Below are 531,090 nucleotides of genomic sequence, written 5' to 3'. Positions count from 1 at the left end.
AATTTCTAAATAAGGATGAAGGACAAAATAAATATTTGTTGAGTGGCTACTAAGTACCGCATACACAGGTGAAGTAGATTTTATAAAATCTCAGTTCTACTGATAAGAAAAAAATTCTAAATACCGCTTTCAGTAAACAGATTTAGACAGAACCCCAACTTCATGATGATGAAATAAAGTATAAATTTATCTTAACAGTTATTGTGATTGGCATGTACATATTCTATACTCTCTTCCTTATCTTTTTAACAAAGAGGAATGACTAATTCCCTCTACTTTAAATTCTCAGAGCTACTTATGTTACATTTTTTCTGTAAGGCTTTCATTAAGTACCAATAGAACTTACGGTCTATAGTTTCACCTATCATTTTAATGTAGACAGAATTGAGTATTTGTAGGTTATAATTATTTTATTCTATAGGGTAAGAGTAGGCTAAAGTCTTTATAAGAGACCTTTTACCATAATAATTAATGTGTTGGATTCACATAGGTGCCTAATAAGTGTTCATTTATGAGAATATAAGATTCTATGCAATAGGTTCTTAATCTCAAGAACTATCAGGAAAAATTTGCGTTTTTATGTAATGTAACATAAATGTAATTAAACTTAATTTAAGTCTATAGAAGTAGGTGGAATCACTAAGTAGGAAAACAAATAGAATGGGATCACCTGAAGCAAAGTTAGAGCGATTTGGAAGAGGAGAAATTTACATTGTAATTGGAAAATGAGGAGAGATAAAGAATGAATTAAAGTGAAAGTATTTTTCAATATTATATTCTTTGGATGCATTTGATTAACATTTTTATTAAAAATTTATTCAAACTCCCAATAGATTTAATTCAGGCAGTATATTGACAAGATATTTGATATGACACTGATCATTAACAAGGTGACTAGGCTGTTTTTATGAAACCCAAGAATTGATCACAGAAAAGACCTTAGTTATGACTTAAAAAAAAAAAAAACGCACAGCATATATAGTGGCTTTTTAAAATTTAAAGTACCTCAAAGAAATATTTCTAAAAACCCAAGCAAATATTGAAATCTGAAACATTTTTCTATTGAAGCCAACTGAAGAAAATAACATGGGGAAACCAAAAAGTAATAAGTATTTCTTTTCAAGATGCCTCTTTCTATACATCGTTTAAAGTCCAGCAGAGTGTACATAAAGTTCTTTTATAAAGCAGGAAGGTAGAAAATGAAGCTGTTGGCATTTCTGGTTTTTATTGAATAACTGCAAGAAAGTGGCTGTGAAGGAAGAGAAAAAAACTCAAGGAAATGGGTAGGTGAAAAACACAATAAGATAATCAAATAAAGAAAATGAAGTGGGTGTGGAGGCAGATTTAATGCCTCGCACTTCAGAGAAATCAGGTGGAGAAACTTATGAGATAGCCAAACAGATGGCATATTAAAGAATCCTGGGTTTCTCTGAAGATGGGCTTACCTTAATTGAAGTCCTAGGGTAGGGGGAGGAGTTTTTCTGAGTAGAGAATAAGCAGATTGTCTCCCCTCTCAATGCTGAGTGAGTGAGTTCTCACGAGATCTGGTTGTTTAAGAGCGTGCAGCGTCTCCCCACCCCTTCTGCCTCCTGCTCCAGTCATGTGAGGTGCCGGCTCGCCTTTCGCCTTCTGCTATGATTTTAAGTTTCCTGAGGCCTCCCCAGAAGCCAGGCAGATGCCACCAAGCTTCCTGTGCAGCCTGCAGAACCGTGAGCTAATTAAACTTCTTTTCTTTGTAAATTACCCAGTCTTAGACATCTCTTAAGAGCAATTCAAGAACTGACTAATACTTAGGGAAAACTGGGTGAGGGGTATGTGGAAATTCTGTACTATCTTGACAACTGTTCAGGAAATCTCAAACCATTCTAAAATTGAAAGCTTATTTAAACATTAAAAAATGTTTGTGATAAATGCTGGTACCTGAAGATTTGGCTGAGAAATTGTTACAGAGATGTGATATCTGATATTGATAGCCCAACCTTGTGATGTGAAACTTGTTTTTCCATAAATTAATCTACTTGCATGAAATATCTTGTTTTTTACATGGTGGATATACTTCTATATAAATTCAGTAACATTAACAGTTCTAAAAAAAATCTAGCAGGAAACAAAAGCCAAGCGGTAGTTGGAGTCCACAGGTGCAAAAAATACTATGTGATTTCATCTATTAAAAATTCAAAGCAGGGCACAGTGGCTCACACCTGTAATCCCAGCACTTTGGGAGGCTGAGGTAGGCAGATCATGAGGTCAGGAGTTTAAGACCATCCTGGCCAACATGGTGAAACCCCATCTCTGCTAAAAATACAAAAAAATTTAGCCGGGCGTGGTGGCACGCGCCTGTAATTCCAGCTATTCAGGAAGCTGAGGCAGGAGAATCGCTTGAACCTGGGGGGCAGAGGTTGCAGTGAGCTGAGATCTTGCCACTGCACTCCAGCCTGGGCGACAGAGTGAAACTCCATCTCAAAAAAAAAAAAAAAGTTCAAAGCATATGCTTAAGGTGAAACTAATCTAGAATGTTAGAGTTTGAAATGATGATTATCTTTGGAAGGTATGACTGGGAGAGCCACTAGGGCTGCTTCAGGGAGATACTGCTCTTTTTCTTGGACTAGGTGGTAGTTACCACTCTATGTTCATTTTGTAAAAATTTATTGGACTGTAAGCTCATGATTTGTTCACTTTTCCATATGTGTATTATACTTTGAAAAGATAGTTTATTAAAGAAAACAAATGTGCTTTTTGTCCGGGCACGGTGGCTCACACCTATAATCCCAGCACTTTGGGAGGCCGAGGCAGGCAGATCATGAGGTCAGGAGATCTAGACCATCCTGGCTAACACGGCGAAACCCTCTCTCTACTAAAAATACAAAAATACAAAAAAAAAAAAAAAAAAAAAGCTGGGCGTGGTGGCGGGCGCCTGAAGTCCCAGGTACTAGGGAGGCTGAGGCAGGAGAATGGTGTGAACACAGGAAGCAGAGCTTGCAGTGAGCCGAGATTGTACCACTGCACTCCAGCGTGGGCGACAGAATGAGACTCTGCCTCAACAACAACAAAAAAAGAAAACAAATGTGCTTTTTGACATTTATTTAAGTATGGTCTGCAAATGGGTTTTGGATAGTAAACACTTTTCACAGTTGAGGACCTCGCAGTGCTGTGTTGCTATTAGAAAAGTATGTTGTCCGTTTATTTATTCCCTCATTCCACAGTATTTATTAAACCCCCAGGACTGGCACCAGGAAAGGATTGGCCTGTCTCTAAAACAACAGATTATATGGGAAACAGACCGACAAACCGAAAACTGTAATATGGTATATTGTTACAATGCATATGTGTGCAGATGCAGTGGGATTCTAGAAATGTGCTTCAGTTTCTTGGGGAAAATCAGAGAAGCGTTCTCAGTAAAGAAAGACACTGGAGTTAACACATGAAAAACAAAGAGTACATATTAGGCAAAAAGGAAGTGGGTGTGGGTACAGGCGGACAAGAAGGGATGAGGAGGGAATTGCAGACAGAGGTCATGACTAGAGAAAGGTTGCAGAGGCAGGGTACATTTTGGAAAGTTCCTGAAGTTTGGGAGAGTGGCAGGGAGTAGGGGGAGCTGAGGTCATAGATGAAGGCAAGAGCCAGATTGTGAAAGGCTGTAAAGAAAGACAGACAGACTTATCCAGGAGGTGATGAGCTTTAAGAAGTTGAGTAACATGACAGAACTATGATTAGAAAGATAACTCAAGGGTGGTGTAGAGGAATACTTGAAGGGAAGAGGGCTGGAAGTAGGAAGAACAGCAAGGACGATATGTTAACTTTGGAACATCCAGGTGGGGACATCTAGCAGGTAGTTGGACATAATGGGAATGAAGCCCAGTAGGATGATTTGGAGCTATGAGAGTTCTCTTGGTAGATACACAGGGAGGTCTGAGTTTACTAATGAGGAGTAAGTGTAGTGAGAAGATCATTGTGGACAAGGCTGTGTAGAATAAAGTGCTGAAGAGTTGGAGCTGTCAGAGGGTAGCTCAAGTGCTTCACTATCCATGGGTCCAACTCCATGAGAAGGAAAGCCTGGTCAACTCTGGGTATGTAGAGTGGCCAAGGGACTGTAGGTCCTAGTGAGGTGGAATTATGAGATTCAGAGAAGTGAGGAAGTGAGAAAACCAAGAGGATGTGAGCCTGTGATGAAACAGCATGTAAACCAAGTTTAAGATTTCAGGCTGGGCCAGTTCTGACTTATAAGTAGAATGGGGCATATAAATTCCATGAGGACATGAGCATTCTGCTTTCATATCCCCAGTAGGTAGGATAGAGTATGACATGTGGTAGATGCTCAATAAATAGTTGATCAGTGAATGAATACATGAATGATGTATTGCTGAAGTAGACTGAATTGAAAGTTAATAAAATGGATGAGGTCAAGGAAGTCTTGAAAATTCTTAGAAAACTTCAATAGGTGACTTTGATTTGTATTTAGGAATACATATTTCACATCTTTCCTTGTGGAAAGCAAATTAATAGGAGATTGCTATTGCATGAGATATGATCATATTCAGAAAACATTTTTCACTACTTCCTGCCTTAGAGAAAATGAATTTACATAATACGTAAATATATTACATTCTAATTAACAACATTCTATTTTGAGGATTTTACCAAACTACCACTTGAAAATGTTTGATGTGAGATTATGTAATATCACCTATGATGTAGTCTAGCTAAATGTTTAACTTGAATACCTTAAGCTGTTCTTCTAGTTTATAGGAAATACTAAGAATATAACAGTAAACTAAATGGTACCACAAGGAAACAGCCAGACAGATTGAGAAGATGGGACATGTTGTAGGACAATTGGCCAGTTTATTTAACAAGTCAGTGAGGTTTAGAAGGACAAAAAGGAATTCTGCTAGATTAGAAGACGAGGCCTGGATCACATTGTTGTTTGGCAAAGCGATTGTAAAAGAATTCTGTGACTATTGAAGTTATTAGACTATGGACTAGATATGAGAAAAATGAAAAATTATTGATGTGGAAAGATGTAGATCATCAGTGAGTAAAGCAGAATGTAAAACATTATGTGCAATAGAATTTTGACAAAAATATCATTTTTGCTTATAAACATATGAAGACCTGAAAGGATGTGTAATAAGCTTTTAAAGGTTTTTAAACTGTCTGGTTTGTGGGAACATGATATTTTAATTTTCTTATTCTTATTTATCTGCATTTTCTAGCTTCTACAATGCCTTTATATTTCTTTGAAATATTCAAAGTCTTTTTTGTTTAAAAAAATTAAAATGAAAAGAAACTGGAAATGACATTTAGAAAGAATACGTTTATTCTAAACACTACAAAAAGAATGAAATAACTTCCTGGTTTAGTTTGCTACGGCTACTATAACAAAGTGCCACAAACCAAGCGACTTAACAGAAATTTGTCTCACAGTTCTGGAGGCCAGAGGTTTGAGATCCAGCTGTCAGCAGGTTTTTTTGCTGATGGTGTGAGGAAGACTGTTGACTCTGTTCCATGCCTCTCTTGAGCTTTTGGTGGTGTGTGGCATCGCCCTGATCTCTGCCTTCCTCTTCACATGACATTCTCCCTGTGTGCGTGTCCATGCCCAAATTCCCCCTTGTTGTAAGGACACAAGTCACATTGGATTAGGGATCCTCCCCACTTCGTATGAACTTGTCTTTACCTAGTTACATCTCCAAGACCCTATTTCCAAATAAGGTCACATTTCAAGGCATTGGGGGTTAGGACTTCAACATATGACTTTCAGAGGGGACATAGGGGACACAATTCAACTCATAAGAGTTGCCAACAGATAAGTCCTCATTATTTAAAAGTGTATAAACTTCCCTATACAAGGGAATGAAACCTACAGTCCATAAGCTGTTTTCTCTCATAATCAACACGAAATGCTTTTTTTTTTTTTTTTTTTTTTAAAAAAAAGACAGAGATCTTGCTCATTGCCCAGGCTGGATTGCAGGGGTGTGATATTGGCTCACTGTAACCTCTGCCTCCTGGGCTCAAGTGATCCTTCCACCTAAACCTCCCTAGTAGCTGGGACCACAGGCATGCACCACCATGCCCGGCTAATTTTTGTATTTTAGTGGAGACGGGGTTTCACAATGTTTGCCAAGCTGGTCTCGAACTCCTGGCCTCAGGTGATTTGCCTGCCTTAGCCACCCAAAGTGCTGGGATTACAGGCGTGAGCCACCTCGCCCAGGCATAATTTTGTACTTTTCGTAGAGATGGGGTTCCGCCATCTTGCCTAGGTTGGTCTCAATCAAAATGCTATTCTTAATGGACTTTTCTCTTGACCTGTAAGCAATGCACAATGAAGAACTAATAAAAATATCCCCACTTTAAGAAATAACTAAGCTGTATTAACACCTTCAGAGATCTGTATGTTTTATTTGAATTTGAGCTCAGATACCCATAGGCTAAAAAATTTATTAAAACTGCTACTACTTCTGATGAAATGAATAGAGAAGGATAAAGAAAAATATTTATTACTGAGAAAAAGCTTTTGGAGAATTAGTGTTGGTCTCATAAAGAGTTTTTACTTATGTAAGACCCAGAAATAAAGATTCTATATCAAAATACAAGTTTTCTCCTTCTAGATCCGGCAGACAGTGCCATGGAATAAACTGTGGTCCGGTTAATGTTTAAATCTGGCTCCCTCTACTGGAGGATATGAGTTTTTCTCCTTTCTTTTTAACTGGAGGTCCAAAAAGCATATACTGCACAGGATTGGGGTTCACAGCTCAGGGGTTTCCATTCTTCACTACATATATATAGACATTGTCTCATTGACCGGCTTGTGGTTTGTAATAAGGAAAAATGTATAAATCTCACTGTTGATAAGTCAGCCACCACATCCCTGCTGCCTTCTACTTCAGAGATAAGGCTTAACGCAGATCTTAAGACAAATGAGAACATGACCTTGATATTCAATCTTCCCCATGTTGGGACATAGACTGCTGATCTGAATTTTAGGCTTTCAGAGCCAGAAGAAATCCCTAGAGATCCTACAATCCAATTCTTCATTTTCCTAGTGAGAAAATAAAGGTGAGAGAGAGGAAGTGATTTCCCCAAATTGTGCAATTATGAGATCTTCAATGTGAAAATAATCACAAATGGCACATGATGTACTTCTGTAACATTTTATAGCATTTAGGGCTTCAACTCAAGTTAATAAATATTTCTTGATTGCCTACTGTGTGTCAGACACTAAGAGATATACAAAGACGTGTGAGATGTGATCTTTGCTCCTCCAAGAGCTTATTGTTAATTAAATTATATGAAGGATAATTCCAGGTGTTGCCGGGACTGTAACTCCAAATGGCCAATTAAATGATGTTTCCCACATTCATAAGTACTGATTCTTGACAGATGATTGATCATTTCTTGACACAGCGAATCTTCTTGATTAGGTCTTGGTGCCGATACAGTTGCTTTGGGGTTTGATTGTTTTTCTGAACTGGAAATTGGTGACTTTGAATGGAGTTGGGGAGTGATACGTGTGTTGAGGTAGAGTTTCAAATTTTTGTTTTTATTGGTCATGTATAAATGACTTTGGATCATTCCTGGTAAATGATTTAAAGTTGCTTTTGAGTAGAAATGTCAGAACACATCTGAGTATCTGGTTCTATTTGCTGGTCCAGCTGTCCCAGCCTTAAGCCCATCTTGCAATGCTAAGATGCCCATGCAAATCTTTTGTAATCAATTCAGTGCATTACTTTTATCTGCCCACAGTAGTAACACAATCCTTATATGCCTGTACATGAATATGGACAACTGGTAGGGGGAGAGAAAAAGAGAGAGAGAGAGACACTCTAAAGCCATGCTGACTTTGTTGTTTGAACCACTCTATGCTTATTCAGCTCTGCTGTTTGCCGGCTGTGTCACCTTGAGAAATTTACTTAACCTCTTTGTGCCTCACATACCTCATAGGTAGTTGTGATGATTAATATATTAATATACATGAAGCATTTAGAACAGATTCTAGTACATAATAAGCACATATATGACTTCATTGACATTACTTGATTTGTACATGCAAGGAAAACTAATATAGTGTTTATAAATTGAGCCCAAGAAAGGGCTCAAAAGGTGATTTACAAAATGGGAGCCGACTAGGTTAATACTATTTCATGCTGGCTCTGGATGCAGATGTAGGGGGAGTTATTCTCTGGGGAGAGTTCTCTATAGTAACCACAGGAACCAGGGTGAGAAATCTTAGTTCTAACCCAATGAAGTAAATGCTGGGATCCCCTACTGTTCTCATATATTCTGCTTAGAAGATATGAAAGTATTATGGAAATGATATTAAGTACATCAAGAGAGAGAAAAGCATCCTAGTGTTGAAAGTCAAAGAATATGTATTTGAGCACACTACATTTCTCTTCCTTCTGAAACATCTTTAGAAATCATAGCTTTTTTTATTTAAAATTCATTGGTGATTCTTGGGTTTTAGCATCAAAGTGAGGTCTAAGCTCTGATTTTTTTTTTATCTTGCCCAAATTCCTACCTAAGGGGTCTAGGGAGTCATGCCCTACAAACCATAAATTCTTATCAGATAGGTTTTATTTGACCCTATATACAGTGACTTACTTTTCAGTCTGACTTTGGCATAACGTTATGAGACAAGGAAAAAATATTTAACCCCAAAACATATTTCCTTGCCATACCTTGAAATTGCCCTGCAAAGTCTCTTGTGGGGAAAAATCCACATTCTCTGGAGAATCCCCTTTCCCCTTTGTTTTCTTCCCAGATCCAGGAGATAATCAACTAAGAGGCTGGCACCCTTTTAAGTCCCATAAGAAACATTTTACAACCTGCTGTCTCTCTGAAGTCTGCTATCTGACAGACTCCTCTGTACACTAAAACTTGGTCACCACAATCCTTTATCTTAACCTGAATATTCCTTTCCATTAATCCCAGGTCTACAGATAAACTCTTCTAATTGTCAACTGCAAATGTTTAAATTTACCTATAGCCTGGAATCTCCAGCTTTGAGTTGTCCCGCCTTTCTGAACCAAACCAATGTCATTCTTAAATGTATTTGATTGATGTCTCATGCCTCTCTAAAATATATAAAACCAAGCTGTATCCTAACCACCTTGGGCATATGTTCTCAGGACCCCCTGAGGGCTGTGTCACAGGCTATGGTCACTCATATTTGGCTCAGAATAAATCTCTCCAAATATTTTACAGAGTTTGAATCTCTTTGTCAATTAAAAAAAAGGTACAATTGCAACAAAAGAATTCTGTGTTCTTAATATTCATGATTAAGCAGCTGCTCTGCTCAGCACCTCTCGGAAGATTTTGTACAATATGAAATACCTTCCAGAGCTGAGCATCATTCTGAGTTTCAGCATTACCCCATTTTCATCAACATAGATGTAAACGTGATTATTGCAAATGACTAGATCTTTTCCAAGCATTTAGCTCTTAAAACTCAGATGAGACGTAATCAACTGTTTTCCCATTTTATATCACCAACGTCTCTTATTCTGCGTAGCTCAGAAGTCAAGCTGAGTTTGAATTAAAATCCAGTTTTCCAGCCTGTTACTGAAAGATAAAAAGACTAATTGGTTTACAGCTTCTTCAAAGTCTGTATACCACAGGTTGAGTTTCTGATGTTTAATCATTTATGTTACTGTATAGTGTCTATCCTATTACTGACAAACCCAAACCTTCTATGGGCTGTTTTCTCTTAGTGCCTGTGATCTCACCACAGCAAATCACCATTTCACCATAAGCATCTTGTTATTATTAGTTGGAGATCCCATACTCTGCCACTAGTTGCTGCAAATCCATTTGGCATTAGTGACATATACTCCATAGCCATTCTGCTGTAATTTAGCAACGAATAAATCCAGTAAAATGAAGGGTTGCTGAACTTCCTGCATTACTGTGTGAGGAACTTTGCCAGCCTGCTCCACAGAGAAACTAGTGAAAATTATTAAAAGCAAACTAACTCAAAGCCTCTGGAAATGGTCCTAAAGGCAAACAGCAAATGGAGAAATAATCCCAACACTTTGGGAGGCCGAGGCAGGCGGATCATGAGGTCAGGAGATTGAGACCATTCTGGTTAACATGGTGAAACCCCGTCACTACTAAAAATACAAAGAAAATTAGCTGGGCGTGGTAGAGGGCATCTGTAGTCCCAGCTATTCTACTCGGGAGGCTGAGTCAGGAGAATGGCTTGAATCCGGGAGGCGGAGCTTGTAGTGAGCCGAGATCGTGCCACTGCACTCCAGCCTGGGAGACAGAGCAAGACTGTCAAAAAACAAACAAAAAAAGGCCAGCGCAGCGCGGTGGCTCACGGCTGTAATCCTAGCACTTTGGGAGGCCAAGGTAGGTGGATCACGAGGTCAGGAGATCGAGACTATCCTGGCTAACACAGTGAAAACTCATCTCTACTAAAAATACAAAAAATTAGCCGGGCGTGGTGGCGGGCGCCTGTAGTCCCAGCTACTCGGGAGGCTGAGGCAGGAGAATGGCGTGAACCCGGGAGGCGGAGCTTGCAGTAAGCCGAGATCGAGCCACTGCACTCCAGCCTGGCGACAGAGCACGACTCCGTATCAAAAAAATAAATAAATAAATAAAAGCCTACAACAATAATTTGGTAAGAAATGTGAGAGTCTCTGGTATTTGAACCAAGACTACTCTCCTTCCCCTGTCCCAGCTTAATGAGGCATAGACTCAGCATCATGTTGCTGTAGCCAAGAAGACCAGGATCCCTCTCCCTCTAGCTCCCAGTGGAGAGGGCTTTCTTCCCTGGAGGAGCAGGACTTCAGCATTTCTCATCTTGCTGAGGTTAAGTAGTGGGTGTGTTCAGTCAGAATGGGGGCTCCCTTCCTCCTATCCCCCACTTATGGAGTGGAGACTGTACCTTGGACAGGCACATTAAAAGCACTGGGGCCCCAGTCACCTTTGCTGCAGTTCATGAGGTGGTGGTTCCATGCCACTAAAAACAAGCTCAGGCTGTGGCATCTGCCCTCCACCAAGCACTCAGATCCTAGAGCACAGCTGTCACTCAGAAAGCAACTTGTCTTTGTCTTCACCCCCAGCTCCAGAACCCTGGTTTAGAGATTTTGCCTGGGGAAAAAGCAAGCTATGAAACAAGTAACTCTCAGTCTCTTCCCAAGGAAACTGACTTCTTTTGCAACACGCTGTGGAGAGCACAAGCCAAAGGGCACTCTCAAGAGCAGTGGAGATTGTGGTGAAAGGCACTTGGAGGCACATTTGTGAAGTTAATGAAGATAGAGCCTAGACTGTGAGTTGCCTAGGAGAGAACCAGAAAATGACAGCTGGAAGGAGCCCTCATAGGATGAAAACAATTATCAAGCACTGACCACAGAAATCATTCCTTCAAAGGGACCACAATTTAGGGTGAATTAGTTTGTAAAGCTATTTATGCCCTCAGGGTACTTTTTAAAACAATAAAGCAATCAGTCAGCAATTAGTGGAGTTCAATAGCTGGGTGTGGTCAGGGAAGGAAAGAAAAAGAGTCCTACCAATCCTATTATTATCCCAGGGTTACTGTAGCCATCTCCAAAGCCATGCCTCCCTGAGGAGCAACATCAGTGGCTTAACAATGTGTGTGTGTGTGTGTGTGTGTGTATGTGTTCACATAAAACTTCAGTAAAATAACCCAGCTGGTAAAGGAAAAAAAAAAGCAAATAATAATAGCCCAGGAGAGGGAAGTCTAGTGCTCAGAACTGCTAGAGAATATATCATAGTTTGAATGTTTGTCCCCTCCAAATCTTATGCTAAAACTTGATCCTCAGTGTTGTTGGAATTTTCGCTTAGTGAGAGGTGCTTGGGTGATGGGGGTAGATCCCTCATGAATGGCATGGTCCCTTTCTCTTTGTAATAAGTGGGTTATCACTCTATTAGTTCATTTAAGAACTGATAGTTCAAAAGAGCCATACCCTTCTCTTACCTCTTCCTTTCTCACATGTGACATGCCTTCTTCCCCTTCCTGAGGCCCTAAGCAGAAGTAGATGCTCATGCCATGCTTCTTATACAGCCTGTAGAATGGTGAGCCAAACAAACCTCTTTTCTTTATAAATTACCCACCCTCAGGTATTCCTTTAGAGTAATGCAAATGAGCTAATACAATATATTATCTAAAATGTCCCATTTACAACAAAAAATTATGCAAAGAAACAGGAAAGTGTGACCCATACACAGGAAAAAAGCAGGCAACACAAAACTGCCTATGAGAGCAACCAGATGTCATATTTAACAGGAAAATATTTCAAAATATCCACCAAAAATGGTGGAGATAAATGCTTGGTGCCGCAAAGTGAAACCAGCACTCAGGCAAAAGTTTTCTCAGCAAGGCAACTTACTTAGCAGAAGGTGCTACTTGCATCAATCACGATTGCAAGAGCACACTGGATAAAGGAAAGCAGGGGTTTTTATTCCTAATGCAATCCTTACCTCTGTGTCACTCCCCCATGGTCTAGGGTCAGACTGCACAATCTAAACTGACCTGATTGGCTATTTGTGAATATTTTCCCAAATAAGGAAGGGAAGGGGGATGTCAGTTACAGTGGTGGGACATGCAGTTTCTGTGGGAGGAATGGGTGTACAGCAGGTAGCCAAGGGAACAGATGTGAGTTATTGATTAGAACTGACGGGAAGATTGTTTACACTAACTAGGGGCAAGAAGGCATGGAGAACAAGAAAGATGAGTTTGAGAACAAAGAACAAGGTAGTTAACAGGCTAAATATTTGAAGAGGAATAAACTTATTGTCTTCCTATAATATCCCCCCTCTTAATTTTTATAGTCCTTCCTCTTTTAATGTTTTTAACATGTCTTGGCTTTGCTGTTCAACTTGATCCTCTAAAAGGAAAAGCTTATCTGAATAAGGTGTGGAGGAGAGCTAAGGGAGGTTTTAGTAAGTGCTGTTTCTATAAGCCTTTGTACTAGCCCACGGATGCATGGTATGACACAACACCCAACAAGAATGAGTACACCTATTACAGCTGCAAGAGAAGTAAGCAGTGAGGCTATGATTCCTTTCCATTTACCAAACCACCTTTCTAGCCATCCTGAAAAAGGGTTATCAATTCCAGAATTTTTAGCTAATTCATTGGATAAAGAGGTATGTCCCTGTAAGGCCCTTGTTATGCTCCCATGGGGGGCAGTATTGTTTGGGATGATGGCATAACACTGAGCTTTAATTATGATGCAAACTCTACCTTTTTCAGCTAACATCACATCTAGGGCCATTCTTCTTTCCCAAACCATCTGGCTAGTAGGCCCTAACTAGTCAGCTATTACTTTGACAGCATCTCTAGTGTAATTAACAAATCACTACTGGTTATAATAGATGTAATTTATCCAATTTACATTTTTATTAATAGTTACACATGGAAATATTGATTCAAATCCTGCAGCTATTTGGTCTGGGCTTTGAATTTATCAGGTACTCCCTATGGGACTCCAATTGCATCTAAATAAACTTGAGAGTCAAAAGACCCATAAGGGGGTTCTCCTACTTTACAGTGTTGCATTTTTTCTTTTTCTGGTAGACGAAATGCCAGGGTGAAAGGGGTAGTCAATTAGACAAGAGCACAAGTACCACTCCAGTTACTTGGCAAGTATCCAGTAAGGGTCTGCCACAGTACCACCGTACATCTGCTCGAGGATAGCTAAGGGTGGACTGCCAGGTAAGCTTCTAGAAGGGCTTAAGCTCACTGCATCCTGTTAAGCTTCCAAGGAATGCCAAGTTTTCCCCTTGTTGTGAGAGACACCAAGTGAAATTGACATTGGGAGATGGAAGCTGGATGGCCTTCAGGGGCTGACCTGAAGGGTGTTGGACTTCAGGATAAAGCAGAAAGAGAACTTGGCATCATTTATTGCCCCAAGCTGTATAATCCTGGAAGAGAGCTTCATGCAGCCCATGCCCGGTCAACTGGGAGACCATCTGAGTGGAAAGGGTACAATCTGGGCCTCTGGCCAGCCATGCACACAAGCATAACAATTGCTTTTGTTTAGCATGTGGATGGAATATTTGATCCATTCCAACCAGGCATTTGCATCTTGATATCCTGTTTCAGTTGCTAAAGTTTGCCTTAGATCATTTACTTCTACAATATCTACTTTAGTCTTATCATTGGGTATAGAGGGATGGCAGTTCGATTAGAAGAAGGCTTAGAAAGAGAAGAGAGGGAAGGGGGTGAAGACGATGAGGGATTAATAAAATGCATTTTGAAAGACCCTGTGAGGTCTGTGCCAGCCAAGTTGGCTCCCATGCCATAGAAGCGGCTCAAAGTAGGTCTAGGATCACTAGAGGTAGAAGTGAGAATAGAAATTTGCAATGGATTACATTGGTTACACTAGCAACTGGGGTGGGAGTGCTTTCTTTAGTAAAGTGAATGTATGGTTTTAAGGATATACAACCACCTGTCAACGAGGTCTAGTCTTGATATTTGGTTGTCCGCAGAACATCATTCCAGCTATGGCAGACCTGTTTCTCTGTATTTGTTAAAAAGCAAGGGTCTTGGTAGGGGGAGCCTCTTATTTTAAAGGGGCAGAGATACTTTTCTGAGGCTGAGAGTTGCTTTGACTTTGAAGATCTCTACAGGGTATGGCTAAACAAGCAGCAAACGTAATAATTTGGAGTGAATTCGATTTAGTTACATTGATAACAAGGTGGTTGGCAATAGAATGAGAAAAGAAGAAAGAGTAATGGAATAGATGAAAGAGAGTTAAACTTTTCTTAGCTTTAGTTTGAAGGGGTTTTCCCTGGGCCAATAACCCATGACTGCAGAGGTGGTGGTGCTTTCTTGATTCAGGTGTGATGGGTCCATCCTTTTTCTGCTGTCAGGACTATGGTTTCAGTGGTTACAAGCACCAGGTAAAGCCCTTCCCAGGCCGGCTCAAGTTTATCTTCTTTCCAGCTTTTGATGAGGACATGATCCATCCCCAGGCTGATGTTGATGTACTGGGAACTGCAGGGGCAGCGCCTGTGCTAGGAGATCGTTGGTTTTAAAAAAAGAGAAAGTAGAGGAGACACCAGGTATATAATTCCTGAGGAATTGATCTTTTGTTTCAAATGTAGGAATGTCAGCAGTGGAGTGTAAATAAGGCAATCTATAGAGCATCTCATAAGGAGAAAGGCCAATATCTTTCCAAGGAGCAGCTCGGATTCTTAATAAGGCAATAAGAAGACATTTGGTCCATGGCAACTGAGTAATTTGGTTAAGTGGTTCTTTAAGATCTGATTCATCCTTTCTACTCTTCCTGATGAAGGTGGGTGCCAAGGAGTATGATATTCCCATCTAATGTCTAGGACTTGGGATAGCTTTTTAATGATACGTGCTGTGAAATGGGTTCCATTGTCTGAATCAATATTTGCTATTAGTCCAAACCTGGGCACTATCTTTTCAATTAATGCTTTAACTACATTGTTGGCCATTGCATTTGAAAACGGAATGGCTTCAACCCAATGAGTGAGGTGATGTACTATTACTAATAAGTACTTTAGGCGACTGATTGGGGGCATTTCAGTGTAGTCAATTTGAACACTTTGGAATGGTCTTAGCCCTGGATCCCTCCCCGCAAGGAGTGATTTCTTTAAACTTGTTTGTTGGTGTTTTGTTTTTTTTTTGTTTTTTTTTTTTTTACATGTGAAGCAACTATCTTTAACCTGTTTGGCTACAGTATAAATTCCTAAACACCCATAAACCTGGAGAACTGCATCACACATAGCTTGGGGTCCCCAGTGGGTCCCTTGATGCAGATGGGACAGAATTTCTGTCATGATGGGTTTGGATAGTATTTCTCATTGATCTGGTAACACTCATTTTCCTTCTGAGTTTTCTTTGGCTCCTATTCTTATTAATTTTTCCTTTTCTGCAGCAAAGAAGATAAAGGTTGCAGCAGGGGGAGGAAGACAAGGAGTTAAGTGAAAGATAGGTGTTTCAGATGAAACAGCAGCCTGCTTAGCTACTTGATTTGCAAGGTTATTTCTACAACTTGTAAAGGAAAAGTCTTTTTAGTGTCTGGGGACATGTACAATGGCTATTTCTTCTGGCAACTGGAGATTGTTTAAAACATGGATGATTAGATCTTCATGGGCAAGATTTTGGCCTTTAATATTAATAAGACCTTGCTCAGGCCAAATTTTTCCAAATGTATGTCCTACTCCAAAGGCGTACTTAGAATCAGTATAAAGAGTTTCTTCCTTGTTCTGTAAGTGTTTTAAGGCCTGGTTGAGTGCAAATAGTTCACAAGCTTGGGCAGATCAACTTTGGGCAACCTTCCTGACTCTATTTCTTCAAGAGTTTCTCCATCAATTACTGAATACCCATTATGCCTTTCTCCTTTGATTACTTAGGAGGAATCATCTATAAATAAGCATCACCCCATTTTGAAAGACGTCTCTCCTAGATCTAGCCTGACCTTCATTTGGTAGTCAATGGAATCTAAACATAGGTGTTCTCTTTTTAGATTTGGGTCTCCTGTCAAGAAACCTGCTGGGTTGAGTGAATTATCAGTAGTTAAGGTTAAGTCATCTTTTTCTAGTAGAATAGCCTCATATTTCAGTTTTTCAAGATTCAATTTCAATATTTCAAGATTCTGGGGTCAGTGAGCCACCTTCCTGCTTTTTGATTTAAAGTAACTGTAACTTGGTAGGGTGTGTTTATAGTTAATTTTCCCCCAAAGGTTAATTTTCTGGTTTCTTCAACTAATACTTCTGTAGCTGCAACAGATTGAATGCATTGAGACCATCCACAGGTAACTGGGTGTAAAACCTTTGATAGGAAGGCTATGGGCTGCCAGCAGCCACTGTGTTCTTGAGTAAGCACCCCTAAAGCTACCCTATTATTTACGTTAACAAAAAGATGAAATGGCTTTTTGGGAAGGTAAGGCTAAAACAGAGGTGGTTATGAGTCTGTATTTCAGCTCTTCAACCTGCTCGACTTCCTTAGAAGTCCACAGAAGACGGTCCGGCTTCCAGTAGGTAAGCTTTTCATATAAAAGTTTACTTTTTAGGGCATATGAGTCAATCCATAAGTGGCAGTATCCAACTAATCCTAGAAATTTTCTGAGTTCTTGCTTCGTTTGAGGCAGGGATAAGGACACGATGCCTTCAACTCACTCAGGCCCTATCCTTCACTTACCTCCACTAATAAAAGTGTCCTTAAATATTTAACTTCAGGCTCCACATACTGAAGCGTTCCCTTTGAGACCCATAGCCCCTCAAACTCTAGATGGTTAAGAATATGTGTGGATTATACCTGATGTAAATGACGAGTTGATGGGTGCAGCACACCAACATGGCACAAGTATACATATGTAGCAAACCTGCACGTTGTGCACATGTACCCTACAACTTGAAGTTTAATAATAATAAATAAATTTAAAAAAAAAAAAAAGAATATGTGTGGAGAAACCAGCTACTTTCTTTACATCTTTACCAGATATAAGAATATCATCCACATACTGGAGCAGGCATATCTACTTTGGGATGACAACTGTTTCTAACACTTGTTCTAAGATTTGGAGACAAAGGTTTGGGGAGTCTGTGAACCCTTGAATTCCATTGATACTGTTGGTTTTGCCCTAAATAAGGGTCCTCTGTCTTGGCTGTCTTCAGCCAAGGGGCATGCCCAGAAGGCATCCTTTAAGTCTATTACTGTAAACCACTGATGATTACATGAAATTATGCTGAGAATGGTGTATGGGTTGAGGACAACAGGATGGGTAGTCTGAACTACTTGATTGATGGCTCTAAGATCTTGCACCAGTCGATATGACCGATCTGCTTTCTTGACTGGCAATATTGGAGTATTACAAGGGGACATACAGGGTATAAGGGAGTCCATATTTAATAAGACTTTCAATTATAGGCTTTAACCCTATTCTGCCCTCTAGGGGAATGGGGTATTTTTCCTCCTCACTACTTCCCTGGCAGTTTTCAGCTTGATGTGGTTTGGAGGGATTCGGAGTTTTCCCAGGTTTCCCTCCCTTGACCAGACATTGGGATTACTGTATTTTTCATCTGCAGTGGTGAGTAGGTTTAATGAGGTAGGAAGTCCTTTAGGGCGAACTTGTAGGCCTATGCCTAATTTTAGCATTAAGTCTCTTCCCAGTAGATTAGGTCCTGCCTCAGGAATCAATAAAAATTGGATATGAGTCAATTGATCTTGGTATTTAACTTCTGTACTTTCTAAGATTCTTGCCTTAAATCTTTTCCTTTTACCCCAGATACTAAAAGTTCTTCTGAAGAGCAGGCAATGTTAGGTGGAGGGAAACAAATGGAGAAGCGAGCCACTCCTGAATCGACTAAAAAGGTGATAAGCTCATGTTTGGGTCCCATCTCTAAATTTATCAAGGGCTCCTGGTGGGATTCAAAGCAAAAGAGACAGAGCCCCTGACTCCCCTATTCTTCCTCAAAAGTCATGAGTGGAAGGACTTCTTTCTCCCTTTCCAATTCAGAACATGCTCTCTTGAAGTGGCCTGTTCTTCTGCATTTGTAGCACCTATCCTGTCTTTCCTCTCTCACAGTCCTAGGATTCTTTAACTTTGCCCCCTAGCCCCAATATTCTTTAGAGGGTCTGGTAGATGAGGGACTGGGTCCTCTAGAGGGAGGCTTGGGTCCTTTAAACAGCAGTCTGGACCCTTTATAGTTTCTGGCCCCCTGGAAACTATGTTTAGAAATGTGTGGGTTTGGAGCCACCTGCTGGAAAGTGGATAAGATGAGTTTTGCCTTTTGTTTTTGCTTTTCTTTGTCTCTCTCTCTCTCTTTACATACACTTTTGGAGCTTCCCTAAGAAGTTCACTCAGAGGTTGGTTTTCCCAATTTTCTGATTTTTGTAATGAAATATCTGGCCAACTTTTAGTGACAAAATGGAGCTTTAACATTCCCTGTCCAATGGGATCTTCTAAATTTAGGCCTGCATATTGTCTCATTTGGTCCTTTAGTCTGTCCAGAAATTTCATAGGCCCCTCATCTTTTTCATATTGTATATCAAGTGCTTTAGAGAGCTTTTGGGTTTGGGGTACTGATTCCCTAATTCCCTTTATTATCGTGTTCCTTAGGTCTTGTATATTTTCCTGGTGAGCCATGTTGTTATTGTTCCACTGGGGGTCTTGGGCGGGAAACTTTTGATCTGCAGTAGGAACGTTTTGACTGGGAGGGTGTTCACGTTCTCAAATTGCCATAGCAGGTCTATGGATCATGCTTCTTTCTTCCCCCCAAAAGAAGATTCCTAGGATGGACATTAACTCAACACAAGTGTATAATTGAGACCCCAATAATTGATCAACTTGATCTGCCACCCATAAGGGTCATCACACAATAGCTTAAGTTCCTTCTTAAAACTTTGGACCTCCAAACTGGTTAAGGGAGCATTCACAATGCCAATAGCTCCCTCTCCTTGTGGCGCTTCCTTTAAGGGGAAGAGAGTTGGGGCTGACTCCTTAGGTGTGGAGGGAAATGGGAAATTTTGAATAGCCTTTCTCCATTGTTCTATATGACATTGGAGTACTTTTAGGGAAGGGTACTTGGGCTGAGAAGTAACAGGCTCATGGGATGATTACCAAGAATCAGGATTGTAAGGAGGAGGCATAACGTGAGCAGGGGAAGGATCTGGAGTGGGATCCGGGATGGCAGCAGCTGCCTGAGGGCAAGGGTTAGGGGCACTGAGTGGGGGAAGATGGTCTAGGGGATCCCATGTGCTGGAGTCTTTAGGCACGGGAACTGGCTTTTCTGACTCTTCATTTTGAGATTCAAGATTGAGTTTTTCCCTAGTTGTCTTTAAGGGAAAAAGGAGAACAGGTCCCTGACTCCAAACAAAGAGCATAGTCCAGTTCTTCTTGAGAAACCAGACTTTTATCATTTACATATTAAATCAGAAGTTGACACACCACATCCTCATTTGACCCAAACATTGGCCAGAAGATTGAGGGTTTGAGGATGGGTCCCTGAGTCCAAATAAAACAGCAATGTTTTATCCTTTGTTGCTTTTTCTTACGTTTAGTTCTCTCATTATCTTTCCAATATTTTAACATGAGACCTAGGGGACTATCAGGGGGAATATCTTTATTGCTATCTTTATCTCTTTTACTCCCTGTCTTGCTTCGGGTATTTCTCATGTGGAGTCCTAATTAGGCTCAGTCCCTCATATTACAGATTTCTTGCCTGTCCTTCTCTGGAGGCTTATTGAGGCTCGGTCCCTTGTATTAGAGATTTCTTGCCTATCCTTTAGCCCCACCTGCTGGAGCCTCCTTGTACCCTTCTTTCACTTTGTCCACTCTGGTGACTTCCCTGAAGGGAATTTAGGTCCCTCTTAGAATTGGTGTGCCAGTATAAACCCCACAGTAGGATCCTCCCTAAGCCATATGAAGTAACCTCAGAACCACAGGAACCACTCACTCTGCAAAGCAATAGTGCTTAGTACCATCCACATAAGCAGCACTACAAGCAGTAGTGCTTGTGATCATTCACACACACTTTCAACCTCCAGAGTGTCCCGACCACCAACGAAATACTTTGTCACTCCAGCAACATTTCTTACCTTGGTTTGTGCACAGAGTTACCTGGTCTCTGTGCTGTTGCAAGCCTTTTTCTCCCTGCGTTGCTGAGAGTCCGGGTTTATTCGTCGCACCGGGTGGGTCCCGATCCCTCACCCTGAGGCCACTGCAATGAGACAGTGGGATGTGTCTTCTCACGAGAGGTGACTGGAGACCCCCTTCCTGGAGGAGAATGGGAATCCCGGACAAGCCCCCACATTTGTTGGAGATAAATGCTCAGTGCTGCAAAGTGAAACCAGCACTCAGGCAGAAGTTTCCTCAGCAAGGCAACTTACTTCTGCAGAAGGGTGCTGCTTGTGTCAATCACGATCGCAAGAGCACACTGAACAGAGGAAAGCAGGGGTTTTTATTCCTAATGCTATCCCTACCTCTGTGTCACTCCCCCATTGACAGGGGTCAGACCACACAATTTAAACTGACCCGATTGGCTATTTCTGAGTATTTTCCCAAATAAGGAAGGGAAGGGGAATGTGAGTTACAGTGGTGGGACTTGCAGTTTTGGTGGGAGGAATGGGTGCAGAGCAGGTAACCAAGGGAACAGATGTGAGTTATTGATTAGAACTGATGGGAAAGTTGTTTACAGTAACTAGGGGCAAGGAGGCATGGAGAACAAGAAAGTTGAGTTTGAGAATAAAGAACAAGGTAGTTAACAGGCTAAAGTTTTGAAGAGGAGTAAATTTATTGTGTCCTATAAAAAACATGTTCATAGAACTTAACAAAAGCATGATTAAAGAGGTAAAGGAAGGTATGATGACACTGTTGCATCAGATAGAGAATATTAAAGAAGAGATAGAAATTGTAAAAAAGATCCAAAGGCTGAGTGTGGTGACTCATGCCTATAATCCCAGCACTTTGGGAAGACAAGGAAGAAGGATTGCTTGAAATCAGGAGTTCAGTATCAGCCAGGGCAACACAGTAAACCCCATTTCTACAAAAAAAAAAAAAAAAAAAAAAAAAAAAAATAGCCCAACATGGTGGAATGCAGCTGTAGTCCCCGCTACTTGGGAGGCTGAGGTGGGAGGATTGCCTGAGCCCAGGAGTGTGTGGCTGCAGTGAGCTATGATCACACCACTATACTCCAGCCTAGGCAACAAAATGAGACTACATCTCTTAAAAATAAAATGAACCAAATTAAAATTCTGGAATTGAGTAGTTTTGTGATTGAAATAAAAAAATTCAACATCAAGGGCTCAGCAGTAGATTTGAACTGGCAGAAGAATTTTCAAATTTGAAGATAGATCAATAAAGATTAAGTAAGCTGGAGAACAGAGAGAAAAAAGATGAATAGAAATTAACAGAGCCTTAGATAAATATGAGACACCATTAAATGCACCAATATATGCATAATGGGAATATCAGAGGGTGAGGAGAGGGAGAAGAGAAGAAAAAAAATCAAATAAATAATGGCTGGAAACCTCCCAATTTTATTGAAAAACAATAACCTATATAGCTAGGAAGCTCAATGAACTTCAAATAGGATAAACACAAAGAAATACATAAATAGATATACTAAAGATGATAAAAGACAAAGACAAGGAGAAAATCTTGAAAGCAGCAAAAGAACATCTCATTCCTTATTTAAAAAGCTCAATAAGATTAACACTCAATTTGTAAGTCAAAACAATGGTGATCAGAAAACAGTGGAATGGTATATTCAAAGTGCTCAAGGGAAAACCCTTTTAACCAATAAGCATATACCTCCAAACTATTTTTTTTAAGTGAAGGAGAAATACAGACTTTCAAAGATAAGAAAACTGAATTTGTTGCCAGCATACCTACCTTACAAAACATGCTAAAGGAAGTTTTTCAGGCATAAAGCAAGTGACCCCAGATGGTAATTTGAATAGAAAAACAGAGAGTACCAGTAAAGGTAGTTATGTAAGTACAAAAAACAGTATAAATGCACATTCTTGTCCCTTTCTTGTCTTAATGAATGTAAAAAGCAATTGCATAAATAATATGTAAAGAATGTATTGTTGGGCCTCTGACATGTAGAAATGTAACATAATATATTTGCTAATGACAGCACAAAGAGATAAAGGGGATCGAAGCTCTATTGGCCAAGGAAATGAGCACAGATTATAAAGTAATAATTATAACACTGTATCTTTTTGGTCTGTAACATTATTAGATGTAATATGTATAATAATACTACAAAAAGGAAAAAAGTAAATAGAGCTATGTATCAGTAAAGTTTTTTATGTTATCACTATAATTAAGCTAGCTTAATATTGAAGGTGATTTTGATAAGTTAAGATATATATGGTAAACCCTAGAGCAACTATTAAAATAAAACATACTAAATAGTAAAAAATTATTAAAGAAATTAGAATGCTACATTAGAAAATAATCCACTTCATGCAATAGAATTTAGTGAACAATGAAGAGAAGAACAAAAAGGCGTAAGACACATAGAAGTGTATTAGTCAGCGTTCTCCAGAGAGACAGGACCAATAGTATAGAGATAGAGATAGAGACATATGAGAGAGGATTTATTAGGGGAACTGGCTCAAACAATTATGGAGGCTGAGAAGTCCCACAACAGGCTATGTGCAAGCTGGAGACCCTGGGATGCTGGTAGTGTGGCTCAGTCCAGTTCCAAAAGCCTTGGAATTAGGAAGCTGATGGCTCAATTCTCAATCTGAGTCGAAGGCCTGAGAACCTGGGGTGGCAGGGGGGTGGGGTGCTGGTTTAAGTCCTGGAGTTCCAAGACTGAAGAGCCTGGGGTTCTGATGTCCAAAGACAGGAGGAGAAAGTCTGTCCCAGCTCCAGAAGAGACAAATTCGCCTTTCATATTTTTGTTCTATGGGGGCTGCCAGCTGATTGGATGGTGTCTGCCACATTGGGGTGGATCTTTTCAACCTGTCCACTCAGATTCACATGCCAGTCTCACAGACACACCCCAAAGAATACTTTACAATCTCTCTAGGAATTCCTTAATCCAGTAAAATTGAAATCTAAAATTAACCATCAGAATTTTACAGAAAGCAAAATGTAAAATGGCAGACATAAATCCAACTACAGTCATGCATTGCTTAGCAACATTTTGAGAAATTTGTTATTAGGTGATTAATTGTGCAAATGTCATAGAGTGTACTTACACAAACCTAGATGGCTACTACATACAAGGCTATAGGGCATAGCCTATTGCTATTAGGCTACAAACCTGTACAACATGTTACTATACTGAATACTGTAGGCTGTTGTAACATGATATGAGCATTTGTGTATCTACACACAACAGCTTGCAGGATTGCAAGTTGCTCTGGATGACTCACAGTGTGAATGGTAGTGAATGTGAAGGCCTAGGACATTACTATATATTACTGTAGACTTTATCAACTCTGTATGCTTAGGCTACACTAAATTTATTTTAAAATTTTCTTTAATAATAAATAAAACTTAGTTTACTGTAACTTGGTTTACAAACTTGTACATTTTTTAAATTTTTTTGACTTTTTTATAATAACACTTAGCTTAAAACACATGTTGTATAGCTGTACAAAAATATTTTCTTTATATGCTTACTCTAGAATAATTTTTTCACTAAACCTTTTTTTACCTTTAAAAAATTTTTTTGTTAAAAACTAAGACACAAACATATATATTACCCTAGGCCTATACAGAGTCAAGATTATCAATGTCATTCTCTTCCACCTCCACATCTTGTGCCACTGGGAGGTCTTCAGGGGCAATAACAGGCATGGAACTGTCATCTCCTATGACGATAATGCCTTCTAATCCTGAAAGACCTCCTGAGGCTCTTCTTGAGAAGGTGTCACTCTTTTCAGAAATATGGCCATTTGCTTGGTTTGTTTCTTTTTTTTCTTCATAGATTTGCTTGTAAACAGATAACACACCATGAACATTTCTCTTTATTACTGAAAACCTTTCAGTGTTGGGGTTCATGTTTTCAGTTTTTTAAGGAGCTTGTTGGGGTCTGCAAAAGCTTTCACTATAAATTTTTTGAGGGTTCTTTTACTTCTGTAATTATCTTTCCTCTTGCCTCTTCTTCAGCTCTCTGTTCCTCTTGCAGTTCCAACAACTTCTTGTTGGTCAATTCCTCATGAATCATCTCTAGGAGCCCTTCAATATCATCCTCACACACACCCATGTTTAAGTTGTTTGTCATCTCAACCACAGCCTTGTTGATTTTCGTAACCTCCTCATCCTTTGCAAATCCTTTGATGTCATGGTTGAACCTTTTGAATGTCTTCTTCCAGGTACCATTTATATACTCCTTGGTGACATCACCCTAAACCAAAGCAAGATTCTTGATACAGTCATAGATGTAATTATTCCAGAATTGCATCAATGTCTTCTTCAGTTACAGCAATAGCCTGAGTAAAGGTCCTCCTCAGGTAGAAAGCCTTAAAAGCCGTTGTACTTTCTCAATCCTTTGATTGGATCAAAGAGGTGGTGTTTGTAGGGAGAAACACTACTTTGATATTGGAATAAAGATCACCAATAAGAGGAGAATGTGCAAGAGCATTATCAACAGTAAGTAAAATTTGAAAGTTATGTTATTTTTCAGACAGTACTTTTCCATTTTGCTGGCACAGCAATTTAAGATGGCATCTTAGAAAAGGAACTGAGTCATCTGTGACATCTTACTGCTCCTGTAGTGCACTGGCAGTGTGTGCTTTTTAATATACTTGTAGGCCCTGGAGCTCTCAGTATCACAGATCACAAAGGGTTTCAATCTGTAGCCTGCAACATTGCCCCCAGACAAGACTATGATCCTGTCCTTAAAAGACTTGAACCTGGCGTTGACTTGGCTTCCTTATGAATGAAAGTATCTTCAGGCATTTGTGTGCAGAACAGGGAGATTTCATCCATATCAGAGATTTGCTCTGGCAAGTAATTTTCTTCTGCAATCAGCTTATCTAGAGTTCCAAAAATTCTTCAGCTGCCTTCATATCGCACTCACAGACTCACCACTCACTTTCACATTATGTAATGAATAATAATTCTTGAGTTATTTAAAATCCCGAGCTAGCAGTACATTCAATGTCATAGTCGGGTCCAGTCTTTTCCTCCAATATCATGGACAAACTTTTTGCTTTGGTTATGATTATCATGGTACTGAGAGGAGTATACTTCTGTATCTTATCTTTAATCTAAGACATTAGAAGTTTCTCCATATCTGATATAGGATCATCTCAAATTTTGTTAGTCTCATTAGCTTTGATTAAGCAGATCCTTTAACAGCCTTTAATGCTTTGTTCTTGTTCTTCAAAATGTTAGCTACAGTGGAATAGGACATGCCTGATTGGTGAGCAATAATCATCACTGATTTTCTACCTTCATAGTCCTTAATCACTTTTAATTTTGTTTCCAGGTCAGTCATTCGATGTGGCCTCTTAATGGCAACATTATTCATGATTTTTGTATACTTAGGAGTCATAATGAACAAAACAACACGAGATTAAATCAAGCACAAGAGAAAATGGTACAAGCAAAAGATGAGGTAAATACGAGATGGATAAGACTGCCACTGGCATGACATGACATACTGTTTTACAGTAAACTTTTTTATATGTAGAAATACACTCTAAAGATTAAAAAGTATAGTATAGCTGGCATGGTGGCTCACACCTATAATCCCAGCAGTTTGGGAGGCTGAGGTGGGCGGATCACCTGAGGCCAGGAGTTCGAGACCAGCCTGGCCAACATGGTGAAACCCCATCTCTACTAGAAATACAAAAAATTAGCTGGGTGTGGTGGCAGGCACCTGTAATCCCAGTTACTCGAGAGGCTGAGGCAGGAGAATCGCTTGAGCCCCGGAGGCAGAGGTTGCAGTGAGCGAAGATCACACCATTGTACTCCAGCCTGGGCAAGAGAGCAAAAAAATAAATAAATAAAATAAAATAAATAAAAGTATAGTATAGTAACCAATAACATAGTCATTTATTATATCACAGTAGTTTACTCCAGCATCACCACAAACATGCAATGCACAAGGCATTCCTTATGTGTTTGTGGTAATGCTGGAGTAAACTACTATGATACCAGTCATATAAAAGTATGACACACACAACATTACAGTCACTATGATGTCAGTAGTGTTAGGAATATTTTTTAGCTCCATTATAATCTTGTGAAATAACTGTCATATATGTTGTCTGTCATTGACCAAAATGTCATTGTGCAGCACATGTGCAGCGTATCAATAATAGCATTAAATATGGATGAATGAAACAATTGCATCAAAAGGCAGAGATTGGTAGACTATAAAAAATGTGTTCTGACTATAAGCTGCCTACAGGAGACACATTAGATACAAATACATTGAAAGTAAAAGAATGCAAAAATATATATCATGCAAATAGCAACCACAAAAAAGCTGTAGTAGCTATATTAATATCAGACAAAATCGACATTAAAACAAAAAGTGTTACTAGAGATAAAGAGGGATATTTTACAATGATAAAAGGATCAATCTACTAGGAAGATTTAACTACTATAAACATATATGTACCTAATAACAGAGTACCAAAATACATGAAGCAAAAACAGTCAGAGGATGGAGAAATAGACCAGCAATACGAATTGAAGACTTTAATGCTCCTCTTTCAATAATGAATGAAACAACTATGCAGAAGATCAAAAAGAAAATAGATGACTTGAACAACATAATAAGCCAACCTGACCTAGCCATCCCATGGAACACTCTACCTAACAACAGAATATACATTCTTCTAACATGCACAGGGAACATTTTCAGGATAGAATGTAAGCTAGATCATAAAGCAAATCTCAATGAATTAAAAAGGACCGAAATCTCACAAAGTACTTTCTCCCACCAAGGGAATGAGATTAGAAATCGAAACTGGAAAAAGCCTTAGCCTGTCACGGTGGCTCGTGCCTGTAATCCCACTATTTGGGAGGCTGAGGTGGGAGGATTGCCTGAAGCCGGGAGTTTGAGACCAGTCTGGGCAACATAGTAAAACTTTATCTCTAAACATTTTTTAAAAAATTAGCCAGGCATGATGGTGTGTATCTGTAGTAGCAGCTACTTAGGAGGTTGAGGTGGGAGGATTGCTTGAGCCCAGGAGTTCGAGGGATGCAGTGAGCTATGATGGTACCACCACTGCACCCCAGATTGGGCAGCAGAGCAAGACCGTGTCTCTAAAATAAATAAGTAAATAACTAATGAAAACATATTTAAATTTTAAAGTTTTTTTATTTTAAAAATTGAAAACCTACAAATATGTGGAAATTAACACACACCAAAATAACCAATGGGTCATAGAAGAAATCAAAGAGGAGATCTGAAAATACTTTGAGATTAATAAAAATAAAGATACAACATGGCAAGATGCAGAAAAGCAGTGCTTAGAGGGAAGTTTATAACTGTAAGTGACTAGATTAAGAAAGAAGGAACTCAAACTAATAACTTAAACTTCCATTTTAAGGAAATAGAGAAGTGCAAACTAAATCTAAACAAGCAGAAGAGTGAAAATAATAAAAATCAGGGTGAAAATTAATGAAATAGATAATAGAAAAACAATAAAGAAAAATCAATAGAACTAAAATTTATTATTCGAAACAATCAACAAAGTGTACAAATCTTTAGCTACATTGACTAGGATAAAAGGGAGATGCCTGAAATTAGAATCAGTAATAAAAGTAGGATCATTCCTACTGTATTGACTTTACAGAGAAGAAAAGGTTCATAAAGAAATATCACAAATAGTTGTCAGCCTAAAAATTAAATAACAGATCAAATGGACAAGTTCCTAGAAAGACTCAAACTATTGAAAATAAACTCAAAAATAGATGCTTGAAGAGACATATAATAAGTGAAAAGATTGAGTTCAGAAAAAAAAAAAAACCCACAAAGAAAAGCCCAGACCCAGATGGCATCACTGCTCAATTCTACCAGACATTTAAAATTTTAAAAAGAATTAATGTCAATTCTCCAAAACTCTTCAAGAAAATAGATGAGGAAACATTTCCCACCTCGTTTTATGTTTCCTGTATTGTTCTGATATCCAAACCAGAAAAAGACATCCCAAGAAAACTGTAGACTAATTTCTTATGAATATAGATGCAAAAATTCTCAACAAAATATTAACTAAAAGAATTTGGAAATATACAAATTATATACGTGACCAAGTGAGATTTATCCCAAGAATGCAAGATAAGTACAGTAATGTAATACAATATATTAATAGAATAAAAACAAAACACAATCATCTCAATGAATACAGAAAGAATATTTGACAAAATTTAACGCCATTCCATGAGGTAAAAACTATCAACAATGAGAAATAGAAGAAAATTTTTTCAACCAGATAAAGGGCATCTACAAAAACCTGGCATTATTATATAGCTAACATTATACCTAGTGGTAAAAGAATGGTGACTTTCTCCCCAAGGTCAGAAACAAGAGAAGAACGTCCACTCTTACCACTTCTATTTAATATTGTATTGGAGGTTCTAGCCAGGGCAGTTAGGCAAGAAAACGAAATAAAGGATATTCAGATTGGAAAGGAAGAAGTAAAACTATTTCTATTAGTAGATAACATAGTCTTGTATATAGAAAATCTTAAGAAATCCACCCAAAATGATTAGAACTAGTGAACAAGTTCAGCAAATTTGCAGGATACAAATTAATTGTATTTTTATACACAGACAACGAATGCTCCAAAAAGGAAACTAAGAAAACAATACTGGCTGAGTCTGGGGGCTCATGCCTGCAATCTTAGCACTTTAGGAGGCTAAGGCAGGAGGATTGCTTGAGCCCAGAAGTTCGAGACCAGCCTGGGCAACAAAGGGGGAGACCCTGCCTCTAAAGACAAAAAAAAAAAATGAAAAGAAAACAATCCCATGCACAAAAAAGAATAAAATATTAAAATATTTAGGAACAAATTTAACAAAAGAAGTGTGGTATTTATACCCTGGAAACTATATAGATACCAAAGACCTAGATAGATGGAAATCAACCCATATTCATGCATCAGAAGACTTAGTATTGTTAAGATGGCAATATTCCACAAACTGATCTATGGATTCAACACTACTCCTATCAGAATCCCTGTGGATTTTTTTTTTTTTTGTAGAAATTGACAAGCTGATTGTAAAATTCATGTATAATTGCAAGGAACCAAAAATAGTTGGAAAAATCCTGAAAAAGAATAAAATAGGAGAACTCACACTTCCCAGCTTCAAAATATACCATAAACAATGGTAATGAAGACTGGCAAAACAATAGATATACGGACAATAGAACAGAATGGAGAGTCCAGAAATAGATGCATACACCTATGGTCAACTGATTTATGACAAGGGTGTTACGACCATTCAATGGGAAGATAAGAATCTTCTCAACAAATAGTGCCGATACCACTGGATAACTACATATGAAAGAATAGGTCGGACTCTTACCTAACGCCATAAAAAAAAAACAGCTCAAAATAGATGAAAGACCTAGATATAAGAGCTAAAATGATAAAATTGTTAGAAGAAAACATAGTATATCTTCATGACCTTGAATTTGACATGTCATTCTTATATATGGCACCAAAACCATGGACAACAAAAGAAAAAATAGATTAATTGGACTTTGTCAAAATTAAAAACTTTTATGCATTGCAGGACACAATCAGGAAAGTGAAAGACAACTCACAGAATGGGAGAAAATATTTGCAAATCACACATCTGATAACGAACTTGTATCTAGAATGTAAAGAACCTTTATGACTCAATGTAAAAGTAAAATAACCCGATTAGAAAATGGGCAAAGGGTCTTAATAGACTTTTCTCTAAGAAGATATTCAGATGGCCAGTAAGCACATGGAAAGATGATTTACACCATTAGTCATCAGGGAAATGCAAATTAAACCAAAAGCAGATGTTACTTCACACTGACTGGGATGGCTAGAATAAAAACGGTAAATAATGACAAGAAGTGTTGCTGAAGATGTAGAGAAATTGGAACCCTCATACACCACCAGTGGGAATGTAACATGATTCCACTGCTTTGGAAAACAGTCTGGCAGTTCCTGACATAATTAAACATAGAGTTACCATATGCCTGAGCAATTCTAATCCTAGGTATATAAGAGAAAAGAAGACATATGTCCACGGAAAAACTTAGACACAAATGTGCATAGCAGCATTATTCATAATAGCCCAGAGGTGGAAATAACTCAAATGTCTATCAGTAAACGAATAAACAAAATGTGGTATATTCATACAATGGAATATTATTTCAGCCAATACAATAGAGACTAATACATGCTATAATTTGGATAAACCTTGAAAACATGCCAAGTGAAAGAAGTCACTTACAAAAGACCACATCAGTTGATTCCATTAATATGAAAGCCCAGAATATGGAAATCTATGGAAACAGAAATTGGATTAGTGTTTGCTTAAGACTGAGGAGGGAATGGGTGGATATGAGGGTGGTATCTAGAGACTGTAACCATATGAAGTTTCTTGTTGATGTGATAAAAATGGCATAAAATTGACTGTAGTGAAGGTTGCACATATCTGTGAATACACTAAAAACCATTTAAGTGTAGACTTTAAATGAGTGAATTGTATGGTTTGTGAATTATATCTAAATAGAGTTGTTTAAACATAAATGAAAGGGTTGATGAGAGAGGGAAGACGAACAGAGGAATAAAATATGTAAAATAATGCAGTACTAAAACTTAGGAAAATATTGGCCAGTGTGGGTTTTTCAGTGGCAGTGAGGGAAGGATGCTTCATCGTTGAGTTACGTATAACCTTTATTGAAACGCTGAAGTCACACTGAAAATGATAAATATACATGCAGATTTACCTCCTTAATATATTGAAATAGAAGAAATTCAGAAACAGATATTATAAAGCTTTCTTATATTTATTTAAGGGTCCACACTCTCCCCAGGGTTCCAAAGCATTTGCACATCCTGCTTAAAACTTAGAGTGTCCTTGTAAGGTTCAGTGGTAATTAAGAATTATCACTGTTGTATTTAGAGAAAGAAGGCATAGAAAATTTATGATTTTACCCTGCATATATTCCTGGATATTATTTCATTTTAAAAACCTATGTTGTCCTCCAATATAAAGTAAGCTCCATGATTCATTTTTTCAACAAATGTTTATCAAAACCCTGAAGTGCTCCAAGCACTGTTCTAGGTGCTTGGGGTACCTTAGAGACCAAAACAGAAATTTTATATCCTCATGGAAGATTCATTCTGTTAAGGGAAAACAGACAACAATCAATAAACATAATAAATAGATTGTAATGTGTGTTTGAAAGTGGCTAGTTTTATGGAGAAAATAGACCATGGGAACATTGACTTACTGTGTTTTTATCTGTGTCAACCCTGGTACCCAGAGGAGCACTGGTCCAGAGAAGCACAATGAATATTTGTTGAATAAAATGAATGAATGGATGCAGTTCAAACTGTATGTTTGGCTTCTAAAGATTTACAGTTTGTACTTTGGGATTGGTTTTCTTTTAAAAATTCACTGTAGCTATAGAAAGAATTTAACATCTGTCCCCCTTCCTATTAGACTTTGCTCTCTAAGAGGAGGCAAAGCATAGTGGTTAAGCACAAAAATCTCTGGAGCCAGACTGTATGGATTCAAATGCCAGATTTACTACTTATTACTTCTGACAACTTTAATTATGTTTATATCAATTTTAAAATTGCATTCATTTCATTCAACTACAATTTGAGGCTCTGTGTTTTGAAGACCTCCTTGCTACAGATAATTTTGATGTTGTGTGCTAACTTCATCTTTATAATTCCCTTAAACTCTTATATGTAATCAACATTTATTATGTGTCAGTTGTTTACAAGAAACTGTGCTGGGTCCTAAAGGTATCATATAATGATGTGCCTGTCATAGGTGATGTTGATGGACCTTTAGGGCTGTCGTCAGTTGGAAACTTGATACATCTAGATTCTATGCAAGATGTGAACTCTTTTGTCAGCTAAGAGTCTCATTCACATCTAACATCCTCGGAACCTTACACAGTGATTGGTACATGTAGACATATGGCACATTTTTTTTTATGAATACAGAAAAAGTTAGGATTTAGTAATACCAATCACTTATATACGTACACAGCACACGTTTGCAACTGATTGGGCATCCTGTTTAGTATATATCTGGGCCTGGGTCTGAGGTTGGCCCATTTAGGTCTGGACCTCCTTTCAGAGCAACAAAGTCTGCATGGACTTTGTAGGTGACTTGTAGCTTGGCAGCAGCCCAGGAAACTGCTTCTCTATCTTAGACATCAGCCAGCCTGGAGTGAAGTTCAGAGAATAACTCTCCTTCCTTGGATGCACTGTTGCAACCCTCCCTTGTGGGCTGGTTGTTCATTTTTGTGTGTTTTTTTTTTTTTTTAGTTCTGTTTTAAAAGTAAAACAACAGTAGGGTTTGTTAAGACATTGCAAATGGTAATTTATTAGCTGTGATATAACGGTATCAGGAAATAGCAAGTCTTTGGCTGTTTATTTCCCTCGCGGTGGATGGAAAGAGTAAGTATAGCAATGTTTCAGTTGCTATGGATACCAAGTCTTTGAGATAATAGAATCCTTTTAACATAATCCAGTTCCATTAGATTGGCTTTTCTCTTGAATGTTACATCTACCAAACATACTTTCTTTTCTCAGTACAAAAATTTATATCCCTTTCTCTCAATATTGGGAAGTGTTATTTTAATTTTTCCTCCAATTTTGCCCTGCAGTTTATCTTTTTCCTATATCTCCTCTTTCCTACATCAGAAAAGATAACATGGAAAAGTAAACTGTATCTCTGTCTTTCCCTCTAGCTAAGCAGGAAAATGGATTTAGTTTCACACAATTATATGCAAGTACCACAACATAATTTGTCCAGGTGTGATGTTTAGATCTTTTTAACTCAAACCACAAAAGCTGGGTTAATTATAAAAGGCATATAAACATCTCCTCAACATTCCATTGGCTCATTGACTCAGATGTCTTCAAAATAGAATCTCTTTGGTATGTATAATTTTGAATACAGCATTAAGTAAATGACTGTTGCAGAGGAAAAAGAAATCACCAAGTGTTCAAAAGAAAACTCAAAAAGTGGCAGCTCATAGTTCATGGATATAAGAAAATCTATTCCCATGTATGAAAGTAGTCAGACTCCTTGCTAAGAACATACATTGAAAAAGTTTAAAATGTTAGTTAAATCATAATTCATCTTTTTTTAAAGAGAAATCATTTTAGTAAATTTATAACAGCACTAATTTTTTGAACTCTTGCTTTGGTCTCTCATTCCTAATGCTATCTTGTATTTATCTTTACAGAGGGATTCAGTTCATTATATACATTTAAAATTCTGTGCAATGAATATTTTTTGCACTGTTGTGCTGGAATCTGTCATGCTGAAGAAGAAATGGCCAGCGTATGTGTCATGAGGCTGGATTTTAGTCCCAGTTCTGCCTGCGTTTGTGTGGCCTCAAATGAGTCATTTAACCTCTTGGGTCTTAATTTCATCATCCAAAAATTCGAGGTCAGACTACATTATTTTCCAGAGCCCCTTGACATCCCAAAATGTCTACATTGCTTTGAAATTTATCCACATCTCCAACTGATTTCCAGCATCAAGGTTAGAAACTGTTTTAAATAGGCTTACTGAGTTCAAAACCAAATAGAAAAGAGAAAGTCTTAGAAGTGCAAGCCTGCAAGCAACCTTATTTCCATCCTGTACTGTATTGACAAGAATTTTAAATTTACAGTGGAAAATAGGAATTAGACCATATTCAGGTGGCTAGTTTCAAAACTTTTATTGTTGGTGATATTTTCTCCAGATGGAGAGTAGGTGTATAAAAGTAATCCTGGCTACGGCTAACATTTATTGTTCCTGTAGTAAATTCCAGACACTTTGCTGAGTGCTTTTTGTGGTTCAGCCCATCAAGCCTCGCAGCAACCCTATGAGGCAGGTATTATAATATCCATTTTATAGGTGAAAATGAACACAATAAGGAATGAAAATCTAAGTCGTTTGTCCTAAGTGGCTCTACTAGTAATTGGCAGCCCCAGGATTTAAATTCATGCTGTCCGACTCTGTCTAGAGCATATAAATACTATAATGCACAGATTTTTTTTTTTCTTTTTGGTGTGTGTGTGGCTTATACAGTTGATCCTTGGACAACACAGGTTTGAATTGTGCAGGTTCACTTATATTTCCATCAACTGCAGATTGAAAATACAATATTCAAAGGATGTGAAACCTGTGTATACAGTGGGCTGACTTTTCCTATATGTGGGTTCTGCAGGGTGGACTGTGGGACTTGAGAATGTAGCAATGATCCTGAAAAGAACCCCGCACGTATATCAAAGGATGATTGTATATTCATTTTTGTTGTCGTTTTGTTTTGCTTTGAGACAGTCTCACTCTGTTTCCCAGGCCAGAGTGCAGTGTCATGATTGCAGCTCACTGTTACTTTGACCTCTTGGGTTCAAGCAATTCTCCCACCTCAGCCTTCTGAGTAGCTGGAACTACACGCTCATGCCACCAGGCCCAGCTAATGTCTTCATTTCAAAATTTTTTGCAGAGACAAGGCTCCCTATGTTGCCAGGCTGGTCTCTAACTCCTGGCCTCAAGCAATTCTCCTGCCTTGGCTTTCCAAAGTGTTGGGATTACAGGCGTGAGCCACCATGCATGACCTATCTATTCTTTATATGTTTTGACAAAAACTCATTATCTCCCTTGCATTCCCCAATCCAGTTCTTCTCTGCATGCCTGGTCTCAGTGAAAGGCACTACTTGCACTAATGACACAAGACAGACACCTGGAAATTACGCTTGATATCTCCCTTCCCCTCACTTCACTTACCATCCATGCCACCCATCACTAAGTCCTATCAGCTAAATGTATTAAATAGCTCTCAATATGCATGTTTCAGAGTCCCAGAGAAAACCTGGAATACTAAAAGAATTTTACCTAAGGGATTTTGATGAAGGGACCATTTATAGATGTGTGGGAAAACCTAAGAATCTGCAAGAAATGGTGGCGCACCAAGGGACTAGCAATAGTGGATGCTGTTAGCATCTTTATGGGTTGAATCGTGTCCTCCCAAAAAATACATATTGGAGTTGTAACCCCCAATACCTTGGAATGTGACTTTATTTGGAGATAGATCCTTTACAGAGGTAATCACTTGAAAATGAGATCACAGAGTGGATACTAATCCAATATGACTAATGTCCTTATAAAAAAGGAAAATGTGGATACATAGAGACACACATACACAGGGATACTGCCATGTGAACACAAAGGCAGAGATCAGGGTGGTGCGTCTGGTATGCCAAGGAACACAGAGGATTGTCAGGAAGCCACTAGGAAAGTGGCATGGGACACATTCACCCTCACAGCTGTCAGAAGGAACCAACTCTCCAACTCCACCCAACCACCCCCTTTTTTTTTTGAGACAGGGTTTCACTCATGGCCAGGCTGGAGTGATCTCAGTCTTCTAAATTCTATAATGCTAGTTTGTGGTACTTTGTTATGGCAGCCCTAGCAAACTAATACAGGATCCTTTGGCTTGAAGGTGCATGGGAAGAGGACAATATTCCAAGAAGCAGGTGAGAGCCACAACTGTAGAAGAGGGACTGCTTCTCAGGAACTGTGGCCAAAGGGAAATGCATTTTTCAGCATTTATTGGCTAAAAATCACCAACAATTTACTTACTTTGAAATAACTGTGCTTATACAGGAAAAGTGTAATAAATGTTTGATTCTTTTCCTTTGTTTACTAGTTTTCAGAATAATGGCTTGTTTTCCTAGAAATCTCCAAAGATGTCTGTTTTTTTTTCTGCATTATGAACTCATAGATTTTTTAACATACCAGCATTTTGCAATCCATTGCAAGCATTATCATTTTCTTGCTCACATTGAACTAGTTTTTGGCCAAAAACAGCCACTTTGGGCTGGCTATTTTGACATTTTTATATAGCCGCAGTGATCTCTGACAAATTCCTCACTTTCCAGTATGACAAGATGCCTGGGCTCAGCTTGATCATTTCTTGTCCCAGACCTGAGAAGAGTAATTTCTCCAGGGAGCTCTGTCTGGTTCATTTGAGTGGGAAATAGCAGAGACTACAGTATGACTATCCCTGATTTTTGATGGTGCTTCATCTTGACATCTTCGGAAATGGCAGTTTCCTCTTTGGGTGATGTCGGTGGGAGGGTATCGTGAGGTAGGGGTTATATGGCTTCTTCCTGTAAATTGACAGTTACACAGACTGTTCCTCCCATAAAGGCATGGTTTGATGACATTGCTGTTGATTTTTTTTCCTGCTAGATCAGTAGGTTAGGTTAGGAAAACAGAAGTCTCTTAAAAAATTCCAGTTATTACAAATTTTAACAAGGAGATGCCATATGCTGAATTGTCCCTCTCCACCCTTCAAATTTATATGTTGAAGCCTTAACCCCCAATGTGATGGTATTTGGAGATAAGGCACTTTGGGAGGTAACTAAGTTTAGATGAAATCATAAGAGTATGACCCTTACGATAAAATTAGTGCCCTTAAACAAACAGACACTGAGAGCTTGTGCCCTTTTCCTCTTTCTACCCATATGCATTGAGGAAAGCCTTGTGAGGACATAGTGAGAATGCAGCTGTTTGTAAGCCAGGAAGATGCGCCTCACCAGGAGCTGAATTAGCCAGTGCCTTGATCTTTGACTTCCCAGCCTCTAGAACTGTGATAAATAAATGTCTGTTGTTTAAGCCACCCAGCCTATGGCATTTTTAAAAATTATTTTTATTGTGGTAAAATACATATAACATGAAATTTGCTGTATTAACCATTTTTAAGTGTACAGTTCAGTGGTATTAAGTACATTTATAATGTTGTGTAGCCATCACTACAATCCATCTCCATTATTCTTTTCATCTTGTAAAACTGAACTCTATAACCATTAAACAATAACTCCTATTCCTCTCTCGCCCAGTTCCTGGCAACCATCATTCTACTTTTTGTCTTTATGATTTTGAAAATCTATAGTATTTTGTTATAACAACCTGAGCTAAGACAGAAATGTCCCACTTCTGGTACCAAAATCTGTATTAGTTAGAGTTCTCTAGAGAAACAGAACCAGTAGGATCTATCTATGTATGTATCTGTCTGTCTGTCTATCTAGACATATGCAGGAAGTAATTTATTAAAAGGAAGTGGCTCATGTGATTATGGAGGCTAAGAAGTCCCATGATCTGCAGATGGCAAGCTAGCGACCCAGGAGAGCCAATGTTGTAGTTCCGGTCTGAGTCTAAAGACCTGAGAACCAAGAGAGCTGATAGTGTAAGTTCCAGTCTAAGTCCAAAGACCTGAGAATGGAAGAATCAATAGTGTAGGACTTAGTTTGAGTGCAGGAGAAGACTGATGTCTCACCTCATGCAGTTGGGAAGAGAAATTCTCCATTTCTCTGCTTTCTTCTTCTATTCAGTCCCTCCATGGATTGGAAGAGGCCCATCTACATTGAGAAGGGTCATCTTTACTCAGTCTACCAATTAAAATGCTAATCTCATCCAGAAAAACTCTCTCACAGATATACCCAGAAATAATGTTTAACCAAATATCTGGGTACCACATGACCTGGTCATATTCACTCATAAGAAATTCACATGGGGAAAATGGAACAGTGTTGGAATTGGGAATGGAATAAGTCCATGCAGCCTTGGGGCAGGCCTTTGGAGATAAAATCTTACCCCTTCTGTCCCTTTCCACACCACCTTTGAGATTCCAGTTTGTGTCAACCAAACGTAACTCCAGAAAATCAAAGAAAGGAGATGAACTAGAAGAGTATCCTATTTGGGAGCTTCCCACAAGATGACTCTCTTTATTTTAGTCAATTTCTTCAATAGCTACTGCAACCACAAACCAAAAATACCTTTACATGTATTGCTGAAAAGCTACATATGGGTAGGTTTAGTGAGTAAGATATGGACCCTGCCTTGCAAAAATTCACAATGAAAGAATGAGATCTGCTGATACTCTCTTGGCTTTCATTTTCAGAGTTACACTACTGGTAACCAGTGTAGGGACTAGGGGAAAACTTTCCCTTTGACCTCTTATGGTTTGTTGAAAAGTCAGTGGACAAAAGGCAGATTGATAGAAGAAAAGGCATTTAAGTGCAGTAATGTGTACAGGAGTCATGTAAAATAAAAGAAATCTTAATAATCCTAATTCCCAGTGAAAAACTTAGGAAGTAAGCAATCTTATTTGTAATACACCAGATGCAGAGCCCAGGACAGAGGATAGAGCTATGAAAACAATGCTTGGAGGATCTGATGCCTTTCAGCATGGACAAGAAACAGAACTGGGCCATCAAGGACAGAATCATATTGAATGTGGCTGTGCTCTGCAGTTGGTGGTCCAGGCTGCTGTGGACACATGTATATTCCCTGGCCTCACCAGGGCCACTTCTCTAGACCTCAGAATCTAAAGGCTCAAAACCAAAGACAAACTCACAGACAAATCATAACAAGTATCACAGAAGCAATAGTTTTATGACCATAAAACTAACCTAGGAGAAACAGAATAAATTTGACCAGTAGACCCAGGCAAAAATGTCTAAAATTCTGAAAACATTTCTATTTTATTTTCCCAACAATTTTAAAACTAGCTCTACTTTCCAAAGATTACCAATGTCTCATGAACTTGAAAAGCATTTGGGCTAGTTATTTAATTTATGAGTACTCATGTTTTTATAACTTAATTTAATACTATGTATACAATATGCAGACAGCCACGTATGCATGTATATGTAAAAATATTGACAAACACAAATAAAGGTCTTATAACTTTAATTTTAAAATTGTAGTCATGAGATCTATAAAATTCACTAGTTTAAAAGGACAGTTGGATTCAAACTATGCCTTTGTAAATAGAACAAGTTAAAATTTACCTGTCCCACATGGCTGAAATCCTTACTGAGTTTTAGAGAAAACATGTTTAGCAAATTTACATTTTAAAGCACAGAGAGAGACTTTAAGCTTTTATAAGAAGGAGTTTGGGTTTGTTAGAGGATGATTTAAGATTGATGCAAAGGTAACACACAAACATAAGAATTCACCACAGGATTTTATTAGGAGACTAATTTTATTTAGATACATAGTTTCTAATTTAGTCTCCATTTTCCAGTTGGACCACTGAGCTCAGAGTGGAGCCCATTAATAAATAGAACCAACAAAGCATTTGTGTTTTCAGAACCTAATAGTTACATATGTGAAAAGCAGGTATAGCTAGAAAACAGAGAATTTAAAACCTCAGAAATCAAGGGTCCCATTTTTACACTGAATCTCAGGTACTCTCCAAAAACGAAAAGACCATGGGACCAGGCCATGCAATGTTCCACAGTGCCCCTTACTCCAGACATTTCCCTGATGCTGGTGGGCCACCCAAATGCAAATTAGTCTACTCTGTGATCAGCCCATCCCATGTGGGAGTATTATCCCTCATTGGTGAACATTAGTTCCTCATTAGCTCCAAGTATCCTAGCTCCAAGTCTTTCTTATCTAAACACACAAAGAAATGCGTAGCTCCCCACCTTGACAATCATTCACTGTAGCACTGTCAGCCACCCCCAAAACTGCAGGCCTTGCCAGGGACATGCCAGCCATCACACACACAAATGTCAAGTGCTCTCTCATGGTACAAAGTAATCCCTGATACCCTAAAACATAAAGACATCAGGGAACTCAATGCAAAAGAGAACAGAGCTTTAGACCTGAGAGAAACCTGCCCACGACTTTTGGAATTCCACAAGGAAGTCAGAAGACCTCCCCACAACCCCAAAAAGAGAGTGTGTGATGCCTTTTTCTGTGTTGCTCCCGGGGGCCTCAGAATCATCAGAAGCTCCTTCCTAGGGCCCTCCATGTGTTGTCAAAGATGGCAGAGAGGAATAAGGAGCAGAAGTAAATGAGAGGACAATTCTTAGAGGAGCCAATATGGAGAGATTTTAAGCTTTCTGAAAAAGCTAATGACATTTTACATTTTGTTTCTGGTAAAAATTATATCAATAAGAAAGAAAGCAGACAGAGGGGCCAAACATATAATTTAAGAAGAGTTTTAGTCAACTAAAAAAAATTCCCAGAAACACAATCCAACAGAGAGCCTGAATATTAATTTTTTATTAAGTTGACTTCTGACCATAGGGAGTTAAAAACAAATCTTAAAGTTTCTTATCAGATTTTAGCTGGGGCAAACAGCCAATATACCTGGCTTTTGAACATCTTTTTTCTTTTCTTTTAAACCAAGGTACCTTTCAAAGTAACTCACCAAAAGCAATAAGCCTTAACCAGTGTTGTGACTTAACTAATGATGCAGTAAATATCTCCATATCTCCAAAGAGGTACAAAGCAGTCCTCACAAGGTCCAGATCCACTTCAAAGATGGCTCAAAGAAAAGAAAGCTTTGCTAGCCACAAATGGAGTACAACCCACATTTCTGTCCTGCCATATTCTCTAGGGGCTCAGCTTCTCATCTGACCATCTACACACAAAGGCCAATCATACCATGTGCCCACAGATGGAAGATTAAAATAGACAGTAAAACAGCAGATCAAAAGTTGCACATTAAAGAGAAAAGGATCAATAACAAATGGATACCCTCAAAAGTCAAGAGTCATACAAATATCAAACCAAAATTTTATAAATGTTTCTTCTCCTGAATTAAAGGACTTTTTTTCAGAGACTGGTTCCTTGACTGGGAACCAAACCAGTGCCATGGCTGTGAAAGCACAGAATCCTAATCACTAGACTACTATGAATATTGGTGTAACAGTGACAATTATTGTTCTGTTGATTACTCCTAAGTGTGCCTTCCATCTTGCATTCAAATGCATTACTATAAAGTAATCGTTTCAGACGTTTCTTAATTAACAATGATACCTAGTACTGTGACCAAAATAGAATACTTAAGTTAAAGGATCTTATGGATCCAGATGAATAGAATAAGTGGCACACATCTTTGAAGTCTCATTAATCTTTACTTAGGAGGCATGAGAGCAACACTCACCTCTCAGAAATGTTTAAAAATGTTTTGAAACATTAAAAGCCTAGGAGATGATTTATGGAAAAATTCATTGGAAACCTCTTTTCGTAAAGTAAAAAAAGGACATCAATATGAATAAAATAAAATAGGGTGAAAGTATGATTTTTATAACAAGAATGCCCTTCAATTGTAACTTAAATGCTAGCACCAACATTCTCACCATTGTTGGTTTGTTACTACTCCTGCTTTAGTGAGAGGCCTTGTATTGTCCTAGAAAAGAGTTTGCAATGCCCTGGTACCTTTAAAAGAGTCATGTGCTCTGTGGCATGTCATTCTATTGATTGGAAAGCACATCTAATGATGAACAAGGATAATTAGCACTTGGATTTGTGTTTTGTAAGGCACATGTGGTTAAGGTACCATCCAGAATATAGAAAAAGCAAATTCACAATCATGGAAATCTGCGTATTTATCTTCTGTTGAAAAAAATAAACATCACAAGTATAATAACTCTAGGCTATAGTTAGTAAATTTTTCTATCAATTACAAAATATTTTTCATTTATTTTTTTCTCTTTTCTTTTTAAAAAAAATAGGGTCTCGCTCTGTGACTCAGGCTGGAGTGCAGTGGCGCAGTCTCAGCTCACTAGAGCCTCGACCTTCTAGGCTCAAGTAGTCCTCCTGCCTCAGCCCCCTAAGTAGCTGGGACTACAGACATATGCCACCAGGCCCAGGTAACTTTTGTATTTTTTGTAGAGATGGATTTTGCCATGTTGCCCAGGCTGGTCTCAAACTCCTGAGCTCAGGCAATCCACCCACCTCAGCCACCAAAGTACTGGGATTACAGATATGAGCCACTGTGCCTGACCAAATGAATTGCTTTTTATCGGTTGCACCATTAATGACTAGAACAATGCTTATTATTTTTGATTCTATAAAGTGACATAGAATCAATTGTTTGTATTAGTCATTAAAACTGAATTCCATTAAAAATCCTGATTCAACACAGATTGAGCTGTGTAGCAAACACTGGGTCTTGTTTTAGTTCGAAATTCAGAATTCCAATCCCAGGCATTACAAAATTTCCCTTTGAATAGTTCTACTCACTGGTGCTATTTTAGAGGCCTTAAACTTTCATTTTCCCCCTTTACATGTTAATTTAGTCAGAACAGATGTGTGTGACATCTGTGCACATATGTTCCCTGCAGAATTCTTGGGAGTGGAGGATCAGTCCGGCATCTTTGAATCAGACCCCTTATGATGAACATACTTGAATCCACTCTTTCTGGATCTGAGAAACTGTGCTCCCTCCTATCTCTAAAACAATCTGTGTTTTATGTAGTGGGCAATTTAATGAGTTGATTTTCTCTTGCTTTCTCTAGCCCATTCCACTTTTCCAGCTAGGGTCAAGCTTGGGACTCATTCCCTTCTGGGCCTGGAAGTCAGCCTGGCAGGCCCAGCCCCAGAGCTATGGCCTCCTCACAAAACCAGCTTTGTAACATGCTCCTTGACTGTGGAGAAACCCAACAGGGCAAGAAGTTTCTTTAATCAACTCTTGGGAGCTCTGACAAATGCTCTGAGCATTTTCACCAGGCACTCCGATTTCTCTGTGGCGTTTCTATGGCTCCCCAGTCAACATTTTCCAATACTGACTTTGGAGCCTTTGGGAAAGTGCGTCAAGAAATAACGTCTGTTTTATATGAAAAACTTGTCATTTCAAAAATGGCTGGGAATCTCAGTTCTATTTGGGAATTCACTGAAATGTCTTATGCTACGGGAGGACACATGCTTCTAGAGGGAGGTCCCATATGGTCAAGAGTTCCACTTACTGATGTTGTTGGTCTGAGGCAGGGTGACGCTCACCACACCACAGTTCACGATCAAAGTGCTGCTGATCTGCCAGAGGACCATGGAAAGGTATGGATGTGGTAAGCCTGAGCCCAGCGTCACCTAAAAACTAGCCCTTTTCTTGTATGCAGATTTTGTAATGCATGAATATCACTCTGTTGCTCCATTAGGTGGATCAATTACATTTTTAAAAACCTTCAAAAGTGTTTCTGCCCAAATCCTAAGTCATAATCTTCTGCAACTCTCCTAAACCTTGTACTGTGTCTGCTATGGCTCAGTGTGCACCATACTGCAGGGTCAGGTAATCTGAGAACTAAAGGGGAGGGAAAAGAATCTCTCTACCTTTCGTGACTCTTAACCAGAATTCCCCATATCAAAAGACAGATTAACAAGAGGAAAACACACAAGAGTTTATTAATATGTAATACCTCTTGTATACATGGGAGAAAATTAATAAATCTCTAGAGGAGATCTCAAGAAAGAGTTAAACCTCGGGCTTAAATACCATCATTTGCTGAAACAAAGAAAGAAGGGTATGAGGAAAGTCCTGCTTCAGATGGCCAGGAAAAAACTGTAAACCAAGCTTGTCCAACCCATGGCCCGCAGGCCTCATGTGGCCCAGGATAGCTTTGAATGAAGCCCAACACAAATTCATAAACTTTTTTCGAACATTATGAGATTTTTTTGTGATTTTTTTTTTGTTGTTGTTCATCAGCTGTCGTTAGTGTAGTTTACTTGTAGCCCAAGACAATTTTTCTTCCAATGTGTCCTAGGAAAGCCAAAAGTTTGAACATCCCTGCTGTGAAAAGAGGTAACTTTTGTTGTGCAGATTTAAATTGATGCCTTCTCCATGGACAAGAATCTCTAGGGATTTAGTCCCTCTCTTGCTGGTGAAGAGAGGGAGATATCCTTTCAAATAAATGTTTCCTTTATAGATGTAAGTTTCCTTATGAAAGGGCAACTTTGCAGAATTACTCCTATGTCTGCAGTTTCTCAAGATAACCAGCTGATGATAATCAATATGCTAAAGAGGCATATTTTGAAACCACCTTTGCAAAAGCTATGATAGTGAGAGAAAGAGCTGACATAGGTGATTCCATCTTGCTTCTAACTTCACAGGCTAACTGTCTTTGTTCATTCCTAGGCATAGGCAAAGCTAACTATGGGAGGGATTTTGTTCATAGTTTAACTTTAAAACAAACGTGATAATAGCCCTTTCCCAAAATAAACCCCTTGCCTGTGCGGAAACCAAAAGTGCGTTTGTAAAACTCCGCAATGTTAGAATTATGGTTCAGGAGTCATGTATCCAGGGGTCACAAGATTTTTGACCTCCCCAGTTGCTCCTGTATGTAACATCACTATTGTAAAACCTAAAACTGGTGTTTGAGGGATCTTTTAGACCTTGCAACCTTGCTTCTTGATGGACCGGCTGGCACCAGCCACCTAGACCAGTAACCCATACCAAGAAATGGACTCGACCAATCTGCTAACCTCTACTCAGGAACCAACTCAGCACAGGAAGAGAGTCTCAATCCCCTGTGATTTCATCTCCAACCCAACCAATCAGCATTCATCATTCCCTAGCCCTCTGGCTACTAAACTGTTCTTGAAAACCCTAGCCTCCAAGTTGTCAGGGAGGCAAATTTGAGAATTATCTCCCATCTTCCTCACTTGGCAGACTTTGTAACAATTAAATCCTTCCTTCCTTCCTTCCTTCCTTCCTTCCTTCCTTCCTTCCTTTCTCTCTCTCTCTCTCTCTCTTTTCTTTATTTTTGTGACAAAGTCCCACTCTGTCACCCAAGCTGGAGTGCAGTGGTTCAATCTTAGCTCACTGCAACCTCCTGCTCCAGGGTTCAAGCCATTCTCCTGCCTCAGCCTCCTGAGTAGCTGGGATTACAGGCATGCGCCACCTGGCTAATTTTTGTATTTTTAGTAGATAAGGGGTTTCACCATGTTGGCCAGGCTGGTCTCAAACTCCTAACCTAAAGTGATCCACCCGCCTCAGCCTCCCAAAGTGCTGGGATTACAGGTATGAGCTACTATGCCTGGCCACCTTTAAACACTTCATTTGTTGCAAACACTCCTGCTGTTCTCAGTGCATTTGACTTTTCTGGGCAGCACGCAAGAAGAACCTGTCAGGTGATTACATTTTGGACTGGCATATTCTGGTCTCCTACAGTCATATTTTGGGGTTGTCCTGAACCTTGGAAGAATGATGTATAAAGTATTGGGTTACAGTTCGCCAGCCATTAGTTTCTAAAGATAGTTGGAGATAATTTGAACATAATTTAGATTTTATAATTACTTCTAGAAGTTATTATTATGAAGAGGTAGGAATTACTAAGCTCACTCTACGCAGTAGGCATGTACCAAGTACCTCTGTTTTCTTATCTTCATGAAATATTTCTGTGGTGGGTACTATTCACTCTTCTTCTTTTTTTTTTTTTTTTTTTAACTTTTTTATTTTTTGGGACAGAGTCTTGTTCTGTCGCCCAGGCTGTAGTGCAGTGGTGAGATCTCAGCTCACTGCAACCTCCGTCTCCCAGGTTCAAGTGATTCTCGTGCCTCAGCTGCCCAAGCAGCTGGGATTACAGGCATGCACCATCATATCCAGCTAATTTTTGTATTTTCAGTAGAGACAGGATTTCATCATGTTGCCCAGGCTGGTCTTGAACTCTTGTCCTCAAGCGATCTGCCTGCCTTGGTCTCCCAAAGTGCTGGGATTACGGGCATGAGCCACTGTGCCCAGCCGGTACTATTTACTCTTATTTTACAGATGAAAACAAAGATTCAGAGAAGATAACTGGCTAAGAAGTGGTAAAACTCAATCCTGAACCTAAGGGTACCTAAGGCCATTTTGAGAGATTGACCAAAAATGGGAGAATTGTTTTAACTACTGTCAAAAGACAAAGTTACAACACAGTTAGTTTAAATATCTTAATTGGCTTTTATTTGCAACTTTAAAATTGGGCAGCACCGCATTCTGTAAAATAGAATGAGCGTTCAGATAAGCTGAGCAGAAGAAGTTGGTTTTGTAGACAGAAAAGGGCTGAGGAAAGCAGAAACAGAAAACAAAAAGTGAATGCTTGTTTCAAAAGTTACTTTCCTTATAAATGATAAAGCAGAGGAAACTTCTTTATTATACTGGCTACCTCTGGCTTATTTGGGGATTTGGCTGTTTTCTCTCACTCTTTTGATTTCTTGGAAGGTCAGATAAATAGCTTAATTTAGACTTGGTGCTGGGGAACTTTAGCATGAGTGACTCCATTTTGATTTGGGCTGTTGGGCATAGTGCAGAAACTCAGTCCAAACAAATGTTCTCCTATAAATTTTATTTAACATTACCATAACCACCCAGTGAGTGCTTCTTGCCTGCTCCCCAGATAGAGCTGATTTATCAAGGGAGGGGAATTGGAAATAGACAAAGAGTTTTATACACATAAAGCCACCTAATGGGAGACTGGAGTTTTATTATTACTCAGTTCAGCCTTCTTGAGAATTCGGGGGCTAGGATTTTTCCAAGATAGTTTGGGGAAAGGAGGGTGTGCAGAAAATAGAAGTGAGGTACAGAAACAGCCGAATTGGTTACAGCTTGGTGTTTGCCTAACTTGAATGTGGTTTGAACAGTTGGCTGTCTGTGACTTGCTGAAACTCCAGTGATTGGTACAAGAGAGGGTTACAGCCTGTTACACATTAAGTTGGGTTATAGTTCATAATGTAGAGAGAAACCTTTAGGTCAAACTTAGAGTATGTACAAAGGAGATAGTTTTAGGTTAAACTTAATTTAACAATTCTCCCATTTTTGGACAATCTCTCAAAATTGTCACCATCATAAATGTACTTATTGTGTCTCAAATCCTACTGGTAAATAGCAGAAGAGTGATTTTGTAAGGTGGCAACAAGGGCTTCAGGTTACATTTTTGTAAGTGTTGGAGTAGAGGGATCTCCTTGTGCTGGAATCTCTTGTTTTCAGAAGGAAAACAAAACCTGGTCTGTTTTAGGATCTGCCTGCTTCCTTAAAGTTTCAGTTTGGTGGTCTGGTATGGTCTGTTGGAGCCTAGTACATAAGTTCAGTCCAAACAATGGCCTCCCATAATTTTCTTTAAAAATTCTTCCCTTTTGGTCAGGTTCTTACTTAGGTGAGAGTGTAACCAAAACTTAGGGCTGTAGTGCTGCTCTCGGTTACCATGATTTTGGGTTTCAAGTCTCAGGACATCATTCATAGGTTATCATGTCCTCATGGTCACACATTTCTTTGAGCTTTTGTTGTTCCAATCAAAGAGAGACCATTTGACATTCTGTGGTTGGCTGCATGAAAACATTTAAAACTTTTGAGAGAATGCAGGGTGCCAGGAAGATAATACCAACAGTTTGGAGTATGTTCCTTAACTAGGGTCCCCATGAATAAAACCAACTAAAATTAAGTAGAACAAAGAATGAGCTAGTTAGAGTCTGCTCTTTTCAACTAAGGAGGCTGTTTTGTTCATTTTCTACAACTGAATCCCTATAATAATCTAGAGCACTTCTATTATCTAGCACAACTTCAGTAAGAGGATTTAAACAGACCTCTCCTAAACACTGCTGCCATGGTTTGAATATTTTGTCCCCTCCAAAACTAATGTGTTGGAAACTTAATCATCAGTGCAACAGTGTTGGGAGATGGGGCCTAATGGGAGGTGTTTAGGCCCTGAGAGCTCTGCCCTCATGAATAGATTAATGTTATAAAATGGTGAGTTTTGCTCCTCCTTGCTCTCTCTCTTTGTCCTTCTGTTATGAGATGATGCAGCAAGAAGGTCCTTGCAAGATGCTGGCACTTCAATATTGGACTTTCCAACCTTCAGTACTGTGAGCCAATAAATTTCCATTCATTAAAAATTACGCAGTCTGTGGTATTTATAGCAGCACAAAATGGACTAAGACAGCTTCTATTTATGTATTCATTTAATAAATAATCATTAAACACTTACTATTGTAAGACACAATGCCAGATACTATAGATACAGTAATGAAAAGACTAAAGGCCCTATCCTTGGGCAGTTTAGACAACAAGTCAGTAACCTAATAGAATAAGTAATATTTTCAAAAAGTGATAAGTGCAATGAAGAGGACAAAATAGGGTTGGAAAGAGGAGCTATTACAGATTAGGTGGTCAGGGAAGCCCTTGTGGAAGAAGTGGCAGGGAGTCAAGAAAGAGCCATCCATGAGAAGATCTGGGGAAAAGCATTCCAGGCAGAAGGAGCCATAAAATGAAAGGTCTCAGGATGAGAACATACCTGGCTGGTTTGAGAAGAAGTCAGAGGCCAGATCATGATGGGTCTTGCAGGCTGTGGGAAGACTGGACTTTACTGAAAGCATGATGTGAAACCACTGGAGAGTTTCAAGCAGGGGAGTGGCATGATTGTGAATTATCTTCTAGAGGGACTATTTAGGCTGCAGGGAATTCAGAAGTCAGACAGATATGGGACTTTGGGAAAGTTATTCCATCTCTCTTAGTCACAGATTCCTTATCTGTAAAGTCAGTAAAATGATAATTACAGTGCAAGATTGTTGTGAAGATAAAGTGAGACTGGAATCCCGCACACCTCTCTTTCCTGATGTAATCATGGCTCACTTAGATGAGCGTGTCTGCACTAAGCCAGGCTAGGCTGACTTAGCCACTTGAAGCATCCAGATGACATCTTCTGAATGATCCTTGCTTTGTCTCTGAGTGGGGAGAGGGGAAAGGGAGGTAGAATTCAGCTACATAGGGAACTGGGGTGGAGATTAGAATAAGAATTTAAATACATGCTTTATGAGCTCTGACAAGTCTGCAAGTCTAGATTGAGTAAGGAACAGCTAAACAGGGTTTTTGTTTTGTTTTGTCTTTTTTTTTTTTTTTAGTAGCAAGTAGATGCAAAATAATCCTATTATTCTTGTGAAAGCCAGAATGAAAGAAAGAAGAAAAAGAAAAAGAAAGGAAGAAAGAAAGAAAGAGAAAGAAAGGAAGAGAGAAAGAGAGAAAGACAGACCTACATTGCAGATAAGTTTGGGCCGAAGAAATAACCGCACAGATAAATTTTTTGATCTTCTTTTGAAGGGAGTAATAGCTTTCTATCCCTCTTGCTTAGGGAAGTTCTTCCAGTTTAGGTTTAGGTAAGGGAAACCTGGCCTAGAAAAACTCGAGAAAGAGATAAGAAGCTTCGCTTTTTCAGAATGTCTGAAGGTTCCCTTTGCCCCCTACTTGGTGCGGTGTCAGATGAGATATCCTATACCTGGTACAGCGCCTGATGTAGCAACAACCCTATGAAGTTGATATTATCTCCCTCATTGTACAGATGTTGAAACTGGGACCCAGAGAGGTTAAGTAACTTGCACACAGCTGGAAAGTATTGCAGCTAGTACTGAAAGCAAGTTCTATTTGACTCCAAATCCCACGCTTGTAAGGCACACAGTAGGTCAGTATCAGCATTTTCATATGGTTTGACTTATATCAAGTACCAATTTTTGAACTCAAAATATTTGAATATTTTTGAACAAAAAAAAAACTCTTCTGTTACATTTTTCTTTTTTCTTTTTTTCTTTTTTTTTTTTTTTTTTGAGATGAAGGCTCACTCTGTCACCCAGGCTGGAGTGCAGTGGTGCAATCTCAGCTCACTGCAACCTCCACCTCCCTGGTTCAAGCAATTCCCCTGCCTCAGCCTCCTGAGTAGCTGGGATTACAGGTGTGCACCACCACGTCCAGCTAATATTTTTGTGTTTTTAGTAGAGACAGGGTTTCACCATGTTGGCCAGACTGGTCTCAAACTTCTGATCTCAGGTAATCTGCCCACCCCGGCCTCCCAAAGTGCTGGGATTACAGGCGTGAGCCACCGCGCCCAGCCTATATTTTCTATCCCCTGTAAATTCATTCCCTGTTTGGTTAGGGAAAACCACATGTAGATTTTATAATAGACATTTTAGATTTGAGATCTGCAATCTTCTGTTCTTCTAGAAATAAATATTCCTGACACATTAAAAAGAAAAACAGGTTCATTTAATTTCTTATTAACAATACAACATGTTGTTGAAATTGTGCAAAAGAATAGGTTTTCTTTGTGTGGAATTAACTTATGAGACCGGCTCAGGCAAACGCATTTCAGATTCATTTTTGTTGATTAAGAGAACGAGCCAAAGTCAGATGGCAGAGAAGCTTTACATGCCCAGGGTGTGTTTTCTATTCAGAACAGTTCCAGAAATCAACAATTACTGAGGCCTACCTTGGCTTTTTGCCTTGTAGTAGCTCAGGTCAAATTTTGCATTTTATTGGGTCTGACAGACATTTCTCTGCCATGTGACCGTTTCTGTGATCTCTGGAAAGTTTGCCTTCCTACCCTTGAATTGACAGTGTGGGACCCGGGGCATTAGGACTGAATAAGGAATTTGTGTATGTGTGAGAGAGAGAGTGGGGGAAAGGAGAGAGACTGCGTTTTCAGGGTGGGGAGAACATGCGTACTTTAATTTTGAGAGACACAGCGAGCTAATTTGTTATCATGTAAATGCTGGTCTGTGGCAGCCCTTTGTGGCATTTAGCCTACTAGTAAGAGCTTTTGCTTTCATTTATTCCCATTCTAACCATTCGTGTAAATGACTAAAGCAATCAACTCTTTTGTTTACTGCTGTTCCCAAGGTGTACGCAGGAGAAAGTAGAATGAAACAGAGAGCTGTTTTTGAGACTAGCCGAGGGGATATCTAACCTCCATCTTTGCATTTTAAAAGAGGAATTTAAAAGCAGCCTCTTTTTTTTTTCTGGTTAGTTCTTGCATAATTGCCAACAGAAATGAGACACTAATGGTGGCAGATGCGACAGTGGCTGCCAAAGCTGTTTGTCCACAAAAGCTACATCATTGCATCTCAGACTTGCTCCTCAGGACTCAATTTTATTCTCCAAGACACATTGTTGTAATGTAAATGAAACCTACTTGCTACAAGCTAAATTTGTGTCTCTCCAAAATCTGTATGTTGAAACTCTAAACCCCAATATATTTGGAGGGTTAGTTGAGATCATGAAGGTGGAGACCCCATGATGAGATAAGCACCCTTGTGAGATGAATGGACCAGAGCACCCTCTCTGCCATGGGAGGACACAGCTGTCTGTCAGTCAGGAAGAGGGCATCACCAGAGCCTACCCAGGCTGGTACCCTGATCTTAGACCTCTCAGCTTCCAGAAATAAATTTCTGTTGTTTAAGGCTATGGTGTTTTTTAATAACAGGCCAAACTGACTCCACTCAAACCAGCTTAAGCAAAAGCGCTTGTAGAGGAAGAAAAATAATTTTTTCTTCAATCCTCATAAGTTCTTGGTTTGAACAGACCCTGGTGACAAAATACAGATTAACAAGAGAAAACCAGATAGAAGTCTATTCACGTGTATATTTTACATATGCATGGGAGACACCCAGGAATGAATAGTTCTCAGAGGTGGCTTTGAATTCAAGCTTATATAGCATCTTCAGCAAAGAGTACAGATTTTTAGAAAAGTGATAAGATAAAGGAAAATGAGCTTCTAGGGGCAGTAAATTGTGGGAGAGCAAATAACTGGTGGTTAAGGGTGGGTCAGTAAAGCTCCTTCATGTAGATTCTCCTGGTAGTTCCATGCAGTGGTTAACCTTTGTTTTCCCTGGGGAGACAGAATACCTTTGTCTTTGTAAATCTATGCCCTGCTTTTAGGCAAATAAAGGGAGCTTTCCTGAATCTGCTCCTTCTTAATTGCCCTCAACTCAACAATTGTTCACATTTTGGGGTGGGGGGCATATTCTGGTCCCCCACAGGCATAAAGGACTTTATTAAAAGGTCAAAGAGTAGTTTAGAATACCGCAGGTTGGAGATGGAGCTAAGCCAGGAGCAGATTGGAACCAAGGCCTGAAACACAGACATCTGCTTCACTTTGCATCTGCTTCACTCTTCTCTATCTTCCTGCAGAAGACAGAGAACTAACTTCCTCTGCTTTTCTGGTTCACTTTATGGAAAACTAGTCTTCAACAGCTTTTGAGTCTAAAAATTATAGTTATGACTCTCCAGGGAGATCTCTCTCACACACACACCAATTCCAAATTCCTAAAGAAGAGACTGATTTCCCAGTCTGGGTCAATTGCCCAACCCAGACCCATCAACCATGGCCATGGTATTAGAAAAGCTCATATTGCATGAAAGGCTATGTAGAGCTCCATAGCTATGACCATGAGGATGGAGGTGTGAGGGAAGAAGTCATTGGAGAAGAGGGAATCGCTGTAAACTGGAGCAAAAACTCAATAGGCATTCATTTCATGAGTTGTTTTGGGATGGTGTATTTAACTATGAATGACGCCTTAGGACTTTCCACAGCACCATGGAAGTAGATAACTGTACAGTGGTTGCTCTGCTCAGACAGGCTGACCGTTGTAACTCCAGTCACATTTCTTATGAGTGTGATATATTCTGCTTGTTTCAAGTAACAGTAGTAGTAGTCACCTCATGAGAAAGTTATTCACTGAAGCTTTAAAGAGGCCAACTGAAGTAGCAACAGCTTTTGATGGTGAGCTTGAAAAAGAAAAACAATTCTGGGAAAAAAGGTGTGGGATTTCCCTGTTTAACTTAATGCCACGAAAGCCCAATATTAAAGTTCAAATTGAATAAACTCTGTGTTCCTCCATGGCCAATCTTGAAGGAAGATTCTCCTACCAAGGCCAAACAGCTGGACCTCGTGGGTCTGACTCTTGTCTTCTATGATCTTTGAGGATCCCCTATGATTTTATATTGTTACCACCATTCTGTTCGGGATGGGTGAGATCTGCTCAATTTTTAATGCTTCAGCTCAAGGATGAACACATGATTTCCCAGAACATTCCAAAATTCAGTGGTGGTAAAGCTGGGACATTCAATAAGACTGTACTAAACATCAAGAGAAATTAGATAATATAGTTTACAAATCACAGTCACCCCTTATGAACATTTGAAACAGTGTGCTTTCCATTTATTTCTATTTTTGTATTTCTGTGCTTGCTTTCACAGTATTGAAGAGTGTGATGAACACATGAAAAAAAACACTATGGGCTCCCTCCACACTCAAGTTACTAGGTGATGGGGGAGAAAACCTGTCAGAGAATGGCCAGGAAGAGTAGCCCTCCCTGTTCCATGTGGTTTCTACCATTATGTGTGTGTGTTCGAAAATCTCTGTGAAGTTCACTTTTATCGTTGTACTCATTGTTAATGCTGCTGTAAAAATTATTACAAACAAGTGACTTAACACAAATTTATGTATTTATTTATCTATTTATTTGTTTATTTATTGAGATGGAGTCTTGCTCTGTTGCCCAGGTTGGAGTGTAGTGGCACAATCTTGGCTCACCACAACCTCTGCCTCCCAGGTTCAAGTGATTCTCCTGCCTCAGCCTCCCAGGTAGTTGGGACTACAGGCATGCGCCACCACACCTGGCTAATTTTTGTATTTTAGTAGAGATGGGGTTTCACTGTGTTGGCCAGGCTGCTTTTGAACTCCTGACCTCATGATCTTCCTGCTTCGGCCTCCCAAAGTGCTGAAATTACAGGTGTGAGCCACCGCACCCAGCCTTATTTATTTATTTTTTTAGAGCTAGGGTCTCACTGTGTTGCCCAGGCTTGACATGAACTCCTGAGCTCAAACAATCCTCCCACCTCCTCAGCTTCTTGAGTAGCTAGAATTACAGGCATATGCCAGTGCACCCAGCCATCTCAAACGTATTATCTTGGAGTTCTGGAGGTCAGAAATCCGCCATGGGTCTCACTGGGCTAAAATCAAGGTGAGGGTTGTTTTCCTTTCTGGAAGCCCTAGGAGAGAATATGTTTCTTTGCCTCTTTTAGTTCCTGAAGGACATCTCCATTCTTTGATTGACGGTCTCTTTCTTCTGTCTTCAAAGTCAGCAATGCTATGTCTCTGGGCCCTTCTTCTGTGGTCACATTTCCTCTGACCACCAGGAAAGTCTCCCAGATTTTGCTAACTCGTGTAATTGGGCCCATCTGGATAACTCAGAAAAAAATACCTCATCTCAGGGTCCTTAGTCACATCTGCGAAGTGCCTTTTACCATATAAGGTAACATATTCATAGGTGCTGGGGATTAGGATGAGGACATCTGTTGAGGGCCATTATTCTGCCCACCATGGTCATGCAAACCACTTTTGAGTGGAAGAAAAGAATTCTATCTGAAACATAAAATGACTGCAACCTCTTTTACTTTCTAAGAAGGGGATATAATTCTTCAGGGTAGATTTTTTTTTAATTTTTACTTTCCTTAGGAAAACCCTATGATGCTCTCGAGGTCTTTTTAGTGGTGGAAGGCAAGGCCTTCCTGGGCTTGGATAAGATGGGACACGTTTAGAAGAAGAAGCAAATCGTTCCAGATAATAAAGTATCAGGGACTTTGGGAAGCTTCACAGAAACTCACACATCCAATATGCATCATGATCCCCAGCCACTCCTCTACAAGCTGAAATTAAAGAACCGTTAATTTACGCTCCAACGAGACTGGAATTCTACAATCCCTCTTTTTTCATGATCTTTTTAGAAGCATTTCTCTTGACCTCCTTACTTTAGGTTGCCCACATGCAATTTTACATCAAGGGAGGCATGAAGTGAGGCCTTTGCCTTAGCTTAGAGTTTACAGAGATTCTTCCTATGCCCTGTTCCAAGGGGAAGTCTCCCACTCACTGCCTTGCAGGTTTTGGTATGGTCAAATATCAAACACAAACACATAGACTACTGGGGACCAGGGGGAAGGGGAACATATTAGTGTATAAGCTAGTTCTTTGTAGCTCAATTTTGTTTTATAAATTGAGGAACATTTTTCTCTCCCCAACTCCTGAGATCCTACATCTTTATTCATGCAGTTATCCCTCCTTGGAATATCCTCCTTATTTCTACCGTATACCTGAATTCATTCATCTTTTGAAGGTCTGGCTCAGGCCTGGGATACTCCCTCTATAGCCTCCTCTGTTTAGACAGGAACAAGTGAAACACTCCCTTCTTCGAACCGTGATTCTTCTGAGAATATCACTTCTCACTTGGTCATGAAAGATTTTTCTCTCAGCACTTTGGGAAGCCAAGGTAGGAGGATCACCTGAGGCCAGGAGTTTGAGACCTGCCTGGGCAACACAGCAAGACCTCATTTCTTCAAAAAACAAACAAACAAAATTAGCCAGATGTGGTGGCTGGCACCTGCAGTCTCAGCTACTTGGTAGGCTGACGTGGGAGGATTGCTTGAGCCCAGGAGTTCGAGGCTACAGTGAGCCATGATTGCAACACTCCATTCTAGCCTGGGTGACAGTGAGGCTCTGTCTCAGAAAAAAAAAAAAGAAAAGAAAAAGAAAAGATGTCCCCCCCCTTTTTTTTCTTTTTAAGGAGATATGTTTGAGGGGGTCTCTGAGTGCCTGAACTATGCCTTATGCATGTAAGTTTTCATGGTGCCTGGCACATAGTATATAACAATTGTTTACTGTAGTAGACAACTCTTATTTTCTTTGCGCAGAACATTTTCCTTTGTCTGAAAACAGCATTCCTGCTATCAAGAAGAGGGGAGAAAGACAATAAGCATAAGTATGTAAATAATATTATAGGCCAGGCACGGTGGCTCATGCCTGTAATCCCAACACTTTGGGAGGCTGAGGCAGGCAGATTGCCTGTGGTCAGGAGTTTGAGATTAGCCTGACCAACATGGTGAAACCCCGTCTCTACTAAAAATGCAAAAATTAGCCATGGTGGCAGGCGCCTATAATCCTTTGGGAGGCTGGGGCAGGAGAATCGCTTGAACCCAGGAGGTAGAGTTTGCAGTGAGCCAAAATTGTGCCATTGCACTCCAGCCTAGGTGACAGAGTGAGACTCCATCTCAAAAAAAAAAAAAAAAAATTAAAAAAAGATATGATAGAAAGCAATGTGTGAATAGAGAAAAAACTAGAATGAAGCAGAATAAGAACTGTGAGTGTCAGGGGAAGGAAACAGGCTATGATTTTAAATGGGATGGTCAGGGTAGGCCTTCCTGAGAAAGTGAAATCTGGGCAAGGACTTGAGTGAGGTAAGGAGAATCCTGTGACTATCTCAGGGAAGGATGTTCCAGGCACAGAGAACAGCCTGTCCAATGGCTGGAGTAAGAATGGGCTTTGGTATCCTTAAAGTGGAGCAAGGCGAGCAAGTGGGTGAGAAGTAGGAGATGAGGTCAACCAGTCACTAGGTGGCCAACATCACCCAGAGCTTTGAAGGCCTCATAAGGCCTTCCCCTAACTCCTATCCAACCAAGTGGTTTCAGAGGAGTCTCCCTGTCTGATGTGGTCCTTCCTTGCTTTTATCCAATTGTGTGGCTTCCCATCCATCACCATTATTTAGTCCAGGGGTGGATAGAGGACTCTGTGTATTCCGAACGGAGTTCTTCCATAAAAGTGTAAATCTGAAAATAGAAGGAAACAGTCAGGATCTGTTCCAGATACTGCAGATGGGCTCTCTCAGCTCCACTCCAATCTCTTGTAACATGACTGCAAGTTACAGGAAGGAAAGTTAAAGAGCAAGGCTTAGTCAGTTCAGGCTACTGTGACAACTGAGTGGCTTAGATGACAACCATCTCTTTCTCAGCGTTCTGGAGGCCAGAAGTCTGAGATCAGGGTGCCAGCATGGTTGGGTTCTGATGAGGGTCTTTTCTGGGTTGCAGATTGCTAACTTCTCTTTGTTTCCTCACATGGTGGAAAGAGGGCCAGCTAGCTCTCTGGCCTCTTCTTGTAAGAGCACTAATCCCATTCACGAGAGTTCCACCCTCATGACCTAATTCCCTCCCAAAGACCCCACCTCCTCATACCATCACACTGAGGATTAGATTTCAACATATGAATTTGAGGAGGACACAAACATTCAGCCTATAATGAAACACATCACCCAGATTCTTTAGTAGCTGGGTTCTTCTGATAACTTAATTGACCCCAGTCAATACCCTTAAGGGATTGAGAAGGCAGAAGTTCACACTGTGGGCTGTTTTTGGGCAAGTATGATACACAGACTTTTTTTTTTTTTTTCTGTGACAGGTGCAGCTGAGGTCCCAGTGGTTGGTTCTTAGCTTTGTGGGTGTCAAGAAGCAGAACATAGGCCATCCATTTGACTTGCACAGAGAGCAGCAGAGGCTTTCTGACTGTGGCAGGAAACTGGAAGCTGGAAGTTGGTCCAGGAAGCTCAGCCTAATTCCTACATCCCCAGCTCTCCCAGTGATTTTGCAAACACCTAATTGTAGGAGTGGCAGAGGGAGTAGGAATCACTTGGTAAAGCATGACCCCTGGGTATATGCTTCCTGTGTGAACTTGAAGGAGAGGTGGCTGTTTTCTGCAATGATTTAGCCCCTTACTGGTAAGAGCTGCAACATGAAATATGGGAGCTTTAACTGTTTCTGCTTCCTACTATGTGGAAATGCTCATTTGCAGAGAGACTGACTGAACTCAACACAGACTGAAGCATAAGGAGAGAAAGAGGAAGAGAGCTGAAGACCAAGTTTAGGCTCTCACTACCCATCAGGCCCCATAACACACATTACTCTCTCATCATTTTGTTATCCAACCTACCTTTGATTTTGAGATACTCCAGCATCTTTACTATGAATTCGTTCTTTTTTTTTTTTGAGATGGAGTCTCACTCTGTTGTCCAAGCTGGAGTGCAATGGCGTGACCTTGGTTCACTGCAACCCTTCACCTCCCGGGTTCAAATGATTCTCCTACCTCAACCTCCCACCACCATGCCCAGCTAATTTATGTATTTTTAGTAGAAATGGGGTCTCACCATGTTGGCCAAGCTGGTTTCAAACTCCTGACCCCCAATGATTCACTCGCCTCTGCCTCCCAAAGTGCTGGGATTACAGGCACGAGCCACTGTGCCCTGCCAGATTCATTCTTTTGTTTAAGTTCATTCAAGATGGATTTCTGTCATTAGCGAATCAACAGTTGAATTGAATTGTAGTGAAGAGTACCCTGATACTATTACTGGGTTATTACTTCTAAATCATTAGTTTATCAATTGTTTGTATTCGTCTCTTTCCTCTCCAATTTATGGTTACTTATTTTGATGGTGTAGAGTTTGAAGTAAGAAGGTCAAACTTAAGACGAAGGGTTAGGTGTGCTGTGATTCGCAGCCACAACTTCGTCCTACCACACTGCTGGAACATTACCGTAGATGAAGGGGCCTGCTGTTGCCAGGCTGGAAATCTATTTTTGAAAAGTAGAAGTAGCATAGAAATGGAGCACATATGGGTCACGAAGCAAACTTCTTCAGCTAAAACGGTGATGTCTACCTACAAGAATGCAGCTCTTTACCATGTGGAGGCGGTGCACTAGTGACAGTGACAGCAGTTTCAAACGTAGAAAGACAAACCGTCTTTCACTTAAACCCAACCGAGTCACAAACAATCCAAATGCCAGACACATCATTCCCCAACATGTGACCTAACTGAAATTTCTAGCAAAATGTTTTTGTAGCCACCTAACTAGCAACTGTAAACTGGCACCCCCTAAGCCTTTCTCATTTCCGCCACTGGGTGGCAGCCAGCTGCCAGGTGTCAGATCAGCGAGCTAGACAATTTTCTTGGTAGGGGGAGGGTGCGGTCATTGCACGTGCCCTATTTGGGAATGATCCCTCACTCACATCCCTTGCTGAAACCATACACCTGGTGGCCTTGTTTGACCACAGAATCCCTTCCCCCTCTGTTACTCCTGGACCTCAAATCCCTTGATCAGCCCCTGGAGCAGCCAATCTTTGACTAGTCAGGGTCCCACCAGATTCGTTCTCCAAAAAGTAAAGTAAGAAAGGGATGGACCTAGTTGGTAGAGGAAACTGGAGTTCAAAGATCTCATGGACCAAAAAACACAAGCAACAAAAGAAAGGAAAGAAACAAAAGAAAGGAAAGGAAGAAGGAAGGAAACAAAGACTTCATCAAATTCGAAAACTTTTGTGTGTCAAAAGACACAAGAAAGTCAAAAGACACACTCAAGAAATTAAAAACCCACAGAATGGGAGAAAATATTTGTAAATAATATATCCAATAAGGGCCTAGTATCCAGAATGTATAAAGAATTTTTACAACTCAATAACGAAAAGACAATCCAATTTTAAACTTGGACAAAGGATCTGAATCGACATTTATCCAGAGAAGATAGGCAAATAACCAAGAAGCCCATGGAAAGATGTTCAACATCACTAGCCATTAGGGAAATCAAAATCATGACAAGGTACTGCTTTATTCCCACTAAGAAGGCTATATATATATATATATTTTTTTTTTTTAAATGAGTGTTAGTGAGGATGAGGAGAAATGAAATTTTCATATATTTCTGGAATGTAAAATAGTGCAGCTGCTGTAGAAAACGGTTTGGCAGTTCCTCAAAAAGTTAAAAAATATGAAAAAAAAAGTTACCAAATATGACCTGGCAATTCCACTCCTAGAAATATACTCAGGAGAGTTGAAAATATATGCTCACACATACATTCATGTATAAATGTTCCCAGCAGCATTGTTCACAGCAGCCAAACACAGATGCCCACCGACTAATGACTGGATAAGCAGAGTGAAGTGGATCTATACAAGGCTTTTGGGCATAAACCTAGGAGTGGGATTACTGGGTCATATGATATTCTATGTTTAACTCTTTGAAGAACTGCTAAACTGTTTCTGGAAACTAATTTTTTCCTGCTTGAGGTACTGGATGAATGACAAAGAATACAAAATCAGCAGTCAATATTTGTGGCCATGTACTGTACAGTTTCACAGAGCTGTTTTATTTATTTATTTATTTATTTATTTATTTATTTATTTACTGAGACAGAGTTTTGTTCCTGTTGCCCAGGTGGAGTGCAATGGTGCGATCTTGGCTCACTGCAACCTCCACCTCCCAGATTCAAGTGATTCTCCTGCCTCAGCCTCCCTAGTAACTGGGATTACAGGCACCCGCCAACACGCCTGGCTTTTTTTTTGTATTTTTAGTAGAGATGGGGTTTCACCATGTTGGCCAGGCTGGTCTTGAACTCCTGACCTCAGGTGATCCACCCACCTTGGCTTCCCAAAGTGCTAGAATTACAGGCATGAGCCACCGCACCAGGACACAGAACTGTTTTTATCAGATAAACTTTTACTGAGCACTTACTCTGTGCCAAGTATTCTCCTAGAACCCAAGGACGAAAAGATTAGTAAGACAGTCCCTGTCTCTTCAGGACTTACAGTCTCAGGGTGGGGCATGTAACTGGACTGATTTAAATGGACAGAGAAGTGTGAGAGGCAGAGAGGGGGTTTATGCCTGGAGGGACTTCTACTGTAGTTGGGGGGAAAGACTGAAATACACCCCCATCCCCCACCCCCGACACACTCCGAACACAGGAATTATGTTGAAACAAGGTTGGATTTTGATATAAATGATGAGTTTTTTGTTGTTGTTTTTTGAGGCGGAGTTTCACTCTTGTTGCCCAGGCTGGAGTGCAATGGCATGATCTCAGCTCACTACAACCTCTGCCTCCCGGATTCAAGTGATTCTCCTGCCTCAGCCTCCTGAGTAGCTGGGATTACAGGTGCCCACCACCAGGCCTGGCTAGTTTTTGAATTTTTAGTAGAAATGGGGTTACACCATGTTGGTCAGGCTGGTCTCAAACTCCTGACCTTAGGTGATCCACCCACCTCGGCCTCCCAAAGTGCTGGGATTACAGGCATGAGCCACCACACCTGGCAAATGATGGGTCTTAACCCAAGTTTGGTTTGATGTAAAAAGAACTGAGAATTCCAAAGATGAAGAGGCCCTCACTGTGTGGAGAGACAGATGCTCTCCACACAATGCCACAGCTCAGGGCACTGCAGTGTTCATGCCAGCTTGACCACTAGCTGACTGTGTTGAGTATCTATATTTCTCTGGGCCTCAGTTTCACCGATTTCAAAGGGAGAGAGGTGGTGTAGATAATCTCTATGGGTTTGTACAAATTGCTTTTCCTGCCACGGAGGAACATGCAATTGCGAGGAAAGTCTTGGGAAGAGAACCATAAAGCTTCTTCAGATGTTGTACAGGCTTCTCCTTGTGGAGGTTGTAGGACTGAAGGGATGTTCATGTATGTGACTGGGGCAGGGGAAGGGGGATGAAACTTCACATATACCATCAACATTTGACTAAATGATCCAGTTTCTGCCACCAGCTGCCCAGGTATGACATGTTTGTGCCTAAGACTGAGACAGAGGCCATGGGAACAAGGGTGTGGGAGGATCATATTAGGGAAATACAGCATTTGGAAAGAATAATTCATCATGCTTATTGTAGTGTGCATAGAGGCAAGGCAGGGAGCATAAGATGAAGATATCCTTAAGTGACTCGAGCTCAGAGCCGACTCTGATCACAGGCTGTTGCCTCCACCTTTCCACTCCTTCAGTTTTGCCAGACTCACCTTCTCTCCCTGTATTACCTCTCAGCGTCCAGTCATTCTTTATTCTCTTAGTCTTGCAGTCCTTTTCTGACTCACCTAACATCCTGTCAACTCTGAACTCCAAGCCAAGCATGGCCCCGCTCCCACCAGCCCTCAGATGGGTGGCCTCTTGGCCTTCCCACCCTGTCTTTCACATCAGTGAGAACTCACTGGATTCCTCCATCCCTGACATGGGTTACCTCATCCTTTTTAAACCTTAATTCTTGGAAAATTCTGTGTCTCCTTTTTATCTCAGCCCAAATCTCTGTAGTCACGGCTAGTTCTTGACACCTGTTCCTTTAATAATCCTGTATATCTTGCAACTTTGTCTCTCTTTATCGACATTTTCCAAATCATACATTTTCCCAAGTCTCTTTTTATTAAAAATAAACAAAAATGACTTTTTTTTGGCTCAGGTTTAATAAACAGAGTAATGATAATTTTAAAAAATGAATACACTTAATATTTTAACCCAGTCTTATGGTCATTGTTGAAACTTGGTGAAACAGAACTTTGGATCTGGTTATAGAATGGAAGGACGCATTTTGAATAGGAACCCCAACTCATATGGGCTTCATATTAAGAGGAACTGAAAATCCAAAGGAAGGCTGGTCATAGGGAATGCTCGATTTTATAGCTCAATGATGTTATTAAGAACCTGATTGCTTTCACTTTTTTGTTTCCCCTTCCATGGCGTCGACTTCATCTAAAATGAAGTCTTCTTGTGGTCCTAAGATGGCTAGAAGCAGCTCCATGACTTAAGGGCTTCCTGTTCTCCTTAGAGGCAAGAGAAGCTCCCTCCCAACATCCCCAGCAGGAGTCCTGAGGTTTGCTCCAAGTAGTCTGACTGAAGTCATGTGCTCATTGCTGAACTAATCACTGTGGTTATGGAGCAAATGTCATGGTTGCCATAATCTTGGCCACATGCTCTACTGTAGAGCTGGAATGCAGTTTAGGTCCCTGAAACCACGTGGTTCCCCTAAACTAAGTCAGAGGGTTTGTCCTTTACTCATGTACTTCCAGGACATGCAGGTTGGTTTGGACCCCACTTACTGACACATCCCTAGATCCATGGTCTAGCTGGTGCTCTAAGCTTTCTCAGCCCCAGCCCTCCCACTCAACTTGAACACTAGATGTTAACAAAGTGCCAGGTGGAAAACTCCAGAATTGTGCATGGCAGCATGTGTACAGAGATGAAAAGACACAGAGAAGTGAGGAGGGATGAGGACTGTTTGGCCCTGTAATAGTGATGCGGTGATATCATGACTTTAAACTCTCCAAACATCTGCTGGGAGGTGCCTACTGCTAAAAGTGGAACAGCTGATTAGAGGACAAAGGGAATCGAGCTTCCACTTAATTCTGACCAAAAAGGAAAGGCCAGTTGGTGAAACAGAAGGTATGGGACGCATGGGAGGAAATGACTGAGTCACCTTGGAATTTGTAATAGCAGAGAAAGGGACAAATGGGCATGTTCAGACACATCCATTGGATTTTTTTTTTTTTTTTTTTTGTCTGAAAAAGGCGAAGTGAGCCCATAGTCAGTTTCTAAAAGGGACTATCACTTAAGAAGGGTAAGTAGCTTTAAAAAAGAAATGCCTACTCTGTAATCTTGGGTTGTTCTAATGAGAAGTTCACTGAGGAGACATTAAAGAAACTGAGTGTGTTTAGGGTATTAACCAAGCCCAGATTTAGAAAGAACAGAAACAGCCGGCGCAGTGGCTCATGCCTGAAATCCCAGCACTTTGGGAGACTGAGGCGGGCGGATCACCTGAGGTCAGGAGTTAGAGACCAGCCTGAACAACATGGAGAAACCCTGTCTCTACTAAAAATACAAAATTAGCCGTGCATGGTGGTGCATGCCTGTAATCCCAGCTACTCAGGAGACTGAGGCAGGAGAATTGCTTGAACCCGGGAGGTGGAGGTTGCAGTGAGCTGAGATTGTGCCACTGCACTGCAGCCTGGGCAACAAGAGTGAAACTCCATCTCAAAAAAAAAAAAAAAAAAAAAGAGAAAAAAGGAAAAAATTAAAGAACAGGAACAGAATCTGGGAGGAAAGCCACACATAGTGAAGGCTGAGTGTAACAGCGTGGTCATGACACAAATCTGTGCTGGTGCAGCATCCTGAAGGCTAACTGTGGATAAGTTGACACTTGTATCTTTTGTAGACATGAGGTTTCGCCATGTCGCCCAGGCTGGTCTCAAACTCCTGGGCTCAAGTGGAAAATGATTGCAAAAAGGAAAGGCACCCAAGATGGAGCTGGGCACCTTCTAATTTTAGAAGCGGTGTTATAGTAAGCACAAACTTAGTATTAATTGCCAGTAAAATTTTTGATTAGATTACCGAACAAGTGGGTGGTTTTCAAGCACTTAGAAAGTAGACAATCACCAGAAACGTGTAAATAAACCAAGAATTATCTCCAAATAAGGTGACTTGGGTTTTAAAGTCATTAGGCTTATTATCAGGGATATATCTGTATCAAGCAAATAAAAAATTTAACAAATCTTTAAATAAAATGTCCTATGATAATTATGTAGACAAGATAAACAAACATAGGCTGGATCATCGACAATTTATATGGCAGTTGATTTCATGCATCACAGCCATTTTGAGAAAAAAGCAGTCTTCCCTGTTATCTTTGGCAAAATCCTATTAAGATACTTTTTTAATTAAACAACATAGATGGCTAGGTAAATAATATCTTTGTTAAATTTGTGGATAAGACCATGTTAATATGTGAGTAAAATGAATTAGTATTTTAAAGATCTTCCCAGGTTGGAGAAAAATGGACAGAAGCTAATAAGGTAAAGTTGAAAAGGGACTTATGCAAAGTTTGGCATTAGGTTAAAATAAAATTGTAACAGTACTGCATAGCAGCATAGAATGACAGGAATTCTGATTTCGGAACAAAACAATACTTGGCAATTTTAGTTGATGATGAATGGAATTTGAATTAGGAAGACTGTAGTCTAAGTACAATTTAACCTTGGGTTGCAGTTTTGGAAGCCAGGCCTTCAGATCTGCCCTGGTCCACCTGCTGCTGGAGTTGATGCCCAGTTTTGTTCAGTACACAAGCGTGGTGTAATCTGACGGGTGCTGGAAACCATATCTGCAATTATGGGTCATGAAGATATAAACACGCAGGGTGTCTTCCAGGGCCAATGAACAGACCTATTGGTGAGAGGAGAGGGCTCTTATCGGACAATATGTGAGAAAAACCATATTGGCAGGATGGGCAAAGGCAGATGGTATGGCCAGGCTCTTGAATTCCCAATCTAAAGATTGTGAACCTTACCTCTTAGACAACACAGAGGTTCCAAGCACAAGTGGGATGAGAGAGTGAATGAGAGTTGTATTTTGGAGGATAGATCTGAGATTTTAAATGGCATGGAGGCAATGGGATGGAAAGTGGTGGACTGAGTGGATAAGTGTTTAGGATCTGAAACCAGGACTGGGACAGAATGCTGGTCTTCAATTTCCTGGGCATTTAACTTTGGGCATGATTCTTTACCTCTCTGTGCCTCTGTAAAATGTGGGTAATAATATTGTCTACCTTATAAGTTGTTAGGAGGATTAAATACATGAAAATATATGAAGTGGGGCCAGGCACAGTGGCTCACGCCTGTAATCCTCGCACTTTGGGAGGCTGAGGCGGGTGGATCACCTGAGGTCAGGAGTTCAAGACCAGCCTGACCAACATGGAGAAACCCCATCTTTACTAAAAATACAAAATTAGCTGGGCATGATGGCGCATTCCTGTAATCCTAGCTATTTGGGAGGCTAAGGCAGGAGAATTGCTTGAACCCAGGAGGCGGAGGTCGCAGTAAGCCAAGATCATGCCACTGCACCCCAGCCTGGGCAACAAGAGCAAAACTCCAACTCAAAAAAATGTGTATATATAAGTATATATAATATATATGTATATGTATATCTATTGTATATGTGTATATAATGTGTGTGTGTGTGTATATGTGTATATATATGAAGTGCTTAGAACTGTTCCTGGCACATTGTAGTGCTCAACAAACACTAACAGTGGCTATGATTATAATTCAAACCTGGAATGTGCGGGCAGTAAAAACTAGAGAAAGGAAGGAACAGCTGTACAGAGTGTAATGAAGGCAAAATTCAGAGGCCTTGCTGCTTACTTGGAGCTAGCTCTCTCGGTCTCTTACATACATCTGAACCTTTGCTCCCATCGTGGTTGCAGGGTGGTGTCTGCATGGTATTCTACTATGGCTGCCTTGCTGCCTGAGGTCTTCCCCTTCACCCATGCCCAGAGTGATTTCCATAGCCATTCAGCTCTTACCTGCCTTTTCATGTGTACATGTGTCTCACGCTACCCAATTTCAGGCTTGTTGAGGTCAGGTATTGTTGTACGTGTTTCTTTTTATCACCCACAACTTCTAGCACAGTCTCTTGCACATATGCCTGTTCCAAACTGAATATTGTTAATGCAGGCATGGGTTAAGTTAATGAGGATTCTAGGTTCCCAAGCACTTGTTGGGGAAACAGTGGCACCTGCGACGAAAGAGTGAAGTGCAAGGGAGAAGTCCACTAGCTTCAGAAGTTAATGGGTTTAGTTTTGGGATATAACGAGGTAACCAATTACGTGGGATTAGGTTCAAAAGGCACTAAGGCAGAAGTATAATCTAGACAAAATTGCCTTTAAGTCCCTTAAATCTCAATGTTTCTCAATAAATGATTTTAGTTGTATTGGGTCTAGTCAGTCTGTCATAAGTTGAGCATGGATGAAACTGTTGGTTTATGTTTTGGGAAACATGCTGCACCAAAGATTATGCTTTTCTGGGTGTATGAGGTGGCGGTGATGGTGCCATGTGTATTTTCTCAAAGTAGGCACTGTGAAATTACATTCACATTGTATATGACTGGACTCTAGTATAATTATGTGACATCCAGGTAGAGATGTCTAATGAATGTATGTGAAAGATTTAATGCTTCCTGGCTCTCTGAGATTTTTCTTTCTTTTCATAGTTATAACCATTGGGGGAAATCACCCATCATTTTGGCAAATCTAAATAAACAAATGGCCTTGAAGATGACATTCACTGCAGAGTTGGGCAGGGAGGTGTGAGGGAGGATGAATTCCCTCCACTCTTTAGTTTTTCTCTTTCTTCCCCATTGTGATACCTCCACTTTCTACACTATCCGAAGTACCTACACAGGGAGAGGAAGCAAAGAATATTCTGGAAATGCTTTTCATTCCTTCAGCAGATGTGAACTATTGCGTCAACCAATGGATTCGTAGACTGGGATAAAAAGACTACTATCAACCTAACATTGTTTGTGTATAACTCTTCATAGTTATAAATCAGAGTAGACATTTAAAAACCATCAATTAGCTTCAGAGGGAAAAGTGAAAACCAACGTGCAATGTTTTATTTTGCTAAACTCAAGAAACAATTTTAATAACCCCAATGAACCTAGAATCCAGCAACTGAATAACAACCCATTCGGTAGAAAATATGTCTCATCAAAGGAACCATCTAGCCATGTGTTGAGGGTCAATAGACAGTAGTTGGCTGATAGAAATTAGCCATGAGCAAATCCTAAATATGAGCGCCATGGAGTTTTCACCTCAAATGCCTGAGAAAGGTTGCCTTGTTTTGTTGATATTGCTGTTACGGAAAAAGAAAATCATTAATCTGGATATCCTTCCTCCTAATATTAACCATCTGCCCAAATGTAACCTGCTTATTTCCTGGCTGACATTCAATTTTTGTGGCTCTTTCTTTTCATGGTGATTGTGAAAATCCCTAATGGTGACTAGTGCTCACTAACATAATATGGGATGATCATTTTGAGGCTGATTTCCAAATTCTTCATCTATAAGTCCTCTTCCCCCAAAATTCCTTAAATTCAAATATTACAACTCCAAGAGGGTGGCCAGGCAAACCTATGTTCTTTGTGAAAACCTCCCAAATGAAATATGTTTTGAACATTTTTTAGAAGTTTAGAAGGAAGAGTTGAGCAAAAGGATGCAAGGCCAAGGTCAACTAACTCTCATTAAAGGAAAAGGGGACTTAAGGCTGTTTTCCAGGGTCCCCCCCAGGAGCAGAGAGGAATCTCTCTTCTACTAATAGTTAGCAGCTGTTCAAACAGAGGTGCTAACCTCAATTGTCTTAACCAGAAGTGGTTGAAAAATAATGTTTAAAAGAAGTGACAAGATGTTATCTTTAAGTTTGAAGGATTATACAGCAAAGGTTGTATTAGAAAAGTAGGAGGCTCTCAAAGAAATTCCTCAAACTTTAGCTATTTTGCTCAATCTTGGGCTTTTGTTGGATCTATTGTCTGTATGGATCCAACATACTATTTGAGAGAGAAGTTGTCCTAACTTCCATGACTCAAGTGTGTGTTGCATAGGTAACACTGGGGGAGACTCTAAGACAGTTTGGAGAGAGATTCATAATTAGCCACATCCTCAAGATTTTCTCATCAGCCCCAAATCTGACTGAGCCTTAAATCATTAAACTGAAAAGAAGAGTTAATTTTCATTGGGTCTTGTTTCCACATAAAAGATCATTACAAATAACTGCAGTGAGATGCCTGGTGAGGGTTCCTGTTACATGGTTCCCAGGGAGGGGTAGATTCAGGTTACTCCTATTTGTCAGTCAGTATTTTTCATTTACCTATAACCTTTTTATATGAATCAAGTGCTCTGTTGAAGGCTTCTCTGGACAGAGTCTCAGTTGTATCTGCCTTGGCATTTTTCCAGCCCCTACTGTTCCTGCTATAGGTGTTTAATTCACTTTGCACCAAGAGAGGATCCCATGAACATTTAAAGCCGCAGTGCATAAAGGCACAAACACAGTCAGAGGAAGTAGAGTGACTGGCTTCATTTCTCACTTGAAGGGCTATGACCTATGAGAGAAGAATGTGGAAGCCAAGAGTCAAAGGGAGGGAAAAACGCAGCTCATGCTGGAATTCTAGACTCCCTACAACCTCTGGGTGATATATGGGTTGCTCCTTGAAGGCTGAAATCTGCTGTCTTCCAAGTTCTCTGACTTTCATCCTTAAATCTTGTCCATAATTTCAGGCTGGTTGAAATGGATGCCATGTTACCGGGATTTACATTGTACCACTTAAAAAATATTTTCCTTTCACTTGGCCTAAACAATGTGTTTCTCCTTTTTACCTCTTCCCATTGCAGAAATAAAATGCTCAGCAAGGAGTTAATGGTTTTACAGTGATGCAGCTGGCAGCAGTAGATCACAGAGCTCAGTACAGGAATCCAATTATTTCCTTTGTCTAAGATGAAAACCTATACTTTGGGGGTGGGGGAAGGGCCTGTGCTGTAGGGTTGCTTGATTTAAGATTTTGTTCTAGAAAGAAGGACGGTTCTGTGATGCAGCTCAGCTCCTGGTCACAGAAGCTTGCTTGATGTTGGCCATCTGAACACACTTGAGATCCAGGAAATAGGAAAAACTAACCTCCTTTTTCTAGGTTTCTGACCACTTTAGAGCTTAGAATGTGCAACTAAACTAGCATTAAATATCATAGGCTAATGATGATGGTGACTCCAGAAACTTACTATTAATGTAGGAGACATTTTGGCAGCAATTTGTAAAGAGAAGGTGCTTCTGAGGTCTCGGAGAGCAGATGTAGAAAGAAATCTGCAAATGCACAGACAGATAGGATAGATAGCTAGAAACTCCTCTCTCTGGGGCTTTCTGTTGACTTAGAGTGGTTAGACACATTTCCAATTCCAAACCAAAGAGAATGCTTGGGTCTCATTAAAAAAAAAAAAAAAAAGTAATCATTGCAAGATTCACAAACAATAGAAACAGGTAGATAGTTTCACAGTCATTGGAAACCACATTCATCTTGTCCCAACAATACTGTGGAAAGGTACAATTAAATCCTTCTCATAAAACAGCAAAAGGCTCAGAAAGGTGAGAGACTTATGAAGGGTACAAAATAATTAGAATCAAAGCTAGGACCAAAAGCCTTGCAGGGTGGGATAGGACAAGAATGTGGACGTTGAAGCCTAATAGATCTGGATTTGAATTCTTGTTCTTCAGCATAGCAGGTCTGTGATGGTGGGTAAGGGAAGTCCACTTATCTGAGTTTTCATTCTCTCATGAAAATGGGAAAATAATGCTTACCTGGTGAGTTGTTAAAAGGATTAGTGATAATGTACATAAATGTGTTTTTCCTGTAGTAATTCTATAGAGTAGATGAAAGGGAAGTGGGCAATATGATGGAAAGGAAGTCAGATTCAGATTATGAAGGAACTAGAATTCATCAGCTGTGCCTGTCAAGGTGCTTGGTTACAAAGGGCAGAGATGGGCTTTGACCAATAGTGATATGGCATGGCCAAGCCTACTTCAGCATTCTATAGGCTAGAATGCTCATTTCTCTTCCACATCCGTTCCCCACCCTTCTCCATCCTTCTCTGCCACAGGAGACTGACTTCTATGACCATGTCAACAGGCTCCCTTGCCCATTGCTTTTAGCTTGGGTTTGGCCAAGGTGAGGCACCAGCAGGAGGATGAGAAGATAATATGATCAAAGTGTTTTCCCCTCTGGCTCTCTCCCTGCTGGGCCAGGATGAGCTATATCTGTTTCTCTTGGAAAGCCGGGGCTCTTTTGTGTAGCCCTTTCCTATAGCTCCCGCTACAGCGCTCTCCTTTTTAGAGTAACCCTTCTTTCTCTTGCTCCTTCAACTAACGGAGTGATAAAAGGCTCTCTGCTTTAACCAGTCTCAGAGGCTTCAGCATGCCTCATTGGTTTCTCTTAACTCTGTGCATACCTTTGTAAATAGTCCCTCATAAAACTCTCCTCGATAACCTTGCATGTAGTATCTATTTGTTGCAGAGACTCTTCCTTTTAGAGCTGAATATTATTGTCCCTATTTTATAGATGAGAAAACTAGCCCAACAGCATGTTGAAATACCCTCTTAACTCTGGGCTTGAACTCAGATTGCAGATGCCCATCTATAAAACTCAGGCTCTCCCTATGAACTGTGTGTACCCCACTGCCTTCATGTTAAAGAAAGCCCATGGTCTTCAGCTAAAGTATTACACTCTGGCCTTTCACACACTCATGCACGTGTGGCGGCATGTTTTTGGAGGAGTGCCCCCTTCTTGTTTTTATAAAGAGTCGATCTATCCCTGTCCTACCTGCCAAATGGAATCTGGGTCTTTGTTTTCAGTTTTCAAAGAACCTCTCCTTCTTTGGTTAAAAGAATTACTCTGAATTCCCTGTTTTCACTCAGGAATACCTCCTGAGATTTTGATATTTGTAATTCTATTAGGTGTAACTCTTAAACATAATTATTGGAAAACAACCTTAATAAAATCTGACCCAAGGCAAGTCCTGACATACCAGATTAGAGAGGAACCTAATTAACTGTATGTTCCCTGCTATAGAAGCCACAAAGCACGTTAGAGCTAGAAATGGCCTTAAAGATTATTCAGGTTCTCAACCTAATTTTGATAACACAGACTCTTAAAATTTGAAAAAGCGGTAAACTCTCTCTCAAGAAAAATGTGTATTTTGTCTTGCTTGTTCTCTTTCTCTCTCTTTTTTGAAAATAGAGACAGGGTCTCACTATAATTGCCTGGGCTGGTCTCGAACTCCTGGGCTTAAGCAATTCTCCTGCCCCAGTCTCTCAAGTAGCTGGGACTACAGGCACATGCTATGGCACCCTTTCTCTTTCTCATTCACGCACCCACACATACACACACTCTTACCCTTTTTTTTTTTTTTTTTTTTTTTGAGATGGAGTCTCGCTCTGTCACCCGGGCGGGAGTGCAGTGGCCGGATCTCAGCTCACTGCAAGCTCCGCCTCCCGGGTTCACGCCATTCTCCTGCCTCAGCCTCCCAAGTAGCTGGGACTACAGGCGCCCGCCACTTCGCCCGGCTATTTTTTTGTATTTTTTAGTAGAGACGGGGTTTCACCGTGTTAGCCAGGATGGTCTTGATCTCCTGACCTCATGATCCGCCCGTCTCGGCCTCCCAAAGTGCTGGGATTACAGGCTTGAGCCACCGCGCCCGGCCTCTTACCCTTTTTTGATTCATTGTCATTGTGAAGCACACTCATGGGTTCCCAGATTAATGACCCCTCTTTTAGGCAAATTCCTTTGATTTGCAGATGAGGACGCTGATACGCACTCAGATAAAATGACTTACCCAGGGTTCACATTTTGATCAGGTTGGGCTGTTATGCTGCAATAACAAACAACAATAATCTCAGTAGCTTAAAACATTTCCCCCCCTCATTCATGTAGTTTCCTCTGTGGATTAGCAGGGGCCTCTGCTCTTTGTCATTTATACTCACTAATGCAGGGTGACAGACACATGCCTTCTAGAATATCATCCGTCATCATGACAAAAGAGAAAGCATTGCAAACCATGCACTGATTCTTAAAGCTTCTGCCTGAAAGTGACACATCACTGCTGGTCGTACTTAATTGGCCCAACTGAGTTCTATGACCATGCTTACCTCTAGGGTGGCAGACAAACAACTGGTGGAGAGCACAAATAACTGAGAAAGCTGGAAAAGCCAGAGTAGAACCAAGGCACTGTTTTATTTATTTATGAGACAGAGTCTTGCTCTGTTGCCCAGGCTTGAGTGCAATGGTGAGATCTCAGCTCACTGCAACCTCTGCCTCCCGGTTCAAGCCATTCCCCTGCCTCAGCCTCCCAAGTAGCTGGAACTACAGCCATGTGCCACCATACCTGGCTAATTTGTGTATTTTTAGTAGAGACAGGGTTTCATCATGTTGGCCGGGCTGATCTCAAACTCCTGACCTCAAGTGATCCACCCACCTTGGCCTCTCAAAGTGCTGGGATTACAGGGCATTGTTATTTTTTGTCTGAGTCCCTCTACTCTTCCAAGGCTACCGTTGTCATTATCTAATGCATCTGGATATAGCCTATAGAAGATTTGTCATCCACTTAACAGGGTTATGTTTTTGATATAAAATTGAGGCTAACTTGGAGACTTAGGTTGTTTTATTTGTAAATGCTGATTTTCTAACACAGTTCATTTAAGATGCTGTTGCAACAAAGGAGACCTGTCTCATTTGGGATGGGCCATTATTGATTTTATACAACACTCATTTTTTCAAGTGAAAACCTTTCTTTCTGTTGTCTGGATTGCCCTTATTTGTCTTTGTTTCTAATACTCATTTATTTCCCCTGGTCCTCCATAGGTTGTGGCTAATGGTGTTACCAGTGCAAACAGAGAGGACTCTCTGGATTTTATTTTATTTTTTACTTTAGCAATTGATGACAGTTGCACCTCTATTTTTATCTTCCATTATTCATTAATTTTATAGTTTATTGAATACTTACTTCTGCTCTGAGGATTGTAATAAGGGTTAAATTACAAAATTTGCATAGCCTAGTGCAAAGAAGTTGCTCAAAATATGTGATGTGGATGTGTGTGCATGTTTATTTTTTATTTTGAAATCAACGTAGGGTGATGACTAAGAGCACACACTCCGGAGTCTGGCAGGGTGGGTCAGCATCTTGATGCAACCAGTTACTATAAGCCATTAGATTTTTAGATGATTTTATTAACTTTTCTGTGCCTCAGTTTTCTCATTTGTGAGATAGGGCTAATAATGCTACCAAACTCCTGGGCTGTGGTGAAGAGTAATTGAAATAATATATGTACAACATCTGCCACAGGACGTGGTTTGGAGAAATAGCATGCATACTGGAAAACAGGATCGCTATTTGCCAACTGGGTAGTGTATTGAGGAGGAAAGAGTATAGGTTTTGAAATTCAGTAGACTTAAGTTCAAATCTCAGCTCTGTCATGGTGTGAATTTGAGCAAGTTACTTACTTCTCTGAGACCCAGTCTCCTCTTTGGTATCATGTGATAGTCCTCCTCACCTTGCAGGGTATTTGGCAGGACCTCATAGGAATACGACACTACAGTGTCTCATACAGTGCATAGCACGTTGAAAGAGTCAATAAATACTCGTTCTTCTGGATGTTGTGGGGTACATGAAGATGGATAAAGGAAACAATTCCTCTGCCTTGCCTTCCAGGGGTTTATAATCTCATTGTGGAGATAAGACATGTCTACAAATAACTACAGATAACCTAAAATGCTGAGTGCAGTGCAAGAGATACAGCTAATGGACTGTAGAAGTGTGCATTAGGTGAGTTACTGTAGAAGGGTCATTTGAGCTGGGCTACTGGCTTTGGCTGAGAAAAAGTGATCTTTACTAAAGAGATACTTTAATTTACAAATACCACTTGTTTTTCTTTCTCCCCCTTTCCTCATCCTCACCTCCAAACCCAAGAATACTCTATTATGCACCACTGATAAATTTTGCCCAGAGAGGAGAAATTCATTATCATCCCTGCCAGTGCAGTTTGCTGATGCACTCTGTTTTCTGGCTGTGATATTTACAGCAGCTCAGTTAAGATTTAATTTTCTATTATTGCCTGAACTTTGCAGCCCTCATTTTTCATTTGCTGTCTAAGATTCATTGCTTCAGCACCCTGGAACCACTGCCGGAAAGACTTACTTAACATTCAGAATCAATGAACAAACAGGAGAAACGTTTTACCAGAGACAGGGCTTTAGTGATGCGGGGTTTAGCTTTGATTCCTAGCAATAGTTTTAGACTATTCTTTCCAATTCCTGTGACCAACTGCATTTCTCCACCTCATTATCGCATAAGGTGCCTCAGAGGTACCTGAGCCTGGGTATTCTCTCCTGGAAATGTTACAGTCCAGGATCTCTCTGGATGTCATTATTATTTCCTTTTAATCTTGGCCTCTGGCCTTGCTTGATATTGTGGGAACCCTAATTTTCCTTTTCCTTTTCTCAGGTCTCTTGTGGGACTTGCCACATGACACAAAAACCGTGTCTAAAGAGATCTCAGGGCTAACAGGCCTTTTCCCTGCCTCATTATCTGTGGATTCATTTAGTTGGAGAGAAAGGACTTTGATTAATGTGTTTTTCTACTCCAGAGCTCACTGCTGCCTGTACAATCCCTTCCCTCTTACCTCATGGGAGTGTTCATCAGGGATGTGGGTGTTTGGAGACTTTCTCATCCCACTGCCTTCCTTCCTGTGGTCCTTCTACTGAGGTGTTGGTAGACTTATGATCATTCAGTACTTGTGACATTTTGGTACCCGCCTGCCCTCCCCAGTATGCATATCCATCCCTTGGAACTGGGAGCAGCCGTTTTGTACAATTTGACTGTGCCTTCCTAGACACAACATTGGTAGAATGGGAACTTAACAAAAATAGGGACAATGAGTCTTTTCCGTGAGATACTGGATTTGGGACTGAGAAAGAATTGGTCCAGTCTCTTTATGAGGCTGAAGCCACAGATGTGAAAGTGAGGGGAGTTGGATGCCATTTTTCTTCTAGGTAGAGCCAGTGTGCAGTGAGAAAAATGGAGCAGGAAGGCACGGAGGAGATGTCGAGATGGAGGATCCAGAGGGCACTCGGTTCCAGCTGTTCCTAAGGCCCAGGAGTGCCTTTCTTCTTGTGGAGTTGACACTTCACTGGGTACCACAAGATACCATCAAACCTTTCCAATAAATCTCCTCATTGGCTGGTGCAAGTTGTTTTCTGTCACAGGTAATCAAAAACTCCTAACTGACACAGTGTTTTGTAATTGCTGGTTTTATGCTTCTGGCGATAGTTAAGCAAGCATGAGTTTAGGTTATTATTTAGCACCCTTCTGATTGTAAAGTAAAATGTTAAAACTTCAGTGTGCTCCAAGAAGAGTCACTAAACACACCCCAAAAAATGGAAATCAGGGTCTTGAAGAGATATTTGTACAGCCATCTTCCTAGCAGCACTATTAATAATAGCCAAAAGGTGGAAGCAACCCAAGTGTCCATCAATGGATGCATGGATAAACAGAATGTGGGGTACACATACAATGGAATATTATTCAGTCTTAGGAAGTTCTGGTATGTGCAATACCATGGATGAACCTTGAGGGCATTATGCTAAATGAAATAAGCCAGATATAAAAAGAAAAACACTGTATAATTCCACTGATGTAAGGTACCAAGAGTAGTCATATTAGAGACAGAAAGTACAATGGTGGTTGTCAGGGGTTGGGGGAGAAGAAAATGGAAAGTTGTAGTTCAATGGGTACGCAGTTTCAGCTTTGAAGCATGAAGAGTTCTGGAGATTGTTTGCATAGCAGTGTGAGTGTACTTAATATTACTGACCTGTCCCCTTAACATGATTAAGAAGGTAAAATTCGTGTTATGTATATTTTACCACAATTTTTAAAAAGAATCGTCAAATTCTCCAAATAACATCTTTGATTTCTGGGATGTGGACAGAGGATCAACGTGGACTATGAATGAGAAGACCACATTCTATTCCTTGCTTTGAACTCAAAGGATTTGTCCAAGGTCACTTCTTTATACCTCATTTCACTCAAATGTTCCTTTAATTCATTCACACAAGTACCTGCTATGTAGGTTCTAGGTCCTGTGCAAAATCATGGTTATTGAGGAAACTTGCTCAAAGCAAGTAATTTCTGTGTGGATTTGGAAAGATCAACCAAGAGGATAGCACCAGGTGTGAAAGTGAAAGATGGTATTCCAGGCAGCATGCAAAGAAGTTTCGAGAATTCTGAGAACATTTTTGTTTTGAAGCCTGGGCCACAGATGGGGGCAGAAAGAGGAAAGGGTGGTTGAAGTTGGGGCTGAATTGAGAGACAAGACTGAACTGTAAATGGGCTATCTATGGATTATTTTAGAGGCAGGCAGGGTTTCCTTCTGTGTGTTCTGTGGCCCACTGGCCCTTTCAGAGGTTCATGAACAAATAATCTGGTTGATGGTCCATACTGTATCCCCCTTTTGGCTATGTTGAGTACCTCAGTAGCATATAAAAGGTCAGAGAAACTCCTGCTGTAAAAATCTTGACTTTGAACATTTCCTAAACTTATATGACCATAGGGTTTTTCTGTATATCCTTTAGTTGCAGACCTACATTTTTTAAAAAGTTTGGGAAAATGTGTTGGGGCTGGGGCTCTGAAATATAGGGCTTACTTAATTTTGGCTTGTCTTTTTAAAAGGAGGGAGTCATACTCTGAAATGATTTCACATTCTGTATTGTCAAGACTTTGGTCTCTTAACTGCCTTTCTCTGCTAACATTCCTAAATGGAGAGCTGCCGTATGGGAGAAGGCAGAGATGTAAGGGGCATCTGTGTATATGTTCTGCTCTCAAAGAGTGTCCTGCTTCCTCCCACAGAATCAGAGCTCTCGGACAAGGATTTCAGTGCAAGTAATTTGTTTGGGAAGTGATCCCAGGAAATACTGATGGAGGATTGAGAAAGTGAAACAGGGAAGATAAAGGAGTCAATAGTTAATATATGTATCAAGCAATTTCCCATGGGGCAATGAAGTTTATTCTCTATGGGGAGCTCTGGGAGGTAGTGTGCAATGTGTGCCTCCAAGTTATTCTACCAGGGTGACACGGGGTCTGCGGCATTTACCCACCAACTCCTGCCAGTGAGTGGTTGAGGGCTGCTTGGCTTAACGTGCTCACACTTTGGGTTTGTGACCCATGTGGGCTCCAGGCAGAGGCAGGCAGGTGCTGGCCTCCTGAAGTCAGACTGACTGGTAAGAGACAAGGGGATACAGGTGGAGCTCTGGAATTGCCTGCTATAGTTTCAAAGCTAGCAAGGCTGGAAAGAAAATTGTTACTATGTCAATCCCTCCATTTTTTTAATAGTGAATGAAGACTCATTCTGATAGTGTGGCAAGTTTCTGTTGACTACTTCAAGATTCTAGAATGTTTCCGTATTTCCCTTTCTTTTTGACTCTATCCCAATGTTCTCATTTCTAATTATTTGTTGGTTTAACTCTCACTTTCACCTTTCCTATTCTAAGTCCCCAATTTTTTATTTATTCGACTGTTACTCCCAACCACATCAGCGCTTCTGAAGCAGCGCCATTTTTACCATCAAGTTCTTCTTACTTGTGTTTGGACTGGCATCTCTTTCCAAACTGCCTTGAATTTTGTCTAGACAAAGACTCATTGTGCTCATGTCTCCTGGCTATCAAATAGGAGAAAATTCCATGAACCACTTTGGACTATTTCCCCAAATCTGTGCTTTTACTTCCCTCTGGGACCCCAGAAAAAGCTACATAAACATCCCAGTCTCAGGATTTATACTTCCATCAGTAACCAACTCATGCCCAGTTGTTATCTATTTCTCATTTATTCATTCAACAAGAATTCATTGAACATCTACTACCATCTACACAAGGCACTGCTGCAAATGACCTGGGAGTGGGAGATGATAGGCAAGAAGGCTGTGGAGACAGTGGATCCAAAGCACAGATTCTGGAATCAGACAGCCTTTAGCATGAGGCTCATCTCTGCCTTGGGAAGTCACTTTGCCTTTCTAAGGCTCAGAGAACTCATCAATAAGATGAAGATAATCATAATACCAATTTTATGGGATTGTTTAGATATTAAAGGTTATAATGTACATATAACACTTAGTATAGTCCCTGACACACATTAAATAATACATACATAGAATTATGTTTCATTATTACAAATATAAACTGAGCAAAGATGCCACCCTGAAGGTGCACTGTATCAGGATACAGAGACATGGACTAAATATGTATAAAGCAAGATGGAAAGTGCTAAGTGCCAAAAAGAAGTAAAGAATATTCTATAGAAGTCTGAGGAAGCACTGAGAGGAGGAAGGAGAGAGCCAGAGGGAAGCCTGAGGACGGTTTGATAGAGAGGCAGCGTTTGACCTAGGGTGGATAGGATTAGCACATACAGATGCCAGAACTAGGACACTAATTGTATTCGTGTGTTTAATTATTTATACTGTATTATATGTTGATATACCACATGCATAAATATTTATACTTGACTCACATGAAATGAAATTCATCCAGTCAATAGATATTTATTGAGCATCTACCATAGGGAGGTTATATGACTGAATAGTTATCCATTCAGTCAGTAAATATTGAGTATCCACCATAGGAAGGTTACTAGTCTAAATGCTAAGAAAACAGCACAGACACCTGCAAGCATATGCTTATTGAAGCACAGTTCACAGTGGCAAAGATATGCAACCAGCCTGTGTCATCCATCAATGATTGCATTTTAAAAATGTAGTCTATGTACATCACAGAATACTGCTCAGCCTTAAAAAAATGAAATAATGTCTTTTACAGCAAATTGGATGGAGCTGGAAGCCATTATTCTAAGTTAAGTAACTCAGGAATGGAAAACCAAAACTCACTGATAAGTAGAAGCTAAGCTGTGGGTACACAAAGGCATACAAAGTGGTATAATGGACTGTGGAGACTCAGAAAGGGGGAACGTGAGGGGGATGAAGGATAAAAAACTACATATTTGGTACAATGTACACTACTCGGGTGATGGGCGCACTAAAATCTCAGACTTCACCACTATACAATTCATCTGTGTAATCAAAACCCACTTGTACCCCAAAAGCTACTGAAATTAAACAATAAAAAAGACCAGAAAAAAACAAAAAAAGAAAACAGCAATGCATAAGCACAAACAAAATTCCAACCTTCATCAAGCTTCTAGCCCAAGGGGCAATGTTCTCAATTGTTAAGAATAAAAAGATTCAGAAATAGTATGTAAAGTATGATCCTATTTTAACATATGTATGGATATATAAATGTACATATCATAAAAATGAGGCCGTGAATGCATAGTTATGTGTAAAGAGAAAGTGAGAGCTAAAGCAATAAATTTGGAGAGATAGATACAAAAGTATTAGCACAGATTCTGTTTCAGTGGTGGAATTACATTTTCTCTTTTTTTATATTTTCCAAATTTGGGGGCAATAAACTTGTGCTTTATGCATAATGTTAAAAACTTGTGTATAATGTATGCAATTAAGCAACTAAGTGCTAAAAGTTAGAATATAACAGAAATTGCAAAGAGCCCTTCCTACTTTCCTTATTCCCATCTCCTAAAACAGCCATCATATTTCTAACCCTGAAGGCCTCTTGATGTTCACATCTGCTACCAACCCCGTTGTTTGTGGACCATAAATCCTTTTATTCGACAAAATAAAATCTTCAGCTTGAGAGAAAGGCTTTCCCCAAAGAATGCTGTGCGCAAAATCTGAAGCTTTGGGCTTTTAGAGGGAAATATACTCTATTGTTGCAAAATGATTATTATTCCTATTTGCTTTATAGGTTGTTAAGTGTGTAGAAGATGTTCAAATAAAGCTGGCTAGAAAGTATAATAGCTCATGGATTTTTATAACGGAAAACAAAACCCAACTGAAATTAGGTTTCACCTCATGGCCAGGCTCTCCCATTCACAGGTTTCTGGTGCATAAGTGTAGTGCTCCCTCCTAGCCCCCAAATGCAGAGGGGATAGGTCTTGATTCACCACTGGGTGCACTGGCAGAGCCAAATTCTAGGCTGAGGTTTAGGAAAAGTTTGTTAGTCATGGCATCACTCCTGGCAAACACAAATTTATCTTTTTTCCCCTGAGGTCCCAGTTTGTTTGGCATGACCTAGTTTATCTGGCAAAGCTAATTCATAGTGCTCCAGCTTTTCAGAACGGCCTGCCTCTTGCAAATTGGCTGGGTGTGGTGATTTTAATAGGCTCACTGTTTAGAATATATTTTCACATTTTCTTTCATCTGTTTATTCTTTGGTTTCCTATCCCAATCATTCCTGTCTTTTCTTCATTTGAATGCTGAAAGTTTTAACTGTAGTTTTGAAGTGCATGTATTTATTTCCTAAGGATTTTTTCATCCTGATTGACTGGACACTTGTAATTTTGGACCCTGCTGTTATTTTGAATAAAAAGCAAGCAATTTGTCTAGTAATTTTTGTTTAAAAGATGAAGGTCCAATGGTGGTGGATATAATTTGAGGAATGCTTTACATGAATTTGGGGCAAATGAGAAGGAGTTATTTAAATATGGAAATGAATATGCATAGATATAATTATGTCAATAAGAAACCCTCAAAATTAAAAAATCTGATTCCTCATCAAGAAAATCATTTATATAATTGTTTCACTTTGTTACTTACAAGTTTTTGAAATTTTCTATTGCTCTTAGGATAAGCTTCAAGTGCATTAAAGTGGCCTGTAAGACCTGGCCCCGGTCTCTTCTCCAGCCCCCACCCTCACATTCTAATCACAACGTAATCAATTTCTTTCATTTCCTCTAGAGTGTTAAACTCTCTTGCCTCTGGATCTTCATGTTGTATTTTATTTTCCTGGAATGCTCCTCCCAGTCCTCTGTCTGGGTAACTCTTCCTTATTTGCGAGTCTCAGCTCACAGGTGGTTTCCTCTGAGGAGCATCCCCACATCTGCTTGGTTTGAGTTAAGGGCCCCTCCTCTGTGCTGTGTCACCACAGCAGGTCATTGCGGCTTACGTCTCTGTCTCCTCTACCAATCTGTAAAATAGCTATGTCTTTCTGTTACCATTTTATCCTTGAACCCAGCACAGTGCCTGACTGGCACATAGTAGGTGCTTAATAAATATTTCTGAATGGGTACATTGGAATAATTTGTTGAGAAAAGGAATAAGGATTCAAGTGATTTTCTAGGTCCCATGCTACCCTTTACTTGGGTGCCTGAATTATCAGGTCAATTCAGATTGAACAAATATTACTGAACACAGATATGTGCCAGCTGCTTCCACCTATCCTATTTCATTTTTTTTTTTTTTTTTTTTTTTTTTTTTTGAGACAGAGTCTCACTCTGTCGCCCAGGCTGGAGTGCAGTGGCAGGATCTCAGTTCGCTGCAAGCTCCACCTCCCGGGTTCACGCCATTCTCCTGCCTCAGCCTCCTGAGTAGCTGGGACTACAGGCGCCCGCCACCACGCCCGGCTAATTTTTTGTGTTTCTAGTAGAGACGGGGTTTCACCGCGTTAGTCGGGATGGTCTCGATCTCCTGACCTCGTGATCCGCCCGTCTCAGCCTCCCAAAGTGCTGGGATTACAGGCTTGAGCCACCGTGCCCGGCCCCCTATTTCATTTGATCTTTTCCTTAGCTTTCTATTTTCCAGCTGAGGATGGTCAGATCCAGCAAGGCTGAACAACTTGATCATGGCAACCCATGAATAGAAAGACCCTTGAGTTTCAGAGACCTAACTTATTGCTGTTGGCCCTATATCAGGGTGCTGCCTCTTTAAACATGTATGTGCGTGTTATGCTCTGTTGCCATAACCATCCACCAGGCTGTCTTATTAGAACATAGGAACTCTTGAATTGCCGACATAAATTTGCCAACTGAGACCAAAATCAAAATGGAATCATGGAAAGGAATTGGGGAAGGAAGCGTTGGTCTGAGAATCCAGACTCAACTTTGAGTTTTTGTCTTTCCTGTGTGACACTGGGAACGTCGTTTAGTCTCCATGGGCCTTAGCTTTCTCATCTATACAATGAGTGGGAATGATTGGATAATTTTGTAGGGCCTTCCCACTTTAATGATCCTTGCAAGCTGGTATGAGAGTTAAACCTTAACACGTTGGGAAAATGCTGGAAATGTCGTACCAGGAATGACACCACAGATTGCAGCCTTATTTCAAGTTAAGCAAATCCTGGAAGTAGATGTCCACTTTTAATGGAAAAAAAATGATGCATTTTATTTCCATACTGGATTAACTTCCTACCTTAAAATGGGATTTCTGCTATAAAAATGGCCTGATAAGTGACACTGTGGTGTGGGCACATAAAAACCAAACCCCACAGAATTTAGATGTAAAAATTTCTGAGGACCTTGACCTGTGTGGCAAAATGTAGAATATACCCCTTTAATAGATTTGGAATCAAGAGATACATTTCTAGTAGGGCTTTTGAAGTATTGAGACCTCTCATGGAAAATGGATCTCCTTTCTCTTTTAGGAATGCTGCACATTTTTTGAGAAGTTAATTAAGAATAGCATTGTTTTCTCATTGACAACAAATCAATGCTAACATTCTAGAGTTTTATAGCACTTTTATCCGAAGAACTTAATATATTCAATATATCCAAGTGAGAAATCCTATTTTTCTTGTTCATAAAATTGCTAATTTGATTTGTCTCCGTGGCGATTTAAAGACATATATTACCTAAGGACATAGAAAATGTTTATTTCATCTGTTGACACTCAGAGGAAAACAAGGAATGGGTTGAACTTCAGTGTTAAATTGTGGGGAGGAGTTTCACTTGAGTTCCACAACAGCGATGATAAAGATTAAGGAAGCGGGGCTCAATTTGATGTTAAGTTTTGCTGTGGTCTGAATGCCTATGCTCCCCTAAAACTCATGTGTTAAAGTCCTAACCCTCAAGGTGATGGTATGAGGAGATGGGACCTTTGTGAGGTAATTAGTCATGAGGGTGGGATTAGTGCCCTTCTGAAAGAGGTTCCAGAGAGTGGCCTTGCGCCTTTCACCAGGAGAGGACACAGTGAGAAGGAAGCATCTATGAACCAGGAAGCAGGCCCTCACCAGACCCTGAATCTTGCCAGCATCTTGATTTTGGACTTCCCACCTCCAGAACTGTGAGAAATAAATTTCTGTTGTTTGTGAGCCACCCAGGATGCAGTATTTTGTTGTAGCAGCCTGAACAGATAAGACAAGCTTAAATTAGACATTTGGAGTGAACCAGATGTCCCATAGTGAACTCCAGGGAATTCCAGGATAAGCTGCAAGAGCCAGTGGAAACATAAGATAGGAGAAAAAGATAATGAGCAAGAAAAAAAGGATGCAGTCAATGCAGAAGAAAATGATGCTGAGCTCCATGACTCAGAGGAAGGTGAGATGGAAAGTATGTAAGAAATTGTAAATAATAAAAAGTTATGGTGAGAGCTTGTTGATATCATTTGGATATCTGTACCCTCCAAATCTCCTGTTGAAATGTGATCCTCAGTGTTGGAGGTGGGGCTTGGTGGGAGGTGTTAGGGTCATGGGAGTAGATCCCTCATGAATGGCTCAGTGCCCTCCTGTGGTAATGAGTGAGTTCTCACTCCATTAATTACCACGAGATCTGATAAAAAATGAGTCTGGCACCTCCTCCTCTCAATTTTCTCCCTCTCTTGCCACGTGACATGCCTACTATCGCTTCACCTTCCACCATGATTGTAAACTTCCTGAGGCCTCATCAGAAGCAGATGCTGACACCATACTTCTTGCATGGTCTGCAGAACTGTGAGACCAATAAATCTCTTTTCTTTGTAAATTATCCAGCCTCATGTATTCTGTCATGGCAATGCAAAATGGATTAATACAATTGCTAAGGCTAGAAACATGAGTTCGGAGTGGGAGAGACATAGTAAAATCAAGGGTGGTAATTATTAGAGGGTATACTTGACTTGCTATCAGACAGGCATTCCTGAAATGTTGTGTGAAAATCTAATTGTCAGAAAGTAAAAATATATTTAATAGTTAATTATTTAAAGGAAATTTATGTCTGTAAGGGAAAGGGTACTTTTATAACACAAATACAATCCCCTAAATTATTTCTTTTAAAATTCCAGATTTTTGTCTGTGTTGAGTTTTCTTAAGTTAATGGGCAATTGAAGCAGGCAGTTGAGAGAAATACACACTGTTTGAGTTTTGGGCGTGGCATCAAGAAAGGACAGAATGTTCCCAGTTGAAAGAGGCCCTTGAGATTATCTAATGCAACCCCTCATTTTGCAGATGAGAAAACTGAAGATTAAATGCTTTGCTCAAGGCTAAGCAGGGGGTCACTGAGAGTTAACCAAAGGTTAAGAGATTTGTTCATAGTCCTCAGCTGCCTGGCTGAAAAATTAGAGCTAGACCCAAACAGTCCTCCTGCCCACTCAAGGCTCATTCTCGGCATGTCACTTAGCCTGGATGGTTTACTGTGTATAGAGAGAGAAACAAAGCAGCAATGCAGCTGCCCACTTTTGTTCTCTAGGGCCCTTTCCAGTTTCAAAATTCTGTGATTCTACATCATCGCCGAATCTCTGTTTTTCAAGAACATTGCCTAAAAGGATTCATTGTGAGATCAGGAGGAAGTCAAATAAATAAATAACTGTTATGGGCTCCCAAATGGCCAAGGAGTACAGTGATATATCTTGTAAAAGGAGATAATGCTAAAAGAAGACATTTATCTCCCAGAAAGCAATAAAGCTTTAAAACTGAATGTAGAAAAAGGAAAAAAAAAAAAGAAAAGCAGTAACCCAGTTTCTCTTCAGTTCTTTCAGAATCTATCAAATATGGCACTTTGAATTGGTCCAAGTTTCACAGACACCAGAAAACCATAAGTGTGATGTTTTTGAAGATGCCATACATCTCCCAAAACACATCATTTTGTTCCAGCTCACTCTTCTTTGCACACCATTTAACTTAGCTTCTTGTGATTTCCTCTTAGAGATTCCACATGTATCTCTAGTTCCCCAGGAAAAAAAAGCCCTTTATTTGGAACTGAAGAAAACGCATTATGTGAGAATACAGAGAGAGAAAGAGAGAGAGAGATTAGATTCAATTTTCAAACACCACTTTTTTGTTCTCTGAAAAGTACCATAATGCATGACCCATAGGTAAGGGCTCTGATTTAAATCTCAGGGTTTAAAAATTATTTTATTTCTAAGTAGCAGCCTTCCATCACCTATTTCCTCTTTTGATCCCTTTTTTTTTCTTTATCTAGCATACAGATTTCTTGCTAAAAATACTTTAGATCATATAAATTCATCTGAAGTATTTAATGTAGCAAAATTTTAGTTGGGTTGTCCAACGAAGAATGGGAGTGACTATTCTAAAAGAGAGATCCTAAACGAAACTACTGTTAAATAAAAATCATGCTCCATGACAACATTGTCTAAATTTTAAATTACATGTAAAATATCAAAACATTCAAATATCCATCATGTGCTTCAGTATAGATAAAGCCATAGAATCAAATAATGCTAGAGCTGAAAGAGATCTTAGAATTTCTGAAAGTTTTCTTATTTTATAGATATGAAAATTGAAGCTTATTATAGTCGGATTATGAGGACGGCTATCCAGACACTACCTGAACTGCCAGTATATAAAGAGCACAAAAACATCACTAGGATAAATGGCAACTCAAAGCCAGATACTGCAGACTCCCACACATAGCTCTTTACTACTTCGTGAATAGTCACCTGAACATTGGCAGTCTGCTAAAATATTTGGAACTGAAGAATGAATGATGTGGTTAACCAAGAGTATGTGATTTATTTTATTATGTAAATTTTAATTATCTTAACGTATATCCAAGCACACTAATTTTTAAATTTACAAAAGAAAAGAGGACAAGAAATACAGAATAGGTGATGTTTTCTTAGGTTTTTAAAAAAACCACTGGTCTTACTTTGGCCAATGGAAAATGCACTGTTAATCAACTTTCTTTCTGAAAGCAAACATTTTAAAATTCATTCTCTCTGTTCCTACTAAATGACCAGAGTGAAAAAATAATGATTGTCAGAATGTCAAAGCATTAACTTACCTCAGATACCCACACATCTTAGCCAGGTCCTAAAACCACAAGGAGGGGCTGATGTTACCAAGATCGTGGAGCCATTGCAGTGTTCATATTGATAGATCTAATTCAACAAATATTGATGATGAGCCTGTGCTAGAATGCTGGGGCTACACAAATAAAATAGTGACCCAGTCCCTTCCCTCAGGATTTTACATTCTAATTGTGAAAAGGACATTAACAATGGCACAGACTAGCTGTTTCCTGAGATAGCTGGAGCTCCCTGGGGACATAGTAGATGGAAAACTTGTGTTGGCTGATGAAAACCAAAAGGCCTCACCAAGAAGGTGACATCTGAGCTGCCAATTGAAAGACTAATCAGTATTTTCAGGATGGAACAGGAAGGAAAGGAGAAGTAAGAGGTCATCTTGGAACATCGGCATATGTAACAATAGCCTAGAAGATTGGGAAACTTTTCTGTTGAAAATATTCTGCAAAAATATTGATATGATTCTTCAAGAACATCAGCAAAAAAAAAAAAAAAAAAAAAAAAAAGGCGGGGGGAAGAGTAATGGTTGTCATGATATATGATACAGCACTCAGATCCCATGTTGGGCCTTAAGGACTTATTCCTCCTGCTGCTAAGAGTTATGTTGACACAGTCCTTGGCTATCAGCCTTCTTCAGGGATTGCCTCATCTGACAAGAGTCCCCCTGTCAAAGGTCTCACCCTTTTTCTGGGGGTACATCCAATGACTGGTCAAGGAAGAACTGTCTCAAGACAATGCTGCTGAAGGGCTCATTCCTATTTCAGAGTTCATTGAGGGATCAGCTGAGGCCATCTGCATTGCAACCCAATTAATTCTCCTTCTACCCAATCTTCCATCCTTTTTATCCCATGAATATTGACCCCACGAGTACTCTTCAATAAACTTCCTGCTTGTTAACTTCCATCTTCCTAGACACAGAGGGATAAGATAACTAAATATTACAAGTTAGATGAAGACATAGAGTATTGCATTTCAACAAGCAAGAGCACATCAGTCTTATAGTCCCCAAAGGGTCATGGGATGGAATGAGAGGCCAGGATTCATCACTAGTTTCTGATAACCCCATCTGAACCTTTCCTTCTAACACTGTCCATTTAAAATAACTTTGCCCTTTTTGTTCTTCTTTCTAACAACCTCCAAACTCGTTTTTACCTTTAGGGGCTAAGAATTTCTTGGGCTCCAGCTTCCAGGTGACTTTTCTGTGAGCCTCTGGACTAGTTCTGTTCCCGGAGGTGCTTGGATAATTCCTCTAGCTCACTTAGAATGCTCTGATCTGTATTTCTCAAAGTGTGGTCCTCAGAAAGCCCAAATCAGGTGCCTGTTTAAGATGTAAATAACAGGATCCACTCTAGTCCTACTGATTCAGGAGGAGAAGCCAGGGTGGGAGGCTGGAGGGAGATGGGCAGGGGGTGGGAGGTGGTTGGTATCTACATTATAAAGAGGCTACTCAGAACATCCTTATGCGCCCTCAAAAGTTTTAGAGTTTTAGAATCTTTTCCTTAGATTTTTCTGGATAATGTAGTAAAGAGAAACAGTGGTGGTTCTGAATTGCCTGCTGAATCAATAGTTATATGTAATTTAGAGAGCTTTATAATTTAGTAATGAAAACAGTGTATGCATGCATTTATTCTCATTGTGATGTTAATCAGACTTCAGCTTGCTCTCAGTGGGTGGAATAGAAACTGTAAATCTAACCAGACTTCAGGAATCAGACAACTGACCACATCTGGGGAGCTTTTGGATTTGTTTGGATCTAGAGTGGGGTGTTGGGGAATCATTTTTCAGACAATGGCAGCTTGCTAATAAAAAAGGATAGATGACTGTTGGGCAGTTTCCAAAGGCTTAGCTTCAGGTTCCTATTCAGCTGAAACTGGGAAGGGAATACGTGTGCAAGAGAGTTTTAACTAGGGTGGAACAACCAAGGATTTGCCAAGGGGCACTAAAACTTAGAAAGTGCTTCAGTTGTTGGAAATAATTTGTTAAAAAATCAACTTCATTGAGGTTTTAATTAATTAAATTTAATTTAACGTAACTCTTTTGAACGTACAATTCAATGACTTTTTGACTAATACACAGCTGGGCATTTAGAACAACTTTGCCCTTTGTGTTCTGACAACCTCCAAACCTTCAATACTAATCAAGATAAAGACAGCTTTCATCATCCCCCAAATTCTTCAGTGTCCTATTCTCCGCCCACCATTCCTGGTGTGAGGCAACCACTGAACTACTTTCTGTCACATCAGATTAGAAGCGCCTTTTCTAGAATTTCATAAAAATGGAAGCAGGATGTGCTGTTTAGTTGAAGGAAACATTCACTAGATATAAAATTCTTTGTTACAGTTTTTTCTTTCAGGAATTTAAAGATGTTCCATTGTCATCTCACTTGCACAATTTCTGGTTATTTCTGTGATAATTCTCATATTTGTTTCTCTGTTTGTAATGTGTCTTTTTTCTCTGGCTTTTAAGATCTCCCTCAATGGTTTTTAGCAGTGTGTGTGTGTGTGTGTGTGTGTGTGTGTGTGTGTGCACGTGCGCATATTTAAACAGTTTGGGATTCATCAAGCTTCTTGGATCTGTGGATTTATGATTTTCATCAAGTTTCAAAATTTTTTGCCATTACATCTTCAAATTTTTTAGTACCTCAGTGTCTTCATCTATGAGGTAGAGATAGTGACTGTGTCTGCTTGATAAAGTATTGTTTAAGATAATGCATATAATTGTCTTAGCACAGTATTTGGTGTGTAGAATATGCTCCCCAAAAATGTCTGCTTCAGTAGGATGTAATATAATTAATTGTCCTAAACTGATCATGTTTGAGACTGGAAAGAGGCACCATTAATATTCATGCTGCCACAGGGATAGACCAAGACTACTGCAGGCAAACTGGCACATATGGTCATATATGAGAATAAAAGCCCTGACTCATGTAGCTTTCATCTGTAACTTGGGACACAGCTCTGGTTCCTGCTCCTCATGCCCCATTGAGGAGTGAATTTGCCCTTAAATTGGAACGAAGGCACCAGGATTGTAGCTTGGATCATGACACCAAACAGTGGTACTGAACAACCTCACTGAGTCTCAGTTTTTTAAAAAAATTTTAATTACCAGATCTTGTTTTTTAGAGCAGTTCGAGGTTTACAGAAAATTGAGCAGATAGTACAGATGGTTCCCACATGCCTCTCTCATTCCTCACTCAGTTTCCCCTATTATTAACATCTTACAATGATATGGCACATTTTTATAATTTGTAGACCAATATGGATCCAGTATTATTAACTCATGTCTATGGTTTACATTAGGGTTCACTCCCGTGTTGTACATTGTTTGAGTTTTGACATGTGTCCACCATTATAGCGTCAGACAGAATAGTTTCACTGCCCTAACAATCCCTTGAGCTCCACCTATTTACCTCCCTTCTCCTAGTGATTGCTGATATTTTTGCTGTTTCTATGGTTTTTGCCTTTTCCAAAATGTCATAGAGTTGACTCATACAGTATACAGCCTTTTCTGACTGCTTCTGTCACAGAGAAATATACATGTAAGTTTCCTCCATATTTTTTTATGGCTGAGAGTGGATTTCTTTTTATTGCTGAATAATATTCCCTTGTAAGACTGTAACGCAGTTGTTTTTTTAATCTATTCACCTTTGGAAAGACATCTTGGTTGCTTCCAATTCGGGGCAGTTATGAATAAAGCTGCTATAAACATTTGTGTGCAGGTTTTCACGTAGACATCAATTCTCATTTCACTTGGGAAAACATCAAGGAGCATGATTGCTGGATCATACAGTGAGAGTATGTTTAGATTTTTAAGAAACTGCCAGGTTGTCTTCCAAACTGACTGTCCCATTTTGTATTCCCACCAACAATGAATAAAAATGTCTGGGGCTCCAGGAACTCCAAATTCTTGTCAGCATATGGTATTGTCAGTTTTCTGGATTTTTGCCGATCTACTAGGTATATAGTGGTATTACTTTATTGTTTGAATTTGCAGTTCCTTAATGACATATGATGTTGAGCATATTTTCACATGATTACTTACCATCTGTCCATCTTTGATGAGGTGTCTGTTCAGCTACTTCCCGACTTTTTAATTGGGTTGTTTGCTTTCTTGTTGATTGTTATGAGTTCCTTTTACATTTTCAATACAAGTCCTTTATCAAATATGTGTTTGCAAATACCATCAGATATGAGTTTTGCCAAACCCACCCCCCCAACACACACACACAAAAAACAGACCGAAAAAAAACCAGATATGTGTTTTTGCAAGAGCAGTCTGTGGCTTGTCTTTTTATTCTCTTGGCCTTGAACTATTTTTATATCCCACCATCTTTCTGGGAATCAAATTACATCTATATTAGATTACTTGATATTTTCCAAAGATTATTGAAGCTCTGCTCATTTTTTCAGTCTTTTTTCTCTGTCTGGTTCAGTTTAAACAGTTTTGATTGGTTCATCTTCAAGTTCACAGATCTTTTCTTCTGCACTATCCAATTTGCTGTGAATTTCATCTGGTGAATTTTTTCCCCACACATTGAATTTTTTTATTTCTAGAGTTTCTTTAGTTCTGTTGGTTTTTTAAATATTTCTAATTTCTCTTCTCAGTTTTATGTTCCTTTATATATTTGAACATATTTACAATAGCTACTTTAATACCTTTGTCTGCTAATTCCATTATTTCTGCCATTTCTGGATCTGTTTCTATTCACTGATTTCTTCCTAAGTTATGGATCACATTTTGCTAGTGCTTTTCATGGCTAGTAATAATATTTTATTGAATCTTGGATATTTTGAGTTTTGGGATATTGAATACTGGATTTTGTTTCCTTTCTATAAAGGGTGTTAGACTGTGCTCTGGTAGATAGCAATACTTGCTAATCATCTTTATCCTTCCAAAGCCTATTTAAAAGCTCTGTTAGGGCAGGTGTGGAGTAAACTTTAGTACAGAGCTAGTTCATTTTATTATTAAGATGTGACTCTTTTGAGGTTCTACCAGATGCCCTGAGTAGGCTGATCACTTTGGGTGATCGGAACGTCAACATCACCTAGGCCTGTGTGAGCTCTGGAAATTCTGTTTATAGTTCCCGTCATTCTTTGCCTGACCTAGAGGAATTCCACCCTATAAACTCATGGTTTAGTATTGGCAAAGGACTTGAAAGGAACCCTGAGCAAATTTCTGGAATGTTTTCTCTGCCTCCTAGATGACAGCTACCTTTGCCTACTTGAACTTCCATGTCTGTCTCAGAGATCCTATTGTACTCTGCTTGGGATCTCCTCCCCATGCTACTTTCCAGAAAGTGACACTCCAGACAGACAGCCAGGGCAATCCTGCAACTCACCTCATTTATTTCCCTTTCCTGCAAGAGCACAGTCCTGTGCTGCCTGATGTTTAATGTCTGAAAACAGTTATTTAGTATATTCTGTTAAGTTTACGGGTTATGGTGGGGGTGTCATTCCAATTATTTTGCCATGGTTGGAAGCAGAATTTCCAACGTTAAGTATTTTTAAATTATGCAATCTTTCCCCAGCTGTGGTTGAGAATTTATTCTAGCTCTGAGTCAGGCCCTTTGATAAATGGTGAGAGACCTAGGCAAGAGAGGTCTCTTCTCTGGGTCCCACATTTTAGAGGACCACACCAACACACAGTGAATTTATTAAGAGCACACAGACAGTGGTATCTCTGTTAGTTGAGATCTGATACTCAGCTCTGACTCAGCAGGACCCATAACCCAAAACACACACTTTGACTTAACTGATCAAGCCCCAGGGAATGCATTTTTACATCTCTTGCCTTATGTTTCTGAATCAAAATTGTTACAAAATGTGACTTCATTTGAATGCTATGGTTTCTTGATTGTGCTACTGGTGAAACAGAGACAGTACTGCTTTAGGGTCCTGGGAGCATTTGAATGTTGAAGCATGTAGTGAGAGAAAAGACAAATTAACTTGTCAAATTCTTCCACTCAGGCAACCTGAATATAGTAAATTCTTACTGATTATTTATTATTTGCCAATAGTACCCAGTGTTTATTTTCTTGCTTCTACTTATGCTTCCATTTGTGGTACCAGAGGTACTCAAAAACTATCGTAGTAGTTGCAGCAGTTGCACGTGGCAGTTAAGGAATGCTTGGAAAGATTTTAAAGATTAATATTTCCCTCAAATGTGCATATATGTAGAAATAGACATAGCATGTATAAAGTATAATGCTGATAATTTACCTCACTATCCAGATAGAAATTGAATCCTAGAATTTTTTTTTTTTTTTTTTTTTGAGATGGAGTTTCACTCTTGTTGCCCAGGCTGAAGTGCTATGGCACAGTCTCAGCTCACTGCAACTTCTGCCTCCTGGGTTCAAGCGATTCTCCTGCCTCAGCCTCCCAAGTAGCTGGGATTACAGGTGCCTGTCACCATGCCTGGCTAATTTCTGTATTTTTAGTAGAGATGGGGTTTCACCATGTTGGCCAGGCTGGTCTGGAACTCCTGACCTCAGATGATCCACCCGCCTTGGCCTCCCAGATGAATCCTAGAATTTTGCATACATTAAATTTTATTAAAATATTTATTGACAAATAAATTTGGAAAACAAATTTTATCATTTCTGCATTATTTAAACACTTAACACTTTGATATCATGATGTATAATTTGTGTCTTGCTTTCTAATTTTAATAGAAAATTTTGAATATTTCAGTAGAAATGCAATCTCAAAAGTATAAAAATAATTTTAATTTTTAACATTTAATTTAAATGTTTGATATATTCAAGATTTGTGTACTTATGATAAATTCTATTTTAATATTTTATATCATTGGGAATGAGTACAGGTTGAAATCATGATAAATGTAGAAAATACAAAAATGTAATTCAGTTAAGTAGCTGAAAAGGAAAAGCAAATGTCATTACAAGAGTGTGTATTTATCAAGGTAGGGGGATAAAATGTATGTTATTTAACCGTTAGTTGATTTGAGTTGTAACTTTTAGATGCTTACATCTACAATGTGAGAGACATCATTTGGCCTTTTGCCGTGGACCCCACAAATATTATGGGTAAGCCTGAAAGACAAGGATGGAGATGAAATCTCATTAGTTGAGAGAGGGACCCATTGTGTATGTGCTGGGCTCAGACTTGGGTGGGTGAAGTGGGGAGCACAGGAAGACTGATTGGAGAACGTCCGTCTCCAGAATTGCTGGTTATGGCCCTGGTGTAATTGTTTGCTGTCACCAGCAGAGGTTCTGTGGTAGGGGCTGAGAGGAAGTAGGCTCAGCTTGAGGGCAGAATTGAAGCCAGCAAAGGACTTAACTGTGAACAGGATCATTGAGGCAAATATTTGTTTATACAGAAAAGTCAGAGGCAGTGGTGGTGGTGGTTGGGGTAGTGAGGAGAGCAGACAGGAAATGCCTGCCCTTCCTCCTCTCGGGAGGTTCCAGTGGCACAGCGGCACCCTTGGATACAGGCTCCCAGAGGCCAATTGTACTGGACTCCAGGGAAGCTTCCGACACCGGTCAGGATTGTCCCAGGCTCTGAGTTGGTGAAACACATCACTGATTCCTGCTCAATGGGATAAGAGAAAAAAAAAAATAATGAGGGATATTTTTAATCTATCCCATGTGATTAACAATAACATTTGCAGCAAAGTCTTATGAATAGTTTAGTCATAAACACCTCGCCAGGTATGTCTCCTATGACAAAATTGATGTTCTGTCTGTGATCAGCTCTGCTGCGTTACTGCGGCTGAGCCAAGATTGATGGTGTGTTGTCATTGTGCCAGTTGCTGAACTAAGCACTGAGAGAACCTCGGGCAGGAAAGAACGGCTATCAGCGTTGAATGGGCTGCTTCAGCTGAAAGAGAGAAAATTGTGCTTTTGAGAAACAGCCACTGAAACAAATCAGAAAAATTTAAAAATAACCTTGTGGGGCTATTCATTTGGCTAGCAGAGAGTGCACGGTCGTTTGCAAACAGTGTCACCTAAGCCCAAATTGATGATTGCCTTTCCCAAGGTGAAACGTTAGTGCCAGTCATAAATTATCCAAAGACCATGAAGGGAGGGGTTTGCCATGTTCATTTCTGTGCCTGCAGAACCTAGTTCAGTTGTTCTCAACCCTGGCAGCCCATTATAAACATCAGGGGAGCTCTAATGCCTAAATCCCATTACAGACCAATTAAATCAGAATCTCTTAGACATTGGGTGCTGGCACATCCCATTTTTTTTTTAAGTTTCCCAGGTGACTGTAAAGTGCAGTCATGGTTGGCATCTGCTAGGCCAGCTATCGAGCTATCAATACATAGTAATCGCTCAATAAACATTCAATAAACTGAACCTGGCATAAGTAGCTTTTGCAGATTCCACTTTAACTTAGAAAAAGAAAAGGATGGCTGGGCACAGTGGCTCGTGTGTAATTCCAGCACTTTAGGAGGCAGAGGTGGGTGGATCACTTGAGCCCAGGAGTTTGAGACCAGCCTGGGCAACATAGTGAGATCCCATCTCTACTAAAAATAACAAAATGGATGAGGAGAAGGCTGCAACCTTCTATTGCCAAACTGCTGCAGACAGAACTAGAACATTTTATCTAGAGGTATAGTCTCATGGCTATTAAAAAGATGTGTGGGGTGATTTCCAATATGAGGTGATTTCAGGTTTTTTTAGGTAGTAGCAAGGTGATAGCCCAGGGCTGTGATGAAAACATTAGAATTTTCAAGTTGTACCACATTGCCACATTTTGTAGAATAAAAAATATCTGTTTAGATTTGCCCATCTGTACATTTATCTAAGGTAGATGCAGCTTCCTCTGATACCTGGAGGAAAGTGAGGGCTAGGGTCCCTAGCAAAGGGACAAGAATGATCATTCTCTGTGTGTAAAAAACGTGTAACTCCAGACCACTCAGTTCTGGGAGCGTTGCATTTGTGCCAAAATGTGGGTCTGGGTTTAAGAGGGTCTCTACTTTATATACTTTGCAATTGTTCAAGACCAAAGAATTATGTAAGAATTTGCATACAAGATAAACATTAACACATTGAACTAACATTTCTAATGTTAATGTATTGACAGCAAATGTTAATGACTCTTACTTTTCCTTTCTCTTATTCCATGGGTAGGGGAATGAGTGTCTACTTACGCACAGATGGCTACTTTCAGTAGTATTTTAAATTACAACTGGTTCTTTATGGGAAGTTTCCTAATTTGGATTATTGGCTGTATATGGCTGAGTTCCAAGAGTGAGTTATGACTATCAAAAGAAGAACAGTATACCTAGTGTTGCAACGTTTTTCCTTGTTACTTTGTACCCTCTAGTAACTTGTCTTAATAAAAAAAGAGACATGCTTGGGTTGCTTAATAACTTACATAAGCTACCTTAAATTATAAAAATTATAAAAGAATAAATGCAAAAATGAATAGATAGATGTTAGATGGAGGATAGATGATAGAGAGAGAGAGATATATATATAGATAGATAGATGATAGATGATGGATAGATGATAGCAGATAGATTATAGATAGATGATAGATGATTAGATAGATGATAGATAGATAGATAGATAGATAGATAGATAGATAGATAATGACCCAACTGCAGATACCTTAGACACCCGTGACTGCCCCATGATATCTTCTGGGATGCAAAACTGGCCCATCTTAGTTATCGTTTCATTCAGATTTTGTCTCTGTAGAAGGAGCTGTTACCTACTCATTGATAGGGAACCTAATATTGACTTCACTTAATGTAAGATTATGTTCTGTTGTGGTCATTAACCCATAATTTCAGATGTTTCTTGTGTCCTTGTTGCTGTAATGGACAATAAGGATACCATAAAATGAAATGTTTAGAGTATATCACAAGAATAGAAATATTTTTCAAAAACATACAACTTGACCTTTCATTGTCTTTACTGCCTTATACATTTAAGAAACAATGACAAGGTTTTGTTTTAGAAGTTTGCTGCCACTTGTAAGATCAGAAAAATGTTACTAAATCTTGAGAATTTTAGAGTTAGAGACCTGGAATTATCTAGTCCGCTTTATAGATGAGGGAACCTGAAACCCAGAGAGACTGATTTGTCTTAGACCATGTGACAGCACACACAGAACTGGGGTCCAGGTGGAATTTAACCAGGAAAGCTTGGTCAGGAAACAGCACCTAATGGGGGCCCATTGTGACATACAGAATTGACAGAGTCCTACTTTTTTCTACTATGAATAGAGAAACTCTATTTATCAAGGCAAAGAGACTAGGGGGATGGGGATGGGGAGGAATAACAAGTTGGGGAAAGGGAGGGTAAATGTTTATCTTTGCTAGGAGTGAGCATAGCTGTAGATAATATCTTTCCACTAGCTGTGGGCACTGTCGGGATTTTGTTGGGAATTGGTCACTTGGGAATTGACAGCATTCTGAACTTAGTTGGTAGCCCCATCTTATCATTTGCAGAATTGACTTAAGGTGCCTCAGTTCTGTCCTCTTCACTAATTGACCCCTCAGCATGACAACTGAACCCATCTCACACTGATAGTAATCCTATTAATATAAGTTGCAAGTGGTTCCCACTACCGTGTACCATTTGAGTCAATCCAGTTTTGCAACTGTCTCTGGGACTCAACTTCTAGCCCAGACATTTTAGGGATACAATACAAGGGATGTTCAAAAAGTTCATGGAAAATGTTTACTATGGAAAAATTATGCATGGCCTTCAATGTCTTTTTTGGCACCAAAATAAACTCATGCTAATTTGTTATAACACGTGTGAACAGGATCTAGCTCGAGGCACTAAGAAGGATAAGACATCCGTTTGAAAAAGTCCATATAACAGCAAAATGAATTCTGCTGAAATTGAAGCAAAAACAAACATCAAATTGATGGTAAAGCTTGGTGAAAGAATGGTGAAAGCATTAACGATTTACAAAAAGTGTATGTCTCAAAGAAATCAGCAATTTACAAATGGATAACTTGTTTTAAGAAGGGTCGAGATGATGTTGAAGATGAAGCGCTCCGCAGCAGACCATGCACATCAATTTGCAAGGAAAAAAATCATCTTGTTTGTGCCCTAATTGAAGAGGACCAACAACTAACAGCAGAAACAATACACAACACCATGGACATCTCAACTGGTTCAGCTTACCCTATTCTGGCTGGAAAATTAAAATCGAGCAAACTTTCCACTTGAAGAGTACCAAAATCGTTGCACCTAGATCAGGGGCAGAAAAGAGCAGAGCTTTCAATGGGAAATTTAAACAACTAGGATCAAGATCCTGATGCATTTCTTTGAAGAATTGTAACAGGAGATGAAACACAGCCTTACCACTATGATCCTGAAGACAAAGCACAATCAAAGCAGTGGCTACCAGGAGGTGGAAGTGGCCCAGTCAAAGCGAAAGTGGTCAAGAGCAAAGGTCGTGGCAACAGATTTTTGGATGCTCAAAGCATTTTGCTTGTTGACTTTCTGGAGTGCCAAAGAATGATAACATCTGCTTATTATGAGAGTGTTTTGAGAAGGTTAGCCAAAACTTTAACAGAAAAATGTCTGGGAAAGCTTCACTAGAGAGTCATTTTCCACCACAACAATGCTCCTGTTCATTTCTCTCACCAAACAAGGGCAATTTTGCCAGAGTTTCAATGGGAGATCATTAGGCATCCACCTTACAGCCCTGATTTGGCTCCTTCTGATTTTTGTTTGTTTGTTTCCTAATCCTAAAAAAAAAAAAAAAAATCTTTAAAGAGCACCCATTTTTTTTGGTCAGTTAATAATGTAAAAAGGGGCCAGGCATGGTGGCTCATGCCTGTAATCCCAGCACTTTGGGAGGATGAGGCATTTGGATCATGAAGTCAGGAGTTTGAGACCAGCCTGACCAACACAGTGAAACCCTGTCTCTACTAAAAATACAAAAATTAGCTGGGCGTTGTGGTGTGCACCTGTAATCCCAACGACTTGGGAGGCTGAGGCAGGAGGATCGCTTGAACCTGGGAGGCGGAGGTTGCAGTGAGCCTCCACTGCACTCCAACCTGAGCCACACAGCAAGACTCCATCTTAAAAAAAAAAAAAAAAAAGTAAAAAGGACCGCACTGACATGGTTAAATTCCCAGGACCCTCAATTCTTTACAGATGAAATAAATGGCTGGTATCATCACTTACAAAAGTGTCTTCTTAACTTTCGTAGGGCTTATGTTGAGAAAGTTTATGGTTTTTATTTTTATCTTTTAATTCAATTTTTCCACTAAGTGTTTGAAGTCTCCTCATAAAAGTAACATGACAAACTAAACATTGATATCACAGTGATGAATGATAACAGCATTCCTCAGCAATTATATTTTATAGAGTCTGCAGAGGAAGGAAAGAGTGAATTATTTCATACCATTTGATATGTTATTAAGATTGACTTAAATGGGGCTCTGTTGCATTGTCCGCATACAGGCAAGCTCGGGGAGGTTAGGTCACATATTTGCAAGTATTTTCAACCCAGGGATTTGCTGCTCAAACAAGGATTTTTTTTTTTTTTTTTTTTTTTTTTTTTTTTTTTTGTAGTGAAAAGTGAATTTGGGAGTCTGAAGACCTGGGTTTGGAAGCCAGTTATGCTAGGAGGGAGTGGCTTGAGGTTGCATTTTCCCTCTCTGGGCCTCATTTATCCATCTGTGTAATCACACAGATGTCAGGTAGTGACACTAGCAAGTCTCTGGATTTTCTTTTGGTTCTAACACTCTAACTAGTATCTTATGATTCTAATTATTTCTTCTATCCTCTTTCCCATACATAGATCCCTGATAGCAGTATGTGGAGAGGGGGACTTGCAAGCTGGCCCATGCTTGGGAATTAAGCACTGGTCTATTTACGACTAGTCCACCAGCTGTGGCCTCTGTCACCAGGCTGTTTCCTGTCTTGGACTTGTCACCTATAAACCTCACTGAGCATGCTCATCATTCCTTTTTCTCTTGAAAAAGCCACTCGCTTCTAAGAGACTTCAAATTCTTTTCCTGAACTATAACCTCTCCACCTTCTAGTAAGGGAGAGGCTAGTACAAAAGTTTCCCTTTCTGTGCTAAGTACCTAATTTTAGACCTCAGTCTCAAGCTACATAGGGGAAATTGTCTACTTGGAAACCTGTTAATACAGCCTTATGAGATAAGCCATATTTTTATTTGGTGATTTTGAGATCTGAAACATAAAAGATAACTTTAAAAATACTTTTGACACTTTAAATTTCATTTTTAGTTCCAAAAAAGCATCTAGAACATATGAACTTACACTTTTAGAAATACACTACATATGATCAGCTATGCTTTCTGTTGATCTTTACCCTTCTATAGTTCCTTGGGCTTTCTTTATATTGGGATTCTTTGATCCTAGAGTAAGCATTTTACCCAGGAAATGAAAGTCTGCTGTTTTCTCTGACAACCTTTATTTTGTATTTCTTTGGGATAGATTCCTGAGTCATGTAACCAGTGAAAAAAATGCCAAGGTCTTTTATTAAAATCTCACTGGAGTCTGTGAGACAGCAAAGAATTATAGCAGCATTAGAACATTATTTGACCTAAAAGGGTTTGACCATCCTAGAATCCAAATTCTCTCTCTACAGATAAGGAAACAGACCCAGAAAGGCAAAGTAACTTGTCTGGGGTCACAGAAGTTGCAAGGAACACAAAAGGAGAAATAAAACATTGGTAGCTTAATTTTTAGCACACACATTTTTAGGAGGGTGGGAAGGTAGAGTGAATGGAACCAATCCTTTTGGTGTCTTCATGCTCTAAGGAAGCTCATTTTTCAGTGTTGCATTTTAATGTTTTGTTATTGCTTTATATTTTAACATTTTGCATTTTAACATTTTGTTATTGTTTTATATTTTAACAAAAATCTCCAATGTTATAAAATCATCTCCAACATTATAAAATATATCTAATATGTATTGCAAGAATATCTTCTCAGACCAGGGTAGTAAACTCAAATGCCTCAGGGGTCCGGCAGGGAGTAGGGAACAAAGCCAATAGGAATAGGCGCTTCTGGCAAAGCCTTCCAGTCGCCCTGCCCTCCCCCTTTCTCCTTCTCTGACACAGACAAAGCGCTGGACCAACAGAACAGTGCTGCCCCTGGGTGACCAATGGACTCCTCCTAATGGCGTCTGCAGGTTCTTTTACTGTAACACACACAAGCAAGGATTCCTTCTTCGCCCGCTCATCCCCAGCACAGTACCTTCCATTTCATAGGTAGCCAATAAATGTTTTTTTCAGTGGGTTAGTGTTTAAATCTGTATTGAGACTGGAAGTTTAAATTCAATATAATCATCTGCTTTTGTGACAATAAACTAGTTCAGAGCTTGAGGAAAATTTTTCTAAAATTTACTGTGTAGAGCATGCCAATTCTTAAACTGCGAGTACCTTGGGAAGGCCATCAGTCATTCTCATTTTTTTTTTTCTTTTTGAGACAGGGTCTTCTTTCACCCAGGCTGGAGTGCAGTGGTGCTATCTCAGCTCACAGCAACCTCCTCCTCCCAAGCTCAAGTGCTCTTCCTACCTCAACCTCCTGAATAGCTGGGACCACAGGCATGTGCCATCATGCCCAGCTAATTTTTGTATTTTTGGTAGAGATAGGGTTTCACCATGTCACCCAGGCCAGTCTTGAACTCCTGAGCCCAAGTTATCTGCCCACCTCGGCCTCCCAAAGTGCTGGGATTACAGGCGTGAGCCTCTGTGTCCAGCCAGTCATTTACAACTAATGTGAATCAATCGCATTTGCTTTGCTTTCTTCCTCAATTGCATTTAGACGGAGGATGAGGTAGAGGAAAAGAAGAATCATATGCCTGTCGTGGGGAGTGGGGAGGCTGGCCTCACTGCAAAAATGGACTACAGGAAGAAAGGGCTTTGGAAGACAGAATGAAAAGCAGAAAGAAAGATGAGAGTAGTAAACAGTGCCTATTTCACAATTTGGTTTAAGGCTGACATTGTGGGATTCCAATATGAAGGAAATGGGTTCACTTTCAGATGCAGATGACTCATAAGCAAGCTCATTATAAATCCTTCGGAAAAAAATTGAGCCCAGTATTCTTTCTTTGTCTGAATCTTTTTCTGCCTGCAAGCTCAATCTCTTTCTCTTTGTCTTTCTCTGTCTCTTTCTCTGTCTCTCTCTCCAAACCACTATACCAGATAAACATATTTCCCCATTTATCATTGAGGCCAGGTATCTTCAGTTACATCACCATCATTTCAACCACAACATAGCCTGGAGTTCATCACACCCCATCAGGGCTTCAGGCAACCTGCCCGACACATGTGTTTGGTTAGAGGGAATCAGGAGCAGAAGTGCTCTGAATTGCACTTTTCAAAACCTGTTACGCACTCATGCCAACAGATGGGGAAAATTTCCTTCCAAAGCTGCCAGGAAGAGCCTCCAGCTGTTTTCACTGAGCTAAAGTGCACCTGCACCAGAGGCTGCTTGTTACAGCAGCTGCCAGGATGTGTTGGGGAAGCAAGCCACACTTAGCATCATGCAGTGTGTCATGGACAATTGGAAGCCAACAAGATTTAGAGAAAAGGATGCTGGACTTCACACCAGATGACCTGGGTTTAGTTTCTAGCGCTGCCCTTTCTTCAAAGGTGTTTTTGTTGTTGTTGTTTTGTTGTTTTTGTTTGTTTGTTTATTTGTTTTTGAGACCGAGTCTCGCTCTGTTGCCCAAGCTGGAGTGCAGTGGCATGATCTCGGCTCACTGCAAGCTCTGCCTCCTGGGTTTACACCATTCTCCTGCCTCAGCCTCCTGAGTAGCTGGGACTACAGGTGCCTGCCACCATGCCTGGCTAATTTTTATTATTATTATTATTATTTGTATTTTTAGTAGAGACAGGGTTTCACCATGTTAGCCAGGATGGTCTCAATCTCCTGACCTTGTGATCCACCCGCCTTGGCCTCCCAAAGTGCTGGGATTACAGGCGTGAGCCACCGTGCCCAGCCCATGGGTGGTCTTGAGTAAGTCCCTCAACCTCCCCAGCTTTAGTCTCCTTGTCTATAAATAGATTCTTATCCCTGCTCTGCTTCTCAATTATAGCTGCTATTTCTTTAGCTTCTGGTCTATGCTTTTGAGACAGAGTCTCACTCTGTTGCCCAGGCTGGAGTGCAGTGGCACAATCTCAGCTCACTGCAACCTCTGCCTCCCGGGTTCAAGTGATTATTCTGCCTCAGCTTCCCAAGTAGCTGGCACTACAAGCATGAGCCACCATGCCCAGCTAATTTTTGTATTTTTTTTTTTAGTAGAGATAGGTTTCACTATATGTTGGCCAGGCTGGTCTTGAACTCCTGACATCAGGTGATCCACCCACTTGGCCTCCCAAAGTGCTGGGATTACACATGTGAGCCACTGTACCCGGCCTAACATAAATTTCTTAAATAAGCAGCCAATAGAGTCTCTTCAGGCCAGTGTCAAAACTGAACCATGCAAGATTTTCTTCAACATCGTAAGGAGGTTTTAGTAATAGGGAAAAGAAGATGTGGGATTAATCTCTTTCATGCCAGCAAAGCATGCTTTTTTCAAATCCCTGTTTCTTCATGGCTTCCAAGGTATCTGCAAGTCTTTCTTCTACATACACCTCTCTGACTCATATGGCCAAGTGGAAATTGCATACTTTACAAAAGAGTTACCCAGACCTGGGTTGGAAACTCAACCACTGACACATGTGTGTGCCAAGCAAGTTAGTTAACTTCTATATCTCCTGACAATGGAGGTGATAAAACCTAAAACCTGCCTCTTGGGAAAGGTAAAGAGTTAATATATGTAATGTACTAACACCAAGTAGAACCGTATGTAGCTGGTGTGTGTGTGTGTGTAGCTACATGAATGAAATGCATTGATGGGGTTCAGGACATGTTACTCAAAATTATGGCAGCTTGGCATTTGGAAAAACAGCAGAAGCAGGAAGATCACTTTCCCTTATTCTACTCCCCTGAAGCAGGTTACAAAACCTTCATTCCGGAGGTGCCCCCATATACCCAGAGGAAAGGAATATCCTTGCCTCTAGAGACACAGAGGCACAGAGAAGAATCTGAACAAACAGGCCTTGCTGAGATCCTCCCAGTTTACCATTAGATCATACACTCTTTGTCCAAACATACTTTGCCACAGCTATCCACTTCTTCATTAAGCTTAGCATAAAAATACATGGGTTTCCCTGTTTCTTTGGGTCTGAAGACTCCTATATCATGTAAAACTTGAATACACTTGTATGGTTTTCTCTTGTTTCTGCCTTTTGTTATAGGGGCCTCAGCCATAAACCCAGCAAATAGTGAGGAAAGACACCTTTCTTCACCAACAGTGTCCTTGTGTCTATATGGCTTTACATAATGCCGTCACTTCAGTTCTCCTCGTTGTGGTGAGGATATGTGATATAAATATCTTTTTCTGATTGCAGGGACTACTTGGACTTTTATACTGATCCTCATGGTACAAACGGAGTTGTCCAGTTACAAAAAATAATGCCTAAAAGTGGTCTTTTGTTCAGACTCTGTAGTGTTACTGGGTTTGTTTTGATTGTGTGTGTGTATCTCCTAATCTTTTAGTTCTTTCCATTGCCACAGTTTGTCTCCTGCAAGCCTCTATGAGAAGTGGTCCTGGTGGCCATCCAGTTGGGCTGGTTGGTGGAGCTGCTCCAACTCCCTGATTTCAGAGTTTCCACTGACCTCTCCACCATGCTCCTTCAAATATATCCTCAGCTAGTTTAGTACTAGATGGACTGCTTGCTCTAGCAAATACATCTGAATTATTTCTTTTGCAAGAAAATTGTATTAAGGTACTTTGTTTTTTTCCCACAGGAAAACAGCCCCCTGGTGTCTGACGGTTAAAAATGTTATCCTAGATCTATCAATGAGTAAATTCTCTGGAAGTAAATGAAGCCTTAGGGGGAGAAGGGACATTTGCTCTCCAAAGGTACCACTGAATTACTTTCTCATAAATTTGAGAGTCCTAAAAGCATTTTTTTCTTCCCATTCTGAGAGGATTTAAACTTGTTTCAACAATGCATGCCATAAAAATTAAATAACAAAGGAGTCAAATGTGGGTAAGAATTCAAAACAAGAGGAAAGAGCAGCCTTGTATCGTTGCTATTGTCAGGTGGCCAGTTTATTCCCCAGCTTCTCAGTGGTCAAAATAGAGAGAGAAACTCTGTGTTAAGAACAATAGTGTCAAAAATGCAAACTAACTTTTTCTCAAGCCAAGAGGGAGTTCTATGTGACCTTTCTCCCAAGGAAAGCCATTACAGTAACTCTTAAAGTCCTAGTTTGACCCAAATTTCTAGACAACTTAAAACCCTAGGGACATTTTGTCAGTTAGCTTGGGCCTAGGGAAAAAGTGTAGCAGTGTTTATGTGCACGCAGACAGAATAAGACTATAATCTCTAATCCCCTATGCTTGGACATCTGAGTGACGTGAGCCTGCCCTGGCTTTTCCATGTGGCAACATTATGTAATGTAGTATAATTGCAAACAGTACTAAATGTGATTTTAGGTCATTTTTTTGAGACGGTGTTTCTCTCTTCTCGCCCAGGCTGGAGTGCAATGGTGTGATCTCGGCTCACTGCAACTTCCACCTCCCGGGTTCAAGCGATTCTCATGCCTCAGCCTCCTGAGTAGCTGGGATTACAGGCACCTTGCCACCAAGCCCAGCTAATTTTATTATTTTTAGCAGAGACAGGGTTTCACCATGTTGGCCAGGCTGGTCTCGAACTCCTCACTTCAGGTGATTCCCCGATCTTGGCCTCCCAAAGTGTTGGGATTGCAGGCGTGAGCCTCCGCGCCTGGCAGATTTTAGATCATTTAACTGAAGGGAAAGTTGCATTACGTTGGTGCAAAAGTAATTGCGGGGTTTGTCATTGCTTTTAATTGCAAAAACCACAATTACTTTGGCACCCACATAATATTTATCCTTCAAGGGCGTGCCAAAGTATCTCTGTCTTGTGAAGTTCTGGTGCATTTCAGAAATCCCTGGCATAACCCCTAACAGAATAGCAGAGATCTCCTATGGCCTCTGCATTGATATGTCTCAATGAAAGCAGTGCAGTGATTCACTTTCATGTCTGCTCCTCAGCTAACCTGTGAGAGTCCTGAGGGCAGGCTGCCTCTTCTCTTCCATCATTGAATGCTGGCGCCCAGTTTGGTGCCTTCTACAATGATCATGGAGCAGAAGAGTGAAGATGATGTGCTAGTCAGTTCTAAGCACTTTACTTGGTTTTTGTTATTAAATCCTTCTAAGAGCTGTATGAGGTAGTTACTCTTATTATCCCTATTTTACAGATGAAGAAGCCATGGCCCAAAGAGTAATTTCCCTCTTTACTGGAAGTAAATGTTAGACGAGAGAATTTAAGGCCATTCTCTCAACCAATACACTAGAACGAAGACCGAGTCTGAATTTTTAAGGAGGCCAGCCAGTCTTGGGCTTGGGAGGCTCTAAATGTGCCAGTGGATTGTGTCACAGGAAAAGAATAAAATCTTGTGTGTACTGAGATGCTTCCATTTGAATTCCCTCTTACTCTCACAGTCCCAGGAATGAGGTCCCTCTCTAATGGCCAACAGACACTATCTTCAGAAGCTGTGGGGTATCTGTAGGGGCAAGCATGGCTGAGCAAACTGAGCAGCTTTATAGATCTTTATTTCTTAAACATTCTTTATTTCTTAAAGCACAATATCATTTTAAATTTAATAATAAAGCTAAATAGGTATGTGGATGGTACTGCATTAACTTATTGGAAGCTACCAGATAGAAAAATAGAGGCAATCATCTTTGCATCTAATTTCTCCTAAATGTTTACTCTCTCTGAAAGCAAAGTACCATTTACAATTTTGTGTTAATTCACTCTAAACTCAGCAGATTCTTAAGTGGTCTGACATCTTTAAATAGTTTTCTGGGGGAAAGAATGAACCAGCTGAACAAATCTAATGTTGCCATTTGCTCTAAACATTTTGATAAATAACCCCTGTGCTGAAAGGGAACTATGTTCTTTGGACATGCTTCACGTATTTTTTTCCAAGGGCACCCCAAATGGGTTGACTGCAAATATTTCTACTAATGAGATGGCCTTAAAATATTACTGCTGCATTATAGGCATGAATAGTGAGTTTCATTAGGTTGCTTGAGTCCCACTTGGATGGCACAGTAAATCTCAGAAAACTGTGCATGGTAAATAGATGAAGAGCTTTTTGGATATAATTAATTTGTTCTAACATACCTACTAGCTATCTTAACATTGTAGTTCTAACTCAGTCCCAAGCTACTTTAAGTACATAAAACAATTTAGAACTGTTATAGGGATTCTTCAGGAGCCCAAAGGATTACTACCTTAAAACAAAACAAAACAAAACAAAACAAACAAACAAAAACTCTCCAGTTTGAGACAGACATGAAGGTATCAATTAAATTCTTCCTTTACTTTGCTAATATTCACTGTAATGTGGTTATCATCTCGGCTCTAACACCTGTCACCTAAAGTGCTGTCACGCAGCATGTTCACAATAAATCTAACTGAATCAAATCCTTCATGTTCTGTCCTAAATGATAGATTGTACTTTGTCAGTTCTTGAATGGTTGTTCATTTAGGTGTAAATCCTGATGAACTCAAAGTTTTATTTGTAAATGCGTATTGGCACTGAGGTAGAAGAGGGAGTTTTGAAGCCAGGAATATGCTTGGAGATAATAGACAGTTATACCAGCAGTGAGTGAGGGTGCCAGATTCCCCACCTCTTTCCAATATTGTTTTGCAGAGACCAGGCCTTTTGCCTTGTAGGCTGTTCCGTATTCTGATTTGTCTAATGGTAACCTCAGAATGGAGTTGAACTTGTTTCTCTATCGCCTGCCTGTCTGGTAAACTTAAAGGTAGACCTAACAGCCTGAGTAGATTCAGGTTCAGTCTTCTGGGAGCAAATACCTCATAGGTGATGTTGTATACTTCATGTTGTATTGCATCTGGAGTCACATCATGTTATGCTCTCCCTCTACTCATGATGTCTGGTCATGGTGCTGATGGCCAGTCCCTCCATTGGAAGATATGTTTCTTACTTTATAATTAGAAAATAGTTGGTGGGATGCATTTATTTAATTTTAATGAGATGGGACATATTTGCATATGTTATTCACCAAGACATTATTAATTTTCATTGTTGAGGAAGCAAGGCTTTTTATTTGGAGCAGGGCAAGGGGGCATCCCAGCACTCCCCAATTCACACCAGGCAGATTCCCACTTAGCAGTAAGTCCCACAGGATATTCAGACCAAAGGCAACTGGAACAATTCTGTTGCTTAAACCATTTTAAGGGTTAGGTGTAGCTGAAAGCTGTACCAGGGAATTTGGGGGATAATTTTAGTTTGTTTACTTTTTAAATAAATAATACATTCATGTAATTGAAAATTCAAAATATATAAAGGATAAAAAGTAGAATCTCTGTTTCAGTTATCTATTTGTATGTAACAAACCTCCCCAAAATAGTGGCTTAAAACAGTAATGCTATCTTCATTCAGTAATGAAGCTGGAGGTGAATGGGCCCAGATAGTTGGTTCTCGTTCCAGTTCTCACACAGTTGCTGTCATACAGTGACTGGAGCTGGGCCCATTCAGATGGCATCACTCATGTTTGTTGGTGAAGCTGAGAAGACTCAAAAAAGCTAGAGGCTAGAGCAGCTGAGGCTCCTTGGACATCTCTCTTCTTTCTCTTCTCTCTGTCCCACACTATGTGGTTTCTCTACTGGTGGCCTCCCGGCTGGGATCTCAACATGGCAGCTGATGACTCCTGGAGTGATTGTCCCAAGGGAAGCCTGCAGACACAGCATGCCCTTTTCAAATGCAGCCTCAGACTTCATGCAGCACAAATTCTATTCCATTCCATTCATTAGGAGAGGGGCAAAGGCCCACCAGTGTCCAAGGAAGGGTCAGAGCTTCCACCTCCTGATGGGAGAGTGTCAAAGAGTTTGCAACCGTGTTTCAAAACCATCACATTCCCCTCATAGCCCTTTTGCCCAGCCACCCAGTTCACTTTTCCCAGTGCAACCAATGTCACCAGTTTCTTGGGGAGAATTAAAGAGATGCTCTATATGTGAGATAAACATATATATTTTTTCACTCAGCATAGTGTAAACAGTGTCCCGTACCTTGATTTTTTAAAAAAACACTTGAGTACCTGCTATGTCCAGGTGCCTTTATATATCTGATCTCTTTAGTCCCCAGAGAGGTTCAGTAACTTTACACCTTAGTGACTATGTTAGATTCTTAGAACTGCTGTAACAAATTACAGGTGGCCTAGAACAACAGCAGTTTATTCTCTCACAGTTCTGGAGGCCAGAAGTCTGAAATCAAGATGTTGTCAGGGTTGTTTCCTTTTGGAGGCTTTGAGGGAGAACCCATTCCATGCCTGTCTGCCAACTTGTGGTGGCTCCCCACAGTTCTTGACATTCCTTGGGAAGTAGTCACATCACACCAATCTCTGCCTACATCTTCACATGGACCTCCCCTCTGTGCATGTCTGTATCTTCTTTTCTGTCTGTTATAGGGACACTCTTTAGTGAATTTAGGGCCCACCTTAAATCCAACATGACCTTATCTTGAGATCCTTAATTTAATTACATCGGCAAAGATTCTATTTCCAAATAAAGTCACATTCACAGGTACCAGGGGTTAGGAACTAGATCTATCTTTTGAAGGCCATTATTTAACCTGCTACAGTGACCAAGTGAAGAACTAAATCCAGGTTCTTTCCGATTCCAAGTCCAGTGCACTTTGGACTCAATCATACTCTCTCCCTCTGTGAAACAGCTTTGCCAGTGTTAAGAATTCTCTTCTTCCTCAGGTACACTGATTGTTCTTAGGTTTGGTTGTTTAACATAATCCCAGACTTCTTGGAGGATTTGTTCATATTTTCTTATTCTTTTTTCTTTGTTTTTGTTGGATTGGGTTAATTTGAAGACCTTGTCTTTGAGCTCTGAATTTCTTTCATCTGCTTGTTTAGTTCTATTGCTGAGACTTCCCAAAGCATTTCGCATTTCTAAAAGTGTGTCTAAAGTTTCCTGAATTTTTGTTTGTTTTTTCTTTAAGCTATCTATTTCCATTAATATTTCTCCCTTCACTCCTTGTATCATTTTTTGAATTTCCTTGCACTGGGCTTCACCTTTCTCTGGTCCCTCCCTGATTAGCTTAATAACTAACTTCCTGAATTCTTTTTCAGGCAAATCAGGGATTTCTTCTTGGCTTGAATCCACTGCTGGCAAACTAGTGTGATTTTTGGGGGGTGTTGAAGAGCCTTGTTTTGTCACATTACCTGGGTTGGTTTTCTGATTCCTTCTCATTTGGGTAGGCTCTGTCAGAGGGAAGGTCTAAGACTGAAGGCTATTGTTCAGATTCTTTTGTCTATGGGATGTTCCCTTGATGTAGTGCTCTCCCCCTTTTCCTATGGATGTGACTTCCTGTGAGCTGAACTGCAGTGATTGCTGTCTCTCTTCTGGGTCTAGCCACCCAGTGAGTCTACCTGGCTCCAGGCTGGTACTGGGGGTTGTCTGCACAGAGTCCTATAATGTGAACCATCTATGGGTCTCTCAGCCATGAATACCAGCCTCTATTCTGGTGGAGGTGGCGGAGGGTGCAGTGGACTCCATGAGGGTCCTTAGCTTTGCTGGTTTAATGCTCTATTTTTGTGCTGGTTGGTCTCCTGCTGGGAGCTGGTGCTTTCCAAAAAGCATCAGCTGTAGTAGTGTGGATAGGGACCCGCCGTGGGCTTATCTGAGCTCAGACTCTCCCTGGGCTGTTCTTGCTGAGACTGCTGTGGCAGATGGGGGTGAGATTCCCAGGTCCCTGGACTTACGTACCTAGAAGGATTATGGCTGCCTCTGCTGAGTCATGCAGGTTATTAGGGAAATAGGGGAAAGCTGGCAGTCACAGGACTCATCAGCTCCCGCACAAACCGAAGGGTCAGTCTCACTTTCACCATGCCCCCTGCAACAGCCCGGAGTCCAGGTAGAGGGCAATGGGCTTGAAAATTTGCCCAAGGCTATCCGCCTCCCAGCTTCAAAAGAAAAGGACTTGGTTCTTCCCCGGCCTGTGGAGTCTGCACACTTGATTCACACCCTCTTCCGAGTGCTTTTCCAGTGTTAAGGACCACATCATAGTTTCTCATTATTATTCTGGGATTATATGGTTTTTGTGCTTCTAATTTATACCAGAAAGTACCTTGGGCACCGGGAAGAAATCACTGAATTCCACTAAATTTTTCATTTGTTTTTAAGGGCATCTCTTGCCCAAATAATTTTTTAATGCTAATTGGGCTATGCTCTTGGGAGTTGTTAAATCATCCAAGCTTATAGCAAAAATAAGAAGTTGGCTAACATGTATTGAGTGTTGATTATGTGTTAGGCCTGCACTAAGTGTTTTATATACAGTATCTCACTTCATCCTAGGAGATTGTGACTGTCAGCATCTCTCACTGACAGGAGAAACTGAGGTTCAGAGAGGTTAAAGAACTGCTAAGTGGCGCAGCTGAGAGTCGAACTCAGGCAGTCTGACACCTAACCCTGCAATCTTGAAGCTGTAATAAATTTACACCCAGTCAGCATCCCTCCCAGCAGGCTGGCCCAGAGCCAGTCAAGCTTAATGGACAAAGACTTGTTAATCATGAGAATTAATCACGTATTTCTCAGAGGAACAGACTGGGCATTCAGATGTCTCTTTGTTTTCTCCCATTTCATTTTTGGAGTGACACCGTTGAAAGATATTTGGAACTCTTCAATGAAAAACACTTGGAACTTAAGCTTACTTTTTAGGAAAAAATAAAATCAGGGTATTTCCTTTTTGTCATTACCATTCCAGTCCCTTTGGTCCGGAGTTTCCCTATGCATTCATTACTCAGAGCAGTTACTTTGAATTTGTCAGCACATTAGAATGCAGTTATGCTCAAGAAATACAGCAGCTTTCCCCCACCACAAAGGCTGAATTTGTTTTGGTTTGTCATCAATGTAAAACAAATTTCCCTTCAACAGGGTAATATAATAAAAAGCCACATAACTACAAAAGAAGATATAGTAAGTTAGACCTAGTCAGCACTATAATTCTTTCTTTCTAATTAATATTGCTGAAGTGTCTGCAGCTGAAACAAGAAAAGATAAATCACTAATATGACCCCAAAGTCTAAACAAAAGCTTATTGCCTTAGAGTATATTCATTTATTTTTAAAGCACATGTCAGATTTTAAAGGATGACTCTGTAAAAATATTTTAACTACTTAAAACATTAGCTACACAGCTGCCATTCTATCATCTTAAATTAAATGCTGAACTAAACTAGAATTGCTTGTTGCCTTGTCTTTCCTGTAATGAAATTAGTTAATGATGGTGTATTTATACTTTATATGGAAAAGGTTATCTTCCTTTGTATATTGCCCTCTTTTAATTAACTAAGGATGCTTGAAAAGTAATTGAAGCCTAAAAGTCTTTCAGATAGAATTATTATTTTCCTGTTAAAGTAACAAGATCACTTTTATTTAAAGGATCAAGTTAGCTTGCTTTACCTCCAAAGCAATCTGTAAATCATGCATTCGAGAAGTTCTGAGGAAGATACCTTTGAATTCAGGGTTGCAATTTAGTTGCACTAAGATGAAGAAGATTGGGGAGCAAAAATAGGAGTCTAGAGGTCTGGAAGATTGTCCCTCTTGCCCATTTGCTGAGTTACTTCCTCTCCTGAACATCAGATATCAAAAAGTCTCCAGGACAAGAGGCAAGATATGTAGAGTGGAGTTGTAGCGCAGCTGGGAATCAATGTGTTTGGACTTTTGAAAGCCATTACATAGAAAACATTAACAGTTGTATATAAAGTTTTAATTTTATTATTTGAATATTTTGTGTGCATCAATTGTACATTTGGTGATTGTGGCTCAACATATTGTTTTATAGATAGTCTCTGTATTTGAAAGGAACAAAATGTCTGCCCTGGCTTTCTGCATACCATGAATTTGCCTGACAGTGGTGAATTTGATGAATTTTCCAATACCTCGGTGGGGAAGCTATCATTTTCATTGTAGAACCAGGGAAGCTAAAGAGCAGAGAGCTTAAGTGATTTGCTCAAGGTCAGTTGGAGATCAGGGAATATCTGGCTTCAAACTTCCTGTGCTCATTATTATTCAGTTGCTCTCTCTCTGATTTTCGCCCTTATTAATAACTGTTTTTTCATTTTTTAGAGTTGAAGAAAAGCTAAAAACCTTTCTAAAAGAAAACTAGTTTTTGATATTGTTGTAGTCAATAAGCCCATTTGGCTATTCTTGATTCCAGGTTTCTTTTTTTCTTTTCTTTTCCTTTTTTATTTTTTAATTTTTTTGACAGGGTCTTGCTCTATTGCCCAGGCTGGAGTGCAATGGCATGATCTCGGCTCACTGCAACCTCTGCCTCCTGGGTCCAAGTGAGTCTCCTGCCTCAGCTTCCCGAGTACCTGGGATTACAGGCACATGCCACTACACCGGCTAATTTTAATTTTTAGTAGAGACGGGGTTTCACCATGTTGGCCAGGCTGGTCTGGAACTCCTGACCTCAGGTGATCCGCCCTCCTTGGCCTCCCAAAGTGCTGGAATTACAGGTGTGAGACACCATGGCTGTCCGATTCCAGGTTTCTTAAATCTTTTTTTATTGCAATGAAATGGGAAGGCTTGAACATAGATGACTGTTATTCTAATGCCCAAATTTTCAATATGGTGTGCTGACCTTTGGCTGCAAGACTGTCTCTATGTTATCTAAATTATTTGGGGTTCTACTCCCAACATTCAATTCTTATAACTCTGGTATAACCTGCTCCTTGCTGTGCAGTAGATCTCACACAAAAGATCTAACAAAAATCATTTTTTATTTTCTTTTTTCTTCTATCTCACCATCTAGAAAAACACCAAAGCACAGGGGTAATGAAATAAATTATCTGGTCAATTTCCATTTCATTTTGATTTCCAAAATTATTAATTCTATTTTTTATTATGGTAAAATGTACATAACATAAAATTTACCACTTTAGCCATTTTTAAGTGTACAATTCAGTGACATAAAGTTCATTCACATTATTGTACAATCATCACCACTATATATCTCTGCAAAATTTTTATCTTCCCAAACTGAAATTTTTGTACCCATTAACCAATAATTTTCCATTCCTTTTAACCTTCACCCCCTGGTAACCACTATTCTACTTTTGTCTTTATAAATGTAATGGTGGATACTCTATATATGTGGAATCATGCAATATTTGCCCTTTTGCATCTAACTTATTTCACTTAGCATGATGTTTTCAAAGTTCATCCATTTGTAGCATGTATCAGAATTTCACTGCTTTTTGAGGCTGAAAAATATTTCATTTTATGTATATACCATATGTATTAGTCAGGGTTCTCCAGAAAAACAGAACCAATAGGATATATATAGGAGTAGATTTTTTATGAGGAATTGGTTCACACAATTATGGAGGCTGAGAAATCTCGCAATCTGCCGTTTGCAGTGAGCTTCAGTCCAAGTCTGAAGGCCTGGGAACCAGAGCAGCTGATGGTATAAATTTCAGTTGGGGTCTGAAAGCCTGAGAATCAGAAACTCTGAGGGCAGGAAAAGATGGATGTCTCTGCTCTAGCAATCAGGTAAGAAGGGCCAAATTCTGCCTTTCTCTACATTTCTGTTCTACTCAGGCCCTCAGTAAATTGGATGATGCCCACCCACATTGGGGTGGGCAAACTGCTGTTCTAAATTCCCTGATTCAATGCTAATTTCATCTGGAAACACCTACACAGACACACCAGGCAATAGTGTTTAGTCAAATACCTGAGTGTCCTGTGATCAGTCAAGTTGACACATAAAATTAACCATCACAACACATTTTAATTATTTATTCATCTATTGATAAACATCTATTGATTCCACCTTTTGACTAACGTGAATAGGGCTGCTATGAAAATTGATGGACAAATATCTGTTTGAGTCCTTGTGTTAGTCTGTTCTCACACTGCTAATAAAGACATACCCAAGACTGGGTAATTTAAAAATGAAAGAGGTTTAATTGACTCACAGTTCAGCATGGCTGGGGAAGACTCAGGAAACTCACAATCATTGCAGAAAGGAAAGAAAACGTGTCCTTCTTCACATGGTGTCAGCAAGGAGAAGTGCCTGGCAAAAGGGAGAAAAGCCCCATACAAAACCATCAGATCTCATGAGAACTCACTCATGATCATGAGGACAGCATGAGGGTAACTGCCCCCATGATTAAATTACCTCCCACCAGGTCACTCCCATGACATGTGGGGATTGTGGGAAGTACAATTTAAGATGAGATTTTGGTGGGGACACAGCTAAACCATCATTCTGCCCCTGGCCCTTCCCAAATCTCATGTCCTCACTTATCAAAACACAATCATGCCCGTTCAACAGTCCCCCAAAGTCTTAACTCATTCCAGCATTAACTCAAAAGTCCAAGTCCAAAGTCTCATCTGAAACAAGGCAAGTCCTTCCACCTATGAGCCTGTAAAATCAAAAGCAAGTTAATTACTTCCTTGATACAATGGGGGTACAGTCATTGGGTAAATACACCCATTCCAAATTGGAGAAATTAGCCAAAACAGCAGGGTTACAGGCCCCATGAAAGTCTGAAATCCAATAGAGCAGTCAACAAATTTTAAAGTTCCAAAATGATCTCCTTTAACTCCAAGTCTTACGTGCAGGACACACTGATGGAGGAGGTGGGCTCCCATGGCCTTGGGCAGCTCTGCCCATGTGGCTTTGCAAGGTACTGCTCCCTTCCCTGCTGCTTTCATGGCTGGTATTGAGTGTCTGTGGCTTTTCCAGGTACATGACACAAGCTGTCAGTAGATCTACCATTCTGGGGTCTGCAGAACAGTGGCTCTCTTCTCATGGCTCCACTAGGCAGTGCCCCAGTGGGGATTCTGTGTGGGGGCTCTAACCTCACAGTTGCCTTCCACACTGTCCTAGCAGAGATTCTCCATGAGGGCTGTGTCCCTACAGCAAACTTCTGCCTGGACATCCCAGCATTTTCATATATCCTCTGAAATCTAGGTGGAGGTTCCCTAACCTCAAATCTTGTCTTCTGTACATCTGCAGGACCAACACCATATGGAAGCTGCTGAGGCTTGGGGCTTGCACCCTCTGAAGCAACAGCCTGAGCTGTATTTTGGCCCCTTTTAGCTACACCTGAGATGCAGGGCACCAAGTTCCAAGACTGCAAAGAGCAGCAGGGGGATCCTGGGCCCAGGCCATGAAATCATGTTTCCCTCCTAGGCCTCCCAGCCCGTGATGGGAGTGGCTGCTCTGAAGGTCTCTGAAATGCCCTGGAGACATTTTCCCCATTGACTTGGTGATTAATATTTGGCTCCTTATTACTTATGCAAATTTCTGCAGCCAGCTTGAATTTCTCCCCAGAAAATTGTTTTTTTTTCCTATTGCCTCATCAGACTGCAAATTTCCTAAGCTTTTATGCTCTGCTTCCTCTTGAATGCTTTGCCACTTAGAAATTTCTCTCACTGGGTACTCTAAATCATCCCTCTCAAGTTCAAAGTTCCACAGATCTCTAGGGCAGGGGCAAAATGATGCCAGTCTCTTTGAATAGCAAGAATGACCTTTACTCTAGTTTCCAACAGGTTCCTCATCTCCATCTGAGACCATCTCAGCCTGGACTTCATTGTTCATGTCACTATCAGCATTTTGGTCAAAGCCATTCAACAAGTCTCTGGGAAGTTCTGAACTTTCCCACATCTTCCTGTCTTCTGGGCCTTCCAAGTCTCTAGGAAGTTCCAAACTTTCCCACATTTTCCTGTCTTCTTCTGAGCCCTCCAAATGGTTCCAACCTCTGCCTGTTACCCCATTCCGAAGTTACTTCTACATTTTTGGGTATCTTTACAGCAGCACCCCACTCTTTGTGGTACCAATTTACTGTATTAGTCCATTCTCATACTGCTAATAATAATACCACAGCGTCTGTACTGTTTTACATTCTCACCAGCAATACACAAAGGCTCCAATTTCTCCGCATTCTCATCAACACTTCTTTTTGGTTTTTTGATAGTAGTTATCCTAATGGGTATGAAATGGTTAATCAGTTCTATTTTAAGCGATATCCATAATAGGCTTGTGTCACATTTGCAGTGGTCCATCGTCTTCTGAAGAGCTTTTCTAAGTATGGGAAACTTCCAAACTTGCATTTCTGCCCTTGCAATACAGAACTCAGAGTTCAAATCCTCAGCCTCCCTTTCAGCTAGAATAAAATCACATGGCCTGGACTCTACTAATCAGATGCACCCACATGAGATTTAAATTTCCAAGTAACGAACAAAAGATACAAGCGATTTTCACTGTTTTCATTTTGTAGGATTGTGTGGTAGCAATGGAGTCTGAGTTTTGGGGACATTCACAGTTACAATAGGTCCAGTGCAGCCAGGTCTTTAGGGTGACAGTGGCATTTGTTTAACAAGCCATTTCTGTGGCATGATTTTGGACTGTTCCTGGAAGCTTAGCATCAAGCCTATTTTTCCAACCAATAAAGTCAATCCAGTCTAGTTTAAAACTTCAATTGAATAACTAATTGAATATTTGTCTTCACCCTGCCCCATGCCAGCAGCTAGGCTTCTACTCTAGAGCCTTTGAGTGGGGAAAGGGCATTGTCTTCACATTCACTCTTCTCTCTTTTTCCTCTCATCTTAGTTTCTGCAGAGTAGGGGCAGGGAGGATGGATGAAAAACATAAAGAATATTCACCTAACTGGGTGTTATGGTAGTCCCCTCTCAGATATCGTTCCCCTCTCTGTATTTAGGCCCATGTGTAAATACCAGCTCACTGGTAGTGGACTTTTTTATATATATGGAAGTGGCCAGAAAACTGCAGAATCTGCACAAGATATCATTAAAGAACAGCCAAGGGAGATTCATGAAAGCATGATTGAAAGCTGTAGGTGAACAAAAATCAAACCGGCTTGCATTCACACCTCTCTGAGTTCAGTCTTTTTTTTTTTTTTTTTTCTTTTGAGACAGATTCTCATTCTGGCAGTCAGGCTGGAGTGCAGTGGCACAATCTCAGCTCACTGCAACCTCCATCTCCTGGGCTCAAGTAAGTCTTTTGCCTCAGCCTCCTGAGTAGCTGAGATTACTGAGTGCCACCACGCCTGGCTAATTTTTGTATTTTTAGTAGAGATGGGGTTTCACCATGTTTTTCAGACTGGTCTCAAACTCCTGACCTCAGGTAATCCACCTGCCTCAGCCTCCCAAAATGCTGGGATTACAGGCTTGAGCCACTGTGCCTGGCCAAGTTCAGACTTTTTTACATGCTAATTACTGAAGGTGCAACCATTTGAGGGCCCTGCTCTTATATGTGACGGGGAGTCGGCGGGGGTGGGGGGGAAGGGGGGTGTGTCAGTCTTGGTTCCAGCTGTTTGCAGGCACTGGACCCATCTCCTGACTTGGAACATACCCTCAGGCATGACCTTTGCCACCTTCCTCTCCAAGTTTTGGCGAGTAGTGGAATATCCCACAGCCTCCAGCTACTGGAGTCTCTTATTTGATAGGTCACACTTTTTTTTTTTTTTTTTTTTTTTTTTTTTTGAGACGGAGTCTTGCTCTGTCGCCCGGGCTGGAGTGCAGTGGCCGGATCTCAGCTCACTGCAAGTTCCGCCTCCCGGGTTTACGCCATTCTCCTGCCTCAGCCTCCCGAGTAGCGGGGACTACAGGCGCCCGCTACCTCGCCCGGCTAGTTTTTTGTGTTTTTAGTAGAGACGGGGTTTCACCGTGTTAGCCAGGATGGTCTCGATCTCCTGACCTCGTGATCCGCCCGTCTCGGCCTCCCAAAGTGCTGGGATTACAGACTTGAGCCACCGCGCCCGGCCGATAGGTCACACTTTTAGATGGGGCACTAGTAAGCAGTTCAAGCCTAGCTATTTGTGGATCCACATGAAACTTATGCATCTTTGTTCCACCAAATAGGGTAAGTATTGACTACTACACATTTGCATTATCTCTGTTCTGTCACTTTTTTCCCCTTTCTTTTTCCTCTGTGTATAAAGATACAGGGCACGGATCAGCAAGGGCAGTGTCTAAACAGAACCCAAACTAAACAATAAGATGTCAATAAGATGCTAGATCTCTGAGAGTGATAGATGGACCCCTTTTTACATTGGGGGAATTTGGAAAAAGGCAGTTTCCTTTTTCTCTCCCAAGGGGAGACGTGGGAAAAGCCACCACTCTCATCCTTCACCAGCAACACCCAACTTGCAGGATTCTTTCTTCTCTCTCTAATCTCTCCTATACGGACTGGAGATGGTGGTGGAAGAAAGAGTAGGGCAGGAGCTGTAGGAATAATTGGGGGAGCTAATTGGGGGAGCCCATTTGGCCACTTCTTTAAAATCCCTGGAAGAATTGGCTGGCCTTAATTAGTTTTACTTATCTTTAAAATCTGGGACATTTCACACCTCTCTTATCCATGGACAAAAAGTCATATTACACTCGGCATTCTATTACATCCACTCCCTGGATCTTTTTTTCTAAGTAAAAGCCACTTTATTTACAGTCTCCTTCCAAAATTCCATATATTTGAACAAGACTATTCTTGTGTCTCCAGTGTTTTATCTCTGTGGCTGTAATTGTTGTGTCCAGGGGGGTATTAGTCTATTTTCACGTTGCTATCAAGGCACTACTTGAGACTGGGTAATTTATAAAGAAAAGAGGTTTAATTGACTCACAGTTCTGCATGGCTGTGGAGGCCTCAGGAAACTTACAGTTATGGCGGAAGATGAAGGAGAAGCAAGCACCTTCTTCACAAAGCACCAGGAGAGAGAGCAAAAGAACGAGGAAGCACCACACTTAAAACCATCGGCTTTCATGAGATTCCCTCACTATCACTAGAACAGCATGGGAGAAACCACCCCCATGATCCAATCATCTCCTACCAGGTCCCTCCCTAATACATGGGGATTACAGTTTGAAATGAGATTTGCATGGGAACAAATTGCCAAATCATATCAAGGGGTATTAACTAGCTCAGCATGCAACTGTAGTGCCGTACATTGATTCTTAAAGCATCCTGAATGAACTACATCAGATCTTCACTGGATTGTTGAAAACCCTAGAGAAAGTACAGAAGACTAAAGATAAGGAGTAAAACTTAAAAGTGTCCAGAGAATTATCATAAATTTTATACAAAAGAGTAACTATTAGGGTGTCAAACTTCTCAATAGCATCAATAGAGCTCAGAAGGTAATAGAACAATTATTTCCACATTGGAAGCTAGGGATTTGTTAGTTTTTCCTCTTCCTTTTGTATCCACCATGTGGAGGGTTTGAATACTTTCCAAACCCTCATGCCTTTTAAAAATTAATATTTAATTTGTGTGGGTACATAGTAGGTGTATATTCATGGGATACATGAGATGTTTTGATAAAGGCATGCAATGTGAAATGATCCCATCATGGATAATGGGGGTATCCATCCCCTCAAGCATTTATCCTTTGTGTTATAAATAATCCAGTTACACTCTTTCAGTTATTTAAAAATGTACAATTAACTTATTATTGACTATAGTCACTCTATTGCAAAATCAAATAGTAGGTCTTATTCTTTCTTTCTAACTATATTTTTTTGGTACCTTTTAACCTTCCCCACCTCCTTCTTACCCCTGCTCACTACCTTTCCCAGCCTCTGGTAACCATCCTTCTACTCTCTATGTCCATGGGTTCAATTGTTTTGACTTTTAGATCCCAAAAATAAGTGACAACATGTGATGTTTGTCTTTCTGTGCCTGGATTATTTCACTTAACATAGTGATCTCTGGTTTCATCCATGTTGTTGCAAATGACTAGACCCCATTCTTTTTAAGGCTGAATAGTACTCCATTGTGTGAGTTTGTGTGTGTGTGTGTACCACATTTTCTTTATCCATTCAATACATATACACCACATTTTCTTTATCATATATATTATATATACATATATGTATATACTGTATTTTCTTTATCCATTCATCTGTTGATGGACACTTAGGTTGCTTCCAAATTTTAGCTATTGTGAACAGCGCTGCAACAAACATGAGAGTGCAGATATCTCTTCAGTATACTGATTTCCTTTCTTTTGGGTATATACCCAGCAGTGGGATTGCTGGATCATATGGCAGCTCAATTTTTAGTTTTTTGAGGAACCTCCAAACTGTTCTCCAAAGTGGTTGTACTAATTTACATTCTCACCAACAATATATAAGGGTTCCCTTTTCTCCACATCATCAACAGTATTTGTTATTGGCCTGTCTTTTTGATAAAAGCCATTTTAACTGAGGTGAAATCCCTCATTGTAGTTTGGATTTGCATTTCTCTAATGATCAATGATGTTGAGAACATTTTCATATGCCTGTTTGCCATTTATATTTTCTTTTGAGAAATATCTATTCAAATCTTTTGACCCCTTTTTGATGGGATTATTAGGCTTTTTCCTATAGAGTTGTTCAAGCTCCTTATATATTCTGGTTATTAATCACTTGTCAGATGGGTAGTTCATAAATATTTTCTCCCATTCTGTGGGTTGTCTCTTCACTTTGTTGATTGTTTCCTTGCTGTGCAGAAGCTTTTTAACTCAATATGATCCCATTTATCCATTTTTGCTTTGGTTGTCTGTGCTTGTGGGGTATGGCTCTATAAATTTTTGCCCAGAACAATGTCCTGGAGATTTTCCCCGTTGTTTTCTTGTAGTAGTTTCATAGTTTGAGGTCATAGATTTAAGTCTTTAATCCATTTAGGTTTGATTTTTGTATATGGAGAGAGATAGGGGTCTGGTTTCATTCTTCTGCATATGGATATCCAGTTTCCCCAGCACCATTTGTTGAACAGACTGTCTTTTCTCTAGTGTATGTTCTTGGCACATTTGTCAAAAATGAATTCACTGTAGGTGTTTGGCACATTTGTTGAAAATGAGTTCACTGTGTATGGATTTGTTTCTGGGTTCTGTATTGGTCTATGTGTCTGTTTTTATGTCAGTACCATACTGTTTTGGTTACTACAGGTCTGTAGCATAATTTGAAGTTGGGTAATATTCCTCTAGTTTTGTTCTTTTTGCTTAGGATAGCTTTGAGTATTCTGGGTCTTTTGTGGTTCCATATGAATTTTTGGACTTTTTTATATTTCTGTAAAGAATCTTATTGGTATTTTGATAGAGATTTCTTTGACTCTGTAGATTGCTTTGGGCCCTCGTGCTTTTAATATAGTAATAGTGTAATTTTGCTTAGATCAATGATCAATGTTTATATTATTCTGAGTATAGCGTAACTGGCTTTTGAGTGTGACTCACTTTTGTTCTTATAAAGCTTTTGAGATCTTGTTCCCATTGTTCTGATATTTCACAATGATATGCCTTGCAATGAATCTATTTTCATTCATTGTTCTAAGAACTTAGTGTGCCTTTCAGTCTGGAAATTCATGTATTTGAATTCAGAAAATTTCCTTAAATTATTTCTCTTTTTTTCTCATTCACCTTGTTCTCTTCTTAAATCCTCATTATCCAGACATTGATCTTCCTAGACTGTTTATGTAATGTTTTATAAAATAATGTTTTATATTTTCCATATAAAAACACAAATAAACATACATTTATATAATATAACTTTTCCTTTTATTTTTCTTCTCTTTGCTTTTTGCTCTACTTTCTGAGAGGTTGATTCAACCCCAACTTCCAACTTTTCTATTGAATGTTTGTGTTCTACTATCAGATTTTTCTTTGCTTTGCTTTTCTTTCTTCCTTTCCTTTCCTTTCCTTTTTCTTTTCCTTCCTTCCTTCCTTTCTCTCTCTCTCTGTCTCTCCTCCCTCCCTTCCCCCCTTCCTCCCTTTCTCCTTCTCTTCCTCCCTTCCTCCCTCCCTTCCTCCCTCCCTTCCTCCCTCCCTTCCTCCCTTCCGTTTCTTTATTTCCTTCTTTTTTTTTTTTTAGACAGGTCTTACTCTGTCACCCAGGTTAGAGTTCAGAGGCATGATCTCGGCTCACTGCAACCTCCACCTCCCAGGCTCAAGTGATCCTCCTGCCTCAGCCTCCTGAGTAGTTGGGACTACAGGCATACACCACTAAACCCATTTCTTTAGTAGAGATGGGTTTCACTGTGTTGGCCAGGCTGGTCTCAAACTCCTGGCCTTAAGCAATCTGCCTACCTTGGCCTCCCAAATGCTGGCATTACAGGTGTGAACCACTGTGCCAGGCCTCAGGTTTTTAATTTCTAAGAGCTCTTTTATGTTCTCTGAATGTTCTTTTTTAAACAACATTCTGACCTTGTCCCTGGGATTCAGTATCATAGCTTCTCTCATTGAAGATATTAATAATAGTTTTATTTTGAAGTTTTCTCTTCCCTTCATAATTTCCCTCTGAGTCATTTTTATCTGTGGTTTGCTTGCTTGATCTTTATCTTGTAAGTTAGAGGCATTCTTCATCTGTCTCATAATAGGTGTCTGCTCTTGTTTACTTGTCGGTGAGTAAAAAGCTGATTGGAAGATCTGAGTGAGTGTTATTGGAGGGTGATCTGGCTGGGTCATTTGTTGGGGTTAACCTTAATATTGGTATGTGTAAGTTTTTCCTTTTGGGCTGGTCAAATCCCCCAGAGATGACTCTTCCATTTTTCCAAATCACTGTGGAAGCTGAGTAGGTGAACAGACTTAGAGCAGGGATCTTGGCCTTCAGCATCTACATATTCATTTATTCCTTCTATTCCTTCTGGCTTCAGTGTGGGATTCCTGCTCTGAACTCAGTCTGTGCCCTCCAAGTACAGGGTACCTCTGTTTTACCCACTCCAGATAGGAAATATCCTTTTGCTAGGATGGGGAAGAGAACTCATCCAAGAGTGTGGGGTGTTGAGGGAATCTAGAAAGCTGGTGATTCTCAAACAACTTTTCTAATCCTCCTTATTTTAGGCTACCCTCTTTATTCCATTTCCAGTGTTACCTGGTGTCACCATTTCCTGGAGTTTAGATGATGTTAGGAAAAAAATAAAACTGATCCAGCTTAGAATCTTTCTTTGACATGTCAGGTTAGTTTATTTACCCATCATCTTTCTGGCTTCCAGAAGTTAGTTTTTGTCTCTTCTTCCATTTCCCATATCCTTAAAGGTTCATTCATTTCTAAATAATATATATTCATTGTAGTCTCCTATGATTTCTGGAAAAGCAAAATTTGGATTGGTGATTCAATCCACCATCTTTACCCAGAACTTTAATCTAAAAGTCTACATCAAACAGAAGTATCCCTTATGACTAATGTTTTCAAAAACAAGCAGAATTGACCTCTCACAAGTCTTTGCTAAAAAGAAATGTTTCTAAAGGATGTAATTTTAAAATAAACGAATTGAACCTTGAGGGAAGGGGTAGAATGCAAGAATCAATAGACTCAGGAACCTGGCAGAGACCTGTGGGTGCCATCTTTTGGGGAGCCATTTTCTCTTGGAAGAATTCAGTGATATTGCTGGCCCAGTATGGAAACTTAGAGACATGCAGAATGTAATCCCCCACTGCAAGACATTACCATGGCTAGAGTCACAGAAGCCATTGCAGTCCTATTGCCTTGTTTTGGAGTGAAGCCTACAGGTGAGGGAACAAATTTCCACATGGAGCATCCCCATCCCCACCAACATGGGAGAAATTCTGAGTGCAGTGGCTTTTTAAATAGCCAGAAGTCTCATTTGAGCTTGCTATGGGTGACTGAATAAATAAACCTTCCACATCCCAAAAGAGTTTTTAAAATGTGTATGTAAAATTGGAAAATGGATAATGTAAAAGTAATCTTTTCAATTTGGGGAGGAGTTGAAGGCACTTCCAGCTGTTCATAAAACAAGATGCTCCACTTTAAAGTTCCCTGTTTCTTTTTTCAGAAGACACTTTTATTAGATACAGACAGATTTGCCCCTCAGGCTAAAACCAGCACCCAAGATAATTTCCTTTAGCCTCTAGAAATATAATCTTGTAAGATGCCTCTTCATAGATACCGTTCCATTTTGTTTGCTCTACCTCAAATATTACCAAATGAAGATTTCTATTTTAATCCTGAAATTATTTTCCCATTATTGTTTTAATGTCCTAGTTGTTGGTATTTATAATAGCATACATTCCGTAGGTTAAATGTTTCTTTTGGATGGGTGTGGTGGCTCATGCCTGTAATCCCAGCATATTGGGAGGCCAAGGGAGGCAGATCACTTGAGGCCAGGAGTTCGAGACCAGCCTGGCCAACATGGTGAAACCCTGTCTACTAAAAATACAAAAATTAGCCGGGCATGGTGGCGTGTGCCTGTAATTCCAGCTACTCGGGGGGCTGAGGCACGAGAACCGCTTGAACCAGGAAAGTGGAGGTTGCAGTGAGCCAAGATTGCACCACTGCACTCCAGCCTGGATCACAGAGCAAGACTCTGTCTCCAAAAGAATGAATGAATGAATATTTCTTCTTCTGATAGAACATCAATGCTACTAATTGTCCAATTTTCATTTCTAGCTTCTGTGCCTCCCACCCTAAGAGGCAGGACACTATTTAAAAAAGGCTATTTTGATGGATAGACTATGTCACCAATTTCAACTACAAGCCTGGACCTGTGAAAAACTTGAGTTGTTAGAAAATTAATAATAAATATTGATATAGTACTTGGCATGCCAGATACTCTTTTAAGCACTCTAACAATATAAACTCAATTAGTACTCATGATCTCCATGTAAGGTAGGCATTGTTATGATTTCCTTCTTACAGATGAGGAAACTGAGGCACAGAGAGACCAAATAATGTGCCCTAGGTTCATAGATAGTAAGTGACAGAGCTACAAGTTGAACCCAGGTGGTCTTGCTCCAGTGGCCATGGTCTCAATGCTCCCACTCTTGGTATAAGACTTTCTCACTCTCTTTAAACAGCTTTTTTTCCTTCTGTTAATAGTATTAATTTTGCTGATGATGAAAGGATTAAGGCAGTGTGTTGTTAATCCCAGCTCAGTAGAATCACCTTCAAGAGACTTAAGCAAATACCAATCCTTTGCTTCTATCCCAGAAATTATTATCTGATGAGTGCCAACCTTTGTATTAAAAAGAAACAATTCCTCAGATGGTAGATGGTGCTCATGGACAGCTGGAGCTGTGATTTGCTGGATTAGGTCATTGAGGCATCTCACAACGTCTGGTAGTAGAGTTTCTTCATTATCACCAATTGTTTGGGCCTTGGGTACTGGGAAAACTGGAAAGAATTAGTGTCATTTGACATCTTTGAATTTCAGGCCTCCAGATTTAGCAGTAACCCTGTGACTCAACTTCTCAATGCTAATGTGTCTTTGCACACCGTGCACACACCCCACACACCTGTTCAGAGCTGACATTCACTGTCTGTCATCCTCCCAGTTGGTGTCCGTTCTGTCTCTCGATGCCGAGGCCTTTATTGTGAATATCACCCCATCCGTGTTCATGTCAATCAAATCACAGTGTATGGATCCCCACTCTAACAGATGAATAATGTCAGAGATTATGAGTCAGAAGCTAAGCTGGGGTTTCATTGCTGTTCTTGGAAATGCTTTTGGCTACAGAAAACTTTATTTTTCCTGTTTCCATGCCAAAACACTCAAACAAAACTTATAAAGGAGAAAGCACACCACCTGGGTTTAGCCTAAGTTGCTCATGGGCCTCCCTAGTCTCTGGAGCCACTGTTAGCTAGAATATGTCAAATTCTGGTGTGCTCTGCCTCACTCTTAACCCTGATAGACAACACAGAGTGTTAGCTCCTGGGATCTGGGGGGATGTCCTAGGGGTGAACATGTGTGCACATAAACCAGCCTGCACCTCTGGCACAGCCACGATACTGCCCATTCTCACTGCAATGAACCCTGAAATGCCAAAGGCATGGTTATTGGTAGCAAAACGGGGCATGGCACTGCTGCTCACCTCATGTTAATACTGTCACAATCCTTATTAATGCAGGTCATAGAACCATTTGTGGTCCAGTGTTTTTTTAGAGATTTAGGGAAACAGATTTTTCTGGCTTTCCTAACAGCCTGGCCTTACTCCTGGACTCAGATAGGAGACCATGGAGCTGGGCTGAACAGACTTATGTGGCAGGATCTAAGCTGTTTCATCGTCTGTATTTCCCTCCAACATCCAAGGCCTGGCACTTCCTTCCAGAGGTTAAGTTCTCTCTCTGTGGCCTCATCTGCCTCTCATGAAAGTGGACTTTTGAGCGTCTACCTTTCTCCGGTTTGCCACCTGTGCTGCCCTGACCCCCGCAAGCCTGCTTTTACTCCCTGTTCAGTCTGTTGCTCCTCTTCAGATTGGCTCTGTGCTCCAAGAACACATCTGTGATTTCATTTTTATACATATCCTCCTGGGTAATTTAAATGTAGCTCTTTTCCTTCTACCCATAGGACTGCAGCTTAGGCTGGTTCTTGGGCCGTGTGGAATAGTGAGGATATGCTATTCCTTAGCCTTTCTTTCAACAAACATCTTTTGAGCGACTACAATTAGCCATGTATAGAGAGAGCACCAGAGCAGATACAAAGATAAAACACACTTGCTCTGCTTTCTACCCGTGAAACTCAGCCTCTGTCGCAGAACACAGAGACATAGACAAAGTCATTGTCCTGCACCGTTCTGTGGCATGAATGTTTATGTCTGCCCCAAATTCATATGCTGGAATCCTCACCCACAAAACAATGGCATTAGAAGTGGGGGCCTTTGGGAGGTGATTAGGTCTTGGGAGCAGAGCCATCATAAATAGGATTTAGCACCCTTATAGAAGAGGCCCAAGAGAGATCCTTGCCTCTTCTGCCATGTGAGGATACAGTGAGGAAATCGTTATCTGTGAAGAAGCAGGCCCTTACCCAACACCCAGCCACCAGAACTGAGAAATACATTTTGGCTGTTGATAAGCCACCCAGTGTACACTTTGTTATAGCAGCCTGCACAGCCTAGGACACAGCATCATACACGCTGCAGCACAGGCACACCAACAACATAGGAGAGGGGCCATTTGAACTGGGTCTTGAGAAATGAATAGAAATATATTAGTTCGTAGTAACTAAGTACCACAAACCAGATGGCTTAAACAACAGAAAATGTTATTGTCTCACTGTTTTGGAGGCCAGAAGACCAAGATCACTGGCACTGCTATCAGAGGGATTGTTCCTTTTGAGGGCTGTGGGTGAATCTGTTTGATGCCCCTCTCTAAGGCCCTGGTCTTCCTGGCCTCAGCACTGCCTGTGCGTAGAAGTAGGAGGCCAGGGACCTGGGAACTGGACATTTCAAATTTCTGCTCAAACTTTCCCTTGTTGGGTGATGGCATCAAGGTTATAAGGGCTTTGGTAGGAGCTAGAGCTGGCTCCCACCCCAGCCCTGTACTTTTGAGCAAGTCACATCAAGTCTCTGAGTCTAGTTTCTTCCTCCACGAATTGACCATGGAACCACCTGGCACATTACAGACACTCAACAAAACGTGGTAGTATTATCACTGTGACTGGTCAGCCCAGGAAACCTCAATTTAAAAAAAATTGGAAGGTCGCATTCAAGCTGTAATGAAGGATGTCTGACTCCCAGCTAGGATCCGGAGTAATCTGATGACGAAAAGATTAATGGTAGAGAGAAAGCATCCATTGAACTATCTATTTCCTTTAAAATGCTAACTCTAGAAGATGTATCTACTTTATGGGTTCAGTCATTTGAGTGTGGCAATTTGAACAGTGGGCTATATATTTTGTAATAAAAGGAGATTTCTAAGGACTGACTGCCCCTTGGGCCTTGGTGCGTCATGGGAGATGATTCAAATCCGTAGCAGGCACATGACTGCTCTTTGGGAGTAAGAGGCCAACAGGGCTGGACAGTACCCAAGGACCATCACTGGCCTCGGGGCAAAGCCTTCAGATACGTCTTGCTGGAATACAACTACGGAGGTCACTGGCAGGACAAGCCCAGAGCCTGGAATGATTTTACCAGCTCATTTTAGCCTGATTGTGTGTAATGAGTGGGGGCCTGTTGGGCGTATGCAGAGAGAGAGATGACATGGAAGCAACACAGACCACTGACCGTCGGAGTGCATATTTGGTCTTTTCTTCTGAATAAAATTAGAATAAAGTTCATAAAATTCACAAGATATGTTTAAAAGTTTACTGGAAAACACAAAAATTTATATCAATGGGCCAAGGTAAATATATCAATATTTATAAATCAATGTACACATTTAATGTAATTCCAATAAACAGGTCAAAGATTTTTTTTTTAAATAGTGTAGAGTGACAGAGATAGAGGTGAGCCCACACAAAGTACATCAGACAGAGAGAGAGAGAGAGAGAGAGAGAGAGAGAGAGAGGCAGAAACACACAAAGACAAAAATCCAGAGACAATGGCTTGGCATAGATTAAAGGAGACCCAGGTATGAAGAAAAACAGATTACATATATGAGATAAATGAGAACGCAACAAGATATAACAACTACAAAAGATGTTACCAATTGTATTATTAATTACCTTACATCTGTGCCAGACCTAGAACACATGAAGTCCTTTCCATGTTTCCAAATACTGGCCAACTAGGAGGTGAGCTAATTAATGGCTTCTCATCCCATCCCTGACACTTAGAGACATACAGCCTTGGTTAAAAGTCACCTAGACTTTTTTGCCTCCATTTTCTCTACTGTAGAATGGGACTGCTGCTGTGTGCCTGGCTATCTCCTCTGGAGGAGTGAGCAGTGAGGCACCCTACTCTCTGTCTCCATGGTTCTATCATAATGCTGCAAACTTCAGCTCAAGAATTGAATTTAACCTCCCAACAGGTTTTGTTCTACCCCACAGGGATTTGAGTATATTGTTTTAATTTCTTGCTGGCGTCTGAAACTCAGGAGCTGTTATAGACATATCTGAATATTGGGCTTCTTTTGAAACATGAGTAGATGGGGTAGAGGTGGTTTCTGTAATACCCTTTAGTTGGGCTTACTTACTCCAGTTAACCACAGTCTCCATCCCTCCCTATTTCTTCCCTGTTACCAGATCATTCCATTCATTTATGTGACTTCCTTGACCTCTAGACTTTTTATATTTGCAGCCTTTATTCTATCTCATCCACATATTTTATTGAAATTATTGTCCCATGGGTCAGTCTCCTGTCTCAGCAGCAGAGGATGTGTCTTCTTGACCCCCGGATTTCCAGCCCTTAGCATAGTGCCTGGCTCACAGTAGGTGCTCAGGAAATATTTGCTGAGCTTATCATGGCATGACACTGTGTGAGAATAACAAGTAAGGAGAGAGAGCAAACAGAAGGGAAAGTGGGCAGTAAAGACAGCCTCTGAGATTGGCCTAACTTCTGTAGTGCAGGCAAAGGTGCAATCATAAACGCTGGCTTTCTTGCTTTCTTCCTACAGATTTGCTCACTCCCTCCAATGCCTCACCTGGCTATGTGGGAAGACACTGGACAGAGAGGAGCAGCAATGCTTCATCTTCCTCAGCTTGACCCAGAAAGTTAGAAGCAAGAACTTGGTGATCTCCAGGCTAGAAGTGGTACAACAAGGAGCAAAGTCCCTGGTGAAAGGTACCTGGAGGGAGGCAGGAGCAGATTGGCAAAGAACAGAGAGGATGGGCAGGCTCTGCGAGAGGTGAGCATCATGCAGGAACCCATAGAGAAAGCATGGTGTGGTGCCTGTGTGTGGTGTAGGCAGCCCTCATTAGGAGAGACAGGCCTGTGTAAGGAGGAAGCATTTAGGGGCAGCGTAGTGGATAACCAGGAGGGGTAGGCATCTGGGATCAAATCCTTGCTGCATGCTGGCTGGATGTGTGACTTTGAGCAGGTTAATTGACCCCCTCTGGTCCTGTTTCCTAGTCTATAAAATGGGGACAATAATGATATTCACCTCTTAGGGATATTGCATGGATTAAATGAGATAATGCATGCTAGGTGCCTGGCACGTGTTTACTTAGTGCATTCTATATTAGTTTTCTATGGTTGCCAGAACAAATTACCGCAAACTGGGTGGCTTAAAAGAACAGAAAGCTTTCCTCTCTCAGTTTCGGAGGCCAGAGCCCCAAATCAAGGTGTCTGCAGAGCACAGTCTTCTGGGGCTCTAGGGGAGAATTTGTTGTCATTCCTTGGCTTGGGGCTGCATCACTCCAATCTCCGACTCCATCTTTACATGACCACCTCCCACATGTGTCTGTGCCTTTTCTTCTGTCTCTTAGAAGGACACTTGTCACTGATTTAGGGCCCACCTGGTAATGCAGGATGATTTCATCCCAAGATCCCTAACTTAATTAATTTTGCATAGTCCCTTTTTCCAAATGAGGTCACATTTGCAGGTTCTGGGATACAGATGTATCTTTTGAGCCACCATTCAACCTATTACAATACCTAAGTACTGAATGCTTTCTGTAAGCCAGAACTTGACATGCGTTATTTGATCGGTTGCTTAAGCTAAATCTTGGAGAATAATAGAGTTCTGGGTTCCTTGGGGCCTGATCCTGTTTTCCCAAGTAATAAGAGGGTGGGTACCATATGGGTGCTATGATTAGTGACCAAAGGAAGTAGGTTGACATAATTTCTAGATTCCCTGGATTCCCTCCTCAGTCCTTTCCCCTGCATCCTGACTTAGGCCATATACAGTATCATTTCCTTTCTCTGCAAAACGTCTGTGGTAGGCATGGCTGTGCTGTCAAGATCCCCCTTCAAGAAAGGACTTTTAGTCCCAGCGGCTGGGAGTATTGTCATCGGCCTTCAACTTCTGATCCTCCCCAGTGCAGAGAGCTGCCTCACTGGAGATCACTTCTGTCCCAAGGTAGGCCACCTCCAGTGACAGATGAAGACAGCACTACAAATGCCCTTTCATTGCAGCCTAACATGAGACAAGTTGGATAGGCCATTTTAACTCCATAGTTCCCTGGGGGGTTGATAGAAGCTTTGTGGGATTTGCATTGCAACTTTAATTCTCCCTCCACCCATTCCTGCTTCCCTCCCTCCCTTCCATGACACTGATCCCAAGGTACTCCTGATTAAATACCCTGCACATTAAACTCCAAATCAGAGTCTGCTTCCCAGACGTTCTAACTTGTGTCAGTATCTAAGGATCGTATATTCTTGGGATCAAACAATTATATGCAAAATAGAAAATTTACTCTGAGTTTGTACTTAAGTATAGTGATTCCGTTCCCATAGGTGGCAATACACAATGTCACCTTAAGGTTGTAAATCATATTTTAAATTCTGAGGGGATCTCTTTAGGGTTTTGAGGTTTTGTATTTTCCTATGACTTAGAACATATGACATGAATCAAAGGCAATTCTAAAACTTTGAAATACTCCATAAGTATCTGGAAAAAGGAGCACCAGTTTGATTGTTGCTGAAAACTTGTTTGGTTGAAAATAGTGTTTTGAGGTTTCAACTGGATGTATAACTGTCTTTGAATTTTTAGTTAAGTAATGTGATGAAATGCATCAGATATTTAACACCATCTGTGATCAAGAAGTCAAAAAAAGAATATAAGACCCAAGTGAGAGGGGCTCCTGTGCTGGTTGAGAAAATAGGCTTTTGGAATGAAGCAGATCTGGGTTTGAGTGTTGTCTCTACTGTCCACAGTCACTGAACTCTGCGCCTCAGCTTCCCCATCTATTAAATGCGGATAATAAACATATTTATCCTATAGAGATTTTGTGAAGCTTAAGTGAGATTATCTACATAAAACATTTATAATGGCAAACACAATAAATGTTGTCATTAGCTACTACCTGAGGCACACACTAATGAAAAAAATTTAGACCATTTGAATCATTGTTTGCAGAAAACACATGAAAATTTGCTCCTACCTTTAAAAAAGGATTCCAGACATATTTTGCTTATTAGGGAGAAGGTTACTAAATTTTCTGATACTGAAAGTGACATTTGAGTGAAGACCTCATTAGGTAGTGAGCTGTGTGGCTCTTTGTGGAAGAGCATTTTGAGCAGAAGGAACAACCAGTGCGAAATTCTGAAAGGATAGCTGGACTGTGTTTGAGGACAAACCAAGAGGTCCGTGTAGCTAGAGAGGAATAAGCAGGGTGGTTGAAGTCAGAGAAATAAGAGGGTGGGGCTGGGTGCAGTGGCTCACACCTGTAATCCCAGCACTTTGGGAAGCCAAGGTGGGTGAATCACGAGGTCAAGAGATTGAAACCATCCTGGCCAACATGGTGAAACCCCATCTCTACTAAAAATACAAAAATTAGCTGGGCATGGTGGCACGTGCCTGTAATCCCAGCTACTTGGGAAGCTGAGGCAGGAGAATTGCTTGAACCTGGCAGATGGACGTTGCAGTGAGCGGAGATCGCACCACTGCACACCAGCCTGGTGACAGAGTGAGACTCTGCCTCAAAAAAACAAAAAGAGAAGGAAAGCAAGAAAAGAAAACAAAGAAGAGGGTGGAGCAGGTCTTATAGGGCTTGGTTGGTCATCATGAAGACTTTGGACTTTACTAAATGACTTGGGAACTTGTTGGGCCTTGAGCTAAAGAGTGACATGACCCAATTTCTGTATTAAAAGGATAACCCTGACTAGTGTGTTCAGAATAGAGTAGGGTGAGCAGGGTAGCAAATGAAGGGAGAACCATGGTCAGGAGACCACTGCAGTGTCCCAGGCTGATGGTGAGGGTATCTTGGACCAACCAAGACATCACCACCACGGGTGCGGAGCGTGGTCAGCATCTGCTGTGTTTCGAATCCTGAACTGATAGAAATTGGCAACGTCTGACAGGAACAGATGAGCTGGAGATGCCTCCAAGTTTTCTCTCCTGAGCAACTGGAAGAAAATAGTTCTTTTAACTCAGATGGGGAAGACGCAGGGGAAGGATGGGTTTGGGAAGAAATACGCAGGCTTCATGTTGGGACCTGTTAAGTATGAAATAGCTCTGAAGCATCCAATTGGAAATATTGAGGTGGCAATGAGATCGAAGAGTCTGGCGTTAGTGAGCAGTCTGGGCTAGAAATATAAATGTGGGAATTATCCGGCTATCATTGGTATCTAAAACTCTGAGACTGGAGGAAAGCATTAAGGGGCTGGATAGTGAAAGAAACAGGAGTGATAGGGAAGAACTTGGAGGCACTCCCGTGTTAAGGAGTTACAGAGGTAACAGCAGAGGCTGAGAAGAAGTGGCCAAGAAAGACAGGAAACCCAGCGGTCTGGAAGCCAGGTGAAGGCATGGGAGCAGGTTGAAATGATGGCTCAACAGGGGTTTGTTAGGCCAGTGGTCCTGAAAGTATTGTCCCAAACCAGCTGCAGCAGCAGCAGCCTCTGGACACTTACTAGGGACGTGCAGCCTCTCAGACCCACTCCAGAGCTACTGGATCAGAAACGGAAGGTGAGGCCCTTCAGCAGATTCTGATGCACAGTCCGGTTTTAAAACTACTGCCCTCTTCACAAAATTGCCTGCACAAAATTATAAATGGGAGAAAGGAGGAGGAGGAAGACGAGGAGGGGAGGAAGAAGAACTCTTTATAGGAAGAGAATATTGTTGGAGACCCACTTAGTGCCCAAAGCAAACAGGTTCCTCAGAATTAACTGCCTCCAACAACCCCCTCCCATTTTAAAGCCTCCCACTAATCAATCTATCATGGCTCTTTGGAGAGAAGGAATGCCCCCATTTCACCGGACGGAGGGAATGCTGAGCACCAGGCATGCCAGACATTCCACCGGCTAAAAAAAAGTGGGGGTGGTATTCCAGGGTTAGCTTTGCTGGACCGTAAATGCTGAAACTCCTTAGATATAAAGCTTATTCCACCCAACCGTTTCCAAATTTTCCTCCAGGCTGTCCTAGGAGAATTCCACCCTCTTTCATTCTGGGGAGAAGAAGTTAAAATTAGGGCCAGCCCTGCGGGACTGACATGCCAGATGCAGGGAAGCTGTCCCCAGAAATAAGCGAGTTCCCACCGCGGCTGGGCGGGGCGGGCGCCTCCGGTCCCAACCCAGCGGAGGGACTCCTGGAAGGCCTGCCCCTTCCAAGTGTCTGCAAGGGCTCTGGTCCCAAGCTTTAAAATCCTGAGCGAAGGCACTGCTGGCCGACCTCTCCTCTCCCAGCCAGTCGTGGCTGGCCTTTCAAAGTGTGCAGTTGTCTCCTCCCTGTCCAGCCCCACCGTCGCCCAGGACCAGCTGGGCCGCGGTCTGACCTGAGGCTGCTGCTCAGCGCCGGGGCGCTGGCACTCTCCATTCGGGCACCTTCCAGCAAACCACTCGGCTCCGGGAGCCGCTCTGCAAAGTTGGGCAGCTCAGAGCGCAAGCTTTACCTCTCGACTTCTCCCTTCCCGGGTCCCCGGCGCCCCTGCCTCCCACGATCCCTTTCACTAGGAGCAGCCTGTCCCAGGGGACTGGCAACTTGCACCTCTTCCTAGTCATCCTCCCTGAAACGCGACTATGCTGTTAAGGGGCGTCCTCCTGGCGTTGCAAGGTAAGGCCTTGGACCCCGGGACAACCCCGGAGACGCTCTGACTACTCGCCTCCGCTCCTGCTGCCCCCGCGGGCCCGGCTCATCGTGCTGGGCTGGGCTATCCGAGGGCGCCTCCCGATCCTCCGCAGCCGCTAACTCCCTCCCCTGGCCAAGCGTGGGGTGGGGGTGGGCGTGGGGTCGCTCAGCGGAGGGGCCCGGGGATGCTGGGGGACAGGTACTGCATCCCTCTCCCACCCCCTCCCGCTCGTCTTTCCTCCACTTTCACCAGGTAGTCCCCCCTGGGGCTCCCCGAGTTGGTGCAAACGCTCCTGGGGGGAGCTCGAACTGAAACTCGCTTTGTGCCCGCAGCCCTGCAGTTCGCGGGTGCCCTCGACCTGCCCGCTGGGTCCTGCGCCTTTGAAGAGAGCACTTGCAGCTTTGACTCCGTGTTGGCCTTTCTGCCCTGGATTTTAAATGAGGAAGGTAAGGGGGCTTGGTGGAGAGGGGCTCGAGGTGAACTTTCTTCCTTGATGGCTTGCTTTTTTTCCCACATTGGTTAATGTTATCTTGGAGTTAATTCCCCGCGGCAAGAAAAGTGTGAGTCATGGATCCTCCTTCAGGCCCTCAGCTGTGCTGCAAGGGATGGCCGAAGCAGGCACGGGGCGGGCGGGAGGCAGCCCTTTGTTTACCTGGCCTATGGGTAGAAGCTTAAAATTTGCGTCTCTCCCCAGCACTCCTTAATGGAAGGGAGAAACGGAGCACAGCTAATGATTGTTCCCCACCAGCTATGTGCCCTCTGCAGGCCAGCAACCTTTCTGGTCCTCAGGAGACATGTCTGTGAGTTGGGAAAAGTTGGATGGGACTAGCTCTCCTTCAGCTTTGCAGAAAAGGTTCCACAATTCTGTGATGGGACCTCAGTGCTAAGACATCAGGTCTGCCTCAATCCTGACAGTGTTTTTTGCTGCATGATTTCATCCTTACACTCGTGTTTATAATCCTGCCCTGGACAAAAGAAACCATGTACACTGCCAAATGCCTGGGGTCCCTGTCTCACTGGTGGGCATTGTCTTACTACTCTATACTGTTTGGGTCCCAAGGACAAAGTTGAAATGTGTGGTCTTCTGAAGTGTCTTCTTGCCTTTATATAGGTTTTTTTTTTTTGGTTTTTTTTTTTGTTTTGTTTTTTTTTTTTTTTAAAGTGTGGTTCTCAGTACCCAATAGCAGGTGGCACTGGATATCCCTTCTCCTTTCCTTTCTCTCTCTCTCTTTTGTGACCACCAGTGAAACCTGCTGCCCACAGACTATTTGGATTGGAAAATAGCCTTCTTTTAAAAACATAGTACCCTAGATGAAACCAGCTCACCTCCTTCCCCACTCAATTGCCCTCAGGTCCCAGATCCTCCCACCTGGCTGCCTGGGGGAGGATGGAGTCCAGAATCCCTGGTTAGATGTATGAACTGTCACCACAGCTTACTCTGCCCCAGGCCTTTACTCAGGGTTCTGCGTACATTAGCTTCTCTGACCCTCACAGGTAGGTGATGTTGGACCCATTTTACAGAGGAAGGAATCTCAGCCATAGAATATTCAAATGGCTAGTCCATATCACAGTGTCACTGAGTGGCTAACTCTGAGTGTCTAGTTAGGAAGAAACAGGAAGGAACTGGTTCAGTAGTAATCTCCATCTTTATTGCCAAGTCTTGACTACTACAGTTTACTTAGGGGTGGCTGGGAAAAAGCAATTCCTGATTTATTATTCGAGGGATTCCTATCTTGCTGATGGCTTTAGGAAAGTCTCTGTAATCTCACCACTCACCCTTTCCCTATGCTGGCTGTATGGAAGCATTGTGGGAGACGGCCTTAGAAATGCCACGAGACTGGCCTGGAGAACACTCTTCTCCAGCACGGGGCTTCTCAGACCTCAGCTGCATCAAGTCACCTGGTGGGTTTGTAAGACACAGATTGCTGGGCCCCGCTCCCCGAGTGTCTGATTCAGGGGGACTAAGAATTTCTAACAAGTTCCCAGGTGATGCTGATGATGCTGGTCTCGGGACCACACTTTGAGAACTGCCGACTTCCAAAGTACATGTACACACACACACAACCTGTGCTGTTGTTGACTCTGAGTAGGGCGAACGAGCTACTTGCAGGACCCGAGAGTGAACAGCTCCTTAAGTCTTGTTCCCTGAGCACTTGGCTTGCCTCATCCTAGTGCTGGCCCTGAGAAAAGGAAATCAACATCATTCCTTAAGCCAGGAGCCTTAGTTAGTCTCTGAGCCCCTGCCTCTGGCCCTCTGTCAGGATGGGGGGCCCCCTCACAGCCTGCCTCTGGTCAGTGGGCATGCCACAGCATGCTTAACACAACTGCCTCCCAGACCCACAGGAAGTCTCTCTGCTGAGTTGGCACCTCTGCCCCAGCACGGCAGTTAAACCATCCCCCTTCAGGGAAAACAGGAAGACGCTTATAGAAAAAGGTGATTACAGTTTAATAGTATAATGAAGGCACTGTGGCTTTGCTTTCTGCATTCTTTCTAACAGCTACTGCTTTCTAGCTCAGGACTGGGACTACTGGGTTGGCTGGGGGAAGTTAATTTATTCTCCTCTGAGCACTCCAGGGTGGAGCAGGCAGGTTACGCTCCAGTTGTTTCAGCTTCAGTTTTTCAAAGGCCAGAACTTGGACGTAACGGTGTACTCCAGGCTCCAGGGCAGTGAGGTAGGTGTGTGGCCGTTGCTACGGTTGCCTGCTAAGAAGACATCACTAAGAATTTCCCTTATAAGCCCATTTCTAGGTTGGTAAATTAAAGATAATAAAATTCTTCCAGGCTGAAATTTGGCAAGCTGTTCACAAACTTCTCTGCAAATGCACTTCTTGCTGCAGAAACCCTTTGAAACTGGTTCCATTCACCTTCATGTACCGGTTCCACCATAGAAAGTAGTGGGTTTCAGAGACTTTTGCCCAGATGAACTTTTTTTTTTCTTTAAGTTATGGGATACATGCGCAGAACGTGCAGGTTTGTTACACGGCTATATATGTGACATGGTGGTTTGCTCCACCTATCAACCCATCATCTAGGTTTTAACCCCACATGCTTTGGGCATTTGTTCTAATGTTCTCCCTCCCCTTGCCCCCCACCCCCGACAGGCCCTGGTGTGTGAAGTTCCCCTCCCGTGTCCATGTGTTCTCACTGTTCAACTCCCACTTATTAGTGAGAACATGAAGTATTTGGTTTTCTGTTTCTGTGTTAGTTTACTGAGAATGATGGCTTCCAGCTTCATCCATGTCCCTGCAAAGGACATAAACTCACTCTTTTGTATTGCTGCATAGTATTCTATGGTATATATGTGCTACATTTTCTTTATCCAGTCTATCATTGATGGGCATTTGGGTTGGTTCCAAGTCTTTGCTGTTGTAAATAGTGCTGCAATAAACATATGTGCCGGATGCACTTCTTATGTGTCCATGGTCAGTAGGTTAATTTATAATGGAGAGAACAATGCAAGAGGCCAGAGAAGGGAGGTTAGTTGGGACACAAATCTGCAAATTAGGATTTCATCACAGGAGAATCAAATCTGGAGGTAGTTGGAAAAGTCGCCTTGTCTCTAAATATCTCCTTTGCTGCCTGAAATAGTATCTGAGGTTCATGCCTTTGATTTGTAATATTAAGTCCCTAGATAACCCTGATTACAGTTCCAGTGTCTCTATTTCATGGCCACTTTAAAATATGCTTTATCTCCACTGGGCACAGAATAGGTAAGTTTTGACCAGGCATTGTGTTGGCTTGGGTTATTTATTCCAATGGCAGGTTCCCCCAGGGAACGCCAGGTGCACTAGTACAGGGGATCAGGCACTGAAACCTGGTTTTGTCTACTTTCTCATTTTGCCAATGGTTGTCCCGTTTTCTTGATCTCCCTCTATTCTTTTTGTACAATATTTTAATTTTCCCTAACTTGTCAAGGGAAGTGATATTATCAGACTCAAATTAGAACTCACTTCTAAATCTTAAGTTTGAACTGAATCCAGCAAAGAAGTGATCTGGTTTTCTTTGTTTTTTGTTTTGTTTTTTTGAGAAGGAGTCTCACTCTGTTGCCCAGGCTGGAGTCCAATGGCGTGACCTCGGGTCACTGCAAACTTCACCTCTCAGGTTCAAGCGATTCTCCTGCCTCAGCCTCTCGAGTAGCTGGGGCATGCACCTGTAGTCCCACCTACTCAGGAGGCATGTGCCACCATCCCAGGCTAATTTTTGTATTTTTAGTAGAGATGGCGTTTCACCATGTTGGCCAGGCTGGTCTTGAGTTCCTGACCTCAGGTGATCCATCCGCCTCGGCCTCCCAAAGTACTGGGATTACAGGTGTGAGCCACTGTGCCCAGCCAGGGATCCATTTTATCCTGTGAAAATCTTTCTCCATTCAGTTATCCTATAAAAAAAAAATCATCTTTATTCACAGCTCAGAGGATCTGGGAACCCCTTTGAGCAGTGGTCCTCAGCTGAAATTTGGGCTGTTTATTCCATTTTCCTGATGCCAGCTGCGGGGGCAGAGGCCCTTTGCCCCGAGGATTCTTGGAAACCATGCAGTTGGCCTCGCATCCAAACAGGCACAATTCAGAAGAATCATTGAGTGGATTTTGGCTTCATTCTCATTTTTGGACATCGTGGCTTAGCACCTTTAACTGAACTCTGTGAGGAAGCCTCTCGAGGAGCTGAGGCAGGGGAAAGCCAAGTCTAGGTGTTGCCCCTTAATTAGGAGTTTGGAACACTCAGCTACCTGGAAGAAGAAAATAGCTGCAGAAATGTCTCAGGTGAAGAGGAGGTAAAAAGAGAAAATGAAAGCATTTGTTATAGAGAAGACCTACATTGTTTTTCCACAGTAGGGGTCAGGGCTTGAGAAATCGCCTAATACAGAACAAGGTTGGATGGCTTTTGTATCCAGGAGTGAGTGATAGCATCTGAGGCAGGCAAGTGGGCTACAGAGTTGGGCATCACAAAGGGGTGGGGTGGGGGCATGGTAGAATGTCCTGAAATCACATGTAAATACATGCGTGTTTCTCTCTCTGATACCTTCTTCCATCACCCAAACTTGTCCCTTCTCTTTTAAGGACACTCTCGGCTCCTTGGCCATCTGCGTTTCAGTTCTGCACTCAGTCATGTGCCAGTTATTATTAACAGTGATGAATCCTGCCTGATATTTCTTGGGGCTGGAGCCACAAATCTGGCAAGGATCCCAAGTTCCTGGGAGAGGACAGCCAGTCTTCTCCTTCCTGCAGACTACAGCTCCTTTCCTGACTTTGGAGGGCTGATTCAGCATCCCACCCTGACATCACAAAGTTCATAAGGCCAGGGACGAGTTACGCTCATCTGCGTGGGGTTACTTGGTCCTGCGTTATGTCTGCAGGTTGTTCTTAGAGCTCTCTAAGCAGAAGTACAATCCTCACATTGTATGGGGGCTGGAAATCGGCATGAGTCGGGGCTGTTCCTTAACACCCTCTGGGAGAGATGGTCAACCCCAGAAATGTGACCTAGTTACCCTGGCAGTATCACATGCCGTTTCCTGCTGCTGCCCGGGCTGTGACCGCTGTCAGGTTGGGCATGGCTGTGCTGTGCTGTGTCTGAGGGCAGCCTTGCTTCTGCCTTGCTTCCTGGGAACCCAGATCCTAGAGCTGGGCCTTGGAGGTCATCCAGTGCAGCCTCCTCATACACGGACCAAGTCAGGCAGCCCTTGGACAGGGCCCCAGCTCCTTGGCTCTCCACCAGTTCTTTTTCCTCCAGCATTGGAGGAAAAATCCCTGTCTCCACTTTGGGTTCTAAACTCTGAAACTTTGTTGTATTGGAAACTCTTCATCAGAGAGCTAATTATATTTCAGACATGTGGAAGAACTCAGATTCCAAAGATACAGTGTTTGGAGCCTACCAAAGCCACAAACACTACATTTTATGCCATACCATGTAACATGTATTCACTCTTTCAGATGTATAGGGATCCCACCTGTCTGCGATCTTCAGCCTATAGAAAGGGGCCTGGCACATACCAGGTGCTCCATAGATATTTGTTGAATGAAAGAACCTGTTGAATGAATGTATTCGATCACGAACATATCCTTAAGCATTTTCCTAGGTGCTCCTGGTTCATTCTGCCTCTTCAAAGGTAGTTCCTTATCATGAAGAACGGCTTAAGCCTCGTGGTTAATATAAGCTCTGGAGCTGGGTAACTTGGATTAGAATCCAGGCTCTGCCCTTTCAAGCTGTGTGGTCTTGGGAAAGTTATTTATCCTCTCTATGTCTCAGTTTCCTTGGGTATAAAATTGAGATAGTAAAAGTACCTATCACATGACATTGTTGTGAAGACTATATACATTAATGCATTTAACACAGAGTGAGCACTTTATACATGTAACCTGATGTTATTCTTACTCTTACTTGATATGTCTTTTATCAACATCATAAACTTTATAAAGAAACATTAGTTTTTCTAATTCAGACAGCTTTCCAAAAGAGCTTTTGGGGAGCTAAGGAGAGTGTAGTTTTATTTTGCTTATAGTTATGCCATCTACTCTTCATTCCAACCAGAGAAAGAACCTTGTTTTTCATATCATTTGGCTCTAGTTTAAGCACTGGAGCCTCATCTCACTTTTGTGTGGCTGAACAAGGTGTGGATATAAAGTAATAACGCTGAGTTTCACACTTAGTATATAGTCTCTCCCAGCAGATAACACGTTTTTCTCTATAAATTGTTGGTTGTTGCCAAGAATGCTTTGCTTCCTGCTTCATTATTCTCCCATCCCAGCCTGCTAGTGCCTCAGCATCAAACAGCTCCATTAGTGATGGCGCTGGTGCCTTCTGTGATCTCTCTCTCCTAGGTTCTTGGACAAGATCCTAACCCTTGGGCTTCCTGTCAATCAGTCTGGGTTCTTGAGTTCCCTTGCCTGACCCCTCCACTTGAGATTTAACTCACCTGGGGTGGTAATATCTGCCTGCTAATCCCTGCCTCTACTGGCTTCTGTGGATGTAAGCTGTGTTTGGGCAGCCTCCTCCTTATGAAGACCAACACCCCATCTGGTTTTCTCCCTACTCAAATTAGAGTTGCTGAATGGGAAGTAGCTACCCAAATCCTGGCCTGATCCCTAATAAGACACCTGGGAATTTTTAGGATGTTTCCCTTCCCATAATTGCAGAAGTCAGCTAATATGTGGGGAGGAAAAAAATAATTTTCATCAGAGGACTTTATGCTTTTGTTGCCCTCTTCAAATCTTTTAGCCTATAATTACCATGTTTTGGTAACTTGTATCTTGGAGTGTAATATTCATTTAAAAATTTTGGTTCTTAAAATAACAGAACCTCTTTGGTAGATCACCCCAGCATCAGTCTTACTTCTGTCTCTTATCAAACAATATTAGGTTTTGAAGAAGTTGAGTTAAATCCATTTATGTTAGTAGAGGTGATGGGTATCCCAATAAGTGGAGCTAGAAGGTAGTTAAACTTGTCTTGGACGTCCTTGTTGGTCAACCCTGATTTTCATGTCTAACTACTATCCCAGCACTCTCCTTCAATTTTTCTTATGCTTTTCTTAAATAACCAAATCATATAAATGTAGTTATGCATTCATGTCTAGGTTCTTGGAGTGTTTGATTACATATCCATCTATTTAATGTATATTTACCTATCTAGATAGATAGATATAGTTTCACCTATGCAATGGTTCTCAGCCCTGGCTGGAAATTAAAAGAGGTAAAAAAAATATTTTAAAGCTATATCCAGGTCTTACTCCAAGAGATTCTGATTTCTTTGTCCATAAATGGGACCAGACTTGGCATTGTTAAAATCAACACACACTGACAGACTCCCCAGGTGATTCTGATGTGTGTACATGGTTGAGAAATGTGTATTGGAATGGTTCAACTCCCCAGCTTCTCCAGATGTAAGAAAGAAGAAATGCCCTCATCTTAAGAATCTTTTGATGATTAGCAATTGCCTACAGGCTAATGTGCAAAATGCCTTGTTTGGCATTCAGGGCCCTTCACAGTTTGGCAAAATTATGTTTCTCCTCTTCCCTCCCATTAATCTCTAATGTGCTGTTCATTCAACACGCCCTTTACTCACTTGCTTCTTGTTCTATTTGCAAAGTTCTCTTTACCTGTATAATGCTGCTTTTCTATTCTCCCGTCTCATGCTCATCTATTTAGGTCCCACTTATGCTTTAAGGTCCAGCTGTTTCTTAAAACATGCCATAACTTTTCTGGATGAAAACCCTCCCTTCCCATGGCTCTCTTCACTTTCCACTGTATAAGTCTTCTTATTGGCATCTCCTGATAAGAGTCTCCACCCTGTCACCTCATCAGACTGTTATGTCTCTGAGAACAGGAATTACATCCTCCTTACAATGCCTGACAATGTGTGGCATCAACAAACACTTTGAATTTAACCAATCTCTAAAATCATTTTTGAGATTGATAGAAAAAAAATTAAAACGCTTAACATTTTTTTCCTGTGGTAAAAGAGGTTGTGTTTAATAATCCTTCCTACCATGAGACTTCAAAGAGTTTGAAGGCTTGTGTTGTAATTTCCAAATATAACAGCAAAGCAGTATTACAGCTTGTCTCACCAGTACATGACCTGTTTCATCCCTAACTTGCCAATGGACAAAAAGCTCTTGGATTATTTACCCATCAGAGCTGCCTAAGTCCCTTGACTCTCTGCCACCACAAACAATCACAATGCAACCTTGAGAGTGGCGCTGCTGGGTCTGGAAAGTATTTTTTGGCAAAGGATGACCAGACTTTGAACTAGCAATGGAGAGTGGGTGTTTCTGAGGCACTCGGTTATAAGATGTCCATAGTACCCACCTTGATGTTTAAAAGCACATGAGGATATTTGTCTGCTCTGGGAAGAAGTTCTCATATATGGTTATGACAAATGGAGAAAGCAGAGGATCAGGTTTGCAAGTCAGTGAGATCTTCCAGAATATTTGCTTTCTCTACTTTGTGAGAAATTTGCATGCGTTTTATGGGATTCTGAGGCTAAGAATAAGATAATAAAACAAGTGGCATCATTACCATAATTTCCCTGCATCATGAATAAATAATATGTTTTACAGAAAAAGCTACTGCAGACTATTCACACTGTGAACAAGCATCTAAGTGTCTACTACCCATCAGGTTCTATGTTAGTAGTTGGAGGACATAGTACATGAGTACATGGTCCATAGGGTTCACAGTCATGGTCCCTGCCCTTGGTGGTGGCCCTAGGCCAATAGAGGAAACAAAAACCCATAATTGTGGTAGAAAGTAAAAGGAATTGTGTGCTAGTCAAGGCTTTTCATTTGATCAAGGAGTGAAGGAGGTATTGGAAGGTTATCAGTTAGCTCTCACAATCAACAGGAAGAATAGAGAGCAACATTTGGGCAAGAGTAATACAGAGATGCAAGGTGTAGGCAAGGTACTTCTGGAAGAGGCATTTGTGTGACTTTATCACTGGACATTTGTTACTTCACTGCTGGACCTGCCTGTTCATTCAGTAGCTGTGAGGAGGCTCCCTCAATTTGAGGCAGACAGAATTGCCAATGGGGAGGCTAATTAGGAGGCTACCTATAGATCTAAAGAAGAGATTACGAGGGCCTGAATTAGGGCAGGGGTGTTAGGCATGACAGGCAAGGGGTAAATAAAGCAACTTAAAGGGGATTAAGTTGGTAGGGCTTGAGTACTGATAATGATGGATAGGAGTAATGAGTCAGAGGAAGAGTGACTCTGAAATTTCTAGTTTGGGCAGCTGTTTGGTTGATGGTGCCAACAGTTGGGAGAGTTTCAAGAGGAACTTCATGCTTAGGGTAGAAAAAGATATGATCAGTTCTGAGCTGCCTGGGACACATCCAAGTGGAGATTTCGAGCAGGGCATTGATGTAAGAATCTAAAGGTCAGGTATAGTCTGGGTAGGACTATGGTAACCTTCAGCAGAAAGGCAGTGGTTAAAATTATGAGCAGAGATGATATCACCCAAGGAGAATGAATAAAGTAATAACAGCAGGAGGCTAAGAAAGATGCCTTGAGCTCACATTTCAGGATTAGGTGTAGGAAGGAGATGGGGACATGAAAGAAACAGAAGGAACTGGGCATGTATGAGGAAATTAGGGAAGTGAAAGATTGTAGAAGCAAAGGAGTTAGGAATTTCAAAAGGAGGATGTGATCAGTAGGGCCCCATGCAGTAGGGTGGAAGAACAAATGGGAAATGTCAATAGTTGGTAGAGACTTCTCAGCAAAAAAAGTTTAGATGTGAGAAGAAAGGGGTTCAACCATACCTACAAAGAAACTTTGAGATGAAAGTTTTTATTTTTGTTTTTGTTTTGTTTTGTTTTAGGAAGGGGAAACTTGAGCTTGTTTCTATAGTGAGGGGAAGGGACCAGCAAAGAAAGAAGATTGAAAAGAGGGGGGCTTCCTTGCTAGCTCTAGATTAGATCCAAGTTCCACTTTGATGGTTCAGAAACCCTAAGAGCCTAGGAATTCCTTTGTCCCATGTAATTCCAAGTACCCTCCACTGAGTGGCTCGTGGACACTGGAGTGTCAGCTTCAAATGTGTGAAATTTTATTTCTACTATAAATACAAGGGAGGTAGGAGCTTGGGCTGAATCTGTGGTAATTATCATGTGCCCTGGAACTTACTCATTAAAAAACAAAAACAAGGCCAGGCATAGTAGCTCATCCCTGTAATCCTAGTACTTTGGGAGGATGAGGTGGAGGACTGTCACTCTAAGGTCAGGAGTTCAAGACCATTCCTGGAGACTTAGCGAGACCCTGTCTCTTTAAAAAAACAAAACAACACAAAAAAAAAGTCTTTTATAAGCTGCAGGAGAATGTTTTAGGTCTATGCAAATATTACTGTGTAATATATTCTATTTCAAAGTAGTTCCCAGTGAGAAGTGCTCAGTGAAACTTAATGAGATAGTCATGCAATAGCTTCCTATGCAGCCCGGGTCTGTGATCTATAGGGAGCATTTAATAGTGCCTGCCAAGCAGATTTACGTTCATTCTCTAACTTTCACAACAATCTTAAAGGTGGTTATTATCAGTATTTTACAGATGAGAAAGTGTGAGACACAGACAGATTAGGATAATGTGCCCAAAGTAACTCAGTTGGAGGTGGGAGAGTGGGGATATCAAGCCAAACTCACTTGGCTTGAACTTCATGTGGTCCTAATTCACTTGGAGTTGGATGATCCCTTTGTTCTTCCAGAGGTCAACACCAAGGAAGTCAGACTTGCAACCCATATGCTTCTCTACAGAAGGTGGGGAACCTCTGCCCCATCGTCAATGTTGATGATGTCCCAACATTACAACTCCTTCCCTGAGTTCTAGGCCCCAGCTACGACTAGTGCATCTCCCGGGCAGTGGTGAGCCTTTGTAAGGCATCAAGTAGAGACAGGGAAATGTAGTTTTTACTAATTTCTTTTCCATAACACATTAGAGTTTGCTCTTGGAACCATCTGAAGGATTCTCCTCTCAGTCCTCAGCATAATCTTGGAAGAGAACTTCAGGGAAATTTTATAGCTTGACCTAAAATACTTTGGCAGTCTTAAGGAGTATTCCTAAACTTCAAGTTCATCTATTCCTGCTGTGAAAGAATTGAAAGAGTAGGCAAATAAATGTGCTTTTGCAAGCTGGTTGCCCTTCTAGACAAGAATTTTGGTACTTCTTCATTCTATTACTCTTAACAGAATGGCAATGTTTCTATACAGTCCTGTGATATATAACTTTGCTAGACGCTTAGAGAAATTTCCATTCCTTATTTGAAAAAGTTTTGCCTCACTGCCAAGGAGAGCTGAAGTGTTATTTGGGGCTATGCTTATAAAGAGGATGACTTTAATATGCTTTTGCTTCAGTGAGGAGCTGACTCCTTCGTTTACCAATATTGTATGACCAAAACAATCTAATCCAAAACTATAACTCAGCAAGTTTTCTAAATGTCTACAGATTTCTTCTATTTCTGTGACTTTATTAAAAGTGAATAATAGGGTAGACTATTGGAGAATTTTCTTTTGAAGTATGTTTTGATCCTATATTAGCCAACTTTAAAGTATAAGCTTTATGGAAAGAAACTCTGGTTTTCCATTACAAATCCTGAAAATTGGCAACAGCCATCTGAAATCCCACTGTTGTTTCTAAAAATCTTTTTTCTTTTTCATAAATTCTGGTGAGGAAAATGTGAGTTAAACTTTAGTATCTTTGTTGTCAACTTATGTTGTCAATATAAAATAGTTAAACTACTTATACATGGTTCTACACTGAATATTGTGTAATACAAGATAAGTGATATTGGGGATAACACATCTGAAGATGCATTGTATTGGCACAAGGTGTGATTCATTTTCTCTTGGGCTTGTGGACTAGGACTTAGTGTACTTGCTTTACAGCAGGGGTCCCAACCCCCAGGCCACAGATCAGTTCCAGATACCAGGAGCCCAGCCACACAGCAGGAGGTGAGCAGCGGGCAAGCAAGTGAGGCTTCATCTGTATTTGCATCCACTCCCCATAACTCGCATTGCCTCCTGAGCTCCACCTCCTACCAGATTAGCAGCGGCATTAGATTCTCATAGGAATGGGAACCCTAAGTAAATTGCGCAGGTAAGGGATCTAGGTTGCTGCTACTTACGAGAATCAGAATCTAATGCCTGGTGATCTGTCACTGCCTCCCATCATCCCTAGATGCAACTTCCTTTTCTTTTTTTTTTTTCTGAGAAGGAGTCTCACTCTGTTGCCCAGACTAGAATGCAGTGGCGCGATCTGGGCTCACTGCAAGCTCCACCTCCCAGGTTCAGGCCATTCTCCTGCCTCAGCCCCCTGAGTAGCTGGGACTACAGGCACCTGCCACCACGCCCGGCTAATCTTTTTTTTTTTTTTTTTTTTTTGTATTTTTAGTAGAGACAGGGTTTCACCATGTTAGCCAGGATGGTCTTGATCTCCTGACCTCGTGATCTGCCTGCCTCGGCCTCCCAAAGTGCTGGGATTATAGGCGTGAGCCACTGCGCCCAGCCCTAGATGCAACTTTCTAGTTGCAGGAAAACAAGCTCAGGGCACCCACTGATTCCATGTTATGGTGAATTATATAATCATTACCTTATATATTACAATGAATAATAATAGAAATAAAGTGCACAATAAATGTAATGTGCTTGAATCATTCTGAAAGCATCCTCCCACCCCCTGGCTTGTGGGAAAATTGTCTTCCACAAACCATTCCCTGGTGCCAAAAAGTTTGGGGACTGTTGCTTTAAAGAGTATTGAATTCAAAAGAAAATTCTGCTGTCAGAAATCAATCCCAGGTTTTTACACCATCCCCTATTAAAGAACATATCAATAATTACCAACGATGTCTTAGTTTCTGTCATGATCAAGTTTGATCCAAGTGGCCCTCTTGCCTATCAAGTATGCTATTATGCAGCTTTTGAGAGAGGATGAGGGTGACCTATGTGTGTAACAGCTGAAAGCAGACAGCCCAGTTGCCTTAGAATATTCCTCAAGCCTCTTGTCTCTCCACAAACTCAGCTACTCACAATAAAAACTGCTAGAAGATGAAAAGGGTACAAAATGGTTTATATATTTAATTAACCCCTTTAATTTGTCAAGATGGTTATTAGGAAGTCATTTGTACTTTTGGAAGCATATTCCCGTCATAAAATAAGTTTGGACACATTTATGAGTGATCTCTTGCTGAGTACAATATTAGCCTAGGAGTCTAAGAATTCTTAGAAAATTAATTGGTCTTGGAAAAATAGATAATATTTGCCATTATTTCCATCCTAATGTGCAGTGTATCACAGTCATGCCCAAAAGGCACGGGGTTTTAGATTCAAGTGATTTAAAGACTTTTCCCTAGAGACATTGACAAAGGAAAAAGCCTGGAGAGAGACCATCTGAGATTTCGTTTCATTCTCCTTTAAGTTTCCATCACAAACCACCAGGTGTGCTGCAGAACGACTTGCCAATCCAGTACCCTCAGCTGGGAGCTAAGGATGATGCCTGGGATGTTTTATTTAAATATTTGAAAGTGGATACCTTGATAATCATTTAAAAATGTTATCCTCAGATTTCATTTCAGAGTTGCTAAAAATAAGCTCAAAGACCAAAGAATTTCTTTGTAAATGCAAGCATTTATAGGGCACTGCGTAGGCATGTTGGCATTGAACTTGAAGATTCAACAGGAATATGAATAATGACAACTATTTCATTGAACAATTATTGAGCAATTATCACCAAACACTGTGCTAAGTGCATGATATGCATCATCTCATTTAATTCTTATAATCCCCCAATGAAGAAGATGCTCTTCACAGATGAAGAAATTGGGATTTAGAATTTTTTTAACATTCCCAAAGTCATAGAGCAAGTTATTGGTGGAGCCTGGAATTTAACCTAGGTTTATGTCTGAAGACTGAGAACATAACCATTCTGCTTTGTCGCCTCTCTGTTTACATCCTGTCTTGACATGGGGTCTCAAAGCGTCCTTGTGATAGAAATAATAATAGTTATAAAAATAGATAACCCATATGGAGTGATTTCTTTTGGGTATATATTATTCTCAGTGTTTTATATTATTAATTAGTTTAATTAATAATATATCACCTCCCAAGGGCCTGGTGAGGGTGGGTCCTATTTTTATGGTTGAGACCGGTGAGACAGATTGAAGCCTGCAGGTCTTCAAGATCCTAGGTAGCATGGCTATATTTTGTAACAGATATCCTGGCTCCTGCCTGCCTTCTGTGAGGGATACAGCAATTTCAACATTCATTTCTTTTCTGCTGCACTTTGAGGCAAGAAACTTTTCTACTTGAGTTCTGATGTGAGTGACTAACAGAAGCATGTAAAAACATTAGTTCTCCTAGATTCTCCCATACACAGTGAGAATTGAATTTGTATTTGAGGAAATGAATTCTAACTTGGGAAAATTTGAAATCCATCATTTTCTTTAGAAATGGCACAGGGCCCTGGAACAACAAGAATTTTCTGCTTGGTTCCAAGTTCCAAATGAGATTAACTTGAGAACTCCTATGAGAGCCTCACACTCAGAGGATCCCCACGACTGCCCTACATTCTCTGGACAAATTCCAGTAGAACTATGTTTCTTGATCATCTTGATGGACTTGTTTTGAAAATGAGTGAAGTATCCTTATACAAAGAAAAATGAAAATGTAATATTTGCCTCCTTGGGTTATGCAAAAAGGCATATGAACTCAAACAGATAGGGATGTGAAGCGGGAAACACCACAGAAGCCTGAGAACAGGGAAAATCCTTCAACCGTGGGATCAAGGCAGAGGGGTGAGATCAGTCTTCTGTCTTTCCATCCTGTAGTGGGCAACGTCTTTTGACCCATGGCACATGAGCATAAGTCTCTCATTTAATTCTTACAACCCAGTGAGGAAGGTACTCTTTACAGATGAAGAAACTAGGGTTTAGAGAGTTTAACATTTCCAAAGTTCATTCTATGGGATGTGAACATGTGCATTAGGAAGCCATAGGAGAATAAGGGCCTGTGTTCTATTATCCTTCTTGTTAAGCTCATCTTTCATGACCCCCTCCCCTCTTTCCTCCTCCTGCTGGCTCTTGGTTCTTTATGACTTGCTTTCCCAAGCCTAGAACAAGTTCTTTCCTCATTCATTCAGGTAACCTAGTGCCATTATCACAAAACCAACACCATGTTCCACAGTTCAAAGACAGTTTCAATGAAGTACAGGTAGACAGAAAGCTTCTGCACAACATTCAGTTCTTTTTGGCCTCAATCCTTGAAAATAGATTTCTTCATTGATTTTCCAGAGACAGTGTAATGGCTGATGGCTGTATTAGGATCTATTAGAGGCTAAGAGACTGAGATCAAAGGCTATGTTCTTGTGAAGCCTACACTGCCACACCCAAATACCCAATTCATGAGCTCCCTTGACTAGAGCTCAGTACACCTGATTCACTAATGAATTAAATAAGTAAAGGTGTGCACTAGTGCCATTTCCTACGCATGTCTGGAACCCTCTTCCTTCAGACCTTCACACAGCATTCTCTGTCTCTTCATTCAAGCCTTGGTTGAAATGTTAGCTTCTCTCTTGAGCTAAGATCGACCTTAATTTCAATCTTCCTCACAGTCACCTGATTGTAATTCTCTCACTAGCACATTGACTCTCTGATATTCTTCTTGTGGATTTAATTATTTGTTCATTGTCTATCAATGCTGCTAAACTCTAAGCTTTGTGTTTATTGTCTACCAACCCTGTTAAACTCTAAGCAAAGAATCCCTCTCACTTGTGTCACCAGATTCTCCTGTGCCCAACACAGTGTTTGGCACTGGAGAGACACTCAGAAAATGTTTGACAAATGGATGAATAAATCTTAGTCCCTGTGGCAATTCAGACTTAGCAATATATGAAGGCTGGCACCTTGTCAGGCTTTTTTAAAATGAAAAGAAATACCAGATGAGCTTGAGCATCATGGAGGCTTCCTGCATAAGTGATGTGTTTCCCTCAGGGATGTATCTAGGCAGAAGCAGTGAATAGAATAGATGAATTTTTCAGTTATGCTTTCATCCCGCTATTGTGGCACCCCCAACTGTCCTTGTCTGCTGGTTTGAATGAGTGTTCCACTGGGAAAACAGATTTATTTCCCAGGAACAGGATAGCATTTTCTTCTTTTGACAAATCTAGAAAGCAATTCCTGCAGCAAAGAAAAGATACATAACATGTAGATACTAAATTCCAAGACACTGGCCAGTCATGAGTAAGAAGAGTGGGGTGTATGTGTGTCTGTGTGTCTGTGTGTCTGTGTCAAAGAGAGAGAGAGAGAGAGAGAGAGAGAGAGAGAGAGAGAGAGAGGTAAATCCTTAACTAATCTGTGGCTAGGTCATTCCAGGCCCAGATGCTGAATTGGTTGAATGAATTGTTTAAATTCATTCATGTCTTAATTATCTTCCCTTCCCCTAAGCCACTGATACTTGGAACCCATCATGTTACTCAAACTGCAGGTAACATGGAAAATACTCTCTCTCATCACCATGGATTTTTCTTTCTTCTTTCTTTATTTTTTTTTTTTTGAGACAAAGTCTCGTTCTGTTGCCCAGGCTGGAGTACAGTGGCCGGATCTCAGTTCACTGCAAGCTCCGCCTCCCAGGTTTACACCATTCTCCTGCCTCAGCCTCCCGAGTAGCTGGGAATACAGGCGCCCGCCACCTCGCCTGGCTAGTTTTTTGTATTTTTTTGTAGAGACGGGGTTTCACTATGTTAGCCAGGATGGTCTTGAACTCCTGACCTCGTGATCCGCCCATCTCGACCTCCCAAAGTGCTGGGATTACAGGCTTGAGCCACCGCGCCCGGCCTTCTTTTAGGATCCCAAATGACACAGAACTCAGTGTAGAGCTCCCAAAGCAGTTTGGAAAAAGAAAGCCAACGAATGGATGTGAGTGACTGGTGCTAGTTTTCATGCATCCTTATGCAAATGCACAGTGTGTTGCACTTCTATACCTGCCACTCAATGGAGGTGTGAGGTAGCCAGTATTACAACTAAGAGTTTAGATCTGTGTTCCCCAAGCCCACGTAAATAGAACCACAGCTACCAATTACTGCCGTTTATCATGGGCCCCTACAATTTTTGCACACTCTACCTTGGTTCACACAACCACCCTCTGAGGTGAGTGACATTCCTTCTAGTTCACAAATGAAGAAGCAGAAGTCTCTGGTGGTTAAATGGTGTCTGCCTGACATCACACAGCTAGAAGTGGCAGGGCTGGGATGGGAAGTCTTGTCATGGTGTCTATCCTGCCTCCCAAAGCACTGTCATTATTTTCAGATCCCTCTTAAAGTACTTATCACTCTTTTGCTGTATTAGTATTCTTTCAGAACATATCTTTCCCCTCCTATTAGGCTCTAGAGGTTGGCATCCATATCTCTTCCTTCTCTTCATCCCCTGTAGGGTCTTAGTGAAATGCTCTGCACAAAACAAGCCAGGAACTGGACTAAGGTGAGGAAAATGAGGCATTCTCCTTGGGTGCAAAATTTAAGATGGTCCCAAAAATCAAATGAACAAGATAAATAATATTTTAATGCACTATTTAAAAACTCAAAATTAATGCAAACATTCCATGATGAGCAAAATAACAAACTTTTAAATGAAGGCAGAGATGGCTTCTGACCCTGCAGTTGGCCCACCCTAGTCCCAGTCCTGTAAGAAGCACTGAAAACTTGTCGAATGTATAGGTTGTAGAATTGGTGTTTGGCTCTCGTGAGCAGAACATATGAGTAAGTATCCTGTGAAATGCTGCCATTCAGAACTCATGGATGAATCAGGTGGACTAAAACCCTTGGCCTTTCCTGTTGTCCATCTGACCATGAAGATGTTGATTCAGCTGTAATGGGATTCAGCTGTAATGGGATTCAGCTGTAATGGTCACGCCCAAGCCTTGAAGAATGGCCAGAGTCCAGCTTCCCTACCAGCCTTAGCAGCAGTCTACCCAATAGGGAGAGTTTTCTTAACAGAAGTTTAAATTAAAAACTGCCATTGGTAGTCTAAGATTTTGAAATTTCTATGCTTGCTGTTTCATTTTGTCATTTTTTCCCCTTTCCTGATTTTTTTAATTTCAAAAAATCAGAGTAGTTGTTTTGGAAGGATACACTGATACATACGTATGATACACACACACACACACACACACACACACAAACACACACACTATCTCTTTATACATTTATCTGTATCTCCTCTACCATTCCCAGCCCTCTACCAGGGCTAGGGAGACAATAGGAGCTCAGTAAATATTTTTGAGTTATTAATTGAAGGATTGTAAGAGATGAGCTATAGGAAAAAGAATAGTTTTTTAGGTTTGAGCGTACTAAATCTACATCTAAGTCACCACCATAATTTATAGCTGACAAAAAGCTTTATACCAAACAAAAGATCAGATCAACAGGTCTAATTTGCTTCCATTTAAACCCATTTTTCCGTGCTGTTTTCATTGTTTGTATTTGGTACACTACTTAGCTAGATGAGGGAATCTGTAAGTGAAATGGACTTGCACTGTTGTTCCCAGTAACATTTAGTAAAACAGAAATCCTGGGTCCAAGTGTACGTTGGGCAGCTTCTCCTCTCAGCAAACAGGCTCAACTGCAGAACAAATCAACACTTTTATGGGAACTTTAGTCTCTCCCCGAAGACATTTCTCCCCAGAGTCAACAGAATTAAAACACAGAAAACAAGCTTCAAGTCCGCAAGCTGTCAGACTGACTAGAAGCTGAAAGTTAGAGACAAGAAAAGCCCTCAGTGGTGTAACAGCCAGGAACTGGGCAGAACAGTTTTTCTTCTTTCCTGTAAATGTGGTCTTAACTGGAGCACCAGGGTTGGTGCTCTGGGTCTGGCTGTTGAAGAGAAGGAGCTATTTCCATCAGAATGAATTCTTCTACTGCCTAGGTGTACTCTATGTAAACAGGTGTAATCTAGAAAAACTTAGCACTTTTCAGCAAAACCGAATTTTTGTATTCATTTGACAAATATTTACTGAGCATCTTCAGATGCCAGGTGCTGGGAACTCGACAGAGAGTAAAATAATAATATCCGTCTCACATGGAGCATGGGTTATGATGAGGGGAACTTAAGATAAATGACTAGGCATAACTCCAGCACTTTGGGAGGCCGAGGTGGATGGATCACCTGAGGTCAGGAGTTCAAGACCAGCCTGGCCAACATGGTGAAACCCCATCTGTACTATAAATACAAAAAGCAGCCAGGCATGATGGCAGGCGCCTGTAGTCCCAGCTACTCGGGAGGCTGAGACAGGAGAATCACTTGAACCTGGGAGGTGGAGGCTGCAGAGCTGAGATCACACCACTACACTTCAGCCTGGGCAACAGAGTGAGACTCTGTCTCAAAAGAAAAAAAATAATAATAATCAGGCAACCAACAGTATGATGTGCTGGGTTGTATAAGTTTCATGGAGATGGAGAGAAATATGACAGCAAAAGGGTAGCTGTTTTGGCTCAGGTGGGCGGGAAAAGACTCTCTAAAGAGGAAAGTGCTGAGCAGAGGCCTCAGTGAGAGACGGAGTGAGCATAGTTCGTGATGTGCATGTCCTTGTTCATCTTTGTAGTGCCTCATCCAATACTGGGCGCATAGTAGATGCTTGGGAAATATGTATTTAATAAGTAACAAGAAAAATATAAGAACATTCTTTACTACTGTATTTCAGAACTAAGTATTTAGATAGCCACCTTTTGAAAATAATATTAATTTCTCTTATAACTTAATGTCTCTTCATTTACCATTAGATGTTAAAAGATAAAACAAGAAAGTGATAATAGAGAAACTGTGCTGCAATGCAACCTCAGTGAAGGCCCCAGCCTGCTTCATTAATGTTCTGGCTCTCGGATGACCCTTTTGTGTTTCTCCAAGTCGGGGAAAGAGGGTTAAACCCTATGTCTAGTATCCAGAAAAAGGCATGTGATCTTGGATGTGCCAGCTATTTTCACTGAAGAGGTCTGACCAGGGGCTTTCCAGTGCTTTCCAGTGGCTGTCCCACCATCTGGGGTAATAAGCCCATCAGTCCTGAAGAGGGATCTGCAGTGCAGCATCTCCATGTCCCATGGAGGGACACTCCCTGTCCCTCATCTGTGGCATAGATATTGTCGGGATACTCTTTTCTGCTTGCTCAGGTACAGCTTCCAGTAGATTTCCAGGCAGCTACCATCAATCCTATCAAATGGCTGTGCAGTGGAACTCATTTGCTTTACACATTTTAGGAAAAAGGTTGCCCATATCCCTACCTTCAGCAAACTCATCAAGTACAAGACAAAAAGTATACAGTGAGCAAAAAGTAATCGATTCCAAGCTCTTTCATCTGAAAAGGAGATCAGGTGATCCTAGGGGCCAGTCATTGGCTGGTATGATCTTACATGAGTTTATTACCTAATGAAAGGATCTTTCAGTTTGGTGATGTAAGTGGGAGATGCAGCTCTTTTGGATAATTTAAGAAAATCACATTGCTTATGAGGAAAACATCTCTTAGACACTCTTTCTAGCTGTAATAAGCCCGCCTGCCAGTATGGCCCACCACTGTGGTGTTGCCATGACAAACACTCATCACTGAGACACTAGATCAGAGAAGCAGACCTTAGTGTGCCACCTTGGGCAGCCCCATGCAGGTCTGAATGTGCTGAGCCATGTGATCTTATACAAGGACTTGTCTACATTTTATTTTCAACATCATTAAAATGAAGAGAATCCCCAATCTGTGTATCCCATAAAGAGTCCTGTGTGGCTCAAATGAACTAGTTCGAGCTGATACAAATTATACACTTTAAAGCATGCTACCGTGTGAGCTGGTGTAAGACTTATAAAGAGAATCCAGAGAAGAGTTAAGCTTGACAGTTTTGACATCTCAAAAGTATGAGAGACGATAAAAATGGGGAAAATATTTATTTTAGTTAACATGTGAAATAGGCAAAGGGCTCTTTTATGAGTATTCTGGGCACAGATGCTACTTCTTAAAAGGCATGATAATGACTCTGCATCTAGAATAGCCTGTATTTGAGGCACAGCCTGGAGTTGGGGATCAAGTGCAACAGCATTTACTGAGCACCTCCTCTGTGGGGGTGGGAGCACTGGGCTGGATAGGATTCAATGACAGTGGAGGCAGGGACCTTTTCTTCAAAAGACTAAAAGCCAATAGGGGGCCAGGTACAGTGGCTCATGCCTGTAACCCCAGCACTTTGGGAGGCCATGGTGGGTAGATCACTTGAGGTAGGAGTTTGAGACCAGCCTGGCCAACACAGTGAAACCCCATCCCTACGAAAAATACAACAACAACAAAAAATTAGCCGGGCATGGTGGCAGGCACCTGTAATCCCAGCTACTTGGGAGGCTGAGGCAGGAGAATTGCTTGAACCTGGGAGGCGGAGGTAGGAGTGAGATCGCACCACTGCATTCCAGCCTGGGCGACAAAATGAGACTCTCTCCATCTCAAAAAAAAAAAAAAAAGGCAATAGGGAACAGGAGACAAACATCTAAATTCCAGGACAAATGTAATATGTGCAACAGGACAGATACAAGCATGTCTCAAGGTCCAAAGAATGGAGGAATTTGATTAGGGGACAGAGGACAGCAGAAAAAATTTCTTAAAGAGGTAGATATTACGATGCTGTAATGAATGGGTAAGATTTAAAAGTTAGGTAAAGCAAGACAGATATAAGGCAAAGCCTCAAAAATAGGTAACAAAATTTATTCCAATAAAAGAGTGGTTCAATGTGATTGCAGCAAGCAACAGTGTGGAAGAACTCTCGTTGCTAACACTTACTAAGTGTTAACATACTAAGCACTATCCTAAGAACACTAAGGGTATTACTTCAGGTAATTATCATAGTGGCCTTATGGTATCCCATATCTATCCCATTATCTATCGATAATATTGACCCCATTGGATGGATGAGCACAGAGAGCTTAAGTATATTGCACATGGTCACCCCACTAGTTAGTGGTCCCTGGCAAAAGCTGGAACCATGCTGGAGCCACAATAGGAGATGCAGCCACAAGCTAGGTGATATTGCATAAGGCAGAGAGGGACAGGGAGAAATACCCAGGTTTCTCTCTTCCTTCATCTCTCCAAACTCCTCCCTCCAGTCCTCCCACTGGCTGAGCCATGCCTAGGGAAGGCAACCCCTGAGGGGAAAAGGGAGGGCTCAACACCAGCACTGCAGCTCTAGCCCAACCCACTGGGGAAGTAATCATGGAGGAACCAGAGGAACCAGGATGCAGAGTGTTCTGGAGAGATAGACAGGAAGGATAGGATTTGCTATTGCTTGGAAGGAGCAGAACCCAGTAGAAGGATTGTGTGTGCACAAGAGAGGAATAATCTGAGGAAACCCGAGATTCAGCCTTGGCTTATGAATCCCCTGGACAGTACCTTCTCTTTCTGTCGCAGATTTTTCATCTCATGTGTGGCATTTCATTTCCATGCACACTAAAATAGTTATTATCCTTCTTGTTCTGTTACCGTAGTTATTACTTTCCTGGTCAAGCGTAAGGTGCCACATGATTATTAATAGTAATTATATTTATTACAGCCATAGGTATTTTAAGGGTTTCTCGAATTATAGCACAACTTTCTTATGCAGCTATTATCTCCACCTGCTCTCTTGGCTAACGTAATGTTAACATAAGCCTCAGGAGCCTCAAAGTTTTTGTGGATCCAATAGCCAAGGCTTGTCATTGTAAACACTTTATAGATGATAGGGTCAAAAGCACATTTTTGAATATGCATAGTCTTTGGATAATTTATTTAGAGTAGAATACCTGATAACTTTTAACATTGAAAGTTACTTTGTTCCTTAATGGCTAGTAGAGGTGAAAAATAGTCCAAAGTTTGTTTCAGAATAGAAAAGGAGAAAGGTTCCAACTCCTGAGATGGAGAACTTTTTGAAGATGATTGTCAATATTTAACATTGGTCCCTATCCACACTGTAGCACCTGGGAGGGAATGGCTTTGCTTTCTGGAATTTCTTGCTCCTGAAGAGTTACAGGAAGATTTGGAGAAGAATTTCAGCCAGAAACGTTTGTTCTTTTGGTTGTTCTCGCCTTGTTTCCTAGGACATCGTTTTCATGTCAGCATGATCTTGGCTGAAGAAGAATTTATTCCTCTTGACATATTCCTCAACTAAGAATAACAGTCTCAATGTGTCTTTTTGCAACCCTGCCTGAGACTGCTCCAAGATCCCTCTCAGGGGGAGGTGTTTGCAAAAGGGATGAGCTGAACTTTTGAAATAGTATAGGGTGAGTGAGGTTGTATTTTCATTGTACATTGTTAGAAACCAACATACTATGTGGGAGATTCACTAATACCTAAATCCTTCCTTGGCTAGTAACTCCATGATTTCTTGAGCTTCCTAAGAAATATCCATGCATAAAATGGACATGGGCCTGGCTGCTCCTTGGGAGGAGAAAAAGCAAGGTCTATCCTTATCCTATGGAAGAGTGGTCCTGGACCTTTTCACTCCAGGCTTGTGGAAAGAGAAAGAGAAAAAGGCTAACCCCATATGGCCTTATAGACTTTTTAGCTCCACTGCTAAGAAAAGAAAATGTGGATCAGTTCTTATCAACAGTTTGGGGAATCACCCTCTTTTTTGGAGAGTGGAGTTTCCTTATCTTAATCTGAGCTTATTGTTTGAAAGAAGTACAGTAAGAGGTAGGGAGTTTGAGCCATCAGCTCTCCCATTCACTGCAGTGTAGTATAAATACCTCTAGGTGTTGAGCAGCATCCAGAGATTTGCATCATTGAATGTGCATGACTGAGCACATAGTAGGTGTTCAGTGACTTCCTACTAATTGCATGTTTGATTGATTAGAGAGACAAGAAGATCTTATAACAATATATTTCATCTATGATGTGGTCTTGTGGCCTGCGAGTTGAGTACTGAATTATATTCAAACTTCAGTCCATTTTGGGTCTATCTTTATGGGTATTGATTTGTCATAGATCCTTGCCTACTGTACTTACTGTCTTATCCCATTTCTTATTTGCCTATTTTCCTATATATATTCTATAGTAGAATATATTTTTCTGCTATTTCTATACTCAATTTTTTCTCCCTCCTTTTTAAGGTAAATATTCTGAGATTTAAATATATAACATCACTAAAAAGGTATTTTGATAAATAGTGTTGCCATTTGCAAGGCCTTCAAAAAATCATGATCAATTAAATATTTGTATAGCAGTGGTCATTTATTTATACTTACCTTTTAATGCCAAACGTCCACTGTCCAGAACTCTATAAACAGCAAATGAAAAAGGACCTAGTGGAATTTCTCAACAGACAGTTTTCAGAAAGTCAGAATGAGAGGCCTTTTTGATGCTGGTTTTGATAGAGTTAACTTGGGTTGTGTCGGGTTAATAATGTGTGCTTTACCATACGTTTTGACGATCTATTCCTTGTAAGGAAGACCAACCATGAGATGAAGGAAAACTTGAGAGCGTTACTTGATTTACATAAGATGTCATAGTTTCCTTTCACAAACCAGAAAATTCTGATTGAAGAGTCTGTCCTACAGCCCAGGGGTTCCAGAATTCAGAAGTTACTCTATTTTTTTTCCATGTAAGTAGAACTAATTAGCTAAGGAACCAAGCATGAATCATAAGTCTAGGGTTTTGGTGAAAATGTTTTTATGATCTTCCAATTTCATAAGATGGAAATGACTGCTTATTTAACTTCTCTGAGCTGAACTGTCATATGCCTTACTTATCTCCCTGGATTGTGGTGAGGTTAATGAAGATAGTGGAGACACAAAGTGTTTTGTGAACCTTAATATTCTGTACATACATGAGGTGTTGTTTTTATTCTTATCAGTAAGGTAAAGCCAAAGAAAGAGTTTGCATCATACAGCCTTTGGGTAATTTTTTACTTCTGCACTGGTTGAAAGCATTTCCACCTGGGGAGTTGATAGGAAAGAGTATCAGGAGTCAGTAATTCTGGAGCAAAAGCACAGACAATATTTTAAAAAAACTAATAAGTTGGGGGGCAGAGGGAGAGCACCTGAACTTGGAGAATATTACTTATGAATAGATGAACAACGGCTGAAGGAAGGGGCTAAAAATGAAATTGGCATTTCTCTTTAATTTACTTAAAAGTTCCTGGAAGCATATTACAAGTACATTACAAAATACAATATGAAGGAGGTAACTTGACAGGCTGAATTTTAAAATTCAAGTGTAAAATGTTTAAAAGAGCCCTCGTTTAGACTATTTGAGGGACTGCTCAGTATTAAAACCTCATCAAGTTTAGCTGTCAATTAAAGATTAGCTGTCAATTAAGTAGATGCCATCAATATGACTGACAATAATAATTTCAGATTTATTTATTACTAGAAAGTCTTTAGTGTTTTGGTAATTGGGGGAAGGTAGAAGATACTGACCCTCACCTAGTTTGTCTTGTTTTAAGTTCTGATGTAAAGAACAACATATCATGTTTTCCTGCCCAGCAGTGTCACCTCAGCATAAAACCTTCTCAAATGTGGTTCACCATGATCACCAGTCCCACTGTGGGGTGACTGATCTGCCTAAAGCCCAAGTTTCCAATGAGTACATTCCTGAGTCTGGCTGAGGCTTCTTTCCTCAAGGCAAGAACTCGAGAATTCACCCTGAATTCTAGTCCTTTTCCAATGTAGATTACAAATGCTCTTAATTTTAGAATGGTGATACTATGTCTAATAGAATAATAGTAGTAGCTTCATACTTATCAACATTTTCTATATACCAGCCATAACTCATTGAATCCTCACAACAGACATATGAGCTGGACACTGGTGTTATTATTGTCCCCACTGAGAGATGAGGAAATGGTGGCACAGTGAAAAAAGTTAAATAACTTGCCCAGGCTATATTGAGTTGAGTTTGAATGAATCTAGAGAGTGTAGATTCTTCACCATGAGACTGTAGTGTCTCTTTGAGCTAAATAATTGTGTCTGTCTCTGCCATTTAAGAAAAGAAAAGGCTAAGACAAAAAAAGTGCACTAAAAATTAAAGGTGAGAAAAGCACATTTAAGAAAAAAAAGATGAAAACACATTTTTATTCTATTTTTTTTTTCTTTTTGGAGACAGTCTCACTGTATCCCCCAACCAGGCTGGAGTTCAGTGGTGTGATCTCAGCTCACTGCAACCTCTGCCTCCTAGGTTCAAGCGATTCTCCTGCCTCAGCCTCTGGAGTAGCTGGGATTACAGACATGCACCACCACACACGGCTAATTTTTGTATTTTTAGTAGAGACAGAGTTTCTCCATGTTGGCCAGGCTAATCTCAAACTCTCGACCTCAAGTGATCCACCCACCTCAGCTTCCCAAAGTGCTGGGATTACAGGTGTGAGCCACTGAACCCAACCTACTACTTCTATTTAGATGCAACACAGATCTGTGTAAGGAAATGACAAATAGGCAGTGCAAGTAAAGCTTACATATCTGCAAATGTGTTTCCAAGCTTAAGTATCTGAAAATATGTGGTTTAAAAGGAAGAAGGCTTTCACTTCTGATAAGCCAAGTTTGTTTTAATTTGTGGTACTTGTACATCTTGTACCTGAAGAGCACTGAATATTTATAATAAAGGTTCCTAGTTGTTTTAAAACCAAAACAAAAGTAAGAGCTGGTATAAGGACTGATTCATCCCAAAAGGAAATTCTTGTGGGAGTGGAATCTCTCTTTATCTTGTCCAGATTCCCGGATGGTCACTTCAAATGTCAATGTGATCTCTGCAACTTGGATACCTCTCCTTAAGCTACTAAAGGGATTCATGAACTCTGGCTTTTGGCCAAGGACATTGAAAAGACTAGTTGGAAAAAACTACTATTCTGCGGTGATTTGTAGGCAGTGTGCTAGCAGCTTTCAAATAATGAGAATTATATACAGGATCCTAGCAACTTTCAAATAGTGATCAAGTGGAAGTTGCTGATGATTCTGGTATAAACCATGAATCTCATCTCACCAAGACCAGTGCTGGGAAGGGAAGGGTTAGAGTTTCTCTCCTGGCCTGGCCACAAGCCTCTTCCCTCATCATTCCAGCCCTGATGGTATCTTATCCATGTTGGTCTCTTCCACATTTTACATTGATCTTAACAGTGCCTGTGATTACTTCAACATGTAAACAGCCAAAGAGAACTCTGTCTGCAGCTGTTCAAAGCTCTGTCCTCCAGCCATGTTTCTTAAACTCTTGGGGTCATGAACCCTTTTGAGAATCTGATGAAAGCCATGAATTCTCTCCCCAGGAAAACAGACATGTAATAGTTTGTATATGATGTCATGAATGTCTGGAATCAAATCCTTGACCCCAGGGTAAGAACCCTGGCCTTAATAGCTTTAAATGAAAGGATACCGTTTGACATCCAGGCTCCTTCTAAACTCGTGCTTAGCCATTCCTAAGTGTGACCCTTATCCTCATGGTCTCAGGCAGTGGCAAATTCTCCATCTATTATGGATGTATTTCAGGCAGAAAGATGGAAGGTAAAGATAATTTTTAAGGGCATTTCCTACAAGTTGCACATAAAACTTATGCAACTTTTAAGGTTCCATGGGCATGTGACTGCTGCAGTGAAAAGCAGATAGTTAAACTGTTTTGAAATTCTTAATAAATGTATGTTTGAGTCAGTTCTGTAAGTGAAATCCAAGGGGACAATGGGGCATGTACAAACAAAGTGGGCAACACCCTGAGGGTAAGTGGCTCTCACACCTGGACGCCTCACCTGTCCCAGTGTGCAGAGGCTGCGGTACCCTTAAAGGTCACTATCTGCAGGGGGTTGGGGCAGCAAGACAGTAGGAAAAGGAGACGCCTGGTTTGATTTCCCAGCCACCACCAGGGCACTGAATATAGGGCTGACAAGTGGCAGGATGGGGAACCCAGAAGAACCCCAGAGGCTGTGTTTCACTGAGTCACCAAAGTGAGGGACTCCTCTTGCCTGACAAGTGTCTGTGTGCTTGAGGGAGCAACATCAAAGGGCAAATAAAAATCATCATGACTGGTCAAGAGAGAGATCCTGGAAGAAATGAAAAAGCTTTACATTTAATACCGTTAACAGCACCCTTTTCCTGCTTTTTCAGCAAAGAGCCCGACATTTTCTTCTTGTATGGACCTCTTGAATTATGTAGCCTGTCTTGCTCTCTCTCATTGGCCAGTCACAAAGAGCTGCAAAGAATGCTGAAAAAATACAGTGTTTATTCTGGTGGATGTGCCCAGCCAAAAATCAGGAGTTCTGTTACCATGGAAGATGGGGAGAATTGATATTGAGGTTGATAGCTAGCAGTTTCTACCATATAAGAAGAAACCACCCATTATTGAAAGTGTTTACAACATTTAGCTTACTGAATCCTAAAAGCAATAATACTATTTGCCCTAGTTTACAGACAAAACAACAGCACACAGAGATGAAGTAACTTGCCCTGGAGCACACCTCTAGCAAGCAATGAAGCCAGGGTTCAAACCTGGGCAGTGTGGATTTCAAATCCAGGACCCTAACCCCTGCACAGCACTGCCTTTGCAGCTCAGCCTGTAAAACCCACATCTGTGATTCGGCAGGGATGTTCTAGCCTCTGAATGCCTTATAAAACATTGGTCATGAAATCACCTGCACCAGAATCGCTACAATATATGTTTAAAATGCAGTTTCCTAGGCTCTAAGCCAGGCTACCAGATCAGAATATCTGCAGGTGGATTATAAGGATCTTCATTTTAAACAAACTCCACCTGGTGATTCTTAGACACTTTAGGAAATGTTACTTAAAAGTTTTAAGGTACAATAAACTTCCTGGGTTGAGGATTGTGTGGGAAGCCGTGAGAAAATAGACATTCATATTAATACATCGATGGCAAGAAAGCAACAGTTTACAGCCCAATGAGGGGCAATGTGGCAATATCTACCAAGATTACAGATGCATTGGTCCTCGATGCAGCAGTCCCACTTCCAGAAATCTAGCCTACAACTACACCTACAAGTGTATGAAATGACACATGTTCAAGGTTAATAATGGCATTATTGACACCAGCAAAATATTTTAAGCACCCCAAATGTCCAGCAAAGGAGACCAGGATGAGTCCATCCATGCAGTGGCGCACTGCTACCGTCTGGAAGAAAGCAGGCGCTCGCTCAGTACTGATGGAGGGAAATCTTCAGCACATGTTGCAAAGGGAAAAAAAGAAGATATGTAACAGTCTCCCCAGGACATGCAGGCAAGAGAATCCCCTGTCACCAGGGACAGTGTGCTCCCCAAAATGCCCAGTGACATTACAAAGGCTGAGTCTCAGGGCTGTGATGGCAGGTAGGGGCAGTTGAGTCAGCTCTGGCCCCTTTTCCTAAGCTGTGGGTTGTTGAAGGCTCCCTGACAGCTGTCTTTAAAATTAATGGAGGGGCCAGGTGTGGTAATCCCAGCACTTTGGGAGGCTGAGGTGGGCAGATCACGAGGTCAGGAGTTCAAGACCAGCCTAGCCAACATAGCAAAACCCCATCTCTACTAAAAATACAAAAATTAGCTGGATGTGGTGGCGGGTACCTGTAGTCTCAGCTAATCAGGAGACTGAGGCAGGAGAATTGCTTAAACAGGGGCGGCAGAGGTTGCAGTGAGCTGAGATCACACCAGTGCACTTCAACCTGGGCAACAGCATGAGACTCTGCCTCAAAAAAAAAAAAAAAAAATTGCGGTACTTAGGGCCTCTCTTCCCTAGGCAATGGATCCTGTTCACCAATTTTGTGGCAAAGAAAAATGTCTTATTCCATTCCTCTAGAGATGGTAAACCTAGATTTGGAGTGTATAATGATTCTGAGATGGCATTGACTTCTTCATCCTTTTCAATTGGAAAAGAGGCTGCCTCAGTCCTAGACTGGATTGTTTTGGGAACAAACTTTTTTTTAAGTGCTTTTGGAGGAATGGTGCTCTTCTTCCAGCTCTGTATGATGCCTCTCTCCTCTTGAATTCAGATCACTTGCTTGTGGTAGAATGTTTTATTTTGTACTCTAGAGAATGCTTATACTCCTGAGTGGAAACATGAGGGAGTTTCAATAACAGATTGTTCTCTAAAAATAGTCCCTTCAGCCTTTCCTATTAAACTAGGTGTCAAGGCTCAGGGTTAGCAAAGCAGTTGGTTAGAGCAAAAGCAGCACAGAGCGTTCTCTTGGAGATTGTCATATATGGCTGTGAAACCCCAGGAAGGCAGACCTTAGAATTCTTCACAAGTTAGAGGAGAGAAACCCAAATGCCAGGTCACTCTTTTTCTTAAATAATATGCCAGCATCAGGAAGTAGTTTAAATAATAGATGATCTGTTAACACAATAAAAACCCTGTCATCTTCCTGTGTTTGGGTCCTGGATTAATTTATGCTAGGTTCTCTCATGGCTAGTAGTGGCTCCAGAATGTGGGGAGAGCTTGAGGCTATGTTTTCACAGACTTTTTGTAAGACTGAAAAAGTATAAATTGATCACGTCAAAGAATGAAGGAGTAGCTGATGCGCAACAGAGGTGAAACCCTCCTTCTTCCTGCCTTCCTCTTGATACTTTAATTGTTCTAACTTGGTGGATGATTCTCATCATAAAGGCCTAAGGTTATATCCAAGGTTAATCTGGACTAGTGATGTCCAATAGAACTTTCTGTGATAATAGAAATGTTGGGTACCTGGGCTGTTCCGTACTGTAGCTGCTGGCCCAATGTGGCTATTGAGCAGTAGAAATGTGGCTGATGTGACTGAGAAATGAAATGTTTAATTTTATTTCCTTTCAGTTAGTTTAAATGTAAATAGCCACATTTAAATGGCTAGTGGCTGACATTTAGACAGCATGGCTCCCCGATGCATGGAATGGGCATCAGGAAGTATGATTTCTGAACTCTATCTTCACGCGAAATTGAGATGATGGTAATGTCATGTTAGTGCTGTGTGTGTCACATGCCCATCTTAGAGAATAGTTATCATTGACCCTTGCTTCCTCTTTGGATGTTCTGAGAGGTGCAGGCCATTTGGACTTTCTTACTGGGTTCCATGAACCAGAGATGTCAATGCTAAGCCATTCTTGACTGTGTTGGTCCATTCGCAAGAAACAAAGCAGGGATTCATTCCAGGAGAGGCAAGCTAGTTTGAAAGCCCAGCCCAAACAACAAAAGGTGTGAAGTTACAACACTGCACCTGATATTCATAGGTGAGAAAACTTCATTTGTGTGTATGTGTCCCTTGAAACTCGGAATCAATTCATTAATTTCAGAGACTTCACTTTACCCACTCAAAAGTCAACTCCACTCATTCCTGCTTATAACTTTTATTAGGAAATAGAAAAAAATAACTGCTATAATGCACAGTGTGTGAGATCATGACAATTAGGGGTTCATCTGCTTTTGCAAAATCATCTTGAATGCAGGATTGATATCCAAGGTGACTCTGTAAGAGCACACACCATTTAATCTGTGTATCTTACCCTAAATCAGTCTGATAACTACCTCTTACCCCGTTTCTCCCCTTCAGAATGTTTATGTTTTACCTTAGGCCCCTTCAGTGGTATTTTTCAAAGTGCCCACATGCTGTTTTATGCGACATCAACCTAAAATGAAGAGGCTGAGGCACAAAATATAATTTAAACGGTTCACAAGCCAAGTGAGGACAGCCTCAGATCCAGGCAACCTTGGATATGAGCTCCGTTGACCTTTGTTATAAGCAAGTTTTTAAAGGCGAAGAAAGGGGACAGGCAGTGAGCTAATACAAAGTTGTTTGTTAGGAATTCTCATTGGTTTATAGAAATAACGTTGATTAATGATTGGCTATATACATGCTTAAGGTGTAGGGTGTGGGTTATAGTACCCTGTGTAGCATGATTAGGTTGATTTATAGCTACCTGGGCAATAGCAAGCAGTTTCAAGACATGAAAACATAGCTCAAAACTGGGAGTACGATGTGATTGCTGCCTCATTTTAATGTCTCTCTGGGCCTGAAAATTTTAAAGGACTTGCATTCCTCCGATGAAAATTCTTTTCTTTTCTCAGCTGTTAATTAAGAAACAATGGGTAGTCAAGCCTATCATGCAAGCTGCCATGTCCTGCCAACAAAAATCCTCATCACCAGGCCTTGCACATTCAGAATTATTGCCCTCCTTCCCTGAGGAATTCTACCTCCTTAGGAAGTGGGGATGTTGGACGGCCCAGAGCAAACTGAGCCTGCTTCAGGTGACCAGCTCCAATTGATTTTTACTTCACAAACTGTCCATCTGAGAATCTCAAGACCTCAGGGTTAGCACAGAAGGAGCCATCTTCCAGAATTTGTCTTCACTCCAGCCTCCCCCTAGCTGGTGTGTTTAGTTGACAAGACACCCAGCTGGGTCACCATCTTCTGGCCTCTGATGCACACCCATTGGTAATAAACCACGCTTTACTTGACCTTCCATCCCAAGGAGAAGCCCTGAGATGCTATAGATGACTATTGGCTCACTTACCCTGCATTATTAGCAGAGCTCCCAAAAGAATGAATCTCACTGGCATGGACTGTTGTGTGCAAATGTAGATCTAAGATGATTTTCTGATGTTGAGACACAGAAGCTCTCAAAGGACTTATTCAAGGAACAAATTCATGACATTATAAACTGCTATAAAACTGACCTTAACTATTCTTCTCTCCTACTGAATGAGCTACCCAGCAGAGTACCATGAGTATAAACAGCCCTAGACTGTCAGATCTTATTGTTTTGTTGATGAGCACACATGGTCCTTAAGCATACAGTGTGGGTGGTCTGCTGGTGGGTTATGAATCCAAGCCAAGGGGGTTTGCTTTCTGGTCAGCCTCCACGAGTTATTTGTGAGCACTGGACTAATTGCTTCTAAACTGCACATGTAATGGCCACTTCTGAGTTTTTGATAGGAAAATGGCTACTTGCTTATTCTCAGATGTCATAATAAATCTGCCCTTTGCAAACCAGAGACCTCTCATGAACACATGAATAGGTGAGTTTCAGAGGACTTCCCTGGGATCCACAGCTCACTGCACAACCTTGCAGAAGTTATTTGACAGGTGTGCCTTCGGCCTGTCCCCAACATAAGCAAAACACACCTGCCCTTTATCTGGCTGAGTGGGAGCATGTGCAGCTGCAGTCGATTAAAACTGAATGAAAGTTTATCTGCAAACAGAGCTTCTTGGTGGTTAGATGTTATGTAATTACAAGTGCTATTGCAAAATATTATTCTTATTTACTTTGTGTATGTTGAAACACTTTAAACGTATCATTCATTTAGTAGGGTAGAGAGTATTTTCTCCATCTCCTGTTTTTGCTTTAATACACTATTGGTTATTTTAAATGACTAAACTGTTCATGCTTTTATGACCACTCAAATAATACAGAATATGGGGGTAAATGACTAATTAATAGATTAATAGTCTTCCTCTTCCCATTTCCTTGAGGTAGCTAATGTTATCAAAGCAACGTACCACATGCATCTTTCCACAATCACTCTATGTATACAGAAACATTATTTTTAAAGCTTATGAAAGTGTACATATGTTTTTATGTGCTGTAGCACTATACATGTATGTGCACATATATACACACATTCATACATGTGACATTTCCAAGTCAATAGAGATCTAACTCATTATTTTTAATAGTTGCCTAACAGTCTGTAATATGGATCATAATCTATTTAATCAATTTCTTATTGCTGGAAATTTTTATTTTTATTTTTTACCTTAAGGCCCTTTGTTAAGAAAAAAAGGAAGAAAAAAAGTGCCTTGCTCTGCAGTGGTGGTGTTTGCAGGGGCATTTGGTTGGGCTGCTTGTGTATTTGGGAGTATTGTTTGTTTACACAGTCAGTTTCCTAGGTTTCCATGTGTCCTTGCCAATCTGTGTGAGTTGGCGGCCAACAGCTCTTCCTAAACCACGTCTTGTGGCCAAATGCAAACTGAACATCGAGGAATGGAAAATATTGCAAAGTTTCTAAATGGTCAGGAAGATTTTAATCCCAAAACAGGTCTAGTTCCTATTTTGTGAAAAACAGTGTGGAAACACCTAATTTTTAAAAATCCTCCGCTGTCAAATGAAGAGAGATTTGGGGTTACTGGTCCGGTTAGGTGCCCTGACTGAGGCATCCCTGGAACATAATGCTTCCACAGTAGACTGTCAGCTCACTGAGGTAGGCCCTTTAATGTATTTTTGTTTTCTGCCTGGCGTAAAGTAGGCCCTTTATAATAAATGTTTGTTGAGCCAAATGGTTTACATAGGGTTGAAAAGTACCTTTTTTTGTTTTTGATTTTTGAGACTCTGGCTGAAGAGGGACTGTCAGATGTTTGTTTGATGCAAAGGAGAGAACTTGATGGGACAGGGAAGGAGAAGGGCAGGCCAGGAGTAAGATTTAATTTGGGAGTAGGCAGGGACCAGGAAAATGAGGTAATGTGGTTTGGTCTAGTGATAGATGCTAAGTCAGATCTTGAGGATGTTTATCTTGGGCTCAAGAGCAATGGAAAGCCACAAGAACCATCCTGGAGGGGGAGGGAATATCCAAATCTGTGAGTGGAGAGCTGACTTGGGCTTCAAATGTGTCATTGTGATTGATGACCAGGGAGGCACTGTCCTCTCCCCACCCTGCATGGGATGAGTTTGTTATACCTTATTTTTATAGTCCTGCCCGGTCTCCATGCACCAAAGCATATTCAGAACAACAGAAACAAAACGTTAATGTTTCATATTATGAGTTTGTCTGTAATATGGTTTGTGTGTGTGTACATACCACACATTTCCACAGATAGACCAACACAAATAAAATTTGGGGATAATTAAAAAACCTTCAAAAACAATGAAACTTCCTTACACGTTCTCAGTCTTCCTGAGTCTCTTGGTGGCTCCATGAGACTTTTAACCAGTCTCCCAAAGAGTGTAGAAACTTGTGGATACGTTCAGCAAATTGAAGGTCTCATAGTCATCATATGAGCCAGTCACAGGCTCAATCCACCAACAGAAAGAAATTTCAAGAGATCTTTTTTTTTATTTTTTATTTTTCCTGAGGCCCCCTGAGGCCATTACTTCCTCCTGGGAATAGCTAAGGAAGCTAACCAGTTACAATCAAATCCCCTAACTCTCACCTGTCACCTACTATGCCTACGCCAGATGTTCTTACCTGTGATAATCTCATTTCCAATAAAAATAAAAGACACCCAGCCTGGACATACTGGACTGTCATAGCTCCAGTGTCATCCACGAGATGAATGTGGCTTAGGCCTGTGGGGTGGGGAAAATAAAAGAGACGAAACAAATGCTTACAGGAATTTCCATCTTGCTTCTTGATACAGACTGTGAAGGGTTAGAATATAGAGAATGTGGCTGAGTCCAGGAGTTTGTAACCAGCCTGGGTAACATAGCAAGACACTGTCTCTACAAAAAATAAAAATAAAAATTAAATAAATAAATAAATAAAAGATATAGAGAGCACAGAATAATAATATCCTCTTAAATGATTGCTGGGGAGCTCAAATAAGATGGTGTGGGTAGCAGCCCTTATGTAAGTTACAGAAATCTCTATGAATTATAGTTGTTGTTCTGGAAATGTCAAATTCATTAGGCTAAAAAAACTCTTTTTAAAAAAACTGTCTTCAAAAGCCAAGCTTCAGTCTAATATAATTTCCCCATGGAAGTAAGTCTGTAATTCATATATTTAAAAAGTGAATGAAATGATGGTATTTCATTTAATATCACTAGTTTTTTTATGCTTTTACTCAATTGTTTCTATTTTGGAGTGCTATTGTCTTCTAACCTCTGCAAGACTATTGGGGGATATATATATATATATATATATATATATTTATTTATTTATTTATTTATTTTATATTATACATTATATATGTATAAATTATATATATATAATATATAAATAAATATATATATATGTATTTTTCTGCCTCATCCAATAAGGAAGTGGCTGGACTTCTTTTTATCTGAAAGGAAAGTCAGGCGCAGCTTTATGTCCAGAGAGCCTGCTACAAGTGACTAGCCCAGGTTTGGATCTGTTTCTGGCATAATTACTGTTGGAGGGCTGATGAGAGAAAAGTGCCAATCATGGAAGTTACTTTCCTTTGAAGAGAAGCAATTCCCTGTTCTTTCAGACCTGCAAGCTTAAGGAGCAACTTCCTCTACCTGGTTCATTCTTAGCACATAATACAATGCCACCTGCAAGTCAGAACTTTCTAATAAATGCCTCTCCCCACTACATTGTCCAAAAGCAATGTTGAAAATGTAAAAAAAAAAAAAAAAAATTAGATGCAATGGATCTATTCTAAAAGACACTACCTATCATCCATAAAATTTCAAAGCATGTTTAGCTCCTAGAATCTCCTGTTAAAGATGAAAAAAACAAAAAGGAATCATAGGACATTTTATTTTATAAGTAAAATCAGAATCCACAATAGCCAACCTGGCTAACTTTTGAAAACTATGGAAGGGAGCTGTGGCTGCTATTGTCTTATTTTCAGATATGAGTGGGTGGTTTGTCCACTGTTGCCCTTCCTTCTCTCTTTATATTGTACCACTGATGTTTAGCAGTACTGTAATCAGTATTTTATTTTAAAGTGCATATCTATGGGATTCTCTCATTTTCATTTTTTAAAGTTATATTTGTTTTGTACTAGAGTTTTGGAAAATAGTTCATGTATCAGTTGCTTTTTTTTAAAAAAAGTGTTGCTCATTCTATAGCTAAAGCAATTAAGGAATTCATAGTTCAGTGAAAATTTTTTTTGCATGCATATAATGTGTCTCCTAAGCCAAACCAAGTCCTGTTCAATCCACCACTTATGACAGTCTATTCTGTATAAAAGCAGTAAGTCACATGCCAGAAGGGAGTTGTAACTGAAGACAAGGATGGCACTTCTCACTGAAAGAAGCCAGAGAGCTCCAGGTCAGGCATTGCATTCCATTCCCTTGGCTGTGTTCCTCTTCGCATGCTTATGCATGATTTCTTTCTTTCTTTTAAATACCTTTTATCCCAAGCCAAAGCCCAGCCTATTAAGTGCCTAAGGAAAAATCAAAAATGAATGCCCTGTAGTACTTTAAGTTTATATCTATTAATGTGGGTTCAATTTGCTGTTATCAAGGAGATTCTTTAGCCAGACGCAATTAAATGTGAGAGGGACACAGAGAAACATCTTGCTTCCATTTCAGTAAAGATGAGCATGCCCTGGCTTTACCACTAATTAGCTGAGAGACTTAAGAATAATTGAGAGAGGGAGTGAGTTGGCCTCAATGACTTCTTGAGTCTTTTCCAATGTTAATATTTTGTGATCTCAAGCCATACAAAGAAACCCAACTAAGTATCACCTACATGTTTTCTAATGTATCAACTCCTCCCTGGCATCAAAATATGCTGGAATCTTCTTCTGCTCACCTGGCACTTCTCAAAGTATATACTGTGAGGTCTCTGTCAGATGGGAGACTCATAACCCTTAAATCTCTCACTCAGGTCTTTCATGTATTCACTTGCAGGTCTGACTTCCTGTTTAGCTACCTCCTAATGTTGTATCTTGGCCATAGCCTCTGAAGAACTGTCACCCAGACAGCTCTCACTCAAGGTGACCTGACTTAAGATTGCCAGAAAGGAATAACTAATGCGATGAAAATCTGTTTTGTTTACAGCTCTATCTCCAGGGACTAGAACAGTACTTGATAAAAAGTAGATGCGCAACAAATATTGCAGAACGAATGAACTTAGAGCTGGTTCCACATCATCATGCCATGGCCTCCATATAGTCACAATCACACACTAGATAGGTATCCCCAGTGGTTCTATGTTCTCACCTCACCCCCTGCCTAAGCTTTACTCGACTTACAATGTCTTTATTTTTCTCCCTCTGCCTGATTCCTTTCCTAGGTTAATTTTATACAAATCTTTTATTAACTTGATTAATAATCTAAATGTTGTGTTTTCAATTCAGTGAATAAACCATTTGGAATGGGCTTGGCTTCCCCATTATTATGATCCACTGAAACCATAAGGCAAGTACAACCAAAGGATGTTGAGATAAATGATATGTCTTTGAACTTGAATTGTTAGGCTCTACTAGTGAGGAGTCAGTTGAAGGCAACTTTTCTCCACTGGTAACAGTACTTGGCCAGAAAGGGGAAAAGTCTGGCAACAGAGTCCTGTATGAATGTCAAACCCAGGGATTTTTTTTTTTTTTAATCATGATCTTTACTATATCTGAAATTGCAGTGATGGGGAAAATTAAACTTGTTTTAATATAGAATTTTATTACATCTAACAGATACATAATTTACTATATCACACTTCCTTTTATCTGTAAATATAAGTACCCAAAATGGACAATAAGAAATCAAGGGTATGACGAGTTGATGGGTGCAGCACACCAACATGGCACAAGTATACATATGTAGCAAACCTGCACATTGTGCACATGTACCCTACAACTTGAAGTTTAATAATAATAAATAAATTTAAAAAAAAAAAGAAAAAGAAAAAGAAGGTTATAAAGCTACTAACCCAGCCAAAACGAAAAAAAAAAAAAAAAAAAAAAAGAAATCAAGGGTAAACATTAACACATTAAAGCTACACTACAGGGCCCCTTGTCATTCACAACAATGCTAGTCCTAGGATAATCTTCTGTTCCCAAATTAGGTGTAATAAGGCATTTGGAAAACAAATTGTCTGAAGTTTGGGAGGACAATAACTCTTCCCCTCAGTATTACCATCAACAAAGAGCCTTTTACCATGGGGCACCGACACTGTCCCTAGAGTTTTAAGTCATCCAGTGAATGCTTGTAACTTGTTACCCTAGGCTCCTGGGAACAAATTCATTCCATCAAGGGGTGGTGCCAAGTGGGAAGTCTGGAGCTTAGAAGAAAAGATTCTTTACTTCTTAGGGTCTTAGTTTTGTCAAAGTACCTCTTGCCCAGGGAGCTATCCAAGGTGCTGTCTGAAACTCCTTGTCATCTGGTAAAACCGAATCTTTTTTCCCAGTGTCAACATATACCCCTGCCTAGCTTAGTCTCACCCTCCTGACTTCGTCTAATCCTGAAGCCATCTGTGCTTCCCAGTTTGGATTTGACCAGACCACTGCTTGTTTCCAAATCCTGAGATGTGTTCTGAGGCATTCATAACTTGCCCTCAACTAACCCTTTGCCTGCCTCTTGTCTTGACTCTGCCTAGTCTGACTTAACTATTGCCCTCTCCTAAAATTGATCACCCTGACCCCATCTGGCTTTTGTGTATCTATGGCACATGTAAGCAAAATGATAGAGATCAGAAGTTAATCAACAAGATAAATTATACCTCAAGAAATTTCAACTTTTTATTTTTTATTAATATAAATTACCTATGTTATATATACTTTTGAAAAAATAGCTTTCTAATGATAAAGCACCTAGTTATACAGAGACTTTAAGGAAAAAATAGTTTTTTTATTTTTAGTTTATTATCTTTAAACATGTTTGTTAAAGTTAATTAAATATTCAGCTACTGTTGGCAAGATCAATATTATTATTGGAGTATATATTTGCATAAAGACTTTAGTCCCATTCACAATTTTTTAGTTGAAATAAAGAAAAGAAAATTGTTTTGACTATAGTGGTGGACAACACATTCTGGCAATTGGTGCTAAAATTTATTTGTTAAGATACACTTTTAAAAAATTTGAAATACTTTAAATTTGCATATAGTGTCAGAACTTGCCTTGAAGTTAATATATTTTAAAGTAATCATAATTTATGTTTTTATAAAGATACTGTTATGTGCTTACATAAAAATTATCCTCCCATCTGATTTCCACTACAATGTGTATGTGGTCTTTATAAAGAAAAGCAAATCCGTATTAATTTAGAGTACTGTGGATATACATCAGCTGTTGTGCAGTTAATTGTGAAACAAGTGCTCTTTGTTTTCTCAGCTTTTTCTACACTGTCTTGAGAAGAAGTAAAAGCCTCCAGGCACACCACCCTCTGTGTTCTAGCTAGGAAGAGGTTGCCTGCCTTGAGCATTGGCAGTGGTGTTTGTATTGGCATTTAAGGCAGAGCTAGTGACTATTTGGAATCATCCACATTCCTTTTCCCATCCCCTTCTGTGATCAGTGACCCACATCTCTAAGACAGTTCTCAAGACGGGGATGCAGATCATAGTCATTAACAATTTTTTATGTCTGCAGAAAGCAAATCCTCCAGGGATTGAGTTCTTGACCTTGGCTTCTGGCCAGCTCCTATCAGAGTAGAAAATATTATTAACCAGGCCCTACATTCTTACTGGGCCCCAGCTGAGCCTTGATTCAATTTAGACTTTAACATAAATAGAACTGAAGTGGTCAGCTAATCCATTTTAACAGTGAGACCCATTCTTCCAACAAAACCTTGCAAGAAAGCCTGGCATATGATATAGATAAGAGGAGAGCCAGTCCCTCAGAATGCAAGTCTGGGACTCTCAATCCCCATTATCCTCTCATTGCTAGAGTTCTGTCTGAGAACTACTGATTGTCCACTAATTTTTTTCCAGATGGGGAAACTGAGGCTTGGAGCTGTTAACTCACAGTAGGGACAAAGTTGAGTCCAGAAACTTGTCTCCTGAGCACCTTCTACTGTCCTGTTCACAACCTCTGCCTCTTTCTTTCCCTTTCCCTGTTCCCTTGTGGTTGAAACCAGCACATCACGCATTCACTCAGACTTTTGCATTGACAGAGCTCTTTTGGCCCCCAGGTGAAATATACTCTAATTCAAATTGTCTTAAGCTAAAGAAGGACTTTATCAACTAATATAAATTAAAAGTTCAGGGATATCTGGCTTCAAGGGCATGTAGGGGCTTAAAAGTGCCATTCAATTTAATCTCCATCTCTTTGTATGTCTTAGCTCTGCGTTGTTGTGCTGGCTTCATTTTCATGGGACCTTCTTCATGGACTCCAGCAGATGGAAGCATCCAACATTCTTATAGCTGATAGTTTTCATGGAAAGAAAACTTCTTTTTCCCAATTGTGCTAACAAAATTCTCATAATTGAGCCTCATTTACCTGAGTTGGCTCATGCACGTATCCCTGGACGAATCACTATGGCAAAGGGTTTGGATGATCTGATTGTTCAAGTCTGGGTCATGTAACCATTCCTGGAAAGGGGGTTAAGGGTCAGAGTCAGCCCCATTCAAGTCCTTTGGACTGAAAATAAGGAAGGGCAGATTTTCCAAAGAAAAACCAGGGTACTGGTGACCAGAAATGTCGGGGGATGGATAATAAGAAAGCACAGACAATAGGCATCTACTGCAACATCTTCAACCTTTAGTTGGTTTTTGAGGTTGAGACTTAGAAACAAAGGCAAGAGGACTCATTGCAGAGCTGCCTACACTGTTGCTGCTTCTGTAGGTCCCCAAACTGCTCTCTATTATGTACTTTTAAATTGTATTATTTCTCAGGGAGTATTTAGGAATTTCTTGATTTTAAAGGCATGGAATTTAAACATATCTAAATTTTTGGAAGCAATGGGTGGAAACATCCAGAAGGCTTGATACACGTGAGAGTGTTTGGTTTAGAGAGTAAAACAAGATCAGACGACTTTTCCAGAAGTCTCCAAACAGGATATGATGTTGACAACCCCAATCTCTCTGCCTTCCTTGGTTCCGTTCCATTTACCCCTGGGCTCCTACAGTTAAACCAAGAAAGGCTTATAGCTGGGCCATCTCAGGTATGCAGTATTAGACATGTTCTGGGAAGAAACGCCTGCCTTTTAGGTCCCCTAGGTGAAGAAAGGTAAGAACAATGGGAGAAAAACAAGGGTGCTTCAGAAAATCACCGTTTTAATCCTGTAGCTTCACAGAAGGATTCTAACTTTGGCTTCAACTAGAGGTATTTTAGGAGGCTGGCTGGTAGAAGCATTGGCATAGAGGTCCAGGTACTTTTCTCGATTCTGCGTTGTCTGATTGACTTTGATCAAGTTTCTCCTCCTTTCTGGGCCTTAGCTTCCAAGTCCTGAAAAGGAAAGGTTGAAAATATAATAATAACAAACTTTCACGTAAATGAGTGTTTTCCAAGGTGTAGTAAGCATACAATGGTGGTTCATGAGATTATTTCAGGGGGCACGTAGCCATAGTTTTCTATTCTAATAATTATGTCTTTTTTAAACATATTAGATTCACCAGTACGACGACTCCCAAGTTCATGGATAATATGCTAATTTTCATGAAACCAACTAAAATAAATGCTATAGTTTTCAAAGATGAGTACAGTTAAGCAAAAACATTAAGTAATATTAGTACCATTGGTGCACAGATATGGCAAAACCCCAAAAGTGGTGTATGAATGATAAAATTTGAGGAAACTGCTTTTACAACTTAAATATAAAATTTTTGATAGCATAGTATTACAATGATTTGACAGATGTAAAATCTGAGACCATGCTTTACTGAGAATGTACGCTACACCAGGAATTGTGCTGAGCACTTTCTATGTATGATATTATTAAATTTTCACAAACGTCTCTGTGAGATTCATATTATTATCTCCATTTACACCTGAGAAACTAAGGCTTGGAGGAGGTTGATTACATTTCCTGAAATCATGCACTGATTGGCTGAGTTATTATTCTAAGTAAGAGCTACTTGATTCTAAAATATCAGCTACACTATTACCCCAGGGCTCATGGTTAACAGAGAGGGTAAATCAGGACAGCATCTTCTGACTCCAAATCCTGGGTTCTCTAGAATTCACAATGCTTCAAATTCCAGAGGGGCTTTCCAATGCTCTTCACAGTCTAGACAGGACTGGACATGTGCATTCAGAATATGAAGCTTCATAGGTCATCCATTTCTGTAAATAATCCCCTGACCTTTATCATATCAATGAATTATCATAGCTCTAATTTTATGCATGTTTGACTTTTTTGCATCTTAAAAATTACTTTCGTGCTCTACAAGTTTTGGGGCGCTGTTCAGTGTGCACTCTAGTGGGGACTGGCTGAGAGCTGGCAGGAAAATCTAGGGAATTATAAATAGGCTCTTCCTCAGAATGTATACGTGATATGAGGGGAGGGAAGTGGGAACTCTGGGTGGAAAGGGGAAGAGAAAAGAGTGAAGAAATGCTGTGGTGAGGAGAGAAGCTGGATGGAAAAGTTGGGAATACACCAAAAACAAACTCCATATGGGTTAGTAATTGTATTTCAGACTAGCTTTAGGTTCAAATAAATCTTAGGAACCTTTGGTACAATGACTCAGTTGTGCATTTCTCATAGGACTGCAGTGCTTACTTAAATAGATGAGTATTTAGTGATTAGCACATGACTTGACTCATAATAAGTCCTCCTGCAAATGGTAGCTGTTATAGTTGTGGAGATAATCTTGTGTGCTGTTGAAAATAATCCTTTTTTAACCTAGATACATGTCTTATACTCATCTAAATAGAAGGTGTTTTCAAACCTCCTTAAGTTCTGCATTGAAATGATTATAAATCAAAAGACAAATGAACTGGGGGAACATGACAACATGAATGACAGATATCCAGTTAATTTTCTTAATGCATAAAGAATTTCTTTAAATCAGTAATAAAAGCCCAACGACCCAATTAAAAAAATAGGCCAAAGATGTCACACACACACACACACACACAAATATCAGTGGCTTTTAAACATACAAAAAGATGTCATCTGTGCATGGTGGCTCACACCTGTAATCCCAACACTTTGAGAGACTGAGGCAGGAGGATCACCTGAGGCCGGGAGTTCAAGACCAGCTTTGGCAACACAGTGAGACCCTATCTCTACAAAAAATTTAAAAATTGACCTGGTGTGGTGGCTCATGCCTGCAGCTCCAGCTACTTGGAAGCTACTGAGGTGGGAGGATCACTTGAACCCAGGAGTTCATGGCTGCAGTGACTCATGATTACACCACTGCAATCCAGCCTGGGTGACAGAGCAAGACTCTGTCTCAAAAAAAAAAAAAAAAAAAAAAAAAGTTCAACTTAACTCATAATGAGAGAAACTCAAATTACAATGGCAGTGGGATACCATTTTTTATCTATCAAATTGTTTAAATATCAAAAAGTTTAGTAACATATGCTGTATTTATGATGATGGGGAAAATGCTCTAATACATTGTCTACCAACATAAATTGGCACAACTTCAGGAATGAAAGTGTAGCAATATTTAATCAAAATATAAATGCATATTTCCCTTAACTCAGCAGTTCCCTTTCAAGGGTCTTCTTCCATGGCTATACTCAGAAATCCACACTTAGTCTTAAATACAAGAAGATTTATCACCACATTGCTTTTAATAGCTAAAGATTGGAAAATTATTCATCACAAGGGCACCAATTAATTAAATTATGGTACATTTATACAATGGAAAGCTATGCTATGCAGCAGTTAAAGATATGAGGAAGCTTTAGAGAAACAGATAGATAATATAACCATCTCCAAGATATATTCAGTGAAGAAAAGCATGGCACAGAATGATATATAGTATGTTAACTGTTTGTAGAAAAATTAAAAGGCTATATCTAAAGATATGTTTGTGTTTGTATATGAATAAAGTATCTCTGGAAGGGTGTCCCAGAAACTGAGGGTAAGAGGGAGGCTTGGCTTCAGTTTCTTATATCTTTGAATTATGTATCGTTCTGTATTACTTACTAAAAATAAAAAAAAAACCCACAGAGTCCACATGGAGAGTTGGCCCTGGAACACTGAGAGACATCATTTGTGTGGTTTTTGCCACCCTCTTTTCTCGCTTGGCTCAGCCCACTGCTGTGCTGGAGTAAGTCACAGGCCAAGAGCTGGACATGTGCAAGCCTTCAGGAAGGCCTAATCTCAGAGTCACGAGTGAAGGCAGGAGCCACAGTGCAGCCCATTTAATCCAAGAGGGTCCACCGTGACTTTCGAATCTAAAATGCTCTTTTCACAGAAAAAACACTGGCCTGGAACCTCAGGTTGCAGGATGCCTTTTTACATTTGAATTTAAGATAAAAATCAAATAATTTTTTTAGTATAAGTATGTCCCCAGTGATATTTGGAACATATTTACGTATTTTTAATTGCTTAATTTGGCAATCCGAGTGGGATCCGGAATCTGGCTGCTCGTTAGGCAGCAGATACTCTCTGAGCCAGGCCTTCCTGATTTGGGAAATGAAGGATGATAACTGTCCAACTGTATCATGGGGTTGCTCTGAGGCTTAATTATGCCCCAGTGCTTTGTGAATAGTTAAGTGCTCTAAATTGGTCAGGAATGAACACAGTTGCTATCAATGTTATTGCCATCAAAACCCTAGTCTCCATGGCAACCAACTTACTGAAACCTACTGCCTTGTTTTCTCCCAACTTTACTGTGATTTATTTCTCATAAGCCTTAGGCACATAGTCATACATTTATCTTTCTTAGTTAAGGAGGATTTCTAAAATATATTAACGGGGACTTCATTTTCAGTGTTTATTGTTCTTGGACTCAAATTTATTGCCTTTATTTTGAAACATCTTTACCTCAGGTAAATGACTGGCAGTGTAGACTGCTTAATTCATTTGGCATGTATTTAACACCTATTAAGTTAACCAGCATTAAAGGTAAAGAGCTGAGTAAAACAGACACAAACCTGCCATCGCTGAATGTATGGTCTGGCTGAGGTCCAGCTGTGTTAGAACAGAAGGAGGAGAGTAAGCAGATAAGAAGAGTGCTTCTCAAACCTGGCTTGACTATTAGAATCACCTGGGGAGGTGTGTAGACTTTATTTCAGACCAAGGCCTCCCTCAGTGATTCCATGTGCAGCCAAGGTTGAGAACAGCTGGATTAGAAGGAGCGTAGAGCATGTTGGCTCTTGAATTCAATAAGGACTATTTTGCAAGTGACGACTTCTCAGCCAGTGCGAATGTGGTTACTTACATAGACATGTAGAGAGTGAATACACAAGCCAGATCTGCAAACTGGGGAAACAGATGGAAGGAGCAGGAGTCAGGTTTAGAGCAGGCAGGACGTGGTATTAGACTGCAGTATTTGAGAAGACCCAAGACTGCCTAAGCAGCGGTTTCCAAACCATCCCTGAGTTCAGACATCAAGCTTCAGGGGTTCGTGGAAGGAAGGTTAACTGGGAGGAAACAGACTTAATAAGCAAAATTGCCCTGGACAACAAATGGCTATATAAGACTATTTGGCCTACCTGGTGATGAGAGCCATTCTTCTTTGCTCTGCTACTAGATGAATTTCTGTATTCAGTTATGTTTGGGGGAAAAAAATGTTTTATATTCATGAATCTAGATCAGATTGCTCATTTTCCAGATATCATGAGGTTTACCTTCATTTGAACTCTTATTTCTAATATTATGCTCCCACCATCGTAAGTCATATCTTCTCTATAATGTAATGAAATGAAATGTGTTTACCTCCACTGCTATGTTTTCTTTTTCAATGGAATATTCTTGTTCCTACTTACTGTTATCCTTTATAGTAGACATAAAATGCAGAACTTGAAATGTGAAAGTCCAAATCAAAGCCAATATATATGTGTACCAATACATACATACACACATATGTATGTATGTGTGTGTGTGTATATACATATTTATCTGTACTATAGTGAAATTTTCATAGGAACTCCTATTTTCTTCTTGCTTAAATGAAGCCGAAAGCTATATAACTCTTTTGTTTGACAGAATTGCCTTGCACAATACATGAGAAAAAATATTCAGCCGTGCTGATGGCAGTGTTCTTAGCAAAACTGCTAAGATAGTTAGCATCTCTTGCCTTGTGAATGGACACATATTTTATGGAAGGAGAATACCTTTTTCATACCAGGTACACCTGGGGAACTTGCAGGATGAATTCAGTTACTTATTGTCTTCTGATGTCATTGCCATCCACATGTATTTTAAATACAGGGACAGTTTTTTATTTATTTTTGTTTTGGTTTGGTTTTTTGTTTTTTTGGTTTTTTTGTTTTTTTGTTTTTTTTAGATGAAGCCTTGCTCTGTTGCCCAGGCTGGAATGGCAGTGGTATGATCTCGGGTTACTGAAACCTCCACCTCCTGGGTTCCCCTGCCTCAGCCTCCCAAGTAGCTGGGATTACAGGCACCCACCACCACGCCCAGTTAATTTTTTTTTTTTTTTTTTTTTTTAGTAGAGATAGGTTTTCACCATGTTGGTCAGGCTGGTTTCAAACTCCTGACCTCAAGTGATCCACCCGCCTCGACTTCCCAAAGTGCTGGGATTACAGACATGAGCCACCGTGCCCGGCCTAAATACGGGGACATTTCTATGTTTAGAAGGAATATCTTCCCCATCTCACAAATGATGTAGTGGAAAATGTGTTCTTAGAGCTGATCTCTGGTAGAACAAACACTATCTATCGGGTAATGCAGCCTTTTCTTAAATTTTCATCCTTTGTTAAATACCATATAAAGTGAAGCTCCCTTTCCAAATATTATGTGACCTTTCATTGTGGGTTCATCACTTGGTTTTCTGTTGGTGGTTGCTAAGGTAAACTTCTCTTCTAAAACTGCCACTTGTGCCGGCAGGGCTTAAAGCTACACCCTTCCCAGACCCTATGACAAAGGGTGGAACAAACATCTGTGGTTGTGGTTTCAAATGTTGGCAGATTGTTTACACTGGAGATTGCCTCCTGGCATTTGTTTTGCTTTTGCCAGGCTTAATGCTTTGTAATCTTTTAAGACTACTTTTGCAGTGTTAGCTATGATATGAGGATAATTTCCCTGTTGTCAGGGAGAACCAAAATGGCATTCAAGATGGCTAAGCAATGCTGACCTCATCACTTCTCCATATATTGCTGATCTCTGCACTTTGGGACTCCTCAAAATTTGAGGCTGATAAAACTATAGCTCTCTTTAATCTAGAAATGTCACACACTGAAACATTTTCTCAATGCTTCCCACAAACTCTGCATTCCAGAAAGGCAGAGCATTGTGCATTTCAACAATCCTTTCTGTATCCTGACATAGTGAGAATTTGTGTTTCAGAAAATATAACAGTAGAGGTATATGTGAAAATAATAAGTGTGGTGTGAGTTGCCAGCAAAGTTACAGCTCTCATTAAATACTATATTTCCTTGGATAACAGCAAATTGAGTAATTGGCATGAAATTCAAACCCAATAGGAGATCTCCATAATAGAAGAGTATTTTGATGTAGCTTTGTATACAAACATGATAAAACAAGCCTACCATCAGGAAGAAGTTTACCCATTTATTTAAAAATATAGAAAGCACCTACTAGGAGACAGGCAGATATGGTGGGTACCCCTATATGCTTAAAATCCTAAAGAGGAATATGCACAAGTAGTCAGACAAATAAAAATTAAAGTTATAATGCTGATACTAAAAGAAGACTTAAAAAAAAAAAAGACATCTAACCATGTTTGGAGGTAGAGATTAGCAAAGGCTGCCTGGAAAAAGCAGTATCTAAACAGGTCCACCATGTACAGTTGTATAGGTTGCACACTGCACAATTTTACATGGTAGATATGTTAAACTAAGACCATAATGAAGTATAGAGGTAAGACCATAATAAAGTAAGAAGGAAGTGAGCAGTAGTGGCATGGAATGTATGAGGGAAGGGATATGAAAGAGAGTATCCTAGAAAAAAGGAAACAGCATGTGGGAAGGGCTGAAGCAATAAAGAGCCTGGCACCTTAGCTTAAAGGAACTAAAATTATGTAGCTGCCATGTAGGCTGCAGAAAAGGGTGTGGTTAAATATGTGAGCCAGAACACCAAGGCGGTATAAATTGACAATGGGGACCTCCTTCAGGTGTTTTAGGCTGGGAAATAATGTAATCAGGTTGGCATAATAGAAATAGCACTCTGGCTGTAGTGTGGAGATTAGATTAGAGTGGGGCAAGACTGAAGCAGATATACCTATCAGAAGGGCATTGGAATAATCCAGACAAAAGATAGTTTTTGTAAACTGTATCAGTGGAGGAAATTTGAAGGAATGGTTGACTTTGAGAGAAATTTTCAAAATTCAGTTATCAAGATTGATGGAATTTTGGAGGATGAAGATGGAGGAATCAATGAAGACACTAAGATTTCTTGATCGATCACTAGATAGCTGGGGGTTCCATTCACTCAGATTTGGAAGAGTAGGGTTTGGGAGAAAGAGAATTAGTTTAAGTGCCTGTGGCATGTCCATGTGGAGATGCCCAGTGGAAAGATACATGAGTCTGGAAGTGATAGGGGATCAGGCCAGAGTGGGAGACTTGGGAATTACCTCTGCATAAACAAAGCTGGAAGGCACAGGAGAAGTCAGTCAGTTAAATGATTTGGATGCCTATAGCAGAAAAAAACGAATTAATAATGGTTTAAATTGGGATTTGTTCTTTTTCTTTCCTAGTGAAAAGTGCAGAGATAGGAAGTCCGGACTGATTAGAAGACTCAACAATATGATCAGGAACCCAGCTCCTGCTATTTTTATATCCCACTCACAGTAATAATGTCCATTTTCAGGGTTGCCTGCTAGGATGAACAATGCCGTCAGTTTCCCCAGAAAACATGTCCTGTTCCCAGAACATAGGACTTAAAATTTAATTTAAGGCTTTTTTGTTTGTTTGTTTTTTGTTTTTGAGACACAGTCTTGCTCTGTTGCCTGGGCTGGACTGCACTGGCGCAGTCACAGCTTTCTGCAGCTTCGAACTCCCCAGGCTCGGTGATTCTCCCACCTCGGCCTGCTGAGTAGTTGGGACCACAGGTGCCATGCCTGGCTAATTTTTCTATTTTCTGTAGAGACAGGGTTTTACCATGTTGCTCAGGCTGGTCTTGAACTCTTGGGCCCAAATGATTCTCCCACCTCGGCTCCCAAAGTGCTGGGATTACAGGTGTGAGCCACCGCACTAGACTGGGACTTTAAATGTTAAAACTAAGAAAGGCCCAGGCCAACTAAGATGAATTGTTCACCCTAGTCACCTCCTGTTCTTAAGGTATCCATTGCAACTCAAGCCCATTGCATGCACACTTCAGACAGAAAGAGGGAGGAAGGGAGAGGACAAAAGAAACCTACTAGCTGAGTCAGCCCCATCTTTGAGGAGCTTTCTTGAAAGCCCCATTCAACAACTTTCTCCATCTAGAACTTAGTCACTGGCCACCCCAAATGCAAAGGCGGTACAGCAATGTCATTCTCTTGGCTGGGGCACATTGCCAACCCCAATGAAATTGGAGTTCTGTAATGAAGAAGCAGGAGAGAATGGATATTAGGTAGGCAATTAGCAGTTACTGCTATGGTGAGGAAGAGTCATCAGAGTAGAGGAGCTAGACACAGACCCAATGAAATACTAACAAGTAAGAGACTAACAAAGGTAGAGAATACCATGGAGAAGATAGAGGAGTAGCAGGTAGAAGGTTGGGGCAAAACTATTAAAGGCGGGGAACAAGGAATTCAGAGGAAAAGAGCATTTCAAGATCACGATGTTGATGCTGTTGCCTTGTGATTTTATAAATAAGGTGAAAAATGTCACAACCTTCCTGTAGAAATTCTCCTCACTCCCCAAAAGCCAAACACCCCAGATGTGGGAGGAGTTTCTGAGTCAACTAGGAAGAAAGAAGTCGGACATGATCTGCCCCATGTGGTCTTCTCCCAGGACCAGACAGATATTGCTAATCAATAGTGACACTCTATTCAGGGCGTCTCCCTGGGCCTCACTGTTTTCTTCCATTTCCATCCTAAGTGGCACTAGAGAAAAAAAATCTTCCTTGGCATCAAGATCCCTTTATTAGACATCAAGGTTTCATCCAACTTCACCATATTAAGGTTCTCTGGAGGTTCTGCAGTTGTCGGCCAAGCTTGGCCTTTATTTGTGAGAGGAGCAAATTTTTTCTTATAAATGAATTTGAAAAGGATGAAATATTTCGTTTTGGAGATAAGCATTGTATAATAATGACAGAGCGTGATGAATTTCCTGAGGCAAATGATATTGACAAGGAATACTGAGAACACCGAAAATTCAATTTCCACATCAGGAAGAAAGGGCTTACCCCACCCATGACCTTGTGTGTTGGGATAGCTTGGAAGTGTATACGTGGTAATTTTGTGCTGCTCTATAAATGCAGGCTTTCCTTTTTCCTTAAGCAAAGCTATATTTCCCCAGTGCAAGAGCCTCTTTGCTGGTCTAGAGAAGGTTTCATTCTGGGTGGGGTTTCTTACCGCTTGGGACCAAAATAAGATGACAGTATCTGGTTTTTCCTTTTCAGTTATAGATCATTTTGCCCACCACACTTCAGAAGTGGGACCTGCCTATAAAATTGCATTGCAAATCAACCATCCTTAGTATGCTGGCTTCTGGGGAGATTTAGATGGAAACTTGTACCTCCTGAGTCTCATTCATCCTCTTATCCGTGGAAACTAACCACAAGCCAGGAGTTTCATGTACTTTCATTGAATGAGAATGAAAAGTTTCTTGAATCTGTCACATTAGGGGCTTCACATGGCAAGGAGAGGGGAGAAGAGAAGCCATCCCCATAAAAAACATGCACTGAAAAGACATGCCTTGCAAAACTCCATGGGGAAACCCTTTCTAATCCAGCAGGAAGATTTGGAAGCTTGATGGACTTGTTTATATTAAATGATATGAAGTACCCTGTTGTCTGGCAACTGGGGGCCCATATACTTTATGGAAATGGATTGTTCATAAGATGTACACATTGCAAGTTAGTAAATACTTATTAAGACATTGGACTGAAACTGTGGACTGTGCCTTCTACAAGCTGATAACTAGAGGTCTCTGGACCTCCAGTGCTACCCTTCTGCAGGGTGACTCTGTAACCCTTTATCTTCATGTTGCCCCACTTCATACCCTTTGGCAGGATTTACCAGTAATATTTGATAGCGTCCTCTGAGCCCAAGCCTGTGGGGTCTCTGACAGCAATCAGTAACCAAAGTGCAGGTGCAAATAATCTTATTTTGTATTCCTTGATTCTAAGTTCACCATAGATTTGCTAACATCCTTTTAGGGAGTGGGGAGGTGTACTACTATAGATTAATTGTAAGATATTCCCTAATTTTAGAAATCTTGACATGTTTAAAAGTCTCCTAGATTTGAGGCACTGTGGTAGAAAAATTAATCAGATTATTGTGTTATCAGTAGAAATAATATTTGTAAAGAAGCCCAAATGAAAGTCCATATAGATTTATCCATGCCTTCAGGATTCCAGTATAAGGAAAAGGAAGAAAAGGTTGTTTTCCTGCTGTAAGAAAATGATATTATGAAAAGATAAATTAATAAAGGAGACAGAAAAGGAAATATTTGGAGGCAGCCTGGTGCAGAGGAAAAGACATGGACTTTGTGCCTCAGCTTGGTTTACTAGCTGTTTCCTTGAACTGGTGAATTAATTTTTGTCAATCTCTGTTTCCTTATTTGTAAAGTGGCAATTTCTACACTATAGGATCATTTGACAGGTTTAAGGGAGAACATGTGTGAAGAATCTAGTACCCAGAGTACAACAAATGTCAGTCGTTTTGGAATCTTTGTTTCTTATCAGATGACTTGAGCTGGTCTTAAAAGTTATGTTCATCTTCATTTTATTAAAATTATGATTTACATAATTAGTGATTTATTAAACAACAGAATAATAGTAAAATTGGAAACTTCAAACAAGATGAGAATACTTTATGTGAGTCATAAATATTTGTGATTTTTTCTTACATAGTTTCAGATCAGAACATTCTCTGCCAGAAGTAATCAGTAGATTTATAAATCATTGTTAATCTGATTGAGAAAAAAACTCGGATATTAATAGTCCTAAAGATTAAAAATTGTTTTACATTTAAGGAGTGCTATATTATTTATTTTCAAATAACACAATCAACTTTGAGAACCCCATACCCATTGTATTTTCTATACATATTGAGAAATTTGACTTTTTCATTTTTTTGAAAGTCTCTGATATGCAAAGAAAATAACACTCCTTCAGACTGTAAGCTGATGGCTTATACATAATGGAGGCTGCAGTTCCACAGAGGCATCCTCTCTCCACGATAGAAATCTGTTCTTTGCAGAAACTTTATGAACGTTTGCTGGATGCTTTGCATGTATTATTGTCCAGGCTGCTTTGATTATTTGGTAGATCCCAGACGACTGTCATAGCATAAAAAGACATGCCCATAGCAGTAGAGCACGCACTAGGGAGACTAGATCCAGTTGCAGATAGTTGGAAGAACTTCTACATAGGGGGCAGAAGTTGATGTCAGAAAGGTAGGGCAGGCCAGGCGTCGTGGCTCACGCCTATAATTGCAGCACTTTGGGAGGCCGAGGTGGGTGGATCACCTGAGGTCAGTAGTTCGAGACTAGCCTGTCCAACATGGTGAAACCTCGTCTCTACTAAAAATAAAAAAATTAGCCAGGTGTAGTGATGGGCGCCTATAATCCCAGCTACTTGGGAGGCTGAGGCAGGAGAATCGCTTGAACCTGGGAAGCGGAAGTTGCAGTGAGCTGAGGTTACGCCACTACGCTCCCGTCTGGGTGACAGAGCAAGACTCTGCCAAAAAGAAAGAAAAAGAGAGAGTGCAAGCGCAGGTGGAAGAACAGCAATTGGTATCAAGGAGGGACAGTATGAGATGATGAGGTGGAGTAACCATCAGAAGAGGATGCTGATCATCTAACTGGACATAGGAACACTAACGTTTATTAAGAACTTGGCCCTGTGCTAAGTACTTACATTATCTTATTTAATCTTTTTAAAAGGCTACAAAATCAGTATTTTAACATCCTCACTTTAGCAGTGAAGAAAGTGAGTTTCAGATAATATAATTAACTTGCCCAAAGTGACATTGTTTCTAAGTGGCATGGCCAGGATTTGAACCGAGATCAACCTGATGTGATAGCCACACTCAACCACTCCATCATACTGTGTCCACAGCAGGACCTGATCCAGGGGGGCAGACAGTTAAGGCATTCAGAAAATTGAGTGGGAAGATCCTTGCTTGAGTTCAGGGACTAGACTTCAGCCCTGGGAAGGAAGCTGCCAAAAAGAAGCAGTGTCCTTGCCTTAGATATGCAAGACACTAAGCTCTAAACAAAAGAGAGATGTAGGCATTGCTGTCAGACCTGGGTCATAAGATTTCAGTCAGAATCACATCAGGAGTAAATATGCTGGATTCCACTTGAAATGATGATTAGCCTTGGTTAAGAACCAGAGGAGCTCAGCTGTGAGGAGGGAGACTGCTTAGCATGGGCAGCCAGGATGGGCCTAGCACTAAAAGGACAAAGTTGTAGATTTTAACATCAAAGGGCCAATTAAAGTGAAATGAATGAGGCCTGTTCTCATATCAGCACTGAAAATGTGCTACGGGTCTACTACTTGAACAAATATCTTCTCTGATCTATATTGGAATAAAGAAGACAATATTCATTTCTCTCTGTCTCTGCAATAACTAAAAAACTCCTGCCTTTGATGATGAGAACAGAAATTAGCAATTAACATGACCATTTACAAAGCATCTTTATATAGTCATGCACTGCATAATGATGTTTCGGTCAACGATGGGCATATATGATGGTGGTCCCATAACATAATGAAACTGAAAATTCCCTATAGCCTAGTGACACTGTGATGATTCTGATCCTGTATAGGCCCTAGGCTAATGTGAATGTTTGTGTCTTTGTTTTTAACAAAAAGTTTGAAAAGTAAAAAAATGTTAAAATATTTAAATCAGAAAAAAACTCATATAATAAGGATATAAGGAAAGATATTTTATACAGTACTGTACAATGTGTTTGTGTTTTAAGCTAAGAGTTGTTACACAAGAGTCAAATGTTAAAATTTTTTTTAATTTATAAAGTAAATTATAAATTACTTCATAGTAAATGAAGTAATAAATGAAGGTTAATTCATTATTGAAGAAAGAAAAATATTTTATAAAAATTCAGTATAGCCTAAGTATACAATGTTTGTAAGTCTACAGCAGTGTACAGTAATAGCCTAGGCCTTCACATTCCCTCCCTGCTGACGCACTGACTCACCCACACCACTTGCAAGTTAGTGCCCTATACAGATGTACCCTTTCTTATCTTTTATGCTGTATTTTTACTATATCTTGTCTATGTTTAGGTATGTTTAGATACACAAGTACTTACCATTGTGTTTCAGTTGCCTACAGTATGTAGTACGGTAACATACTGTTACAGGTTTGTAGCCTGGGGTAATGGGCTGTCCCATATAGCCTACGTGTGTGGTAGACTCTCCATCTAGGTTCCTGAAGTACACTCTATAATACCTGCCTAATGACAAAATCACCTAATGATGATTTCTCAGAACCTATTTTCATCGTTTAGTGACGCATGACTGTATATCATTTTATCAGGTTCTCACAATAGCCCTATAGATATGAAGTCATATCTCACTTCAGTTTTACAGTCTAAAGTCAGCACAAAAGGTGAAAATTATACATTGTCAAAATTGCTCTTAAGAGTTCCTTAAATTACAGAGTACGGTGCACATGGTTTTACACGTATTATGCCATTTTTATGAACAACACGGCCAATTCTTCTTTCTGCATGGAAGTATATACTTATTTAAATATTAGATGAAATAGATTCCATTTAGTGGCTATTCATATGAAAAATATATTTCGTGTGTGTGTGTGTCATAGTACTCGTCGTTGGGTTTTTAGTTGGTTTGTTTTTTCTGAAGTACATTGAGTTTCCACATATTGAATGTATATGTAAAGTGGCTCTCTTCTTTTATTATTCCCATTTTGAAAATAAAGAAGCCAGTGATTCAGTCTGTGTGTGTGTCGTAAGGTTTTAAACCTAGGTTATAATTTACAAATCCTGAGTAGGGTCCATTGTACCACACAGTCACCCCAGCACGATTATCACACCTGAAGGATGGAGCATTTGGCATTCATTAGCTAATAGAATTCCATGGGTGCCAAGAAGCCCCCTGTGATTTGTGCCCTGACCATGCTGCCACAGTGATGGTGTGGGACTTAGAACTATCATGCTGTGCCATGGCTATTGGAAGTTATCGATACATTGAATTCTGGCCATGCAGATGTGTCCAGCAATTGAACATGACTTCAAGACTCAGTTATTTAGCTTGACTTCACTTAAACAAAAAAGCTTTTTCTGTTGTTTTCTGATGCTTGCATGTGACAGGAGACATGTTCAGACTCTAGGGCATGTTGAGTCTGTACTTTTGGCAGGATGGCTTAATGATTGTTTTTGATTGCTGACTTACATTTTTAAAAAATCCATTTGGAAGCTTATAGCCCTTTTCTGACCCCTTACAAAGATTTTATCATCTCTAATAAATGTCTAGTAAACCCGTTCCAATTGCCTAAGCAGCCATATTTGAAGTGGATCCTTCCCTCTCCTCCTGACGCCATTTCTCCAACACTGTGTTTGGTAAATCTCCCCCAGATCCCTGGCCTGATGCGTCACAATCAACCTCCCAATCCCCCTGTGATTTCTGCCCTTCTTTTCCTTTTTCTCATTTGTTTTGTTTACTCTAACATCTCTGAAGCATTGCTTTGTATTCTTATTGGTTTTAAAAGATGAGAAAAGGGAGCATGTCAGCAAGAATGGTGGAGTAAGGACCTCAGAGAATCCTCTCCGCATAAAAGCAATGAGAACAGCAGAAAAAATGGTCAAAAATCAACTTTTTAAGAATTCTGGACATTAACCAAAAGCTTACAACATTCAGGAGCATGTATTCAAGAAAAATGAAGGAATATTGTTAAAACAGTGAACTTTATGGTGTTCTACATTATTCCCATTTTGATCTTTAAATATATATGGCAATACAAGGGACCCAGAATAGTCAAAATGATCCTGAAAATGAGTATGAGGTTGGAGGTCTCATACTTCCCAATTTCAAAACTTACTACACAGCTACAGTAAGGAGGACTCTATGGAACTGGCATAAGAATAAACACAGATTAATAGAATCGAATTGAGAAGTCCAGAAATAAACCCCACATCTATCCTCAGTTTATTTTAACAATGGTGGCAAGAAAATTCAATGGGCAAAAATTAGATCAAAGATCTAAATGTAAAAGCTGAAACAATAAAACTCTGAGAAAAAAACAAGCTGTAAATCTTCGTGACCTTAAATTTGAGAATGACTTCTTAGCTATGATGCCAAAGGCAGGAAAAAAACCTAAAAATAGAAAATTAAACTTCATCAAAATTAAAAAATTTTGTATTTCAAAGGATACCATAAAACAGGTGAAAAGATGGCCGGGAGCAGTGGCTCACTCCTGTAATCCTAGCACTTTGGGAGGCTGAGGCGGGTGGATTGCTTGAGTTCAGGAGTTCGAGACCAACCTGGACAACATGGTGAAACCCCGTCTGCACTAAAATACAAAAAAATTAGCCGGGCATGACAGCATACACCTGCAGTCCCAGCTACTTGGGAGGCTGAGGTAGGAGAATTGCTTGGGCCCAAGAGGTGGAGGTTGCGGTGAGCCGAGATCATGCCACTGCATTCCAGCCTGGGCGGCAGAGCAAGACTCCGTCTCCATTTAAAAAAAAAAAAAGTGAAAAGACAAAGCACAGAATGGGAAAAAATATTTGCAAATTATCTATCTGATAAGATCTATTATCCAGAATTTATAAAACCTCTTATAACTCAACAATAAAAAGACAACCCAATTTTTAAAATGGACAAAGGATTTCAACAGACATTTTTCCAAAGTAGATGTACATTAATAGCCAATAAGCACATGAAAGATGCTCTACATAATTAGTCACTCAAGAAATGCAAATCAAAAGCATAACCAGAGATCACATCTACTAGCGTCACTATAATTTTAAAAAAGATGGGCAATAACAAGTGTTGGTGAGGATATAGAAAAGTTGGAACTCTCATACACTGCTGGTGGAGATGTAAATGATGCAACCACTTGAGAAAGCAGTTTGGCCGTTCGTCAAAAAGTTAAACATAGTATTTCCATGTGGCCTAACAATTCCACTCCTAGGTATACACCTAGGAGAATTGAAATTTTTGTATACAAAAACACTTGTATAAAAATGCTCATGGCAGGATTATTCATAATAGTCAAAAAGTAGAGACAATCCAAATGTCCAACTAATGAATGAATAAATCAAATGTGGTATATCCATAAAATAGAATATTATCCCCCAAAAAGAATGAAATTCTAATATATGCTACAATATGGATGAACCTTGAAAATATTATGCTAGGTGAAAGAAGCTAGTCACAAAGGGACACGTATTATATAATTCTATTCATATGAAGTTTCCAGAATAGGCAAGTTCAGGCAAACAGAAAGTAGATCAGTGGTTTCCAGAGGCTGGGGGTCGGGAGAATGAGGGGTGACTGCTAATAGATACAGGGTTTCCTTTTGGGGTTATGGTGAGAATGTTCTGGAATTAGATAGTGGTGATGGTGCACAACTTTGTGAATATGCTAAAAACCTCTGAATTGTATTAAAAGGGTGAATCCTATGGAATGTGAATTATGTCTAAAGTTAACTTCCAAACATCAATCTGATTAAAATGGAATAAATAAAACATTTTACACCCAAAGAAAACTTCATTAATTCACTCGGTGGTAAAATGATTCTTTTTAAGTAAAAAGAACTCAACATTTATTCTAGAATAGCAATTTTCTTAGTGACAAGGCAGGGAAAGGCAACATCCTTGACATTAATATCTTCCTCATCCTATATTTTCTAAAACTTCTTCAAAACGTGCCATGTTCCTTCTAGTTCAATTTAGCTATAACATGACAACAAAATATACCCCTACACTGAAGCCACAAGCAGAGATAACAAGTAGTTTCAACTGAAGTGCCAACTCAGATTGATTGGCAGTGGCTACATGGAGCACTATATTTAGAAGGGTTCCAAGGCTGTATCCAGAGCAGGTCTGGAAAATGTAGTGATTAATTTAGAAAATTAGTCTTGAAGTTGGCGGTGATAGTGGAGGTGGGCGGCGCTTGAGCTAATAATTAGGTCTAGGAAAATCCATCATTCTGCTGAGTGGATTGCATCCAATCAGCTGAGTAGATACATCTTTGCTTGGACTGTAATGCAGCTAATAGGCACGTTCACATGGCGTGACCTAAAAACAAATATGAGATCTTTAAATGCAAAATTCTAATATTTTAAAATAACTCACATTTATGGCTAAGATGTCAAAATCACTCAATGAATAGCACCAACTTTCATCACACAGAATAAAATCTAGTTATTTTAAATAGTACATTTTATACAGTGTGTGCTCTCAAAGGTTCTTGACAAGAGAACATTAGCATACGCTTATAGCAAAATCTGATCAGGTGAGAGAGAATATCAAGAGAATTTTTTATGACACTCACTGAAAAGCCAAGCAAATCACCAGCAGATGGACTCTGTGCACCTGCTGTAACACACATTCACTTCAATTTGAGTTGTACCTTCCAGCAGAACTTGCCTCCCTCCTTTACATGCTACAGGAGCCTGCACTTTCTTTGGTAGATGAGAGGTGGCTGGAGAATGAACCCTATTTACCTGTCATACATTGTAAGTCAGCAGTTCTCAAAGACCAGTAGCATCAGCATCTCCTGGAACGTCTAAGAAATGCAATCTGTTAGAAATGTAGCATCACCCCAGCCCTACTGGATTGGAAACTCGAGGGGTGGGCCTGGGGATCTGTATTTGAACAAGATTTCCAGGTGACTCTGGGCTCAACTTTAAGAGCATTGCTTCAAGTTTTCCCTTTCTAGAGTGGGGAAAGGAAAAGGGGAGGGAGAGAAAAGGGGAGGCTGGGGAAGTGCCCAGGGAAAATTGAGCCTCCCATGGCAGCAAAGTTGGTATTTGATGTGAATGTTGATAGGACATAGCAAGGTCTTTATTTGTTTCTTTCCTCTTTTATACTCCATGTCCCAACTCTCTATTTCCTCGGAAAAGGTTTGAGGTACTCATGTGATCTCCCCCAATCCAGCCTGCTTGAAGTCCCTTCTTTTGGGACAGTAGCAAAGAGTGGGGAAAGAGGATGGCACTAATACATTCCTCATGCCACAAGAAGCAGCACTTTTATCCAAAAAGGGTTGGCCTCAAGAGCCCTGGCTTAGAATAGTCAAACCCAACAAGCCTTTCACCTCGGAAATGCGTGTGAAGCACTTAGAACAGTAGTTGGGCCTGGGTTGCAGTGAGCGTTGCCTGTATGTGGGAGGTATGGTGGTGGCAGCAATTGCTGCAAGGGCCAGATTTCTCCACAAGGGTGCCTTGGTTGGCATCTGGAAGCAATTGCTATCTGCACCCAGTGGGCGGTTGCTATGTTAAGAAGATTGCCAGCAAGAGTTAGATCTTGATCTTGAAACCCTTCAGTCGGCAAACAAGGATCCCTGAAGACAGTGCCCTAACTGTATCCCTCATGTGAGGATGGCCGTCATCTGAGCTCCAGTTGGCCTGTCAGTACTCGCCACAGAGATAAGGATCCAGGCTGGGATGGGCATTTGAGACAACAAGCGTGGGAGGACAGGCTGAAGAACATCAAGCAAAACAAAGAGTCTTTTCGGATCCTTTCTAGTAAGAGTTTAAGGTTAGGGAGACTGAACTGCAGACACAGGGAGGGGGAAGCCACAGGATGAAAGACAGCAGGTTAAATGACAGCCATGAATGTGGGACCCTCTGAGAAAGCATGAGAATCTGCAGGCCAGAAAGGCCCAGGAGGTCCCCAAAGACCCACAGGCAATCGGATCATTGATATAGGAAACCAGATGGCCAGAGGTGAGTTTGGAAGGCTTGAGTTAAGGTTCTTGGTTTCAGTGCCCCACCTTTTTTAATAGAAATGTTTTTCACATCCTGTACAGTCAGCAGAAAACACTGGTCAATATTAGGAGAGTAGAGGGAGAAGGGAAAGAGAATGAACAGAGGAAAAGGAAAGGAGGAGGAGAAGGATGGGGAAACGGGAAGAAGAAGACAGAAGTGAGGTGGAGAAGGAGAAAGGAGGAAAGAGGGAATCCGAAAGGAGAAGTGAGGATAGAGGAGAAGGAAGGACGATTACTAGTCTCAGAGTGTCCAGTGCTTTCCCAGCCCTGTGCTACATGTTTTGCAAGTGTTTCCTCATTTAGTTCTCAGAACTATGAAATTTGGTCATGGAAGAGTCAAGGGAAGGAAGTCTTATTCCTAATTTAAAAAATAAAATAGCTTACAATGTACTTTTTCTGCCTAGGTCCCAAGATCCAGGCTTAGGTAACCAAATCAATTCAGTCTACATAATGATGCAAGTTAAATGCAGATTGAAGCATTAGGTAATGGGGAGAGCTATGTAAAGAGAAGGTTGAGTCCACCTAGTTATGCTGACTTCAGTCATGCTGCTCTTCTGATTCTGATGTCCCTCAGCCTGCAGACACATATGCCTATGGGGACCAGGGAGATGAATGCAATGTGCTAAATGGGCCTGGTGTAAAAGAATAAAAAGCAGAGACACTCAGTGTCAGGAGTGAAGAGGGAGTGATGGCAATTATGGCAAAGCGGAGACCACATGCCACCCTCTGAAGAGGCAGCACCACTCAGCTCCAGCCTGTTGTCATCATCTGGTAACATGGCCTCAGTGCTTTCAATTTTTTCAAAAGAGGCCAGTGATCCAGTGTTCAGGCAGCTTCCAGTGGGCTGACTAAATATATATGCAGGTTTATCTTCCCAGAGACTTGACTGCAGTTGCATATTTTTCCAGGTTGCAAACCAAAAATTGATCCTTTTCCTGTGTTCCTTTCTCTTTCCAGGTCATTACATTTATGTGGATACCTCCTTTGGCAAGCAGGGGGAGAAAGCTGTGCTGCTAAGTTCTGACTTACAGGCTGAGGAATGGAGCTGCCTCCGCTTGGTCTACCAGATAACCACATCTTCAGAGTCTCTGTCAGATCCCAGCCAGCTGAACCTCTATATGAGATTTGAAGATGAAAGCTTTGATCGCTTGCTTTGGTCAGCTAAGGAACCTTCAGACAGCTGGCTCATAGCCAGCTTGGATTTGCAAAACAGTTCCAAGAAATTCAAGGTAGGTGGAGTTTAGGAGAAAGATATAGAGCCTCTTATCTTTGCTTTATACTATTCTAAAATCTTATGAAAATTTCTGATGTGGAGGTTAGTTATCTCCTGGATTTTGATGTGATGTTTCATAGGATACATACCATAGAAGAATATTAGCAATGGAACTTAACATTTTGTTTATTCCTTGAAAGAGCTTCTTCCCAGATTTCTTTCCCATCTATTTAAATAAGCCTTCTGTAAAAATCTAAATGGGGCTTAAACCAACCTCTTCAATGAAAATAGATTTTCTATGGCTTTTAGGGAGTATTCTCATTTCTATAATTTTATTTCATCCTTCTAAACTGTGTGTGCTATGTGTTTATCATCTTAATCATTTCTTTGCTACAAATTTTGAACAAAACATTAACTATAATAAAATGAAAATGAAAATACTTTAAAAGAGAGAAAATACTTAAAGGATATGTTCCATTTCCTTTTCGAAGAGGGAAGGTGTTCCTTTGGGAGTCCTGGAAAAGGAAAGTAGAGAATATAAGGTGATGCTGGGTGTGGATTGGATAAGGAAGGAGGATGGGATCCAGACACACCTGGCCATGAAGTGTGATGTTTATTGAAAATATTTCATCAAGGACACAATGGAGCCATCATGAAAACATTCCCCATTCCTAATCCACCTTTCAGTTTCCTATCCCATCCTGCTGCTTCTTTGAAAAGCTTGAAATATTTTATTCTCCAATACCCTCTTTCTGCCTGGAGTCCTTCCCTGTCAGCTGGTGGTTGAGGATGGAGCATGGGGTCTCTGAGTTCCCTCTTTTACAACATCCTCCCAGCAGTTATCACCTCCTAAATCTGCCAGCATAGTTGCAGAATATAGGGCTAAAACCACAGGAGAAAAAGTGATTACTTTCAGAAACAGGACCACAAGTGCTACCACAAGTACTGAAGATGGTGGTGGTTGGGATAACAATAGAAGAGAAGACAGCTGACTCTGAGCTTCTATCAGATGCCTTACTCACCTCGAAGTTTTGATGTATGAGTTTATGTGCACATGCGCATGCACACATATACATACACACACATTCTTTTAGTAAAGTCCATAGTGAAATTGGTATCCAATAGCAATTAGCTGAGACTAACAATCCTGTTTTGCCTTGAATGGCTGAACAGCTCCAGACTAACAGCTGAAATACTGAACCAAGGAAACATGATGTTTTGAAGTCTAACTCCCCTTCTTCCCCATATGTTGTACAGATTTTAATAGAAGGTGTACTAGGACAGGGAAACACAGCCAGCATTGCACTGTTTGAAATCAAGATGACAACCGGCTACTGTATTGGTAAGTGGGCTTCATTTTCATTAAATCAAACTGTGAATCTTTTTCTAAAAGCTACTGTTGCCAGAGGGAACTGAATCAATCCTAAAGACCGAGTATTTTATAGAATGCACTGCATAATGCATACTGGTTTAAATTCTTTGCTAGGTTCATTTGAATACTGTATGTTGTTTTGTCTTTAGTGTGGGAAGGCTCATTAGAATTTGCCTGTACTGTCTGGATTAATGAAAGAAACATGGATGCAGCAACTGTAACTTGAGAGCTGCCACCTTAACCTTGACATGTTCTGATTAAAATAATTACAAATTGCGGGAAACTCAGCTTTTTGTAGCAAGTGCCAGAAAAGCAGACATTGTATTATCTTCTTTCCCTCATTTCTCTCTCGGCATACCACTGCCCTCCTCTTAATAATCACAGTTGTCACTTAGAATTCACTTGAGAAGAGTTGGTTGGCTGTCTCTTATGTGCCAGCTTCCAAGAGGGCATAAAGAAAGGGTAAACCCTGTCCTATGGTGGTTCAGTTTATATTTGTCTACACTGAAGCTAGTTCTGTATATGATAACTACTGCTGAGGAAGGACAAGTTGTGCAGTGGGGGCGCAGGGAGGAGGAGAAGAAATTGGAGAGGACTGAATAGGGACAATGCATTGGAGCTGGAGTTTCAAGAAGGAGAAGAATTTAGTTAAGTGGAGGTGCAGGGTAGGAAGGCAAGGGTTCTCTGTGGCCAGACTTCTGTGGGGAGAAAGAACAGAGCAGGTTCAGGCAAAGGGAAGAGGCTGAGTAAGGTGTTTGAAGTGAAGACCAAGACTGCTAAGGGAGTTTGTGATGGAAAAGTGTGGATGCAGGATGTGGAGCTTGGACCTGCTGAATCATATGGGTCAGCCAGCAGGGGAGAAGTGTGCAGCTGCACTTTCAGATGACTCCAGCTGTCATGTGGAAGATGAGTTGGGTACAAGGAAGATACACAGCAGGTGGGAAAACCCCTAGGAAGCAGCTGTGACCTTACAGAGGGGGCTTAATGAGGGCAATACTGAATTAGCAGTGGAATCGGAAAAAGGCAGTAGAATTGAGAGATTTTTCAGCACTGACAGCTCTTGAAGGCTAAATGAATGTGGCGGGGAAGAGAAAGGACAGTCAAAGAAGGTTCTGAACAACAACAACAACAAAAAAGCCTTTGCTAATCCCCTGAAGTTTCACTTCTCTGTTTTGATCTCAATGATGTCTCTAGGGCAAGTGAAAGAAAATATACCATTTTCTGAAGATACAGTGAGGCTCAGGCTCCCTTCCTTGAGCCTCCCTCTGGGCTCCCACCTGGCATCTGTAAAAGGTTGCAAACGACAGACAAGTTAGACACCCCTGGTGGAGCGCCACCTGCTGGCCCAGTCAGCTTACTGAGCCTCAGCCTCTGCTTTGTCATCTGTAAAATGGGAATAAAATGCTTCCCTCCTAGGATTCTTGCGAGGAGGAATGAGATCGTGGCTATGAAGATGATTGGTATATACAGTGCTGGGCATCCAAGACATGTTGCCTTTCTTCAAATGATGTGGTGACTTCTGATTTGTTTGAAACAAAAGGATGCCAACACTTTTAACTCGTTAAACTCTATGATCATGCTCTCACTTCTTTCTTTCTGGGTACTTTCTCTGTCTCTTTCCATTCCTCATCTGTAAAATGAGGTTAGTAACAGTGCCTATGTCATGGGGCTGCTTTGAGGATTGAATAAGTTAATTTATGTAAAGTGCTCAGAATGAAGCCTGGCACATTGAGGAATATTTTGCTTTCTATTTTACTCTTAGGCAGCCTTTGGCACTGAATGTTAGGGCATTGGTTAGCAGACACTGTGGTGGAAACATTGAAAATGAAAATCTTAGAAATTTTCAGTGCTTGCTAATGTAAAAACACATTGCTGACTATACCAGTCAGGATCCTGGCAGGAAGGAGGAAACAGGATACACTCAACCTGAGTAATTTGAGGGAAGCTCACTGAAGAGGTCACAAACTGTGAGTCGTAAAGGAAGCCAGCAAGGGACAGCTCTGTGACCCAGGACTAGTAACAGTGATAATTCATGAGCTGTTGTCTTCTTTTGGCCTGAAAGGACAAGGGAGGAGGAGTTTCCAGTACCTGTAAACAATAGCTATTTGGTGAGGACTGCTTGACAAGATTTGCCAACCCATGGCGACCTGGCTGGGAGACTGCTGTGCAATTAAACCCCTGATTTCACTCTCCTTCCACCTTCCATTGGTCGAATCCAACAGGGAGATGGAAGGCAGGGGAGCCCATTGATACAGTTCAGATAGGTCAACCTCTGCAGGACCTATCAGGTGGAGAAGAGCAAAATTGATCTGCAGGGGGCCAATGGCCAGCACAATTATACTTCCTAGTTTAATTGCATGATTATAAGGGTCAGTGGAGGCATTAGCCTGTGAGTTTCTTGCTCCCTTTTAAGGAAAAGTTGTTGATGAAGATCAATATATCCACGCAAACATGCCAACGACACTAAGGAGAGAAGAGGAGGGTCTGATTATCCTCTCTCTCTTCTCCACTCAGTAGCTGCAAAAGGAACCCAGAACCTAGGATAGATCTGTCCCACCTATTTTGCCTGGATTCTCATTTATAAGAAAAACGGAATTTTAGCATCTCGGACACATGCCCCTCAGCTCTGGGCAACTTGTTCATCATGAGAAGAGAAAGGAAAGGAGGACTGGGCTACCAGATTCAAGAAAGGGTTGTGGAAAAAATTTTCTAGAGCTAAGAGCATAACCCTGAACAGTGCTTTGAGACAGAGGTGACTGATAAAAACAGCTGACTTGTACCAAGCACTGACCACATGCCTGGCACTGCGCTGGGAGCTCTCCACACTTACAATAGCTCTGTGAAGTAGGAACATTGTCCCCATTTAACATATGGAGACACAGAGGCTACAAAAAGTGATAAGTCATTCTCCAAGCGACATGGCTAATAAGTGGAAGGGCCATAATCCAAAGGGCCAATGATGAATTAGAATCTTGATTTATTACAGGATCTGTCTCTCTTCTTGACCAATATTGTGCGGGGGTCCTGGTAGAAAGGTCACAGTGGGCAAAGGAAGAGAGAAACTTCTGAATATCTAAGAGCAAACTCTGTGACTGTGTGTCCATGCAGTGTTATTGTTTCCCTTCCCCAGAATGTGACTTTGAAGAAAATCATCTCTGTGGCTTTGTGAACCGCTGGAATCCCAACGTGAACTGGTTTGTTGGAGGAGGAAGTATTCGGAATGTCCATTCCATTCTCCCACAAGATCACACCTTCAAGAGTGAACTGGGTGAGCTGCGGTCAAATGGAGTCCTTTTCCCAGGATAAATTTTTCTGCTGTCTCCTCCCACTTCCTGCACTGACTTAGCTGTGGCTTCTGTCAATAGGGAAGAGAGGAGGGAGGAGGGTGAGTAGGAACTAAGTAGGAACCAGGAGGTGTGGCAGAAGAGTAGGGAAGGATCTACAGGGAGGTAGAGACAAACTGCACCTGTGAGCTCTGTAGCTACGGGGAAGGCCACCCCATAAAGATTTTCCTTCACCTGTGTCCTAGTCTTCTATTTTCACATTTCCATATTATGCTTTACTTTCTTGTGTATTTGTTGTTTAATATTTCTCATTTCTAAAGACAAGGCTGGAATAATCCTAGGTTACTTTTCACTGAAAATAGATCAAAGGATGGGAATGGGTCCTAGGAACTTCCCAAGTGACAGTGAGGTGAGCCAATACTGCTGATTAGCTCTGAATGTGGTGTGCAACAGGCCCCCCTAGTGGCGAAGAAGGCTGCTTCTCTGCAAGGAAAATGCGAGGTGAGGTTGTGTTATCAGCAAGAAGTCAGCTTTGAGAAGAAGTCCTCCACAGAAGAGAGACAAGGGCAACGGCTTACTTACTTGTGGGTTACCACTGCTCTCACCTGGACCCTGGTAGGCTTTGGAAAAGCCTAGGTCTCTCCACAGTTGCAAGACATTTCATCCTCGACTCCAAGGTCTCCAAGGAGTAAGAAGCTTCTGGCGGCTGGCTTTTCAACAAGAACAAGACAGGAATTTTTATTCTGCTGCAAACAGTTAACTTTTTCTCTTTTGATCCTTTACACAGAGATATTGAGGTAATATACTCATCCCAATAATTTGCTGAGGGTGACAGTGTGTCCCCATGCCTGAAGACATGATGACCTTTTATGGTTCTTTCCATTTTTCTTCATTCACTATTGCTTCTCTTCATCTGAATATTTTTAACCATGTCTCCAATTTTTTTTTTCAAAAGTGCTCATCCTTCAGCTTATCTTGACTCTAGACCATCTTCATCCTAACCTTATTGTTCTCTTTGCTCCTATTCTATCTTCTCCTTTATATCCCGAATCTCAGGTTCAGTCCCCTGTAACAGCCAGGCAGACAGTATAAGCAAATGACATGTGGGCTGGGTGAGGACTGTGGCAAACTAGATAGCAGAGACCCTGTGCAAAGGCTTCTCAGCTCTAATGAGTTGCTGCTGTGTGAGAATGCAAGCCCAGGTTGCTAGATCTTTTGATGTTTCAAGATCATCAGGAAGGCAGGGGATTTTTGTGTGTGTGAAATTTCCCAAATGTTTAAAAGTTGGTGAATGTTTTCTAAAATCACAGTGTGGGCTAATAAAACACATTTGTAGGTCAGGTCCTTTTGGCCAACTTCTATTTTGCAACCTTCATTTGACAAGTTTCTTTTCTTTTTTTTTTTTTTTTTTTTTTTTTTGAGACGGAGTCTTGCTCTGTCGCCCGGGCTGGAGTGCAGTGGCCGGATCTCAGCTCACTGCAAGCTCCGCCTCCCGGGTTTATGCCATTCTCCTGCCTCAGCCTCCCGAGTAGCTGGGACTACAGGCGCCCGCCACCTCGCCCGGCTAGTTTTTTGTGTTTTTAGTAGAGACGGGGTTTCACTGTGTTAGCCAGGATGGTCTCGATCTCCTGACCTCGTGATCCGCCCGTCTCGGCCTCCCAAAGTGCTGGGATTACAGGCTTGAGCCACCGCGCCCGGCAACAAGTTTCTTTTCTTTTACAACATGTTCAGGCTTCTTAGAATAAGTTACTTATAGGTAACCACAAATAAAAAGATTGGAGTCTCATGGAGCTTGCCTGTTTAAAACAAGTGCAACTTTAAATCTAGCATTTTCATTAATTTGACCCAGCATTAGATATAATGGGGAAAATGACAATTAAAATGACAGATCCTCTATGGCCCCTTCCCAGCTTCAAGGAAGATTCTTTCAAGAAAGGAAAAGAGATTTTTATCACAACTGGATGTTAACAAAGGGCAGTATGTGTCAAGTGCAATAAGAGTGGTCTCCTTCCCCCACCAAAAAAGAAAGGTATTGGGAATTCAGAGACAAAAGAGGCCTCTCACTGCTTGGATGTCCTAGAAGACGTGATAAAAGAAGTAAACCATATTTCGGGGATTGGTATGATTTTGACAAACATGAGAAAAAGCTAAGAGCAATGATACAGTGGTGGTAGCTACGAGGGGTGGATGGGGGAAGAGATGTGGCTGAGAAAGCAGTGCAGGGGCAAATTTGAAAATGCCTGGAATGCCAGGTAAGAGATTTTAACTTTATTTCATTGACAATGGGAGGCCACATAGGTGTTTGGGCAGGGGATAGACACCATCACAGCAGTGTTTTTAGATGGATTAACATGACAGGGATTATTTCAGTAGATGGACAGTAAAAAGGTGGAGCAAGAGTACAGAAGAATCCCCCAGAAACTGTTTCTTCAGATGCATCTGGGGTCAGTTACATAAGAAATTGAGATAAGACAAAAAAAGCATGTTTATGTACTTCCTACCTTTAAAATCTAGGTTCAGCCTTTTTCTTTTTTTTTTTTTTTTTTTTTTTGAGATGGAGTCTTGCTCTGTTGCCCAGGCTGGAGTGCAGTGGTGTGATCTCAGCTCACTGCGACCTCTACCTCCCGGGTTCAAGCAGTTCTCCCTGCCTCAGCCTCCCAAGTAGCTGGGATTATAGACACCTACCACTTTGTCCAGTTAATTTTTGTATTTTTAGTAAGGACAGGGTTTCCCCATGTTGGCCAGGCTTGTCTCAAACTCCTGACCTTAGGTGATCTGCCCGCCTCGGCCTCCCAAAGTGCTGTTTAGCACTTTTGACAGTGACAAGAGATTGAAGTTTTTCTATGGATAGCCCATATTTTTACCTTATAAATAAGTGGCCTATCCTCATTTGGGGCCCTTTGTAGGAACCACACTATAAATAAGTGCTCTGTGTACAGTGAATGATAACCAGTCATGGCAAAGTAATCCATGAATCTGCATGAGTATTTTAAAAGACAGTTGGGTTAACTCAAAATAATAAAATGTCACCAACTCTTGAGAGCTTTATGTAAATGAGTAAAGCAACTAACAATCTCTTGGGGTTTGAAGAAAGAAAAGCCAGATGACTCTTTCTTCATGTGTGACAATAGGCTAGTTTTGAGATTGTTTTTCTGTCGTATCTTAAGAATCTAATACAGGGAACAGAAAGGATCTTGAAAGGCTGATGCATCAAAATAGCAATTATTTCTCCTGTCATTATCACAGTTGCACAGAGATGCAAATTTAACAATGGGGAAGTGTTAGAGAACTTTTCCCAAATCATTTAAAAATTAGTTCCAAAGTCAAACCGTGTGGGTAACCAATATGATGATTCAGTGATTATTCGGTGTTTCATTTTTCATCCTCAATGATGGCAAGAGGCAGCTGGCTGGGGAGAACATATATTTCTTGGAAGAGGCAACAGACCAATGAACTAGTGTCAAATCATCCATTTGACTATGTTACCTGAGTGCAATTCATCCTTTGAAGAGTGTAATTCTCCTAGTCCTTCCTCACGCCCATCTGCAGTCATAGAATATTCTGACTATATTTGTGTCCCCAGGGATAGAGAAAGAGCCCCAGGCTAGGAGTCCAAGTACTTGTGCTCCAGGCCCAGTTATCAGAGTACTTTATTACCTTGACTAAGCCCTCAACTTCTTAGGGTCTCCATTGATGCATCTGCAAATGAGCAATTTGAATTCAATGATTCAAAGATGGCTTTGAGTTCCAATATTTTACTTTTCTCTCATTGCCTAATGCTATTTACCAAAATCTCCAAATTCACCGTTCAGTGAGATCTATTTCAAAATGGCTTGAGTCCCTCCTGGATACTTATAAGCACACAGCATTTGGCACTAGAAGAAAAGGAGAACTAAAGGAACAAAGGGTTGAGAAAAAGAGGCCCTGGATTTTCTAATATCTTGACCAGAAGGGTCAAGACGTAAGCATAGTGGTGTGGTCATCCTTGAGAAGCACTAAGACTTGCTGGTAGGGTGCTGCCACCCTTGATATAAGCACTTGCCTCTCTCCTCTCCTATTCCCTTTTCCCCTCCCATCTCCTTCTCTCCATTTTCCCATTCTTCCTCTTCTTCCTTGGCTATTCTAGAATACTTCCCCAAGGCAGGCAGCTTTTCCCACTAGCATTGCTTGGTACCCATATGTCAATACTGTGGGCTGAAAAAGAAGCTGACCTGAGGGTTGAAGGGAGGAAGTCTAAGAAGATCTTCTACCTACCTTCCAGCAATCTATGGGATTATCCAGTCAGAGCCTCAACACCAGAATTACGCTTCTTCATTGATCACTTATTCATTCCTTCACTCATTCAACAAACACATAATAAGCACTTTTTACATGTATTTATATTTACATTCTTGCATACCCTGGTGATGTAAAAAAAAACATTCTGGATAAACAAAATGTGGCACATACACACCACAGAATACTATGCAGTTATAAAAAAGGATGAGTTCATGTCCTTTGCAGGGACATGGATGAAGCTGGAAACCATCATTCTCAGCAAACTAACACAGGAACAGAAAACCAAACGCCGCATGTTCTCCCTCATAAGTGGAAGCTGAACAATGAGAACACATGGACACAGGGTGGGGAACATCACACACTGGGGCCTGTTGGCAGGGTGGAGATAGCATTAGGAGAAATACCTAATGTAGATGACGGGTTGATGGGTACAGCAAACCACCATGGCACATGTATACCTATGTAACAAACCTGCACATTTGACACATGTATCCCAGAACTCAAAGTGTAGTTTAAAAAAAAAAAAAAAAAAAAAAAGATGCTTAAAAAAAAAAAAAGAAAGTCATTAACCTCAAAGAGTTTATAGGAACCAACTTTTCCCAAAATGTCCTTCCCTAATCCTTATATGGAGCACAAGGGTGATATGTGGTCAAATAAACTGGGAAAACCCTGCATTAAAGAAAGCTAAACAGATTTCTTTATTTCAGGATTTCTCATCACCTTTAATACAGTTCTGTGCTCATGTACATTATGGCATTTCTCAAATTATCTGAAACCAAAATGCTACATAAACTTGCAAGCATGCACAGTAATGCATGACTAATAGAGGTATGAAATAAATGATATGAAACCACAGACAAAAGACTACCTTGGTTTTGGGGTACAGACAAGGCTCTCTTGAGGAAGGAATAGCAGAACTGGAATTTGAAGAAATGGATAAGGGGGAGACAAATGCAGCATGTGCAAGAGTGTAGAGGCATGAGAGTGGATGGTTTATTTTATGATTGGACAGCATTTGAGAAGCACAAGGTATGTGATGATGGCAGAGGAACCCCCTGGGTCGCAGGCTACATTCCTACTTATGATTAGCAGGAAGCCTGATTGCCTGCATTCCAATCTTTCCTGTTATTTCACTCCAAGTCCCCTTCAACCTTTGGACTAATATTTTGGCCATTCATTAGCCAACATCCCCACTCAACACACACACAAACACACACACACACACACACACACACACACACACACACACACACTCTCTGTCTCTCACACACACTCCTCTGTAAGCCTGGAGTGCTCTGTAAGTCTTTTCCCTATAGAGGATGGGGCTAAAAATGATGAGTTCAAAAGATTCTAAAATACTTTATTTGAAAAGCTCTGCCCGTATGACTCAAAGATTTGGTCAGTATCATTCTTTAAAACAAAGCAAAACAAACCCTTCAATGCTCTAAAAAGGAAAGAGGTTGCCTCTCTTATATTTGCTTTCTACTGGGTATACTGATTTCCCTGGAGCTCTGTCAATTTGGGTGGCAAAGTTAAGATTAAATGGTTCAGATGTCTGCCTGCAACAGCAGATTTTGCTCTATGTGAGTTCATCTTGTGTTCATTCATATACTGGATGCAGCTTTTGCCTTTGCTTTCAGGTAAAAACTGGAGAAACAGCATGTAGAAGCGGAGCTCATTGTCTACTTCAGAATTTCAGAACTGCAGAGAGGGTTGAGGGAAGTCTTCCCAGGAGAGTGCTAGTCTTTGGGTTGTAGAAAAGCAAACAGTGAATGTAATTTCTGAAAACTACAGTGTGGGTATGAGTTTTCCTTCATTTCCTTGTATGTTCCAAACAATCTGCCCCAAACATTGAGTCAAGGTTTTTAAATGAGCATTGTGCCCCCAAATTATTGTCTAATGATAGAAATGACTAAAATAATGCAGTAAGAATTGTGGTGGGACATCTTTGGAATACTGGAGGGGATGTGATTTTTATACTGTGTTTTCTTAATTCTGACTCATCACATATGGGTTTGTTTCTTTACTCATATTTCATGAAGTGAAACAAAATCTTTCAGGAGGTACTACTGACAGCTCAGATCATTACTGTTTTCTACCTACCTTAGCAAAAAAAAAAAAAAGAAAAAGAAAAGAAAAATAGATGATGGCCGGAAAAATAATGAGGGAAATGCATCTCTTTGCTGAGATTTAAAAAACCAAGCTTGCTTGTTGTGTTGCTCTGGAAGAAGCTGGACAAGGTTTCAAAATCTAAAATAAGGTTAGAGTTATTTTATTCCATCAAACGTCACGAGATGGATGGATCATCTCTCCATGATCATGACACTCTTTACTCATTTCAGTTTGGAATGAGCAAGGGTCATCTTAACAGGACCTATTTATTTACTCTCTGCATTGATCCATTTGGTGCATGGTGTAAGCACACGGTAGGGAAGCAGCTTTCTTAATTTTCTTACCATTTTCTTTGGGCAAGGTCTGCTGAATTTCCTTTCTCTACCCTTGGATGACTTGCTGTGGCTTTCCAGTTACTTTCAGGTATTAAGAAACATCTTCACTTTCAAGGATTAGGTTCAGTCAAGTCACAACTGTGATGTCTCATCTAGTTTAGATCTTCCCACAGACTGGGCCACACAACAGCTGTAGAGAGAAAGGTTTGTACTTTGTCTCTTCATACTTCACCTTTTTCTTCCCTACCTCTTCTCCCTCTTACTGGCTTCTGGCTGCTTCAGGGCTGGGAGGCAATAGGCGGGGTGGGGACGGAACAGAAAGGCAAAGGCCAGGGACAAAAGTTTCACTTGACTGTTGCTATTTAATCTAGAGGTGATGCCCTTCATACAGCACATGGCCAAATTCTGGCATTCCTGTCATGGCCAATGGGGGATCCCACTTTAGTGTTGCCAGTCAGAGATGAGCAACTCTCTGGCTGACCATCTATGAATCCTTCTTAGCTCCTATAAGTCATGGTATGCCCCACCAGCTCCCTTCTAATGGAACTACTGCACTGGCAGGCAGTTCTCTTGAGAAGAGTTCTTTTAAGGTACTGTAGCCCAGCTGCCTTCTAAATTGCCCCCTCAAACTCTGGAAGTGCAGTTCACTGGCAGCAAACTCCTTTTTCTCCACTCTTCCCCCACAGGTCCCTAGGGTCAGCTTCTTGCCTTTAGAGGTATGCACCAGTGCCAGGCTCCATTTCCGCATCACACACACTCCAGTATCACTGATCAAGCTTTCTTAAGAACTCTGACCCCCTTCATCTCAAGGTTCAGAGCAATTGCAGAGCTCAGAAATTTCTGCACATAGGGGAGGGGATGAGGTTAGATGGCAGTTTCCTTCCTCTACCTCTTCCATGAGTGGTTCCCTTAAGGCCCCTCCTTTAGATCAAGGTAAGAAAGGGGAAGCAATCCCCTTGCCTTCCCTGGAGGGGTCAAAAGGAAACACATAGCAGGGCGGTTCTGTGACAACGCTCTTTATAGAAACCCCATCTCCAATCTCTCTGATTCATCTCGAGCCTTCTCATATGCACAGGCTAGAAGGGAGAGACAGGCTAACACTGGTAGAGCCGGGGTAGGTGCCAGGGGTTGCCACTTAGCATATTGACGGTCTAGCACCTCTCTTTAGAAAATAGACGTTGTCATCACTTGTTGTTTGGGGCTTTGAGGTCTTAGCACAGATACAAGAAGTCTCACGTAATATTCATTCATGTTTACATCATCCTTGAAAGCTGTATAACAAGACTAGAATCTGACTTTATCATGGTAAGGGCCACCAAAACCCTTACAACTAAAGGCTCATGAAGATACTGTCACACTCATGGGGTGGAAAAACATGCATCGTAACTCATTCTCTTTGGGTGCCATCTGCTCACCATGGCAACAGACCAGGGGTATTTCCCTCTGGCATACATCTCTTCAGACCAGGTTGTCTGCCCTACTGGGTAGACAGCTTGTCCAGACAACCAGCAACACTGGAGCAGACAACACAATTGGAGTGCAAATGTGGCCAACAGGACCACATCACAGCTGAGTCAGAGAATGCCTCTGGCACCACGGCCAAGCCAAGGGCAGTCTTGGGGGAATGCTGGTGAGCCAGACTGCTTGAAAATAAACATTCAGAAACCACCTTTAAAGTTCTTTCCCTAATGCAAGGGGAAATGGCTGACTACCAGGGGCCACTGGTTCCACATGAAAAGTTCAGCTAATACAGAAGGCTGCTGCAAGAAAGGAACGGACAGCCTCTTCAGGAGCAAGTGTGCATACACCAGCACCGCAGGCTCCATCCCAGAAGAGGCCTGAGCACTGGCGGCATGACTGAGAATTGTGATCTTTCTTTCAGCTGAATTTGAAATGTTTTTTGCCTAGAAACCTCGGGCTCTTTGTGTATAATCCAGAATTAGGTAATAATAGATTGATTTTCACTCTGTGTATGGCAAAGCAGCACATACTGTAGAGGAGTGGCAATAAGCTTCTCAATTCTTAATCTTATGGGGGAACCCATTCCTCCCATATAACCTCTTTCATTTTCAGTTCAAGTTTTAATACTTTAAGAATCTCTGTGGCCTGCAGGGTCTCCAGTGATTTGGCAGATTAAAGGATTCTGTCTACTTCAAGTCCATCTATACCTAGTTTCATCCTACTCGAATCTTAAAGATCTGACCAAAAAAAAAAAAAGGCCTTTTCCAGAGGTTCTGGAAGCTCTAGAACCCTATGCCAGATAGAAGTGTTGCGCTCATTGAACTAGGTGAACTAGGCAGGAAAATTCTCCTAATATCAGGCACTGAACAGAATTTCCCAAGAACTCCAGGCTACCTTCATTGTTTTTAGAAAGGAGAATACTATGGCACTTGCAGCCACCTACCCATTGACTCCTCTTCCTCAGAAGAGATTGTGTCTGATGACACACTCCGCCTGGTTTGGCTGCCATTCCTCCAGCCTCTTCTCCTGGGGCAGACACCTGAATGACAATTTCTGAATCACCCCTACCAGTTCAACTGAGATAATAAACTCATGATGAGTTACCTTTTGTTCCCTAATGAGAAGCTTAACGTTGCTCAAATTGTCAGTAAATAGAACCCAGCTTTGGCAAAAAATGAATGATGGAAAGAAAAAGGGGGCAAGGGCATGTGGTCTAGTCTGGTGGTTCCGAATGAGACTTGGAGTCAGCAGTCTTGGTCTTGTTCCCAGCAGCCTCTCTGACTCACTTTGGGCAGATCGTGTTATGTTTGCTGAATGCTTTTTGGATCAGAAATGTGACTGTGGTTCACTTGGACTAGCATCCTGAGCACAAGTTGTTAGGCACTTTGACTACAAATGCACAAAATATTGTCCACAGAGCAGGTGAGTTACTATCCTTTAAAGACAACTCTCAGATGTCTGTCATCTGCAAGGAAGGTGAATTTACAACAAGGCTGGCTGTGGAAGCAGACACTAAGCTGGGACTAGGTGGAAAAGAGATTTCCTGGGAGAGATGGCTGTGAAGGCTCTGAGGAGGAGGGAGCCAGACTAGCTGGAGACAGGCCCAATGTCCTTATTGGGCACAGCAGCCATAGTGCCTAGGAGCCATGGCATTTTTGGGGTCCATGACAATAATTTTATTTTAAAATTGGAAGGGTAAAATGAATATAATAATTTCTAGCCTACATCATATACCTCTTTATGCCAATGCAGTAATAAACCAAAATGTTAAGGGTTTTTTTTTTTTTTTTTTTTTTTTTTAAATGGAGGAATGGGCCCACCACAGCAAAAGGGCCTGGGGCCCACAAAAGTCATAAAGATGCCCTGGGTAGGGAAAACTTTCAGCTCAGGATGCAAACCTGACCCCTGAGGAAGAGGAGAACCTGGGCCAACGGGAGCTGCTGAAGGGCTCCATGGCAGACACAATGGCCTGCCCCTCTGCTGTGCTTGGTCACTCTGGAGCAGGGAGCTGGGAGCAGCCCAGAGTGGTGTCTTGGTACACTCTCCTGCAGGTCCAAAGGTGAGGTGGCTGGAGACCCAGTCAATGATGGTTTCTTCAGCAAGTTCTCTTAAAGAGGATCTCTGTGGCCCCTGCAATTAGGTATCCAGGAAACAAAGTATTATAATGTATGTACATTATAATACAAAGAATTATAGCTCTCCTCCACTCAACTCTCCCTGCTCATATCTCACAAAAAGATTCTGTTTCACTGGTAAGTCATGTTACAAAGGGCAATGAAGATTTCATCTCTGCCTTTGATACTCACGTGAGTTCTTACAGAACAGAAGCAGATTACAGACACTAACTGGTCATAGGCATTCTCCACCACTAGAATGTTCTCGTCAAGGCTGGCTGGCCACCAGGAGTGCTTTAGAGGGTTTTCAAGCTTGGGATATGGAGGAGTGACCTTGCCTCCATATCAGAGGTTCTTTGATTCTATTCAGTCTGACATTCTGATTCTTCCTTTAAAATTCCTCCCCAGAGGTGGCAAAGTGGAGCCTACAGTGGTTTCCAGCCTGTAGATATGTTTATTTGGCACATACGAAGTTTAAAAAAATATGGTAGGGAGTGTTAGGCGTTGAATTGTGCACACTCAAAATTCATATGTTGAAGTCCTAACCCCCCAGGACTTAGAATGTGACCTTGCTTGGACACAGATGGGTGCAGATGTCATTAGTTAAGACGAGGTCTTGCTGGAGTAGGGTGGGCCTCCAATCCAATATGACCGCTGTCCTTATTAAAAGGGGAACTTTGGGCACAGAGAGAGATGTACACGGGGAGAATGCCACGTAAAGATAAAGGCAGAGACCTTCAAGCCAAGGAATGCCAAAGATTGCCAGCACGCCACCAGAAGCTTGGAGAGAGGCCCAGGACCAATCCTTCCCTCACGGCCCTGAGAAGGAACAACCCCTGCTGACACCTTGATCCTTGACTTCTGGACTCCAGAACTGTGAGGCAATACATGTGTGTTGCTGAAACCTCCCATTTTGCAGTATTTTGTGACAGCTGCCCTAGCAAACCACACAGGAAGTATCTCTTAAAAATGGATAGATTTGCCATGAAAACCTGAATTCCAGACTAGGATGGGGAAAGCCTGCAGCACGGGGCTGGATGCCGGGCATCCACTGGGTAGGCCCTGCTCTCTCAGGGAGGCTGGAGAACACGGGGGTGAGGGCCAGGCTTCTCACCCCAAGCTGGTTATTGCTGCATAAGAATATGGGCCCAAAAGACTTCATGTCTAAAACACCAAAAGCAACGGCAACAAAAGCCAGAATTGACAAATGGGATCTCATCAAACTAAAGAGCTTCTGCACAGCAAAAGAAACTACCATCAGAGTGAGCAGGCAACCTACAGAATGGGAGAAAATTTTTGCAATCTACTCATCTGATAAAGGGCTAATATCCAGAACCTACAAAGAACTCAAACAAATTTACAAGAAAAAAACAAACAACCCCATCCAAAAGTGGGCAAAGGATATGAACAGACATTTCTCAAAAGAAGACATTCATACAGCCAACAGACACATGAAAAAATGCTCATCATCACTGGCCATCAGAGAAATGCAAATCAAAACCACAATGAGATACCATCTCACACCAGTTAGAATGGCGATCATTAAAAAGTCAGGAAACAACAGGTGCTGGAGAGGATGTGGAGAAATAGGAACACTTTTACACTGTTGGTGGGATTGTAAACTAGTTCAACCATTATGGAAAACAGTATGGCGATTCCTCAAGGATCTAGAACTAGATGTACCATACGACCCAGCCATCCCATTACTGGGTATATACCCAAAGGATTATAAATTATGCTGCTATAAGGACACATGCACACGTATGTTTATTGCAGCACTATTCACAATAGCAAAGACTTGGAATCAACCCAAATGTCCATCAGTGACAGACTGGATTAAGAAAATGTGGCACATATACACCATGGAATACTATGCAGCCATAAAAAAGGATGAGTTTGTGTCCTTTGTAGGGACATGGATGCAGCTGGAAACCATCATTCTTAGCAAACTATCACAAGAACAGAAAACCAAACACCGCATGTTCTCACTCATAGGCGGGAACTGAACAATGAGATCACTTGGACTCGGGAAGGGGAACATCACACACCGGGGCCTATCATGGGGAGGGGGGAGGGGGGAGGGATTGCATTGGGAGTTATACCTGATGTAAATGACGAGTTGATGGGTGCAGCACACCAACATGGCACAAGTATACATATGTAGCAAACCTGCACGTTGTGCACATGTACCCTACAACTTGAATTTTAATAATAATAAATAAATTAAAAAAAAAAAAAAACCAGTGTCATAAAAAAAAAAAAAAAAAAAAGAAAAAAAGAATATGGGCCCAGTACTATCAGATGTTTTTATTTTTCTAGACAAGCTTGGTTTCTGTTTCTCAATGTGGGGAAAAACAAGATTTCAAACGCTAGCTACTAATTTACCACTCTCTATTTTCTCCCTGACTCAATCAACTTCATTCATACACTTAATCTGGCTGCCTCCTCTGAGAATTTGAGTTCGTAATCTCCGTTTATTCACTGTTGTGTGGTTTGGCAAGACGATAAGGTAAATTATATTCAAATAAGATTATTCAGGGGATTCAGGGTGTTGAACAACTTGCCATCCGGAGAAAGTGAGCTTTGACCTGTCCATTTTTCCCCTCTGCCATGTTGAGATGAGGACCTTTCTGAGACCATGTCTGTACATCAAATAACCATTTGTTGAGGGCCCACCACATGCTGGGCTATGTGCTAGATACAAAGTAAACGTCCAGTGTATAAATGTATATGCTCCTTCTAATATTTTTTTCTGCTCTTCATAATGGAGAAAAGGCATTCTTTCCTTATTTTATTTTATTTTTTGGAGACAGGGTCTCGCTTATCACCCAGGCTGGAGTACAGTGGTGTGATCACAGCTTACTGCAACCTTGAACTCATGGGCTCAAGTGATTCTCCTGATTCAGCCTCCCTAATAGCTAAGACCAGAGGTGCATGCTACCATGCCCAGCTAATTTTAAGAAAGTTTTTTCTGTAAAGACGGGGTCTCTCTATGTTCCCCAGGCTCGTCTCAAGTTCCTGGCCTCAAGCAATGCTCCCGTCTCAGCCTCCCAAAGTGTTGGGATTAAGGCATGAGTCACTGCACCTGGCCAGGAATTCTTATTAACCAGAGATTATGTCATGGAAATGAAGATATTAAGCTGTAATTGTTCTGAGCTTGTAAATAGAAAGGGCATTCTGTTGAAGCTGCATTGCATAGCACTTCTCTGTCATCACTCAAATAAATTCATACAAAATTGCTAACAATGATAGCTTACCCTTTATACAAAACAGGCTATAGGGCAAGCATGGTTCTAGAATTGTGAATGGCATTGTAATTGTTAGGCAGCTACAATGTACCAGGCACATGCTAAGCACTTTACATACATGACTCCATGTAATATTCATTGCCTCTATGAGGAAAGTATTTGATTGTCATTCTAGAGATCCGGAAATTGAGACCCAGACATACTCAGAAACTTGTTCAAGGTCACAGGGCTAGTAAGAAGTGGAACAGGACTCAACCTCAGTTCTCTTCAATGCTAAGTCAAGGCTGTCTCCATTCTGCCACATGGCTTCTGTGTTTCACCAAGATGCCCCTAACAAGGGCCAGCCCCTGGGTCCAGAGCTCACAAAGACCTGCCAAGAGTGATACCACATATTCATTCCTACAAATTTCAGTGTCGATTGACTTGCATGCTATTAGCAATACACACATTGCCATGTAGTTGGAATTCAAAATCTTAGTTTCACTCAAAACACACATGGTGACATCTTGCATTAATTGTAAACATGTGCAGGAGGGTCTCTCCATGCCCTTTTAAGAATAGATGGTAAGCTTTATGTCCTCTTCAGAGTCTTATAACTCAAATAAGGATTGTGAGGGAGTGGCTTCTAGGGTAATGTTCCATTTCTTTCCATGGGTGTGTTCAGCTTGTGAAAATTTAAGCACTCGACAGATGACACATCTACTTTTCTCTATGTATATTTTACTTGAATCAAAAGTAAGGAAAGTAAAAGGAATGGTCTCATCCTGTATTTAGCAAAGTGCAATGAACCCCATGGACCCATCTCTCAGCTGCAACATTTCTCCATCCACTCATGGCCAAACCTCTGTCAGCTGTAACTCATCCACTTCCTCCTCACCATTCCTGCTGGATTATTTTGAATGCAGAATCACACCATTTCACCTGAACCTCTTCCCTTCCCCACCCCCAACTCTTACGCTGTACTCTGTCTCTCTGATTTTCAGGCCACTACATGTACGTGGACTCGGTTTATGTGAAGCACTTCCAGGAGGTGGCACAGCTCATCTCCCCGTTGACCACGGCCCCCATGGCTGGCTGCCTGTCATTTTATTACCAGATCCAGCAGGGAAATGACAATGTCTTTTCCCTTTACACTCGGGATGTGGCTGGCCTTTACGAGGAAATCTGGAAAGCAGATAGGCCAGGGAATGCTGCCTGGAATCTTGCAGAGGTCGAGTTCAATGCTCCTTACCCCATGGAGGTAGGTGTACTGGTGTGCACCAGCTGTGCCAGGGTGGGCGCTCTGCAGATGTGCCACCCACACACAGAGCTGGAGATAGAGAGGCTGTGCAGTCTCACACTCAGTCTGTCTTTTCTGCTGTGCCTGAACCATGCTTTTTCTCATCCTCAGCCCCTCTCCTGCTCTCCCTTCCTCTGCGTCCCCTTTGCCTGCCTCCTTTATTACCTTCATTTCCTAGCAAGAGTCATTTTTATGAGAAAAAATATGGCAAAAGCCAGTCAACCAACTGGACTTCTTGGCGACCCTCTCCTTCTGAAGCTTGCACTGTGGTCACAGAGGGTTCAAACGAGGAGATCAGAACCCTCCAAGTAAAACTCAGTCTGGAGTTACCTTTCCTGAGAGCTGTTTTGAAGGTTTTCCTTACTTGAGTGAACTGTTTTTCTAAAAAAAAAAAAAAAAAAAAAGTGACTCATTTCTTTTTTTGCAACATAAATAATGTTGTAAAATCAGAAATAAACTTGCTATTATGGCCCTAGTTTGAAATAAGGCTTGATGCCTTCATTTTAAAACTTTTTCCGGTTATATAAGTGATACGTTCAATGCAGAAGAATTAGAAAATTCAGAGACATGAAATGAATTAAAATGCCCTCAGCCAACTTCACAAAGGGGAGGACTACTAACATTAAAGGTTTACTATCTTTTCGACCTTTTTCTAAGCACATACATTGATACATGTCTATATCTATGTATGTATTTCAGAAGCTACGAGCACTTTCAGTACTGACTATCCGGCCAAGTAGATAAAATTATCTCCGTATTTACAGACAAGAAGAGAGAAAACAGAGTGTCCAAGAAATTGGACATTTTTTTCTAGGTCACACAGCTGGTGAATGCCAGAGAACTTAGTAACTAAGTTCGTGGACTAAAATCTGACCCAAAGCTGAGGAAGGAGGCCCAGCTCTGTCTGAGGACCCCGTAGCACCACTAGAATCAGTGGGTGCAGCAATATGGTTGCTATAATATTGCCATAAAGATTTGGAGCTATAAGTAGAGTCTCGGTTACCCCAAGTTATTAATGTCCCTCACTTTTCACTTTGTGCGTCTTGCAATATCTTCTCCAGTTCCCTTTAAAGTGCCAGAGAAGCAGATTATTCCTCTGGATGGGTTTCGGTGGTGCCATCTGCTAGCCTGATGTAGAGCTGCAGAGAACAGGGTTGGGTCTTAGTTTCTGATGTGTTTCATCTACTGATGGCGTGCCTGCCTCTCCCCACATCCCCTTCCTATTTACCTCCCCTATCTCCCCCTGAAAAAAAGCACTCTAGAGAGAGCACAGTGTCTTTTGCAGAATGTGTGCTATTTCCTATCCCAAAGACCAACCAGGTCTTGATTTGTTCTTGCAGCTCAGTGGAAAATTTTCTGTGAGTTTGGGTTATGAGGAGGAAAAGAAATGCATGTACTGCTTCAAAAGTTTCCTATCAAAGTCAGATGAGTCCCCCCCCACACACTGACAGTGTTCTCTTTACCAACTCCTTTCATCCAACCATAAGCTCCTCGGGCAGCATTTGTCTGAATCAAACTTTGCTGAATTTTTAAAAATCAATACTTGAAAGGTTACAACTGTGAACACGACTAAACCTCAATACACATCCTTTGGGTCAACACATGTGATTTTGCTCTACCAATCTGAACTATTCACTGGTGTTATTTGCTCTCACTCATCAGGAAAAGAAAGTTGTCCTGAAGAAATCAGTGAGTTTAATGTCATCACATTCTCAAGTGAATTTTGAGAAGGAAAACAAACATTGGAGACTGTCTGAACAAGAGAACACATTGGCACAGAGGCTGTGATTAGCAAACGCTGATCAGGAATAGCATTCTTACCCCACCAGCTCTGCGTAAATTTTGCCATTCACTTTACCAGCTAGTGCCTTGAGAGCTAAATGTCATGGACCTGTGTTAAGTTTGTAATCTTAATTTGCCCCTTCTCATAAGTACACATCTTTTCCTTCATTCACAGCCCTTCCCCCTTGGCAAAGACAAATTTCTAGGGTTCCCCTTGGATTTTGGAGAGTTTAGGCACTGGGTCCCTGTGGGACCATTACTGTTAAGGTGAAAGGTACTTTAAGAACTATTTTGTCCAAACTCTTTTTCTTTTCAAAAAAGGAAGAAACTGAGGGCTGGAGAAGAATGGGCCTGCTCAAGCTAATTAGTGGCTAACTAGGCTGGAACCTGAATAGAAGTTCAAGAGGGAGTCAACCTGCAGGAAAAAAAAATTATTTTTGAAACAGGGTCTCACTCTGTCACCCAGGCAGGAGTGCAGTGAAGTGATCTTGGCTCACTGCAACCTCTGCCTCCCAGGTTCAAGCAATCCTCTCACCTCAACCTCCCAAGTAGTTGGAACTACAGGCATGTGCCACCATACCCAGCTAATTTTTGTATTTTTTGTAAAGATGAGGTTTCACCATGTTGCCCAGGCTGGTCTCAAACTCCTGAGCTTAAGTGATCCACCTAACTCAGTCTCCCAAAGTGCTGGGATTACAGGCGTGAGCCACTGAGGCCAACCAACCTTCGGAAAAAGATAGAAAATTAGTTCAGAGCTTGTTATGTGCCTGACTCTGTGGTTGGATATTTGTAGACATTATCTCATTTAATCTCCTCAACAGTCTTACAAGACAGGTGTTTTATAGATAAGAAAACTGAGACCCTGGGAGGTTAAGTGATTGATATGGTTTGGCTGTGTGCCCACCCAAATCTCATCTTGAATTCCCACGTGTTGTGGGAGGGACCCAGTGGGAGGTAATTGAATCATGGGGGCAGTTCTTTCCCATGCCTTTCTAGTGATAGTGCATAAGTCTCGCAAGATCTGTTAGTTTTATAAGGATGAGTTTCCCTGCACAAGTTCTCTTCTCTTCTCTGTGCCTGCTTCCATCCCCATAAGATGTGACTTGCTCCTCTTTGCCTTCTGCCATGATTGTGAGGCCTCCCCAGCCACATGGAACTGTAAGTCCATTAAACCCTTTTCCCTGTGTAAATTAACCAGTCTTGGGATGTCTTTATCAGCTGCGTGAAAACAGACTAATACAGTGATATATCCAGGCCTACCTAGCTAATAAGTGATGAAAATGGGATCTGAACTCTGGTCTGTCTGCCTCCAGGAAACCATTCTATTCAGAAGAAGCTGCAAACTAGAAGCCTAGAGGTCAAATCTAGTCCACAGTGGTGATCTGTCTGGCTGTGGAGTGGGATTTTTCATTTTATTTTTAATTTTTGAATTAATTGTCAGCATTGACAAACTCAAAGATTTCAAATAAAATCTAGAGTCAGATCCTCTTGATAATTTGCTAGATACAGAGACGTTAGGCCTCGTATTTGTTTGCTAAGGCTGCCCATAACAAAGTAGCACAAAAGAGGTGGCTTAAAAAAACAGAAATTTTGTATGTCATCATTCTGGAGGCCAGAAGTTCATGATCAAGGTGTTGGCAGGGCTTGTTCCTCCTGAGGGCCGTGAGAGAGAATCTGTCCTATGCTTCTCTCCCATTTCTGGTGGTGTGCTGGCAATCTTTGGCATTCCTTGGCTTGTAGCTCTCTGCCTTCATTTTCACATGGCATTCCGTGTGTGTGTGTGTGTGTGTGCATCCAAATTTCTCCTTTTTATAAGGACACCAGTCGTTTAAATTAGAGGCTCACTCTACTTCAACATGACCTCATCTTAACTAATTACATTTGCGGTGACCCTATTCCCAAATAAGGTCACATACTGAGATACTAGAGGTTGGCACTTCAACAGAGGAATTGTGTGTGAGGGATGCAGGGGGACACAGTTCAACCCATAACAGGTCTGACTTCCCACATAACAGCAATTGATGCAGCTGAGTGGCAGCTGCCTTTTAGACAGGGGTTTCTGTCTCTATTTCACAAGAGGCCGCACCATACCCAGCCCACTTCTGCATTTCCACTACCTGCCTGGCTTTTGTAGGCACTGAAGTTTCAAGCCCTGTTCTGTGCTGCGTCTTCTCAGGTTATTAACTCACACAAGAGGACTGCACACCTGGGTGGTTTTTCCAGCACAGGTGAAGGCTGTGCTGACATCTGATCCCCCATGGTTACAGGCAGAAGGTGGTCAACTAAGCTCACAGTTAAAGTTGGTGGTAGAGAAGAAAGCAAAGCTAAAGGGGTTGAAGTCATTGGTCCATGTTCTTTCTAACCATTGGAACATACCTGGACATGCTGAGATCAGGGTTCTCACCTCTGACTGTTGCATCTTTGTCCAGCCCTTGATGTAGAGTTCATATAGGAAGAAGGAAAGGAACTCAGAGGGTGTTTGCTCCTGAGTGATGGCAGGGAGGTAAAAAAAACAACAACAACCCTGGCCTGCTTTCTTAGATGATTTTTCCTTTAATTGAAGTTCATAATGCTAATTAGTTCTGTAGTTCTAACAGAAATGACATAGGCACTTCAGCTGACACTCAAGGAAGAGAGGCATATCCACCAATAAAAGGCAACTTTAAAGACTCTGTCTTGGTCCATTCAGGCTGCTATAACATAATACCATAACCTAGGTAATTTATAAACAACAGAAATGTATTTCTTACAGTTCTGAAGTCTGAGAAGTTCCAGATCAAAGTGTTCCAGATCTGGCGTCTGGTGAGGGCCTGTTTCCTGGTCCATATGGCACCTACTCATTGTGCCCTCAAATTCCAGAAGGGGCACACTAATAAGGGCACCAATCCCATTCCAAAACCTAATCACCTCCCAAAAAGCCACATCTTCTATTACCATTCCCTTGGGGGGTTCATATTTCAATGTATGACTTTTGAGAATTCGTGAGTGTCCCACAGACACTCAGATCATAGCAGTTTCATTCTCCCAAAAAGAGACTGTAGGTTGAGGAGGGTGCTGCCCAAACTCATATTTGGAAATCTGATTCCATGACTCCTTGTAACTTGGCTTCATTTGGTTTGATTGACATGTCATTTGAAATCATTAAGAGCACTTAAGCCAAACTGAAAATATGTGAACATGTGACAGCATGCCATTTTCCTCTGCAGGTTATTTTTGAAGTTGCTTTCAATGGTCCCAAAGGAGGCTATGTTGCCCTGGATGATATTTCGTTCTCTCCTGTTCACTGCCAGAATCAGACAGGTGAGCATTCTCTGTCTGTCATTGCATTTTGGGATTTCCTGTTTCAATAGATGTTTGTGGTTAGAACTTGTTTTAATTGCTTTTAATTTTCATATCTTACCCCTTCTCTCATCCTTAAAAAATGATTTACAGGTCATTTTTTTCCTGGAATATTACTCTTCTTTCCCCCCTCACAGAGGGAATCTAATGTTACTGACACCATCAGCCAGTGGCCCTATCTTAGGAAGCTTTTATCTTTCTTTCCCAGGAAAAGAAAATTAAATAATACTAACTTATTCTCACTCCATCTTTCTCTTTAGAGGATCTCTTGGGCCCATAAATGGGTGGCTGGGTAGATGGACAAAGCTCTCACAATCTACTGAATAGAATAATATATTTTAAAAATGCTTTCCAACAGTATGTATCCAAAATTTATAAATGTCCTTATGTTTAAAGATGTTAGTATTTGGTAGACATCTCTAGACAGTTTTAGCTAAATAGCATGTGCTCTTAATTAAACTACTTTCCACTTCCAAGAAGAACCCTTAAATTATTTTATCATGATCAGTTTTGCGATTTCATAAATTTGATGTTTAAAATGAGAGAAATATTTTTACTCTCTAGAAAAATAGGTAAGCAAATTGATTCAAAGTGAATTAGAAAGCAAATGTTTTATAATAAGAAGGATAATAATAATGATAACCCAGATATATAAAATTGACCTTACTGTTTAGTGAATTTGTTTCCTTGAGAGACCAAGGGAGACATTATGGTCACCCCGCCTTATTAATGAGCTCTTATTCTTGGTTATGTAGCATGGAAAGTAATTTATGAACTTGGCGTTTGAGGTCTTTCATTTAAGATAGAGTTGGTTCATAATTTAATACGATTTCGGATACATTCTACAAGTCAATGATTTCGGATACATTCTACAAGTCAGGAGACTAAGAAATTTTTTTGGGGGGAGGGAAGGGGAATTGGGGGTCTCGCTCTGTCACTCAGGCTAGGGTGCAGTGGTGCAGTCACAACTCACTACAGCTTCAAACTCCTGGGCTCAAGTGATCTTCCTGTCTCAGCCTTATGAGCAGTTGGGACTGGCTAGTTTTTTGCTTGTTTATTTTAGTAGAGATGAGCTCTCACTATGTTGTCCAGGCTGGTCTTGAACTCCTGAGCTCAAGGGATTCTCCCACCTTTGCCTCCCAAAGTGCTGGCATTAGAGGTGTGAGCCACAGTTTACATGGAAAAATATTTTCGACTTGAGCTAAACTGTTATCCCAAAACTAAACAGATATCTACTAATCTGCTGAAACTGACTACTGGTTTTCCTAATTCTAATTTTTAAAAGGTTGTAAAACAGATATAACCAGACTAGATTTATATACTTTTCAATGATTTAATCCAAACAATAATCAAAGATTAAGAGAGTCTCTAAGTTTGATATAACACAGAAACCAACATTGTTTTACTTCTCTACATTTGATTCCTCTCTAATCCTATAAGTTAATATTTCAATTACATTCATAGTAATTTCACAACCTCTTTATCATTATTTTTAGACAAGGTCTCTTTTCTATCACTAGGCAGTGACACTGAAATTTATATTGCCTTGTTTTGTCTATGGGAGAAGAGGTGTTTATCTAATATCTGCACTGGGCAGAGGGTGGGTGAAGAGGCAGCTGGAGGTAACAGAACCAACTGAATCACCCAGAAGTAATGTTCAGAAATGCTCCTCCTTTTGAAAAAAAGAGAATTTGTGTGAGCTCTTTCTACTACACAAGTGGTCTGTCTGGTGAAAGGAAAAGAAAGCGTCCAGCAAAGCAAGGACCATGTGTTAAGAGGGCTGTTGACCCCTCAGTCTGCAAAGTACAGACTCCTTCTGTGCGGGAACTTCCACATATATGAGTTCTTATACAGTTAGGTTAACCAGGCTCCATACTCATCTTCAGAACTTCCCACTAAGCCAGTTTGGCTTTAAATGGTTTAATTGCATCATCGTAGTGTTATGCTTAATCCGCCAGGAATGTGGATTCACATCCCTATTCTGCCACTTCCAAGCTATGTGGCATGGGTCATGTTATTTAACTTCTTTGAGACTCTATTTCCACATCTATAGTAAAGATGGAAGAATCTGTTTCACAGAGTTGTTGGGAAGGTTAATGAGTTAATGTCTGTGAAGGCCTTAGCGCAGAGTATGATACACAGCAAATGCTTCATCATGAGACAATATTATTTACTTTATTTTCAAAATATGCCCACCCATCCCTGGAGAACAGTGGGTCAGATTGCAACTAAAGAGAACCAGCAAAGGGTACTTGCTTGATGATTGTGTCAGCTGGAGCCTGCTTTATGTCTTTCATTGAGCAGCTGTGGGCCAGATTGAGTCTTTAGAAGCTAAGCCTTTTAGTTTTCATACTTCATCTTACATTTCACAAATAGTTTATGCCCTTCTGTTTCATAACAGGTGCCAACATTTTTTCCTTATCTTGGTTAACTCCAGACTTCTTGTCTCTGCTTTTCCCAGCTGGATCTAGCATTTTCTTCCCTCATCTCCCTAATAGGCTGAGACAGGAATCATTTCAACATACGAATCATCTTGTTCCCACCATCTGGTTGGGTTTAAAGTTAATCCAATCTCCTGGACCTGAGACCCATCTCATAGTCACAGGTGCTCAACAGCAATGTCATGTTGCCCTCCAATGAACTGCCCCCCTCCCCAGTGCTTCCAGAGAACAGTGAGACCACCCCCCACTTCCTCTCCATCCCTTTGCCCCCTCACTCTCCCCCTCCACAACCGCATTTGTCCCAAATTTTAGAAGATGGGAGCAAGCCTTCCTTTTGGTCTATAAATCTTTGAATACCTAAGAGGTGATCCCATTCACTTCTAGGAATCCTGCCGTAAGGCCCAGCCTCAAACTGAGAGCTCTACTGCTCTGCCATATGCAGACCCAACCTCCTTTCTGGGCTTGGGTCCACCCCACCCCAGGCCAGGGACTGGGTAGATCCTAACACTCATGGGTACGCCTCTCAGAGAATCACTACCTAAATCCCAATATCGGCCATTCATTGACAACACACTGCCCCGACCTCTTGTCTATGTGGAAACCCAGGCCCAATTGCTGCCTAGGCTACAGCTAAGGCTGCCCCAGCCTTTCTTATCTTAAATGCCCCCAAGGGTCTCCATAGCCTAGTCAGTGAGCCTGGCCCTTGTTTCCCCATAGGTCTTCAGTGTGGTGCTGGGTCCCATTGCCTCTCCTACCCAAGCCAGCTTTGAGCTGTCTCAGCCTGCTCTTGGGCAGGCACATGCTGAAGTAAAACTACCCTGCAAGGTTGGCAGTGTAGAGAACACAATGCCCCCAGTATCTATCTTTTAGCACTCTAGGGGCTGATGAGCCTTTTAGATCTGTGGGGTTGATGCTGAGTTTCTCTCCATGAACTCCATGGAGCAGAGGAAAGGATGAGAAATGTTCCCAACTACTCTCAAACTGCAACACATTCCTGCTAATTAGATTATCTTCAAAGCTTCTCATTTCTAAAAAGTTCAAATGTCAGAAAGCAAGTAATTAAAGCTTACATTATGATGCTTTTTGGTAAGTTGCTTAAAGGGACTTTAGTTCTTTTTTTCTTGATCACCAACAGATGCTCAGAGGCTTCCAACTGCCTCTGATTCCTCCCTATGCTTCAAATACATCATTACACTTCCCAGCAGCTCAATTTGTGATCCGCCCTTTACTAACACCTCTGAAACAAGCTTGAAGCAAAGGCTCTGCACCCATTCAGGTCACAAACAGGCCTCTGGCCCCATCCTCAGGAATCAGACACTCTCACGGCAGAAGCAGCACTCTAGGTGAAAAAGATTTAGCCCCTGAGTTAGGCTTTTGAGATTTTCTTTTTTTTTTATCAGACCTCCTCAAGACCCCAGGAAAATCCATTTCAAATCTATTCATTAGCAAAATATTATAATCACATCATCAGAAAAATATTTTCTGTATGACTCAGTCTATCACCATGGAGAGAAGTGATCCTTGCTTACTTTTAAGTTTTTTTGATAGGCATTTTTTTTTAGTGTCGTTTTAGGTTCACAGCAAAATTGAGAGGAAGGTACACAGGTCTCTCATAGTCCCCTTGTCTTCATATACATTACTGTCCCCCAGAGTCCATAGTTTACATTAAGGTTCACTCGTGGTATTGTATACTCTATGGATTTAGACAAATGTATAATGATATGTATCCACCATTGTAGTATCATACAGAATATTTTCATTGCCCTAAAAACCCCCTCTATATTCAGGCCAGGCATGCTGGTGCACACCTGTAATCCCAGCACTTTGGGAGGCAAAGGAGGGTGGATTGCTTGAGCCCAGGAGTTGGAGACTAGCCTGGGCAACATGGTGAAACCCTGTCTCTACAAAAAATACAAAAATTAGCCAGGGATGGTGGTGCATGCCTGTGGTCCCAGCTTCTTAGGAGGCTAAAGAAGGAGGATAGGTTGAACCCAGGAGGTAGAGGCTACAGTGAGCCAAGATTGCACCACTGCACTCCAGCCTGGGCCACAAAGTGGGACCCTGTCTCAAAAACAAAAAACAAAAAACTCTGTTTTGCCTATTCACCTCTCCTTCCCCCCAACCTGTGGCAGTTACTGTTCTTTTTACTGTCCCCATAGTTTTGCCTGTTCAAGAATATCATATAGTTGGAATCATAGAGTATGTAGCCTTTTCAGACTGGCTTCCTTCACTTTGTAATATGTATTTAAGTTTATTCTGTATCATTTCATGGCTTGATAGCTCATTTCTTCTAAGCGCTGAGTGATATTTAGTTGTCTGGATGTACCACAGTTTATGTATCCACTCACCTACTGAAGGACATAACTTGGTTGCTTTCAAGTTTTGGTGCTTATGAATAAAACTTCTGTAAACTTTCACGTTTTTATGCCACCTTCCACCCCCTCCCACACATCTAATAACTGAGTTAAGATTCTCTTGCAGTTGCCCGAGAGCACTGCTTTAAGATTCATTCCTTCTTCTACCCTCTCCATCTGGGAGAAAGAATGAAAAAAAAAAGGAGGCTGTGAGGGGGAAGATTCATTCCTGATGAGGAACTGACCTACTCTTCTCTTGTGCATGGCACTTGGCAGTGCCACCCCATTTCCTGAGTTAGATGGCCATCTGTAGATTTGGGACTTTTATTTGTTTTTTTATTACCCAGTAGCAGAGGGGTGACTAATACTGAATACTTTAATAGGGTTTCCTGTGGTCTCAAATATCCATGGGAGAATGTCAAAGGATTCTTGTTTGTGTAACATCTTGTTCATTTTTCACAGACTTTATCTTCAGGGCTTAAAGATATACCCTGGTGCTGACAGAATCAGGCAGACCAGGGTGTGGGCTAATCTACCCATCTTAGAGCATTGAGAATTCTCTTCATTTCCTCTTCTCCAGTCTGGCTCATCTGGATTTGCTCCTGGTGCACTTCCTAGGGCATATCCCCTGAGATACAATCAGGTTCTAGTTATATAGGAACACTTTTTACCTAATTTTTTTTTTGTAATGTGTTGTTAATCAGTTACTTTTTAAAATTTAATTTTCTTGGAGCTCTTTAATTTTCTATCATTTCAAACTCGGACATAATTTGCAGGAAAACTACAAAGAACTCCTATATACTCTTCACTCAGCTCTACAAATTAACATTTTGCCATGTTTGCTTTATCTACCATTTAAAAATAGGTTGCAAACATCATGCCCATTTACCATTAAATATTTTAGTGTGTATTTTATAACCAAACACGTTCTTCAGCGTAACTATAGGATAATTATGGAGTTCAGGAAATTTAATACTGATACAACATTATCAACTTACTTTCAGTCCATACACCAATGTTTCCAATTGCCCCAATAACAACCTTTACAGATATTTGTTCTTCTGGACCAAGACTGAATCTTGCATCCCTGGTAGCATTTGATTGTCATGCGTCTTTCATCCACTTTAATCTGAGTCAGTTCTTCAGCCCACCTGAATGCTTTCTTGCTTTAGAAATTGACAAATTGAGAATATAGTAAGTTTTTATAGTGAGCTGTTTAATCGGCTCACTGCTCCTAGAGCTCAAATGCTTCTCTAGAGATAATTTTCCAGTTATTCAACACATGTCCTCTCTCCATAATTCTGGATTGTTAGACATGTGCGTCAGTATGCAGAGAAGAATCACACTTGGCTGCACCCAATGTATCCCAACTGCTATAGTCACATCCCCTCTGTTCTAAGAGGGCAATCTGAACAGCGTGATTTACAAGCCACTTGTTGATAGGATTAAAAGTTATTCTCAAAAAAGCAGAAGTATTTTATTTGTATAAATGTATGTGGTGCAAGTACAGTTTTGTTACAGGCATAGATTGCATAGTGTTAAGTGAGGATTTTAAGGTATCCATCCTGGAGTAACATACATTTTACCCATTAAGTAATTTCTTATCTTCCATACCCCCTCCTACTCCCTCACCCTTCTAAGTCTCCACTGTCTATCATTCCACTCTCTGTATCAGTGTGTACATATTATTTAGTTCCCACTTATGAGTGAGAGCATGCAGTATTTGTGTTTCTGTGTCTGACTTGTTTTGCTTAAGATAATGACCTCCAATACCAACCATGTTGCTGCAAAAGACATAATTTCATTGTTTTTATGGATGAATAGCATTCCAGTTTGTATGTACATATGATACTTTCTTTATTCAGTCATCCGTTGATGGGCACTTAGGTTGATTCCTTATCTTTGGTACTGTTAATAGTGCTGAGATAAACATACAAGTGCAGTATCTTTTTGGTATATTGATTTCTTTTCCTTTGAGTAGATACCCAGTAATGGGATTGCTGGATCGAATGGTAGTTCTATTTTCATTTTTTTGAGAAATCTCCACACTGTTTTCCATAGCGGCTGTACTAGTTTACATTCTCACTAACACTGTATAATCCCTTTTCTCCACCTCCTCATCAACATCTGTTAATTTTTGTCTTTTTATTAATAGCCATTCTAAGATATCTTGTTGTAGTTTTAATTTGCATTTCTCTGCTGATTAGTGATGTTGAACACTTTTTTATATACCTGTTGGCCGTTTGTATGTCTTCTTAAAGAGCAGAAATCTTTTATGTTCCCTCCAGACTATCTGGGGTGAGGTATTTATAGAACAGGGTAAATAATACCAGAACTCGGCGAAGTCAAAGCAATAGCAGTACCCATGACAGATCTGTGACTCTTTGACCTGCACGATTTAAACTGAGTGATGACTTTCTTCAAGCGGATCAGCTCCTACTACTGATGGCAAAGTAGATGGCAGCTGTGTTTCTGACACAGAGATTGAGCAACAAAGGAAAATTATCTCTGTAAAATATCTAAAATCTTCATCTTAGAAACAAATTGAGTCCCATAAAATATCTTCCTTCTCCCGTTTTTTATTTTAAAACTTTTATGAATGAATTGTGAATTGTGAAGGAGTATATGAATAAATGTTCACAGTCATGAAAGGAAATTTCTTTTGAAATCGGGTACTTCATTTTTATAATGTGAACAGTGCTCCTTTCTCCCTTCCCTTTAGAAAGGAAAAGAACAATTTTCCTGTCATGTTGAAACGCTGGTTTGATGCTAACCTGTCAGCAAGCCCTTTGGGTAAAGATATTTAGTTGTGTTTTACTTCTTCGGTCTCCCCTGGTACAAATGTGTATATATAAATATCTGTCAACCAGTTGATGTAGTCCTTTGAGATCTTGGGGACTGATTGTCATTAACTTTGTTTGTCCTTTGCTCAGAACTTCTGTTCAGTGCCGTGGAAGCCAGCTGCAATTTTGAGCAAGATCTCTGCAACTTTTACCAAGATAAAGAAGGTCCAGGTTGGACCCGAGTGAAAGTAAAACCAAACATGTATCGGGTTGGAGACCACACTACAGGCTTAGGTAAATCAGGCATCTGTCTATGTGGGTACATCTTGGGTAGTCGTAAGCTTTATTGGCCATTCCTACGTCATACCTGCAAAGACATTGACTTAAAGAAAAAAGGCAACTGTGAAGAAGCAAAGACAATTAGTAATCTTGTGTTTGACAATTTTTTTAAATTGAAATTCAAGTTGCTGTGTCAGCAGACCTATTTGCTAGTTAATTAAACAGGCAAATCCTTGTAAAATATTTAGGAACTCACTTTAGATGCCATACCTTTAAGGAAAAAAATCTGTTGAATTGTATTTATATGAAATCTCCAGAAGAGACATATTCCCACAGATAAAAAGAAGATTTCAGTGGTTGCCAGGGGCCATGGCAGAGGGAATAAGAGTGTTTAATGAATATGGGGTTGCCTTTGGGTGATGAAAATGATCTGGAACTACATAGTGGCAATGGTTGCATAGCATTGCGAATGCTCAAAATGCCACTGAATTGTGCACTTTCAAATGGTTAAATGGTAACTTTCATACCATGTATATTTTACTATAATTTAAAAAATCTATTGTGGAGGGGAAAAGCTATTAAAAAATGTTGAGTGGACACTTGATGGATATACTTAAAAGGAGCTTTTGGAAACAGGAGTCTGAGTGCTTCTTGTGTAGGGATTACCTATTAATTTAATGATAGCCTTTGTGGAGCCCAACCCAGTGTAGACAAGTGTGAAGAGCTTGATCTCAAGGAGTTATTCAACACATATTTATATACTGGAGACTGAGGTGAGTTTACCATGGAGCTGGTGAAGCTTAGGTTCCAGGGCCCCTGCCTTGTACCAGCCCTGAGAAAGGCCTTGAAAGAGCCCTCACAATGTTGTGCTTATAATTTTGTTTCTTTTCTTAGAGGTTGCCTAACCTGTAGAAATAAAGGCCCTACCGACTCTATTCTGACCTTGGGCTGATTAACTGGAAAATCATCTCTAGAGAACCATTTGAGTTCTGGGAGCAGTGAACTGATGAAACGGGGAGCTGTTTAGGGACAAAAAGACTCACCATACTCTCAGTTTGTCAATCTTCAAAGTAATAAAACATTCAAGTGGACTAACTCCTGGGGAATACAATAGTGAACAAATCTGAAGTGAATCCCACCTTCACTGGCAGACAATCTTTTCAGTGGGCAAGAGAAACATTAGACAAATACATACACAAACAAACTTATAATCACAGGTTGTGGCAAGTGCTGCTGTCAGGGAGGAAAAACTTTTCTTCTACCCTCTTAAGTTCCATGTTTGTACCTGAGAATTAAAGCGATGTAAGACAGATTAGCAAGAAAAAACCACAAATTTTATTTAGTATTTTTAATTGTACTTGGGAGCCTTCATAAAAACAATGAAGACCCAAAGAAGCAGATAGGCCTGAGAGCTTCAATACCATTTTAAACAAAGGATAATAAAATTGTGGAGAAGTAGCAGGACAAAAAAGAAAGGGGGGTTAGGGGGCTTAAGTTTCCAGGGGCAGTAAATTGTGGGAAAGTGACTAGGAAATATATGAAGGAAACTAATGGAAGATGAGGGTTATGTTAGTAAGTTTGTTTGTACAGATCCATTTTGGTGTCAACTCCCAGTCTTTAGTGACAGAATGTTCTTCCCTTTCTGGGACAGGGAGAACACCTTGTTTGTAGGAAATTTTATGACCTGCTTTTAAGTATAATAGAAAAGGGGAGGTCAAAGGGTCCTTTCTGCCTCCGCTGTTTCTCAAGTGACTTTACCTCAAAATAATCAAAATGCCAAAGTGACATAGTTTGGGGTGGCACGTTCTGATCCCCTTCTTTCACAGTAGAAAGAAATGAAGAGAGAGCTCTGAGAGAGAATAGAGGGAAGAATCTAATTTTGGTTCAGCATTCAGGGAAAGTTTCTCTGAGGAAAGCTGCCGTTAGCTGGGATAGTGGGCGTGACCTGGGCAGAGGGAACAACATCTGTGAAGGCCTCGAATTTGGAAAGAGCTGGTCACACCACAGAATAGGAAGGTCTGTATGACTGCATCGTGGGGAGGAATGGTGAGGAGGAGAATGGAGGAAAATGATGTCAGAGAGGGAGCTAGATCCTGGGTGTGGCAGGCCACAGGAAGCATTTGGAATTTTATTATAGAGGACATGAGAAGCCACTGAGAGTTTTTAAGCAGAAAAAACACAGATGAAACTTAGGTTTCAAAAAGGTTGTTCTGGCTGTTGTACGGCCACCCATAATAGTCTGCTCAGGCAGCCATAACAAAATACCACAGATTGGGTGGCTTAAACAACAGACATTATTTCCTCACAGTTCTGGAGGCCATGAGTTCAAAATCAAGGTGCCATCAGGGTGGTTTCTGGTGAGGTGTCTCTTCCTAGCTTGCAGGTGGACACCTTGTCATGTGTCCTCACATGGCCTCTTGGTGTATGGAGGGAGAGAGAGCTCTGGCATGTCTTTCTCTTCTTTTGAGTTAAATAACTGGGTAAAACTAAACGGTATACAAAGACTGAGGCACCCAAAAGAAAACTGACAGGAGGAGGAGCAGAAAAAAGAAAGAGAAAAAGAAGGTGCGTTTTGTTTTTGTTTTTGCTTTCTTTTCTGCCCAGGCTTTCCAGGATACAGGAACTCATTTTAAATTGATCATGGGGATGGTGGGAGGGGGAGATTCCTGATTTTATTTTTCTTTGTTATTTAGAAGGAATAAAGGAAGAACACAGATCTTCAGCACATGGGAGGATCCATCTGATGAAAAACCTCCCCTTCAAGGGCAGGTTTAACATTTGACCAAGAGAGGAGTAGACTCTGCCCAGACACAAACTTCCACAAAGACTGCCAGGCCAACCTGAAATCCTGCCATCTCTATAGGTCACTAAAGAGATAATAAGAAAAAAATCTGCTCTGGGCCTTCTATTCACTATGGTTCAGTCCTCGGAATATACAATCTAAGTCAGATGGTTGACCCAAGCAGCTGGTATCTCCAAGATGATTTCATCCTTTTTGTTTTGTGAAAAGTGTAAATCCTAATTAATGACTGAAATCTGGGCATGTGCTATAGAAAATCTGTACTGGTTTATAAGGTTTACTTAGAATTAAATGAGGTTTCATTTCAATGAGGCACATGGATGTTTTCTGTCACTTAAGCCACAGACATTAGAAAATGATTTCTATCATTTAAAACATAGCTGGTAGTCTTTGCTGTCTAGTTCTACTACTTTAATCACATTTTACCACTTGCTAATCTAGATTAGATTGTTTTGCATTGCTGATATGCTTTATCTTGTTTGCAGGGTATTACCTGCTAGCCAACACAAAGTTCACATCTCAGCCTGGCTACATTGGAAGGCTCTATGGGCCCTCCCTACCAGGAAACCTACAGTATTGTCTGCGTTTTCATTATGCCATCTATGGATTTTTAAAAATGAGTGACACCCTAGCCGTTTACATCTTTGAAGAGAACCATGTAGTTCAAGAGAAGATCTGGTCTGTGTTGGAGTCCCCAAGGGGTGTTTGGATGCAAGCTGAAATCACCTTTAAGAAGCCCATGCCTACCAAGGTACGGTAGAGCCAATTTGTCCTGTGTCCATGTTCAGTTGCTGGACTAGTTTGTGAATATCCATCTAGCTACTGTCAACTGGTGAGATAGTATTTTCCTTTTGTTCAGGCCTACAGCCTCACCCTCACACCCTACTCCCAGCCATATACAGATTAATCCTTCAGTTACTTTCTGTTTTCTGGGTCTCTGAATCACAGCTACCTAGAGTTTGCTTTTTGTTTATCTCTTAAATTCCCTGAGACTAATCCAAAGACTGGGAGTACATGAATAGTCCAAGTTCAACAGCTGAACTTTAGTTTGAAACTTTAGTCATAATTCTGTCTCTCTCTTTCTCTTTCCCTCCCTCTCTCTCAAACGCACATACACACACTAGTGGGAATGCTAGTATTTTGAAAAGGTGAAATCAGTGAGCCTGGTTCTGCATTGAGGCTTTAAGGTTAACAACCTAAGACTCTAGCTGAACACAGGATGAGAAAGCTCATTAAAAAATATAGAACCAACACTGCCCTAGCCAGAGAGAATTTACATAAGGTAACCGTCAGCATCTGATTTTGATAGAAATGAGAATATAAAAAGAGACCTTTATTGCAGCGGGAATGGAAAAGAAAGCTGTAATCTCTCAAGCTTAGCAACTCATAAACTTAAAGAAGTTTTACAGATGCAGTAAATTCTGTCAACTGCAACTCAGAATGAAACCAGTGTGGGAAAAATCCATTTTGTTTCAACCTGTGTCAGTCAGTTGGCAAATATCTCTTGAGTATCCTGTCTGTGTAAGACAGGGTCCCAAAGAAAAATAAGAAAGTGCTGTCCTTCAAACAGATAACTCACAGAGTGGTAGCTCAATAAACATTGTTGAATGAAGGAATGAATGAACGAACGAATGAATGAATGAATGAATGAATGAATGAATGAATGAATCAGACTATCACATTCAAATCCAGGAGTTACCCAAAGTGCAGGCTCCCCTGGGGAAGCTTCAAACTTGGGGGAACAGTAGAACCTGCACAGACATTCATAGCCTGAACTTCTCTTGGTTACAACCATCTGGATAGAATCATAGCTGTGTCCATATATAACTTCCTGCTAAAGAAATCCAGTACACCACTCCTATCACAATGTTGCCTGGTTACTTTTAGTCCATTACAAAACCCGCCAGGACATCATTAAATCTTTACCATGGTTAATCAAAGACCTCTGAAAATCTTTTGTTTCCATTGCTAGGTAAGAAGAAAAACTATTTTCCATTGCTAGGCAGGAATGGCAAGGCAGTCTCCTTGACTTACTGATTTCTAAAAGAGTTAAACTAATTTCTAATACCTCTAGCAGAGTAGAAGCATCTACGTTTTACCACAATCTTACAGAAACGGCTTCTTTTTATTTGTATGCAAATTAAGTAGATAGTGTTGTAAGTATTCCTTGCATAATTCTATCAGTCTTTGATCACCTAACTAAATTGAGATATAATGCTCAGCTCCCTGGATGAGCGAGGAAGCAAACAGGTGTTTCTGGTACCATGTTTCTACCCTTAGCTTAGACTCTTGCTCTTTAAGCTCATTGCCTAGACAATATCAAATAATTTTTGAATGAGCCTTTCTTCCTATAAATGTCATCTTATAGATGGACTCTTGCAGCAGCATTATTGAACTTCCCTCTTCAATTTATTAGTCCTGGAGAAATCCAAGTTTCTCTGCACCTCTTAGGGATCCCAAAGGCCTAACTTGAGTTCCCATCACCAATTATTTAACTCTTGCAAGTATAGTAATACACACACACACGCATGTACACACACACATACACACACACAAGCAAATACCAGAGTCCCACAATCAGGGGTGCACCAAAAGTAATGGAATCTTTGTTACACTCTATGTCCTATTATGCTGATTTTTTTTAAAAGGAGGATATAATAAGCATTTATTCATTTGGCTTTATTTATTTATTTATTTATTCATTCATTTTCTTTACTCACCCAGTGTTTATTAGGTACATGCTCAGTACAAGGAATATAAAAATGAGGCTCAGATCCTACCCTTGAGGAAGAAGAGATCACAGATGGTAGAAGATTAAGATACATAAGCAACTAACTACCATGCAATGTCATGTAAAGCCCACGGAAGGGCTACATAAAAAGACAGAGGAGTAGTTTTACCAGTTGCTGTAAAAAATAATGGCAAATAGAGACCCAGCTGAGCCACTGTTTAGATGGTTAAAATTCAGGCCATGCTGGATTCTGACTCCTGCTCATCACTCCACTCATCTCACCCCACCCCACTTTATCCTCTATTAACAAACATGGGTTGTTTAGGAATCTGCCCATTCCTTTATAGTGAGTCTCTGCTTATACCTGAATTGGTGCACACCTCCTAGCAGATAACGGTGCCCCTGGGAATTTGCCCTTTTCTTTTCTGGAGGCCAGCTACCAAGCCGCCCAGCAACTGCACAGTTCCCCACAACCACTTAGGGAAAAATGGATCTAGACCCAGTGGGGGCAGAAAAGTTCTTACAGCACTCAGAAAGAACGAGTTATGGATTCAGCCCCAGTGCAGATGAGGAGACAGTACAGTTCAACACTAGAAAACTCTGGCTACCTGTCTCAAAGTGGCCCTTAGTTCTTGGCAGGTCCCTGTTACACAGAAATAGCTTCTCAGAGAGTAAAAGAACCATTTGATATCCACCATAGAAGCATGCATTGGGTAAGGCAGGAAACTGAAGTTCACTTACTTATATAACATATACAGGTTGAAATAAACATACAAAAATATATTTAAGACAAGGGATAAAATGAGAAGTCAGAGTTTCCCTCACTAGTCCCTACTGCTGAACTCAAAATTCTACTTCCAGCCAGGTGTAGTGGCTCACACAACACTCTGGGAGGCTGAGGCGAGTGGATCACCTGAGGTCGGGAATTCGAGACCAGCCTGGCCAACATGGCAAAACCCCATCTCTACTAAAAAAATTACAAAAATTAGGCAGGCATGGTGGCATGTGCCTGTAATCCCAGCTACTCATTAGGCTGAGACAGGCGAATTGCTTGAACCCAGGAGGTGGAGGTTGCAGTGAGCCAAGATCATGCCACTGCACTCCAGCCTGGGCAACAGAGCAAGACTCCATCTCAAAATAAACAAACATTAAGACTAACTGCTTCATTTGGCTGGGTGTGGTGGCTCACACCTGTAATCCCAGCACTTCAGAAGGCCAAGGCAGGCATATCACCTGTGGTCAGGAGTTCGAGACCAGCCTGGCCAACATGGTGAAACCCCATCTCCACTAAAAATACAAAAATTAGCCAGGTTGGGTGGTACACACCTGTAGTCCCAGCTTCTCAGAAGGCTGAGGCACAAGAATCGCTTGAACCCGGGAGGTGAAGGTTGCAGTGAGCCAAGATCGTGCCACTATGCTCCAGCCTGGGTAACAAAGCAAGATTCCATCTCAAAATAAATAAATAAATAAATACATATTTAAAATTCACTTCCACCTTTTGTTTTTCTGATGGTTTTTCTTCCTGATTCACTGATGGCTTCCTCTATAACTCTAAATATATTTCCACCTCCATTTCTTGATTCATTAACCTTAACTGTGTTGGCTGACTCCCTACTATGAAAGAGAAGGAACTTATACTATTCCTTCTATTCCTTGTGCTTTTCTCTCTCTTCCTCATAATTTTTAGTTTTGTTTTTATTTTGAACATTTTTTCTTGGTTCCCTTTACAACTTTAATATACTAAACCATCTATTTTTGGGTCCATAACCTTTAGATAGTGTCTCTTGACACCCCACCATGTTAAAATGAATAAATCTCCCCGACCCCGCATTTCCCTTCACCTCTCTTACCCCCTTGACTTCCCAAATTCTCCCAGATATACAGTTACTGAACTTTCACATTGTTATGGCTTAGAACATTTATATTTCTACAGTTAAGCCTTCTGTGCTTTGCTTATGGCATAATTTCCCTATGAAGGCCCCCTTGGCATTTTGAAGAGGACAGTTGTGCCTTTGTGGTGAGAACATTTCTCACCTTCCTGGATGTTTAGCATCTGTGATTACTGCAAAAACCAAAATTATTTCCACACATTTCCAAATGGTCCTAGAGGTGTCATCCTATCCTTGGATGAGAACCATTGGTCTTTAAATTGAATCTGACAATTGAAATTAAAAACCATCCTCACCTGCCATTCATTCTTGCTCCCCTGCAATCTGTCTCTGTCCAGCAGTAGAGTTATCAAGCTGCAACCCTCCCCTGCAGGGACCCTTTGGCTTCCTTTTGCTCTTAGAGAAAAGGCATGCTCTAGCATCAGCCACCTCCCCAGGTTTACGTCTTGCATTTTCCATTGTAATCACACTGAGCAATCAGTTCCTGGACACACTCTGCTCTCTCCTACCTTATATTATTGCATTCCCCGTTGCCTCTGCCTACATGCTTCTTATTTAGATCTCAGCTTAAACCTCACTTCCTCAGAGAATCCTTCTTTGACCCCACTCTCCGTGCCTATACAGCATGGAGAGGTTAGGGTTCCCTGGCATCCTATGCTTCCCTTCCATCATCGTGGAGACAGCATAACACAGTGATTAGGAGAATAGACACAGCAATCTCTCTAGTTTTAAACCCCAAGTCTGCCACTTGCTAGCTTTGCAATCAGTCAGTTTTCTTAATTTCTCTCAATTTTCCATCTGGGACCAAAAACCTAGCAATGTAGTTGGCACTCAGTTGGTGCTCACTAATTGTCTGTTGACTGATTGTCACATTCTGACTTTTGAGCAGGGATTATTCACCTTCATTAAAATCACCTGGGGAGGGCCAGGTATGGTGGCTCACACCTGTAATCCCAGCACTTTCAGAGGCAGAGACAGGTGGATTACCTGAGGTCAGGAGTTGGAGACCAGCATAGCCAACATGATAAAACCCCATCTCTACTTAAAAATATTTTAAAAATTAACCGGGCATGGTGGTGCATGCCTGTAGTCCCAGCTGCTTGGGAGGCGGAGGCAGGAAAATTGCTTGAGCCCAGGAGGTGGACAGAGGTTTCAGTAAGCCAAGATTTGTACTCCAGCCTGGGTGACAGAGCGAGACTCCATCTCAAAAAAAAAAAAAAAAAAAAAAAAAAATCACCTCTGGAGCTTTATAATGCTGATGTCCAAGTATTACCCCAAACCAAGGAAAGCAGACCCTGAGATGGAGACTTATTTGCAGGAAGTTTATGAGGTTTGCTCTTGGGATCACCACTGAAGGAAGGGAAGGAAAGGAAGCAGGATCAGGCGATCAGGCAGGAGAAGCTGTCAGGCTGCAGTGTGTTCTCAAGGAAGGCTTCAGCTGACCTACAGGGAGCTCTGAAACTGGTATGGCCTTTCAGAGTTGTCCTGGGTTGAGCAATGTTGTCTTTACAGTCCCATATTGATTGGTCATTGGATGCTGGCTACCTCAGGAAGAGGGTATTGCCTTGAAATGCCCGGCAACTTTCCACAGATGACTAACAAGTCGAGTGCTGTCCACTGGCTACACTTTCAGCAACTGGGAGAATAAGCCCTTCATTCCTGAAGGATCAGTTGGGTGGTGCATCTACTATACTGATTAGGTCAGAATCTTTTGGTGTGGGGCCTGGGAATCAGTATTTTATAAAGTGCACCAGGGTATTGTAACATCCAACATAGAGAACTATTGCTCTGAATAACTACAATAAAAGCAGAAAAGAAGAGAGCAATAAGAAAGACCGTGCGTTTCAGGCTCATGTGCAGCTGAGTTGCACTGAAACCAGGCATGGTAGCCCAGCAGATTCTGTGGTAGCCAACGCCTGTGCAAGGATATGTCTGTGTAATGTCCCTGCCCAGGTCCCCCTCCCTGAAGTGCTGGGAGATGTTCCTGTGACCATACAGCTGGGTAGGAACAGAGTTAGATGAATGGTCTTCCTGCCCTTAGGTAGCTTTTTCACTGTGAGTGACTCACCCCTGTCAAAGCTTCAGAGATCAAGAGTTTTCCAGAGTTATGACACCCAAACCTAAGCTATTGTTTTCCACATGTGGTTTCTGTCCACAGAGAGTACATGTTTCTCCAAAAATTCTTGCCATTGAGAAAGGAGTTTTCAGTCACAGAGCATCCAAATAAGCATACGGCCAACACTTACCAGCTGTTACAGTCTGTCTGGAAGCTTCATATTGGCTGTTCTGGATGGTTTAACAACTCAGTATCGACTTTACTTCCAAACTGATGACAGTTTAAGAGATTTTTCTGAACCTATTGAGCTTAGCATACATTTTTTAATAGTTGGAATTTCTAATGACTGAGTCCTGAAATGAACTTGCTGGAACTTCTAGAAGGTTCAGAGTTCAACCTGGGTCAGAACAAGGAACAAGCTGGCCATTTATCAAGTACCTACTTTGTGCTGGGCAGCACATGCTCTCTTGTTTAGTCCTTAATACGCTACAATAACATCAAATTTAGGGGAAGAAACTGAAGTTTCAGGAAATTTAAATAGTTTGATTCCTCCTGTTTCATTGCCACTCTTCCCCAAATTCCAGACGAAACCCTTCAGTGACACCCCTAAAATTCATCTCAAACATCTCCACTTCTCTCTCTCTCCAGCCACCACCCTAGTCTAAGCTGCCATCATTTCTTAAACGACTTCAGTATCTTTGTAGCTGGATCTTCTCTTCCACCTTACTCTCTCTATACTCCAGAGAGAGATGCAGCAGCCAGAATCATTTCTTTGAAATGGAAATCAAATCTTGGCCCTCCCCTGTGTGTAACTGTTCTATGGCCTTCCGAATAAAACTTCATCCCATACTGTGGTTTTTGAGGTCCTGCACAGTTGGATCACTCCCGACTTTGCTGGCTTCATCTGCTTTCATTCTGCCACAATCAGAGTCCCAGAGTCCACATAGTCACGTGGGCCTTCTCTCTGTTCCTTAAGTCCCAAGGCCTTTCCTGGCCCAGGGCCAGTGCTCTGCACAGGGCTGCCTCCTTCCCCAGCCATTCCCATATCAAGCTGGCTCCCACGCTTCTATCCCAGGTCAAGTGCTTCCTCTCAGAAAGGAACATTCCTGACCGCCGCGCAGTTTATAACCACTTTCTTCATACCCAGATTACTCCGCATTAGTTTGCCCAGTTTATTTTGTGTAGAACATTTATCCCAACCTGAAATGATCTCATTTGTTTGTTACTTGTTCATTGTTCATCTCTTTTCCTGTGAAGATATAGCATTCATGAGGACAGGGACCTTGTCGGTCTTGTTCATCTCTGTATCCACAGCATCTAGCACTGTGCCCTGGTGCAAAGTAGGTCATGAGTAAAATTCTGTTCAATACATTTTGTTTGGTACCTATGTGGTCAATGAAGGAATAAAAGAATGAATGAGTAGACTTTCTAAGGTTGGGAAGTGGCAGAGCTGGGGTCTGAATCATGGTCTAGTCAACTCTGAAGCCTGCCTTTTAGTGCAGGGTATCTTTGGGTGGCCAAGATCTCTCTCCAATCTTGGGGAAGGCCTGTTCTTGTGCACCTGGAGAAAATGAGGTTCCTCAAGCCTGCCTTGGGGTATAGGTACCTTTTGTTATTTAATTCTCACAATACTCCTGTGAGGGAAGTAAAGTATTTCTTTTCAATGTCCTTGACATTTTAGAATGCAGTCTAGCTCAAGGTCTCCCAGATGATCTAGTAGAAACAAATGCCTAAACTAAGAGCCTGGCACACATGTGTCACCTGCCTATGCTTTGTGACCTCTGAACCCATTTCTAAAGCACATCAGGTGTGATTCTTCAGGGCCCAACTCAAAGACAGGACCTATTTTCATGAACATTATTTCCACCTCTCAGTGAGTTGTCACACGGGACCAGAGCGGAGGTGAGTGAGCAGCAGGCCATGCAGAACTGTAAAGAAGTCCAGCCATTCAGCTTTTCTCCTCTTATTTCCCTCACTCTTGATGGCTGCCTTCTGCCTCCCCTGTGCCTTTCTGATGGCCTCCCACTCTGGATGTTGCTTTACCTTGCTTTCTCCTATTTGCATTTACCCAACCTGTTTTAAGGACAATGGGCTGATTATTAATACCCCTTGCTATCTTCCCTGGGTAGTTTAATCTTTGGCACAAACTATAGGGATGAAGCAATGCTAAGAGTTTCCCTTAGACCATTCTAGCAAAGTAGCCTTTTAGACAGATTCTGTGTGATATTATCACAGCTGCCAACAACAGGCTGTTGTTGAGCACTCTCCAGCACTTCATTTGATGCCACAGCTCCCTAGGAAGAAAGCAGTCCAGCACCATTTAACGGATGAGGAACGCTCAGGCAAAAAATTAAGGACATTGTTCAACATTACACAGCTATTAAGTGGCTAAACTGAGAAGCAAATCCAGGTCTTTTTGACTCTAGAATTGATGCTTTTTACACTAAGCCTAGTGTAAAAAGCTTCCTAGCCCTTACCTGGCTAACATCAAAAGTATAGGATCAGGTGAGAAGGGGAGTCCAGCCCTAACTCAGGATTCCTGAAAAAAATTTAGACTTTATTTTTAACCTTCTGGTGTTTTAGTTTAGAAATAACTTTGACTCCTAGGAGGGGTCAAAATTCAAGGTGCTTTAACATAGACAAAGGAAAGCTGTGGGTTACAGGAAAATGTAGCATAATGCATAAGACACTTGGCTGTGGGTTCACTGGCACTTATGGCATTACAGTTTGAGCTAGTTATGTAACCTTTCTGAGCCTTACTTTTCTTTCATGTGTAAAATGGGTATACCAGGAGTATACCCATATATCCATAGTATATGGTAAAGACCAAAGACAATGCATCATATAAAGTTCTTAGCATAGTACCCACACATATCATTTATTAAATCTAGCTGAGCAGAGAGAGAAAGACTAATGAATGTTTTTTTCTTAGTCCTGATCCTCATAAGGTTTTATAGACAACATATCTTTAATACATGCATAATTCTATACCCTGATTTTTGCTGTGAACTTCTTTAAACTAAAAATCAGGTCAGAGTTAAACCTTTATTTTAACAAGATGAGACTTTCTTAAAGAAATGGCTGCTTTTATACAATTATAAACAGCTTACAATAATAAAACTTTATTTAATGTTTTAAGAAACATTTTGAAAAAGGATGAATCATGAAATGGTCCTCTGGATCTGTTTTTCCTCTTTATGAAATAGAGAGCAGGTGAGACTTTCACACATTAAGGAGGATAATGAGGAGAGAGAACAATTCAGTCCAAAACACTTTTCCTAAAGGCCAAATATTAGGAAAGACTAGAGAGTGATGGTCAGAAATTCCATAACAATGGACGCAAACATTAGCCCTTATATATTCAAATCCTTAGTTTATCTTTATGCTTGGTCACCCATGGCAGCATACATATTAGATCCTGCAATGTCTTCTGGCCTGAAGCTAGCCTTTCCTTTAACAAAGATCGTTCAGTGGTCTGTTAATTAGAAGCACTGAGAGGAACGTGATATTGTATTCATTAAATATTTCTTTTGGAGAAAAATTGTTAAACAGTCCAAAAATGAAAATGACTAAAGGTATTCCATTTCACTGGGATCAGGCTTAATAATCAGCCCAGCAGTCATTAAAATCTTCATGGTAAATCCTTTTAAGTCTGTATCTTTACTCTGTCATAGGACTAAAAAAAAAAAAACTTCAATAGTCATTTACATATTTGAGAGAAAGCCCCCATCTAACCAGTTTTTAAAAATATAAATACATACTTTTTTTTCACTAGGTGAGAATCTTGTGTCAGCCCTTCTCATCTTCTGTCCCATGGAGCACAAATCCCTTGAGATATTTCACGGAAAAAGAGTTCTGTTGTCAGATGAGTTTGCAGAACTTGGCAGACTGGATCTCTACTCCACACACGAAGATTCACAAAGCACAGTAACATATTAGAAACTCTCAATAAGGTCTACATTAAAGAATCCAGTTTAACCTTGTTAAAGGGTGGCAGTTATATCAAAGCAATTAACCTAGAACCTTTGTCTTGTATAGCACCTATCACCATCATACTACTCTCATAGCACTTAATGCATTATGTTGAAATTGTCTACTTACCTATCTCCTTAGATGTAAGCTTCTGGAGAATACGGCTCCATTTTTTTTTTTTTTTCTTAATTCCTAATGTCAATGCAATTTCTGGAACAGAATGGGTTCTCCTGTTAGTAACGCACTAAATAGTTAAGACAGAAAACTGTACTATGAATGAATAGGTGTTGATGGTAAGGAAGAACATAATTCCATCAAAGGAAAAAGGAAGATTAAATGTTTCTGCCTTTGGATAAGATAAACTGTAATCTCTTATAGCATAGCACCTGAGCAATTTGACCTACAAGGGATTTTAGTGTGAATACTTAAAACCAGGACTACCTGGCTAGAGTGAATATTAGCACATTTATGGACATGTATATGCTGAGTCTGATTTGGAGTGTGTGTGTGTGTGTGTGTGTGTGTGTGTGTATGTACATATTTTTTTTTCCAGACAGGGTCTCTGTTGCTCAGGTTGGAGCATGTCTGTTGCTCAGATTGGAGTGCAGTGGCACGATCATGGTTCACTGCAGCCTCCGCCTCCTGGGCTCAAGCAGTCCTCCCACCTCAGCTTCCCAAGTAGCTTAAGTACAGACCCAGCTAATTTATTTTTCATTTTTTGCAGAGACAGGGTCTCACTAAGTAGCTCAGGCTGGTCTCAAACTCCTGACCTCAAGCTGTCCTCCCACCTCAGCCTCCCAAAGTGCTGGGATTACAGGCACGAGCCACCATGCTTGGCCTCTTTTGGAGCTTTTTATGATGGTATTTACTAAAACCAAGAGCTGTGACTTTTCCCTTTGAAACAGCTTCCCATTCTTACATTGTGCCTTTACCTATTTCCAAGAACTTAAATCAAGTTTTACCAGCCCCCGTGCAAATCCCCTGATCCTTTCCCTGCCCCACAACACAGCTTATCCAGCCTCCATTCTGTGATCATGGTCAATGATGTAGTTGCTTCCACGTGATACCCTCCCCACCTGCAGGTCTTCCTGGCTTCTCCACCTTGGTCTTCCTAATGCCTGGAAACCCAGGGTAGCTTTCATCTTTACCCCAGTCTTCTCAGCACAGCTGGAGAAAATAAGACTAATCTCCACTGTCCCCTCCATTCTGCTGGGAATGCCTTTTATGCATCTCATCTCTCGTTGACTTTTCCTCATCCCCCATCCCAGATGTTCAGATCTATTTTCACTTACAAATTTCCAACTTGACCCTCCCTGCCTCATTCTTAGGATATGATCTCATGGGTTCATCTCCCAAAGGATAAAGGCATCCAACACAAGCTCCTTCGGTTCTGTTCCTCTCTGAATCTTCACCTGCCTCTCTTCATCTCCTGATCAATCTGACAAAGAAAGTATTATCCTTGCTCTTCATCAAAACCAACCTGCCCATCTAGGAATTTGATCTGACCTTCCTGCCTCCTCTGGGAACTTATTTCATAAATTATTCCCTCTCTCATAAATCTTCAATCTCCATTAGTCCTTTGCATACTGCCAATATATGTTAGTCTCCTGCATTTGACACAACAATAAACCTTCCTTTCATCTCAGTACCCATTTAAGCTGCCAATCCCTACCATTCCTCGGCCTCCAAACTTCTGGAAAGATGTATCTTCAATTATTGTCTTCATTCCAGTGTGGCTTCTCATTCCTCAAATCCTTGTCTTCTGCCCTCTGCCTTCCTCCTCCAATGCTTCCTCAGCATTTATCAACCGCAAAGTATATCTCATTGATCTTGTTGCAGAAATCATTATACAAACCCAAGGAAGTCCTATGCTTCTCTCAATGACCACCTCAAATGCTTCCTCCTCTTTGAATCTTTTGTAAGTCATTGACTTGGGTTTTACTTGTTGGAATGGTATTTGTGTAATGAAGGAGCTCTAGTTGAGGAATATAAAGAGTTGGCCTGACTCTAGCATTTACTATGTAAATCAGAATGTCATGTCACCTTTATATGAAACAAGGACATGTTTCAAAATGACCTCTAGGTCTCTTCTACTTCCTGTTATATTTTTGGCATCTTAATAGTAGAAACTGTGTTTTAATATTGTGCAACACAGCCCTTGCTGGTAATTTTCTCTATTCCTTCATTTTCTCTTACAAAAATTTTTCCCTTTTAGGAAAAAAAAGTTGAAATTTAAGTCTTTGATTCAAATTTCCACTTTTAAAATCTTTTTAACTGTGCCCTTACAGAATGAAAATATGACTACATGTAAAATACCTAGGGCTCTGAAGTTTTAAAGGCAGCCCTAGAAGTTCACTCAAATAGAAGAGCAAGTCTAGAAAGTTTCTGTAGAGATTTATAAATAGTTGGCTATTTAACAGCAAGACACCCTGCTATAAAGAGATTAAGGAAGCAGAAAACCAATGTGTAGACAAGATTCACGAGAGAAGGTGAATTTCCTATCACATTTCATGATGTCTGGGAACACGGGAAGAGAACTGCTTCTGGATATTAATGTCCCAGCATTATTAAAGCAGAGCAGCTGAGAGCAAAGTAGAAATAGAAAGGCCATTAATTGCTGACAAGATAATCAACACATTATAGAGCACAAAAAGGTGGCTTTGTACCAGAACAAGGAAAATTATACTGTCAAATGGAATAAGTTTTCATGTCAAAGAATAAAGGAGCTAAGTATGGAAAAGGAACCTACTCTTGAGTTTTGCAAGCTAAACTCAGCATCATTTATGAGTACAAGAATTCTACATTGCTTTAAATATGAGTAAGGCAGCCTGAGATATTCTTGTTTTCCTTCTGTTTCATTTTCTTTCAGTTATTTGTTGAGACCTTCTGTGTTTCATGCCAACTTATGAGAAAATTACTGGCAAGATAGATTAGCACAACTGGTAGTTGCTGACACATAGTTTACACGAACATAGTGTTTATGTCAGTCCATTCTTTCATGACTTTTCTGACTAATTTCATGGAACATTGTTGGATCAGCAATTTGTTCTCACAGCAATATGGAGACATCTGAAAAGACAGACCAGGCATTCTTTCCCTACAGTTTTACTAATAAGCTTAATTAGGCAAACATGTATTCCAAAGTTTGTTTATGAACCTGAAAATACCACTTCCCTTCTCCACTTCCAAACTTCTATCTTGTGAATATTTCACAGACTTAAAATCTCTGCATTTTAAAGAAATATTGTCCTAAATTCTGGGTGATGCCACATTATTTTTTGATGCTCACATTGAGATTTTCTGGGGATCCTCTGGTTTTCTGAGCTCACAGAACAAATAAGTATTTGCTGGCCTCTAGAGCTACAAGCTCAACTCACGCGATTAGAAATTGACAATTCACACATTAATAAAGTCTCTAATTTCACCAGAGGAAACATACCTTATTTCCTTTTGCATAGATATCCCTACCTTTCCCTCCTTCTCTTGTATATCTTTCTCTGGATATTTTCTGCACTATCTGTTTAGCTCTTACTTCTAGTAGAAGTCTCTCTCCAGTGAGTCCACAAATCACTTCCCTCTGGCATATCCCACCACATCACTGACAGTCCATGAGCTTTTACTTTTTGTGTAGTATCAGGTTACATGTGTATCTATACAATGCTCAAAGAGAAATCACTATTTGTGGCCCTCCCATTTCATCTCAATCTTCAAACCAAGACATTTGGTTCTGCTTTATTCTTCAAATGAGGAATGCCACATAAACAAATCTGAAAGGCAAATGTCAAGCCAGAGGGGAAAAAAAAAGGTTGCAACATATGCAACAAAGTCTTAATACATTTAAAATAAATATATAAATCTAATCAATTAATAAGCAAAAGGTAAACTAAGCAATAGGAAAATGGATAGGATATATACAGGCAAATCAGAAAAAAAGAAATATAACCAGAAAATAAATGCATAAATATATCCAACCTCATTATAATAAAAGACATTATGTTTTTAGACAGGGTCTTACTCTGTCACCCCGGCTGGAGTGCAGTGGTGTGATCATAGTTCACTGCAACCTTGACCTCCGCAAGGTCAGGAGATCCTCCACCTCAGCCTCACAAGTAGCTGGAACTACAGGTGTGCACCATCATGTACAGCTAATTTTTGCATTTTTTGTAGAAATGGGGTCTCACTATTACCCATCTTGTCTCAAACCCCTGGGCTCAAGCGATCCACTCATGTATGGCCTCCCAAAGTGCTTTACAAGCATCAGCCACCACACCCAGCAAAAGAAATCTTAAAAGTAATGAAAGAATACATTTGTCTATCAAAATATTTCAAAAACATAATACCCTGGAGTGTGATGTTTATATTAATTGCTGTATTTATACTGTATACTGTTTGTATTGTTCAATTTATTAATTAAAAAATAAATCTTTCACTTTAGATGCGTGTATAAATATATATACCCATTTTTATATATACATATATATACATATATATATTTGGGTCTAAAGTGAAAGATTTACTTTTAAATATATATAATATGTACATATGTACATATAAATGTTTTCTGGTCTAAGTGATTTACTTTTCAATATATGTAATATATATGTATATATACATACTAATGTTTTCTAGTCTAAAGTGACTATTTTTTAATTGATAATTGAATAAGTACATTCAAATGTACATATATATGTATATACAGTCATGTATCACTTAATGACAGGGATACATCCCAAGAAATGTGTTTTTTAGGCAATTTTGTCCTTCAGAGGACATCATATAATATTTATACAAACCTAGATGGTATAGCCTACTACACACCTAGACTGTATGGTATAGCCTATTGCTCCTGGGTTGTAAACTCATACAGCATGTTATTGTATTAAATACTGTCAAGAGTTACAACACAATGGTATTTGTGTATCTAAACATATCTAAAGAGAGAAAAGTACAGTAAAAATTTGGCAGTATAATCTTATGGAACTACCATTGTACATGCAGTCCATCATTGAAATGTCATGCAGTGTATGACTAAATGTATATATATAAACATGTATGTGAGCATGCATAATGCGCGCACACACACATAACATTACCCTGGAAAGGTGAGGATGCAAGGAAATAAGGATTATCATGTGCTCTTATATGAGGGTAAATTGGCACAATGTTTTAATAAAGATTTAATTACATGAATCAAAAAGAAAGCGCTCAAACATGCATACTTTATGACATAACAATTCTACATCTAGGGATTTATCATAAGGAAATAATCATGGTTATGCACAAAGATTTAGCTATCATCATTCATTCCAGTAATATCTGTAATACTGAGAAAGTGGAAACTACCATATTGTCTGTTATTAGGAGTTGGTTAAATAAGTGTGGCATAGGTTAAAAAGGGGTAAGAGTTATGTAAGCTTTAAACTGCAGCTCTTCTTCACCTCATGGATCTACACTTTGGCTTGGGAATCAGTGAAAATCAGGCTAATTGTCTCTATGTCTCAGAGGTGGGTAGGGCAAAGTCAGCATTCTTACTAGCAGAGGATTGCTAAAAGTGCCTGCTGTCTTCTTCAGGCTCAGGAGGGGTTCATCTAGAGCAGAGTGAGTCCTTGAGAGGCAAGAGGAAGACCTAGATTCTTCCTTTTCTGCTGTTTGTGAATTGCATTCTATGAATCTATCTTCTGGTAGGACTGACCTTTTTGTAACTCCATCCAAGTGAGCCACAACAATGACTCCAATTACAATGTCTATCCTTGGACATGACAATTAAATTAGTCTTTACATTGTATTATATTACATTGGTCAGGGAAGTGTTTGACCAGGGGAACTCCCTATGGGAGGTGGGCCAGAGAGAAATCACATTGTATGTTTACCCCAGCACTGAGTTTTTTTTACACAAAATCACAGGCAGCCTGGAGACCTATTAGAAATCACCAGACTGGCTGGGCACAGTGACTCACACCTGTAATCCCAGCACTTTGGGAGGGTGAGGCAGACAGATCACTTGAGACCAGGAGTTCAAGACCAGGCTGGCCAACATAGTAGGACCCTGTCTCTACTAAAAGTAAAAAAATTAGCCAGGCATGGTGGCGCATGCCTGTAATCCCAGCTACTCAGGAGGCTGAGACATGAGAATCCCTTGAATCCAGTAGTGACAGGTTGCAATGAGCTGTGATTGTGCCACTGCACTCTAGCCCAGGCAACAGAGTGAGACCCTGTCTCAAAAAAAAAAAAAAAAAAAAAGAGGTCACCAGACGGTCACCTGCCCTCTTGAGGAGTACATGTAAAAATCAGGAAGGCATTTGCACCTATTTTCTTTCAGTGATAATGAAAGCTTTATGGGGTAATGAAATATAATGTATTCATTATTAGGGTGTGGAATTAGAGACTAAAACATTAAAAATGTCTCTTAGCTTTGTCTAATATTCATTTTTTTCAGAGGCTTTTCTCATTTACTTTCCACTTCATCTTCAACATTAATCGTGTAGGAAGTCTTCTCTGTCCCACCATGAAAAGAACATGAACTTTGTAATCAGACAGACTTTGCTCTCAAAACAAGGGAGGGAAGTGAAAATGGGTACAAGTGAAGATGAGGGTATAGATGTGGGTGTCAGGGAAGCTGTGAGCATTCTTTTTTGGGGGCCTACATTTTCAGTACAGAGCAGGGCAGTGATGTCTGAGGTGAAGGAAGAGCTGCTGTGGAGAGGAAGAGATACTATGGCTGGTTCGACATTAGCTAGTTCTGAAAATCAGCCCCAATCTATATAAGAGTCAGGCTCCCGTGCTGAGTTACCAAAATACTCTATCAACAAATGTAAGGCAAAATGACAGAAAGCTGGTTGTAAACACAGGTCAAAGAAATGTTTGGTCCCATGCTATTAATTAGGGAGTGGCATCATGTCTCTCAGAATCATATTTTAAGATACCTCAAGCAAAATAGGGAAAATAAGGGGGCTGTATAATGAAATACATTCTATCAGGGATCTGGAAGGGGTGTAATGTTTCATACCTGAGTCTGCAACTGGCTGTTGTGTGAGCTGTTATCACAGGCTCTCTGGGCCTGTTCTTCATTCTAAAAAATGGCTGATTCTGTGGTCCCTTTTGGAACCTCCCCTCCCCTTACAGTGGCCTAAAGATCAGAAAATAAAGCAGATTTCGGAAATCTTTGAGTCGAGAGATTTGGATGTTTACCATCCACATAGCAATGAAAAAGTTCAGCTGCAGGCCTGTATGCTATCACAGGGTGGTCCCTAGCCCCGACCTGAAGGCTCCTGGGAGCAGAAAGACTTTCACACTGGGAAAAGCTGGAAGCTGCTTGATCTCTGCTGCTTGTGAAAGCCAAAAGTTGAATTAAATCAGATGGGTCTTTTAAAAAAGAAAAAACTAACCAGATGGGTCCTTTAAGAAAAAAAGTATTGGTCAGCTAAAAACTTATTTAAAAACACATGGCCATTCTGCCTTTTGTGGGAGATGAAGACCAAATATAGTATCTGCAGCAGGCATGCTTTTGCAATTTAGCAACTATTTCTCAAAACAGCGCTGGGTTCTAAGAATGCTAAAACCTCACACTTACTTTTCTAGATAAAGCTTCACTTAGCCTGTCTTGAGGGATTTGTAATAATTTCATCTATTTTGCCAAGTATCTCAATATTGAAATTTTTTAAAAACTCTAGTACGACTTATTGTCAAACAGTTAAATGAATGCAATTACATCGTATAGTATATCTTACAGATGTGTCAATAGCATCTTAATGAAGGGCTCTGGAATTTCACTGACTGGATTATAGTAATTTTGTGAATAATTATGCCACCAACTCTGTAGCTGTCATAACCAAATTTATCTGTGCAAATGATTTCAAAAGATTTTAACCTCATCAGAAGAAAAGTTAAATTTAACTCAAAATCAAACCATCTGGGAAATTGTTGAGGTCTACCACTTACAACAAGAACTTAACTAGGTTCATTTTGTGAACATGGGTAAGTTATGATATTGTTGACACAGGACTGAAATGTTTCTATCCAAATATAGAAGGTAATTTCTGGAAGCTATCATTTACATGCTAATTATAGGCCTAAATGGGGCCATTCAATTGGTAAAGTAGATGGTGGATGAACCCAAAAACCTGGCCTACCATGTCTATCAAGCAGGCCATGGAATCCACTCTAAAAGGCAGTGAAAAAACATTTAATACAGCCAGTGTTTAGTTCTTTAACACAAACAATCCTTTTGAACTACAAAACAAAGATTTGATTTGATTTGATTTCACAGCACCCAACAAAATTTATTTCCTCCTCCTGGCAAAATTCTATTCATTATATTTGGTAGTTTTTAAACTATAATATCTCACAAAGTGAAAAGCAATAACTTTGATTATTTTAAAACCTATCTTGATTTGGTTTGAGAACATGAATTCCTGACATATCTGATTCTCTACTGTTTCTTTCCCGGGTACTTTTTTTTTTTTTTTTTTTAAGATAGGATTTCAATCTGTCACCCAGGCTGGAGTGCAGTGGTGTGATCACAACTCACTGCAGCTTCAACCTCCTGGGCTGAGGTGATCCTGCCACCTCAGCCTCCTGAGTCACTGGAACTACAGGTGTGTGCCACCTGCCCAACTAATTTTTTGTACTTTTAGTAGAGAGGGGGTTTTGCCATGATGCTCAGGCTGGCCTCGAACTGGCAGCAATCTGCCTGCCTCGGCCTCCCAAAGTGTTGGGATTACAGGCATGAGCCCCAGCAGCTGGACTCATGGGTACTTTAATCAGGAACTTTAATGGACTCTGACAGGCCTAGGGGCAGTCTGGCCCCTTTGACTAACATAACCTTGTAGCTGGGTTTGCCCACAGCAAACCTAATCAACCACCTTCCTCAAAAAAAAAAAAAAAAAAAAACTTTAGAAGAGACTTAAAATTATATACTATGAGGAGCATTTGCTCAGTGACCTTTTAGGTTCTGCTGCCTGTCATTATGTTGTTTCTAGAGAGCAGATCATTGTTTTTTTGAAAGGGAGAAAGATGAAAATAAAGAGGAGATTCTATTGTCCTTTAATAATTACAGTTTTCTAAAGCAGGAAATTGGAACAATAAATCCTTGATAATCCAGGGGATGATTATTCAGTTTGGGTATTAGTCCATCTGCCTTGCGTTTCTGCTCCTTTACCTTTTGTTTCCAGGGCTTGAGGATATTTCTTTCATTTTTTCTTTTTCTTTTTTTTTTTTTTTGAGACAGTGTCTTGCTCAACCATCCTGGCTCACTGCAACCTCTGCCTCCTGGGTTCAAGCGACTCTCCTGCCTCAGCCTCCTGCGTAGCTGGGACTACAGGCATGAGCCACCATGCCCAGCTAATTTTTGGATTTATGTAGAGACAGGGTTTCACCATGTTGGCCAGGCTGGTTTCAAACTCCTGACCTCAAGTGATCTGCCTGCCTTGGCCTCCCAAAGTGCTGGGACTATAGGTGTGAGCCCCTGCGCCTGGCCCATATTTCATTGCTTGTTAGAACAACCACCTTGTGATGTGTAGAGGAAGAGAAAACGAAATCTAGTCCATTTTTAGAACAGTCTTGGTCTGAGTGGAGAGAATAAATAGGTTGAAATTGACAGTGAATCCAAAAATTAGGTAACAGATCTGGTCACAATGACTTATCCTGTAAACCCAGCACTCTGGGAGGCCAAGATAGGCAGATCGCTTGAGCCCAGGAGTTCAAGACCAGCCTGGGCAACAAGATGAAAGCTTGTCTCTACAAAAATACAAAAATTAACTGGGTATGGTGGTGTGTGCCTGTAGTCCCAACTATTTGGGAGGTTGAAGCAGGGGGATCACTTGAGCCCAGGAGGTTGGGGTTGCAGTGAGCTAGGATCACACCACTGCACTCCAGCCTGGGCACAGAGTGAGAGTCTGTCTCAACAACAACAACAAAATCCAGCTCTGAAAGTGCCTAGCACAAGGACTGCACATGACAGGAATTTAGTAAGTGAGGTTTTATAATCCACACAACAGTTTTCTACTATTCTTGACCAGTGGTTCTCAGGGAGATTTTTTCCCCCAGTGGACATTTGGCAATGTCTGAAGAAGTTTTTGATTGTCACAACTTGGCAGTGATGTTGGCATCTAATGAGTAGAGGTTACAGTTGCTGCTAAACATCCTACAATGCATAGGGCAGTCCTCCATAACAGAATTATCTGGCCCAAAACGTCAGTAGTGCTGAGGTAGCAATACTCTGTTGTGGATTTTTAAAAGCATGTATACTATGTATTTTTAGTACAGTAGAGAGTAAGTTAAGTAATATTGTTGATCCTTCCTTGACTGTACTTAAAATTATTTCTTTGCAAATATGTTTTTACAGCTCTCCATTCACTGCCTGTTTGTGTTTCCAGTTAGTCTAGGCAGATTTCTTCAGCTATGAATATTCTCCATCAAGACAAACATTTTAAAGTATTATCAGTACCTAAGGACTGGGATCTTCATTAGATGGAGATATTGATTTACATAAATTTAATTTGTCTCTAACTTCTAAGAGATTTGCATAAAATCAGGAATACCTTTCTAAGAGATATCACTTTACTTGGTCCCTCATCTTCTTCCCCCCTCTTTTTTTTAATTAATTGTTTTTTAGAGACAGGGTCTCATTCTGTCATCTAGGCTGGAGTACAGTGGCATGATCATGGTTCACTGCAGCCTCCAACTCCTGGGTTCAAGAGGGCTTCCCGCCTCAGTCTTTCAAGTAGCTGGACTACAAGTGCATATAGCTAATTTTTGAAATTCTTTTGTAGAGATGGAGCCTCTCTATGCTGCCCAGGTTGATCTTGAACTCCTGGCCTCAAGTGATCCTACTGTCTCACCCTCCCAAAGTGCTGGGATTATATGCATTAGCTATGCTGGCTCATGCCTATATTTAATATTAATATTTAATTTAATATTTAATATATTTAATATTTAAGAGGGTATGGTACCCTCTTATATATTAATATATATTTAAGCTGTCTTTTTTTCCAGTCTTAGAGATGTTCCACTTGCTTTGAAATACTGCCTAAAATGAAATAAACACTGTTTTTAAAGAAAGATCTATAAATAAACAAGAGGTTAATCCCTTCAATAATTTAGACTATGACTGATTCCCTTCTTGTCACGTTCTTAACTGGACCCAGAGGGTAACTCCTTAAGAACAGGACAAGATGTTTGACTTATTCTTTGTCCTGCCTCAACCAGGCCCACTCATCCGCTTGTCTAGTCACCAACTACTTACTCTAAAATAACCTCTCCACCTCAAGGAGCATACAAAATGTAAAACGGCGGCCCCAAACTTCATGTCAGTAAAGAGCTGACATGAGCAGCATTACTAACAGCCAGGCGGAAAATCCAGTGTGTTAGATCAAACAGGCTGACCTGGTTGTGTTTCTTTTGTGTGTTGGAATACTGACAGACAACTGCCAACCAAATTTGGGGCTTGAGGCCATCGTTTGAACCTAGTCAGTAGCTGACTTGGGGATCTTTTATCAGACAGAACAACACATAGTCTGGCTAATGTTCTAAGTGTGGAAAAAGCGCTAAGGTAGGACAACCTAGATGCCTGCTATTGTCCAAAACATGTTTAACATTTCTTTCAACGCACTGTGGCAATTCACAAAGTATTTGGAATATCCAAAAGGAGCCAGGGAAGTCTATCCAACAAAACTTTCTGTAATAAGGAAATGCTGCATGCCTGCTGCGTCCAATTCAGTTAACCATGAGCTGCATGTGGCTATTGAGCATTTTCAATTGTGGTTTGTGTGACTGAATACATGAATTTTTAATTTAATTTAATTTTAATAGACACATGTACCTAGTGGCTATCATAATAGATAAGATCATCTAGGAAATGATAATGACTAACTGATTATTTATTCCACATCTTAATTGTAAATATCCTGATTCCTTTTTCTTTGTGTCAAATATAAATATAGAGGCTGGGTGCGGTGGCTCACGACTATAATCCCAACACTTTGGAAGGCTGAGCGGGCGGATCACCTGAGGTCAGGTGTTTGAGACCAGCCTGGCCAACATGGCAAAACTCCATCTCTACTAAAAATACAAAAATTAGAAGGGTGTGATGGCACATGCCTGTAATCCCAGTTACTCGGGAGGCTGAGGCAGGAGAACTGCTTGAATCCAGGAGGTGGAGGATGCAGTGAGCTGAGATAGGATCACTGCACTCCAGCCTGGGCAACAAGAGCAAAACTCCATTCCCCTCAAAAATACACACACACACACACACACACACACACACACACACGTATATATATACACACACACATATATATACACGTGTATATACACACACACACATATAAATATAGAAAGAAGGGGGAAATTCTGTTTAATGCCTATAATTTTATGAGTCTAACATAATTGTTGTAAATTTGGTAAAATTTCCAGGCTTTTTCTATGTATTTTTAGATGAACTAGATATTCGTTTGTCTTATTTAGTTTTTTTCACTTAACATTATGAGAGGAATATATTTCTGTACTACAAAATAATATGCCCAAGTTATCAGATCTGACAGTGGCCAGTTTCTTAGATAATTGTGCCATAGTTCATTTATTTCCTCTATTTTAAAAATTTTGGGTGTTTGCTTGCTTGCTTGCTTGTATGGTTTTATGATCACTATAAAATAATGCTGTAGTAAACATACAAAAGCATGTTAATATTTCTCTTCTTTAGAATCTGTTACCATGCCAAATGTTTGAGTTTTAAGCAGGTAATGATTTAGATGGTGAACCATTTCATTACCACATACTCATTTTGAAAAGGTACATTTTTACTATACTTGTGAAAAATAGACTTTAAAGCCACCCCCTGACACCCCATTAAATAAAAGCCAAGACTTTTCTCTCTGCACCACAATTAATTCAGTAAATTATGAGATGGATTATTATTCCTTCCCATATAACAAAGTTGCTGCTAAAATATAACCGCATTCAGGGCTGGTAACACAGAACTTTGCTTTACAAACAGGGAATAGGTTCCCAGTAGTAAACTCTGCAAGTAAAATATTTCACATGTTCAGATCATCTCTAGAATCTATAAACATGAGAAAATTAACAGAAGTAAATGAGAAAAAAATTTCACCTGTTTTGTTTTGTTCTTTGTATACATACATAGTTATACATTGTATATACACATAGTTATATATTGTGACAAGTCCAAACTATCCTTTTTATAACTGAAAGCAATATGAATACAGTGCAGGTAAACCTTCACACATCTTATGATTAGTAATTATCCAGAAGGTCTTGGATTAAGACATTTTATATTTTGCATACTGGTAAGCTGTCACATGATCTTTACATTTCTTTTTAAATAAATTCCACATTCTAATGAATCTGATCATCAAAAAGCAAAAGAACCCTACTGATAATAAATTTAAGACATAACATTTTAAACTAGAGCCTAAAAAAATCAAGTGTTCTCATTATTTGTAAGTTGGGTTTTAACTTCTGTTATATCATCCTTTGTTTGAATTAGATTTGTAATTGAGGGATTGATTGAACATGGACTAAATGAGCTTGTGCTACTTAAACGTTGTGATATATTCAAAGCAGCTTTGTAAACCACAAGTACAGTGAAAACCTAATACAAATGTTTTTAAAAGGTCTCTTAGCTCATCCTATATATAAAAAGCAGCCTTTAAAATTTGCCTAATGGAAAGAAATCTAAGACTTTTCTGTCTTTCTCTGGAACAGTAGATTTAATAATTTATGGTATGGATTTGTTTTTCCTTCACACACAACAATAAAAATGTTTGGACTGATAAAATAACTGCATTTAGGGCTTTTATTAGTGATACCAACTGAGAACATAGATCTTTGTCTTTGGAAATGGAACATAAGCCTCCAGATGGCAAATCACCAGGACTTTGTTCACGATGTGAATGAAGCATGTTGCCAGAAAGTCATTTCCAAAAAATCAATAGTGTTTGTACTGGAAATGTTTGAAAAATGCTCAGAAAACCATCAAGTCTATATGCACTTTGTGGATTATCTGGGGAAAATGTTTAAAACCTGACAGGTTTTTCTCTGTCACGCAGTTCTTGCTTTCCTCATTCTTCCTGTCAATTCTTTATGAAATGCCACTGATTTCAGCATTAGTATGCACAATGTATCATTATACTCTGCTCAAATATATAAGTAATTCTAGACTGGGTGTGGTGGCTCACACCTGTAATTCCAGCACTTTGAGAGGCCAACGCGGGCAGATCACCTGAGGTCAGGAGTTTGAGACCAGCCTGGCCAACATGGTGAAACCCCGTCTCTACTAAAAATACAAAAATTAGCTGGGCGTGGTGACGGGTGTCTGTAATCCCAGCTCCTCAGGAGGCTGAGGCAGGAGAATCACTTGAACCCAGTAGGCAGAGGTTGCAGTGAGCCGAGATCACCCGACTGCACTCCAGCCTTGACAACAGAGCGAGACTCCATCTCAAAATTAATAACAATAATAAAAGTAATTCTAGGGTTTTATGCAGATGGTAACCATTCTTCTTGCCACTGTGTTCTGTTGTTCATACAGATGATGAAGAGCTGTTTGTAGTCTGCTTATGCTCGTCTGCTGTGCTAAGTGAATCCCAGGTTGTTAAGAGTTTCCAGTTTTCAGTTAACAGAATTCATGGCTTTATTTTTATGAATTTCAGGTGGTTTTCATGAGCCTATGCAAAAGTTTCTGGGACTGTGGGCTTGTAGCCCTGGATGACATTACAGTACAATTGGGAAGCTGCTCATCTTCAGGTAAGACAGCAATCATTTCAGCTCTCTGTCTCTCTGGCCTCTACATACATTTCCTGTATCACTGAGAACCACATACATTTCATCTGTGCTAGTCCATCCTTTGCTTTTGTTGACAAAATGTCTCCTGCAGAGCTGTGTAGCAGGCTTTGAAATTTAGAAATGATGATTCCAATTTAATACGTGTCTTTGTACATGTGACTTAACCCCTTTATCTTCATTTGGAAGGGAGCTAGTGATATCTACCTGAATATTGGGAATAATACATATACATTTTCCTAGCATAAGACCTGGCATAAAATAGTGCTTTAAAAGCAAATATCTTCTACTATAATTATTACTATTACTGTTGTTTTTGTTATCTTACATGAATGCAGATTTTCAAGCAATATTGATGAAATTCTTATTTCACAGATATTTTCTAAGCACATACTTTTAAAATTTTAGTAAACATTTTCTAAGTGAATTAAATGACAGTGGAATAATAGATCAAGCAATGATGATAGTAGCAAAATAAAGTCATGGTAGCTAGCTATGTGTCATACATTATGTCTAATGAGAAAATGATGCATAACTCAATCCCGATCATTGGTCTGTATCTGCTAATTACCATTGCATCCTACATCATAGGACATCCATTTATTTGACACACAGGCAAATCGTGGTATCAGTCTGGCACTGGAGAATAATCTCCATGTTTATTTAATTAAAAGACAACTTGTTCTTAGTCCCTTGATTTGCCAGGCACTGTAAGGACAACCCAGGTAAAAATCGTTCCACTCAAGGCATAGAAGAATGAGGTTTCATTAACTAGTACTGTATGTAAAATAAAATGAAGTAAAACAATGATCACAAAAGAGACATATGAAACAAGCTATTTATTAGAAAAATTTGCTAAGAATCTGGATGTAGGGAGGTACAACCAAGTTTAGTCAGAGAAGTCCCCAATAAATTGGGAGGAAGCACCATTCTCATAATTATGAATGTATTGGAGATAGCATTCAAAGACATAAACATTGGATTTGGGAAAAGGAAAATAAACCTCTGGGTGGCAAAATAAGTTCTAAAATTTGATTGTTGAGAACATCACATTCAAAATTATCGCTTTACACATACCATCTCATTTAATCCTCACAGACCCATGAAGTGAGTACCATCAGTATTCCCACATTACAGATAAGACCTCTAAGGCACAGAGAAATGAAGTCATTTGTTCCGCACAGCTATGCCTCCAGGAGTCCATTTAGCACTCTCACATTCTCCCCCACCTCCAAAGCAACCGTGGAGTTGTTATGAGGATACCCTTCACTCATCCAGGATTTCTGAAGAAAGTGCCTGCATTATGCCATTTTATTATTTTCCATATTTTCATGAAGGCAATATACCTCTAATTTCCAGAGCTTTATGAAAAGAAATTCACACAAATTCACAAGTCAGAGAAAGTTTTTTCTCAAAGTAGCCCAGTATTTTAGATCTGTGTATCTGATTGTTCTTTATGTCTGTGGTAGGACCCACAGTGGAGTGCAGGCTCTAGCTGGAAGCAATGGCTCCGTGTAGGTGGGCTGCCAGTGCGGGCTGCCTCTCCATGGCATGGCATATGGCCAGACAACATTCATACATGCAGAGTGGGCTGCTAGCAACACAGAGTCACTGAAAGAGTCTCAGCAATTCCAACACCTGCTATTTTCTTGCAGAGAAACTTCCACCACCACCTGGAGAGTGTACTTTCGAGCAAGATGAATGTACATTTACTCAGGAGAAAAGAAACAGGAGCAGCTGGCACAGGAGGAGGGGAGAAACTCCCACTTCCTACACAGGACCAAAGGGAGATCACACTACTGGGGTAGGTGAGTTATGCCACGTGGTGCTGCTTCCTAAGGAAAGTTTCTAAAATAGCATTCTAGGAATCATTTATTGCATTTTGAAATGTATAAAATTATGTCTTGTGTCTAGAATGAAATGCACTTGTGATTCTACACACACAGGATGATTCGATATGTGCATTGAATCTCATCCTTTCTGTTTATTACATTGCTTATGTACATTGCTGCAACAAGGATCTAACAGTGCTTACAAAGTTATGCACACAAAGAATAGAAGTTAAAAGGTCAAAGACAGGGACAAAGTAGGGGAAAAATGGTAATCTAAATTGGAGCCAGGGCCGAGGCCTAATATTCAAAATGTATTGGTAGACAAAGGAAGAGGCATACAGGTTTGACTCTAAGCTTTTAGTAGCCAAAACTCATCTGTAAAACATGATTCAGTCTACGTGGGTGGGTTATAGGCAATGATGGGGTGCATTTTCTGTAGAAAACGTACAAATTGCAATAAAACAGAGTAACAGTTGATCTGCTTCATATTACCAACATGTATCAGCAATTGTAAACATTGTCAGTGACAAAATATGTCCTATAGGCCATGTGTGGTGGCTCACTCCTATAATCCCAGCACTTTGGGAGGCCAAGGTGAGAGGATTACTTGAGCCCGGGAGTTCAAGACCAGCCTAGACAACATAGTGAGATTCTATCTCAGCGATTTTTCTTTTTTTAATTTAGCCAGTTGTGGTGGCGTGCACCTGTGGTCACAGCTACTTGGAAGGTTGAGGCGGGAGGATTGCTTGAGCCCAGGAGTCAGGGCTATAGTGAGCCATGTTCATGCCATTGCACCCAGTTTGGGTGACAGAGCAAGGCCCTGTCTCAAAAAAAAATGAATAATAAATAAATAAAGTAACTTCCATAGAATGTATCTTTCTCACTCACACGCCCGTTTCATGTGGTATACCAACTGAATAAAAGCACAACACTTGGTCTAGAGAAGCAGAACTACTCCTGATACTAAGCTCATAGAGATATTTCCTCATGAATTCTTCTAGAGAAACCATTATGATAGTAAATATGAGGGTAATTTGCATTGTGCTGTTTCTTATGGTCTAACTCAGGGTATTCAATCTTTTGGCTTCTCTGGGCCACACTGGAAGAAGAATTGTCTTGGGCCACACATAAAATACACTAATACTAATGATAGCTGATGAGCCAAAAAATAAAAAAAAAAAATTGCAAAAAAAATTCTCATGTTTTAAGAAAGTTTACAAATTTGTGTTAGGCCATATTCAAAGCTGTTCTGGGTCACATGTGTGGGCTACAGTTTGGACAAGCTTGGTCTAACTCAAGATGAGCCTGTAGAATACCACAGAACCACCTCCAGTAAAGCCTGTTTGTTTAATTGGCTAAACACGGTAGAATGTAATAATGAACAGCTTTATTTTTTCTATCACTCTTCAAACATAAAGATTCTCTTTTTCCCATGCCTTGGCAAATCCCTTAGCTTCCCAGTCCTGTTGAGATATTAGAACAATTAGATATTCAGGTATGTCAAAAGTCCAGTTGAAATAAAAAATTCCATTTCTCATTCAACTGAATCTTCTCTTTTTCCCTCAGCTTGGGCCTGACTCATAGTTGGGAAGGATAAAGGAAGAAACCGTCTATTCTTTCATTTTCTTTGTTTCACCTCCTCTCCTGCCCCTCATCTTTATGATGTTTTAATCAGGGAAGATGGAAGAGGGATTAAAAGATAGGAACTGTAAAAAATATTTGGTGCTATTTAAAATGATCTCTTAGCTACTGAATGTCCTTTGTTATGACAGATGTCTAAATGCTGTCTCTTTCAGTAGCCTCTGCATCTTACCATTTCTGGCAATGTACTACTGGCTAACCCTCTGAGACCACCCCCTTCCCTTAGTACTTGCACTACAGAATACAACCCACATACATTTTCTGTTCCTGGAAATTTTTCCTTGGGTTCTTCCTAGAACAGTTGTTTCCAGCCACCTTGCTCTAGTAAGTGTCCATTTGGCCTCAACAGTGATGCCCTCCTGCCTAACTAAGAAGATAGGCAGCTTGGTCCTACTGCTGACCTCTTTTTTCTTGCTGCTTCAGCAGATTCTGGGACAATGTTGCTTCGGTAAAGGATGCTGTTGAAGAGATTTAGCACTGGCCCAAAGGCAGACCAGATGCTCATTTTCAGCACTGAGTGAAGGATGATAAGGTGGCTCCTTGTGTGTGAAGCTCTCTCTGGAAAGATACCAGGATGTTAAAAATATAACTAGAAAGGCCTATATGTAGTAGGACTATTCTAAAAGCTTATAACAGAAAATACAACTCAAACTGACTTAAGTGTAAAGAAAATCCTTTTTTGGACTTTGTTACGGAAAGAGACTACTGTGGGGTTAGCTTCAGGCACAGCTTGATGCAGGGATTAAAACTGTGTCCTCAGGAGCCAGTTCCTCTCTCTGTCTCTCTACCTCTTTGAGCTGGTTTTTCTGGGTTTGCTCCAATCTAGACAGGATCTCCTGTCATGGCAACACAGTGGCTGTAGCAACTGCAGTCTCATGGCCTTTCAAAAATGAATCTAGTGGAAAGTGAAAACTCAGACAAAAATACTCAAACTGAATCTCACCGGCTCTGATTGGAAATGTCTTGAGGGCATAGTACTACAAAGGTCATTTTTGATTCCCCACAAAATTTAGTATTCTGCCTTGTACACAATAGGTGCTCAAAAATGCCTATGGAGTGAATGAATGAATGAATGCAAAAATGAATAAATGAATCTATAAGCCTTCACTGACACATTTAATAATAACTAACCAATTAGTTAGTGAGACCTCAGAAAATGGGATGGTAGAAAGGTATCTTTTTATTGCAAGAGGACTGAAGACAAGAATTAATCAGTTTTAGCTAGAGCCTATTGTGGTCTAGATGTTATGTGTATGTGTATTTTTCTTGAGAGAAGGATGATAGTTTTTCTTCCTTTTGTCAGGGATAGCAGTAAGAGATCTAAAAAGAGGTACAACCAAAGAGAACTATGTTGTGGTAGACTACTACAGGGAATTCTGTGGTTAACAAAGACTGTGGAATGCCTTAGACATGGAAGAGAAGACACAGAAAAACAGTGAGCACTGAAGGGAAGGAGTCCCTGAAAAGGGCAAGGAGAGACACCAGGCCAAGTTATGACAAACCCATGAACTTAGGGCATCAGGACAACCTAAGGTTCCCATTCACCTTGAGAAAGTTACTTAAAATCTCTAAGTCTCAGTTCTGTCATCTAGAAAATGAGAATAATCATAACCACTTACCTATTTTCCTAACTTAATAGGGTGGTTGAATTTAAAAACTGAGAGGCTTTGGGATTAGACTGCCTGGGTTCAAATCTCAGTTCTACCTTTAACCTTTCTAAGCCAGTTTCTTTATCTTTGTATTAAGAATAATTAATACCTACCTCACAGACTGTGGTGAGGTTTAAATGAAACAAGATATAAAACATACTTACAATAAGACCTGGCATATGACAATTAATTATTGCTCTATTATGCATTTATTCCTTCATTCAGCAAGTATCTATTGAGTGTCTACTATGTGCCAGGTACTGTTTTAGAAACTTGTGAAACACAGATGAACAAAACAGACAAGCATTCACCCTCATGGAACTTCTAGTAGAGGAGACAGACAAGAAATACTAAGCTTAATTATAATTATGCAGTATTTTAAAAGGCAATAATTGCTACAGAAATAAAAATGGCGCAGGTGAAGGAGTTAGGGAATCGAGAGGAGAATGTTGGTAGAGTTAACTAATGTAAATAGAAGAGTCACAACGAAGTCCATTGAGAAGGTAACCTTGTAAAGAGTTGAGGTAGCTCACTAAGAGCATATCTGGAAAGCAATGTTCAGGTAGAAGAGACAGCCAGTCCAAAGCCCCATAAGTGAAAGCATGCTCAGTGTGTCCTAAGAACAGCAAGGCAGCTGCTTTAGCTATAGTATAGTGAGCTAGGGAGAGAGTGCTAGGAAATGTACCAGAGAAATAATGGTAGGCCAATTCATGGATGACCTTGTATGACCTTGTAATTAATTAGAAGGACTGCGGGTTTTTTTTTTTTTTTTTTTTTTTTTTTTTTTTTTTTTTTTTTTGAGATACAGTCTTGCTGGGTCACTCAGGCTGGAGTGCAGTGGCATGATCTCAGCTCACTGCAACTTCCACCTCCCGGGTTCAAGCAATTCTCCCTGCCTCAGCCTCCCGAGTAGCTGGGATTGCATGTGTCTGCCACTATGCCCGCTAATTTCTGTATTTTTTAGTAGAGACACGGTTTCGCCATGTTGGTCAGACTGGTCTTGAACTCCTGACCTCAGGTGATCCATCCACCTTGGCCTCCCAAAGTGCTGGGATTGCTGGCATGAGCCACCGTGCCCAGCCAGGACTTTGGATTTTACTTTACCTCAAATGGAAAGTCATTGGAGAGTGTTGAACTTAGGAGAGAAGTGATCTGATTTAGTTTTATAAGGATTGCTCGGCTACTACGTTGAGGAAAGACTGGAGGTGGAAATGAAGCAAGGGTGAAATCAGAGAGCCCTGTTAGAGGCTACTGCACATAACCCAGGTGAACTATGATGGTAAATTTGACTATGATAGTGGATTTGACTATGATGGCACATTTGACCAGCAACCATGGATTGAACTGTGTAGTAGCAATGAGGGTGATGATAAGTGGTCAAATCCTGGATATACTTTGAAAGCCAAGCCACAGAATTTCATGATGGATTAGATGAGTATAAAAGAAAGAGCAATGTTCTGAGTAGCCTGATAAAACCTCGCTTGTGTTCAAGAAACCCTTATTCTACTGAAAAATGCCAAAGTGTAAGGGTAGTGATGCTAGCATATTGCTATAACTGTCTTATTTTATTATTCCTTGTTGTTAATCTCTTACTGGGCCTAATTTATAAATTAAACTTAATCATAAGTATGTATGTATACGAAAAAATACATAGTATACATAGGGTTCAGTAGTATCAGGAGTTTCAGGCATCCACCAGGGATCTTAGAACATATCCCTCAAGGATAAAGGGGAACTACTGTAGTTTGCCAGGGCTGCCATAACAAAATATCCCAGACTGGGTGGCTTAAACAATAGACATTTATTTTCTCACAGCTCTGGAGGCTAAAGTCCAAGATGAAGATGTCGGTAGGGTTGGTTCCTTCTGAAATTTCTCTCCTTGGCTTACAGATGGCTGCGTTCTTGCTTCATGTGGCCTTTCCTCTGTGCCAGTGTACCCCCAATATGTATCTTCTTGTAAGTTCACCAGTCATAATGAATTACAGCCCACCCTAACAGTCTCATTTTGACTTAATTACCTCCTAAAAGGTTCTGTCTCCAAATACAGTCACATTCTAGTACATGGGTTAGGGTTTCAACATACCTCTTTTGAGAAGACACAACTGAACCCACTCCCAGGATTTAGGGCAATGGGTTGAACATTGAAGGAACAGGGTAAACTCTTAAGTTAAATGACTGACAACCAAGACCTGTCCTGCTCCTCATGTAAATATGCTAAGTGAGTTTGCTTGACTGGTAGACCATGTCCTACCTTCTCCTCATAAATACACAGTCTATGAAAATCTAACAAAAGCACATATAGTAGATATTAAATTGCTCCTAGTTCTACTCCTATATTTACATTATTTCTGGGTTATGTGGACACAATTTAGCTAACACAGTATTGCTTTGTCTGAAGAAAATAATGTGGTTGTGTTTGCTTTGTCTTCTTAAAAACTTTGAAAGATGCTTCAGCTGCCTCAGGTGAAACTTCAGAGCAAAAATTGAGTGCATATTGTTATATATGAATATATTGTGGAAAAATGTGAATGCATAAACTTAGTGTGTTCAACATTTATTTTGAGTGAATATTTGACACATTAAATAAAATTCTCTGGTGCACAACATAGAAAATTCTGATTTTTAAAGTAAATTTTTTCTAGGGTCTGCCTTCTTTATTCTCTATTTCATTTGCTTCAATATAGATTTTCAAAAATTTCTCAAGACACCTTCCACTTTTCTAACTAAATCTTTTACCATTTATATCTTTTTATTTCCATGTACAACTATGCAAATAAGAAAAATAAGTTTTGCTACACTGTGCCCAGGGTACCTACAAATATAGCATTAGATTGAAGGTGTTTTGTTCTTGTTCTTGAAATTACTTCAGTAACTGATTTTCTAGGGAAATATAATATCAGTGATTATTTACAGTAGTTCCCCCTTATCTGCAGGGCATATGCTCCTAGATGTCTAGTGGATGCCTGAAACCAAAAGCAGTATTAAACCCTACATACAATATATTTTTTCCCATACACACATATCTATAATACAGTTTAATCTATAAATTATGCACACACTAAAAATGACCAATAACAGAATAACTACAATATATTATCAATTTCACAGACAGAAGATTTGTTCCTACTGTAGATCTTAGCAACCTCAGGTTTTTCCTTTCCTTGTTAAGTCACAACCTTTCACCTTTTCACTTGAAGCACTTTATGGCTTCTCTTTGCCGTATCTAAATTGTCAGCATCGCTACTCTTGCACTTTGGGGCCATCATTAAGTAAAATAAAGGTTACTTGGACACAAGAACTGTGATACCGTGACAGTCAATCTGATAACCAAGATGGCTACTAAGTGACTCACAGGCAGAGAGTGTAGACGCATGGACACATTGGACAAAGAGATGATTTGTGTCCTGCTCGGGACAGAGTGGAACAGTGGAAGATTTCATCATGCTACTCACAACAGTACATAGTTTAAAACTGATGAATTGTTTATTTCTGGAATTTTCCATTTAATATTTTTGGGCCACAGCTGACTGTGGGTAACCGAAACCATGGAAGGCAAAAACATAGATAAAGGGGGCACTACTATATTGGATATTTGCCATATGTAGGCACTGTGCTGGGAATCTCAACATCCTTTCTACAACCTGTAAGGTAAGTGAAAGTTCCCATGTTTCAGAGGAGGAAGCAGAAGCTTAGGGAAGTTAAGTGCCTTTCCAGGGCCACACAGTAGTAACTAGTAGAGCAGAGACTTAATCTCACATTTGTCTGGGTTCTAATGGCTATATATTCTGCCTACACTGCCTCACTAGGGTTTCTGAACCTACATGGTACTAAGAGACCACACATGACCTGGAACAGCTGTGACAACTTATACGTGAAAAGCACAGTTTTTCTAAACCAAAGACCCTTCACACCAAAGCAGAGCGTCTTCTCCTAGAAAATACAATGATTGGTATTTTGGAACATTCCTAGAAATTGATCCAGCAGAAAACATCAAACTTTTTCTGATCTATTTCTAGTGTTTATATAACAAGGTTGTACGTGTAACCCCAGGGTGTACCCCACACACTTATGATGTATCCTAAACGCCACAGAGGAGTGGTTTTCCTTTGTCCTAGCCGCTAATGGTGTGAGCTCAATGTGGCTGATGTATTGGCACTCAGATTGCAATGTGACAAGGGTTATTGTCTCAATCCATTTTGTGCTGCTAACAGAATGCCTGAGATTGAGTAATTTATATGGAATGTAAACTTACATCCTTACAGTTCTGGGGGCTGGAAAGTCTAAGATCAAGGTTCTGACATCTAGTGAGAGCCTTCTTGCTACATCATCCCATGGTGGAAGGGGCAGAGAGAGGGTGAGGGAAAGAGCAAGAGGGAACCAAACTCATACTTTAATAAGGAACCTACTCCCATGATAATGGCATTAATCCATTAATAAGGGCAGTGCCCCCATGACCCAAACATCTCCCATTAGGTCCTTCCTTTCAACACTGCTGCACTGGGGAATCAAGTTTCCAACTCACGAGTTTTGGGGGACACATCCAAACCATGGCAGTTACCCATTCAAACATTAATGCATAAACAAATGAAGGTTCCTCTAAAACATGCACTTATTTGTTAAAATCACCAGCATCAGAAGCTACATGTATATAAGAATTAAACCTCTTGTAACTGAGAGCAATCAGAAATGATATATAGTCCAGGATCCCTAGGATCTTGTTCTATATTTCCTGAATACCCACTATGCATTATACATCAAATAATTGCCCTAGAGTTATAATAAGTAATAAGGGTTAAGTCCTAGAGATAATGAAACCACACAGCAAGCTCTCCTTGTGGATATCTTAAAGGATGACTGTGAGTTCATCGAGAATGGTAGGGAGGAAGGAAGCATTCCAGGATGAGGGAATGGCTAGTGTGAAGTATGGAGCCATTAAACAGCTTTCGAAGAACTGTAAGTGACTAGGCTGGCACGTAGAATATTGTCACCCAGGATTACCAACAAAGTGGAGTCTAAAATACAGGCTTTTTTGGTGCAACATTGAAAGTTTTGTTTTAATATTTCCAAATATTATCAACTTACAACCTTCAGACTAAGAACACTTATCATAGGAAACATTGGTTAAGATGTTATTGTAAAAAATGTATTTACCTAACATTAAAGGTACCCACCAACTTTATCAAAATTACCTAAGACATTGAAGATCTATCTCTAGCTAACATATCAATACTAAAATGAGTTGGGGCCCGGCGTGGTGGCTCATGCTTGTAATCCCAGCACTTTGGGAGGCCGAGGGGGGCGGATCACGATGTCAGGATATCGAGACCATTCTGGCTAATGCGGTGAAACCCCGTCTCTACTAAAAATACAAAAAAAAAAAAAAAAAAAAAAAAAAAAAAATTAGCCAGGCGTGGTGGCGGGCACCTGTAGTCCCAGCTACGCGGGAGGCTGAGGCAGGAGAATGGCGTGAACCTGGGAGGCAGAGCTTGCAGTGAGCTGAGATCATACCACTGCACTCCAGCCTGGGCAACAGAGCGAAACTCAGTCTCAAAAAAATAAATAAAATGAGGCATAAATTCCCTCAAAATTAGGAACCACAACTAAGGCATTTGTTTCTACAAATGAAAGAAAAAACAAAACTTAAAATCTAGCGCAAAAACTAAACATTACATTTCAAACTCCTAGCCAGAAGATAGATGCTCCTATAAAATTCCACCCAGAATGGGTACAATGTGTAGAAAGATGAAGAAAAATAATTATAGACCTCTTTTTCTAGCCAAAAAAAAAAAAAAAAAAAAAAAATACACTAGAGATCACTGTGCACTCTGGCTATAAAACACCGGAAAATGCAAGAAAAAAGGATAAATGGATAAAATATTCTTTTTTTACATTAAATTCTGGGATGCAAGTGCAGAACATGCAGGTTTGTTACATGGGTATACATGTGCCATGGTGCTTTGCTGCACCTATCATCCCATCATCTAGGTTTTAAGCCCTGCAGGCATTAGATATTTGTTCTAATGCTCTCCCTTCCCTTTCCCCCTACCCCCCAACAGGTCCTGGTGTGTGATGCTCCCCTCCCTGTGTCCATGTGTTCTCATTGTTCAACTCCTACTTATGAGTGAGAACATGCAGTGTTTGGTTTTCTGTTCCTGTATTAGTCTGCTGAGAATGATGCTTTCCAGCTTCATCCATGTCCCTCCAAAGGACATGAATTCATTCATTTCTATGGCTGCATAGTATTCCATGGTGTATACGTGCCACATTTTCTTTATCCAGTCTATCATTGATGGGCATTTGGATTGGTTCCAAGTCTTTACTATTGTAAATAGTGCTGCAATAAACATACGTGTGCTCATGTCTTTACAGTAGAATGATTTATAATCCTTTAGGTATATGCCCAGTAATGGGATTGTTGGGTCAAATGGTATTTCTGGTTCTAGATTCTTGAAGAGTTGCCACACGGTCTTCCACAATGGTTGAACTAACTTACACTCCCACTAACAGTGTAAAAGCATTCCTGTTTTTCCACATCCTCTCTCATCTGTTGTTTTCTGACTTTTTAATGATCACCATTCTAACTGGCATGAGATAGTATCTCATTGTGGTTTTGATTTGCATTTCTCTAATGACCAGTAATGATGAGCTTTTTTTCATATGTTTGTTGGCCGCATAAATGTCTTCTTTTGAGAAGTATCTGTTCATATCCTTCGGCCACTTTTCGATGGGGTTGTTTTTTTTCTTGTAAATTTGTTTAAGTTCATTGCAGGTTGTAGATATTAGACCTTTATCAGATTGATAGATTGCAAAAATTTTCTCCTAGTCTGTAGGAATACTCTGATGACACTTTGAGCTCTTTAGTTTAATTAGATCCCATTTGTCAATTTTGGCTTTTGTTGCAATTGCTTTTGGTGTTTTAGTCATGAAGTCTTTGCCCATGCCTATGTCCTGAATGATATTGCCTAGGTTTTCTTCACGGTTTTTATGGTTTTAGATTTTACATTTAAGTCTTTAATCCAACTTGAGTTAATTTTGTATAAGGTGCAAGGAAGGGGTCCAGTTTCAGTTTTCTGCATATGGCTAGCCAGTTTTCCCAGTAACACTTATTACATAGGGAATCCTTTCCCCATTGCTTGTTTTTATCAGGTTTGTCGAAGATTAGATGGTTGTAGATGTGTGGTGTTATTTCTGAGGCCACTGTTCTGTTCCATTGGTGTATATATCTGTTTTGATACCAGTACCATGCTGTTTTGGTTACTGTAGGCTTATAGTATAGTTTGAAGTCAGGTAACATGATGCCTCCAGCTTTGTTCTTTTTTGCTTAAGATTGTCTTGGCTATACAGGCTCTCTTTTGGTACCATATGAAATTTAAAGTAGTTTTTTTCTAATTCTGTGAAGAAAGTCAATGGTAGCTTGATGGGAATAGCATTGAATCTATACATTACTTTGGGCAGTATGGCCATTTTCATGATATTGATCCTTCCTATTGATAAGCATGGAATTTTTTTCCATTTGTTTTTGTCCTCTCTTATTTTCTTGAGCAGTGGTTTGTAGTTCTTTTTAAAGAGGTCCTTCACATCCCTTGTAAGTTGTATTCCTACGTATTTTATTTTCTTTGCAGCAATTGTGAATGGGAAGTTCACTCGTGATTTGGCTCTCTGCTTGTCTATTATTGGTGTATAGGGATGCTTGTGATTTTTGCATATGGATTTTGTATCCTGAGACTTTGCTCAAGTTGATTATCAGCTTAAGGAGTTTTGGGGCTGAGACAATGGGGTTTTAAAAATATATAATCATGTCATCTGTAAACAGACAATTTGACTTCCTCTCTTCCTGTCTGAGTACCTTTTATTTCTTTCTCTTGCCTGATTGCCCTGGCCAGAACTTCCAATACAATGTTGAATAGGAATGGTGAGAGAGGGTATCCTTGTCTTTGCCAGTTTTCAAAGGGAATGCTTCCAGCTTTTGCCCATTCGGTATGATATTGGCTGTGGGTTTGTCTTAAATAGCTCTTATTATTTTGAGGTATTTCACATGAATACCTAGTTTATTGAGAGTTTTTAGAATGAAGGGGTGTTGAATATTATTGAAGGCCTTTTCTGCATCTATTGAGATAATCATATGGTTTTTGTCACTGGTTCTGTTTATGTGATAGATTACATTTATTGATTTGTATATGTCAAACCAGCCTTGTGTCCCAGGGATGAAGCCAACTTGATTGTGGTGGATAGGCTTTTTGATGTGCTGCTGGATTTGGTTTGTCAGTATTTTATTGAGAATTTTTGCATCCATGCCCCTCAGGGATATTGACCTGAAATTTTCTTTTTTTGTTGTTTCTCTGCCAGGTTTTGGTGTCAGAATGATGCTGGCCTCATAAAATGAGTTAGGGAGGAGTCTCTCTTTTTCTATTGTTTGGAATAGTTTCAGAAGGAATGGGAACAGCTCCTCTTTGTACCTCTGGTAGAAATCAGATGTGAATCCATCTGGTCCTGGGCTTTTTTAGGTTGGTAGGCTATTAATCACTGCCTCAATTTTAGAACTTGTTATTGGTCTATTCAGGGATTCTACTTCTTCCTGATTTAGTCTTGGGAGGATGTATGTGTCCTGGAATTTATCCATTTCTTCTAGATTTTCTAGTTTATTTGTGTAGAGGTGTTCATAGTATTCTCTGATGGTAGTTTGTATTTCTGTAGGATCAGTTGTGATATCCCCTTTATCATTTTTTATTGCATCTATTTTATTCTTCTCTCTTTTCTTCTTTATTAGTCTGGCTAGTGGTCTATATATTTTGTTATTTTTTAAAAACCAGCTCCTGGATTCATTGATTTCTTGAAGGGTCTTTCATATCTCTATCTCCTTCAGTTCTGCTGTGATCTTAGTTATTTCTTGCCTTCTAGCTTTTGAATTTGTTTCCTCTTGCTTCTCTAGTTCTTTTAATTGTGATGTTAGGGTGTCTATTTTAGATCTTTCCCGCTTTCTCCTGTGGGCATTTAGTGCTATAAATTTCCCTCTAACACTGCTTTGGTTGTGTCCCACAGATTCTGGTACACTGTGTCTTTGTTCTCATTGGTTTCAAAAAACATCTTTATTTCTGCCTTCATTTTGTTATCTTCCCAGTAGTCATTCAGGAGCAGGTTGTTCAGTTTCCATGTAGTTGTGCAGTTTTGAGTGGGTTTCCCAATCCTGAGTCCTAATTTGATTGCCTGTGGTCTGAGAAACTGTTATGATTTCCGTTCTTCTGCATTTACTGAGGAGTGTTTTACTTCCAATTATGCGGTCAATTTTAGAATAAGTGCGATGTGTTGCTGAGAAGAATGTATATTCTGTTGATTTTGGGTGAAGAGTTCTGTAGATATCTATTAGGTCCACTTGGTCCAGAGCTGAGTTCAAGTCCTGGATATCTCTGTTAATTTTCTGCCTCATTGATCTGTCTAATATTGACAATGGGGTGTTAAAGTCTTCCACTATTATTGTGTGTGAGTCTAAGTCTCTTTGTACATCTCTAAGAACTTGCTTTATGAATCTGGGTACTCCTGTATTGAGTACATATATATTTAGGATAGTTAGCTCTTCTTGTTGAATTGATCCCTTTACCATTATATAATGCCCTTCTGCCCCTCTTTGTCTGTTTTGATCATTGTTGGTTTAAATTCTGCTTTATCAGAGACTAGGATTGCAAACCTTTGCTTTTGTTTTTCTTTGCATTTGCTTGGTAAATATTCCTCCATCCTTTTATTTTGAGACTATGTGTGTCTTTGCATGTGAGATGGGTCTCCTGAATACAGCACACTGATGAGTCTTGACTCTATCCAATTTGCCAGTCTGTGTCTTTTAATTGGGGCATTTAGCCCATTTACATTTAAGATTAATATTGTTATGTGTGAATCTGATTCTGCCATTATGATAGTAGCTGGTTATTTTGCCCATTAGTTGATGTAGTTTCTTCATAATGTCGATGGTCTTTATAATTTGGTATGTATTTGCAGTGTCTGGTACTGGTTTTTCCTTTCCATATTTAGTGCTTCCTTCAGGATCTCTTGTAGGGCAGGCCTGGTGGTAACAAAATCCCTCAGCATTTGCTTGTCTGTAAAGGATTTTATTTCTCTTTCACTTATGAAGCTTGGTTTGGCTGGATATGAAATTCTTGATTGCAAATTCTTTTCTTTAAGAATGTTGAATACTGGCCCCCACTCTCTTCTGGCTTGTAGGGTTTCTGCCGAGAGATCCACTGTTAGTCTGATGGGCTTCCCTTTCTAAGAAACCTGACCTTTCTCTGTGGCTGCCCTTAACAATTTTTCTTTCATTTCAACCTTGAAGAATCTGATGATTATGTGTCTTCATGTTGCTCTGCTCGTGGAGTATCTTAGTGGTGTTTTCTGTATTTCCTGAATTTGAATGTTGGCCTGTCTTGCTAAGTTGGGGAAGTTCTCCGGGATAATGTCATGAAGTGTGTTTTGCAACTTGGTTCCATTCTTCACCTCACTTTCAGGTACACCAATCAGTCATACGTTTGGTCTTTTCACATAGTCCCATACTTCTTGGAGACTTTGTTCATTCCTTTTTTTTTTTTTTTTTTTTTTTTTCTTCTGTAATCTTGTCTTCATGCCATATTTCAGTAAGTTGATCTTCAATTTCTGATATTCTTTCTTCTGCTTGATTTGGCTATTGATCCTTGTGTATGCTTCACAAAGTTCTTGTGCTGTGTTTTTTTAGCTCCATCAGGTCATTTATGTTCTTCTTTAAACTGGTTATTGTAGTTAGCAGTTTCTGTAACCTTTTATCAAGGTTCTCAACTTCCTTGCATTGGGTTAGAACATGCTCCTTTACCTCAGAGGAGTTTGTTATTACCTACCTCCTGAAGCCTACTTCTGCCAATTTGTCAAACTCATTCTCCATCCAGTTTTGTGCCCTTGCTGGAGAAGAGTTGTGATCATTCAGAGAAGCAGCAGCATTGTGATTTTTTGAATTTTCAGCATTTTTGTGCTGGTTTTTCCTCACCTTCATGGGTTTCTCTACCTTTGATCTTTGAGGCTGATGACCTTTGGATGGGGTTTTTGTGTGGGGGTCCTTTGTGTTGATGTTGATATTATTGTTTTCTGTCTGTTAGTTTTTCTTCTAACAGTCAGGCCCCTCTTCTGCAGGTCTGCTGCAGTTTGCTGGAGGTCCATTCCAGACCCGGTTTGCCTGGGTATCACCACTGGAGGCAGCAGAACAGCAAAGATTGCTGCCTGCTCCTTTCTCTAGAAGCTTTGTCCCGGAGAGGCACCTGCCAGATGCCAGCCAGAGCTCTCCTATAAGAGGTGTCTGTTGGCCCCTGCTGAGAGGTCTCTCCCAGTTAGGAGGCATGAGAGTCAGGACCCCACTTGAGAAGGTAGTCTGTCCCTTAGCAGAGCTTGAGCACTGTGCTGGGAGAATCCTCCCTGTCAGGATCCACTGCTTTCTTCAGAGTTGGCAGGGAAGGATATTTAAGTCTGCTGAAGTTGCATCCACAGCCACCCCTTCTCCCAGGGGCTCTGTCCCAGGGAGATGGGAGTTTTATCTATAAGCTGCTACCTTTCTTTCAGAGATCCTGCCCAACAAGGAGTAATTTAGAGAGGCAGTCTGGCCAGAGCTGCTTTGCCACACTGTGGTGAGTTCTGCCCAGTCTGAACTTCCTGGTTTCCTTAGCACTGTCAGGGAAAAACTGCCTACACAAGCCTCAGTAATGGTGGATGCCCCCTCACACCAAACTCCATCATCCCAGGTCAACTTCAGACTATTGTGCTGGCATTGAGAATTTTAAGCCAGTGTTTCTTAGCTTGCTGGGTTCCGTGGGAGTGGGACCCACTGAGTGAGACCACTTGGCTCCCTGGTTTCAGTCCCCTTTCTAGGAAAATGAACGGTTCTGTCCTGCTGGGGTTCCAGGTACCACTCAGTTGGAAATGCAAAAATCACCCGCCTTCTGCATTGGTCTTGCTAGAAGCTGCAGACCAGAGCTGTTCCTATTTGGCCATCTTGCCAGATCTCAATATACGCTTTTTGTTGTTGTTGAGTTCTTACTGTTTGTATTCCTTTACTAATTGTGTTTCTTTTTTCTTTAGCCCACAACTAACATTATGATAGTTGTATTATTTTCATAACTACCCTAATATTTGCTTTATATTTTATTTACATTTTTTTAAATCCTAAAAAGTATTCTATATTTATTCACATATTTCCCCATTCATCTTCATTCCTTTCTACATTTCCATGTTTATCTCTTGAATTATTTTCTTTGGTGGGAAGTGTTTTTCTTTTTCTAGAAGAATTTTCTTCTGTATCTAGCTTTTTTTGTTTTGTTTTGTTTCATTTCCTTTTTGGTGCATGTCTGCTGCTGATTTCTTTCAGTTTTTGTTTGGGAATGTCTTTTTCCTTTACATTTGAAGGATAGTTTTTCTGGGAATAGAATTCTAAGTGAACAATTATTTTCTTATCAGCCATTTATGTAAAGATATAATTCAACTGAATTCTGGTTTCCATCATATCTATTGAGAAGTCAGATGTCCGTCCTAAAATTTTTTTTTGAAAGTGTACTATTTTCCTCTGGGTGCTTTCAATATTTACTCATGTTTGATTTTCAGCATTTTAGTATGATATGTATTTGTCCATTTTGCATTGTTATAAAGGAATATCTGAGATGGGGTAATGTATAAAGAAAAGTGTTTTATTTGACTCATGGTTCTGCAGGCTCTAACAGCATGGCACCAACATAAGCTCATCTTCTGGTGAAGTCTCAGGAAGATTTTACTCATAGCAGAAGGCAAAGGCAGAGCAGGCATGTCAACATGGTGAGACAGAACAAGAGGGAAGTGGGGAGGGAGGTGCTAGGCTCTTTAAACAACCAGTTCTTACATGAACTAATAGAGCAAAAACTCACTAATCATGAAGGGGATGGCACCAAGTCATTCATGAGGGATTGACTCCCATGACCCAAACAGCTCCCACTAGTCACACCTCCAACATTGGGGATCACATTTCAACATGAGATTTCAGAGGACAAATATCCAAACCATATCAACATGCATGTGTGTAGTCTTCTTTGTAATTATTCTGCTTGGGTTTCATTAAATTTCTTTAATCTTTGAGCTGAGATTGTTCACTAGTTTTCAAAATTTCTTGATCTTTTTCTTGTCAAATATTGCCTCTGCCTAATTCTCTCTCCTATCTTTCTGAGACTCTAATTATAGGTACATTAAAAGTTCTTACTATGTATTATATATACTTCATGCTCTCTTACAAATATTTTCTTTCTTTTTGTTCTCAGTTCTTTAGTTTGGATATTTTCTATTGGCCAATTTAAAAATTTTTTTGAATCTTTCTCAGCAATGTTCAGTATGTTATTAAACCCATTAATTGATTTTTAATTTCTGTAATTCTATTTTTCAATTCTAGAATTTCCATTTGTTCATTTTTAAATAGTAGATTTATTGAGATGGAATTTGCATTCCAAATAATTCATTTTTTAAAGTATACAATTCAATGGTTTTAAATATACTCATGAAGCTGTGTGATGCCCCTATCTAATTCTAGATAGATGCCACTATCTAATTCTACAACATATTTTTATCACCTCAAAAGAAACTCCATAGCCATTAGCAGTCACTCCCATTCCCTTTCCCCATCTCTTCCCTCTTTACCCCATCCCCAGACAACTACTAATCTACTTTCTATCTATATAGATTGTGGGCCTTCCATATAAATCAGATCATACAATATGTGGTCTTCTGTATCTGGCTTCTTTCACTAAGACAAGGTTTTCAAGGTTTATACATTTATCAATTGATGAACATTTGGATTGCTTTCATTTTTTAGCTATTATAATAATGATGCTATTTTATTTGTGAACAAGTTTTTCTGTGGACATATGTTTTCATTTTCTTTAAGGTGTAAACCAGGGAGTGGAATTGTTGGATCATATGGTAACTCTATACTTAACTATTTAATAATTGCCAGACTTTTTCAAAGTGGCTGCACCATTTTACATTCCCACTGGCAGTGTATTAGAGTTTCAGTTTCTCCATATCCTTGTCAACATTTCTAACTTTCTCTTTTTTATTATAGTCATCCCAAGTGGGAGATGGCAACTCATGTCCATTTTGTCTGATATTATTATATCCAGTTCTCTTTTGGGAACTGCATGAATGGTATATCATTTTCCAATCTTTCAGTTTCAACTTATTTGTATATTTGAATCTAAAGTGTATCTCTTGGAGACAACATATCGTTGGATCATTTTTTCAATTCATTCTACCAATCTCTACCATTTGATCAGAGTGTTAAATCCATTTACAATTAACATAATTATTAATAAAGTAGAATTTGTGTTTGCATTTCAGCATTTGTTTTCTGTATGTGCTACATATTTTTGTTCCTTTATTCTTCTATTACTGTTTTTATGTTAAATAGATATTTTCTAATATACCATTTTAATTCTCTTGTTTTATTTTACTATATATTTCTAAGTTATTTTCTTAGTGATTGCCCTAGGGATTTCAATTAACACCTTTAAAAAATATTTTAACAAGTAATTTTAAAAAATGTTATCTCCCAAAGGGGGTGCACCATTTCTGGAGGTACTAAAATATCAGGTCAATGCCTGGAGTGGACAGAGTAAGTTCCTATCCCATCTCCCTGCTCCAAAAACCCATTTAATATAGTATCCTCAGATAGAGGACATATCAGATATTAAGCTTATAAGAACAGATACTACACTTGATCTTAGCCAAAACGCTGAGAGGTGATCAAAACAATTGCTTTTTTTTAAAAAAAAAAAAAAAAAAAAAGAAAGAAATGGGGTCTCACATGTTGTCCAGGCTAATCTCAAACTCCTGGGCTCAAGCCATTTTCTCACCTTGCCCTCCCAAAGTGCTGGGATTCAGGCATGAGCCACCACTCCTGGCCCTCAATTAACAACTTGATTTAAGATAATCTAGTTCATATTAATATTAACTTAATTTCACAGCACACAAAAACTATGCTTCATTTCTTCCTTCTATTATTCTATCATGAATATGGCACCTTTTTGTATTATAAGCCCATTGACACAGTTTTGTAATTATTGCTTTATGCAGTTGGTTGTCTTTTAAATCAGATAGAAGATAAATAAAAATATACTTATTCTGTTCTTTATATTTACCTACACAGTTACCTTTATTGGTACTTTTTATTTCTTCATACAAATTTGAGTTACTATCTAGTACTCTTTGCTTTTAGCCTGAAGGACTTCCTTTAGTAGCTGGTGATGAATTTAGTTTTATTTATTTGAGAGTGTCATAAGTTCCCCTTTGCTTCTGAAGGGTAGATTTCCTGCATATAGAATTCTTAGTTTTCTTTCAACACTTTTATATATGTCATCTCACTATCTTCTGGCCTTTATAGTTTCTGATGAGGAATTGGCTGCTAATATTATTGAGGTTCTCTTGTATATAATGAGTCACTTTTGCTTTCAAGATTCTCACCTTAAAGTCAGCTGATTAGCAAAGAAAAAATTTTATTAATTAAAAAGATTCGCTCATTGTCTTTGGCTTGTAATAGTTAGATGTAATTTTTCTAGGAGTGACTCTTTGAATTTTCCTAGTTGAAGTTCTTTGACTTTCTTGAATGTACAGATTTATATTTTTTAAAATCAGGTTTGAAAAGGTTTTGGCTATTAATTTTTCAGATGTTCTTTCTTCCCCTTCCTCTTTCTTCCCTTCTGGGACTTCCACTATGCATATGTTGGTACACTTGATGGTGTCCCACAGGTCTCTGAGTCTGTTCATTTTTTCTTTTATCTTTTTTTCTTTATGTTCTTCAGACTGGATAATCTAATTGATCTGCCTTCAAGTTTAGTGATTCTTTCTTCTGCCAGTTCCAATCTGCTGCTGAGCCCCTCTCATGAATATTTTATTTCATTATACTTTTCAAATCCATAATTCCTACTTGGTTCTTATTTATAATTTGTAGTATTTTTAGTGATACTCTCTATGCATTGAGACATCATTCTCATACTTTATTTAGAAATGGCTTTCATTAATTCTTTAAACATATTTGTAATAATTGACTTAAAGTCTTTGCATAGTAAGTCCAATGTCTTGACTTCCTCAGGGATAACTTCTATTGACTGCTTTTTATCCTGTGTATGGGCAATAGTTTCCTATATCTTTGTGTGTCTCATACTTTTTGTTGAAAACTGGACATTTTGAATAATACAGTTTTACAGATTCTTCTTCTCCCCAGTTTTTTTTTTGTTAGTGCTGTTTGTTGTTTTTGTTTTTGTTATCATTGTTGCTGTACGATTACTTAGTGACTTTCCTGGACTAATTCCGTAGAGTCTATATTCTTTGTTGTACATGGCTCTGCTCTGCTAGATTAACAGTCAACTAATTATTGAACAGAGATTTTCCTTAAATGCCTTAAACCAATAGATCCCCCAGAATACAGCAGGTTCTGTGTTTGTGTTGGGGCATGTCTTTGTTGCTCTAGTGGGAAGTTTACAACTTTGCCTTAGCCTCCATTTCTTGCTCATGAAGAGCCTAAAGGTCAGCCAGAGGTGACAGATTAGGACTTCCTCAGTTTTTTTTTTTCTGGGGCTGTGTACAGCTCTTTATATTTGCATGGCCCTTCAGATTTCCAGAAATATGTTAATATGTTAGAACTTTGTAAAGCTCCCTACAGATATCCCATTTCCCCAAATTTTTTCTTTTCTTTTTGGTCAGCCCTTTGTTAGCTTCAACTGTTAATGCCACCTCAGGCAGATGCAATGTTAAACAATTGTTTAACTGATTGTTTTTGATAAATGCCATGCGGATACAGTTGTTCATAGAGAGTATGATTTACTTCAATCAGGTTAAATAAAGGCAAGCCCTGAGAATGAAGTTTTTCAGAAGCTGCTAAACAGGTTAAATAAAGCCAATTCTCTAGAGATGGGGCTTTTAGGGAGCTCCAAATCTGTTCTGTATCTTCCAGTGGCTGCTAAGTTACTGCTATTTAAAACACATAGTTATAAAGCTCTTGGCTTTCACAACTTTTGTCCAAGAGTAGAAGGGATGGAGATGGGATTACGGCAAGAAAAAAGGTCACTGTTCTTAGCAAAATTCAGTCATTTTTCCTGGGAAAAGTACTCTTGGATTGTCAAAAGCCTTTAGTTAATTTCCAGAATTCTGAAAAAGTTGATTGTGACAGTTTTTTTGCAAGTGTTCTCATTGCTTTTATGGAAGAACAGATTTTCAGAGGTCCTTACTCCGCCATTTTGAAGGCTCCATATTCCTCCTCCTGATTTTTTTTTTTTGCTTTTGAATAGATTTGAGTTCATTGGTGAAATTCTCTGTCTTATCTATTTTCTTAAACACATAAATGCTCATATTATTGAATTATTAATCATAATTATTTACAGTACTTGTGTGATAACTCCATATGTGGGCCACTTGTGGTTCTGCTTCTATCATCTGTTACCCCCACCCCCATCCCCTCTGGTCCTGTTTCTTGATAATGTCTGGTGGATTTGATTGAATAATGGACTTGTCAGTGAAAAATTATAGAATCCTGGGGTGATCGTATTTCCCTCTAGAGAGAATTCAACCTATTCTCCAGTAGACAACTAGAATAGAGCAAGTCACCTCAGTCCAATCAGAACTAAGCTAACTTGAGGTAGTGTTATAGTTCTATTATGCTGGCCTACTTCTGCTTCTACCCTAAACTTAGGATATACCCTCCAAAAATATACTCTCAGATTTAACTAGGAACTCTCCTCCTTAGTATGTACTAAACTTCAGTTTGTGTCTCTTCAGCTGATGAGATTCCTGAAAATCCCACTTTGTTTTGCATTTGGCTTCTTGTCCTCTTGCTCTCCGCAATTTAAGAATTTCACAAATGCCTTAGAAGATTAACAAGTGATGGGATCACTTTTTCATACCTCCCTTTTCTCAGAAAACTTGTCCCTGAATGTCTTGTCTGCTTTGGTAGCCCTGAAATTCAGTTACTGCCTTCCCAACCCAGTGAGATCTGTTGGTTTCTCTGCCACTTGGCCGCTGTTCTCTGAATGGCATCTAAACTGAACAGGCAGGTCCCCCAAGGTGGAAAGCATCTTGAAGAATACTGAGCTCATTTCACTGACCTTTCATTTTTTCTTAGCTCTTGGACCCTCATGTCTTTGCTGTTTGGAAATCTCTCTGATAACTTCAGGTGTTTTCTTAAAAAAATTATCTTTTTTTCTAATTTTTCTCAGCAGAGTATAGCTCTGCTACAAGTTACTTAACAGAGACAGAGGGGATGTCTTTGGCATTTTATTTTTCAGCATTATTTATTTAAGAACATGATTATTACACTCAAAATATACTCTTTTCTGTACTACAAGTCAACCAGTCATAGTGCTTTGAATGAGATATTTGTGTCTCTGCCCTCTTACAACATATTCTTCTGTTGATATGTTCTGACTGTTCTGCCCAAGGCCTTGCTGTATCTAAGATTACCTTATTCCATGGTGTGCTATTCTTTGACAAGGGATAGGAGGGGAAGAATATACAATTTTATATTTACATTGCCTTTGGCTTTAAACTGCCTAAGAGACCATGGAATTTTCTATTTCTTTCCCTTTATAAGTCCTCATCTTGAATAATAAATATTGGTGACATCCAACTATGTTAAAGAAAAAATTATGCAATGACACTTGTTAAAGCACAGTACGGCAGGCTTGATTCAGTATCATTCTGATAGTTATAGGGACCACTGCAATGGGATTTTGCAGTAGGGAAGAGAGATCGGGCTCAACTTTGAAAAAAGTGTGGGCAAGTGGGAATTTATAGTCAAATGGTTGGTTGAGGGTCAGTGAATGAAAAATGACTAGGAGGTAACATCAAGGGTAAGGGAGGCTCTAGCTAAACCAACCTAACAGATTCTTGCTAAGGACAGGCATGGTGATTGGACATCACCTGGAGGATGAAGGAGGATGAGGAACCTTATATTGAGGGTGATCGGATATTGAGGGTGGGGGGTTCTTGCTAAACTAACTTATTAGGGTTCCTACTAAAACTGGATTTTATAAGTAAGTACAAAGACAGGCCTAGGAGAAGCCTTAGGAGCCTGAATGAAGTTCAGTCAAGCAAAGATGCTTTGTCAACCATCATAGGAACAAGGTAATTTACTTGTCTTTTTTGTTCAGTTATCAGAGAAACCACTTTGATAATCACCTAAAGGTTTTTTGGAAAGTAATCTATATTATAAATGTAGTATTACTTAGATTGATGTCACTGAAATTTCTTTTCCGTGGAGGATATATTCTAAAATAAGAAAATTTTAATTGACTCAACAAGTTAATAGATCTGGAGGTAGATCGGATCTTCTAGGTCAGCTAAGGCATCATATGCATTTAAAAATATTAAAACACTGAATAAAACCCATTCAAGGCAGTATTAACTATTGTCTGCTTGGATCCTGAGATAGCAACAAGAAGCCTGCCTGTAATTAGATGTACAATTTAAGCAATTATTATATTACATTTGAAAAGGAGACCTCCTATAGCCTGTATTGCTCATTTATTGCATTTAGTCCTAATAACCTTTTCTATGTCTCCTTTCCATATATAGGCAATAAAGTAATGGCAGGATACCAAAATGGCTGAACTTTCTATTCTATACATTAGTAAAGTAATAAACTCAAAGACTTGGCTAGGAGCACAGTATTTTTCTCCTTGATGACCACAGGGTATTTGTTTGCTATTGGTGGTAACAAGATTCTTTTTGAATGAATGCGGTGCACTCTGGGACTTTATGAAGATATACCTGCATTTGTCGATTGAATTCTGCCTTTTCACTTCCCATTCTTAAAGCCTGTCATCTATACTTGAAACAACACAGACAGGGAGGAAAAAGAAAGGGGAGAGGCCTACAAAGCTGTTTTACAGACAGGTACATTAGCTGGTCAGTCAATATGGATCCATTAAATAAAAACAGAAGCTCAGAAAAGCCACACTATAAACATTTCAGTTTATTTTGTGTCCATCAGAATCAATACATCATCATATGTAGCAATTCCAAGGGAGCTATAGTTCCTGACTTACTAACTGGTGATGCAATAAACCTTTCCAAATTCTAGAGTACAGTACGGTGTGGAAAGACCAAACAATGAGCTGCCTCTGCTATTTGCTGCCTGCATAACCTGGGGAATAATTACATGACTTCTCTGAGCTTCAGTTTCCTCATATGTAAAATAAAGATAACAATCAATGACCTGCTGCTATGATTTGAATGTGCCTCCTCCAAATTTCAGGTGTTGAAAGTTAATGGCCAATGTAACAGAATTAACAGACAGGACCCTTAAGAGGTGATGATTAGGCAATGAGGGCTCCTTCCTTGTGAATGGGATTGAGGCCTTTGTAAAAGAGGTTTCACGCAGCATTCGACTGGCTTGCCTTCATGCCTTCCACCATGTGAAGACATAGCATTCCACCCCTGTGGAAGATGCAGTCCTTGTTAGACAAGCAAACTTGTCAGCACATTGATCGTGGACTTACTAGCCTCCAAAACTGTGAGAAATAAACTGCTGTTCTTTATAAATTACCTAATCTTAGGTATTTTGCTATAGTAGCACAGACTGACATCTGCTAATCTCATAGTGTGGCTCTGATGATTAACTGAGATTCTGTTTGTGAAAAGAATAATATGTAAGCTCCACTGAACTGAATGATATTATTATAAGCTCCACTGAATTGAATGGTATTATTATTTTTACAATTAGTGAGTCTTTTACAAATTCTGATGTTTACCTCTGGAGTATTTTCCTGGACTCATTGTTTTGTCATTTGTGCTTTTATAAAATAGAAAATTATGACATATGAGTACAAGTAAAATGAGTTAGTAGAAACCAGAAATTCTGTTGGAACCTTGGGCCAATATTACCTAGATTACATTACATTTACCACCAGGTAATTCAAGTGGTAAGTACATGAATATTTTTCTAATTTGTTAGTAATATTCATGTACAAGAAAAATATATAACCAGTACATCAAAACCATTGTTTCACAGGTTTACAGCTAGCTGTCTATTTTCATGCTAATATGAAGTTTCCTGTTTGAATAAATGTACTAAAAATGGAATCTATTTAAAGAAAAGCATTAAATGAATAATAGTACAAATACGGATAGGCAAAAAAAATCACAAAGGTAATATTTGTATGACTAAAGTTTGGGAAACATTTGTAGAACAAATCATTCTCGTAGAACAACAATAAAGACCAAAAAACAAACCAACCAATCAAATCCAGCCGCACCACCTGGCTCCTATTTAATAACATAATAATGGTATCTGTAACAGATGAATAGTGACTTGCATCGAAGTGGGATGGACTCTGTAGGATTTGACAAACTATTTCCTGCCACCATTTACTTGAGTAGCTCTATCCTGGCAGAAACAAAGTTTCCTGACATAGATGCTACTTACAGTAGTCCCCTCTTATCTGTGATCTTGCTCTCTGAGGGCAATAAACCATGGTCTGAAATATTAAATGGAAAATTCCAGAAATAAATAATTCAAAAGTTAAATTGAGTGCAGTTCTGAGTAGTGTTATGAAATATCACACTGTCCGGCCCCATCCTTCTCCATCCTACCCAGCACGTGAATCACCCATTTCACTAGCATCATCCACGCTGTCTACACTCTCTGACCATGAGTCACTTAGTAGCCGTCTCCATTATTAGATGTTCTGGTACCACAGTGCTTGTGTTTGTCACCTTCATTTTACTTCCTAGTGGCCCAAAGCACAAGCGTAGTGTTCCTGGCAATTCAGATAAGCCAAAGAGAAACCATGAAGTGCTTCCTTTAAGTGAAAAGGTGAAAGTTCTTGATTTGATAAGGAAAGAAAAAACAATTGTATGCTAAGTTTGCTAAGGACTACATTAACAATGAAACTTTCTGTATTAGTCTGTTCTCACTCTGCTAATAAAGACATACTTGAGACTGGATAATTTATAAAGGAAAGGAGGTTTAATGGACTCACAGTTCCACAAGGCTGGGGAAGCCTTGTAACCATGGCAGAAGATGAACGAAGTACAAAAGCATTTCTTACGTGGCGGCAAGGCAAGAGAGCTTGTGCATGGGAACTCCCATTTATTAAATGAGCAGATCTCGTGAGACTTATTCACTACCACGATAGTATGGTGGGGAACGGCCCCCATGATTCAATTCTCTCCACCTGGCCCCACCCTTGACATGTGGGGATTATGAGAATTCAAGGTGAGATTTGGGTGGGGACACAGCCAAACCATATCACCTTCTATCTGTGACATTGTGAACAGGGAAAAAGAAATTTGTGCTACTTGTGCTGTTGCATGTCAAACTGCAAAAGTTATGGCCACAGTAAATGATAAGTATTTAGTGAACATGAAAAAGGCATTAAATTTGTGAGTGGAAGACATGAAAAGAAAACATGTTTCAATTGATGACAAAATGTTGCAACAGAAAGCATTGAGACTATATGAAGACTTCAGCAAGGGATCCCCTGAAACAAGTGATACCAAGCCATTTACTGCAAGTAAGGGATGGTTACATAGATTCAAAAATAAGTTTGGACTGACAAATATAAAAAATACTGAAGAGGTTGCATCTGCTGATGAAGAAGGTTCTGCTACCTTTCCAAAAGAGTTGAAGAAATAATTAAAAAGAAAGGATGCCATCTAAAGCAAATCTTCAAGTCTTCTGGAAGAAGATAAAACCTGCATTCATAAAAGTGCAAAGGAGGCACCAAGGCATAAAACATGGAAGGACAGATGAACTCTGGAACCACATGGCAATGCTTCAGGGCATATGATAAAGCCAAGATGGTGTACAAAGCAAAGAACCCAGTACTCTGGAAAACAAAAATTAACTGCCCATGTTCTGGCAACATAATCAGAAAGCATGGGTGACAGCCATCTTGATTATGAAATGGTTCCACCAATGTATTATCCCAGAAATAGAAAAAAAATATTTGGAAGACAAAGAGTTGGAATTTAAAGTCCTGTTAATAAGAGACAATGCTCCTAGTCATCCTAAATCTGTCAGCTATAAAACACAAAATGAAAATGTTCAGGTTGTGTTTTTGCCTCTGAATACAACCTCATTGCTTTAGCTTTTTACCATCATTCAGTTTGTCAAGGCTACATACACCTGCCTTGTATTTGATCACATTTGATCAGCAACTGATGTAGACCCTAATCTGGATATAATCTGTTCTGGAAATCATTCACTATTACAGATGCAATAACATTCATCAAAGCTGCAATGGACAAATTAAAAACAGAAACTGCAAATGTCTGCTGGAAGAACTTATGGAGTAAAGTTGTGAATGATTTTAAAGGCTTTCTGGGGATTGATGAAGAAGTTAGGAAAATCATTCACATGGCAAGACAAGTTGGTGGAGGATTTGCCAACATACTTGAAGAAATGGAAGAATATATTGAAGGTTTTCAAGTATTACCAAATGAGGAATTGGAAGAACATGTTATCTACAGAGGAAGAGAAAGATGAAGAAACTGAAGCAAAACCAGCTGTGTGGGTATTACTGAAATTTACCAAAGTGTTTCAAATTGCACAGACATCAAAGGACAAAATTATGGAACATGATCCTAGGATGGAATGCAGCATTAAAGTTACCAGTATGATCAAAGGATTACAACATTTGTGGCAACACTTTAATGAGTTACAAAGAGAGAGACAATAACATTCTATTACAATTCTCTTCCAAAAGTTTTGGCAAAAACAAAACAAAACAAAAACCTTCAACTACTGAGGATCTCCAAACACTGACATCATCTTCTCCTGACATCCAACATCCATGTCATCATGGCTCATTCATCCAGGATCACCCAAATCAGATGCTCCTCCTTCTGATGTATCCTTAGAAAGTCAATAGTAGCCTAACGCTACTTTACAATGCCTGGGTCATTCATCCCACTTTATCTCACCATGAATGCATTGTATCATCTTGCATCAGCACAAGAATGGTGAGTACTGTACAGTAAGATTTGGAGAGACAGAGAGAGAAAGACCACATGCACATAACTCTTATTATATTGTTATAATTGTTCTATTTTATTATTATTGTTGTTTATCTCTTACTGTTCCTAACTTGTAAATTAAACTTTACTATCAGTATATCATATAGAAAAAAGCATAGTACGTATATATATGGTTTGGTACTATCCACAATTTCAGGCAACCAGTGGGGGTTGTGGAACTTGAGACTACAGTATTTATGAGACAATAAATACAAGTCTTAACGAAATTCCCACGGTGGTACTGGCCATTCTAATTTTATTAACATTTATATGATACTATGCTGTCAGAATTCCTTGTAAACATTAGTTTTAGTTGACCTGGAGTTTACAGGGATTTTGTAGCCAAATGATACTAGAATATATAAGCCAAGAGTAACTTATCCAGGTTAGTGAGAAAATGTCTTCAACTATTTCCTATCCATTGACTCCCCCAGTGAATAGAAGTCATTCAGTCCTCCCTCCCTGATCCTACTATTCCAGAAAAGCAACCCTGCATCATTTAACAATTTACAGAGAAATACCAGCACTTTCTTTTGTAGTACAGTTAAATATTCCAATAAACCTTCCATATTTCTGGCAAATAAATTCTCTTCCAATATGCAGCTAAATAAAGGTAGAAGTCTTCTTCATTTCCAAGAACACAAGAACTTCTTGTGTGATTGAAATATTAATAATACATTAAAATATTAAATAATGAAATTTATCAAAGTTTGCTTTGAGACAAAAGAATATCACAACTCTGTTTTAATGTGTTAGTTCCAGTTTATTTCAAGTCCCTGTCTTTTAAGAATTTTGATAGTTGGTATTCACACATGTAGGAATGCTATCCAGTGAGTTTGTAACTATCTAAGGAATTAGCTCCGGATTATTAAAGTCTTCTATATCTTTCAATCTTTCCATAGCTTATTTTTTATTATGTTAGTTTCTGACATTGCCAGATTCTACTTATACAGAGAAGGCCTCTGTGACAAGCTTTTTAAAAAATTGGTAGCAAAATACACATAACATACTTTAACCATTTTTAAGTGTCTAATTCAGTGGCACTGAGTCTATTCACTTCATTGTGCAACCATCACCACCATCCATCTCCATAGCTTTTTCTTCATTTCCCAAAACTGAAACTCCATACCCATGAAACAATAACTCCTCATTTATGACAGCCTTTTAAAATCACTTAAAAGTATAATGCGTAAAGAGAAATTTTAGAGTGACAACTTCTGTTGTTCTTCACAAAACATTGGTATATTTTTTCCCTGATTTTTAAGAATTCTTTTCCAGCTAATGAATGCAGCTAGCTGTTCATTCCACACAGCCTCTCTATGCAGGCCACTCAGGCTCCTTCCCTACCCTGCAAAAGAGCCACGAGACTGGAGGAACAGCTGCTTCGCAGTCAAGAATTATGGATGTGGTGTGTGTCTGTGCGTCTCAACACATCACAGTTGCTGTGCAAAGAACAGATGGCACCTTGATCTCCCAATAGATCCAATGGAACCCCCATTTTGAATGTTAAACAATGACCCATAGAGAGAATGTAATTTATTTGCTCCAGTTAATAATCCCTTCCACAGACTGGAATCCTTCATGTGCAAGAACATGTGAGTTGGTATGAAGCTTCAACACTGGGGCTTCCTGGCTCCCATCCAGAACTTTTGTTTGCTGAGACAGACAGTGCTTGAAGATGTAATGTGGTAAAACTTGTCAACAAACAGGGCTTTTCTCTGCTTTCCAAACACATGTGAGGCAGAGTGGCTCTCCGTGAAGTTCTGATCTTTTCTGGGGAAAGCAAGTGTCATATGCAAGTCAAGAAGAAAAAATATTTGTCATCAAAAGGAACAAATGGTTTGTGCATCAGAGGCCATACTCCGATTCACTGATAAATTTCTTAAAATTATGTTTATGTAAGATGTTTGTCTAGATTGCTCTACATAGGTATTGCTTTATGAAATAGACATAAAGTAGTCCTCCCTTATCCAAAGGTTCACTTTCCAACTCAGAGTTTCAGTTACTCTCAGTCAATGGCAATCTGAAAATATTAAATGGGAAATTCCAGAACCGGCCAATTTATAAGTTTTAAATTGTGCACCAGTGTATTGTTATAATTGTTCTATTTTATTATGAGTTATTGTTGTTAATCTCTTACAGCATCTAATTTATAACAGAATTTATCACAGGCATATGTGTGTAGGAACAAACGTAGTCTATACAGCATAATTATACAACAAGCAACATATGAGACTTCCTTTCATTTTTGGGGGGATGTATCTTTTTTATTATTATTATACTTTAAGTTCCAGGGTACATGTGCACAACGTGCGGGTTTGTTACATATGTATACATGTGCCATGTTGGTGTGCTGCACCCATTAACTCGTCATTTACATTAGGTATAACTCCTAATGCTATCCCTCCCCCATCTCCCCACCCGACGACAGGCCCCGGTGTGTGATGTTTCCCACCCTGTGTCAAGTGTTCTCATTGTTCAATTCCCACCTATGAGTAAGAACATGTGGTGTTTGGTTTTGTCCTTGCGATAGTTTGCTCAGAATAATGGTTTCCAGCTTCATCCATGTCCCTACAGAGGGCATGAACTCATCCTTTTTTATGGCTGCATAGTATTCCATGGTGTGTATGTGCCACATTTTCTTAATCCAGTCTATCATTGATGTACATCTAGGCTGGTTCCAAGTCTTTGCTATTGTGAATAGTGCCACAATAAACATATGTGTGCATGTGTCTTTATAGCATCATGATTTATAATCCTTTGGGTATATACCCAGTAATGGGATGGCTGGGTCAAATGGTATTTCTAGTTCTAGATCCTTGAGGAATCGCCACACTGTCTTCCACAATGGTTGAACTAATTTACACTCCCACCAACAGTGTAAAAGTATTCCTATTTCTCCACATCCTCTCCAGCACCACCTGTTGTTTCCTGACTTTTTGATGATCACCATTCTAACTGGTGTGAGATGATATCTTGTTGTGGTTTTGATTTGCATTTCTCTGATGGCCAGTGATGATATTTTTCAACGTGTCTGTTGGCTGCATAAATGTCTTCTTTTGAGAAGTGTCTGTTCATATCCTTCATCCACTTTTTGATGGGGTTGTTTGATTTGTTCTTGTGAATTTGTTTAAGTTCTCTGTAGATTCTGGATATATTATCAGATGGGAAAAGTGTAAAAATTTTCTCCCATTCTGTAGGTTGCCTGTTCACTCTGATGGTATTTTCTTTTGTTATGCAGAAACTCGTTTAATGAGATCCCATTTGTCAATTTTGGCTTTTGTTGCCATTGCTTTTGGTGTTTTAGTCATGAACTCCTTGCCCATGCCTATGTCCTGAATAAATTGCCTAGGTTTTCTTCTAGGGCTTTTATGGTTTTAGGTCTAACACTTAAGTCTTTAATCCATCTTGAATTAATTTTTGTATAAGGTGTAAGAAAGGGATCCAGTTTCAGCTTTCTACATGCGGCTAGCCAGTTTTCCCAGCACCATTTCTTGAATAGGGAATCCTTTCCCCATTTCTTGTTTCTGTCAGGTTTGTCAAAGATCAGATGGTTGTAGATGTGTGGTATTATTTCTGAGGCCTCTGTTCTGTTCCATTGGTCTATATCTCTGTTTTGGTACCACTACCATGCTGTTTTGGTTATTGTAGCCTTTTAGTATAGTTTGAAGTCAGGTAGCATGATGCCTCCAGCTTTGTTCTTTTGGCTTAGGACTGTCTTGGTAATGCGGGCTTTTTTTTTGGTTCCATATGAACTTTAAAGTAGTTTTTTCCAATTCTGTGAAGAAAGTCATTGGTAGCTTGATGGGGATGGCATTGAATCTATAAAATACCTTGGGCAGTATGGCCATTTTCCCGGTATTCATTCTTCCTATCCATGAGCATGGAATGTTCTTCCATTTGTTTGTGTCCTCTTTTATTTCATTGAGCAGTGGTTTGTAGTTTCCTTCGAAGAGGTCCTTCACATCCCTTGTAAGCTGGATTCCTAGGTATTTTATTCTCTTTGAAGCTATTGTGAATGGGAGTTCACTCATGATTTGGCTCTCTGTGTGTCTCTTATTGGTGTACAGGAATGCTTGTGATTTTTGCACACTGATTTTGTATCCTGAGACTTTGCTGAAGTTGCTTATCAGCTTAAGGAGATTTGGGGCTGACACAATGGGGTTTTCTAAATATACAATCATGTCATCTGCAAACAGGGACAATTTGACTTCCTCTTTTCCTAATTGAATACCCTTTCTTTCTTTCTCTTGCTTGATTGCCCTGGCCAGAACTTCCAACAGTATGTTGAATAGGAGTGGTGAGAGAGGGCATCCCTGTCTTGTGCCAGTTTTCAAAGGGAATGCTTCCAGTTTTTACCCATTCAGTATGATATTGGCTGTGAGTCTGTCATAAACAGCTCTTACTATTTTGAGATATGTCCCATCAATACCTAGTTTATTAAGAGTTTTTAGCATGAAGGGCTGTTGAATTTTGTCAAAGGCCTTTTCTGCATCTATTGAGATAATCATGTGGTTTTTGTCTTTGGTTCTGTTTATATGCCGGATTACATTTATTGATTTGTGTATCTTGAACCAGCCTTGCATCCCAGGGATGAAGCCAACTTGATCATGGTAAATAAGCTTTTCGATGTGCTGCTGGATGTGGTTTGCCAGTATTTTATTGAGGATTTTTGCATCGATGTTCATCAGGGATATTGGTGTAAAATTCTCTTTTTTTGTTGTGTCTCTATCAGGCTTTGGTATCAGGATGATGCTGACCTCATAAAATGAGTTAAGGAGGATTCCCTCTTTTTCTGTCGATTGGAATAGTTTCAGAAGGAATGGTACCAGCTCCTCTTTGTACCTCTGGTAGAATTCGGCTGTGAATCCATCTGGTCCTGGATTTTTTTTGGTTGGTATGCTATTAATTGTTGCCTCAATTTCAGAGCCTGCTATTGGTCTATTCAGGGATTCAACTTCTTCCTGGTTTAGTCTTAGGAAGGCATATGTTTCCAGGAATTTATCCATTTCTTCTAGATTTTCTAGTTTATTTGCATAGAGGTGTTTATAGTATTCTCTGATGGCAGTTTGTATTTCTGTGGGATGGGTGGTGATATCTCTATCATTTTTTATTGTGTCTATTTGAATCTTTTGTCTCTTTTTCTTTATTAGTCTTGCTAGAGGTCTATCAATTTTGTTGATCTTTTCAAAAAATCAGCTGCTGGATTCACTGATGTTTTGAAGGGTCTTTCGTGTCTGCATTTCCTGAATTTGAATGTTGGCCTGCCTTGCTAGGTTGGGGAAGTTCTCCTGGATAATATCCTGAAGAGTGTTTTCCAACTTGGTTCCATTCTCTCCGTCACTTTCAGGTACACCAATCAAACGTAGTTTTGGTCTTTTCACATAGTTCTATATTTCTTGGAAGCTTTGTTTGTTTCTTTTTACTCTTTTTTCTCTAAAGTTCTCTTCTCGTTTCATTTCATTCATTTGATCCTCAATCACTGATACCTTTTCTTCCACTTGATCTAATCGGCTACTGAAGCTTGTGCATGCATCACGTAGTTATTGTGCCATGGTTTTCAGCTCCATCAGGTCACTTAAGGTCTTCTCTATGCTATTTATTCTAGTTAGCCATTCGTCTTATCTTTTTTCAAGGTTTTTAGCTTCTTTGCGATGGGTTTGAACATCCTCCTTTAGTTCAGAGAAGTTTGTTATTACCGATCATCTGAAGCTTTCTTCTCTTAACTCGTCATTCTCCGTCCAGCTCTGTTCCGTTGCTGGTGAGCAGCTGCATTCCTTTGGAGTAGAAGAGGTGCTCTGATTTTTAGAATTTTCAGCTTTTCTGCTCTGTTTTCTCCTCATCTTTGTGGTTTTATCTACCTTTGGTCTTTGCTGGTGATGTACAGATGGGGTTTTGGTGTGGATGTCCTTTCTGTTTGCTAGTTTTCCTTCTAACAGTCAGAACCCTCAGCTGCAGGTCTGTTGGAGTTTGCTGGAGGTCCACTCCAGACCCTGTTTGCCTGGGTGTCACCAGCAGAGGCTGAAGAACAGCAAAACTGCAGAATGACAGATGTTGCTGCCTGAGTCTTCCTCTGGAAGCTTTGTCTCAGAGGGGCACCCAGCTGTATGAGGTGTCAGTCAGCCCCTACTGGGAGGTGTCTCCCAGTTAGGCTACTCGGGGGTCAGGGACCCACTTGAGGAGGCAGTCTGTCCATTCTCAGATCTCAAACTCCATGCTGGGAGAACCACTATCTCTTCAAAGCTGTCAGGGACATTTAAGTCTGCAGAAGTTTCTGCTGCCTTTGTTCAGCTATGCCCTGCCCCCAGAAGTGGAGTCTACAGAGGCAGGCAGGCAGCCCTCCTTGAGCTGCAGTGGGCTCTACCCAGTTCGAGCTTCCTGGCTGCTTTGTTTACCTACTCAAGCCTCAGCAATGGTGGACGCCCCTCCCCGAGCCCCGGTGCTGCCTAGCGGTTCAATCTCAGACTGCTGTGTTAGCAGTGAGGGAGGCTCTGTGGCTGTGGGACCCTCCAAGCCAGAGGCGGGATATAATCTCTTCGTGTGCCGTTTGCTAAGACTGTTGGAAAAGCGCAGTATTAGGGTGGGAGTGTCCCGATTTTCCAGGTACCATCTGTCACGGCTTCCCTTGGCTAGGAAAGGGAATTCTCTGACCCCTTGCACTTCCCAAGTGAGATGATGCCCCGCCCTACTTCGGCTCACACTCCATGGGCTGTACCCACTGTCCAACAAGCCCTAGTGAGATGAACCCGGAAATGCAGAAGTCTCCCATCTTCTGTGTCGTTCACGCTGTAGACTGGAACTGTTCCTATTTGGCCATCTTGGAACCTCCTCCTCATATTTTATGGTACTAAATACAAAGGTTTCTGGAACTGGAAACCTTAGTGAATAGTTTCAGCCTGATACCTGCGGCCCAGAGGTGCATAAACTGAAAGCATAGTACACTTCAGGAGTCACATCTGTAGAGGTATGTGTGGTCCAAAGAACAGATGGTTAGAGGAGGCTATGCAGGCCATCCCTGATTTAGTTAGAGTCCCAACCTGTTGGGAAGAACTGGGCAACCAGACTAGTGCTTCACCCTCACAAAGTAAATGAATTAGTCCATTGTGCCCATGAAAGAAAGAAGTCAATCAAATGATCCTAGGGATAATTAAGAGTTTTCCTCTCTTCCAGAATCTCAGAATAATCCTGGTCAAGACTTGTACTGTTACCAGTAGGAATGCACAATCATCATCCCTAAACAGACAATTCTTAGGTCATCTCTCTCATGTTTAATTCATTGCTTCCCTTCCATTTTGAAAAGACTTCATGTTTCAGGGCCCTTAGTCTCTACTTTCCAGTTCCCCAGTGACAGCATCTTCAGAGGAGCTTTTCCCCACTATTGAGAAGTTCATCTATAGCTAAGGTCCTTTACCTGGCATTCAAATGGGCCTTTTCAGAGCTCCAAAGCCAGGTGTGAAAATTTTTTTCTTGTCTTAAAAATTACTTTTGGGAGGGAATGTTTTTTAAGTCAAATGTATTAGGGTATTGTTTCCATCTACCATGCTACTAATTTATGTGTAGGATAGCATGGGATTCCTTTGTACATAGTTAAGCGATATACCATGGTCATTTTCATGCCTTGATCTCTCTTTCCATGGAATTAAATTAGACACACCCTTCTGTTAGGATTATGTATATCTGTATTATTGTTTACATTGACCTAACTTAAGTTAGAAAATGTTAAAGAAAATATGTACAAAAGAAAAAGGTTCCTTTCATCGCTGAATGTGCAAAAACTCTGTGCTTCTTGTGGACCAATTTGCTTGCCAGTGAAAGAATGAAGGTAATGAACTCAAAGAATTATCTTATGTGTTCATTTAAAAAATACTTCTGATAGTGTAGAACTTGTTCGAGATGATTTGCTTTGATAAGACTTTAATTTTACCACAACTTGGATTTGCTCTAGTTTGCCTTGAAGCATCATAGTCAAGTGAATATCTCATTGCCAAGAACTTCCCACATTTGGAGTGACTGTGGTGGAGCCATGTGCCCTAGAAACGGTCAAATTGGTTTGTGCTTAGAGCTGTGGGGAAAAAAAAGGATTCATTCATCCATTCAACAGATATTAATGAGCATCTGCTATGTTCCAAGCACTGTTATAGGACCTGGGAACGTGGCAGTGAACTAAACAAGAAAAAAATCTCTGCCCTTGTGAATTCTAAAGGAAAGAGACAGGCAAACACAAAAATAAGAAAATTATACAGTATAATAAGAGGCAGTTAACTATGGAAAACATATTAAATTAGGGTATAGGGAATGAGGAATGCCAGGGAAAAGGGATTGCAATTTGGAATAGTATAGTCAGAACAGGTCTAATAGAAAAGGTAACATCTGAGCAAAGACTTAAAGGTGGTAAGAGAGTGAGACCTGAGAATATCTAGAGGAAGAGCCAGGGTTAGCACACACAAAGGCCTTGAGGCAGCAGCATACCTGCCATATTCCAGGAATAATACAAAGGCCAGTGTGGCCAAGCAACACAGTGAGTGAGGAGAAAGCCAGTAGGAATGAGAGAGGTAAGAGAATAGGTGGGAGATAATATAGGATTCTAAAGCCAATTGTAAGGACTTCAGCTTTTACTCTGAAATGCTGAGCCAATGGAAGGATTTAAATGAGTGGTTACGATTTTGCTTTTGCTTTGGAAGGAGCACTATGAATACAGTTTTGAGATGAGATTGCAGGGGACCAGAGTAGAAGCAGACAGAGTAGTTGGGAAGCTGTTGCATTAATCCAAGCGAAAAATGATAGCAGCCTGGACCAGGATGATAGCAGTGGAGGCGATAAGAAGAGAAGTGACTGGATTCTGGATATATTTTAAAGGTAGAGCCAATGGGAATTCCTGATAGCCCTGATGTGGAGAAGCAGAGAAAGAGAGTAGTGGTGTGCAACTCACAGGTTTTGGGTGTGAACAACTGAACATTCAGTCTACTTCAGGCTGTTAGGAAGTTGAGTTTTGAATATGTTCAGTGTGAGATGTCTACCTGACAGTAAGTGGAGATGTCCATTTGACAGTTTGAATGAGTCTAGATTTCAGCAAAAACGTTGAAAATTTAAATCTGAGATATAACAACATATTTCGTATTTAAAGCCCTGAAACAAGATGAGATCATCAAAGTAGTAAGAATAGTGAAGTAAAAACTGGACCTTGGGGTACTCCAGGGTCAAGAGGTCAGGAAAGAGAGAGTGGAATTGGCAAAAAGTGACCAGTGAGGGAGGAGAAAAAGCAGGAGAATACAGTGTCTTGCAAGCCAAGGTAAGAATGTAATTCTACTTTCTGAAGTGGTAAACCACTATGTCCAAAGTTACTGATGGTACAGAAATGACAAAGACTGAAAACTGACCACTGGATTTCGTAATGAGGATGTCATTGGTGAGCACTCCAGAACACTGACAGGTTTTTTTGCTATTTTTAAGCAGATCATGGGAAAGTTGGCAGCTATGCCATTTCCCTTAAGCCTGCATCTGGATGAAACTACTGCCAATGAGATGAAAAGTTGAAGTTGACTGGATGTCAAATGTAACATACCAGATCAAAGACACTCCCATAATTTCGATTTCTTATTTAAACCAATTAGCCTTCTAATTAAAATTTACTTTTGAACTGGGCTGAAATATATGTAGTCTTTAGAGTATCCTAAAGGAGGTTTTGATTTCTACTTGTTCACTGCATTCAGGAATCCCCAGCTAGTGGAGCCTTTGGTGGCAGCATGCCTTGATAACAGGCAACCTGAAGTGACTGACACAGAACTCTTCTCTGATTCTGCTTCTTTGGGGCAACATCATTCCTTAGATGTGACTGGTTGATGCAGGCCACATCCTGTGAGTCAGCCCAGTTTTGCAGGGTGAAAACGTTATAGAGTAAAACACTGGGGGAAGGGGTTACACAGTGCACACAATTTATTAAGACCAATGATGCTTTCTCCCACTGTTTTAATAAGCCTATAGAACTCAGATTTGTGTTTGTAGAAATAAGAAAAAGAGAATGGAGAAAGACCTCTCAGGCACACAGAGGGGACTTCCAACCAATTCTTGTTGGGATATCTCAATTGCCGTATTTTTGGAAATGATTAGAATTCATTGATTAAACTTCAAACTATAAAGAAACCATTTCATTTGCATGTATTATTTGGGATCTCTTTATTTTTCCTGTTGATTTGGTCACCAATTTCTGCATGAAATAATGAGACATATGATACTTTGTAAAGATTACTTTTTACATCATATATGTAAAAAACAAATCAAAATTGGCAAAACGTTGGTGTTTGCTTGGGCTGCCATAACAAAATATCATAGACTAGGTGGTTTAAACAACAGAAATAGTCCAACATCAACGTGCCAGCTGTTTTAGTTCCTGGTGAGGGCTCTTTTCCTAGCTTGCAGACAGGCAACATCTTGCTGTGTGCTCACATGGCCTTTCTTGGTGTGTGCACCTGAAGAGAGAGAGAGAGAACAAGCTCCCTGGTGTCTCTTCTTATAAGTGCACTACTGTCATCAGGAGAGCTTCAGCCTCATGACCTGATTTAGCCCTAATTAGCTCCCCAGTGCCCCATCTCCAATTACTATCACACTAGGGTTAGGGCTTCAACATACGAATTGGGGGAGACATATACATTCATTCCAAACACAAATGTAACACCGAACAAAGCAACAAAGTTGTATGCAAACTTTCTTTGTATATTTTTCAAGTAGCGGAGGTTTAAACTTTTCATCAAGTGATCAAAGATTAACAACTACTGATGTAGAATTCAGGGCCTTTTTTAAAATGGCCCTCAGATGCACAGAATTATATTACCAGTGAACTACTCTAGAAAAGATCTCTTGCATGACTATTCATATATAGTTTTACTTCAGTGACATGATAGTGATTGTTTAACACCAACTGGCTCTCTTTGGGAAGGATGTGCTGACTTGTATACATGTCCAGTTTCTGTGGTGTAAACAGTCTCATCATGGCCCATTTCCAGCTACCAATGTGAAGTCACTTGGAGCTGAAAGAGGATGCATACAATGGGCTATTGGAAGCCCGTGGAAGTTGGCTGCAGCACACCACTGCCCTGTCTTCATGCCGACTAATCCTGTTTCTGCCTGAAACCAATAAATTTTAAAATAGCAATAAAATAAAATTAGAAAAGGAAATTGGAAAGGCAATTTTAAAGTATTACAGAATATGTTTTCAAGCCTAAAAAAGAAGTGACACGAACCATTTTAGAAACTGAGCAGGACAGGAAACAAATAATGGAATATGCATGACATGTGAGTGTATGTCATTATGTTACTTAATACTCACAATTCTGTAGCACAGGTATTAACCCTTATCTTAAAAAGATGAATGTAAGTTCAGAGATTATTCATTAGACCAGAATCACATAGACAACAAATATTAGAGTCAAGACTTGAACCCAGATCTACCTGACTACAAAACCCATTCTTTCTCTGTCTCCAAACCAACGTCTGGAAGCTTTAGAATATTGTCCATGATTGAGTAATATAAATTCTGATGTGTTAATCACTGTATCAGTGGCATAATACTGGTATATTAATTACCTCTATACAAGATACAAATTAAACTGAATTATGAATCATTTAAGAAATCATTTTGCTGGTCTCATTTTTGTAACTTATTTTCCTTAGATAATATGTATTCTTCAAAATTATAAAACCCTTTATCAGTACTTTTAGTCAGGTCATCTTGATTTGACACTCTGAAAGAACATTATGGAAGGAGAAAATGTAATTTGTGTCCTTTTTAACAATACCTGCTTTTGCATTCACCTCAAGGCTACTACATGTACATTGAGGCCTCCCACATGGTGTATGGACAAAAAGCACGCCTCTTGTCCAGGCCTCTGCGAGGAGTCTCCGGAAAACACTGCTTGACTTTTTTCTACCACATGTATGGAGGGGGAACTGGCCTGCTGAGTGTTTATCTGAAAAAGGAAGAAGATAGTGAAGAGTCTCTCTTATGGAGGAGAAGAGGTGAACAGAGCATTTCCTGGCTACGAGCACTGATTGAATACAGCTGTGAGAGGCAACACCAGGTAAGCCAAGAGAGATAAGAACTAAGCAATGGAAAACATGTAGGAGCTTCTGATGTTCTTTCTTATTCTTGCTACCAAAGATAATATTTTGTTCTTTTTCAGGGTCGTAGATAAAGGCAGGATTAAGAAGAAGTAAACATAATTAGTCTATACATTAATCTAAGCAGTGACAGGGAGAGAAAGTTTTGAGAATTTATGCATAAAGTGATTTTTTTGCAGTTCTATGATAAAAGTATATATATTTTTGTCTTGATACATTATGGGTGTCAAGTATATTTCTATGTATCATACAAATCTCCAAAACCAAGTCTTCTTTTCTTCTAAATATGGTATTACCTAATTAGTTGCAGCTGCATCTTGTACTCATTACCCACATACATGTAAGAGCTTTTGCCTTAAGCCTCTATTTAACAGTTAGTATGGTCCAAAGTTTTTTTTGTTTGTTTGTTTTTGTTTTTGTTTTAATGCCTCTGCCTCCATCACTGCATTGATGCAAAAGAAACAGAGAGACTTGATCCTCAGTCCTTGGTCTCCCCCGGGTCCTCTCATGTGCTATAGAAGACGTCCATCCTAGATGTTCTCTATCATAAAGGAATCTGGGAAGCAATAGGAAACATCCTTTTAAATTCTAGTAGGTAGGGGTTGAACAGCCAGTCTAGCCTGGAGAACCACACCTGCCTTCTGATAGCCACAGATTTTACCTGCCTACCATGGGCCAAAGCTCCAGAAAGCTGTGGGAGATAACCGTCAGATTTCTGACTGTTCTTAAAATTGCTCTGTAGAATTCTCAAGTGTGACCTCCAACTAAAGGCACATCTTCCTATTCATTCTTACTTCTGGCTGATAAACCTCCTGGATCAGCAAGCACTCTTTGTCTTTAACCACTGGCTGCCTAGTCTAAACCCAGATCTTCCTGGGAAGAGAGATCCAAATTCAGAGTTTTATTTTGCACTAACCTATGACCAAAAATAATTTTCTACAGATATAAATGGGATGGAATTGCAGAAGCTCAGACGGCTAAGTTGCAGTGCAATCAAAGGTGCTACATTGTTAAAGAGCAAATGACAGGGAAGATGAGCCATTATCTGGGAAAGGCCCATTATCCCAACATGGATAAACTGTGTAGACATTTGGCAAAGAATAACAGGTAGCTTCAGGAATAATTTTATAGTGATTTAATGTCTGTTCAAAAGAAGAAAGTGGATGGCTCAGGAACTTACTAATATAATTGATCATTATTCAGAGATGATGGATTAATTTTGTTAGGTTATTAGGGTACTCATTCTCTATTCAAATGGTTCTCAAAGTGTGGTCCAGGTACCAGCAGCATCAGCAACACCTGAAATGCAAATGCACTTAATATGCAGATTCTCAGGCCCCACTTTAAAACAAATGAATCAGAAACTGAGGATTTGGGGGCCCCAGAAATCTGTTTTAATAAGCCCTCCAGGTGAATCTGATGTATGCTAAAGATAGAGAATCTCTATGCTAAACTAAATGAATCTAAATCTTTGGGGATGACACCTGAGCACTGATTTTTTTGTTTAACTCTCAAGCGATACTGATACACAAGTGCTCTAAGATTTGAGTTCTGGGGACAGGTAACTTCTCAGCATCTAGGCCTTGGGGATCAGACACATGGCCTTGCATATAACAGACTTACTGGGGAGGTAGTTACTTGAAATATTTTTTGAGTACAGAGTAGTGTGGCATCTGAAATGGCATCTAGAGCTCTTCAAATGATGCAGAATAGCCCTGGAGACTTCCAGCTCACAATCTGGGAAGAAGACTCCAGAATCCTCCCCCTTGGCTTAGAACAGAACAGATAAGAATCTCCTCTGGGTTAGTGATTCCCTCAGGAATCCAAATGATGACAGGGAGACCAGGCTGAACTAGCTGCCCCAAAACATCCTAGTGTCTAATAAAACAGATACACTCATATGCACATAGATCAGCCAACTGCTACATGCCAGGCACTTACAGTGCTAAGAGCTGTACGTAAGTTCTTTCAACTGATCCTACTGCCCCATTTTACAGGTGGGGAAAAGTAAATGTCTGGCTGATAAGTGGCTGAATAAGAACCAGATCTGCATGCTTCCAAAGTTTGTATCCCTAAACCACTGTTCTACACTGCCTCCCACCATAGAAGTTCCAAAATAATCCTCATTGGCCTGATGGTCACAAGCACTGCATGATTTTCGAGATATCTTTTACTGTCTGAGAAAGTTTATACATTCTCAAAATGGGGTAATAATTCCTAGTCAGCTGTGCTGACACTGCCAGAGTTAGAGTGAGAATCAAAGGAGATTATGTATGTGAAAGGGTTTTATAAACTTTAAAGTATCAAAATAAGATATTATCACTGTTCTAACAATATATTCTCACGTAAGTCTCCCTAGTCACTAATTCATATCATCATGGCAGAACTGGTATTCTCAATAGCTACATCAGGCATCCAGACTGAGCTCCTGTTGTTTGAGATCAAAATATCTCATCTCAATAAATATGTATTGTCCATTTGCTATTCTAGGTGCTGAAGATACTGCAATGAATATAATATATAAAGTTCTTATTTGTTTGGAGTTTACATTCTAGTGGGGAGGAGGTAGAAAATGCAAGCCAAGGCTGGGCACAGTGGCTCATATCTGTAATTCCAGCACTTTGGGAGGCCAAGGTGGGAGGATTGCTTGAGGCCAGGAGTTTGAGATCAGCCTGGCAACATATTGAGACCTTGTCTCTAAAAAAAAAACAAGCCAAACAAACAACAAATACATATATATGTATGTGTATATATATGTGTGTGTATATATGTGTGTGTATGTATATACATGGGTGTGTATATATGTATATATGAATATATGTATATATACACATACACACATACATATACACACATGTATATGTATATATGTATATGTATATATATGAATGTGTATATATATATAGAGAGAGAGAGTATGTAACATCAGATAATAAGTGCTATGAAGAAGTCAAGCTGAAACTGAGCTCATGGAAGTAGACAGTAGAATGATGGTTATCAGAGGCTGGGGGAAGCAGGAGGAGGGAATGGGGAGTTGTTGGTCAAAGGCTACAAAGTTTCAGATAAACAGGAGGAATATATTTTTGAGATCTGTTGAACAGAGGATGACTGTAGTCAATAATGTATTGCATATTTCAAAATAACTAAGAGAGTAGACTTCACATCTTACCATAAATAAGTGAGGTGATGGATATGTTAATTAGCTTGATTTAATCATCCCACATTTTGTGTGCTTATGTATATATAAAATAAATATCACATTGTACCCCATAAAGATATAAAATTGTGATTTATCAATTAAAAATAAGAAGAGGGGAAATAAGAGGAAGAAGAAGTCAAGTTGATCAGGTGGTGAGGGAGATATCAAGATGACTCCAAAGCTTTTGGTATGAGCAATTGCTAAAATGAATTCAGATATCATTTATTGAGATGAGGAAGACTTGAGACAAAGCAGACCTGGAGTAAGGGCAGTGTGTGCAGGAAGAAAATAGACTCCTGGGGTGAAATGTTCAGTTTTTTATGTCTATTAGAAATCCAATGGGTATAAGTAAATAATAGGATATGAGATGAGTTCAGGGAAGAGAACAGAGTTAGGGAAGTAAATGTCTACAGCATCAATGGGAGTGGGCAGGTAGAGATGGTATTTAGAGTGTGGTAGTACTGCTGCCATTTGAGATTGATCCTTTGGGGATAATATGTGGGTGGCCTCCTGAAGGCATTCCACTCATTAGATTATCCCTGTGGGAAAAAGAAATGCATCAAATGGCAAATTTTTTTTTTTTTTTTTTTTTTTAGTGGTTTAGTATAAGAATTTTATTATGTTAGTGGATTCTTCTCAGGTCAGGATTCAGATTAAGCTCAGCAGGGATGACTTGTTTCTATTACACAATTTCTGTGCCCTCTGTTAGGAAGCCACAAAACCTCAGGATGACTCACATTTCCAGTTCCTGGGTTTAGTGCGGGATATAAGGCCCACTCTAGGAATTTCCAGCTGAAGGAATGGACTACAGAGAATTTGCTGCTAAAGAATTGGGAGAGAAAAAGTAAGGGGGTTCCAATAGACTTTGAGTTTCTCTACCACACTTTGCTAGCTGTAGTTCAGAGGTCAAAAAAATGCTGCTGCTGCTACTGCTGCTACCACTGTTTCCCCCACTCACAAGAACCCCAGCATAACCAAAACAGCATGGTACTGGTACCAAAACAGAGATATAGACCAATGGAACAGAACAGAGTCCTCAGAAATAATACCACACATCTACAGCCATCTGATCTTTGACAAACCTGAGAGAAACAAGAAATGGGGAAAGGATTCCCTATTTAATAAATGGTGCTGGGAAAATTGGCTAGCCATAAGTAGAAAGCTGAAACTGGATCCTTTCCTTACTCCTTATACGAAAATTAATTCAAGATGGATTAGAGACTTAAATGTTAGACCTAATACCATAAAAATCCTAGAGGAAAACCTAGGTAGTACCATTCAGGACATAGGCATGGGCAAAGACTTCATGTCTAAAACACCAAAAGCAACGGCAGCAAAAGCCAAAATTGACAAATGGGATCTCATTAAACTAAAGAGCTTCTGCACAGCAAAAGAAACTACCATCAGAGTGAACAGGCAACCTACAGAATGGGAGAAAATTTTTGCAATCTACTCATCTGACAAAGGGCTAATATCCAGAACCTACAAAGAACTCAAACAAATTTACAAGAAAAAAACAAACAACCCCATCAAAAAGTGGGCAAAGGATATGAACAGACATTTCTCAAAAGAAGACATTCATACAGCCAACAGACACATGAAAAAATGCGCATCATCACTGGCCATCAGAGAAATGCAAATCAAAACCACAATGAGATACCATCTCACACCAGTTAGAATGGCGATCATTCAAAAGTCAGGAAACAACAGGTGCTGGAGAGGATGTGGAGAAATAGGAACACTTTTACACTGTTGGTGGGATTGTAAACTAGTTCAACCATTATGGAAAACAGTATGGCGATTCCTCAAGGATCTAGAACTAGATGTACCATATGACCCAGCCATCCCATTACTAGGTATATACCCAAAGGATTATAAATTATGCTGCTATAAAGACACATGCACACGTATGTTTATTGCAGCACTATTCACAATAGCAAAGACTTGGAATCAACCCAAATGTCCATCAGTGACAGATTGGATTAAGAAAATGTGGCACATATACACCATGGAATACTATGCAGCCATAAAAAAGGATGAGTTTGTGTCCTTTGTAGGGACATGGATGCAGCTGGAAACCATCATTCTCCGCAAACTATCACAAGAACAGAAAACCAAACACCGCATGTTCTCACTCATAGGCGGGAACTGAACAATGAGATCACTTGGACTCGGGAAGGGGAACATCACACACCGGGGCCTATCATGGGGAGGGGGGAGGGGGGAGGGATTGCATTGGGAGTTATACCTGATGTAAATGACGAGTTGATGGGTGCAGCACACCAACATGGCACAAGTATACATATGTAGCAAACCTGCACGTTGTGCACATGTACCCTACAACTTGAAGTTTAATAATAATAAATAAATTTTAAAAAAAACAACAAACAAACAAACAAACAAAAACTCTAAGTGGTAGAAAATCCTAGTACACCCAGCAAACTTCACAAAGAATAAAGGTAATTCTCTCATTCCAAATACACACACACACACACACACACACACGCTTATGCACACTTTAGTTTACAAGTTAAAAATACAATGAACAGTAAGAGATTAAAAATTAGTAAATAAAGAAGAGAGAAGAGATGACATCAATAAATGAAATATGAAAAATCTTCAGAAGTACTGAGAATACTGCAGTTCAGTCTTACAAATGGATAACGTTAAGAGTTTATGCATAACTCAATGTTCGGAGAAAGAAAGGCAGTTTCAGGGAAAGCAGATGAGAGCCCCAATGTTGAATGTAGATTTGCTTTAGTTGAAATTAACTTTTCTCTTTTACTTCTAGTTAAAATGATTAGACAATGTAAAATATGTATTTACTAGATGCTCTTGCAGTTGAGAGATTAGAAAAGTGGAAGGGGGAGAGACACATATAGTGGTAGCAGCTGATTGGCAATTTACCCCCAAAATCTCATGTTCTGGATTCAAGGCTGGGTGGAAATGGCAAATTTTTAATCATGTTCCCTCCTAAGGGATTTATTAGTGCTAAGCAGAAACTGACTCACTATTGATCAAAAGCACAAAATCATTCTATTTCCTTTGGATTCCTTGATTGCCGCTCCTCCCCCACTTTCATGACTTTTCCTCCTTGGTTTCTTAGATTTTGATGCCATTGAAATAGTGTTATACAAATTCCCAGCTCACTGAAATATTTACATCCATCATATTATTAATTATACTGCCTAACAGTTACTAGGAATTTCTATGCACTGCATATTCAGCTAAGACTCAAGTTGGCCAGGTGCGGTGGCTCACACCTATAATCCCAGCACTTTGGGAGGCTGAAGTGGGGGGATTTCTTGAGCCTAGGAGTTTTGAGACCAGCCTGGGCAGCATGGCAAAACCCTGTCTCCTCTAAAAATACAAAAATTAGCCAGGTGTGGTGGTGCATGCCTATAGCCCCAGCTACTTGGGCGCCTGAGGCAGGAGGATCACTTGAGCCCAGGAGGCAGAGGTTGCAGTGAGTTGAGATCCCACCACTGCACTCCAGTCTGAAAGCAAGACTCTGTCTCAAAAAAAAAAAAAAAAAAAAAAAAAGACTCAGGTCTCCACAATTTCCTGTTTATGATGCCCATAGTAATTTTTTCTTGGTGCCCCAAAACCAAAAGAAACACCTAACAGTTTCATATATTAAGTATTTGGATTCAAAAAACTTCAGTGTTTATGTTCTAACAACTTAGTAGCCATTTGAAAAAAATACTTAAAAATATTTTATCTAATTCTTAACCAAAATTATGTACTAATAGAATGTATATACCTGTTGGGCACAAACTTCCCAACTTGGAATCAGATTGGATACACTACCCTTATTTTATGTTCCACATTGATTTCTACACAATGCTTGCTTTTAATTGCAGCAGCTACCAAAAAACTCAGCGCAAAGAAGACATGTTATCAAAAGGAATATAGGTAAATCCCATGTTAAAACTTTGACCTTGAGCTAGCAGTTCACATGGTATCTGCTAAGTATTGAATACTGCCTTGTTTCCCTTAAAATTTCAAGCTATCCACAGCACCCCGTGAATGTAATTGGGCACCCTGGGGTACCTCAGCACACACTTTGGGAACCAAGGACATATATTATCTTATTTAATCCTACCTTTGTTATGTTTATTATCTAAATAAACAAGTATTTGTTCAGTAGCTATTTGATTTGGATAGACTTGGTTAGTCTTAAAGTGCAAAGATAAGTCGGCTTAATCCTATTGTCAATGTAGAAAAAGAGGTACTACTACATATTTATAATACAAGGGAGAAATCATAGTACTATAAAATGGTGATCACTACTGTACTAAGAAAATTCAGAAGAGAAAGTTGCATAAAATCAAGTGTTTGGCCAAATCATAGACTATTCAGAATATAATTCCTTCAGGTAATTTTGTTTATTATTCTTTTCATTACAGACTTGAAGGCCAAAAAAAAACAGATTTTATTGTTGTTCAGAGAACCAAAAGTCTTATTATCTGCACTCCTATCTAGATGTGTTAGGACATTTTTTTCCCTCTTCTTGCCATTTATTTGGATTCTCATTTAGGGTTGTGTATTAATCAGGATTCTCCAGAGAAACAGAACCAATAGAGGAGAGAGAAACAGAGAGACAGACACAGAAGGTGAGAGAGAGAGATATGAAAGGGGATGTATTAAGGAAATTGGCTCGTATAATTATGAAGGCTGAGATGTCCCATAATATGCTATATATAAGCTGGAGAAACAGGAAAGCTGGTACCATAGCTCAGTCCAAATCCCAAGGCCTGAGAACTAGAGAAGCCGATGGTATAACTATTAGTCTGCAGCCAAAGGCCTGAGAACCTAGGGTGCCACTGGTATAGTTCCAGAAGTCGGAAGACCGAAGAACCTAGAGTTCTGATGTCCAAGGGCAGAAGCAGACGGTGTCCCAGTTACAGAAGAGAGAGAAAACTTGCTTCTCCTCTGCCTTTTTGTTCTATCTGTATCCTCAAGCAATCTGATAGTCCCCACTCACATTGGGTGAAGACAGATCTTCCTTTCTCAGTCCACCAATTCGAACGCCAATCTCTTTCAGAAACACCCTCACATACATACTGAGAAATAATACTTTACCAGCGATGTGGGTATCCCTTAACCCAGTCAAGCTGACACCTAAAATTCACCATCACAAGTTGGATCCTTAGAATTTTTATAAACAGGGGGGCATGCCCAAGATGGCCGAATAGGAACAGCTTCAGCCTCCAGCTCCCAGCAGGAGCGACACAGAAGATGGGTGATTTCTGCAATTTCCACTGAGGTACTGGGTTCATCTCACTGGGTCGTGTCAGACAGTTGGCGCCGGTCCTCAGGTGCAGCCCGACCAGCAAGAGCTGAAGGAGAGCGAGACATTGCTTCACCTGGGAAGCGCAAGGGGGAAGGGAATTCCTTTTCCTAGCCAAAGGAAATTGAGACACACAACACCTGGAAATTCGGGTAACTCCCATCCTAATACTGCCCTTTACCAAGGGTCTTAGCAAATGGCACATCAGGAGATTATATCCCACACCTGGCCTAGAGGGTCCCACGCCCACGGAGCCTCCCTCATTGCTAGCACAGCAGTCTGAGATCTAACTGCAAGGCGGCAGCAAGGCTGGGGGAGGGGCGCCTGCCATTGCTGAGGCTAAAGTAGGTAAACAAAGCTCCCGGGAAGCTTAAATTGGCTGGAGCCCACTACAGCTCAAGGAGGCCGGCCAGCCTCTGTAGACTCCTCCTCTGGGGACAGGTCATAGCCAAACAAAAAGCAGCAGAAACCTCGGCAAAGGTAAATGCCCCTGTCTGACAGTTTTGAAGAGAGCAGTGGATATCCCAGCATGGAAGTTGAGATCTGAAAACGGACAGACTGCCTGCTCAAGTGGGTCCCTGACCCCTGAGTAGCCTAACTGGGAGATATCCCCCACTAGGTGCAGACTGACACCTCACACCTCACATGACAGGGTACACCCATGAGACGAAGCTTCCAGAGCAAGAAGGAGACAGCAACACTCGGTGTTCAGCAATATTCTATCTTCTGCAGCCTCTGCTGCTGATACCCAGGCAAACAGGGTCTGCAGTGGACCTCAAGCAAACTCCAACAGACCTACAGCAGAGGGTCCTGCTTGTTAGAAGGAAAACTAACAAAGAGAAAGGACATTCACACCAAAACCCCATCAGTACATCACCATCATCAAAGACCAAAGGCAGATAAAACCACAAAGATGGGGAAAAAGCAGTGCAGAAAAGCTGGAAATTCAAAAAATCAGAGCGCAACTCCCCCTCCAAAGGAACGCAGTTCATCGCCAGCAACGGAATAAAGCTGGATGGAGAATGACTTTGATGAGCTGAGAGAAGAAGGCTTCAGTCGATCAAACTTCTCAGAGCTAAAGAAGGAACTACGTAACCAGTGCAAAGAAACTAAAAACCTTGAAAAAAGATTTGACGAATGGCTAACTAGAATAACCAATGTAGAGAAGTCCTTAAAAGAACCAATAGAGATGAAAACCATAACGCGAGAACTACGTGACAAATGCACAAGCTTCAGTAACTGACTCGATCATCTGAAAGAAAGACTATCAGCGACTGAAGATCAAATGAATGAAATGAAGCGAGAGAAGTGTGGAGAAAAAAGAGTAAAAAGAAATGAACAATGCCTCCAAGAAATACGGGATTATGTGAAAAGACCAAATCTACATTTGATTGGTGTGCCTGAAAGTGATGGGGAAAATGGAACCAAGATGGAAAACACTCTGCAACATATTATCCCGGAGAACTTCCTCAACCTAGTAAGGCAGGACAACATTCAGATTCAGGAAATACAGAGAACACCACAAAGATACTCCTCAAGAAGAGCAACTCCAAGACACATAATTGTCAGATTCAACAAAGCTGAAATGAAGGAAAAAATGTTAAGGGCAGCCAGAGAGAAAGGTCAGGTTACACACAAAGGGAAGCCCATCAGACTAACAGCAGATCTCTCGGCAGAAACTCTCCAAGCCAGAAGAGAGTGGGGGCCGATATTCAACATTCTTAAAGAAAATTTTCAACCCAGAATTTCATATCCAGCCAAACTAAGTTTCATAAGTGAAGGAGAAATAAAATCCTTTACAGACAAGCAAATGCTTAGAGATTGTCACCACCAGGCCTGCCCTACAAGAGATCCTGAAGGAAGCACTAAACATGGAAAGGAACAACAGGTACCAGCCATTGCAAAAACATGTCAAAATGTAAAGTCCATCGATGCCAGGAAGAAACTGCATCTACTAGTGGGCAAAATAACAGCTAATATCATAATGACAGGATCAAGTTCACACATAACAATATTAACCTTAAATGTAAATGGACTAAATGGTCCAATCAAAAGACACAGACTGGCAAATTGGATAAAGAGTCAAGACCCATCAGTTTGCTGTATTCAGGAGACCCATCTCACATGCAGAAACACACATAGTTCAAAATAAAGGGATGGAGGAAGATCTACGAAGCAAATGGGAAACAAAAAAAAAGCAGGGGTTGCAATCCTAGTCTCTGATAAAACAGACTTTAAACCATCAAAGATCAAAACAGACAAAGAAGGCCATTACATAATGGTAAAGGGATCAATTCATCAGGAAGAGCTAACTATCCTAAATATATATGCACCCAATACAGAAGCACCCAGATTTATAAAGCAAGTCCTTAGAAACTTGCAAAGAGACTTAGACTCCCATACAGTAATAATGGGAGACTTTAACATCCCACTGTCAACATTAGACAGATCAACAAGACAGAAAGTTAACAAAGACATCCAGGAATTGAATTCAACTCTGCACCAAGTGGACCTAATAAACACCTACAGAACTCTCCACCCCAAATCAATGGAATATACATTCTTCTCAGCACCACATCACACTTATTCCAAAATTGACCACATAGTTGGAAGTAAAGCACTCCTCAGCAAATGTAAAAGAACAGAAATTATAACAAACTATCTCTCAGACCACAGTGCAATCAAACTAGAACTCAGGACTAAGAAACTCAATCAAAACCACTCAACTACATGGAAACTGAACAACCTGCTCCTGAATGACTACTGGGTACATAACGAAATGAAGGCAGAAATAAAGATGTTCTTTGAAACCAATGAGAACAAAGATACAACATATCAGAATCTCTGGGACACATTTAAAGCAGTGTGTAGAGGGAAATTTATAGCACTAAATTCCCACAAGAGAAAGCAGGAAAGATCTAAAATTGACACCCTAACATCACAATTACAAGAACTAGAGAAGCAAGAGCAAACACATTCAAAATCTAGCAGAAGGCAAGAAATAACTAAGATCAGAGCAGAACTGAAGGAGATAGAGACACAAAAAAAAAATCCAAAAAAATCAATGAATCCAGGAGCTGGTTTTTTGAAAAGATCAAAAAAATTGATAGTCCGCTAGCAAGACTAATAAAGAAGAAAAGAGAGAAGAATCAAATAGATGCAATAAAAAATTATAAAGGGGATATCACCACTGACCCCACAGAAATACAAACTACCATCAGAGAATACTATAAACACCTCTACGCAAATAAACTAGAAAACCTAGAAGAAATGGATAATTTCCTGGACACTTACACTCTCCCAAGACTAAAACAGGAAGAAGTTGAATCCCTGAATAGACCAATAACAGGCTCTGAAATTGAGGCAATAGTTAATAGCCTACCAACCAAAAAAAGTCCAGGACCAGATGGATTCACAGCTGAATTCTACCAGAGGTACAAGGAGGAGCTGGTACCATTCCTTCTGAAACTATTCCAATCGACAGAAAAAGAGGGAATCCTCCCTAACTCATTTTACGAGGCGAACATCATCCTGATACCAAAGTCTGACAGAGGTACAACAAAAAAAGAGAATTTTAGACCAATATCCCTGATGAACATCGATGCAAAAATCCTCAATAAAATACTGGCAAACCGAATCCAGCAGCACATCAAAAAGCTTACCCACCATGATTAAGTGGGCTTCATCCCTGGAATGCAAGGCTAGTTCAACATACGCAAATCAATAAACATAATCCAGCATATAAACAGAACCAAAGACAAAAACCACATGATTATCTCAATAGATGCAGAAAAGGACTTTGACAAAATTCAACAGCCCTTCATGCTAAAAACTCTTAATAAATTCGGTATTGATGGAACATATCTCAAAATAATAAGAGTTATTTATGACAAACCCACAGCCAATATCATACTGAATGGGCAAAAACTGGAAGCATTCCCTTTGAAAACTGGCACAAGACAGGGATGCCCTCTCTCACCACTCCTATTCAACATAGTGTTGGAAGTCCTGGCTAGGGCAATCAGACAAGAGAAAGAAATAAAGGGTATTCAGTTAGGAAAAGAAGTAGTCAAATTGTCCCTGTTTGCAGATGACATGATTGTATATTTAGAAAACCCCATTGTGTCAGCCCCAAATCTCCTTAAGCTGATAAGCAACTTCAGCAAAGTCTCAGGATACAAAATCAATGTGCAAAAATCACAAGCATTCTTATCCACCAGTAACAGACAAACAGAGAGCGAAATCATGAATGAACTCCCATTCACAATAGCTTCAAAGAGAATAAAATACCTAGGAATCCAACTTACAAGGGATGTAAAGGACCTCTTCAAGGAGAACTACAAACCACTGCTCAGTGAAATCAAAGAGAACACAAACAAATAGAGTAACATACCATGCTCATGGATAGGAAGAATCAATATTGAGAAAATGGCCATACTGCCCAAGGTAATTTATAGATTCAATGCCAACCCCGTCAAGCTACCAATGACTTTCTTCACATAATTGGAAAAAACTGCTTTAAAGTTCATATGGAACCAAAAAAGTCCCCGAATTGCCAAGACAATCCTAAGCCAAAAGAACAAAGCTGGAGGCATCATGCTACCTGACTTCAAACTATACTACAAGGCTACAGTAACCAAAACAGCATGATAGTGGTACCAAAACAGAGATATAGACCAATGGAACAGAACAGAGCCCTCAAAAATAATACCACACATCTACAACCATCTGATCTTTGACAAACCTGACAAAAACAAGAAATGGGGAAAGGATTCCCTATTTAATAAATGGTGCTGGGAAAATTGGCTAGCCATAAGTAGAAAGCTGAAACTGGATGCTTTCCTTACTCCTTATACGAAAATTAATTCAAGATGGATTAGAGACTTAAATGTTAGACCTAAAATCATAAAAACCCTTGAAGAAAACCTAGGTAATACCATTGAGGACACAGGCATGGGCAAGGACTTCATGTCTAAAACACCAAAAGCAACAGCCACAAAAGCCAAAATTGACAAATGGTATCTAATTAAACTAAAGAGCTTCTGCACAGCAAAAGAAACTACCATCAGAGTGAACAGGCAACCTACAGAATGGCAGGAAATTTTTGCAATCTACTCATCTGACAAAGGGCTAATAACCAGAACTTATAAAGAACTCAATCAAATTTACAAGAAAAAAACAACCCCATCAAAAAGTGGGCAAAGGATATGAACAGACATTTCTCAAAAGATGACATTCATACAGCCAACAGACACATGAAAAAATGCTTGTCATCACTTGCCATCAGAGAAATGCAAATCAAAACCACAATGAGATATCATCTCACACCAGTTAGAATGGCAATCATTAAAAAATCAGGAAACAACAGGTGCTGGAGAGGATGTGGAGAAATAGGAACACTTTTACACTGTTGGTGGAACTGTAAACTAGTTCAACCATTGTGGAACACAGTGTGGTGATTCCTCAAGGATCTAGAACTAGAAATACCATTTGACCCAGCCATCCCATTCCTGGGGATATACCCAAAGAATTATAAGCCATGCTGCTATAAAGACACATGCACACGTATGTTTATTGCGGCACTATTCACAATAGCAAAGCCTTGGAATCAACCCAAATGTCCATCAGTGACAGACTGGATTAAGAAAATGTGGCCCATGTACACGATGGAATACTATGCAGCCATAAAAAAGGATGAGTTCGTGTCCTTTGTAGGGACATGGATGCAGCTAGAAACCATCATTCTCAGCAAACTATTGCAAGAACAGAAAACTAAATACCGCATGTTCTCACTCATAGGTGGGAACTGAACAATGAGATCACTCAGACACAGGAAGTGGAACATCACACACCGGGTCCTATTGTGGGGAGGGGGGAGGGGTAGGGATAGCATTAGGAGATATACCTAATGTAAATGATGAGTTAATGGGTGCAGCACACCAACATTGCACATGTATGCATATGTAACAAACCTACACGTTGTGCATATGTACCCTAGAACTTAAAGTATAATAAAAAGAAAAAGAAAAAAAAAATTTTTATTAACAGTATTTTGCCACTAGTCTGTCATTAAAGCTTCTTTGAAACATTAATTCAAGTAACTTTATAAAAGTATTAGTTAATTTATATTCTTTGATTTAATTTTAGGGATGGTTTAAATAAAATTTATGGGTTTTTAAAAATTTAATTTAAATTATACACTACTCCAATGAAGACTCATTTGCTTATAAAATGAATAGAGCAAATGTGTCTTCTGAACAACTTTCATTACCCATGGGCCTCCGTGGACCATTCAGTAATTTATTAACCATTGTTGGGACAGCCTTAGAGCTGGTTAAGTAATCTATTTTTCCTACAACCACAATATCTGATCAGTTATATTCTTCTCAGAATCTAAAGTTATAAAACTGATTCTCTCTTCTGCCTGAGCTGTGTCTTTGATGTTGTGGTATTTAACATAAGTGAACCCTTATCTTTGGTAAACTTCATTATTATGCTTTTCTGTTCACACATGGGTATCATCAGTCATATTAAATGTTTCCACCTAGTAGCAGTATCAGAAGTAGATTTATGGAGTGCTAAGGGAAATTTAAGTTTCTGAGCACCTCACTTTCACAGACCCTTTGTGAGTGCTGGGGGATGCTGGAAGCAGAGTGTTCCAACTGGGAAGAGGAAACCAGGTTACCACCAGGAAGCGTTTCTAGGCAAGCATTTCTGGGAAATTGGTAAAGAGATCTCAGAAGACAGGGACCTGAATCTTCAAGGCTTCAGTAATTTATTGTTTCTTTAAATTCCAAATAAATATTATCTTTAATCTCTAGATTACAATTTGTAATTTGGTATCCTTTTCCTTAAAGGGATCCTCAAGAGCAATCTAAGTTTTCATATCTACAAAGCCTGGATCTGCCCTGACCAGCACTGTATTATCAGGATGATTCTATTTCTAAATTCAAACATATTATTCTTTCAGATTATTTTTGAAGCCATTCGAGGAGTATCGATAAGAAGTGATATCGCCATTGATGACGTTAAATTTCAGGCCGGACCCTGTGAAGGTAATATTTTTTCCCAATTATATAAGCTTGACTGAAAATGGACTTTGCAATACTGTTTCAAACTACAAGAATACAAATTAAATATTTTTCTATAATAAATACTGTTATTGTATATTTGTCTTTCCTGACAGAAATGGAAGATACAACTCAACAATCATCAGGACATTCTGAGGACTTAAATGAAATTGAGTATTAAGAAAAGATCTGAATTGGATTAACGAGACAAAAATCATACCTCTCCTCAATCAAAATGAAAACAAAGCAAATGAATACTGGACAGTCTTAACAATTTTATAAGTTATAAAATGACTTTAGAGCACCCTCCTTCATTACTTTTGCAAAAACATACTGACTCAGGGCTTTTTCTTTTTGCATATGACAACTGTTACTAGAAATACAGGCTACTGGTTTTGCATAGATCATTCATCTTAATTTTGGTACCAGTTAAAAATACAAATGTACTATATTGTAGTCATTTTAAAGCACACAAAGGGCACAATCAAAATGAGATGCGCTCATTTAAATCTGCATTCAGTGAATGTATTGGGAGAAAAATAGGTCTTGCGGGTTTCCTTTTGAATTTTAAGTATCGTAAATATTTTTAAATATTATGGGGTGTCAGTAATATCTGCAGAATGAATGCAGTCTTTCATGCTAATGAGTTAGTCTGGAAAAATAAAGTCTTCTATGTTTTATTCATAGAAATGGAGTATTAATTTTTAATATTTTCACCATATGTGATAACAAAGGATTTTTCATGAATGTCCAAAGGTAAGTCAGTATTAATTAATGATGTATTACAAGGCAATGCTACCTTCTTTATTCCCCCCCTTTGAACTACCTTTGAAGTCACTATGCGCACATGGATAGAAACTTAACTCTTTTTTGTAAAGCAAGCTTAAAATGTTTATGTATACATACCCAGCAATTTTTATAAATGTGTTAAACAATTTTACTGATTTTTATAATAAATGTTTTGGTAAGATTTTGAATACTATACATTCAGGCAGATATACTAAACGGCTTTTTATTGTTTAGAAAATTGTATATATATGTTTGTGTATCCTAACAGCTATTATGAAATTATAAAATTACCTAATAAAAATAATTTGAAAATCTTTTCACTAGCAATTAACTCATTTCTACATTATTTGTCTTCATCAGAGTATCTTCACTACATAACTACAGATTCTAATTTGAATCTCTACTCTGCCACAACAAAATGCTTAAGTCTTTTATTAGTGACATAAGCACTCTATATATTAATACAATAATTATTACTTTTTTCTCTTAATTTTCCTTTTCTCCACTGATACAATAATTTTTATAGCATGCTTTATTTCACACAGACTATCTCAATTTTTTATCTCATTAGAATGTAAACTCATATCCTAACATAGAGTATAAGATTTCTTGCTGTTTTGTTTACTTTTGTATTCTCAGTACCCAGAAAGTATCTGGAATAGTAAGTGTGCAACAAAAAAAATACTTGAATGAATGAATGTCTTTCCTGCTTCGGTAAGATGGAAATATTTTAGCTCTTTCACAGATAAGGAAACAGAGTCTCAAAAGAGTGAAGAAATTACTCACGATTTTGTATCTGTTAAATGGAGGAATTTAAGAGTCTGGTCTGATTCAAAGGCTCATACCTCTTAACTACTTTGTGTAGCCAAAAGTCCATTGTTTCCCTGAAGTTGGGAGGGTTTCCCACTCAAGAGTGTCCAAATTCATAAATTAATCTGTTAAGAGCTTTATCTTTCTGAATGCAAAGAAAACAAAAAAATCTCAGCTACACAAGATACATATCCTGAGGTTTATGGAGAAAATAAAATTTTATAATAAAATTTTGCAAATCAAATTCTATTTATGATTAATTGCCTATAGTGGAGGAAATTCCTAAACAGAGCTGAAACATAGGGGAAGGAAGATTTCAAGATGTTGACCTATTCAGCTGCGTACTAGGCCAGGCATAATTCCTCCAAAGCATTATTCTTGTCCAGAGCTACAGTTACATTTGCTGAATTAAGGAGTGAAGATTGTATCTTCAGGACTCAACACAGTATCTGGTACCTAGTAAGGGGGTTATAATATGTGGTGAGTAAATAAAGTCATTCAACAGCCTCCTTGCTGGTGACATAAATCCAAGGTAATAATCACAGCTAACATGTGCTGAATACTATTTTCAGACATTTTTCAAAGAGTCTGTTTCGCTGCCACATCTGTGTTCTTATCCTTACAAGGTCGCCTCCTGAACGTGATAGCTCTACCAGCTCCATCCTCAATGTCAATTTTCACTCTAGGCAAAGATTCTAAGTTTCCCTCTTTCAAGAGGATTTATTGGCTACCAAAATTGCCTCTAAGGTTGCTAAACTGGGAATCCTACTAGAGATGCCAACTTTGGAAACTGGGGGAAAAGAGGTGGGGGTTGGGGTACCAGATATTGGCTTGGGGCAGAAAAGGAGGTAATTATTGCCAGTTGTTGCTGAGAAACAACCTGAAGTTAATCTAAGAGAAAAAAAGGAGGTGGATAGTGAGCTGCTTAACTCACCTTTCCTCATTTATGCTCCTTTGACAAAATTCAATTGTTTGATGCTTCTTTTCCCTTTCCAGGTTGCCCTTGGCATTCATTTCAACTATATTTCACCTTCGTTTTAACTATATTTCACCTGGATGAATACACGGAAAGGATAGTAAGCACAGTATAGGTTTCTCAGATTTAGAAATGCCCAGGGAGAAGAAATGCTAGCTAATAGATACTGCTTAACAATTTAAGCCCCGTGTTGGCTTTTATTCCAATTCTCAGCAGCACCTAAACATACAAGTGCTTCAAATGGAAATTGCTTTCTCAGACAGATTGCCTTCTCTTCTATAATTTCCTGTCTAGGATGGGGATTATTTGTGTATAGAAGGGAGTGAAGAACTGAATACTGAGAAAATAGTGCCTGTGATGAAGGGTTTGGTTTAATATGGAGGAAGAAAAGGTTCAACAAAGATTTCTAGAGAACTCCATGCTCCAGGCATTGTACTGAGCATGGAGGTTACAAAAATGCCCACAGATTAGTGAGGAAGAGAGAGAGATAAACCAGTAAACACTGTTTGGAGTGCTAAATACAAAATGACCATAAGCCCAGGGTGCTATGGGAGGGCCTCCGGGGGGCATCTGACCTGGCAGGGCAGAGGCAGCCTCCTGGCTGCAGTCTGGAGAGAGCAGTGGAAACCAACAGTGCCCACTTGCACTGTGTCCCTGATACCTTCATGTCTTCTCTCACACTCTGAGGGCTAAGACCTGGGCTCTGTGACTTCTTGGTCTCATGCCAGGGCAATGTTTCCTTGTGTGATTTAACCAGAACTGGGAGAAAAAAAACCCAAAAAACTGAGTATCTGTAACTACTACATATGGATTACTATAAAGAGGTAATACAGCACAGTGATTAAGGACACTGTTTCTGGATTTACGCTGTCCTTTTAAATCTCAGGTCTGCCACTTACAAACTATGTGACTGAAGGCAAGTCACTTACACCCACTCCCACTCCTTTTCTTAGTCTGCAAAATGGGGCAAAGACTTATTCCTGCTTCTTAGGTTGCTGCAAAGATTAAATGAGAATAGTATGAGCACCTATAACAGTCTCAGACACACAAAAGCCATTCTAGTTTACAAGGTTTCAGTGAAATTTCAGATAAATCATGGTGATTTTTATGTATTCTTTTTCTATGAAGGAATTGTGAGTTTATAGTGCCATCTTAAGGATAAAACAAACATATAATCTTGCCATTTTATCATCTTTTTCTTTATTACTCACAGTACAACTCATTTTGACTAGTAGCTGGGTAATGCTCTCCCCTGTGTTCTTCCCACTCCACTTGCCCCTAGTAAAATCCCACTTGCGCCTAGCAAAATGTATCATTGCTAAACCTAACTTCTTGTTTATCTCCTCAAGAATGCTTACTTACTCAGTTTTGTATCCCCACTGCCTAGCGTACTCAAAAGATTTCTGGATTAAATAAACAAATGCTTAGTAAAAGCATTTCGTTTAGTACAAACATGCATGTGGGTTTCAAAAATCACAAGGAATAAATGGTGCTCTTTGATCCATTACAATTTCATTGGTCATTTTAATATATTTGTCTGGACATTACTCTCCCCAGATAATCCAAGCCTCTAACATTTCATAAATGAACCTGGCTGCACCGTGTATATTTAAAAATATGCGGTGAATTCAAACCCAAATCAAAAGCCCCACTGACTATAAAAAAAATATGGCAAGAAAGGGTGGGGGGGGGAAATGGAAAACAGATACGTAAAGGCAGGTGAGTGAAACATCACAATGTATACCTATTGATATCATATAAACATATTGCTTATTCAAAAAATAAACGTGGCAAGATATATATGCTTGAGAACATGAAGGTATTCTATGTGGCAAAATGAATTATCTCAATGCTGCCCCGTTCCCCCATACACATGTGTACACATACACAAGACAAAACATTTAAAAATTCTTGGTGAAATTTGACAACCTTTATTGTAAATGAATACCTAAGCTGGTAAGAAAGTAAGGGAAATGTCCAGCTACCCTCTGAAACCCCTCCTCGGCTTTGAAAAAGAGAACTGAAAAGCAGAGATATAAGTACATAAGCTGACACTATAGCTACCTGGAGGGAGGCTGTCAGTCTTGGTAATCTGGGGGCTTAGGCTCTTAAACCATAAAGGGATCAGGAAAGAGCCTGCCAAGGGGTGGGGAGGATAGAACAGAGACTTCATAAATAAACCCAAGACTCTTGAAGAGCTACATTTTTACTAAAAGGGTAAATCCAGACAATAAAATAAAAATAAAAATCTTCCTTCAGCACAGGGAGATTGTTAGGATGCCAGCTCTTCTCCATTTAGACTGTGGCATGGGATATAGGAGTTCTTCCTTGAGAATTCCTAATTATATTACACAAATTTAGAGTGCAAACTTACCCTGCCCTCATGATCTGGGAATCCACAAGCTCAAAGTTTAACGTGAGAATATGTCCCTGGCTAGTGATATTCTTGGGGCAGCTGGCTGAAATTAATATAAAATTCTTTAGGAGACCGTGCACTCAACCTAGGCTGTGCACAGTTCACACATATAAAACTGCACTGAGGAAAGACTCGCAGTCCAAAACTACAGAACATTTAGTGAAAGAATCCACTAACAGCAAAAATGAACTGTCAAGAAACGAAGAATTATGTACCCAAGACTTCATAAGGTGAAAATTGTTAGTAGACACTTTAAAAGAAGTATTTTTTAAATGATTAGAGAAAAATATATAACAAAGCCAATACTCTATGAAAATGCAGATAGTTTTTGTTTTTGTTTCTTTTTTTTTTTTTGAGAGAGAGTCTTACTATGTTGCCCAGACTGGAGTACAGTGGCTATCCATAGGCACGATCATGGTGCACTATAGCCTGAAACTCTGGGCTTACGTGATCCTCCTGCCTCAGCCTTTCAAGTCGCTGGGACTATAGGCACATGCCACTGCACCCAGCAAATCTACCCAGCAGGTAGATTTTTTAAAAACTGAATAGAACTTCTACATAATAGTCATAAAATTAAAAATTCAGTGTGAAAGGCAAACAAGCAATTAGGCATATCTAATAGAAAGAGAATGATGAACTGGAATACAAGGTAATAAAGCAGACTACAGCACGAGAGATCAAGAAATGGAAAATATGAAGAATAGGAATGAGAGTCAATGTATCGAAATCAGTGACAGAAAAAGAGTGGGGGAGAGGTAATGCTCAAAGGGAGAATATTTGAGACTGTTGCAGAATTGATTATAGATAAAAATGTTCAAAATCATGAAGTTCAGTAAATTCTGAGCAATATAAAAAATAAATCTATACCTAAACACATTACGAAATTATGGAATACCAAAATCAAAGAGAAAAATGCAACCAAAATGAAAAGACAGATGAACCTCAAAGGAATGAAAATCAAACAAAATCTAACCCATCAATAACGAAGCAAATGAGAAGACAGGGAAATAAAAGCTTTAAAATGTTGAGAGGAAATAATCTCCAACCAGAATGAGGACAAAATAATGTCATTTTCAGATAAGAAAGAAATCATGGTAATTTTGCTGGCAAGATGGCCGAACAGGAACAGCTCTGGTCTGCAGCTCCCACTGAGATCCATGCAGAAGGCAGGTAATTTCCGCATTTCCAACTTACGTACCTGAGTCATTTCACTGGGACTGGTTGGACAGTGGGTGCAGTCCAAGCTGGGGGAATGGAAGCAGTGTGGGGTGTCACCTCACCGGCAAAGTGCAAGGGGTTGGGGAACTCCCTCTCCTAGCCAAGGAAAGCCATTAGGGACTGTACCATGCACTCAGGCCCAGACACTATGCTTTTCCCATGTTCTTCACAACCTGCAGACCAGGAGATTCCCTCCAGTGCCTACACCCTATACCACCAGGGCCCTGAGTTTACAGCACAAAACTGGTGGCCATTTGGGCAGACACCGAGCTAGCCGCAGGAGATTTTTTCTAATACCCCCAGTGGTGCCTGGAATGCCAGCGAGACACAACTGTTCACTCCCCTGGAAAGGGGGCTGAAGCCAAGGAGCCAAGTGGTCTGGCTCAGCAGGTTCCACCCTCACGGAGCCCAGCAAGCTGAGATCCACTAGCTTGAAATTCTTGTGCCAGCACAGCAGTATGAGCTCGACCTGGGATGTTCCAGCTTGTTGCGGGCAAGGGCATCCACCATTGCTGAGACTTAGGCAGGCAGTTTTACCTTCACAGTGTAAACAAAGTCGCCCAGAAGTCTGAACTGGGCGAAGCCCACCGCAGCTCAGCAAGGCCACTGCAGCCAGACTGCCTCTCTAGATTCCCTCCTCTCTGAGCAGGGCATCTCTCAAAAAAAGGCAGCAGCCCCAGTCTTATAGATAAAACCCCCACCTCCCTGGGACAGAGCATGTTGGAGAAGGGGCGGTTGTGGGTGCAGCTTCAGCAGACTTAAATGTCCCTACCTGCAAGCTCTGAAGAGAGCAGCAGATCTCACAGCATAGCGTTCAAGCTCTGATAAGGGACAGCCTGCCTCCTCAAGTGGGTCCATGACCCCCGTGTATGCTGACTGGGAGACACCTCCCAGTAGGGGCCAACAGACACCTCATACAGGAAAGCTCTGGCTAGCATCCAGCAGGTGCCCCTCTGGGAGGAAGCTTCCAGAGGAAGGAACAGGCAGCAATCTTTGCTGTTCTGCAGCCACCACTGTTGATACCCAAGCAAACAGGTTCTGAGTAGACCTCCAGCAAACTCCAGCATACCTGCAGCAGAGGGGACTGGCTGTTAAAACGAAAACTAACAAACACAGAGGAATAGTATCAACATCAACAAAAAGGACGTCCACTCAGAGACCCCATCTGAAGGTCACCAACTACAAAGACCAAAGGTCACCAACTTCATAAATCTATGAAGATGGGGAGAAACCAACACAAAAAGGCTGAAAATTCCAAAAACCAGAACACCTCTTCTCCTCCAAAGGATCACAATTCCTCGCCAGCAAGGGAACAAAACTGGATGGAGAATGAGTTTGACGAGTTGACAGAAGTAGGCTTCAGAAGGTAGGTAATAACAAACTCCACTGAGCTAAAGGAGGATATTCTAACCCAATGCATGGAAGATAAGAACCTTGAGAAAAGGTTAGACAAACTGCTAACCAGAATAACCAGTTTAGAGAAGAACATAAATGACCTGATGGAGCTGAAAAACACAGGACGAGAACTTTGTGAAGCATACACAAGTATCAATAGCCCAATTGATCAAGTAGAAGAAAGGATATCAGAGATTGAAGATCAACTCAATGAAATAAAGCGAGAAGACAAGATTAGAGAAAAAAGACTGAAAAGAAACGAACAAAGCCCCAAGAAATATGGGACTCTGAAAAGACCAAATCTACGTTTGATTGGCGTACCTGAAAGTGACAAGGAAAATGGAACCAAGATAGAAAACGCTCTTCAGCATATTACCCAGGAAAACGTCCCCAACCTAGCAAGACAGGCCAACATTCAAATTCAGAAAATACAGAGAACACCACAAAGATACTCCTCGAGACGAGAAACCCCAAGACACATAATCATCAGATTTTCCAAGGTTGAAATGAAGGAAAAAATGTTAAGGGCAGCCAGAAAGAAAGATCAGGTTACCCACAATGGGAAGTCCATCAGATTAACAGTTGATCTCTCAGCAGAAACCCTACAAGCCAGAAGAGAGTGGGGGCCAGTATTCAACATTCTTAAAGAAAAGAATTTTCAACCCAGAATTTCATATCCAGCCAAACCAAGCTTCATAAGCAAAGGAGAGTTAAAATCCTTTACAGACAAGCAAATGCTGAGCGATTTTGTCACCACCAGGCCTGCCTTACAAGAGCTCCTGAAGAAAGCACTAGACATGGAAAGAAACAACCGGTACCAGCCACTGCCAAACCATGCCACATTGTAAAGACCATCAATGCTATGAAGAAACTGCATCAACTAACAAGCAAAATAACCAGCTAGCATCATAATGACAGAATCAAATTCACACGTAACAATATTAGCAGGCTAAACACCCCAGTTAAAACACACAGACTGGCAAATTGGATAAAGAATCAAGACCCATCAGTGTGCTGTATTCAGGAGACCCATCTCACATGCAAAGACACACATACGCTCAAAATGAAGGGATGGAGATTTACCAAGCAAATGGAAAGCAAAACAAAAAACAAAACAAAAAAAGCAAGGATTGCAATCTGAGTCTCTGATAAAACAGACCTTAAACCAACAAAGATCAAAACAGACGAAGAAGGGGATTACATATGGTAAAGGAATCAATTCAACAAGAGGAGCTAACTATCCTAAATATATATGCACCCAATAGAGGAGCACCCAGATTTATAAAACAGGTTCTTAAAGACCTACAAAGATACTTAGACTCCCACCTAATAATAGTGGGAGACTTTAACACACCACTGTTAATATTAGACAGATCAATGAGTCAGAAAATTAACAAGGATATCCAGGACTTGAACTCAGCTATGGACCAAGCAGACCTAATAGACAACTACAAAATTCTCCAACCCAAATCAACAGAATATACATTCTTCTCAGCACCACATCGCACTTATTCTGAGACTGACCACATGATTGAAAGTAAAACACTCCTCAGCAAATACAAAAGAACAGAAATTACAACAAACTGTCTCTCAGACCACAGTGCAATCAAATTAGAACTCAGGATTAAGAAACTCACTCAAAACCGCACAACCACAGGGAAACTGAACAACTTGCTCCTGAATGACTAATGGGTAAATAATGAAATGAAGACAGACATAAAGATGTTCTTTGAAACCAATGAGAACAAAGACACAATATACCAGAATCTCTGGGACACATCTAAAATAGTGTGCAGAGGGAAATTTATAGCACTGAATGCCCACAAGAGAAAGAAGAAAAGATCTAAAATTGACACCCTAACATCACAATTAAAAGAACTAGAGAAGCAAGAGCAAACAAATTCAAAAGCTACGAGAAGACAAGAAATAACTAATATCAGAGCAGAACTGAAAGAGATAGAGATACAAAAACCCTTCAAAAAAAAAATCAATGAATCCAGGAGCTGATTTTTTAAAAAAAGATCAACAAAATAGGCCACTTTTTAAAAGATCAACAAAATAGACCACTAGCCAGACTAATAAAGAAAAAAAGACAGAAGAATCAAATAGATGTAATAAAAAATGATAAAGGGGATATCACCACCAATCCCACAGAAATACAAACTGTCATCAGAGAATACTATAAACACCTCTATGCAAATAAACTATAAAATCTAGAAGAAATGGGTAAATTCCTGGACACATACACCCTCCAAAGACTAAACCAAGAAGAAGTCGAATCCCTGAATAGACCAATAACAAATTCTGAAATTGAGGCAACAATCAATAGCCTACCAACTAAAACAAGCCCAGCACCCAGATGGACTTACAGGTGATTTCTACCAGAGGTACAAAGAGGAGGTGGTACCATTCCTTCTGAAACTATTCCAAACAAGGGAATAAGAGGGAATCCTCCCTAACTCATTTTATGAGGCCAGCATCATCCTGATACCAAAACCTTGCAGAGACACAACAAAAAAAGAAAATTTCAGGTCAAAATCCCTGATGAATATCAGTGCTAAAATCCTCCACAAAATACTGGCAAACTGAATCCAGCAGTACATCAAAAAGCTTATCCACCACAATCAACTCTGCTCCATCCCTGGGATGCAAGTTTGCAATCAACTTGGCTCCATCCCTGGGATGCAAGTCTGGTTCAACATAGGCAAATCAATAAACGTAATCCATCACATAAACAGAACCAATGACAAAAACCACATGATTATCTCAATAGATGCAGAAAAGCCCTTCAATAATATTCAACACCCCTTCATGCTTAAAACTCTCAATAAACTAGGCATTGATGGAACATATCTCAAAATCATAAGAGCTATTTATTACAAACCCAAGGCCATCATACTGAATGGGCAGAAACTGGAAGCATTCCCTTTGAAAACTGGCACAAGACAAGGATGCCCTCCCTCACCATTCCTACTCAACATAGTTTTGGAAGTTCTGGCCAGGGAAATCAGGCAAGAGAAATAAATAAAGGGTATTTAATTAGGAAAAGAGGAAGTCAAATTGTCCCTGTTTGCAGATGACATGATTGTATATTTAGAAAACCCCATCGTCTCAGCCCAAAATCTCCTTAAACTGATAAACAACTTCAGCAAAGTCTCAGGATACAAAATCAGTGTGCAAAAATCACAAGGATTCCTATACACCAATAACAGACAGAGTCAAATCATGAGTGAACTCCCATTCACAATTGCTACAAAGAGAATAAAGTACCTAGGAATACAACTTACAAGGGATGTTAAGGACCTCTTCAAGGAGAACTATAAACCACTGCTCAAGAAAATAAGAGAGGACACAAACAAATGGAAAAACATTGCTCATGGATAGGAATAATCAATACTGTGAAAATGGCCATACTGCTCAAAGTAATTTATGGATTCAATGTTATCCCCATCAAGCTACCATTGACTTTCTTCACAAAATTGGAAAAAACTAAAGTTCATATGGAATGAAAAAAGAGCCCACACAGCCAAGACAATCCTAAACGAAAAGAACAAAGCTGGAGGCATCACACTACCTGACTTCAAACTATACTACAAGGCTACAGCAATAAAAACAGCATGGTACTGGTATCAAAATAGATGTATAGACCAATGGAACACAACAGAGGCCTCAGAAATAATGCCACATATCTACAATCATCTGATCTTTGACAAACCTGACAAAAACAAGCAATGGGGAAAGAATTCTCTATTTATTTATTTATTTATTTTAATTTTATTATTATACTTTAAGTTCTAGGGTACATGTGCATAACGTGCAGGTTTGTTACATATGTATACTTGTGCCACGTTGGTGTGCTGCACCCATCAACTCGTCAGCACCCATCAACTCGTCATTTATATCAGATATAATTCCCAATGCAATCCCTCCCCCCTCCCCATGATAGGCCCCAGTGTGTGATGTCCCCCTTCCCGAGTCCAAGTGATCTCATTGTTCAGTTCCCACCTATGAGTGAGAACATGCGGTGTTTGGTTTTCTGTTCTTGTGATAGTTTGCTAAGAATGATGGTTTCTAGCTGCATCCATGTCCCTACAAAGGACATAAACTCATCTTTTTTTATGGCTGCATAGTATTCCATGGTGTATATGTGCCACATTTTCTTAATCCAGTCTGTCACTGATGGACATTTGGGTTGATTCCAAGTCTTTGCTATTGTGAATAGTGCCGCAAAAAACATACGTGTGCATGTGTCTTTATACCAGATGGATTCACAGCTGAATTCTACCAGAGGTACAAGGAGGAGCTGGTACCATTCCTTCTGAAACTATTCCACAATCAATAGAAAAAGAGGGAATCCTCCCTAACTCATTTTATGAGGCCAACATCATCCTGATACCAAAGCCTGGCAGAGACACAACAAAAAAAGAGAATTTTAGACCAATATCCCTGATGAACATCAATGCAAAAATCCTCAATAAACTACTGGCAAACTGGATTCAGCAGCACATCAAAAAGCTTATCCACCATGATCAAGTGGGCTTCATCCCTGGGATGCAAGGCTGGTTCAACATTCGCAAATCAATAAACATAATCCAGCATATAAACAGAACCAAAGACAGGAACCACATGATTATCTCAATAGATGCAGAAAAGGCTTTTGACAAAATTCAACAGGATTCTCTATTTAATAAATGTGTTGGGAAAACTGGCTAGCCATATGAAGAAAGCCAAAACTGGATCCCTTCCTTACACCTTATACAAAAATTAACTCAAGATGGATTAAAGAGTTAAATGTAAGACCTAAAACCATAAAAACCCTAAAAGAAAACTTAGGCGATAACATTCAGGACATATGCATGGGCAAAGACTTCATTACTAAAACACCAAAAGCAACACAGCAAAAGCCAAAACTGACAAATGGGATCTAATTAAACTAAAGAACTTCTGCACAGCAAAAGAAACTGTCATCAGAATGAACTGGCAACCTACAGAATGGGAGAAAATTTTTGCAATCTATCCATCTGGCAAAGAGCTAATATCCTGAATCTACAAACAACTTAAACAAATTTACAAGGAAAAAAAAAACTCCATCAGAAAGTGGGTGAAAGATATGAACAGACACTTCCCAAAAGAAGTCATTTATGTAGCCAATGAACATATGAAAAAAAAGCTCATCATAAATGGTCATTAGAGAAACGCAAATCAAAACCACGATGAGCTACCATCTCACGCCAGTCAGAAGGGCAATCATTAAAAAGTCAGGAAACAACAGATGCTAGAGAGGATGTGGAGAAACAGAAATGTTTTTACCTTGTTGGTGGGTGTGTAAATTAGTTCAACCATTGTGGAAGACAGTGTGGCAATTCCTCTAGGATCTAGAACTAGAAATACCATTTGACCCAGCAATCCTATTACTGAGTATATACCCAAAGGATTATAAATCATTCTACTATAAAGACGCATGCACATATATGTTTATTGTGGCACTATTCACAATAGCAAAGACTTGGAACCAACCCAAATGCCCATCAATGATAGAGTGGATAAAAAAAAATGTGGCACATATACACCATGGAATACTATGCAGCCATAAAAATGAATGAGTTCACATCCTTTGCAGGGACATGGATGACACTGGAAACCATCATTCTCAGCAAACTAACACAAGAACAGAAAACCAAATGCCGCATATTCTCACTCATAAGTAGGAGTTGATCAATGAGAACACATGGACACAGGGAGGGGAACATCACACACCAGAGCCTGTTTAGGGGTGGGGGCCTAGGGTAGGGATAGCATTAGGAGAAATATCTAATGTAGATGACGGGTTGATGGGTGCAGCAAATGACCATGGCATGTATATACCTATGTAACAAACCTGCACGTTCTCCACGTGCACCACAGAACTTAAAGTATAATAAAAAAATAAAAGAAAAAGAAGAAATCATGTACTTTATACATATGTGTATAAATGTATGGCAATATGTGTATATATACACATATATGATAGTAAAAGTACTACATATCAAAATTTGTGGGGTATAGCTAAATTAATACACAGAGAATTTTATTACCTTAAAAAATTAACTTGGCCAGGCACGGTGGCTCAAGCCTGTAATCCCAGCACTTTGGGAGGCCGAGACGGGTGGATCATGAGGTCAGGAGATCAAGACCATCCTGGCTAACACGGTGAAACCCCGTCTCTACTAAAAAATACAAAAAACTAGCCGGGCGAGGTGGCGGGCGCCTGTAGTCCCAGCTACTCGGGAGGCTGAGGCAGGGGAATGGCGTGAACCTGGGAGGTGGAGCTTGCAGTGAGCTGAGATCCGGCCACTGTACTCCAGCCTGGGCGACAGAGCGAGACTCCGTCTCAAAAAAAAAAAAAAAAAAAAAAAAAAAATTAACTTAAGAGGAGGGCGTTCCAAGATGGCCGAATAGGAACAGCTCCAGTCTGCAGCTCCCAGCATGATCAATGCAGAAGATGGGTATTTCTGCATTTCCAACTGAGGTACCTGGTTCATCTCACTGGGACTAGTTGTACAGTGGGTGCAGCCCAAGGAGGGCGAGCTGAAGCAGGGCAGGGCATCACCTCACCCAGGAATCACAAGGGGCTGGGGGATTTCCCTTTCCTAGCCAAGGGAAGCCGTGACAGACTACCTGGAAAAACGGGACACTCCTACCCAAATACTGCACTTTCCCCAAGGTCTTAGCAACTGGCAGACAAGTAGATTCTCTCCTGTGCCTGGCTTGGTGGGTCCCATGCCCACAGAGCCTTGCTCACTGCCAGTGCAGCAGTCTGAGATCAAACTGCAAGGGAGCAGTCTGGCTGGGAGAGGGGCGTCTACCATTGCTGAGGCTGAAGTAGGTATACAAAGCAGCTGGGAAGTTCGAACTGGGTGGAGTCCACTGCAGCACAACAAGGCCTACTGCTCTAGACTCCACCTCTGTGGGCAGGGCATAGGTGAATAAAAGTCAGCAGACAACTGCTGCGATTTAAACACCCCTGTCTGACAGCTCTGAAGAGAACAGTGGTTCTCTCAGCACAGTGTTTGAGCTCTGAGAACAGACAGAGGGCCTCCTCAAGTGGGTCCCTGACCCCTGTGTAGCCTAACTGGGAAACACCTCCCAGTAGGGGCCAACAGACAGCTTATATAGGTGGCTGCCCCTCTGGGACGAAGCTTCCAGAGGAAGAATCAGGTAGCAGTATTTGCTGTGCTGCAGTATTTGCTGCTCTGCAGCCTCCACTGGTGATACCTAGGCAAACAGAGTCAGGAATGGACCTCCAGCAAATTCCAACAGACCTGCAGCTGAGGGACCTGACTATTAGAAGAAAACTAACAAATAGAAAGGAACAGCATCAACATCAACAAAAAGGTCATCTACACCAAAACCCCATCTGTAGGTCACCAACATAAATGACCAAAGGTAGATAAAATCATCAACATGGGGAGAAACCAGAGCAGAAAAGCTGAAAATCCCAAAAAATCAGAGTACCTCTTCTCCTCCAAAGGATCGCAGCTCCTCACCAGCAACGTAACAAAGCTGGACGGATAATGACTTTGACAAGCTGACAGAAGTAGGCTTCAGAAGGTCGGTAATAACAAACTTCTTGAAGCTAAAGGAGGATGTTCAAAACCATCGCAAAGAAGCTAAAAAACCTTGAAAAAAGATTAGACGAACGGCTAACTAGAATAAACAGTGTAGAGAAGATCTTAAATGACCCAATGGAGCTGAAAACCATGGCACAAGAACTTCGTGATGCATGCAGAAGTTTCAATAGCTGATTTGATCAAGTGGAAGAAAGGGTATCAGTGATTGAAGATGAAATTAATGAAATAAAGCGAGAAGACAAGGTTAGAAAAAAAGGGTAAACAGAAATGAACAAAGCCGCCAAGAAATATGGGACTCTGTGAAAGGACCAAATCTACATTTGATTGGTGTACCTGAAAGTGATGGGGAGAATGGAACCAAGTTGGAAAATACTCTGCAGGATATTATCCAGGAAAACTTCCCCAACCTAGCAAGACAGGCTAACATTCAAATTCAGGAAATATAGAGAACACCACAAAGATACTCCTCAAGAAAAGCAACCCCAAGATACGTAATTGTCAGATTCTCCAAGGTTGAAATGAAGGAAAAAGTGTTAAGGGCAGCCAGACGGAAAGGTTGAGTTGCCCACAAAGGGAAGCCCATCAAACTAACAGCAGATCTCTCGTCAGAAACCCTACAAGCCAGAAGAGAGTGGGGGCCAGTATTCAACATTCTTAAAGAAAAGAATTTTCAACCCAGAATTTCATATCCAGTCAAACTAAGCTTCACAAGTGAAGGAGAAATAAAATCCTTTACAGACAAGCAAATGCTGAGATTTTGTCACCACCAGGCCTGCCTTGCAAGAGCTCCTGAAGGAAGCACTAAACACGGAAAGAAACAACTGGTACTAGTGACTGAAAAAAAACACCCAAATTGTAAAGACCATCGATGCTAGGAAGAAACTGCATCAATTAACAAGCAAAATAACCAGTAAACATCACAATGACAGGATCAAATTCACACATAACAATATTAACCTTAAATGTAAATGGGCTGAGTGCCCCAATTAAAAGACACAGACTAGAAAATTAGAAAGAGTCAAGACATCAGTGTGCTGTATTCAGGAGACCCATCTCACATGCAAAGACGCACAGAGGCTCAAAATAAAGGGATGGAGGAAGATTTACCAAGGAAATCGAAAGCAAAGAAAACAAGGGGTTGCAATTATAGTCTCTGATAAAACAGACTTTAAACCAACAAAGATCAAAAGAAACAAAGAAGGCCATTACATAATGGTAAAGGGATCAATTCATCATGAAGAGCTAACTATCCTAAATATATATGCACCCAATACAGGAACAACCAGATTCATAAAGCAACTCCTTAGAGACCTACAAAGAGACTTAGACTCCCACACAATAGTAATGGGAGAATTTAAAACCCCATTGTCAGTATTAGATAGATCAACAAGACAGAAAGTTAACAAGGATATCCAGGACCTAAACTCAGCTCTGCAACAAGCAGACCTAATAGATAACTCTCCACCCCAAGAACTCTCCACCCCAAATCAACAGAATATACATTCTTCTCAGCACTACATCACACTCATTCCAAAATTGACAACATAGTTGGAAGTAAACCACTCCTCAGCAAATGTAAAAGAACAGCAATCACAACAAACTGTCTCTCAGACCACAGTGCAATCAAATTAGAACTCAGGATTAAGAAACTCAATCAAAACCGCACAACTACATGGAAACTGAACAACTTGCTCCTGAATGACTACTGTGTAAATAACGAAATGAAGGCAGAAATAAAATCAATGAGAACAAAGACAGAGTGTACCAGAATCTCTGGGACACAATTGAAGCAGTGTGTAGAGGGAAATTTATAGCACTAAATGCCCACAAGAGAAAGAAGGAAAGATCTAAAATTGACACCCTAACATCACAATTAAAAGAACTACAGAAGCAACAGCAAACAAATTCAAAATCTAGCAGAAGGCAAGAAATAGCTAAGATCAGAGCAGAACTGAAAGAGACAGACAAAAAAGCCCTTCAAAAAATCAATGAATCCAGGAGCTGGTTTTTTAAAAAGATCAACAAAATTGATAGACCTCTAGCAAGACCGATGAAGAAGAAAAGACAGAATAATCAAATAGATGAAATAAAAAATGATAAAGGGCACACCACCACCAATGCCATAGAAATGCAAACTACCATCAGAGAATACTATAAACACCTCTGTGCAAATAAACTAGAAACTTAAGAAGAAATAGGTAAATTCCTGGACACATATGCCCTCCCAAGACTAGACTAAACAAGGAAGAAGTTGAATCTCTGAATAGACCAATAACAGGCTCTGAAATTGAGGCAATAATTAATAGCCTACCAATCAAAAAAACTCCAGGACCAGACAGATTCACAGCCAAATTCTACCAGAGGTACAAAGAGGAGCTAGTACCATTCCTTCTGAACTATTTGGAACTTCTATTCCAAACAATAGAAAAAGAGGGACTCCTCCCTAACTCATTTTATGAGGCCAACATCATCCTGATACCAAAGCCTAGCAGAGACACAACAAAAAAAAGAGAAATTTAGACCAATATACCTGATGAACATTGATGCAAAAATCCTCAATAAAATACTGGCAAACCGAATACAACAGCACACCAAGAAGCTTATCTACCACGATCAAGTCGGCTTCATCACTGGGATGCAAGGCTGGTCCAACATATGCAAATCAATAAACGTAATCCATCACATAAACAGAAGCAATGACAAAAACCACATGATTATCTCCATAGATGTAGACAAGGCGTTCGATAAAATTCAACACCCCTTCATGCTAAAAACTCTCAATAAACTGAGTATTCATGCGACATACCTCAAAAAAATAAGAGCTTTTTATTACAAACCCAGAGCCAGTATCATACTGAATGGGCAAAAATGGGAAGCATTCCCTTTGAATTCCAGCACAAGTCAAGGATGCCCTCTCTCGCCATTCCTATTCGACATAGCGTTGCAAGTTCTGGCCAGGGCAATCAGGCAAGAGAAAGATATAAAAGGTATTCAATTAGGAAATAAGGGTGTCAAATTGTCCTTGTTTGCAGATGACACAAGTGTATATTTAGAAAACCCCACTGTCTCAGCTCAAAATCTCCTTAAGCTGATAAGCAACTTTAGCAAAGTCTCAGGATACAAAATCAATGTGCACAATCACAAGCATTGCTATACACCATTAACAGACAGCCAAATCATGAGTGAACTCCCATTCACAATTGTTTCAAAGAGAACAAAATACCCAGGAATCCAACTTACAAGGGATGTGAAGGACCTCTTCAAGGGGAATCCACTGCTCAACAAAATAAAATATGACACAAACAAATGTTAAGAATATTCCATGCTCATGGATAGGAAGAATCAATATCGTGAAATTGGCCATACTGCCCAAGATAATGTATACATTCAATGCCAACCCCATCAAGCTACCAATGACTTTCTTCACAGAATTGGAAAAAACTACTTTAAAGTTCATATGGAACCAAAAAAGAGCCCGCATTGCCAAGACAATCCTAAGCCAAAAGAACAAAGCTGGAGGCATCACACTACCTGATTTCAAACTATACTACAAGCTACAGTAACAAAAACAGCATGGTACTGGTACCAAAACAGAGATATAGACCAATGGAACAAAACAGGGGCCTCAGAAATAACACCACACATCTACAACCATCTGAATTTTGACAAACCTGACAAAAACAAGAAATAGGGAAAGGATTCCCTATTTAATAAATGGTGCTGGGAAAACTGGCTAGCCATATGAAGAAAACTGAAACTGGATCCCTTCCTTACATAGTGTATAAAAATTAATTCAAGATGGATTAAAGACTTAAATATAAGACCTAAAACCATAAAAACCCTAGAAGAAAATCTAGGCAATACCATTCAGGACATAGGCACGTGCAAGGACTTCATTACTAAAATACCAAAAGCAATGGCAACAAAAGCCAAAATTGACAAATGGGATCTAATTAAACTAAAGAGCTTCTGCATGGCAAAAGAAACTACCGTCAGAGTGAACAGGCAACCTGCAGAATGGGAGAAAATTTTTGCAATCTACCTATCTGACAAAGGGCTAATATCTAGAATCTACAAAAACTTAAACGAATTTACAAGGAAAAAAAAACCATCAAAAAGTGGGCAAAGGATATAAACAGACACCTCTCAAAAGAAGACATCTGTGCAGCCAACAGCCACATGAAAAAATGCTCATCATCACTGGTCATCAGAGAAATACAAATCAAAATCACAATGAGATACCATCTCATGCCAGTTAGAATGGCAATCATTAAAAAGTCAGGAAACAACAGATGCTGGAGAGGATGTGGAGAAACACGAACGCTTTTGCACTGTTGGTGGGAGTGTAACCATTGTGGAAAACAGTGTGGCGATTCCTCAAGGATCTAGAGCTAGAATTACCATCTGACCCAGCAATCCTATTATTGGGTATGTACCCAAAGGATTATAAATCATGCTACTATAAAGACACATGCACACGTATGTTTATTGTGGCACTATTCACAATAGCAAAGACTTGGAACCAACCCAGATGTCTTTCAATGATAGACTGGATAAAGAAAATGTGGCACATATACACCATGGAATACTATGAAGCCATAAAAAAGGATGAGTTCATGTCCTTTGCAGGGACATGGATGACGCTGGAAACCATCATTCTCCACAAAGTATCACAAGGACAGAAAACCAAACACCGCATGTTCTCACTCATAGGTGTGAACTGAACAATGAGATCACTTGGACACAGGGCGGGGCACATTACACATGGGGGCCTGCTGGGGGGTGGGGGTCTGGGGAGGTATAGCATTAGGAGAAATACCTAATGTAAATGATGAGTTGATGGGTTCAGCAAACCAATATGGCATATGTATACCTATGTATCATACCTGCACATTGTACACATGTACCCTAGGACTTAAAGTATAATAAAAAAAAATTAAGACAGAAAAAAAACTATTCAGACAAGCATCCAACTCAAAACATTAGAAAAAGAACATAAAATCTAAAGAAAATAAAAAGGAAGGAAAATATAAACAACATTAATTAAATTAAAAAAAAAAAAACATCTAAAAGGGAAAGAATAATTTGTGCAAGCACCTCAGGCATTAGATAGCATGCAAAGGAGACCCCTACCCTAAAACCTTTTACTGGGGCTTCAAACATTCCATGAGCGTTCTCAGTTTCCGACGTGAGTTGAGAATACCAGGCTATTCTTGTCTTGTTTTTTATTTGCATTTTATGTGGCAGTTAGAAGATAGCCCTGAAGAGTCAAGGAAGTTGTTACCAAGCCCAGGAAGAGTTGTAGCCATGGAAAAAGTGTTGTGTAATGGGGACTGTGGCCAAAGAAGGTGGAACTCAGCCACTATGCAAATGCAGTCACCCTCCAATCTCCTGCTAGAGTCTCCCACCAGCCAATCAGAGTTAGAGGGGCAAGCAAGCCTAGATGTGACTGGCCAGAGAAATCAGGCTCCCAGGGCATAGCGCAGGTTGAGGGACAAACAAGAGATATGTAAGTGTGAGCAGAGAAAAATCAGCACAGAATCTTTAAATCTCTTAATGATTTTTCTCATTTTAGAGCATTATCTAGGATCCTCAGCAGTGGGGATTGTGATATCTTTCTTTTGATCTTAACTAGAATGAATGCAAAGTATCTTCATTAATTATAATGCATGCTCTAGGTTTTTGATATATAGCACTTATCAAGTTAAGAAACTTCAGTCTCATTCCTAGTTTTCTAAGAGTTTATTACAAATAGACATTGAACTTTATTAGATGTTTATTTGCACATATTGAGATAACGATTTCTTCCCTTTGATCCATTAATACGGTAAATTACATGGATACATTAAAGATTTTCTCTTTTTTTCCCATTGAAAATGCTTTACCTTTTACGTGAAACATAACTGTAAAAGTGTGTAGATAAAATGTATGTATATTTTAAGGAATAGTAATCAAATGAGTACTCATGTAACATTGATACAGCATGAGAAACAGAACATTATCAACAATTTAGAAGCTGTGTACTACTCCCAAATCACATATCCTTTCCTCTGCCAGAGAGGTAAGCACGTTCTTAAAATTCATGTTAATCTTTTTTTTTTTAACTTCTTCTTATGTAGTCCTAACTCTTATATATGCATCCTAACAATACATTGTTTAGTTTTGGTTTTTAAAAGAATGTTCAGAGGCCGGGCGCGGTGGCTCAAGCCTGTAATCCCAGCACTTTGGGAGGCCGAGACGGGCGGATCACGAGGTCAGGATATCGAGACCATCCTGGCTAACACAGTGAAACCCCGTCTCTACTAAAAATACAAGAAAATTAGCCGGGCGTGGTGGCAGGCGCCTGTAGTCCCAGCTACTCGGGAGGCTGAGGCAGGAGAATGGCATAAACCCGGGAGGCGGAGCTTGCAGTGAGCTGAGATCGCGCCACTGCACTCCAGCCTGGGGCACAGAGCAAGACTCCGTCTCAAAAAAAAAAAAAAAAAAAAAAAAAAAAAAAAGAATGTTCAGATAAAATCATTGTATATATATTCATCTATAACTCATCTTTTTTTGCTTAAGATTATACTTTTGAGATTCAGTTATGTTGAATTTCTAGCTGTAATTAATATTCACTGTGGTATGGTACTTCATCAAATGATTATACTGCAGTTTATGAATCCATTCTACTGTTGATAAATATTTGAGTTGTTTCTAGATTTTTGCTACTGTGAATCACTGTGCTTAAATACTCTTTTATAGGTACACAGGTACCCATGTGAAAGAATTTCGTTAGGTTATATATCTAGTATATACATTGCTGATTTGTAGGATATGTACACCTTACCAAATGATAAAAAACTGTTTCCCACTGGCTGCACTAATCCACATTACCCTTACCAATATACTTATGTGCCAAAACTTGCTAGTGTCCAACTTTTTAATTTTTGCCTATCTGATAATGGTGAAAATGTATTTCATGGAGGTTTTAATTTGCATTTATCTAAGTATTAATGAAATCGAGTATATTCTCATATATTCCATGACCATTCACATTTCACCTTGGGCAAAAATGCTTATTTTGTCTATTTGCCTACTGGCTTATCTGGGTTTTTTTGTTTACTGTTTTGTTTTGTGGTTTTTTCTACAGATTCATAGGAATTATCTAATATTCCATATACTATGCTTCTGTTTTAAATGATACAGATCAATCTGAAAATTCATAAGTTTAGAGGATTAGGATGTGGACAACTTTGCAGGAAGCATTATTCTGCTTACCACAATTTTCTTTTGCTATTAGGTCAGACTTCTTAGCAAGACAACTTTTGGTTTTTCCTTTTTTTTTTTTTTTTTTTTTGAGACAGAGTCTCGCTTTGTCATCCAGGCTGGAGTGCAATGGCCAGATCTCGTCTTACTGTAACCTCCACCTCCCGGGTTCAAGCAGTTCTCCTAACTCAGCCTCCCAAGTAGCTGAGATTACAGGAGCATGCCACTGCGCCAGGCTAATTATTGTATTTTTAGTAGAGATAGGGTTCCGCCGTGTTGGCCAAGCTGGTCTCAAACTCTTGACCTCAGGTGATCTGCCCACCTTGGCCTCCCAAAGTGTGAGGTTACCGGTGTGAGTCACCGTGCCAAGCCTGGGTTTTCCTTTTCAACTCTTCTATCCTATGTTCTTCATTTATTTGGCAGGCTAAGATATTCAATGCAGTGCTCAACAGAAGTAGTGATAGTATCATCTTTAACGTTCTTAAACTAAATAAAATATTTCTAAAAAATTCGTCACTGGCCGGGCGCAGTGGCTCACGCCTGTAATCCCAGCACTTTGGGAGGCCGAGGTGGGCGGATCACAAGGTCAGGAGATCGAGACTATCCTGGCTAAAACAGTGAAACCCCCGTCTCTACTAAAAATACAAAAAAACAAAATTAGCCGGGCGTGGTGGCGGGTGCCTGCAGTCCCAGCTACTCCGGAGGCTGAGGCAGGAGAATGGCGTGAACCCGGGAGGCGGAGCTTGCAATGAGCCGAGATTGGGCCACTGCACTCCAGCCTGGGCGACAGAGCGAGACTCTATCTCAAAAAAAAAAAAAAAAAAAAATTCGTCACTGAATATGAGTTTACTGAATGTTTTTGAAGTTGCCTTTTATTGGTTAAAGAAAGTTTTCTTCTATGCATGGAATACTATTCCGCATAAGAAAGAACAAAATAATGTCTTTTGCAGCAACTTGGATGGAGCTGGAGGCCATTACTCTAAGTGAATTAACTCATTAATGGAAAATCAAATACAGAGTGTTCTCACTTATAAGTGGGAGCTAAGGTATGGGTATGCAAAAGCATGCAGAGCGGTAAAATGAACTTCGGAGACTCAGAAACAGGAGAGTGGGAGAGAGGTGAGGGATAAAGCTGCATATAGGCTGGGCACAGTGGCTCATGCCTGTAATCCTAGCATTTTGGGAGGCCGAGGCAGGCAGATCACTTTAACTTAGGAACTGGAGACCAGCCTGGGCAACATGGCAAAACTCCGTCTCTACAAAAAATACAAAAAAATTAGCCAGGCGTGGTGGCACAAGCCTGTAGTCCCAGCTACTTGCGGGGGCTGAGGTGGGAGGACTGCTTAAGCTCAGGAGGTTGAGGCTAACCGTGAGCTGAGATCGTGCCACTGCACTCCAGCCTGGTGACAAACTGCATATTGGGTATAATGTACACTACTCAGGTGATGAGTGCACTAAAATCTCAGATGTCACCACTGTACAATACATGCATGTAATAAAAAGCTACTTGTACCTCAAAGGCTATTGAAATTATATATTTATAGTATGTATAATAAATAATGCATATTATATATTATGTATTACATAATATACATTATATATATATATATATTTGCCATGTTGCCCAGGCTGGACTCCAACTCCTTCTCCCATTCTGAATATATATATTATGTATATAATATAATATAATAGCCTTGCTTTAAAAAAATTGAATGCTTTTTCTCCTTTAATCTCTCCTTTAATCTTTTCATATGAAGAATTACATTAATTGATTTGACTTGCTTGTATTTAATCAACCTTGAATTCCTTCAATGAACTCAGGTCATGTTATATATATATATTTTTTTTTGGACACTGCTAGATATTTTCACATATGTTCATAAAGTAAGAGTAACAGAACATTTTCATTTATTTTAATTTCCTTATCAGATTTTAGACAAAGTTAGACTCATAAGAGGAACTGGAGAGTATTCTTTCTTTTTCTATATGCCAAAAGAATGGGTAGAATTAGAGCAATGGTTCTCAACTGAGGGCAATTTTATCCCTTAAGGGACATTTGGAAATATCTGGGACATTTTAGGTTGTCAAAATAAGGGAGGTGCTACTGACATCTAGTGAGTAGAGGTCAGGGATGAGGTTGAACATCCTGCAATGCACAAGACAGTGCCTCACTTCCCCCAACAAAGAACTCTAGCTAACTCCAAATGTTAATAGTGCTGAGGGTGTGAGTTCTTCTCCCATTCTGAATAATCAGAATTTGTACTTGTAATTTTGTCTTTTTTCAGAGGATACTTCAAAAATTATATAAGCTTCAGTCCCCATAGAACCAAAATATGGTGGAGGAAAGAAAGGACACTGTGTGAAGCAGTGGGATATGTGTGTCTGTAGGTGTATGTGCAGGTGCATGGGAGGGAAAGAGAGACAGAGACAGAGACATACACATACACATATACACACAGAGAGAGAGACCAACTAAATACAATGGTAGAGAGAGGAAGGGAGACAGATGGGGACAAAAAGAGAGAGAGATGAACTAAAGACAATGGTAGAGAGAGGAAATGAGAGAGATTTTGTTCTGATACAATTTTTTTTTTTTTTTAAACCAGGTATTGCTCTGTTACCCAGGCTGTAGTGTAGTGGTGCCATCATGGCCCACTGCAGCCTTGACCTCCCCAGGCTCAGGTGATCCTCCCCCCTCAGTTTTTGTTTTTTTCCTTTTTGTGTCGAATGGGTCTTGCTGTATTGCCCAGGCAGGTCTCAAACTCCTGGGCTCAGGCTATCCTCCTGCCTCTGCCTCCCTAAGAGCTGGGATTACAGGTGTGAACCACTGTGCCCAGCCACAATTTTTGTACTTTTAGTAGAGACGAGGTTTTTGTTATGTTGCCCAGGCTGGACTCCAACTCCTGGGCTCAAGCGATTCACCCTCCTTGGCCTCCCAAATTGCTAAGATTACAGGCATGAGTCACTGAGTCAGGCCTGTACTGATATAATTCTCAAATTATCAGTTACCAAGAAACTTGCCACAAGCAATAATATCCACAATACCAAGAAACTGAAGGAGATTAATAAGTGTGGTATACAGTCTAGCAATTCTAAACCTTGGTATCTATCCTAGAGAAATGCTTGCACATGTACATGAAGACATATCCCTGAAACACTGTAAAAATAAAAAACTGGAAGCAATCTATATGTTAAATCAGTAATGGATAAAGTGTCATATACTCATATAAAAACTCTACAGCAATAAAAGGGAACTAGATTTATATGTATCAACATGGACACGTCAAAATATATACTTTTTAATATAAAATCAAACCATAAAACTATTCTTAGTGTATTTTTATACATTTATGTATTTATGTATGTATTTAATACATTGTGTTTATGTAATACATTTGCACTCAAAATATTACTATTCTCTATAGAAAAAATGCATGTAAAATATAAAAATGGCCTGAAAGGACATTATACACTGTACAAACGCATAAGAGTAGTTAACGCTGGAGGATGAAGGATAAAGAAAAAAGACTGAGAGAGATAAACGTCAAATGCACTAGTTTTATTTGTATTATTCTCGCTTTTAAAAAGGGAATGTAGTCATATGTTTCACACGTAATTTTTTATTTTGAAGCAGAGTCTCACTCTGTTGCCCAGGCTGGAGTGCAGTGGCACAATCTCGGCTCACTGCAACCTCTACCTCCTGGGTTCAAGCAATTCTCATGCCTCAGCCTCCTGAGTAGCTGGGACCATAGGCATATGCCACCACGCCCAGCTAATTTTTTTGTAGTTTTAGTAGAGACAGGGTTTCGCCATGTTGGCCAGGCTGGTCTTGAACTCCTGGCCTCAAGTGATCCGCCTGCCTCCCAAAGTGCTGGGATTACAGGCATGAGCCACTGCGCCCAGCCCCACATGTAATTTTTTTAAAAGTAGATAATAGGAAAAGAAAAAAAAAAACTAGAAGAAATGTCAAATTGCCATGTGTTAATTTTTTTGATTGTAGGAATGTGGATGAATGGTGATTGGTTTCTGCTCTGTGCTTTCTGGATTTTCAAATTCCCTAAAATAATAACCAAAAAATGAAAGTAATTTTAATTCTAAAAAAAAATTATGTCTACTAATGAAAGCAGCAGAAATGAGAACTTAAAACTAGCCTGTTTCTGGGGGAGTTCAGCAGCATCCCAGCTTGTTAGAACAATGCTGGGATGAAAGTGTCACTCTAGGAGACTGATTCCAAAAGACTCGTTTTATAATTTAGGTAGCTGGTTTCTGAAGTTTTACCAGTTCTGACAACTACCAATTTTCTTTCCTTTGGGAAGTAACAGGGTAGGAGAAGAAACACTCGCCCACTCCTGACATCCTCCTAGGGCTCTGCTTATGTTCCTGGCCTTCATTGGGTAAGAAGGGCTGTGAGTTCAGTAAGCACAGACCTCCAGGAAAGGAGATTACATAGTGCTTTAGCAACTCATTCATGATCTTTCTGAAACTGAAGGTCAGTTCTTCTGGAACAATTTAATACTGTTCTCTCATTTTCTATCCTTGAAAGAGATGAAGGTCCATTCATCTTTAGGCTCTCTATTGTAACACATCACAAAGAACACTTGAAGTGTTACATTAATTCTGATGATTTTTTTGAATCTTTCCATTGGTTTCTGCACCCAATAAATAGAAATTTTAGAAAGAGACCAGTCTGTTGAGACATTGATCCAGCATATAGAAACGAAATCAGTAAAGGTGCTTAGAACCATAGCTGGTGTGTGGTAAATGCTGTTGTATTAGCTATTACTACCAATTCTACAGCTATTACTACAACCAGTTCCAATGTTACTACTACTACAGTAAGAAGCAGCAGACATTTTGATCATTTTAAACTTTTGTATGATGTGTGAAACGAATGTTTAAAAATGAAAAACTTTAGAAGCTATTCATATCTCCAGCAGAAGTCTGCTGTATGGGGTTTTAGTTCCCCCGTGGGAGGGGCACTGGTTTTCCTCAGACCCCTAATCCCTGCCTAGATCTGTTCCACCAATTCTTTAACAAGGTTGATTAGAAAGTGTGTGGTTTTGTTCAGTGTTTGGGAGGTGCAGGTGGCGGGATGGAATGGGACTTGGTCCGGGGTACCAAGGACTTGAGTTTTAGCATCTGCCTTCTTCCCTCCCTTTCAGGCCATGAGGGTTCACTTATTCACTTTATGAGTTTTCCAAAAGCAAAAGTAATATGCCCTCAGTTAGCGATGGTCTCACAGGGTTCTATTACATGCATCTTTGTTCCAATTTCTTGTGGCACCATTATCAAGAGCTTGGAGTGAAGCCAAAAAAGAGACCATAGAAGATAGTTGTTATGGTCTGAATGTTTGTGTCCCTTCAAAATTTATATGTTGAAACTTAACCCCCATTATGATGGTATTAGGAGGTGGGAGCTTTGGGAAGTGATTAGGTCATGAGGGCAGAGCCCCCATAAATAGGATCAGTGCCCTTATAAGAGGCTACAGAGACGAGAGCTCTTCCTCTCCCCCATGGTAGGACACAGTGAGAAGGCACTATCTATGAGGATGTAAGCCCTCACCAGACACCAAATCTGCTGGTTCCTTGATCTTGGACTTCTCAAGCTCTAGAACTGCTAGAAATAAATTTCTATTTTTATAAGCTACACAGTCTATGGTATTTTCTTAGAGCAGCCCAACCCAAAAGTATTAAAACAGTGTATTGTGACAGTGAGGTGAAATATATGTATAATCCTTGACCCTGCCCATTTCTGTCAATTTTTTATTTGTGTCAGTTTTTAAAGTTCCTGCAGAATTGGAAGGCTGTCACTCAAAATGGCCCTGCTTACTTACTCCTTGGTCAGTAGAAAATTAAATACAATTGCTTTGCCATGCCTATTAGCTGATGACTGACTTTAAGCCCTGAAAAGTAGCATTGGCTCTGTTGTGGCTCACTCGTTAATTAGCATCAAATTCAGGTTAATTGATATTTTATTTCCAAAGATCTCTCTCTGCCTTTTTAAAACCACCTCTTTCAAGATGGTTTGCAAAAGTGGAATTAAATAATCGAGATGTGGCAAGATAATGTGTATACTCTGACAGGGGCATGAAATTTTCAAAGTGTTAAAAAGCACTGAGCTAGTATAGTTTGCCAGAGCATCTTCGGTTCATGCTAACTTCTGGTCATACAGAATCCAAAAAAGAGAAATATTTAAATCAAGAATGGTACATTTGTTTAATGAAATACTATGTGACTACTTAAAACTACATCACAGAAAAATAGTTAATGGCATGGAAAGTTATTCATAATATATTAAGTGGGGGAAAGAGGTATATATAGTACAATTTGTGCGGTATCATCCTTTTTTTTTTTTTTTTTTTTTTGAGACGGAGTCTCACTCTGTCGCCCAAGCTGGAGTGCACTGGCCGGATCTCAGCTCACTGCAAGCTCCGCCTCCCGGGTTTACGCCATTCTCCTGCCTCAGCCTCCCCAGTAGCTGGGACTACAGGCGCCTGCCACCTCGCCTGGCTAGTTTTTTGTATTTTTTAGTAGAGACAGGGTTTCACCGTGTTAGCCAGGATGGTCTTCATCTCCTGACCTTGTGATCTGCCCGTCTTGGCCTCCCAAAGTGCTGGGATCACAGGCTTGAGCCACCGCGCCCGGCCAGTATCATCCTTTTTTAAAACAAAAGGCACATACCATATGTACAAGTATACAAGAAAAAAAGATGTCAAAATACACACCAAAATTTTAACAATGATTAGTCCGGGTAGAGAAATTATAAGTTTTTCCTTTGCATGTGTTTGTTTTTCTGTGTGTTTTCCCAAATTTTCTGCATTTAACTATGTGTTGCTATGGTAACCAGAGCTAAAACCAGTAACATTTCCTTTTTAAAAGGATGGTGTTACAGCATGACTGAGTAGCTTTAGAACTTGTAGAGCGTCTACATTTGTGGAGTCATCACAAGTTCAGGAACTCATTCTCAAATTTCAAGTTTAGAAACACAATTCGATTAGTTCACTAAAGAATAATCACATAGAAGGAATACATTCTAATGTTTGATAGCACAGTAGAGTGACTATAGTTAACAATTATCTATTGTATTTTTCAAAATAGCTAGAAGATTTGAAAGGGACCCATCACATAGACATTATAAATACCCTGAGTTAATTATTACATAGCCTATGCATGTAACAAAATTGCACATGTACCGCATTAATATGTACAAACATATATATTCAAAAAATAATTTTTAAAAAGTTGAGGGGAAAAGAACAAATTTTAAAAAGCTGGAGGGGAAAGAACAAATTAAACTTTAACAGAAAGTTAATTACAAAGTAGAAATTATGAAATCAAAAGCCAACAATAGCAAAAATCAACAGGTTGTTCCTTTAAAAAGATTAATGACATACGTCAACTCTACTAGATTAATTGAGAAATGAGAGGAAGAAATGAACTTACCAGTATCAGTGTGAAAGAGGAAGCATCACCACAGATGCTACAAACATTAATGGATATTAACACATAACTTCATGTAATAAATTTGACAACTTAGATGAAATGGACAAATTACTTGAAAAACACAACCTATTAAAACTGACTCAAGAAGACATAGAAAACATGAAATTATTTAATCATGCTATTCACACAGCTACTTCAGAGGCTGCAAATCTTATAATGTGGGATTTCTTGGCTCCTTACCCCTCTCCTGTGGGATCTAGGAAATAAATGTTGCTATTGATTGCCAAAAAAGGGAAGGAAAAAAAAAGGCTGATCATTGTACAAAAATGATGAATAGCTCCCTGCCCTCAGCTCCCATTACTAATGTCTATAATTCTTATTTATCAGGGTAGACTCCCCTAAATGTAATTACTTCATCAAACAATCTGACTTTTCTAGTTCTTGAAGCAGAACCTTTACTTTCCAAAAAATTCATGCTAGCAATGCAGTGAAGGACAGTATTGTGCTCTCCTGAGCACTTAGTTTTTTCATTACTGCCCACCATTTGAACAGTTTAAAAATTATTATTTTTGTTGCAGTCTCACCAATGCACCTTAACGTAGCAGTTTCTCATTGTCTGAATTAGTACCCTGGGTTCTTCGTCCTTACGTCCAAGAAAATTAAGCAACATGGACACTAAGGTGGGGTTGGAGCAAAAGTTATTAGAGTGAAAGAAAGAAAAACTCCTCTCCGCATTGGAGAGGGCAGTCTGAGTGGACTACCAAGTTGTAGTAAAAAGGTCAGGGTTTTTATAAACGGACTAGTGAGGAGACGGTGTCTTATTTTCCTAGGGCCTGAATATTTAGTTGGGACCAGGTGTGCTATCGGCATAGAGCAGAGTTTCTATCAGCCTTTACCCAATTCCTTGATCACATAAACAGGCTTTTAGTTTGTGTTGCTCTGTGCTGCTTTGTGTCGCTTAAGTTTCTGTGTCTGTTCCCAGACATTTTTTTGCAGCTGCAGGCTTCCCCCCACCCTCCCTGCATAAGTTTCTAGCTTCCCTATCTTAGTGTGGCTAAAGGGAAAGGAATGTACTTATTAAGGCCCACAGTTTTTACTGGGGCCCATTGTATGAGTATAAAGTCAAGACTCCCCCACTCTTCTGTGCTTGTTTATCTGTGTTTAAAGCTGTCTGTTTATCTGTCCAGGTGCAACCTGAGGTTTTCCCAAGGTTGTTTTATTTTTTGCCTGTTGCTGTGACTTTTCAGGCAGGCTGCTTCTGCAGTCTGAATTTTTTCAATGATTTTCCTTTTCGTCTCTCATTTTCATTTGCATTTAAGAAAATTTCCAGTAACTACAAGTTCACATGCTTTTTACTTACTCTATTTTTTTCTGTTACAACTTTTGGAGAGAGCAGAGTCCTTGTGTGAGAGGAAGAAGCAGGGACCTGGAAAAGGAGCTTTGTTGTAGGAGTCAGGAATCAGTATTCTACTATAACAGCTTTCTAAGTGGCCTTCCACTTCCACATTTGGTCCCCTCTAATCCATTTTCCACGCAGCAACCAGAATGATTATTTTAAAATTTTAAGGCCAGGCACTGTGGTTCATGCCTGTAAATGCCAGCACTTCGGGACGCTGAGGAGGGCGGATCACTCGAGGTCAGGAGTTACAGACCAGCCTGGTCAAAATGGTGAAACCCCGTCTCTACTAAAAATACAAAAATTAGCCAGACGTGGTGGCATGTGCCTGTAATCCCAACTATTCAGGAAGTTGAGGCAGGTGAATCGCTTGAACCAGGGAGGCAGTGGTTGCAGTGAGCTGAGGTGGCACTACTGCACTCCAGCCTGGGAAGCTGGGTGAGACTGTCTCAAAAAATAAATAAATAAATAAAAAATAAATTAAAAGCTTTAATCAGATCATGGCCCTCTCCTGCTTAAAACTATGCAATGGCTTTCCACTGCTTTAAAAATAAAATTCAGGCTTTTCCACGATGGACAAGGTTCTGCTATGCAACCTTGTTCACTGCTCTGCAGCCACACGGGCCTTCCCACCTCAGAGCTTTCGTCCTTACTGGAATGTTCCAGCAAAATTCTTTTGCCTGGGGTGCTCTTTTCTCAGATGTCACAGTTTCCTCTTGTCCTTCAGGGTTTATCTTAAACATCACCACCTCTAAGAGACCTTCCGTACCTCCCACCCATCAGGTTCATTTTGTTTTCTTCCTAACACCTGTCACAGTCTGAAATTATCCTAATCATTTGTTGTGTCAACCTTAAGTAGTGAAATTTATAAAATAACATTAAGTATAGAGTTTATTCTAACGCAAAGCTTGAGGACAGCCACCTGGAAACACCAACTCCAAACAAATAAGGTCAATGTTCCAAAGTGAAGTTAAGGTTTGATTTACGTAGGCAGAAAGAGAGAAGGTTCCGCAGGAGTACATTTTCAATACAAGACCAATGCAGAAAACACAGCGATTAGATTAGTTATAGATATCTCCATTCCAAGGAGGATAACTATATTAATCTATGAAGAGGGGTAGTGATCTGAGGGGGTCTTACCTCTGTCTCTGTTTGGTCTTCCTGATTATTTATAGGAAAAAACAAGGCAGACATTGCAGCTGTACGCCATAGGACTCAGGCCCCGTAGCCACATTCTTCGCAAGGCTCTGAATAATTTAAAGTTCCAACAGCTTTAAGTTGGAATTTTTAAATTTCAGTTGATTCACTTGTTCTTTTCCTGTCTCCCACAATAGAAAATAAGTTCCCAGGGATGCAACCTTGGCAGGCTCCTAAACTGCCACGGTTCCAGTTTCTTGTAGGTTAGACACTCATTATTAGTTGAAGGAAAGAAGATCTAGGCAGGCCTCGGTGCGCCGCCTCCTCTTTAATGCGAGGGCTTACTAGATGAATGTGAGCAGATGGAAGCAGAACCACCCTGTTAATGAAGGCTACGCATTCTAGCTCAGGGATTTCTAGAAACCTCGGGGGCGGAAGTTTAACCAGAGAATTAGGAGGCAAGGAGCAGAGAAGCAATGAGGATAACCTGTGCAGTGTAGTGGTTTCACGAGTTTGAGAACGCCTAGCACGATGCCTTCACGGAGCGTCGGGCAGAGTCATTTGAGAGTATTTCTTTTTCGGGGTTTTTGAGACAGGGACCTGATTTGAAGCAACGGGGAAGAAAACCAAGAGGAGGAAAAGCCAAGGATGGGCGTGCCCGGGAGCTCTCAGGCGGGCACCTGGAAGGCGTGGGAGCAAGCAGGGCCTAACGTACCCCTGGCCTTGGCCGCCCTGGATGCCCCAGGTGCTCCCCACAGCAGCCTCCTACCACACATGACTGAGGCTCGGGAGGCAATAAAGTGGCTTTCAAAATACTAAATGCAACTGACATCTTTTCCTGAGTGAAAAAAACAAAAAAGGATCTGAATGCTGAAATATACAGAGAAGAAACTCCCGTTGCCACGTCCCCCGAGGTCCCCACTCAGTCCCGTCTGCTGCTCTGCGCTCAGTCGGGCCCCAGTTCTGCGAGGCGGAGAGCAGAGGGCGCTGGGTGGGCCCGCTGACGCTGCCGGACCTGAACTGCGCAGGCGCGGCGCGAGATCGCGGGAGCGAGCGCGCGGGAGCAGTTCGCGGTAGTTCGCGCGGGAGCCGGGCGCTGGGGCGCTGGGGCGCTTGGGCGCCTGGGCTGCCGGACGGTGGGAACGGAAGTCGCTGTGGGGCGCTGAGGAAGCCAGGATGGCGACTTCAAGCAAGAAGACGTCAACTCCAAGCCCCCAGGCTTCCAAGAGAGCTCTCCCGAGAGACCCTTCGTCGGAGGTCCCGAGCAAGAGGAAGAATCCGGCCCCGCAGCTGCCGCTGGTGCAGTCGTCCGGGCCTTTCGTGGAGGGCTCTATCGTCCGTATCTCGATGGAGAACTTCCTGTGAGTGGCCGGGAGGCCGCGCCGCGGGCGTGGAGGCGTGCGGTCCAGCAGGCCCCGGGGCGCCGGCTGCGCGCGGGCGTGGGCGTGTGGGTGTGTACCTGGCTTGTGGGTCTGGCCTTGAATTCGTGCCGGGGTTCCCATGAGGATTTTTCTACGAAGGCTGTGGAGATTGACGTGTACGATGTAGATGTGTGCCTTACGTGATGTGTTTTTTAAATTTAGTCCGGCAAGGTTTTCCAAAAGCGTCTTGTAGCAGGTAGTGGTTGTACGAGGGAGTAGGTCTCTGCCCGCTGGGAGTCGCGATCCATAGCGGCCCTGGTCTGTAATTCACAGAAGTATTGTCCCCGGGAATTTACGAGGAGGCAACAGTTAATTCGGCGTGGTAGTGATGCTGTGGCAGACTCTTAGGGTAGGCATTTGCCACAGAGGAGTAGATAAGACGGTAAAGGTTGTTTGGGATGGGAGGTTACAGGTACAAAAAAATTAAACCTTACTGGCAATTGTTGGATCTCCCTACAAACCCTTGACCCCTCTAAACCCAGCTTTCTTCCCTGGTTCCTCCCTCTCTCCTTCAGACAACTAGTTATCACTTTAGAATGTAGTAAGTTTTAAATATATCATGTATTTGCCTAGCACCTCACAGTGAATCTGTTCCAAGTCGTCTTTTTTTTTTTTTTTTTTTTTTTGAGACGGAGTTTCGCTCTTGTCGCCCACGCTGGATGGAGTGCTGTGGCGCTACCTCGGCCCGCTGCAACTTCCGCCTCTCGGTGTCAGGCTCCTGGGTCAGCCTCCCAAGTAGCTGGGCTGCAGGTGCGCGCCACCACGCGCGGCTAATTTTTGATTTTGAGACGGAATCTCATACTGTCGTCCGGGCTTGAGGATAGTGGCGCAATCTCGGCCCACTGCAACCTCCGCCAACCAGTTTCAAGCGATTCTCCTGCCTCAGCTTACCGAGTAGCTGGGATTACTGGCACCCCCCACCAGGCCCAGCTATTTTTTTTTTTTTTTTTTTTTTTTTTTTTTTTTTTGTATTTTTAGTAGACACGGGGTTTCACCATGCTGACCAGGCTGATCTGGAACTTTTGACCTCAGGGGATCTGCATGCCTCGGCCTCCCGTGGTGCTGGGATTATAGGCGTGAGCCACCGTGTCCCGCCGGAAGTCTTTTTTAAACTTGCACATAGTGGCATAAGGATAACAGAATTGTATTTTAACAATACTACCTTTTTTGTTTTCAAGCACCTGTTGTGTGCCAGGTACACAGTGCGCTCATTCTTTCTTCATAACAACTCTATCTTGATAATTTCCATTGCTGAAAGAAGCTCAGTAGGTTGTTTTGCCCAGTTTTACACAGCTGTTAAGTAGTTGCATTGCTATTTGAATCCAGATCAGGAAAGATAAATGTAATCAAATGAGTTAGGTACCATAACAACATATATATCAGGATCCTTCACAAAGGATGAAGTGGTTAGTTTTGTCCACGAGTATGAGAAAGGGCTTTGTAAAGAAGATATGAAAGTCTTTGTTCTTGCTCTGTTGCCCACGCTGGAGCTCAGTGGCATGATCAGGGCTCAGTGAAGCCTGTACCTCCGCTTCCCAAGTGATCCTCCTACCTCAGCCTTTCAAGTAGCTGGGACTATAGGCGCATACCATACCTGGCTAATGTTTTAAAAATTTTTTGTAGAGATGGGGTGTCACCATGTTGCCCAGGCTAGTCTCGAACTTCTGGGCTCAAGCAACTCACCTCGGCCTCCCAAAGTGCCGGGATTACAGGCATGAGCCACTGCACCCGCCTAAGAAGATAGGAAAGTCTTAAAAGAAGTGAAGAGCATTGAAGACAGAAGGAACTGTCTGAAATAGTTTGGTATATTTAGAAAGTGTCAAGTGTTTTAGTAAGGCAAGAGTATAGGATGTGAGTGAGTATTTGGACAGAGAGTAAGCAACCATTGAGAGACCTGTATGTTTACTATGCTAAGAAGTTCCAGCATCATCCTGTAGGCAGCCACGGTGTTTTTTCAGCAGGGAATGGCATGTGTTTTATGTTATTCTGGAAGCACTGTGGAGGATGATTTAGAAAGGGTGCAAGATTGGAAGCAAAAAGACAATACAAAGGCAAGAGATGATCAGAGTGTGAAGGAATGAGATTTGACAGGATCCAGCTAGAGAATAATTGAGGCATGGAGGAAAGGGAGGAATGCAGCATTTTTCCCAAGTGTTTGCCTTAGCTAATTGGTCAGATGCTATTCAGAAGAGAGAGCAGTTTGAGGAGAATAATAAATGCCTCTTAGATCCTGTGATTTGAAGTTTCCTTTGGAGTATCTAAGAGAGATGTTCTATAGGCAGAATATAAGAGTCTGGAGCTTAGAGGAAAGTATGAACGGATGAGAGATTTGGGAGTCATGCATACAGGTGATTGATGAAGTTGCGGAACTGGTTATGATTGCTCAATAGGAATTATAAACTGAAGGACTAGAAGACCATGTACAGGGTCTTGGGAGAATGCCTGCTTTTAAGTGTGAAACGAGGAAGGACTCAAAGCCAGAAGGAACTATTCAGGGAGGTAAGATGAAAACAATGGGAGACAATTATCAGAGAAGCCAAGGAAAAAGAATGTTTCAAAAATATCACCTGCTACATTGAAGTCAGATAGTGGGGTTGAAAAGAGCCCACTGTATTTAGCAATTGGGGAATCTTTGACCTTTTAATGAAGCGGTAGAAGCAGAAAACTTTGCAGGCCATAGAAGAATGAATGAGGGTGAGAAAGTAAAACTTGGATGTAAAGAGAAGAAAGAAAAAGTAGCTGGAAGTGCAGAGGTTGGTGAGATATTATTGTTTATTTTAATGAGGGGCCTTTGAGTTTTAGGCAAGAGGTAGAGAAAGGTGGGCTTGGAGAATTAGCAAGGAAATAAGAGGGGTAGTCAGATAATTTAAATGTCCTGGAAGAGAGTAGTGAGTGAACCAAGTCAAATGGAGTTGGGAGTGGAGGGAGAGACTTGGAGGCTGAAGGAATAACACGCACAAAGACTTAAGAGAAATAAGGAATTACAGTCACAAAACTGAAAGAAGTACATTATAGGTAGAATTTAGAGGTCTGAGTAGAAAATAGGGAAGGGAGATAAAAAGTAGAAAAAGGTGAAACTCGGCTAGATAGGTCCTCCTTTTTCTTTAATTTTTCTTTTTTAACAAGTGACATCAGATTTACAGTTCTACCAGCATTACTTAGTGATTGATTGGATGATGGAGTGGTGGTTTGGGTGGAGTCAAAAGCAATAAAAGAACCAAAGATGATGCAAAACTAGTGCCAAGGTTTCTGATTTGGGCAATGGTGTCAATGATAATACCATTCACTAAGAGACCGCAAGAGTGATTTTGGATGGGAAAGATGGTGGGTTTAGTTTTAAATGCGTTAAGTTTAAGTTGACTGTTGTGGGACATTCAAATAGCGTTATTGAGGTGATCATTGCACATAGAGGTCATCTGGACTACTTTCAGCATGTAGATAGTATTCAAAGACTTGGAGAAAGAAGGAATCATTGAGGCCATAGAGAATACATGAGATACCTTGTGAAGTGTATGGAATGATAAGAAGGTGGGTCTTTACCAATAGCTCTTTCAGAGGGAGCTCAGAGGAAAGGAAGCTCATAATAAGGGAATTCCCAATAAATACATCATAGAGTCAGAAGAACGATTTTAAACAGTGCAGAGGCTTGATTTGGGTAGTTGAAGGCAAGAAAAATCCCCCCGCCCAACCCCGCCAAAAAAAAAAAAAGAAATACAGGAGCTTTGTTTTTGGCTACTCTCCCTATTTATAATATTGATGCATATCTTATAGGCCAGAAATTCTCATGCTTTTTCCTGTTCAGTTTTCTTAAATACCAGTTACATCATTGTTTTAGTATAACATTCACACAGAGATTTCACAACAGGAAATCCAAGTGTTAAAAGAATGGGACTTCATGTGTTGAAAGTAAGAAGTTCTATGTCAGGTAATTTTCTACATTTCTGAAGTTCCCAAACTGGTTTTATTGTAACCATTATAAAGAGCTCTTTTGGGACCCAGGTGCTAGCAGAACAAAATGGCTAAAAAGATATAGCACATGCTGTGTAGAGGTGTGGGATTAGCAAACCTGCCAGAAAATACTTCTTTTCCACCTGTATTTTGATTACCACCTGACATTTCAAAATCATTAATTTCTTAAAATATTAATGTGCGCTTGGTTAAGTTATTTATATACCTAGCAGGTGAATAGCAGGCTAAGCATTTATTCATGAGGAATTAGTTGGCAGCTTCCTGAGAGCTAACTGAAATGCTGTGGACAAAGGACACTTTTTATGGGTTCAAATTAAGAGTATTCAAAGGCGAGTTAAAAGAATGTCTGAGTCAGAGTTTGTTTCACATTTTGTCATAATTGTCACTAGTAACTAATAAAGATTAGATGCTAACTGTAATTAGAGTACTAGACAACTTTCAACTTTTGTTTGTTTTGTAGGGCGGTGTGTCTCTGTGATACCTAGGCTGGCCTTGACCTCCTAGGCTCAACTGGTCCTCTGGCCTCAGCCTCCCTCATAGCTGGGACTATAGGCACATACCATGGTACCTGGCTTGGAAAATAATTTTTAAAAGTTAATAAAATGAAACCTTTGGGTTGAGATATATCTTCAGTTTTGTAATTAAAAATTTGCTTAGATTGTTTGAAATATTAAAATATGAATAACCATTAAGCATTATAATTTAAAAGAAATATGAATGTAAAATTCAGATTTAAGGTAAGCCATGGCCTCTCCTATAAAATTTGTTTTAAAGTTATTTTGTGTAATATCTTTGATATCGTGTCCAGTGTTTTGTAATTATTAAAAAAGAACAAAGTATCAAACTTCACTTTTTTCAGCAAACTTTTGAAGAAACTATATGAAATTATATTCTTTAGTTATGCATTACTGCCTTTTCATTTCTTCTATTGGTAGATTTTCTTTCTAAAGTTGTTTATTAAAAACCTATTAAAAATTAAATTTGCAAGATTAGCTAGTTTTTTTTTTTTTTTGGAGACGGAGTCTCGCTCTGTCGCCCAGGCAGAGTGCAGTGGCCGGATCTCAGCTCACTGCAAGCTCCGCCTCCCGGGTTTACGCCATTCTCCTGCCTCAGCCTCCCGAGTAGCTGGGACTACAGGCGCCCGCCACCTTGCCCGGCTAGTTTTTTGGTATTTTTTAGTAGAGACGGGGTTTCACCGTATTAGCCAGGATAGTCTCGATCTCCTGACCTCGTGATCCGCCCGTCTCGGCCTCCCAAAGTGCTGGGATTACAGGCTTGAGCCACCGTGCCCGGCGATTAGCTAGTTTTTAAAGGAATTTGAGGAATCTCATAAATAATGTAAAGCAAGGAAAAGTGGTTTTGTATCTCTCCGTAGTAATTTCATCTCTTTATAATTCAGAACATATGATATTTGTGAAGTATCTCCTGGACCCCACTTGAATATGATCATTGGAGCCAATGGAACAGGGAAGTCGAGCATTGTGTGTGCCATTTGCCTTGGTTTAGCTGGGAAACCTGCTTTCATGGGACGAGCGGATAAGGTGAGTTAACATAATTATTTTTTAAGAAAATTCATAACTATTAATTGCTTTTAGTAACATCAATTTCTACACCTCAATTCCTTGGGCATAGCAAACTTAATAGTGCGTGAATGTAAGGAATAAATTTGGCAGGTAAAGAAGCTGGAAGGAGATTTTCATTTCTAGAAGTATTTTGGACGATAATACTAGAGGATTCTCCAAGTCCCTTACACCTAAAATGCTAGAAATTATGTAATATGCCTTTTTTTTTTTAAATGCAGCACTTGGCTTGTGGAACCGTAGAGTAAATTTAGAAAGGGCAGAAACAAAATCCAGTCATATGTTGCTTAATGATGGAGATATATTCTGAGAAAATGCATCTTTAGACAATTTTGTCATTGTGTGAGCATAATAGAGAGTACTTACACAAACCTAGATGGTATAGCCTACTATCCACTTAGGCTATATGGTGTAGCCTATTGCTCCTAGACTACACTCCTGTAGAGCATGTTACTGTACTGAATACTGTGGACAGTTGTAACACAATGGCCTACATTGTACTTACGTAAATATCTCTAAATATAGAAAAGGTACAGTAAAAATACAGTGTAAAAGATAAAAATGGTACACCTGTGTAGGGCACTTAATCATATTCATGAGAGTGGGTGACGGAAAAATACTGCCCGAACAGGGAGGGAGTCTTGAGAAAGGAGGAGGAGGAGGAGATAAGAAACAGATACAAAAAATGAGATCATTAAAAATGACAAAACGTTGGCTGGGTGTGGTAGCTCACGCCTGTAATCCCAGCACTTTGTGAGGCCATGGTCAGGATCTGGCCAATATGGTGAAATCCTGTCTCTATTAAAACTGCAAAAATTAGCCAGGCATGGTGGCGGGTGCCTGTAATCCCAGCTACTCGGGAGGCTGAGGCGGGAGAATTGCTTGAACCCAGGAGGCGGAGGTTATAGTGAGCCAAGATCACACTGTTGCACTCCAGCCTGGGCCACAAGAGCGAGACTCTGTCTCAAGAAAAATAAAATAAAAATCACAAAATGAGATGGTAGAAATATGTGCAGATATAATCACACTAATTATAAATGATCTAAACTCATTATAAAGTCTGTTAGAATGGAGAAATGAAACAATGTTTAGTTCTCTTTTGTTTTTAATAAGCATATCTAAAATAAAGTGTTACAGAAAAGTTAAGAGTGAAAGGATGAAAAAAAATACATGCCAGGCAAATATACAAAAGAAAGTAGGTGTAGCTGGATTAATACTAGGCAAGACAGACTTTAGAGCAAAAAGTCTTTTTAGAGATAATAGTGGTCATTAAACACTGATGGAAGTTTTAATTCACTAGAAGATAATTCAGTTCCCAACTCACTTTATAATCTAGCTCCAAAATGTATAGGCAAAATCTGCGGAATGCTAACAAGCAGTTGACATATGCATAATTGTACTGGGAGAGCTATCAATAATAGTAGATCAATCAGATTAAAAAAATTAGACTACAAAAGATTTGAACAATAAAGTTAAGCTTGAACTAATGGCTATATTATAAAAAGTACACTCAACAATTGGAGACTCTGCATTCTTTTCAAGCACAAGTTAACATTTCTAAAAGTTAATTGTGTACTGAGTCATAAAGCAAGTATCAAAAAATTTCAAGAAATGGACACCACATAGACCATATCCTGACCACAATGCTATTAAGATAGAAATAATAACAAAAAATTAAAATTTAATGGACGGTTACAAAATGGAAGCAAATTCCCCTTAAGATTATAAATTATTTAAAATGTGTATGTGTGTGTTTAGTGCTATATGGGAGACATTTATTAGGTAGAAGATACTTTTCTCTGTTAATAACTAATCTTGTGACCTTGAGTAATTATCTGAACTTCAGTTTTTCTTCATTTCAAAGATGGGAGAGTTGGAACAGATAGCATCCAAGGACCAACTGAGATTTTTATGAATATTGATATATAGTTTTTTAATTGTCAGATCATTTAATCCCTATCTCTTTGTAATGGTCTGTTGGATTGTACTCCAGGGGCTGTACAATAGGAATGAATTGGCTATAACAATTTTTACTAACTTTTTCATGTTGATTTTTGTCATGAAAACACATCTCATCTTTGAGTGATAAGATTTTTAAGGAGGCTGTGGAGTGCAGTGTTTCCTAGATGACAGGTTGCAGCCCTTTGAGTGCGCCAATGTATTTATGGGATGCCCAAGTTCTCAGCAAGAATATGTAATTTATTTTTGTTTAAATGCTAATATAAAAATGTAACAAAAACATACTCTACACCATCTGTATGGATACTTTATGATAAGAACTACCTCCTGACTTTTTTTTTTCCTCCTCATTGGTACCAAGTATTTTAATTCTTGCAAGCTAACAGGCAGATAGCATTCCTACATAGATGTCCTTGTTTCCCTGTGAGGAAACAGGCAGGTTAAGCAACTGTCCAATGTCTAACAACTTGTATGTGATGGAGTTGAGATTTGAACCTAGATAGTAGGTGTTAAAATCTGTACTTTCAAGCATTAGGCTATAGCCGGTGGTTACAAGATAAGGCTTTTTTTTTTTTTCCTTCATCTTTCTGGGACTCAGCTTTATCATCTATAAAATGAATGTATACCTCAAGGTTGCTTATGAGTGTTAAATGAGAAAATACATGTTTAGTGCTTAGCACAACAGTATATAGTAAATGCTTGATAAATGCTAACTGTTGTCATCACTGTCATCACTATTAAAAAGGTTACTTGCGAGGTGTATTTTCTACCTTTTTTAATATTTATCACTTATTTATAGACTGATTTAAGATCCAGTCTGATTTTTTTAGGCTCAGACTTTGTTTTCGGGCTTAGACTCATAAGCATATAGAAACTGGCACAGATATGTCTACTTTGTCATGTAAATTTCAATTGTATTGCTCCTTTTAAAAAGATGCTTGGTGGCAATTATATCATTAAGAGGATAGGTAATATTAGCGTGGTTGTTAATATTTCACCTGCGCAACTGTAGGAAGTCTTCAATGGCAATAAGAAGGTTTGAGTGCTCAGTGGTTATACTATAGGACGTGTTTTCCCACAGGCATTTTCTCTTCTCTCTGGGCGTTTAATATAGTGTCCAAGTACACAGGCTGTGGAGCCAGATTTCCTGGGTTCAAATCCTTTTTCAAATGGCTTTGTCACGAAGTTTGTAAGAGGCATAGGAGTTCAATAAATTTTACCTAATATTATTATTGTTGTTATTTGTGGGAGGGAACAATGGAGGAACCCAGATCTGGGAGGGATACCTTAGAAAGTGACAGCAGTGCATATATAAGTGGTACCTGAAAAAATCTTAATTTGACAAATAATAATGACTGCTAAATCTCGGATTGTTAACCTGGGAATGTCATTACACAGCTCACTTTCTTTTTTATGTCTTAGGTTGGTTTTTTTGTGAAGAGAGGATGTTCCAGAGGCATGGTTGAAATTGAATTGTAAGTGTTAAAAGTGCTAAAACTCCCTTTTCCTATAAAATTCTTAGTTTATATTCATGTTTTTCTGATGATTAGAAAAGAGTATTAATATAGTATTATGGCATAAATATTGGAAATAATATTTAAAGAATACTTAATCCAGATAAGTAAGTGGTTTAAAAAATATATTTTTAAAACTTAAATTGTAGGCCATCTGTGGTGGCTCACTCCTGTAATCTGAGCACTTTGGGGAGGCTGAGGTGGGTAGATCACCTGAGATCAGGAGTTGGAGACCAGCCTGGCCAACATGAGGAAGCCCCGTTTCTCCTAAAAATAGAAAAATTATCTAGGCATGGTGGTGCATGCCTGTAATCCCAGCTACTAGGGAGTCTGAGGCAGGAGAATTGCTGGAACCTGGGAGGCAAAGGTTACAGTGAGCTGAGATGGTGCCACTGCACTCCAGCCTGGGAGACAGAGCTAGACTCTGCCCCCCGCCCCCCCCCCAAAAACAAAAACAAAAAAAGCTTGTGAGAATTTTATTTAAAAAAATTATCAGGGAAATAAGTTTATAGCAGGTAATGAAATAGAACTATACTTTATTAAGTAGTCATGATGAAGTTGCAATGTTTTTCACAAATTTAAAGTATCTGGGTTTTGTTTTTTGGTTTTTGGTTTTTTTTTTTTTTTGCTGATCTTGAAAGTAATAGTTGCTTGTTTTTAAAAAATGCAAACAATGTAGAAGTGTATAATGTTGAAAATAAAAACCTTCTTGCCATTATTCCTAATTCTGTAAATAACTACTGTTAATAGTTTGGTGAATCTTATGTATGACAAGGACTTGGTACTTGTGCCACCATTTTTTATTTTCTCCCTTATGACACCAGTAATTCATCATGGTATTCTTTTCCCTTGAGCTTGGATATTCTCAATTGGCCATTCTTGGCAGCTATTTTTGATGGACTAAAGTTGATGTTTATGATGAAACCAGTTGACTGTCCTTGGTGTGTGTAATTTTAATCCTTTACACGTAAATGTGCACATTATTTAGGTGATTTTTTAGAGACTGTTGCTTTTGGAATATTAGTGGAAAGTTGTGGCATTTTTGAGCTAAAAAGCCTTCAAAGATTATCTGATAGCCCTACCATTTGATATGAGATGAGGAAACGATCTTTTATAAAAATTCACTCAGAAAGTTTTTATTTATATAGAGATGGGAAAGATACACATGGAAGTAAAAAGAAAATTTTAAAATACCCAACTTATTAAAATATGATAAAATTTTACTGAAGAATATAAAATCAAGACCTGAAGAAATGGAGACAAGTGATATGTTCCTAGAAACATAAAGTTAATGTCATTATTAACATTATTAATATGTTAACATTATTGACATATTATTATTAACATGTCAGACCAGGTGCAGTGGCTCATGCATGTAATCCCAGCACTGTGGGTGGCCAAGGCAAGTGATTGCTTGAGTCCAGCAGTTGGAGACCAGCCTGAGCAACATGGCAAAACCCCATCTCTACAAAAAATACAAAAATTAGCCAGGCCTAGTGATACGCATCTATAGACTCAGGAAACTGAGGTGAGAGAATCACCTGAGCCTGGGGAGGTAGAGGATGTAGTGAGCCGTGATTGTGCCACCACACTCCAGCCTGAGTGTCAGAGTGAGACTCTGTCTGCAAAAAAACAACAAAAAAAAGTCAGTCCTTTCTAAGTTAATACATACATTTGATACAATGAGAGTCTCAACAGGTAAGTTTATAAGTTGATTCTGAACTTCATCTTGAAGAATAAATGTGCCAGAAAACCCAAGGAGATCTTTGAAAAGCAAAGTTGTAAATAAGATTTTTGTCTACCACATGTTGAAGTATACTGTAAAGTTGTTGATTTAAAATAAATGTGATACTGGTATAGAAGATGAGAGGAGCAGAATGTAGAAACCAGGAACGGATCTAAATGTACATGAGAACTTACTATAAAAGTGGCAGTTTAATTAAGTGTGGGGTATTTTAAGAGATTGGAAAAACCAAACTTGTTTTTGCTGTTCTCAAACTCAACACAGCACAGAACACTTCTGCACCAGATGTGTGGGTTTTTTCCCCACACCCTACAATTCAGTTCAATTCTGACACTAACCAAAAATTAGTGTAGGACCCATAGTTAGGGGCTCAGTCGTACAGGACTGCCCTCCACTTCATAAGCCATTTGCAAGTCTTAGGTTGTGCCCTGTACTTTTGACCAACTAGCTGTAAATTGAGGTTCTCAGGACCCCTTTCTTGGTTCAGTTATTTGCTAGGATGGCTCATGAAACTCAGGGAAGCACTTAGGTTTACCCATGTATTATAAAGGATTCTACAGAAGGTGCAGATGATTAGCAAAATACGGGGCGAGGTCTGGAAGAGTCCAGAGTGCAGGAGTTTCTTTCCAGACTTTCCCAGGATATGGATGTGTTCCTCAACCTGGGAGCTCTCTGAAACCTGTGGTTCAGGGAATTTTATGGAGACTTCATCACATGGGTATAAGAAACTCAATCTCTAGTCCTGCTTCCCTTCCCAGAGGATGAGGGATAGGTTGGTGGGGCTGAAGGTTCTAAGCTTCTGTTCGTGGCTTTATCTTTCTGGTGACCAGCCTACATCCAGAAGCCCACCAAGAGTTGCCTCATTAGAAAAAGACACACTTGTCACCTAGGAAATTCCAAGGGATTCCTAGTTATGTGTCAGGAATTGAGGACAGAGACTAAATACATTTTTTTTCTTTTTTTTTTTTTTTGAGATGGAGTGTCACTGTCGCCCAGGCTGGAGTGCAGTGGCACCATCTCAGCTCACTGCAACCTCTGTTTCCCCGGCTCAAGCGATTCTTCCACCTCAGCTTTCCAGGTAGCTGGGATTACAGGCACCCACCACCACGCCTGGCTACTTTTTGTATTTTTAGTAGAGACGGGGTTTTGCCCTGTTGGCCAGGCAGATCTTGAACTCCTGACCTCAAGTGATCTGCCTGCCTTGGCCTCCCAAAGTGCTGGGATTACAGGCATGAGCCACCGTACCCAGCCTACATATTTCTTTATACAGGTTGAGTATCCCTTATCTGCAATGCTTGGGACCAGAAGTGTTTTGGACTTTGGATTTGTTTTGAGTTTAGAATATTTGCGTTACACGTATCGGTTCAACATCCCTAATCGGGAAATCTGAAATATGAAACACCCCAATGACCATTACCATTGAATGTCATGTTGGCACACAGGAAGCTTTGTATTTTGGAGCATTTCAGATTTTTGGACTAGGGATACTCAACCTGTATATCACAGTATCATAGTGTAAATTATTCAAATTGAGCTGTGATAATTATCTGTTAATTTTTTAAAGATAAATTTAGAGCTTTACCTAACACCCTACACATAAATAAAATTTAAGTGTATAAATGTCAAGCACTTTTTCCACGAAGGTTCACGTGGCCTTGAGAGTACCAAATGTAAAACAGCTCATCATTAGTTGTTGAAATTATTGCTATTAAACAAATGTACTAACTGGCCATGTATTCCTTGAGTAGAATGGTGGGTAGAATAATCTCTGGCATGTATTTATGTAGTCATTTTCCAGATATTTATTGAGTACCTGTACACTGGGGATACTCTTCCCTCATGGAATTTATAGTTGGGGCATAAGGAGGGACAGTTAGATAAGTAAAATACATATTATGTTAGGTGATGATAAGTGCTACATAGAAAAATAAAGCAGAAAAGGAGGATAGGAGTGACAGAGTGGAGTTTTACAGTTTTGAATAGCCTGATCAGGAAAGATCTCACTGAGAAGATAGCATTTAAGCAAAGACTTGAAGGAGGGAAGGTAATGAGCATGGAGATAAGTGGGGAAATAGTATTTCAGGTATGGAGATCTGCAAATGCCAAGGCTCTAAAGTGGTACCCACAGTGACTGGATCACATTGAAGGAGGAGAATAGTAAAAGATAAGCTGTGAAAATATCAGGAAGTAAAGCCTGTATTCATTGTAAGGACTTGGCATTCATTTTGCATAAACCGTGAAGCCACCTGGTTTTTAGCAGAGGAATGATGTGATGTAACGTAAAAAGTTTAACCAGATTGGGTTGCTGTATGGAAAGTAAACTTTTAAGAGAACAAAGGCAAAAGCAAGAATATCAGTTAAGTGACTAATAGAACAACCCTATGAGAGATGATGGTAGCTTATGATTTGCTTATGAATTATATTATGATTCGCTTATGAATTATATACAGGGTATGGGAGAAGGAGGAAGACATCAGGGAGGACTCCAAGGTGTCTGGCATGATTAAGGGTAGAGTTTCCATTAACTGAGGTAGACAGACCTACTGCACAAGGTTTTGGCGGTAGATCATACATCATTGAACTAAGATGCCACCACTTGTAGCTTCCAATTAAAATTAAACTAGCACAGATAGTTTGAAATGTGCATCCCAATTTCAGATGTGTTAAAATGTTTTTTTAAAAAAAGAACTTTTCAGAAACAAACATGGTAAAGTTTGAGATGCCTAGTAGATACTCGGGCAGAGCTGGGCACGGTGGCTCATACCTGTAATCCCAGCACTTAGGGAGGCAGAGGCGGGAGGATTGCTTGAACTCAGGAATTCGACCAACCTGGGCAACATAGCGAGACTCCGTCTCCACATGCATACAAAAAGGTCTGAGATTCAGGTAGAAATGTTTTTAGTGGGCAGTTAGATATATAAACCTGTCATTCCTGGAGAAGTCTGGGCTGAAGATAACACATTTGGGAAATCATTAGTATTATGATGGATTAAATCGCCGGTGAAGCAGAGATAGATAAAACAAATAAGAGTTCTAAGAACGTATCTGCTACAGTGCACCGTTTAGAGATTGAACATAGGGAAACCTAGGAAAGGAAACTGAGAATTGGCTGGTGAGTCAGGAGAATACAGTACTTGGAAACCAGTACTTGGAACAACTTCAGGAGGAGTCCGTTGTCTATCACCTGTGTGTGATACTGCTAGATAGGTCAAGTAAATTGAGAACAAAGAGTTTATTATCAGTATTTATTGAGTTGGTTATATCATTTAAGTTGAAGAATTAATTAATTCCCTGATGTTTGCTCAATTTTGCATTCTTAGAATAACCCAGTTTGGTCATAGTTTTTTTGATGCGTTGCTAGATTGGTTTTCTAGTATTTTATTTAGGATTTTGACATCTGTATTTTGTTTGTGAAAGATACTTGTGGTTTGAATGTTTGGTTAATCTTACTGTTAAAAATAATCTGATGTGAATTGTAGGGGGTCTTGCAAAAAAAATCATCTGGCTTTTTTTTCTAACTATACTGATTTAATTTTTTTCTAACTGCTGATTTCATTTATAGCAATCGGTTGCTTAGATTTTTCTGTTTATTCTTGTATCACTGTGATTATTTATACTTCATAAAGGATTTTCCCATTCTTCTTAGTTTTAAATTTTATTGACATGAATATTATCCTCTTATATGAGTTCATTATATGTGTATTATTTTATATAAAGCAGTATTTGTCTTCTAAAAATTGATTTGTCAATTTTAGTAGTTTTTTTCGATGAACCAACTTTTGCATTTGTCTTATATTATGGTTTTCTATTTCATTAATTTCTATTCTTTACTGATTCTCATTTTTTGAAATGGATATTTATTGCACTAATTTTAGTCTTTTGTTTACCTTAATATGAACAGTTAAGATTAAAAATATCCCACTTACTGCTTTAGTGCTATCTCTCAAATTTTAGTATATAGTATTTACTGTTATTCAGTTCTGAATATTTTCTTTATGAGTTCATAATTACAAATTGTTTCTAATTCTAATGTAGGGATTTTCTTATTTTTTAGTATTGGTTTCCACTTTGTAGTGAAGTTAAATATATAGAGATACTGGTTTTATGTTACTAATCCTTTGAAATTTCTTTCTTTTTGTAGTGAACTTTTGTAATTGTTCTTTGGCTGAAAGAATAAGTTTTCTTTTGCAGATACCTGCAATGTTCTGTATTTGTCCATTAGTGCAAGTTTATTAGTTATATTGTCACATCTTCTATATTTTTGCTGATTTCAGTTGTCTGATTGATACCTTGATTACTGACAAAGGTGTATTACACTATTCCTCTATGCAGATTTGTTAATTATCCTTGTCCTGTCAATTTTTGCCTTATGTATTTCTAGGACATTATTAGTTGCATCTAGGATTAAAATTGTTTATCTTCCTGGTGAATTCAACTTTCTGTTGTTAGATACTGACCTCTATCTTTCTTTTGCCTTAAAGTCCATTTAGTTTACCATTAATGTAGTTGGCAGTTTTTTTTTTTCCCCCGGTATTTTTCTAGTTGTCTTTTTTCATTCTTTTCATGTTTTTAATATCTTTTGTTATCTCATTTAAACTGGTAGAGCTGTGTTATTTTTTCTGGAATCTTAAGTAAAGCATATAATCAATTTACAAATATATGTTTGAACTTATTTTTACTGTCTTATTCTCTGCTTTTTATTTTTCACACTTCAGCATTTCTTTTCTTTCTTATTTTTGTTGGGTATTTGTTTCATTTTTCCTTCTCTTTTGTCTTGGAAATTATGCATTATTTTATTTTAGTGATTACTGGAATTTTAGCAGGAATACTTGTTGGAGTTCAGACTTAATATCTGTCTTCCTGCTAAACAAAGATTTTACAGTACTTTCTTCTTAATAACTTCTCTGAACTTACATGCTTTTAAATTTCTATCTTTTTAAAACTCCTCAAAACATTATTATTAATATAATATGCTGTCAATGTTTATTTAGAATTACCTCAGATATTTCTGTTTGTTTTGCTTTTCATTCCTTCTTCCATTTCTGATTTTCTTTCTGGGATCACTTTCTGCCAAAAGGATATTCTGTAAAGTTTTCTTTTATGAGAGTTTTCTGTTGGAACACTCAGTTTTTAATCTGAAAATGATACTATTTTGCTCTAAATCTTGAAAGATGTGTTTCATGGATATAACATTCTATATTGACAGGTCTCTTTTCTCATATTCACAGTATAGTATATTATCATTGTTGTCTTCTTGTTTTTGTTTTTGTTTTGGTGACAGGGTCTCACCCTGTCAGGATCATGACTTACTGCATCTTTGACACCTCCCTGGTTCAAGTGATCCTCCTGCCTCAGCCTACAGGCACTCACCACCGTGCCCGGCTTTTTTTATTATTACTATTTTTTGTAGAGAATGGGGTCTCACTCACTATGTTGCTCAGACAGCTCTTGAACTCCTAGGCTCAAGTGATCCTCCCACCTTGGCCTTCCAGAATACTGAGATTACAGGCGTGAGCCACCACATCTGGCCCCATTGTTGTCTTCTCATGTGAATCTAATCTCAGTTTATTTGATAGCAATCATTCTCTTTTTCTCATTGTTGTCTTCTGATGTGAATCTGATCTTAGTTTATTTGATAGTAATCATTCTCTTTTTCTGAGATGCTTGTAAACTCATTTCTTTTTTTTAAGTGTTTTAGTTTCATATATATATTTAGGTGTGGGTTTATTTTTTATTTACTTTTCTTGGTTTTAATGACACTCTTAAACCTATGGTTTGGTGTCTTTCATCAGTTTTGGAAAGTTCTTATTTATTATCTCTTTAAATATTGCCATTGACCCATTCTCTGTCTCCTGTCCTAGAATTCTTATTAGACATATTATGCTTTCTTAGTCATCCAAATATCTTTCAAATTTTTCATTTATGATTCTGCATTATGTTATTTCTGCTAGTGTTCTTGATACTTTGTTTTCTTGTGTGTGTGTTTGTAGTGAACTACTCTTCTTAGACCTTTATCTGTGTTAATTATTTTAAGATAACATAGATTCCGGCAGAGTAAATTATTAACTTCTGCCAGAGACCATTGAATACTTTCAATTCAGAATCACAGTGTACAGAATTCTCAGCTTGTGGTGGTAGCAATGAAGTATTTCTAGTTTACCCTTACAGCAAGGGTGTATCGCTTAGGTATGGCTTTCTATTGGACTCTCCACCTTGGATAGCTGTGGGCTTTGTCTATTTTTGTCCTCTACCAGCAGATCATGAAAATGAATCCTCAAGATCACTTGATTGGGCGAATGCCTTCAAGATGAAAGCCAATTTTATTTTTCCACTCTGAGTTTTCACCTATACTAGGATGTTAGCCAGAATTCCTTACTTTCATGCTAACTGATAAATTGATTTATGAAGATATTTTAATATTTTATTATTTTTAGTTGTTTACAGCAGGAGGATCAGTAAGGGTATTTTATTAGTCATTCTGCTGGAAATGAAAGTTTAAAACTACTTCCTTTAAAGTCCTACAATCTTACTGTTTCAAGTGATCTGATTATAATGTAATCTATATATACAACATTTATAAGTTATTATTGTCATTTAGCGATTGGATACCAATAATTTATCTTTCTACCACATGCTGCTGAATCCCAGTGAAGAAGATGAATAGATGGGAGGTGTGGAGCAGTAGTACTTCTAAAAACAAGAAATAAGTAAATAGCCTTCTTTCAGATTCTGTATTGCTTAATGTTCCATTATATCCATGTGAGGCAATCCTCTCTGAATTCAGAGTGGAGTACGTGGTGAGGAATCCATGGACTACCTGTATGGGTAGTTTTTATTTCTGGAAATGCCTAAGAGTCAGTTTTCATTAATACGTTTTCTGAGCAGGGGGAGTTTCAAGATTTAACTGCTCTACCCTTTAATATACGAACACATTTTGAATTGCAGTCAACGCATGTGATTAAAGAATAGCATAATAATTAAAGGATAAACAGCTCCACATATGTGACTCCTCTAGTAGTGTTTATGAATTAGTATTCACATTTGCTTTAATTTTAACAGTTTAAATAATTTTGAATGTTGAGTAAGTAACTGATGTGGTCAATTATGGCATTATGACTAATAAAATGCCGAAGTTTCCTTCTTGGAAGGGGCCAAAATATCAAAAGGAATAAAAATCATAATAATAATTCTATCTGGCACCTTTGGTGCAAGAGAATTTCTGAAATTTTATCTCTAAACTAATGTATGTATTTTGAATATAAAGATTCTTAAATTATTTTTTAATTAGGTTCAGAGCTTCTGGAAATCTTGTAATCACCCGTGAGATTGATGTGGCAAAAAATCAGTCGTTTTGGTTCATCAACAAAAAATCTACAACCCAGAAAGTAGTGGAAGAGCAAGTTGCAGCCTTAAATATTCAAGTGGGGAATCTTTGCCAGTTTCTCCCTCAGGTATGACAGAAATAAATGTAAAGATGGGAAAATTTTGTATATAGTGTTTCCTTTCTATGCCATAGAAGGGATATTATTTAAATTGAACATAACACTCTTGTAGTTCTTTGTAAAGGTAGCATTTCATCACTTAGAGTATAATGTTATTAATTTGTAGTAATTTGGAAAATTTCAATTAGTAAAAAAAAAGTCTAAATTAGAGTATTTTGAAATAAAGTAATATTTTTTGAGTTCAGAGAGTAGCTCAGATAGCTATGTGCTTCTATTTGTAGACCCTTAAAATGTTGTTAATGAACAACTTTTTAGTCAATGTTGTTGTTTGTAGACGTTACACATATATAATATTTGATATATTTGAGTTTACAAAATATTTGATATAATAAAACTCTTATAAGTATACTTTCTAAAATCATGTTATAGTTTATTAAAAATAAAAAATACTGACAATGTATGTTAAATGTTAGTCGTATTACCTCTTAAATTTGACTTTGAATGCTGTCTAGTGACAGCATTAACTAGTTAACTAGTACTTATTGATTAATTTCATTTTTCTTTAGAAACACAATGATGATTTCATAATGTGCAAATTAAATGAAACTTAAACATTAAAAAGCTTTTTATTTATTTTAACACTTATCAGCTGGTGTCAGATTATCTCCGGAAGTAGATGTTTGAAATTGCCTTTTTTTTCTTTTTAAACTCTCTACCATTTCAACTGATATGTAATAAACAGTGATCATTTTCATCTTCAGACTATGTGTTCTTTTATTCCCAGACTTTTATTATACATATGTAAACATTTCAACCTTGAAATATTGGTGCAGAAAATTTTTAAAGGTGATCAAAAAGATAACAATTTATACCCTAAGTTTATCTTCATTATTCTAAAGAATAATGCACAGAAGGTTTATATCTCAAAGGTTTTTTTTAATGAGTTTCACCTTGACAAGTGTAAGCATTGGGTGAAATACATTTTGAAGATATTTGTAAATGAATGATAGTTGCTAATATTTAATTTTTGTGCTCTAGGACAAAGTTGGAGAATTTGCTAAACTCAGCAAAATTGAACTCCTCGAAGCCACTGAAAAGTCAATTGGTCCCCCAGAAATGCACAGATACCACTGTGAACTCAAAAACTTCAGGGAGAAAGAAAAACAGCTCGAGGTACTTTAAAATAGGCAGCTCATTTGTATTGTTTCTTATTGATTTCTGTATCTCAAAACATGGGAGAGAGAGTAGTCATATTGATTCATTGAGTCAATTCGTATTTGATTTATTTTCACTTAGAATTATACTGCTAATATCAGTTAAAGTGACAGAGAATGGATCTGATAATATGAAGTTTGAAAAGGTTGACTATTTCAGCAAATACATATTATTAATTGAATTTTTAAGGAACCAATAACAGTATTATTAAAAAAATTATCTCAGGAAGTTACAGTTTTCTTTCATTCATTCAGTATCTATTAAACACCTACTATGTGTCAGACACTGTATAAGGCTTTCAGTAATAGAAGAAATACCATGTGCCACTTAATATGGCACTTTTGTTGAACCAGTTCTCTCGTGTATTTTTTTCAGTCATCTGAAGGTAGATTTTGGAAGAGAATTACACATTTAGTTGGAATGTTGTTGGTTATTTTCACCATTAATAAACATAAAAATGTGCTTTTATAGCGTATCCTTCATAAAGGTGTTTTATTTAATGTATCTTTTTTCTACATCCCAGCAACTAAAATAAATACCGTAAATTTTCATAATAAGAAATTATTAGTCTGGGTGTGGTGGCTCAGACCTGCAATCCCAGTACTTTGGGAGACTGCGGCGGGAGAATCGCTTGAGTTCAGGAGTTCGAGACCAGCCTGGGCAACAGGGATACCCTGTCTCTACATGAAAAGAAATAACAAAAGTTAGCCAGGCATGGTGTCGCATGCCTGTACTTCCAGCACTTGGGAGGCTAAGGTGGGAGGATTGCTTGAGCCAAGGAGGTCAAGGTTGCAGTGAGCTGTGATTGCACCACTGCATTCCAGCCTGGGTGACAGAGCGAGACCTTGTCTCAAAAAAAAGGAAATCTGGCTGGGTGTGGTGGCTCACACCTGTCATCCTAGTACTTTAGGAGGCCAAGGCAGGTAGATCACCTGAGGTCAGGAGTTTGGGACCAGCCTGGCCAACATGGTGAAACCCTGTCTCTACTAAAAAACAAAAATTAGCCGGGCGTGGTGGTGGGAGCCTGTAATGTGTAATCCCAGCTACTTGGGAGGCTGAGGCAGGAGAATCATTTGAACCTGGGAGACGGAGGTTGGAGTGAGCTGAGAACACCATTACACTCCAGCCTGGGCAACGAGCGAAACTCCGTCTCAAAAAAAAGAAAAAGAAAGGAAATCTGTTGGGGTTTTTTTTTTTTTTTTTTATTTTAGGTTCAGGGATACATGTGTAGGTTCATTATATAGGCACATTGTGTCACAGAGGTTAGCTGTGCCACCCAGGAAATAAGCATAGAAATCTTGCAACCAATTGCTTTCTCTCAAAGTATGACTTTCTGTACTTAATAATATATATTTTACTGTAATTAAATGTTATTTTTTGCCTTTGTCCGCCAGACAAGGAAAAACATGTTTTTATTATACTTATTCAAAGTGAATAATCAAAGGAGTTGTTCTGAGCTTTTTATAGTTATTTTATCTTCAGATATTCTGTTCTTTTACCTTTCTCTATGTCAAACAATCAAATACTTTCACTTGAAACACTCACCTACACTCTCGACTATCCTCTGAAAGAAGACAAGCATACAAGCATATATTCTACTAGGTTCTGAGTACATCTTTGTATTTATTAATTCACAACATAAAGGCTAATTCTTAGCTTTCTTTCATCTCATTTCTGAGACCTTTCAGTCATGAGTGTTCATTTAACATACTAATCCTAGTAATACGACTATTCATTTGTATATCACTTTTACAGCTTTTGTTTAGCTTTCATCTATATTAAGTGAATTGCTTCTACCCTTCAAGTGGATGCAGCAGATATTTGGGGAAGAAGAGCCCGGGCTCAGATGTGGCAGGGCTTCATTACAGTTAGGACTAATAAATTGTAGACCCTAGACCAGAACTTGGGTGGGAATGTTGCTTTTACACAGGTTTTAGGGGTTTTGTTGAGACAGGATCTCACTGTTGCCCAACCTGGAGTCTACATAGTTCTTAAGAACTCCTGTGAATTCTTTATTGTGAAATTTTGCTATCGTTGTTTATTTTTCATTGTTAGAAGATGTGACCTGTTGTCATTTTTCTGTTAAACTGATTGTTCAACATATATTTATTGTAGACCTCATGCAAAGAGAAAACTGAATATCTACAGAAAATGGTTCAGAGGAATGAAAGATATAAACAAGATGTGGAGAGGTTCTACGAACGGAAGCGACATTTAGATTTAATTGAGATGCTTGAAGCAAAAAGGCCATGGGTGGTAAGTCATAATTTCTGGAGGAAAAATAGGTGTTTCTTTAAGTAGCAGAGTAATTATGGTGACAGTATTAGTTACTGTGTATTCAAGTTAGGTGCTTCTTTTTCATTTTTGGCTTTATATGTTATACACAATAAAATTCATGTCTTTTTTTTTCTTAATTTTTTATTATACTTTAAGTTCTAGGGTACATGTGCACAACCTGCAGGTTGGTTACATATGTATACATGTGCCATGTTGGTGTGCTGCACCCATTAACTCATTTACATTAGGTATGTCTCCTAATGCGATCCTCCCCCCCTTCCCCCTCCCCCGACCCAATGACAAACCCCAGTGTGTGATGTCTCCCTTCCTGTGTCCAGGTGTTCTCATTGTTCAGTTCCCACCCACGAGTGAGAACATGCGGTGTTTGCTTTTCTGTTCTTGCAATAGTTTGCTGAGAATGATGGTTTCCAGCTGCATCCATGTCCCCACAAAGGACTCCTTTTTTATGGCTGCATAGTATTCAATGGTGTATATTTGCCACATTTTTTTAATCCAGTCTGTCATTGATGGACATTTGGGTTGGTTCCAAGTCTTTGCTATTGTGAATAGTGCCACAATAAACATACGCGTGCATGTGTCTTTATAGCAGCATAATTTATAATCCTTTGGGTATATATCCAGTAATGGGATGGCTGGGTCAAATGGTATTTCTAGTTCTAGATCCTTGAGAAATCGCCACACTGTCTTCCACGATGGTTGAACTAGTTTACAGTCCCACCAACAGTGTAAAAGTGTTCCTATTTCTCCACATCCTCTCCAGCATCTGTTATTTCCTGACTTTTTGATGATCGCCATTCTAACTGGTGTGAGATGGTATCTCATTGTGGTTTTGATTTGCATTTCTCTGATGGCGAGGGAGGATGAACATTTTTTTCATGTGTCTGTTGACTGCAAAAATGTCTTTTGAGAATTGTCTGTTCATATCCTTTGCCCACTTTTTGATGTAGTTGTATGTTTTTTTCTTGTAAATTTGTTTGACTTCTTTGTAGGTTCTGGATATCAGCCCTTTGTCAGATGAGTAGATTGCAAAAATTTTCTCCCATTCTGTAGGTTGCCTGTTCACTCTGATGGTAGTTTCTTTTGCTGTGCAGAAGCTCTTTAGTTTAATTAGATCCCATTTGGCTTTTGTTGCCATTGCTTTTGGTATTTTAGACATGAAGTCCTTGCCTATGCCTATGTCCTGAATGGTATTGCCTAGGTTTTCTTCTAGGGCTTTTATGGTTTTAGGATTAACATTTAAGTCTCTAATCCATCTTGAATTAGTTTTTGTATAAGATGTAAGGAAGGGATCCAGTTTTAGCTTTCTACATATGGCTAGCCAGTTTTCCCAGCACCATTTATTAAATAGGGAATCCTTTCCCCATTTCTTGTTTTTGTCAGGTTTGTCAAAGATCAGATGGTTGTAGATGTGTGGTATTATTTCTGAGGCCTCTGTTCTGCTCCATTGGTCTATATCTCTGTTTTGGTACCAGTACCATGCTGTTTTGGTTACTGGGGTTTTGTAGTATAGTTTGAAGTCAGGTAGCATGATGCCTCCAGCTTTGTTCTTTTGCTTAGGATTGTCTTGGCAATTTGGGGCTCTATTTTGGTTCCATATGAACTTTAAAGTAGTTTTTTCCAACTCTGTGAAGAAAGTCATTGGTAACTTAATGGGAATGGCATTGAATCTATAAATTACTTTGGGCAATATGGCCATTTTCATGATATTGATTCTTCCTATCCATGAGCATGGAATGTTCTTCTATTTGTGTCCTCTTTTATTTCATTGAGCAGTGGTTTGTAGTTCTCCTTGAAGAGGTCCTTCACATCCCTTGTAAGTTGGATTCCTAAGTATTTTATTCTCTTTGAAGCAGTTGTGAATGGGAGTTCACTCCTGATTTGGCTCTCTGTTTGTCTGTTAGTGGTGTATAAGAATGCTAGTGACTTTTGCACATTGATTTTGTATCCTGAGACTTTGCTGAAGTTCCTTACCAGCTTAAGGAGATTTTGGGCTGAGACAATGGGGTTTTCTAAATATACAATCATGTCATCTGCAAACAGGGACAATTTGACTTCCTCTTTTCCTAATTGAATACCCTTTCTTTCTTTCTCCTGCCTGATTGCCCTGGCCAGAACTTCAAATACTATGTTGAATAGGAGTGATGAGAAAGGGCATCCCTGTATTGTGCCAGTTTTCAAAGGGAATGCTTCCAGGTTTTGCCCATTCAGTGTGATACTGGCTGTGGGTTTGTCATAAATAGCTCTTATTAATTTGAGATACGTTCCATCAATACTGAATTTATTGAGAGTTTTTAGCATGAAGGGCTGTTGAATTTTGTCAAAGGCCTTTTCTCCATCTATTGAGATAATCATGTGGTTTTTTGGTCTTTGGTTCTGTTTGTATGCTGGATTATGTTTATTGATTTGCGTGTGTTGAACCAGCCTTGCATCCCAGGGATGAAGCCCACTTGATCATGGTGGATAAGTTTTTTGATATACTGCTGGATTCGGTTTGCCAGTATTTTATTGAGGATTTTTGCATCAACGTTCATCAGGGATGTTGGTCTAAAATGCTCTTTTATTGTTGCGTCTCTGCCAGGCTTTGGTATCAGGATGATGCTGGCCTCATAAAATGAGTTAGGGAGGATTCCCTCTTTTTCTGTAGATTGGAATAATTTCAGAAGGAATGGTACCAGATCTTGCTTGTAGCTCTGGTAGAATTTGGCTGTGAATCCGTCTGGTCCTAAACTTTTTTTTGGTTGGTAGGTTATTAATTATTGCCTCAATTTCAGAGCCTGTTATTGGTCTATTCAGGGATTCAACTTCTTCCTGGTTTAGTCTTGGGAGAGTGTATGTGTCCAGGAATTTATCCATTTCTTCTAGGTTTTCTAGTTTATTTGCGTAGAGGTGTTTATAGTATTCTCTGACGGTAGTTTGTATTTCTGTGAGGTCGGTGGTGATATTCCCTTTGTCATTTTTTATTGCATCTATTTGATTCTTCTCTCTTTTCTTCTTTATTAGTCTTGCTAGTGGTCTGTCAATTTTCTTGATCTGTTCAAAAAGCCAGCTCCTGGATTCATTGATTTTTTGAGGGGTTTTTTGTGTCTCTACCTCCTTCAATTCTGCTCTGATCTTAGTTATTTCTTGCCTTCTGCTAGCTTTTGAATGTATTTTCTCTTGCTTCTCTAGTTCTTGTAATTGTGATGTTAGGGTGTCAGTTTTAGATCTTTCCTGCTTTCTCTTGTGGGCATTTAGTGCTATAAATTTCCCTCTACACACTGCTTTAAATGTGTCCCAGAGATTCTGGTATGTTGTATCTTTGTTCTCATTGGTTTCAAAGAACATCTTTATTTCTGCCTTCATTTCGTTATGTACCCAGTAGTCATTCAGGAGCAGGTTGTTCAGTTTCCATGTAGTTGTGCGGTTTTGAGTGAGTTTCTTAATCCTGAGTTCTAGTTTGATTGCACTGTGGTCTGAGAGACAATTTGTTACAATTTGTGTTCTTTTACATCAGCTGAGGAGTGCTTTACTTCCAACTATGTGGTCAATTTTGGAATAAGTGCGATGTGGTGCTGAGAAGAATGTATATTCTGTTGATTTTGGGGTGGAGAGTTGTGTAGATGTCTATTAGGTCTGCTTGGTGCAGAGCTGAGTTCAATTCCTGGATATCTTTGTTAACTTTCTGTCTTGTTGATCTGTCTAATGTTGACAGTGGGGTGTTAAAATCTCCCATTATTCTTGTGGCAGAGTCTCAGTCTCTTTGTAAGTCTCTAAGGACTTGCTTTATGAATCTGGGTGCTCCTGTATTGGGTGCATATATATTTAGGATAGTTAGCTCTTCTTGTTGAATTGATCCCTTTACCATTATATAATGACTTGTCTTTTGATTTTTGTTGATTTAAAGTCTGTTTCATCAGAGACTAGGATTGCAACCCCTGCCTTTTTTTGTTTTTCATTTGCTTGGTAGATCTTCCTCCATCCCTTTATTTTGAGCCTATGTGTGTCTCTGCATGTGAGATGGGTCTCCTGAATACAGCGAACTGATGGGTCTTGACTCTTTATCCAATTTGCCAGTCTGTGTCTTTTAATTGGAACATTTAGCCCATTTACATTTAAGGTTAATATTGTTAAGTTTGTATTTGATCCTGTAATTATGACGTTATCTGGTTATTTTGCTCGTTAGTTGGAGCAGTTTCTTCCTAGCATTGATGGTCTTTACATTTTGGCATGTTTTTGCAGTGACTGGTACTGATTGTTCCTTTCCATGTTTAGTGCTTCCTTCAGGAGCTCTTGTGAGGCAGGCCTGGTGATGACAAAATCTCTCAGCATTTGCTTGTCTGTAAAGGATTTTATTTCTACTTCACTTGTGAAGCTTAGTTTGGCTGGATATGAAATTCTGGAGTGGAAATTATTTTCTTTAAGAATGTTGAAATTGGCCCCCACTCTCTTCTAGCTTGTCGAGTTTCTGTAGAGAGATTCGCTGTAAGTCTGATGGGCTTCCCTTTGTGGGTAACCTGACCTTTCTCTCTGGCTGACCTTAACATTTTTTCCTTCATTTCAACTTTGGTGAATCTAATAATTATGTGTTTTGAAGTTGCTCTTCTCCAGGAGTATCTTTGTGGCATTCTCTGTATTTCCTGAATTTGAATGTTGACCTTCCTTGCTAGGTTGGGTAAGTCCTCCTGGATAATATCCTGCAGAGTATTTTCCAACTTGTTTCCATTCTGCCCATCACTTTCAGGTACACCAATCAGACGTAGATTTGGTCTTTTCACATAGTCCCATATTTCTTGGAGACTTTGTTCGTTTCTTTTTACTCTTTTTTCTCTAAACTTCTCTTCTCACTTTATTTCATTAATTTGATCTTCAGTCCCTGATACCCTTTCTTCCACTTGATCGAATCGGTTACTGAAGCTTGTGCATTTGTCATGTAGTTCTCGTGCCATGGTTTTCAGCTCTATCAGGTCTTTTAAGGACTTCTCTACATTGGTTATTCTAGTTAGCCATTCGTCTAATCTTTTTTCAAGGTTTTTAGCTTCTTTGCGATGGGTTCGAACTTCTTCCTTTAGCTCAGAGAACTTTGATCTTCTGAAGCCTTCTTCTCTCAACTCGTCAAAGTTAGTCTCCATCCAGCTTTGTTCCATTTCTGGTGAGGAGCTGCGTTCCTTTGAAGGGGGAGAGACGCTCTGATTTTTAGAATTTTCAGGTTTCTGCTCTGTTTTTTCCCCATCTTTGTGGTTTTATCTACCTTTGGTTTTTGATGATGGTGACGTACAGATGGGGTTTTGGTGTGGATGTCCTTTCTGTTTGTTAGTTTTCCGTCTAACAGTCAGGACCCTCAGCTGCAGGTCTGTTGGAGTTTACTCGAGGTCCACTCCAGACCGTGTTTGCCTGGGTATCAGCAGCAGAGGCAGCAGAAGAGTGAATATTGCTGAACAGCAAATGTTACTGCTGATCGTTCCTCTGGAAGCTTCGTCTTACAGGGGTACCCGGCCTTGTGAGGTGTCTGCCCCTACTGGGGGTTGCCTTCTGGTTAGGCTACTCAGGGGTCAGGGACCCACTTGAGGAGGCAGTCTGTCCGTTTTCAGATCTCAAACTCCATGCTGGAAGAACCACTACTCTCTTCTAAGCTGTCAGACAGGGAGATTTATATCTGCAGAGGTTTCTGCTGCCTTTTGTTTGGCTATGCCCTGTCCCCAGAGGTGGAGTCTACAGAGGCATGCAGGCCTCCTTGATCTGTGGTGGGCTCCACCCAGTTTGAACTTCCTGGCCGCTTTGTTTACCTACTCAAGCCTCAGCAATGGCGGGCGCCCCTCCCCCAGCCTTGCTGGTGCTTTGCAGTTAGATCTCAGACTGCTGCACTAGCCATGAGGGAGGCCCCGTGGGTGTGGGACCTTTTGAGCCAGGTGCGGGATATAATCTCCTGGTGTGCCTTTTGCTAAGACCCTTGGAAAAGCACAGTATTAGGGTGGGAGTGACCTGATTTTCCAGGTGCTGTGTGTCACGTTTTCCGTTGGCTAGGAAAGGGAATTCCCTTACCCTTGCGCTTCCTGGGTGAGGCAATGCCTCGCCCTGCTTCGGCTCTCACTCGGCGACCTGCGCCCACTGTCTGGCACCCACTGTCTGACACGCCCCAGTGAGATGAACCTGGTACCTCAGTTGGAAATGTCGAAATCACCTATCTTCTGTGTCACTCACGCTGAGAGCTGTAGCCTGGAGTGGTTCCTATTCGGCCATCTTGAAACTGCTCACCCATGTCTTTTTTTTGAGAGAGAGTCTTGCTCTTTCTCCCATGCTGGGGTACAGTGGTGTGATCTCGACTTGCTGCACCCTCTGCCTCCTGGGTTCAAGCAGTTATCCTGCTTCAGCCTCCCAGTAGTTGGGATTATAGGTATGTGCCACCACACCTGGCTAAGTTTTTTTTTTTGTATTTTTGGTAGAGACAGGGTCTCACCATGTTGGCCAGGCTGGTCTTGAGCTCCGTACCTCAGTTGATCTGCCTCGCTCCACCTCCCAAAGTACTGGGATTGCAGGCATGAGCTACCACGCCAGGCTTTCTTTTACTAGTTTATTACATTAGCTGTGTGCTCATTTTTATTGTTTAATAAATAATAAATAACCGGTGCTCTTAATTCTTCCAGATTTTAGTCCTCAAGGGCTAGTTCTTTGATCTTTTTTTATAGATGTTAATGATCAGAAAATTAAATCTTTGGGTGTCCTCAGTCAGGTCACTGAGAATTTACTTGGGGTTTGCCACTAATAATCAGCCTCAGTTACAGATGTGGCTGATATGTCTTAACTGTAATCTTCTACTCATACGTTTTATAATTTTTCTGAAGCTAATCTGTTATTTCTAATCACTGTGTAGTGTGTATTTTATTAAGACTACAGTTCGGGTTAAAGATTCAATTCCCTCATTGCATTACTTTATAATTGGTAGAACAAAATAGGTAAGAAAGTTTTGTGGTGTTTGTTCCAAGGTTAGAATGGAAATAATTGTTACTTGCTTGAAAAAATATATGGCTGTATTTGTGGCATTCTTGTTCTGTCTTCCCCCTTCTCCCTACCCTATTCCATCATCTCATGATTCTTAAATTTTCCTTTCTTTGGTTTTTCTAAATTTCGTTTATCCTGTGTCCATTATTACTGCTTCTCTCACTTTGTCTTTTGATTTTCCTTATTTTTTCTAAGATTGATTTGCGTTTTTCATTTTTCTTCTTTTTTGATTTACTCGTATGTTTATTTTTTCTTTTCTTACCATCATCCCGTTCACTCTTATGTAATGTTGTCTTAGTGTGCCACTTATTTTTTTTTTTAAACAAATACTCCTGTGACATGACAGGCATCGCTTTCACCTACATGCTGCTTTTTGTTTTTCTTTTGACCCATTTTCATTTTGTTCTTTCTTTTTTTTTTTCATTTTTACCTTTTATACTTGAGTTTCTTTTACTTCTTTATACATCCCTGTATCTCTTCTTTATTGACAGATTAGAGGTAAGTCGCATTTTCGTAGCCATTAGGATATGTTTCAGAGAACAGAGTGGACATCTGAGAATCTGAACTAGTGATAGACATAAACGCTTAGTGATTATCAACACTGTTATTAAATCATTACATTGGTATTTACTATTTCTGAAGTTGTCCCAGAGGACAAATTTTACATTAATAAACCTGTTTTGGTATCAAAACAGTCTTTTCTTAGATTTGGTTTCTGCCTATATCTTGATTTTTAGTATATGTGTTAGTTTAAGCTAGGGCATTAACATCTGTTTGTTGAATTATTTGCAAGGAATATGAAAATGTTCGTCAGGAATATGAAGAAGTAAAACTAGTTCGTGACCGAGTGAAGGAAGAGGTCAGAAAACTTAAAGAAGGGCAGATTCCTATAACACGTCGAATTGAAGAAATGGAAAACGAGCGTCACAATTTGGAGGCTCGAATCAAAGCAAAGGTACTTTTTGCGTTCAGTTTTGGATTATCTGAATTTTAGTTTAGCAGATATAAAAATATTTTGCAGGTGTTTGAGTTTTTTAACCAGGAATTCTGCCACCATAGGACTTTCAAGGACATACTCATTACTATTGAGGTGTTGCTGCTTTATAGGACTTCCAAGATATAAAGAGAGAAAAGTGAAATACGATTTTTTTTTTTTTTTTTTTTAGTTACAAGAGGATTCATAGTGGTATTCCTGGAAACACTGAGCTTTCTTTGTGAATATATTATATATCTGCTTTGTAATTACACACCCTTTTGAAGGAAGGCAATATAGAAAATCTGATGTTTTTGGAATAGGTATAGAATAATATTCCCTGTATTTTAAAAGAATAGATATTTTTTATGACTATGGCTTCTAGAAACCTTTGGTGGATTTTGAAGTTAGAGATTATTTGAGAATTGTTTACATTCCTGCTTCTGAAATAACACAATATAGGCAGATCCAAAATTGTGCATGAGATTTTGGAGATTCATGGATGCACTGAAGTCAAGATATTGACCCCTACTTAAGAAGTTCTGATGTGGCTGGGCACAGTGGCTTATGCAAATCCCAGCATTTTGGGAGGCTGAGGTGGGCAGATCATTTGAGCTCAGGAGTTCAAGACCAGCTTGGCCAACATGGTGAAATCCTGTCTCTATGAAAAATACAAAAAAGTTAGTCCAGGCATGGTGGTGCAAGCCTATAAGTCCCTGCTACTCGTGAGGCTGAGACAGGAGGATCACTTTTGCCTATGAGGCAGAGGTTGCAGTGAGCTGAGATCTTGTCACTGCTCTCCAGTGTGGGTGATAGAGCGAGGCCCTATCTCAAAAAATATATATGATAAAAATTTAAAAATAAAATAAAATAAAGAATTTCTGATATCAATTGTCAGTTGGCTCAAGTATGTAGAATTATTTGTAATTAGACCAGTGGAATTTATGCTATATATAGGTTAATTCTATGAAACCAGAAAGCCATTCACAATCTTTGTGGACTGTATACCTCGATGTTGGTCACTGTGCTTGAACATGGGTGTCAGTGATCATAAAGGGTGAATCTTAGCCTGGCAGTGCTATTGGGAAAAAATTGTGTGAAACATGATTTCTGCTATTGAAAGATCATTTAGGAGAGAGTGTGTTACAGACTTAGCAGTATTTTTTTTTTAGGCATCTTCTCTATTTTTGAAGATTGTGTTTTCTTCTCATGTGAATATGCTACTCCAGGTTTTTTGTTACTGAATTTAAGATTGCCATTTATACAGGTTTGACTAATACAAGTTTTATCTTTTGTTTGTAAAACAGAAGTTATGTGGAGCTCTTTGATTTCGAGATGTGATTGTACTTTCTCTTTTTAGGCTACTGAAAGTCAGAAAAATGACTCCTTGAGCTAGATTGTACCAGATACTATGTTGAGCAATGCTTACTGAGTGAGAAAGGCCATATCTAGGAATATAAAGTAAACTTTGTAACAGAGGAAATGAATCAACAGTTTTGACTTTGCTACTGTCATGTCAGAAAAGCTCCACTATACCTTAATTCTAATACAGGTTAAAGTGAGTTAAAATTATTGCACTCAAGTCCAGAAAATTAAACAGTTACTAAGATCAGATAAAGGTTTTAGGACTTGATCAGGTCTGATTCTGAAAGAGAGTTGCTATTGGTCATTTTAAATGTTAGGGGGAAAAGGAGTTGTAGATATTATCTAGACAAGTCCCCTCATTTTATTGTTAAAGATACTGAATACCAGTGATAACACGACTTCCTCAAGGATATGAAACTAATAGTTGGCAGTCATTGTTATGTTAATGATGGTTGGTTGTAGTTAAGTTGTGAATTTGTAATTGCTTTTTTTTTTGGTTCTTGAATTTTCTGTTACTACGAAACTACTTTTGTAGTGGAAAATATGTACATAATAAATTTCAAATCTCTTAATTAAGGAAACATATTTAACCCTTTCTTTTGTCTATTTATAACAGAAGCCCAGCTATTGTTATATTAGGCTCATTGTCAAACATCCATGAGCCTAATTTATTTATGTGAAAATCTGCATGGCCTACGATGTTTCAGAATTATTTTCCTAAAGAAGTGATCCTGGATTCTGAAGTGGTACCTTATGTCAGTCTCTAGTAAAAGTAGTTATCAGCACCCATAGCCTTGCAACAGGAACACAATGGTTAATTTTGTTTAATACTGAATGCTATTCTTCTTCTTGCTCGCTCTGTTCCAGCAGAAAACTTTTTCCAACACTTGTAATTTTTTTTTTTTTTTTTTTTTTTTTTGGTAATTCCAGGCAGGTGGTAAAGTGTTATGGACAGGGCATAGCCTTTTGGGTCACACACACCTGTATTTTAAATCCTCACTCAGCTGTCTGACCTTCAGCAAATCGTTTAGTCTCTCTGAGTTTTATTCTCCTCAGTCAGGTGAGGACAATAATAGTAATCTTTATCTTACATGATCAGCATGTATGATTTAAGCATACATACATCAGTGTTACTAGCATCAGAAAATTAGTTTTCCTCTATGGGAAGAAACTATTGCCTCTTGGCATAAGAGATCACCAGAGATGGGATTTCCTAGGAGAACTCACAGTCAAGATTTATTACAGCAAAAGGATGCAAAACAGTCAGTAAAGGGAAAATGCCCTGAGAACAAAGTCTGGAAGAAACCAGGCACAAGATTCCAGGGGTCCTCCCCCAGAGAAGTCACACAGAATGTGCTTAATTCTTCCATCATCAAATTGTGGCAACACTTTTAAAGTCCTGTCTACAGGGGAAGTGCATTACAGACTCAGCACCCAAGGTTTTTATGTGCGTTGGGCAACTAGGCATTCTAGCAGCACGTACTCAACATCCAGAATGCAAGAAGGAAAGCAGATGTTCTACATCAACCACATTGTTTGTACAAACGTGCACAGTGAGCCACTCTTATCTGTTAGGAAATGGTAGAAACACTCCCAAAATCCAAGTTTCCAGACAACAACAAAGGACTGACCTTGCAAACAAGCCTTTCCAAGAGTAGTAGTCTTAGCTTATAATGTTAATTCTTTTCTGTATAGCCCTATTCTGTACTGTGTTTGAATTACATATTATATGTGTTAATGATGTATAATGTATCTATAATATGTCATGTATGTGTTTTATGTGTTAATGAAAAATATCAAGGAGGTAACGTGGTATGATAGAACTCTATATTTGAAATCAGACCTGATTTTTTTATAATTAGTTTCCATTTTCTAGCTATGTATACAGGTTACTTGGCCTCTTTTGATCCCTACCAGTCAGTAATATTTGTCCTGATTATCCTGTAGGGTTGTTTTTAGGATCAGATGAAATAAGACAGGAAGATAAATGTAAAGAGAAAAACATGCATGCGTATTACTGCAACTGTTTATTAATATCATTAGGAATAACCTGTTACAGACTTGCAAATAACTGTTGATATTTTGTTGATAATTATGCATTTTGCTTGAAATAAATTGTTCTGGGTTAACTCTATTTGAATGGACAGGGCCATATAATTTGCTTGCATGAGTTTTTAACTAACTGTCCCTCCTCCTCTGGTTTAATTTTACAGGCAACAGATATTAAGGAGGCATCTCAAAAATGCAAACAGAAGCAAGACGTTATAGAAAGGAAAGATAAACATGTAAGGTTTCATACTACTAAAATTTTTATTACATTAAAATTTGCTCTAACTTTTGTTTTCAAATACAGATGATGGGACAGATTCTTGTTGGGGAATGGCCAAGATCCTCTGCATTCTGTATTTCTTAAACTGAGGGAAAGTAAGATTTGGAAGTATAGTAGTTGCTCAGAGGACAATTGTGAATAATTTCTCAAAGCTGCTAGTTGCTGTGCCTTATGATCTTTGTAGCTGAGTGGCTGTACTTTTTTAATAGGATAATGGTGGATTTGGTTACCTTAATAGCAAAAATTAAGCTCTAAGGGATTTATTCTTTTTTTTTTTAAACACAGAAATAGACCTTTTATTTTGAAAAATCAGTGATGACATTTATGTAGAAAATGCATATGTACCTTTATGCATGATTGAAATTAATGAGACAAAGTATACTTAAACTGTGGAACTTTTCATCTTTTTTTTAGTTTAGTTTTGTTTTGTTTTGTTTTTGTTTTTGTTTTTTGAGACAGGGTCTCTGTTACCCAGGTCGGAGTACAGTGGCGTGATCTTGGCTCACTGCAGCCTCCGCCTCCCAGGCTCAAATAATCCCCCCACCTCAGCCTCCTGAGTAGCTGGGACCACAGGTGCATGCCACCACACCCAGGTACTTTTTTGAATTTTTGTAGAGATGAGTTTTTGCCATGTTGCCCAGGCTGGCCTTGAACTCCTGAGCTCAAGCTATCCACCTGCCTCAGCTTCCCAAAGTGCTGGGATTACAGGCACGAGCCACTGTCCCTGGCTGGAACTTTTTATTATATTTTTATTGTTGAGTTTTATTGTTTTGATATAATCTTGGTTTATAGCTCCAATTTCTAGAAATGAAGACACGTAAAACTTTAACCTGCTGCAAGTAAATTATTGCTAAGGAAATATCTTGTTTTAATTTGTAGTATCCTGTTGTTTTTGGTATATGCAGCTTCTCAATCTGAGAATATAAATTAAAAGTTTTTAAAGTTTTTTTTCCTTTATAATATTGTTTTCTCTTGGTAGATTTTTGTTTCTTTTCTTATTTGGTTTCTTGCTTTCTTCCTGGAGTCTTTCCTTGTTTATCTGGGAGTCGTTGGTTCTCTTTATAGTTAAGAGTAAGGCATTGAAAGGCTGATTACAAATTTTTTATGCGTGGGTGGGCCAGATGACAAAATTATGTTAGGATATTAGGTAAGAAAGTGGGCTCTTTTGCTAACAGGTGCCCAAATATATGTGTGTCTGTATTCTTCAGGACCATTCTGAGACTAAATTTTGAAATTACCTGCCTTGCGGGTAGACATGTAACTTCAGGCATTTCTGATAGTTGAAGCATTATGTTAATCTCCTAGTTTTCAGCCTCACCGCTTTTTCTATCCCTTTATTTTAAGTCCCAGGTGGCTCACTTAATTTCTCCAAAGAATGAATCGCAGATGTTCACAGAAACAGCTTGGTTGTCAGTGTTATGTGCTTAGGGTTGTGTATGTTGGGGTAAGGGTATTGGGATAAGAAGGAGGATATAGCCAGGCGCGGTGGCTCAAGCCTGTAATCCCAGCACTTTGGGAGGCCGAGACGGGCAGATCACGAGGTCAGGAGATCGAAACCATCCTGGCTAACTCGGTGAAACCCCGTCTCTACTAAAAAATACAAAAAACTGGCCGGGCGTGGTGGCGGGCGTCTGTAGTCCCAGCTACTCGGGAGGCTGAGGCAGGAGAATGGCGAGAACCCGGGAGGCGGAGCTTGCAGTGAGCTGAGATCCGGCCACTGCACTCCAGCCTGGGCGACAGAGCGAGACTCCGCCTCAAAAAAAAAAAAAAAAAAAAAACGGTATTCAAGAAGGAGGATATAGATAATTGCATTCTATGTGATGTTGTTTGTACTTGGCATTTCCTAGTCCTAAGAATCTCTGGGGTTTTTATTTGTTTTTATTTTTTAGAAGGAATAATCAGTTCTTCACATCCCTTTCTTTTTCACTTACCCTTTACACTATGGTTCCTATAATATAATATACTACTAAATTAGTTATTTGTTTTTCATCTTCTAAGTATTTATTAAACTTTCCATTTACTGATCTCTCTTCCCTTTCTTTTGCCCTGATGGGATGGATCCCTTTTTACTCCATTTTTACTCCATTCCTATTATTTTATTAGAGTTAGGCAGAAAAATACATAAAACACATCCTGTATCCCCAGACACAAATACAAGGTTGGTAGATTGCCTCGTGTTGAACTTCCCTTGCATTCCTGTCATAAATTTTAATTGATGTTTTAGTGTATTGCTGTATTCAACTATGAAATTTTGTATTTAGGATTTTTTTAACTTTGTGAGATTGGCCTATAATTTTATTTTTTGTTCTATTCTTAACTGGTTTTGTTTTCAGGCTTGTGCAGATCTGGTATATAATTTACTACTCCTTGGATCAGTTTCAATTGTTTATATTCCTTCTCTTCCTATCACTGATATTTGTGTATCCATTTTTTTCCCCTTATCATATTTGCCAGGACTTGTCACTTTGATAAGTCTTTTCAACCAATTTTTTTTAAAAATCAACTTTATTTTTTGTTGACTAATAATTTCCTCTTTCTTAATTCATTTTTTCTGCTTTGAGTATTTTTTAACGTTCTCGAATTGTAAAAAGCGTGTTTCTTTTATTTTTCATCTTTCCTAATTTTTAATAAAGGCATTGTAGGATATAAATTTTTTTCTGGGCATCATTTGGCTACATCTCACATGTATTGACTAGTAGGCTCTTCGTTTCAGTTTAAGATATTATAATTTTTATTTGAATATTTTCATTCATTGGCGGTTACCTAGGAGTTCTTCTTGTTTTAATTTCCATGGATATGGAATTTTTTAGGCTTTTAAAAAAATGTCGAGTTCTTATACTGCTTTATGGTCAGTAAATGTGGCCTTACAACTTTTTTAAAGAATTTTTTAAGACTTTTTTTGGCTTTTATTGTATATTTGATTTTTGTACCTGTTCTTTGAAAACAATGTGCATTCTGTCTTCAGGTGTGGAGATATGTGTACACCCACATACATACATACATTAGAATAGGCTTACTATAATTATGTATACTCATATGTTCTACTTTTTTGTTAACCTACTTGATTTAGTTTTTGTTGTTGTTGCTGCTGCTGCTGTTATGAGATGGAATCTTGCTCTATCTCCAAGGCTGGAGTGCAGTGGCACAGTCTCGGCTCACTGCAGCTTCCGCCTCCCAGGTTCAAGCGATTCTCCTGCCTGAACCTCCCAAGTAGCTGAGACTACAGGCATACACCATCACGCCTGGCTAATTTTTGTATTTTTAATAGAGACAGTTTCATCATATTGGCCAGGCTGGTCTCAAACACCTGACCTCAAGTGATCCACCTGCCTTGGCCTCCCAAAGTGCTAGAATGACAAGTGTGAGCCACCGCACCTGGCCTGATTTAGTTATTTTTAAGGTGTCAGTATCTCCTCCTATGAGTATAGATTTGTCTGTTTTTCCTTGTAATTATATCGGTTTTTGCTTCCTAGATTTTAAAGCTTTCTTATTTTGTTTTTATTTCTGTACCATGTTTTGCGTTATGTGCTGTAAATAATACTGGGTTTGTGTTGAAATGTTTTTCAATTTGATGGGAAATTAAGGAGTTTAAACAGATGAAGAAGTTTAAACAGTTCACATTTACTGTTTTGTTTTCTACTTATTATACTTTTTACTTGATTCCTCTTCTCTTTATGTTTTCTGTTTTTGTTAACCAAGGTTTTCTCATTCTATTTTTTATTCTATAGGTGGAAAGTTCTATTTAGTCCTATTCTAGTGATTATCTTAAAATTTTAAGTGACACATTTCTAACAAAAGAGTTCATCAGTATCTTTATTCTCCCACCTAATTAAGAAAAAAAAATTAGCAAGCTTATATTTTCTCTTTCTGTACTCCCATGTCAGTATCATCAGAAATTTGACTTGTGGTTATTTAAAATGTTGTTATTATTTTTTTTATTGCCAGTATTTACACGTTGGGTATCTCTAATATGAAATCTAAAAATGCTCCAAAACCCAAAACTGTTTTGAGTGTGTTGACGTGATACTGAAAGAAAATGTGCTTTAAAGCATTTTGGATTTCTGGATTAGGGAAGCTGAACCTGTAAGTATAATGCAGATATTCAAAGGTCTTAAAAAATTTGAAATCCAAACCACTTCTGGTCCCAAACATTTTGGATAAAGGATAATAAACCTGTGTTTAGATTTTTTTTTTTTTTTTTTTTTGAGACGGAGTCTCACTCTGTCGCCCAGGCTGGAGTGCAGTGGCTGGATCTCAGCTTACTGCAAGCTCCGCCTCCCGGGTTCACGCCATTCTCCTGCCTCAGCCTCCCGAGTAGCTGGGACTACAGGCGCCCGCCACCTCGCCCGGCCAGTTTTTTGTATTTTTTAGTAGAGACGGGGTTTCACCGGGTTAGCCAGGATGGTCTCGATCTCCTGACCTCGTGATCTGCCCGTCTCGGCCTCCCAAAGTGCTGGGATTACAGGCTTGAGCCACCGCGCCCGGCTGTTTAGATTTAATAATATGTTTTGTTGGTTTATTTGATCGTGTTGCTTTTGTATTATACTCCCTCTGGCTTGCTAGGAAAGGAGAAATAAAGAGTTCTCTTTTGACTAAAGTTCCATCCTTTTACTTTATGCCTGTATGTGTCTTTGCATCTAAAATGTGCCTCCTATAAACAGTAGATAGTTGGACCATGATTTTTTAGTCCTCATTAGCATAAAATCAGATATTGCAGAAAGGGTCTTGTTATGAATAATAAAAGACACTCCTGTCACTCAGAAAATTCCAAGGGTTTTAAGAACTCTGTGCCAGGAACCTAGGAACAAAGACTAAATATATATATTTATACCACAATAGTTCTTTTATATTGGATAGGAAGGAAAAAAAGTTACAAACAACAAACTACATTTATGTTATATTTTGCATTTATCTATTTAATTACATTTACTGGTTCTCTTGATTTCTTTGTGTAGATTCAGAGTACTGTCTAGGGTCCTTTCATTTCAGCCTTAAAGATGCCTTTTAGTATTTCTTGTAGGGGAGGTCTGCTAGTGACAAATTGTTTTTTTGTTTATCTAGGGATGTCTTAAGTTTTTGTTTGTTTTTGAAGGATAATTTTGCTGGATATAGAATTCTTGGGTTTTTTTTTCCAGCACTTTGAATATGTCGTCCCATTGCCTTCTGGCCTCCATGGTTTCTGATAAGTCAGTTGTTAATCTTATTGAGGATCCTGGTACATGATGAGTCACTTTTTTCTTGCTTTTAAAGTTTTCTCTTTGTTTGTTTTTCAATGGCTAATCATATTTCTAGATGAGAGTCTCCTTTAGTTTATCCTGTTTGGAATTCATTGAGCTTCTTAAATGTTCAGATTAATGTTTTTCATCAAAGTTAAGAAGTCACTTTTCAGTATTTCTTCATATATTCTTTCTGTCTCTTTTCTTTTTTGAGACTTACATATTTTGATATGCTTGATGGTATCCCACAAATCTCAGAGACCGTTAATTTTTTTTTTTTTTCTGAGATGGACTTTAATTCTTGTTGCCCAGTCTGGAGTGCAATGGCGCAACCTTGGCTCACTGCAACCTCCGCCTCCCAGATTCAAGCGATTATCCTGCCTCAGCCTCCTGAGTAGCTGGGATTATAGAAACCCACCATCACACCCAGCTAATTTTTTGTATTTTTAGTAGAGACAGGGTTTCACCATGTTGACCAGTTTGGTCTCAAACCTCCTAACCTCAGGTGATCCACCCACCTCGGCCTCCCAAAGTGCTGGGATTGCAGGTGTGAGCCACCACACCCGGCCCTCTGTTTATTTTTCTTGATTCTTTTTTCTTCCTGTCCCTCAAGCTGGATAATCTCAATCAACCTGTCTTCAAATTCGCTTATTCTTTCTTCTGCCTGTTTGGATTTGCTGTTAAGACCCTCTGTTAATCTTTCATTTCAGTTTCTGCATTTTTCAAATCTACATTTTTCTAGTTGACTCTCTTTTATAATTTCTGTGCTTTTATTGATACTCCATATTCAGTGAGATATTGTTCTCTTCCTTTCCTTTAGTTTTTTTTGATATGGTTTCTTTTAGTTCATTGAACATATTTAAAATAGCCGTTTTAATCCTTTTCCTATTTAGAAAAAAAGTACATGCAGCTCACTGCCAGCATTCATTTAATTTTACATAAACACACTCTGAGACTTAAGGAAATCTGACTAATTTTCAATGTGAAAGTAAGCACCGCCAGCAAGTATTCTCAGGGCAAGCGAAAAAAGGGTTAAAGCCCCTTTGTCTTTTAAGTCCATTTCTGTACTTCCTCAGGGACTTTTTCTATTGACTGCTTTTTTCCTGAGTATGGGCCATACTTTTCTCCTTTATTTGAATGTGTTACAAGTTTTTGTTGAAACTGAACAGTTTAAGTCACATACTCTAGCAACTCTGGAAATCAGTCCCATTCCCCTACCCAGGGCTTGATGTTGTTGCTGTTTCTTTGAATATGTTGTTGGTGTTTGTTTGTTTAGTGACTTTGCTAGTTCTTTAAAGTTCTTATTCTTGATCATTTGTGGCTACTGAAATCACTACTAGGTTAGTTTAGTGGTTAGCTAATGACTGAATCTGTATTCCCTTAAATGCCTGGAACCCATATGTTTCCCAGTCTTTGTTGAAGATCTCTGTGTGTATGTCGGGTCGTGCGTTCAACATTCAGCCAGGCACTATTTGCACTTTACTGAGATTCAATCATTTTTCTTGAATAAATGCTCCTAAGATTGTTGAAAACTTTGGTTAACTCTGTCTCAACCTTCGCTTCCTATTTGCACACAACCTCAGAGTGAAACAGAGATGAGAACTTAGGGTCTTCTCAGGCATTTCTGGATCATGTATATAGCCCTGGGCATGCACACAGTCCTGCTAATGGACATGACCTTCTAGAACCCCAGGAGCTTCCAAAACCTCATATGGTTTGGGGAGAAACTCATTCCCCAGCCTTTTCTTTTAAGATTTTTGGTTAGCTTATTTTTTGCTGTAACTGTTATCTGCTTCACGCAGCTGTGTTGTTAAACAGTTGCTTATGATTGTTTTTGACAAATGCATCCAAGGAAAAGGCTGTTTTGTAATGGTGAGCTGTGAATCAGGTCAAATACAAACAAGCCTTATACAAGTAAGTTTTCTCAGGAAACTGCCAGGTAGATCAGATAATGACATTTCTCTGAGAATGAGGATTTATTAGGTTGGTGCAAAAGTAGTTGCATTTTTTGGCCTTATAAAGGAGCTCCAGACCTGTTCATATCTCTCCAGTGGTTGCTAGACTATCGGGGAACGCCACCCTCGATATTCAACGTGGGTTCTTTTCTATTTCCCTAAACGTTGGCTGGTCTGAGAAATAAAGGGAAAGAGTACAAAAGAGAGAAATTTTAAAGCTGGGTGTCCAGGGAAGACATCACATGTCGGCAGGTTCCTTGATACTCCCTGAGCCATAAAACCAGCAAGTTTTTATTAGCGATTTTCAAAAGGGGAGGGAGTGCACGAATAGGGTGTGGGTCACAGAGATCACATGCATCACAAGGTAATAAAGTATCACAAAGCAAATGGAGGCAGGGCGAGATCACAGGACCACAGGAGGGGGTGAAATTAAAATTGCTAATGAAATTTCGGGCACACGTAGTCATTGATAACATTTTATCAGGAGACAGGGTTTGAGAGCAGACAACCTGTTTGACCAAAATTTATTAGGCGGGAATTTCCTCGTCCTAATAAGCCTGGGAGCGCTACAGGAGACTGGGGCTTATTTCATCTCTTCGGCTTCGATTGTAAAAGATGGCCACCCCCACGGGGGCCATTCATAGGCCCACCCTCAGGGACGCATTCTCTTTCTCAGGGATGTTCCTTGCTGAGAAAAAAAATTCAGTGATATTTCTCCTATTTGCTTTTGAAAGAAGAGAAATATGGCTCTGTTACGCCCGGCTCACCGGCAGTCAAAGTCCAAGGCCATCTCCCTTGTTCCCTGAACATTGCTGTTATCCTGTTCCTTTTTCAAGGTGCCCAGATTTCATATTGTTCACGCACACATGCTCTACAAACAATTTGTGCAGTTAATGCAATCATCACAGGGTCCTGAGGCCACATACGTCCTCCTCAGGTTACGAAGATGATGGGATTAAGAGATTAAAGACAGGGAATCACAAGGGTGTTGACTGGGGAAGTGATAAATGTCCATGAAATCTTCACAATTTATGTTCAGAGATTGCAGTAAAGACAGGTGTAAGAAATTATAAAAGTATTAATTTGGGGAGCTAATAAATGTCCATGAAATCTTCACAATTTGTGTTCTTCTGCCATGGCTTCAGCTGGTCCCTCCATTCGGGGTGCCTGACTTCCCACAACACTAGACTGCAGGTTTTCACTATGATTGTGGGCTGTTGCTTTTCAGGGATACCACATGAATGGAACAAGGGATTTGGGAATGAAGCAAGTTCAAAATTCTACAGAGCTTGCTGTTTTTAACTGAGATTCAGCCATTTTTCTTGAATAAAGGCTTCCCAGATTGTTACAAGAGTTTGGTTAAATTCCAGAGTCCTGAAAGAGTTAATTTTGACAATTTTTGTCAGTGTTCTCATCACTTTTATGGAGGAGATGATTTCTGGAGTTCCTTACTTCATTCCTGATGATATCCAAATCTTTTCTGTATCTACAGAAAAATGTGGCTGGGATTTTAATAGGAATTTCATTAACGTTTGGAAAGAATTGAAATCTTTACTATGTTGAATCTTCTGATCTGTGAACATGGTATGTTTCTATTTATTTAGATTTTTGATTTCTCCCATTAGCATTATGTGGTTTTAGCAACAAGTCCTCTGTGTGTTTTGTTAGATTCATACCTCTGACTTAGTTTCTTTTTTTTCTTCTTTGGTAGATATTTTGGGAGTTTCTACATAGGCAGTCATGTCAGCTACAAATGGGGACAACTTTCTTTCTTTCTGTTTTGTATGCATTTAGTTTTCTGGCCTTATTGCATTGGCTACAACTTCAGCACTCAAATAAGAGTGGTGAACACCGAAATCTTCACCTTATTCTTGATGTAGGAAGAAAGCATTCAGTTTTTCATTATTCAGTATGTAGTAATAGCAGGTTTTAAAATATATATATATATGCTCTGTCAGATTCAGGAAATTCTTACACATATTCCTGTGTTTCTGGGAATTTTTAGGTTGAGTGCATATTTAATTTTGTCAAATGCTTTTCTGCATCTATTGATATGATAGTATAAGTTTTTAGGTGGTTAATAAGTGATGGATTATATTGATTGATTTTTGACTACCAAATCAATGTTGCATCCCTCAAATAAACCCCACTTGGGTTGTGGTGTATAAGTGTATAATTCTTTTTACATATTGCTGAATTCTGTGTTAAAGGATTTTTGCGTCTGTATTCATGAGTGATACTGTTTTGTAGTGTTTGTATTCTCTGTCTGCTTTGATATTAGGATAATAACTAGCTTCATAAAATGAGTTGGGAAGTGATCCTTCCTTTTCTACTTTCTGAAAGAGATTGTATAGAATTGATGTTTATATACTTTAAACATTTTGTGTAATTCTCAAGTGAAATTCTTTGGGCATAGAGATTTCTTCTTGGAGGGAGTTTTAAAATTTTGTTTTCAACTTCCTTAATAGCTGTTAGACTAGTCAAATAATCTATTTCATATTAGGTGAATTGGTCCTTTTGTTTAAGTTGTCAAATTTATGTATGCATAAATTCTCTTATCCTTTGATATGTATAGAATCTGTAGTGATAACCCTATGTCATTCCTGATACTGGCAATTCCCCCTCCCCCACCCCCCAACTCTTTTTTTAGTTAATCTTGCCAAAGGTTTGCTAATTGTATTGATTTTTTTCGAGGAGGCAGCTGTTGGTTTTATTGATTTTTCTCTCTGTTTTCTGTTTCATTGATACCTGTTTTTATCTTTATGATTCCCCTTCTGCCTGATGTAGATGGGCTCATTTTTTATAGGTTCTTGAGGTGGAAGCATAGATTATTGATTTGATGCTTTTATGTATAGTGTTATACATTTTCCTGTTATCACTGCATTAGCTGTGCCCCACAAATTTTGATATGTGATATTTTTATTTTCATTCAGTTTATTGTATTTTTCTTTTCATTTTTCTTGAGATCACACAATTTGTTTATTCAGTAACCTGGTATTAGACATTTAGATCATTTCTAGTTTGGAGCTACTACCGGTAGATCTGCCATAGATATTCTTCTACCACTTTTTGTATGGTCATATGCTTTTATTTCTCTTGGATAATTTCCTAGGAGTAGAATATCATAGGTATGCATTCAGTTTTTTAAGGAATTGCCAAACTTTTCCAGAATTTTTGTAAATTAATTGTAATTAATAAAAGTTGACTTGTGATGGCTTGGAATTTTTGTTTTTAACGGTCTTTCATGAAAAATTACACCTTCTTATGGTGTAATTTGAGAAACATTTCTCTGGAGTAGCCAAACATTTCTCTGGAGTAGCCTTGGAGGGGTTAGATTTAGGTAGCTAAATGGAGTCTCCTTACATTGTACAAAGTAAAACAGAATGAGTAAGGATGTAGGTAAAGTGATAGATTTAAAAGCAAGAGAAGGAGGGAGTACTCTCATTATAACGTCTATTAATGGAATGAGTATGAGGCAAAGTCATTAGCTGAGTGAGTAGAAGGAAGGCAGCAATAAAGGATTAAAGGAGCAAAAGGTATGAACTCATCTCAGAAAGAGAACACAAGTTTGTTAAAGAAGTGTAGTAAGTTTATCTGGTAGTTTTGAGTGTCCGTTTAAGTTTTGTGGCCATAGATTTAAAGTGAGACCAGTTTTTGAGGGTTTCTTTCATTAGTTCGGTTGCTTAGATATAGATCGTTAGAAGGTATATAGATAGGTTTAATTGGAACTGGGCTTTTTCCTGGCCAGTGTGACAAGAAAGGTCAAGGGATCTTTGCAAGGGAGTGGTTATAGTGTTGCATTGTGGAACCTCAGCTGATTAAGGAAAACAAATGTTAACAAGGTAGTGGGGTTAATGGATTGCACAACCTCGTGGGGGTCAAAAGATAGAGTAGGAATACCAGAGTAAGTAAAATGGAAGAAAAGGAAATAGTGACCAAAGAATAGAATTATGGAAATACATTTTTTAGAAGTGGTATGATTTGGAGGGCTTTATGATCTAGAACATAACCCTCCTTAGTTCAGTAGACAGGTGGCTGAGGAAAGGTTAGGGAAAAGATGATTGAAGTTGAAGAAGTAAGGGAACACAGAGGCCAAAGAGTTAGATTGATTTTCTATACATATGTTTAAGTCACATGATGACAGGCATAATGATGGAGAGAGGAAGACAGTGAATCAGGTGCCAAAGTCGCCCCTGAATGGATAAGGTTGGGGAGGATTTTCAGGGAGGTAGTTAACATAGCAAAGGGGTAATGGGTGACAAAGTCTGACCCCCTGGTGTTCAGAGGAACCAACGTGGATATCAGTTAAAGGAGGAAGGAGTACAGTGGGGAGTAATGAGGACCCCTTCCCCAGCTCTGTGTCCTGAAATAATGGTTTATGGCAGGAAAAGGTCACCACTTGAGAGGGCTCTGGGGAGAACAGGTGTCTTCCAGAAATAGCCAAGTTTCCATTAGAACAAGAAGAGGGAACATTCAGGCTGGGCATGGTGGCTCACGCCTGTAATCCCAGCACTTTGGGAGGCCGAGGTAGGCGGATCACGAGGTCAGAAGATCGAGACCATCCTGGCCAACACAGTGAAACCCCATCTCTACTAAAAAAAATACAAAAAATTAGCCGGGTGTGGTCGCGGTTGCCTGTAGTCCCAGCTACTCGGGAGGCTGAGGCAGAAGAATGGTGTGAACCTAGGAGGCGGAGCTTGCAGTGAGCTGAGATTGCGCCACTGCACTCCAGCCCAGGCAACGGAGTGACACTGTGTCTCAAAAAAAAAAAAAAAAAAAAAAAAAAAAAAGAAGAGGGAACATTCAAAGAAATTGCGGATATAGAGCAGTATGGAGACAGTATCCTAGTGAAAGTAGGTGATCTAAGAGGTTTAGACTTACTGTCCCTGAGCTAAACCTGGATATTAGTCAGAGTCAGACTAATGTGATTAGTCATGGTAGTTTCTTGGATGAAGGTGACAAATGAGGTAGTGTTCAGAAAACTTAACTGAAAGGTAAGGGATCATTGGGCTGCTTTTCAGTTTTTCAGGTCATTATCAGACAAAGACCTTCTCTTGGTACGACTTTATATGGTAGGCCAGTGATTTTCAGTAGTTTGGTGGTCCCTGTTTTGCTGAGATTGCAGAGGTTCTATTTGTTAGTAATTCTTAATTCTGTATCATCTTTAGTGTTTAGTGATTCTTAATTCTATATTGTCATTTGTGACATACCCATTTATTTTCCTGAATCCCTTGAATTTCCTGTTACCTACTTTTAGGCCCATTGAACATTGTTAATGTTCAGTGACAAACATGAATGTATCTTAATTTTTTCAGATATATTTTCTTTTGCTTCTGCATGTTTGGTTATAGGAGAGAGGATTTGGGGATATGTGCATTTTGTCACTGCCAAAGCTAAATTTTTAGAAAGGAAAAATCAATACCTGCATTTCAATAGGAGACGGGATAAAACGTGATATATCCATATCACATCATGCACAAGATGTTAGAATTTTATTTTGTAAGGACATGAGGGATAATGGAAAATTGCTCTCAATACATTTTTAGTGATGCCATTTAGTAAAAAGAATATATATTCTACAGGCAGATATAAAGAGGCATTAAAATGTAAAAGTTTACCGAGGCAGGCAGATCACCAGCTGGCCAACATGGAGAAAACCCAGTTCTATTAAAATACAAAAATTAGCCGGGCATGGTGGCTGCACATGCCTGTGGTCCCAGCTACTCGGGAGGCTGAGGCACAAGAATCACTTGAACCCAGGTTGCAGTGAACCGAGATCGCACCACTGCACTCCAGCCTGGGCAATAGAGTGAGACTCTGTCTCAAAAAAAAGTGTAAGGACATTAAGATTTTAAGTTATTTTTATTTGTTGTAAGTCTCTGTATTTTCAGTAGTGAATGCATTATAACTTTTATAATGAGGAAGGAAAGGGAGTAAATCTGGCTTGGAAATAAAGCCGGCTAAAACAGATTACGTAATGTGTTAAATTTATCTATTTTAATGCAAAATTCTAGTTGTAAAATGTAAATTAGTTGTATACGTGTATATTTGTTTATATGTGTGAGTCTTAAAGAAAATCTTTACTCTGTCTTAGGTAGACCATGGTTTTGATAAAAATTTCACTGACATCAAGTGGCAACTTATATAGCTGGTTTTAAAAATATAATTTACCCTGAATATAAGTGAAGGAATCTAAACGCATAGGTTGATGATTAAAATCTCACAATATTAGTCTGAAGTATTGGTAGAAAATATTTCCATTGGAAGAAAATAGTTTATTTCTGTTTCAAATTACAGGTTGAGTATCTCTTATCCAAAATACTTGGGACCAGAAGTGTTTGGATTTCAGATTTTTTCAGATTTTGGAATGTTTGCATATACATAATGAGGTATCATGAGAATATGACCCAAGTCTAAACACAAAATTCATTTATATTTCACATACACCTTATACACATAGCCTGAAGGTGATTTTGAATGATGTTTTCACTAATTTTGTGTATGAACCAAAGTTTGTGTATGTTGAACCATCAGGAAATAAAGGTATCGCTGTTTCGGCTACCCATGTGGATGATCTGTGGTTGATGGCATCACCATCATTCCTGACTCTGTATTTCTATGCTACTCATAAACAATCATTTTTAAATACTTATTCACACATAAATACTTAACAGTAAAAACTGACATACAACTAATATAGTGAAAAAATAATGTGTTCTGGGTAATTTGTGGTGTCATGTCAGCACTAAAAAAATTTCAGATTTTGGAGAATTTTGGGTTTGGGATTTTTGGATTAGGGATATTCAACCTGTAATGGGGTGACTTGTAATCTTTATTATCATTTTTATTATTTATGAAAACTGTATCACATATGCCACATGACTTTTAATTTTGGTCTTATGGCAGGTAGTATGTACTTCCTGTAAATATTTAGAAATCCGTTGGGCTTTTAAAATATTTTGTTTATTCAGGAAATATTTAATGAGTGCTGATTTTATACTGAGCACCACTTGAAGTATTTGAGATATATTAGTGAATGTGTAAAACAAAGATACAGGTAGTCTGGTAGAACTGGTAATGTGCTAGTCTAATTCTCACAGGACACATTTTAGTGAGGAAAACACCTATGTTAGATTGTTTGCATTTTAAAAGCTGTATTACTACAAAAGTCTTATAAACCAAGAGAAAAACAGTCTCAAGTACTAACGTACTGTTGTTTTATTAGATTGAGGAAATTCAGCAGGCTTTAACAGTGAAGCAAAATGAAGAGCTTGACCGACAGAGGAGAATAAGTAATACCCGCAAAATGATAGAGGATTTGCAAAATGAACTAAAGACCACGGAAAACTGCGAGAATCTTCAGCCCCAGATTGATGCCATTACAAATGATCTGAGACGGATTCAGGATGAAAAGGCATTATGTGAAGGCGAGATAATTGATAAGCGAAGAGAGAGGGAAACTCTAGAGAAGGAGAAAAAGAGTAAGTTTTCATAAAGTTAGAATGAAATGTTTATAAAATGTAGATATATCTCTGTTGATGGGCTTTCTTCTTCCACTGGTAATTATTTTCTATAAAATGTTCAAGTTGCCTTCTTGAGGAAGCTCAACTCAGTTCTTCCAGCTTCATACCTTAATTACCTGTATCTATCATATACTGTAATTTGCCATGATAGCTGACCACTGTCTTCTGTCAGATTATGGCAGTTGATTTAATTCTCTATAAATGCCTAGCTTTATTTTCTTTACAGAGTCACTCAGTATTACTCATATCAAATTTAAGCTCTTTATTCTAGCCTTTGTAACCTTCTGTTAGCTTAGTTCCTTGAAACCTGTCCAATTTCATCTTTGGTTTTCTTTTTTGTAGACCATGTGAATAGATCTGTGGTATTTGGATAGGGATTTTATATTCTGTCTGCTCAATATATATGACTAAGATCAGTTTTTAAAAAAACATTTTTATATGTTTATCAAAGTATTAGATGTGTATGGCGAACAAAAAAAAAAGAAGAAGAACTAGAAGGATTAGAAGGGTGGCACAGCCCCCTTTTTTTTTTTTTTTTAACCTCCAAAGCCAATCAAGAGTAAGCACTTTTAACTCTTTAAGCAGATTTTTTCTAGTAGTCCTTCCATATATGTCATGTTCTTATTTCACTATTGCTTGGTTAATCAACTTTAGACACTATCTTTTTGTTTTTACTCTAGATGTAGATTTTACCTTATAAAACATCTCTATTACAATTCTTCAAATGGGATTATTATTAATGATTTTTATTATTATAAATAATATACATATCTTTTTTTGGTCATTTAACAATTGTCAGTATTGCTTCAATCCACACTTCATAAGCTATACGTACTCCCTCCCATCCTGGCTTCTTACTTCCCTCCCTTCTCACGTTCTAAATTATCTCATTTATACTCCGGTTTTTATATTTTCAAGGCCGAAAACATTTAGTGTTTTATGTGCTTTATTTATGGGTTAATTCTAGAAGTTTAGAAATACTAAGTATTGTTTATTAAACTTGCTCATGGTTGAACCAAGTAGTGCATTATAATTAAATTTCCCTTCATTGATAGCTTTTAAAAAACTTTTAAGTGTTTTTTTTTTAATTTGCTTTAGCATTTACTTAAATGGAAGAGGGGGGAAAAAGCTGTCTTATCAGGCATTCTCTTGAGTTCTGTAGCCTTCTGTCCTTCTCCTTGCATTTAAACTGGTTGATCTTGAGGCCTGCATGCTTATCATTTGTAATTTCTCTCATGCCTTTTCTGTGTTATAAACCTATTCCTGAATTCCATGTCTCATTTTCTTACATCATGGCCTTATTTTGTTGGAGTACATTTTCAGGTAACCTTCTAAGAAGACATATTTGGGAATTAACTTCAGAGTCTTTTCACCCTTTAAAATATTCTTATTTCATCATCCCCCCTTTTTTAGTTGTGTTGTATATACAGTTCTAGAATGAAAATATTAATTTTTCTTCCAGAATTTTGAGAGTCTGTTGCTATTTGTCTTTTGATAGGAAATGTAGTGTTTTCCTTGTGGGTTTGTTTGTTTGTTTTTGTAGATTACCTGTTTTTTATATTTGATAGTTTCAGGATTTTGTGTTTTCCCAGGTTTTTGGACATTATAGAATGATTTGTTCAGGTCACATCTTTTCCACTATGTGAAGTACTTGCTGAATGGTGTTTGTAACCTTTAGATCTAGGGTATTCTTTTGTATTATTATTAGATTATTCCACTAATTAAAATTTTCAGAGAAACAAGACTTTGTTTTGTTTTACAATTTTAGGTGTGGACGATCATATTGTACGTTTTGACAATCTTATGAATCAGAAGGAAGATAAGCTAAGACAGAGATTCCGTGATACGTATGATGCTGTTTTATGGCTAAGAAGTAACAGAGACAAATTTAAACAAAGAGTCTGTGAGCCCATAATGCTCACGGTAAGAAACTTTGTTCATCTTGGTGGTATTTGTTTTATTATTGTAATCATTATAGATTTTTGTTTTAAGATATTTAGTCCCAATATTACCCTGGTTTTACCTGATCTGACTTGTGGCATCTGGCATACTGCTGAATCCATCCATGAGCTTTTTAAAGGTTCCCTGATTAATGAGGGTAATAACTGTCATAAAACCTGTGCTTTTTTCTAGAAAGAGGTATAAAACCAGCAACTTATTGACCTAGAATCATGTAGAAAATTAGTATGGTTAGCTGGTTCCTTTAGGCACTTGTTATTAGATTATAGTAGGGATTAGACTAAAACCTGCTGAAGAGGTAGAAAGCTGCTGTGAATATGTTGATTAAAGGAAGAAATCTAAGAGGATAGGCAAGAAAATCACCTGCTACAAAGAAAGGGCGTTCTTAGGATTTCGAAAATGAAACCAGTACTTTATCGACATCATAAAATATTTAATAGCTTTTATTGATGATTGTGCGTCATCAAGAATAGGTGAAGCTCTATTTAATCATCTAGTGAAGTGTGACCATGGATTTACTAAGATGATTGCCATCCAGACTCTTTAAAATAGTAAGTTTTGCGCACATAAAAAGATGAAATAGTAAAAAACTAACATTCTTTGGTAATGATATGTTAGAGCAAACTTAAAGCTTATCCTAAGATTACATAAGGATTATTTTTGCTAGATAATTTTTTTTCATTAGAAAAGAATACATCCTTTCAGGATTCTTGAAAAATTCTATTCTCTGTAACTCATGTTTGTATTATACTTTATTAAAAATCACTTTATATAGTTTTCCATTTTTTACCATATCTTAAATTAGCAAAGTTAATATTTGTAACTCTCTTATTCACGTCTTATTAGAATATTAGAATATTTTTGCTAGATCAAGAAGAGAATTTCTATTTCAGATGCAGACATAAAATAGCAGACATTTGATTAGTCTGATGAGGACTGAAAAAAAGTGTAAGAAAAAATATTGTGACCCTTATAAAAGTTATAATGCAGGTGTAATTGTTAACATTTTTACTAAAATGCCAGTGTCAAAATAATACTTCAGAACTGTATTAGATTTGTCTCTTCTTGTCATTTGATTTTCTAATAGTAGCATATATCACCAAGTCAGATTACTAGCTGGCATGTATTTCCATTTTAAATTACATTCAGATCTTTGCGATAAAGAGATATATTCTGCTTTTTACCCTTTTCAAACTAACCTTTCACCTTTCCTGCCACCTTCCTACATTCATATCTTCCATGCAGTTTACTCACCTTTCTAGGTCTAGTTGATATGCCACTACCATCATACACAAGTGAGCAATATGCAAACTTAAAATTTTAGTCATATAAATGGTTATTTAGCAGTCTATTTCTATGATTTATTTTTACCAATTCCAATCTAGAATTGGAGAAGTGTACAAAGATTTCCATATGAACTCCTCACATTAGTGGTTATCATAGCAAAATGATGGAGCAAAAAAAGAAAATTTATGAAGATGCTGATTAAATAAATTACTTTATATCCTTATAATGGAATACTAAGCAGCCCTTAAAATGTTGCTATAGGTCTCTTTTTACTAATATAAAAATAAATTTGTGACATGTTAGTAGATCATAAAATAGGTTATGGAATAGGATGTATGGAAAAATTTTGTTTAAAAAATCATAAAGCAGAAAGCTGCCGTCAACCACCAGATCATCACAGAGTGCTGCGTCTCCTATATCTACCTATCTGTATCTTGCTACTTTGATTGTGATGATATGACTGTGAAATTCTTTGGAGAACTTTGACAAATACTTTATTCACTGAACTCATGAAGAGAGGGAACATCCCAAGAAACTGGAACCTGCAGAGCCAACAAGGTGTCTAAATCTTCCTTAAGGGCCAGGCACGGTGGCCCACGCCTGTAATCCAGCACTTTGGGAGGCCGAGGTGGGCGGATCACCTAAGGTCAGGAGTTCAAGACCAGCCTGGCTAACATGGTGAAACCTCATCTCTACTGAAAATATAAAAATAGGTCGGGCACGGTGGCTCACGCCTGTAATCCCAGCACTTTGAGAGACTGAAGGGGTGGATCACGAGGTCAGAAGATCGAGACCATCCTGGCCAACATGGTGAAACCCCATCTCTACTAAAAATCCAAAAATTAGTAGGGCATGGTGGTGCATGCCTGTAATCCCAGCTACTCGGGAGACTGAGGCAGGAGAATCACTTGAACCAAGGAGTTGGAGGTTGCAGTGAGCTGAGATCACGCCACTGCAATCCAGGCTGGTGACAGCTAGACTCCGTCTCAAGAAAAAAGAAAATATAAAAATTAGCTGGGCATGGTGGCATGTGCCTATAGTCCCAGCTACTTGGGAGGCCGAGGCAGGAGAATAGCTTGAACCCAGGAGGCAGAGGTTGCAGTTACCCAAGATCGCGCCACTGCACACCAGCCTGGGTGAAAGGGTGAGACTCCATCTTATAAAAATAAACAAACAAACAAATAAATAAATCTTCCTTAAGGATATCAGGGAAACCTCCAAACTGTGAATGCAATAGACTGTGTTTTACATTGGAAAAAAGTGTAAGTAAGTCACTACTGGAACCACACAAACTGGCCAGTGACCAAAATGACCCCTACTTGTGTGACTTCCTTGAGTCTTCCTTAGCAGGTAAATTCCGTCAAAGAATTGAATTGCCATGTAAACCAGTTTATATAAGCTGGGGGCCTTGGAATCTGATGTGGCAGAATATTTCTGATAAATATACCTTGGGGCCAGAAGTGTTGGCTCATGCCTATAATTCCAGCATTTTGGGAGGCCGAGGCAAGAGGACCACTTGAGTCCAAGAGTTTGATACCAGCCTAGTCAACATAGTGAGACCCTGTCTCTACAAAAATAAAAATTAGCTGGGCGTGGTGGCATGCACCTATAGTCCTAGCAACTCAGGAGGCTGAGATGAGAGGATTGCTTGAGCCTGGGAGGTCGAGGCTGCAATGAGCCGTGATCACACCACTGCACTCAGCCTGGGCAACACAGAGTGAGACCCTGTCTCAAAATAAAATAGAAAAAAACCAATATAATCTGGGAGAATGTGATCATGAGAGCTAAGTCCTAGACTGGCTTGTCTATAACTTTTTTTTTTTTTTTTAAAGATGACTTTTTGTGGTCATTTTGGGGTTACTTTTACCCTTTCTATAAGTTATCGTAAACACCCACATACATTTTCTTTTATTTGTGTCATTTCTTCCAATAAAGTAATTTAGTACCTCCCGCCCCCCGCCTGAAATTGAGAAACAATAGACTCGTTGTTTATAGTGTTTATGCCTGGATGATGATTTTCATGTGGTTTTAATTTTTGTGTGTATCTGTTTTCTCATTTTTCTATACTGATTGATATTCTATAACTTAAAATAGCACTATTGGCCAACATTTATGTGACAAGCACTGTACTATTATTTTAATTATGTTATCTCTTAATCCATATTTAGTTCTATGAGGTGTAAACTGTTTTACTATGTCCATCTTACAGATGAAAGTAATGAAAGTTTTTGAGATTTAGGTAGTACTTGAGCAAGATCAAGCATATGATTTGAAAGGACATCTGTCTGACCTCAGAGCCCAAACTCTTAGCTAGTTTGCTTTGTAATAGATTATAGTACATAAATACCTCCCCTTTTATTATTTTTTCAAGAAAGCTGATTTCCATGTTTTGGAAATAATCGATCTCTAAAATTCCATAGATAGTACTTTTTATATTTACATGCTTCTCTTAATGGGAGTTTTATCATGCTCTGCTTTTGACATACTTATTCATCTGCAATAAATAATAGATTATGTACTTCCAGAAGTAGTTTTTTCCCTAACCTATCTTATTGTCTTCCAAAGCATTGAGCCTCACATGCAGAATTGTCTAATTCACATTTTTACTTTATTTTACCTTTTAGAGACAGTTTCCCTCTGTCGCCCAGGATGGAGTGCAGTGTCACCATCATACGTCACTGTAACCTCAAACTCCTGGGCTTATGCGATCTTCCCACCTCAGCCTCTCAGGTAGAGCCATCACACCTGGCTAATTTTTTTTTTTTTTTAATTTTTTTAGAGACAGGGTCTCACTTTGTTTCCTGGGCTTGTCTCAAACTCTGGCTTCCAGTGTTAGTTATCCTCCTGTCTTGGCCTCCCAAAGTGTTGGGGTTATCAGTGCTACCACGCCTGACCCAGTTGATGTTTTTAAAATAGATCAATAGGTCGGGCACGGTGGCTCACGCCTGTAATTCCAGCACTTTGGGAGGCCAAGGCATGCCAATCACTTCAGGTCAGGAGTTTGAGACCAGCCTGGCCAACATGATTAAACCCTGTCTCTACTAAAAATACAAAAATTAGCTGGGCATGGTGACAGATGCCTGTAGTCCCAGCTACTCAGGAGGCTAAGGCACGGGAATTGCTTGAACCCGGGAGGGAGAGGTTTCAGTGAGCTGAGATCATGCCATTGCATTCCAGCCTTGGTGACAGAGAGAGACTCTGTCTCAAAAAAATAAAAAAGTGAAGAAAAAAGTAAAATAGATCAATAAGATTATGTTACGGTGATATAAACTGCAAGTTTCTCTTGAGGGCAGTAATAGTTACAAATAAATCATAGCAGGGTTTTTCTTTTTTTCCCATTGGTTTTACAAAGTTTAAAGTTCTTTTTGTTTTTGTACCTATCAGTTATTCCATCTATGAAGTTCTCTTGATTAAGAAAATATGAAAAGTGTAGGGAAGGATAAGAAATGTTTACACTCAAGTCACAATCTAAGACTGTTTGAAATATTTTCAGTGTGTTGACTAGAAAGGAACTAAAGTTATTTCTTAGATGGTATCAAAATCAATATGCACTGTTCAAATCTTGGCCTTTGTTTAACCATGTACTGTATTGTTTCTGAGTAATGGATTAGATGTTTTAAAATAACTCTTTGATACCAACTTCTTTTTTTAATCTTCTCTTTTCTCAAGTATTACAATCTAATTAAATCCAATTTTAATATAAACATGTTTTAATAATCAGTTGGGTTTCATGAAATTCGACCTTTTGTTTGTTTGTTTAGATCAATATGAAAGATAATAAAAATGCCAAATATATTGAAAATCATATTCCATCAAATGACTTAAGAGCCTTTGTATTTGAAAGTCAAGAAGATATGGAGGTTTTCCTCAAAGAGGCAAGTACTAACCAACAAAACACTTTGATTCACTTGACTCTTATCTTTCAGCGCTGGTTTTAACTTCACTAGAGCAAAATGTGATAGCTAATTTTACCACCAGTTCACTCTCATGCAGAATCACTGTTTTGCTAATTTCTTTCCTATTTATGGCATTGTGGGTCAATTAATTTGCTTTATAAAAGGAAACCATCCCATAATATTCCATCTGTAACATTTTGAAATTATCATTTGAAATTAATGTGAAGAGTAATTCTATCATGTTTTAAGAAAACAAAACAATGGACCTTTGGTCTTGGATATCCTTTTTTTGAAAATGTAATGAACTTAGTTTTACTTTGAAAGGAAAATCAGTACAATGTTGCTTATTAATATAAATAAAACTTCTTTAAAAAGAATGAGAACCCTGTATCTGTCTAGAGAAAGGCCACTGACCAAAAATCTAAGCCACTGAAAGACAGTAAGGCTTAGTAGTTAAGAATGTATACTTCGTAGCTGGGCTACCAGGATTTGAATTCTGGGATTGCTTCTAATTCTGGGATTGGGCAAATTGCCTAAATGTTTTATGCCTCAGTTTTCTTGTCTATAAAATGAAGGGTAACATTATCTACTTCAAGAGATGGTTGTGAGGATTAAGTCAGTTAATAAATGTAAAGGTACTTATAGCAGTAGTTATTAACTCGTATCATTGTTATAATGTTATATAATCCACATAACATGTAGTATAATATATTGTTAGCTATATATGACATTCTTATATATATATATGGTTAGCTATATGTTGTATTGTCTGTAAGACTTCCTACTCCTTTTGCATGTCTTCTGTTTCTTTAAAAGGTTTATAAAGAAAAGTTAAGTTTAGATTTTTTTTGTATATCTTGTTTAAACAATTTTGTTAATTGGTCTAAGTGAGGAGAGGATTCTGAATCAGCTCAAGTGGTCCTGTGTTTCTCTGGTACACAAGTGCTTAGAAAGAGTCTTGACTTGCTTTGGCTTTTATCATATTACCCTGCTTCTGGTTTGGGAGTGGCAAGGTATGTGAACGTAAAGGTGACTGAATAAAAAGGTTGGCTGTATAAAATTATAAAATAGACTCCAAAAAGTTAAAAATTTGTGTATGTTAGAGGTGTTTAAGCCTAACCAGTGATTTATCAATCTGATGAAAGAGCTCAGTGGAGAAGTCAAGTTGCTTGGGTTGCATGTCTTTTAAGACGTGATACATTGTAAAGTGCATGCGGTCAGGTGTAATTAAATGATCTCTATTTTGCAAATGGCCCGCTTAGCCTGTTACTTCTCCTTGTGTCAAAAACTCATTCTGCCTCTGCACTAAGGATTTAAACCATATGTTGATGATACAATATAGATTCCTGATCATTTGACCTGGATTCTTTTTTCTTGTATTGTAACAGTTTTCCATAGCTGCTTATCATATAGAATCAGAACTTTCTCCTATAATTTGTGTGTGTATTTTAAATTGTGAAATTTATTCTATATGAACTTCTGTGATTGTATATACTAGAGTACCATTTCTCATCCTTCAGTAAATTACAAATCATCTTCACGATTTTTGCCATTTCTACATACTATTATGTGCAACGTAATTTTTGCCAAATCTGAGTACTACCTATAGTTTTATTTCTTGTTTTTCTTTCAGTCACCTCACTTTTTGTTACTCAAACAAAATCTTCTAAAAGGAAATACATCATTACAAAGTTAAAAACAAATAATAGGCCTGGCATGTTGGCTTATGCCTCTAATCCCAGCACTTCAGGAGGCCAAGGCAGACAGATCACTTGAGGTCAGGAATTCGAGACCAGCCTGGCCAATGTGTTGAAATCCCATCTCTGTTACAAATACAAAAATTAACCAGGTGGGGTGGTGTGCACTATTTTTTCCCTTTGTAATTGTTTGTGTGGAGATACTTTGAGATTGCAGATATTCTGTTCCTCATGAAATCCTACCTAGTAGGTTTAAGAGCCATTAGTGATTCTAGCTCTGTCATTCCTTCTGTGTTTATTAGTTAGCATTCTACCTATAAGAAAGAACTTTTTCTTCTCTTCCATTTATTTGTTTGTTGTATCAGTATAGATTCATAGAATTGTTTTACGTATTTTAATTCATTACTTTTTTTTTTTTTTTGAGACGGAGTTTTGCTCTTGTTGCCCAGGCTGGAGTGCAATGGCATGCTCTTTGTTCACTCCAACTTCTGCTTCCCAGGTTCAAGCAATTATCCTGCCTCAGCATCTCGAGTAGCTGGGATTACAGGTATCCACCACCATGCCCAGCTAATTCTTTATATTTTTAGTGGAGACGGGGTTTCGCCATGTTGTCCAGGCTGGTCTTGAACTCCTGACCTCAAGTATCCACCTGCCTCGGCCTCCCAAAGTGCTGGAATTACAGATGTGAACCACCACGCCCAGCCAATTCATTACTATTTTAATGCTCAAATTGCTCCATATTTGGCCAGTGAGACCATTTTCAGGTTGACTCCTGTGTCATTTTGATATGTTGCCATTGTATTTTGAGCATTTCTTTCTTTTTGCCATAGTAAGATGTTACAGGCGCATCTTGAGTGTATCCTTTTGGGCCTTATAATCAGTCCTTTAACCAAAAATCCTATTTTCTTTTAGACACCGAGCTCTGGATACTAGGTGTTTTCATTGCTGCTGGTATCTCATTGCTTCTAAGTCCTAACATGCAAACCCTTATGTCTATATTTATTTCCATATTTATCTAGAGACTAGATACCATATAGATACCATATAGCACCATGAATTCACACTACTGCTTACAGTTGCAGTCCAACTTTGGAGTACTGTCTAGTCTTTCTCCTTTGCATATTTGTAATTCTCTTCTGTATTAGTGAAAAACATAGCTCCCCTTACCATCAATATATTTAGTAATTTGTTCAAGCCTAGAATCCTCTGAAAATAGTTCAAGAATTGCTAATCTCTGCTACCATGAAATTCCTGCATCCCACTATGCCTCTATTAATGTCTCTCAACATTTTTTCTTTTTCATTGTATAGGTTTTACACATCTCTTGTTAAATGTGTATTTCACTGTCTAATTTTAAAATACATTTTTTAACACTATCATAAATGGGTTTCTAAAATGCATTTTCTAATTGTACATTGCTAGTACGTAGACATATCGTTTTTTTAAACATTGACCTTATATCCTGTGACACTATTGAATTTACATTAAATTCTAGTACAGACATACAAGAGATATAACAGATTTATAAAGCAAATATTGCTGTAAAGCAAGTCATAACAAACTTTTTGGCTTCCCAGTATATATAAAAGTTACGTTTATACTATTTATGTCTATTAAGTGTGAATAGCATTATGTCTATAAAATGTACATACTTTAAAAACACTTTCTTGCTAAAAAATATTAACAATCGTCTGAGCCTTCAGTGAGTTTAATCTTGTTGGTAGTGGAGGATTTTGCTTCCATATTGATAGCTGCTGACTGATTAAGGTGGTGGTTGCTGAAGGTTAGAGTGGCAGTGGCATTTTCTTAAATAAGGTAACAATAAAGTTTTTTACCACATTGATCAACTCTTCCTTTCACAAAAGATCTCTCTGTAGCATGCGATAGCAATTTTACCTATAGCAGAATTTCTTTTTCCTTTTTTTTTTTTTTTTTTTTTTTTGAGACAGGGTCTTCCTCTGTCACGCAGACTAGAGTGGAATGACCTCCCAAAGTGCTGGAATTATAGGCATGAGCCACCGCGCCCAGCCTAGAATTTCTTTCAAAATTGGAGTTGATCCTTTCAAACCCTGCCTGTACTTTATCACCTAAATTTATGACATATTCTAAATCATTTGTTGTAATTTCAACAGTGTTCCCAGCATCTTCACCAGAAGTACTTTCCATCTCAAAAAACCATTTTCTTTGCTCATCCATAAGAAGCTACTCCTTCTCCATTCAAGTTTTATCCTGAGATTGCAGCAATTCAGTTACATCTTTGGGCTCCACTTCTAATTCTAATTCTCTTGCTATTTCCACCACATCTGCTGTTACTTCTTCCAAAGAAGTCTTGAACCTCTCAGAGTCATCCCTGAAGGCTGGAATCAGTTTCTTTCAAACTTCTGTTAATATTGATATCTTGAGACCTCCTCCCATGAATCAAACATGTTCTTAATGGCATCTAGAATGATTATTTTTTTTTTTTTTTTTTTTTTTTTGGAGACAGGGTCTTGCTCTGTTGCCCAGGCTGGAGTGCAGTGGCACAATCTTGGCTCACTACACCTGCACCTCCACCTCCTGGGTACAAGCAATTCTGCCTCAGCTTCCCGAGTAGCTGGGATTACAGGTATGTGCCACCATGCCCAGCTGATTTTTGCATTTTTTAGTAGAGATGGGGTTTTGTCATGTTGGTCAGGCTGGTCTCAAACTCCTGACTTTAGGTGATCTGCCCACCTCAGCCTCCCAAAGTGCTGGGATTACAGGTGTGAGCCACCGCACCCTGCTGATCAATCTTTTTTAGGAGGCTTTTTGTTTACTTTGCCCAGATCCATCAGAGGAGTCATTATCTGTGGCAGCCATAAGTAGCCTTGTGAAATGTGTTTCTTAATAAGACTTGAAAGTCATAATTACTCCTTGATCCATGGGCTGCAGATTGGATGTTGTGTTAGCAGACATGAAAACAACATTAATCTACATGTGCATCTCCATCAGACCTCTTGGGTGACTAGGTACATTGTCAGTGATCAGTAATATTTGGACAGGCGTCTTTTTTTCCTTATTTACTCAGTAAACCATGCTGTAAATAGATGTGCTGTCATCCAGGCTTTGTTGTTCAACTTATAGAGCACAGGGAGAGTAGATTTAGCATAATTCTAATGGGCCCTAGGATTTTTTAGAATGGTTAAATAAGCATTGGCTTCAACTTAAAAGTCAGTAGATGTATTCATCCATAGCAAGAGTCAGCTTTCCTTTGAAGTTTTGAATCCAGTCATTGATTTCTTTTCTCTAGTTATAAAAGTCCTAGATGGCATTCCCTTCCAATAGAAGGCTGTTGGTTCTACATTGAAAATCTGTCATTTAGTGTAGCCGCCTTCATCAGTGATCTTAGCTAGATCTTCTGGATAACTTGCTGCAGCTTCTACATCAGCATTTGCTGTTTCAGCTTACACTTTTACGTTATGGAAATGGCTTCTTCCCTTAAATGTCATGAACCAGCCTCTGCTAGCTTCAAGCTTTTCTTCTCTCACCTCTTTCAGCCATCAAATAATTGAAAAGAGTTCAGGCTTGCTCTGGATTAGGATTTGGCTTAAAGGGATGTTGTGACTGCTTTGATCATCTATTCAGACCACTAAAATTTTCTTCAGATCTGCAATAAGGCAATTTTGCTTTCTTTTTTGTGTGTACACTGGAGTAGCACTTCTAATTTCCTTCAAGAACTCTTCCTTTGCATTCACATCTTGGCTAGCTTTCAGCCTAGCTCAGCTTTTGTCATGCCTTCCTCAGTAAGCTTTATTTTTAGCTTTTGATTTAAAGTGAGAGACATGTGACTCTTCCCTTGAACACTTAGAGGCCATTGTAGGGTTATTAATTGGTCTGATTTCAGTCAGGGAAATGTTGTGTGTCAGGGAATAGGGAGACCCAAGGAGAGGGAGAGGGACTGGAGAACAGATGGTCATTGGAACAATCAGAACATACACAGCATTTATCGATTAAGTTCACTGTCTTACCTAGGTGTGGTATGTGGCATTCCAGTTACAATGGCAGTATCAAAGATCATAGATCACTATATAACACATACAACAATAATAAAAAAGTTGGGAGAATTACCAGAATATGACACAGAGACACAACAAGATGAGCACATCCTATTGGAAAAATAGCACTATAGACTTTTTTTGACATAGGGTTGCTGCAAACCTTGAATGTGTTTAAAAAAAAATTGTTTTTAAACCAGTCAAATTTAGCAGTGGGGGGTTGTATACCAACTTTAATGACACTGTGTTAATAACTTCTGATAACCCACTACCATTGGACCAGCCAAAAAAAAAAAAAAAAAATGTTTTTTAACGCAATATCTTTGAAGGTCGTAAAGCAAAGCACAATAAAATGAGGTATGCCTATGGTTGCTTTGTAGAGTCCATAGGACTTTCTGTGTAGAAAGTCCTGTCTTTTGCACATAGGTCATTTTACTTTTTTTTCCCAATCTTTTATTTCTTTATTGTACATTATGACATTTACTCATACCTCCAGGACAATGTTGAGGAGAAATGATGTATTAGTCCATTTTCACACTGCTACAAAGAACTGCCTTTATTAGCCGGGCATGGTGGCGGACACCTGTAATCCCAGCTGTGCAAGAGGCTGAGACAGGAGAATCACTTGAACCTGGGAGGCAGAGGTTGCAGCGAGCTGAGATTGTGCTACTGCAGTCCAGCCTGGTTGACAGAGTGAAGACACTATCTTAAAAAAAAAAAAAAAAAAAACTGCCTGAGACTGGGTAATTTATAAACAAAAGAGGTTTAATTGACTCACAGTTCTGCATGGTTAACGAGGCCTCAGGAAGCTTACAATCATGGCAGAAAGCGAAGAAGTAAGGCACATCTTACATGGCAGCAGGAGAGAGTGTGGGCAGGGAACTGCAACAGACTTTTAAACCATCAGATTGTGTGAGAACTCACTATCACAGAGAACAGCGTGGGGGAAACCGCCTCCATGATCCAATCACCTCCCACCATGGCCCTCCCTCAGCATGTGGGATTGTACTTTGGAATGAGATTTGGATGGGAACACAGAGCCAAACTATATCAAATGACAAGATTGGACACCCTTACGTGTTTCCAGACTTAGGAGGAAAGCACTTAATATTTCATCATTAGGTATGAGGTTTGCTGTAGATTTTCCACAAATGCTCTTTGTTAGATTGAGAAAGTTCCCTTGTCTACCTGTTTTACTGAGAATTTTTATCATAAATGGATGTCAAGTTTTGTCAGATGGTTTCCTGCGTCTGCTAAGATGATCATATGGCTTTTACATTTTATTTTGTTAATATGATAAATTAGATTGGTTGATTTTTGACTGTTACATTAGTCTGGCATTCCTGGCATAAACTCCACTTGGTCATGTATACTGTTCATACATTGCTGGATTCTGTTTACCAGTATTTTACAAAGGATTTTTGCTTTTGTATTCCTGAGGGATATTGGTTTATAGACTTTTTTGTAATGTTTTTGTCAAGAATTTGGCATAAGAGTTATGTTGGTATCATAAAATGACTTGGGAAGTGTTTCATCCTTCTGTTTTCTGCAGAGTCTTGGTATTATTGCTTCCTTAACTGTTTTATCAAATTTATCAGTGAAAACATCTTAGTATAGACTTTTTCTTCATTAGAATTTTTATAGCAAATTGAGTTTCTCTAATACATGTAAAGGCTATTTCAGCTTTTTTTTTTTATCTTGCTTTAAATTTGGCAAATTGTGTTTTTAAGGATTTTTTTCCAATTCATCTAAGTTATTCATGATATTAGTTTTTCATGATATTATCTTTTTAATGTTTTAGGATCTTTCATCAGTAAACCCATCAGTGAATTTTTCATTTCAGCTACTGCATATTTTAGTTCTAGAATTTTCATTTAATTCTCTTTATTCTGTCTGCTGAGATTCTCCACCTGTTGATGATAATAAACCATAGTTTTCTTGAACGTGTATATATATATATATAAAAATATATATATATATATATATAAAATAGCTACGTTAAACTTCTTTGCTAGTTCTAACATCTAGGTCTTTGTGGAATCAGTTCCTCTTAGTTGCTTTTTCTCTTGACTATGGTGGCATTTTATTCTTATGCTTAGTAGTTGGGTTTTTTGTTTTTGTTTTTGTTTTTGTTTTGAGACAGAGTTTCGCTCTTGTTGCCCAGGCTGGAGTGCAATGGCATGATCTCGGCTCACTGCAACCGCCGCCTCCTGGGTTCAAGCAATTCTCCTGCCTCACCCTCCCAAGTTGCTGAGATTACAGGTGCCCCATACCACACCCAGCTAATTTTTTTATATTTTCAGTAGAGACGGGGTTTCACCGTGTTGGTCAGGCTGATCTTGAACTCCTGACCTCAGTTGATCCGCCCGCCTCGGTCTGCCAAAGTGCTGGGGTTACAGGTGTGAGCTACCGTGCCCGGCCAGTAATTTTTTATTATATTCTGGAATCATAGGTAATAACACTGTAGAGACTGGATTCAATTGTCTTCTTCCATAGAGACTAGAAGGAAGTTAACTTAGCTGGATTTAAACTCCAAACTCTGTCTGTCAAGCAGTGGACAGCAACTGAAATCTCTGGTCAGTGGAGATGGTGGTTGTTGTTGTTGTTGTTGTTGTTGTTGTTGTTGTTTTAATTTTAGCCTTCCACTTGTTGCTTTCCTCCAATCCCCTGGAATTTTTGCACTCATAGTTCATGGGGCAGCCAAAGATTTAAAATCGATGGACGTTTATAGGCAGATTTTGAGGCTTCTCACTTTGCAGCTCCCTTCTTCCAAGAATTTACCCTCTCAGTTTACAGTCGTTCTAGTCACCCCAAACTCCATCCTTCCATCCTATGATCCCTCCAGCCAGAAAGACTGCAGCTTTCTACCGGAATTCTTTCCCCACTCCTGATGCTCCAGATTGGGGAATGCCCCCAAGCCACAAGCCACATAAACACAAATCTCACCTAGTGCTATTCTTTCAGATGTCAACTCCTTTCCAACTTCTTTCTTTTGTCCATCTCCAGTGCCTCAAAATAATTGTTTTTAAGATTTTGGCCAGAGTTTACAATCATTGTTTGTAGAAAAGTTAGTCCAATACAAGATAATCTGCCAATAATGTAAGCATAACTATCTCCCTTCTATATTATTTTGAAGTAAGTCCCAGACATTCTGTTTCACCTGTAAATATTTTGGTATGTATCTCTAAAAGAAGTGGACTCTTTTTATAAAACACATAACTATAGTATTATCACAGTAAAAAAATTTATGCTAACATCTAATATGCCATGTTTGAGTTTCTTATCCATCCTATAAATGTCAGTAGGAATATGGTAACTATAAATCGTTTCAGTAGAGAATATATGGTAATTAAAATAACATTTTCTTTTCCCTATATTCAGGTTCGTGACAACAAAAAATTAAGAGTAAATGCTGTTATTGCTCCCAAGAGTTCGTATGCAGACAAAGCACCTTCAAGATCTTTAAATGAACTTAAGTAAGTCTTGAAAATATTAAGATTTATTTAAATATTGAATTATTCAACATTTATTGTTACATAAATAAGCTATTACCAGCTGTATTATTTCCTTTTAAGATATCTTAAGTCAAATATAAGGAAAAATTTAGGCATAAGACCATGATATAGTTAGCACACAGCGAGTGTGATGCGATATGATGTTTCAAATTTGCAGAACAATACTAAACTATTTAATAAAAGATGCTAAAGTAGTTGGTTAGTTATTGGGAAAAATGAAATGATAAATTATCACTTCATAATGCAGAAATAATTTCCAAAAGGACTAAATGTAAAAATTTTTAATTATAAAATAATTATAAGTAAATATCTTAACTTGGAATATAAATAAGCATTCTAAACATAGTGGAAGAAATTTAAAAAGAGTAGTTTGTAATCATAAAAAGCTTAAGTTTTTCTGGTAAGCGAATAAGTCATAAGTGATTTTAAAATATAAAAAAAAGAAAAAAGACTTTTCCTGTGTCACTGTTGAAATAATGTGTGTTTTACTTATTGTTTTTTGGTGGTTTATCAACTCTCAGTTTTTTTAACGATATTTTAAGAAGAAAAATCTAATCAATACTTTTCCTTCAGGCAATACGGATTTTTCTCTTATTTGAGAGAATTATTTGATGCACCTGATCCTGTAATGAGTTACCTTTGCTGTCAGTATCATATTCACGAAGTTCCTGTAGGAACTGAAAAGACCAGAGAAAGAATTGAACGGGTAAGGAAGTAGTGAATCATGTACTGAATCATGTACCAAAAATGTAGTTTTGTTAAAACTTCTTAGCTAAAGGCAAGCAAAATGTGTCAGAATTTAAGTAAGTCTGTTGTTTTTAACCATGCAGAAATTATCTTTGTATTATTTTCCATATGACATAAAACATTGACTGTTAACTAATACATTATGAGAGGAGTGATGAGGAGTTAACTAGAATAAATAGTTAATACATTTAGGATAATTCAGTAAAGTTAAAACCTGAAAAGAGATACCTGGTACACTAACCTGATTCTGCGTGGCTTGGTAAACCTAGGTTAAAGCATTGTATTAGTAGTTTAGTCCTTTAAATTATTATATGTGAGATTATTTTTAAGACAAATTATACTTTAGAATGGCAGGCTGGGGTATAAAACTGTTTTTGGTCAACCTTCCTTTTCTTAAAACTTGTAATTAAGATTATCTCACGTATGAATGACCACTCATAGGATTTGTTTGACTAGTACATACAGCCACAGAAACTCCTAGTTTCTGTATTCTGCTAGTACTGTTTGGAATTTTATTCTTTAAAGCAATCTCCGTGACTCCAAACCATATGCACTTTTATCACAGGCAGAAACAGAAAGGAAATCTCTCCTGGAACAGGTTTTTCCAATATTAATACCAAGTTGCTGTATTAATACTGCTTATAAGCATCTAATAACCAATTATAGACCTGACTACTACTTATAATATTGAATTTATTTAAAAATATGTTTTAAATTTCTAACAACCAGTATATAAATATTCCTAAGATGATTCATTTGGGGGGTGTCTGTAATTCATTAACAGAAGATAGAAAAATGAGAGCTCATTACCAACTCATTTTGCAAAAACAAGTCACTTACAGTAAGTTACCTTCCTTTGGTTAGAATTGTATCATATTATGGTAATCATTTGTGAAAACCAAAAGTAGAAGTCTCTGTGTGGGTATACTACTTTTTTTTCTTAATTCACTGAGGTTTAGAAAAGAGGACAGGCCGGGCACGGTGGCTCAAGCCTGTAATCCCAGCACTTTGGGAGGCTGAGACGGGCGGATCACGAGGTCAGGAGATCGAGACCATCCTGGCTAATACGGTGAAACCCTGTCTCTACTAAAAATACAAAAAACTAGCCGGGCGAGGTGGTGGACGCCTGTAGTCCCAGCTACTCGGGAGGCTGAGGCAGGAAAATGGCGTAAACCCAGGAGGCAGAGCTTGCAGTGAGCTGAGATCCGGCCACTGCACTCCAGCCTGGCCGACAGAGCGAGACTCTGTCTCAAAAAAAACAAAAAAAAAAAAAAAGAAAGAAAAGAAAAGAGGACAAGACCATATGCATAGACCAAACCAATTTTTGTCAAAGTTTTAAAGGTAGGTGGGGCTCTCTCTGAAAGTAAGATTAGTAGGACGTTTTTACTAACGCAGAGAGACAATAAAAAGGTTGATAAGGACTTTTAAACTTCACTTTGGGGCAGAAAGGAGCAGTTACTTTTTTTGGAAATTTATTTTTCTTTTTGAACATTGCTTCAACTTGAGTTATTTTCGTGTACTTTTACTTTTAACATTTTAAGTCACCTAGGGAGCTTTGACACTGCTGTTTGTACTAGAGAAATAGCTTTGGAATTCATATTATTTATATTAAAAGTGAAATTATTTTCTTCCCATTTCTTTTTCAGGTGTTTTCATTAATCTTAATCACTTTGGTGTTATATACTGTATTTTTTAAATTCTCAAACAAATCAAATACCTTATTGTCCCAATGCCTCAGTTCTATGTTGTATATAATTTATGATGATATACTTTTCAGACATGTGTATGTACAAGAAAACCAAGTTAGAAAGTGTTTCAAGCACCTAGTAAAGATTATCTTAGCTATCTTTCAGAAGATGAAAACCTTTATTGAGGAAATTTACTACCTTTATATCCGCAGTCCTTCTGTTTGAGACAATAATGGCTAGATAATGGCAATAATGGCTGTATCTCTTCCTCAGAATAAAAATATATTCTTTATGTTTTCCTTTATTATTAACTCTTAACATTTTACGTTCTCTAACAGTATACCCTATTTACGGAATTGTTCTGTCATTAATTTCTAAGATTCTCCCTTTGGTTAAATTGTCTGCTGACTTATTTAGCTTGAGATGTCACTTTTATGGGAAGTGCCCTTCCTTCACTAACTCTGTCAGTTCAAATCCAGTTTAAAACTCATTTTTAGGAGACTTCAATAGGCTAAAGTCATCCAGTCTATCCCTTTATTTCAGATTAGTCGGGATTTAGGATTTACGCCTGTTGACCTAGTGTGCTTAAATATGTCTTACCTCTTCACTTAGACTATAAACTTCTGGAAGGAAACAAGCCACAGTGGTATTGCAATAGTATCTAAAAGTTTTTAGAGATTGGAAACAACCTCTAAAAATGCTCTGCATTGCAGCAGCCTACTCTATAAATATACAGAAATAGATCAAATAATGGTATGCTTATGGTATTTATAATATATTTTAGTTTATGAAATCCATGTATAAATTCTTGAGAGAAAAGTTCTAAAAAAACTTTTAAAATAAGAAAAGCCTTTGAAATCTATGAAAAATGTTTCATTTGATGATTATTCTCAAATACACAGGAACTAAACATAAGATTATGTATCTTCGAACAGTATAACTGAGAGGAGGGGAGAGTAAATGACTTACCCAAGATAACATAGTTCAATGTACTGAGCACCCTTCTCTCCTGGTATCTCTTCTTTAGATGTAACAAAGCTCCAAAACTACTTGGGAGAGTCGTATAGTGGCGTAGAAGTATAGCTGACTTTGCTAGTTGTATGGGCCACCTTGTTTGAAGTTTTGTTGGATAGGTTAAAAAAAAATTGCTACACTCAGTGGCTCACACCTGTAATCCCGGCACTTTGGAAGACCGAGGCGGTAGAATCTCAGAGGCAGGAATTCAAGACCAGCCCCCATAGGAAGCATGGAAAAACTCCATTTCTACAAAAAATTTTTTTTAATTAACCGGGCGTGGTGGCACATGCCTCTAGTCCCAGCTACTCAGGAGACTGAGGTGGGAGGATCACTTGAGCCTGGGAGGTTGAGGCTGGAGTAAGCTGAGATCGTGCCACTGCATTCCAGCCTGGGTGACAGAACGAGACCCTGTCTCAAAAAAAAAAAGGTATATCTACTGTATTTTGATCCTCCAAAATTCAGTTGGTCTGTATTTCTAATTATTTAGTACTTTAAAACATATAATTTATATTAGATGTGCACTAATTGTTGTTTTACATTATAGGTAATACAAGAAACCCGATTAAAACAAATTTATACAGCAGAAGAAAAGTATGTGGTGAAAACTTCTTTTTATTCAAACAAAATTATTTCTAGTAACACATCTCTAAAAGTAGCCCAGTTTCTCACTGTCACTGTGGACCTAGAGCAAAGAAGACACTTAGAAGAACAGCTAAAGGTTGGTTAATTTGATCCGAATATTAGAAAATATTAACTGGATTTCTAATACTTTCACTGGAACAGGTTTTTAAATATGTTAACAATTTTTAAATATTTTATAGGAAATTAGTAGAAAATTGCAAGCAGTGGATTCAAGGTTGATTGCCTTACGTGAAACAAGCAAACATCTGGAGCACAAAGACAATGAACTTAGACAAAAGAAGAAGGAGCTTCTTGAGAGAAAAACCAAGAAAAGACAACTGGAACAGAAAATCAGTTCCAAACTAGGAAGGTATCTTTTAGCCTGTTCAGGGGGGAGGCACAAATTACTGTATGGGAGAATATTAATGATATACTGTAATAACAACACCATTTCCACAAGCACGCTTTGTAGTAATTTCTCTTTAATCTTTAATCTTACTACATAAAATACAATTTTAGTCCATAGGGCAAAAGGAGATGAATGTTGAGTGTTACAAGTTCCTCTGTTCTTTGATCTGTTATTCCAGTCTCTGAACTCCTTTATATGCTTAAAAATTAATGAGGACCTTGAAGAGGTTTTGTTTACCTCGATTGTATTTATTGATATTTACCATATTAGAAATTAAAACTGAGAATGTTTAAAATATTCATTAATTTATTTTTTTAGGTAGAGATGGGACAGTAATTTATTTTTTAAATGACAAGCCCATTATATGTTAACATAAAACTGTATTAAAAATAACTATTTTCCAGACAAAATACATTTAGTGAGAAGAGTGGCATTGTGTAACATTTTTGCAGATTTCTTTAGTTGAAGTCAGTAGGTTTTTCCCTACTTAATTCTGTATTGAGTTTGTAGTGAAATGTTTGAGTTGAAGTATGTGAAGGAAATCCGGCTTCCCATAAATATGCAGTTGGAAAAGGGAGGAGTATTTTAGACTTCAGATAATTGTGGATATTCTTCTTTAATACTACATCAAAACTTGCCAAAGTGTAGTTTATTAAAGTTTAATTGCAGTGTAGAGTCTGAAACTATATCAGTGATCTTGCGTACTCTGTTACATTAAAATCCATTGCACTTTAGATGGCACTTTTACTCATGAATGATTTAGTTATAGCATGCATTGGTCATTTGGAAAATACTGGTTCATCAAGTCACGTAGATATTTCAAATGAACTTTATCATTGGCAACAAATGTTGTCAATTATTTTCCTTGAAATGACAAGTTCCCTTTATTCCTTTTTGGAAAAAGAAAAATGACCAAATAGCCAAGTCCAAACAATTATAGTTTGTCATTTTTTTAAGTAAAAATGGTATTCCATGAAAAAAGTGTCTAGTATAACTCCAAACTTAATCACACAAGTGCTTTTCCTTGAAACAACATTTATACTTTTGAATATTCTACAGATGTGTAATAAGTACAGCCTGTCCTCCATATTCGTGGGTTCCACATCCATGGATTCAACCAACCACAGATCAAAAATATTCAGAAGGCCAGGTGCAGTGTCTCATACTTATAATCCCAACACTTTGTGAGGCCAGGACGGAAGGATCACTTGAGTCCAGGAGTTTGAGACCAGCCTGGGCAACATGGCAAGACCTCATCTCTTTAGGCAGGGCAGGGAGGAGGGAAGAAAGAAAAATATTCAGGGTGACAAAAATGGATGGTTATGTCTGTATGGAACATGTACAGACTTTTTCTTGTCATTTTTCCTTAAGCAATACAATATAACAACTATTTACATAGCATTTATGTTGTATTAGGTATTATAAGTAATCTAGAGATAATATAAAATATATGGGAGGGTGTGCATAGGCCATATGCAAATACTGCATCATTTTATAAAAGGGACTTAAGCATCTGTGGATTTTGGAATCCTTATGGAGTCCTGAAACCAATCTCTGATGGATACTGGGGGATAACTATATTATGTACTTCCTATGTCATGACATTGAATATTAAAAATATATATACTTGAGATTTTGAGGTTTAATAAAATTTATGAATTTTACTGCTTCATCAAGGATATTAAGAGGATTTGGCATTTTTAAAAATTTCAAGTGCATGGCAGTGAAGAATCTAAGAACTAGTATACTTTGGTGCACTAGTTTTAGTAGACTACCTTTATTCTAAAGCACTAGCATTTTTACTCTCCATTGCTTTTACACCATCAGTGCAAATGTCAGCATGGTGAGAAAGGCAAATGATGCCCTGTTATTACCATGAAAACGGTTTTTAACTCACAGACTCCTGAAATAGTTTCAGGTATCCCCAGGAGTCTGTGGACCACACTTTGAGAACCACTTCCCTACATGATTATCCAAAACACTATGTCCATTGAGTTCTGAATGGTAGGAGAGGGGAGGGGAAGGTGTAGGCAGAAAAAATTGTCAAATTGGCTATTTTCTCTCTCGTTCTGAAACAGTAATAGGGAAAGAGAAGGTTATATTGATTTTTACAGAATAGATTTGACACCTGAGGGTTTATCTCACTCATTTAGTTGCAGTCTTCCTTGTGACAATTAGAATTATGTCTGCTTGGCCTTAATGGGTCACAGAATTCTGTGCAAAATATGAATATAATATTGTCGAATGTCTTTTTTTTTTTTTTTTTTTGGGACAGGGTCTTGCTCTGCTACCCAGGCTAGAGTGCAGTGGCATGATCACAGCTCACTGCAGCTTTGAACTCGGGCTCAAGCGATCCTCACGCCTCAGCCTCCTGAGTAGCTGGGACCGCAGGTGTGCACCACTATGCCCAGCTTATTTGTAGAGATGGGGTCTTGCTATGTTGCTGGGGCTGGTCTCGAACACCAGACCTCAGTCAGTCCTCCCACCTCAGCCTCCCAAAGTGCTAGGATTACAGGCATGAGCCACCACACCCAGCCAAAAGTCTTTTCTAAATAGGAAACTACTGGCTTGTTGTGAAAGCCCAGTCACCCATTCTCAGAATGATTGTAACTTTTAGATCTTTTGTAGAAACCAGAATATGTAAGGTAGGATAAAAACTATTAGGGTATCAAGTCTGGGGAAAAGGCACATGGTTTCCGTTTTCAAGGTTTTTTCCATATCCTACCATAACACAGCCCACAGCTTTTTGTTGTTGTTCTGACTTCTTGTCTATAGACTAAAGGTAGATATTAGTGACATAATCTTTAATAATAAGTAACAGCTCATCTTGAATAAGGTATGTTTATCTTGACTTAATATAGTTTGTATCCCTAAACACATTTAAAAATTGAATCATATTTGAAATGTATTAGGAAGATTTGTTCTTCGTTGTTTATGTTTTTTTAAAGCAAACAATTGCCCATTAACTTCTATTTTTAAAATTGGTAATGTGCCTTGGTTGTTTAAAGCAAGATATATCTATTTAGTCTAGCTTCCCAGAATTTTTTTCAACTTTAAACCTTTTTTTTTTAAACTTTTAACCCTTTCCTTCATTCCTATTCAATCTTCTGCAAAATGCTCAACTTTTACTGTGCAACGGCTGTATTGAACCCATTGTCTAAAACTAAACTTTCTCCTCATAAAGTAATGTTGATTTTTCACAGTGAGATGACTTTTCATACCTGTTACTAGCCTACTATCTCCTACTTCTATTCACTTTGGACTACTGCAGTGGTGACCTAGTTAGTGGACTCTGCCTGACTGGTCACTTCTCTATTTAATTCATCCAAAAGACTGTTGTAAAATGTATTTTCTTTGCATGTTCCTACCACATTCAAGAATATTCATTATGAGGCCGGGTGCTGTGGCTCACGCCTGTAATCCCAGCACTTTGGGAGGCCCAGGCGGGTGGATCACTTGAGGTCAGGAGTTTGAAACCAGCCTGGCCAACATGGTGAAACCCTGTCTCTACTAAAAATACAAAAATTATCCAGGCATGGTGGTGGGCACCTGTGATCCCAGTTACTTGGAAGGCTGAGGCAGGAGAATTACTTGAGCTGGGAAGTGGAAGTTGCAGTGAGCTGAGATTGTGCCACTGCACTCCAGCCTAGGCAACAGAGTAAGACTCCTATCTCAAAAAAAAAAAAAAAAATTCATTATGGCTTTCTACAGTTACTACATGAAATTTAATTAAACACTACTCCCCTTTAGGCAAACTTTTATGATTATTCAAAATCTTGTTTCGCTCTACCCATTCCAACTTATCTCCCTCCCCTCCCCAACATACCCTTCCTTATACCATTCTGGCCACTCTCTACAGCACCCACTGAACTTATTTATTATTGCTTCCATCCTTTGTTCTTTTCCCTTGGAGGCAACATGATGTAGTGGAAAGAACATGGACTTTGGTACCAAACACATCTTAACACTTAATGTCTGTGATTTTAGGCAATTTACTTCACTTACCTGAGGCTTAGTTTCTTCATCTTAAAATTGAGAACATACTATTAACTTTTAGGATTATTGTGTTGTGTTTTATTTTTTGTTTCTGTTTTTTAGCTATTGACTCTCCCCACTTACACTCCTTAAGGGAAGTGACTGTTTTGTAAACAATATTAATAGCAACAGAAACAACCTGTATTGATTGATCAGTTATGGGCCAGGCACTATATTTAGTGTGTTACATGTGTTACCCCCCCATACATAAGGAAACAATGTAGTACCTTTTTTAAGCTTCACCACAGCCCTATGGAGGAAGTACTGTTATTATCTATAATTTATAGATGAGGAAACTGAGGCTCAGAAGAGTAACTTGTCCAGAGTTAAACTGCTCATTAGTGAATGGCAAAGAGGCAACAAAGCCATCTTTCTGACTCCAGATCCTAAATAATTAACACAGGCATTACCTGGACTATGCTGGGGCACATAATATATCTCAACAGATATTTTTTAATCCTGACTGATCACACAAAATGATTGTTTAATCTAGGAACTAGCAGTTCATATATCTGAAAAGTATTGCTAAATATATCCCAGAAAACTGCGGGAGACCGAAGAATTTGGGCTCAATGCTTGTGTTTAACCCTGATTTCTTTATCATTATATGTGTCATACAGTTTAAAACTGATGGAACAGGATACTTGCAACCTTGAAGAGGAAGAGCGAAAAGCAAGTACCAAAATCAAAGAAATAAATGTTCAAAAAGCAAAACTTGTTACTGAATTAACAAATCTAATAAAGGTAAGGTATTGTTTTAATTTTAGTCATTTTTTTACAGAAAATAGCGGGTAGATAAGATAGTAAAACTTTTAGAGGGAGGGAAGGTTTTGATTAAGGTTTTTGACATTTTAGTTATATAAGCAAGAGATCAGTTTCAGCTTGCTTAGTTGCTTGACATTTTCTTTAGAGGTAATAAATAGGATAAAAGCACTCATTAAGCTAATTGTGTTTATTCCAGATGACTCCCTTAAAAACAAAGGAAAATACTTTCTAAAAAATTGTTATAAGAACTGTTTGAGAGAGATGTCAGGCACAATAGGAAAATTATTTTTTCATGGTTTATAATTTTGTTTTACAAAACTATTTTTTATTTCTAAAACATAGGTAACATAAAAATTAACTCTTAGGGGTTTTTGTTCCTAGATTTGTACTTCTTTGCATATACAAAAAGTAGATTTAATTCTCCAAAATACTACAGTGATCTCTGAGAAAAACAAATTAGAATCAGATTATATGGCCGCATCTTCACAACTCCGTCTTACAGAGGTAAAATGTTTGCCTTTACTTTTTATTTTGAGGTTCTAACCTCAGACTAGTTTGGAAATATGTATCATGTGTCGTCACTAGCAATATATAGTTCGTTGTTTTATTCTATTTAACTTACAAATTTAATGCATCATGTTGATGAGGAAACAATACTTAAAATACTTAAGACTGGTTGAGTAACTTCAGCAATTTAATCTTTTGTTAATATCTGACTGTGAAATGATAAACACAGAAATACTGGGTGGAAGGGAGAACATGTGATATACCACATAAACTTAAAACCTAAAGGAGAGCTGGCAATAAGATGGTAGTGACAGTGGCATAGTTTTTGAATCTCCAAAATCCCTTCCCAAAAATAGAAGAGCAACTAGCAAACCTATGGACAACACGTATAACAAAACTAAGTTTCAAGGTATCCATACGGGTGCACTGCAGTACTATTCTCACACTAACCATCCTGAGTCACTATCAAACTGTATACCATAGGGGCACGGTTCCCTTACTTCAGACACCATCTTCAAGTTTAGGGGTCCCCAGGTCACTTGTATTTCTGACCAACTAGCTACAAATTCAGGAGTTCCTATGACCCCCACTCAGATTCAATAATTTGATAAAACAACTCAGAATTCAAGAAAACACTTCTTAATGATTATAATTTTATTATAAAAGATACAATCAGGACTAGCAAAATTAAGAGACACAGGGCAACCAACATCTTGGAGGGTCCTAAACTCAAAAGTTTCTTTACTCTTTTCTTGTGCAATTAGGGTGCATCACCCTCCTCACACATCTCCTGGTTCATGAACCAGGAGGCTCTACCAAGCTTCAGTACTCAGTTTTCTTATTGGGGTTTCATTATGTAGACATGGTTGATTGAATCATTGGCCATGTGGTTGAGCTTGATCATCAGCCCTCTTCCCTGGAGTTTGGGAAGTTGGGCTGAAATCATGTGGCTCAAAGACATGTGTATTGCTCAAATCATGCCGTTGATCTTTGTGGCATTTTCTACCCTCATCCTGAGTCTTATTCTTAGCATTAACTCAGGAGTGATCCAAGGGGCTCATGAGTATTACAGACTTTCCTATTGCTCAATTCCAAGAACTTTAGAGGAACCAGCAACAAAGCCCAAATTCTTTATTATACAACACCTGTAAACTCCAGAATACAAGTGGGTAAAATAAATCAGCAGCAGCATCAAGACTAGCATGGTATCAGCAAGGGAGGGCTCAGAGAATCTAAATATCAGATTGCCAGCATCCTGATCATATCTAAAGGTCCCATTAGTTGTAGAACGCTAAGAGACCAATTTGAGAGCAGCTAAAACTGGGAGGCAACTTCATAGACTTCAGAAAGGCTGGATAGTGCTGGGGTGATCTAGCCTTGTGAACTCTCAAACTAACTGAAACTCCTTTGCAGAACAAAACTCCTTACTGAAGAGAACTAGAGCTACATGATAAAGGAGATCATAAAATATCTATTCTATGGTTATAAGTCTGACAGTGTAACTAAAGCACATTTCTCTGAAAATGTAAGAAGGGAAATAATGCAAGTAAAATAGAATATATTTACTGATTGTCCTATAGATATTTTCAGGAAATAAAAAGTTATTGCTTCAAATTAGATGTTTTGGGAGAGGAAAATAAGGGAGAATTTCAAAATTATTTATAGTGGGGAGCCAATAGATAGTATCCCCCAAAATTATTAAGGACATAAGGATACTATGTAAGATATTTGCATGATAATAACCTTTGAAATAAAAATAAAATCCTTCCTAAATACCAAAAAAATATACAAAGACAAGAGACTGGCAGGGCAAAAAGATCACATAACTAAAGACGAGATATTTTATTTACAGATGTAAGAGACATAAAAATAAATACAACATAAAACAGTGGCAGAGCTAAGGCCAAACATCAGTCATATTATTAAATGCAAATGGATATAATTCACCTATGAAAATATTTTTTGGAAGTAAATTCCAACATTGTGCGGAATGTGAGAGTTACATCTAAAAGAGTTTGAGAAAGCTTTAAAATAAAAGGATGAATGGGTGCAAGGGATCTTTTCGGGTGATGGAAATGTGAAATTGGACTGTGGTGTTGTTTACCTAGCTCTGTAAATTTACTAACAGTCATTGAATTGTACACTTCAAATGAACGAATTTTATGGTATGTAAATTATACCTCATGAAAACTTAAGTAAATGGAGGAGCAAAGGTATACCAGGCAAATGGAAATATAAATTTTAAAAAGCTTAAATATCTCAATATGCTGCTATGGAGTGATATATTTATATTCTTAGGTCTAAAAAAGAAAGGAGAGAAAACTTTATAGTATGTTACTATCAAAGAAAGGATCAGGGACAGTGATAACTACAGTGATAAACCAGAATCTTTTTTTTTTTTTTTTTTTAACTGGGGGTGGGAAATGACAAGGTTAAAAGCTACACTCATCTAAATAGATCTTACATTTTTTCCACTTTGGAACCATCTGCCAACAAAACTAAATGAAATTTTCCAAAAAGACAAGCTTAGTAAAAGCACAGTGAAACAAATGCATCTAACTTTGTTTTGTTAGCAACATAGCCTAACAGAGAAAAGTTATTCCAAATGACTATAAAACACTGTAATGATTCTAAGGGCAAAAAAAAAAATTGCAAAAAAAATCATGTACTGTTTTCAGTAATCATAATGTTAATATTTGTAATGTTATTCTGAAAATATTATAGAGTAAAACAAATAAGTAGTTACGTTAATGTAATTACTGTTTTTAGCATAAGAGAAAAGGGATTCAGATACAGAAGAAGTAATAAAACCTTAAAGCTTTTAATTTGAATGTAAATATCAGAATGCACTCTATGTATTTTCTCAAAAAAACAAACATTTCCTAGCTTTGTCTACTAAAAAGACCTAGATTATGACCTCTCAATACTATTTTTCACTAAAGTGGCCCATTGGAAAAATGGCTGATTTCAGGTCCAGGAGAAGAAATGTTTATATAAGATTAGCCATGATCATCTTGTCATAACAAAAATCAAAGAAATTATCAGAGATGACTTGGTTATCAACAGGACCCAGGAGCCTACATGAAGAATCTTTTACCCACCATACATGAAGAGATAATAGATGGAAACGTATAAAAAATGTCTAAATGTACAAGTTTATATAATGATGCTAAAATAAAATAATATTGGTCACTTGGGAGGATACTTGGGAACTGACTCGTGAATTTGAAAAATGGTTAGAGAATTTTGCATTTATCCTGAAAATAAATAAATGATGAGAAATTTCTCTTTAAAGAAGTAATTTATAAACAAGAAAGGAATTAGGCTGTTACTACTTTGCAGCTGCTAATGAATCAGATTACATTAGTTTCCAGCATCACAAAAAGATAACCAGATATTTATGTGTATCCTAATGAAAGGACAGACCACCAATATGGAATAGGGTATCTCTTCTCACACTGCTAAAATGAACTACCTGAGACTGGGTAGTTTATGAAGAGGTTTAGTTGACTCAGTTCCACAGGCTGTATAGGAAGCGTGGCTGGGAGGCCTCAGAACACTTAACAATCATGGTGTAAGGTGAAGGGGAAGCAAGCACATCTTACCATGGCAGAGGAAGAGGGGGAAGTGTTACACACTTTTAAACAACTGGATCTTGTGAGAACTCACTCACTATCACAAGAACTACAGGGGGAATCCGCCTCCATTATCCAATCACCTCCCACCAAAATCCTCCCTCAACATTGGGAATTACAATTCAACATGTGATTTGGCCGGGAACACAGAGCCAACCATATCATTCTGCCCCTTGCCCTTCCCAAATCTCGTGTCCTTTTCACATTTCAGAACACAATCATGCCCTCCCAGCAGTCTCCCAAAGTCTTAACTCGTTCTAGCATTAACTCAAAAGTCTAAGTACAAGTTTTATCAGAGACAAGGCAAGCTCCTTCCATCTATGAACCTGTAAAATCAAAAACAAGCTAGTCGCTTCTAAGATATAATGGGGGCACAGGCATTAGGTAAATACCCACTTTCAAAAAGGGAGAAATCAGCCAAAACGAAGGAGCTACAGGCCCCACACATGTCTGAAACCCTGCAGGGCAAACATTTAAGTCTTAATGCCCCAAAAAAATCTCCTTTGACTCCATGTCTCACATCAAGGCCACACTGATGCAAGGAATGGACTCCCAAGTCTTTGGGCAGCTCCACCCCTGTGGCTGTGTAGGGTATAGTCCCCACAGCTGCTTTCATGGGCTGACATTGAATGCATGCAACTTTTCCAGGCATGCAGTGCAAGCTGTCAGTGGATCTACTATTCTGGGGTCTGGAGGACAATGGCCCTCTTCTCACAGCTCCACTAGGCAGTGTCCCAGTGGGGACTCTGTGGGGGGGCTCCAACCCCTCATTTCTTTTCCATACTGCCCTAGTAGAGGTTCTCCATGAGAGCTTTGCCCCTGCAGCAGACTTCTGACTGGACATCCAGGCATTTCCATACATCCTTTGAAACCTAAGTAGTGTCTCCTCCAAACCTCAACTCTTGCCTTCTGCACACCCACAGGACCAACACCTTGTGGAAACTGCCAAGGCTTGGGGCTTGCACCCCCTGAAGTAATGGCCCGAGCTGTATCTTGGCCCCTTTTAGCCACACCTGGAGTGGCTAGGATGTAGGGCACCACGCCCCAGGGCTGTACAGAGCAGCAGGGCCCTGGACCTGGCCCAGGAAACAAGTTTTCCTTCCTAGACCACCAGGCCTGTGACGGGAGGGGCTGCTTCTGACATGCCCTGGAGGCATTTTCCTCATTGTCTTGGCCCTTAACATTTGGCTCTAATTTACTTATGCAAGTTTCTGCAGCCTTGAATTCCTTCCCCAGGAAATGGGTTTTTCTTTTCTACTGCATGGTTGGGCTGCAAGTTTTCCAAACTTTCATGCTCTGCTTTCCTTTTAAAGTTCTAGTTTCAGGTCGTTTTTGTTTATGCAAGTGAGCATAGGCTGTTAGAAGCAGCCAGGCCACATCTTGAGTGCTTTGCTGCTTAGAAATTTTTTCCACCGGATGCCCTAAATCATCTCTCAAGTTCAGAGTTCCACAGATCTCTTGAGCAGGGGCACAGTACTGCCAGTCTCTTTGCAAAAACATACCAAGAGGGCCCTTTACTCCAGTTTCCAATAAGTTCCTCATCTCCATCTGAGACCACCTCAACATGGACTTCACTGTCCCCATATCCTTGTCAGCATTTTGGTCACAACCGCTCAGCAAGTTTTGAAGTTCCAAACTTTCCCTCATCTTCCTGTCTTCTGAGACTTCCAAACTGTTCCAGCCTCTGCTTATTACCCAGTTCCAAAGTTGTTTCCACATTTTCAGATATCTTTATAGCAGTGCCCCACTTCTCTTGTATCAATTTTCTGTATTAGTACATTCTCACACTTCTATAAGGAACTATCTGAGACTGGGTAATTTATAAAGAAAAGGTTTATTTGAATCACGGTTTTTCAGGCTGTACAAGATACATGGCTGGGAGGCCTCAGGAAACTTAAAATCATAGGGAAGGTGAAGAGGAATCAAGCGTGTCTTACCATGACGGCGAGAGAGAGAGAGAGAGAGTGAATGGGGAAAGTGCTGCACACTTTTAAACAACCAGATCTTGTGAGAACTCAATATCATGAGATCAGCAAGGAGGAAATCCACCCTCATGAGCCAATCACCTCCCACTAGATTCCTCCCCCAACATTGAGGATTATGGTTCGACATGAGATTTGGATTGGGACACAGAGCCAAACCATATCAAATAGTCTTATGGAAAAAATCAAATTGCAGTGTAAGTCACTAAAACAGGGTTTCTCATCTCAGCATTATTGACATTTTAGAGTGGATAAATTTTTTGTGCTTTTTAGAATGTTTAGCAGCATCCCTAGCCTCTGCCTGTTAGATGTCAGTAGTACACACACACACACACACACACACACACACCTCACCCCAGTTGTTACAATCAAAAATGTCTCCAGACATTTGCCCCCTGGGGAGCAAAAGTACCTCTGGTTCAGAACCACTGGTCTAAAACTGCCAGGTTACAATAAATACAGGAGAGCAAGAAATATATTAGATGACACTGAGGAATACAGTCAGCAAAACCTAGAATATAAGGAACTCTGTAGGGCAAATAATTTACTTCAGCACTCTTCAATAGAAATACAGTGTAAGCTCTACATGTAACTTTTTTTTTTTTTTTTTTTGGAGACAGAATCTTCACTCTGTCGCCCAGGCTGGAGTGCAGTCTCGGCTTACTGCAACCTCCACCTTCTGGGTTCAGGTGATTTTCCTACCTCAGCCTCCCAAGTAGCTGGGACTACAGGCGTACCACCATGCCCTGCCAATTTTTTTGTATTTTTGGTAGAGATGGTGTTTCACTATGTTGACCAGGCTGGTTTCAAACTCCTGACCTCAGGTTATCCACCCACTTCAGCCTCCCAAAGCCTGGATTTATAGGCATGAGCCACCGCACCCAGCCTGCATGTAACTTTGTAGTAGCCAGATTTTACAAAGCAAAAAGAAATGGGTTAAATGAATTACAATAATATATTTTACACCGTATATCCAAAATATTGTCATTTCAACTTATAAGCAATATTGAAAATTTACTAATTAGCTATTTTGTATCTCATATTGTCTTCAAAATACTTTATACTTAAAACACATCTCAAGTCAGTAAATTTTCATCAAAAATACTTGATCTATATTTTGATTTTCTAAAACTGATAGTTGAAAAAGTTAGGTTCACATACCCAAGCTGTTCCATTTTCCAATAGCTAGGAACAAGTATCAGTTTTTAATTTTAAATTTAAATTTAAATTTAAAATTCAGTTTTTCAGTCGATTTAGCCACATTTTAGTGCTTTATAGCCACACGTGACTAGTTTCTATTTTATTGGGCAGTACAGTTTCTGAAATATATTTCAACGAATAATGGAAGGGGAAACTAAAAGTTTAAAAGGACTTAAGAAATGTATTAACCAAATACAATGTGTACTCCTTATTTTGATTCTGATTTAAACAAATCAACTACTTTTAAAAGGTAGAAAAAAACAGGGAGATTTTAATACTGACTCAGTACTTGATAATAGAATTTATTGATAATATTTTATGGTTATGGGTTTTTTTTTTTTTTTTAAAGTCTTTGTCTTTTAAAGATATATTGCCACAATATTTATGAAGGAAATGATAGGCTGTCTGGGATTGCTTCAAAATATTCCAGAGAGAGGGCCATTTAGGACGGGAGTATACATGAAACAATATTGGTTATGAGTTGATAATTGTTGAAGCTGGATAATAGGTATGTGAAGGTTTATACCATTCTCTCTACTTTTGTATATGTTTGAAATTTTTCATTACAAAAAGTAAAGTCTCCATTCTTGGCGATGATGAAGTAACAGGAACCATATTTCCTGTCTCACTTGAAACCACTAAAAGATGTGGCAAACTATGTCAAATAGAGGTTTTCAGACATTGGACAACAGGCAGCACAGGACAGTGATCCTTGAGAGAAGGGGTAAAAAGCAAAGTGAGCCCTATGATTGCCTCGTCTTACTGCTTGGAAAGAGTTTCCACACCACAATGCAAGGAGCGTGACAGAATAGCACTACAGATCCTATAGACATTAAAGGATATTAAGAGAATATGATTAAAAACCTTATACCAATAAATTTGACAACTTTGATGAAATGGACACATTTCTTAAAAGACACAAAACTACCAAAGGTCACTCAAGAAGATAATAGGTAACTACACTAACTTTATATTTATTTTAAAAATTGAATTTCTTATTAAAAACTTTACCGCAAAGAGAACTTCAGTCCCAAAATCTTCACTGGTGAATTCTACCAAGCATTTGTAAAAGAATTAATCCCAGCTGGGTGTAATGGCTGACACTGTAATCTCAGCACTTTGGGAGGCTGAGGCAGGTGGAACCTTTGAGTCAAGAGTTCAAGACCAATCTGGGCAATGTGGCAAAACCCTGTCTCTACAAAAAATACAAAAATTATCCAGGCATGATGGAATGCACCTGTAATCTCAGTAGCTACTCAGGAGGCTGAGGTGGGAGGCTCACTTGAGCCTGGGAGGTCAAGGCTGCACTAAGATATGATTGGACTGCTATACTTCAACCTGGGCGACAGAATAAGACCCTGTCTCAAAAAAAAAAATTAATACCAGTTCTACTTAAGATTTTCCAGAAGGTGAAGAGGAGGGAATACTTCTTGAAGCATTATGTGAGGCCAGCATTACCTGATACTAAAGATAGGAGAACTAAAGACTAATACCTATCATGAACATAGACCTGAAAATTCTTAATAAAATGTTGGCAGGTCATATCCAACAATATATAAAAAGTAATACATTGTAACCAATTAAGTTTTATCTCATATATATAAGGTTGGTTTAATATTTGGATATTCATCAATATAATTCACCATATTAACAGACTGAAACTGAAAAACTAGATCATTTCAATATATACAGAAAAAATGTCAAAATTCAGCATCCCTTCGTTATAAAAACTTTTTGCAGCTAGCAGTCGAAGGAGACTTCATCTGATAAAGGCTATCTGGAAACCAACAGCTCATATCAATCTTAGTGGAAAACTGTAAACTGACCCCTTACGATTGGGGACGAGGAAAATGCCCACTCTCACCACTTCTAGTCCACATTGTACTGGAAGTTCTAGTCAGTGCAGTAAGGCTAGAAAAATTAAATGTATTAAATGTTTAAAAAAAAAAAAAAACCCCTCCAAACATCATCATCTCTGTGGAAAATCTTAAGGAATCTACAAAAATGCTACTAGAACCATCAATGAACATTAGGAAGATTGTAGGAGATAAGTTCAATATATAGAAGTTCATTGTGGCCCCACCTACAATGAACAATTGGCAATTGCAATTTTAAACAGTACTATTTACAATAGCATCAAAAATGAAATACCTGACTGGGCATGGTGGCTCAAACCTATAATTCTAGCACTTTGAGAGGCCGAGACTGGAGGATGACTTGAGCTCGGAAGGTCAAGGCTGCCACAAGCTGTGATTTCACCACTGCACTTCAGCCTGGACAAGGGAGTGAAACCCTGTCATTAAAAAGAAAGGCTTTGGGAGGCCGAGATGGCCAGATAATCAGAGGTCAGGAGTTCGAGACCAGCCTGGCCAACATGGTGAAACCCCATCTTTACTAAAAATACAAAAATTAGCTGGGCATGGTGGCACACGCCTGTAATCCCGGCTACTCGGGAGGCTGATACAGGAGGATCACTTGAACCCAGAAGGCAGAGGTTGCAGTGAGCCAAGATCATGTCACTGCACTCCAGCCTGTGTGACAGAGTAAGATGCTATCCCAAAAAAAAGAAAGGAAAAAAATACTAGGTATATATTTACAAGACTTGTATCCTGAAAACTATGAAACTTTGATGAGAGAAAACTTTTCTGAGAGAAACTAAATACATTGTGAATCAAAAATTCAGGATTTCTTAAAATGTCATTTCTCTTTCAAATCTATAAATTCAATAAAATTCCCAGCCAGATTATAGAAATTGACTTATTCTAAAATGCAATAGACTTAGAAGAACAAAAACAACTTTGAAAAATAAGTTGCAGGACTCCCACTAATTTTAAAATTTATTATGATGTTACAACAATCAAGACATTGTGTCTGTATTAAAGTAGATATATATGGATCAATGGAACAGAATAGAGAATCTAGAAATACATCCACGTATTTATGGTCAGTTGTTTTTTTTTTTGGTTTTTTTTGGTTTTTTTTTTTTGTTTGTTTGTTTTTGAGAAAGATGCCCAGGGATTTCAATGGGGAAAGAGTAGTACTTGTTACTACTTTGTAACAAGTAGTGCTGGAACAATTGCATAGTCATATGTAAAAAATGAACCATACCTTTACCTCGTATCATATACAAATGAGTCACAGACTTAAATGTAAGAGCTAAAATTATAAAATTTCTTGAAGAAAATGTAAGAGAAAATCTTAGTGACCTTGGTTTTGGCAAGGATTTCTCGGATAAAATAGAAAAAGCACAAATTATAAGAGAAAAAGAATCATTGCATTCATCAAAATGAACAACTGCTCTTCCATAGATGCTGTTACAAAAAGGCAAGCTACAAACTGGGAGAATATATTTGCAATACACCTCACAGAGGACTTGTGTGTAGACCAAGAGGACTATGCCTGTGGGCCAAATCTAGCCCAAGGTCTTGTTTTTATAAAGTCCCTGTGAGCTAAGAATAGTTTTCATATGTTTGAGAGAGAGAGAAAGAGAGAGCGTGTGTGTGTGTAATGTGACAGAGACTTTATATGGCCCTCATGTGGCTCTCTAAGCCTGATTTCCTTATTGGCATTTAAAGTTTGCTGACCCCTGATGGATGCTATAAAAATAATTTCAACTATCAATACAAAGAAGACCAACCCAGTCAAAACATGGGCAAAGAACTTCACCATACTAAAGGAAGTATATGAATAGTAAATAAGCATGTGAAAAGATTCCCAGCCTGACTTTACTAGTCTTAGGTAGAAAAGAAAAAGTATGTGTGTGTGTGTGTGTGTGTGTGTGTGTGTATATATAAAAGAAAAGATGTCCAACCTTAGTCAGTAGGGAAGTTTATATTAAAGGCATGAGTTACACCATAAACTCACTAGAATCGCTAACATTTTTAAAGACTGATCATACTAAATTGCTGAGAATTTGGAGCAGCTGGAACTGTCATACACTGCTGGTGGGAATTTAAAATGTGTATAATCACTGTGGAAAATCATTTGGGAGTTTAAGGGCTAAATATATACCTGACATATGAAATGAAAGGATATGTCTATGAAAGACTGGTACACTAATATGTAACAACTGTCTTTGTAATAGCTAAAAACTGGAAATAAGACCGGGTGCAGTGGCTCATACCTATAATCCCAGCACTTTAGGAGGCCAAGGCAGGAGAATCATGCCCAGGAGTTTGAGACCAGCCTGGGCAACATAGCAAGACTCTGTTTCTACAAAAAATTAAAAATTTGCCTGGCATGATTGTGAATGCCTGTAGTCCCAGCTACTCGGGAGGCTGAGGTTGGAGAATCACTTGAGCCTGGGAGGTTGAGGCTGCAGTGAACTGTGATCTAGCCTAGGCAGTAGAACAAGACCCTATCTCAAAACAAAGAAACAACAACAACAAAAAAAATGGAGGTTAATGCCCAGCAACACCTGAATGATTAAACAAATTATGGTATGTGGAATATTACTCTGCCACAAAAAGAAATAAATTACTGATACACACATGAATGAATCTCAGTGAAGCTGAGTGGAAGAAACCAGACCAAAAGAGAGCCTGCACTATATAATTTCAAAGCTTTTGAGGGTGATAGGTATGTTTATTATCTTGATGGTAATAGCTTTACAGATGTATATATTTGTCAGAATTCATCAAGTTGTCTCCTTTAAATATTGCAGTTTATGATTCCTTGGTTACACCCCAAAAGTTAGGGAGGAAAACTGAAATGAGTTACAAAAAAAATTAAGTTAGAGTTTTATCATTTATTTCACTTGTCTTTTTATTAGTATTTTTATTGTGTTATTTTAAACATATACAAGAATATGAAGAGTAACATAACATCCATGTGTCCACTACCCCTCTTTAACAAATGTTAACCCTTGCCATATTTGTTGTAGATTTTTAAACCTATTCCTGTATTCAGAGTCTCTTTTTACCCTTCCCCATCTATTCTACTTCCCCAGAGTCTGGCACTCTTCGGCAGGGTTATGTACGTGATTCACTGTACACTTAATTTAAATGTAATAAATGTATTTGTTACATAAATGTGAATTATATAGGGGTGGCTTTTTGTGGAAAGCATGCATAGAGGGTAGATTTTAGGAAATGTAGACATAGGCCAACCTCTTCAGACCCTTTGACTTAAGAAAAACAATTTTGCTAGCAGATAAGCAACTAGGAGTATGCAGGCACAAACACACATAACCAAACAAAGCTGAAGATTAGGTTTGATATGCTAGGACTGGGCAAAAGCCACAGATGTGAAAGACAGGAAGGTCCTCTCCTCCACTCCCCACCTTCACCAAGAACAAAGGAAGGAAAGCATGGCAGAATGAATAGCAGTAGTATTCTAAATAGGTAGTCGGTGTCCAGCAAAAAGCAATCAAAGGTAAGTCCCAAATGGGAATGGGGAGTGAAGAAAATGAACTAGCTACCAGAGGAGAGCCTCATCAGGGCTTATTTCCTGGGCATGTAGGGAATGTCATCTGCTGCTTATTCATCTGTTCTATTGGTAAGTAATTGTAGAGTCCATGCTGAAGTTACTTCATTGATTGAGCTTATGAATGTGGTTGTTCCATATAGGAAATGTTGTTATAAAAGAGGTTTCATGAAGAAGTTGACCCATCAGGCAGATACTATTAATATGTATAGCTTTAAATCCAATAACACAGTTGTATTAGTCCATTTTCATACTGCTGGTAAAGACATACCTGAGACTGGGCAGTTTACAAAAGAAAGAGGTTTAATGGACTTACAGTTCCATATGGCTGGGGAGGCTTCACAATCATGGTGGAAGACACGGAGGAGCAAGTCACATCTTACATGGATGGTGGCAGGCAAAGACAGAGCTTGTACAGGGAAGCTCCCCCTTATAGAACCATCAGATCTCATGAGACTTACTATCATGAGAACAGCATGGGAAGGACCTGCCCCCATGATTCAGTTGCCTCCCACCAGGTCCCTCCCACAACATGTGAGAATTCAAGATGAAATTTGGGTTGGGACACAGCCAAACCATATCAACAATACAATATTTGATTCTGGTGCCTGAAGTTTTACTCTTACATCAGTATTAACGAGAAGAAAATGATTTGTTTGTGTCATATTTACAGAAGTATGAAATCAATGGCTTTGGAGTAAGTACGCTCCTAAACTTTAACCCACTCTTGACAAAGTGAGAGATACTCTTCCAATAGCCCTTATAAATGGACTGAGATTAGTACAGATTGGCATGGTGTTCTCCTCTGATCCATTTTGTTAGTAAATAGGATAAATACTGTGTTTGGGTTTGTGTGTTGTTTTTTTTGTTTTGTTTTGTTTTGGAGACAATCTCACTCTGTCGCTCAGGCTGGAGTACAGTAGCACAATCTCAGCTCACTGCAACCTCGGTCCCCTGGGTTTAGGTGATTCACCTGCTTCAGCCTCCCAAGTAGCTGGGACTACAGGCGTGCACCACCACACCCAGCTAATTGGCTAATGTTTGCATTTTTAATAGAGATGGTGTTTCACCATGCCTGGCCTCAAACTCCTGACATCAAATGATCCACCCACCTCAGCTTCCCAAAGTGCTGGAATTACAGGTGTGAGCCACCACACCTGGCCAAGAAATACTGTTTTGAATAGAGCTGACTGCTGTGTTTCTGGAAAGTAGGAAAGTTTTTTGGGGAGGGGGTTTTGTTTTTAATCAGTGAATTACTAATTTTTTTTTTTTAAACAAAGACAGCCACTTTCAAAGTTAAAGTTAAAATTCCTGTAGTTGAATGCATTTTGGTTATTCAGAAAGCACAAATAGCCAACATAACTTATTATGTATTATTTTGATTATATTTTAATGATGTGTAATTTCTCAACACATTTGCTGTTTTGTTTTGTTTCCTTGAGAACAGGGTCTTACTCTCTCACCCAGGCTGAAGTGCGGTGGCACGGTCAACAGCTTGCTGCAGCCTGGAAATCCTGGGCTCAAGCAGTCCTCCTGCCTCAGCCTTTCCAGGTATCTAGGACTACAGGTGCATGCCACACACCTGGCTAATTATTTTTTATTTGTAGAGATAGTTCTCACTTTGTTACCCTGGCTGGTCTCAAACTCCTAACCTCAAGCAATCTTCCCACCTCAGCCTCCCAAAGTACTGGCATGTGCCACCATACCCAGCCATTTGCATAATTTTAAAGTTAACTGGAGAAACTTAGCACATTTTGATTCTTTTTGTTCTTGATCCTTTTCCTTGCCCTTTGCCCAGTTTAGCCATTACCACATTCCTAATTCACCTCTTTCTAACTATCACGGCTACTGCCCTGTCTAGGCATTAAGTCCTAATAGCTGTGGCCTCACTTTTTACTAATTTTGTACTCATTTAACTACCGGGAAAAAAATTGTACTCATTTTTATATTCTGCTGCAGAAATCTACAGCTTTATAATGTTATACATGATCCAAAGCTTTACAGTAGTCTTCTAATGTCTACTTCCAACTTCTAGCCTTTTTTACCTTGGTTGGCTGTTCCAGTGTTCCTACCATTGTTCATAACCTCTGTGTCTTTCCTGTATTGTTTGTTCACCTTTGTCATTCTGAGTCCATTGCTGCTTTTAAAACCAGAACTCTTCCTTGACACACATAAGTAACCTTACTTAACAATACCTCTGACTTTATTTTGCATTTCCTCAGCAATATTTTATACCACTCTGTTTTTCTTATTCATATGTTGATTTGAAAGTTCTTAAATGATCTGAGTGTACCTATAGTCCCGACTACTTCAGAGGCTGAGATAGGAGGATCACTTGAGTCCAGGAGTTCAAGTCCAACCTGGGCAACATTGTAAGACCATATCTCTAAAAAAATAAAAAATAAAATTTTAAATGCTTCTCATTTATAAATACTTTACCAGCCCTTTTGTAAGGTTCTTTCATTTCTTGTTGTGCATACTTAATACATGTTTGTTGCTGTCTGATCCTAGTCATTTGCCACACATTTGAAAGAGTCAAAAATGATGACTAAAAGTATGTAGTAGAATACGTGTATGGTAGTTCACTTTCTCTTTTACCTACTCTTGTTTTCTTCTCGTGTTTGCTGCTGTTTACCTGCACATGATTTTTTCTGTCTTATCTGTTCCTGCTATGCAGCTTCATTTGAACCAAAGAGAAATTTTTTTTCCTACTTGTCCCTTTGAACACATGGCAGGTTGCTCTGAGGAACTGTTGCTACCATTTGGTTTTGTCCTTTTTTCTGTCATGAAAATAAATTCACAAAAGAAGATTGACAAAATTTCAGTAGAGATTGTATTCATGAGGGGACTTAGAGGTAACTAACCACCATGGAGTTTGATACTTTCTCAGATTTTTGGAAGATAAATAGGGCAACAGACCTATAAAACATCCCCTGAGAAAGGCAAATGGTTGGAAGCCTCTCTTTGGTAATGTCACTAACTTATGGACTATTTTTAGGACAAGTTAGTAAGCTGTGTGTAAATCCAAATACAGAGATTGGTAAAAATTTCTGTTATTTTGTTTTTGACCGTGGCAGGTTTCCTGACCACTCCAAGCTTAATCATTATCTGCAGCCATGAGTATGATACCTATCTAATTTGGAGGGATATTATGATACTCAGTTTAATAATATACATCAAGGTGCCTAGTGTGGTGCTTAGCATGAAGCCAGTGTTTCCTTTAAAAGTACAGATTTACATCAGAATTAATATTAGTTATAAAAATGGAAAGTTGTTACATTTATTTGCTTATACTAATACCAAATTTAGGAGTTCTGTGCTTTTCATATGACCTCTCTTCAGGCTACCTGCTTGCCACTCCCTCAAAAAAGAACTGAATTGCAGAGGAGACATTTTTTTTTTTTTACTTAGATGTGTATAATTTTGAAGAAAACATTTTACAAGGAAATAGTATTATTCCCATTATTTTATTGTTTATGATTAAATTAGTTTAAGTAGAATTTATGGTCTTGTGTATTAAAAGTTAAGATTATTATTTTCTAAATTTCAAGTATTACATTAAAATTTAAAGTTGACTTTTTTAAAAAATGAATGATTTTTATGTTTTTAAATGTGTATTCTTTCTGGTAACTGAAACAAATGGTTAGCATTTGAATTTGAAATCAACTAAATTGGAATGAAATTTTATTAAAGGAAGAAATGTGTTAATTTACAGCTAATGTTTTAGTAAAAGTTGATGATACCTGTGACTTAATTTTACTCATATAGAAAATGGTTTTCATTTTATTTGATTCTTATTGGAATGAACTGTTACTAAAATAACAGTTTTAATATATATATAGTTTTCATAAGAAATTCTGTGAATAATTCTTACTTCTTCCACAAGAGGGCCTTCTTCGAAAAGCTTTTTCTTATTTAATGTCGAGGTATTTCTGTACAATTTCCATGACAAATGAACTTTCACAAAAAGAATTTTAGAAAAAAAGATAACACAAATTTTTTCTAGGATATATAACTACAAAGTAATCTTTTTTGAGATGTTAGTGGGGGATATTTTGTACATTTCACTTATTTCTTCTCTTACATCTTAAACCTATGGAGTATTTTCTATTCTCTATTAAAGGCTAGACTCTAAGCAGAAATGTAGATAAAGCCTTTTTACAAGTCTGACTTTACAGCATTATCTGATATAATTATATATGCCTTCCCACTTCCACTCTTAAAAAGCTCAGCAAGAATTGTGGTTTTAAAAACAAAAAGCAAAACAGGTGCTATATGAAGATCTGTGTCACAAACACGTATGTATAGAAAGAATATTTTCTCATATAAATATTTTATTGCACATATGCCACCAAATAGAAACTATTAAATGAGGTTTTATCTTTCTAAGTCCAGAGCTTCAAATTATCAACTCATTGATATTTCTTTTCCATAATGTTCTAATACTTTATTTTTAGCAAAGTCCAGAGGAACAAGAATCAGAAATAGAAGAAATTAGGAGTATTTAGTTTGTATCCAGCTGTTCCTTGTTTTGCATTTGCCTGAGTACAATGGTCCTTAGCAGAGTAGGGGTGATTGGGAGTCTTGACATTTTCTTTTATTTCTCTCAAGCTATAGGGACTGAGGAATTTATTCAAGAAAACCATAGTACTAAGTGGTTAGTATAAAGGATTGCTTGTATTTTCAGTTTGGTCCAGTATATATCCTTTTACTTTTCATAACTATTGTCTTGGTTTAGTTTATTTGCTATCAAACACGTGTGCATAAAAGTCACCTGAAGACCCCCTTAATAATACAGGTGTCCAGACCTCAGCCCCAGAGATATTAATCAAATAGATCTGGAATGTGCTTAGGCCATTCCAGATCCCCCACCCCCAAGTGTTTTTTGTGCCAACCAGAGTTTGAGGGTTAGTGAAAAGAGCAAACCAGACCTGTTTTATTTCTCAGAAATCTGCTAGTTCTGTAACCTTGGGCAAGTTTCTTAATGTGTCTGAGCCACCTCTACAAATAGAGATAACACTTTTCTTTAAAATCATAATTGGGATTAGAACAATTAACAGGATAGTGGTTGTAACAGTGCTTGACCTATAGAAGACATTTAGTAGATGAGATATCTTCCCTATTACATGTGAAATTCTTGCAGTCTGGCCCTTGTCCATTCTACCAACTCTGATCTTTTACATCCTTACAAATTCCTCTCCTCCAACCACATTAGATTACTTGTTTCTTAAAATAAGCAGGTGTTTGAGGCTCATATGCCTTAAAATTCATAATCACCTATCCTTGGAATAGTCATCTGCTGCTGTTCCTTATTTCTTGTCATTTAAGGCTGTTAAGTTGTCATAGCTTCTGTGACCACTCTGACCTTCCCTACATACATACTCTGTCCAATCTGCTCCTGCTGAGAGGTGCCATGCTGTAATGAAAAGAGCATGTGTCCTGTAAGCAGACAGGGATCTGAATCATGACAGTCTCTAAATGTGTGGACTTGGGCAAGTTACTTAATTCCTTTCAGTCTCTCTCTCTGTCTCTTTTTTTTTTTTTTTAATGCACTAAATGAGGATAATATTACTGTGCTATGCTTGTGAGAAATAAAGGGAATAATGTATGCGAAGCACCTAGCCAAGGGCCTAGCACATAAGCATTCAATAAAGAGTACCTGTTTCTGTTATGATAATGATCCTATGTCTCTTTCTCCTTATTCACCTTTCTGTGACCAATGCAGATTATAATACTGGCATTTAATAGGTTCTCGGTAATTATTTGGTGAAGGAATGAATAGGTCCATGAATAAATAACCACATGGAAGGTACTTGGAACACTATCAAGCACGATTTAAAGGTTCTAACTACATTTGAGTGCTGAGTTTTCTGATATGAAGCCTGTGTACTGTGTAACTCAAATCTGATTATAATATAATTACATGACCAGGCCTGGTGGCTCACTCCTGTAATCCCAGCACTTTTGAGAGGCCAAGGCGGATGGATCACTTGAGGCCAGGAGTTGGAGACCAGCCTGGCCAACATGGTGAAACCTTGTCTCTACTAAAAGCACAAAAATTAGCCAGGCATGGTGGTGCACATCTGTAATCTCAGCTGCTCGGGAGGCTGGGACGTGATAATCACTTGAATCTGGGAGGCGGAGGTTGCGGTGAACTGAGATCACGTCACTGCACTCCAGCCTGGGTGACAGAGCAAGACTGTCTCAAAAAAATAAATAAATAAGTAAGTAAATAAATAAATACAATTACCTGGAGCTAAGCTAAACTTTCAGAAAAAGGCAGTAAAATTTAAATTTTACACCTCTTATGGATTAGAGAAATGCCAGGTTATTGATGTGCTGATGTATTTTAAAGTTTAAGTTCAAATTTAACCTTTATAATAAAAAGAGTCATTATTTGAGATACGGTTTCAGATAATTTGATTATAATCAGAATTCAACAATGTATTTAATATGTGGTAGTTTAATAAAACAGCCCTCTGCTTTAACAGTAACATTCAAATTTTCGAAATAAATTTTTTTAATAGCAACATTTCATTGAGTTGGATGAAAACAGACAGAGATTATTGCAGAAATGCAAGGAACTTATGAAGAGAGCTAGGCAAGTATGTAACCTGGGTGCAGAGCAGACTCTTCCTCAAGAATACCAGACAGTAAGTATAAAAAGTATATAATGCTACAATTGCCATATTTAACATATTTTTAAGATTATAGGATCTTAAGCATTGTAACAGGCCATGAAAAATATGATGTGTCATAAAAAATAGGGAGTTTTTCCACATTTTTAAACTAAATAGATATATAAAATAATGTTGCTTAACAGATCAATGTTATTGGTACTATAACATTTATTCTTCCAATACAAATGCCTTTTAATGGGTACAGTTGGAACATACAGTTTTTCATGGAAACATTGTGCCAGTAATTGGTATATCAGAAATAACAAATAGGACATTTTAAAAATAAAGGGAAAATGAAAATGTTTCCCCGGAAATTGGGGTGTTTAATTAGGGTTCAATGGGAGCTGAATATTTAGGACTAACATCTGCCAATAAGAAAAGGAAAAAAGAGGTCTTACTTCCATTATATGTTTTATGCTGACATACCACTCAGTAAAATTAGGAGATGCTGCCCTTTAGTCACATCCCACTGTTAATTTACATACCTCTGTGACAAGTGGGGATGATACTTTGCCTGCATACCTATTCAGAATAATGTCAAAATGAAATTAGAAAATAAATTTTAAAATATCTAGTATTGGTGTGTCTTTTTAAAATTCTTAATTTCAAATGTTATCTATTTCAATAGATAATGAAATGACTAAAGATACAAACAACTGGAAAAAAATTAATGGATTATAATTTTCAAATCCTCAACTGATTTATTTTATGATATCAGACACAGAATCACAGAGAATGGATTCGACTATTTGGATACATACTAAGAACTCAGTAGATATCTTTAAAACAAATTGAGACGCTTATAGACTATCTTCAGAATACATTGTGTTGTTATAAAATAAATATAAGTACAATCTGTACTAATTTTTTCTTTCAGAAAAAGCATGATTCTGTTCTTGATAAGTCATACTGTTTTTGAATCAAAATTAGAAGATGATTAATCATTAAAATGCATTAATTACCTCCTATATGGCAAGCATTGAACAAGACAGACATACTTCCTTCTCAGCTGAAACTTATATTCTAGTCTGGAAGATTAGGTAGATGAAATCACAAATCAAAAATCAGATAATGTCAGATAACAAGAAATGCTAAGAAAAATAAAACAGGGTGAGGAGATGGAGTTACATGGATGAGAACTTGGTCAGGGAAGCCTCCTTTGAAAAGATACCATTTTATAACAGTCCTGAATGAAGAGAACAGATCAGTCAAGTGAAGATGTGAGGGAAAAGTATTCCAGACAGGGAAAACAACTTAGACAAAGCCCAGAACAGAAGTATGTTTGGGACGTTTCAGAATAAAAGGAATCTCATTGGGGTTAAAAATTATCCAAGCAGAGAAGAAGACAGAAGCCAAGATTATGTAGGGCTTGTAGACCATACAAGGAATTAAGGTTGTATTCTTTTGGGATGGACTCCAGTGGAGAATCTTAAACAGAAAAGTGACATTACTACTTTTATGAAAGAGCACTCTAACTTCTGTTCTTCTAGATGGAGGATAAAGTAGGGATACAAGAATGGAAGCAATGAAACCATTTAGAAGGCCATTTCTTTGGACCACGCAAGAGATATATAATGGCTTGAATTAGGGTGATAGCACTGAAGAGAGAGAGGGAGAAGTTGACAGATCTTAGATATCTTTTAGTGACAGAGCCAGCAAGACTTGCTGATGGATTTGACATGAAGGATAAGAGAGAGAACCCCTAAATTTTTCACCCGAACAAATTACGGTGGTATTTACTGTAATGGAGAAGATTGAAGGAGAAACAGGGTTGCTTGAAGTGGTAGGTAAGGTGGGTGAAATCCAGATTCTGTTTCATCTTAAATTTAAGATGCCTGTTAGAGTCAAGTGAGGATATCGAGTAAATAAATGTTGGACACATGAGCTTAAATCTCAGTGAGTAAGTCAGAGATTCAACAAAGGAATATTTGAAGGTCTATAGAAGTTGAACTGCTTTCTAAGAGGTTAAAATAATAAGCTGAAGATATTAGATTAATATATCAAGATCTTTTTCAGGGTTTCAGGATTCATTTTGTACCATGTAGTATACAGCCTTTGCAGGTCGTGCTAAGCCAAACAATGTAATTGTTTGCCTCCCCTCAAAAATAAAAGTGTCTGTTCTAATTTGTCCCCATGGCATGGACTCAGAAGATAGTACCGTGGTGAAATTCAACTGTCAAAGTAATTAGATACTAAGGATGCTTTTTTAGTTCTTCATAAGTGCAGTATAAAGTTCTAACTTCTTGCTCTCTTTCAATGCCCCACATATTCTGGACCCATTCTACCAATTCAGCAAGTACCCACCATTCCAAATGGACACAACTCCTCACTCCCCATGGTATGCAGTACTCATTCTTTTTTCCCAAGCTCCTGTCTTCCCTCTGCCTTGCTCCTCCCTAGCCATTTGCTTTAAGGCCCAGAGATGAATTCTAGGCCTTTGGATTCTCTTAACTCTCCTATAGCATGAACTGATACTTCTTTTCTCTAAATTCCCTAGCCTATAAGATATGTACTGCTGGTTTGAATACTCAACATCAATACGTTGCCTTAAGGTGTTATCCAGTACATACATTTTGTTTTCTTTAAAATACAAACTTTCGAAGGCAAATGACCCTGTTTATTATTCCTTTGTATCCTTGTGTACCAGCATGCTGTTGAACAAATAGTAGATAACTTATTCAGCAGATTATTTTTCTTTTAACTATTTGAATGGAACCATTTTCATTGTATCTATAATGATGGGCAATTTTTTTCTTTAGGTTTTCCAAGACCTTCCAAACACATTGGATGAAATTGATGCTTTATTAACTGAAGAAAGATCAAGAGCTTCCTGCTTCACGGGACTGAATCCTACAGTATGCCTGTTTCTCTACTCCCATTCTGCATCCAGCCACCACCACCACCACCCTCCCCATACACACACATACACACACAGAGTTCCCTCCAGTATTTGCCTCCCACTCTGTACTAGAGCTCTTGGTAATGATAAGCTAGACAGCAGGAACAATGTGCTTTAAATGCCAGATTCTGAATCTATTAGAATTTTAAATAGATTCTTCCTAAGGAACACAATGTTCTGTGCCTTTTCTTTATAAAAAGAATAGTCGGGCTAACCTGAAATACTGCAATGTCTATTTTTTCAAGGATAAAAAATGTCACTTTCAGTATGTAATAAGAACATAAATTATTTGCATACAAACAATGCAGCACAATTGCCATTTTCAGTTAATGTTTTAATCAATGCAAAATTGTATATACTTTTATACTTTGGTAGATTTATCTTAAAGAAGTTTTTTTTCCCCCTGCCAGATTGTGCAGGAGTATACAAAAAGAGAAGAAGAAATAGAGCAGTTAACTGAGGAACTAAAGGGAAAGAAAGTTGAACTAGATCAATACAGGGAAAACATTTCACAGGTAATTTTTTTAGTTTTTAATCTTTACTTTTTATCATGTGATTATTAATGAAATGGGAATGTAGAATAATGGAAAATGAGATGACATGCTTAAGAGAAGTGTGTTATGCCCAGACTGATACTGATATAAAATTTACGTGAAATTTTGTGTCACAATATAGTAATACTGCTTTTAAATTGTGTTTTTATATTGCGTTTATTTGTAGGTAAAAGAAAGGTGGCTTAATCCTTTAAAAGAGCTGGTAGAAAAAATTAATGAAAAATTCAGCAATTTTTTTAGTTCCATGCAGTGTGCTGGTGAAGTTGATCTCCATACAGAAAATGAGGTAAAATTGCATTTGAAATATATTTCTGGCAAGTAATTTTAATTATATGCTTAAAGTACATATAAATTATTTATTTACTTTAGAGTTATATCTGTGAAAAATTTTGTTTACCAAAATGTTGAAAGAAAGGAGAAAACCACCTATGGGATTCTATTAGGGTCACTTTTTTTGGTGGGGGGTGATATTTGGAATTAGTAACTGATACCTTGTAACTCTTTTTATACAATCTGAGTAATTGAATAAATATGTTACTTTATAAAGCTACCACAGCTGGAGTTAGAAGACTCATAAACAGATTAGTTTGAAATATAGTATATATCAGTGTCTTTTTTTAATAATTTAAGAATTCATGGTTGGGTGTGGTGGCTCACACCTGTAATCCCAGCACTTTGTGAGGCCGAGGCAGGCAGATAGCTTGAGCTAAAGGGTTTGAGACCAGCCTGGGCAACATGGCAAAACCCCATCTCTATAAAAATACAAAAATTAGCTGGATGTGGTGGTATGCACCTGTGGTCCCAGCTACTTTGGAGGCTGAGGTGCAGGATGGCTCGAGCCTGGAAGGTGGAGGCTCCAGTGAGCCAAAATGGTGCCACTGCACTCCAGTCTGGGCAACAAAACCAGACGTCTCAAAAAAAAAAAAGAATTTAAGAATTCATGAGAATGAAAATACTGGGAAATGTGCTACTAATTTCTTGTGCTATAAGTTTATGCATTGCAATTTGGGCTAAAATTAATTTTTCGTTAAGACAGGCAAAGGCCAGGTGCTGTGGCTTGTGCCTATTCCCACTTTGGGAGACCAAGGCAGGAGGATCACTTGAATTCAGGCATTTGAGACCAGCCTGGGCAACAGAGTGAGATAGAGACTCTGTCTCAAAACAAAAGTAACTACTGGAAAATTGAAAATTACATATGTGGATTGCATTGTATCTTTCTTTTGGTCAGTACTATCTTAGACCTTAAAGCTCTATTCAATTAATAGGTAACTTTTAATTAGTAAGTTTTTTGTTTTGGTTTTTTTGAGACAAAGTCTCGCTGTGTCACCCAGGCTGGAGTGCAGTGGCACGATCTTGGCTCACTGCAACCTCCACTTCCTGGGTTCAAGCTATTCTTCTGCCTCAGACTTGTAAGTAGCTGGGATTACAGACGCCCGCCACCACGCCCGGCTGATTTTTGTATTTTTAGTAGAGACAGGGTTTTCTCATGTTGGCCAGGCTGGTCTCAAACTCCTGACCTCAAATGATCCACCCTCATCGGCCTGCCAAATTGCTGGGATTACAGGCATGAGCCACCGCACCCAGCCTAATTAGTAAGTTATGTACCTCATTTTTAAGGTAAATCTGAACCTGACATAGAAATGTCATCAATAAGAATAGTAAATAAAACTTAGAGCATCCTCAGTTTTGGCAACATTTATAAAACACTAATGTACTCATTACAACAAATATTTATTGAGCACCTATTATGTGCCAGGCTTGCTTTTTGCTGAGTATTGTGTGTATGTATGACTTAAGTTTTCAAAGTATATGTGTAATTCCTACCTTGTTTTTTCCTTCTTAACCAACTGAAGAAGTTAGGGGGATTCTTGGCCCTCTGCAGTTATCATACACAGCCGCTTCTCTAGCACAAGAGAGCATGGCACTCCATTACATTCTAATTGCTTTCACCTGCAGTTTAAGAACCTAGCACTTTGGAACTAGAATAGATAGTGCCTTTCCAGGACAGAGTTCCTCACTCAGTAATTTCTAAAAACTCTTGGGGAAGCCTAGTAAACTTGAATAGAATGGTATAGAGGAGGAAAATGTTAATTTAATCTGAATATTTCCTTATCTAAATAGATCCTTGAAAACCCTTAGAGCTTTTAGATAGTAACTGTTTGCTTAATATTATTTTAAAAAATACATATATATTTATTGTTATATAAACTAGTGTCACTAAATATTGAATTCTTTACTCTTACTCAGTTAATTCAATCCATTTTCAAATAATAGAATGATATTACCAGAGGAAACTCATTTTTCATCAACTTTTTAAATGTTTTATAGGAAGATTATGATAAATATGGAATTCGAATTAGAGTCAAATTTCGCAGTAGTACTCAACTACATGAATTAACTCCTCATCATCAAAGTGGAGGTGAAAGAAGTGTTTCTACCATGTTATACTTGATGGCACTCCAGGAGCTAAATAGATGTCCATTCAGAGTAGTTGATGAAATTAATCAGGTATGGTGATTGTTCTGTTATTTGGATCTACTTATATTCCTGTAATAGAAATAAATATAATCATTATTATTGCCATTGTTTAGGGAATGGACCCAATCAATGAACGGAGAGTGTTTGAAATGGTTGTAAATACTGCCTGTAAAGAAAATACATCTCAATACTTTTTCATAACACCAAAGGTAGGTAAAAAGTAACCTAAAAGTGGTCATATACTCGGAAATTCCCTGTGACTTAATCATATAGTTTTTGTCCCAATATGTTCATATTAGCAGGAACACTCCCAAAAAAGGAATTTAAAAGGTTAACAGTAATATCTACATTACTAAAGGGACAAGTTCCAGTGTCATGCTTAATCAGAGGAAAAAGTGTAGGAGACATCTTATTATGTTCTAAAATTGAGATTTTCTCATTCCTCTTCTAGAAAAGGTATTCTTTCAGCACTAAAAGATGACTGGGGAATACAACCGCTAAGACTCTGGCTCTTCATTTTCCCAAAAAAGCCTCTCTTGTCATATACTGCCCTTCCTCTTTATTTGCCACTAACACTATGCTGGCCCAGGGGAAGTTTAAGTATCCCAACATCTTCTGCTCACAGGTTAATTCTCATAAAAACAGAATTATGTTTGTAGATAATTTTTCATAATCTAGAACCATTACAATGGGAAATTTGTCAAATCTAGTGTTGTGAGTAAATTAAAAAGCATATATATTCAAAGATGTGTTTATTAATGTAATCAGATTTTTTCCTTTTTAAGTATTCATGAAAAATTTTGGCCACGTGCAGTGGCTCACACCTGTAATCCCACTACTTTTTGAGGCCAAGGCAGGTGGATCGCTTGAGCCCAGGAGTTCAAGACCAGCCTGGGCGCATGGCAAAACCCCATCTCTACAAAAAAAAAAATGCAAAAATTAGCTGGACATGGCAGCATGCGCCTATAGCCCCAGCTACTTGGGAGGCTGAGGCACGAAGATCGCTTGAGCCTAGGAGGTGGAGGTTTCAGTGAGCTGAGATCACACCACTGCACTGCAGCCTGGGTGACAGAATGAGACCTTGTCCCCCCCCACCCAAAAAAACAGAAAAAAATTGTTTTTACCCATCCTACATTCAGATTTTTATTAAATAGTGTCATCTGTATTCTTTTTTTCGCAGATAGTCTTGTGGAATAGTCACATCTGTTAATACCCTACTGCTTGCCAAATACCTTAGCCTACAAATGTCCCTCTTACACACTTTTCAGGATACCAGGCAATCAAAGAAGTTGCTTGAGAAGTGTTTATAAATAAAAAGTAAAAGTATCTACCCTAGGAAAATTATGGAGGACATACTCTTTTCCAAGGTCTGCCAAGGAAGTTGAATAATTCCAGTTATCTTGTGAATCTAGAGGGCTCAATTATTCCTTATTTTGATTGTTCTTTAGGCCAGGCTACAGGTATGCTAATTTAGGTAAGGATTACAGTCTGGCTCGGTTTATATTGAGGTGTTTAAGAGCTTCTTAAGGCTCTTATTGACTGGGTGTAGTGGCTCACACCTGTCATCCCAGTACTTTGGGGAGGCCAAGGCAGATGGATCACCTGAGGTCAGGAGTTCGAGACCAGCCTGGCCAACATGGTGAAACCCCGTCTCTGCTAAAAGTACAAAAAACTAGCTGGGCCAGGTGGTGCGTGCCTGTAATCCCAGCTACTCTGGAGGCTGGCTAAGAGGCATGAGAATCTCTTGAATCTGGGTGGTGGAGGTTGCAGCGAGCTGAGATCGCACCTCTGTACCCTGGCCTGGGCAACAGAGTGGGAAAAAAAAGTTTTATTAATATTACAAATAAAATCATACATTTGACTGTACACATGTAAGGTTGGAAAACTATACTTCTCAGTATGTAGCTTATATGACAATTTGTTTTAATACTTACAGCTCCTGCAAAATCTTCCTTATTCTGAAAAGATGACAGTTTTGTTTGTCTACAATGGCCCTCATATGCTGGAACCAAACAGATGGAATTTAAAGGCTTTCCAAAGGCGGCGGCGCCGTATTACATTCACTCAACCTTCTTAATAAAAGTAAAGAGAGGGAACTTGGGAATTTTTTTGTTAAATTCTGTTTATAAGTATGGCTCAACTGAATAAAAGTTAGGAGATCGATTAAAATGAAAAGCAGTTATTTTTGGAAACCTGCTTTTAAATACAAATAGGTTGATAATGGAAACCTTAATGACCTTTCCAAAATATCATCTGGTAGTAAAAGTTAAGTCTTCTTCAGTCTTGGTTGAACTTGAGTCCTTGGCATTCTGACCATGAGTCATTGAGTTCTCATGTTAAAAGGTACTTAATAGTACAAATCAAAGGTACAGTGGAAGAGGGGTTAATCACAAGAAGTTACTTATATGGTAGCCCTGAGCTTTAATTGCAGAGTAACTTTAATTACTTTTAGAGCCTAAAGATGACTCTAGAGCCTAAGTCCTAGTTTCTCCAAGTGTTATATTTAATTTTAAAAAATTGATATGAAAATGTCTAATGTATAGTAATAATTTATGACAGATCTTTTCCTTTCTTCCTATTAAAAAAGATTACCTTATCTCCAGTAGGAAATGGAATTTTATGGGCCTTTCCTAAAAGAAAGTTTTATGAAACTTGATGCTATAATTTTATTGGTATTTCAAGGGGAAAAAAACACTGGGGTTCAAAAATCGTAGTAGAACTGCTTTGAAATGCTACAAGGTGGCCACTAGATGATGCAAAATACAACCAAAATTTTGACAGAGAATAAAATTAGGTGACAAGCGTTTTTAAAGAATAACCTTGTAAAGTGTGGGGGCAGGGGTTGCTTTTTTTTATTTTATTTAAAGTCAATTGTATTTTACATCTTAAATTTCTAAAAGCATTTTTATAATTATTTTTAGTAAGATTTTTCTTAAAATTTCATATACTGGTTTCTACAATTTATATTTGAAATTTCTCAGTGTTATGTAAAGAGTGACAGAAAAGCATTGATTTCTTTAAAACCGTAATGTTTTTAGAACTTAAGCTTATAGGGCCTTTCTTACAATGTTGATGTACCCATTATCTTAGAAAATCTAGTTTAAACTGTTTTCTTTCAGCGCAAAAAAATTAAATGGGAAAATCATTTGTTTAAGTTATACTAATTAGTAGAGCCAAACAAATTCTCTTCTTCAAAAAATAAATCTTATAAGAAAATAGACAGTCCACGGTCATGTCTTTGAACAGTGGATTGGATCTGTGCCAGTAATGACAAAATTTTTTTTTTGACTTGTTTGCCTGAATAAATTGAAGAATTGCTTTCAGTTTGGGTTTTGTATATTCTTAAGTAGCCATTGAAATTTATAATCTTATTAGGTCAAAAAATGGTGAACCATAAGTTTATGTCCTCTCACTTAGACATTTTCTCTTCAAAAAAGTGTTTTCTTTTTTATAAAAATTTTAAAAGAGCCTTCCCTTCTTTAGCTCCAGTGCATGAAGTATGAAAATATTTTAAAATGACATTTTTAGTAATACGAGCAAGTCATGTAAACATTGAAGAACTTGGTAACATATTAGTAAATGGATATTACCAAATGTTTTCATTGTTAATTACTTTGCTTTCCACCAAAATATCTTTACTAAAATGTGCTTGGTGTAGTTTGTTTATTGTCTAAATTAGTGCCAGTCATCTTATTTCTGCAAAATGAGTATCAATGTGAAAAAGAAGCGTCAAGATTAAGCATGCTTGAAAATAAAATGGTCAGTTACATTTCAATTTACATAGACCAACAACTGTTCCATACTTTGTTTGTAAACATTTAATTTCTCTACAGGGCAAAATTAATATTTGGCTTTACATGGAATTTTGAGCTGTGAAGAATAAATTATGTATCATTTTAGCATATTAAACGGTAGTAAGTCTAGCACATAGTCTCAGCCACTTAAAACTTTATTTTCTGCAAAAGTTGTTTTTTGTTTGTTTGTTTTGAGATGGAGTCTCGCTCTGTTGCCCAGGCTGGAGTGCAGTGACGTGATCTCAGCTCACTGCAACCTCCGCCTCCTGGGTTCAAGTGATTCTCCTGCCTCAGCCTCCCGAGTAACTGGGACAACAGGCACGTGCCACCACACTCGGCTAATTTTTTACACTTTTAGTAGAGACGGGGTTTCAGTATATTGGCCAGGCTGGTCTGGAACTCCTGACCTCGTGATCCACCCACTTCGGCCTCCCAAAGTGCTGGGATTATAGGCGTGAGCCACTGCACCTGGCCAAAAGTTGATTTTTAATTACATAAAAATTGTAAAACCTTCTAGTAAAAACTTGATTTGGTGAATACACTGATACTTAAAAACCTTAAGGTGACAACCATTTTCTATGCCTAAATCTTCATTGGTTTGCCTTGGAAGAGTTTCTGTTAAAAGGTTTTCCATATTCAAAGTAAAAGAAAAGACTTCTTGCTTTCTAATTGTCTCTTGGACACAGGCCTATTTTCTTTGGGGTATAAACCTTTAGATGTGAAAAATGTAATTTCATTCTCCTGCTGTGTGTGCGTGTGTGTGTAATTGAAAAAAACTTTGTGGGAAATCCTACTTTGTTGGTAATAAATCAATATTTTCATATTCTTTTGGTGTATGTTATTTTAAGTGAGAACTATTTTTTATATTCTGAACCTTATTAAGAGTCATTTTGGTTTTCAGATTTACTAAAAAATGTCTGTTGAGTAACTCCCATTTACAAAATAGTGTTCAGCAGTCTATTAGTGTTCAAAAGGGTAGAAATTTTAGTCCCTTGTCTGCCTGCAATGAAATCACAGTCTAATAGAAGCAATAAACACTCATGAAAAAAAGGTTTAAACAATGTAAAGAAGTCAAGTTACAGGGCCAAGTATTCATCAGAGAGGCTGCAACATAGGTTAGCTGTTTTTAGGTTTAAACACTAAGTTTACTAACATGCCCAATAGCCAATTTTCACTTAATACTCCTTACATTAAGCTACTATATAAAGTAATCTTTTTGAAATACATTTTTGAGTCAGGCAGACTTTTTCACTTACAAGTTACTTGACAGTCTCATCATTGGTGAAATGAGAATCATACCTAATTCACAGAGTTGTTGAGAGGGGCAAATGAGATCGGGGCCTATTGGGGCACATAGCGTTACAGTAAGTACGTTACTAATGTTTATGTATCTTCTCATATTTTAAACCTAGAAAAATGTACTGTGAATTTTATATACCCAGGTCTGAGAATTCTAAATAAAGTGAATGTAGAGATTAACTATTTTGTAGTCTATTGATAAATAGTTCAAAGGATGCCAATACCTACAGACTCTTTGAGCCTAAATTCTAAATTTAGAATTAAATTTTAGAATTTAAAATTCTAAAATTCTCTTAGAATTTTAGTCCCAGTGATATCTGACATTGTGAAATTCTGTACCATCAGAGATTAGTTGTCAGATTTAGGAGGGACCTTCTGAGTGATTTAGGCCATCCTCGTCTTTTCAGTCAGAAATCATGGAAAGAAGTTATTTGAAAAGTTTTTTGTTTGTCTGAGACAGAGTCTTGCTCTTGTTGCCCAAGCTGGAGTGCAATGGTGCAATCTCGGTTCACTGCAACCTCCTCCTGGGTTCAAGCAGCTCTCCTACCACTGGAGAGTGCTCAAAGAGTCTGTATTTTTATAGATCTTGTTACCTTGTTAAATTCAAATAGAATTTAGTCAAATGAGCTTCTTTAAATACATTCCATCTCATTATTTTATATTGATACATGCCTTGGAAAATTTATAATTAATAGAATTTGCACATTTGGGAGATTTGACTATGTTGACAATTTGGGCTTTTTATTTTCACCGAAAAGCTTAGGTATGGGGGATTTTATTTATTTTTTAATGTTGAATTATAACTGTTTATTGCTGCAAAATAAATGACTGGTGATTGGCTGGAAGATTCAGATATTTTCAAAAAAGCCAGCTTTGTATAATCCCAAAGAGAGAGAGCAGGGCTCCTCTGGTTAGCTTCATTCTAAGCTCTGCTAAGAGGACTTGGTGAAGCTGAGGGCACCCTAAAAACAGCTCTGGCCCTGGCCCTGCCTTTATCAGAGAGGCTGCAACATAGGTTAGTTATTTTTAGGTAGGTCAGAAACACCTGAAAGATGTTCTCCTTCCACAAATAGTACCTTACCTGTCTGACCATGCTTTTGTTAGTAAACTTCCATTTCCTTTTGCCTGAGGAGAATGTTACACGCTCTTGGCATTCAGGGCCATGCATTTAGAGTGAAGGTTGAGGTGACAGGGTGTCAAGAGGGTCACTTGACCATTTCTGCCAAATTTAAGGAGTGGGTTAAAAGAATTCCAGTGAAGGAAAGATTTGGGACAAGCTGCCCAATTAATGTTATGATAGAATGGTAAATTTTACATTCCTTTCATATTATTTAGAATTTCTTCTAAAAAAGAGATGAGGTCTTGGTATATTGCCGAGGCTTGTCTCAAACCAGCCTCGAACTTTTCAGCCTCCCAAAGTGCTGGGATTACAGGTGTGAGCCACTGCACCCAGCCTAGAATTTTAGTCCCAGTGATATCTGACATTGTGAAATTCTGTACCATCAGAGATTAGTTGTCAGATTTAGGAGGGACCTTCTGAGTGATTTAGGCCATCCTCGTCTTTTCAGTCAGAAATCATGGAAAGAAGTTATTTGAAAAGTTTTTTGTTTGTCTGAGACAGAGTCTTGCTCTTGTTGCCCAAGCTGGAGTGCAATGGTGCAATCTCGGTTCACTGCAACCTCCTCCTGGGTTCAAGCAGCTCTCCTACCTCAGCCTCCCAAGTAGCTGGGATTACAGGTGCGCACCACCATGCCCAGCTAAATTTTTGTATTTTTAGTAGAGACGGGGTTTCACTATGTTTGCCAGGCTGGTCTTGAACTCCTGACCTCAGTTGATCTGCCTGCCTTGGCTTCCCAAAGTGCCAGGATTACAGGCGTGAGCCACTACACCCAGCCCCTAAAGGAGATTTTTTTTTCTTTATAAGTATTTACATTGTCATATATAACAACTCTGTACTGTTGATGGAGAAAAAGGGACTTAACAATGTTGAGTCTTTCAAGTTCTTTTTTTATTCTTTCTCTTTAAGACTGTTTATTGCTTTGGTTGCCCGGGCTAGCCTCAAACTCCTGGCCTCAAGCTATTCTCCTGCCTCAGTCTCCCAAAGTACTGAGATTACAAGCCTGAGTCACCACACCCGGCCTCAAGTTCTTACTGTTGGTAAGTGGCAGAGGTGAGACTGAAGAACCAGGTCCAACTGATTTTTTTTTCTCTTAGAAAATGCCATCATGCCTTGCTATCAAATATCAAACTACCTTGGCTTTTTGAGTTGTTGGAATTATTACATAAGCAGTCCCTACTTTTGTAATTAACTTCCTTGTGGGTAAGGTACTGCTTCTCCAATATGCCCCCAAATCAGGGTATAGATTTCTTCTACTGTAACAAAGACCAAAATATAATGTATACAAGATAGAAGTTTATTCTTAACAGAGCATAAGCATGCTGGGGCTGATAGGCCGACTCCTCTCTCAACTTCTGTTGGTTGCCCTGCTCTCCTCAGGAACCTGTGTGTTCCCTCTTATAGTCCAAGACGGCTGCTTTAGTTCTTGCCAGCGTATCTGTATCCAGACCATCTAAAGGAATAAAGAGCTGGCACTGTAGCTCATGCCTGTAATCCCAGCTATTCTGGAGGCTGAGGTAGGAGGATCACGAGGCCAGGAATTCAAGACCAGCCTGAGCAAGATGGCAAGACCATGTCTCTTAAAAAAAAAAAAAAGAGAGAGAGAGACGAGGGGAGACTGTGATCACTTCTTTTAAGAGCATGATCTGCAAGAGGCACACATTACTTTTGCTCTTGTCCAGAACTTAGCTACATAGCCTGAGCTAGCTGCAAGAGAGAATTGAATATGTCACCTGTAGCTGTATGGCTATGTGTATACATAAAGTCCAGTCACCCTGTTAATACGGGGAGGGTGAATATTGGAGGACACTCAGGAGTCTGCCACAAGACCTAAGAAATAAGTAGTTACCCTGTGGCCTACTGAGAATGTATTCAAAGCAAGGACCTGGTAGCTTTTCCATCACACAAAAAATCCAGAGTCATCACAGCCTTTAAGGTTCCTACTTATTAACCCTGTCTGCCCCATCTGAAGTAGCACGCCTGCCCCACTCGACTGTCTTATTATGCATTCTTTTTCTTCATAACCTTTGTCACTACCTACCATGATATATTTTGTCTTCTCCATTAAAATATAAGTTCTCTGAAGGCAGAGACTTGGTTGTGTTGATTGATTCCAGCCCAGAGCCTAGAAAAATGCTGAGCACATAGTAAGGACTCAGTAACTGTAGCGTGAAAGAATGAATGCTCTTTCTCCCAACACCGACAATGATTTGAGCATATTCCATTATTCATTTAATCCTTATTTATCTGTACGGTAAGGAAAGCACTATACTACATAGTTTGAGGAATGAAAAATATGGTCTGCATGTTATTCCACTCTGAAGAAAATCTAGCAAGCGCTATAAAGTGGATCACAAAGATACAAGACAAATTTCAAAGTGCTGTAAGTAACAGATTGAACACTACTGGAATTGAGAGGGATTGGGATCTACCTGGCATCTGGAAGACTTCCTGAAGTTATAGAATGTGGGTATTCACAGTGAAAGAGGGAAACAGCGTGCAGGCAGGCTGTCATAGGGTGCTTTATAGGAAGTAGGTTAAAAAACAGTCAACTGATCAGACAATTTGGTCATGGGCAACTCAGGGTTTTTTTGGTAAAAGACTAACCAAGTCTAATGCAGACGAGAGTTAGCTATTTCTCCACAACCATGTTAGCAGGTTACAATAAAAGTAAGTCTTAGGTCAAATTCTGTGACGCATACAGACATTTATTAAACATCTATTACAAGCAAGCACAAAACTGTTCATTATAACTTGTTTTGTAAGCATGGTAGAGTTCTAGCTCTTCATCAATTTGGGGTAATTTGATCACACATGAAAGGTTCACTTATACCAAATGTGATGACATTCCTGAGGCTGGTTATCCTTCATTTTTTAATTTTTTTATTTTTTTTAAGGTTTTTTAGTTGTAAGTTTATTCAATGCAAAATAATCCTCTTCAATTTTACTGAGGTGGCTGACCACGTCCACGACCAAATCCGCCTCTAAAAGCCTCGGCTTTCTTGTCAGCACCAGGTGGTACAGCACTCCGTCTGTAGGTATCTCTGTCAGCTTCCCCTCTTGTGAGTCTCGCAGGTCGCTCACCCTCCAGACCTTTAGGCCGAGGCCTGCCAGTCTCTGGACGGCTACGGCGTAGGATGGCACGCACAATCTCCGGGGGCAGATGAAGGTAATCACAGAGATACTGGATACCCTCATTGGTAAGGTACCAGTAGAAATGTCTCCAGGCAAACTGTTCCTTCACATAGCCTCGGGACTTGAGAGACTGCATGGCCTTCATGACATGAAGGTTGGGCACATTCTTTCTTCCAGCTCCGGGTGCTTAGGCATGTGGACATCCTTCTTGGCCACCATGACTCCCTCCTTAAAAAGGAGTTCATAAATGGCAATCCGGTTCTTCTTAGGCATCAACATCTCGGCGGCTGCAGGGTCCGGGGCCGGGGCTATTATTTTATTTTATTATTTTTTGATTTGATTTGAGTTGATTTGATTTGATTATTTTATTTTATTTTTTGAGACGGAGTTTCGCTCTTGTTGCCCAGGCTGGAGTGCAATGGCACGATCTTGGCTCACTGCAACCTCTGCCTCCCAGGTTCAAGTGATTCTCCTGCCCCAGCCTCCTGAGTTGCTGAGATTACAGGCGCGTGCCACAATGCCCAGCTAATGTTTTGTAATTTTTTAACAGAGAAGGGGTTTCACCATGTTCGCCAGGATGGTCTCGCTCTCCTGACCTCGTGATCCGCCCGCCTCAGCCTCCTTTAAATGAGCTTGAAACAACTAGAAATCCTTAGACCTATTGTCTGATCATAGGACTCTCGGTTGTTTAGACTTTGGAGATCATCCCTAAGGATGTGGGGGATATTGACCGTCCTGGATTCTTAAACCCAGATCATGAAATAATGGGGACTGTCTGAACATTTTAACCACTCTATTAATACATATCTTGAAAACATTTAATTTCTCAGAACCCATTTTTAACATTCTTCATGCTTATTACAACTATCAATTTAATAAAAACCAATTTCTGATATTCATGGTGCTAATTAACAAACCTGCTGTGTGCTATTAATCAATATTAGCAGCACTTATGATAGCTACCACTCTAGCATGGGCTTTACGTGAACTACTAATTAGGGCAACTGACTGCACTAGTAATTTAACCTAGTGTGTAATATCATGTTCCTTATGCTGGAATATTTTAATGGTTTTATAACAATGGCTAAAGGCAGTAGTAAAAAAATAATAATAATACTTAGGAAGGTAAGTAGCCCCTAGGGTGGGGTAGGTAATGGAGGACAAGGTACAGAATTTCCTCTTAGCTTTAGAGTTTTGTTTTGTTTTTTGTTTTTGAGAGGAATTGCTCTGTTGCCCAGGCTGGAGTGCAGTGATAAAATCTTGACTCACAGCAACCTCCACCTCCCGGGTTCAAGCAATTCTCCTGCCTCAGCCTCTCAAGTAGCTGGGATAACAGGCACCTGCCACCATGCCTGGCTAATTTCTTTCTTTCTTTTTTTTTTTTTTTTTTGAGACTAAGTCTCTTTCTGTCACCCAGGCTGGAGTGCAGTGGCGCATTCTCGGCTCACTGCAACCTCTGCCTCCTGGGTTCAAGCAATTCTCCTGCCTCAGCTTCCTGAGTAGCTGGGATTACAGGCGCATGCCACTACGCCCGGCTAATTTTTGTATTTTTGGTAGAGATGGGGTTTCACCATGTTGACCAGGCTGATCTTGAACTTCTGACCTCAGGTGATCCGCCTGCCTCGGCCTCCCAAGGTGCTGGTATTACAGGTGTGAGCCACTGCTCCTGGCCCACTCGGCTAATTTCTGTGTTTTTAGTAGAGACAGTGTTTTGCCATGTTGGTTAGGCTGGTCTTGAACTCCTGACTTCAAGTGATCTGGCTCGCCCTCCCAAAGTGCTGGGATTACAGGTGTGAGCCACCACACCTGGCAGAGTTTTGTTTTTATTTTGTTTTTTAAGTGGCAGATAGCACAAATCAAATTTCAGTAAGACTCATTTATTTGATCTTCGGATTTGGGGGCGGAGGGACGGAGTGTGTGAGAAAGAAACAAAAAGCAAGTAGATGAATAATAAAGCCAGAACTGTTGCCCTGATAAGAACAGAAGTGGAGGAAAAGTACAAGAGCTGTTACGTTGGTGCAAAAGCAATTGCGGTTTTTAGTAATGGCAAAAACCATGATCACTTTCACACCTAACATTTATACGTAGAATATATAAAAATATTGATTTGGCTGGGCGCTGTGGCTCACTCCTGTAATCCCAGCACTTTCGGAGGCCAAGGCGGGCAGATGACGAGGTCAGGAGATAGAAACCACCCTGGCTAAAACGGTGAAACCCTGTCTCTACTAAAAATACAAAAAAATTAGCCGGACATGGTGGCGGGCACCTGTAGTTCCAGCTACTGGGGAGGCTGAGGCAGGAGAATGGCATGAATGGCATGAACCCGGGAGGCGGAGCTTGCAGTGAACCGAGATCGTGTCACTGCACTCCAGCCTGGGCGACGAGCGAGACTCCGTCTCAAAAAAAAAAAAAAAAAAAATTGATTCTGCCTCTCATTTGTGTAATGGTTGGCCTTTAGCATATCTCCTCCAATTTTTATAGGAGCTTTAGAAAATGGCTATTCTGACTGGGCGCGGTGACTCATGCCTGTAATCCCAGCACTTTCGGAGGCCAAGGCGGGTGGATCACCTGACGTCGGGAGTTCAAGACCAGCCTGACCAACATGGAGAAACCCCGTCTCTACTAAAAATATAAAATTAGCCGGGCATGGTGATGCATGCCTGTAATCCCAGCTACTCGGGAGGCTGAGGCAGGAGAATCACTTGAACCCAGGAGGTGGAGTTTGTGGTGAGCCAAGATCACACCACTGCACTCCAGCCTGGGCAATAAGAGTGAAACTCTGTCTCAAAAAAAAAAAAGAAGAAAGAAAAAGAAAAAAAAAGAAAATGGATATTCCTTTCCATTAAGGAAGATGGTTCAGAGAGATTAAATTGACTTGTCCAAAGTCACAAACCTAGCATATGATGCTGGAACTGAGACTCAGAGGCAGGCAGTGTTCTGCACTGAAAAGAGCATAGGGAATGGCAAGATTCCAGAAGCTGACTAACTTGTAGTGAGAGATACACATGCACTGTTGGTGTAAAATTGCTACAATGTCTCTACTGAGCAGTTTTGCAATGTATTTTAAGTGACTATCCCCTTTGCTCTAGCAAATCCACTTACACATTACCTATTTTAACTCACAGATATTTCCAGACCTATGTGTGAGAATATTAAGTTCAACATTGTTGAAATAACAATAGGTTGAGAGCTAGTTAATAAATTATATTGCATATACCCATTTAATAAAATACAATTATTAAAGAGTATGTTCTTTATGGACTGATAGGATCAGATCCAAACCATATTAATCAAATTAGCAAAGTACAGAACTGTGTGTGTATGTATTTTTTAAATCATTTTCCTTTAAAAAGAAAATTTACACAAACACACACAGAGATAGATTTTCCATCTCTTCAAAGATTCAAAGAAACAGTGATTGCCTCTGGGAAAAGGAACTAGGTGACTGAAGAACAGGATAAGAGGAAGATTTATTTTTCACCATATATGCCTTTTTGTATCTTTTGAAAGATGTACCTTATATTACCTTTTTTAATAAAAGAGCATGAGATTTGCATTCAAAGAGAATTTATTATTATTATTATTATTATTATTATTATTAAGATGGTGTTTTGCTCTTTTTGCCCAGGCTGGAGTGCAATGGCGTGATCTCAGCTCACTGCAACCTCTGCCTCCCAAGTTCAAGGGATTCTCCTGCCTCAGCCTTCCAAGTAGCTGGGATTACAGGCATGTGCCACCACACCCGGCTAATTGACCATGGCCAAGTTATTTTCTAATTTAATGTGACCACGTTATAGAACATATGAAAAGAAACAAACTCTCATATGAAACCAACACTCAGACACAATTTAACTTGGGTATAATTCTTCCTGGTCTTTTAAAAAATCCTCATTTTTTTATTTCAAAGTAAACAATTTAATTTTAAAACATAGTACAGCATTCATTGGCCCCTGTAAAGTATAGTGATTTATTGATGAAGCTTTAGAATAATAAGTAGAGAAGTACTTACATATTTGCTTGTTGTTCAATAAGTGCACCATATTTTCCTGCTCAGGTCCATGAATTCTCAATGCATCCTTTCTGGCTAATATCATATCCCACCCTGAGAAAAAAGAAGCAACACTGTTACTACTTTAAATGCCATAGCTCTTGGAAATTTGTTTGTGTTGAAACAATACAGGTTATCTTGGCTATGCAGTTCCCTAGTGCTAATTATTTAATGCTGGTTACCTTATTACTCCTGACTGTGCATCATACAGTGACTTCAAATGACACTGTCAAAGATTGTTACCATGCTTCATTGATGATGAAGACAAATGCAAGTCTTAACCAGAGTATGCACAAGATATGAACCCTAATTCATTTTCTAGTCATGTTAAATTTGCCATTTGAAATTTTATCACATAAAGGTGGAACAACACATTTTCCAACAGCGCCTTCTCTTGAGCTCTTTAAGCCATAATCACTGTTGACCACCCCGCTACCTTACACATACTGCCAGGAGAAAGAAGGATAAACCAGGGGCCCACGGGCAAAGTCAGAGTGGCAGCCCCATTCACACAAGAAATGTCTGTCCCTTCTTGGCACGACTTAAGGCCGGCCTGGGAGGACACGATGTGGCCACATGATCAGAGCTAAGACAGGACCATCAATTGATAAAGCCCGTTGGCATTGTGTAGCAAAAGTCTCCAAAGCCCTAGAAGGAGGCAGCCAGGTCACCCTGGAGGACTGCCTGATACAGAGCACAAAGCCTGTAAAGGAGGGGGCACTGAGTCATGGGGCCCAGGGCAAGTTACTCGCTTGCAAAACTGTCCAAATTGATCTGGACTAGTCACAATGACAGTATTAAAAAGAAGAGAAATGAGCATTGTTTTTAAGCCACTTTCTTATTTGTACTCTGTTACAGTAGTGCGGAAATATTGTAATTAATATGCTCCCATATGTCGGATATTACCAACCTTTTCCATTGTCATACTCTGATAAAAAAAAAATGGTACTTTATTTTTGCTTTTAGTAAGGTTGAGCCTGTATTTATGTTTCTTGATCAATTGTGTTTCTTCTCTCAAGTGCCTGTTAATGTTCTGTGCCCACTGTTTTCTACTAGGGACTTTTTGAGGCTAAGTTTTAAGAGATGTATATGATATCCCCTATAAGGTGACACTGTACGACACGCAATGAAGGAGGTAGCTGTGTGTCCGCAGTTGGTTCCTGCCGGTGGGTTCATGGTCTCGCTGACTTCAAGAATGAAGCTGTGGACCTTCGTGATGAGTGTCACAGTTCTTAAAGGTGAGCGTTACAGCTCTTAAAAGATGGCGCGGACCCAACACGTGAGCGGTAGCAAGGTTTATTGTGAAGAGCAAAAGAACAGAGTTCCCACAACGTGGAAAGCAGCCCGAGCAGGTTGCAGCTGCTGGCTGAAGTGGCCTGCTTTTATTCCCTTATTTGTCCCCTCCCATGTTCTGTTTCTGTCCTATCAGAATGCCCTTTTTTCAATCCTCCCCATGATTGGCTACTTTTAGAATCCTGCCGACTGGTGCATTTTACAGAGCACTGATGGATGCGTTTTACAGAGCACTGACTGGTACATTTTGTAGAGCGCTGATTGGTGCATTTTACAGAGTGCTGATTGGTGCATTTTACAAATCTCTTGTAAGACTGGAAAGTTCCTGATTGGTATGTTTTACAAGCCTCTTGTAAGATAGGAAAGTTCCCCAAGTCCCTACTGGCCCCAGGAAGTCCAGCTGACCTCACCTCTGCCCTCCATGTCCTTGAGGATGGAGATCCAGTTGGTCCTCTGTATCTATGAGTTCTGCAACTGGGGATTCAACCAACTACAGATTAAACCAACTGCAGATTATTAGTTGTTCACTGATTTATTTTACTGAATTGATAGTGTACACTGGAGCATACCATAAAAAAACTAAAACTAACTCATATGAGCTCATTCCCAGTAGTCCATTCATGAAATCCTACAGGTACCATCACACTTAATTGTGGAAATTTGAAATTTTTGTTCCTAAAATCAGGAACAAGACAAAGATGTTCACTTTCAGTGATGAAGATTCAAGGCAGTGTGTCAGGCAAGGGGAAAAAAAATTCGTATCAGGAAAAGAAGGAATAAAGCTATATTTTTTTCTAATGACATGAGAGAAATTTTAAAAGACCTAAGTAAATATGAGTTAGTTGTAGGGTTTTTTAATGGTATGCTCTAGTATACCTTATCAATTCGATAAAATAAGGTAGTAAAAAACTAATAACAACTCATGTAGAAAATCTGATGAAACCTATAAAAACCTTACTAGAACCAATGAGTTTACTGAGTTTGTGGGACACAAGATCAACATACAAGTATTAACTGTATGTCTATAGACTAGCAATAAATAATCAGAAATTGAACATAAAAAACAATATTATTTGCAACAGCCTAAAAAACATGAAATTATTAGGAGCAAACCTAACAAAAGATAGGAAAACCTTATACACTGAAACCTACAAAACAGTGAGAGAAATTAAAGACCTAAGTAAATGGAGAGAGACACCTTGCTCATAAATCAGAAATTCAATACTGTTAAGATATCAATTCTCTCAAAATGATCTCTAGATTCAACGCAATCCAATCAAAATCCTAGCTTGCATTGTTGTAGAAATCAACAAACTGATTCCAAAATTGATGTGGAAATTCAGAAGTCCTAGAGTATTCAAAACAACTTTGAAAAAGAAAACAACGTTGGAGGACTAACACTATCAGATTTCAAGAATTATTATTAAAAACTGAAGTAATCAATATACCGAGGGTATTGGAATAAAAGTAGATAAATTAATAGAACAGAACCAACAGTCCAGGCCAGGCGCAGTGGCTCATGCCTGTAATACCAGCACTATGGGAGGCCAAGGCAGGTGAATCACTTGAGCCCAGAAGTTCGAGATCAGCCTGGGCAATATGGCAAAACCCTGTCTCTACCAAAAGCTACAAGAACTAGCCAGACATGGTGGCACATGCCTGTGGTCCCAGCTACTCGTGAAACTGAGGAAGTAGGATTGTTTGAGCCTGGGAGGAGAAGGCAGTGAGTGGAGGTTGCAGTGAGCTTAAATCATGCCACTGCACTCCAGCCTGGACAACTGATCAAGACATTGTCTAAAAAAAAAAAGAGTCCAGTAACAGATACACATTCCTATGAGCAACTAATTTTCAAATAAACTGCCAAAACAATTTAGTGGAGAAATGACAGTCTTTTCATCTGGAACAACTGGATATCCATATGTAAAAAAAAATGAGCTTCAATCCAAATTTTGCAACATATGTAAACTAACTCAAGGCCAGGCATGGTGACAGGTGCCTATATTCCCAGCTACTTGGGAGTCTGAGGCAGGAGGATGGCTTGAGTTCAGGAGTTTGAAGCTATCTTGCATTATGATCATGCCTGTGAATAGCCACTGCACTCCAGCCTGGGCAACATAGTAAGATCCCATCTCTAAGCAATAATAATAATTCAGATCATAGACCTAAATGTAGAAACCAAACTATAAAATTCTTAGAAGGAAACAGGGGGGAGTTTTTGTGACCTTGGCTTTGCAAGATTTCTTAGATGTGATGTCAAAAGCACAATTCATAAAATAGATTGTTCAATTATATTTCATCAAAATTAAATAAACTTCTGCTCATTGAAAGACACTATTAAGAATAATAATTTTTTTAAAAAAAGCTACAGACTGGTAGAAAATAGTTTCAGAACATATGTCTGTATCCAGAATATATAATGTACTCTCAAAACTCAATAATTTAGAAAATAACACAATTTTTAAATGAGCAAAATTTTCAACAAAAAATTCACCAAAGAAGATACATAGATGACAAATAAGCACAATAAGAAGTTCTCAACATCATTAGTCATTAGAAAAATGCAAATTTAAACCATAATGCAATATTACTACACACTCCCTAAAATGTCTAAAATGTAAAAGATAAACCAAGTGTTGACAAGGATGTAAAGGAACTGAAACTCTCATACAAGGTTGGTGGGAATGTAAAATGGTACATACAATCATTTTGGAAAACAATTTACCAGTTCCTTAAAAAGTTAAATATACACCCATCATAGGATACAGCTATTCTATTCCTAGGTATTTACTCAAGAGAATTGAATGCATAATTCTGTGCAAAGATTTTTACATGGATGTTCATATATTTTACATGGATGTTTATTTGTTAACCCCTAAATGAAAACAACCCAAATATCTGTTAATAGATGAAGAGATAAGCAAGCTATTGTAAATTCATGCAATGGAATATTGCATGGATAATCTCAAATAATTATGCTCAGTAACAGAAGTCAGACCCTTCCACCCCCCAAAACAGAATATGCTGTTTCATTTCATATATCTACAATTCTAGGAAATGCGTACTAATTTAGAGTAACAAAAACTAGATCAGTGATCACTTTGGTTTGTGGCAGATGGAATGAGAAAAAATGTGGGGGGAGCGGAGCTATTTTATTTTATTTTATGTATTTATTTATATTATTTATTTATTTTTGAGACGGAGTCTTGCTCTGTCGCGCAGGCTGGAGTGCAGTGGCACCATCTCGGCTCACTGCAACCTCTGTCTCCCGGGCTCAAGCAATTCTCCTGCCTCAGCCTCCCGAGTAAGGCACCTGCCACCACCCCCAGCTAATTGTGTAGTTTTAGTAGAGACAGGGTTTCATGTTCAGAAAAGCCTGCGCTGGGCCCTGTGTGACTGCATGGTTGCATACCCATGATGACAATGATAAATCTTCATTATGGTTCTTGGAACTAAAGAGGAAAGTTTGGGGTAACATACCATACAGAGTATCTCTTGTTGATACTACTTCCTGGGAGTCACCATAAGGCTCTTTTAATATAGAGCAAGCAGAAACCCAGACCCAAAAATCCTCTAGAAAATGTCCTTGCCTTTAAAATTCTAAATGACTCATTTGTCATCATTGTAGAGGGAGAAGAACAATTTCTCAGCTGATCATAACCCGTACTTGTTGTGAGTTTAGAGCCAAAATCTAGTCTTACAAATCATTCCTCTCTGACTATATAAACCAGGGAAGGAGAATGCTGAGATTAATGAATTAATTACCATGTGTCTGCTGATGGAGATCAGAAAGTTAATTCTGTTTCTTTTTGTCTTTCTTATCAGAATGTGGAAATATAAATCTGCTCTGTATAAGACTGGATTCAGTTTACAAAAATAAGCCTGAAATCTTTGAACTCAGGGGGCCCAGGTGGAGAGATTCTTTCTGTTCGTTATCTGTCCTCCTGCCTCCAGCCTGTGCCATAGACTCCAAATGGATAAAAGCTCTGTATAGAGAGGTTGTATTACCACGGAGTACAATATATGTCAGATTCGGGTAGAAGTGAACACAGTGGAGGAGAATAAAGAGAGAGCTGAGTTCTGTCTCAGTGAGCACAACAAAAGTCAGATGAACTCGTCCGAGGGCAGAAGTGGACCCCAAAGGCTCGTTCCCGCGGACTTTGCTGGTTGACTGCTCTTTGCATTAATCTGGAATCATGGTGCACCATTCCTCTTTTCATGTTGTGATATTCTCTTCACATTCTCTTCCTTGCTCCTCAATGCCAAATGTGTGACTTTTCAGAAACAAAATATTAGGAATTTAAAGTGAGAATACTGTAGCAACCTGTGAGATGTGCAGAAAATCATAAACTGTAGAAAAACTGGGATTGGGATTGATTGCTGGAGGCATAAATTTTGTGTGTACATCCAAAAAATAATGCCATGCTCTGAGACTTAGAATATAGTCATGTTGTGTGAATTTATGAATTATATTGAGTAGAAAATATATATATAGTCATTTGACATTAAGAGACAATGAATACATAAGTGTTGACCAGCCTGGCCAACACAGTGAAACCCGTCTCTACTAAAAATACAAGAATTGGCCAGGCGCAGTGGTGGGTGCCTACAAGCCCAGCTACTCGGGGGGTTGAGGTGGGAGAATCTCTTGAACCCAGAGGCAGAGGTTGCAGTGAGCCGAGATCACGCCACTGCACTCCAGCCTGGGCGACAGAGCAAGACTCCATCTCAAACAAACAAACAAGCAAAAAACACATAAATAAATAGTCATAAAAGCAACAAAAAAGTGACAATAAAATGACACTGTTAACTGGAGCTATTTGGATATGTGTTGTTGTTGTTGTTTTCCATTTATTGTACTTCTCTCTCTCCCTTTAAAAAAAGATTAAAAAAAGAGAAAGGTTGAAAGATTATGGCCCTGCCAGACATGGTGGCTCACACCTATAATCCCAGCAATTTTGGAGGCAGAGATGGTAGAATCACTTGAGCACAGGAGTTCAAGATCAACCTGAGCAACATAGCAAAACCTCGTCTCAGGCCATCTGCAGTGGCTCACGCCTGTAATCCCACCACTTTGGGAGGCCGAGGTGGGTGGATCACTTGAGGTCAAGAATTTGAGACCAGCCTGCTCCACATGACAAAACCCCATCTCTACTAAAAATACAAAAATTAGCCAGGTGTAGTGGCAGGCGCCTGTAATCTCAGCTACTTGAAGGCTGAGGCAGGAGGATCCCTTGAACCCGGGAGACAGGGGTTTCAGCGAGTTGAGATCACGCCACTGCACTCCAACTTGGGCGACAGAGCAACATTCCATCTCCAAAAACAAAAAAACAAAAGCACGACAACAATAAGCTTTTGGTCTTGTCAGGAATAAGCCATAAAAATTGATCATTCAACTGAAGGTTTTGGGTTTTTCTTTTTGAAGGAAATCTATTAAAGCTGTCTAAACATGAGAAAAATGCTCAATAGAAAACGGAAGTGGCAGGGCACAGTGACTCACACCTGTAATCCCAGCACTTTGTGAGGCTGAGGCCGGCAGATTACTTGAGGCCAGGAATTCAAGACCAGCCTGGCCAACATGGTGAAACCCCATCTCTACTAAAAATACAATAATTAGCCAGGCATGGTGGCACATGCCCATAATCCCAGCTACTCAGGAGGCTGAGGCAGGAAAATCATTTGAACCCTGATGGCAGGGGTTGCAGTGAGCTGAGATGGCACCATTGCACTCCAGCCTGGGTGACAGAGTGAGACTCCCGTCTCAAGAAAAGAAAAAGAAAAAAAAAAGGAAGGGAAAAACGAACGAAGAAAGAGAGAGAGAAAGAGAATGGAAGTATTGATAGACAAAGTAGCATCTCTGACTGAAAAGAATATTAAGTAACTTAGAGAAGAAAGTGGCTGCTTTAAAAAAAATTTTTTTGTTTTGACTCATATGTTGGGTGCGTTGGCTCATGCCTGTAATCCCAGAGCTTTGGGAGGCCGAGGCAGAGAATCACTTGAGCGCCGGAGTTCAAGACCAGCCTGGGCAACATAGTGAGATCCCCTATCTACAAAAAAAATTAAAAAAAATTAGCCAGACATGGTGGCACACACCTGTAGTCCCAGCTATCAGGATGCTGAGGTGGGAAGATCTTGAGCACAGGAGGCTGAGGCTGAAGTGAGCTGTGATTGTGCCACTGCACTCCAGCCTGGGTGGCAGAGCAAGAAAAAAAAAAAAAGGAAATCTGTAAAAGTGAACAGATGTTATCAATATGTGAATTAATTGTAGGAAATGTTAACTGGTTTTTTCTTACCAGTTGGCTCTTAGGCAATCTACTTGAAAACAGATTAAAATTTTAAACAATGAAAATGTTGTGGTCGGGCACAGTGGCTCATGCCTGTAATCCCAGCACTTTGGGAGGCTAAGGCAGGTGGATCACTTGAGGTCAGGAGTTCGAGACCAGCCTGGCCAACATAGTGAAACCCAGTCTCTACTAAAAATACAAAAAAAAAAAAAAAAAAAAGTAGTTGGGCATGGTGGCAGGCACCTGTAGTCCCAGCTCGGGAGACTGAGGCAGGAGAATTGCTTGAACCCGGGAGGCGGAGGTTTCGGTGAGCTGAGATCACGACACTGCACTCCAGCCTGGGGACAGAGCAAGACTTTGTCTTAAAAAAGAAAGAAAGAAAGAAGGAAAGAAGGAAAGAGAGAAAGAGAAAGAAAGAAAGAAAGAAAGAAAGAAAGAAAGAAAGAAAGAAAGAAAGAAAGAAAGAAAGAAAGAAAGAAAGGAAGGAAGGAAGGAAGGAAGGAAGGAAGGAAGGAAGGAAGGAAGGAAGGAAGGAAGGAAGGAAGGAAGGAGAGAGAGACACAAGGAAGGAAGGAAGGAAGGAAGGGAGGGAAGGAAGAAAGGAAGAAAGAAGAAAAAGAAAGAAAGAAAGAAAGAGAAAGAAAAGAAAGAAAGAAAGAAAGAAAGAAAGAAAGAAAGAAAGAAAGAAAGAAAGAAAGAAAGAAAGAAAGAAAGAAAGAAAGAAAGAAAGATGCTGTGGGTTTATTTTTTCCTTGTGTTCATGTATACATTATCATCATTAAGATTGCAAATTGTTTTTGCTCTCTATGCAAGATCTAAAAAAATTTTTTTTTGCAAATTGTATTGGAGTGGGGTCAGAGTGAAGGAAAGCAAAAGCACTAGGAAAGTTCAATAAATGCCAGTTTCAAAAGTAAACTTTAGGCAGTCTCATTCAGAAATGCCTTTTGGAGTACATATAAAAATATCAGATGTTCAAATTGGAGAACACTTAAAAAGCAAGTATTTAAAAGTTGAGACATTCCATCATAGGATTCTGAAGTGAAGCAAATACAAATGATAAATTTTTATAATAAAAATAAACACAAATGAAACATGCATAAAAGTTGGTTTGTTCAGGTAAATTCTTTGGACGCCAATTGGCATTTCAATGGATGGTGGTAACAGAAAACGATTTTTTAGTATGCCCAAAGCTGATTGCCTTAACACCAACATAGAAACACAGCAGGTGATTGCAAGCTTTTAAAAAGTTACTTTGATTTCTATAGAAAAAGAAAACATATTTTTAGCCATTATCTAAGCCACTTAGGAACAACAAATTGCACATCAATGTGGATCTCAACTCAGAAAGATGGAGAAACGAGTCATTTAACATGCACTTATCCGTGGCTCCTCTAAATATGTGGAGGGTACTTGGAATCTTGGACAGCATAAAATACGATATAATGAAATTACTAAATACATCCTAGGAAACAAAACAAAACAAAAGAGCTTGAAGAAACTACAAACAATTTAGCACTTCCTCTATGGGAAGTTTCCTGTCTATTTTAGAACGGTTCTGATTTGTCAAATGGATTTAAATATGCAAAACAGTGAAGAGTGGCCTAGGCAGGGGTATAAAATCCCTGGGAGCAGTTGAGGAAAAGGACTCCTCCAGAGAAGAGGCTCCATAACTGGAGGGGCTGCAATGAGTTAGGAAGGGCTGGAATCCGGCTGCTTTAGGAAAATGGAAATTCTGCAACACTGGCTAGTAAAAATGCAAATATACAAGACTGTAAGGCTTTTCCTAGGATGAACAGAAAGGAAGCTTGCTCTAACAGTGGGCAAATATGACTGTTTAGAGCTGGCATCAGAAGAAAACCTGCATATCTGAGTCTCCAAGGAGTGTGGTTTTTCTGCCTGAGACAGCCTGAAAACGACATAAAGGTCTCGCTCAAAGTAAGCCAATCAAGTTGGGTTTGGTGGTGATTATCAGCACCCAAAACACAGTAGAGAGGTACCACTTGTACTTCAGTGGCTCCAGCTCCTTGTGTCCTCTTTTCATGTGTACTGCTTTGTTTACAGCTAGTTGCATTTAATAAAGACTTTTTTACTGGCCGGGCCCAGTGGCTCACACCTGTAGTCCAGCACTTTGGGAAGCCAAGGTCGGCAGATCACTTGAGGTCAGCAGTTGGAGACCAGCCTGGACAACATGGTGAAACCCTGTCTCTACTAAAAATACCAAAAAAAAAAAAAAAAAAAAAAAAAATTAGCCGGGCGTGGTGGCACGCGCCTGTAATCCCAGATACTCAGGAGGCAGAGGCACGACAATCACTTGACCCTGGGAGGCAGAAGTTGCAGTGAGGGGAAATCGCACCCACTGCACTCCAGCCTGGGCGACAGAGCGAGACTCTGTCTTGCGGGCAGAAAAAAAAAAAAAAGATTTTTTACTTTTGTAGAAAAAGCATAATGGAACAAATGGTGTACTAGATTTGCCCTCCAATTATTTAAACTCAGCATAAGCCTGATTTATGCAGCTGGGCGCGGTTGCAGAGTCTCTACCAAAATACTCATTACCATAGGGGAAAGGAGAAAAAAGTAATCTTCCTACAGAGGCTCTACCCAAGGGACTCTACATCCTTGTTCCTGGGGATGCCTTTTGCTGTGTTAAACAGAATACCTGCCATTAGTATGGACTATCTTACCTACCTACAGGTGAATGAGAAGGTGAAGCCGGCCACGCTTCACCAGAATCCTCGCATTACAAAAGAATCACAGGGTCTTCTCAGATGTTTGTCTATAAATCATTAAATAGGGGAGGCTAATGACAAAAAAAAAAAAAATGCCTACAGTACTGCTGATTAAATATCAATCAGTACAGAAGCAAATACAAAAACAAAAATAAATCAGAACTTAGAACTGATAAGCAAATAAGAATTATTTTAAAATGGAGATAACCAACCTAAAAGCTTAACCATAAAAACATTTTAACCGTCAATGTGGTGGCTCCTAACCAATGGGCAGGCAGAGAATACAGAAGGAAACATGCAATCTTAGCTGTGCCAAGGTTTGTGAACCCAAACCTATCACAGAATTCATAGGAGTTGAAGAAATGTGATGGAAATGGAGATTTATTTATTTTTATTAAGAGACAGGGGTCTCGCTCTGTTGCCCAGGCAGGTTTTGAACTCCTGGGCTCAACTGATCCTCCCACCTCAGCCTCCCAAAGTGCTGGGATTACAGGTGTGAGTCACCACGCCCGGCTGAGATTTCAAAAATTAAGCCTTCAAAAAACATTATTTTGTGTACTTAAAAAAAAAAATGCAATCCAATGAGCAACATCTTTCTCATCTTTGTTTTCATTTCTGAGAAGCAGAAACTTCCTTCTTTTTAATGCTGGCCTTCAAGAAACACTTATGTAATAGATTGCCGAGAGCTGAAGTTAGCTTTTTTTGTGTTTTGTTATTGTTTATTTTCTGCAAAGGACCAGAGAGTAAATGTTTTAGACTTTGAGGGCCAAAACCTAGTGTGTGTGACTGCAGCCATAGGCAATAAGTGTATAAGAAGAGCTGCATTCCAATAAAACTTTATTCATGAATGCTGAAATTTGAATTTCACATAATCTTTATGTATTTGATAAATACACAAAATATCTTTTTATTTAAAAAATATTTTTGTTTCTTCAACCATTTAAAAATGTAAAAAACATTATTAGTTCACTAACCCTACAAAAACAGACTATTGGCCAAATTTCACTTGGGGCTGTAGTCTGCAGACACCAACACTCATTTGTATAAGCAAAGGCTGATGTAAGAAAACTGGACCCACTCAAGAAAGAGAAAATGGGTTGAAACTTATTATTCATTGAGGGCCATATTCACTCTGAATGCGAGAAATGAAAAGAACAGATATTTGTTGGAAACCTAGTGTTTCAAAACTGTTAGCCTTGTGTAGGGGCATTGAGCTAACAGTTTACATATTTTATTGATTTACTCTTCACAAGGATGCTATGGAATATTACACATACATCCACACAAACTGAGTCTCAGAGAAATTAAATAACTTGCTTGGACCTGGTACCCAGCTAGGATTTGAACATGGGTCATGATATGATTTGGATCTGTGTCCCCACCCAAATCTCATGTTGAATTGTAATTCCCAGTGTGGGAGGTGGGGCCTGGTGAGAAGTGATTGGATCACAGGAGTTGATCCTTCAAGAATAGTTTAGCACCATCTGCTGCATGGTGTTCTTGTGATGGTGAGTTCTCATGAGATCTGGTTGTTTAAAAGTGTATAGTTGGCCAGGCATGGTGGCTCATGCCTGTATTCTCAGGACTTTGGGAGGCTGAGGCAGGAGGATCACACCTGAGGTCAGGAGCTTAAGACTAGCCAGGCAACATGGCAGAACCCCATCCCTACTAAAAATACAAAAATTAGCTGGGCATAGTGGTGGATGCCCGTAATCCCAGCTACTCAGGAGGCTGAGGCAGGAGAATCACTTGAACCTGGGAGGTGGAAGTTGCAGTGAGTCAAGACCATGCCATTGCCCTCCAGCCTGGGTGACAAGAGCAAAACTCCTTCTCAAAAAAAAAAAAAAAAAAAAAAAAAAAAGTGTAGCACCTCTCCCCTCTCTCTGGTGCCTGCTCTGGCCATGCGATGTGGCTGCTCCCCCTTTGCCTTCCACCATGACTGAAAATTTTCTGGCCAGGTATGGTGGCTCACATCTGTAATCCCAGCACTTTGGGAGGCCGAGGCAGGAGTGTCACTTGAGGTCAGGAGTTCGAGACCAGCCTAGCCAACGTGGCAAAACCCTGTCTCTACTAAAAAATACAAAAATTAGCCAGATGTAGTGGTGGGCACCTGTAACCCAGTTGTTGGGAGGCTGAGACAGGAGAATTGCACCCAGGAGGTGGAGGTGGCAGTGAGCTGAGATCGTGCCACTGCACTCCAGCCTGGGCGACGGATCAAGACTCGTCTCAAAAAAAAAAAAAGACAGTTTCTGGGCAGATGCCAGCACCATGCTTCCTGTACAGCCTGCAGACCATGAGCCAATCGTACCTCTTCTTTATAAATCACCCAGTCTCAGGTATTTCTTTATAGCAATGCAATGTGAGAATGGCCTAACACAGGTTGGTCTTTTGAGAAAACCCTAAATGATACCATTTGACTTAGGAAGAATTGAGTTTGTAGTGAAAACCAGGAGTAAAAACTGCATTCAACTCTTTACTTGAGTTGAAACTCAAGAAGCAACTGTCTCATTGCCAGGGTGAACAAAGGCCACGTGAACTAGAGAACAGATGAGAGATATCAAGAATTCGCTGCTCTGCCAGGGCTGCAGCCACAGAGGCCACCCCAAATCAACCCAAACTGACTTCTGGTTGTGACCCCATAGTTGGGCAAGTTAACCCTCGTGCAAGAGCTAGGGGCTTCATGTTGCTGTTCTAAAATGTGGCATTTATGCATGACTGCATTTGTATTGCAGAATAAATAAGTGAATAAAATATCACATTTACATTGACTTCTGGGCATTTCCTTTTTTCTCCCTTCTTTTTACAAGTGTAATATATATTCTTTTCGTAGAAACCTTAGCATAATATAGATAAGGAGTATAAATTTAAAATTATCCCTACTCTTATGTGTCAAGATAATCATGGTTAACATTCTTGTATAGTATCCTTTAAAACATTCTTGTATAGTATCCTTTAAATCCTCTGCAAAGAATAAAAAAAAAATCCTTTTTTTTTTTTCTGAGCACATATACATGTTTTAAACTGAGACTATTTTGGGTTAGCTGCTTTTTATAGAAATATATTGTGAACATATTTCTATGTCATTTCTCAAAGTCCGATTTTCATAATGTCTCTAAAAACAAACAAACAAACTAGGGCCAAATGACCATAGTCAAATAAGTTTGTGCAATTCTGCAAGATGCATCAGCCCCTGGGATATGAATGATGCATACTGGATCACAACAAAAACTCTGCAAAGAAATTCAGTAGAGAAACTTGGTTCACCTCACCTGGGTATCCCACGCTTATCTAATCATAGGATCCTCCTATAAGGTAACATTTACAAAGTTAATGTACTACAGAATATCCTTGGTGAGAAGCTATTCTACATCAATTTGTAATGGATGCCTACTATTCTACTGGTATTTATTTATGTATTTATTTGAGACAGAGCCTCACTCTGTCACCCAGGCTGGAGTGCAGTGCGGGGATCTCAGGTCATTGCAACCTCCACCTCCCGGGTTCAAGCGATTCTCCTGCCTCGGCTTCCTGAGTAGCTGGGATTACAGGCACATGCCACCATGCCCAGCTACTTTTTGTATTTTTAGTAGAGACAGGGTTTTGCCATGTTGGCCAGGCTGGTCTCAAACTCCTGACCTCAGGTGATCCACCCACCTGGGCCTCCCAAAGTGCTGGGATTACATGAGTGAGCCACCGCGCCTGGCCCCTACTGTTATTTAAACCATCCATGAGAACTGAACATTGATATTGTTTTCAAATTTTCACTATTATAAAAAATGCTACCATGTACATTTTTTTTTTGCAGCTAAATCTTTGCAAACTTTCGTGATAATTCCTTGGGCATGCAATTGCTTTGAAAAGTACATGAACATTTGTGTAGTTTTTAAATTCTTATGGCCCAATTATCTCCTAGAAAAATTGTGCCAGTTTGGATCCCCACTAGCAATATGTCCTTTTCCCCCAGTTCTTAACCAAAAGGGTATTTTATATTTTTTAATCTGTACCAGCATAGGCAGATAACTGTACCTCACTATTTTATAATACATTTCTTTGAAAGCATAGCAAATATTTAAGAAAAGTTTATTGGCTGTTTTTATTTCTTATTTTATAAAATGTCAGTTTATATCATTTGCCAGATTTTTCTAAATATGCGTTCATTTTTTCATATTGACTTGTAAGTTGTAAAGATATTAATCCTATTAATGTGAATTTTTCCATATCCATATCCATACTTTTTAACTTTGTTTAGGCTAATTTTTCATTTATAATAGTTTCACATCTTTAAAAGTTTCTACCTTTAGTTTTGTGCAAATCATGATTCATTAATCTTCACCTATATTTTAAATGCTTTTATCATTTTACTTACATCTTTAATGTATATAGAATTTATTTTGATATACAATGTGATATAATTTGAATTATTCCTGCATAATATCTTATCTAAACAAAATTTAGTGGATAATACATGTATTTCCCCACTGATTTGTGATGCCACTTTTTTTTTTTCTTTAGATGGGGTCTCACTGTGTTGCCCAGGTTGGAGTATAGTAGCTCTATTATAGCTCACTGCAGCCTCACACTCCTGAGTTTAAATTATCCTCCCACCTCAGCCTCCTGAGCAGCTGGGATTACAAGCGCATACCACCAAGCCCACTTTGCTGCCTAGACTGGTCTCAAACTCCTGGCTTCAAGCCATCCTCCTACCTCAGCCTCCCAAAGTGCTGGGAGTACAGGCATGGGCCCTGCACCGGACCACCACTCTTACAAAATATATTAAATTTTTATACTTTTTTTTTTTTTTTTTTTTTGACGTGAAGTCTCACTCTGTTGCCCAAGCTGGAGTTCTGTGGCACAGTCTCGGCTCACTGCAGCCTCCACCTCCCGGGTTCAAGTGATTCTCCTGCCTCAGCCTCCTGAGTAGCTGAGACTACAGGCACGTACCACCACACCTAGCTAATTTTTGTATTTTTAGTAGAGACGGGGTTTCACCATGTTGGCCAGGCTGGTCTTGAACTCCTTACCTCGTGATCCGTCTGCCTCAGTCTCCCAAACTTCTGGGATTACAGGCGTGAGCCACTGCACCCCGCTGATTATTATACGTTCTTATGTCTTCAAAATAAACTATCATTTCTGGTAAGGCATATTCCCCTAAGTTACTTTTCCTTTGTAAAATATTCTTGACTATTCTTGTAGGTCGAGTTAAACTATGAATTAAGAAGGTTTTCTATTATTTGAATGAATCAAGATGTTTTCCATTATTTTCTATGGTCTATGTTCTAACAGTTTTTTTTTTTTTTTTTTAATTTACTTACATATATTTTTAGAAATGGAGTCTTGCTCTGTCGCCCAGGCTGGAGTGCAGTGACGTGATCGCATCTCACTATAGCCTCAAGCTCCTGGACTCAAGTGATCCTCCTATCTCAGCCTCTCAAGTAGATGGAAATACAGTCATGTGCCCAGCTAATATTTTATTTTATTTTTTGTAGAGAAAGGATCCCACTTTGTTGGCTAGTTTAAAACTCCCAGCCTCAAGCGATCCTCCCACCTCAGCCTCCCAAAATGCTGGGCTTACAGGTGTGAGCCACTGCACCTGGCCTCTAATCGTTTAGAGAAATTATTGGTTCCTTAAAGGTTTGAAAGATGTTGTCTATATAATTTGGGTGCTGAAGTTCTCTGATATTTGTCAATCAAAAAATTAGTTCTCAGTCTATACAACTGTACCACCCATCAAAACTCTTGTCAGTTAAAAAAGTAGTTTTCAGTCTATACAACTGTGCCACCCATGAAAAGTTTTCTAAGACATTTTATCAAGATGGCCAAAATTATTAGTTGATTTTATCTGTAGTTAGACCTCTCTTCTCATTCATAATATATATTTAGATTTTCTCTTTTTTTGTTTGGCTTTATCAAAAGTGTGTCTATTTTATTGTTCTTTTCAAAGATCCACTGCTTGGGTTTCTATGTTAATCTCATTTTATTTTCTCATGCTTTTCCTAGATACTGTTCATTTCAAACATAAATTGATCGCTTGGCTTATTTGTATTTTTTCATAGATGATAATGAAGCATATGGGGGCTCTGAATTTTTCTGTAAGTACTGCTTTAGGGTATACGGTATATTATAGATATACTGTTTTTTCTATTGTTTTAAACTGACTATAATTTGTATTTTCTGTCTTGATCTAAAAATTATTTTGACAGTATTTTAATCTCTACTATTTTTAGTCTTTCAAAATTATCCTTTTGTTATTAATTGCTCATTTTATTGTCTAGTGATAAAAAATGCAGTCTGTTTTTAGAGACAGTGTCTCTCTCTGTCACTCAGGCTGGAGTGCAGTGCATAATCACAGCTCATTGCAGCCTTGAACTCCTGAGTTCAAGCCATCCTTCTGCCTCAGCCTCTTGAGGTGCTGTGACTTTGCTTTTGATCCAAATTGAGAATCTAACTTTTAGTAAGGAGGTTTAAGTGGCATGTGCATTCTATTTTCCTTCGTCTTATTTTGTCTTTGTTTTTCTTGTGCCTTCTCTTTTTCCTGTCTTTTGCTGTTTATAAATAAGTCTGCTTTTGTTTTCTGCAAACTATGCAAGAATTGACTATACTTTCTATTTATAATTTTCACCTCAAGATTACTCCTCCCCCTCCCCAACCAGCTGTTTATTTCTGCCATTCTAATAAAATGGCTCTAATCAGTCACCAATAACCTCAGATTCCTAAATTCAGGGGACGCTTTTCAGCACTGGTCTTACTATACTCCTCAATGCCATGCAGCACAATTGACTAGCCCACCCCGTCCCTTACTTAACAGCCCTGCAATTTTCTGGGTTTTGTTTGTCCTGTTATTTCCTGAGCTACGTTTCTGCCTCCTCCTTCTCCTCCTCTTTGGTTCTAGGCTCTAACTACTTCTTCTCCCAGGTGATGTCATCCACTTCTTTGGCTCCAATTACTGTCAAATATGACTACGACATCCAAATTTCCAGTCCAGTCCACTTCTTTTGAGATCTGAACTAATACATACAATTGTTCTCTTGACATTCCCAGTTGACAGGCACTGCAACCTCAACATGTCCAAAGATGAACCCTTTCCCTCATCCACCCACTTTCTCCCCCTTTCCTCCACCCTCACCACTCTGCAGTAACATCTACTTGTTGCTCAGGCCATAGACTTGAGGGTCATTACTGGACTTTTTTATGCCTTACCCCCGACATCCTAACATAACCAAGTCCAAATGACTCTGCCTCTGATGTATTTCTTGAAACCCTTCATTTCTTTCCATCTCCATTGCTAACCGCCTGGTCTGGAAAACCATCATCTTTTGCCTGGACAAATAGAAGTCTTCTGGCTAGTTTCCCAGCTTCCACTCTTGTCCCTCTAAAATCCATTTTCCTTAGCACTCAGAAAGAGCTTGCTGAAATACAAGTGGGATCGTAGCATTCTTCTGCTTTAAAACTTCCAACAGATTGCCCCTCCCCTTAGAATCAAAAGCAAACACCGTGTTACAACCTGCAATGCATGGCCCTTGTGAACTGGGACCCAGCACTTCCCTTCTCTTCTCGTCCAGTTTATATTGCAGCCACCCCACTGTCATCCTGTTCCGCCAAACGCTGGTCACATTCCTGTCAAACTCCTTCCACACTCCCTACACATTTTCTGAGGCTAGCTCCTTCTTGTCATCTAGGTCCCAGCTTAAATGTGAAGACCCTCAGGGAGGTCTTCCCTGCCTCCTCAATCTGTAGTACCCTCTCCCCACCCTCCAAGTCACAATCACATCACCCTATTCTATTCTTGCCACTATGCTTCTCCCTATCTGAGAGTACATGGATAATCTGTTTACTTACTATGTATTTCCCTCTACTAACAGAAGCTCCCTGAACACAGGGACCTTGTCTGTGTTTTCACCTTTGTATCCACAGTGACAACAGTGCCTGGCATGAATAGGTGTGCTCAATAAAATGGGTCAAATGAATGGTACACTCCAGTAAATCCCTTGCTGCTGTGATGCAGGCAAAGAAAGATGGAGGGTTGGATTCAGCAGATCCAAATTTAAACACTGTTAGTGCCACTTATTAGATGTGCCTCTTGGCAAGTTATCCAATCCTCAATTTCCTCATCAGAAATAGGTACATAATAATAATTATCTACTATACACAGCTGCTATAAGGATTAAACGAGAAAAACCTAAACACCCAACACCATGACTAGTTTACAATAAAAGCTTAATTAATATGTAATAGCTAGTACATATCTGCATAAATCACACACACACACACACACACACACACACACGTGGATGCTTGTCTTTGCTTGGTGTTAGTTTCTACTGTGGAGCCAATGAAACCTCAACTTGTGTGTTCTTATTAATATCGTATCTCAGGAGGACAATCTGAGCTTACAACTTTCTCTGACCAGTTCCTAGTACACCCTGTACAATTATGAGCTCTAAAAGCCTCTTAAAGTGATTTATCTCCCAAAATATAAATATTCCCCTCCAGCATAACATAACGGTTTCAAGTGACCTCTATTCTATCTACTTCCTCAGAGGTCTTGTATATACACACAAGTCTATATAAATATTGCGAGTGTTAAGAGGTACAGGGTAAAATCATCTTTGCACTCATCCCAAAATCCTGTGAACACAGGTTAAAGAAGTAACTTTCATTATGGTGAAATAGCCCCCTTTTACATCACATAATGGCTGGAACAATTCAGTCTTTATCATTTATTATTTTTATTTGGACAACATATATACATATGTACAAAATACCTACTGTCAGAATCCTCTTTTATAATTTCATTTGATTTACAAAAACGGGACAGCAAAATAACTTAGGTCACTAATACTGTACAAAAATAAAACTGATTAAACAGTTGTAAAGATCAGTATCTTACAGTGTTACAGATCATCTGTTGTGAAAGAACATCTCAATCTATCCAGAGTGATGAGTACTGTGCTAAATCTATCTGCAAACTGACAAACTAATCAGTTTCTGTAATTATAACTACCAAATAGAATTCTCAAAAGAAGCATGATGTGGAGCTAAACCTTAAAGCCAGGGCATCATTCCACAATGGTGAAGGGCTTTCTTCTTCCCTAACCAAGGAGAGGAGATATCTTAACTCTAAAACTATTAAATTTTCCAGAATATGACAACTACTTACAGTATTAGATAAAACAGCTTTTCTTTCGTTTTAAACACCTGCAATAGTCTTTCAAAAATTCAGTTTGGTTAAAAAAGTAAACAAAAATTACTATCCTGCATTTGGATTTTCATAAGTTAAATCCATGGTCTTTTTAATATAAAAAGTAATTGTTTCATAGTTTTAGTGTTCAACGAACTCTAGTAGTCCTATTTGAACCATATCTTGATATAGTAAATCTAATTAGAATGCTGGTTCCTGTTTTGTGACATTTTAAAACAGGATTTAATCACAAAGAATAAAAAGTATTGAGTTTATACGTTACATTACTATAACATATAGGAGAATATCAAATGTGTGTTTGTCAACAACTTGAAAAGGCAAGTAACAACTTTTTTGGGAAGTAAATTGTGCATTTTTTTAAAACAAGTTGCTGCATTTATATCCATCTAAGTGCTTGACAAAAGCCACATATAGATTTACTCCTGAAACTATAAAGATTGTCTTTCACTGACTTTGCTTTGTTTTCTTTCGTTTCTTTCTGTGAGGGAAAGATGACTTTTTACAAGTTAGCAAGTTGCTAGGCAACCCCAAACTCCTCACTCACTAAAAGGCAGCGTGCAGAGTATCATAAGCAGAACCATTCCATGAGCTCAGTAAGAAATAGGCAGCCTAACCTATTTCGTATGGAAGAACAGATGTCCTTAAAACTTATTTTGGACACAGAAATTAAAATTTGGTTTAAAATAAGTGTTTCAAAAATCTGAAACAGAGGTAGAAAGTGTTCTTTATTTTTCCTGACATGTTTTCTCGTGAGAAAACACTTTCCTTTTTATCCCATGGACTGCTCCCAGTCCCTAATGTTAAAAGCAGTTCTCTTTATAGAACTACTAATACAACTATGTTGGTTAAACAAAAAAACACCGTGCTAGTGATGGCTGTTGTATTGGAAGTTGGAGTCAGCCGTGACCCGCGCCCACTGCAGGAGCCCACACTGATTCTGAATCAGAAACGAGTATGTGTCAGGTGAAATAGGTAGGCACCCTATGTTTACGCAACACATTTCAGAGCACAAGTATAAACTAGAGTGCACCATAGCTCCCTGTTTTAAATATCAGATAAAATCATCAGAAAGCGTTACTTCTGAAGAAAAAAAAAATGTAAACATTTCCCCCATGATCACTGCTGACTCCCCTCATTTGAGGTCTTTTCTTAACTATGAAAACTCAGTTCACTTTTCTGGCCTCGTAAAGGCCACAGTTAAGTTTTCAGGTAAATGGCATATATGGATGTAGTGGTTTCAGCCATTTATAGACACCTAGATACAAGACATATTAGTGGTGAGGCTATTGATGTAAAAGATACAGTGATGTGATTTCATTCGTAGTATTCCATGTCGCCTACGTTCTCCAAAAGGGACGATTTTGCAGAGTCTCCTCTGAAATCATCGTGGTATTTTCCCTTGGCGTTCACTACTTATAAAGGTTGATTTTTCTGTTTCTATTTCAGCTCCCTTTCCTTCTACATAACTCTTGCACCTGAGAGTGGGAGTTTTGTAGGAACACAGGAAGGAGACCAACAAACCTTTTTCACCAAAAAATTCCAGATCTCATTACTATTATGCACACATTTAAATAAAACCCAACAGAGTCAAAAGCTCTCCCCCCTAGTGGCATTAGGATACAATAATGATGTTAACTGAAAGCATAGGAAAATTTGGAAAAGTTAATAGAGTTAAAATTCTGTTGGTTCTTTTCTTTTTTCTTTTGCAAAACACTACCCTCCTCCTCCTTCAGCATCTGTTGTGTGTATTCTGCCCTCACATCTCTGCCACGATTTCTTAGGGAAACGTGTATATTGTAAAATAAGCAGATAATAACGTGGTGCCAAACAGAATGTCTGCTTCTATCCTCAAAGCATGTATTTAACTTATTCATCCTCTGCATTAGAAAATAAAAGTGCAGCTTATGTTCAAAAAGTACAACTCATACAAAGCAAGGTTTAAAAGTTCTGTACTTAGTGTAACCTTTCAAAGGTTTGTCTTGATTAATATAAATTCAGACTCTGCTTACCCATTGACTATAAGTAACTGATTTTTGTTTTCAAGTCTTTAGATGACAGATCATGCTGGAGTAGATGTGCTCTTGCTTGCATAAAGACAGCTGTGCTATGGCGGTTTTTTTTTTTAATCTCAAAAGTTAACGTGATTCAAGAGAGTGGTTTTGCTAAACAAACTGAAGCACACTCGTCATTACATTAAAAGGTAAGAAAACAATTCTGTGAGACAGCAAGCATAAAGGGCCCAGAATCACTGTGCGAGGCCACAGGTCAACTCACCCAGTCGGACATATGTACACCAGTGTTGAATCTTTAAAATTCTACCCCAGTCTTGGCCTTACCCCCCTCCCCCCCCGCCCACCCCCTACCCTCCCCCGAAAAAAATAAAAGGAGAAAAAAACCAAAAACAAAAACCAAAAAACCCAAAAGCATTCGCCTTCCCTCCAACAGTCAGAGACGGGTTCAGAGAGTTGCCTCTTCAAGGGGACCAAGTGTTGTTGACTTTGATCTTAGGCTACAATGTGCTTTTTAAAAACAATGCAGGGAGAGGAAAATCAGAATATTGATCAAAGAGCAGTGACTTCCTGTGCCGTCGGTGTGCCTCTTCCGGGGCTCAGTTTTCACGCGTCTGCTTCCTGGGAGTACTTTTGTCCTTTCGGGGTCCATCTTTCCCTGGCTTCCACGGGCAGCACCTCACAAAGCGCTGGCCAGCGCCTTTTTCGATCGCTTGATCATGCTGGGGTGGAACTCGGTGTGCCGCCGGGCGTGCTTTGTGAGGTGGTCACTCCTCATGAAGCGCTTCTCACACAGCGGACAGCGGAACTGCTTTTCCCCAGTGTGGGTCCGGTAGTGGCGCGTCAGCTCGTCTGAGCGGGAGAACTTTTTAAGGCAGTCTGGCCAAGTGCAGGGAAAGGGCCGTTCACCTAAGAGAAAGGAATCAGACAGGATACAGTTTAAAGAACATGAAAAAAATTCCGAAGGGCCGTCATGGTCAATAGTCCCCACGACTCAAAGGATAAATCCCTTGGAGATGATTGTCATGTGTCCCCCTCCCCAAAATCCCTATGTTGAAGCCTTAACCCCCAGCACCCCAGAAAATGACTGCATTTGAAGTTAACGCCTTTAAAGAGGCAACTGATGTTAAACAAGGTCATGAGGGCGGGCCTTAATCCACCACTCGTGTCTTTATAAGAGGAGACGAGGACACAGACATGTGAAGATTAGGGAAGACGGTGGGAAGACAGCAATGAAGCCACCATCTACAAGCCAAGGAGAGAGGCCTCCAAAGAAACCAACCCGTCCCCCGCCTCCACCTTGGACTCCCAGTCTCCAGAACTGTGAGGAAATAAGGTTCTGTTGTTTCAGCCACCCAGTCTGTGGTTGTGTGCCATGGCAGCCCAAGCTAATACAATGAGGAAGTTACTAACACTTCTAAGCAAATGAGCTTGCCATTTGGTCCCCAATGGGTCCCTTGGAAATTATTTTTTCTGTTTTATTCCACACAATTTCTGGTTTCATAAATTCTTTCAAGAGTAAAGAGGCTGAGCCTCTTTGCTAAATTTCTTGGTGTCGTAGGATGGAAGAGAACTGGCATTGGGTCCAACCAACCTCCCATCTGGAGTGAGCGTTTCTCCCTCAGCTCCTGAGTGCAGGGGCCACTCAGCATCTGGGTGTTCCTGAGCATCTCTGTCACATCTTTTAGTGATATAAAATCTGCCTTCCTGCAAAGGCCATACTTTAAGTCATATTGTCTTAACAGCAGAAATAAGTTTGTGCTGGGCGTGGTGGCTCACGCCTGTAATCCTAGCACTTTGGGAGGCCAAGGCAGGTAGATCACCTGAGGTCAGGAGTTCGAGACCAGCCTGACCAACATGATGAAACCCTGCCTTTACTAAAAATACAAAAACTAGCTAGATATGGTAGCATGTGCCTGTAGTCCCAGCTACTTGGGCGGCTGAGACAGGAGAATTGCTTGAACCCAGGAAGTGGAGGTTGCAGTGAGCTGAGATCATGCCACTGCACTCCAGCCTAGGCGACAGAGCGAGACTCTGTCTCAAAAAAAAAAAAAAAAAAAGTTTGTTCCTTGTGCTACACACATTAATCCTTTAAAAGTCTGCAGATATGTCTTTCTCTAATCTCTTCTCCAGTTTCCAAACAATTCCAGTTTCTTCCATATTCCTCATAAAAGACAAACTAACATTGTTTAAGCATAGAGCTTCTCGTGCCCTTTTCACTGAATTCTCACAAGCACCCCACAAAGTTACCCCACTTCACAGATGAGAAAACTGAGGGGGCTTGGAGGGTTAGACTGTGTACTCAGGCTCACATAACTGGAAAGCAGAGTCATGAACTGGCCCTGTCTACCAAGGCCTGTGCTCTTGGCCACATGGCTGTCCTGACTCCTGGGGGTCCTGGGGACTTGACAGCTTCCACATCCCTCTTTCCGATTGCTTTCCTTGGATTCATGCTAACGTCTGTGTCCCACCGAAAATGCAGCTAAGCCCTGCCTGCCAGATGTGATCAGGCCAGCATCCACAACCTCCTGCTGCGCCCCACCCCACAAGGTGAAGGCAGGGGAGGGTCTGTGTCCGCATTTGGGGAGGACACACACAGGCAGACAAGCAGACGAGCTGTTGAAGATAAGAATCTCACTTGCTCCCCTTGTAAGTGACTGCCATCGCCCGGCTCCCAAAAGCCTGCCTCTGCCTACTCTTCACACCTTTCCAAGCACAGCTGACAACAGCTGCTGCATAGACAGAGGACACACAGGCTCCTGGTTTCCACAGAACTCTCCAGACACTCCTTGGCTAGGTGTGAGGAGTGAATATTTTCTCACTCCTGTCCCAGCCTTCCTGGAACCCATAGAGAAACTGCAGAGGCTGGGAGCTGTCCAGCGTGGTGCATTTGAGTCATCCAAAATTATTCATTCTATTTTCCCCAGCTTCTCTTAACCTGTGCTGATGAGATGCAGAAATATGATAAAACAAAACAAAACCAACCAAATCTATCACCTTTGCAATAATCTATTCATGATGAAGGCTCTCTGCTGTCTTCTAAGCAGAACGATAGTCATAACAACACCCTGTACAAAGTACTTTTCGAGGAAACCCAATGTGGGTAAAATGAATCTGTAGCAGTTGATTCTCTATGTGCAGATCTACGTATAAACCCTTATGGAACTCTGAGTTGAAAAGCTACGGCAGCAAAAGGCAATAGCAAACCAATGAATGCTGGGTCCTACTCAAGGTAGGAGATAGGGTTATTAATGCATTTTGATGCTCAGGGATGGGGCTGCAAAAAGGAAAAAAAAAAGCCTCCCCTGAAAAACTCAACAAAGACATGGAGTTGAAAACTACACTTCTGCAACTTCTATTAGAGAAACAGCATTTTAACCCACTTCACCAGACCTTTGAGCAAAAGTCAAAATACAGATTGTTACAACCCAACAAGGCTGGGCTTCTTGAGGCTAAAACAATGTCATGTATGATGACTTTTGTCCTACTCATGGTGCCAAGCATTTGGTAAATGCTCAAACTTTACACACACACACATACACTCACTCTCTCTCTCTCTCTCCTGGTCACTCACATTGAACTCTGCTCAGATATTACTGGTTACTGGAGAAACCTGAGCCATTCCAGAATGAGACTGCAGTGAAGTCCTCTTTAACCCCAGTGAAGCAGCTATGGGGGAAATGTTTTTCTAAACATGTTCTATTAAAAATATAACAAGGGGTCAGAACTCATAGAATGGTAAGTTGCAAAGAGCCAAACCAAACCAAAACAAAACACCTCCTCTGCTCGGTCCTTTTTGGAGCCCTTTCTCCACTCCTTTCTGATATGGCGGGGAGAACAATGAAAGGAAGAGCTCAGTGTTTTCTCAATGCTTGTTAAGACAAAAGCTCATTAGAAGTGGTTTTCTTGGAGGAGTGCTAATGTGGCTTAGCCTCCTCACTGGCACGGTACTCATTTCTTTCAAGTGAGTCATGAGAGGAGGGGGTTCATTTAGTTGAGGGGATCTGTGTCCACCGCGGGGAAAATGGAACAGAAGACCATTCAGCTGTGGGCTAGGATTGGAAAAGAAATAAGATCCTCTCACTGTGTTCGGAAGATGGCTTTATAGAAGTGATCGTGGAAAACTGGCATGAAGCCATCAGAACAGGAGAACTATTAAGTTTCTATGCTTGTGACTTACATATATTTCAAGTGTAATCAGGGTCTGTTCCCACTGAATTCACTTTCGATCTAGCTGACAGTGATACTCTCTTGACTGCCCCTTGGAGCTGTCATTTTGTGATGGTTCTCATTGCTTCTAATCCAAGTGCTGTCATTGACCTAGCATCCTTATCCCTGAAGTGTTTCACAGAGAGCAGAGAGGGACACCCACAGAGCCCCAAGAAAATCTAGAGCCAATAGAAGCCTTCGTTAGGCTCATGTAATTTGTATAATTCAAGTTTACCGTTTTTCACGCATTTAAAAAAGATCTGCTTGGAAGTGAGTTGCTAGTATAAAAGGCCCGGGATCATTTTGATTTATCTGGCATCCTTTGGAAAACCTTTAAAAACTTTGGTCAGTGATCTAAATCAGGGGCTAGCAATCCACATCCCACTGGCCAAAACTGGCCTGCCATGAGCTAAGAAAATTTATACGATTCTTATATTCAGTTTTTACCAAGTGGTTGAAAAAAATTAAAGGAATATTTCATGACAGGAGAAAATTATATGAAATTAAAATTTCCTTGTCTGCATATAGTTTTATTGGAAACAGCCATGCTCATTGGTTTAAGTATTATCTACAGCTGCATTTTCAAAACAGCAGTGTTGAGCAGTTGCCCACAGAGACTGTACAACCTGCAAAACTGAAAATATTTACTATCGGGCCCTTTTGCCAAAAGTTAGTTGATTCCTGATCTCAATCAAAAGACTTGAAGCCGGGCGTGGTGTTGCACACCTGTAATCCCAGCTACTGGGGATGAGGCATGAGAATCGCTTGAACCTGAGCGGCGGAGGTTGTGGTGAGCCAAGATCACGCCACTGCACTCCAGTCTGGGCAACAGAGTGAGACCCTGTCTCAAATAAATAAATAAATAACAGAGGACTTGAACTTCTAACTGGCATACACCAGAATTTGTAAATGCAAATGTCTTCAGGAGCCAGACACATTAAAAAAAACGTCAGGGGCAGGGTGGGAGCAGGTGCATTCAATCATGGATCATAATGGATTCCACGGTGGGCTGAAGGGTGCTTCCCCTACTTAGAGGCATTCAAGTTCAACATTATAAATTATGGTGCCACCCAGTGGTGTGTATGCAGGCTGGATTCTGCTTAGGGACCTACAATTTGCAGCCCTTTGAAAAATCTCCCACCTTTTTAACACAGTGGAGAGTTTGGATCTAACAGGCCGTGATGTTTAACATCCCAGCATATAAGTTAATGACAGTCATGTAATAAGGCATTATTTAGAAAATGATAGATGTTTTGCACTTAAGAAAGCATGGAATGGGGAAGTCACAGGTAGACAAGAACAGAATTAAGGCTGAATGGGACCAGAGATGATCTGCAGAGGAGGAGAGGACTGGCCTAGAGAGACGGCGACTCGACCTTCAGCTGGCAGCCTGGGGGAAACCAAGTCAGGCCCTCTCTTTGAGGCTCAGTGCTAAGGTCTAAAGGAGAATGGTCAGCCTTCATGCCGAACAAACCACACAGCAATGCAATTATCAATTAGAGAATCTTTAAACCTGTCTTTAGTATTAATGAGAGAGTTACCATCCTCCTGGGAAAAGGGAAAAAAGTACCCAACAGACTTGTACCACTGCATTATTTCTGGCCTTCACAGGAAAACACACCCAGAGGCAGTGACACAATAAACTCCGCTTTACTGGAGAACAGCTGTTAACGGCACAAGTTTCTCTGAGTTCTCATTATTTATGTACCACTCCCCGCCCCTTTCAGTAACAAGCTAAGCACCTCTCGCTGACTGACTCAGTTCAGAGTATAAAATAAATGTGATCAAAAAAGCTACTGAACATTGCGCACAATGTGTAAAAGACTTTCTTTGCAGAGACAGATCAGGCCTCCAGAATTCTCCTGGGCCTACGGAGGGTGCGAGAGCAGCGGACTGGGGCCCCTGGCTAAGGACACTTGCTGCTTTTGTGAGGGAGCCTCCTCAACTGCTGATTAGTTGATGATGCCAAATGAAGCCTATTTTTTTGTGGGCAGTCCTGAAATGAATGGAGGTGAGATCTCCATAGAGAAGACAGAGGCCGGGCCCCTGGCAAGTGCCAGGCTTGCTCACTGGACACAAGCAACCCTCCCCAGGCTCCCTGAGCTGTCCAGGCTGCCACTGACGTCCTGCCTGGGGTCAGGGAGGCCTACCATCTGAATGTCGTCTCTGTCCTACCTGGTTCTTCTCATCTTCCCTGCCCCACCCAAGTACAGGGATGGGTCTAACTTGAATGGAGGCAGGAAGGTCAAAAATACAAAATTGAAAGCTTCCATTGCATCTACCAAAAGTAAACCAATCTGGTAAAAGACAAATCTAAGGGATTTAGGCCTCCTTTTCAGAAGAGAACTCAAAAAGTGCCAATTAAGCATTAAGGTTTCCTGCAGATGTACAAAATCAAGTCTTCTTTTGGAAGAAAAATAACGCTCAGCTGCTCAAGATGGATCACTTGAACACAGAAGTTCAAGACCAGCCTGGGCAATGTGGTGAAACCCCATCTCTACCAAAAATACAAAAAATTAGCCAGGCATAGTGGTGCTTGCCTGTGTTCCCAGCTACTTGGGAGGCTGAGGCGGGAAGATGGCTGGAGCCCAAATGTTGAGGCTGCAGTGAGCTGTGATTGTGCCACTGCACTCCAGCCTGGGTGAGAGTGAGACCCTGTCTCAAAAAAAAGAGTATTTCTGATTGCAAAAACAGCACTAGGATTCCATAGATAAAAGAATCATTTGGGTTGGTTGTGTGGCTCACACCTGTAATCCCAGCACTTTGGAAGGTTGAGATGGGAGGACTGCTTGAGCCCAGGAGATCAAGACCAACCTGGACAACAGAGTAAGACCCCAACTCTACAAAAGAAATGTAATTTTCAAAAGGATAATTTGATGCTATTAAATCATACTGATATTCCATTTAATAGCTCATACACACACACACACACACACACAGAGTATCATATACACACTCTTATCATGTACAAAATAGTATGTGATAAAATTGAACAACCATCCCTAATAAAAGCTTTCAGGAAAATAAAATAATTCCTCAGCAGGATAAAAGATCAGCTCTGGAACCTTTCCTCGGCAAGGTCAACAGTAAAATAAAGGTAGTATTACTACTAAAGTCTAGCCCAAAGCATAAATGGACACCCACTCCCATTGCTATAATTTAACATTTTCCAGGAAATACTAATGAGTGCAATTGGATAAAATAAGAAGTAAATTGAGAAGAAGGGGGCTTATAAAATAAGAATCATTTGCAGTTGACATAACTTTCTCTTTGAAAAAAATTCAAGATAACTGAAAAATCTAATCTAAATTAAAAGTGCATTCACAGGTGTAACTATACAAAAGAGCACTGGTTTTCTTATATGCTAGCCGTAACCAGTCAGAATAAGCCTAACAATAAAAGTTCAGGACCTTGGTGAAGAAATGCAAAAGCCTTGATGTAAAAGAAAATGAACAAATGAAATGCTCCCCGTGCCTCTGAATGGTAAGGCTCAATGGTGTGAATATGGCAATTCTGTACAAATTCATCTATGAAATTAACACACACCATAAGAATTTCTTTTTCTAGAACTTGACAAAATTATTTCTGAAGTTCATTTGGAGGAATAAACATGCCCAACTTGCCAAGAAAATTTTGCAGAAGAACAAATAATAACTGAGCACTTGCAACAGTAGTTATTAAAATGTATTATTAAAGCTGTAATAATTAAGATAGTGAGATAGCAGCACAGGAAAAGACAAATCAGTGGAACAGAGTAGGGTCTGAAAATAACCGTAAGAATCTATAGGGATTCTGTACATGGTAAATGGGGTATTTCAAATCAGTGAAACAAAAAATGTTTAATTCAGTAAGTGGCTTAGACATCAGGTAAAAGAAAAAAAATAAATCTTAATCCCTACCTCATACTTTTCACTCAAATGATTTCCAAATGGGTTATAAATGTAAATGTAAAAAATAAAGCCATAACGATAAAATATAGGTGAATATTTTTAGAATCCTGGAATGAAGAGACTTTCTAAACATGAAACCAAAAGCAAAATCCTACTTGAAGGATAGTTCTAAATACATAAAAATGTTAAAAATATATATAGGTAGAAAAATTTAAGAATCAAAATAATAAATGAATAAAAGAAATTGTAGCATATGACAAAAGGTTAAAATCTGTAACACAGAAAAGACTTGCAAATCAAAAAGAATAGCCCAACTTAATAAAAGTGGGCAAGGATGCAAATAAATAATTTATAAAATAAGAAATACTGGCTGGGCGTGGTGGCTCATGCCTGTAATCTCAGCACTTTGGGAGGTCGAGGCGGGCAGACTGCTTGAGCCCAGGAGTTTGAGATCAGCCTGGGTAACATGGCGAAACCTCATCTCTACTAAAAATGCAAATATTATCCAGGCTTTGTGGTGCACACCTACAGTCCCAGCTACTCAGGAGGCTGAGGTGGGAGGATCACTTGATCTCTGTGAAACAGAGGTTGCAGTGAGCTGAGATCGTGTCACTGCACTCCAGTCTCGGTGACAGAGCCAGACCTTGCCTCTAAATAAATACATAAACAAACGAACAAATAAATAAATAAAATACTAATGACCAAGAAATAAATATGAAAATATATTCAATCTCATAAGTAATCAAAACATGTCAGTGAAGACACCAGCAAGATATCTGTGAGGTCAGTGAAAACATTAAAAAATCTGTTCACATCAACCACTGGTGGAGGCATGAGGAAACAGGCCCTGTACCACACTGGTGGGATTTATAATTAATCCAGGGCCATCTGGCAATATTCTCCTGCAGATTATTTTTGGCAATTAATTTGATAATAATTAGATAGAGACACGAAAAGGGATACCAGCATTGCTCATGAGAGCTAAAAGGTAGTAACAACTTAAATGCTCAACAATAAAGGGCTGGTTTAATACATACAGTATGTCCTTACAGGGGACTAATATGTACCTGTGAATAAGGTACCAGACTGTTATATCATGAAATGGGAAGATGTTAGCCCTACACTACTGAGAAGAATGATGTATGATCAGCTGCATAAGTATATGAATATATATGGAGAGAAAAAATCCCGTTGCCCCCAAAATGTGGGCTGAGTGAGGTGGTTCACGCCTGTAATCCTAACACTTTGGGAGGCTGAGGCAGGAGGACTATTTGAGGTCAGGAGTTCAAGACCAGCTTGGGCAACACAGTAAGACCCCATCTCTACTACAATTTAAAATTTAAAAAAAGTTTTTTAAGTAAAAAGAATATATACAAAATTTGAACAGTTACTGTCTACCTCCAGTGAGGAGATAAAGAATAACTTATACTTCCTTTTGTAATTTTTCCCTGTTTTCTGATTTTTTAAACAGTGAGTATAAATTTCTCTTATGAGAAAAGGTCAGAAAAAGTTATTTTAATATTTTTTAAAAGTCTTACTGAAAACAGTGGTACATCTGAGTTTAAACCGTTCCACAAATGGTTTGATCAAGAATATATTCCAGGCCAGGCATGGTGGTTTATACCTGTAATCCCAGCACTTTGGAAGGCTGAGGAGGGAGGACTGCTTGAGGCCCAGGGTTCAAGACCAGCATAGGCAACATAGTGAGACGTCATCTCTTAAAAATTTTTAAAGGAATATATTCCATGGGCACGGAAGTGGAGGGCAGGGGGTGATTTATTTTCTATTGAGAAATTACTGGACACTTCAGTAATTGATCCATGACCAAAGAGAGGAGAAGAGTCATTTTGTCTTCTTCTCAAATTTATTGTCAGAAAGTCAGAAACTTCCTGGCCCAGTGTGATGGCTCATGCCTGTCATCCAGCACTTTGGGAGGCCAAGGCAGGTGGATCACTTGAGGTGAGGAGGTTGAGACCATCCTGGCCAACATGGCGAAACCCCGTCTCTACTAAAAATACAAAAATTAGCCAGGCGTGGTGGCACACGCCTGTAATCCCAGCTACTCGGGAGGCTGAGGCAGGACAATCGCTTGAACCCAGGAGGTGGAGGTTGCAGTGAGCTGAGATCCTGCCATTGCACTCCAGCCTGGGTGACACAGTGAGACTCGGACTCAAAAAAAAAAAAAAAAAGGAGACAGTCAGAAACTTCCTAAATATACTATATCTGTTTTCTCACTCCTCTATTTCCACCTCTCCTACTTTTTCCATATGTGAAAGGGACATGGCCCTCTTATAAGAACGGACAGGAACCTTCCTTCAGAGGTGAAATGCACAAACAGCAATAGTAGGGTTGCCCAACAAAGGAGCATCCTTGTTAGAAAGCAGATGAGGAGTCAGATCGTGAAGAAGTGCAAAGATTTGAGTCTAAGCATTTTTTCACGGCCCAGGCTGGTGGGGCATGCATCCACACAGACCTGCCCTGACCCTAGGCCTCAAGCACCCCATTGTCCATCACCATCTGGTTCCCTCCCCACCAAAAAGCAATGTTGACATGCAGGTATGAAACATGAACAGTTGCTTTCTTCCCATTCTCCATTACCCTCATGTGCAGAACCACCAATACACATTACAGAAGAGGTGTGCAGGCCGTTCCTGGGTACAGACGAGACCACATTTTTCTGCATACATCATTTCAATGAACATTGAACTCAAAAATCATTCATTCAAAAGTCTCCTGTTTAGCAGAAATATTGCTTTGCATATGGATGTTTTGAATGAATAAAAATGTTAGATAGGCTTTGTAAGAATAATCCTGCCTGAATGCCATCCCATCATATTACTACCATTTGCTTCTGACCTCTCACTGAATCCTTTTTGTGATTTGGCTTCCGTTTATATTTTATTTGTTGATACAACAGAGGCAGTGTAGGGCTTAGGTGTGAGATTTTACTTCTGGATCTCTGTGTTTATCTGTAGAAAGCAACTTGTCCTATGCTTTAGTTCTGAAATGGTAAGTGGGTGTGTCTGTGACATCCGTACGCAGCACTTCCTCATTTAAGCATGCTGCAGTCTAAGAAGCAAGCCTATCCAAATATCATTCACACGTTCCCAACTCAGCTATCTGTGAGATAGCACATGCGGTCCCAGCAGACCTCAAACAAAAGACAGCAGACAACAGAATTTTTTTTTTTTTTTTTTTTTTTTTGAGATGGAGTCTTGCTCTGTCACCCAGGCTGGAGTGCAGTGGCGCGATCTCGGCTCACTGCAACCTCCGCCTCCCAGGTCCAAGCAATTCTTGTGTCTCAGCCTCCCAAATAGCTGGGATTACAGGCACCTGCCACCATGCCCAGCTAATTTTTGTATTTTTAGTAGAGACAGGGTTTCACCATGCTGGCCAGGCTGGTCTTGAACTCCTGACCTCAAGTGATCCTCCTGCCTTGGCCTCCCAAAGTGCTGAGATTACAAGCATGAGCCACCATGCCCGGCTGACAACAGATTCTTGACTCTTTAGGTTCTTGATTCAGTAAAAGCTACACATTTTTTTTTTTCCTGTGAGGCAAGGTCTTGCTCCGTCACCCAATGACATGATCTCAGCTCACTGCAGCCTCAACCTCCCAGGCTCCAGTGATCCTCCCACCTCGGCCTCCCAAGTAGCTGGACCACAGGTGCATGCCACCACACCCAGCTAATTTTGCTTATTTTTTGTATAGACAGGGGTCTCACTATGTAGTCCAGGCTGGTCTCAAACTCCTGGGCTCAAGTAATCCTCCTGCCTCGGCCTTCCAAAGTGCTGGGATTACAGGCACGAGCCACTGCACCTGGCCAAGAGCGGTCTTGACGTCTCAGTTATATGGCCCTGCCTGAAAACTAAAAATAGTGCAGAGGCAAAATGCGGACCCTAAACATACATTTTTAACACAATGAAGATCTGCCTCATGGTGTAGTGTGATAAAAGACCATATAAGTCAGAGTCACAGAATTTAGAGGTGGATGAAATCTTAGTGATCCTCCAAAGGCCCAGAGAGATGATGCAACCTCCCCACAACCACACAGCTAGCCCTTCAAAGACCAGATCCTGGCCCAGACTAGGTAATTCCCACCATCCCAGACTCTGCTGCCTCTGTCCAGCTAATTGTGGGAAAGATAGATAATAAATATCCACCTAGGCATTAAATATTGAACAAGATATAAATGCCTAATGGCAAAGCTATCCCAAGAACAGATTCTTGGAATCTTTGCATTTTTGATGATTTTTATCACCAGGGAATTCAAACCTGTCATGTTTTAGATGAAGCCAACTCAGAGGGCAGATGACGTGCCCAAGGACGCCCTGCACAACAGTGTGTGACCAAATTAAAACCAGGTTTCAAATTGCTCCTTCAGTTTTATGCACAAAATGGGATTAGATGTGAAAGAAGAGCCCAGACTCAAACTAAAAGCACAGAGACTGACCTTTCACAGTGCCTTTTTTTCTAATTCTCTGCCTTCCAGGCCCTTCCTTCCATATGCGTTGCCTCGGGGGTGGGGGGTGGTCAGCCATAGTTTAGAATAAATAAGTTGCCACTGAGCTTTAATTTTCAAAGTAGCATTTAGAAAACTCATTTAACACTTGTGCTGGTGTCATGTCATTTTCCTTTTGAGAAATTGGAAACTCTTTCTGTTGCTATTATATTAATAAAGTTGGTGTTTATTTTCTGGTTTAAAAAAAAAAAAGTCCTTGAGCTTAAAAAACTCTCAATTTGCCAGATCTTCCAACTAAGACATGAGGGGCAGAAAAAGAAAAAAAGAGCTGGTAGGACTGTATTAGAGACACAGAGGTGTCTTATACAAATAAGGCCCTCTTGGAAGCCCTGCACAGGCCGTGACACCTGAGGAGTTGGGGAGCTACAGCTGAGAGGGGTCTCAGTGCGTGCACCTTTCTAAGCGCAGGGTGGGGAAAAGGACTGCGTTCCTGAGCCCAAAACTGTGCTGTTGGAGAAATCTACAAGAGGACTGGGTCACAGTGCAAGGATCTAACACCTAGAGCCACTGATGTCAGCCTGTGAGGATGGGGTGCACACAGGCAAGTGCATGACAGACATCTCAGTGGACACCATCACAAGGTCAAAGGACAGCATGCAACATGGATGGCTCTCCCATGCGGCTGAAACAAGAGATGAGCCCCATGCCTACCAAACAGAAGATCACTCTCAGAGGAAGGAAAGGCAAGGGACCCCAAATCAGACAGAGAGAATCTGATTTTGCAAACATTTAGCCAAAAGAGAATATAATTTAATACAGAAGTAACTGAGACCCTGAATTGCCAAGAAAATGATTGTCCCCCAGCAGCAGAAATGGAGAGACCGATGCCTGATTAGTCAACATCTACTCTACCTGCTGGGCTGTGGCATTCATAAGGACTCATGGTGAAAAGTGATGCCACTCCAGCAACTGTTTCATCCAGCTTTTTCCCTCTGGGCTCAACCTCTGCACACTGTATGGTACTCAGACCTGCCACATGTGCCACCGGCAGCTTTTCAAGCTTTTAACCCTTCTACTCCTGGGATGAAGTGAGCCACTAAGTCACACGGCTTGGTGTTTGGCACCAAAGACCACAAAGAACTGCAGGTCGGAGCTGTCCACCCTTCACAAAACAGCCCCCACTCAACCCTCCCCCGGAGATCTCAGAAAAGGAATACAGTCCCCTCTTTGGGCATGTATTCCATTCAAAACATGCCCAAAGGCATAAGTCACTTTTATGCATTTTTATTAAGTTGTTTTAAAGGCATGTATGCCTTTGGGCATGTTTTGAAAATTAGGAGCAAGCAGGGCTTTGAGAAGAAATGCCTTGGTTAGGCTGGGTGTAGGCCTGTAATCCCAACAGTTTGGGAGACCAGGGCAGGAGGATCACTTGAGGCCAGGAGTTCGAGACCAGCCTGAGCAATATAGCAAAATCTCATCTCTAAAAGAAAAATAAAAACATTTTTTTTTTAAGTAGCTGGGCATGGTGGTGCATGCCTGTGGTCCCAGCTATTCAGGAGACCTAGGTGAGAGATCACTTGAGCCAAGGAGCTTAAGGATGCAATGAGCTATGATTGTGCCACTGTACTCCAGCCTAGGCAACAGAGTGAGACCCTGTCTCAAGAAATCCAGCCTGGCCAACATGGTGAAACCCCGTCTCTACTATAAATACAAAAATTAGCTAGGTGCTGTGGCTCATGCCTGTAATCCCAGCACTTTGGATGGCCGAGGAGGGCAAATCACTTAAGGTCAGAAGTTCGAGACCAGCCTGGCCAACATGATGAAACCCTGTCTACTAAAAATACAAAAATTAGCTGGGTGTGGTGGCTGGCACCTGTAATCCCAGCTACTTGGGAGGCTGAGGCAGGAGAATCATGTGAACCTGGGAGGCGGAGGTTGCAGTGAGCAGAGATTACACCACTGCACTCTAGTCAGGGCAACAGAGCGAGACTCCGTCACCAAAAAAAAGAAAAAAAAATTAGGCTGGCTGCAGTGGCTCACGCCTATAATCCCAGCACTTTGGGAGGGCAAGGTGGGTGGATCACATGAGGCCAGGAGTTCGAGACCAGCCTGGCCAACATGGTAAAACCCATCTCTACTAAAAATACAAAAATCAGCTGGTTGTAGTGGCACATGCCTGTAGTCCCAGCTACTCAGGAGGCTGAGGCAGGAGAATCGCTTGAATCTGGGAGGCAGAGGTTGCAGTGAGCGAGATCATGCCACAGCACTCTAGCCTGGGCAACAGAGTGAGACTGTCTCAAAATAAATAAATAAATAAATAAAAATTTAAATAAATAAATAAATAAATAAATAAATAAATAAAAATTTTAAAATAAATAAATAAATAAAATAAAATCAACTAGAAAAAAAAAAGAAAGAAAAAGAAATGCCTCAGGTTAGAGAAAACAGCCTGTGTTTTTCACACTGGGAACCCCCACTTCAGTGCGATAATGCTCACTGAACAAGCATTTTGGGGCTGGCCATGACTATGGATTGCAATACGAGAGAAAGCCAGCTGCTTGGTTGTCATTCTGCTTATTTTCATTAAAATGGTAATGGTACAAAACTACTGTAGAATTACGGTAGCACAGGGAGTTAAGTCACTTTTATGCGTTTTTGTTAAGTTGTTTTTAAGCTCGACTTTTTGCCTCTTATGATTTATTACAGTGTTTTTCTTGGGCACTGTGCACACTGAATACATTTCCGAACCTCAATGGGAACTGCCATATAAACAGCTCGTCTTTGTACAGACTAGGCTTTTATCTATTAGCACACAGGGTAATAAATGTTCCTGTAAACATGATTTGTTTCTCTGGACATTAAAATGGACAGACTGGAATTAAAACTAAGTCAATGGCTTTGAAGTTCACCCTGCTGCTGTTATACGTGTTCCATGTGAGGCTTTTGGTATCGGCTTCTAGAATATCCACTCAGGAGGGCCAGTGGGTGTTTGCCTAAGCATATGTAATACCTGTCAAAACCATCTATCTTCTGCAAAGACCCTTCTGTACCTTCACTTATGGCCTATCTATCTTTCAGGCTGAACTCCAGAGATAGTTCAGAGCTCTTTCCCATCAAAAGGAAGAAAAATATATAGAAAAAAAATTATCATACTGTTTGCCTCTCATTTTGTCAAACTCTGTTCTTTGGAGAATCCTATTAGTAGTTCTAAATGGGATGATAGCTGGGCATGGCGGCTCATACAGGTAATTCCAGCACTTTGGGAGGCTGAGTGGGGTGGATCACCTGAGGTCAGAAGTTCAAGACAAGCCTGGCCAACCTGGTGAAACCCCATCTCTACTAAAAATACAAAAATTAGCCTGGCATGGTGGTATGTGGTTGTAATCCCAGCTATTCGGGAGGCTGAGGCACTAGAATGGCTTAAACCCGTGAGGTGGAGGTTGCAGCCAGCCGAGATCGTGCTGCTGCACTCCAGCCTGGGCAGCAGGGCGAGACTTTGTCTCAAAAAAATACAAATAGAAATAAATAAATAACTAAATGGGACGATGGAGTGAATAGGTGTTGGTTTTGCCTGTCTGGCATTTGTTCCCTTTTGAAGAATAAATAACACATTAAATTTCCTTTTGGCAACAACTCCTTCCCCATTCTGGGTACATGTAATTCCAGGGACGGTGACCCCACACCTCCAGGCCCAGAGATTGGATGTGACCCAGTCATGCCGTAGTGATTCATTTCAGGGATGGGGCACACAATCTGAACTAGTCATAGAGCTTAAAGCCTGGAACTTTTGCTGGAATCATTGGGAATGGAAAACCGTCTTTCCTTGGGGCTTGCTTAAGTGGCAGGATATGAGTCTGGAACTGTGGGCAGCCATCTCGCCACTATTTGGAGACAGCCCTGCCAACCCCACAAATGAGGCCATAGCAAAAGGCAGCAAAACGGAGCCATAGAGAGGCAGACACTGAGTACCTGTATCCACAGACACCGAAACGAGAGCCACCCCTAGATGTGTTTGTAACCTGAACCAATAAAGTTTCATTTTTTTAAATTAAGCCAGTCCCTGTTTGGATTCTGTTGTCCTGACTAATACAGCTTCGAGCCCACAACCAGGTTATTTTTCAACAGGAAGGAAGCAGCTTCTGGATAACTATGGAAAATACAGAGTAGGTGTGGTCAGAGTCCAAGATTTCTGCTGACACTCCTAACCGAGGTTCGTTAAAACCAACCACGAGCCAGAGTTAGAACAACAAAAGAGTAGACAGCTGAAGACTGGTGACTCTGGGACCAAACCCAAGAGAACCACGTAAAACACAGGGTCTCTTCCCACTGGCGGAAACCCAAGGGGTCCAGATCAGTAAGCACTCATGCCCAACTCCACCCCCCTAGAGACAGACTAGGAAAATTCCAGTGTAACCTTGAACTAGGTTAACCAACTCCCAGTCTGATTCCTCCTATTAAATGAGAAGAATAGCACCTTTCTATCTCACAGGATTGCTGTTGAGTTTAAATGTGACAATGCATGTAAACCATTTAGCTTGGAACCAGACATATAATAAATGTTAGATATTATCATTATCATCACTATTAGTCACAAAATCCAAGGTGCCTGGTACCAGCATTTTACATAGCTTTTTGCAGGTAAGTCACTCAATAAATAATTTAAGTGAATGAGATAGCCAGGTGCAGTGGCTCACGCCTATAATCCTAACACTTTGGGAGGCTGAGGTGGGCAAATGGCTTGAGCTCAAAAGTTTGAGACCAGCCTGGACAACATAGTGAAACTCGTCTCTACAAAGCATACAAAAATAGGCTGGGCGTGGTGGTGTGCATCTGTGGTCCCAGTTACTTGGGAGGCTGAGGTGGGAGGATTGCTTGAGTAGGGGGCAGGGGGAAGTAGGGGGAGAGTGCAGAGGCTGCGGTGAGCCAAGATCCTTCATGCCACTGCACTCCAGCCTCGGTGACAGAGTGAGACTCAGTCTCAAAATAATAATAATAATAACAATAATGATAATAATAATAATAAATAATTTAAGTGAATGAGGCAGTGCTGGACTAATCTGGAATTCTAAACAAAAATTCTAGGAATCAAGGGTTTCCTGGACACTCATATAAATTCTTTATTTTTAATTATAATGGTGTGCTAAATGATTTAAACACCTCGTCTGAATTAAGCCTCATAACAACTTCATAAATATGTAATTACTGAGCTCCATTTTACAGATGAGAAACGTGAGGCTCAGAGAAGGTAAGTGGAGCGGGAGTTGTCATAAACAGAATGGTGAAGACAGGATTCAAAAACCCATGTCTGAGGGACCCGAAGGCCTGTGCTCTGATGACTCTGTCTACTGTCTCTGTACTGAAGGTAAAGGCCCCTCACATTCTAGTTCCTCAGTCTTGGTTGTTCAATATGAAATGGGTCAGGCCTTACTCTTCCTTTCTAACTGCCTGTCTTATCAAAGCTAGCTCTCTGGAAGAGAGAGATGGTGAAACCTTTTCTTCTCCCTCTATTTCTTTGGGCCAAGATGATCTGTAACTTTGCTCCCTGTTCTAAAATGTCCAAAGAGAGACTTTGGTGTTTTTGTCCCTTGCCTATTCCACTGGTTCCCACTTTGGTTCAAGTCAGGCCCTTTGGGAGGCACTCCCTTCCATAACGACGGAGGCTCAGCTTGGAAAAATGTTCAAACTTCATTGAAGACATAACACCACAGACTGCATTTCAAATCCTTGTCATTAATTTTGTATGGCTTAAGCTCCCGTCTCTTATTTAAATAAATGTCCCCACTTTTTAAAAAGACTCAATCTGGCCAGTTAAGGATTGGTCTTTCTCCTGTTCAAATTCTCCTAGATTCCTTTTTCCTGTTCAAATTTGTGATCATTCTCAGTTTCATTAAAAAATAAACAAATTCAAAGGCCCAGTAGCAGCAGCTCTGGCTTAGATCGTGAGCAAACTGGTTCTCTCAGCTCTAGAACCTTTAGATTTCAGATCCAGATTCTTCAATTCTCATCTCAGGATTCTGAAGTCAATTATGCCACACTAGAAACTGAGATTAAAAGAGAAGCCTTCGGGCACACCATCAAAAAGGCTTTGGACACACACAGCAATGAATGCCCTGGGAAGGTACCATGTATTTAAAAAAAAAAATATATTGGGTGCATCTCACTCCTTCAGTGGGGATCACATTCTTATGAATAATAATGTTAGTCCTATTATTTGCTGAGGGGACTGCTTGAGGCTGGGATAAAACAAATGTTTACTCGTGGCCTTAATGCATCAAAAAGGTATTAAAGTTTCAGGAGGATTCCAGGTAGGCAGTGGTGGGAAACCTCTCAGCAGCTCTGCCTTGGACTGTTTCAGAGAGTGCTGTTCCCATAAAAAGGGCATAGGCCACCCCACCTAACTCCACCTCTGCCCTTTCACTTGGTTAATTCCATGAAGCAGCTCTTTAAGGTGAAAAAGAAAAATGTTAACTATAGACTGAAGTCCCAGGAGAGCAAGGGGGGAAAAGAATTCAAATGAAAGTACTGCAAAGAATTCCAAAGGAAGGAAAAATTCCTAGGCACCCACAGAGCCAAGCTTGAAGCTAGGGGCTTTAGCATGTTCTGCTGATGAATGCTTCCAACTGTCTAGTACCCTCACGAGCTGGTGAGGCTCTGGGAGATTACACAGTATGACCACTCCCATGCTAGTCAAGGCAGAGAGGTGGCTTTTGAACCCTGGTAGTGTGCTTCGAAGCCCTCCAAGTCCCCCCAAAATGTTTCAAGAGAATAATCCCCATCTCTCTGAGAGAGGGTGGGGATGTGCTTTCTTAAAGACAAAATGATGGATGTGATGACCTCCCAAGGTCACTTCCAACCTCCAAGTGCTATTCTTTTGATACTAACAACTGCTGCCACCAAGTGCTCTGAGTTAAGCCTAGGCCTGTGACTAACTTCCAACAAAAAGTGGGGCGGAGAGAGAGAGAGCCAGGATTGCTCAAAGACCACTGAAAGAGGATCTCACTTCTTTCCCTTTTTAACCATCTGTGGGGTTTTTTTCTTCGTCTTCCTTTTGCCCCTCCTTTCTGCGTGTGTTGCATAGAAACAGAAAGTGCTTTTGTACCAATTACTAGGCACTAATTTACGCTCTTCAGTGGGCGCTGGGCTTGCTGGAGAAACATTAGGAAAAGGTGGGAGGGTCGGATGTGGGGGAGGATTCTAGCAGTGGAGGAAGGAATGGCATGCGACAAGCTTCTTCTCCAAGCCTGAGAACAGCCAAGGGGAAAGAGAGAGAGAGAGAAAAAAAAAAGAACACGGAAGATTTGGAAGTCAAGACTAACAAATGCGACAAAGCTTTTTTTTTTTTTTTTTTAAATGGAGGATGGTAATGATCACAGGCATTCAGAATTCAGAAATCAGACTGATGGGACAGAAAGCAGGCTCCAACTAGAGCATGTCAGATTGTGTTAGGGGCTTCTGAAAGAGTGAAGACCGGGAAATCATCCGCCCACTTTTCTTCTCAATGAACTTATTGAGGAAAACCATTGTCAGTCATTTTTCCAATATGTCATATGATGTTTCTCCCTGGGAAGTTCAATCTGGGAATTTCCCACAGATGTTGCAGAATGACTAGTCCTTGGGATAAGCATCCACAATTGAGACAGGAATGTAAATCTGACCCTCATGTTCAGAATCCAAGAATTCGTTTCCCTCAGCTTACATCTTTGTGTCTGAAGGTAATGGGGTGTCACCATTCAAGCGGCACTGTATTTACTCTGGTATCTCCCTCTCTCACGCAGGAACCCACTTATATCCTTGCCCTCTCTCTTCTTACCACCCACAGAAGATGTGAGAGGAAAATCAAGGGAAACAGTGTGCGTACTCTGTAATCTGACCCCACTTGTGTTTTCTATTGTGAAACAATGATCTTACCAGCAGAAGATTCTCAGAGGCTCCCTGACTTTGTCTTTGCTGGGGCAGATAGATGGAGGATGACACAGGACACGCAGGAAATGAGGGAAGAAAAGCAACCGGTGGCTCCTACCTTGCCACTAGCAATAAGAACTGTAGGGTCCTGACAGCCTACAGCCCCAGGGTCAGATTTCTGCAGAAAGCTGGGGCTGAAGAATAGTCTGGGCATCTTTCACTTGATTCAAGGGAGTTTTAGCCTCTTGTCTAAAACCCAGAAGCAAACCCTATAGCAAACCCTTGCAGCCTTAGAAACCCATCTTCTATAGCTAGAAGCTATGTGTATGCAGCCTTTTGCATAACTTGTTATTCTTCCCTAACAGGATACTTGATATCACTCCTATTGCTGACTGGGGTGGGGCAGTATCATCTCCCAGGGGGCAAAAATTGGTTCTGTGACAGGTGAAAAAAGTCTTAGCTATTACAACGATTTGTCGCTTTCAGAAAGGGGCATAGTCCATAAACAGCTCAAGTGTATCTGTGGAATTAAAATGTAATGGGGGAGGCCAGGCGCAGTGGCTCACGCCTGTAAGCCCAGAACATTGGGAGGCCGAGGTGAAGTCAGGAGTTCGAGACTAGCCTGGCCAACATGGTGAAAGCCGGTCTCTACTAAAAATGCAAAAAATTAGTCAGGTGTGGTGGCACATGCCTATAATCCCAGTTACTCTGGAGGCTGAGGCAGGAGAATCAGTAATGGAGGGGTCAATTATGGGAAAAGGGTAGAGAAACAGTTACCTGTGCAAGTCCCACTCAGGCCTAGTTGTAAATCTATGTTGGATGAAGCAAGTTGGGTTATGAAATGCCATTCCACATCACTTTGGGGAGCCCTCTGGAAAGAAAAATGGGGTAGAGATAATGTGTCCCTAAGGATCCAGGCACAGGGCTTCCATTCTACTAACGAAGAGAAGAAATGGCGGTAAGGGCTGGGCAGGGCCTACTTAATGGGCGGCCAAGCAAGCTCAGGCTCCCTAGTCTAGGGCAAAGCCTTGCCCTGTCTCTAAGGCCCCACCTCCCAGGCAATGAAGGTGAGTTTTTCCTCATACCTCTGATGACATCAGACTCTCCTTGACCAAACAGTTGACTCCAAAGCCTTTTACAGTAATTAAGGGAGAAGAGTGCAAGAAGCTCAGGGCAACCTCATGCCTTTAAGCAAATTCCCACCTAAGTTAGAGTTGGCCAGTGATGAACATTCCTAAAGGGGCCAAAAAAATCTGTTTTCCACATTGGAGGACAACTTCTACTAACAGAGGCTGTCCAGGTCCCTCACACCAAGTATGCCAAGGATCCCAAGAATGTGTTCGAAGAGGCTAAGGAGAAGCACAAGCCAGCACTCGGGGCTTTTGTAGCTCCCATCTCTCCTGGTTTTTTATATGAGCCTCTTTTTGCACTATATATATATACACACACACACACACACACACACACACACTGAATATATATACACAAAAATATTTTTTCATAGAACTCGGGTGTGATGTTGGAATTTGGGGTTTTCTCATCTTCAGAATCCTATAACCAGTGTTATCAAACTCAACCCATTGTCAACACTTGGCGATAGCTGACTTAAGTCCCTCCAAAAAGAGAATAAGATGGCACCTGGCATAGAAACAAGGCCTAAGGTTTCTATCATCCGGATATCAACCCAGCATGATTCAGCATCGGCCTGTTCTGATGACTTCTGAGCTGGAATTAGAATGTAGTTGTTTCCTTCTCCGAACGATCACACTGCCTTTACCACCCACCCCCCAAAATCGGCCCATACTCTATGTGAAGGGTATGCGCAAAGTCAGGAGATTTAGGATAAACTTCATGTTAATGACATTTTCAAATAATATGCTTGATATATTTTCACATAAAATACTCCAATAGTTCTAAAATTAATCTGAAACAGTACAAATACATCATAAAGTGTCCAAAAAGTCTGGAAACAGGAAAAACAGTATATTTGTTGCATCTTTTTTTCTTTAGATTAACAATGGATCCACTGCTTAAACTTTAGAGGTATGTCACCAGAAAAGATCTGGTCTGGTTGAAGAAAAACAAACTGAACACACTATTTGAAAATGTAAATTAACATACTGCTTAAAAATAAGTTTATCTGCCGGGCGTAGTGGCTCACGCCCATAATCCCAGCACTTTGGGAGGCTGGGGCGGGTGGATCACAAGATCAGGAGACCTTCCTGGCTAACACAGTGAAACCCCGTCTCTATTAAAAATATAAAAAAATTAGCCGGGCGTGGTGGCAGGCGCCTGTAGTCCCAGCTACTCGGGAGGCTGAGGCAGGAGAATGGCATAACCCGGGAGGCGGAGCTTGCAGTGAGCCAAGATTACACCACTGCACTCCAGCCTGGGTGACAGAGCGAGACTCCGTCTCAAAAAGAAAACAACAACAACAACAACAACAACAACAAACAAGTTTATCCAGTGTTTCCTGATGTTTGAGGTGAAGTTCTGTATATTATACACAAACTACAGGACCCAGCATTTCTCAAGGGGCTACTGTGTGTGGAACCCTACTAGGTGCTTTATCGATGTTATCTTTGCACAAGAACATGTGACTTGAGGACAGTAGCCCTATCTTGTGGATTAAGAAACTGAGGCTTAAACAAAGCAGAGGTTGCAAACTTAAAGGCTAAAAGACATCATGTAAATTATTAAACTAAGAGGTACTGCCCCCATATCATGATCAGTTCAAGCCAATTGTTGCTAGGATGGAATTCAGGCCCAGTTTTGCCAGATCTTTTGATTTTTCCAGATAAGTCAGAAATCTGGACTCATGCCATAATCCTCTGATTTTTAGATGTTGGTAACTAATTAAATTTTTATAAACCCTGTGTTGGCCAAGCCAAACAAATCTGCAAAGCAAATTCAGCAGCAAGCCTCCAGTTTGCAAACTCTGAATTAAAGTAACTTGCTTATGGTCTCAAACGAGAACACAATAGGACAAATCAGAACCCAGCTCAGTCGGCTTCAACTGTGTCTTTCCTCCCAGCACACTACAGAAGTAGCAGCACTGAATTAGAAGAAAATCTGTTTGATTCAACTTCTAAAGCTGGTGTAGAAGTGGTCTATGGAAGTGGCAGCTGTATGTGTCTCTATAAGGAAGTGAGCAAGCTGGAGGGTTTCTTACAGGAACTTTAGCAGCACTGAACAAGGGGGTGTGGCAGGGAGTTCAGCTCTTAAAATCTTCACAGAATGCAGACATTCCAAATGCCATCTCTGCCCACCTTCTTGATTTAACACCAGCAGAAAGAAAATTAGGAAAGCTCCTTACCCTACCCTAAAGTCAATTTAAATTGAAGTTGTATCTGAAACTTCCAAATGCATGAGACCTCCAAATCTCTTATTTAAAATAACCTTAACACATACCTCCTCTAGCAGGAAGACACTTCTGACAATATTAACCCAGGCTGAGGTTTTGTTCAACCATGCACTAAGATTAGAGATCCCCAAAACATAGACACCTTCAATCACCACATCCCTAGGTTCAAAGGACTGTAGCACTTAAAGCTGAATGAACATCTCACTTCGTTTTCCACTCCTGACTAGGAAAAAGGTTCTCCTGAAACAGCTGAGCCGAATGACTTGCCTTATGGAGAATTAAGGAGCAGCACGCATGCACGCACACATAAGCAGCCATTTCTATAAATGCCTGAGAAAAATCACTCAGCCGAATGGCCCAGAACGCTGGAAACCCTATTCCTGAGTCGGACAGACTCTGGCAGCTCACAGAGGCACTGCAGGCCTCCCTGGCTGCATGACTGGGCAGCGCCCTGAAGGAGAAAATGTCTTTGCTCAAGGTGGCAGTGGGTGCCGATGGGAACAACCGAACTCGGGGAACATGGCTGACACAGCCAGGCCCGCCCAGCAGCTGTTGGTGAGTAACATCCTCCGGTTAATACACCCCTACTTCACCCCCAGAGCCACACTAAAGGTCATATCCCCCAACACAGGCACATGCCTTTCAGCAACCTTACAGACACAAACCTTAAAACGTGCTGTTTTACGGCAACCTAGATGATGACCCCAAACAGAACCTGATTTTGCATTCATCATGGAGGAAATTCAGTCTGATTCCGGTGCCAGCAGCCACCTCCACAAGAAGAAGTTTCCAAAGGAAATGGAATGAGAAGCAGTTACGTGACCTTTCTTTTAAAAAGGAAAGCAAAACAAAACAAAAAACCCCAATCAAGTATCATTATTTTTTCCGTGTGTCATTTTTAAACCGCAGGCCCAAGACCTCATCTTAAAAGTCTCGAAGTATTACACCAAAAAATGACAACACTTTTCCAACTAACTCCAACAATACCCCCTCAAACACGGTGTCACAGGACAGAAGCAAAAGGCTTATCTGAGAGGACCAAGCCCCGATACCTCGTCTGAATAGCGTTTGTAAAAGAAGCGTTCGGAAGATGGTCAGACAGCATATCCAAATGTGAATGCTTTCCAACTTTCACCGTGCATGTTAGACACAACCAAGAGAACTGGATGACCCAGGTCTCTGCAAGTCTCCAATGCCTATTTTAAAAGGCAGATAGATGTCTTTCTGGCCATATTCTTGTCCGGCCCTTCCTCTCATCCTCCCTGGGAGGAACTATTCCCTGAGGCCTCCAGAACCGCCCAACATTCATTACCAAGGTTGACCTCCGGCAAGGACCACACCTCCCTGCAAACCGCCTGATTCAGGGGTGGAGGGTGCGACCTAAGTCACATGGCCCAAAAAAAAAAAAACTCAGCTCTGAAATCTGGCTCATTAGGAAGGCTATTGAGTGAAGTTAACCACCATTACTTGATCAAACTCCTCTGCTGCCTGAAGCAGGGTTATTTTAAACCTCTCGGGGGACTCCTGGCCAAATTTAAAACCACCTTGGCAAGCCCAGAAAAGTAGCAGGCATCCAGTTAAATGAGTCCTTAGTCATCCCTAAAAGGCTCCAAGTAAAGTGCGCCGCGTCCCCCCTCGGTTTCAACCACTTCTCTGCAACCCGACAAGGAAATTAAATAAAAGATACGCCATCTGACTTCCCCACTACCAGCGTCTTTCCCAGGTGGGGTGGCCCCACCGTCGCGGGGTGCGGGAGTCCCGGGGGCGGGGCGGGACAGGGGAGGGGCGGACACCACTCCCCGCGAAGCCACGCACCGCACTCGCTCTGCCCGCCAGTTTAAGGCTCTCCGTGGCTCCCGAAGGCCGGGGACAATTAAGGAGAGAGTGAGCTTTCCGCCAATGCACATTTAAATTATTTAAAGAGTTAAACCGCATCTTATCCAACATGTTTGCACCCTTTCGGCCGACTGCAGTGTCCCGAACGCCCAGGAACACTGCCTGGCCAAAGGTTAACTAACCCCAGAGCTCCGGGGGAGAGGGCGACGCCGCTAACCTGTATGCACTCTGTAATGGGCTTTGAGATGGGAGGATTTTCCATAGACTTTCCCACAGCCACTGTAGGGGCACTTGTGCCTCTTTTCGGAGGCGTGTTTCCCCTTCGCAGCCACTCCAGGGTGGAGGAGGGAGAGCGGGCTGGGCGCGCTGCCAGGATCCTGTCTCTCCTCCGGGCTGTGGGAAGGACTCGACCCAGATTCGGTGGTCACGTCGCTGTCGGATCCCATATCCTCATCTGGACTCTCCAGACTGTCGCTGCACACGGAGGGGGTCTGGATGGGTCGGTACTTGTTCAGGTCCAACAAGCTCTTGGCGATGGTGACTAGCGTGCAGTAATCCTTCCAGGTGTCCCCCGGGTCACCGTGCTCCTTGGTCACCTCGCGCTCAGGTAGTCGCAGCCGGTCGGCGTCCGGAGCGCCCCCATGCTCCGGCACCGCAGCGCGGTTAGAAATGGAAACCAGACACTGGGCAGCCACGAAGTCCATGTAGGCGGCCGCGGACATGGTGCGGGCGACGGCAGCCCAGGCGGCGCGGCCAAACTTGGCGGTGGCTGCGGAGGTTCGGCTCGCCCTGCCCTGGCCTCGGACGACGAGCGCGGCGCGGCGCGGCACGGCGCGGCGGCCAAGGGGGCGGAGGCGCGGGGCGCTTCCGACTCGCAGGAGCGCCGAGGCGACCTCAGCCCCTCATCTTTACGTAACCGGCAGCGCCTCCGCACGCAGCATCCACGGCCCCGGGCTCCGCCGCGCCGCCGCCTCTAGCCGCCGCCCCTGCCCCGCGCGGGCCGCGATCCCCCGACGGGCGCGCCGGCCCCTTTGAGCCGGCTCCCTTGGAAAGATGCCACACGTGGCGGTCGCAAGTTTATTCGACTGAAAACGCCCCCGAGGCGCTGGGAGAGGAAACTGCAAGAGAGGTGCACGCCCTCGGCCGCCTCTCCGTCGAGCCAAAGCCCCAGGACATTCACCCGATCACCCCGACGCGGGTGGCGAGGGCCCCGCCGAGCGCCAGGTCTAAGAGACACTTTTTCCCGAGTCCACTGACGGCTTCTGAGCCCCTGCTCCGGCCGGTCCGCACCGTTCCGGCATTCTCTTGCTCAGTAACAATTTCGCAGAATCCCATCACGTCACAAACCAAACCCCCTCCAATTGGCCAGTGGGGAGGGTGATTCAACTCTGTTTACTTTCTCCCCCTGCCAGTCAGAACGGCCTTTCAGTGGAGAGGTGCGTCTAGAACTGAGGCGTGCGGCCAATCCGACTGTTCCGTTTCACTGCCTCGTGCTACCCCTACAGCCTCGAACACTGACATTTAAAAGGGTAACAGCTGGGAGGCAGGGAAGGAGCAGCCGCACACTTTCGGAGTGCCTCGCGGTCCCGTGGTCGGTCCGGGCCTCCTGGCTCACGTTCCAGCTTGCGGAGCTCTGGGACACATCTTCCCTAGTCAGTTGCGCTCGTTCCTATGGCAAAAGAGAACTTCAGCTTCGGTTTTCCAGCTCCCAAACAGTTAAGTGACTTCCTGCAAACGCTACAGTCCCAGCAACCAGCCTTCCAATCAAAAGTAAGTTGGTTGATGTCACTGGCATTGGCTCGGCCAATCAGAAGGGCGTTCCGAAAGCTAGCGCTCGACACTTGTAAACGCGAAGAGCTGTAGTGAAACTGGACACATCTTTGTATTTTGTGTTGCTGGTAGTAAATTTGAGTTATGGATGAGAGGACAGGGGTGATGAATAAACGCAGTATGAGTCTATAATTTTAAAAACCCCATTATGTCAGGATAAGTCCAAGAATAAACACAAATGAGTAAGAATTCGTTTCGTTATATATTTTTTTGGATGCAGCGTACTTTGGGGGCAGATGTTTAAAAATTCTTCCATCCAATACATTAACTATGACCAATTCATCTTAAAAAAGCAGTGCTAACAAAAGTTCTGGTTTTACAGCATAGCCTTTTTACTCCCTGAGATTCTTCCACTGAAACATCCCATCTTTGCTTGTCGTATCTCTTAATTCCTCTACTTCTCCGGTGCAGTTTAGTCTAAATAAATTCTTTTTGCTTTATTTGGAAGCTATTTTTAACCAACTTTCAGATAAATGGAGACAAAAACCATTAACTTGTGTAACTTTTAATAAAAACCCACCATTCTTAGCTCTTTTTCTTTCCAGAGCCCCTGCTTGGTTTTTAGGACATGTTTCTCTTCCCTCACTTCACAAATGTGGAGACTGAGATACAGAAAAGTGACTTATTTATCTTATTAGACAGATAATGACAGAACTCAGTAGAAACCACAAGTCTCCTGATTTCTAGCTCTTTGTGCTTGCAACTAAGCCCTTTTGGTTTTGTGAAATATTAACTGTGCAGAACAGATTTTTAGGGACTGGAACAAGTCGGAGATCCTTAGCCATGGAATATTGTGGCATTACTTGGTCAGCAATTAGTATGGGTCTTGGAGTCTGATTAACTTGGTTTACCCCCCCTCTGAATTAATGATGCGGTTGTTTTCCATCTTGATAGCTAGGAAAGAATATAGAGCTAGTTCTTTTTTTTTTTTTTTTTTTTTTTTTTTTTTTTTTTTTTTGAGACTTGAGTCTCACTCTGTCGCCCAGACTGGAGTGCATTAGCGAGATCTTGGCTCACTGCAAGCTCTGCCTCCCGGGTTTACGCCATTCTCCTGCCTCAGCCTCCCGAGTAGCTGGGACTACAGGCTCCCGCCACGACGCCCGGCTAATTTTTTTTTTGTATTTTTAGTAGAGATGGGGTTTCACCGTGTTAGCCAGGAAGGTCTCGATCTCCTGACCTCGTGATCCGCCCACCTCGGCCTCCCAAAGTGCTGAGATTACAGGCGTGAGCCACCGCGCCCGGCCTCTAGGGCTAGTTCTTTTTGCAACAGGCATACTGTCAGCACAACTGATTAAAAATAATTCACTTTCGTGAATGTGAGAGGTACCTGATTCTGTGTGATGCGGATTCAGTGAGTTCCCACCCTGACCTCCACTGGCTATTAACCTTTCTTAAGAGAAAGTTACACCAGGTTCTGGTCTCCAAGGGAAGGGTCTCAGATTGACTCTACCAGTTTGAGGTCTACAGTAGTTTCTTTTGACTTTGTTTTTAAAGTGGTACATCAAAAAAAAAAAAAAAAAAAAAAATTAAAAAAGAAAGTTAGCCAGGTGTGGTGGCTCGCACATGTAGTCCCAGCTACTCAGAAGGCTGAGGCTGAAGGACTGCATCAACCTAGGTCAAGGCTGCAGTGATCCCTGATCACACCACTGTAGTCCAGCCTGGGCAACAGAGCAAGGCCCTGTTTTTCTTAAAAAAAAAAAATAATAATAATGATAATAATAATAATGATAATTAAGGGTGGCTCAGGTAAGTAAGAGTATAATACATTTTAATTAAAAAAAACAAAAAACCTGATGAGACCAGTTCAATAAAAGTGTACACCTTAAAACAAATAAAGAAAACAACAAAAAAAATATTAGAGTGGTACAGGGAAGATATTGCAGTAGGTGACTGCAGGTGGAAGAAAGGTATAGATGGGGAATAGTGGGCAACCAAGAATATCATCACCATCAGCATCATTATCACTGACCTCTTTCGTGGAGGGCTTACTATGTGTCAGGCCCTGTACCAAGCACCTTGCATGCACCCTTACAACAGCCCTGTAAGGTAGCTATACAGTGTATAAAAAACTCCAAGCCACATCTTGGAGTTCTTGCATTTTTAGAACTTAATCTCTTAATTTTAGAAAAGAATGCACTGAAGCCCAGGGGAGTTTGCCTACTTCATGATTTTTCTGGGACAAATTTTGTCCCCTAGGATACATGATCACTTAGAAATTGCACCTTTGCCTGCCTCCTTAAGGCCCAGTGCACATACCAGCGGGATCTCTCCAGGATCCCTATATGATCATGGCCTGTACAACCCCTCAGACTGGCATTTTAACTGGGATTGTACTGGTGAAACAGACTGCTCGGGCCTGGACATCTATAGATAGCCCTAGGACCACCATCATCATTATTCCAGAATAGAGGAAAAGTCTGTATATTTCCTTGAAGATTATATAATCCAGGAATTTGAATACATCAATCACTTTAGGTTTTTTAAAAATATAAACTTTTCCTTTCCTTACTCCTTGCCAGCTTTTCTTTAATTCACTTTAATTTCACTTTGTTTGAACTGGACATAAACACTGAATTCTCCAAACTCACTCATTTCAGAATTATAAAAGAAAGTAATAAAAGAAAACTGAGATTTCATCCACATGAATTTCTCACACATTTACAAACATAACTGCTGCTTGACTTGATTTAGAATTATCTTTTTAAACCCAGCAATTCTAGAACTGTAGAATGCTTTCTCTTTTTTCTCCTTTTCCAGTCATTCATTCTCCAGTATTTATGTTCCTGGCAATGAGCTGGGCATGGGGGAATACAGAAATGAAAAGAGACTCTGTCCTCCATGAGGTTTATAGGTTAAAAACATATATATATAATAACATATCAGCAAATAATAATTTCTATGTCAGGACTTTTTTTTCTTGTATTTTCAACAGCGAAGTTTCCTTGAGGGTGTTGGAATGTGTTTTATAATAGTTTTATGATCTAAACCCAGCTTGGGGTGTTTTGCCAGCATGTGGTTGTCCCAATTAAATGTTGGCAAAATAAATGATCCCAAATTAATATGAATCATTCCCAATTAAAATAATATATCACTGAGTATATATTATGCCACATAGATGTAAGAGCTCTGTTTTCCCCCAAGTTAGTCTTTGTAAATACACATTTTCAAATCCACACAAACCAACCAGAAGGAACATGAAAATTCAGACTATAAGTGTGCTTCTAGTTTATGCTTTCCTCTCTAAATTCTGCCTAACAATTTGCTTTATTATCCAAGTTCTCAAAACAATGGCTTATGTGCCTGTAGCCAGTATATATAAGCCTTGTTTTCTGTGCATCCTAAAATAATTACAGTATTATCATTATTAGCTCTAATAAGAAGTAGTGCCTACAGTCAGCTGTTTCTTTCAGGGTTGTAGACCACTGTGAGGAACTGGCCTCTGGGTCTGAGATAAACTCTGTAACCTCAGGCAACCTCTAGGAGCTATTTCCTTATCTATAAATCGATAGGATTAGATTAATACATCTCCAATAGTTCCTCCCAAACTCCAAACACCTCAAGGAATCTAAAGAAAAAAAAAAAAAACCTAGAGAAAAAAACTGGAGCAAGACTTGGGTTCTTTAAATACCATCTCATCTGCTGTACATCTAGAAATACTGCTCTTTATGGCAGTGAAGGTCAGAAAACCTTAAATCAACATTTAATGGATAGCAGACACAAATATAAATGTGTTCAAAATCCCTTCCTTAATTTTATGGTCTCAATTTTTCTTTCTTCAAGCTGGTTCGTAGAAAGTGGAATGGGGGTTCAAATAACCTATTCTTTTTCCCTGGTAAATTTTATTATTTATTTATTTATTTATTTTTGAGAGACAGTCTCGCTCTGTCGTCCAGGCTGGTGTGCAATGGCACAATCTCGGCTCACTGCAACAAACCCCGCCTCCCGGGTTCAAGCGATTCTCCTGCCTCAGCCTCCCCAGTAACTGGGATTACAGGCATGCGCCACAATGCCCGGCTAATTTTTGTATTTTTAGTAGAGATGGGATTTCGCCATGTTGGCCAGGCCGGTCTCGAACTCCTGACCTCAGGTGATCCGCCCGCCACGGCCGCCCAAAGCGCTGGAATTACAGGCGTGAGCCACCGCGCCTGGCCCAAGGTAAATTTTTCACCCTAGAGGGGAGTAAGGTATTTCCTGGCATATGCATCACAGATTCCCAGGCCCCTCCCCTGGAGATTTTTATTCAAACTGTGCCCCAAGGCAGGGTTTCCCCATCTTGCAGGGTGGAGCTAATCACCTGGCGCTCGATTTAAAATACAGATTGCCGGGTGTCACCCCTGCTCAAGGACCAGGGAAGTTCGGGCTAAAATCACACTCTGTAGGTATTGGGTTCTGCCAATTCTGGCTTTTCTCACTCTTTCCTGCTGGGAAGCGTGGACCGTGCCGGGCAGAACTGCCAGCCTCCAGGCGGGAAGGAAGGAGGAGAACAGATGGCCCACTGGGGGTAGAGGATCACGTGTTGGACCTCATTCTGGGCTTGATCCAGACCTCTCCCTTTCAGGGCCCAGCCCCTCCGGCTCCAGCGACCCCACCTAGGCACACGGAACATATGTGGAGGAAACCAGTGTTCATTTTGGTGAAAGAAGGGGAATTAGGGAAGGAGGCGAGCTTGAGGAGGGGAGAGGCGGGGCTAAAGGGATAAGGCTTCCAACAATGGCGATATTCCTGGATTTTGAAATACAATCAGGTAAAGCCCGATCTGGTGGAACGCCCGTGGCCATAATGACAGTTAACACCCCAGGGGCTAGAGGGGGAAGGGAGCTCAGGCAAGCGCGAAAACTTGCACGCCGCCCTACTTTGCTCCCGCCCCACTTAGCAGCCTTCCGCAAAACTCCAGCCCTCCTCTGCAGCGCAGAAAGGCCGCCCGTTCATGCATATGCAGGAGGATAAGTTTAGCTCGCAGCCCCCCGCGCTCCGACCGGCCCAGCGCGGCAGTCGGTGAATCACCCGCGCTCGGGGGCGGGCGCTCCGCTCCGGCCGCGGACTGGCGGGCGACTCAGCCACTCGCGGACCGCGCGGCCCGGCCTGGCATCGCCCTTTTAAAAAGTCTTCCGCAGGCGGCCGCCGCCGCAGCAGCCTGAGGAGGCGAGTTCATCTGAGGACAGTCCCAGTTCTCAGAAATCCCTTCCCTGCTGGAACATCAAGCTCCCTTTACTGCAGTTGAACAAACTGCCCTAGATTGGGGGACAAGGAACCCGCCCCAAACTCGTGCAAGGAGCTCCGGGCGCCCACGCCCACGTGAGCTAACCTTGAAATTAGCCCCTGCACCCGGGAGCGCGGGGCTGGGAGTGGGTGGGGACCCGGGGGGAGCCCCGTGCGGCCCGGGCCCTTGCTTTGCGCTCTCCGCGTGCACGTACCGCCCCCACCACTCTGTTTCATAACTCTGGCGGTGTTGCATTTTTTTCTTTTAATCTCCCGGGTAGATGGGTGTGGGGTGAGTGTTGGGGAGAGGGCAGGCCACCTTGGCCACCTTCCATCCCCCACGCCCGCGAGGAAGAGGAAAACCTGCCCTGCGGTCCTCCTGGGAACACTGCAGAGTAGGGTGTCGAGATGACATCAGCTTCTAAACATAGCCAACACCGCACCGCACCCCAACTCCAAGGGCTGCGGGGGTGGGGAGGGAGTGGGGGAGGCGGGTACTGCTGTCCCCGGGCGGGGCGGGGCGGGCAGGCCGGCCAGGCTGTGCGGGAGGAGATGACTTTGCAGGAATTGTGCTCCCAGAGTTTGCAGGCAGATCTCTCCCGCGATGGCCAGGCCAAGGGGTTAGGAAAGATTCCTGCCATTCCGTGCTCTCCCCTACCCCACAAGAACCCCGCACTCTTGGATCGAATGTGCCTTTATTTATAAATCAGCTCAGCCCCAGCCGTAGTGCCCAGGTTCGGTCCGGTCCCGGGAGCACCCGCGCCCCGCGTCTGCCTCCAGGCTAAGCCTGCGAGGGGGTCGGTGCTGCCCTCCCAGTGAGTCAGATGGGCTGTGTTTCCTGTGGTTGTTGTGGAACAGTTTGTCCTTTTTACTCCCCGCCCCCCCCCGCCCCGTCTCCACCCCCTTGGTAAATATAGCGCTCACGTTTCATCATCTCTTTGTCCAACGAGTGCCAGACACCCCGGCCCGCGGCCCCCGCCGCCTCCCTCCTCCTCTCCGCGCGGTTACCTCGCATAACCCCGCGCGGGCAGGCACCGGGCAGCAGCTCTCCCCGTGGCTGCGGCCGCGCCCACCCCGCCCCCAGCGCTTCGCGCCGCGGCACACCCCCACCCCATTCTTCTCCCCTTCCCTGCTTGCAGTTCCCCCTTCTGTAGGGCCCCCATGCTCCTGTCCCACCCCCTCTACTCGGCGTCCGGGTGCTGGGTCGAGACGTGTGTGGGTGTTGGGAGGTGGATATCTCTTTTCCGAGCCGTAGGCGTCACCCCTACGCCCAGGCCCAGGCCCAGTGCTGGATCCTGCACTTTCCCAACCTCCCCCTCCCAAGTTACAAGGTTGCCCTCTGTTCCCCTCCCGAGCGCAGGTGACGAGCTGCTGAGACAGTGTCTGATTCACCGACAGCTGAACCAGCTACTGGTACTTGGGGGTGAGCGTTTGCTGAACCGTTTCCCTCCCACCTCCCCCAACCCCCTACCCCGGTGGGGAGTGGGCTGGAGGGTCGGGAGAGGCAAGGTGGATGACAGCCGAGAAGTGCGTGCCTGCGCTTCCCTCTCTCCCTCCTCCTCCCAGTTTCATTTCCACACATACAGCCACCCACCGGGAACCGGAGGCGGCTAGTGTTCTCTGAACGCCGGGAACTGGCTCTCTCTGTGGTCTCCTGTTTACTTCCCTCCTCCTCTTTTCCCCTCCCTTCTCCCCGCCCCCATCTCCCAGTGCTGCTTCCCGCCCAGAGCAGCTGGGAAACCTGCAGCTGAACACTGCAGTCATGGGACTTCCCTGGCCCCGAGCTGTGCCCCAGGTTTGCCCTGTCCTGTCCTGCCTTGCCCTGTGTCCGCTTGTTTGGGGGCACTTCTTCGTCCTGAAAAGGGTCTTGGGGCTCCCTATCCAGGAACGTGGAAGAGGTGACTGCTTCCCTCCTCCTTCCTCTCCTCCTGGCTCCCCTGCCAGCTACCTTCCTGTGGGGGCCCTGCCTGGCTGTCTTTTTTGGCCAGGATTCTGGGCCACCCCCGCGAGTGGCCACCTGTCCAGGGAGAAGTGGTGAGACAGCTAACGGTGTGTAAGAACTCTGCATCCAGGATGCTGCAGAGCTGGCTTCTTTGCCATCACAGACTGTCCTGTTCGTAACAGGGTGCCCAAAGTTCCCTGCCGACCAAGGTTTTCAGGCATAACCCCAAAACCTGCTCCTAGGGACACACCCTCTCCTTATGGAGTCTGGCAAAACCTTTCCTTTCAAAGCTTGCTTCCCAGCGGGGAAGAATGCAGCCTCTCTCCCTAAGTAAGCTGAATGAACAAAGAACTCCAAGGAGGCCGTGGGGGTTCCAGCTCTGGGTGCTGCCTGCCTGAAGTTCACCCCATTTAAAAACCACCTCTTCACCACCACCCTCTGCTCCACTGCCATGGTTACCAGCTCCCTGTCCTTCCCAGAACAGTGTTGCACAGAGACAGAAACAAACAAGGACATTTACAATGTTCTTTTAAATATCCAAAACACTGCCTTGGTATTTTGGTAGCAGAGAAGAGAGAATAAAAGTCCTAACTGTTTGCTGATTTCCTTCTGACCCCACGACCCTGGAAAAATCCTTACCCTGGATGGCCTCTCAGCTGCCAAAAGAGGGAAGGAAGCTTGATGAGATACTAGAGAGTGGAATTCAGAACAAACCTTTGGCAGGAGAATTATTCCCCAAGTTAGACTCTTTCTTTCTTCCCCCTCCACCCCAGCTGCTTTGAAGTACCTGCCATCAGACTATACCACCTCCGCTTTGTGGCTGTCATCTGCAGGCTCTCCTGCACTCCCCCTCATTCTCCGAAGATTCTAGCACCTGACTCACAGTCCCCAACCTCCACCCAACTCCTATTAACATTTTTGGTTAATTTAGCATCCCAGTAGATTAATGGCCTATCTGAAACCCTAGTACCTGAACTGCAGTCCTTTTTCTCCTCCACCCCACTGTCACGTGGGTATCCTCAATCTTTTCATCACCAAATAACAGCACCACCTCTGACCATCATCCTCTTTCCTGACCAACACCTCTTTCTCTCCCAGCTTATTTGCTCAAATAACCACATGTGAACAATTCTTTGACCTTATTTTGACTTCCAATCTACTTTTTCACTGTCTGTCATTGGCCTTGCATTCTTACATCTCTCCTACCCAGCTTAAGATTTCATGGTCTGTCATTGTATCATTCCTTTGCATGCACCTCCCCCTACTCTCTCATTCCTGGGACCATCTGGCCAAACTCTTGATTCTGTCCAGCTTAACACACTGGACAAAAATGACAGGACTAATTGTTGTCACTCTAAATTTATGATCATCCATCTCGAGTGGGCTCTCAACACTGTCCGTGTGCATTTCCCTCGTCAGTTTACTTTCCCGCACTCTGAAATGACTATATTGCACCTTCTCTCTTCAAACTTCCAACACTCCTCCCTTCCTCACTCTGAGCTGAGAAACTTGCTGCTTATTTTACTGAGAAAATAAAAGCAATTTGACAAGAACTACCTCCTCTTTTTACCATCATATCTTCCATCCTACCTACCGGTGGAGGCTGCCTTCCCACTTGTCACCTGATACCCTGTTCCTGCTCCTGTCTAAGGCAAATCCTCCCATGTGGCACCAGGTTCCCTTCCCCTCTGGGCTATTTAATGACTGTTTCTAAAATGACCCCATCTCTTGCTTATCTAGTTGTTGCTCTATTCTAAATCATTCACTTCAGCACAAAAAACTGTCCTCCCTCCTGTCTTTCTATGTATACTTGTGTGTGTGTGACGCCTTGACCCCATATCCTCCTGCACTGTTACTCCATTTGCCATCTTCCTTGTATGCAGACATCTCAAAGTTACCTCTGTGTACTGTCTGTATGTGCACACCCCTGTTCTCTTTTTATTTTTATCTTTATTTTTGAGATGGAGTCTTACTCTGTCACTCACGCTGGAGTGCAATGGTGTGATCTCAGCTCACCGCACCCTCCGCCTTCCGGGTTCAAGTGATTCTCCCACCTCAGCCTCCCGAGTAGCTGGGACTACAGGCATGCACCACTGGCATAACCACGCCTGGTTAATTTTTATGTTTTTAGTAGAGATGCGGTTTCGTCATATTGGCCAGGCTGGTCTCTAACTCCTGACTTCAGGTAATCCACCCGCCTCAGCCTCCCAAAGTGCTGGGATTACAGGCGTGAGCCACCATGTCCGACCTTCCTGTTCTCCCTTGATCTCGCGCCAGACATTCATTTCTGTCACTGGACTGAAACTACTCAGGATCACGGATGACCTCCATGATGCCAAATCTATTGGGCAGTTATTTCACTTCACATCACAGCAAAGAAGACTAAGGATTGAACAGTGAACTAGAGGAAAAGAGAGACTATGGTATCCTAGAAGCCAAGAGAAGAAAAGGAAGAGAGGTGGATTCCTTCTTTTTCTTCTTTGCTACTTTCAGTTCTTCTCCTGGCTCTTTTTTTTTTTTTTTTTTTTTTTTTTTTCGGACAGAGTTTCACTCTTGTCACCCAGGCTGGAGTGCAGTGGTACAATCTCAGCAGTTCACTGCAACCTCCGCCTCCCAGGTTTAAGCGATTCTCCTGCCTCAGCCTCCTGAGTAGCTGGGATTACATGCATGTGCCACCATGCCCGGCTAAATTTTCTATTTTTGGTAGAGATGGGGTTTCACCACGTTGGCCAGGCTGGTCTCGAATTCCTGACTTCAGGTGATCCGCCTGTCTTAGCCTCCCAAAGTGCTGGGATTACAGGCATGAGCCACCGCTCCCTGCCTCTCCATGCTGTCTTAAACTCGAGTTGACCTGGAGCCTTGTCCTTGTCTCTCTTCCACATCCATAGTCACTCCCTTCGTGGTTTCATGCAGCCTCAAGGCTTTAATATCTTCAAGGCTGGTGCCGTGGTTCACGCCCATAATCCCAACACCTTGGAAGGCCAAGGTGGGAGGATTGCTTTAGCCCTGGAGTTCCAGGCTGCCATAATCTATGACTGCACCACTGCATTCCAGCTTGGGTGACAGGCTTTAATACCTTTTACATGCCAGGGATTACCCAATTTTTATCTTCAATTCACACCTCTTTCTTTCTTTTTTTTTCTTTTTCTTTTTTTTTTTGGAGGCTTGCTCTCTCATCCAGGCTGGAGTGCGGTGGCGTGATCTCAGGTCACTGCAACCTCTGCCTCCCGAGTTCAAGAGATTCATGTGTCTTAGCTTCCCAAGTAGCTGGGATAACAGGCACTCACCACCATTCCCGGCTAATTTTTGTATTTTTAGTAGAGACAGGGTTTTGCCATTTGGCCAGGCTTGTCTTAAACTCCTGACCTCAAGTGATCCACCTGCCTTGGCCTCCCAAAGTGCTGGGGTTACAGGCATGAGCCACCGTGCCCAGCCCACACCTGTCTCTTGAGCTTCACACATGACCATCCAACTGTCTAGTCATCATTTCTACTTGAATATATGATGGGCATCTCCAACTCAACATATTAAAATTGAACTGCCGATCATTCCCTCCCAATGCATGACTCTATTGGCAGCTTTTCCCATGTTAGATAGAGACACTCCTGTGCTTCTGGTTGCTCAGGACAAAAACCAATGAGTTATCCTTCATCCCTCTTTTAAATGGATACCCATTACCCATAGCTAATCATCCATCAAGAACTCCTATTAGTCCTGTGTTCCAAATATCTCCATAAACCGGCCCTTCTCACCTTCTGTCCCTTCCTCTCTTGCCTTGAGAACTGCAGGAGCCTTCTAGCTGCTCTGCCTGCCTCCACCCTTGACCTTGCTTCTCTTCTCAACACAACTGCTAAGAGCTAAGTGCTCTTCTTAAAATACATGTCAGGTCACAGCACTCTTCTGCTCAAAATACAGCCGTGACTCTAGTCTCACTCAGAGAAATTGCTGCTGTCCTCACAGTGGAGTAAGCCTCCTTGTGAGCTCGAAAGGAGACGTCCTGATCTCCCCTACTGTACTCCATTCCTCACTCCGCTCCAGCCCCACTACCCGCCTTGCTCATCTGGGAACTAACCAGCTGGACTCCTGTCTTATAAGCATTCACAGTGGCTCTTCCTTCTACCCGGAATGCCCTTCTCCAAGATCTCAGCATGGCTCACACCCTGACCTTCGCTGAGCCTTTGCTCACGTGTCCCCTCCTAAGAGAGGTCTGTCCTGGTTGGGAGGTACTCCTGGATCTGGAGGTGGATCTCCTTCTCCTGAGTTACATCGGGAAGGTATGGCAGATGGGACGCTCTTAGAAAGGAAGAACTCATCCTTCTTCCCACTATGCTTCTGCAACGAACCCACTGGTCCTCTGCAGCATGCTCCATCCACTTCATTCACTGTTTCTCTCCATGGTCACCAGAGATGAACTTGCTTTATGCTTAAGTCTAGTCTTCAGTATTACTGGGGACTTCTAGTCCATTTCTCCTTTCAGTTGACCAGCAGTTTAGAGAATGAGGAGATTTATTCTTTTCAGTTTAAATCTGGAAAATACTATGTAAATGTAAGCCTCAGTGTGTTCTCATGAGGAGGCACTTGCTGAGGAAGTACACAAACCCCAGGGTCAAGCTACCTGGACTCTAGCATTTCAGTTCTGTCTTACATTAGTTCTGTGAAACTGGGCAAATTACTTAACTGCTTTTAAAGTGTTTTCATCTGAAAGAGGGTAAAAATAGGGCAGAAATACAGTGTTGTTGTGAGTATAAAATGAGATAAATCATATAAAACTCATGGTAGAGTGCCTGGTATTTAATAAACACTGCTTTGGTTTTGATTGCCAGGAAAGCCAAGCTGAAGACAAAGACTTGGGGACAAGTGGTTTATTTGGGAGGTGATCCCAGGAAGCAGGGGTGAGGGAGCAAGAAGAGTGACACAGGGAAGGAAGAAAAGCCAATATTTGGGAGCATTATTTTTTTCTTTTATTTCTTTATTTTTGAGATGGATTGTAGCTCTGTCACTAAGGCTGGAGTGCAGTGGCACGATCTCGGCTCACTGCCACCTCCGCCTCCCGGGTTCAAGCAATTCTCATGCGTCAGCCTCCTGAGTAGCTGGGATTACAAGCGTGCCATGCCCAGCTAATTTTTGTATTTTTAGTAGAGATGGTGATCCACCTGCCTCAGCCTCCCAAAGTGCTGGGATTACAGGTGTGAGCCACTGTGACCATCATGAGCATTATTAAAATCTCTGATACAGAAATGCTTCTTAGAATTGCCCATCCCAAGAATGGGAGACAGAGGGATTTGCCCTCCAACACCGGGCCCTCACTGGTGAAGGGTTGCCCCAGGAGTGTTGTCCCTTACACTAGCTTCTCATACCTTTGGTGAAGTCCCTGGGGCAGAAAGTACACACTGGAGGAGGGAGTCAGCCAGAAATCTGCACTCTCTCAGCAATCTTTAATGCAGCCGTGGCTGAAATTAGAGGTGGGTCAGAGCACATGAAGACACGCAAAGTATCTGTTACAGATGCTTAATATATTGTTTCTATTGTTATTTTAACTGTTAGATGAGATCATTTAATTCAGTACGTCTCATACTTTACTGTGCATAAGAATCACCTGGGGATCTTGTTAAAAATGCAGATTTTGATTCAGTATGTTTGGAGTGGGCCAGAGTTCTACATTTTAACAAGCTCCCATGTGATGCTAATACTAACGGTCATCAGACCACTTTTTAGCAAAGATGTATTTAATTGATGCACATTTATCAACCACCTTCTATATATCTTTGTTACTGTGCTAGATACTAGTGATAAATTTGTGAATAATACTAGGCTGAATAATGTCTTCCCAAAGATATCCACATCCTAATCCCCCATCTGTGAATGTCACCTTAGGTAGTAAAAGGAACGTCTCAGATGTAACTAAATTAAGGGTCTTTGTTTTTCAATTTATTTATTTAGAGATGAAGTCTTGCTCTGTCGCTCAGGCTGGAGTGCAGTGGCATGATCTCAGCTCACTGCAACCTCTGTCTCCTGGGTTCAAGTAATTTCCCTGCCTCAGCCTCCTTAGTAGCTGGGATTACAGATGCCTGCCACCACGCCCAGCTAATTTTTGTAGTTTTAGTAGGGTCGGGGTTTCGCCATGTTGGCCAGACTGTTCTCAAACTCCTGACCTCGAGTGATCCACCTCCCTTGGCCTCCCTAAGGGCTGGGATTACAGGTGTGAGCCACCGCACCTGGCCCAAATTTTATTTTTAAAGATGGCATGTTGCCCAGGCTGGTCCCAAACTCCTGAGCTCAAGCAATTCTCCCTCCTTGACCTCCTGAAGTGTTGAGATTACAGGTGTGAGCCACTGTACCTGGCTAAATTAAGGGTCTTGAGATGGAGAGATTATTTTGGCTAATTAGAGTAGGCTTGATGTAATCACAGGATTTTATAAGAAGGAGGTGGGAGGCTGGAGAGAGAGAAGATGCTATACAGCTGGCTCTGAAGATGGAGGACCGCTGTGAGACAAGGAATGAAGGTAGCCTCTGGTAGCATAAAAGGCAAGGAAACCAGCTCACCTAGAGCCTCCAAAAGGAATAAAGCCCTGCAGACACATTTTAGACGTCTGGCTTCTAGAACTGTAAGGTAATATGTTTTTGAGATTTTTAACCCACTAAGTTTGTGGTAAGTTGTGACATTAGCAATAGAAGCTAATACGAATGTGAACCAAGTGAGGTCTTTATCAGGATATGTTAAGTAAAGCTATGGTCAATGTGTGGGTGAAGATAAAACAATTTTTTTTTTTTTTTTTGAGATGGAGTTTTGCTCTTGTTGCCCTGGCTGGAGTGCGATGGTGTGATCTCAGCTCACCAAAACCTTCACCTCCCAGATTCAAGCGATTCTCCTGCCTCAGCTTCCTGAGTAGCTGGGATTACAGGCAGACACCACCACGCCTGGCTTACTTTTTTTGTATTTTTAGTAGAGCCGGGGTTTCTCCATGATGGTCAGGCTGGTCTCGAACTGCCAACCTCAGGTGATCCACCCACCTTGGTCTCCCAAAGTGCTGGGATTACAGGCATGAGCCACCGCGCCTGACCAACAGAAATTTCTTTAAAATACATATTAACTATTTAAAACCCAAATTATAACATTGTCTTGTGGGGTTTATAACAAATAAATGCGCTATATATCACCATCATAGTATAAAGGATAGGAGAGGGGTAAATGGACGTTTACTGTGATAAATTTTCTTTCTTTTTTTTTTTTTTCGAGACAGAGTCTCGCTGTCTCCCAGGTTGGAGTACAGTTGCACAATCTCGGCTCACTGCAAGCTCTGCCTGCCGGGTTCACGCCATTCTCCTGCCTCAGCCTCCTGAGTAGCTGGGACTACAGGTGCCCGCCACCACGCCTGGCTAATTTTTTGTATTTTTAGTAGAGACAGGGTTTCACCGTATTAGGATGGTCTCGATCTCCTGACCTCGTGATCCACCCGCCTCGGCCTCCCAAAGTGCTGGAATTACAGGTGTGAGCCACCGTGCCCCACCTACTGTGATAAATTTTCTAAATTGTATATGAATGGTATAATATTAACTTCAAGTGGACATGTTGGATGTACAGCAAATTAATGACTACCATGTTATATCTTCCCAAATAGTTCAGTGTGGTAGAAGAGGACATCCGTCCAAAGAATTACAACACAGTGTGGTATGTGCAACATGAAAAGTTATACAAAGAGCTCTAGGATTCCAAGGAATCCGTGATTAGCGCCCTTTGTGGGTAGGTAGGTAAAGGCTTCCCAGTAGAAGTTGTATTTGAGCTAAGTTGTGAAGGATGATTAGAAGATGAGAAGAAAGGCATCCCACATTTGGCAAACAGCATGAGCAAAGAAGTGAGAGCAAAATGGTACAGAATGTGTTAGAGCACCAATCGTCATCCAGTTCTACCTCTGGGAGTGGTAGGAACTATCAACCTGTCAAGAAGGGCCTTGTCTTAGTTTGCTTGTGCAGCTATAACAGAATATCACAGACTGGGTAATTTATAATAGAAATTTGGGCCAGGTGCTCATGCCTGTAATCCTAGCACTTTGGGAGGCCAAGGTGGGCGGATCACTTGAGGTCAGGAGTTTGTGATTAGCCTGAGTAGCATGATGAAACCTTGTCTCTACTAAAAATACAAAAATGAGGCCAGGCGCAGTGGCTCATGCCTGTAATCCCAGCACTTTGGGAGGTCGAGGTGGGCGGATCACGAGGTCAGGAGATCGAGACCATCCTGACTAACATGGTGAAACCCTGTCTATACTAAAAATACAAAAAATTAGCTGGGTGTGGTGGTGGACGCCTATAGTCCCAGCTACTTGGGAGGCTGAGGCAGGAGAATAGCTTGAACCTGGGAGGTGGAGTTTGCAGTGAGCCGAGATTGTGCCACTGCACTCCAGCCTGGGCGACAGAACAAGACTTGGTCTCAAAAGAAAAAAAAAACCCCAAAAAACCAAAATGAGCCAGGTGTGGTGGCACATGCCTGTAGTCCCAGCTACTTGGGAGGCTGAGGTGGGAAGATCACTTTAACCTGGGAGGTGGAGGTTGCAGTGAGCTGAAATTGTGCCACTGCACTCCAGCCTGGGTAACAGACTCCATCTGAATAAATAAAAAAAATGTATTGTCACACTCGTGGAGGCTGGAAAGTAAAGATCAAGGTTCTGGGAGATTTGGTGTCTGGTAAAGGCTTGCTCTCTGTTTTCTTTTTTTGTTTGTTTATTTTCTTTATTTTCTTTTGCTCTCTGCTTTCAAGATGGCATCTTGCTGTGTTCTCACTTGGGGGAGGAGTGGAAGCAGGAGGAAGCTCTCTGAAGCCTCTTTCATAAGGACACCAATCTCATTGACTAGGGTGGAGCTCTCATGATGGAATCACCTGCTAGAGGCTCCACCTTTCAATACCATCACCTTGGTGATTAGGTTTCAGCATAAGACTGTTGAAGGGAAATAAACCTTCAGATCATAGCAGAGGGATAAGGGTAAGGTTTATGTAAGAGCATCTAGGAAAGCTTTTCCTCCATGCTGAGAATCGGGTACATGCAGGGAAATTCCGTTCACTGAACCACTTTTCAGGTCTCCTGCCTTGGAATACGGTTGCATGAGGATATGATACTTAGCTTTGTTATGAGCATGATTAGAAAGTCAAGAGGATTTCTGGGATATCAACCCAGAGCGCTGTCATCTGTTAAGTATTGCCAGCAATGACCTACTTCTGGGCATGTCATATAAGAAGATCCTATGTACTGTTTGTTTAAACCATTGTTGGTTGAACGTTCTCTTATTTGCAGCCAAAAAGTATTCCTAAAGGATATATAGATTGATCAACTGATTGATTTTTTTAGATGGACACAGGGTTTCACAATGTTGACCAGGCTGGTCTTGAACTCCTGGCCTCAAAGTATCCTCCTGCCTCCCAAAGTGCTGAGATTATGGGTGTGAACTGCTGTGCCAAGCCCTAACAGATACATTTAGGAAGAAAAGTTTTAGTAGATTAGTGGGAGCATTAGTGAAACTCCAGTGACCTGAGGTGTGAACTGGAGTAAGCACATATCATCAGAGACTATGGCATGAGTTTTCAAGAAGATGGCAGGTTAAGGAGAATAGCAGATGTAGGGGTATATTGAGGGAAGGAAGATGATAGAAATAATTTTCTAGATTGTACATACTTGAATATGTTTCAATTGACAGAAAGGAACTAGTCATTAGAAAGAAATTAAAAATATATAAACAATGAGATCATTGGTAAAACAAGGTAGAGAAGGGAACAGAGTCTCAAGGACCCAGGAAGGAAAAAGAAAGCCATGTTTTCCTTGGAAATAGAAAGAAGGATGGGTGCAGTGATTCACACTTGTGATCCCACCACTTTGGGAGGCCGAGGTGGGAGGATTGCTTGAGCCCAGGAGATCGATATCAACCTGGGTGATATAATGAGACCTCGTCAGTATTCATTTTTTATTTATTTATTTTGAGCTCGAGTCTTGCCCTGTTACCCAGGCTGGAGTGCAGTGGCATGATCTCGTCTTATTGCCACCTCTGCCTCCTGGGTTCAAGCGATTCTCCTGCCTCAGGCTTCCAAGTAGCTGGGATTACAGATGTGTACCACCACGCCTGGCTAATTTTTTGCATTTTTAGTAGAGATGGGGTTTCACCTTGTTGGCCAGGCTGGTCTCAAACTCCTGACCTCAAGTGATCCACCTGCCTTGACCTCCCAAAGTGCCGGGATTACAGGCGTGAGCCACCGCACCTGGCCTATTTTTTAATTTTTTTAAAAGGATGTGAGCCTAGCTGAAAATTTGGAGAAGTTTGGAGATGGAAAAGAGAAAAGCCATGGGAATTCGTGCCTGGTGGCATCTGTTTTTTCTGTGAAGTTGGACTGGAGCGTGGTAGCATGTACAAGTGAGGTGATGGGGAATATGGTGGAGGACATGAGCAGAGTGGCAAGGGTTTGTCTGGAATGCCTGTCACTGGGATGAACCACATTATTTATATCTCCTTACTCTGTGCCTGGCACATGACAGGTTCTGTCTGTCTAAAGAATGAGTTGACTACATATGAGTAATAGCTTTGTTAAACACTAGAACATACTCCTTTTATCTAACCATATTTTTGTACCCATTAACTACTCTTCATCCTCTTCCCCCACCCTTACCCTTCCTAGCCTCTGGTAACCATCATTCTTCTCTCTACCTCCACGAGATCAACTTTTTTAGCTCCCACGTAGGAGTGAGAACATGTGATATTTGTCTTTCTGTGCCTGGCTTTTTTCACTTAATATAATAACCTCCAGTTTCATCTGTGTTGCTGCAAATGAGAGTTTCATTCTTTTTAAAGGTTGAATAGTACTGCATTGTGTGTATGTACCATAGTTTCTTTCTTTCCTTTTTTTTTTTTTTTTTTTTTTTTTTTTTTTTTTTTTTTTTGAGACAGTCTTGCTCTATTGCCTCAGTTGGAGTGCAGTGGCATGATCTCAGCTCACTACAACCTCCACCTCCCAGGTTCAAGTGATCCTCCTGCCTCAGCCTCCCAAGTAGCTAGAATTATAGCACCACCACACCTGGCTAATTTTTGTATAATTTTTGTATTTTTAGTGGAGACAGGGTTTGCTATGTTGGCCAGGCTGGTTTTGAACTCCTGACCTCGAGTGATCTGCCCACCGTGGCTTCCCAAAGTGCTGAGATGACAGGTGTGAGCCGCTGCTCAGCCTGTTGGGTTTGTATGTCTTCTTCAGATCATTTGCCTATTTTTAAAATTAGATTTTTTTTTTTTTTTTTTTTTTTTTTGCTATGGAGTTCTTTGAATTTTTTACATATTCTAGTTGTTAATCCCTTGTCAGATGCATGGTTTGCAAATATTTTCTCCTATTCTGAAGGTTGTCTTTTCACTCTGCTGATTGTTTCCTTTGCTGTGCAGAAGCATTTTTAGCTTGATGCAATCCCATTTATCTATTTTTGCTTTTCTTGCCTTTGTCCTTGAGGTCCTACCCAAAAAATCTTTGCCCAGACCAGTATCCTGAAGTGTTTTCCCACTGTTTTTCTCTAATAGTTTCATAGTTTCGGGTCTTACGTTTAAGCCTTTAATCCATTTTGATTTGATTTTTGTATATGGTGAGAGATGGGGGAGTTTAGTCTCATTTTTCTGCCTATGATTATCCAGTTTTCCCAGTGTAGGTCTTCCCATCAGTATAGAGGTTCCTCAAAAACAGTATGGAGGTTCCTCAGAAAACTAGTGATAGATCTACCATGTGATCCAGCAATCCCACTGCTGGGTGTATACCTAAAAGAAAAGAAATCAGCATTATCAAGGAGATCCATGTGCCCATGTTTATTGCAGCACTGTTCACAAAGCCAAGATATGGAATCAACCTAAGTGTCCATTCCATCACCATTAATTGAAGATATTGTCCTTTTCCCACCGAGTGTTCTCAGTGCTTTTATTGAAAATCAATTGGGTGCAAATATGTGGATTTATCTCTGGGTTCTCTAACTTTTTTTTTTTTTTTTTTTTTTTTGAAACGGAAGTGTGAGCCACTGCACCTGGCCTGGGTTTCTATTCTGTTCCTTGGTCCGTGAGCCTGTTTTTATGTCAGTATCCTGCGTTTTCTCTGTTTGTTTTATTTTGTTTTTTGAGACAGTCTCACTCTTTCACCCAGGCTGGAGTGCAGTGGTGTAGTCTTGGCTCACTGCAACTTCCGCCTCCTGGGTTCAAGCAGTTCTCTTGCCTCAGCCTATCGAGTAGCTGGGATTACAGGCATCTGCCACCACACCCACCTAATTTTTGTATTTTTAGTAGAGATGGGGTTTTGTCATGTTGGCTAGGCTGGTATCGAACTCCTGACCTCAAGTGATCCACCTCAGCCTCCCAAAGTGCTGGGATTATAGATATGAGCTACTATGCCTGGTCCATGCTGTTTTGACTACTATAGCCTTGCAGTATGTTTTGAAGTCAGGTAGTGTGATGCCTCCAGCTTTGTTCTTTTTGCTCAGGAATGGTTTGGCTATTTGGGACCTTCTCCAGTTCCATATGAATTTTATGATTTTTTTCTCTTATTTCTGTGAAGAATTTCACTGGTATTTTGACAGCACATTTTTTAAAAACACAGGCTGTTTGTTTTTTTAAATCTATTTTTTAGCTAACAGGTTTCTATGAATGTTTTCTACTTCATTTTACATTCTCCTACCCTATTTAAAAAATAGCTTTTCTTTAGCCAGGCACAGTGGTGTATGCCTATAGGGCCAGCTACTTGGGAGGCTGAGGCAGGAGGATTGCATGAGGCCAGGAGTTTGAGGCTGCAGTACGTAATAGTCACACCTTAATAGCCATTGCACTCTAGCCTGGGCAACATAGTTAGATCTCATCTCATCTCTAAAAAATAAAAATAAAATAATTATCTTTTGTATAAGTAAACACTCATGTAGGTCAAAATTCAAAAAGTATAAAAGGGTATGTAATGGAAAATTTTCTTCCCAACCTTCTGTCAGCTATCTAGATGCCTTTTCCAGAAGCAATCAAATATTACTTTTTTCTAAATCCTTCCCAAGATATTTTATGTGTATCCAAGCAAATACATATATTTTCCACATTTATACACAAATGGTTACTAAAAAACTGTTCTGCACCTTATTTATTAACATAGTATATCTTTTTTTAAAAAAATAAGGAAACAGGGTCTCCTGGTCTCACTCTTGCCCAGGATGGTCTTGAACTCTTGGACCCAAGCGATCCTTCTGCCTTGACCTCCTCAAGTGTTGGGATTACAGATATGAGCACCCGGCCTAATAACATAATGTATCTTCAGGGTAACTACATGAAGGTCCTCGATATATCGAACTTTGATAAATCATTTTCTCATGTTTAATGCTGCCATAGAACTCTGATGTAAATATACCCTAATTTAACAAATTTATTAACAAACTGCCCAGCATTTAGGTTACTTTGGGTCTTTTGGAATTTCAAAAATACTTCAGCAAATAACCTTCTTTCACATTGGGGCAGCACACCTGTATGATAAAGTTCTTGAAATCTGATTGCTGGGTTAAAAGGTTCACGTGTTTGTAATTTTGATGGATGTTGTCAGATTGTCTTTCCTTAGAGTTTGTACGAGTTTATAGTCCTACTAGCAATGTATAAAAGTGCCTGTTTCTCCATATCCTCCGCAATGAGTATGTTATCAATGTGTTTGAAGCCAGGCAAGGTGGTGTGCACCTGTAGTTCCAGCTACTGGGGAGGCTGATGCAGGAGGATCACTTGAGCCCAGGAATTCAAGGCACTGTGATTGCACCTGTGAAGAACAGCCACAGCACTCTAGCCTGGGCACATGGCAAGACCCTGTTTCCAAAGAAAAAGCTTGAGCTTTGCCAATCTTACTGATAAAAATGGTATTTCAGGGTGCTTTTAATTTTCATTCTTTCATTATGGGTGAGATTGAGAAGCTTTTCATATTCATATGCTTGAGAGCTTTTGGTATTTCCTTTTTCATCTATGCCTGTTTTCTTTTGGATTGTAGGCTTTTCCCCTATAGAGTCTCTCTATATTAGGGTATTGGCCCTTTGCCTATGGTATGAGTCACAAATATTTCTCAATTTCTGCCATTTAACTTTACTTATTGTATTTTAGCCATGCAGTTATTTCCTCCTTACCTTCTACAATAAGATATGCAGAAGTTTTTTTTATTGTTGTATTTATTAGTTT

General features: G+C 40.0%; 3 protein-coding genes, 1 long non-coding RNA gene, 1 other non-coding gene and 1 pseudogene across 12 annotated transcripts; 2 read left to right on the top strand and 4 right to left on the bottom strand.

Moving 5' to 3' along the window:
• Window positions 1-133,078: 133,078 nt before the first annotated feature.
• On the top strand, window positions 133,079-315,556 carry MAMDC2 (MAM domain containing 2). 2 transcript variants are annotated; one of them, XR_005240447.2, is made up of 14 exons: window positions 133,079-134,589; window positions 134,938-135,051; window positions 196,671-196,942; window positions 198,184-198,268; window positions 201,429-201,566; window positions 216,114-216,370; window positions 221,398-221,491; window positions 229,259-229,402; window positions 232,673-232,938; window positions 257,499-257,592; window positions 259,284-259,432; window positions 298,592-298,851; window positions 314,354-314,438; window positions 314,570-315,556. XR_005240447.2 is itself a non-coding variant. In XM_007969453.3 (14 exons), the coding sequence occupies exons 1-14, from the start codon at window positions 134,556-134,558 to the stop codon at window positions 314,632-314,634; spliced, it is 2,061 nt and encodes a 686-aa protein (XP_007967644.3). In that variant the 5' UTR covers window positions 133,082-134,555; the 3' UTR covers window positions 314,635-315,556. The 2 variants fall into 2 exon arrangements, 1 of the variants encoding a protein (XP_007967644.3); XM_007969453.3 differs by having other exon boundaries at window positions 133,082-134,589; window positions 259,284-259,436.
• Window positions 242,019-347,944, bottom strand: LOC140712920 (uncharacterized). Its single transcript, XR_012094764.1, has 3 exons — window positions 346,891-347,944; window positions 242,965-243,045; window positions 242,019-242,759 (listed from the first exon to the last, which is right to left on the bottom strand). It is a non-coding gene; the product is annotated as an uncharacterized lncRNA (long non-coding RNA).
• On the bottom strand, window positions 277,321-277,511 carry LOC119624699 (U2 spliceosomal RNA). Its single transcript, XR_005240843.1, has one exon. It is a non-coding gene; the product is annotated as a U2 spliceosomal RNA (small nuclear RNA).
• Window positions 347,945-347,947: 3 nt separating the features above from the next.
• SMC5 (structural maintenance of chromosomes 5) lies at window positions 347,948-468,886 on the top strand. Of its 7 annotated transcripts, none has more exons than XR_012094762.1 (27): window positions 347,948-348,248; window positions 353,677-353,818; window positions 357,239-357,291; window positions 366,363-366,525; window positions 367,555-367,689; window positions 369,847-369,987; window positions 377,798-377,959; window positions 381,556-381,627; window positions 396,068-396,323; window positions 398,134-398,288; window positions 403,373-403,486; window positions 412,599-412,693; window positions 413,306-413,438; window positions 416,729-416,902; window positions 417,006-417,175; window positions 421,870-421,993; window positions 422,396-422,518; window positions 441,290-441,415; window positions 443,736-443,780; window positions 444,202-444,297; window positions 444,752-444,856; window positions 445,062-445,181; window positions 447,224-447,403; window positions 447,487-447,582; window positions 454,493-454,623; window positions 461,873-462,004; window positions 465,882-468,886. XR_012094762.1 is itself a non-coding variant. In XM_007969457.3 (25 exons), the coding sequence occupies exons 1-25, from the start codon at window positions 348,064-348,066 to the stop codon at window positions 454,520-454,522; spliced, it is 3,195 nt and encodes a 1,064-aa protein (XP_007967648.1). In that variant the 5' UTR covers window positions 347,948-348,063; the 3' UTR covers window positions 454,523-460,280. The 7 variants fall into 7 exon arrangements, 3 of the variants coding, with proteins under 3 accessions (XP_007967648.1, XP_007967646.1, XP_007967647.1); XR_012094761.1 differs by having other exon boundaries at window positions 461,823-462,004; XR_012094760.1 differs by having other exon boundaries at window positions 460,347-462,004.
• LOC103219562 (small ribosomal subunit protein eS10-like) lies at window positions 456,486-456,997 on the bottom strand (annotated as a pseudogene).
• Window positions 468,887-479,768: 10,882 nt separating the features above from the next.
• On the bottom strand, window positions 479,769-509,953 carry KLF9 (KLF transcription factor 9). The gene is made up of 2 exons (XM_007969484.3): window positions 508,153-509,953; window positions 479,769-483,183 (listed from the first exon to the last, which is right to left on the bottom strand). Exons 1-2 carry the CDS (start codon window positions 508,655-508,657, stop codon window positions 482,954-482,956), a joined length of 735 nt encoding a protein of 244 aa, XP_007967675.1. The 5' UTR covers window positions 508,658-509,953; the 3' UTR covers window positions 479,769-482,953.
• Between the last annotated feature and the right edge of the window lie 21,137 nt (window positions 509,954-531,090).

The sequence above is a fragment of the Chlorocebus sabaeus genome, chromosome 12 (assembly GCF_047675955.1).
Source record: "Chlorocebus sabaeus isolate Y175 chromosome 12, mChlSab1.0.hap1, whole genome shotgun sequence".
NCBI lineage: Eukaryota > Metazoa > Chordata > Mammalia > Primates > Cercopithecidae > Chlorocebus > Chlorocebus sabaeus.
This window is presented reverse-complemented; position numbering and strand designations above follow the sequence as displayed.

What these genes read in the sequence shown, in the direction of transcription:
- SMC5 (XM_007969455.3), top strand. Translation starts at nt 348,064, where the DNA reads ATGGCGACTTCAAGCAAGAAGACGTCAACTCCAAGCCCCCAGGCTTCC. An exon ending in ATCTCGATGGAGAACTTCCT is followed by an intron (nt 348,249 to 353,676) that starts GTGAGTGGCCGG and finishes TTTATAATTCAG; the next exon opens with AACATATGATATTTGTGAAG. An exon ending in TGGAGGTTTTCCTCAAAGAG is followed by an intron (nt 403,487 to 412,598) that starts GCAAGTACTAAC and finishes CCCTATATTCAG; the next exon opens with GTTCGTGACAACAAAAAATT.
- KLF9 (XM_007969484.3), bottom strand. Translation starts at nt 508,657, where the DNA reads ATGTCCGCGGCCGCCTACATGGACTTCGTGGCTGCCCAGTGTCTGGTT. An exon ending in CCATTACAGAGTGCATACAG is followed by an intron (nt 483,184 to 508,152) that starts GTTAGCGGCGTC and finishes CCTTTCTCTTAG; the next exon opens with GTGAACGGCCCTTTCCCTGC.
- MAMDC2 (XM_007969453.3), top strand. Translation starts at nt 134,556, where the DNA reads ATGCTGTTAAGGGGCGTCCTCCTGGCGTTGCAAG. An exon ending in ATGCTCCTTACCCCATGGAG is followed by an intron (nt 216,371 to 221,397) that starts GTAGGTGTACTG and finishes TTTCCTCTGCAG; the next exon opens with GTTATTTTTGAAGTTGCTTT. An exon ending in AGACCACACTACAGGCTTAG is followed by an intron (nt 229,403 to 232,672) that starts GTAAATCAGGCA and finishes TCTTGTTTGCAG; the next exon opens with GGTATTACCTGCTAGCCAAC.